This window comes from Homo sapiens, chromosome 2, assembly GCF_000001405.40.
Source record: "Homo sapiens chromosome 2, GRCh38.p14 Primary Assembly".
NCBI lineage: Eukaryota > Metazoa > Chordata > Mammalia > Primates > Hominidae > Homo > Homo sapiens.
The window spans coordinates 20372562-20940763 of NC_000002.12; the positions used below are offsets into that span (position 1 = coordinate 20372562).

General features: G+C 45.2%; 4 protein-coding genes, 7 long non-coding RNA genes and 4 pseudogenes across 43 annotated transcripts, besides 62 other annotated features; 5 read left to right on the forward strand and 10 right to left on the reverse strand.

Moving 5' to 3' along the window:
* Window positions 8724–9555: an enhancer, noted in NCBI's record as "NANOG-H3K4me1 hESC enhancer chr2:20581046-20581877 (GRCh37/hg19 assembly coordinates)". NCBI's record gives its function as "activates a minimal SCP1, AML or CMV promoter by ChIP-STARR-seq in naive H9 embryonic stem cells {active_cell/tissue: H9 hESC(naive)}" and the evidence as "EXISTENCE:reporter gene assay evidence [ECO:0000049][PMID:30033119]".
* Window positions 13825–24024, forward strand: SLC7A15P (solute carrier family 7 member 15, pseudogene; annotated as a pseudogene).
* On the reverse strand, window positions 29066–29163 carry RNA5SP86 (RNA, 5S ribosomal pseudogene 86; annotated as a pseudogene).
* LOC105373465 (uncharacterized) lies at window positions 30630–52384 on the reverse strand. The gene is made up of 5 exons (XR_001739317.2): window positions 52191–52384; window positions 50267–51978; window positions 46050–46326; window positions 43407–43503; window positions 30630–32987 (listed from the first exon to the last, which is right to left on the reverse strand). It is a non-coding gene; the product is annotated as an uncharacterized LOC105373465 (long non-coding RNA).
* Window positions 38927–39221: an enhancer, noted in NCBI's record as "tiled region #5478; K562 Activating DNase matched - State 12:CtcfO". NCBI's record gives its function as "activates a minimal TATA promoter and a strong SV40 promoter by Sharpr-MPRA in K562 cells {active_cell/tissue: K562}" and the evidence as "EXISTENCE:reporter gene assay evidence [ECO:0000049][PMID:27701403]".
* Window positions 49632–50145: an enhancer, noted in NCBI's record as "H3K4me1 hESC enhancer chr2:20621954-20622467 (GRCh37/hg19 assembly coordinates)". NCBI's record gives its function as "activates a minimal SCP1, AML or CMV promoter by ChIP-STARR-seq in primed H9 embryonic stem cells {active_cell/tissue: H9 hESC(primed)}" and the evidence as "EXISTENCE:reporter gene assay evidence [ECO:0000049][PMID:30033119]".
* Window positions 52279–52438: an enhancer, noted in NCBI's record as "active region_15388". NCBI's record gives its function as "activates an Ori minimal core promoter by ATAC-STARR-seq in GM12878 lymphoblastoid cells {active_cell/tissue: GM12878}" and the evidence as "EXISTENCE:reporter gene assay evidence [ECO:0000049][PMID:35858748]".
* Window positions 52499–52548: an enhancer, noted in NCBI's record as "active region_15389". NCBI's record gives its function as "activates an Ori minimal core promoter by ATAC-STARR-seq in GM12878 lymphoblastoid cells {active_cell/tissue: GM12878}" and the evidence as "EXISTENCE:reporter gene assay evidence [ECO:0000049][PMID:35858748]".
* Window positions 57038–57237: an enhancer, noted in NCBI's record as "active region_15390". NCBI's record gives its function as "activates an Ori minimal core promoter by ATAC-STARR-seq in GM12878 lymphoblastoid cells {active_cell/tissue: GM12878}" and the evidence as "EXISTENCE:reporter gene assay evidence [ECO:0000049][PMID:35858748]".
* Window positions 58283–58472: an enhancer, noted in NCBI's record as "active region_15391". NCBI's record gives its function as "activates an Ori minimal core promoter by ATAC-STARR-seq in GM12878 lymphoblastoid cells {active_cell/tissue: GM12878}" and the evidence as "EXISTENCE:reporter gene assay evidence [ECO:0000049][PMID:35858748]".
* Window positions 74222–74471: a silencer, noted in NCBI's record as "silent region_11206". NCBI's record gives its function as "represses an Ori minimal core promoter by ATAC-STARR-seq in GM12878 lymphoblastoid cells {active_cell/tissue: GM12878}" and the evidence as "EXISTENCE:reporter gene assay evidence [ECO:0000049][PMID:35858748]".
* Window positions 74513–76879, forward strand: RHOB (ras homolog family member B). Its single transcript, NM_004040.4, has one exon. The coding sequence runs from the start codon at window positions 74905–74907 to the stop codon at window positions 75493–75495; it is 591 nt and encodes a 196-aa protein (NP_004031.1). The 5' UTR covers window positions 74513–74904; the 3' UTR covers window positions 75496–76879.
* Window positions 74722–74931: a silencer, noted in NCBI's record as "silent region_11207". NCBI's record gives its function as "represses an Ori minimal core promoter by ATAC-STARR-seq in GM12878 lymphoblastoid cells {active_cell/tissue: GM12878}" and the evidence as "EXISTENCE:reporter gene assay evidence [ECO:0000049][PMID:35858748]".
* Window positions 77640–78201: an enhancer, noted in NCBI's record as "NANOG-H3K27ac hESC enhancer chr2:20649962-20650523 (GRCh37/hg19 assembly coordinates)". NCBI's record gives its function as "activates a minimal SCP1, AML or CMV promoter by ChIP-STARR-seq in naive H9 embryonic stem cells {active_cell/tissue: H9 hESC(naive)}" and the evidence as "EXISTENCE:reporter gene assay evidence [ECO:0000049][PMID:30033119]".
* Window positions 106064–128963, reverse strand: LOC107985856 (uncharacterized). Its single transcript, NR_157978.1, has 4 exons — window positions 128605–128963; window positions 116177–116347; window positions 107453–107693; window positions 106064–106394 (listed from the first exon to the last, which is right to left on the reverse strand). It is a non-coding gene; the product is annotated as an uncharacterized LOC107985856 (long non-coding RNA).
* Window positions 114827–115624: an enhancer, noted in NCBI's record as "NANOG-H3K27ac-H3K4me1 hESC enhancer chr2:20687149-20687946 (GRCh37/hg19 assembly coordinates)". NCBI's record gives its function as "activates a minimal SCP1, AML or CMV promoter by ChIP-STARR-seq in primed H9 embryonic stem cells {active_cell/tissue: H9 hESC(primed)}" and the evidence as "EXISTENCE:reporter gene assay evidence [ECO:0000049][PMID:30033119]".
* Window positions 144682–144731: a silencer, noted in NCBI's record as "silent region_11208". NCBI's record gives its function as "represses an Ori minimal core promoter by ATAC-STARR-seq in GM12878 lymphoblastoid cells {active_cell/tissue: GM12878}" and the evidence as "EXISTENCE:reporter gene assay evidence [ECO:0000049][PMID:35858748]".
* Window positions 144762–144811: a silencer, noted in NCBI's record as "silent region_11209". NCBI's record gives its function as "represses an Ori minimal core promoter by ATAC-STARR-seq in GM12878 lymphoblastoid cells {active_cell/tissue: GM12878}" and the evidence as "EXISTENCE:reporter gene assay evidence [ECO:0000049][PMID:35858748]".
* Window positions 144822–144921: a silencer, noted in NCBI's record as "silent region_11210". NCBI's record gives its function as "represses an Ori minimal core promoter by ATAC-STARR-seq in GM12878 lymphoblastoid cells {active_cell/tissue: GM12878}" and the evidence as "EXISTENCE:reporter gene assay evidence [ECO:0000049][PMID:35858748]".
* Window positions 152423–152722: an enhancer, noted in NCBI's record as "active region_15392". NCBI's record gives its function as "activates an Ori minimal core promoter by ATAC-STARR-seq in GM12878 lymphoblastoid cells {active_cell/tissue: GM12878}" and the evidence as "EXISTENCE:reporter gene assay evidence [ECO:0000049][PMID:35858748]".
* LOC102724948 (uncharacterized) lies at window positions 153605–167606 on the reverse strand. 3 transcript variants are annotated; one of them, XR_001739319.2, is made up of 4 exons: window positions 167309–167606; window positions 166610–166944; window positions 161410–161693; window positions 153605–153910 (listed from the first exon to the last, which is right to left on the reverse strand). It is a non-coding gene; the product is annotated as an uncharacterized LOC102724948 (long non-coding RNA). The 3 variants fall into 3 exon arrangements; XR_939794.3 differs by lacking the exon at window positions 161410–161693; XR_007086242.1 differs by having other exon boundaries at window positions 161410–166944.
* On the reverse strand, window positions 156835–157466 carry NDUFAF2P1 (NDUFAF2 pseudogene 1; annotated as a pseudogene).
* Window positions 159815–160812: an enhancer, noted in NCBI's record as "H3K27ac-H3K4me1 hESC enhancer chr2:20732136-20733133 (GRCh37/hg19 assembly coordinates)". NCBI's record gives its function as "activates a minimal SCP1, AML or CMV promoter by ChIP-STARR-seq in naive H9 embryonic stem cells {active_cell/tissue: H9 hESC(naive)}" and the evidence as "EXISTENCE:reporter gene assay evidence [ECO:0000049][PMID:30033119]".
* Window positions 161810–162807: an enhancer, noted in NCBI's record as "H3K27ac-H3K4me1 hESC enhancer chr2:20734131-20735128 (GRCh37/hg19 assembly coordinates)". NCBI's record gives its function as "activates a minimal SCP1, AML or CMV promoter by ChIP-STARR-seq in naive H9 embryonic stem cells {active_cell/tissue: H9 hESC(naive)}" and the evidence as "EXISTENCE:reporter gene assay evidence [ECO:0000049][PMID:30033119]".
* Window positions 169188–170173: an enhancer, noted in NCBI's record as "H3K4me1 hESC enhancer chr2:20741509-20742494 (GRCh37/hg19 assembly coordinates)". NCBI's record gives its function as "activates a minimal SCP1, AML or CMV promoter by ChIP-STARR-seq in naive H9 embryonic stem cells {active_cell/tissue: H9 hESC(naive)}" and the evidence as "EXISTENCE:reporter gene assay evidence [ECO:0000049][PMID:30033119]".
* Window positions 170174–171158: an enhancer, noted in NCBI's record as "H3K4me1 hESC enhancer chr2:20742495-20743479 (GRCh37/hg19 assembly coordinates)". NCBI's record gives its function as "activates a minimal SCP1, AML or CMV promoter by ChIP-STARR-seq in naive H9 embryonic stem cells {active_cell/tissue: H9 hESC(naive)}" and the evidence as "EXISTENCE:reporter gene assay evidence [ECO:0000049][PMID:30033119]".
* Window positions 179566–179635: a silencer, noted in NCBI's record as "silent region_11211". NCBI's record gives its function as "represses an Ori minimal core promoter by ATAC-STARR-seq in GM12878 lymphoblastoid cells {active_cell/tissue: GM12878}" and the evidence as "EXISTENCE:reporter gene assay evidence [ECO:0000049][PMID:35858748]".
* Window positions 181300–278537, reverse strand: HS1BP3 (HCLS1 binding protein 3). 5 transcript variants are annotated; one of them, XM_017004698.2, is made up of 8 exons: window positions 278471–278537; window positions 272779–272944; window positions 268412–268619; window positions 265875–266091; window positions 252171–252331; window positions 251335–251470; window positions 187778–187954; window positions 181300–181384 (listed from the first exon to the last, which is right to left on the reverse strand). In XM_017004698.2, the coding sequence occupies exons 1-8, from the start codon at window positions 278500–278502 to the stop codon at window positions 181315–181317; spliced, it is 1167 nt and encodes a 388-aa protein (XP_016860187.1). In that variant the 5' UTR covers window positions 278503–278537; the 3' UTR covers window positions 181300–181314. The 5 variants fall into 5 exon arrangements, with proteins under 5 accessions (XP_016860187.1, XP_016860185.1, XP_016860186.1 ...); XM_017004696.3 differs by lacking the exon at window positions 181300–181384 and adding an exon at window positions 183905–185094; XM_017004697.3 differs by lacking the exon at window positions 181300–181384 and adding an exon at window positions 183905–185633.
* Window positions 188532–189054: an enhancer, noted in NCBI's record as "H3K27ac-H3K4me1 hESC enhancer chr2:20760853-20761375 (GRCh37/hg19 assembly coordinates)". NCBI's record gives its function as "activates a minimal SCP1, AML or CMV promoter by ChIP-STARR-seq in naive H9 embryonic stem cells {active_cell/tissue: H9 hESC(naive)}" and the evidence as "EXISTENCE:reporter gene assay evidence [ECO:0000049][PMID:30033119]".
* Window positions 191256–192212: an enhancer, noted in NCBI's record as "H3K4me1 hESC enhancer chr2:20763577-20764533 (GRCh37/hg19 assembly coordinates)". NCBI's record gives its function as "activates a minimal SCP1, AML or CMV promoter by ChIP-STARR-seq in primed H9 embryonic stem cells {active_cell/tissue: H9 hESC(primed)}" and the evidence as "EXISTENCE:reporter gene assay evidence [ECO:0000049][PMID:30033119]".
* Window positions 199016–199516: an enhancer, noted in NCBI's record as "H3K4me1 hESC enhancer chr2:20771337-20771837 (GRCh37/hg19 assembly coordinates)". NCBI's record gives its function as "activates a minimal SCP1, AML or CMV promoter by ChIP-STARR-seq in primed H9 embryonic stem cells {active_cell/tissue: H9 hESC(primed)}" and the evidence as "EXISTENCE:reporter gene assay evidence [ECO:0000049][PMID:30033119]".
* Window positions 202603–203103: an enhancer, noted in NCBI's record as "H3K4me1 hESC enhancer chr2:20774924-20775424 (GRCh37/hg19 assembly coordinates)". NCBI's record gives its function as "activates a minimal SCP1, AML or CMV promoter by ChIP-STARR-seq in primed H9 embryonic stem cells {active_cell/tissue: H9 hESC(primed)}" and the evidence as "EXISTENCE:reporter gene assay evidence [ECO:0000049][PMID:30033119]".
* Window positions 204211–204350: an enhancer, noted in NCBI's record as "active region_15393". NCBI's record gives its function as "activates an Ori minimal core promoter by ATAC-STARR-seq in GM12878 lymphoblastoid cells {active_cell/tissue: GM12878}" and the evidence as "EXISTENCE:reporter gene assay evidence [ECO:0000049][PMID:35858748]".
* Window positions 205973–207485: an enhancer, noted in NCBI's record as "VISTA enhancer hs2384". NCBI's record gives its function as "enhancer in: heart[10/10] | other[5/10] | ear[7/10]" and the evidence as "EXISTENCE:transgenic organism evidence [ECO:0001131][PMID:17130149]".
* Window positions 206272–207471: an enhancer, noted in NCBI's record as "CDK7 strongly-dependent group 2 enhancer chr2:20778593-20779792 (GRCh37/hg19 assembly coordinates)". NCBI's record gives its function as "activates an origin of replication core promoter dependent on BRD2, BRD4, P300/CBP, MED14 and CDK7 cofactors, with strong dependence on CDK7, by STARR-seq in HCT116 cells {active_cell/tissue: HCT116}" and the evidence as "EXISTENCE:reporter gene assay evidence [ECO:0000049][PMID:35650434]".
* Window positions 206450–206779: an enhancer, noted in NCBI's record as "active region_15394". NCBI's record gives its function as "activates an Ori minimal core promoter by ATAC-STARR-seq in GM12878 lymphoblastoid cells {active_cell/tissue: GM12878}" and the evidence as "EXISTENCE:reporter gene assay evidence [ECO:0000049][PMID:35858748]".
* Window positions 206970–207029: an enhancer, noted in NCBI's record as "active region_15395". NCBI's record gives its function as "activates an Ori minimal core promoter by ATAC-STARR-seq in GM12878 lymphoblastoid cells {active_cell/tissue: GM12878}" and the evidence as "EXISTENCE:reporter gene assay evidence [ECO:0000049][PMID:35858748]".
* Window positions 207856–208417: an enhancer, noted in NCBI's record as "H3K27ac-H3K4me1 hESC enhancer chr2:20780177-20780738 (GRCh37/hg19 assembly coordinates)". NCBI's record gives its function as "activates a minimal SCP1, AML or CMV promoter by ChIP-STARR-seq in naive H9 embryonic stem cells {active_cell/tissue: H9 hESC(naive)}" and the evidence as "EXISTENCE:reporter gene assay evidence [ECO:0000049][PMID:30033119]".
* Window positions 208418–208978: an enhancer, noted in NCBI's record as "H3K27ac-H3K4me1 hESC enhancer chr2:20780739-20781299 (GRCh37/hg19 assembly coordinates)". NCBI's record gives its function as "activates a minimal SCP1, AML or CMV promoter by ChIP-STARR-seq in naive H9 embryonic stem cells {active_cell/tissue: H9 hESC(naive)}" and the evidence as "EXISTENCE:reporter gene assay evidence [ECO:0000049][PMID:30033119]".
* Window positions 211713–212278: an enhancer, noted in NCBI's record as "H3K27ac-H3K4me1 hESC enhancer chr2:20784034-20784599 (GRCh37/hg19 assembly coordinates)". NCBI's record gives its function as "activates a minimal SCP1, AML or CMV promoter by ChIP-STARR-seq in naive H9 embryonic stem cells {active_cell/tissue: H9 hESC(naive)}" and the evidence as "EXISTENCE:reporter gene assay evidence [ECO:0000049][PMID:30033119]".
* Window positions 212279–212843: an enhancer, noted in NCBI's record as "H3K27ac-H3K4me1 hESC enhancer chr2:20784600-20785164 (GRCh37/hg19 assembly coordinates)". NCBI's record gives its function as "activates a minimal SCP1, AML or CMV promoter by ChIP-STARR-seq in naive H9 embryonic stem cells {active_cell/tissue: H9 hESC(naive)}" and the evidence as "EXISTENCE:reporter gene assay evidence [ECO:0000049][PMID:30033119]".
* Window positions 213410–213973: an enhancer, noted in NCBI's record as "H3K27ac-H3K4me1 hESC enhancer chr2:20785731-20786294 (GRCh37/hg19 assembly coordinates)". NCBI's record gives its function as "activates a minimal SCP1, AML or CMV promoter by ChIP-STARR-seq in naive H9 embryonic stem cells {active_cell/tissue: H9 hESC(naive)}" and the evidence as "EXISTENCE:reporter gene assay evidence [ECO:0000049][PMID:30033119]".
* Window positions 218214–219987, reverse strand: HS1BP3-IT1 (HS1BP3 intronic transcript 1). The gene is made up of 2 exons (NR_046836.1): window positions 219861–219987; window positions 218214–218686 (listed from the first exon to the last, which is right to left on the reverse strand). It is a non-coding gene; the product is annotated as an HS1BP3 intronic transcript 1 (long non-coding RNA).
* Window positions 226304–227248: an enhancer, noted in NCBI's record as "H3K27ac-H3K4me1 hESC enhancer chr2:20798625-20799569 (GRCh37/hg19 assembly coordinates)". NCBI's record gives its function as "activates a minimal SCP1, AML or CMV promoter by ChIP-STARR-seq in naive H9 embryonic stem cells {active_cell/tissue: H9 hESC(naive)}" and the evidence as "EXISTENCE:reporter gene assay evidence [ECO:0000049][PMID:30033119]".
* RPS25P3 (ribosomal protein S25 pseudogene 3) lies at window positions 233719–234093 on the reverse strand (annotated as a pseudogene).
* Window positions 236604–237103: an enhancer, noted in NCBI's record as "H3K4me1 hESC enhancer chr2:20808925-20809424 (GRCh37/hg19 assembly coordinates)". NCBI's record gives its function as "activates a minimal SCP1, AML or CMV promoter by ChIP-STARR-seq in primed H9 embryonic stem cells {active_cell/tissue: H9 hESC(primed)}" and the evidence as "EXISTENCE:reporter gene assay evidence [ECO:0000049][PMID:30033119]".
* Window positions 242395–243347: an enhancer, noted in NCBI's record as "OCT4-NANOG-H3K27ac-H3K4me1 hESC enhancer chr2:20814716-20815668 (GRCh37/hg19 assembly coordinates)". NCBI's record gives its function as "activates a minimal SCP1, AML or CMV promoter by ChIP-STARR-seq in primed H9 embryonic stem cells {active_cell/tissue: H9 hESC(primed)}" and the evidence as "EXISTENCE:reporter gene assay evidence [ECO:0000049][PMID:30033119]".
* Window positions 244262–245153: an enhancer, noted in NCBI's record as "H3K4me1 hESC enhancer chr2:20816583-20817474 (GRCh37/hg19 assembly coordinates)". NCBI's record gives its function as "activates a minimal SCP1, AML or CMV promoter by ChIP-STARR-seq in naive H9 embryonic stem cells {active_cell/tissue: H9 hESC(naive)}" and the evidence as "EXISTENCE:reporter gene assay evidence [ECO:0000049][PMID:30033119]".
* Window positions 245538–245647: an enhancer, noted in NCBI's record as "active region_15396". NCBI's record gives its function as "activates an Ori minimal core promoter by ATAC-STARR-seq in GM12878 lymphoblastoid cells {active_cell/tissue: GM12878}" and the evidence as "EXISTENCE:reporter gene assay evidence [ECO:0000049][PMID:35858748]".
* On the reverse strand, window positions 262155–265868 carry LOC124907740 (uncharacterized). Its single transcript, XR_007086243.1, has 2 exons — window positions 263672–265868; window positions 262155–262441 (listed from the first exon to the last, which is right to left on the reverse strand). It is a non-coding gene; the product is annotated as an uncharacterized LOC124907740 (long non-coding RNA).
* Window positions 263183–263232: an enhancer, noted in NCBI's record as "active region_15397". NCBI's record gives its function as "activates an Ori minimal core promoter by ATAC-STARR-seq in GM12878 lymphoblastoid cells {active_cell/tissue: GM12878}" and the evidence as "EXISTENCE:reporter gene assay evidence [ECO:0000049][PMID:35858748]".
* Window positions 267782–268283: an enhancer, noted in NCBI's record as "H3K4me1 hESC enhancer chr2:20840103-20840604 (GRCh37/hg19 assembly coordinates)". NCBI's record gives its function as "activates a minimal SCP1, AML or CMV promoter by ChIP-STARR-seq in primed H9 embryonic stem cells {active_cell/tissue: H9 hESC(primed)}" and the evidence as "EXISTENCE:reporter gene assay evidence [ECO:0000049][PMID:30033119]".
* Window positions 270120–270249: an enhancer, noted in NCBI's record as "active region_15398". NCBI's record gives its function as "activates an Ori minimal core promoter by ATAC-STARR-seq in GM12878 lymphoblastoid cells {active_cell/tissue: GM12878}" and the evidence as "EXISTENCE:reporter gene assay evidence [ECO:0000049][PMID:35858748]".
* Window positions 277884–277963: an enhancer, noted in NCBI's record as "active region_15399". NCBI's record gives its function as "activates an Ori minimal core promoter by ATAC-STARR-seq in GM12878 lymphoblastoid cells {active_cell/tissue: GM12878}" and the evidence as "EXISTENCE:reporter gene assay evidence [ECO:0000049][PMID:35858748]".
* Window positions 277984–278133: an enhancer, noted in NCBI's record as "active region_15400". NCBI's record gives its function as "activates an Ori minimal core promoter by ATAC-STARR-seq in GM12878 lymphoblastoid cells {active_cell/tissue: GM12878}" and the evidence as "EXISTENCE:reporter gene assay evidence [ECO:0000049][PMID:35858748]".
* Window positions 278214–278803: a silencer, noted in NCBI's record as "silent region_11212". NCBI's record gives its function as "represses an Ori minimal core promoter by ATAC-STARR-seq in GM12878 lymphoblastoid cells {active_cell/tissue: GM12878}" and the evidence as "EXISTENCE:reporter gene assay evidence [ECO:0000049][PMID:35858748]".
* Window positions 278214–278955: a biological region, named in NCBI's record as "H3K27ac-H3K4me1 hESC enhancer GRCh37_chr2:20850539-20851276".
* Window positions 278218–278955: an enhancer, noted in NCBI's record as "H3K27ac-H3K4me1 hESC enhancer chr2:20850539-20851276 (GRCh37/hg19 assembly coordinates)". NCBI's record gives its function as "activates a minimal SCP1, AML or CMV promoter by ChIP-STARR-seq in primed H9 embryonic stem cells {active_cell/tissue: H9 hESC(primed)}" and the evidence as "EXISTENCE:reporter gene assay evidence [ECO:0000049][PMID:30033119]".
* LOC105373466 (uncharacterized) lies at window positions 278721–279639 on the forward strand. The gene is made up of 2 exons (XR_001739320.2): window positions 278721–278791; window positions 279414–279639. It is a non-coding gene; the product is annotated as an uncharacterized LOC105373466 (long non-coding RNA).
* Window positions 293326–294156: an enhancer, noted in NCBI's record as "H3K4me1 hESC enhancer chr2:20865647-20866477 (GRCh37/hg19 assembly coordinates)". NCBI's record gives its function as "activates a minimal SCP1, AML or CMV promoter by ChIP-STARR-seq in naive H9 embryonic stem cells {active_cell/tissue: H9 hESC(naive)}" and the evidence as "EXISTENCE:reporter gene assay evidence [ECO:0000049][PMID:30033119]".
* Window positions 294243–294352: a silencer, noted in NCBI's record as "silent region_11213". NCBI's record gives its function as "represses an Ori minimal core promoter by ATAC-STARR-seq in GM12878 lymphoblastoid cells {active_cell/tissue: GM12878}" and the evidence as "EXISTENCE:reporter gene assay evidence [ECO:0000049][PMID:35858748]".
* Window positions 294423–294472: a silencer, noted in NCBI's record as "silent region_11214". NCBI's record gives its function as "represses an Ori minimal core promoter by ATAC-STARR-seq in GM12878 lymphoblastoid cells {active_cell/tissue: GM12878}" and the evidence as "EXISTENCE:reporter gene assay evidence [ECO:0000049][PMID:35858748]".
* Window positions 294513–294662: a silencer, noted in NCBI's record as "silent region_11215". NCBI's record gives its function as "represses an Ori minimal core promoter by ATAC-STARR-seq in GM12878 lymphoblastoid cells {active_cell/tissue: GM12878}" and the evidence as "EXISTENCE:reporter gene assay evidence [ECO:0000049][PMID:35858748]".
* On the forward strand, window positions 294583–306682 carry GDF7 (growth differentiation factor 7). 2 transcript variants are annotated; one of them, NM_182828.4, is made up of 2 exons: window positions 294583–295069; window positions 297903–306682. In NM_182828.4, exons 1-2 carry the CDS (start codon window positions 294679–294681, stop codon window positions 298862–298864), a joined length of 1353 nt encoding a protein of 450 aa, NP_878248.2. In that variant the 5' UTR covers window positions 294583–294678; the 3' UTR covers window positions 298865–306682. The 2 variants fall into 2 exon arrangements, with proteins under 2 accessions (NP_878248.2, XP_047299478.1); XM_047443522.1 differs by lacking the exon at window positions 294583–295069 and adding an exon at window positions 295086–295617.
* Window positions 295143–295262: an enhancer, noted in NCBI's record as "active region_15401". NCBI's record gives its function as "activates an Ori minimal core promoter by ATAC-STARR-seq in GM12878 lymphoblastoid cells {active_cell/tissue: GM12878}" and the evidence as "EXISTENCE:reporter gene assay evidence [ECO:0000049][PMID:35858748]".
* Window positions 297634–298579: an enhancer, noted in NCBI's record as "H3K27ac-H3K4me1 hESC enhancer chr2:20869955-20870900 (GRCh37/hg19 assembly coordinates)". NCBI's record gives its function as "activates a minimal SCP1, AML or CMV promoter by ChIP-STARR-seq in naive H9 embryonic stem cells {active_cell/tissue: H9 hESC(naive)}" and the evidence as "EXISTENCE:reporter gene assay evidence [ECO:0000049][PMID:30033119]".
* Window positions 303164–303283: an enhancer, noted in NCBI's record as "active region_15402". NCBI's record gives its function as "activates an Ori minimal core promoter by ATAC-STARR-seq in GM12878 lymphoblastoid cells {active_cell/tissue: GM12878}" and the evidence as "EXISTENCE:reporter gene assay evidence [ECO:0000049][PMID:35858748]".
* Window positions 303674–303733: an enhancer, noted in NCBI's record as "active region_15403". NCBI's record gives its function as "activates an Ori minimal core promoter by ATAC-STARR-seq in GM12878 lymphoblastoid cells {active_cell/tissue: GM12878}" and the evidence as "EXISTENCE:reporter gene assay evidence [ECO:0000049][PMID:35858748]".
* Window positions 303744–303843: an enhancer, noted in NCBI's record as "active region_15404". NCBI's record gives its function as "activates an Ori minimal core promoter by ATAC-STARR-seq in GM12878 lymphoblastoid cells {active_cell/tissue: GM12878}" and the evidence as "EXISTENCE:reporter gene assay evidence [ECO:0000049][PMID:35858748]".
* Window positions 304114–304383: an enhancer, noted in NCBI's record as "active region_15405". NCBI's record gives its function as "activates an Ori minimal core promoter by ATAC-STARR-seq in GM12878 lymphoblastoid cells {active_cell/tissue: GM12878}" and the evidence as "EXISTENCE:reporter gene assay evidence [ECO:0000049][PMID:35858748]".
* Window positions 306683–309927: 3245 nt separating the features above from the next.
* Window positions 309928–450540, reverse strand: LDAH (lipid droplet associated hydrolase). 26 transcript variants are annotated; one of them, XR_007079565.1, is made up of 9 exons: window positions 450476–450540; window positions 428749–428904; window positions 417694–417837; window positions 402249–402418; window positions 367410–367644; window positions 329009–329091; window positions 314277–314533; window positions 312986–313096; window positions 309928–310907 (listed from the first exon to the last, which is right to left on the reverse strand). XR_007079565.1 is itself a non-coding variant. In NM_021925.4 (7 exons), exons 2-7 carry the CDS (start codon window positions 428900–428902, stop codon window positions 314342–314344), a joined length of 978 nt encoding a protein of 325 aa, NP_068744.1. In that variant the 5' UTR covers window positions 428903–428904; window positions 450476–450540; the 3' UTR covers window positions 311470–314341. The 26 variants fall into 26 exon arrangements, 9 of the variants coding, with proteins under 9 accessions (NP_068744.1, XP_011531316.1, NP_001269650.1 ...); XR_001738877.3 differs by lacking the exon at window positions 309928–310907 and adding an exon at window positions 311470–312362; XR_001738875.3 differs by lacking the exon at window positions 309928–310907 and adding an exon at window positions 311470–312362 and having other exon boundaries at window positions 428731–428904.
* Window positions 321255–321439: a silencer, noted in NCBI's record as "fragment chr2:20893576-20893760 (GRCh37/hg19 assembly coordinates)". NCBI's record gives its function as "represses an EF-1alpha promoter that drives an FKBP-Casp9 reporter gene in an ReSE screen in K562 erythroleukemia cells {active_cell/tissue: K562}" and the evidence as "EXISTENCE:reporter gene assay evidence [ECO:0000049][PMID:32094911]".
* Window positions 449416–450241: an enhancer, noted in NCBI's record as "NANOG-H3K27ac-H3K4me1 hESC enhancer chr2:21021737-21022562 (GRCh37/hg19 assembly coordinates)". NCBI's record gives its function as "activates a minimal SCP1, AML or CMV promoter by ChIP-STARR-seq in naive H9 embryonic stem cells {active_cell/tissue: H9 hESC(naive)}" and the evidence as "EXISTENCE:reporter gene assay evidence [ECO:0000049][PMID:30033119]".
* Window positions 450044–450113: an enhancer, noted in NCBI's record as "active region_15406". NCBI's record gives its function as "activates an Ori minimal core promoter by ATAC-STARR-seq in GM12878 lymphoblastoid cells {active_cell/tissue: GM12878}" and the evidence as "EXISTENCE:reporter gene assay evidence [ECO:0000049][PMID:35858748]".
* Window positions 450334–450723: an enhancer, noted in NCBI's record as "active region_15407". NCBI's record gives its function as "activates an Ori minimal core promoter by ATAC-STARR-seq in GM12878 lymphoblastoid cells {active_cell/tissue: GM12878}" and the evidence as "EXISTENCE:reporter gene assay evidence [ECO:0000049][PMID:35858748]".
* LINC02850 (long intergenic non-protein coding RNA 2850) lies at window positions 487222–489100 on the forward strand. Its single transcript, NR_187137.1, has 2 exons — window positions 487222–487396; window positions 487790–489100. It is a non-coding gene; the product is annotated as a long intergenic non-protein coding RNA 2850 (long non-coding RNA).
* Window positions 495909–495998: an enhancer, noted in NCBI's record as "active region_15408". NCBI's record gives its function as "activates an Ori minimal core promoter by ATAC-STARR-seq in GM12878 lymphoblastoid cells {active_cell/tissue: GM12878}" and the evidence as "EXISTENCE:reporter gene assay evidence [ECO:0000049][PMID:35858748]".

The window sequence follows — 568202 nt, forward strand, 5'->3', positions numbered from 1 at the left end:
GTTCGAGACCAGCCTGGCCAACATAGTGAAACCCTGTCTCTACTAAAAATACAAAAATTAGCTGGGTATGGTGGTGCATGCCTGTAGTCCCAGCTACTCGGAAGGCTGAGGGAGGAGAATCACCTGAACCCAGGAGGCAGAGGTTGCAGTGAGCCAAGACTGTGCCACTGCACTTCAGCCTGGGCGACAGAGTGAAACTTCGTCTCAAAAAAAAAAAAAAAAATTAAGTAGAAATAGACTTCATACAGAAAGTTAGGTGATTACAAAATTGTTGCAAGGGCTAGGTGAACAGACTTAAGGCTGAGCTTCCAGGAATGGCTCCCCTGTAACAACTCCACAGAACTGGCCTGCCAAGAAAGTCATTATCCCAGCTGCTGGCTTGAGGATATACCACCTCAACTGCAATTCCTACGAAAAAATGTCATACCCAATACTCTATCTCTTTGCATTCACAAAACTAGGGGCAGTCACTGAAATTTCTGTTCTGTAGCCACAGAAAAGGCACATGCCTCCTTTACTATGCTTGCTAGGAGAAATGCCAGCAGCCACAGAAAGATGCACTTACTTCTCAATCTCATTTTTTTCAAAGGAACAACCGTTAACACTTTCTTCTGTATCCTTCCAGAAAATTTCCAAGTGTGCATGTGCATAAAACAAATGAGATGGGCCAGGCAGTGGCGTATACCTATAATCCCAGCAACTGGGGAGGCTGAAGTGGGAGGATCACTTGAGCCCAGAAGTTAGAAACCAGCTTGGGTTGCATAGGGAGACTCCATCTCTACAAAAACAAAACAAAACAAAACAAAACAAAACAAAAATTATCCAGGAGTGGTGGCACACACCTCCCAGCTACTTGAGAAGCTGAGTGGGAGAATCACTGACCTGTGATCCTGCCACTGCACTTCAGCCTGAGTGACTGAGCAAGACCCTGTCTCACAAACAAACAAATGGAATCACACCAAATATTAGTCTGACTGATTTAAAGGACTTATACTTGGATGCCTTTTTTAAAGTGAAGAATCAAATAATATAACTGTGTTTCTTAGGCAGATCACCCAAATCTCTAATTTTTTTTGTTTTGTTTTGTTTTGTTTTTTGTTTTTGTTTTTTCTGTTTTGTTTTTGAGATGGAGTCTCACTCTGTCGCCCAGGCTGGAGTGCAGTGGCACGATCTCGGCTTACTGCAAACTCCGACTCCCTGGTTCAAGTGATTCTCCTGCCTCAGCCTCTCAAGTAGCTGGGATTACAGGCACACACCACCACACCCAGCTAATTTTTGTATTTTTAGTAGAGACGGGGTTTCACCGTGTTGGTCAGGATGGTCTCCATCTTCTGACTTTGTCATCCGCCTGCCTCCAAATCCCCAATTTTAATGTGCAACCCCGATACTCAGAAATAAATGTAAAATATATAGGAATAATATTAAGAATTAAATAATGGGGCTGTGTGTGGTGGCTCGCCCCTATAATACCAGTTACTTTGGGAGGCCAAGGCAGGAGGATCACTTGAGCCCAGGAGTTAGAGATCAGCCTGGGGAACATAGTGGGACCCCATCTCTATTTAAATTATGAAAAATTAAATTAAAAGATTAAATATTGGAAGAATCACACAACTCTGAAAATCACTTCAAAATGAAGTGTTTTCTAGAAAGTAAAGTTTGGATTTGTGTATACACATTGTTTTCATTCAAAAACAAAATGTTCCTATTATATATAGGTGAAATGTATATTTATTAATTTTTAAAAAAGCAAAATTTTACAGTTTTGTCTAAATGTCATTACAAAACTTCTAGAGCAGTCCACTGCAGTGGCTTACACCTGTAATCCCAGCACTTTGGGAGGCTGAGATGGGCAGAACACTTGAGGCCAGGAGTTCAAGACCAGCCTGGGCAACACGGTGAAACCCCGTCTCTACTAAAATTACAAAAAAAAAAAAAAAGAAAAAATTAGGCAGGTGTGGTGGTCTACTCTTGTAATCCCAGCTACTAGGGAGGCTAAGGCACGAGAATCTCTTGAACCTGGGAAGCAGAGCTTGCAGTGAGCCGAGATCATGCCACTACATTCCAGCCTGGGTGACAAATTGAGGCTCTGTCTCGAAAAAACAAAAACAAAACAAATACCTCCTAGAGCAGAGCAAATGCTCTTTTAGAAACACCATGTAAAGAGCAAAAGTAAAAACAACAACAACAAAAAAGCCTCAGAAACTAGAAACTAAAAAAACCTAAAAAAAAATAAAGAAAAAAAAATTTTGAATTGATGAGTAAATGGCATCCATAGGCCTGATTTCACATAAGGGATAATCAGATCAATATATCACCCAGTCAATGCCACAGAATCAGACCGTATAGTTCAGAGATCTAAGATGAATAAAAGTCTAGATGGTGAGACAAGAACCGGATGAAAAGACAGTCATTTGGCAGCGAGGAGCAAGCGACGGGCCTCATCCTCACTCTCGCCCGGCTTGTCCTGGGCCCTCCTGCGGCCCTAGGAATTGCCTGAGGGACAAACAAAGTGGACAAAGTCGCTGACAGACCTGAGTTACTGCCTTGGTCCTGGTGACCCTGCTCCAGGCAGTCCATCTCTGTCTGCGATCCATTGATCCTGGCGCCACTCCTGGTGCTTCATTATCGCCCAGAGGGGCCTCTGGAGTGCAAGCCACAAACAGGGAGACAAACCCAGGGAAGACTCCATACGGTTCCACAGCAACCAGCCAGTTCTAAAGTCAGCGTCCCTGGCTTCCAGCTCCAACACTGGACATTCCCCCGTGGCTCCCCTGCCTGGGAATCTGGTGGAGGCTGATTGGGCAGCCCAGGGGATGCCGGTGGGGTGCGGGGAGGAAAGGCTGCAAGGGCAGCTTGGCTGGATCATGGAGGCCCGGGTGAGGCATTCGGACTTACTCTAAGGGCAAGAGAGCGAGAGACTGCAGCTTGGAGAGGACAGCGGTGCTTTGGAAGATGAATCTGGCTCATTGTGCTAAGAAAAGGAGGGAGGAGAGTAGCTTTCTAGGTGACCTGGGGCAGTGGCAATAGGTATGAGGGACGTGAGGGGTCTGAGACAAGCAGGGAGGGTGCATTGCCCAGCCTTCCTGGTTGTGGGTGAGGAGCTGTCGGTGAGGACTTTAAGCGTTTAAGCCCCACGATCAGGTGTTGTGGATAGGAGTTTGGATAATAATTCTGAAAAACAGAGCCCCACACACCTTAATCCCAAATGTTGAAATCCCAAGAGATCACAATCCCAAAAATATAATTCTGGAAAAAATAATTTTGGAAATTATTTTAAAGACATTTACTTACATTTTAAAAGGGGATTTATTTGAGAAACATATAAAAACACAATAACACTTCATAGGCGACTTGACACAATATGAGAGGCAATAGCATACATCATTTTGCAACCATAAAGACTCAGGTAGAATAAAGACAGTCATAGGAGTATAACAGTCAAGAGCAGAGGAAACATATTCATAAACAAATAGGTCCAAAAGGGAAATATATAAACACATGTCACTATGGTTGGTAATTGTGTGTACCCAGCTTTATTTAATTTTTCAAAATACTTAAATACAAAACACTCTCCTGTCCAATGCACCCAGCTCTATAACTGTGGTCATCTGAAATACTGTGATGGACAACCTAAGTCTTTTGATGAGATCAACCAAAGATAAAAAACCGCAGTGAGTTACCCCTGTGTGCTCAAAAAATTTTATCTTTCACAAATGCCAGTGAACAAAAACGGACATCTCTTCATTTACTGAGGAAGTTTCAACGTTTTTACATACATGCGCATTGCTTACACACAAAGGCAACATTGAGGTAATGTAATTTTGTGGAAGCAAATTTGGGTAAAATATAAAAGTCTTTATAAAATTTATACCTCCCCTATTGGAAATGATGCGACGATGACATCCATTGCATAGCTGAGCATGGTGGCACACACCCATAGTCCCAGCAACTCGGTAGGCTGAGGCAGAATTGCTTAAGCCCAAGAGTTTGAGGTTGTACTGTGCTATGATCATGCCTGTGCGTAGTCAATGCACTTCAGCCTGGGCAACATAGAGAGACCCATCTCTTAAAAAAAAAAAGAAATCCATAGCATAGTGAGTTGTTGAAAGTAATGCTGACAATTTAAAATAGTGGGAAAAACTAAAAAAATAAAAACAGAAAAATTGACATATGAAAAAGTGTATTACAGGGATAGATTGTGGGTAATTGCACATAGGTAGACCGTAAGAGCTAACCAACTTTGATGATCATTATTACATTTTGAAGTCCTGCATTGAGATGAATAGTTGCTTTTTTTCTTTTAGGGCATGGCTCTTCTTAGCAAATATGTTCACATTCATTTTCAATGTGGTGTTGCTCTTTTTGAAATTCTTGGCCAGGCACAGTGGCTCACACCTGTAATCCCAGCACTTTGGGAGGCTGAGACGTCCCAAATATGGTGAAACCCCATCTCTACCACCACCATCACCAACAAAAAGTTAGGTGGGCATAGTGGTGCGTGCTTGTAGTCCCAGCTACGTGGGAGGCTTAGGTGGGAGGCTGGCTTGAGCCTGGGAGGCAGAGGTAGCGGTGAGCCAAGATATCAGGCCACTCCACTCCAGCCTGAGTGATAAAGCCAGACTTCGTCTCAGAAAAAAAAAAGAAAGAAAGAAAAGAAATTCTTCCATGATTCAGTATTCCCTGTTACATTTTCCCATCTTTTTTTTTTTTTTTTTTTTTTGAGACGGAGTTTTCTCTGTCGCCCAAGCTGGAGTGCAGTGGCGTGATCTCAGCTCACTGCAAGTTCCCCCTCTGAGGTTCAAGTGATTCTCATGCCTCAGCCTCCCGAGTAGCTGGGATTACAGGCATGTGCCACCACACCTGACTAATTTTTGTATTTTTAGTAAAGAAGGCGTTTCACCATGTTGGCCAGGCTGGTCTCAAACACCTGACCTCAGGTGATCCACCCATCTTGGCCTCCCAAAGTACCCAAAAGTGTGAGCCACCGCAACCGGCCTACATTTTCCCATCTGCTGTGCCATGTTTCTATGTTGTTTTGGGGACTCAGAAATCCATTTCACATGCCCTCATATACAGATCATGAATTTGGTGGAAGCAATACTGGCGATAGGACAGCAACACCATGTCTTCTTATTCTACCATGAACATAATTATTTTCAAACCAGTCAATAACTTTGCTGGCTTCTTCAGGCAAATGAAGCTTTATATTTATTAAAAGCTCCTGGAATTTCATCAGCCAGATGGAATATTCACCAATGCAGAAAATGACGCATTTTTAAACTGTAATTTTTGTTGTCGTTCAGATAAGTGGCCAATCCACTCATCTGAATTTTCCACCAAATGCAAATAAAAACAATAATGAAGTAATAGTTCTGCTTAATGTGGTGCAACTGACATGATACAACTGTCCTGCCTACAACTGAAAATGTTCGAATTCCTTTCTCAGAATTCAGCTTTCAGGATTTTAGTCTTTTGGGGTTGTGATATTTAGGATTTTAGATGGTAGGGATTTTAGATCTTTCAGGATTTCACCATTTGCGATTATGGTGTTTGGGATTTTTTCTTTTGGGATTCTGATTGGCGCCATGCAGAATGCACTCCTGGGAAAAAAGTCTCAGACAGACATCCAAAGGTTGATTCGGCTGTTCTTTTGGGCTCAATGCCTACGGAAGGGAAGGGGAGGAAGCAGGATTGGGCAGATGGAGAAAGTGAGCTGCAGTACAGCTTCAACAGAGAGCCCTCTGACCCTCCCGGGAGCTGCAAAACTGGGACCACCCTGCAGAGTTGTGCCAGCCGGGGCAACGGGTCTGGGTCTTTGTGTTCTCACATTGATGGGTCACAGGATGTGGACCTTTCTGGGAAAGGAATGAGCTTGGGTGAGGGGCTCTCTGCAGTTGAGGAAACCCCTGGTTTTCTGCCGGCAGTGCTTCTAGCAGTTGGGAGAATAAACCCCTCATTCCTGAGGGGAGCCTTGGTGGCCCCTCGCAGTGTTTACCATGTTAAGTAAACATGGTAGGGTTGCTGAAGATTAGAGACGCCACAAAGAGGAGTGGGTTTGGGGAAGGCGATGAGCTCCATTTTGCACATAGTGAGTGTGAGGTGTTTCAGGGGCGTGCACGAGGGGTGTTCAGTGGATAACTTGGTGTACAGGTCTGAAGCTCTGGAGGGAGGTCAAGAATAGAACTACAGATTTAGCAAAAATATAAGGATTGGGTGGAAATCAGAGGAATGGATGGGACAGTTGGAGTCAGAAGGAGATGACACCTAAGTTGACCCATCTGGCAGCGGGTCCTCGGTGCAATCTCACAGGAGGAGGCAGCCGGATAAGATCAGCAAAGAACAGTGGCTCAGGAATTCCCAACTCCGTCAGAGCTATTGGTGATGAATGAGAGCCCTGGCCACACTCGCCCTCACAGAGCTCTCAGGGACCAATGTACAAATCAGGTGAAATATGCACTGCCCAGTGGGAAGCTGAATTGCCCGGGAATGAGACTGCTTCTCCCTACTTCTCGCCTGTCCATGTCCTTCTGTTTCCCCTTTGCCTTGACGCCCTCTCTCTCTCTCTCTCTCTGTCTTTCTCCTCTTTCTCCTCTTTCTCTCTGTCCAGTTCTTCTCTCTCCCTCTGTCCCTCTGGGCCCACTAGAGGGCGGCAGCCCCCAGTCCAGGCCTGGGCGTCCACCCTCCCAGCCTTTGCCTGGGCCTGGTGCTCCCGTAGGGAGCGGTGCCAAGATTGCTCTTGGGCCGTGAGGCAGCTCCTCTCCCAGGACTCTGTCCTGTCCTTATAGGGCTCTCGTGGGTGGGAAATACTGGGTTCAGTAGATAGGGCAGGAACGGCTGCTTCTTTGCCTGGCTTTGCTGAAGCTTGGAGGCTGTGGCCAGCTGTTCCTGCCTTGACAGATGGGAGAGGCCTGGCACCTACTCGAGGTCTCTGAGTTGACAATCACTTTCTCCTTCTTGCTCCTGGGGCTGTAGGGCCACGGAGCTTTCAGAAATCAGGACTTGGTCTTGTTCCCATCATTTGTGTCCCAGAGTGTTCTTAAAAGGATTTCTTTTTTCTTTTTTTAAAATTTTAAGTTCCAGGTACATGTGCAGGATGTGCAGTTTTGTTACATAGGTAAACGTGTGCCATGGTGGTTTGCTGCACCTATCAACCCATCACCGAGGTATTAAGCCACGCACGCATTAGCTATTTATCCGGATGCTCTCCCTCCCCCTGCCCACCCCACAATAGGCCCTAGTGTGTTTTGCTCCCCTCCCTGTGTCCATGTGTTCTCATTGTTCAGCTCCCACTTATAAGTTAGAACATGCAGTGTTTGGTTTTCTGTTCCTGTGCTGGTTTGCTGAAGATAATGGCTTCCAGTTCCATCCATGTCTCTCTCAGGGACATAATCTCATTTCTTTATATGGCTGCATAGTATTCCATGGTGTATATGTGCCACATTTTCTTTATCCAGTCTACCATTGATGGGCATTTGGGTTGATTCCGTGTCTTTGCTATTGTGAATAGTGCTGCAATAAACATACGTGTGCATGCATTTTATAATAGAATGATTTATATTCCTTTGAGTATATATCCAGTAATGGGATTGCTGGGTCAAATGGTATTTCTGGTTCTAGATTCTTGAGGAATCGCCACACTGTCTTCCACAATGGTTCAACAAATTTGCATTCCCACCAACAGTGTAAAAGCATTCCTATTTCTCCACATCCTCGCCAGCATCTGTTGTTTCTTGACTTTTTTTTTTTTTTATTTTTAGACAGAATCTTACTGTGTTGCCAAGGCTGGAGTGCAGTGGCGCGATCTCAGCTCACTGCAACCTCCACCTCCCGGGTTCAAGCGATCCTTCCACCTCAGCCTCCCAAGTAGCTGGGAGTACAGGCGTGTGCCACCTCGTCCAGCTAATTTTTGTAAGTTTTAGTAGAGACGGGGTTTCACCATGTTGGCCAGGCTGGTCTCAAACTTCTGACCTTAGTGATCTGTCCCCCTCGGCCTCCCAAAGGGCTGGGATTACAGGCATGAGCCATCGTGCGCAGCCTGTTTCTTGACTTTAATAATTGCCATTCTGACTGGTGTGAGATAGTATCTCATTGTGGTTTTGATTTGCATTTCTTTAATGATCAGTGATGTTGAGCTTTTTTTTCATGTTTATTGGCTGCATAAATGTCTTTTTCTGAGAAGCGTCTGTTCATACAGAAAGAATTTCTTGACACCAATATTGTCCAGGGTATCAAAGGCCCTGGGCTGCTCCACTCCACCTCATGCAGGACCCTCTCCCTGGGCTTCTTGCCAGGGTGTGTGAGGCCCCAGTGCTTCCTAAAAGGCCCATTGTGACCAGAGATCCAAGGAGCTACATCTGAGAAGCATGCATGGCTCTGTGTTGCTGAAGGCATGGTTAAGCTAGGAGAAACTACATTTTCCCAAATGACGGGGACAAAAATGGAATGATCTTGTTGGGGAAAGAGTGTGCTTGGAAGGAACCCCTGGAACAGCAGGTTGGGGACCAGAGTGCTTGTCTAGAGGGGGCCCCAGCAGCCACGCCTCCCTTCTACCCTCTCCCTCCCCCAGCAGCCCAGGGACTAAGCTGTTAGAGTCCAAATTCATTTATTTTCACGTAGCTATCCAGTCTCCCAACATCATTTGTTGTAAAGACAATTCTCCATTGAATTATCTTGATACCCTTCTTGAAAATCAGTAGATCATAAATATATGAGTTTATTTCTCGATACTCTCAATTATATTCCATTATCCATGACTTATAGTAGTCAGCTAATGATTAGAAAGAGCTTTCCTTGAACACCTGATACCAAAATATCTCCCAGTCTTTGCAGATGGGCTTTTTGTAGGTGTTGGGACAGATCTTCAACATTCAGCCAGGTGGTTTGCAATTGTGCCTTAGCCCTCACCTGCTTGAACAGAGCCTGAGGGGAAGGTCACCCTGACATGGAATTTTAGAGCCTTATCAGGTCTTTTCTGAGCATGCGTACCACTTTAGGTGTGTGGCCTTCTAGATTTCCAGGAATCTATGAGAAGTTTTCAAAGTCCTTATTGCCCGAAGGAACTCATTCCCCTAGGCTTTCCATCCAAGTGCATTAGTTAGTCTATTGTATGCCTTGACTGTTAGCAATTGCTGCCTGCTGTGTTAGCTTGGCTGAGTTCCAAGTTAGATGAGCTAAGGGCAGGCCTTTTGAGCTGGTCTTCCAGGGACAGAACCAATAATTACAATTCTTTGTGTTCCCATTCTGCTCCCTCTGGGACAGTTTGTAATACTGGGAATACAGGCTGTTATTTTCAAGGCTACTGCTGAGCTGGGGAGAGGAGGATGAGACCAGAGTCAGTTAAAATGTCACAGAGACCCCCTGCTCTTACCAGGATGCAACTGTTTTACTAGCTTAGACACTCTCCTGATTACTATAAGCTTTTGATTAGTTTCCAGAATTCTGAAAAAGTTGGCTGAGTGTGGTGGCCCACATCTGTAATCCCAGCACTTTGGAAAGCTGAGGTGGAAGAGTCACTTGCCGCCAGGAGTTTGAGACTAGCTTGGGCAACATAGTGACAGCCTGTCTCTATAAAGAAAAAAAAAAAAAAAGAATCCTGAGAAAGTTAATTCTTACAGTATTTTTCATTGATTTTAGGGAGGCACAGGCTTTTGGAGTTTCTTATTCCACCATTTTCACTGATGCCACCATCACACCCATCTTGTATTAAAAGAGGGCCTCCAAATTTTTTTTTTTTTTGAGATGTGGGCTTGCTCTGTCGCCCAGACTGGAGTGCAGTGGCACGATCTCAGCTCACTGCAACCTCCGCCCCCCGGATTCAAGTGATTCTTCTGCCTCATCCTCCTGAGTAGCTGGGACTACAGGTACGCGCCACCATGCCCGGCTAATTTTTGTATTTGTAGTGGAGACCAGGTTTCGCCATATTGGCCAGGCTGGTTTTGAATTCCTGACCTCGTGATCCGCCCACCTCTGCCTCCCAAAGTGCTGGGATTACAAGCGTGAGCCACCATGCCCAGCCTAAAAAAGGACCTCCAAATTTTACATGCTTCAAGCGCCACAAAACCTGGATCCACCCCTGGGTGAGGTTATAAGAGGAGGACTCAGTCAGCTTTGGGTATGACCTCATTATATGGTTGCACTTTGATTATCTCTGGGCATATGGGCAACTGAAGCTTCTAGGTTGAGGTGACAAAGTATTTTGCAAAGCTGGGAAAAGGAAACTTCCTTCATTTCTGCATGGATCCCAGCACCTCCCAGCACTTTGAGGACTGGAAGCTTTGGAAACACTGCAGGCAGCATCCTTGGATACATTGGCGTTTTCATAGGAGTGAGGGGCCTCCGCTGCAGTGTCATGGGTATAGGGCAGTGGTTGGCAAACTGCAGCCAGTGGGAAAACCTGGCCTGCTCCCTGTCTTTGTTTTATGGCCTGTGAGCTAAGAACGTTTTTTACATTTCAAAAAGATTGGGGGAAAAAAAGCAAAAAAAGAATAATATTTTATGACATACAAAAATTATATGAAATTAAAATGGAAATCTCATTGTTCATAAATAAAGTTTTATTGAGAAACTTGCCACACTCATTTGTTGACATATCGTCGATGGCTGCTTTCTCACAGAGTTGAGTCACTGTGACAGGGACTGTGTGCACAGCAAAGAGTAAAATATTGACTACCTGGTATTTTCAGAAAAAGCTACTGACTCTTGGCATTGGGCACAGATGGGGAGAATTGGGGCAGGAGAAAGAGCAGAGGAGATGCCATACATAGAATGAGGCTGGCAGGCTGGCTTTCAGCACAGGTAAGACATTTCCTGAGAAGTCCCTGAAACACTTCAGAAGACTTTGCAGGGGACTGGAGGTCACGTATGATCAAGGTGAGTAAGAGCAGGAAGCGTGAGTTTTCGACGTCAACATAACTTCATCCATCTCCGTAGGAGAATGGGACATAAGCATTTTCATATTATTCTCATGAATACTTTTGTGGGAGAATCATCAGCCACATTTTACAGCTGTCCTGGTTTATAGATGGCTCATACAGGATGATACTGGTAAACAATAAGCAGGTTATGTTATTACCACTTCCTTGGAGACTGGAAGCAGCCTCTTTGCTTTAGCTACTTCAGTCCAGCAGACAGAGCTATTTGCCCTCATTTGAGCCTGCTTCCTTGCCAAGAGAAAAACCGCTAACATTTATACAGATAGTAGATATGCATTCAAACTTGCTCATGATTTTGAAAGATTGTGGAAGCAGAGATGTTTTCTTGTTTTAATTTTATTTTCTCATTTTCTTTAAACATTTTTAAAAAATTTAATTAAAAAGCTTTTTTTTTTTAACTTTAAAGATCAGATTTATTTGGAGAAAACAAAAAACCCACAACCCAAACGATGGGATTTTACATCTAAGGACATCTCCCAGATATTAAGTCTACAGATTACAAATCTTTTCATAGAAGATATTTTTGCACAAAGTTTACATGTATTAAGGAGTGGGACATAAATCAATTCCCATTTGTATTTTTGTTTTGTTTTGTTTTGTTTGAAACAGGGTCTCGCTCTGTCATCCAGGCTGGAGTACAATGGTGTGACCTCGGCTCACTGCAACCTCCGCCTCCTGGGTTCAAGCGATTCTCGTGCCTCACCCACCCAAGTTGCTGGGATTACAGGCGTGCACCACTAGGCACAGCTAATTTTTGTATTTTTGGTAGAGATGTTGGCCAGGCTGGTCTCAGACTCCTGGCCTCATGTAATCTGCTCGCCTCGGCCTCCCAAAGTGCTGGGATTACAAGCATGAGCCACCATGCCTGGCCCCTGTTTCTATTTTAACAGAGGGCCAACATACGGGAGTGAGAATAATTTTTAAATTTTTGAATCAGAAAAGCCTCCTGAGCCAGTGTAGGCTCAGGGCCTCCTTTCTTCTAATAGAGACAAAATAAATAATGAACCTCGTGTAAAAGACTTATTAGATGCAAAGCAGCTACCTGCTGCTCTGGCCATTATTAAGATTCCAGGACATTTGAAACTAGACTTCATGGAGGTTAGAGGAATACCACTTTGCTGATAATGCTACAAAGAGTGTTCCTCTTAGAGATCCTTCTGATCAAATCTCATGGCCTAGTTAGAAAAGTTTCCAAAAGATGATCTTAGAACAATTACTAAAGATGCACAGAATTGGGCACCAGAGGTCAAAAAACAAAATTGGAAAAATAATGGCTACTGGTTTGATGACTGGAAATAATTTTGGTCCAGGCATGGTGGCTCACGCCTGTAATCCTAGCACTTTGGGAGGCTTAGGTGGGAGGACTGCTTGAGCTCAGGAGTTTGAGACCAGCCTGGGCAACATAGCGAGACCCCCATCTCTCTCTCTCTTTTTTTTAACATTAAAATGTTTAAATTTAACAAGTAAAAGAAAGAAAAAATTCTGGTTTGGGCCAACTACTGTGCATGACTTCTGCCACTGAGCTACAGAAAAGATGGTCGTTTTTATGAAACAGTACTGGTAAGGAAATGTTAATGGAGCTGCTAAAAAGTGCTTATGTGGCCTGCCCCACCTGTCTTCTTTAGGGTAGGGTTCATGCAACTTTAATTACAGGTTGAGTGCACTGTAACCTTTGTTTCCTGATAGCTGGGGTGATAAAACCGTTGCAAAGATTTCCTGGGTTCCTGATGTGCAGTTGCTTATGATGTACAAAGCATCCATCCAACTGTTATTCCTCCCATATTGCTGTGGAATTGGGCAACAGAGATGTCTTTTTTTTCTCTTTTTTAAACAGGGTCTCACCCCATCACCTAAGCTGGAGGGCAATGGTGTGATTGTGGCTCATTGCAGCCTCGACCTCCTGGGCTCAAGCTATCCTCGATTCTCCCACCTTAGCCTGCTGAGTAACTAGGACTACAGGCATGCGTCATCACACTGGTATAATTTTTTAAATTTTTTTTTTGGTAGAGACCAATACAAGTCTGTAAGTATGAGCCATCTATAAACCAGGACAGCTGTAAAATGGGGCTGATGATTCTCCTATAAAGATGTTTATGAGAATAATATGAAAATCCTTATGTCCCATTCTCCCATGGAGATGAATGAAGTTATGTTGACATCAAAAACTCACGCTTCCTGCTCTTACCACCTTGATCATACGTGATCTCCAGGCCCCTGCAAAGTCATCTGAAATATTTCTTCTCAGGAAATGCCTTACCTGTGCTCAAAGCCAGCCTGCCAGCCTCAGTCGATGTATGGCATCTTCTCTGTTCTTTCTCCTGCCCCAATTCTTCCTGTCTGTGCCCAATGCCAAGGGTCAGTAGCTTTTTCTGAAAATACCAGCTAGTCAATATTTTAGGCTTTGCAGTGCACACAGTCCCTGTCACAGTGACTCAACTGTGCAAGAATGCAGCCATCGACAGTATGTCTAGCTATGTTGCCCAGGTCTAGCTATATTGCCCAGGCTGGTGTTGAACTTCTGGCCTCAAGTGATCCTCCTGCCTTGGCCTCCCAAAATTCTGGGATTACAGTTGTGAGTTCCCATGCCCAGTGCAACACGGTTTTCTATTAAAACCTCTCTTTCCTTGATCTTTCCTGGGCTGTGTTGGCAAACAGCTCCTGCAAACTCCCTGTTCCAGGGTCTGAGTTGATGGGTGCTGGCTAGATCAGTGAGGCCTCAGGTTTTTTTTCTTTTTGTTTTTGTTTTTAATACACTATGCCCTGGATTTTTGGCTGCTGGCTCATACTCCCTCTGGTGCCGTAATCATTAACTCCTGCAAGAAGCCCACAAGACAGACAGACATCAAAGCCCCTGTTTTGCTCAACAAGAGGCAGTGTCTGTTGAAGTCCTGAGATGGAGAGAGGTAAGGAAAGAGATGGCTGTGAGGGGTGGTAGGGCAAGGGACCAACGATGGGGTGCCTGGGCTGAGGCTGCGAAGGGAGATTAGTCTGTGGAGAACAGAGTCCCTGATTGCTGGCTGTATGATTGGCTCTGGCATCTTCATGTCACCACAGGGGGTCTTGGTCCACATGGGCAATCCTGGGGCCAGTCTTATGGGTGGGCTGTGGCCTCCTGGCCATGCTGGGCACCCTGTGCTATGCTGAGCTGGGTGCCTTGTTCCTGAATCTGGGGCAAGTATACCTACATCTTATGAAACTTTGGCTCCTTGCCAGCCTTCCTGGTCATCTTCACATATTTGCTGGTGGCCAGACTAGCTACCATTGCTTCTGTTTCTCTGAGCTTTGCTGAGCATGCAATGGTTCCCTTTTACCCTGGCTGTGCCTCACTGCCCCCTGCTGTGCTCAAGAATGTGGCTGTCACCAGCATCCTCCTGCTGATGGTGGCTAACTGCTGGAGCTTGAAGCTGGCCACCATGCTGACAAATGTGTGCATGGCTACCAAAGTATTCTCATTGCTGGTCATCCTTGGAGCGGGGGTGGTGTTGGGCCAGGGCCACATATGCACGGAAGCCCTTCTGTCTGCCTTCCACCACATGATGCTGCAGGCGGGGCACATTGGCATGGCCTTCTAGCCTTCTACCAGGGCCTGTGGTCTTTTTTTTCTTTTTTTTTTTCCTTTTGAGATGGAGTCTCGCTCTGTTGCCCAGGCTGGAGTGCAGTGGCACAATCTAGCCTCACTGCAACCTCCGCCTCTCGGGTTCAATCGATTCTCCTGCCTCAGCCTCCCGAGTAGCTGGGATTACAGGCTCAGACCACCATACCCAGGTAATTTTTGTGTTTTTAGTACAGACAGGGTTTCATCATGTTGGCCAGGCTGGTCTCAAACTCCTGACCTCAAATGATCTGCCCACCTCAACCTCCCCAAATGCTGGGATTACAGGCATGAGCCACCACACTCGGCCTGCCTGTGGTCCTTCGGTGGCTGGAATAGCATCAACTATGTGATGGAGGAGATCCAGAATCCACATATGAGCCCATAAAGTCACTTCTGGGGGTAAAATCTCTGAACTTCAGCAACTCCAATAATTGGAGCTGCAATCATCCAGATTTGGGGTGATTAAGACTATGAGCAATCCAGCTGGAAATAAGGGCTCCCCTCCTGCATGCTGGCACTTGCATGCTAGTCCACTGACCATCCCAATTAGTTTATGTAATTATAGAAATAATCACTTTGCAAATAAGCAGAGAACTTTCTAGTAATATACCCACGGTCTCCATTTTCTGCTCTGCGAGGTGGGCATTATGAGCTCATTTTTCACAGGGGAAACAGGTTTGGAAAGGGAAAATGATTTTGCGGTCACACTGCCTGTAAGAGACCATGCTCAATGCCTCAGCTCTATGTCTATCTCCTGGATCATCCTCTCCAGAACACTGCAGCAGGTAGTTAATTCACAGTTGTCAGAGCCTGGGGGCTACTATGGGACATAGCACACTTTGGACAGGGGAAGACCCAATCCTACCTGGCTCACCCCACTTGTGGGACCTGGGCTGACTAGTCCCTGCCCTGGTGGGGACGGTCTTCAGGACAGCTTGGGATTCAGGTGAAGCATTTGGATCTTTGGTTACTGCAGATATTAACTCTTTCCTATTTTAAATATATTTGCCTGGGATATTATTTGTTTTATTTTTTTCCCTGTGGAAGTTTTAAATTCTCACAAAGTGAAAACTTCGTGTCTTTTCCTCTCTGTCCTCTGGGCTGGCTTAAGGGCCATTACAGCTCTCGCAGTCTTGGCAAAGGCTACTTGGAGTGGGGTTTGGGAGATGTTGAGAGAAGATGAGCAGCTTGGAGATAAGTCCATGTGCAGAGAGAGAGCCAGGGAGAGAGCCAGGAGTTCTGGGACCTGGTTTTAATTTTTGCATGTAATTCCTTGAGCGTCAGTTCTTTGCCTATAAAATGGGATTGTAATAGCTGCCCTGCCTACCTCACAAGGCTTTGGGATTTCAATGACAATCACCTTTGGACGGCTAGGCCTCTGAGTGCCTTAAACAGGTCTACAGGTGCACCTCTTAGGTGAATGGTTCCCTGTGGTCAGGTTGGTTCTGGGGGTAACTGGGAACTACAGGCAGGGGCACTGGCTCCTTCAGTTCACAGGGCGAGAGCCCTCTCTCTCTGAACCCACACGCTGGGCTCAGAGCTGGACTTGGGAAAGAATAGGGGGTCCAAAAATGAGGCAGACAAGACCCCATGCTTAGAGCAGGGACTGGCAAACCTTTGCGATAAAGGATCCAGAGAGTTAATGTTTTTGGCTTTGTGAGTGTTCTGTCAAAGGGCTGTATATCCAAAGTGGCCCCCAAACGCCAAAAGAGCTGAGAAACCAAAGAATGAGACAGACAAATTCAGTTTGTCAATAGAAGGTCAGGGAACTTACAGACAGAAGCAGGGTCTTGGGTGGCTGCAAGACAGGTAGATCTCTGTACTGCACCCCCAACCCAGACCCGGGGCTTATATGTTGGGGAAAAAGTATATGTGCTTTGGAAGGCACGTGTACATTGCTATGGGTGTCACAGCCTATGCTATATGGACCAACAGCAAAGGTTGTTTTCAGGGAAGGTGACACTTACAGTGAATAGGTGTTCCCACACAAAGAATAAAACATCAACTAGATGATGGAGGCATTCCCAGACGTGGGGCTAGTCAGAAGTCACCTGGGGGATTAGCATTTATTTTTATTTTATTATTTGTTTTGTTTTGTTTTTTTGAGACACAGTCTTGCTCTGTCACCCAGGCTGGAGTGCAGTGGTGCGATCTCAGCTCACTGCAGCCTCTGCCTCCTGGGTTCAAGCAATCCTCCAACCTCAACCTCTTGAGTAGCTGGGACTACAGTCACCTGCCACCACGTCCGGATCCTTTTTGTATTTTTAGTAGATGCTTGCCACCACCCCTGGCTAAATTTTGTATTTTTAGTAAAGATGGGGTTTCACCATGTTGGCCAGACTGGTCTCAAACTCCTGACCTCAAATGATCCACTCACCTCAGCCTCCCAAAGTGCTGGGATTACAGGCGTGAGCCACCATGCCCAGCTGGGGATTAGCATTTAAAATAAACTCACTCTTGTCCCCACAGTGGGCCAAATGGTCTCTGTCCCAACTACTCGACTCTGTTGTAGCATGAAAATGGCCAAGATAAATACATGAGTGGGGCTGTGTTCCAATAAAACTTTATTTACAAAACTAGGTGGTGGGCTGAAGTTGGTCTAGGGCTGTACTTTGTTGATCCCTGCTGCGTATAGAGCATTTTTGACAAATGTGAGTTTCAAAGCAAATATAAAGCCGTTCCTCTGAATGCTGGGCATTTGGGATTCTGGCTCCAACTTTGCCCTCTAAAGTACATGTTAGGTGTGTCTTTGTTTATTTCATACTTTTTTTCAAGAAACTGCAAAACCTTTGCCAAACTGGGGCCAGCCTTATGCCCAGACTCCCTGGGATTTGAGTGAAGAATGAAGGTACCTGAGCATGAAATCAGAAAATCTGTTCTTGTTGTCTTGGCCAGAAACCTGTCTGTGGCGCAACTCAGGGCTCTGCAATCATCACAGCTCTTTAGCTGGTGGGAGAGCTCCCTAAGATGAGGTCAAGTTCAGAGGCAAACCCAGCCTCTGCCCTCTGACTGTGGGGCTGGGCCATGCGTGGTGGGTGGTCATCTTGCTGAAGCCATCCCACCCCGAGACCTGTGGGAGGGAACACTCCACTCTACTGGCCCACTTTGGCTACTGGCAGCCTCATCTGAGTACCTCATTTGGGAGAGCCATAATTCCAGCACTGGAGTGATGAGGAATTTGCTGCTATGCCTATGTGGTGGTTGGGGCAATTTCCTTTGCCCTCAGAATCCCCGATTTTAGACAGAGTCTTGCTCTGTCACCCAGGCTGGAGTGCAGTGGAGTGCAGGCTCCTTGCAACCTCTGCCTCTCCAGTTCAAGCGATTCTCCTGCCTCAGCCTCCCAAGTAGCTGGGAGTACAGGCATGCCCCACCACGCCAGGCTAATTTTTGTAAGAATCCCCGATTTTAGGGCTGGGAGGGACCTGAGAGGACCCACCTCATACGAGAATCCACTGGTGTGCAATTGGCTTCACTTTCACAAATTTTCCACGTAGCCCACCAGGCAGTGTGACTGGCAAGGCAGAGCAGCCCAACGAGGCTTCCTGGGAGAGGAGTCTGGAGCCAAGCCTCCAAGGGCAGATGCAGCCTGTGGCAACACAGCTATGTGGAGCAGCATGAACAATCCAGACACCAAAAAGGGCAAGGCATGTCTGCGCCACAAGGAAATATGTCAGTGAGTGAGAGCAGCCTCATCGCTGGGGCTGATCACAGGGACCTGAAGTGAGTCCTGAGATTACTATTCAATGCCACCATGACTTCCCTTCCATACCCAGCTCTGAAGTTTTCTGTGGGCAGATCTCAGCCCTGGCAGAAAGATCTGAACATTGCTTTTTATATCATGCTGAAGAGGGGAAGGCATGCTAATCAGAAGCAGATGCTTAAATGTGGGGAGGGCCTTATCTGGTGGGTGAGAGGAGGCCTGTTTGGGACCTTGGTGCAGCCCCCATGGGGGTTGCTCTGTGCCAAGCTCTGCAAGATATCTACCTGCATCTTGGTAAAGAATCGCCTCTTCTCTGTTTCGCTGAAGGTTATGTTTTAAATTTCAATAACAGCAACGCTGTGTTCGAATGCACAGTTTGGTACCGTGCCCAAACAGCAGCGAAGGAAAAAGCCTTGCAAATGCGTGCCTGGCTTTCCCAAGGTAAGCCAAGGGACACCCAGATCATGCCCTCCAGGAGACCAGTGGTGCCTCAGACATGGCTTCTTCTGAAGTGTCTTCCTACTTGGGGGTCTAAAGATGCCAATCTGCGACTGGTTTGAGCCTGGAAAATCTTGGAGTTCTGTGGGTCCAGAAGGAGTCCTCTTCTGTCCATTTGCTCTGGGCTTCAGAATGGTGTTCAGGGCTGGGGGTGCAGAGTGGGAGGAACTGTCTACACTCAGGTTTAATGCACTTTTCATTCATTCCTCAGAATGAACTGAATGTCTGTTCAATACATTTATTGGGGGACTCTAGGTCAGCTGGGGGCTGAGGCTGCAACAGTGTGAACCGATCCAAGTGCCCAAAACCTCTGTGTCTAGACCCTTCCCTGCCTATCTTCTCCATTGGGCCTCACCCATGCAGAGGCCGAGCAGTGAGGAGTCCCATTTTACAGACCCCCAGTGATTCCCCATTTCCAGTTGCAGAAGCCAAGGGTTGCAGTAGAAGCCCCAGTGTAGTGGCCCTCAGTCTGGGCCAGAGTCCTGAGAACCCAGGAACTAGGCAGGGTTGGGGCAGTGGGTCCTGAAATACTCCAGCTGGATTGATCAGGGAGTAGCAGACTAATGAGATCTTTAACTTCTCTGCCTCCTGTCTGTGGTTGCTCCTGCTGAGAATTCTTCTCCTTCCTAGCTACCTGAATCTCTTCCATTCTTCAAGGAGAGCCCAGCTTCTGGTCCTCCTCATTCCAGAAGCTTTGGTGATCACTCCACTCTTCTCCCAGCCCTGCCAGCCCCCTTGTACCTCTGCTGCTCTGATTCTAATTAATGACCCTCACAGCCTCCCAGCCCATCTGCCTGAATGAGTGTCTAGGCTGTGGGGGGGGGGGGGGGGCGTGAGCTCAGGAGGAGGGGCACCTGGCCTGACTCATCCCCCAGGGCGTGGCACAACTCCTTGCTGCTGGGATGAGCTCACCACTGTGCTGTGGAGCTTGTCCTGGTCACCTGAGCAATGCCTCCCTGGCTAACATGTGCCCCCTTCTCCCTGACCCTGCAGCAGAACCTGGTGTGGGCACTAGTGAGGGCCATCCCCCCTGGTCACCAGCCTGTATATCCTGGTCAACCTCAGTTACCTGCTAGTGCTATCACCCAGTGAGACCCTCTCTGCTGACGCTATGGCTGTGAACTGGGGGTGACTGCATCACACGGTGTGTCCTTTGGACACCGAGCAGACTTTCCAGGCTGGGGAAGGAAAGTGCTCCCTGTGTATTTAAACTTGTCTTTGAATGTGTCGCTTGCTCCATTTCTGAGTGGGGCCTTGTGGCTTCTTCCAGGGTGCTGTTGGAATTCCTTCCCCTGATCCCTTGATTTCCTTGGAACCAGGTTCTGGGCCTGGCTGGTGCCCTTGGCTGTTGCAGTCTCAACATTTGGTTCCATCAGTGAGATGTTCTTCAACGGAAATCGTTTGTGCTATGTGGCTGCAAGAGAGGGCCACGTGGTGAGAGATGGGGCCTGGGCCTGGGCAAGAAGGTGGGGCTGCAGGAGGGGTGCCACAGGGCCAGCCAGCTACGCTTTCTCCTGCCTGAAGCTTAGCATTTGGCCCAAAACAGGACTTTCCCTGTAAGATATAGCCCTCTTTTCTTCTGAGGATGGGACTTAGGCACTCCATACTTCTCAGCTTTAACTCTAATCCCTTTACTTCTGGGTTTTTGGGAGATCACAGTACGGAGTCACACTAGGTCGGGGACTGGCAATAAAGATATTTGTGCTCATTGGTAGTGCGGGGGCCATGGGGAGGAGAGACAATATTAGTGCGGTTGTGTACCCTCTGGGTCTTCTCCCCCTGGGGACTCTGCGCTGGTGTTACCTTTGACTGCAATACTGCTGAATAATAGACCCCAACTCTCAGTGGCTTGCAACAACATTTGACTGTTGTTCCCAAGTCAAGGGGTTGGCTGTGGCTTGGCTTCAGGCTGTGGCTTGCTTGGGGTCTCACCTTGGTCTGAGTCTATCCTTATCTCAGGTACTAAGGTCAAGGCAGTAGCCACTACTGGGGGCATGATATTGCCTATAGCAGGTAACAGAGGTTCAAGAGACCAAGCCAAACTACATAAGCATATTTAGAGAATCTACTTGTCACTCCAGCTCACATTTTATTGGTCCAAGCAAGTAACACAGCCAGACTCCACGTCAATGAATGGGGGACTGATATTCCTCCCACAAAGGTGGGGAGAGGAAGGCTGAATATTTGATGAATAATAATACAGTCTTGGCTGGGCGCGGTGGCTCACGCCTGTAATCTCAACACTTTGGGAGGCTGAGGCGGGCAGATCACCTGAGGTCAGGAGTTCAAGACCAGCCTGGCCAATATGGTGAAACTCCATCTCTACTAAAAATACAAAAATTAGCTGGGCGTAGTGGCGGGCACCTGTAATCCCAGCTACTCAGGAGGCTGAGGCAGGAGAATCACTTGAACCCAGGAGGTGGAGGTTGCGGCGAGCCGAGATCGAGCCACTGCACTCCAGAGTAGGCGACAGAGCAAGAATCCATCTCAAAAAACAAACAAACAAAAAAAACCAAAAAAACAGTCTCCACAGTAATCCCATATTCCTCTCCATGGTCCATCCATACCTGCTGTGTCCTCTCCTCCCTGGACCTGGTTACCCCAGGTGAACCACAGAGACCTACCTCTGGAAGCTGTGGTGACTAGTTACTGTTAGGTTGGTCATTCTGGTGTCCAGAGTGTGTTCGACCGGGGAAGAGATGCTCCCTGTGGCTCCCCTGGGGCCTGCTTGACACTCAGCTCTGCTTTCCAGCCCTGAATTCTGTCAATGGCTCTTATTTATCGTCCCATACCAACTCCAGCCCTGATGTTCACCATGGCTGTGGCTTTGGTCCTGGGCATTCCAGGAAGTTTCAGTACCACCGTGAACTTCATAAGGCAAGTGAGACGGTCCTCCCACATCAGGTATCTGAAGCCCCCGTGTGTACACATTCACACACATGCATGTGTACATAAACATGCATGCACACCCCTGGACCCCTCCCACTATATACACACATATGTGTAGTACATGTAGTCATAAATGTGCACACACCTCTGGAGACCCCTGTGTGTACACACTCACACTCACATGTGCATATAGATGTAGACACACCCATGCACACTTCTGCAAGCCCAGGCTCAGGTCCCCTGAACACGCATCTACATTTCAGCCATGCTTTCCCAGTCGTGTTTCCAAAATTAAACATGGCTCTCTCCTCTCTTGCCCTGTTTCTAAAAATTCAGTAAGACATATGTTTACCAAGAGACAGACACATTAAAGGCTTCTGCTGTCTTTGTCAGTTTTCCTTTTTTCTTTTTCCTTTATTCTGTTGCTAAGATGATGTTAAGGAATATTCAGGCATTATTCTCGCTACCTGTGTAGCCCCCGGCTGTGGTACGATTTTTCCTTTATGGTCGAGGTCTGCATTCTGAACTCTGGCCTAACATGATCTCTACTGAACGCAGGTCAGAGCCACAACCAATCTGCACAGGCACAATAATCATGTTCTGACCCCATTTATTACTTTCTCAAGGGCAGAAATTGATGGGCTGTTATGATATGCAGTTTATGATCTCATTTGAAGCAGGGTCAATGGGCAGCAGGCAAGCGTAATGTCTGGGTGCAGAGGGAGTTCTCAGAAGTTTTTAAAATTATTATTTATATACTTATTTTAAATAAATAGAGATGAGGTCTTGCTATGTTGCCCCGGCTGGTCTTGAACTCCTGGACTCAAGTGATCCTCCCACCTCTGCCTTCCAAAGTGCTGGATTACAGATGTGAGCTGCCGCACCCGGCCCAGAAGAAGTTTTTAAGCATTGCCCGTTTTCTTTCTCTGTTGTCATAGGCTAATTAATTTGGAACAGCTTGTACTGTGCTTGATGCGACTCTCTTAAGAACAGTAAGTAACATACAAGGGTTTTTTCTTTTATTTTTTTCCTATAAGAAAGAATAAAATCAGTATACGGTAAGAACAAAATCAAATCCATAGTGAGCTTAGGGGGACTTTAGGCTGAGACTGGGGAATGTGGTTGAGGATGTCTCTGCAGAATGAGGATTCCTGAATGGTCCATCCCAAGTAGGACCCAACATCTCCCAGCACTGACCATCTCCAAAGATAACCTGGTCTGGACCCTGCTTCCAGGGTTAGGAGTTTTTATCAGACCTACATCAGCCACCCAACTACAAGCACTGGGGAGGGCACAGCAAAGGGTTTGTCTGGGTGCTCAGTGGCCCAGCTCACCATGCCACCAGCCCAGAGGGAAATGATAGGTGGTTGTTGGTGGGGGTGGGGGTTCTGCTGTGGGTGTGCTGTCCCTGAAGACAGCACAGGCTTCCTTGAGATTCTACCAAGATTTTCTTTTTTCTTTCTTTAAGAGAGGATCGCTAGGTGCGGTGGCTCACACCTGTAATCCCAGCACTTTGGGAGGCCGAGGTGGGTAGATCAGTTGAGGTCAGGAGTTTGTGACCAACCTGGCCAACATGGTGAAACCCCGTCTTTACTAAAAATACAAAATTTAGCCAGGAGTGGTGGCACATGCCTGTGCCCCCACCTTACAAGGTAAGGTCTTACGAAGTCTGCAAGGTAGACTTTGAGACAGACTTTGGGCTTTTCCAACCCTAGGCTCCTGCGTGAGGCAGGTCTTTGGGCCACAGCCTCATTCAGAGCCAAGAAGAAGACTGTACGGGGCTGCCACGATCATTATATTTGGTAGAGAATTTCCATATTTTTCTGGGGCTGGAGGGACAGTTGAATCACAAGGCATTAACTTTGCTTGCCAGGGACTCATTTCTCCTCTTGAGGACTCGGAGGGAAAACAGATGCAGAGAGAATCCGTGCACACACTTGGGTTCACACAGCACAGAGAGCAGAATGCTGGCTCCCAAGGCTCTGCTCCCTGGAGAGCCTCCAGTAGCCCAGCAGGTGGCTCTCCTGGTCCAGGCGAAGTTTAATGGCAGGGAGTGGAAGAGAGGAGCTGCCTGCAGGTGTAAACAACAGGAAGGCAGGCAGGAGGGACAGAGCCTGTGGACCACACACTACCTCCTGTTCCCCCTTCATCATCTGGGTCTCAGGGGCCAAATCCCCACCGTGCCCACTGCAGGTTCCCACCTTCATTCCCGCCATCACACTCCTGGCTTATCTCTACTGGTGCTGGCGCCCGTCATCAACCATCCCCAGACAGAGTTCCTAAACATCTTCCTCTTCCTGCTCAGTGGCTTCCTGGTGTACTTCCCACTTGTCCACTTCCAGTGCCAGCCCAGGTGTTTGCAGCTGGCCGCTCTACATCTCTAGATGCTCCTGGAAGTTGCTCCAGACACTAAAATATTGGCTGAAGGACTGGACAGGTTCTGCACTGCCCTCTTTGCTGCAAACACCTCTATCCCCACACAAGTGGCCTTGCCCAGTTCTCTGTAGGTTGACTTAGTGCTGTAACTCTATGATAGCTCAGCTGTCATAGAGTTCTGGGTTACCCTCTCCTGAGAGTGCTCCCCTTCTCTAAGAACTGTTCCTTCAACGTTCGACGCAGCCAAGCTGGTGTTACATGATGGCCTCTCTGGGTCATAGTTCTTTCATAGTTTTTTTGTAGCCTATGTGGGCAGCATGGAATAAGTTTCCTTCTTTGGGATTTTGGTATGAGAATTCGGTGGTCCAATTCAGGCTCAGATGGTTGCTCAAGCTAAAGCATTGCCAATCTTGGGCTCTACGTGGGGCCATCTTTTATCATGTGGGCAGAGAAGTAGAGAAAGCCATTGTGGTGGGGAGAAAGAAGATCCTTAATGACATATGCTGAGAAATTCTGTGACCCCAAGGATCTGGGAAGGAAATCTGAGAAAGTAGTGGCTTTGATTTCTGATTGTTTTCCAGTTCTGGTCCCTGTCTTTCTGTGGTCTAACTGCCATCTAATGATCTTTCTTGGTTTTTGATTGTCTGAGACAATGTGATACCTTGAAATAAATTTCCCATCATAACTCAGGTGAATTAGAACAGGCTCCTATTTCTTGCAACTAGAAAAATTTCGGCTCTGATAAGCCTTCTTGTTCAGGAAGAAACAATAGTAGAAGTCCTCTGCTTATCCTTCTGGAATACATTCCAAGACCTCCAGTGGATGCCTGAAACCATGGGTAGTACCAAACCCTATACATACTATGTTTTTTAGACCTGATAATCAAGACGGCTGCTAAGTGACTCCCACATGGGGAGCATATACAAGATGGATATGCTGGACAAAGGGATGGTTCATGTCCTTGGCGGTATGAGGTGGGATGGTGAGAGATTTTGTCATGCTATCAGATCAGTGTGCAATTTAGAACTTATACATTGTTTATTCCTGGAATGTTCCATTTAATATTTTCAGACCTCTGTTGATCACAGCTAACTGAAACACTGGATAAGAGGAGACTATGGTACTTTAGTTTCTGTTTGAAGCTACCTATTGGTTTGAATAGGGAAAGAAGCAAGAGACATATTCCTGGGAAGGAGAGGTTATCAGATTTGAGTAGAAGAGAGGACAGTCACATTTCTAGAAGAAAGGATGAAAAGTTGGAGCTAACCCCAGAAGGCTAACCTGGTTATGGGACTAAATAGAGACAAAGGAGCAGAGAAATCTGGCTGCCCGGGGGAGAAAATGGCAGAGGATGGAAAGACACAGGGCCTAGAAAGAGGCTGGGAGTGCAGCTCCTGGGTGCACCCCTGGATGTGACTCAGAGAGGGGCTGATGACGCTGTTCAGTGTCTGCACTCCTGAAAACTGGGCCTGGGCAGCCTGCACGTGGCTTTGCTCATTGACGTGGAAAAGGTGGCAACACCTGCTGTATGAACCTTTGTCTTGGCAGGTTTTTTGCTTACATCAATGAATCCTCCATTTCTTTGACACAAACTGAATGTCCAACAGTTCAATTCAATTCTAGACTTCACAGGTTTAGGGACTGAGTCCCACAAGACTGCCCTCACTTCAGACACTAGTTGCAAGTATTGGGTGCCCGGGTCACCCACATTTCTGTCTGACTTGGCTACAAAGTTGGGGAATTCCACAGGCTCCCTCTTCAGGCTTGAAAATTTGCAAGAATGTCTCAGATGTCTCAGGAATCCATTTAACTCACTATTACCAGTTAATTTCAAAAGACACCACTCATGTACAGCCAGATGGAAGAGCTGAACCAGGCAGAGCATGAGGGAAGGGCACAGAGCTTCCACGCCCTCTTCCCAGTAGCCACGCTTTCGGCACCTCAAGGCGTTCACCAATCTGGAAGTTCCCCAAATCCTGTCATATAGGGACTTTATGGAGGTTTCTTTACATAGACATGATTGACTAAATCATTGGCCATTGGCTGGACTCACTCTCCAGCGCCTATCTCCTCCCCAGAGGTTTAGGGATGAGGCTGAAAGTCCCAACCCTCTAATCATGCCTTGGGCTTTCTGGCAAGGAGACCCCATCCTGAAACTATCCAGGGGCCCTCAGCCACCTGTCATCTCATTAGCATACAAAAGTCACTCTTATCATTATGGAGATTCCAAGGGTTTTAGGAACAGTGTATGAAGAACTAGGGACATGAGCCAAATACTTATTTTTTGTTATATCACGCTCCTTAATTATAAACACTTTATTAGCCCTGTTCCCCAGAACACAGCTGCCAGTGAAATTCTAGGAAAATCTTCACATTCCTTCTCCTCCCAGCAGGACAGCCTGCCTTAGAGAAAAAGATTCCAAGAGAGACTGGTCCTATCCAGCTCCTCTCAAAAGAGGCCATGAATTTGGCTGAACATTCGCCAGGAAAGGCTCTGGGGTCTCCAGCAGGAATTAGTCCTTTCCTCCTTTGGCCTCCCACCAAACTGCTCCTGTGCCATTTGTGAGCTTTTCTGGGTCCTGGATGCTGGGTTTGGCTGTGTGTCATATTGCCCTCTGGGCTGAAGGTTTGGTGAGCGTGGGGGCTCGTTCTCAGATTCGTCTGTACATCCCTCAGTTCCCATCATGGTTCTGGGCTCCTTGCTGATCAATGATACTTGGTGAATCAAAATAATGAAATATTTGTTGAATGATGAGAGAATGACTCACGTTTCTATTTTTAAGACTTGCACTCGTGCTCATCTTCCCCATGGCCCTGGCTCCAAGGCCCTGTCCTGAGAAGGTTCTCTAAGGAGGAAGGACATCTTCCATGTCTTGAGCAGTCCCCTCTAGCTGTCATGGACACATGCCTGGAGGTGGGAGGCAGAGTGGGTGGCTGAACCAGGTACAGGCTAGGTTCTGGGTCATGCACCTGTTAGACCGAGTCTCACTTCATTATTCAATCTTCCCATCCTTCCCCAGACCAACTGCCTTTCGGCTCCCACTCCTCTTGTGTGGAAGAAAGCACCAAGGTGGAAGAAAGTACCCAAAGCAGGACTCTGTGATGGCAGCTTCTTACCCCCTCAAATTACCTGGCACACCTTCCCCGAGCTCCTCTCCTGCCCCCAGCCCTTTCATGGGCCCCGGGATGGTAGTGGGGGGTGATCCCAGATGGGCATCTGAGACTTCTCAGGGAATTAGTATGTTGGACTTTCTTGCCCCAAGTGAAGATCATGGTCTCCATAGTTATTTCTCTGCTATAAGGTCAGGGATGACATAGTAAATGTCACGGTTCTGGCCTTTGGCCTGGAAAAAAATGTTCTGAATCTTGGGGACAAGATTGGTGGATCACCTGAAGTCAGGAGTTTGAGACCAGTCTGGCCAGCATGGCGAAAACCCCATCTCTACTAAAAATACAAAAGTTAGCCAGGCATGGTGACACACACACCTATAATCCCAGCTACTTGAGAGGCTCAGGCAGGAGAATCATTTGAACCCGGGAGGTGGAGGTTTTAGTGAATCAAGATCACGCCACTGCACTCCAGCCTGGGCGACAGAGTGAGACTCTGTCTTCAAAAAAACGAATGACATGGAGTAGAGCCAGCCCGCAGCTAACCCTTTATGGGCATATAGTGTGAGCAAAATTAACCTTTTGTGATATCGTGATGTAATAAGAAATATGTATTTGGTGTTAGTCCCTAGTTCCCTTGTAACTTCCTGAGTGGTACTGGTAGGAGGAGCATCTTTTTCTATTCATAATAAGCCCTTTCAACCATGAGCTTATGCTACTGGGGTGACTCTAAGAGGAGAGGGGCTGGTTGCCAGAGGTAGCAACCATGTGATTAGAGGGGTGGAACTTTCCGCTCCAGGCACCCCACCTCCAGGGATAGGAGAGGGGATGGGAATTGAGCCTGATCACCAGTGGCCAGTGATTGACTCAATCATGTTTACATAATGGAAACTCCATAAAAACCCTAAATGAGGGGGTTTGGAGAGCTTCCAGGCATGGAGGTGCTGGGAGGGTGGTGTATCTGGAAAGGGCAGGGAAGCTCCATGCCTCTTTCCCACCTTTCCCTGTGTACCTCTTCATCTGGACTGTTCATTTGTATCTTTTATAATACACTAGTAATCATAAGTTAGGAGCTGGGAGTGGTAGTGCACACCTGTAGTCTCAGCTACTCACGAGGCTGAGGTGGAAGGATCCCTTGAATTCAGGAGTTTGAGACTAGCCTGGGTGACAGAGTGAGACCCTGTCTCTACAAAATTTAAGTAAATAAATAAAAGCACACATAAATAAGGTGTTTTCTTGAGTTCTGTGAGTCATTAAAGCAGATTATCAAACACGAGGAGGTGGCTGTGGAAACCCCTGATTTTTTGCCAAGTTGGTCAGAAGTAGCAGAGGCCCGGGACTTGTGTAACTGAGCATGTAATGTGTGGCGTCTGTGCCCACTGTGTGTGGATAATATCACAATTGAATTGTAGGACATCCAGTTGCTGTCAGGAGAGTTGGAGAATTGCTTGGTGTGGAAAATCCACACATTTGATGTTGTGAGTAGAGATATACAGGGTTTTCTTTTATTTTATTGTTTTAAACCACTGAGAGTTGGAGGGTGTTACTGCAGCATAATCTAGTTAGTTCATCCCAACTGTTCATTTCTCCTCTGTTCAGGAGTCTTAGAAGTGCCTAGAGCTGTTGACCAGCTGGTGGATGTCAGCTGAGGAGTTAGTGATGGAGCCACACTTGATGGAAACTCATCCTCTCCCTGGTCTCCTCCCTCACACTTCATTGATTCCTCATCCATCTTCTCTGCCCTTCATCTGGCACCACTCTGCCTTTTTCTTCCTTTCCACAGGCACAGTCTTACATTACTTCTGGGAGAGGAAGAACTGATTCTACAAATATGCATACAGGAAATTTTCTCTAGTGAGGGATTTTAAATCATTGTTCCTGCTTAGGCATGGGCTGAAGGAGAAAACACTGCCACCCAGCCCTTGGGGCACCATTGAGAGAGGAGGCAAACACACAGAAAAAACAAGCAGATTACTATTTCCATCCAAGTGCTAACCAGGCCCGACTCTGCTTAGTTTCCAAGATCAGACGAGATCGGGCACGTTCAGGGTGGTATGGCCGTAGGCCAGATTATTACTTCGACCTACAACCCTGGTGCCCACAGATAAACACACACAACAGCCCTTTTTAAATAGAAAATGGATGATATTCTGGATTTTTCTTTTTCTTTTCTTTTTTTTTTTTTTTTTTTTGAGATGGAGTCTCGCTCTGTTGCCAGGTTCTGGCGTGCCATGGCACGATCTCGGCTCACTGCAACCTCTGCCTCCCAGGTTCAAGCGATGCCTCTTGCCTCAGCCTCCCGAGTAGCTGGGACTACAGGTGCACACCACCACGCCTGGCTAATTTTTTGTATTTCTGTAGAGACGGGGTTTCACAACGTTGGCCAGGATGGTCTCCGTCTCCTGACCTTGTGATCTGCCTGCCTCGGCCTCCCAAAGTGCTGGGATTACAGGCGTATTCTGGATTTTTCTAAAAATTCCCCAACAATTTATCTGGGGCTGGGTGTGGCGGCTCACACCTATGATCCTAGCACTTTGGGAGGCCAAAGCAGGAGCTTGAGCCCAGGAGTTCAAGACTAGCCTGGGCAACATAGTGGGACCTCTCTACAAAAAAAATTAAAAAATCTATAAAAACAACACAAAACCCACAATTTATCTGGAAGGGCTTTTTATATGATACTTTTTATATTAGCACATACCTTCTTTTTAATGACTATTTAGTATTATTGGCCTATTCTTCAAAAGTATTTGGTTGTTTTCTCTTTATTATAAGCAAAGCTGAAGGGGCCATCTTGGTATAGAGGAAAGGGATGAACAGACCACAGACATCCTCTTTCTTCCCTGAATCATCACTGTTCACCTTGTTTTAAGTTATGGTCTTCCTCCTGAATTCATTTTTCATGATTTTTTTTCCTATAAATTAAATACATGTTTTAGATATAGTGAGGTGTATCTAAGCTATAGTTATTGTGACACATACTGAGGGCTCTATTAACTGTTGATTTGCCTATAGAATAGAGATGCTCTTCAATTATTTTTTTAAATTACGTAAACTCTAAGTTAAAATTTTTGTGAAATGAATCTTCCAGATCGGGTGCGGTGGTTTACGCCTGTAATCCTAGCACTTTGGGAGGCTGAGGTGGGTGAATCACTTGAGGCCAGGAGTTCTAGACTAGCCTGGCTAACATGGTGAAACTGCATCTCTACAAAAAAATACAAAAACTAGCCGGGCGTGGTGGCACCTGTAGTCCCAGCTGCTTGGGAGGCTGAGGCAGGAGAATCACTTGAACCCAGGAGGCGGAGGTTGTAGGGAGCTGTGATCATGCTACTGCACTCCAGCCCGGGTAACAGAGCCAGACTCTATCTCAAAACAAAACAAACAACAACAAAAACACACACACACAAAACAAAGAAAATAAGAGCTTCTAACTTAATTTTTTTTTTCACTGACCCCACAATCTATCATGTAATGAGCAATCGAGTATAAATCATTTGGGAATCACTAAAATAGCTAAATACATTGAAGAAAAAAATAGCATTTAAAACAACATTTTTATTTTAGGTTTAGGGGTACATTTGAGGGTTTGTTACATAGACAGACACCTGTCACGGGGCTTTGGTGTACATATTATTACATCATCCAGGTATCAAGCTCAGTACCTGATAGTTACCTGTTCTGCTCCTCTCCCTCCTGCCACCCTCCCGCCTTGAGTAAGCCCCAGTATCTGTTGTTTCCTTCTCTGTGTCCATAAGTTCTTATCATTTAGCTCCCTAAAAATAGCATTTTGTAACCTGAATATATTCCCTTAGAAAACATCTTTTTTGGGAATAAAGCTTAGGTTTGTGTACCTATGCTTTTTATTTTAGAATAAAAAATGTTATACAATTTTTAAAGGTAGAAAATTATGTGATATAATCTTTTTTGAAGGTCAGAATTTTATTGCTTTGGTCCAAAGGCTTCTTCAGGCCCTTCAGAAAGAAGGCCATACGATGTTATCTTTAAAACATAACACAAAAGCAAAACAGTAAACGATGTGAATTTCTGACTGTAATAGTAAACAGCATCTTTACAGCTAGTTTCCCATTAGAGGTGATCAGAACAGAATATTACCAATGCCAGGTGACTCTGTTTCAGAGATGAAAAGGCAGAGAAACACTTACATCATGAGACAAGAACCAGATGGAAAGAGCTACTTGGCAGGGTTAAAAGAAAAACTTTAGACAAATTAGATTTAACAGAGTTTAACTGAGCAAGAAAAAGAAAAAAAAATGATTCATGAATCTGGCAGTCCTGAGAATCGGAACAGATTCAGAGAGACTTCAGGGCTGCTGTATGGGCAGATAAATTTATGGCAGAAGAAGAAAAGCAAAGGACAGAAAATAGAAGTGAGGTAGAGAAACAGCTGCATTGGTTACAGCACAGTATTCGCCTTATTTGAACATGGTCTGAACAGCTGGCCGCCTGTGATTGACTAATGCATGGCTGTTGTGATTGGTTGAGACTTAGCTATTGTTACAGAAGCTCACCCCTAAATTAGGTTTTCAGTTTGTTTAATACTAAGTTAGTTTGCAGTTCATACATAAGAACTTGAGTGGCTGGGTGCAGTGGCTCACGCCTATAATCCCAGCACTTTGGGAGGCTGAGGCGGGTGGATTATTTGAAGTCAGAAGTTCAAGACCAGCCTGGGCAACATGGTGAAACCCCGTCTCTACTAAAAATACAAAAATTAGCCAGGTGTGGTGGTACACGCCTGTAATCCCAGCTACTCGAGAGGCTGAGGCAGGAGAATTGCTTGAACCTGGAAGGTGGAGGTTGCAGTGAGCCAAGATCGCGCCATTGCACTCTAGCCTGGGTGACTGAGTGAGACTCCATCTCAAAAAAAAAAAAAAAAAAAAGAAAACATTTAAGACTTGAGATGATGCCGTGCCCCAGGGGATATATTAGTCTGTTCTCACACTGCTAAAAGGACATACCCAAGACTGGGTAATTTATAAAGGAAAGAAGTTTAAGGGACTCACAGCTCCACATGGCTGGGGAGGCCTCACAAACATGTAGGAAGATGAAGGAAGAGCAAAGGGACATCTTACATGGTGGTAGGCAAGAAAGCTTGTGAGGGAGAACATGAGACTTGTTCACTATCAATGGAATAGCATGGGAAAAACCTGCCCCTATGATTCAATTACCTTCCGCCAGGTTCCTCTCACAACATGTGGGGATTATAACAACTCAAGGTGAGATTTGGGTGGGAACACAGAGCCAAACCATATCAAGGGACTATTATGACGATCAAGAAAATAATAGGAAAAGACCAGCTGGTTGCCGTGGTATGAGCCTGTAGTCCCAGTTACTTGAGAGGCTGAGGCAGGAGGATCTTTTAAGCCCAGGAGTTTGAATCCAGCCTGGGCAGCATACACAGACACTACCTCTTAAAACAAACAAGCAAACAAACAAACAAGTCCAAAGTGTACTCCTCAACAAGTTCTAAGAAATGAACTCAACGAACCTAACCAAATCAAACAGGTCAAAGTTCAGACAATATAGGCAGTTTAACAATATTTGACTCTAGTTGGGCATAGTCCTTGGTGCAGGATTTGGTGATGATTAAGAACTATAGTTTGCTGTAAAATGGCCTGATTTTAAAAGGCCATTTTTGTTGTTACCTGGTAACACAAGTCATAATAACCTGGAGACCTAAGGGAAGAAATTTATACTTTAGAAAACCTTGGAAAAAGCCAAGCTTGCCATTCACCATTCGGGATGCTTACAAACCAACTGTCAGTTGCTCCCATAGACATGTCATCTGTTCCTTTCTCTTGAGAGATTTCCTTAACGTATCTGGTGGCAGTATCTTAGAAAACAGCAGTATCAGCCCCCTTTTAAATATAGCTTTCTGTAATAAAAAAATCAAGGGAGAAATAGGTAAAACATTCAGTTTTGCTCAATAGCAAACAAAAGCCCCCAACTTAAATAAAAAGGGAACTTAAGCTACGTGATGTTCCATTGAGTGGTTTTGTTGAACGCATATGTTATTTATTTTCAGAGTGACTTCTACTTGTTTGAAACCCTAGGAAGTCTGATTCGCTGCAAAATCCAAGATTTTTCTTAATTTATGGATTAGCTTTAAATTCCATTCTTCTGGTACCTCACTACTGCTGAAAGTGGCCCCCCAGGAATCCCACTGGACTCTTTCCTCAGTGGAAACTAGCTTATCTTCATCAGTTTCAAAGTTGCTAATTTTGATTATCGACCATTTTGGCCTTTGATCATAGAAGCTACTACAGGAACATTCAGAGGAAGCTATTTGAAAGGCAGAAGGGAGCCAGCCAAAAAGCAAGATCCAAACCAGTGAGGAGGCAGAACAGAATGACCATACCGCACAGACCCAGTATACGCCCCCAGCGATTGGAAAAGAGGGCCACTTAGTTGTGCGGGAGCAAGGGTCGGTTGAGTTTGTTCACCCATGAATCCGCATACCTCCTACACAAGTTCCTGTGAACATTTTACTTTTTGTAGTCCTTTAATAACATGCTATAAGGGTGTATAACCACCTTTAGTAAAAAAGGATCCTACTGACTTTAATCTGGTTACATGATACAAACAATACCTGTGCCCACATAGGTAATTCCCAGGTCTTCTGTGCATGATGCCTGGAAGCACAGTATTCTTTTTCAGGCATTACTTAGACAGGTTTTCTATATTTGGTAGTGATCATTTTATTAATGGGAAAAGTTAGAGTGTTGTTTCGTTTCTTTCTTTCTTTCTTTCTTTCTTTTTTTTTTTTTTTTTTTTTTTTTGAGACAGAGTCTTGCTCTGTCTCCCAGGCTGGAGTGCAGTGGCATGATCTCAGCTCGCTGCAACCCCCGCCTCCCGGGATCAAGTGATCCTCTGCCTCAGCCTCCCTAGTAGCTGGGATTACAGGCACATGCCACCACACCTGGCTAATTTTTGTATTTTTAGTAGAGACGGGGTTTCGCCATGTTGGCCAGGCTGGTCTCGAACTCATGGCCTCAAGTGATCCGCCCCCCCCGTCGGCCTCCCAAAGTGTTGGGATTACAGGCATGAGCCACCGTGCTTGACCTAGAGTGTTGCTTCTAGCAAGTGCAGTGAAGTAAGTAGCAGTCATCTTTAAAATATCAAGGATAGCTTTCCATTCTTCCTTTGAAATTTCAGAGTGACTCTCATTGGGAACATGGAGAGGCACTGACATCAGTGAAACTGTTTTCTGACCTTGGCATTAGCCCACAAACCCAACAATTGCTCGGCTTTTCTTTTTTCTCTTCTTTTCTTTTCCCTTCTTTCCTTCCTTCCTTCCCTCCTTCCTTCCTTTTTCTTTTTCTTTTTTTGGAGACAAGGTCTTGCCATATTGCCCAGGCTGTACTTAAACTCCTAAATTCAAGCGTCCACCTGTCTCAGCCTCCTGAGGAGCTGGGACTACAGGCATGCACCATTGTACCCAGCCATGATCTGGCTTTGTGCTAGAGCATAAGCTAGAGTTGAATCCATCCACTTCTTATGGTCCCATGGATTTTACCACAGGCAAAAGGAAAGGATTAGGACAGAAGGAAATGAGGAAAAAAGAAAAAGCACAAAGCTTTAATGACGGCATAAAAGTCTTGATCTGTTATCTTAGGAAAGCTGTTCAAGTCTAGGATGTCATCTGCTTCTGGAAGAAATTTTTCTATTAATAGCTTTATCTTAAAGTCTTCAACAGGTATACAGTTCTAAAAGTCTGAAGCGGTTCTTTTGAGTTGTGAGATGTGAACCCAAGTTTCAAAGCCCTGAAGTTTCACTAAAGTATGGGTGGTGGAAGAACTTGGTACAGTTCCTTTCAAGGGGGTTCAAGAGCGGTGTTCCTCTGATGTTGTTTTCAGAAGGCCCAATCACCAGGTCCTAGATCATGAATGGTTTGATTGTCCTCAGTCAGTGGATCACAAAAAACTTCCTTTACCTAGGGAAGATACGCTTTGGCATAACGCATTAAAGCCTTGCAGTATTTAGTCAAACTAAATGGAGAGTGGGAGATGCATGAAGTTCTATTATTAGGGGCATAGGCCTTCCAGTGACTATTTCATAGGAGGTCAACTTATGGTTTCCAGTGGGAGTGGATCAGGTTGCCATTAAAGCTAATAGTAGTACATTTTGGCCAAGTGACTCAGTTCACTTTTCCAATTTCGGTTTTGAGATGCCATTTGTTTTTTTTTTTTTTTTTTAGACGGAGTCTTGCTCTATCACCAGGCTGGAGTGCAGTAGTGCAAACTCTGCTCACTGCAACCTCTGCCTCCGGAGTTCAAGCGATTCTCCTGCCTCAGCCTCCCAAGTAGCTGGGATTACAGGTGTCTGCCACCACACCTGGCTAATTTTTGTATTTTTAGTAGAGACAGGGTTTCACCATGTTGGCCAGGATGGTCTTGATCTCCTGACCTTGTGATCTGCCTGCTTTGGCCTCCCAAAGTGCTGGGATTACAGGTGTGAGCCACTGCACCTGGCCTGCCATTTGTTCTTTCAATCTTTCCAGAAGACTGAGTGTGATAGACACAATGGTAGTGCCAATGTGTCTATAAAACCTTTTTAAACTGCATTATAACTTGCCCCATAAAGTGAGTTTACCTATCACTGGAGATTTCTCTAAGAATGCCTCATAAAGGAAACACATTTTCTAATAATTTATTAGCTATTGCTACAGTATTGGCCTTCCTACATAGAAAAGCCCCTAACCAACCAGGATCCACCCACTTCAGTGGCATAGCTTAAAGTGTACTATGATCGTGCCTTTGAATGGCAACTGCACTCCAGCTTGGGAAACATAGCAAGACCCCATCTCTTAAAACAAAAAAAGAGTATCGTTTCACTTCTTTTAAATTTGTTGAGACTTGTTTTGTGAACTAACATGTGGTCTATCCTAGAAAATGTTTTGTATTCTCTTACCAAATTGGTTATGTTATTATTATATAGTGACCTAGTCTCTTTCTACAGTTTTTTTATTTAAAGTTTGTTTTTTTCTGATATAATTACTACTGGTTGCTTTTGACTTTTGTTTGCATGGAATATCTTTTTCCATTCCTTCACTTTCAATCTATATGTGTCTATGCAGGTAAAGTGAGTTTTTTTGTAGGCAGCATATAGTTGGATCATGTAAAAAATCTATTCAGCCAGTCTATATCTTTTAAGTGGGGAATTTAATCCATTTACATTCAAGGTTGTTATTGATAGGTGAGGATTTATTCTTATCATTTTCTATATTGTTTTCTGATTGTTTTGTACATCCTTTGTTCCTTTCTTCCTCTTATTTTTATTGCAGTTTGGTGATTTTCTATAGTGGTAACAGTTGATTCTAACAGTTGACTCCTTTCTCTTTCTCATTTGTGCATCTCCTCTACCAGTGAGTTTTACACACTTTTGTGTGTTTTCATGATGGTAGATATCATTTTTTCATTTCCAGATGTAGGACTCCTTTAAACATTTATTGTAGGGCCAGCATAGTGGTGATTAATTCCCTTAGTTTTTGCTTTTTTGGGAGAAACTTTATTTCTTCCTCATTTCTGCAGGATAGCTTTGCTGGGTATAGTATTCTTGGTTGGCAATTTTTTTTTTCTACCAGAAAAGAAACTGTATCATCCCATTCTCTCCTGGACTACAAGGTTGTCTGCAGAGAAATCTGCTTCAGTCTTGTATATGATGACACTTTTCTCTTACTGTTTTTAGAATTCTTTTGTCTTTGACTTAAGATAGTTTGACTACAATGTACCTTAGAGGGGATCTTTTTGAGTTGAATCTATTTGGGGACCTTTGAGCTTCTTGGGTCTGGATGTTCATATTTGTTCCCAGACTTGGGAAGTTTTCAGCTATTATTTAATTAAACAAATTTTCTACACCTTTTATCTTCTCCTTCTGGTATTCTCATAAAATGCATATTTGTTTACTTAATGCTATCATATAAATCTTGTAGGTTTTCTACATTCTTTTTCATTTTAACTTCTTTTTCTGGATAATTTCAAATGACCTATCTTCAAGTTAAGGGATTCTTTCTTCTGCTTGATCAAGTCTGCTGTTGAAACACTCTATTGTATTTTTTTATTTCACTCATTGAATTCTTTAGCTGCAAGATTTCTGTTTGGTTCTTTTTTATGATTTTCATCTCTTTTTTGAGTTTCTCATGTGTATTGCGAATTGTTTTCCTAATTTCATCGAATCATCTATATTTTCTTGTATCTCATTGAGTTTCCTAAAGATCATTATTTTGGATTCTTTTATCCCAATAGTTTGTTGATTTCCTTTTCATTGGGGTCTGTTGGTAGATTGTTACGTTACTTTAGTGGTGTCATATTTCTGTATCCTTTCATGATTCTTTTGTCCTTACATTGACGTCTGTGCATCTGGTGGAAAAATCAGCTCTTCCAAACTTCCTAGTGTGGCTTTTGTAGAGAAGGACTTTCACTTGCAGTTTTGGGTTTTAGTGTGCCAGTTGGGAAAGGTGTGATGACTCTAGTTCTAGATAGGTGCAGTGGTTTAGCTTCTGTGGAGTTTCTTCAGCTGCGTTCTATGACAGCAATAGCTGTGGGTACCTTAGTAGCCTGTGCTGTAGAAGTCTGTGGCAGCAGCAGTGTAGGTTGTGAATGTCCTTGGTGTCAAGGGCTTTTAGGGTCCTCCTAGTCTCATTTTCTCCACAATGGAGAGACTTAGCTGAGGAGATCACTCTTAGTATCAGGTCTGACATAGTCTACAGGCAGGTGCAGAGGCACTGGGTTCTAGGTGCATGTGCTCTGAGTGGCTGTAGGGTCAGGTACTAGGCTCAGGGTCTCACAAACCTATTGTGGCACCCAGGTCTTGGGGTGCAGGTTTGTTTTCTGAGGCAGAGTTGGATGTAGATTGCCTATAGTGTCAGGATATCTGACTTACAGTAACTTCCTGGAAGCTCAGGTCCAGGCGGGCAAGTTATGCCTGTGATTCTACCCCTGGGGGGAAGGGCATAGCACCGGCCTGACTCCAGGGAAGAAGAGTTGCTCTGGCGGTATGGGCCTGGGGAGTAGAGTAAAGCTGCAATTCAGGAACCAGAGTCAATGAGCTCAGTGACAACTCAGGTTCCAGAGGACGAAGCACCATGTAGTAGTGACTCTAGACCCTAGGATGGTGGGGCTTGGCAGTATCCCAGACTCTGTGAGGCCAGGGGCAACGGCAGCAAGGGCTCCAGAATGGTAAAGCACATCTGTCATTTGGGCTCTGGAGGGGCAGGGAACAACACAGAGATGACTCCACTCCTCAGGGAAAGGACTGTCTCAGCAGCTCAGGCTCTAAGGAGCTAGTCTCACTGCAGGAAAACAGGCTACTAAAGTTGTTTGGCCTGTAGAATAGGGTGTCTCTGCTCAGCCACTGATCTGTTTCCCTGGGATGTAGGGTACCACATCAGCTCAACCCTGGGATATGCAGCTGTTCAGCTTGACCAAGGCACATATTCTCCAGGGGACTATGTGTCATTTCAGCTCAAGCCTGGGGTGATGGGAGCATAACTGTTCTGGGAAGCCTAGGCACTGTCTCCCTGAGATGCAGGGCATCACTTCAGCTTAGGTACTGGGGTGTGTGACCCCTCCAGGGGGCTGGGGCACCATTTCCTGGGATGTGGGACACTGCTTTAACTTAGGCACTGGGGAGATGTGACTTCTTTATGTGGCCCAGCTACTGTTTTCCCAGGAGGAAGGTTACTGCTTCAATTCTGGCCCAAGGGGCTGGAGGGAGGGGTAGGTGGAACAGCTGCATTTCTGCTTAGCTTCCTTGGGAAGAGTATAACAGCTGCTTGCAGCTCAGCATGGGGCTGTTGGGTCAGTGGCCAGGGATAGTTCATTGTCAGCTTAGCCTCAGGGATAAAGGGAAGCCATGGCTACTACTTACGCCTGCAGCATAATACTCCAGCTTTAGTCCCAGTTCCAAGATGACATAGTGCAGTAGCTGCATGGGCCACACGGGGGCGAGCACAGTATCAACTACCTTCTCTGGGAGGAAGCACAGCTATGTGAACTCCAGGCAGCTCCTTGAGCTGGGCTTAGTGCCTGTGATGAATGCAAGGAACTCCAGTGGTGAGGTTTGTAGGTGTCAAAGGTGGTGATGAGGGTTGCTGGGATCCTCATGCTTAACTCCTCACCATAGAAAGAAGTTCCTCCTGGTTTTCAGCTGACCCCAGCTGGGAGATGCAGTGGTGGAGGCTTGGCATTTCCTTCCATTCTTTTTTTTTTTTTTTTTTTTGAGACAGAGTCTCGCTCTGTCGCCCAGGCTGGAGTGCAGTGGCGTGATCTCCGCTCACTGCAGGCTCCGCCTCCTGGGTTCACGCCATTCTCCTGCCTCAGCCTCCCGAGTAGCTGGGACCACAGGTGCCCGCCACCACGCCCGGCTAATTTTTTGTATTTTTAGTAGGGACGGGGTTTCACCATGTTAGCCAGGATGGTCTCGATCTCCTGAGCTCGTGATCAGCCTCCCAAAGTGCTGGGATTACAGGCATGAGCCACCGCACCTGGCCTCCTTCCATCCTTTATGTGTCCATCTCAAGTTTCTGAGCTCACTGGGGTTTCTGTTACTCCTCTGATGCACTCCAGCATGCTCTCTCAGTTGTTTTCACTAACATGTAGTTGTTTATTCGTTGTTCTGGCCGTCTTCACGAAGGGGACCAGTGCTAGGGTATATTAGTCGGCCATCTTGCTCTGGACTCTGGTTTTTCAGCTGGTAGGATCGTAGAATTACCAGCACTGGTACATACAATTGTCTAAGTCCTTGTTTAATTAAATCTTCCACAATTGGTGAGAGCCCTTGAAATGCTTTGGGTTTTAGTGACTATTGGAGTAATTTAGGCAAAGGTTTAGAATAATCTTTTGGATTTTTGTAGGTTCCACATTTTCAATCCTTCCTGTATCAGTTGAGGAAGAGGCCCATAAACATACAGGTATTTTAGAAACATCAGGGGCATTACAGTCCTGATTTTTAATCTTATCAATTTCTGCCCATAGAGAGCATAACAATTCTGGTGCAGAAGAGTCAGGAAACTCTAAGATTATTTCTCTTTCTGAGAAGAATATATACATGCTTTTAGCTTTGGAGAATGTTCCATGTGCTGATGAATAGAATGTATATTCTGCAGTTGTTGGGTAGAATGTTCTGCAAATGTCTGTTAAGTCCATTTGTTGTAGGGTATAGTATAAGTCCATTGTTTCTTTGTTGACTTTCTGTCTTGATGACCTGTCTAGTGCTGTCAGTGGAGTATTAAAGTCCCTCACTATTGTGTTGCTGTATATCTCATTTCTTAGGTCTAGTAGTAATTGTTTTATAAATTTGGGAGCTTTCGTGTTTGGTGCATGTATATTTAGAATTGTGATATTTTTCTATTGGACTAGTCCTGTTATCATTATATAATGTTCCTCTTTGTCTTTTTTAACCGCTGTTGCTTTAAAGTTTCTTTTGTCTGATATAAGAATAGCTACTCCTGCTCGCTTTTGGGGTCCATTTGCATGGAGTATCTTTTTCCACTCCTTTACCTTAAGTTTATGTGAGTCTTTACGTGCTAGGTGAGTCTCCCAAAGACAGCAGAAACTTGGTTGGTAAATTCTTATCCATTCTACCATTCTGTATCTTTTAAGTGGAGCATTTAGGCTGTTTACATTCAATGTTAGCATTGGGATGTGAGGTACTATTCTATTCATTGTGCTATTCGTTGCCTGAATACTTTGGTTTTTTTTCATTGTTATTGTTTCACTGTTATTGTTATATAGGTCTGTGAGATTTATGCTTTAAGGAGGTTCTATTTATGCTTTAAGGAGGTTCTATTTATGCTTTAAGGAGGTTCTATCTTAAAGATTTATGCTTTAAGGAGGTGTTTTGAGGATTTGTTTCAAGATTTAGAGCTCCTTTTAGCAGTTCTTGCAGTGCTGGCTTGATAGTGGCTAATTTTCTCAGCATTTGTTTGTCTGGAAAAGACTGTATCTTTCCTTCATTTATGTAGCTTATTTTCACTGTATATAAAATTCTTGGCTGATAATTGTTTTGTTTAAGGAAGCTAAAAATAGGACCCCAATCCCTTCTAGCTTGTAGGGTTTCTGCTGAGAAATCTGCTATTTATCTGATAGGTTTTCCTTTATAGGTTACCTGATGCTTTTGCCTCATAGCTCTTAAGATTCTTTCCTTCATATTGACTTTAGATAATCTGATGACTATGTGCCTAAGCAATGATATATATTTTTTTCTTTTTTTGTAGACAGAGTTTTGCTCTTTCACTTAGGTTGGAATGCAGTGGTGCGATCTTGGCTCACTGCAACCTCTGCTCCCTGGGTTCAAGCAATTCTCTTGCCTCAGCCTCCCAAGTAGCTGGGATTATAGGTGCCAGCCATCATGCCCAGCTAATTTTTATATTTTTAGTAGAGATGGAGTTTCATCATATTGGCCAAGCTGGTCTTGAACTCCTCACCTCAGGTGATCCACCCGCCTCAGCCTCCCAAAGTGCTAGGATTACAGGCATGAGCCACTGCGCCTGGCCTAGTGATGATCTTTTTGTGATGAATTTCCCAGGTGTTCTTTGAGCTTCTTGTATTTGGGTGTCTAGATCTCTAGCAAGGCTGGGGGAGTTTTCCTTGATTATTCCTTCAAATATGTTTTCCAAACTTTTAGATTTTTCTTCTTCCTTGGGAACACCAAGGAATTATTCTTAGGTTTGGGCATTTAACATAGTCCCAAACTTCTTGGAGGCTTTGTTCATTTTTTAAAATTCTTTTTTTTTTTTTTTTGTATTTGATGGATTCGGTTAATTTGAAAGCCTTGTCTTTGAGCTCTGAAGTTCTTTCTTCTGCTTGCTCAATTCTATTGCTGAGACTTTCTAGTGTATTTTGCATTTTTCTAAGTGTGTCATTGATTTTCAGAAGTTGTGATTGTTTTTTATTTATGCTATCTATTTCATTGAAGAATTTTTATTTTATATCCTGCATCATATTTTTGATTTCTTTAAGTTGGACTTCACCTTTCTTTGGTGCCTTCTTGATTAGCTTAATAATCAACATTCTGAATTCTTTTTCTGGCAATTCAGATATTTCATCTTGGTTTGGATCCATTGCTGGTGAGCTGGTTTGATCTTTTGTGGGTGCTAAAGAACCTTGTTTTTTCATATTACCAGAATTGTTTTTCTGGTTCCTTTTCATTTGGGTTGACTATGTCAGAGGGAAGATCTGGGACTCAAGGCCTGCTGTTCAGATTCTTTTGTCCCATGGGATGCCCCCTTGATGCAGTGTTCTCCCCCTTCCCCTAGGAATGAGGCTTCCTGAGGGCTGAACTGCAGTGATTGCTTTTGCTCTTCTGGTTCTAACCACCCAGTGGAGCTACCGGGCTCTGGGCTGGCACTGGGGAGTGTCTGCAGAGTCCTGTGATGTGATCCTGTCTCAGCCATAGATACCAGCACCTGCTCCAGTGGAGGCAGCAGGGCAGTGACGTGGACTCTGTGTAGGTCGTTTGTTGTGTTTTTCTTTAGTGCACTGGTTTTGTGTTGGTTGGCCAGGAGGTGGGCTTTCTTTTTTTTTTTTTTTTTTTTGTGAGAGGGAGTCTCGCTCTGTCGCCCAGGCTGGAGTGCAGTGGCGGGATCTCGGCTCACTACGAGCTCCGCCTCCCGGGTTCACGCCATTCTGTTGCCTCAGCCTCCTGAGTAGCTGGGACTACAGGCGCCCGCCACTACGCCTGGCTAATTTTTTGTATTTTTAGTAGAGACGGGGTTTCACCGTGTTAGCCAGGATGGTCTCGATCTCCTGACCTCGTGATCCGCCCGCCTCGGCCTCCCGAGGTGGGGCTTTCAAGAGCACATCAGCTGCAATCGTATAGGGAGGATGTAAACTTGCCCTAGAGACACCTGGTTAAGTATGCAGGTTTCTCAGGCAGTGGGCAGGGCCATAGAGCTCCCAAAGAGATTATGATCTTTGTCTTCTGCTACCAGCTGGGTGGAGAAAGACCACGAGGTGGGGGCAGGGATAGGCATGTCTGAGCTCAGACTCTCCTTGGGTGGGGCATGCTGTGGCTGTTGTGGGAGATGGGGGTGTGGTTCCCAGTCCAATGGATTTGTATTCCCATGGGGAGCATGTCTGCCTCTCCTGAGTCATACTGGTCGCCAGGGAAGTGGGGGAAAGCCAGCAATCACAGACCTCACCCCACTCCCATGCAGCCTGCAGTCCTAAAGGCTGGTCTCACTCCCACTGTGGCCCCCCAACAGCATGGAGTCTATTAACAGACAGGTGGTGACCAGGGCTGAGAACTTGCCCTAGACCACCAGCTTCCCCATTGAGAAAGCAAGCAGACTCACAGTTTTCCGGCATCTCAGGGGCCCCGCAGCAGTGATCTAGTTCCTTCTAAGGGTCTGTGGATTCTCTGAGCTTTTCTGGTATGGTCCTGCAGTAGTTCTTGGAGAAAAAGTTCACGAGGTGAGTCTCCTCTGAGCCGGAGCTGCAAGCTAGTCCTGCCTTCTATCCGCCATCTTGCCCGCATTCTTTTAGCTTTGAAAGTAAGTCTTGCCCTAGGAAGTTTACTGGAGTAGTATCCCACAGTACAAAAGTATGTTTTTTCTGAAAATGGCCCCAAAGTCCATTGAACGAGTTCAAACATAGGAACCTCTTGAACTTCATTCAAAACCCCCAGCAAAAAACATAACGTTTTTACTCTCAGCGATTTGTTGATCTATTAAAGTGGCTTTATGGTAGATAGGAGGCTTTGGTATCCACCAGGATTGTACAAGATTTCCTTTATTCTAACTCTTGTTTCTCTATGTTTATTTAGAGGTGTTATGGGCAGCACTTTATCAGGGGACTCTCTTAGAGTCTGGTCAATTATCACGAGAGCTAAAATCTCTTGGGCTCTCTCTAGCCTAAAGGAAAGAGGCTTATTGGTGGACTGTCAGAAAAATGGAGAATTTCTTTTCCAGTGTCTCTTTTCTAGTCATTTGCAATAAAGGGAGATACTTTGGGACCTCTTGTTTCAGGACCTCTTGGTTGAAAAAACTTCACAGGTTGCAGCTTTTTGAAGGTTGAAGGGACATAGGCTTGTTAATCTTTGGGTTTTTTCTTCCTGTAGAGCCCTTTCAAAATGTTCAGCTACAGCCACCAATTCAGTCATATCTGTCACTTCCCATCTAGGTTTATGTTTTTTAATTAAACTGCTAAGTTCAGGACAAAATCTGCTTATAAATAGAACAGTTTATGCCGTTTCAGTCTCTGCAGGAAATGCTCCTTGCCATATGTTGAGCCCAGAATGTTTCTGAAATAGTGTTTCTAAGTGAGTTCTATAATGTGAAACTGGTTCATCTTTTTTTTTTCTTGTCTGCAGGATTGCATCATGGACCAATCAATTTTTGGTGAATGTGATTGGTCCATCATGCAAACCAGAAGACAAAAATGTGTGAAAAATCTTAGAAATTGAATCTAGAAGGGGTTCAGCATTTTTTCATGCTCCTTTTGGCCCTTCCCATGAGGAGGTCTTGGAGGGGTCTTTAATATCCTCCTCATGTGTGTTCCATTCTGTTGCTGGCATCCATTTGCCAGGTCCCAATATCATGTGAATAAATTGGTAAAGGTCAAGGAGTCCTGGATCCTCCATTCCTAGGAAGATTCTAAATTCCTCAGTAAATTTTTGAGGGTTTCTCCTTGCATCAGGGAAGTCTTTTACAATGGCTCTAAGCTCAATTTTAGATCATGGAGTTAAAGTGGTTACAGCAGGAAGGCCTGGCTGATCAGAGGTCTTACTTTGTAAAGACATCTGTTTGCCTTCTCTTTTGTCAATATTCTTCAGGGTGAAAGGGTAATTTAGCAAGGTTAGTGGACTCAGAATATTTAGTTGGGGATGGATAAAGAGAATAAACAGTTGTGGTTAGTTCAGTAAGAACATAGTCCTTGTTTCTTTTCAAAGTATCTTACCAGTGGAAAGTTTAAAAATTAATTTATTATAGGCCGGGCGTGGTGGCTCACGCCTGTAATCCCAACAATTTGGGAGGCTGAGGCAGGTGGATCACCTGAGGTCGGGAGTTTGAGACCAGTCTGACCAACATGGTGAAACCCCATCTCTACTAAAAATATAAAATTAGCCAGGCATGGTGGCATGCACCTGTAATCCCAGCCCACTAGGGAGGCTGAGGCAGGAGAATTGCTTGAACCCGGAAGGCAGAGGTTGTGGTGAACTGAGATCGTGCCACTGCACTCCATCCAGCCTGGGCAACAAAAGCAAAACTCCATCTCAAAAAAACAACAACAAAAATAATTTATTGTAATTTATTGTTATTACTATTAATGATTATTTTGAGACAGGATCTCACTCTGTTGCTCAGACTGGAGTGTAGTGGTGCAATCTTGGCTCACTGAAGCCTCAACCTCCTGGGCTCAAGCAATCTTCCCACCTCAGCCTCCCAAGTAGCTAGGACTACAGGTGTAAACCACTATACCTGGCTAATTTTGTTTATGTTTTTGTAGAGATGAGGTCTCACTATGTTGCCCATGCTGGTCTCGAACTCCTGGACTCAAGCAATTTTCCCACCTTGACCTTCCAAAGTGCTGGGATTACAGACATGAGCCACTGTGCTCGGCCTTAGTCCTCTTTTATGATGTCCTTAGTCTGTTGTTTAAGATTTTCACTTGCTTTTTGCAAAGAATCTTTTACGGATGCAATTTTTGATTTGTTCAGTCTTTTAGATCTTCCTATACTAATTAAAGGATACATACTATTGTTTTTATGTGGGATTCTGATTCCTTTTTTCTCATATGACTTGCAAATAAATAATTTTAACCAAATTAAAACTTCCCCATTATCTTTTCTAAGTTGTCTCAGTGAGGTTAACCCATTTTTTCTGAAAATGCACATGTTCTGGGCCCATAATTTTATACATAAAAGTAGCTGGAGTCCCAGAATGTGGAGTCCCAGGCTCTTTGAATTGAGATGAACTCATTACCAAAAAGGTACCCACCTGAGGCCCTCAGCCTCTAACTGAATCTAATCCGGTTGATTATTGAATCCAATCCAATCCCAAACCCAGCCCAGTCCAAAGATTGCTCAAACAAACTTGGAGAGCTGAGAACACAAATTCTTGGATCTTGGAATCTGAGAGAAAATTCAGCCACGACCTCCAGTTACAAACAAGAAATCAGTGGGCACAGCTGGCTTCGCAGGTATCTGGTCTGGTTCCCTGGTGTTCCTGGGGGTTGCTGAAGTTTTACTCTGTATTCTCACTTCTGACACCAAATCTGTTAAAAGAAAAACTTTAGACATATTAAATTTAACAGAGTTTAATTGAAAAAAAAAAGAAAAGAAAAGAAAAAAAACAACCAAAATGATTTCTGAATTTGATAGCCCCCAGAATCAGAATAGATTCAGAGACTCCAGGGCTGCTACATGGTCAGATAAGATTTATGGACAGAAAAAGGAAGGTGACATACAGGAATTGTGAGCTACAGAAACAGCTGGGTTAGTTACAGCTCAGCGTTTTCCTCATTGGTACAAGGTCTGAACAGCTGGCCGCCTGCGACTGGCTGAGACTCAGCCATTGTTACAGAAGCATACTGCTGAGTTGAGTTTTCAGTTTGTTTAGGTACTAAGTTAGCTTGTTGTTCCTAAGTAAGAACTCAAGTATGTGAGTACAGAGGCTTTCTCAGGCCAAATTTAGTTTGATTTAACAGAAGTGAGGAGCAACCAGCCTCATTCTCACTGTGGCTGGGTGTGGGCATGTCCTGGGCCCTCCCACAGCTCTAGGAATTGCCTGAGAGACAGACGAAGTGGACAAAGTCGCTGACAGACCTGAGTTACTGCCTTGGTCCTGGTGACCCTGCTCCAGGCAGTCCATCTCTGTCTGCGATCCCGGCACCACTCCCGGTGGTTCATTATTGCCCAGAGGGGCCTCTGGAGTGCAAGCCTCAAACAGGGAGACAGACCTGGGAAGACTCCATGAGGCTCCACAGCAACCAGACAGTTCTAAAGTCAGCGTCCCTGGCTTCCAGCTCCAACACTGGACATTCCCCCGTGGCTCCCCTGCCTGGGAATCTGGTGGAGGCTGATTGGGCAGCCCAGGGGATGCCGGTGGGGTGCGGGGAGGAAAGGCTGCAAGGGCAGCTTGGCTGGATCATGGAGGCCCGGGTGAGGCATTCGGACTTACTCTAAGGGCAAGAGAGTGAGAGACTGCAGCTTGGAGAGGACAGCGGTGCTTTGGAAGATGAATCTGGCTCGTTGTGCTGTAAGAAAAGGAGGGAGGAGAGCAGCTTTCTAGGTGACCTGGGGCTGTGACAGTAGGTATGAGGGACGTGAGGGGTCTGAGACAAGCAGTGAGGGTGCACTGCCCAGCCTTCCTGCTTGTGGGTTAGGAGCTGTCGGTGAGGATTCTAAGGGTGTGACCCTTGATGATGAGGTGAATGTGTTATGGCTCACAGGAACAGGGAAGATGGGAGGAGGAGTGGGCTTACAGCAAAGAGAAGCGTTTTATTTTATTCAGCTTGGCCGTGAGACTTCTCTGTGGCGATAGGTGAGTTTGCCAAATCTGGAGCTCGAGAACCAAGTCAAGGCTGTAGCTGCATATTTAGGAGTAAAGGTAGAAATTGAAGTAATGGGAGGGAGTAAGAGTGTTGAAGATGGAAGTTTTTCATGCCAGAAATAAGCTGTTTAAGGAAATGACCAATCTCCTAGAAATCTCCAAGGCCTATGTTAAAACCATCCCTTACCCCTGCAAAGATACCATATGCACGTACCTCTAACATTGCCTGGTTTATGTCATGTGCACCTAACCATTGCCCTAGCAGGTGGGCCTCTGTACAAAGGGAAGTAAATACTTGTTCCTGTAGAACCTCTGGTTTTGGATAATATAAATATTAACTTTGGCCAGGCGCAGTGGCTCACACCTGTAATCCCAGCACTTTGGGAGGCCGAGGCGGGGGGGATCACCTGAGGTCGGAAGTTCGAGACCAGCCTGGCCAATATGGTGAAACCCCCGTCTCTACTAAAAATACAAAAAATTAGCAGGGCGTGGTGGCAGGTGCCTGTAATCCCAGCTGCCTGGGAGACTGAGGCAGGAGAATCACTTGAACCCAGGAGGGGGAGGTTGCAGTGAGCCAAGATGGTGCTACTGTACTCCAGCCTGGGCGCGGCAGAGCAAGACTCCATCTCAAAAATAAATGAGTAAATAGATATTAACTTTCTAGTACTTCGGGCACATCTGCTTGTAATGCCCCTGAGGTGACTATGGTAGCAGTCCGTCCCAAGCTTCTTGGCAATGCCAGTGGCTGGCAATGTGTCACATGCCTGGAATGACCAGAGAATAAGTGTCTGATGGTCTGCTCGGTAGTCACTGGAAGCCACCCCCATGAGGTGGTGACAAAAGAGGACTTTGGAAGGCTCTGACAGTGCATTGGAGCTGGGGCTTCTTGGGTATTTTTTTTTTTTTTGAGACGGAGTTTTGCTTTTGTTGTCCAGGCTGGAATGCAATGGCATGATCTCAGTTCACTGCAACCTCTGCCTCCCAGATTCAAGCGATTCTCCTGTCTCAGCCTCCTAAGTTGCTGGGATTACAGGTATGTGCCACCATGCCTGGCTAATTTTATATTTTTAGTGGAGATGGGGTTTCTCCATGTTGGTCAGGCTGATCTTGAACTCCCGACCTCAGGTGATCTGCCTGCCTTGGCCTCCCAAAGTGCTGGGATTACAGGTGTGAACCACCGTGCCTGGCCTGCTTCTTGAGTGTTTTTGTTGTGAGTTTTAATCCCTACAGTGAAAAAGAACAGCTCCCTCTTGTTGGAGTGGCAGGGGTTGGCAATGCTCCCTTGCCTTTAGAGCGGAAGTCCATCCCCATGAGCTGGAGGCAGTGAAAGGTCAACCCCCAAGTCCATGGGTAGTCCCTTGGCAGCTGGGCGGAAACCAGCGAAGAGGCTGATATTTTGGAATGGCCGACGGCTCTATGGGTCCCAGGAAGATGAGCTAATTTGCTCACAGCGGGGCCACCAGGTCTGCTGCTTGCCTCGGTGGCTTCAGATGCTCTTTGAGCAGGCTGTGGCTCCCAGAGCTGAATAGGAGTGTAGGACTCACTCCCTTGGATGGACTCACAGAGACTGAAGTGCAAGCCAGGTGCCATATGACGAATTCCCAGAGAAGTGGAGCTGCCCAAGGGAGGGCACATGCGCTCGGCCTCAGCGGCATTAGTATGCCTTGATGGGCTCCTCAGCTGTCCGTTTCTGTCCATAACCTGGACGTCAGTGTGACTCCTCTCCCCCACCTCCCTGTCTCCCTCCCTTCCTCCTTCCCTCACTTATCCCCCTCTCCCATCTCTCCATCCATCCTCCCCCTCCACCATCCCCAGGCCCAGTGGAGGGTGACAGCTCACAGCCTGGGTCCTCCGTATCCATGCTGTGTTCTTTGTGCCCCGCCCTCCATCCGGGAGCAGCACTAGAAGGAAGGTCCTCAGCTCTTTAGGGACATTCCTGTCCTGGAGCCAAGGCCAGCACTGGCAGGGGTCCACGAACCTTGGCTGACTAGTCCTGTGGTCAGCCTTACCCTGTGGAGGCACAGAGCCAGAGGCCCTTGCTTCTGACTGGCTGCATTCCCATTGCACATGTGGGAATTGGGAAAGGCCGGGGACCTGCTCAGGCTCGCCTGGATGGCACTTCCCCAGCTCTCTGATGGGTTGTGGGGACACGGCACTTCTGGTCCAGGGAAGTGGCCCAGGACTTCCCATATCTGGGGCACAATGCTCCCATCCCACACTGGAGAATCAAGATTGCACTGCACGGAGGAATTTTTAAAGAATTTTCCTAATATGGGAGTGAGACCTTGATCCATGATGGCTCCCAGATACTCAGAGGATAGAGCCAGCCCCTTGCTGTCAGCACCAACTTCCATCCTTAGAGCTGCCGCCTCTCCTAACCCCCCACTCAGAGTCCTGGCCCTGAGTCTGGCTTCCCCGGGCTGGGAGCCACGATGATCTCTGAAAACACCATCAGTGCTGGGAACTCAGAGGAGGTTTTGGGTGCTTTAGTTCCATGCATCTGCACCAGAGCTCCCTGGGCCCAGGCCCCACCTGATGGGCCCCATTCTCCCACAACATGGGGTCTTGGTTCTGAACCTGCCCTGGGGCTGGCCCCTGCCCCTAGCTGCCTCTTTCTGGTCCCCAGCCCTGCACAGGAAGGCCATCTGCATACCCGACCTTACCTATCATCCATCGGGAAGCTTTCCGATGCTACATGCTCACTGGTTTAAACTGTTGCTCCCCCCACAGCAGGCATCTCAGCCTCCAGCTGTTTGTCAGCTGCTTCACATGGCTTCCAGCTGCTGAGGCTGAAGAAAGCTGGAGGCTTCAGTGGATGCTTCTGCGGCAAAAAGCTTGCTGGGGAGAAGCAAGCAAGCACAAAAGAGCAAGTGCCTTCTCTCCTCCTGACCTCAGTCTCCTAGTGCCCCCTATTGGAAGAACCTGCCAGAACCAGCTGACCTGGGGACATGTAATTTGCACAGATCAAGCCCCAGTAGCGCCAACCTGACAAGTGGAGATCTGGAGCCGAGACTGAATAGCCAATGGACAGCACAACGCCCTGCCCTCCTTTCCTTGCTTGGCAAGCTCTTGCCCCTGCTCCAGGCCTTAGCTCAGGTGTCATTTCTTCCAGGCAGCTCTCTCTGGACCAGTTGTCCCACTGTGGCTTCCCACAGAGACATACACACGCTTCTATCCAGCACAGGATAGAAATGATCTCTTCATGCTTCTATCTCCCTTACTTGGCAATGAGCTTCTGGAGAAAAAGCGACTTTGTCTGTCAAGTTTTGTAATTCTCAGGGCTTACTGCATAGCTCTGTACATCTTTGTTGAGCCATAGCTCCTGCAGTTGTCAGCTCTCCCCGGAAGAAGGTTGAGGAGTAGGTGGAGCAGGATGGTTTTTCTTCAGGCTGTCTCTCATCCTGGGATTCCCAGGCACTGCCCCTTCATTCTCCGACAATAATAATGATTAACATTTGTTGAACCCCTGGCCGGCACCAGGCACAATTGTTCATACTTCCCATGTATCAACTCATTTAGTTTTCACAGATTTATGAACTGAGGTGCAGAGAAGTTAAGCGACTTGCCCAACGTTACACAGTGAGAAAATGGCAGAACCAGAACTTGAATCCAGGTAATCTGGGTTCCAGAGCCTGTGCCCTTAGCCCCTATGTTATTTTGTCCAAGGAGGATAGGAATCAGGAAAATGTGGCAAACTTATAATGCTGATGCCAACAATCAAAATAAGAAGCTTCCAGAAGAAGCTGCATAAGATAGTGTCTCACAGCCATGGGTGGACATGTGACACAATTCAGGGCCCTCCCTGTGGTTGTTCAAGTTGGTAGTGACAGAGCAGAGAAGCTCCTCTTAGGAGGTGAAGTTGGCTCCAGGCTTGCGGAAGAAGAGACTGACTTGCAGAGAGATGCAGGGGTGAGAGGGAATGACAGCGCCTCCTCTCCCTGCCCTGGGTCTTGGGCCTCTGAGCTGGTGAATCCCCCTTTTGCATTGCCTCATTTAATGTCAGTTTCTCACATTTGTGACTAAAGAGGCCTAACTAATACCAACTTATAATTTACAAAGTCCTGTCACAGGTCATTGATTCTTATGCCAGCATGAGGGGGCAGGCAGGGGGTCATATCCCCATTTCCAGAAGTGAAAACTGAGGCTTGGAACAGTTAAGTGACTTGCCAAGCAGCAAGTCAGTGGCAGAGCTGGCTGAGAAGCTGGTGCTTGGCCCCTCAGGCCAGGAGTCTGTCCTCTCCTCCGCCTTGTGCTCTCATGGGAGCTATGGAGAGGGGGTCTGGGTACCACCACCTGCCTCAGTACTCGTGGCTCGGAGCTTTGACCCGGCTGTGCTTCCTCTCATTCCTCTTGCTTTGTCTTGGGGCCTATGGGGCTGGGGGAAACAGGCACAGAGCTGGAGATGGCAGATTCTAGTACTACACACTCCACACCCCGACTTCCCATCCATGGAGCTCACAGGGAGAGGTTCCTGCAGCAGCTACAAGAACACCTCCCCCCCATACCAGCAACCAGGAAATCTCCCAGACAAACTGTGTACCCGGACTGTGGAGGCCACCCACCCCGCACCTCACCCACTCCTGGTACCTCCAGGGCCTGTAGGGAAGCTCCCCGCCCCCAAACCAGCTTTGGGGCTCTCTCTCTGGCCTGGGCCCCAGCTTCGTGGGGGAAGTGGGTGTAGCAGCCTCCTCTGGCCTGGGGGCTGGGAAACCTCAGGCACCTCTGCCTCCGCAGCTGGTAATCCAGCTTGGGCTTGCCAGAGGCCAGTCAGCTCCTCTTCTGAATCTGGATTAGAATCTTCTCGACCCTGGCAGGAAGAGCAGGAGGCCTGCGGTTGGAGGGCATTTCCTGTTTACTGCTGGTGTCAGTGTTGGTCTGAGAGGTCCACCCTTCTGTGGTTAAGTGAGCCCGGACATCTCCCACCCTCCCTTCAGGCCGACTCACATCCCTCGCCTGGTCCTTGTGAGAAGGTCTCTGCTTCCTCTGGTTCAGGGGAGCAGGTTACCATCTCTGGGTTTGCTCTCCTCCCCTTGCCTGGGCTGAAATGAGTCTTTCTAATGACAGCAGCAGTGGCCTGCCCTGTTGCCAAATTTAGCAAAAAAAAAGAAGAAGAAAGAAAAAAGAGAAAAAGGATGCAGGTTAAATTTGAATTTCAGATAAATAGCAAATAATGTTTTAGTGTTAGTAGTTCCTGTGTATTATCTGCGGATCCTAAATGAAGCTGGAGCCCAGGGAGATGAAGTGTCTTTTGGGATCTGATGATGAGCAACACAGGATTCCAGCCACTCAGCCGAAGACTCTATGCCCCCAACAGTCTGCCAGCCAGTCAAGCTTGGCCACTGTGGCTGGCTGTGTCTATCCTGCTGTGACTCCTGTCCTGTGATCATAGGTGTTCCCCCTGTAGGTTGTGAGATGGGGAGATAATGATTTAACCCCACCTCAAAGAGAGGCAGACACTCCCAAGCAGTGATTTTCAAAGTTTGGTCACACAGCAGCAGCAGCAGCAGCAGCAGCAGCATCCGTGATAATTAATTTTATGAGTCAACCTGACTGGGCGATGGGGTGCCTGGATATCTGGCCAAATGTTATTCTAGGTGTCTCTGTGAAGATGTTTCTGGATGATGTTAACATGATGTTAACTTTTTTTTTTTTTTAAAGACAGCTCACTGCAACCTCCACTTCCCAGGTTCAAGCGATTCTCGCGCTTCAGCCTGCTGAGTAGCTGGGACTACAGACACACACTACCATGCTCAGCTAATTTTTTGTATTTTTAGTAGAGAAGGGTTTCACCATGTTACCCAGGCTGGTCTTGAACTCCTGGCCTCAGGCAGCCTGCCTCCTCAGCCTTCCAAAGTGCTAGGATCATAGGCGTGAGCCACCACATCTGGCTGATGTTAACATTTGAAATGTCAGGCTGAATAAAAATTGTCCTCCCCAGTGTGGGTGGGCGCCATCCAATCAGTTGAAGGCCTGAATAGAACAAAGGGCTGACCCTGCCACAAGTAAGGGAGAATGCCTCCTGCTTGACTGCTTTTGAGCTGGGACATCATTTTTTTTTTAAGTTCTCAGACTCAAACTGAAACATTAGCTCCTCCTAGGTCTTCAGCCTGCAGACTTCTAGACTGGAACTACACCAGTAACTCTCCTGGGTCTCCATCTTCCTGACTACAGATTTAGGATTTGTCAGCCTCCATAATTGTGAGCCAATTTTTTTCTGGAAAGCCTGGCTTTCCAAAGAAATATATATATGCTTATCTTTGAGACAAGGTCTCACGCTGTTGCCCAGGATAGAGTGCAGTGGTGCCATCATGGCTCACCACAACCTTGACTTTCTGGGCTTAGGTGATTCTCTCACCTCAGCCTCCTGAGTGGCTGGGCCTATGCCCAGCTATGCCCAGATAATTTTTGTATATTTTTTTGTAGAGATGGGGTTTTGCCATGTTGTCCAGGCTGGTCTTAAACTCCTGGGCTCAAGTGATCCTCCCACCTCGGCCTCCCAAAGTGCTGGGATTACAGGCATGAAGCACTGCACTGAGCCCAATTTCTTATAAATAATCTTTTTACACACACACACACACACACACACATACACACACACACACACACATGCATCTATTGGTTCTGCTTCTCTGGTGATGCTGACCACAGCATCACCTTGGACCTTGTGAGAAAAGTGCATTTTCTTGGGCCCTGATCAGACCTACTGGATCAGAAACCCTGGGAGCGAGGCTCAGAATCTGAGTTTGGGAAAACCCTGCAGGTGATTCTGCTAAGAGTTAAGTTTGCTGCTTTTAAAATGAACATTAGAGAAAAGGGAGCTCAAAGTCCTTGACTTAGTTCTCTTATCTTTTATTGGAATATTCTTGGGTTTCATTGAGCACCTAATTTGGTTTCATCTACTATAAGTGGGTGTCAAACACTTGGTCTTCTAAATAGCCTGGATTTTGGGGTGAGGGGGGAGTGTAGAGGGAGATGAGGGTTGAGGCAGAGTCTTGAGGATTGCCCGAGCCACACCATCCACTTCCATGTGCTAAGGGATGACTGATATGGTTTGGCTCTGTGTCCCCACCCAAATCTCACCTTGAGCTGTAATAATCCCCATGTGTCAAGGGTGGAACCAGGTGGAAATAATTCAGTCATGGGGGTGGTTTTCCCCATGCTGTTCTCGTGATAGTGAGTTCTCACGAGATCTGATGGTTTTATAAGGGGCATCCCCCCTTAGCTTGGCACTCATTCTCCCTCCTGCTGCCCTGTGAAGAGGTGCCTTCCACCGTGACTGTATAAGTTTTCTGAGGCCTCCGCAGCCAGCCGTGTAGAACTGTGAGTCAATGAAAACTCTCTTCTTTATAAATTACCCAGTCTCAGGTATTTCTTCCTAGTAGCATGATAACTGACTAATACAATGACCTTGGTTTAATCAGGCAACTTTTAGAGTCATATCTTCCTCTAGTCAGCCAGGCTGGAGCTGGCTGTTAATCTACTTGGGCACCCTCTACCATGCTCTCCTCCACTCTACCCGACTTTCCCTGTTTCTAAAACATTTTACTGCTCAGTCCAAGGCTCCTGGTTTTCTTGCTGGTTCTGTCTCCCACTGTATAGCATTCATAAACAAGTCTCTACCACTCTAGGCCTCAGTTTCCTCATCTGAAAGACAAAAAGCTTAAGCCTGGGCTTCCAGGGAAATTGCAAGGATGGAATACGAATTGGGCGGGGGGTGGGTAGTTGTTAAAATTATATATTTACTCCCTTTTGTGGCCACGGACATCTGGAAATCATGTGTCACTAGAAGGGTGGGAAAGGCTGAGCGGACTGTGCCAGGCCCATCCACTGGACGACACGAAAGGGCTCTGGGGCAGGGCCCGGCTGCAGCTGCCAGCACCTCTGCCTCTTGGGGCATGTGATCCTCTAGACCTATGGACGGGGAGGTGTCAGTGATGGGAGAAGCTGCCGTGTGAGGTTTCCTGCCAGTCCCAATGGAGAATCACAGTGCAGGCCCTTGGGTACTGGAGTGAAGCCGTGGCCTCTGCAGTGGAGAACTAAATGCCTCTTGAACAACTGGCATGCTTCTGGGCCCTACGATAGACTGATCACCTGAGCATGGGACACCAAGTGACCATGAAGCTGAAACTGCCCATTGTGAACTGAGTCATATCAGAACCACCAAATCAGAGTGCAGCAGGCCCAGCTGCAGGCCATAGTGAGACAGAAGAGGCACGCCTGGAACTGGGCATGAACAGGACTGGAGGGTACAAGCAAGCAGGATCCCTGGGCAGTAGCTCCCTTAGCTCATGCCCATGGCCATGTGGGGCATCGGAAACATACAGCTGAAGGAGGAGGAAAGAGCCCAAGCTGCTTTATGAATAGGTTCACTGGGTAGGTGATGTACCCTCAAAATGGATGGCGGCTGCATTGCAGCCTCTAACTAACAATATAGTTTAGTGCATACAGAAAGGTGCTTTTCATTCATTCATTCATTCTCTTGTTTATACATTACTTTCTTTCCTTCATTCCCTCTCTCATAAAGCACATGCAGTTTGGATGTGATGCCTCCTATCTCCCCGGGTGGAACCTGACACTTTTATTCAAGTCTTCTTTCTAGCCAGCCTTCCAGCGGCATTTAAAATGCTTATATGGGGCTGGGCATGGTGGCTCATGCCTGTAATCCCAGCACTTTGGGAAGTCGGAGCAAGATGACTGCTTGAGGCTGGGAGTCCAACACCAGCCTGGGCAACATGGCGAGACCCTGCCTCTACAAAAATTTTAAAAATTAGCTGGGTGTGGTGACGTGCAACTGTGGTCCCAGCTACTCGGGATGCTGGGACCACAGCCTCCTGGCAGGAGGGTCACTTGAGCCCGGGAGTTTGAGGCTGCAGTGAGCTATAATCACACCACTGCACTCCAGTCTGGGTGGCAGAGTGAGACCCTGTTTCAAAAGCAAATTCTTATGTGTCATTCATTTTATAAGAAAACAAAACTCTATTCCACTTCATCCTCTATCTATTGCCCATCTCTCTTCTCTTTGTAGCCAAACTGAAGAGCACTGACATTCCTCCCCAGAACTCCTCAATGGATCTCCTCCAATCAGGCCTCCACCCCGTCCTCCCTCTAAATGGTCCCTGCCTCCCCTCTCGGTCATGCCTCCATTCTCTCTATCCTCACTGCAGCCAGCCTACTGCAGGCCAGCCCTACTCCTGCATAGATATTTGCTACGGCCTCCTAGATTATCTTCCTGAGACAATTTTTGTTTCTTGGGTCCATCCCCACGAGACAACCAGGGTGATTTCTTGGGAGCATAAATCTCAGTATTTCACAGGCTGTATTAGTCTCCTAGGGCTGCCATAACAAAGTATCTGAGACTGGGTGGCTTAAACAACAGAAATTTATTTTCTTACAACCTGGAGGCTAGAAGTCCATGATCAAGGTGCCAGCAGGTTGGTTTATACTATGGCTTTTCTTTTTGGCTTGCAGAAGGCCATTTTCTCCCTGTGTCCTCACACAGCCTTGCCTCTGTGCCGCAGCTGTCTTGGTTTCTATTCCTCTTGTTATGAGAACACCAGTCCTATTGAGTTAGGGCCCCACCCTATGACCTCATTTAACTTTAATTATCTCCTTAAAGGCTCTGTCTCCAAATACAGTCACACTAGGAGACAGAGCTTCAACATATAAACTTGGGGGCACACAGTTCAGTCCATAACACATACCTACACATTTCTGTTACTCTCAGGATAGAACAAAACCCTTTATTTACATGGTCTATAAAGCCCTGCACGACCTGGAGCCTTGCCTGTTTTCCAATCTCATCCGGTCAATTCTCGCCTTTCTTCTGTTTAATTCTCAGTTCCTCAGACATGCAGGCTTCTTGCCTCTCTAGGACCCTACTACATAATGTTTCTCTTGCCTGAAGTATTCCCGTTTACCACCCTCCCCACTCCCTCAGCTTGCATAATGCCTATTTGTTTTTGAAAATCTAGCTCACATATCTTCCTTGGGAAGTTTCCCATGGCACAAGGTCAGAGCGCCCACTTACATTTCCTCTGCACACCTGTTTTGTTCACTGTTGTGTGCCAGGCACCGAGCACAATGCACTGTATACACGAAGTGCTTAAAAAATAAGTATCAAAGAATTCACAAAGGTTGAAGGTAGTTGCCTTGTTGGACTTCTGATAAAGAGGAGGACCAGCAGTCCTGTGAACCACCTTCTAGCCAGGAAAGCCAGGCTGATGAGTTATATCATCCTGATTTATTTAGGAAATTGCATAGAAGACTCTAGCTAAAATCTCAAGGGTGAATGTTAAAGTTCCATCTCTGCCCAAATTGCTCAACCATGGGAGACTGTTTTCAAAGACGGCAGAAGCAATTCATCCCATGCTTCTTTGCAATGTGTCTTTCCTGCTCCTTCCGACAAGAGGGGACATCCACTTGTCTTCTCCTTAAATCTGGACTGGTCTTGTGACTTGCTTGGGCCAACAGAATTCGGTGGAAGTGATGCTATTTAATATGTGAGTTTTAGGTCCCACCTTCATCTGCTTCCGCTTGATTGGAATACTGCCCTGAGACCACCATGTAAGGCAGCTGGGTTTACTTCTTGGAGGGTGAGAGGCCACGGGCAGTGGCATCACAGTGACCTAGCCAACAGCCAGCACCAACTTCTAGACATGGGAGTGAGACCTTATGGGGCCTTCCTGCTCAGCCAACCTCCAGCTGAAACTAACCACACAAGAGTGCCCAGGACAGACCAACAGAGGAACCCACAGAATTAAGAGAATAAGAAATCTTTCCTGGGTGGTTGATTACCCCAAAAAGGCTAATGGCCATTAGTCCTCCTGATTTCCCCATGATAAACCCATTTCCCCTCCTCTAAACAGTCACACCCTCTCCCCCGCTCTCTCACTATCACTCAGTGTGACTCATCAGAACCCTCCAAATTGTCACTGTTTCCAACTGTAGATCCAAAAGGAACACAGATGAGATAGATGATTCACAGCAGAGTCTACAGGTGTGACTCTGCAGGGTCTGGATATAAGAGCACTGTCACGGACCACATTCTTGCTGAAACATGACCACATTCACTCACTTAGGACATGGGGCTCCTGAAGTGGAAGCTGGAGGCAGTCACTGTGCTCATCTCATACCCCCTTGGCTACAATTTCTAAATTTGAAATGCAATCCAGAATTCTTGTCATATGAAAAGTTCCTTCCTATGACACATGTACATATCCTAGAATCTCTTCCACATGCTAACACACCTATCCAATTGCAATATTGGTCATTCTGCACTGTGCGTATCAGAAAAAACTTGCAAATAGCCCAAATGTCCAACCACGGGAGGATGGATAAGTGTTACAAAATGGAATACTATCCAGGCAAAATAAATAAGCAAGAGCTACATGTATTTGCATTGCTAATTTCATTGTAACATACCATTGAGTAGAAACAGCAAGTTGTAGAAGTTATATATAGTACTATTCACATAAAAGTTAAAAACATGCGAAACCCAACCAGATATTCTTTCTGATATAGTCATATGTGGTAAAGGTATAAATATATGCACGGGGATATTAAATAACATGTTTAATAGGATTGGGGAGAGGTACACAGGAGTTTCACATGTACCTAAGTGATTTGAAATAAATGTGAGAAATTCAAAGATTGGCAAAGCTGGGTGGCTGATATTGTTATCTACATTTTTCTTATACTTGAGTCATTATAGGATAAAAAGTATAGAAGTTTCCGTTTCCCTCTTTTTACTAGCCAGGCACATTTTCCACAGGCCAATCTCTTCAACATTGCCTAGCGGAAGCCCTTCTGACCCTTGGTGGCAAAAGAGGTCCATGGTGAGCTTAGTTTTATTTACTGACAAGAGAGCTTTTAAGTCAGGGAGGGTTTCAGAGGGCAGCAGAGAGCGTTGCCTCCAGGAAGGGCTATTTTCCCCGTATGGGCTCAGTAAATGATCTCTAACGGAGTGCATGGTTTTGGCAAGACCTCCTATACCAACTCTCCTCTAAATGCCTACCATCTTCTGATCAGCCATCCCAGCTGCTGGCTTTAAGGTACAAGGGCAAACCTTGATGAAGACCTCAGGAAATGTCCACTCATACAGACAGCACCTGTGAGAGGCCCATACAGAGGCTGTTTCAGGAAGGGAGTGGGTGGTTCATTGAGAAGGAAAAGGAAGATGAGGGGACAATTTGGGAAACATACTTCAAGGAAGGGAGTGCACAAAATGGCATTCACTGTCCAAGAGCTCTACAGTCACTTGTGTGTGTGAACTGGCAATTTGAAGACCCTCCACCCAGGCTGGGTGCGGTCGCTCACACCTGTAATCCCAGCACTTTGGGAGGCCAAAGAGGGAGGATCACTTGAGCCCAGGAGTTTGAGACCAGCCTGGGCAACAAGCAAGATCACATCTGTTCAAAAAATCCAAAAAGTATCTAGGTGTGTTGGCGCATACCTGTAGTCCCAGCTACTTCAGAGGCTGAGGTGGGAGGATTGCTTGAGCCCAGAAGTCGAGGCTGCAGTGAACTGTGATGGCACCACTGCACTGCAGCCTGGGCAACACGGTGAGATCCTGTCTCACAAACAAGAAGAAGAAAAAGAGAACGAGGAGGAGGAAGAAGACCTGCTGCTTGGAGGAGTCTGAAAATAGCCATGGGAATAGTAACAAGAGGTTTAATGCTCATCTGAACCAACCACTTGGCACATGGTTGCTGTCCACTGGCACAGATTGCTTATGGGAAGCTGGTTTCAACATTTACTGGCTGCACAAGCCTAGGCAATTTATTTCAACTCTCTAACCTTTGCTTCCTTATCTGTAAATTGTGGGGCTAAGAGTATAACACAAATAAGGTCGGATCGCTTTGGGTTCAAGCTCAGTTCCACGTTGCATTCAGAAGGCACATCATTCCAGCTCAAAAAATATTTGGAAAAGAAATGTAAATATATACAAAAAAAAAAAAAAACCTCTCCCAAGGAGATGGCAAAGGGGAGCTACAGAGCAGAACACAAAATTCCCTGAACATTCTCCTTGCCCAGCCCATTCCAGAGCTTGGTTGTCAAGGCAGCCTCTCCCCCAAATCTTCCTCCTCTCTTTTCTGCATCTCTGTGCTGGGCTGGCTCCCTCCTCTCCCTCCACTTCTCTCTTGACTCCTTCCTGGCCTTCTGGACCAGGTGCTTGCTTCTGGGACAAGCTCCAGGCCCTTTAAAAAAAATGTGCATCAATTTAGACTTTAGTCCCCTTTCAAGTCTCCTCTCCACTAAGGGCAACAAGAAAGGGCGAGGGTCGGCAGGCCAACTTGGAATCCACCCGGAAGAGGCACAAGGGGGAGGCGGCTGCTGAAAAAGGCGCTCATTATGAACACATTCTGTCACTAGTGACAGAAGTCAGATGAAGTTATGTTATGAAGTTAGATGAGATACTGCGTGCATCGAGACCTTAATAGGAGCTAACACATGAAGTCCCCAAATTGTTACTCATTATTCCTATTAGAATCATCATCATTAGTACTACTAGTAGTATTTAAATATTATTTATTTATTTTATAGTATAATTTATTATAATTCCAAGAGCATCAGCCAAAAGTTAAACAGGAGGCTGCAGTCTGCCTTCATGGTACCCAGTGCTTGATTTAACCACCACAGCCACATCATCACCAGTGCAGCAGGACACGCAGAGGGTGGTGTTTCTTAAACTTTAATGTTCAGATGAATCACCTGGAGATCTTGTTAAAACCCAGATTCTGATCTTGTAGGGCCTGGACTGGGCTGGGGCCTGGATTCTGCTTTTCTACAAAGCTTCCAAGAAATGCCAGTGTTGCTGGTCCAGGACCATCACTTTGAATAATGAAAGCCTAATGTTCCACCAAATCCCTTCAGCTATGAAGCTCTAGGTGTACCCCTGAGGTCCCAGAGAGGACAAACCCTATGTGGACTGTGATGGGAGGGAGGAGGGGGACAAGGGCCTGGCCTGTGGGGGCTTCAGGTCTCCAGGTGGTTGACTGACCTCCACCATGGATACAGATGCAGCCCTCCCCGTGCCTCCTGTCTGTCAGCCATGGCAGGTGCCCGTCTCATCTCTCACCTGATAACCCAGGAGAGGAGAGTGAAATTCGAGATAGCCCAACACTCACACTCACACAAATACATGTACCACACACACAACACACCACACACACAAAAGATACACACAACACACACACAGCACAGACAACACACATAACACACATACAACTTTCTCTGAGGCTCCCAGGCTCCCACTGAATGGGAGAGGAGGTGACTGCTCGGGAGGTGGGGACATTTCTACCAAGAGTCCTGCTGTTTTCTCAAATCTATCTTCACCTCTCCACCTTTGCTCTGCCTGATAGCCAGAGAGGCCACTCTTTTTTTTGTTTGTTTTTGAGACAGGGTCTCACTTTGTCACCCAGGCTAGAATGCAGTGGCTCGTTCATGGCTCACTGCAGCCTCGACCTCCCAGGCTCAAGTGATCCTCCCACTTCAGCCGCCTGAGTAGCTGAGACTACAAGCACATGCCTGGCTAATTAAAATTTTTTATTTTTTGGTAGAAGCAGGGTCTCCCTATGTTGCCCAGGCTGGTGTCGAACTCCTGGGTTCAAGTAAACCTCCCATCTTGGTCTCCCAAAGTGCTGGGATTACAGATGTGAGGCATCATGCCTGGCCTAGGCCTCCTAATCTGAAGCCTGCTTCCCTCCTTCGTCCCTCTGTGAGCCATCCCCAACACAGCTGCCACCTCATGGAACAAAACATGTCACCTCCTTCTTAAAACCTTCAGTGGAGGAACATATTTACATAAAAAAACTCACTGACTCCCTTTTCCCTCAATTTAAATTGTTTACCTTCTCTACAGAAAAGAGTAAACATGGTAGGCCTCACTGCCTGTTCTTAGGAAGCCCTGCTTCATAAGAAGCACGTTGGTTCTTGCCTGGAGTTTGGAACAGTTCTCACCAGGAACCGACAAGAGTGGCTCGCTGTGCCTAAATTGTTTGTCTAAACAATATGGTTTATGCTGAACACCTGCCTTCCTTCTGAAAGTCTGGAATTTGGGTACATGCCAGGCAGAAGGTACCTATTTGACCACCCCTGAATTAGTCAGGGTTCTCCACACCAGAGAGAGAGAGAAAGAGAGAGAGAGAGAGGTTTTTAAAAAAAAATTTTTTTTTTGAGACAGAGTTTTGCTCTGTCACCAGGCTGGAGTACAGTGGCACAGTCTTGGCTCACTGCAACCTCCGACTCCCTGGTTCAAGCGATTCTCCTGCCTCAGCCCCCCTAGTAGCTGGGATTACAGGCACGCACCACAATGTCCAGCTAATTTTTGTATTTTTAGTAGAGACAGTGTTTCACCATGTTGGCCAGGATGGTCTCGATCTCCTCACCTTGTGATCCACCCGCCTCGACCTCCCAAGGTGCTGGGATTACAGGCGTGAGCCACCGTGACTGGCCGAGAGAGGTTTATTTTAAGGAATTGGTTCATGATTGTGGGAGCTGGCAAGTTCAGAACCCGTAGGGCAGATTGGCAAGCTGGAAATTCCGAGCTGTTGTTGCAGCCTTGAGCCCAAATTCTGCAGCTGGAAGCTCAGGCAGGGTGTCTATGTAGCAGTTTTGGGAAGAATACCCCCTTCTTATTAGGGAAACCTGAGTCTTTACTCTCAAGACCTTCAACTAATTAGAAGAAGCCCACCCTCATTATAGAGCATAATCTTCTTTACTCAAAGTATTTGAGTAATTTAAATGTTAATCAAATCTAAAAAACACTTTCATAGCAATATCTAGTCTGGTGTTTGATTAAATAACTGGGTACCATAGCCTAACAAAGTTGACATAAAAATTAACCAGCAGTGCCGGGCACAGTGGCTCACACCTGTAGTCCCATCACTTTGGGAGGCTGAGGTGGGTGGATCACCTGAGGTCAGGAGTTCGAGACCAGCCTGGCCAACATGGTGAAACCCCGTCTCTACTGAAAATACAAAAAATTAGCCGGCTGTGATGGCGGGTGCCTGTAATCCCAGCTACTTGGGAGGCAGAGGCAGGAGAATTGCTTGAACCTGGGAGGCAGAGGTTGCAGTGTCCCGAGATCGCGCCATTGCACTTCAGCCTAGGGAACACAGCGAGACACTGTCTCAAAAAAAAAAAAAAAAAAAAAAAATTAATCAGCACAGCCACCCAAGAAAAATCCTAGGCATCGATTCCTGTTGGTTGGCAATGTTCTACATGGGTTGTCACAACTCATTGCTGGGGTAATTAGCATGTCCTGTGTGATGCCACTGGGAAAGAACTCAGGATTCTCGAGAAGAACAATTTCGCTTGCACTTGACTTTCCCCAGACTTCATCTGTGTGCCTTTCCCTTTGCTGCTTTTGCTTTGATCCTTTTGTTGTAATAAATCATAGCTGTGAGTACACCTACATGCTGAGTTCTATGCATCCTTTTAGCAAATCTGCAAAATGAGGGGTGGTCTTGCAGACTCCAGATTTACCTTCAGGTGAGCCTCCCCATTTCCAGTAACTGCCACCTTATACCCCACATTCCCACCGTACTGAGCTGCCTAGTACCTGGATACGCATACCTCCATATCTAGAATGCCCTCTCTTCTCTTGGATGGCTAACTTCCATGCAGCCGTCAGGAACTCAGCTTGCTTTGGTTATCCATTGCTGTGGAACAAGCGATCCCAAAACATAGTGGTTAAGACAGCAACAGTTCATTATTTCTTATGATTCTGTAGGTTGATTCAGGCAGTTCTTCTTCCCATGGGGTTGGCTGCGGTTTTAGGGTGGAGGGTTCAAATGGCCCCAGAGTTGGTGGTAGTTGGTGCTGGCCACCTGCTGATAGCTTAGCTGAGGCTATGAGTCAGGGGCCCAATTCTCCTCAATATGGGTTTCTTCACATGGCTAATTGAGTCTCCTGAAACCATGGTGGGTATTCTCCAGGAAGAAGCATTTCAAAAGAGCAAGCCCCAATGTGCAAGTACTTATCAAGCTTCAGCTTGCATATCCATGCAATGAATGCTGATGTTCCATTGGCTAAGCTAGTTACATGGCCAAGCTGAAGATCATCACGGGAAAGAACTATGCCAGGAGATGAACACTGGGGGGTGCAGCTCATAGAGGGCCACGAATGTGCAATGTACCACATAGTACAAGCCTTCACTGACCTCCTTAAGCCCCTTCCCAGTGCGTACTCATTACAATACTTGCCACACTCAGTTGAAATAGTTTAATTGTTGAGTATTGTGCTTCTATTTATGGACTGGAGCTCCATATTTATGGACTGGAGCTCTTCTGAGAGCAGGGTCTGTACCTAATTTATTCCAGTATCCCATTCCTGACCCAGACTGTGTTTGCAGAATGAGTGCTTGAATCAGAGCAGCAACTATCATCACCCACCTCGTATTTGCCAGGTTCAAGCCCTGTCTCTACCTTATTTAGGCTTAGGACATTCAATAGCTGTGAGATGCCAACTATACACAGTCCCTAAGCTCCTTAAAGCATGGCAGCCTGTCCCATGCTTTACAGAAGCATAGCCTGTCCCTGCTATAGAGAAGGCACCTACCAGGCATTAGTGGAATGAATAAATGAATGAGCGAACTTTCTAGGCATGTCGTTGAGATTTCCAAGCTATAAGACCATTCGATCCAGCAATCTCGCCACTGGGTATCTACCCAAAGGCAAGTTACCTGCACTCTTAAGTTTATCACAGCATTGTTCACAATAGCAAAGATGTGGAATCAACCTAAGTGTCATCAGTGGATGGTGGGATAAAGAAAAGGTGGTGTACATACACAATGGAATACAACTCACCCATTAAAATGAAAAAAAAAATAAAACATGTATTTTGAAGCAACATACATAGAACTAGAGGCCATTATTTTAAGTGAAACAACTCAAAAAGCCAAGTACTGCATGTTGCCACTTATAAATGGGAGGTAAATAATGTGTACATATAGACATAGACTGTGGAATAATAGACATTGGAGACTTGGAAGGGTGGGAGCGGGTGAGGGATAAAAAATTGCTTGATGGGCACAATGTACATTATTCAGGTGATGGTTACACCAAAAGCCCAGACCTCCCCACTACACACACAATATATCCATGTAACAAAACTGCATCTGTACCCCTTAAAGTTATACAAATTTTAAAAATGCATCAACTGCTTTCTTAAACATACACTGTGATGAAGCTGAGCAGAAATCACATGACCCCACAGTCCACAAATAAAGCAGGTCTATCAAAGAGCTGTCAACGAAAGAGATTTTCTGTCCTCTCCTTTCCAGTTGAGGACCCTGAGGAAGGAGAGTTGCCCTTGCTGTGCCACGTTGTGCTGAGCAGCCCGGCTGGAGCAGAAGCACAGGGTCCTCCCACCAATGCGTCCTCTGCTCCCCTATTTCCTGGTCTTGGGCAGTGGCTCCTAATATAGGTTCTGTCTCATGCTATAAACAGCTACAGACACATCTTCAGTAGTAACGCACTGGAGTGTGGAAATCAATTGTGAATTAAACTCCTCCCTATTGCAATATTCTGACATCATAAGAGAACACAAGTGAATCATCCCTGTGTAAATATACTTTGATTAGATCATTTGCTTTCAAGGCTAAAAAAAGGGAGGAGAAAAAACTGGATGTTCTGTTCCCCTCTGGATAGGCATTGGGGGTAAGATTTTCCGCCCCTCTGTGTGGTAACCCCCCTCAGCTGGAATAACAACTTCTTACTTAAGACCACATTCCTCTAGGTTCCATTCTTTGAAATATTTCATTCTTTGGACCTCAGTTTAAGCAACTAAAATAAAAGATGGTCTTGAATAATAAAACTAAACAAAAGAATGTGTTTGCTTTATTAAAGGGATTTTTTTCACTTTATGAAAGGACTGACAGTATTATTTTCAGCAGGTGAGATCCCCCTTGATCTGTTCAAAATGAAAATGAAATTCATCTAGTTCAGGAGCTATGGACTGGTTCTGTTGGCCAAATCTAGCCTGCGCTGCCCATGCATTTTCTCTCTTTTTCTTTCTCTCTCTCTTTCTTCTTATATCTTGTTTAAAGAAATAGAGACAGGGTCTGGCTATGTTGCCCAGAATCGATCCCGAACTCTTGGGCTCAAGTGATCCTCTCACCTCGGTCTCTCAAAGTGCTGGGATTACAGTAATGAGTCACAGTGCCTGGCCGCCTGTGTATTGTTTGAACAACACAGTAGTTGATTTTTAAATTCTGAGCTTCTATAGCTGCATTATGACATGTTCTCCAGTTCTTCACAAATGCTGCCACTACTTGATGTCTCACACACAGTTGTTACCTGCAGGACCCCTGAGTTTTACCTCTCATTTTACAAATGGGGAAACTGAGACCTAGAAAGGACGGTTTGCTCAAGGTCGTGAAGCTAGGACATGCCAGGGCTAAAAAGCAAGTCTCCAGCTCCCTGGCACAAGACTCCCTCCCTTCTGCTCACTGCATCTCCACACCACTTTCTTGTAGCTTTCGTTAAATTAATAAAAGTGCAATTTCAGCATACGCCACTAAACTGGCAAGCATTTGCAGGGGTGGATTTTGTAGCGACAGCACTTACCCAATGGGAAGTTGTTGCAACCTTCCTCTTTCCTTTCTGTCCTCCCAATTCTCAGGGTTGGAGGAACCTCACACTTTGCTGTCATCAGGCAAACCTCATGCATGGGCAAGGAGCATCATTTTTCTACTTCTACCCATCACAGCTTCTCCTTTCTATCAAACCACACAAGCAGAATCTTTCTCCATATAAAATCCACACAGTAAATGTTTCAGATGGTACAAATGGGCTTGTCTTTCATTTTGAATTTTTTTTTTTTTTTTTTGAGACAAGACCTCACTCTGTAGCTCAGGCTGGAGTGTGGTGGCGTGATCATGACTCGTTGCAGCCTCAACCTCCTGGGCTCAAGTGATCCTCCCACCTTAGCCTCTCAAGTAGCTGGGACCACAGGTGCATGCCACCATGCCCAGCTAATTTATTTATTTATTTATTTATTTATTTATTTATACAGATGAAGTCTGCCTATGTTGCCCAGGCTGGTCTCAAACTCCTGGGCTCAAGCAGTCCTCCCACCTTTGCCTCCCAAAGCGCTGGAATTACAGGCATGAGCCACTGCACCCAGCAAAGCTTTTCTTTCTGGAAAAATCCTACTTGTTATTCAAGGCACTGTTCAAATGTTGCGTCCAGTGGGAAGCCAACTCCACTATTCATTTACATATTTTTAACATCATGTAGCATAGCGTGGGGTGTGCGGTGTGTGGGCCTACTTGCCTCCTCACCTTTCCCTCCTTCAGCTCCCCTTGTCTACTCTGTCCCCTCCATCTTTGTTTACTGACTTGAATTGAGAGGATTGAGGCTCATAGAAGACTTCCTGAAAACAATCCACACCCACCACTTTTCTACCAAAATTGAACAAGGACTAGATTTTGATTCTCTTTTTTGGAAAGGAAAATAGGTCACCATGCAAAAAGGCCCAAGCAGCTTCTCCTGTTCAAGAAAATGCTGTCTGGTGTTGGGGATGAGTTGGAGAGCTTTGGGGAGGGAGTTGCTATAGGGGAGGAGCTGAAAAGGACAGAGGTGGCAGGTATAGAAAGCAATCAGTCAATGCAAGAGGGCAGTCTCCAAATTGCTCCAAACCTCAGTGTTCATCTGTATCTGAACCTCTCTGAAACCCAGTGATGAGCTTAGGACAAATGAAAAGAAGTCTTACCAGCAGAAAGATGAACGAATTTTAGGGGACTCATGTCAGCACTGACTCTCCCTTGGGAGGATGGTGGCTGAAGGAGGAGCCAGGGAGCCATCTGAACTTGTAGACATTTTAGCCCAGTGCTGTCCAATAGAAATACAATGTGACTCAAATGCGTAATTTTAAGTTTTCTAGTTGACACATTAAAAAGCTAAAAAGATGGCTGAGTGTGGTGGCTCATACCTGTAATCCCAGTGCTGTGGGAGGCAGAGGTGGGCAGATCACCTAGGGTCAGGAGTTCGAGATCAGCCTGGCCACCACGGCAAAACCTTGTCTCTATTAAAAATACAAAAATTAGCCAGGCGTGGTGACACATGCCTGTAATCCCAGCTACTCGGGAGGCTGAGGCATGAGAATCACTTGAACCTGAGAGGCGGAAGCTGCAGTGAGTTGAGATTACACCATTGCTCTCCAGCCTGGGTGGCAGAATGAGACTCTGTCTCAAGAAAAAAAAATAAAATCTAAAAAGATGAAATTAATTTGAATAATATGTTCAACATATTAAATCTCATACATTTAAAAAAATCCACTATATCCAAAGTATTACCACCTCAACATGTTATTAATATAAACATAAAAATAAACTATTGTACATGTTTTTCAATCTAAGTCTTTAAATTCTAGTGTTTAGCTTATAGTTAGAGCACATCTCAATGTGGACACTAAATTTTTATCAAAAAGAATCTGCATTTAGATTTCATAAAATTTTCAGTTGAAAAAGCAGATTTACATACCCAAGTTGTTTCAAACATACCTAAAAGTTTCCATCAAATTGAATCAAATAACAGTTTTTAAATGTAATTAAAATGAAATGATATTAAAAGCCTAGTTCTTCAGTGGCATTAGTGACATTTCAAGTACTTAATAGCCACATGTGGTTACTGGCTACTGTATTGACTGTAGTTTTAGAGCGATCAGGAGCGGTCCTACTGCCCATTGCCTGTTCCCCTCGGCCTTGCTCTGGGCTGGACAAGTGGGGGGTTTGATCAGAGTTCAATGCCCATGTGCTTAAGTTTAATAGTCTAGCTATGGTGGTTCTCTTTTGAGCACAGCCTTCTCCTTCTTAGCTCTGGGACACACTGAGGGGAAGAGAAGGATATTTTATCTGCTGTTGCTCCTAGCTGGAGACCCCACCCAGAAAACAGCTTGAGTGGCCCGCAGCCACATTAACTCCTGAGTGAATGGACTCCAAATGGGCCAGACAGGACTGCCTCAGTTCTTCCACGTGAAATAATATAGCTAGTGCAACTTTTCCTTTTTTTTTTTTTTTTTTTTTTTTTATTGATACGGAGTCTTGCTGTCTCCCCCAGGCTGGAGTGCAGTGGTACGATCTCGGCTCACTTGCAAGCTCCGCCTCCAGGGTTCATGCCATTCTCCTGCCTCAGCCTCTCGAGTAGCTGGGACTACAGACGTCCGCCACCACGCCCGGCTAATTTTTTGTATTTTCAGTAGAGACGGGGTTTCACCGTGTTAGCCAGGATGGTCTCGATCTCCTGACCTCAAGATCTGCCCGCCTCGGCCTCCCAAAGTGCTGGGATTACAGGCATGAGCCACCGCTCCCGGCCAACTTTTCCATTTTTAAAGCTCATTGCATAGAGATGGAAGATTGACAATTTTCCTAGAGACATTAAACTACTCCTAAATTAGGAAATATTTTTTTTTTTTTTTTTTTTTTTTTGAGACGGAGTCTCGCTCTGTCGCCCAGGCTGGAGTGCAGTGGCGCGATCTCGGCTCACTGCAAGCTCCGCCTCCCGGGTTCACGCCATTCTCCTGCCTCAGCCTCCCGAGTAGCTGGGACTACAGGCGCCCGCTACCACGCCCGGCTAATTTTTTGTATTTTTAGTAGAGACGGGGTTTCACCGTGTTAGCCAGGATGGTCTCGATCTCCTGACCTCGTGATCCGCCCGCCTCGGCCTCCCAAAGTGCTGGGATTACAGGCGTGAGCCACCGCGCCCGGCGGAAATATTTTTAAATTAAATGCCTGTCAGGAATGTCTATTGCATTGCTGGTTCCTAGTACATGAATTATTATTACTTCTAACTATACCAGAGTATCCAGCAATGGCTTTCTTAACTGGGGCAAAAACGGAATGATTTTTGTGGCTAAAGTTGTTTTAAATTTCTGTACATTATAATAAACGAAAAGTGAAGTCCATTAGTCTGTAAGTTAGTGAAGATCCATAGACTTTATCTTTCTCTTCTAATTTCTTTTAGAAGTTACTATTTAGGAAGGAATTTTTTTTTCCACTGAATGGCATTTTCGTTAATATTTTTGTAAAGTGTATATGAAAAAGTTATGTGTGTATAAATACATATGAAGAATTTCTAAGAATCTACTTGTAAAACATTATTCAGAGTTTTATATGCTCTGAAATATTTTAAAATAAAAATATCCATAAAATGCATACTTTTTGACCAAAGGTTTTCTTTTCTTTTCTTTCTTTTTTTTTTTTTAAGAAAAAGACCCCATAAAGATTGCCGCAAGGTGGCACTAAAATCTAATGAAAATTCCAACTCTGCTCTGGTCTTTGAGGAGTGTAGAATGATTTACAGGAGACACCTGGCAAACAAACAAAACCAAATAAATTAGGTTAAAGATTAGAGATAGATTAATATCCTCCTTTTGTCTGAAATACAACTTCCCTGTCTCACAGGTGTGGATATATTATGTCATAAGATGAATATGTTAATAAAGTTAATTGTTAACATGACTTGTTCTTGGCTGGTGGCGGTGGCTCACGCCTGTAATCCCAGCACTTGGGGAGGTCTAAGTGGGTGGATCACTTGAAGTCAGGAATTTGAGACCAGCCTGGCCAACAAGGGAAAACCCTGTGTACTGAAAATACAAAAATTAGCCAGGCATGGTGTCACACGCCTGTAATCCCAGCTACTCGGGGGTCTGAGGCAGGAGAACTGCTTGAACCCAGGAGGCCGAGGTTACAGTGAGCCAAGATCATACCACTGCACTCCAGCCTGGGTGACAGAGTAGGACTCTGTCTCAAAAAATAAAATAAAATAAAATGACTTGTTCTCATAGAAGAATCAAATTTTATCCCTGTCTGAGGAAGTGTATTATGAAGGGCAAGGGACAGGGAGGGGCTTGTCCGGCATATCACCTAGTTGGGAAAAGTTTATCCTGTGTGTGGGGCAGTCTTGGAAGCAGCCAGTCTCTGCAGAGCTTGTCAAAGTATCCTGGACTAAAAAAAAAAAAATACCATGAAAAGAAGTTACTAAAGAAGTTACTGCAGAACACAGATCTATTTGTTTACTTTGGCATTTTTACCAACTGCATAGTTTTAGAAATTATTGCAATATTGAGATTTGAGCTTGGAACACCTCATATAATATTCCTGGAAATCAGAACACGAAGGAGTTCAATCCGTTTTCCGGATTCTTTGTTTTTTAAAGAAAAAAACACATGGTACAAAGCTTTGTTTCATATTTCTTGGTATTTGAAGTTTAAGGACATAGCCAAGTTTCCCAAGCTATATTAAGACCAAGGAAAGCGGCGTTAACAATACAGCTATAAAAGGTTTTGACTAAAAGAAGAAAAATTTGTGTAAATAAGACTTTTCTAATAGGAAAAAAAAAAAGCTTCCAGATTGCATCCTTAAATCAATGAACAGAAAAACTATTTACTTGCTGACAGATCAGTTCCTTAGATCTGAAAAACAAACCCCCGCCCCCCACCGCCCCGGCCAACAACAACAAAAAAAAGCTGGTTGGCCGGTTGTTGTAGTGATGTGAATCCAGTCTGAGGGAAGCACAGCACTTCCAGTCGTCTAAATAAGACGTTCCCTCTAGGAAGGGCTCTAGGCTTAGCAGCACTACTGCCTTATTTGATCTGATTTCATCTGTGGAGCCATATGGGGACCTAGCTCTTAACATATGAATTACATGTGAAAACACCGGGGTTCAGTCACAGTTGGCTGCATGGGTTTGCTTAATGATTTTCTTTTTAATGTTTACTTTTTTTTTTTCTTTTGAGCCAGGGTCTCATTCTGTCACCCAGGCTGGAGTGGGGTGTTGTGATCATAGCTCACTGCAGCCTTGCCCTCCTGGGCTCAAGCAATCCTCCCACCTCAGCCTCCTGAGTAGTTGAGATTATAGGTGCAGGCCACTCTCCTCCCCACGCCATCCCATTTTATTTTTCTCAGGGACAGGGACGGGGTTTTGTCATGTTACCCAGGCTGGTCTTGAACTCCTGAGCTCAAACAATTCTCCAGCCTGGGCCTCCCACGCCCAGGGATCACAGGCATGAGGTACTGTGCCCGGCCTGGTTAGATAATTGTTAAAGCGAAGTGTGGAACTGAGGTAAGAAACCCCCAGAAAATTCCACCTGCGTTTCTGAGCATTCGGGTTAATTCCCCACAGTCATTTACTGATCCTTGTAAATGCCAGGCATTGTGCTGGGTCTTCAAGATGCGGAGATAAGACAGAATCCTGGCCCTCCAACAACTGACAGAGACCGAGACAGAGACGGAGACAGGAGGCAACCACCTCCCGGTCATGTGGTGGGTCCCTCCTTTGCTGAAAAAACAGTTTGCAGACATTTCCCATGCAATGGATAGACAGAGCCCAGCCCATGCTGTTAATACTTTAGCACTCATGAGCCCCAGCATATGCAGCTCCTAGAGTTTGCCCCGCTCCTTCCCACCTTCCTGCTTGTGTTCAGGCTGTTTCTCCTGCCCGGGAGCCCTCCCCGACTCCCCTTTCCCCCTATCCCCTTCTTCCTCTTTTATCCGTAGAAATCGGTTGACTTGGGTCTTTCCGGATCACCGGTACTGTCATTTCATGCAGGATCTACAGGATAAATGAGTTCAGTCCTGGCGTGCATCAGGAGGCTACGCCCCAATAGAGGGGACACCCCCTAACCCGCTGTGCCCCATTTGCTAGCCCCTTACTCCTCCCCTCTTCTCCAGCCTCAAGCCTTTTCGTCTGCTCAGGGGTCTTGGGGTGGTTGGATTCTATTGAACCCGGAATATTGTACGTTCTATTGTACAATAGTGTATATTCTATTGTACATTCTATTGTACAATAGTGTATATTCTATTGTACATTCTATTGTACAATAGTGTATATTCTATTGTACATTCTATTGTACAATAGTGTATATTCTATTGTACATTCTATTGTACAATAGTGTATATTCTATTGTACATTCTATTGTACAAGTGTATATTCTATTGTACATTCTATTGTACAATAGTGTATATTCTATTGTACATTCTATTGTACAATAGTGTATATTCTATTGTACATTCTATTGTACAATAGTGTATATTCTATTGTACAATTTATCTCAGACAGTTCTCTGTTTTAAGAACCGGGATCAGAGTTCATAGTGAAAAGAGGGGCCGAAGGGGCTTCTTCCTGTCCGGTAACTTCCTCCAAGTGTTCGAGCCTCGACCTTCCCTTTCCGTTGTCAAGCTTGGGCCACTCCGCACCTCTTCCCTTAATCTTCACCTAGAGACCTAAGCTGGGGGTTGGGAAGGGTAGGGGCGGCGGGACTTGGAAGAGCCAGTTTGCAGCCAGCCGGTCGCCTCTCGGGTCCAAACCCGAGGCTGGCCCACGGCGAGTACCCGGGTGGGGCCCTAAACCACAGGAGGGGCCACCTCCAAAAGAAAAGAGAAAACACTCTTGTTTGGGAACAAAAGTGTGTGTGTGGGGTGTGTGTGTGTGTGTGTGTGTGTGTGTGTCTGTTTATTTAAAAACAAAACCACGTTAAAAGAGCTGCCCCTCCCCCACAGGCCCGACCACCCGCCGGGAGTTTGCCAGGAAGAGGGGCAATTCTGAATGGGAGTCGCCAACGCCCCACTGAGTGAAGCCTGTCTCGGAACCGCTCGCCCAGACCCTGGAGGCTCCAGACAGCCAGCTCCCGGACCCCGCGCGCAAACGCTGCGGCGAAGGAGGGGACCCGGGTACCGCCAGAGCCCCGCAGCGGCAGCAGCAGCGCGGACTCCCCGGTCGCTGCCTCTCCCAGCCCGGCGGCCTGGGCCGTCAATCAAGCTGGCCCTGCCCCGCCCTCGGGCTGCAGGGGGCGGCCAATCAGAGCTAAGCTCCGCAGCGATGAGCTCAGCCGGCTGGTTTCCCATTGGACGGCTATATTAAGAAAGTGGCCGGACTCTTTAAATAGCGGGCGCTAGGGCCGCAGCCCTCATCTGCCACCGCAGTCTGGTTGGAGCTGTTGTCTTGTATGCTCAGCGAGGCCCGGAGAGACCCGGGAGAGAGCTAGGCCGAGTCCACCGCCCGAGTCTGCTGCCCGAGCCCGCGTTACGCACAAAGCCGCCGATCCCCGGCCTGGGGTGAGCAGAGCGACCACCGCCCGGGAGCAGCGCGGCGAGACGCACGGTGCGCCCTATGCCCCCGCGCCCCCACCGCCCCCGCCGCGGCAGCCGAAGCGCAGCGAGAGAACGCGCCACCGCGGGGCCCGGGTGCAGCTAGCGACCCTCTCGCCACCTGCGCGCAGCCCGAGGTGAGCAGTGAGCGGCGAGCGGGAGGGCAGCGAGGCGTTCGCGGGCCCCCTCCTGCTGCCCGGGCCCGGCCCGCTCATGGCGGCCATCCGCAAGAAGCTGGTGGTGGTGGGCGACGGCGCGTGTGGCAAGACGTGCCTGCTGATCGTGTTCAGTAAGGACGAGTTCCCCGAGGTGTACGTGCCCACCGTCTTCGAGAACTATGTGGCCGACATTGAGGTGGACGGCAAGCAGGTGGAGCTGGCGCTGTGGGACACGGCGGGCCAGGAGGACTACGACCGCCTGCGGCCGCTCTCCTACCCGGACACCGACGTCATTCTCATGTGCTTCTCGGTGGACAGCCCGGACTCGCTGGAGAACATCCCCGAGAAGTGGGTCCCCGAGGTGAAGCACTTCTGTCCCAATGTGCCCATCATCCTGGTGGCCAACAAAAAAGACCTGCGCAGCGACGAGCATGTCCGCACAGAGCTGGCCCGCATGAAGCAGGAACCCGTGCGCACGGATGACGGCCGCGCCATGGCCGTGCGCATCCAAGCCTACGACTACCTCGAGTGCTCTGCCAAGACCAAGGAAGGCGTGCGCGAGGTCTTCGAGACGGCCACGCGCGCCGCGCTGCAGAAGCGCTACGGCTCCCAGAACGGCTGCATCAACTGCTGCAAGGTGCTATGAGGGCCGCGCCCGTCGCGCCTGCCCCTGCCGGCACGGCTCCCCCTCCTGGACCAGTCCCCCGCGAGCCCGGAGAAGGGGAGACCCGTGTCCCACAAGGACCCCACCGGCCTGCCTGGCATCTGTCTGCTGACGCCTCTGGCTTGCGCCAGGACTTGGCGTGGGCACCGGGCGCCCCCATCCCAGTGTCTGTGTGCGTCCAGCTGTGTTGCACAGGCCTGGGCTCCCCACTGAGTGCCAAGGGTCCCCTGAGCATGCTTTTCTGAAGAGCCGGGCCTCAGAGTGTGTGGCTGTGTGTCTGTTCGACTCCCCTCGCCCCATTTTCACCCCACCCCCGCCTCTGATCCCCGGGGGCGAGATTGGCGCGGGAGTGTGGCCGCGCCCCATCAGATGTTCGCCCTTCACCAGCGGGAGCTTGATATCCCTTGTCTGTAACATAGACCCCGGGTACTGCGGGAGGGGAGGGCTGCTGGGGAGGATGGGGGGATGTTATATAAATATAGATATAATTTTATTTTCGGAGCTAAGATGGTGTTATTTAAGGGTGGTGATGGGTGAGCGCTCTGGCCCAGGCTGGGCCAGACTCCCGCCCAAGCATGAACAGGACTTGACCATCTTTCCAACCCCTGGGGAAGACATTTGCAACTGACTTGGGGAGGACACAGCTTCAGCACAGCCTCTCCTGCGGGCCAGCCCGCTGCGAACCCTCCACCAGCTACCGGAGGGAGGAGGGAGGATGCGCTGTGGGGTTGTTTTTGCCATAAGCGAACTTTGTGCCTGTCCTAGAAGTGAAAATTGTTCAGTCCAAGAAACTGATGTTATTTGATTTATTTAAAGGCTAAAATTTGTTTTTTTATTCTTTGCACAATTGTTTCATTGTTTGACACTTAATGCACTCGTCATTTGCATACGACAGTAGCATTCTGACCACACTTGTACGCTGTAACCTCATCTACTTCTGATGTTTTTAAAAAATGACTTTTAACAAGGAGAGGGAAAAGAAACCCACTAAATTTTGCTTTGTTTCCTTGAAGAATGTGGCAACACTGTTTTGTGATTTTATTTGTGCAGGTCATGCACACAGTTTTGATAAAGGGCAGTAACAAGTATTGGGGCCTATTTTTTTTTTTTCCACAAGGCATTCTCTAAAGCTATGTGAAATTTTCTCTGCACCTCTGTACAGAGAATACACCTGCCCCTGTATATCCTTTTTTCCCCTCCCCTCCCTCCCAGTGGTACTTCTACTAAATTGTTGTCTTGTTTTTTATTTTTTAAATAAACTGACAAATGACAAAATGGTGAGCTTATGATGTTTACATAAAAGTTCTATAAGCTGTGTATACAGTTTTTTATGTAAAATATTAAAAGACTATGATGATGACATTTATAAAATGGCTCTTGTGGTTTAATAGTGTGTAAAAATACCCTTGTGAATTTGGAACAAGGGAGATATTCTCCTAGGCGAGATCCTTTCTTGCCAACTCCGTTTCCCTTATAGCAAATGTAGTAAATGAGGATGAAGTCCCTTTGAGAGCATGTGGGGGTTGGGTGACCAAGGGAGACCAGGTTGTTCCTGTCACATTCCTAGAGGAAGATGAGTGGATACCCCGACACCCAGTGCAAAAACTTTTGACCTATTATGTACTCAGTTCAATTGGGTGAGACCGAAGATCTTGATTTCATTCATCTGTGTGTCTTAAAAACACTTGTGTCTTTAAGTCTATTATGGGGCTTTGCTTATTCTTTGAGTCTTGGAAAGTTATCATTTGTGCATTTTAAATTTAGAAAACCTTTATTAATCGTTGGTGTGGGGTCACGCTATCAGGAAGCCTGTTTACTGGGTTCCCTTCAGGCCATCAAGGGGTTTACACAATATCCCAGGAAGTTGTAGGTTGTTATCTTTGGGCCTGGAGCTTCCAGAAGTGGGGGAGTTCAGATAAAGAGGTGATTTTTTAAAATTATCAAGCTTTGATCCCAATATGTCCTTTATTAAGTAACCTAGAATGATTTATTCTAAGTTCAGAGAAGGGCCATATTGTGGAAAGAACATTGGATGTTTTGGTGGTTCTTAAAGTTGGAGCTGCCACTTTTTGAGAGTCATGATAAACTCTAATCGTAGACACTTAGCTTTGCTGTAATGGTTCTTAGAACCAGACGGGCTGATTTATAGGTGGAGACCACATTAAAATTCTGCTGCAGGCATGATGGTTCAAACCTGCCAGCTCTCGCAGCTTCCAGGGAAGGTAGCTGAGAGTGTCAACTGCCTGAGAAGTGTGGTTTTCATTTTTTTTGAATCAGCATTTTCTGGGTTTCTAGCACTTAGTTGCCACCTTCTCCTTCCCCCTCCTCCCCATTCCCAGGACAAAGGTGGAGGTCTCCTTTGAAGTTGTTTGCTTCAAAGCTTGAGGCTTCTGTTTCCTGGTCTTACCCCAGACTCCAAGAGCTTTTGTTGAGTGAATAAAACCTGGTTGGTGGTGACCTTTCACCCACTTAAATGCTGGCAGTAACTGGACCTCCTGCTCAGCTGGGTGGGTGCATTGACTAACAGAAGGGGATTGTCTGGGCTCCTCCAGGAGCAGAGGGGAGAGGGGTCTATCCAGGCTGCCTGCTTTGAGCAACTGCCTAACTCCTTCCTCAGTCCCTCGGCCCCACTCACCTCCAGACTGCAGTCTCCTTTTTCATTTTAAAGACAAAACTTCCCATCGACAAACAGCATGTTTATTTGCAGCTTTTACAGCTAGCAAATCCTTTGGTACCAGGGAGCGCAGGACCCAGTGGGGGAAGAGTTCAGGCTTGGGCTGAATGCCCAGGACTCAGCTTTGCAACCAGCCAAGAGCCTGGAGGCCCAACTCCCTGAAAGGGCCTTTTCTGGGTTGCTCTGATCTGCCTGGTACCCATAACTGTCTGTGTTTTATATTATGGGCAGACAAACACTCAGATGACGCATGGCAGCCCAAGTTATGCTTGTTTGAAAATGCGTGGCATTTCATAATCCTGCCGGAACACACTCTTCTTGCTGCATTAGGATCCAACTGGAAAACATAAAGATGAATTGCTGTAGGCTGGAAAATCAATTAGGAAAAAGAGGTAAAACATCTGGTGTTACTCTTAGAATATGAAAATTCATTTTGCACATTTAAAATAAATGTGTTGAGTTGATTTAATTGCCTGTTGAACTGTTTCGTGGAAAATACTGGGAAGTTGCATTGATCCTGGGCATTTTGCAGTAAGGGGCATTGTCTTGAGTTCTCCTTTAATCTTAATCTTTAATCAATCTGGATTGTATTTCTAAGGTCTTTTTCACGTGAGTTTCAGTAGACTTGGAACTTCAGTTTTCAAAGTCAAGTGTGTATTAGAATTACACGGAGGGCTGGTTAAAACACAGATGGCTGGGCCTAACCCCACAGTTTCTGATCCAGTAGGTCTGGGCTAGGGCTTAAGAATTTGAATTTGTAGCAAGGTTCTAAGTGATGACAAGCTGCTGGTTGGGACCACACTTTGAGAACTACTGGCTTCGAATAAGGGAGAGTCCTTGTCAGTGTACAGAGTAGGGAGGTGGTTTCCTATGAAAATAGATTAAATTCCACAGACTTATGGTGCTATGCCCTGCAGTCTTGACTTCCTTACACAACGGAGTACATAGCTTCCAGAGAGCTTTCCTTCTAAGATAAGCCACACATAACTCCTATCTTCTCTTCCCTACATTCTTCTGCAAAAATGGGTTTAATGCCCTTCTAGAGATTCATTTCTTTCTTTCCTTTTTAAGAGACAGGGTCTTGCTCTGTCGCCCAGGCTGGAGTGCAGTGGTGCCATCATAGCTCACTGAAGCCTCAACCTCCTGGGCTCAAGCAATCCTCCCACCTCAGTCTCCTGAGTAGGTGGGACTACAGGTGTGCCCAGCTAACTTTTAAATTTTTTTTTGTAGAGACAAAGTCTTGCTATTTTGCCCAGGATGGTCTCGAACTCCAGGGCTCAAGCAGTCCTGTTATATCCTCCTCCGAAAGTGTTGGGATTACAGGTATGAGCCACCAGGCCCCAACCTATTTCTGCCATTCCTGAATTCAGAATGCAACAGCACTCTAATTTAATCAGCGTTGGCACCTACTTTGTGAACTCTGATGAGGTGGGAATACAAAAGCAATAAAACACAGTCCTCCCCCTCCAGGAGCTCATTCACAGCCTGGTGGCCCCCTGGCAGTTGCAAGAAGGCATCCACCAAGACCACAATTATAGCATGATGTAATGGAGGCATTAGGCAAGGGCACGACAGGAGCCTAGGGCACAGGTACCTATTTTTGCCCGGGAAGATGGGGAAGGTGTCATGGAGGAGGAATCATTTGAGCTAAATCTTAAGCAGGAGTGGGTGATGTGTAGGTGGAAAAAATCTTGGGGGTGGGGTGGGGAGGGAGATAATTGGGCCATTGGCACATCGAGGATACATACAGCTTCTTTATGTTACTGTAGGGCCTCGCCTCTGGGAATAAAGCTGTCTTGGGTGAGAACTACTTTCTACTTTTAGTCCCTCTAGCGTATATTTCTTCAGTCAAGAAGAGTGGTATTACCTAGCCAAGTAAAACACAGCCTCTCCTCTTCGCTCCCTGTTCACAAAACAAGGAGCATCTATCTGGCAGGCCAGGAGAGGGGGTTGGTGATGAAGATTTCATTGTTTCCTCTGTGCCTTCCAGGGATGTGATTCAGACACAGGACTAGCTTTGTGATCCCTGTGCTCCGGAGAAACCTCCACCCTGGCCTCAAGGAGGCTGTGAAACCAAAAGGGACCTTGGGTGCCAGCTTGCTGGGTCCTTACTTACTTGGTCCATCTTCTGGCTGGAAGGAGCACCTGGGCTCTCAGAGTGCCCCCCGACTCTCAGCAGCTCCTTTTCTGGCCCAAGAGGTAAGAGTCTGGAGGACCCCAGTTCAGTTTCTTCCTGTTTATTCTTTTATCGTTGACTATAAGATTGTGAACCTAGCACAATGCTAAGAGCTTGAGATACAGCAGCTAAACAGACAGCCACTATCCTTACCCTTTTGGAGTTTTTAGCATAGTGGTGTGCCTAAACAAGTCATAATCATGATGATGATGAGAGGGTATTACACAGGGCATGACTACCAGAAGGTGGGCTCATTGGAAGCCATTTTAGAAGCAGCTGACCACAGTCTCTCTGGGGCGGGCACCATTATCCTCACTTTACTGATGAGGAAACTGAGCTACACAGGGGTCGAGCAACTTGCCCACGGTCACAAAACTTACACAGGTTTGAACACAGGTAGTCTGGCTCCAGGAAAACAATCCTACATGTATGGTGGGATTCCAGTTTGAGAAAGCAAACTGCAGTGTGGAGGATGGATTAGAGCAGGGAAGCTGGAGGCAGGAAGATCAGTGAGGAAGACTTTTCCCTGGTTCCAGTAGAGATGAGAAGGCCTGAACCCAGGTGCAGATACGGGAAGGAGATGGCAGGTTGGAAAGATATTTAGGAGAAAGAGGGTGTGGGAACCTGAGTGGGAGGCACCAGGGTGATGCCCAGTACTCTGATTTGGGTGACTTTGAGGATGCTGACGCCATTATTTAAGATAAGAATAAGCAAAAGATGAGTAGATTTGTGGGGAGGGTACCCACGAATTTGGGTACCCACAAAAGATGAGTAGATTTGTGGGGAGGGTACCCACAAAAGATGAGTAGATTTGTGGGGAGGGACATATTTATTTAAATAATGATGCCATTATTTAAGATAAGAATAAGCAAAAGATGAGTAGATTTGTGGGGAGGGTACCCACAAATTTGGGTACCCACAAAAGATGAGTAGATTTGTGGGGAGGGTACCCACAAAAGGTGAGTAGATTTGTGGGGAGGGACATATTGAGTTTGGTTTTATAGATAGTGCAAGGTATCTCTGCAAATAGTCACTGTCCTTCTCAACCTCCTTCCCTCCCCCGACCCCCACATCACAATATGTGTACTTTCTCTACAGAGTTAGACTACAGTGTACTGTTCAGCAGGCAGAAAGGCCACAATCTATGGATGAAAGAAGTCCCCCTGCAGGGAGAGGACCTAGTCAGAACAATCTTCCTAGGAAGAAGAAAATCCTGGGATGGGAACTGTGGTCTTAGAAAGCAGACCTTACACAGTGGCTCACACCTGTAATCCCAGCACTTCAGGAAGCTGAAGTGGGGGCATTGCTTGAGGCCAGGAGTCGAAGACTAGCCTGGGCAACATTGTGAGTTCTCATCTCTACCAAAATAAAAAATAAAAAAAGTATCTGGGCATGGCAGCATGTGCCTGTAGTCTCAGCTACTAGGGAGGCTGAGGCAGGAGGATTGCTTGAGCCTAGGAGTTGGGAGTCTGTGGTGAGATATGAGAGCACCACTGTACTCCAGCCTGGGCAACAGAGTGGAGAATTAAAAAAGAATTAAAAAAAGACCAGAAACAGCAGAGAAAGGGGGCCTCCTTCCCCTCTCTGTCTGTTTTATTGAGGGAGAGTCTCACTCTGTCACTCAGGCTGGAGTACAGTGGTACGATTTTGGCTCACTGCACCCTCAACCTCAACCTGGGCTTAAGCTATCCTCCCACCTTAGCCTCCCGAGTAGCTGGGACTACAGGTACATACCACCATACCCAGCTAGTTTTTTTTTTTAAATGTTCTGTAGAGATGAGGTCTCATTATGTTGGCCAGGCTGGTCTCAAACTCCCGGGCTTAAGTGATCCTCCCACCTCAGTCTCCCAAAGTGCTGGGTTTACAGGCATGAGCCACTGCTCCCGGCCTCCCTCTCTGAGAACATGCTCTAGGTGTGTTGAAAGTATTTCTGGGTGGGGATAAGATGGGGAGGGGAGGTGACTTCTTTTCTACGTAGGTGACCAGGGTAGGCAGAGAGAGCCTATCAGGGCCGTCCAGGCCAGTGTATACTCTAGGAGAAAACATATCCAATATCCAGTTGTAAGTTCCACCTGGTGGATAATTAATTTTCTTCTCTAGGAACCTTCAAGAAAGTTCTGCTAAAAGCTGTAGCCTGGCTTTAGTGCTGCTGTGTATTATCCCTGCCTAGGCAGGTGGGAAGGGGAAATGGTTTCCTGAGGGTTTCCAGCATGGAGATTTCAGCTGGGATCAGAGCAGGTATCCCCAGGATAAAGGCACTCTGGGATGAGTCTTGGCCGAGTTGTTCAACCATCCTCTTTATAAGGAGATTCTTTTCCTCATTGCCAGCCAGAAGCCAGGATGCCTATATGACACTGTCTGGCCCAGTTGGATGGATTTCTGGGTCAGCTGAGAAAAGAGGGAGTTTTCAGGGTACAGGTTGTAACTGAAGGCTGGGAGAAGGGATGGGATGACCTGGGAAGTCAGTGGAGTTGGAAGGGACTGTGAGCTAGCTTAGAAGCTCCACAACAAGCGTGGGGCCATGTCCGCTCATTCACTGCTGTGTCCCTAATGCCCTATACAGTGCTTGACATCTCCTAGGACCTCAAATAGTAGTTGAATGAATGAGTTAATTAAATAAATTACAGAAATTTAGGAAGCATCAACTTCTAAGAGACCTGAGGAAGTGACAAAAGTTTGGAACAGCTGCCATAAGCAATGAGAGGAAGATGAGCTGAAGAATGGCTGTGCTGTGAGTACAGGGAAGTTAAGAAAGTTCTCTTTGGCTGGGTGTGGTGGCTCATACCTGTAATCCCAGCACTTTGGGAGGCTGAGGTGGGCAGATCACTTGAGGTCAAGAGCTGGAGACCAGCCTGGCCAACATGGTTAAACCCCGTCTGTATTAAAAATACAAAAATTAGCTGGGCGTGGTGGCTTATGCCTCTAATCCCAGCTATTCAGGAGGCTGAGGCACGAGAATCGCTTGAACCTGGGAGACAGGAGGCAGAGGTTGCAGTGAGCCAACATTCTGCCACTGCATTCCAGCCTGGGCAACAGAGCAAAACCAGAAAAAAACAAAGAAAGAGAGAGAGAGAGAGGGAGGGAGGGAGGGAAGGAGGGAAGAAAGGAAGGAAGGAAGGAAGGTAGGAAGGAAGGAAGGAAAAAGAAAAGAAAAGAGAAAGAAAGTTCATTCTCCTTGAAGGCCAGGCTTTGGGCACTGGCAGCACCCATGGAGAAAAGGGCTTCTCTGTACCCCCATCTCCACAGTGTGCTTTGGCCCAGCAAGGTCCTGGGGGAAGTACTCCTGGTAATCCTGAGAATCAGATAGCAGGAGTGCATTTCCAGGGCTGCAGGCCACCCTCCACAGGACCACCTGGGTGGCTAGTGTGCTCAGTGCTGGTCACCAGGGGCTGACCTTCAAGTGTCAGAGGAAGCTGGGAAGTTTTGGATCCTGGATTGAGAAACTGGCCTGTGTTTTTAACTCTAGGAGTCATGATCTGAATGTGAAATTCCAAGGGCTACAAACACAGACCATGGGCTTTTATGACTCTGGGTGACCTCTATCCTCTGGCTGTCATTTGGGGATATTTTTCTTCTCCTTTTAATCCTGAAAAGGAAAGAAAAAATGTTACAAGAAGCAAGTTACTCATCACTTTGTTAAGGATTGATTCCATTTAATTCCAGAGCTTGTTTGACCCTTGGATAAACAATTGAAACCTTCTGGAGGTACCTAAAAGGAATGCAAGAATGCATTTGCCATTTAATGGTAGAAAAATTTTAAATGGGATTCTGATAGTATAAAAAATAGTATTTGTATAAGTGCTTAAAAAATCACTTGTAAAATATACGCTCTTCAATAATGGCCAAATATGGGAAACTCTGATGTTTGGTCACATAACCAGGCTGATTTTGCAAATGGGAAGATCCATCTATCCCCATTTACTTAGGTTGAGCAATCTTCTGGCTACAAATTTCCTCCAAAGATGTCTAGAATCATTGGCCAAATGGAGATCCAGACTAAATGCATAAGATAGCACCAACATAAGTTAGCCAGCTTGGGTTCTCTGAGGTGGGTTTAGCCATGCCAAAGGAGAATTGTTCAAAGTTTTAACTTTATGGGTAATGGTAGAAGTTACGGATTATATAGTTTGTCACCTGCCAAATCTGCAAGAACAAATAAAGATGAAATGCAATGAATGTATAAACAACTCAAAGGGAAAAAGTGCTAACCAGGTTTAGAAAGCCAAGAGTTTCCTAGCAGGCTGATATGACCTAATCTCTTTCCATGACATACTGACCAACTGGTGAGTAATTTCACCAGTAAACTAAGAAGTCAGAATGTCAAGCACGACCATGAAGGGGGTAACTGGAGGCAGAAGCAGCTGAGCCCCAGATTCACCCTGGGCCTCTGCAACCTTCTCATCCCCAGCTAGGTAATAGAAGAGATCAAAGTTCATGAAATTTGCTGGGGACCTCAAAAAAGAGGGTTAGGAGTGGAGTAAGAGGGGAATGTCTTCCTTTCTGTCATAACACATATCCCATTGTAATTTTAGTTTATTTCTTTTTTTTAGAGACTTGCTCTGTTGCCCAGACTGGAGTGTAGTGGCGTGGTCATAGCTTACTACAGCCTTGAACTCCTGGGCTCAAGGGATCCTCCTGCCTCAGCCTCCTGAGCAGCTAGGACTATAGGTGGGTGCCACCACGCCTGGCTAATTTTTACATTTTCTGTGGAGATGGGGGTCTTGATATATTACCCAGGCTGGAACCCATCATATCATTTCATCTCCTGCTGCTGCAGGACAGGCAGTGTGGTTTAGCTGGAAAATCAAGGACCACAGACAGAAGCCCAGTCTCTGTCTGTCACTATCTGCACATTCTTGGGCCAATTCCTCCTGCCCTCTACTGCCTCAGGTTCTTTATTTGTAAAATGATTTTGAAGATTAAACAAGATCAAACCAAATACTCGGCAGAGTGCCCAGCTTATTCTAAGTCCTCAATAAATCTCGATTCCTTCCCTTGAGTGGATTCATCAGAGTACCTTAAGCACAAACAGGAATGGAATAAATTTTGTTGACTACATGAGTATGGAACAATAACAACTCTTGTTTATTTAGGATTTTTTCAGTTGTAAGCTCCCCAGGGCATCATATCATACACATTTTTGCAGCCTCAGCATCTAGATCAGGGCCTGTCACATGGTAGGTTCTTAGTAACTATTAAGTTATCGAATTTTGACTTTAAAGGGGCCTTGATAATAGGCTGGGTGTGGCAGTTCACACATGTAATCCTAGGACTTTGAGACGCCAAGGCAGGTGAATCACTTGAGCCCAGGAGTTCAAGACCCGCCTGGGCAACATGGTGAAACCCAGTGTCTACAAAAAATAGAAAAAAAAAAATTAGAGGGGCTGGCAAGATGGCAGAATACGAACAGCTCTCGTCTGCAGCTCCCAATGAGATCAACGCAGAAGGAGGGTTATTTCAGCATTTCCAACTGAGATACCCAGCTCCTCTCATTGGGACTGGTTAGACAATGGGTGCAGCCCACGGAGGGTGAGCAGAAGCAAGATGGGGCATCACCTCACCCTGGAAGCACAAGGGGTCATGGAACTCCCTCCCCTAGCCAAGGGAAGCTATGAGGGACTGTGCCATGAGGAATGGTGCATTCAGGCCCAGATACTACGCTTTTCCTACTGTCTTTACAACCCACAGACCAGGATATTCTCTTGGATGCCTATACCAGCAGGGCCCTGGGTTTCAAGCACAAAACTGGGCGGCCATTTGGGCAGACACTGAGCTAGCTGTAGGAGTTTTTTTTCATACCTCAGTGACATCTGGAATGCCAGTGAGACAGAACCATTCACTGCCCTGGAAAGGGGGCTGACACCAAGGAGCCAAGTGGTCTAGCTCAGTGGATCCCACCCCCACAGATCCCAGAAAGCTAAGATCCACTGGCTTGAAATTCTCACTGCCAGCACAGCAGTCTGAAGTTGACCTGGGATGCTTGAGTTTGGTGGCAGGAGGAGCGTCTGCCACTACTGAGGCTTGAGTAGTCAGTTTTCCCCTCACAGTGTAAACAAAGCCACCAGGAAGTTTGAACTGGGTGAAACCCACAACAGCTCGGCAAAGCCACTGTAGCCAGACTGCCTCTCTAGATTCCTCCTCTCTGGGCAGGGCATCTCTGAAAGAAAGGCAGCAGCCCCAGTCAGGGGCTTATAGATAAAACTCCTATCTCCCTGGGACAGAGCACCTGGGGGAAGGGGTGGCTGTGGGCACAGCTTCAGCTGACTTAAACATTCTTGCCTGCTGGCTCTGAAGAGAGGATCAGATCTCCCAGCACAACGCTTGAGCTCTGCTAAGAGACAGAGTGCCTCCTCAGGTGGGTCCCTGATCCCCTTGCCTCCTGACTGGGAGACACCTCCCAGCAAGGGTTGACAGACACCTCATACAGGAGAGCTCCGGCTGGCATCTGGTGGGTACCCCTCTGGGACGAAACTTCCAGAGGAAGGAACAGGCAGCAATCTTTGCTGTTCTGCAGCCTCTGCTGGTGACACCCAGGCAAACAGGGTCTGGAGTGGACCTCCAGAAAACTCCAGCAGACCTACAGCAGAGGGGCCTGACTGTTAGAAGGAAAACTAACAAACAGAAAGGAATAGCATCAACATCAACAAAAAGGACGTCCACACAGAAACCTCATCCGAAGGTCACCAACATCAATGACCAAAGGTAGATAAATCCAAGAAGATGAGGAAAAGCCAGCACAAAAAGGCTAAAAATTCCAAAAACCAGAACACCTCTTCTCTTCCAAAGGATCACAACTCCTCACCAGCAAGGGAACAAAACTGGATGGAGAATGAGTTTGATGAATTGACAGAAGTAGGCTCCAGAAGGTGGGTAATAACAAACTCCTCTGAGCTAAAGGATCATGTACTAACCCAATGCAAGGAAGCTAAGAACTTTGAAAAAAGGTTAGAGGAATTGCTAACTAGAATAACCAGTTTAGAGAAGAATATAAATGACCTGGTGGAGCTGAAAAGCACAGCAAGAGAACTTCGTGAAGCACACAAAAGTTTCAATAGCTGAATTGATCAAGTGGAAGAAAGGATATCAGAGACTGAAGATGAACTTAATGAAATAAAGTGTGAAGACAAGATTACAGAAAAAAGAATGAAAAGGAATGAACCAAGCCTCCAAGAAATAGAGGGCTATGTGGAAAGACCAAACCTATGCTTGATTGTTGTATCTGAAAGTGACAGGGAGAATGGAGCCAAGTTGGAAAACACTCTTTAGGATATTATCCAGGAGAACTTCCCCAACCTAGCAAGGCAGGCCAACATTCAAATTCAGGAAATGCAGAGAACACCACAAAGGTACTCCTCGAGAAGAGCAACCCCAAGACACATAATTGTCAGATTCACCAAGGTTGAAATGGAGGAAAAAATGTTAAGGGCAGCCAGAAAGAAAGGCCAGGTTACCCACAAAGGGAAGCCCATCAGACTAACAGCGGATCTCTCTGCATAAACCCTACAACCCAGAAGACAGTGGGGGTCAATATTCAACATTCATAAAGAGAAGAATTTTCAACACAGAATTACATATCCAGCAAAACTAAGCTTCATAAGCAAAGGATAAATAAAATCATTTACAGACAAGCAAATGCTAAGAGATTTTCTCACCACCAAGCCTGCCTTACAAGAGCTCCTGAAGGACCCACTAAATATAGAAAGGAAAAACCGGTACCAGCCACTGCAAAGACATACCAAATTGTAAAGACCATTGACACTATGAAGAAACTGCATTAACTAATGGGCAAAATAACCAGTTAGCATCATAATGACAGGATTAAATTCACACATAACAATATTAACTTTAAATGTAAATGGGCTAAATGCCCCAGTTAAAAGACACAAACTGGCAAATTGGATAAAGAGTCAAGACCCATTGGTGTGCTATATGCAGGAGACCCATCTCATGTGCAAAGACACACATAGGCTCAAAATAAAGGGATAGAGGAACGTTTACCAAGAAAATGGAAAGCAAAAAAAAAAAAAAAAAAAAAAAGCAGCGGTTGCAATCCTAGTCTCTGATAAAACAGACTTTAAACCAACAAAGATAAAAAAAGTAACAGAAGGGCATTACATAATGGTAAAGAGATCAATGCAACAAGAGAGCTAACTATCCTAAATATATATGAACCCAACACAGAAGCTCCCAGATTCATAAAGCAAGTTCTTAGAGACCTACAAAGAGACTCAAACTGCCACACAATAATAGTGGGAGACTTTAACACCCCACTGTCAATATTAGACAGATTGACAAGACAGAAAATTAACAAGGATATTCAGGACTTGAACTCAACTCTGGACCAAGTGGACCTAATAGACATCTACAGAATTCTCCACCCCAAATCAACAGAATATACATTCTTCTTAGCACCACATCGCACTTATTCTAAAATTGACCACATAGTTGGAAGTAAAACACTCCTTAGCAAATGCAAAAGAAAAGAAATCATAACAAACAGTCTCTCAGACCATGGTGCAATCAAATTAGAACTCAGGATTAAGAAACTCACTCAAAACCACAGAACTACATGGAAAATGAACAACCTGCTGCTGAATGATTACTGGGTACATAATGAAATGAAGGCAGAAATAAGTAAGTTATTTGAAACCAACGAGAACAAAGACACAATGTACCAGAATCTCTGGGACACAGCTAAAGCAGTGTTTAGAGGGAAACTTATAGCACTAAATGCCCACAGGAGAAAGCGGGAAAGATCTAAAATCGACACCCTAACATCACAATTAAAAGAACTAGAGAAGCAAGAGCAAACAAATTCAAAAGCTATCAGAAGACAAGAAATAACTCAGATCAGAGCAGAACTGAAGGAGATAGAGACACAAAAAACCCTTCAAAAAATCAATGAATCCAGGAGCTGGTTTTTTGAAAAGATTAGAAAATAGATAGAATGCTGGCCAGACTAATAAAGACAAAAAGAGAGAAGAATCAAATAAACACACAAAAAAATGATAAAGGGGATATCACCACTGATCCCACAGAAATACAAACTACCATCAGAGAATACTATAAACACCTAAATGCAAATAAACTAGAAAATCTAGAAGAAATGGATAAATTCCTGGACACATACACCCTCCCAAGACTAAACCAGGAAGAAGTTGAATCCCTGAATAGACCAATAACAAGTTCTGAAATTGAGGTGGTAATTAATAGCCTACCCACCAAAAAAAGCCCAGGACCAGACAGATTCACAGCCAAATTCTACCAAAGGTACAAAGAGGAGCCGGTACCATTCCTTCTGAAACTATTCCAAACAATAGAAAAAGAGGGAATCATCCCTAACTCATTTTATGAGCCCAGCATCATCCTGATGTCAAAACCTGGCAGAGACAGAAACCAAAAAGAAAATTTCAGGCCAATATCCCTGATGAGCATCGATGTGAAAATCCTCAATAAAATACTGGCAAACTGAAACCAGCAGCGCATCAAAAAGCTTATCCACCACGATCAAGTTGGCTTCATCTCTGGGATGCAAGGCTGGTTCAACATATGCAAATCAATAATAGTAATCCATCACATAAACAGAACCAATGACAAAAACCACATGATTATCTCAATAGATGCAGAAAAGGCCTTCAATAAAATTCAACACCCCTTCATGCTATAAACACTCAATAAACTAGGTATTGATGGAACGTATCTCAAAACAATAAGAGCTATTTATTATAAACCCACAGCCAATATCATACTGAATGGGAAAAAGCTGGAAGCATTCCCTTTGAAAACCAGCACAAGACAAGGATGCCCTCTCTCACCACTCCTATTCAACATAGTATTGGAAGTTCTGGTCAGGACAATCAGGCAAGAGAAAAAATAAAGGATATTCAAATAGGAAGAGAGGAAGTCAAATTGTCTCTGTTTGCAGATGATATGATTGTATATTTGGAAAACCCCATCGTCTCAGCCCCAAATCTCCTTAAGCTGATAAGCAACTTCAGCCAAGTCTCAAAATATAAAATCAATGTGCGAAAATCACAAGCATTCCTATACACCAATAATAGACAAACAGAGAGCCAAATCATGAGTGAACTCCCATTCACAATTGCTACAAAGAGAATAAAATACCTAGGAATACAACTTACAAGGGATGTGAGGGACCTCTTCAAGGAGAACTACGAACCACTGCTCAAGGAAGTAAGAGAGGACACAAACAAATGGAAAAACATTCCATGCTCACGGATACGAAGAATCAATATTGTGAAAATGGCCATACTGCTCAAAGTAATTTATAGATTCAGTGCTATCCCCATCAAGCTACCATTGACTTTCTTCACAGAATTAGAAAAAAATTACTTTAAATATCATATGGAACCAAAAAAGAGCCCGTATAGCTAAGACAATCCTAAGCAAAAAGAACAAAGCTGGAGGCATCACGTTACGTGACTTCAAACTATACTACAAGGCTACAGTGACGAAAAGAGCATGGTACTGGTATCAAGACAGATATATAGACCAATGGAACAGAACAGAGGCCTCAGAAATAATGCCAAACATCTACAACCATCTGATCTTTGACAAACCTGACAAAAACAAGCAATGGGGGAAGGATTCCTGATTTAATAAATGGTGTTGAGAAAACTGGCTAGCCTTATGCAGAAAACTGAAACTGGACCCCTTCCTTATACCTTAGACAAAAATTAACTCAAGATGGACTTAAATGTAAGACCTAAAACCATAAAAACCCTAGAAGAAAACCTAGGCAATACCATTCAGGACATAGGCATGGGAAAAGACCTCATGAGTAAAACACCAAAAGCAATGGCAACAAAAGCCAAAATTGACAAATGGGATCTAATTAAACTAAAGAGCTTCTGCGCAGCAAAATAAACTATCATCAGAGTGAACAGGCAACCTACAGAATGGGAGAAAATTTTTGCAATCTATTCATCTGACAAAGGGCTAATATCCAGAATCTGTAAGGAACTTAAACAGTTATTAAGAAAAAAAACAAACAACCCCATCAAAAAGTGGGTGAAGGATATGAAGAGACACTTCTCAAAAGAAGACATTTATGTGGCCAACAAACATATGAAAAAAAGCTCATCATCACTAGTCATCAGAGAAATGCCAATCAAAGCCACAATGAGATACCATCTCATGCCAGTTAGAATGGCGATCATTAAAAAGTCAGGAAGTAACAGATGCTGGAGAGGATGTGGAGGAATAGGAACACTTTTACACTGTTGGTGGGAGTGTAAATTAGTTCAACCTTTCTGGAAGACAGTGTGGCGATTCCTCAAAGATCTAGAACCAGAAATACCATTTGATCCAGCAATCCCATTAGTGGGTATATACCTAAAGTATTATAAATCATTCTACTATAAAGACACATGCACAGGTATGTTTATTGTGGCACTATTCACAATAGCAAAGACTTGGAACCAACCCAAATGCCCATCAATGATAGACTGGATAAAGAAAATGTGGCACATATACACCATGGAATACTAAGCAGCCATAAAAAAGGATGAGTTCATGTCCTTTGCAGGGACATGGATAAAGCTGGAAACCATCATTCTCAACAAACTAACAGAGGAACAGAAAACCAAATACTGCACGTTCTCACTTATAAGTGGGAGTTGAACAATGGGAACACATGGACACAGGGTGGGGAACATCACACACTGGGGCCTGTCGGGGGGTGGGAGGCTAGGGGAGGGTTAGCATTAGGAGAAATACCTAATGTAGATGACAGGTTGATGGGTGCAGCAAACCACCATGGCACATATATACCTGTGTAACAAACCTGCAGATCCTGCACATGTATCCCAGAACTTAAAGTGTAATAATAATAATAAAAATAAGGAAACCTTTAAAAACAAGTCATCATGTTCTGGATTGGCTAAGAAGAAACATAGTCAAAGAAGAAAAAAAAAAAAAAAAGAAAGAAAGATCCCTGAATTGGAAGAATCAACAATTCACAAACATTGGTCCAGACATCGATAGCCAAATCATATCCTCTCAGCTATTTCTGCATATCCAAAATACAAATTCTCAAGCCGCACCTTCCATAGATTCTAACTCATGTTTTTGGAGGCTCTTGGAATTTGTGTGTTTATTTAATCTGCTCAAATAAATCTGATGCACAGTAGAATCTGGAAACCAATCTTCTAGACAATGTCTTCCAACATTACTAATATTGACCAGTTCAAGAATCTCTGGGCTATTTCTTCATAAACAAAATGAATAACATTTTTGAGCCCCTGCATTTGAGTATGGAAGATAACCAATATGGAAACATTCATCAAGCAATAAATATTCATGAGGAACCGACAATATATAATGTGCTACCTTAGGCACTGAAAGGAAGTCCTAACAGTGGATATGTGGCTGAAATTAAATTTTCTGATAAAATTAAAAAAAAAAAAAGAAAAAAAATTAGCTGGGAGTGCAGGAGTGGTGGCATGTGCCTGTAGTTCCAGCTACTCTAGAGGCTGAGGTGGGAGGATTATTTGAGCCTGGGAGGTCGAGGCTGCAGTGAGCTGTGATTGTGTTACTGCATTTCAGCCTGGATAACAGAGTGAGAACTGATCTCAAAATATAAAAATTAAAAAAATGAAAATAAAGGGCCACTGATAAACTGGAGATTCTGAGAATTGCATAGGATGAATTTGGCAGGTGAGTGCATCCAGGGAAACAGGGACCACCATTCAGGTTCCAAAAGAAGTGGTGGCGGAGCCTGACTCCCTTAAGTGCGGAAGGAAAGTTACAGGGGTCTGGGGACCAGCAGACTTTCTTCCTAGAGGTATGGTGCTCACAAGTCCTCAGCAGAGGCTGAACTGGTACCATACCAGTCTGTTGATCCAATGTCTCATATGAGGAGCAGGCTGGCCAGGCCACAAAGCCACAGACAGCCTGCCCAGCCTCATTTTGCTGACATAGCCACAGACGGAAGGAGAGTCAGTAACTTATCCAGGTGAAGCGAATGGCAGGAAAAATGCTGATTACCTATAAATGATCAAGAAATGCATGCTAAAAAGATCCAGCCATTAGTCCTGTGTGTGCAAGACCCACTCTTACTAGGCCCAGGACTCAGCTGCTGCATTTGTGACCTGAGAAAGCAAGTCCCCTGCCTCTTACGTGGCTCAGCAAAACCATGGGACTCCACCATGAAATGGGAAAAGAAAGGAGTGAGGAGACTCGCTCATAGGACCACAGCACCTGGCAGAGTACAAGCCCAGAGCTCTATTTATGCAGTTTACCAAACCTGCTGCAAGGGAGCTGGTAATTGCTTTAAGTCTGGGCAAACTGGTTCTCCTGGCACAGAGCTAGAAGCCAGGCTTAATTAGATTGCAGGATTAGATTGGAGGAGAGGCTTTTGTTCAGAGTTGGCTCCAATTTTGTTTTTTTACTTCTTGTTAAATGAGAGCAGAAAATTATATTGTCAGGGGCAGAAGCCTAGGGCAGGGGTGCAGTGTGGAAATTTTCATTCAAGGCAAATCCCTCTAGGTTCGCCCTCCTCGCATTTCAGTGTTTTCGGGAAGCCAGCCTTGAGCTTGAGTTCCTGGTCATGCTTGACCTTAACGGGATCTGGGCAGTGTCCTAGGGGAGGACCAGCTGCTGAATGGAGACTTGGCTGTTCCTGTCTCACTCTGCAGGTCTTTTTCCCAAGGGACTGAGAAATAGATGCCTGAACTGGCTTGACAGTGCCAAATGCCAAGTTCTGAGGTGTCTGGGCCAGAGGTTGGGTCTGTGGCCTGGTGATCTCCAGGCCTGGGGAGGTTGCACTCTGGCAGTCCATGGTAGAAGGTGAGGTCAAGTCACTCACATGCTCACCTTGTTTGGAAGCATCAAGTCTGATTTCAGAGCTCAGGCTGAAAACAAGCATCTAGAACGGATCCCTGAACCGGCTTCTGACTCATCCTCTTCAAATTACGCTAAGATTTGTCAGGCCCCTCCTTCATCTTTAGGCCAAGTGTTAAAATGCCATGTGGGCCGGGCGCGGTGGCTCACGCCTGTAATCCCAGCACTTTGGGAGGCCGAGGCGGGCGGATCACGAGGTCAGGAGATCGAGACCATCCCGGCTAAAACGGTGAAACCCCGTCTCTACTAAAAATACAAAAAATTAGCCGGGCGTAGTGGCGGGCGCCTGTAGTCCCAGCTACTCGGGAGGCTGAGGCAGGAGAATGGCGTGAACCCGGGAGGCGGAGCTTGCAGTGAGCCGAGATCCCGCCACTGCACTCCAGCCTGGGCGACAGAGCGAGACTCCATCTCAAAAAAAAAAAAAAAAATGCCATGTGAGTCCAAGGAGGTGGGCTCGAGCTGCGTCTGCCTTTGCTTCCTGGAGGGCGGAGGACTAGCCCAGCAGATCCTGGTGGTGCAGAAATTGGAGAGCTTGGGGCCACTGAAAAAGGGTTCAGGCCCCAATGAAAGGACATTTTTGGCTCCTTGTCAAGGACAGACAGGCTGCAGATCTACACACGGGATTTGATCCAGCCCCCATCTAGATCCCTGTGCCCTGGCAATTAGTCTGGTTCCTGCTACCTGTCATCAGTCCTACCACCTGCCTGGGTGTGTGTAGTGGGTGCAGGGTGCTAGGATTTCATGTGTACACTGGGTAGGCAGGTTTGTGGTGGGAGCAGCAGGATGGGCTCAGAGCTCAGCACTGAGGGAATGTGTGTGCTCTTCCCTGAGGAGGGGTCAAGGCTCCCTCTTGGAGAGACTTCCTGCTGCTTCTTACACACAGTCTTTGTGACTTTAAGAAATAAAGCCCATCCTAGTCTAACTCATCCTCTTGGGCCTCTGCAGCTGTGGGCTCAGAGCTGGTGGGAGGAGGAAGGTGAGGAGATACACCCTCCCTTACCTGCTTCCCGAAATGAAGGTGTCAGGCCCACCCTGTCTTTCCCTTGTGTCTCTCTCCTTTCTCGGCTTCACCAGCCCTTTATAGCAAAGCTAGCTGGGGACTTACGCTTGGAAAATCACTCTAGGCTGTCTGGTCAATTCCATGCACTGTGGGCTGTCCACCTCCTGTGTACCAGGCTCGCCTGTGTGAGTAGGTACTGGGGCATGGCATGGCCCCCAGCGAAATTCCTCATCCCTGGGAGCTTTCTGTGGCAATGCTTCCTCCAATGTCTGGGGTTGTTGGTAAACAGGATGGGGGCAGGGCTGCCACAATTAGAATCCTCCAGTATTTTCTTCTCAGGAATAAACATGGTGTTTAAAGGGCAACAGTCTCCCCATTTCTCATGGGTAATGGCTGCTTTTCTGGGCCTTTGGGGCCCCGGCAGGTGTTACTACTTTAGGTCTTGGGGAAGCTGTTGCTTCCTAGGGAAGCCTTCACTTGACATCTCAGGACTGGGGTGGATAATCCAGCATCCTGTGTGCTCTCCAGCACCTTGATCTACATGTCCATCGTATTCCGAAAGCCACACACTGGACTCTGAGCTCCTGAAGGCAAGGCCTGTACCCAGCATGCTGGCTCTGCCTTGGAAGGACGGGCAGTGAACATTTCGTGAAAGAATGACTTGATCAGTCAAGTCTGTGTGGGCCTCAAAGGCAGAACTGAGAAGGAAGTTCAAGAGGCAGATTTTGGCTCTAAAGAAGGAAGAGCATTATCGCTATCAGGATATTCCGAAAGCTCACGAGTCAGAGGCCCTTAGCTACCTGTCGTTGATCATGTTCATACCACAGCTGGATGACCTGGACTCAGATGTTCTGGAGGGAATTCAAGTATCAGATGGGCAGGGTGCTCAAGGCAAGACCTGCTGAAGGGCCTTCCAGGTGCTGGGGAGAACAGGCCCTTCTACAGGGGGAGGAAGGGAGCCTGGAGCTAGCTACTGGGCACTCCTTGCAGAGGCCCCTGTGAAGAGATAGGCCTGTGCTTTGTCCCCACCAAGACTTCAAAGCGGAACTCAAGTGTCATCTACCTTTCCTGACCTCCTCTATCTCCCTCTTCTGCTCAAAACACACTGTTCTTTCCTTTGTTCCCATTCTAGTCCTCTTTAATGCAGTCATTAATTAATTACACATCTCCCATCTGAAACGGGAGCCCCTGGAGTACGGGGACTGTGTCTTATAATTATTTGCAACCCCAGCATCTAGACCTGGGCCTGGCACAAGTGCTAAATAAACATTTGTTGAACAGATTAAATAGGGAACTTTCCTATAAGACAAATAGCTTAGGGCCCTGCTATGGAGGTGAAGCTAACGTATGTGAACAAAACTCCAAGAACAATTTAGTATTAAAGTGTCCAACTCTCTGGGGATACAGATTGATTCATGAAGGAGCTAACTCAGGTCTGCTGGCCTGCAAGCTGTCTCAGAAAGGTTTTGAGGGGACGCTGAAGCCAGATGCTTCTTCCCCTGCTGGCAGGTAAGCGCCAGGTGGCCCCGACCTTTGTTCACTGTGGTATCCCAAGCAGTTTGAATAGTACCTGGCATGAGATGGGCACTCGATAAATATATGTGGAATGGAAATACTTTAGTTGCTGTAGTTTTGTTTCTTTCTTTTTTTTTCAAAGCAGATTCAAAATGGTGTGCATTATTAACTTGTCCTCAAACATTAAAGCAAACTCCAGTGGGAAGGACTTACACAGACTCAGGAAACCCCACAGACAGGGCTGGCATCATAGGCATGAGCTCAGGAGGGCCCCACACTTAGTGTAACTCAATGCTGTTGCCATCCTGAAATGCTTAATAATTCTTGAACAAGGAGCACCGCGTTTTCATTTTGTACGGGGTCGGCACGTTATGCAGCTGGCTCTGCCCACCCACACTGTGGGCAACAATAAAGGCTCTTGGCTCTGGTCACTCACCTGGCAAATTGAGTTGCTGTGCGGGGCTATGGATGGCTCACCGGGGCTTCTGGGGCTCCTGGGCAGCCACTCAGGATTTGCGGTGCTGTTGCCCCTTCCTTACCTGGCCCTAATCTGGATCTGCTTCAGTTGCTGGGCTCTGGATCTGAAGTGAACTCAGGGAGTGGCCAGTGGCCACTGCCAGCTACCTGCCACTTCTTGTCTCTGTGTGCTGCTGTCTTTAGCATGGGAAGGTATATTTATGGCATCCTTTGTAAATAGTGGCCTCAAAAGAATGGTTCTCATGGGAACCCTCCACCTGCCTTTTCCAGGAACTTGGGGCATCTGTCTCCCTGGCTTGGTTGGTGGGCACCAAGTGCCCACTTCTCCTACCCCCCATAGTACCCTTTGCTGATGCCAGTTATTTTCCAACTCTTTAGTGCTAAACTCAAGAATTCTTCTACCTCAGAATGAGTTACAACTAGAGCATTGTATTAGCCTGTTTTCATACTGCTATAAAGAACTGCCCAAGGCTGGGTAATTTATAAAGGAAAGAGGCTTGATTGACTCAATGTTTAGCATGGCTGGGGAGGCCTCGGGAAACTTACGATCATGGGAAAGGGAAAGCAAGGCACTGTCTTCACAAGGCAGCAGGAAAGAGAAGTGCCGAGGGAAGCGAGAAAGAGCCCCTTATAAAACCATCAGACATCAGATCTCCCGAGAACTCACTCACTATCACGAGAACAGCAGCTGGGGGAAACTGCCCCATGATTCAATTGCCTCCACCTGGTCTCTCCCTTGACAAGTGGGGATTATGGGGATTATTATCACAATTCAAGATGACACTTGGGTAGGGACACAAAGCCTAACCATATCAAGCATCTTCTCAGGACCAAGGGTATTTTTCTCTCTCTTTGGTTCAAGAACTTTGTTCTTGGTGGGCTGGGGCCCTCCTTCAGTATCCAAGGCCCTGTTCATTTCTCTTAAGGAGGCCACTGAGTTTTCATGCCTGCAGGATCCTGGTGCCAGAGACTCACAGGGGTACATCTTTGCATTTCAGGGGTCTGTACTCACCCTGTGTCTGGCAGGATGGGCTGGTCATTGGTAGAGTCACCCTCAATTCTGGGTAAAGCCACTTCCCTCTGCCTCTGAAACACAACAGAGTGGCCAGGCTTTGGGAAGGTGTGTTAGTCCATTTCTATGTCACTATAAAGGAATACCTGAGGCTGGGTAATTTATAAAGAAAAGATACTTAACTGGCTCATGATTCTGCAGGCTGTACAGGAAGCATGGTGCCAGTGTCTGCTACTTGTGAGGGCCCAAGGAAACTTCCAGTCATGGTGGTGTCACATACTGAGAGCCTGAACAAGAGAGCGAGAAGGTGGAGGTCCCGACTCTTAAACAACCATATCCTAAGTGAACTGAGTGAGAACTCACTTATTACTAAGGGGATGGTGTCAAACCATTCACGAGGGATCTGCCCCCATAATCCAATCACCTCCCACCAGGCTCCACCTCCAACGCTGGCAATCACATTTCAACATGAAATTTGGAGGGAACACACAGGCAAACTATATCAAAAGGGGCCTTGAAAGCTATGCCCAGGCTGCTCAGCTCTCATAGTTTATTGCTGCTCTTAGATGGAGCCCAGAGTGGAGCTCAGGATGGAGTCAGTGGGGTCCAAAATCTTTTTGAAATTCTGCATCTGTGAGTTTCCGGGTGTAATTCAGGGTGTCCGATTAAGCAGTCATGCATGTGCCCCTGGACCCTTCTGGCAGAGGTTAGCTCTCACTAATAGGACAAGCACTCATTAGATTTTTAAAGGTGGCCCAGAGTCATTCTTAACCTTTGCCACTGCTTTTTTAAAAACTAAAAACGTGTGTTCAGTTGAACAAATAGAAAACACAGATTGGAAAGGTAGATGTTTTACAATTTCAAAGTCAATGTCACTATTAGAATTGATTTTTTTTCTGTAAGATATTATTGATTTTAATTTTCATTAACTGCCAGAAGGAAGCAGGACATCCAAGGTTATTTGGTCCAAATCTCTCATTTTAAAGATGGAAAATGAGGCCCATCGAAGCTGGGTGGTTGTTTAAGGTCACACAGCTCATCAGGAGCAGGAGTGAGAATCCAGGTCATCCTCCTGGACCCCTGCTATCTCTCTCCCATAAAGTTCTTAAGAGATTTTAGTAATTAAGTAAACATTCATTCAGATTAAAGATGTGAGGACTAACTGGAATGGGACATGGCACGTTTTCAGGACACTGGCAGGATAACCTTAGTAGGTTTTATGGGTTTTTGTTCTTTCATTTTTTGTTCATCCATCACCACCTCTTTATGGAGCAACTGCCTTATGCCACACCCTGTGCTTAAAACTAGGAATTCCAAGTTGAATCAGAGGTGGTTTGTGTTCTGAAAGGAGTGTGTGTGTATGTGTGTGTGTCCCAAACAAGAAGTCCTCTCTATAGTGTCCTTTACTAGAGATGGCTTAGCCTTGGCTTCAACTCTTCCAGTTGGCAATCTGCATTGAGAGCTCTGGTCCACTGACTTGGAAAGCCCAGAGGAGTCAGAGGTCCCAGTGTCCCCTTGGGGAGGGATGTCTTTCTCTGCTTTATTTCAAGCAGGGCTGAGGGCTGATTCCCTGGAGCTCAGCACACAGACACCACACAGAAACAGTCCCAGGAGCACAGAATGCCAGTGCTGGATTATGTGATCTTTATTTGTCAGATGAGAAGATTGAGATCCAGAGCAGTTTAACCAGTTGCTTAACTAACTGATCCAGATGATAAGTGGATTCTCTAAACCATCCAAACTTCTGATTTATTCAGGAACTGAAAAATGGGAAGGGGTTCCCCTTAGAAATGACTTCACCCAAAATGCCTCTGCACCTAAGATAAGACATCTTGGAAAGGCATCAAGGTGGCTGTGGTCTCATCATGTCTTCATAGAATCTCCTGAAGTCATGGCTATTATGGAGGGTTCCAAGTGACTGGAAGCCAAATCCAACTGTCCCAAATGCCAGTTCCGCCCTTTGCCAAAGGGCTTTGTTGCCCAGCGGAGGCTGAGCCAGGTGTTAGACCTCTGCTGTCCCCATTTCCAGCCCGAGGAGCCTCTGGGAGCCTGCAGGGTGGTAGGGAGGGTGAAGTGTATGTTCAAAGCCTGTGGCTACTACAAGATTTTTAAATTTATGCACGGGATTATTGTTCTTCCTTCAAAGCCCAAGATAAAAGGATAAAAGCTACTCAGGAATGCCCTGCAGGGACATGAGGCTTTGATGCTGCTGGGAAGGCCGGGACCCTCCACTCAATAAGTAATTCAGCCCATCCACAGACTCAGAACCAAGGCCTCTTGAGTGGGAGAGATCTCAAAGTTGACTGAGCCCAGCTTCCCATGAAGGGTACTTCCCAGAGCAGTTCTGCCAAGGTGCCACCCTGGCCCAAGTTCCACCCCTCCAGAAACAGGGCCTGTGTGCCCTCAGGAGAGCACCATCTCCAGCCTTGGATAAGGCTGCCTTCCTGTAGGGAGAGGCCGCCCCCCTGTTCCGTCTACTGAGGGGCCCCAGCTCTGCCATCTGGAGCCTCACCCTGCTCTCCTCTGACTGTGGACGTTTAAGTCTAATATCTGCTGGGCTCCAGGCCAGCCACCCTTGGGTCAGCACTTGGCTGTCCCTGCTAGAAGTGACTGTGAAGGCTTCACCCTCCTCTGTCCAAGGCGGCTCCTGAAGGAGCAAGTTCCAGAGCTGGAACACCAGGACCCCCAAACTCCAGCTGTAGACTGACCAATGCCAAGCCAAGTAGGGCTGCCATCTCCCTGGCCTTTTGGGATTTCCTATCTTCTGCCTTGGAAACTCCACCATAGGCACGTCTTCTTAGCCCAGGCTTGAGGAGCCACCCCAGCTCTATTCCTCTTCGAGTCCTCCCATCTCAACATGAATTCTAGCTGGGAGCAAACATTTTCTAGGTGTTTGTTTGTTTTGAGACGAAGTCTCGCTCTGCTGCCCAGGCTGGAGTGCAGTGGCACGATCTTGGCTCATTGCAACCTCTGCCTCCTGGGTTTAAGTGATTCTCCTGCCTCAGCCTCCCGAGTAACTGGGATTACATGCGCCACCATGCCTGGCTAATTTTTTGTATTTTTAGTAGAGACGGGATTTCACCATCTTGGCCAGGGTGGTCTCAAACTCCTGACTTCAAGTGATCCACCCACCTTGGCCTCCCAAAGTGCTGGGATTACAGGTGTGAGCCACCATGCTGGGCCCTCTAGGTGTTTTGAAAATAGCTGCAGGACACAAACCACCAGGCTGCTTGCTGCCCTGGATTTGGGGGGCTTGAGCTTGGGGATCCAGGGTCACGGGCCCTGCAGGCTCAGCCCACCCTCTCAGGGCTGTGGGTCTCAGAAGCCTGTGTTCAGGTAAGCAGTAGCAGGAAGTGGAGATCTGGAAGCTGGAGCAGGAGCCCCAGCTCCACTGTCTTGTGGGGTTTGACCATTAACTGCTAATCCTCAGGCCTGTGTCTGGGCAATAGACTGAGGCCAGAGCAAGGCCGGTCACAGCACAGCTGGGGGAGCACTCAGGGCAGAGTGTGACCCTGAAGTCCCAGAGGTGACCTTGGGAGGACTGGGCAGTGTTTGCCTGGACTGTTCCTTAATGAGCTCACCCAAGCACATGGTCTTTCCCTTCCACACACTCACCCACATTTATATTCTGCAGAGTGATCCTGGCGAAAATGATTCTTTCATTGCCTGCCTAACCGGACGAGCAAAGCCCACAGGGGTTATTTGGACAAGAGTATAAAAGATCTCAAGAATGTGACCTGACCCAAAGAGCCCAAAGGGAATAATGGAAGCTTCTGCCAGGCCTTTGGGGATTAAGTGATGGGTATGGGGGCGGGTGGATGACTCTGTAATGGTCCTATTTCTGATGCACCAATAGGGACACAGTCTTAAAACAGGAAGAAGAACAAAGGGGAATGAACGTGCTCTGCAGTGGGCTGGGGAGCAGGGCAGGCTGATCACGCTTCAAAAAGCACTGTTTCCTCTTCCTTCACTATACATCATGACTCTGGGAATTAAAGTTTGTGCTTTGAGCGACGTGTGTGTGTGCTTATGTGTGTATAAATTGTGTGCCTCCATGTGTGGATTTGTGTCCCTTTATATGTGTGTGTGTTTGAGCGGATCATTATCTGTTTGATGACCTGAGAGAATGAGGACTGTGGGTCTCAGAAGCCCATGTTCAGGTAGGCAGTTGCAGGAAGCAGAGATCTGCAAGCTGGGGCAGGAGTCCCAGCTCCACTGTCTTGTCAGATTTGACCATTAACCACCAGTTCTCAGGGTTGTATCTGGGCAAGAGGCTGAGGCTGGGGCAAGGCCGGTCACAGTGCAGCTGGGGGAGTACTCAGGGCAGAGTGTGACCCTGAAGTCCCAGAGGTGACCTCATGAGGACTGTATACTGGTAGGAGACCTAGAAAAAGAACGAAATGTCCTGTCCCTAAGCCCAAGCCCAACTTGACTAGTGTCCCTAAGCCGAAGTCCAATTTGACTTATTCTGCTGATCACCCCTGCCTTCCCCCAAGGCCAACAATGGCATTGGACTAGAGCAAACAAAATGATTCAGACTTTGGGAAATAGACTGTTCTGGATTCTGGTGTCTTCCAGATTGCCTGACTGGGGAAGAAAATGGAAAGGGTGGAGCACACTAGGGTTAGACCATTTGCTCAGGGAGGTGGCTTGGAGTTTCACACTGAAGAGATGAGAATGTGGAGCTGCTCTAAGGGAATGTCATACAATGAGGACGAGCTCTGTTCAGCCCTGGGGCTGCATGAAGAAGAAAAGCTGACCAGAAATCAGCCTCTCCCTCAGATGGGGTGAGGATGCTACCCCAACTTGGGACCCTCCTTAGTATCATCTATCCTGTCTTGCTCTCAGTCACTTTCAGCCCAAGGCTATAGTCCAGGTTGTAATCTTCGTGGCAACTTCATAAGGACCTTCATCCATAAGGACATGTATGGATGAAACCCTTTGGGCCCTGCTGGAGATCTGGATATCTGCAGCCTCAGATGGGCCGTGGATGGTCAGGGCCAGAGAAAGAGCAATTTCAGTCACTCTGAAGCCTGAAGAGTTGGTTTTCAGGGCTTCTTGATGAATTTATTTCCCAATTTCTATCCCATCTCCTAGAACTGAAGCTGGCGCTGAGTAGATACTCCACAAATCTTTGTTGAATGGTTTATTAGACTGTTCTTGCACTACTATAAAGAAATACCTGAGACTGGGAAATTTATAAAGAAAAGAGGTTTAATTGGCTTATGTTTCTGCAGGCTGTACAGGAAGCATAGTGGCATCTGCTTCTGGGGAGGCCTCAGGAAGCTTCCAATCATGGCGGAAGGCGAAGGCCAAGCAGGCACATCACATGGTGAGAATGGGAGCAAGGTCGGGGAGAAGGCGCCACACACTTTTAAATGACCAGATCTCATGAGAACTAACCATCTGAAGACAACACAAAGTCATGAGAGGTCTGCCCCCATAAGCCAGACACTTTCCACCAGGCCCCACCTCCAGCATTAGGGATTACAGTTCAACATGAGATTTGGTGGGGAACAATATACAAACTATAGCCAATGGATGGATCAAATAATATGTAAGAGTCAACTTCTCTGCCTTACTAAGCAGAGCCCGGACATCCCAGATGGTTTTTTGGTGATTTCTTAAAGAGCAGATTCCTAGATTTAACCATCATTAGGTAACATTAAAGAAGAGCATTAGTTATATCACCAAGGAGACTTTAGTTATAATATATGACCTTTTCATTTTGTGTCAAATCTGTTTTATTTGCTGGTAAACAAAATCACTGTATAGGAAATACTTTTTTATTATTGTGCAGTTCTTTTTACATGTGAATCCATAAAGATCATTTTTGCAACAGTCTTCGGGAATATGAAGGGTAGTGCAGTTTTTTTATTCCCATTTTACAGCTGAGCATGTTGAGGCTGAATGTATTCCTAAATCCATATAGCTGAGAAGGAACTGACTTGGGATTCCATACCTGGTGCCTTTCTATAGCCCCACAGGTTACTTTCTACTGGAGAAGCTGAGCCTTCAAAGTGTGCAACTTTCCTTTTGTTCTATCAAGTGAGAGGTGGTACTCAATCTGGTTTTCCTGGAAATGCTCTTACAAGCCAGATGCAGGCCCTGAACAACTCTGCAATTACCAGGGAGAGGATATAATTAGGGGAAAAAGCTGGGTGGGCTTTATTCTGGAAATCTCACTGGTGATGAACTCTATTATTAGCAGACAAGATGATGTGTGGGAAAGAAAAGAAGTTGGTTCTGGTCCCTGCTCAGTCCCTGACCCAGAGTCAGGGTGCACTCTATTCCCAGGGGTGCTCTCTGGATTCTGCGCCTAAGGCCATCTCTCTGTGAGCTCAGTGCGAAAGCTGCCAAGTGAAACACAGGCATCACGGTTCCAGTGATGACCACTCCCCACCCCCCAGGTCCCGATGGTGCCCCCAGTTTCCCCAAAACCAGGTCCTGGACAGTACTCCAACCCCACTGTGACCCTGTGCCGAGCTGGCCACCCCCGTGTCAATTGCTGGTGGTTATTTGCTGCTGGCGCTCAAAATGGGAAGCTTAGTTGCAGTCTTAGCATGGATGGCTATTTCACTTCTGATTTCCATCAAAATGCACTGACCTTTTCCATCTAGTTTCCCAACCTATAAAATTGGTGTTCGAGCAGCTGCTGTGTGGTGTTCTCATGGGGTTCGTGGGGGAAGAATAACACGAAATGAGCTGTTGCCCTCTGTGTCACATCGTCTTATGCATTCTTCAAAACTGCCCTACAAGGTAGAGCTCTTACCCCCATTTTATTTATTTATTTATTTATTTATTTATTTATTTATTTATTTATGAGATGGAGTTTTGCTCCTGTTGCCCAGGCTAGAGTACAATGGCGCAACCTCAGCTTACTGTAACCTCCACCTCCTGGGTTCAAGCAATTCTCCTGCCTCAGCCTCCCAAGTAGCTGGGATTAGAGGCACCCGCCACCGTGCCTGGCTAATTTTTTGTATTTAGTAGAGACAGGATTTCACCATGTTAGTCAGGCTGGTCTCAAACTCCTCACCTCAGGTGATCCACCCGCCTCGGCCTTCCAAAGTTCTGGGATTACAGGCATGAGCCACCGCGCCCGGCCTTCTTACCCCCATTTTATGGTGGAGAGATTTATACATGGAGGGATTTAGTAACCTGTGAGGAAGGAAAAAAGCCCCTGAGATTTGGAAGCTGGCCTTCCATTCACGGCTAGCCTGTGTTCTTGTCCTCCAGGACATAAACACCCTCACAGGGTGCTGACCTCAGACAAGGCTACGCTGAGACTATGATAAAATGAGACAAAGCAAGACCGTGTCATAATTTTTTCTAAGCACCGACAAAAACAATGTCAGTGTACCACAGCGAAATACCAAACACCCCCTCTTGGCCAAAATGAGTGACTGTTACTTCTTTTCCTGCTACAGCTGTATCCTTGTTGCCATCTCCCTTCCTTATAGATGTGATTTATTGAGACACTGCGTCACAGAATTGCCCCCAGTTTCTTACAGCTGCCAATTGAAAGTAAACTGCCACTTCCTTACTGATATGGTTTGGCCGTGTCCCCACCCAAATCTCAACTTGAATTGTACCTCTCAGAATTCCCATGGGTTGTGGGAGGGACCCAGGGGGAGGTAATTGAATTATGGGGGGCTGATCTTGCCTGTGCTATTCTTGTGGTAATGAATAAGTCTCATAAAATCTGATGGTTTTATCAGGGGTTTCCATTTTTGCTTCTTGCTCATTTTCTCTTGCCACCACCATGTAAGAAGTGCCTTTCACCTCCCACCATGATTCTGAGGCCTCCCCAGCCATGTGGAACTGCAAGTCCAATTGAACCTCTTTTTCTTCCCAGTCTCAGGTATGTCTTCATCAGCAGCGTGAAAATGGACTAATACACTTACCCTCCCCCCAAATCTCTCATACCAACCCCAATTCTATCATAGGTTTTGTCTAACTCCCTCTTACTAAGACACCCTGGTGTGTATTCTCTCTCACTGCAGTAATTAATAAACCTGGCTTATTCAACCACAAGTGTGTTCTTGGTGGTCTCTGCTGGAAGATGTTGGTTCTTGTCCAGGGTCCCACAGTTGAAGGATGAAGACTGGATTCAAACTCAGGAAGCAGGCTTTTCTGATTCCAGAATCCACATGGGACCTCCTGTCTAGGAGAGTGGAAAGAATGAGCAATCTCAGCACCACCAAATGCTCCAGCCCCCAAGGGAAGTTCCCAATCCATCCCCCAAAGGGAAGGTCAGAATTCCAGCATCCAGTCTCGGCCTTGGTTATGGTGTTACGTTTTGCACTTCCCGTGTGCTTGGAAGGGGTCCCAGCTAGGTAGCTTTCCACTTGTCAACTGAAAGAGGAGACAGAGAAATCTAAGCCCCCCTCATCTGTCATGTGGTCACAGCCCGTGGACAGGCCAGCAGCATGAAGATGCCCGCAGCCTGCACAGGGACTGTCCCACCCGCCCACGGCTCCACCCTCTCTGTGCCTGGCACATGGAGGATGCCATGTGTTCTGTCAGCAAGAGCAGCTGAAACCCCTTTCCCCAGTATTGTCCTTTTTCCTGATGACTTCTCTACAGCAGTATCCTTGATCCCAGCAGGACACTGGCCTGGGATTTAAGAAGATGAGTAGCTACTCTCTCAGACCCCCTGGGGCCCAACAGTCCATATACCTACTAGCTTTTGACCTAGACTTTGGCATAGCTCCCTTCTGGGAGTTCTGGCACAGGTACCAGGGGATCATCTTGCCTCTGTGGCTGTTGAGATAGCAACAATTACTATGGTCACCCATTACCAGCACTATTTACAAAAGATTGGACTGTGCCAGAGCGTGTTTTATACTTCTTTGATTTTTTAAAAACCCTATGAGGTGGATATTATTGCCATTTTACAAATGAAGAAACTGAGACTCAGAAAGTTTGGTATTAACCTAAACAGACACAGCAGGTAAGTGGCAGAGCCAAGATTTGAAGGCAGAGCTTTCTCCAAGTCACTCTACTTAGTCCTTCTCTCCAGGCCCAGGTGTCCTCCATGCACCTGGGAAGCTGCACAGGTCATTCAAGGTTGCAGTGGATGCTGGGCTGAGCTGAGACCCACACTCGGGATGGAAGGTCTTAATCTCCAGTTATGGAGACTGCTGCTGCTGCTGCTGCTGCTGGCCTCCCTGGGGACAGCTGCCTTACCCAAGGTTATGTCCCGCCTTAGGGGCAGCCTACCTGATCGAAGGGGAAGATGTAAAGGCCTGGTCCATGCTCCAGCTGGGGATAACTCTGAAGGGCCATCCCAGTTTCAGGGTTCCTCGTGGGCTCAGTGGAGGCCTGGTTGTGACTGCATCGCAGCCAGCCTCTCCATCTGCCTGATCCCACTGCCACCTTCTCCGTAGGCGTTCATCCCGAGGCTCTCTTTGGGAATCTTCCTGCACTCCGTTCTCTGCAGTCTGCTTCTGGGGAGCTCCACCTGCAACAAGAGTGTTTTTCAGAATTAGCTGGGGGCTTGCAGTTTTACCTACTGCAATGCCTGGCTTACAATGCCTAGAGGAAGGTGGTATCCCCAGCAGGCAGGACGGGCATTCCTGTGTCCTCAGCTTCAGTCATCATGGGCTGGAAGCAGACGAACTATTCAATGGGCTTTGGGCTCTGACCTGTTTAAAAGAATTTCTCTGCTGCAGATGTCCAGTTGAATACTTTTTAAGCCCAGAATTAGCCTTTTCTTAAAAAAAAAAAAATTTCAGGCCAGGCGCAGTGGCTCACGCCTGTAATCCCAGCACTTTGGGAGGCTGAGGGGGGCGGATCATGAGGTCAAAAGATCGAGACCATCCTGGCCAACATGATGAAACCCCGTCTCTACTAATAATACAAAAATTAGCTGGGCGTGGTGGTGCATGCCTGTAGTCCCAGCTACTTGGGAAGCTGAGGCAGGATAATCACTTGAACCTGGGAAGTGGAGGCTGGAGTGAGCCGAGATTGCGCCACTGCACTCCAGCCTGGCGACAGAGCAAGACTGAAAAAAAACAAAAAAAAACAAAAAAACAAAAAAAACAAAAAACAGCTGGTCTGAAGGTAGTGAGTTATCGCATTGATTGTTCACAGTCAGTTACAGACTGAACCCCTTGTTCTACACTTTTCCCCCTTCTCGCTACTGCACTTGACTAGTCTTACAAAACATTTAAAAATAAAAAATTTCGGGATTAGAGGGCCTGATAGTTCAAGTTTATTATTAAGGTAAATAAAGGATATCAACTTCTCTAGTTTAACCTCTAAAGCAAAATAAATCATTGACAAGACTTCCACTAGAGCAAATAGCATGGTAATTAAGATGCTATTACCTGATTTGACCAATTTATCATCTGTTTAGTTCTGCTACAGGCCAGTCTCTGTGCTAGGGGTTAGGGAGGCAGAGATGAAGGAGAGCATTTCTGCCTGTTGAGAAGTTCACCCTCTTGTAGGAGAGGTTGGCATAAACCAGTCATAATAAAAGTCTTAATGATAATAGTTTCGAGGGTCCAGACTCGGATTGAAAATGCTGAATGAAAAAAGAAAATAGTTGCCAAGTGTTGTGACTCATGCCAGAATCCCAGCTACTTGGGAGGCCAAGGTGGGAGGATTGCTTGAGGCCAAGAGTTTGAGGCTGCAGTGAGCTATGAGCCAGCCTAGATGACAGAGCAAGACCCTGTCTCTAAAAAAATTAAAAAGTGGCTGGGCGTGGTGGTTCACACCTGTAATCACGCCCAGCACTTTGGGAGGCCGAGGCAGGCAGATCACCTGAAGTTAGGAGTTCAAGACCAGCCTGGCCAACATGGTGAAACCCTGTCTCTACTAAAAATACAAAAAATTAGCCAGGCATGGTGGCAAGTTCCTATAATCCTAACTACTCGGGAGGCTGAGGCAGGAGAATCGCTTGAACTGGGGAGGCAGATGTTGCAGTGAGTGGAGATTGTGCCATTGCACTCCAGCCTGGGCAACAAGAGGGAAACTCCGTCTCAAAAAATAAAAGTAAATAAATAAATAAATAAAAGAAAAAAATAGTGAATATTGTATTTCCATACTTAGTTGAATGAAAATTATGAGCAGGCAAATAAGAAACGTGTCATCCCAAGCTCTTACAAAGAGCAGCAGGATGTGAGACTGTGTTAACCTTTCTGGCTGGCATCAGGCAGCCTCAGCTGTAACCTTGTGGTGTTGACGCTACCCAGGCCCTTTAGAAAAGGCTTCTTGAGCATGATTTTGTGTGAAAGTGGTCAAAGGGTTTGTCCCTTTCCGGTCACCCTGCCAACATCTTAAGAGTTACTGCTCTTAAAATATTAGTTGCCTGTAGCTCTTTTCTACTTAAATATCTGCAATGCTTCCCCTCTCATCCCATTGCCCTTTGGATGAAGTTCAACCTCTCTTCTTGCATCACTCCCCAGAAAGCTCTTTTTTGTGGTCCCATTGGGCCACTCCTCAGACCCTGAACTCAGGAGACCTTTCAAAGAAGTCCAGGTCTCCTTGCCTTCACTCCTGCTGGTCCCCTTTCCTGGAATTCCTTCTTCTCTTCTTTTGACCAGTCACTAGGCACAGCTTTCAGGCCAGCTAAAATTTCGTCTCCTCTACAAACTCTTCCCCGAACACTTCAACCTGAAGGGACCTCTCCTTTACCTTTCATGGGAAAATGAACCCCTGTGGCTCTGGTGGCCCTTCCTTCTGGTCTTGACCTGTCATTTTAATGTGTTCTGCCACCCGGTCTTCTAGGAGTCTACAATTCTCCCTAGCAGGACCTGTAATGAATGTGGCAGGGTCAAGTTTGGTGTCCAGAGGGTCATCCTAGAGGGTTGTTTGGGGACCAGCATTGCTTGCCCTCCTTGCTGACTTACAGGGAGGGACACAGCTAAAAACCAAGAGCTGCTCCCTTCATCTCTTTATCAAGACCTGGTAAATTGGCCTCCTCCAAATATTGAACAAAATCAATTCAACTACTTTGGGAAAGAGGTAGCATTTTTCACTGTTGAGAATAAATTAATCCTACTTCCTTTTCTTTTTAAGGAAAGCAATAAATCAAAAGAGAGGGAGAGAGAAGAAAAAAACAAAAACAAAAACAAAAAAAACCTGCCTCTCTGTAACCCTGTCTTACTCCCTGGGAACAGTGTAACCTGGCCTCAATCCCAAAAAGCAGAAGGAAAGTATTTTTCAAAATGTTAATGGCCCTGAAAATTTGAGTTCAGTTCCTTTCTTTCTCTTTTTTTTTTTTTTTTAAGATATAGTCGCACTCTGTGTTGCCCAGGCTGAAGGCACGATCTCAGCTCACTGCAACCTGTGTCTCCTGGTTTCAAGCGATTCTCCTGCTTCAGCCTCCCGAGTAGCTGGGATTACAGACATGTGCCACCACGCCTGGCTAATTTTTTAATTTTTAGTAGAGGGGATTTTGCCATGTTGGCCATGCTGGTCTGGAAATCCTGACCTCAAGTGATGCACCTGCCTCAGCCTCCCAAAGTGCCGGCATTACAGGTGTGAGACGCTGCACCCAGCCGAGTTCCATTTTTCTGAAAACTGAATTGGGATCCCTGCCTGTGTTTGTATGTTTATGTTTGTGTGTGAAGGTGCTGGCCTGTGCGTGGTATATGTCCCGATGTGTGTGTGTGTCCAGATGTCTGCTCACGTACTCTTACTCTTAATAAGTCTAAAACTGACCTGGAATGGTGCAACTAGAACTATAAGGGAACACCCAGGCCAGTCCTTCCCTGTATGGGGGAGGAAGCTGATCCACAGTGGAACAGGATTTATGAAGGGACACAGGAGGTCGGCTGCACCCCAACTCAAAATTTTCAAAACAGAGATGCAGCAACTCACAAGAGTACACTCTGTTCTCTGGCTCCCAAACTGCCAAGGGTGTGCCCTGGCAAGGGGTTCTCAGACACCCTCAGCCAGCCTCAGCCACAGGCAAGTCTCTGAACTAAATTGCTCCTTGGCCTTTGCTGCCTTAGCAAAAGCAGAAACCACAAGCCTTCCCCACCCAGCAGGGCCTAGAAGCCTGGCTCTGGCAACTTCTGGAAAGGCCTTCTGCTTGTCTGTCTGGGTACCAAGCTGAGACCCTGAATGAGGTTCATTCTTTTCTGGGGCTGCTCTTTTTCTCTCCTGTTAGTTCCTTGCTTTTCCAAGACAGCCAAGAGGAAACCAAAGTTCCCATTGCTGTGCAGAGTCTCTTGGCATTTTCTAAAGAGAACAGCCACCAGTCTTGGGGTGAGGGGATTTTAAATCAGCAGTTTACTGATGAAGAGTCAGGGGCTCAGGGGTGGAAAGTGACTTGCCTGGGCCTTGCTCTGTTGGCACCTCCAACCCCAGCTGGCCATGGAAACTTGGACTTCATGCAGGCAGGGTTCCAGAGGGCTGAGGAACCCACCATTTCTGCCTCTACCGGTCTCAGGGCCCGGGAAGATGATCCATGTAGGGGCAGTCAGTCAGAGATGGGGTGCACAGTTATTCTGGGATTTCCCCAGACTGCCCCTTGGGTTCCACAGATAGTAGCTGAGCACCCTCCCAGGGCTCAGTTGCTGTGTTAGGTGTCTGCACATGCACCATCTTATTCAACTGCCATGAAAGCCGAGCCCAGTGAGAGCATGCAATCTCTTCTATAGCAGAGGGAGCCAGGCTCCCGAGGGAGGCCAGGGATGGCACTGCTCACTTGTGGCCATGTCTGAGGGGCATGCTATGAGGACTATGCTACCCATCATGGCAGCAAAATAGAAAGATAATAACAAGCTGTTCGGATCTGATGAGAGTTGGAACTGGCGGGAAGTGAACCAGGTAAGGCCTGTGGCAAAGTCATCAGTGTGGCAAGGGTCAGAAGAGGTGTGGCCAGGCTCTGCAGATCACTTTGTATCCATCCTTGCCCCATCTGATTCCCGCATCCATTGGGAAGGACAAGTAGAGGGCCTGGCACTTAGGAGACGGGGCCAGGATAGAGCTGTGTGTGTTTAGGAAGAAAGCCGCAAGCTGGTATGGTCTATTATGGACTGAATGCTTGTGTCTTCCCAAAATTCATGTGTTGAAACCCTAACCCAAAATGTGATGGTATTAGGAGGTAAGGGCTTGGGGAGCTGATTTCACTTAGATGGAGTCATGAGGGCGAGTCCACCGTGATGGGATTAGTGTCCTTATAAGAAAAGGAAGAGACCAGAACACGCTCTCTCTACCACGTGAGGACACAGTGAGAAGGCAGCTCTCTCCCAGTCAGGATGACAGCCCTCACCAGAGCCCGGACATTCTGGCACCTGGATCTGAAACTTCCAGCCTCTGGAGAGGTGAGAAATAAATTTGTGTTGCTAAGCCACTCAGTCTATGCTATTTTGTTATGGAAGCCCCAGCTGTTTCTTTAATCTGAGCTCTAGGGGAACTGAGACAGTGGTGGGGGAATGTGTGCCCAGCAGTGGGGAGATGGAGCATGGGGAGGAGGGGGTGTGAAACAGACAGGGCTGGAGTGGGAGTCAGAATGCATCCAGACCCTTGCCTGGCTGCACCAACTTGCCATCTTCCTTCTACCTGGGCTGGGCGAGACAGGTAATGCCTTCAGAGAGCCTGCTTTGGAGGAAGCAGTGATTTCTGGGCCAGACATGCAGTTTAGTGTCCCAGTATGTAATTAGAGTGTGCAGAGTCATGGCAGCTGGGCCCGTGGTGGGCCTGGCACTGGGCTCTCTGTCTGTGGTCACAGCTAGCCTGTGTCTGGCCAGGCATAGGCTCAGCTGACCTCAGAGCTCCTTCCCTCCCCTCCTGAGAAGATGTGCGCTCTCACAGCTTTATTCCCAGGGAAGCTGAATTGCCAGAGTCTCCTGGGTGCATAGAGGGGTCAGACCTTCCCTCAGGCCCTTTACCTGAGAGCCTTCTCTTCAGCCCATGGCCCAGCACTCCCCTTTCTAATGAGCTGAATTTCTGCTGTGAGTCCTCGTAGCTGAAGGACCCGGGACCAGGGCCTCCTGATCACGATGGGTTTGGCCCCACATGGCATTGGAGTATTGACTTGGTCTCCAATGTGGAGACACGGAGGGAAGCACTTCCTGATAGGGTCATACAATAAGGATCCTGGGGTTGGGGGGTCATACAGCCTCTTGGGGAGGCCACTGTGAGATTTCTGACCAGAGTGAAACGAGGATCCTTCCAGCTAGAAAGCCTTGCATCCTGCGAGCTTCCTCTTTTAAGGGGCTCAGCAGAACTGATTTCCAAATTCTCATATCTGCAGCCCCAAGATGCTTTCTGCAGCCTCTAGAAGTCTGATCAGGCTGTTTAAATTTGCTTTTGGACAGCCAAATGGGAAGTGAGGAGGAGGAGGAGAAGAAGAAGAGAGAGGGGAATAGGAAAGGGGGATTATATGGAGCTAATATGGTGATATTTGAAAGATCTGGCCCAAATTTAGGGCCTGTGGACTCCTGGGCAGCCCCAGTTCTGTGTTTTCAAGGTGGTGGTTTAGATGCCCTATTTTATTTTTTTCCCTCCCCTCCCTTCCCCTTCCCTCCCCTCCCTCCATCCCTCCCTCTTTCTTTTCTTTTCTTTTCTTTTTTTCTTTCTTTCCTTTCTTGAAGGAGTCTCACTCTGTTGCCTAGGCTATAGTGCACTGGCACAATCTCGGCTCACTGCAATGTCCACCGCCTGGGTTCAAGCGATTCTCCTGCCTCAACCTCCCGAGTAGCTGGGATTACAGGTGCACTCCACCATGCCTGGCTAAGTTTTTGTATTTTTAGTAGAGACAGGGTTTCACCATGTTGGCCAGGCTGGTCTCGAACTCCTGACCTCAGGTGAGCCACACACCTCGGCCTCCCAAAGTGCTGGGATTATAGGCTTGAGCCACTGTGTCCTGCCTAGATGCCCCATTTTCTTGTATCTTTTATGAAATGAAAGACTTAAGAATTCAGGCATCTGGGCAAGGAACTGTGGCCCCTGAAGGCAGCCTCCCTCCTGCTCCTCTGCTCAGCCCTACAGCCAACCTAGCCTTCTCCATAAGCCCCACTTCTTTCCCCTGGAAGGGGAAGCTTGGCTCTGTTCCAGGGGCATACCCAGAGGGATGTCTCCAGCCCAGTAGAAGTGAGTCCACTGCGAGGATGAGCTTAATCAGATCTGAGAGCTTCTCCTTCAAGCCGCACAAGAAGTGTTGACAGATTTGGCAGCATTTAAAAATGCTTGTTGCAGCTTTTGATAAGGCAGGTAAGGGTGTCCCAACAGGCCTATCCAAACTATCCCCACCAGTGTTTTGTACAGCTAAGGAGACTGAGGCCTGGAGACATGAAGAGCTCTTCCCAGGTCACACATCAGAGTGAGAGCACCTTGGTCTGGAGATCCCTAGGTAGGATGTAGGGTTGTGGCTACTGAGGCCAGGATGAACCCTCCTCCATGGCTGCAGACCACCTCTTGGGTGTCTGGTTGGTCTCACTTGGCTTCTGGCCAAGCACATTCACAACAGCATCTCAAAGCCAGACTGTTGGCTCAGGGCCTCAACCTGTCTGGGTCCAGGCGCAAAGTTAACATGGGCTCTGCCTCTCCGTTCATCTGCTTTTGAGTGTGGCTTGTAGGTCACCCCATAACCTGGGGGTTCAGGCAAAATTCTGTTGCTGAAATGCAAAAGAGGCAGCACCGTTGGGGGATGGAGCCACTGGCAGTGCAGGGAAAAGGGCTCCTTGCCTGTTCTGTCATGGTCTTGCAGCCTGTGGTTCATCCTTTCAGTCCTCCGCGCCTTGGGATTTTCCATTTGCTTGGTGGAGAAGTTGAATGGAGCTAGCCCTGTGCTTCAGGGCTGCTCTCCTCCCCCTTCATCACTGTAGGCTTCCCAGGCAACCGTTTGACCAAACCTTGTGAGTCCTAGCCCCTCTTACTACTTTCTCTGATGATAACATTTGCAGGCCAAGGGGAAACCCAATTACTGTACCCTTTTGTCTTTTTTGAATTACTCCCTAATCCATCTATTAAAAAACAACCTCAAGCAGGATCCTAAATAAATGGGCTTTAATCAAGAGAATTATCAATGTGATTCATTCTCCCTCAGGGCAGAGATGCAAATTATCTTTCAGCAAAGGGCACAGCAACTTAACATACCCAGACTAAGAACAATGGCCATCCGTCCCCAGGAGAAGGCTAAAGCATTTAGTGTTAGTGCTCAGGGCTCTGACCCCATTAGAGACTTCTCCGCTGGAGTTCCCATAATGGTGACATCTTAACTGAAATGGAGAAGGGAAGGCACCCAGCGTGGCCAGGGGCCCAGCAGAGCTGGGTCAGGTGGTGACCCCTCCTCTTCATGGGGACAGCAGGGGCCGCCAGCCTCCGGAGCCCCTGAATATTTGCTCAACTGCTTCTTGCTCCCTGCTAAGTCAGTCGCATTCCAGATGCAGCAAGGAGGATGCCCCCAAGAACAGGGGCAGAGCACTTTCCTAGACTGCTGTGTCCTCCCTACAGTTGTGGGGGGTGGCCCATGGGTGTGAGGAGACAGGGGTCGGAGTGGGGGCGACACTCCTGCGATCAGCCCCAGTTTAAAGCCTCTGCAGGTGCTGACATACTCTACAACTGACTCATGGGCCAGGAATACAGACTCAAATCTGTTTTTCTTTCCTTCCTTAGGAAAAGGCTGTAATTGCTCCTCCTCAGCCCAACTTGGGAGAAGTCTGATTTCTTCCCCAGACTTGTCTGAATGCTCGCAGCCGCTGCCCTTCACCAGGGCCAGGACCGCTCAGGTCTCCGTTCCCTTCCAGCCCAAGGCAGCACCCACTGCACCCTCGTCTGCCCTGGGCCCTGCTTGCCAGAGGCCTGGAGTCCAAGGGACCTGAAGGGGCTGCAGTGGCCACGTTGTGAGCTGAGTTATGACTAAACCCTCCCAGAAACTTAGAACTTCCAAGGAGTGTAGAACCACTTGGCAATTTAAACCATTTCAGAACCAGAGAATTATAGAAAAGTAGAATCTTAGGTTTAGAAACGATCTTTAAGGTAATCTACCTTCTTTCCAGCACAGCAGCCTTGCCTGCCTTCTTTCCTTATCCACAGTCTCCTTGAGAAGAAGCTGGGCCTTGTGGGAAACTTCCCAGGGCTTCTTTCCTTCCTGGACCTCTGGGAGACCACACCTTTCAGTCCCTTTGCAGTTACGAGGGGCCGAGTGGCATTTCTGACCTGTGAGATAGGAGCAAAAGTAATGTTTGTCACAATTCTGAGCTGAGGCAGTGAAAGTCCCTGAGCCATTCCCCAGGGAAGAGGGAAGTCCCTCTTCCCTTTCGGGACTGATCACAGACAAGTGCCTGTGTTGAGACAGCAAAGCCCCAGATCAAAGCAGCCAGGCCCACCGAGGCACTGCAAGAAGACAGTGCCCTGGAGGGCTGCCCGAGTTGCAGCAGACTTTGCATGAGCAAGGGTTAAGCTTGTTGAGATTTGGGGGCTGTTTGTATAGTAGGACATTATAACCTAGCCTGTCCTGGAGAATATTCCCAGCCTACATTCCAGACGTCCAGGCATGGGAATTCACTATGGGTGAATGAGGCTGTTGGGTTCATTGCTTAGCAGCTGTCAGTTGGAAAGTTTGTTTTTTCCCTTTAACTGAAATCTGCTTCCTCACAACTCCCTTTTCTTTTTTCTTTTCTTTTTCTTTTTTTTTTTTTTTTGTTGGAGATGGAGTCTCGCTCTGTTGCCCAGGCTGGAGTGCAGTGGCACGATCTCAGCTCACTGCAGCCTCTGCTTCCCAGGTTCAAGCGATTCTCCTGCCTCAGCCTCCCGAGTAGCTGCTGGCACATGCTGCTATGCCCGGCTAATTTTTTGTATTTTAGTAGAGATGGGGTTTCACTATGTTGCCCAGGCTGGTCTCGAACTCCTAAGCTCAGACAATCTGCCTGCCTCAGCCTCCCAAAGTGCTAGGATTACAAGTGTGAGCCACCACACCCGGGCCACACCTCAAGTAGGTGAAGCCTTCTGTTCTCAAACTTGAACATGCACCTGCATCACCTGGAGGGCTTGTTAAACACAGTGTTCTAGGCTCCAGTTCCGGTTTCTGATATAGCAGGTGTTATGGACTGATTATATCTGCCCCCACCAATCCTGCCCAAAATTCATGTTTTGACATTTTAACCCCTAATGTGATGGTATTAGGATATGAGACCTCTGGGAGGTGGTCAGGTCATGAGGGTGGAGACTTCACCAATGGGATTAGTGCCCTTATGAAAGGGACCCCAGAGAGCTCTCTCACCCCCTTTCTGCCATGTGAGGTTACAATGAAAAGGCCATTTTCTGCAACCAAAAGAGGGCCCTCATCAGACACTAACCATGCTGGCACTCTGATCTCAGGCTACCAGCCTCCAGAACTGTAAAAATGAAATTTCTGTTGTTTTATAAGCCACCCACCCAGTCTATGGTACTTTTTTATAGCATCACAAACTAAGGTAGTAGGTTTGGGGCAGGACCTGGAAATTTGCATTTTTAGTTAAGTTCCCAGAGGATGCTGCTGCTGGAGGTGTGGAGGCCACGCTTCGAGAACAGCTACTTTCTATCTTCTGTTACATCTCTCCAGGAGCCTGCTAGCCCGTGCTGGTCATGGCTGCAGAGGTGCTGCCACCCTGCCAGGCCACACAGAGCAGAACCCCATGCTTTGATCCCTCCCAGGTTGGTCTGGGTTGGTCGGAGTCTGGTGCTGTTCCCTCCACAGACTGCGAGCCTCAGTGGGCAGGGCTTGCAATGTACTCATCCCTGTGGCCCTCAGTCTGACAGTGGTTGGCCACAGCAACAAGTATGTGCTCAGCGAATGTTTGTTGAGTGTGTGGATACCCAGAACAGGAGGAACACCTTGCCCACTTCTGAAATCTTTCACTGAACTTCAGACTCCTGGTACAGAGACCCCTGGGGAGCTCACACTGCGCACCCTGCAGGCATCAGGGCTGATGCTAGCTTCCAGGCATGTTGGAGACCGGATGGTGAATGGCGATGGGCTGCATCCTCTCTCCAGGAGGGCTAAGCCTGGGGGCCCGAGGTATGTGTGTGTGGGTGGTGCCCTGGCTATTCCCGTAAAGACCCAGCTTGGCAAGACCACTCTTGCTGTCGGATCTGCAGATGACTTCTCTTGTGCTTGTACGAGCCAACTCTGACTTCTGGGAAGGATCGTGCTGTCTTGATTGCTGCAAACACAGACAGGTTAGCTCATGCTTGGCTGCACTGCCAATGACGTGGGCTCCAGCTTCCTGGGGGGTCTGCTGGGCCAAGTCCTCAGGTTTTCTGCCTGAAATCAATTCATCACATCTCAAGGCACTGCCTCCTGTATCATGTGCCTGGCCAGATCTCAGAGCTCATAGCAATGAGGTAGCCAACACTGGGGACTGTGATCCATTCCTGCTGGGCTTGGGCCCTCAGAGAGCCTGGGCAAGCTATTGCCAGGAAGGGCCGTGCCAGGAGCAGCCAAGGACCTCTGATTGTTAGAATCAAGACTGTTAAAGTCAAGGCCAACTTTGGGGTGTCTTGCCCTATCCTGTGGAGAACACTGACCCTGCTGGAGGTCTATGACTTTCTTCCTCCTCCCACTTCTCCGCCGGCCCTCCCCCCTCCCTCCTCCTCCTCCTTCTCTTCCCTTTCCCCTCTCTTCCTTTTCTTCTTCCATCTTACAATTTTTATTATGAAAAGGATTAAACATACAGAAAATTGAGAGGATAACATAATAAACCCACAATACCCATCACCTGGATTTAATAATTGTTAACATTTTGCTGTATCTGCTTCATTGACTTTTTTTTTTGCTTGAGTATTTTAAAGAATATTACTGACACACGTTTTACCCTAAATACTTCAGTATGCGTCTCTAAAATGCAAAAACAGTTGTCTATATAAACATAATATCGTGATCATATCCATCAAAATTAACACTAATTCCTTAATATCATCTAATAGTCCGTATTAGTGTTTCTGCAATTGTTGCAAAAATGTCTTTTGTGATTGGTTTACTCAAACCAGAATCTAAACCAGATCCACATGTTGCATTAGCTCATTAGGTCCGTTCCCCTCCGCCTTCTTTTCACAGGTGTTGAAGGTCCCATTTATACTAGAAAGTCCTTCCCACTCCCTTTTCCCTGTGGTATAGATGGGTTGAGGAAGCCAGGCCAGTGTGCAGGTCTCCAAGTCCACGGAGGGGTGGATTCCCAGGCAGGGGTCTGAGAGAGAGGCCCAGCCTCCTCCTTCCCCAGGCTGAGGGAGTCGCAGGCAGGCATCACCCTGAAGAGACACAGGGCCATCCTGGAGAAACTGTTCCTCCTGGGAAGCCATGTGATGTGCAGAAGGGTAGGGGAAGATGGTACAGAACGAGAATAAAGACTTTGAGACACTTACAGTGACACCAGGTCACTCGGGGAGGGAAGAATCACAGGAGTCTCTAGGGAAGGATCTTTGAAGATGAAGGTCAATGACTCAGAGGCGGTCAGGGCCTTGGGTGCTCTGATCCCTCTGTGGGGGCTGGGCCTGGCCGTGGCCAGGCAGCCTTCTGCCCACACACTGTTCCCTTTGATGGGCGGCTGGACCCGCCCTTCCACTCTCTGAGGGCCCCCTCTCTGGTAGCAACTTCTCTTCTGCCTCCACTTGGGTAATGGGCTGTCATGCGGGCAGCTGCCGGGAGCAGCTGTGACATTATCCAGACCCCACCCCAGGGCCCCCTTGGGCTGCAGCTCTGGCTCAGGCTCCGCCTGGATCCTCTGCTCTGCTTATCCATCTCTTGGGCTGGCTTCCAGGCCTGTGGCTCTGGGCACACTCGCTGCAGACAGAACTTCCCGAGTCAGTCTCACCCCTCATGGTGAGGAGCAAGGTGTGCCTTGGGAAGAACTTGTCAAGCAGTGGTGTTAATGGGGAGATGGCATTTTTTTTCCTATTAAGTGAGAAAAATTAATTTAAAACTTGATAATATCCAGTGTTGGTAAGGGTTCAGGGTAAACAGTCCCTTACTCTCTTGGTAGAGTGTAAATTGGTCAGTCTTTTGGAAAATAAACTGACAACACCTATCAACATTAAAAATGCATGGCTTTTTATTCTTTTTTAATTATTATTATTATTATTATTTTAAGAAACACGGTCTCTCTCTGTTGCCCAGGCTGGAAGTTCATCGGCTGATTTTAGCTCACTGCAGCCTTGAATTCCTGGGCTCAAGTGATCCTCCCACCTCAGCCTCCTGAGTAGGTAGGACTATAAGCACGCACAACCACACTCAGCTAATTTTTTTTTTTTTTTTTTGAGACAGAGTCTTGCTCTGTTGTCGAGGCTGGAGTGCAGTGGTATTGGCTCACTACAACCTCTGTCTCCTGGGTTCAAGCGATCCTCCTGCCTCAGCCTCCCAAATGACTGGGATTACAGATGCCTGCCACCACACTTGGCTACTTTTTGTATTTCCAGTAGAGACGGGGTTTCACCATGTTGGCCAAACTGGTCTCAAACTCCTGACCTGAAGTGATCCACCCACCTCAGCCTCCCAAAGTGCTGCAATTACAAGCATGAGCCACCACACAAGCCCCAGCTAATCTTTGTAGAGGAATCTTGCAATGTTGTCCAGGCTGGTCTCGAATTCCTGGTCTTTGGCCTCAAATGACCCTCCTGTCTTGGCCTCTCAAAATGCTGGGATTACAGGTGTGAGCCACCATGCTGGCTTTTCTATCAATTTTTTCATTCAATAAGTATTGAATCCCTACTATGTGCCAGGAGCTATTCGAGGCATTGGGGATATAGCATTGAATTCAGACAGACAAGGTACCTGCTCTTGTGAAAATTATATTTTAGTGGGAAAAGTAGACAATAAATAAATAGAAAGTGTTATTTATAATAAATGCTATGAATAAAAATAAAATATAGTAAGGAGGTATAATGTAGAGTAAGTTGTACCTCCTTCAATCCTTGGGGCTGGGAATTCCATTTCTAGGAAACTCTTACAGAAATGTTTCCACATTTGCACAAAGGCACACACACATTCATAAGAGCAAGAAGTTGCAAACACCCTAGATGCTTAACAGGAGAGGAGCTGGCAAATGAATTGTCCATCCACACAAATGGATAATATGCAGCCATTAAAAACAATGAGGCAGCTCAACTTGTGCCAACAAGGAAGGCTCTCAAAGACATGTTAAACAGAAGCAACATGTCTTAGAGTAGCATATGGCGCAGGATCCAAATAAGTAAAGTAATACTTACATTTCTCTGTACACACATAGAAAAAGGTCTAGAGGCCCGGTGCGGTGGCTCATGCCTGTAATCCCAGCACTTTGGGAGGCCAAGGCGGGTGGATCACCTGAGGTCAAGAGTTCGAGACCAGCCTGGCCAACATGGTGAAACCCCATCTCCACTAAAAATACAAAATTAGCTGGGCATGGTGGTGGGTGCCTGTAATTCCAGCTACTCAGGAGGCGGAGGCAGGAGAATTGCTTGAACCTGGGAGGCAGAGGTTGCAGTGAGCCGAGATTGCGCCATTGCACTCCAGCCTGGACAAAAAGAGCGAAACTCCATCTCAATAAAAAAAAAAGGAAAAAGAAAAAGGTCTAGAATGACTGAACACTAAATTATTTATGGTGATCTCTTCTGTAAGGAAGAGGAAGCAGGTTTGTTGCAAAATGGTCATTGCAGAATGGTACTTTCACTTTTTACTCAAAATTCTTCTGTATTGTTTGAAGTCTTTTTTTCTAAATACCACTAACATATATTTATGCATTCCATGGATTAAGTAAAAAGAAAAACACAAAAACCACAGCCTCAGAAATAGACACTCCACATCATAGCACAGATGCTTTTCCTTGGGGGTTTGAGATCTTAATCAAAGATGTTAAATGGATTCTTGGGTTTGTCAAATTGACTCTGACCTGCAGCTTTTGGTCCTGAGGGAGTAAGTGAAATGAAACGAGCCTTTCCTCCCTAAATTCAGCCTCGGCTGGCCCCAAATCACAGAGTTGAAAGAGGTCAAGTAAGGGATGAGGAAAGAAAGAATTGCTTTTCCTGAACCAGTGCAGGGCCAGGAGTGTAGCTGCCTCTGCAGGGAAGGTGATCCTACCATCATTTGGAGATGAGGAAATGGAGGTTCAGAAAATCAAGCAGCTTGTCCAAGGTCACAGGGCTGCTGAGAGACAGAGTCAAAGTTTGAAACCATATCTGTTGATCCCCAAAGTTCAGGCTCTTTTCTTGTGGATGGTGATGGCCTGGGTCACACTTCATAATAGTACTGCCCTCCTTGGAGGATCCAGCAGTGCCCTGCTTCTGTTAGAATTGCAAATGAGAACCCTCCGACCAGACTGAGCATTGGCCTGCCCCACTCCAGGGCCAAAGAGATTACCACCTTCTGGGGCTCTAGTCTGACCCTTGTTCCTCAGCTGAGGCCCCTCACAGCCTGGGGAATGAGGGCCCTGAAATTGTGTCTCTCCTATAGCAGAGAAATAATAATACAATACTCATAGGTAAACTATAAAATAATAATAATAATAATAATGCAGAACAGTAATAATAGCTAATGTAGTACTAGGCATTGCTCTAAACTTTCTAAATATCCATCCATCTAATCGTTTAACTATTCTAGTACTAGTAACATTGCCCCCTTTAGATGAGAAAACTGATGCACAAAGCATTTAACTAACTGGCCCAAAGTCACACAGCTAGAAAGGGACAGAACCAAGATCCAAAATCCATTAATCTTCATTTTTTTTTTTTTTTTTGCTCTGCTGCCCAGGCTGGAGTGTAGTGGCACAATGTCAGTGACATGATCACAGCTCACTGCAGCCTCGACCTCCTGGGTTTGAACAATCCTCCCGCCTCAGCCTCCCGAGTAGCTGAGACTTCAGGTACATGCCACCATACCCAGCTAAGTTTTGTATTTTTTGTAGATATGAGGTTTCACCATGTTACCCAGGCTGGTCTCAAACTCCTGAGCGCAAGCAATCCCCCAGCCTCGGCCTCCTGAAGTGCTGGTATTACAGGCACGAGCCACTGCACCTGGCCCAATTTTTTGTTTTGTTTGTTTTCTGGCTACTTATCCCCAAGTTCTAAGAGCCTGTGCACTTGATTTCTGTCTAACTCCCCCAAAGCAAGTTAGCACTTGTGGTACTTACCATGCGCTGGACATTGTTAAAAGTATTAGATTAGTGCAAAAATAATTGCGGTTTTTGACATTACTTTAAAATATATTAATATACTAAATATTAATTGTTCTGAGACAAATTTAAGAAGTAGAGGAGCTCCCTTATTACCTTTAAAAGTCTCATTTTAAAGATAGGGAGTCTAAGCACAGAAAAGCCAAATCACTGTCTGAGGTCACACAGCGTTTACATAAATGGCAGAGGTAGAATTTGAACCCACGCATACTGACTCTAGAGTTTATACTCATAAACATTTACTATATTAACAGAGAGGCTCTGAGATTCCAATGCCCTCATTATACATTCCCTGTTTCTAGAGAAGAGCCCAAGAATCCCCAAGGGGCATTTTGGCATTCACTGGAGCAAGAACAACTGGTCATCCCTGATTCCTACTCTTCTGTTGTTGAGGAGCTAGTCGTTGCCTGGTGACTCACTGTGCTGGGAGGGACAGACTAGCCTTTACTGTCCAGCTAATGTCCCTGGTGGCATGCCACCACCCTCCAGGTGTGGGGGTGGCTGAGCTCCAGGATGAGTGAGTCCACTCTGGGTTTGGGGTGGGGCAGTGGTGTGGGGGCAGAGACGTTCAGGGGACAGACTACACGGAGCCCCTCTCCCACTTTCTACCTCATTAGGATGAAAAGACAAAAGCAATTCCAAGCAAATGTAGCAGAAGTTGTCCCCCTAGTTCTGCTCATGTCCTGGCAAAGAGTGCGGACTGAGCCTGCTGACTCATGGCACTCTAGTTCAGGTCTCCCACTAGAAGACAAAGCAGGGTCAGGGCACACAGTGTTGCCCTCAGGACACCATGAAGCTCAAGGAAGCCTGGAGCGGTGGCTGGCTGAGGAGCAGGCCGCTGCTAGGCAGCTTTGTGCGTTTCGTGACTTTGCTGGAAATGCATCAAACGCTTGGCAAAAACACTTCCTCCTCCAGTGACAGGCACTCACGTTTCAGAAGGCATCAAATTGCTCTGAAAGGTGACAATAGCACCTGTCAACTTCTGCACATAGAACACTGTTTTCTACTGCAAGAATGTTTTTCTTGATCTTCTGGAACTGTATAGACTGCAGACCAAGCATCATCCATGTCCTGAAGCCCAGCTGGGTGGCGGATGGGACATGGGAGGGCAGGACAATGTCTGCAGAGGTGGTGGAGAGCACGGGGGAGCGGTGCCTTCTCAGCACTCCATTTGCCGGGTGGGGTAGGAGGGGAGGGTGAGGGTTCTGGGACATTCTTGAGCCCCAGGCACAGCTGCGAAGGGCAGTAGCTGCAGAGCCCCCGCATGGGGCTGAGCGTGGCCTCTCCTTCCTTGGGCTGAGTGGACAACCTCCTGCTCCCTCAGCTATATTGCTGGCTGGGGTTGGCAGAGGCCAGGCACTCAGTCCTCATCCACAGCGAGGTGTGAGTAAGTGGAGAGGGGGAAGCTGGCTTCCAAGGTGAAGAACAACGGGGACAGAAGTGCAGAGGCGGCGTGGTGCCTGGTGCTTTCGGGGGACTGAAAAGAGGACACGTTTATTATTTTGATGCATTTGTGACTTAAGCTGAACTCCTTCCTATGGGCAATGCTGCTGAAATAGGGGATGTGTGTAGGGCAGCTGTGGCAAAAGTGAATGCTGAGGAAGTCGGGAAGGGCTTTGAGCTAGGTTGGGACAGGAGCAGGAGGTGAGTCCACCTGCAGGGTGGAGGAAAGCTGGATGGGCGTGCACACTGGGGGCTGACCAGTGGCCCGGGGAGGCCGTTATGGGCTGAACAAGGAACAGAGTGGAGAGAGTGGAGGGAATGGAAAGGGGGACGCAGCAGGAGCCCCAGTGAATCTGAGAATCTAGGGTGTGCTGCTCCCCTCAGCCTGAGCTCAACAAAATGCTCCAGGCTTTCCCCTCCCCTGTTAGGAGCTTGGTGGACCCCCACGTCTGGCTTATGCTCTATTGCAGTGACAAGAGGCCTAGTGGAAATGACTGTTGGGTGTAGAAATGGTGACGATACTTCCTACTGGATGCCCTGAAGATTGGGGAAGATGGAGCATCACCCGAGTGAGTCATTGCCGGGCCATGATGCCAAGATGGGTCCTCCCCAACAGCTACTGCTCCTGGCTCTCCCCAGGTGCCCCCCAGAAGTCCTGTTGCAGGCCACCTGCCACAGCAGCTCTTGAGTCTGCCACTGGTTTAGGTGCTGGAACCTCAAGGGCCAGAGCCCTTCTCTGTCCCCTTGTCCCATTTTCCCCAGGGTCCTACTATCTCTACATTTAGGCCTAGACCACTGCCATAGGGTACATGAATGGATGCCAGAGAAGAGAAACCCCACTCATTCTTCCCTGACAGGTGACCCACTGTTCCCAAGGATAAATCCAGGGCATTTTTAATATACTTTCTTGCTAAGGTAGCAAAACACAAGTTAAATATCTTTAACAGCTGATTCTGATGGGCAGCCTTTTAGCAGGAAACCCAAAGATGGTGCCTGAATGCAGTGGCTTACGAATGTTACCCTCCCAACTCCCATTAATGGAGCACTTACTGTGGGCCGGGAATGGTATTGGCACATCTAATTGTGTGTGTGTGTGTGTGTGTGTGTGTGTGTGTGTGATCTTGTTCTTTTTACAAATTGAGATGTAATTCAATACCATAAAACTCACCCTTTTAAAGTGTACAATTCTGGTTTTAAAATATATTCACATGGTTGTGCTATCACCAGCAGTAATTCCAGAACTTTCCCATCACTCCTAAAAAGGAACCCTGTACCCATGAGCAGTCACACCTCGCTCACTCCTCCCTCATTCCTGGAAATCGCTAATCTACTTTCGGTCTCTATGGATTTGCGTATTCTGGATATTTCATATAAATAGTATCATACAGTGTATGGTCTTTTGTTTTCCACATAATTAAAATTTAGTTCGCGTAATGTTTTCAAGGTTCTTCCACATTATAGCATCTATCACTTCTTCATTCCTCTTTGTGGCTGGGTAATAGTCCATTGTATGGATATACACATTTTGTTTATCCATTCATCAATTGATGGAAATTTTGGGCTGTTTCTACTTTGGGGCAATTATCAATAATACTACTATGAATATTCTGTTTTTGTGTGAACATATGTTTTCAGTTCTGTGGTGTATATCCTTAGGAGTAAAATTGCTGCCTCACATGGTAACTTTATGGTTAACTTTTTAAATAACTGCCAAACTGTTCTTGGTAGCCATGCACCATTTTACTTTTCAGCCAGCAATGCACCAAGGTTCTAATTTCTCTACATCCTCACCAACATTTGTTATTTTTCTTTTTTTTAAATTACAGCCATCCTAGTAGGAGTGAAATGACATTTAATCTTTATAACTACCTTATGAATAAAATGCTATTATTATCCTCATATTACAGATAACAAAATAGAAGTGAAAAGAAATTAATTTGTCAGAGATCACACTTTTAACACATTTCAAATGCTAGACTTTAGGGAGGGGGTAGGGCCACATATTACTTCCCTCTGTCACTTAGGTATCACCCAGCCCACCTCCTGGAAGCACTAGCTGGGTCCAGGAATTCCTCCTCTGGTGCAGTTCAGATCTTGGGGACACTCACACATCTCCTTGGGAGGAGTGGCGGGGCATGGGGATCTGGGTTTGTCCATAGAGCACTTGCAAACTGGATGAGGCTGTAGGCCCTGCAGGATTTGCCAACATTCCTACTGGAAGTAGAGAACACACTGAAGAGTGCCTGACAACAGCTCCCAGCTTCCAGAAGCCAGCTAGGCTGCATCATTATTGCAGTTCGAGAAGCTCAGATACAAATAGAACCAGGTGCAGGGAGAGGTGGGTGTGCAAGAAGGCATACCAAGCAAACCAGATTTCCCAGCACTCCTGCCTACTGCCTTGTCCCTCAATAAAGTAGTTGGTGAGGGGTCTCTAGGGCTCTGGGGAACAGCTCAGCCTCCAGGACTGACATTTCCAAAGATCAGTACCCCCAGACTCCAGCAGAGTGCTTGACAAGGGCCTGGTAGACCAAACTGAGGGGAGGCTGAGCAAGGTCCTTCACCCTGGGGCCCACCTCTGTTCAGCAGCAGTCACCCCACATCTAGTCCAGGAATTTTGCTACCCTGGAAATAGCTGTGATAGCCCATTGGAAGCCCATGTCCAGGGAGCCAGGGCAGGCAGGACCTCTCCTTGGATGATGAGGAGGAAGCAGAGCCGGAGATCCAGCACTGCCCTTGCCTTGCCTTTGCAAAGTCATGGCCTCTTGGGTGGACAGACATCCAGGACACAAATGGTTACCTGCAAAGTGGAAGGTGGTTTGTGTCAAGGGGCTGTGGACAGGCAGAGGGGCAGAGGTTTTGATTGAGGGTGGGAAGAAAAAGAGATAAGGAACGCTTTCTGGGGTAGGTATCATTGGAGATAGGCCTTGGAGGATGCGAAGGATTTTAACAGGTGAGAGTCGTGGCCACTCCGTTCCCTTTGCCTAGCATGGGCATCAGACCAAAGGGCACAGGTGAGCAGACCCCCAGGGGCAGGAAGGAATGGGGAGGCTACGAGTCCAAGAAGAACTGATGATGCATAAATGGCACAAAGGAATATAGATCTCGTCCTCTAGGAGACTGGAAACGGGACCCAGGGGAGATTTTAAATGGGGGAGTAACAGATTTGTATTTAAAATCCCACTGATTGCAGCAAAGAGACTGGATTGGATTGGAAGTGGGGAAAGTGAAAACAAAAGGCAATTAAAATGGTGCAGGGAGAAATGATGACTTGAACTAAAGGAGCGGGAATAAAAGAGTAAAGGAGAGAAATGTGAGAACACTGGGGAAGGGGGTAGAATTCATAGAATTTTGTGATTTGTGGGAAGATCGAGACCATCCTGTTAACACGGTGAAACCCTGTCTCTACTGAAAATACAAAAAAATGGCCTGGTGTGGTGGTGCGTGCCTGTAGTCCCAGCCACTTGAGAGGCTGAGGCAGAAGAATTGTTTGAACCCGGGAGGCTGAGGTTGCAGTGAGCCGAGATTGCACCACTGCACTCCAGCCTGGGTGACAGAGTGAGACCCAGGCTCACTCAAAAAAAAAAAAAAAAAAAGAAAAGAAAGAATTTTGTGATTTATCTTTATTAGTAGGCATGTGTGCATGCAACTGGGTGTGTCCAAGAAGGGAGTCAGAGAGGAGGCTGAAATACCCTGAGGGAATTGCCAGTATTCCCTAGGGATGGAAAGCTATGACCACAAATAAGAAAGCTGGAGGTGAGGTGGGGGCTGGATTAAAGGGAGATGGAATTCAGACAGGGATCTGCTGAGTTTTAGGTGCTTCTTTGCTAGCCTTGGGCAGCGAGATACACTTACCTGCTATACACTGCCCAGGAAGAATCCCTGGTACTGCAGTGTGGATGGGGTCTCCAGCTTCTAGGCATGGACACGTTTGGAAAGGTGAGAAAACGTGAGAAAACAACAGTGGGCCCAGGGGACCGGTGCTCAGCATACCAAGGTCCTGCACCGGCACCGGTCTCTGAGTTCCCTCAGTTTTTATTGGTTATTATCTTCATTATTTCAGCAAAAAGGAATGTAGTAGGAGGGCAGGGTGATAATAAGGAGAAGGTCAGCAACAAACATGTGAGCAATAGAATCTACGTCATAATGAAGTTCAAGGGAAGGTACTATGCCTGGATGTGCACGTAAGCCAGATTTATGTTTCTCTCTACCCAAATATCTTAGCAGAGTAAAGAATACCAAGGCAGCATTGCTGCAAACATGTCTTTCCTCCCACCATAGGGCGATTTTTCTCCTATCTCAGAATTGAACAAATGTACAGTCGGGTTTTATACCGAGACATTCAGTTCCCAGGGGCAGGCAGGAGACAGTGGCCTTCCTCTATCTCACCTGCAAGAGGCTTTCCTCTTTGACTAATCCACCTCAGCACAGACCCTTTACGGGTGTCGGGCTGGGGGACGGTCAGGTCTTTCTCATCTCACGAGGCCATATTTCAGACTATCACATGGGGAGAAACCTTGGACAATACCCCGCTTTCAAAGGCAGAGGTCCCTGTGGCTTTCCGCAGTGCATTGTGCCCCTGGTTTATTGAGACTAGAGAATGGCGATGACTTTTACCATGTATACTGCTTGTAAACATTTTGTTAACAAGGCACGTCCTGCACAGCCCTAGATCCCTTAAACCTTGATTTCATACAACATATGTTTTTGTGAGCTCCAGATTGGGTCAAAGTGGTCGGGTCAAACTGGCTGGGGCAAAGCTACAAATTAACAACATCTCAGCAAAACAATTGTTCAAAGTACAGGTCTTTTTCAAAATGGAGTCTTTTATGTCTTTCCTTTCTACATAGACACAGTAACAGTCTGATCTCTCTTTCTTTTCCCTACAATGATCATGAGTCACACATGCACATCTGTTGTTACAACATTCTATCAGATGCCAGATCACCCTCCTTCCATCACGTCACAAGCTGTAAGACCCGACTTGCGTAAGCAATCTCCTGGGCTTTTTGAGGGTTAAGTATTATGTTTATTGCAGCACCTATGCTTTTCTATTTTTTATTTTATTTTATTTTATTTTTGAGTCAGAGTCTTGCTCTGTTGCCCAGGCTGGAGTGCAGTGGTGCCATCTCGGCTCACTGCAAGCCCTGCCTCCCGGGTTCACACCATTCTCCTGCCTCAGTCTCCCAAGTAGCTGGGACTACAGGTGACTGCCACAACGCCCGAATAATTTTTCTTTTTTTCGTATTTTTTAGTAGAGACGGAGTTTCACCATGTTAGCCAGGATGGTGTCGATCTCCTGACCTCGTGATCCTCCCGCCTCAGCCTTCCAAAGTGCTGGGATTATAGGCGTGAGCCACCACGCCCGGCTGCAGCACCTACGCTTTTCTTAACCACTTAACATGTGTAAAACTGCACTGCCTCTTTTATTAGCACTTCTCTCTCTTTTTCAAATGTGTCACTGATGAAGTTTTCAAGCGTTGTTCCCCTAACTCCATTTTCCCATAAGCCTCATGGTTCCTATTGTGGAATTTTGCATAGTGCAAGGAATTTTAGGAACACACATGTTGTGTTATAGCAGAACTGATGGTACTCCCTTTTCCTTGATTTGTCTTATAAAGGTTTTGTTATTGGAATTACAGCTTGTTTGTTAGAATTGAGATTCAAAAGTATACTGTGATTAGTTGCTATATCTCTTAAATATTCCTCTCTCTCTTTCTCTGTCTCTCTCTCTCTGGTATATAAATATTTAAAGACACTAAGTGGTATGTCCTGTAGGGTTTCTTAGAGTCTAGATTTTGATTATTGTCTCCCATGGTGTCCTTTAACCATGCTATTCCCTGCGTTTCTTTTAAACCGGTACGTAGTAAGATTAGAGACTTGATCAGACTCAGGTTCTATGTTTATGACAAGACTGCATTATAGGGGGTGCTCAGATGGTACATAACACCTGCCTGTCCCTCTTTTCATGGAGTTAACATTACTGTTGATTCTTATCTTTATTATTTCATTTATTAGGGGGTGCAAAATGGTGACATGCTAGTTCTACCATTCCTTCTTCATTTATTAGTCAGAATAGTTCTAAAATGAATTTTTTTCTTATTTATGATCTGAATATCTTGAGGTCCAATTCATACAGGAGAGGCAGAATAAATGCTTGTTTCCCATTATTTTTCAGTTTTTCAAGTAATGAGTAGTTTTCTTGAATCTTCCAAAAGTGACCAATAAAGTTTTGTTTCGTTCAATATCATTATAAACTCATGAATTTAAGTATGTTTGATGCACTTTAATCCATTGTGGTTCTTTTTCTTTTTCTTTTCTTTCTTTTCTTTTTTTTCTTTTTTTTTGGTGAGACAGAGTTTCACTCTTGTTGCCCAGGCTGGAGTGCAATGGCGCAACCTTGGCTCACTACAACCTTTGCCTCCTGGGTTCAAGTGATTCTCCTGCCTCAGCCTCCCAAGTAGCTGAGATTATAGGTGCCCGCCACCATGCCCGGCTAATTTTTGTATTTTCGTAGAGACGGGGTTTCACCATCTGGTCTCTACTAAAGAGACCAGGCTTGTGTTTGGAAAGACCATTACAGGCTGGCCTCAAACTCCTGACCTCAGGTGATCTACCCACCTCGGCCTCCCAAAGTGCTGGGGTTATAGGCGTGAGCCACCACGCCCGGCCCATTGTGGTTATTTTTATATTTATCCTCAAATTGCCCCATTTTTAGCTGGTGGAAGCTTATTGAAATTAGTTCTTCAGTCCTTCTGACATTATCCCAGTAGTCTTCAGCTTTAGTATAACAAGAAGTTTTAGGCTCTTGTACATTTCCTTCCTTGGACTTGGACTCAGTCATTTCTCCAAGGAGTCCTGGTTCCTGTCACTGGGAAATGCTATTCAGAGGCCACAATCTAGGTGTCTTAGCTCAGGATGCCATAACAAAATACCACACCAGGTGACTTAAACCACAGAAATTTACTTCTTCTAGTTCTAGAGTCTGGGAAGTTCAAGAGCAAAGTACCAGCCTGGTAGGTTTCATTCTGAGGCTTCTTCTCTTGGCTTGTGGGTGGCTGCCATCTCACTGTGTGTTCATATGACCTCTTCTTTGTGGACAGAGAGAATGAGCCCTTTGGTGTCTCTTCTTATAAGGTCACTAATCCCTTTATGAGGGCTCTGCCTTCATGACCTCATCTAACCCAAAGTAATTACCCCCCAAAGGCCCCATCTCCAAATACAATCACATTAGGGGCCAGGGCTTCAACATATGAATTTTAGGGGGACCCAAACATTTAGACCAGAACATTAGGTATATTTACATCTCTCCTTTCTTAGCTAGACAGTAGCACCTATAAACATTCTGTGCCTGGCTTTTTTCACGTAACCATGAGCCAGCAGATTACTCACTAGCAGTAAATAAAGGTGGTCCTATTCCTAGTTACAGCTGCATAATACTCCAGTTCGTAGATGTGCATTCAACTAGTCCCTTATTGATGAATAACTGAGTTGATGCTTGTCCTTCCCTATTACAAATTATCCTGCAATGGATAGTGTTATACATGTGTCTTTTTGTTTGTTTTATTTTGTTTTGAGGTGGAGTCTCACTCTGTCACCCAGGCTGGAGTGCAATGGTGCAATCTCAGCTCACTGTAACCTCCACCTCCTGGGTTCAAGTGGTTCTCCTGCCTCAGCCTCCTGAGTAGCTGGGATTACAGGCACCTGCCACTGCACCTGGCTAATTTTTGTGTTTTTAGTAGAGATGGGGTTTCACCATGTTGTCCAGGCTGGTCATGAACTCCTGACCTCAGGTGATCTACCCACCTCGGGTTACGGCGTGAGCCACTGCGCCCAGCCCATGTGTCTTTCTGTATCTTTGCCAGTCAGTGTACCTTTGGAATAGATTCCTAAAAATGGAATTGTTGGGACAAAAGATAATGCATATGCGGTTTTCCTGGATATTATCTTTCATGGGGTTGTGACATTTTTCATTATTACCAGCCACATATAAAGATACTGTAGCCTGTTCAAAAGTGTGTGATGTCAAACCTTTAGATTTTGGCTAATGTCTTTATAGGTGAAAAATAGTATTTCAGAGTAGTTTCAGTGAGCATCTCTCCTGTTACGGGTAAGTTGAAGTAGGTTTTTATATGTTTAAGGCCCTTTTTGCCCATTTTTAAGTGGGATTGTTTGTTCTTCTCTAATTTTTAGAAGCTCCTATTCATTAGGGATATTAACCTTTGTCTTTTATATGTTCCATACATCTTTCCTACTTTTTAATTTATTTTTAAATACTATTTATGGTAGTTTTTATTATTTGAAAGTTAAAACAACTTTTTTTTGTAAAGTGTATGGCTTCATAACTTAGACTGCAAAGATGCCTTCAGGGGGCCTGAGTCCCATCATTTTTGCGGGGTTTTGAGTGTCAACCGATACATGCATTTTTCTGGACAGTCCTTTTTTTTTTAATTTGAGTCTTATCACTTAAGAGATTATGTTTAGATTCTCAAAATCTAAGTGCCTTGCTCCTAGGCTTTGGCGGGCACCTGACCCCTGCCATTTCAGACCTCAGTGTCTCCGCTGAAGAGCAAGTCCTGGGCAGAGTGCTCTTTAAGCCCCTCTCAGCCCTGACTTGGGTTTAATCCAGAGTCAGGACCTGCCTAGGTCTTCCCTGCAACAACCACTCTGCCAAATCTAACTCTTCTCCGGTGCTGCTCTCACTGGCTAAATTTAGGATAAATTTTCACCGATTATCGCCCAGAACAGCGGTGGATGAATCTGGAGCTTTTGCGTTGGGAAAAGTCTCCTTGGGTTATCCAAGAACATTGCCAGGCATTCAAAGTCAACCAGGGGCCTAGTAAATGAAGGCATACCCAAATTACTGCCCCAGAATGGAGAGGATTTGGGCTCAGGAATAAAATAGCCAGCAGGGGTTAATGAATAATTAGACATTAATTGTTTGTGAGTAGAAACTAATTAAACTTCACTTGGATGGGAGAAGGGCCAAGCTGCCTGTGTTATGCCTCAGAGCAGCTGGAATGAGCTGTTCTTGCTCCAGGACCAACCTTACCAGCACCAGGGGGAGTAGCAGAGATGACTAATTAAGAGTTTTTTAAAAGTCTCTACAATGTAGCTGAGTCCCCAAATCCAAAGTCCCAGTAGACAGAGCAATCCACAAATGCTTGAATTGCCCTTCCGTTTGCCCTTCACTTAGGGCTGCTTTGGTGGCTGTCTAGGGAGAAGCAGGTCTGGGATTCCAGGATCACAGTGAGGGATCAGGCTGTTTAGACATAAGCCGTTGTTGAGAGTCCCCAGAGTCCAAACCCAACAGGCCTTTGGCATTCCCTGCAGAGCACACGGAGCTGGGAGTCCCCCGGTGATGGAAGGCCTCTTCTGGAACCCGAGCCTCTGGCATAGTTAGCTACTAGTGGGTTTGGGGTCTGGGCTGAGGCTACCTGGGGCCGAGTTGACCACTTAGATGCTCTTCTTAGCGCTCAGTGGGGAGTAGGCATTCGAGAAGAAAATGGGGACTATTGTCCAGCCGGGGATGTAGGGCAGGGCACAGAGTGGCCACCCAGCAGAGGTTCGTGGATGAATGTGAGGTGGGGTTGTGTTGTGCGTGGAGGCGCTCCACTGGTCTAGGGGTGGGCAAAGAGCCCTTAGACTCGACAACAAAAGCGAAACATTGATAAAGTGAACCTCGTCACAATGAAAACTGTGACAGACCTTGTTAAAATGGTGAAAAGACAAACTGCAAACTGGGAGAAAGTGTTTGCAAGCCACTTGTCCAACAAAGGACTACTGTCTAGAATATAGAAAGAACTCTTAAATTTCAACAGGTAAAAAACCCCCAAACAGTCCAATTAGAAAATGGATAAAAAACATTTGAGACAAGAGGATATGGAGATGGAAAATAAGCACATGAAAAGACGTCCGTCATCATTAGCCGTCCAGGAAATGTAAATCAAAACCACAGAGGCATCACCACAGTCCCATCAGAATGGCTCAAATGACACACAGTGATAATATAGTCACAGGACTAGAAAACCACAGCTGTCGTGAAGTCAAGACTGAAAGGATCCAGTCCAGAGAGTAGACTCTTTCCTGTCCATAGGGGCCTGTCTGGATGGCCTTGGCCACCCGTTGTGGCCTCCAGCAACTCCACCACCCACAGTGTGGAGTGGCCAGGATCAGGCTGCCCTCAATCCAGTTACAGAGCCAAGCTCCCTGCTCTGCCTCTCTGGACAACTGAGGATAAGCTGCTACTAAATCAGTTTATTTTGAACTTCCAGTCTGGTGACCTAGTCCAGGGTTTTATGGAAGCTGAGAGATTGCTTGCTTTTGTCTCAGTTTCCATTTATGCTATTTATGAAACAAATCATACAATTTTAAACAGACAGATAAAAGTTTTAAACTAATTTATCTTTTAAACTATTTTCAATTCAGTAAAATAACAGCAACTACTATTTATAGGCTAATCTCTGTGCCAGGCTCCATGCTAAGCACTTTATGTGCATTACCTAACTGAATTTTTACAACACCCTTGTGAGTGTTAGATTTTTCCCTTTTTACAGATGGAGAAATGGGTTCAGAGAGGTTAAGTAACTTGCCTGAGGTCACACAGCTAGTAAGTTGCAAAACAAAGATATGAATCCAGCCACACCTTACTCCAAAGCCTCTACACCCTAGTGCCTCTCAAAAAATGATGGAGTTTCTGAAGTTGGGTGGTTCCCACCTGGAACTCCCAAATGTCATTGTTACTAACTCAGGATGGTCTTATTGCTAGAATAAACAACCTCACATCTCAGTGGTTAACACATTATTCCGTTGGTTGGAACTTAATTGCATGGACCCCATCTAACTGTGGAGGAGGGTGGGAAACGTTGTCCCACTGTGTGCCCAGAAAATAAGGATTGGTTAACAAGGCTGGGCGTGGTGGCTCACGCCTATAATCGCAGCACTCTGGGAGGCCGAGGCTGGTAGATCACCTGAGGTCAGGAGTTTGAGACCAGCCTGGCCAAAACAGTGAAACACTGTTTCTACTAAAAGTACAACAACAACATCAACAAAATTAGCTGGGTGTGGTGGCACACACCTGTAATCCCAGCTACTCAGGAGGCTAACGCAGGAGAATCGCTTGAACCTGGGAGGCAGAGGTTACAGTGAGCTGAGATTGTGCCACTGCACTCTAGCCTGAGTGACAGAACAAGACTCCGTCTCAAAAAAAAAAAAAAAAAAAAAAAAACAGAATTGGTTAACAAATGACAATGTCTCAGCCAAGTTCACCTCCAGTGATTTTTTGTTTGTTTGTTTTGGTTTTGAGATGGAGTCTCACTCTGTCACCAGGCTGGAGTACAGCGGTGCTCACTTGGCTCACTGCAACCTCCGCCTCCTGGGTTCAAGCGATTCTCCCGCCTCAGCTTCGCGAATAGCTGAGACTACACTGGCGCAACCATGCCCAGTTAATTTTTGTATTTTTATTTTTAAAATACAAAATATTTTTATTTTGTATTTTTAGTAGAGATGGGGTTTCACCATGTTGGCCAGGATGGTCTCGATCTATTGACCTCGTGATCCGCCTGCCTCGGCCTCCCAAGGTGTTGGGATTATAGGTGTGAGCCACCACGCCCGGCCCACCTCCAGTGATTTTTTACATAAACTCCTTCCCAAAGTCAAGGTTAGCATGGTCTGACCAAGGCGTAAACCAGCCAATTTTTGTGCAATGCCATGAACAGAAAAAACACTTTCTCTTCTTAGTAGGGCCAAGGGCAAGGCACCATGCTCTCTGATGATATTTAGATAATAAATTTTGAGTCCCCTTTGTCCTCTGAATCCTTTCTTGTCCTTATGCAGAGAAGCTTTTGCTGGCCAGGCTGGACTGGAGGCTGGCCAGGGGCATGAGAGAAGCCTCTTCCCACCTGGGAGCTGCACCATGCAGACCCAAACATCTTCCTGATGGAGCCACTCCCCCTTACCCACTGGCATAGTGCCTTTGAGCTCCTTGCTTGACTTTGCCAGGCCAAGCAGGTGGCATTGCCCTGACCTCACAGACCAGAAAGGATCATGTGAGAGTGGTCTGGAGTAGCTGGGCAGTGTCCTGGGCCTCACCAGGTACCCACCATGCCCTCCGCACCAGGCCCTGCCTGGAGCCTGACCCCAGGCCAAGAACACTCATGAGGACACACTGAGCAAAGGCCTCCCACAGCACAGACAGAGGTTCGGTGAGTCTTTACTGCTGCCTCTCCTGCCTTCGCCTCTCTGACCTGCCAAGTCAGCCCATGACATAGACAACTCAAACGCACAGAGACAGCAGGAATTTGCACTAATTCAGTTAAGCACTTAGCCTATCAAGTGGCAGCAAATGCCTGGACTAAATCCCTCTGTGGAATGGAGCAGGACTGCTGCCCTCAGGTCCCCGTCGTTGGTCTTTGCAAGCTGGGAGGAGCCCTCCCACTATCATACCTGCCCCAGTGCAAGGGTGTATATTAGAAATGATGATCTGTCTTGGAGGATTATATATTTTATTGGGCATGTTGTGGGCAGGGCTGGCCCTGCCATGGACTCTTTGTGACTGTGGGTGCGCCCTTTCTGAGCTTCAGGTCTCAGTTTCCTCACCTGTCAAACGAGAATGAATCATGTATGGTCTTTCTGCCTTGCAAGTTTGTTGTGGGATAATTTGGGGGAGGAGGAATTTTGAAAAGAAACCAACACATCCAGGCAGAAGGCTCCCAGCCATAGTCGTGCTTGTGGCAGACTATAGGACAGATGAGCCAACCTTCATTCCCATCGTTTCCCCTCCCACACCCTGCTCTCAGGGCTGGAGAGGCAGCAGTCTCACTTTCTTAGCCTCTTGTGTAGTGCAGGTGGGGGTGGCCACGTGGCACGGCTCCGGCCAATGAGACGTAACAGGGAGTGAGCTGGCGGCTCCTGGGAGGACTTAGCTCTTCTCATTAAAAAAAAAAAAAAAGGGAAAGCCCGGGCGAGGTGGCTCACATCTATAATCCCAGCAATTTGGGAGGCTAGTCAGGAGGGCTGCTTGAGCCCAGCTCAGCCTGGTTTGAGATCAGCCTGGGCAACATGGTGAAAACCTGTCTCTATTTTAAAAATACGAAAATTAGCCGGGCATGCTAGCACACGCCTGTAGTCTTAGCTACTTGGCTACTCGGAAAGTTGAGGTGGGAGGATCCCTTGAGCCTGGGAGGTTGAGGCTGCAGAGAGCTGTGATGGGGCCACTGCACTCCAGCCTGGGTGACAGAGCGAGACCCTGTCTCAAAAAACAAACAAACAAACAAAAACTGAAAAAGAGCAAAGGGGGCTAACCTGGCTCTTGTCCCTTCCTGCCATTTCCTGCCTGGAATTCTGAAGATGTGCCAGGAGCTGAGGTGGCATCTTGGCCCCACCCTGATCCAGTACGACCTTATCTTAATTACATCTACAAGGACTCTATTTCAAAGAAGGCTCTGTTCTGAGGTTCTGGGTAGATGTGAATTTGGGTCGGGGCGGATGCTATTTAACCCACTACATGCCTCATTCCAAAGAAGGCCATGTTCTGACCTAATTACCTCTGCAAAGACCCTTTTCCAAAGAAGGCCTTGTCCTGAGGTTCTGGGTAGATGTGAATCTGGGTAGGGGGGATGCTATTTAACCCACTATATGCCTCATTCCCCAAATCTAATCCATCAGCAAGTTCTGTTAACCTTACCTCCTAAATACGCTCCAGACCTGGTCACTTCTCACCACATCAATTCAACCATCCCACGCTGAAGTCCTGTCACTGTTCACCCCACTCACCAGCCTCCACCAGCCTCCTAAAGGGCCTCTCTGTTTTGATTCTGCACCCCCATACAACCCCCCTCAACTCCCCTCCATGTTCATGTTCCGTTCAGCCTCCAGAGTTAGCTTATTAAAAAGATTAATTCCCATTGAACAATCCTCCTGAATAAAACCTGCCAGTGGCTTCTCATTGCTTTTAAAACAAAATGCAAAATCTTTTCATGGCTAGTAGGCCTACCCCGCTCCCTTTCTGACCTCTCACCTCTGACCTTATCTCCTCCTGTTCTCCCCGGTTCCCTTCTGCTCCTCAGTCCTGCCAAGCTTCTTAGTGTCTTGGGGTCTTTGCACTTGCTATTCTCTGTGCCCCAGATCTGTATGCAGTGGGGGCCTACGTCTCATTTAGGCTACCTCTCAAAGGTCATCTCTTAAGAGGGGTCTGCTTTGATTACCCAGGTCGGAAGCACCCTCCAAACCTGCCCCCCAGTCCCTCTCTACCGTGTCACCCTGCTTAGTTTTCCTCACACTGCTGCCTGCTGCCTGATCTGTCTGACGGTATTCATTTCTCTGTAGACTTGGCTCTGACAACTCCCACCGAGTGACAGTTGCACAGGGGACACCTGCCTGTCTTGTTCACTGCTGTGTCCCTAGTCCCTGGAACAGGGCCTGGCACATCGTAGGTGCTTTAGGTTAGGTTATTTCATGAATGAGTAAGTGGGTAGAGTTACGGGGCACAGGGGAGAGTCTACAGGGCTGGGGCGCACAATTCTAAATCGGGCAAGAGCCCCTTAGCCCACCGCCTGTGGATGCAGGAGGGAGGGCCGGTGAACCGCCCTCCCCATTGCTGTGTCTTTCTGCCTCTCACTTTCTCTCAGGCCCCATGTCCACAGTCTGTTCTGCCTTTTTAAGAACAATGAGTCAATAGGCCCAACTTGCTGTGCAGGGAATTACGTTCAGCTGGTGTAATTTCCCCCTTACCTAGAGAGAAAGGCCAGCATGAAGGTGCAACCGTGAGGACCGTTCAGTTGCATGGGAGAGGAGAGGAGCACATGGGGAAGAAGAACCAGGGTGGCTGGGAGTGGACAGGATGCCCCCAGTTTCCAGCCCCTGCCTCTGGGGCATGTGTGTGAGGCTCAGCTGGCAGCCACCACAGGCATGGCGGATGCATGGCTATGTCCTGTGTGGCTCACTTACCAGGAGCAAGCTGTCTACCCAGGAATGGCCTCTCCCCTCCACCCCGAGTGGTCAGAGCCGGCCTCTCACTGAGCCCCCAAAGCTGACAGGGTCCCCTGGATCATCAGGCCTTGACTACTCAACCCAGAGACTGCTACCCCAAAGTGGGGCTTCTGGGCCCTACGGCCCCCCTCACCACCCCAACTCCGCCATGGCGGGAGCTGCCATTAGAGATTTGCAGCTCTATCCCCTCAGGGCTCCCGTTCTTCTACCACAGCCACCAGGAGCCACGCTGAAAGCCATCATGTCCCGAGGGTGACCTGGGCTGCATGCTCTGCCTGGACCTTCCCAAAGGCATAAGCCTCAGAGCTGAACAAACATGGAATCAAGATCTGAAATGTGGCTGGGCGCGGTGGCTCACGCCTGTAATCCCAGCACGTTTGGAGGCTGAGGCGGGCGGATCACCTGAGGGCAGGAGTTTGAGACCAGCCTGACCAACATGGTGAGACCCTGTCTCTACTAAAAGTGCAAAAATTAGCTGGGTGTGGTGGTGCGCACCTGTAATCCCAGCTACTCGGGAGGGTGAGGCACAAGAATCCCTTGAACCCAGCACGTGGAGGTTGCAGTGAGCCGAGATTGCACCACTGCACTCCAGCCTGGGTGACAGAGGGCGACTCCACCTCAAAAAAAAAAAAAAAAAAAAAAAAAGAAAGATCTGAAATGTAAATGCCACCGTTTTATCAGATTAAGCATCATCCCATCCTATTGAGGGTCTTTTTTTCTTCACACAATTTCCTCCCCGTTTCCCCAAACAACACTATGTTGGTTTCTGTTTCTCCTGCACTTGGCCTCCTTCCCTCCCCACCACTCCCACCCTGCTATCTGTGCTGCCTCGACAGCTTCCCAGTGGGTCTCCCAGGGTCACGCGGCCCCCTCCACTCTGCATTCCTCATTGCCTGCCTTGGAGTGATCTTTCTTCCACACATCTCACCAACCCTCACTCAAAACCCTTTTGTGGGCTGGGCACAGTGGCTCACGCCTATAATCCCAGCACTTTGGGAGACCGAGGCGGGTGGATCACTTGAGGTCAGGAGTTCAAGACCAGCCTGACCAACATGGTGAAACCCTGTCTCTACTAAAAATACAAAAATTAGCCTGGCATATTGGCGGGTGCCTGTAATCCCAGCTACTGAGGAGGCTAAGGCAGGAGAATTGCTTAAACCCGGGAGGTGGAGGTTGCAGTGAGCTGAGATCGCTCCACTGCACTCCAGTCTGGGTGACAGAGCAAGACTCCATCTCAAAACAAACAAACAACAACAAAAAAAACCTTTTTGTGGCTCCCACTTACCTGCTGAAAAAGTTCAGACCCGTTAGCTGAGAACTCAAGGTTCTCTATAATCTCCCCCATTTATCCGTCCGTCCTCATTGTTGTCTCCCAGTTCCCTGTGCCCCAGCCACAGCAGACTTTTCATGCTCTCCAACGCCTGGGGACATTGCCAGCCTCAGGACCCTTTGCCCATACCATCCCTTCTACCTGCTGTGACTGTGTTGTGGCTTGAACTGTGTTCCCCTCAAAAGACCTGTTGGGATCCTAATCCCTGGTACCTGTGACAGTGACTTTATTTGCAAATAGAGTTTTTGCAGATATAATCAAGTTAAAATGAGGTTGTACCAGTTGGGGTGGGCCCTAAATTTAATGACGAATGACCTATAAGACAGCCATGTAAAGACACAGGGACCCAGAGATGCACAGGGAGAAGGCCATGTGAAAACAGAGGCCGAGGCTGGGGTGATGCCCTCAAGCCAAGGACACCAAGGGCTGCCAGAAAGCTCCAGAAGCAAGGAGAGGGACATGAAGCGGGTGCTCCCCCAGACCCTCCAGAAAGGACTGGCCTGGATGACACATTGCCTTTGGACTTCTGACTGTGAGGCGGCACCTTTCTGTTGCTGCAAGCCACCAAGTTTGTGGTGGTTTGTTGTGGCAGCCACAGGACACAGGCAGCCTGGCACCTGGATGCCACCCACAAACGCGTCGCCTGAACACAGCCTGCCCTTCCTCTGCATCCAGTCCCTTTCCACCTCCTCCCTGACACCTTGCTTCGTGTTTCCTGAGAGCTGTGTGCTCCTGCTGAGGTACTTCTCTCTGACACCTGTTTTCTAGCTCTCCATGTAGCCGTCTGGCCCCACCACTGGAAGCCCCTTCAGGTCTGAGTTCCCTGGGGCTGGTTTGGTTTTCTCTATAGTCAAGCTTGAGGTGGGTAATCAGGACAGCCCCCAGCCAACCCAAGGACGGTGACTGCTCCATCAGGAAGCACCACCTATTCCATTAGCAAATATATATCGAGCACCCAGTGTGCATGAGGCATTCTTCTAGGTCCTGTAAACAGAGCCATGAACACACTGGGGGCCTCACAGAGCACATGCTCCAGGGGGAAAGATGGTCTACACCTATCACATGGCACTGCCACAAAGGACTCAAGAAGAGCAGTTCAAGGGCACAGATAGTCCTGTTGGGGGAGCATTCCTATTAGGAGGAAAAAAAACTCATTACACAGACCTCCGCATAGATGATGGCCCAATTGGGGTCAGTCTGGGGACAGAAGACAGCATGAGTCAGCCACACTTCAGCCATCTGAAAAATTCTCTGTGCTCCCCTGTTGCAGACAGAGAAACTGAGGCAGGGGAGTGCTGCTGTTTTTTTCAGGGTATCTCAGCCAGGCAGGGGCTAGGACTGGGAGTCAAATTGGAAGCCCCTCCCGCTTCTGACTTCATCCCTCTGGTTTCCTGTTGAGCCCTCTGGAATGCATGTTTCCCTGCAGTGACGCATAGTCAGGGAAGGCAGGCGCTGGGGCCGTGCCCTGACTGAGTGTGAGGTAAGGGCTCTGTATTAGTCAGTTTTCACACTACTGATAAAGCCCAAGACTGGGTAATTTATAAACAAAAAGAGGTTTAATGGACTCACAGGTGTACGTGGCTGGGGAGGTCTCACAATCATGGCAGAAGGCGAAAGGCATGTCTTACATGGCGGCAGACAAGAGAAGAGAATGAGAGCCAAGTGAAAGGGGAAACTCCTTATAAAACCATCAGATCTTGAGAGACTTATTCACTACCATGAGAACAGTACGGGGGAAACTGCATGTTTTCAGCTCTCTCTCACCGGGTGCCTTCCACAACACGTAGGGACTATGGAAGCTACAATTCAAGATGAGATTTGGGTGGGGACACAGCCAAACCATAGCAGACTCCTTTCTGCTGTTCCCCTCCCTGGTCATGTGACTCACATGCCCTGCAGTGAATCCTAACAGCAGCATGAGAGCACAGCAGCCAGAATCCCCCCGGGTTGGACACCCTGTGATGGCAAGGTTAAGGGGTCACCCGACAGTCAGAGAGGAAAAGAGCAGGTGAGTGTCTCAGATGCGCACACACCCAGCCACCTGTTGGGAGTGGACATGAGCAGGGTTGGGCGGGAGAGGTAGTGTGTGAAGGTGTCCCCAAGTATCCTCTGCCTGGAGCCAGGCAAGAAAGGTAAGAAGTCACGTGTCTTCCAAGAGTGGCACCAGATGGAGGCCTTTCCTGTTTGAAATTGACTGGGTTTTAGGCGGCTCTGGAGCTTCTTCTTTGCTCAGCTGATGGCAAAGCTCTTGGAAGCTTGATGGTGGGACAAAGCTTAGAAGCAGTTAGAAGTGCTAACCAGGCACGGGGGGTTCAGAGGTGGCGGGCACACTGGGAAGTGCCACGGAGAGGCTTTGAAACTGGGCAGGCTAGTCAGTGCATGGACTGATTCAGCCCAGCAAGTATTGATTAAGCACCTGCCATCTACCTGGCACTGTGGGTTTACAGTGTGGGAGCAGGGCAGAGGGAAGTGCCAGCACATCCCTGCAGAGGGATGAAGAGGTGGCAGTGGTGAGGTTAGATAGCTCGAGCCCAGTGCAGATGAAGATGGTGAGAGCAGAGTCTGTGCACCCTCAGCCCATAGCAGCGAGAATCCTGCTGGTTGTGTACAAAGAGGCCAATACACCCGTAGGCCACAGGAACCTAACTCTAACTTATTAGAGTGGGAGCAGGCCCTTCTCCTACTCAGTTTCAAGGATGGTCCTTCCTGGAGCCAGAGGACTGTCGGAAATGACTGTGTGGGTCCTTCCAACCTGGGGAGTCTGTGATTCTAAAAACAGGCAAACAACCTCAATCTCCCTGGATCTCTGCCTTCCCACCCCCAGCCCCCTCTTCCTTAGACAAAGGGCTCTTGGAGGGATCTGAGGCTCATTTCATAGAAAGCTGAAAATAATATGAAGTAGAGTTTCTATTTTAGAGGGTAACACTTACATAAGGTGGGATCTTTCAAAATGTTCAATCTGATACCTATTTAGGGAAACATCAAACAGCCCCACAAACACAGCTCGGGGGAGGAGGCCACTCTGTTCTCCTCCGCATCCCCAGCTGGCTGAAGTGGTCTGTGGAGCTGCGGGGCATCTTAGATGTGCCTCCTGGCATGAGCAGGTGCCATGGGCTGGCTTCCTCAGCCAGGCAAGCCTGTCATCCTGCTCACTGCCTGTCCCCTGCATGGGTCAGAATCAGGGTGCTTGCTGGAGACCCCAGAAGGGCTGGGCACCCCCAGAGATACTGCAGGTGCCCCATGGAGGAAGAAAGCCTCCAGGTCGTGTGAACCTGGGACCTCAATCCAGGTCTTTTGGCACTCAGACCTCAAGCACTTTTGTTTGTGCCACATGGTTCTTGAGAGTTAATAAATAAAGGGCGGGGGAGCGGGAAGGAATGTCCTAAAGGCTTACTTGGTTAAATCTTTACCTACTTCCATTACCAGGCTCAACTTTGAAATTTCAGAAGGAAAGGAAGAGATGAAAAGAAAAATGTCACATTTCAAATCCTTCCCACAGTGACTCATTTCAGAAGTGGGGTTTCGTCCTTTTTAAAAACAGAATCAATACCGTCTTTCATGAAAACAGCTTTTGTTTCCCCTTCAGCTGCAAGCCTGACCGATCCTTCTTGGCTCAGTGCAGAGCCAGAGAAGGAGGCCAATGAGCAGCTCTCATTGCGGGCCTGGCAGGAACACCAGGGCAGGGCAGGGCGGGAGGGTGGGGAGTGCTGTTTGGAGGGAAAGAAGCTAGAGAGACCCTCTGCCTTCTTCAGGAAAGGCCTTCACTGTTAACACCCCCATTCCCACCAGCTTCTAGGCCCTCACCCCACCCAGTAAAGCCAAACATCAAGCAGGGGACTGTGGACGCCACTCATTTTCCTAGAGCATCCTGGTCAGTGGATTTTAGAATGGTCCCAGCACCCCAGAAACATTTGGGTCTCTCCTCCTCACCCCCATATGGGGGTCAATCAGTGGACAGCCTAGGCACCTGCTTATGGGGTACTTTATTTAAATGCCTTAATAATTGTTACTTTTTGTTCTTTTGTTTTTTGGATGGAGAGACTCAAACATCTGTGCTCTGCATGCCACCCCTTTAACAGTTTAATACACTTATACTTTAAGTATGTGTACATTTGGAGCACTTACCTTGGACTTGGACAATTAAACACACTTAGGTTCATTTATTATGTATTTCTTTATTTTTATTTTTTTGAGACGAAGTCTCACTCTGTCACCCAGGCTGGAGTGCAGTGGTGTAATCTAGGCTCACTGCAACCTCCGCCTCCTAGGTTCAAGCGGTCCTCCTGCCTCAGTCTCTGGAGTAGCTGGGACTACAGGCATGCCCCATGACGCCCAGCTAATTTTTTTTTTTTTGCATTTTTAGTAGAGGCAGGGTTTCACCATGTTGGCTAGGCTGGTCTCGAACTGCTGACCTCAGGCGATCCACCCACCTCGGCCTCCCAAAGTGTTGGGATTACAGGCGTAAGCCACCGTGCCTGGCCTATTTATTTCCCTGATTACCTCTAATAATTTTACAGAAGTCGAGATACAAAGCTCCAAAGGGACACTCCATTCTAGGCCTCCATCCATGAGCATCCTCTACTACATTATTGAAGAGCTAAAGTTTGAGTTGAGTGTTTGAAGATGAAAAAAAGTTTTTTAGACAGACAAGGATGTGAGTGTTGTGGGGATGGGAACAGCTTGTGCAAAGGTGCATTAGAACCAACAAGCATGGCCTACTCAGAATTCAGCAATTGATTCAAGCTTGCAGCGGGGACAGGGAGCACGTGGAGTGGCAGGGTTCTGTTGGAGTGGCAAAGGGTGGATTGTGCTGGGGCTTGTAAGCTACACTGAGAAGACCAGGCTATCCTGGGAAGAATGGGAGTTTTTGAAATGATTTAAGAGTGAAATGAACTTCTGAGATCAACATTTTACAAGGAATCTTAGGTCTTCTGCCTTGGAGCACCATTAACAATGGTCCCCTTTCTCCAAAGACTAAAATGTTTCTCAGATCATAAGGGGGACAATGAGTATCCAATGGCAAACGATGCTGCTATGATTTGAGTAATGGTCTCTCCTCCAAAATTGATATTGGCACTTAATCCCTGATGCAACAGTATTAAGGTTTGTGGCCTCTAGGAGGTAATTAAATCATGAGGGCTGTGCCTTCATGAATGGCATTAACACCCTTGTAAAAGGACTTGAGGTTGAAGGGAGTCTCTTCCACCATCTTCCTTCCATGTGAGGACACAGCAACTAGGCACCATCTTGAAAACAGAGAGCTTCCTCACCTCTCTGTTGGTGCCTTGATCTTGGACTTCCCAGCCTCCACAACTATAAGAAATAAATTTCTGTTCTTTACACATTACTCAGCCTAAGGTGTTTTGTTAAAGCAGTAAAAACAGACTAAGACAGATGCCTTATCCTCACTGATCCCCATGGCAGGAGAACCCCTATCCTGGCCTGTGCCCATGGAAGAGCCTGGTGTGATGGGCCAATTAAGCAACTGCCACAGAGAGGGAGCCCTGCCTGAACCCCCTTTGTTGACTGCTGCAGCCAAGTATACCATCTCAGTAAAGAGGGGCTCAAGAATGGTCTCAGATGTGGGCAGGCCCAGGGAGAAGGAGCTGTCCCCATTCTTGAACCATTGTCAGGTTGGCCATTGAGTTGGGCTGAGTTTGGACTTGGCCAGGATGGAAAGTGAGGAAGAGGAGAATGGACAAAGAAAAGTGGCCCTGGATATTAGATGGTGGGGCCTGGGGGTTGACAATTCCTGTCTCCTGGGGTAGCGCAGTGCTGGCCACAAACAGGGCATCTGGTGAAAGTTTGCTGATTGACAGATAGGGCGGGCTCCTGCTCCCTCCACCTAAGCCTTGTGTCTCTGAGAACCCCCTGGAGGAGAGGACACAGCTCTGCACCTCCTGTGGCTGGAGGGCTTTGTACCTGGAAGTCACCTTGGCAGGAAGCCTTTCTGCCTCCCTCCTCATCCCGCTTCCTGCTATGATGCCCACTCATTCAGCTTTGCTTTTTTCCCATTTCCTGCTGCCAGGACTGTTCCATGTTTCACTAGAAGGGAAACATTATTGTCCTTTCCACTTCTTACCCCTTCCACCAATTTTCTTTTTAGGTAATAAATTTGTTCCTTAATGAGCTTCCTCAGGATCCAGCCAGGCCCCAGTCAAGGCCTGTCTCTGCCTTGGCACCTCAGGCACAGTCCTGGAGAAGCCAGGACCAGACCCCTCCCCAGGGATCAGCAGCAGCCTCCACCGGGACTCGGAATGTATTAGGCCATTATCCCACCAAAGATGGAAGCCCAAGCCCATGTCCTCTCTTCCCCAGGGTTCAGAACAAGCCCAGCAACACTGTAAGTAGCAACTGCACTAGCAACAATGCCCTCTGGTTAAAGCCATGCAGATAGCACAGGAAATCGGAATGGCAGGGGCTTTCAAGATCAAAGTCAGTTGGATCTTTTTTAGGGGAAGGGCGGATCGGGTTTTGAAAGGATTCAGAGATGGAGGAATTAATCCTGCCGTTATTTTGCAGACACCAGTTCTTTCACGGTGGGCCAGTGGCACCGTATAATCCAAGATGAGGCTGCTGCCCTGAATGCAGAGAAAGCCTCGTTTCCTTGCGTTAAACCCCACATGGGATGCTGTCCCTCTCCCACAGGGATGGGGCAGGCTTGGTGGGATAGCACTTGGAAAGAGCGCATCTCATGCCCGCCACGTGGCAAATGGTCAGTGACCCCCTAACAGTGATGCTGTGACCAGTAGCTTCCTACCCAAGGGGAGGCCAGAGCCTGATGTCCCCTCTTGCCCGTGGAACAACTCGAGGCCAAGTTCTGATCCTGATATCACTGTTTGGGGACAAAAGTCAACTATTCACTCCACTGGAAGATGTGGTTCACTCCACAGTCTCTGGGATACGTCAGACCAGCATAAGATGCCGTTGAGGAACAAGCCAACATAGCAAGGCTGCAACTACCACAGAGATAGCAAGGAGACAGGTCATATGGGAAGAGGATGGCCTTGGTGGGAGGTAGATCTGAGTTCCAACTCTGGCTCTGCCACTTAAAGCTGTGCCACCTTGTGCAAATCTCTTCACTTCTCTGAGTCAATTTGTCATCATCATTGTCATTGTCATCATTGTCATCGATACCATTCACTGAGTGTGCACTGTATGCCAAGCAGCCATCTCTCATTTGATTCTCATAGCAACTGTATGAATAGATATCATTACTCCTATTTTAAGCACAAAGAAAGGAGGTTCAGGGAGATTATTAAACTTGCCCAAGACCAACAAGTAAGTAGTTAAGACAGGTTTTCAGCCTGACTCTCGCTGATTCCAAAGCCTATGTATGTGGTGGGTTGCATGGTGGTCCCCAAAAAGATATGTCCCTTTCCTAAGCCCCAGAACCTGTGAATACGATCTTATTTAGAAAAACGATCTTTAGGCCTGACACAGTGGCTCAGACCTATAATCCCAGCACTTTGGGAGGCCGAAGTGAGCAGACTGCTTGAGCTCAGGAGTTCAAGACCAGCCTGGCCAACATGCTGAGACCCCATCTCTAAATAGCCTGGAGTGGTGGCATACACCTGTGGCCCCAGCTTCTCAAGAGGCTGAGGTGAGAGGATCTCTTGAGCCTGGGAGATGGAGGTTGCAGTGGGCCGAGATTGCACCACTGGACTCTAGCCTGGGCAACAGAGCGAGACCCTGTCTCAAATAAAAAAGAAAAAGAGTCTTTGCAGATGTAATTAAGTCATGGATCTTGAGATGACGTCATCTAGGAATATCCAGATGGGCCCTAAATCTAAAGACAAGTGTCCTTAGACAGAAGAAAAAAAAGACACAGAGAAGAGACGGTTATGTGAAGACAGAGGTAAGATTAGAGGTCTGCAGTCATGAGCCAAAGACCTCCTGAAGCCACCAGATGCTGGAAGAGTCAAGGAAGGATTCTTCCCTGGAGCTCTGTGGGAGTAAGGTGCTCCCAGCACCTTGATTTTGGACTTCTGGCCTCCAGAGTTGTGAGAATAAATTTCTGTTGTTTTAAGCCACTCGGTTTGTGGTTATCTGTCACAGCAGCCACAGGCTACTAACACACCGTGCAATGTATTTAAGTGCGTTTTATTGCTATCAAATGGTCCCTGCACCCCCTGCCCTGCATCTCCACCAGCCTCAGTTCCACCTGCTTGCTGGAGCAAACGGCAGTGGAAAAGTTCATCAGTTCTCTTAGCTCCTTCCAGGCTCGTCTCTACCCATTTGACACCGGCCCTGGTTAGTATGTCCAAGTGGCCTTGAGCCACCTCCCTGAGAAAGTCACTCTCTGCTAGGATGGAGCAAGTCCTGCAGACTGCGGGTCGGGGAGGGCTTGCCGCAGCCTGGGCCACAGGCTCTCTCCTCCTGGAAGCTAGTCTGCCATGGCTTGTGCTGTGCAGGACTCAAGGTCACTTCTGGTTTAAGCCCCCATCTCATTGACAAAGGAACGAGCAGGGGACAGCCATCTGAGGGGAGGGCATGGGGAACAGCATAGGTGGGAGCCCCAGTTCTCCCAAGCTATTCAGGAATCGGATCGAGTCACTCCTTTCCTCAGAAACAGAGCAAGGCTCCTCACAGCCTCCCAAATCGAGCCCAAACTCAGCCTGGAACTCAGCACTCTTTATTATCTGGCCCTGGGCTGTTGCTGGATTCCTAGACACTGGGATTCCTGGATGCTGATCCAGCTCTCAAGAGCCCTGGCTCTGTGGCTATGATGATTGCCCCTGAATATCTGTACCACTACACCCAAACCACTCAGGGGCCCCAGTGTGTGTGCCCCTGTTCTGTGAAACGTGAACAGTGTTGGCTGAGCCAACACACCCTACCCTACACCCCGCCCCTGTTCCCATCCTGCCCTGCACCTCCTCCTGCCTTAGTTCCACTCTGCCTGGGGAGAGGAAGGGACAGACCCTGCGCACTCCCCTCCTGTCCTATGAGCTTCTCAATGCCTGATCACCCCACCGCCTGCCTGATCACCCCTGCCTGATCAGGATGCCTGATCACCCCACCGCCACCCCCACCATAATGGCCTTGCCCAGCAGAGCGCACAGTAATTGCATGATCAATATTTGTTCATATGAGTTGAGTTGAACTGATTTAAAGGAGTTCCTCCCCAGACAGAATGATTCCTCTCCTTAAAGATGTAGGCTTTCGGCTGGGCATGGTGGCTCATGCCTGTAATCCCAGCACTTTGGGAGGCTGAGGCAGATGGATCACAAGGTCAGGAGTTTGAGACCAGCCTGGCAAACATGGTGAAACCCTGTCTCTACTAAAAATACAAAAATTAGCTGGGCATGGTGATGAGCGCCTGTAATCCCAGCTACTCAGGAGGCTGAGGCAGGAGAGTTGCTTGAACCTGGTAGATGGAGGTTGCAGTGAGCAGAGATCATACCACTGCACTCCAGCCTGAGCAACAGAGCAAGGCTCTGTCTCAAAACATAATAAATAAATAAATAAATTAACTAATTAATTAATTTAAAAAAGATGTAGTCTTCTATATTTTGTAGCTTTCCTGGTCCTTACTTATTCTTGCTCTCTGACATCATCTAGTCACAGCTCACCAATTCCTGCTTTGCAGTGAGCAGGCTGGGAGCTGTACATTCCCAGGAGGCACCGTTCACACAGACCGTGACATGACTGGCACCCCCTGAAGTGTGTGATGTAGTGTCCCTATCCCCAGGTGCCTTCAGCCTCTGGATGCTGGCCCACCTCAGGGAAATATAGATGCTGTTTTTCTTTCCTGGTGCTTGTTTTGCAAAGCAACTTGAGACACATGGCCAGGGCTTCCTTCTGGGGCTGCAGCATCTCCCTGCAGAAGCAGCCAGCTCCTCCACAGCAGGGTCATCAGGGAAACACCCCATTCTCTGTTCCCCTCCATCGCAGAACTAGATGGGTTCCTAGAGGCTCCCTAACTAGGTCATCCTCCAGCTGTCCACAGACCTTGCCTTCTGTCTTTGTAAGCGGGACACATGATGCATGGTCCTAATGCGCATGTTTGAGGGTGACAAGGAGCCTTGATGTATTAGTATACCGGGACAACACGTATAAATCATGACTGTCCCTGGGAATCTGAGATTCCAACGCAGGACTGCCTGACACCAAAACCTATGCTATTAGGGTTGACAGAAGGGAAAGGAAGCCAGAGAGAGCAGGGAGAGCTCTCCAGGGAGGGGTCCCAGGGAAAGGACCTGGAGGAACAGTTCCATGTGAGGACACTGCTGCTTTTGCCTTCTATGTCCCCCCACCCAGCCTCCTCCCTTCCAGGCCTAACTTCTGGTGAGCCAGACCCACTGGGGCCAGGAGAGTTGGTGCAAAGATCCTTCAGCGGAAGGTCAGGGGTTCTGGAGTGAGTCTTGGGTCCATGTAAGCAGAGCCAGCCACTTCCCCTACCTGGCCTTTGTCAACCCTTCTGCACACTGGGCATAATCCCCGCCCTCCGTGGGATGATGTGGGTGATGGGCTGTGGGCCCTGTGAGACACGGTAGCTCTTCTCGCTTGGGGTCTGGATGGGGGCTCTCCTTGAATATCTCCTGGAGGGACAAATAAGCTCTCAATCAAATACTTCCTGTTGGGCACCTATTCCTGAGCACATCTCTCTGGGAAGAGGGGGTTAAAAAAGGGGGTCTATGACATTCCTTCCTCAAAGCATTCTGGATGCAATGGAATAATACAGGAGCTGGGATATAGCTAACACCAAGAATGACAGATGTTGAGAAGCTTGAATGGGGAAGAGGAAGCAGGCATGGAGATGGTTGTGGGACCAGTCGCCATGCTGGTCCGCGAGGAGTCTCAGGGGGTTATGGCTGAGGCAATGGCACTGGTGGTCCTAAGGAAGAATTTAGGTGGTCTGGGCTTCCATGCCATGGTTGCCCGGGCCCCAAGCTCTATGTGTACGTGATGTGAAGCCAGGAAATGCAGGCAGTGCAGCTCAGCCTCCTGGGCTGCCGGAGGAGCTCTGAGAAACCTGGGGCCAGGGAACCAAGCAGACTGGCTCTATCTTGGGATTTGGCTGCAGACACTGCAGGAACTGAATGCCTTGCGAGGCTGGGACTGCCTTCTTCAGCCCCGTTTCTGTGTGGGGTCCCACGTAGGCAGCTGTCACAGGCTCCCAGAGGGATATTCAAGTGGACCAAGGCAGGAGAAAGGCTGGGGAAGGCTGAGGTCAGCAACGCCCTCTTCGGTTTTTGATAATTTTAGCCACATAGGGAGGAGGCCAGTTGTTCTTTATCTGAGGCAATTGTCTTCAGTTTAAATGAGTCCCCGGAGAGGCTCACAGCTGGGACAGGAAAGCGGGCAGAGGCGGAAGTGGGGAGGGCTCAGGGCTTGACAACGGCCTGGCTCGGTAGGCTGACTCCTCCGCTAGGAAGCAGCAGCTCCAGATCTGAGTGCAGGGAGGACAACTGCATCCCCAGGAGGCCCGGGAGGTCACTGTCTGATCTGGAAGGGGCAAGAGATGGATCACAGGAACGGAAGTATAGGAAACATGGCCAGAGTTAGCAGCGTGGGTGCAACTGGAATCGATTGTTAGCCCATCCACTTGGGGACTTTCCACAAGACAAAGCAAATGCTCCCCTCCAGCCTATGAGGTCAGGGACCTCAGGACGTGTAGAGCGTTCAGTGTCCCCGCTGCCCTTCTGGCCTCCCTGTGTGACTTGGATGGATCTGAGGTGCCTGCTCCTGGACACCGCTCTCCTGCAGGGTCAGATGTGGAGTGTCCCCTGCAGGCCTGAGGACTCAGCACTAGTGAAGGGCTCTCAGCAGCTTGCTCAACAGGCACTGTCCCCTGGGATGTTGGTTTGTTTAAACGAAGGTGTTCTGGCCTAGTGGGCGGTGGCTGCTATGAGTAATCCTGCTCCACAATTGACATCTCAGTTCAAATTCTTCAGCTCTGTCTGTTTTTCACCCGATCCATGCAACCAAAGGGCTCACATAAGCTGACACCCATCGCCTGCTCTCCTCAGGGGAAGCATGGGAGCCAGGGACAGGAAAGCCTCTGCAGGGCACAGCCAGGCACTGTGTCGCCCAGCAGATCTGGACACAAGGGCTGCGGGGCCAACCAGACACTCCACTGAGCATGCGGGCCAAGGAGGCCTCTGAGAGCTCAGTGAGAGGACACAGCTAGGAAGTGGCAGAACTGGAATCTGGATCCAGATCTGCCTGGCTCCAGAGTCTTTCTCTGGGAGAAATATTATGAAGCACTATTAGAGGGTGACCTTTGCCCCCAAACTCACTGTTCCTTAAGCCCACAGCCCAGACAGTCATGTTATTTGCTAAAAACAAAGCTTAGCAGTTTGATATGGATTCCATTTCATAAGAAGGCAGGAGGACGCTGTTGATAACACATGGTCTTTAGAGCCAGCGCAACTTAGCTCTGTCACTGCTTGCTGTGTGACCTTGGGCCAGTCACTTAACCTGAGGTTTGCTTTCATTTGTTAAAAAGTAATAATAGTTACCTTCTATAGTTATCTTGAAAACCACAAGAGACATGTTTATAAAATAATTAGAACAGTCTCTGGCACATGGTAAGTTTTCCAAAATATGCGGCTCTTATTCTAATAATATATTTTTCCTCTCTGTTATTGGGGATAAGTATAGCTTGATTGATATATACATGTGTATGTGTGTATGTATATATATAGCTCCACACATTTAAACCATAACAGCATCTTGTGGTGACTCAACCCGTCTGTCTGCTAAAAGAGAACAAGCCCCTGGCCCATTTCATGTGGTTGCTTTGAAGGATGATCATAAATGTGTTCATAAAGACCTCTGCCAGATGTCAAATCCTCATTCATGAAGCGTAGGATTCCTTCAAGACTGCACATCCAGCTGGGGACAGAGAAAATAAGAGATCACAAAGGGGTGTTTTGAAAATTTGCAGAAAAAAAAAAGAACCAACAAATAGGGGACTCTAACTACATCCCTTTAACCTGACTTTTGGTCCTTATTAAAGTCCATACTTTGAAGGTTTGAATTCACTGGACTGGGGGCTCATCTGATCCTCCCCAGGAACTCTGAGACATTGAGGCAGAAGTTTCTAGCCCACAGCATCCCTGGGGAAAATGGTGAAGGTGCTTTGGAATCAACACTCAGACCCCTGGGGTTTACAGCCGGGAGCCTGCCCCCAGGCCTGGCCAGGTGGTGGCTTAGCGGATGGGTGGGGAGCCACCCTCGGTAAGCAGAGTGCCAGGATGTGTGGCTTTCCCCAGGACTGAAGCTAAAGGCCTGCGAGGGTGGCTCTGCACACCCTGCCCCCTGCCTCTCCTTGGCTCAACTCCAGAGGCTTCTGGAATCAGCTCTTGTGGCCTGGGAAACAGAGCCTGGGCTATTTTGTCTTCTGATTTTTTTTTTTCACTTCATATTATTTTGTATCCTCATTTCCCTGTGTCACTGATAAAATTATAATAGTTAACATGCTCAGTGCTTATCATGTCGTGGGCAGGGGTCCAAGCACTTCACAAGAATTAACTCATTGAAGCCTAACAATGGCTCTACAGGCACCTAATCATCCCATTTTCTAGCTAAGGAAAGTGAGATATGGGGAAGATCATGCAGCTTCTGCAAGGCCGCTCAGCTAGATGGTGGCAGGACTGGGGTCCTAGCCCACGCTGAGGCTCCAGGGCCTGGGCCTGTACATGAAGTGGCCATGCAAGACGCTTACCACATGTCAGACATAGTTCAGAGGAGTGAATGGATTTAATCTGCCAAACGACCATGAGCATAGGAACCATTATTATCATCTGCTTGTCTCCATGGGGAAACTGAGGCAGTAGGGGGTTTAATATTTGCCCTTAGTTCCACTGCCAAGTGTTAGCCAGAACCTGCATGTTTAACCATCACGCTGTGCTTCCTGGTGGGGGGCTGCCTTTTCCCTGTTGCACCCTGTCTCTGGTTACCTAGGATTCTATTGCATCAATGTCATGATTGGCTCAACCGCCTTCTGCTGTGGGGCCTCTGAGCTGCCCTCGCTGCCCACGGGAGATCTTCACATCCTGCCCTCAATAGGCTTTCTAGAATGGGTCCTAGAGAGTTTTCTGGGTGGCTGTAAGCTCTTCCCTCTCCCTTCTTCCAGGTCCTGGGCACAGAAGGTAACATAAGGGGCCACCAGATATTATGGCCGAGAGGTGTCACAACACAGCCAAATGCCAACCTATTATTGAAGAGCAGTTTATCCCTGTCCAGCCTCTCAAGTGCCCTGGAGAGAAAGAGAACTTCAGGAAGGCCAAGACACACAACACCCCTCCCCCCAACCACATACACCCCTCTTCAGCTATACTGGGATGGTCAAGGCAATGGTCTGAGAATTGTCTTGTTTCCTGCCACCATCCTGTGAACCAAGAGCAGTAAACTTCTGAAGTCTCCATGCCAACCCCTGCAGCCTTCCAAATGGGCACCCAACTGGGTCTAGGACTCAGATTGCGACCCTGGTCTTGCCTAGGGACACCATGGGCTGTGCAGGTGGAGCTGAGACTCTTCGAAGATCACATTGCTATCTTAATCCTTTTGGCCTGAAGCCTCTGAAGGACTCTGTCACCCTGGGCAATCTTTTGAGGTCAAGGTGAGATGGGGGTATCTTGGGTTCTGCTCTGATTCTGCTAGCACGTCTTTGGCTCCTATCTCCCCCACTGCAAAATAAGGAGACTGTTAAAATACACCTAGATTTGACAGTATACTCCACTATTTCCCAAAGTGTATTCCATGGAACAATGAATTGCTTGAACCAGGGGTTCAACTAAGTCAACTAAGTTTGAGAAACATTGCATAGCCTGGTCCACTCATAGAGATCCACAATGCATACACTCTGAGTTGTTCCACTCTAAAGGTACCTAGTTAGCCTGACTTAACCCAGTATCTCCCATGTTTACTTAACCATGGAACACCTCTTTAAAAAGTAACATCTAATAAGCCTTAGGCAGGAAGTATGTGCAGAAATGCTGGCCTCTTCTGTCCCATGTCCTCTTCACTGAAGCCAGGCCCAGAACCAAGCCACCATGTCCCCCCACGGGGCACCTCTGCTTCCTGCCAGCGCCCTACCTCTCATACTGTGTGGTTCATTCAAACTGACGGCAATTTCTTCAGTAAATCCCATTCCCTTTGGTATCTCTGCCAGGCCGTGTGCTGTTCCTCTGTGGGCAGAGAGGTGAAGGAGACAGCCTTACCCTCTAGTAATGCAAGGCCTGAGGCATCCACAGACTGGCATAAGAGCCAGAAGGGAGAGCAAGGAGGGAGACTTAGACATTTCCATCCAGACATCAGGGAAGGCTTCCTGGAGGAGGTGGCCTGGGATTTGGGCCTTGATGACCTGGTAGAATTGGCTGGGAGCAATGGCTAGACATGGGGTGTCTTGGTCTGGCAGTTTCAGAGTGGTGTGGGGGAAGGGTGGAGAGGGTCCCGTGTCTTCTCTGTGATCTTGAGCACCCTGACTCCAAGCCTGAACCTACAAACTCCACTTAGCAAAGCAAAAGCCTTCCAATTAAATGGGCTCAGTCTCCTTAGAAGGGAACAGCCATCTTTTGCATCTTGATCCACCCCAAGTAGTTTACTGAAGTATTCCTTGCAAAATATGCAGTTTCGTCCTTAAGAAGAGGCCTGTTGAATATACTTTTTTTCTCTCTCTCTTTACATTCTGGTGATATTTTAGTGCTTCTTAGGAAATGGAGCCCACCCTACTCCTGAATTTAGCTGTAACATGAGAAAAAGAAATTGATGTCTCAGGTGTATGGACTTTTGTTCATACATTCTTTTTTTTTTTTTAACTTTTCACTTCTTTTATTTGCTAAAATAGTCGCATCCATATACGTGAAAAGATTTGACCATAATGCATTCATTCATTGTGGCTCTTGCCATCTCGTGGCATCCAGGATCCTGGCTGAAAGGTTTTACCAGTGCTGCTGGGAGCCACTGAGGGTTTTTCCTTTCCGAAGTATGGAGCAGAGGCACGGCCTTTAATTTGAGTTTGAACTGGTGGAGGCAGGAGTTCCTCACTGGTCTCTTTACTAAGGAGTTTTTCTTTTTCATAAAAATCTTGGCTTTTTATTTTGATTTCTTCTCTGTGTTTTTCATTCTTTAGTATTTCCTCCATAGTAGGTGGAGTCTTTCTTGTTCTTCTAATCCAAGCTTCCCATTCTGTTGGAATATCCCCTGTTTCATAGTCTACTTCTTTTTTATTTGCTGCTTCTACAATTCTTTTCTCTTGAATAGTTTGTCCTCTCCAGTTCTTGTTCTGCAGGATGTAGTAGTATTTGTTCCCGAATTGGTCCGTGCCCACGTGCTCCTTCACTTCCCTTGACAGCGATCTCCACAAGGCGCGGAACAAATCCTGAGACCAACCCATGCCGTCCACTCAGTTTCCAGCGCTGCCAGCAGTGGGACCCGCAGTAGGGGTAATGCTCCAGCCGCCGACCCAGCCCACCGAGGCGAGAAGTCAGGCCGGCCTCCAACCTCCATACATTCTTTTATTTTTTCAATCAACACTCTGTCACCCAGGCTGGAGTGCAGTAGCACGATCTTGGTTCACTGCAGCCTCTGCCTTCCAGGCCCAAGCAATCCTCCTGCCTCAGCCTTCCAAGTAACTGGGACCATAGGTGCATGCCAGCACGTCTGGCTAATTTTTGTATTTTTGTAAAAACGGGGTTTCCCCATGTTGCCCAGGCTGGTCTCAAACTCCTGAGCTCAAGTGATCTGCCCATCTTGGCCTCCCAAAGTGCTGGGTTTACAGGCGTGAGCCACCACACCCGGCCTCAATCAACATTTACTGAGCACCTACTTTGTTCCTGGTGCTGTGCTAGGGACCTACAGTGGCATCAAATATGTCCTTTTCCTTAGAGAAGCCCAAACTTGTGGGCCTCAGTAAGTCATGGCTCTTGCAGTAGTACATCAGTGAAGCTTCCAGGTGTCATGAATGGACTACTTGTGAGAAGCTGCTGTATCACTGTGTGAAACAGTACATTTATGAGGTCCTGTGGCTGCAAAGTGACAGAGTACACTCGGAGCTCCTGGGAGAGGTCTCTAGAGCAGTCCAGGCGCAGGGACAGCTCTTGGGAAGGAGATGGGTTAGGAGATAGGGGGTGAAAGGGCAGCCTAGCAGGGGAGCAGACTGCACAAAGACAATGGCATTTGCAACTGAGCTGGGATTGAGGCTGGAAGCTGCACAGGGCCCGGCTCATGAAGTGCCTCTCCAGCCAGACCTTTCCATCTGAACATGATCTTTTTCCTTTGCTGGAAACACAGTCTCACTCTGTCGCCCAGGCTGGAGTTCAGCGGTGTGATGTCGGCTCACTGCAACCTCCACCTCCTGGGTTCAAACGATTCTCATGCCTCTGCCTCCCGAGTAGCTGGGAACTACAGGCATGTGTCACCACACCTGGCTAATTTTTGTATTTTTAGTAGAGACGGGGTTTCACTGTGTTGGCCAGGCTGGTCTTGATCTCCTGACCTCAAGTAATCTGCCTGTCTCAGCCTCCCAAAGTGCTGGGATTATAGGTGTGAGCCACCACGCCCAGTCCTGAATGGGATCCTGAGGGCGTTTCACAGAGAGAGGGCTTGATGAAGTGTATGTTTTTAGGACGCTCCCTCTGGTTGTGGGCAGAGCGTAGGCGCCAGCAAGGCAGTTATTGCCAGGATGACCAGACTTTCTTGCCTGGAGCTGTCTGGAGATTGTTAGGACCCTGGGTTCTGGGGAGACCTTTGGGATGGGCCAGGGGCCTCCCCACTCCCTGCAGGCACTGTGCTCTACCCAGCAAGAACCTGCCAGGCAACGAGGACAGGGAGGACACAATTCCTGGGACATGGCGCCAACAATAGGTGCGGGCGCTGTCAGGGCATCTGCAGGAGGCTCCGGGACACTCCCTTCACGGTATCTGGGCAATTAATTATTTCTTATCTTGCTGGGTAAGGGGCTCACGTGGAAATCACTCCCATCCTTCTGTTCAAATGTTATGTTGCTATTTATTCTGAACAGGAAAGGAGCACAAAATAGCACTGCTTTTAGAATGGATGCCAAGTGGAGGGTTTTTTTGCTATCATTTCTGAGTTGTGAGAACAGGGAGGGTGGGGTGGTGTGGCCCTTTCTCTGGGGCTGTTGAGGTGGGGCAGGCACCCCCAGGGGTGTGCTCTGCGGAGGTACAACCTGATGAGTGGCTTCCTGCACCAACCTGGGGGATCTGGGAACCCAAAAGAGCCAGAGCCCCAGAACCTGCCTGCCCTTGGCATCGACCCTGGACAGTTCTTTCTTTGCAGGGAACAAGGCCTCCCTCTCCCGTCTCCAGAACAGGAGGGGAACCCTGGGAAGGCAGCATCGCTAACCCTTGTGGAGAGAGGTGAGAGCGAGCCTTTGGGGAGAGAATCTGAAGTAGGTCAGGCCTTCAGAGTCTTGGAGGGGCTGGAACAGGAGAAGGGCAGAGGGGCACAGGCACGCTTGGCTGGTTGCCTGGTGTCCAGCAGAGAATCCTGGGCCGGGAGCAGAGGACCCAGGCTTTGGCCCAAGCTCTGCCTGCTTGTGTGAGGCTGAGCTAACTAATCTGTCTTCCTGGCTTCACTTTCTTCATCTGTAAAATGGATCTTCCTCCTTCAACAAACATCCCAGGAAAAAGTATAATACGGTTCCTCTAACTTCCACACATAATAAAACATTCTCAAAGAGCAACCGTGCTGGGCATCTAGGGGAGATACCAGGAGGGTGGCATACGTGTTGGGAGGTCCCTGTGTCGCAGGCTTGCTGCAATTCACATCTTCCCAGAAACTGCAAGGAAACAGCCACCTTCTGGCCTTGACAGTTTCAGAATTTCAGAGGAGGGTCCCTGGATCCTTGGCAGCTGGGAGGAATTGACAGGCCCTGCGGTATGGGAGGTGGAGGCACGCCCAGGACGTCTGGCAGGAGGGTGGAAATCTGTCTGCCACACTGCTGAGGGTTCCCACCACCTCTATCTCTCTGAGCTTCAATTCCTTGATTTTTTAAGGTAAGGATAATAATGCTGGCCTCATGTGCCAGGGCAGGGGAGAAAAACTGAGAAGACAGAGGGGCCACGTTTACGCTGTTCATTGTTCTGTCCCTGGCGCCCAGTAGGCCTCCGTAAATGTTTGCTGAATGAATGCAAGTGAAGTGCATAGTTCAGGGACTGCTGTAGAATCAACGGCTGCTGCCATCAGTCCCCACACCCCTGCCCCCAGCTCCACGTCCACTGCCCTCTGTGGCAGCTACTGGCTCCGACATTTTGCACTCTCAGGGGGTCCTCACCTCACCCCAGCCCTGTATCCCGTCCAATTCAGCTTCACGGGTGGTGGGGAGCTGTCCATGCCTCTCACCATGCCTTGCTCTCTGCGGCTGCCAGAAGCCTCCATTGTTTGCCCCACCAGATGCCAAGGCGTGCTGTGAAAGCCGTCTCCCAAAAGGAAGCAGGGGTCTCTGGACTTCAGCCAGGGTCACCCACCGCTGCCTTGCCCTGCCCTGCCTGGTATTGTCTTCCTGCCCTAGGGTGGGGCCACATCAACGCCACTGGCTCTCTGCAGCACCAGCCCGACCCAGCCTTGTCCACTCCTCCCTGTCCTGCTGGGATGTGGGCTGCAACTGCCCCTTCTGGCTTGGGACAGGAGTTTCCCTCATGCATCTGTTTCTCCCACCCTCCCTCCACACCACGCCTTCTCCCCTAAAGCGAAATTGCTTACTTAGGAATGTGTAGGTCCCATCCCTGGCCTCTGGCTGGCCACTCTGCTCTGATTCCTACTATCTGCCCCCAGTTGGCTGCTTGAGGAGTGGTTCTTTTTTTTTCTTTTTTTTTTTTTTGAGAAAGAGTCTCTTTCTGTCGCCCAGGCTGGAGTGCAGTGGCGCCATCTCGGCTCACTGCAACCTCCGCCTCCTGAGTTCAAGCAATTCTCCTGCCTTAGCCTCTCGAGTAGCAGGGACTACAGGCACAAGCCGCCGTGCCCGGCCAATTTTTTTTGTATTTTAGTAGAGACTGGGTTTCACCGTGTTGCCCAAGCTGTTCGCGAATTCCTGAACTCAGGCAGTCTGCCTGCGTCAGCCTCCCAAAGTGCTAGGATTACAGGTGTGAGCCACCGCGCCCAGCCGAGGAGTGGTTCTTAACCCTTGCTACTAGCAGCCCTCTGGGGCTGAGAGAGCTCCCTCCTGGGAGCCTGTGGGCCTCCCCACTTGAGCAGGGCCCCAAAGACTCACCCAGGGACTTCTCCTCCTGCTACCATTTCTACCAATTGTTTGCAGCCTGCTCTTGTGTCCAGGGTGCTAGAGGGCACCTTTCTTGCCCACAACTGCCTAGCCCAACCTCCCACTGCATACATCCACTCTCCCACGCCCCTAGGAAGCCATTACTCACCTTCAGGACACAGCCCATGTGTTCATGTGTAGCATTTGTTCAACAAGAGCTTGTCAAATGGCTCCTACGGATAAGGTAAGGCGAGGTTGGACGGTGGGTCATTGGAAGCAGGTCGGCCCCAGTCCAGGGCTCTTACCCTTGGCTGTAGTGCCTGGATAGGTTGGGAGTCCACCTGGGAGCTTGAGTGCCCTTGCCAATGGTGAGGCCTGTCCTGGCCGTGGCTCCACCTGAGCCCCTGGGGTGCCAGAGCAACAACATGAGGCCCGAGGGGCCGACAAACACAGCTGGAGGAGGTTGGGAATACAGTATTAATGAGCACCTGATGTGTAACAGGGGGTAAAACCAGCCGTCTCTGCCCTCGTGTTGCTCACTACTGGGTGAGGAGAGGGAGGCAGCTGGAGCTGTGCCAGTTACTGATTCTGACGCTTTGCACACTCAGGGGGATCCATGCCTTGCCCCAGCCCTGAGGCCCTTCCCTTTGGAGCTTCAAAGTGAGCCCCAGGGGGATGGAGGAGGGAGCTCTGACTCCAGGGTGGGGACCAGGAAGCCCTCACAGAGGAGCTGGACTTGAACATTGCATTGGCTTTTGATAGTCAAAGATGAGGAAGGGCATTCAGGTGGAGGGAACAGCATTTGTGAAGGCTGGAGGTCAGGAGAGATGGCTACGTGGAGGTGTGAATAATCTGGGCTTTCCCGGTGGGGATTGGTAGGTGCAGAGGCTGGGAAATAGGGTGAGCAACCATCCTGGTTTCCTGGGACTGAGGGGCTGCCCAGGACACAGGACTTTCCGTGTGAAAACCAGGGAAGTCCTGAGTAAACTGAGATGAGTTGGTCACTGTACTGGGAAAGCTAAACTGGATTCGGAGACAAACAGGCTCTGCATATACTGGTAAAAGGTTTGGTGCCATGAAGAGTTATAGAAGGATATTTTGTAAGGGAAAGGGGAGGAAGCAGCAAGTACGTTCCATCGGGGTGCACGAGTGTCTGGACAGGTGGCTGGAGACCGATGACAGGAGTCTGGCAACGGGCGCCCGGGTCCTGAGTGCCCGGATCTGTGGCAGGGCTGAGTCTGCTGATTGTGGCCAGAAGGCTGTGGCCCTGGGGGCAGGAAGCCAGGCACATTGCTGTCCCATGCCTGTTACAAGGTGGCAGAGGCCCGCATGGTGCGGGCTCTGGTCTCACACCCCTGGCTTTGAGGCCATCCTGTGTCCAGTGTGCCCTTGGAGACAGCCTGTTGAGGATGGCATCCCCAATTTGGGACTGCAGTTATGCAGAGTGATACTCTCGTCTGCATGACTACCACGATGGTGATAACAGCTGGGGCCGGTGGGCAGTGGGCACCTCTATCTAGGGTGCTCTGCCTGGGTAGACTCCTCTGAGAACCCCACATTGACCCCACAAAGAGAAATGCTAGTGCTGGGTGTTCGGACTTCAGCCAGGGAGCTGTCAGTAGCTATGTCTAAGGTGTCTCAGCCTTTGTTAAAAAGCCAGTACAGGACCACCCTGGGCAACACAGGGACACCAAGTCTCTACAAAAAAAAAATTAAAAATTAGCTGAGTGTGGTGGTGCGTAAGCTACTCAGGAGGCTGAGGCCCAAGGATCACTTGAGCCCGGGTGGGGGGTTGGTCAAGGCTACAGTGAGCCGTGATTGCACCACTGCATTCCAGCCCTGACAGAGCAAGCGCCTATCTCAGAAAACAAACAAACAAACACAAACAAACAAAAGCCAACACAGGAGAAGGGGGCAGGATGGGGACTTTCTACTTCTCTCTACCCTTAGTGAGTATGCATTTTGCTAAGGATCAAGGATTCGTGCCCACCATGGACACCATAAGGAAGGGAGCGACTCCTGCAGGCTTCTTTGTGTAGCTTTAGGGTCTGGAAGGACCAATTCTGGCCAGAAACAACAAGACCTCTTTCTTGGGCATGAGGCTGTGGTAGGGGCTCCTCTAAGCCTCTTAAGAGGTACCTGGGGCCAGGTGCGGTGGCTCACGCCTATAATCCCAGCACTTTGGGAGGCCGAGGTGGGTGGCTCACCTGAGGTCAGGAGTTCGAGACCAGCCTGGCCAACATGGCAAAACCCCGTCTCTACTAAAAATACAAACAACTGGCTGGGCATGTTGGCAGGCACCTGTAATCCCAGCTACTCGGGAGGCTGAGGCAGGAGAATTGCTTGAACCTGGGAAGTGGAGGTTGCAGTGAGCCAAGATCATTGCAGCCTGGGCAACAGAGCAAGACTCTGTCGCAAAAGAAAAAAAAAAAAGGTACCTGGGAGGAGGGGAGTGGAGAGTTACTGGTTAAGGGGCAGAGTTTCTGTTTTGGAAATAGTGATGATGGTTTCACAACATTGTGAATGCAATTACTGCCACTTAATTATACACTTAAAGATGGTTAAAATAGCAATATGTTACGTATCTATTTTACCATAATTTAAAAAAAATTGTCAAGGTCATAAGAAGCAAGGAAACCCTGAGAAGTGGTCCCAGGTGAAAGGAGACCAAAGGACGTGACAACTAAATGCAACGTGGCAACCGGGATTGGGCCTAGGCAAGAAAAATGACACTGTAATGTCCCTTAAGGAAAAACTCTAAAATCCAAATAAAGTCTGTAGTTCAATTAATAGTATTGTTCCAATGTTAATTTCTTTGCTTTGACAAGTGTACCACGGTTATGTAAGACGTTAACACTAGCGGAAGCTGGGTGAGGGTACATGGGAACGAACTCTCTGTACTATCGTTGCAACTTGTCTGTAATGATTCCAAAATAAAAAGTTGAAAAACCCAAAGACAAACAAGGGCCAGGCCTGCCAAGAAGAGCTGGGACACGGGTTTGGCACCTGGGCCTTGGGCTCTGCCTGGAAAAAGCCAAGGAGTCCTGGAGCTGGCTCTCAGCTGGCAGGAGGACCTGCTGCCAACTCTGCAGAGATGGGCCAGTTCTGGAAAGATGAGACAGGTGGGCGTGGGAGCTCCAGGGTGGGCCGCAGGCAGTGCCTGAGCCCTGGCCATGGCTGCTCTGTGAGCTCTCTGCTGGTGTTTCAGTACTTTCCTAGGTTCAGCAGGATCTCAACTCTCCAAAGGGAGGGCTCTGCATCCCCTCTGGGTTGGCTTAGAAACCTGTGTCTGTCACTGAGGGCTCAGGCGGGCCCTGCAGGCAGATAAGGCCATGGGTCTGGCTGCAGCCCTCGCCTAGCCACACATGGACAACAGAGGGTTAACGGCCCTCTCCAGGTGCTGCTCCGTCCATCCAGACCCTGCACCCCAGGCTGTAATCACTGGAGGAGTTCTTCCTGCCCACTGCATGAAGAAAGGTCGTGGAATTGCAGTAAAGAAAGAATTGAACAGACCCAAGGCCCGCCGTGCCATGTGGGAGACAGAGTTAGTACTGAAATTATCTTCAAAGCTTGTAGGTTAGGGGTTTTTCAAAGGCAGTTTGGGGGAAGAGTTGGGGGTGGCCAGGTAACAGGTGCTTGCTGTTGGCAGAGATGAAATCTTAGGGGGTCGAAGCTGTCCTCCTGGGTGCTGAGTCACTTCTGGGTGGGGCCACAGGGGCAAGGTTGGCGGGTCCAGGTGGAGCCATGGGTGTCAGACATGCAAAAGGCCTGAAAAGGTATCTCGGAAGGCCGACCTTAGGTTCACAACATTGGCATTATTTGCAGGAGTAATTAGGGAAGTTGCCTGTCTTCTGACCTCTGGCATCGTGGCTGACAGTCTTTTATGTCTGCGCCTTAGCAGGAGTCAGGGCCCTCTACTCCCCCAGGCCTGATGGCCTCTCATTAGCTTTACAAAAGCAGCTGCGTTTTGGGACAAGGCCTGTTACCATTTAAACTACAGCCTAAATGTCTTCAAAGTTAGCTCGGCCCAATACCCAGGAATAAGGAAGGGAAAGGAAAGATTGGGGGTAGGTTAGCTGAGATCTCTTTCACTGTCATAATTTTCTCACTGATACCATTTTTGCAAAGGTGGTTTCAAGGCCTCCTCCAGAAGGCATTTCTGCTCACTCCACTCCCTGATCAGAGATGGCTCCCTAGTGCTGAAAATCAATTCAAACGTCGCCTGACACCTGTGTCTTTTCCGTCTTTTCCGGCCGCCTCCAGCCTTCTTTCTCTGCCTGGCTTCTCCCCGTGGGGTGGGCCCTCCATGCCTACCAGCTGACCAGATACACCAGCCCCAAAGGGCCAGCTTCACTCAGGACCTTTGCTCCTGTGGTGTTTTGTTTTGTTAATCTCCACAATATTCAAATTCTGTTTCTCAAGGTCCAGGTGAAACTCCAGGGTCCGTGGATCTTTCCTGGCATTTGCGACTGGCCTATCTGGGGTCATTGCTTTGTCTTCACGCTCGTCTCCCACAAGTCTGTTAGGTCCCCTTTCTCTCACTCCCTGGAGCTCAGCTCAAGCCCTGGCACAAGGGAGATCTTGTTAAGGAGTGACGTGTTTGGTGTGTTAGCAGGCATCTATCTGAAAATGCTCTCGACCCTGGGCTCAGCCAAGCCCTGAAGGCAACAAGATACCATCCCTCCTGCCCAAGTGTTTGGCTGAGTCCACGCTTGGCTGAGGACAGAGCCCTGAAATATCTCCCAGGCCCCTCATGGGAGCAGAAGGGAGCCACTGTACCAGCTGGTGGCACCAGCCCATGCACCTGCTCACCCTTGAGCAGGAGCACGTCTTTGACCCCAGGAAGAACAGGAGGCAGGAGAGACTGTCCCCAGGGTGGGAGCTTTCCTGATGGTGGCTGCAGGGACCCCCTGGGCACAGAAGCCAACAGTGATGGTGGCCTGATCAGCTTGTGTTGCTCGGCCTCTGCCCCTGAGCTGGGCCCGCTGGGGGAGTCAGGGGAAATGTGGCAGCTCCCTGTGGGCTGGGGATTAGGGGAAAACAAACAGGTGGAATAACAGACAGCAAGGACCTTTGGTTCTCCCTCCTCCTGGGGCCCCTCCCCTTCCCGGTCATCTGGGTTTCCATTTTCACAAAGGTCTCACCCACAGTTTCTCTGCCCACACCATGAGCCTGGGCACAGGCAGGTCAGTGTCCTGAGATGCACCTTCCCAGCACAAAGGGGTCATGCAGCCCTCACTGGCCACGGAGTTCTGAGGGCAGGCAGAGGTTCTTAGAGTGGACTCCTGTCCCCAGTCACTTACTGGAGAAAAAAAGGTTAAGACAGGGAGGGGAAAAAAACTGTAAACGAGTATTTAGTGAGTACTTACTACATGCGAGGCACAGTGCCAGACACTTCTCACGTGGGTTTCCTTGACTCTCACCGCAAACTGCAAAGTTAGTGTGGTTCTCCCCATTTTGCAGATCAGGAGATTAAGGCTGAGTGTGGCTAAGGCAATGACTGCCTAGATATATCAGAACCAGGGATTAGACTCCTATGTCTGCTGACTCCAGATTTGATCTTCTTTCCTCTGCACTAGGGCAGGAGGGGAGGTGGGGAGCATCTACCTCCCCAGGCCAGGGGCAGTGTCCAGGCTGAGGGACATTCTGTGCTTCCAGGAGCTCCAAGTGACAGGACAGAGGGCACACTTGGTGATGTCATTCTCTGGAAGGGCACAGAATATGTTTGTGAGATCAAAGATCTTACAGATGGAGGGGCAGGGCTGGGTGGAGGAGGAGAAGCCCCGGTGAGTCACGCTGGGAAGACAGCAGCCCTGGGTACTGGCTGAGCCTCCTTGGAGCCCCCCACCCCTTCTCCCACACTCCATCATAAGGTTCCTCACTCATGGCTTTGTCCCTGGAGAAACCACACCCATCCCAGTAGAGGCCTGGATGTGGACTCTCCCCTCTGTCCCTCTCCATACCTGGCACCCTTTAGGGCTTGCCTTGGTCTCCCCACACCTCCACTCCCTTGGAAGACACTCCTGTGGGTGGCTGGGGCTCGCTCCCGCCTCAGGAAACCGCCTCACCGTGAGTCAGCAGCACACCATGGTCTCCAGGGCGGGTCTCCCTGGTGGTCTTCTCATTCTCTGGTCCCCACGGCAGGAGGCATGGGTAAGCTTGGGGCTCAGCACATGACAGAGAGCAGGCTGGGGCCGGGGTTCTTTGAGAATCCTGGGCATAGATGAATGAGCCTCATGTGGGAGGTCCCGGCTGGAGTCCAGGCAGGCCGGGACACTCCGGCTCCTCACTGAGCCCTGGCCTGGGTGCAGACCGTCATGTGCCTGTGGGTACAGCCTCTACGCTGAGCCTCACTTCCCCAGGCCAGAGAAGAGGGTGAGCCCAGAACATTCTGTGACTACAGGCTGTGCCGGCTGTGACCGTGCAAAGCGACCAGTGTGTTTCCAGTCACACACTGAGTAATCTAGAAAGCAGTAGCCACCCCACCAGCTTTCTTCTTAGAAATCTCCCAGCAAGCTGTCGGCTGCCTCTCCCTTAGAAACGGGGCTCTAGCAAGACACGAAGTGTGTCCACTGGAGGCAACCCTGAGGTCCCTGGGCCACGAGCAGTTTGCGGGCGGCCTGAGGAGGCAGGCAGAGCTTCCCCCAGGCTGGAGGGGCCGTCTGCGGGCACTGGGGCTGGCAGGGAGCATTTCAGTGGCCCACAGCCCTCGTCCCTGCCACGGGCTTCTGCTCCTGCCCCAGAGCCCCTTTCTTGAGAAGCACTCCTGTGCCCCGTGCTCTCTTCGTGTTTTACGTAATTTCATCCAGTGTACACCCTGCTGCGGTCTCCCTGCAGGCTAAAGGGATCACTTTGAAGACTCTAACCCTTTATTCCTTGTCTTGGGTGTCGAGGAAGGTGTCAGCCAGACCACAACCGTGCTCGCCTATTCACTCAGCAAGTGCCTGAGGGGAAGGGGGTGTCGCCAGGGAATGAAAGACTCAGCATTGGTGCCCTGGGGAGCTCCAGGGGGCAAAGTCAGGTGTACAAATAACTCCACAGCAACAAGGGTGACAAGGGCCTGGCCAGGATGCAAGCACAGGCATACGTGACAGGGAGGGAGAAGTTTGGCAGGCTTCCTGGAGGAAGGGGCATTTGGCTGACACTCGAAGGACCGACAAGATTGCCACACCTGGCATTTCTGTCTTGAATATTGAAAGAGGAGCAGGCTGAGTCAAGTCCCTGGCAGATGGAGCAGCTGCAGAGGGGGAGCGGGGAGCCCCAGACTGTGTTGAGCAGGACCTGGTTCATTGGGAGATAATGAGGATTGTGGGATATCATGAAACACTGTGTGAAAATGCCTGGCCTGCCGTGGAACCCACAGGCAGTGCTGAAGTAATGCTTACTTAAGCCTGAAACTAGTGATCACCTTGCGGGCAGATGCTGGTAGCCCAACCGCACTGGTCTGAGGGGATGGTGAGACATCAAACACCCGCCGCACAGCATGATCTCTGAAACGCTCTCCTAGGAAGGGATGACCATTGCGCCTCTTCCCCATGGTGACTAGAACTGTTAGTGTCTGTCGGGGGATGCAGCCATTGGCCCAGACCCCAGAGAGCAGCACGTGCAAACCTTCCCGGGTGTGGAAAGGTGGAGGCCATGCCCAGGCTCATGGAGCTCACCAGAGCAGGCTCAACCCTCCTAATCCCCGCTCCAGTCCCCTTCCTGGCAGATTCCTTTCTGTGTCCTGACTGAAGGCAAACTGGAGCCTATATGTACCTCAAGAGGAACAATTCGTGTTCATTCAATGATGTCTGTTTAGACTTTTCTCCTCAGAGCCACTTGTCAATCAGGCCTTCTGCCCCATCCAAAGGGGACACTGAAGAGTCCTAGGGTTCCAGCTCCTATATGTGCAGCATCGAAGGACACAGATGCTCTTCACTGTCCCTGACAACAGAGCCAAAGCTTTTACTTCAACCCACAAGTAGCTTCTGAAGCAGAGGCACAAACAGATGGGTTCTTGCAGTAATTCCTTTCTGATCTCTGCACAGCCGCTAGCCCGGGCAGGCCTTCGTCCTGACAGGCCCAGGTATAGGACTGCCCAGCAGGTGGACAACGAGCTGGGAGTGGTGGGAAGAACTGAGGGAGGGAATTCTGGCAGGATAAAGCCACCTTTCCTCAGGCTGATAGCACACTGAGGCCTGGGGTCTCCACTGCCTGTGGTTAGGGGTTTGGGCACAGTGCAGGGAATTTCACAACAGCCATTTTGTGGGAGCTGATGGGGGGCTGCTGAGAACCTCTACTCCAGCTCCTGGTGTGAGTGAGGAATCTGAGTCCCAGGGAGAGGCCGTGCGTGTGGAGTTCCCCAGGGCGTTAGTGATGGCACTGTCCCTAGGCCATGGCTCCTCCGCACAGCATACATCAAGCTGTCTCTGAATTTGAGGTGGGGGGGATTGAAAGTCGGTGATTTGCAAACACGTATTTATGAGTGCCCTGGTCAGAGCCCGATCACTGAGCCCCTTCTGCGTGGCCAACCCAGCTTTTCTTGTCTCCGAGTTTGCCTGCGAAGCCCACCCACCATGTCTCCAGGCCTCAGTCCCGGTTCTCCTCACCCCTGACTAGGTCTAACACTCGCCACACGTGGGGCATCTCCCCGTGCAGATATGATGCTGGCCCTGGGCACGTGGGCATGAGCCAGACACAGTCCACCCTCAAGGGCTCTGATCTGGTCGGAGGGTCAGGTGGGAGGGTCAGCCTCCCTATGGCATCTGTACCTCTGGGTCTATCAGGGACACGTCAGGGACACAGATGTGTCCAAACCTGGACAGGGGAGGCGGGCAGGGAGGACCCTTCTCTGAGGGTGCCGCTGGTGCCTGCCTCTGACTCCTTGGCCTGTGCTCGTTCTGCAGGAGGCATTCTTCCGTCCACTGGGGCAGGGAGATGGATGGGGGAATTGTTCTTTGACTCAGAGACCACCCAACACTCTGAAGCCAGGTCTACAAAATTACCATCAGCCTTGCTGCAGCCTGCCTCAGGTTGGATGCCCAAGAAGATATAGGGGATCTGGGGGCACAGATGGGAGGTGGAAGTGGAGAGACCACACCCTGCTCCTCGTGGCTCCTGGCCAAGTTGGTGATATGTGACCTCATCTCACAACACTAGAGATGAGGAGATCCCACCCATCCAGGCTATAGGCTGGTGGGAAGTCCACATAGGGAAGATCTTTCAAAAGGAGGAGGAGTTTGGACCCAGGCTTCCCAGACTCTGGGGGCATAGATGAAGCGGGGAAGCTACTGCAGAGGAAGGAAGGCATGGGCAGGTGGGCAGAGGTAGGCTCTCGCTGGGATATATGAGCCAGGAGAATCCCATTGTACTACGCGGCCCGAGCAGCTCCTGGGCTGTCTTGCCACGAAGGCGGCGTCATTACCTCCAATTCACAGATGATGGAAGCAAGCACAGAGAGGATAGATGATCCACCCTGGGGCTCAGAGCCAGCAGCCAGAAGAAATCAGCATCTCAGCCGAGAAAGGAGAGAGCTCCCTGGAGAAGACACTAAAGGCGGCTGCGATGCCCTCTGGGCCTGACTGTGAGAAGCCTCTGAAGTCAGACCAGGGGATTCTCATAGTCGACTGCATACCCCACCCCTCTCCTGTAACTGAAATGGCCAGCTCCTCCAGGGACACTCCCTTTTGCTACTAGATTTGTCTTTGCTTCTGGAGGGACTTGAGGGAGCAGCTGGTACAGGGGCATGAGCACAGCCCTGGGCTTTCACTCTGGGCTCCAGCACTCCTTAGCTGGGTGGTCCTGACAAGATCATTTCAGCTCTCTGATCTTCAGTTTCTTCACTGTAGCAAGATCTAATAATACATTGCAGTTGCTGCAAGGATTAGAGGTACTTACTATATGCAAAGTACTGGACATATGAGCATGCACAGTGGTGAGGAGCTATTAATGTTATGTCAGCTGCTGGCTGCAGCCGCCTCCTCCCCAGCAGTCCTGGCTCCAACCACCCAATCGCCTCTGAGGGGATTGCTCCAAACTTTGCTAACGCTGCAGAATAAAGGCGAATTTCCCAGGGATTTGTGGCAGGCCTCTATGGTCTGGAAGGTGCCCTGGACATAAGGCAATCAAGTGGCTTCCCTGGTCCAGCATCTTACACATTTTACCCAGCCTCCGAAAGAAGCTGGTGGAGACAGCTGGTCCCGCAGCGTTCCCTCTCACAGGAGCTATTAGCTGTGTCATGCACCCATTTGTAATGAAATGGAAGCATTTTGATTTATCGGGGAAGCCGGATTTTCTCCCAAATCCTTGCTGCTTTCATCCTTGGCCATGAAATAGTCCATTCTAATCTCATATGAAGGGGCAACAGTTACAAGGAGCCCATGAAATCTGATCATCGACTGGGCTCCCAGCGGCAGCTTTGATCGCTGGGAGGGAGCAAGTCATCCTCAGCTTGGCGCTAATAGCCCCATGCATTATTGAAGAGCCAGTTTTCAGTGGCAGACACATACAGAGAGACATCCAGAGTGCAAGCTGGAGTGTCAGCTGCTTCCCTCACTCCTCAGTGATGGAGTCTTGTAATCCTGCAGAGCCACCAAAAACAGGCCCCTGACAGGGCTGTCTGTGCAGCTCAACACACCCTCATTGGAGGGCAGCTGACGTGGAACAAGCAAATAAGGTGAAGCCACTGCTTTCCAGTTCCCTCAGTTGGTGTTCCTCTGATCCAAATGTCTGAGGCATGAACGGCTGCCCGGGGAGCATCCTCAAGAAATGCACACTCAGTGACAAGGGTGCATGCGGAGGCCAGAGCTGACTGCAGCCAGGGCTGTGGCCTGATGGTGTTCCCTTAACCTTCTGAGTAGGGCTCTGATACTCAGTCTTTGGGGCCATGAGAGGCAAGGCAAAAAATGGGACTTAGTTATTGCTGAGACTTTGCTGGAAATGGTAAAAGGGGTGGGGAGGCTCACTGTTATCGGGGAACCTGCCCCTGATAGTCACGTAGGTTCTTTTCTATTTTCCCTAAGCATTGGCTGGGTTGAGAAATAAAGGGACAGAGTACAAAAGAGAGAAATTTTAAAGCTGGGTGTCCGGGGGAGACATCACATGTCGGTAGGTTCCGTGATGCCCCCTGAGCCATAAAACCAGCAAGTTTTTATTAGGGATTTTCAAAAGGGGAGGGAGTGTATGAATAGGGTGTGGGTCACAGGGATCACATGCTTCACAAGGTAATAAGATATCACAAGGTAAATGGAGGCAGGGCGAGATCACAGGACCACAGGACCGGGGTAAAATTAAAATTGCTAATGAAGTTTCTGCATGCATTGTCATTGATAACATCTTATCAGGAGACAGGGTTTGAGAGCAACCGGTCTGACCAAAATTTATTAGGCAGGAATTTCCTCATCCTAATAAGCCTGGGAGTGCTATGGGAGACTGGGGCTTATTTCATCCCTAGAGTTTCGACCATAGAAGACAGCCACACCCAAGGGGGCCATTTTAGAGGCCTATCCTCAGGGGCACATTCTCTTTCTCAGGTATGTTCCTTGCTGAGAAAAAGAATTCAGCGATATTTCTCCCATTTGCTTTTGAAAGAAGAGAAATATGGCTCTGTTCTGCCCAGCTCACCGGCGGTCAGAGTTTAAGGTTATCTCCCTTGTTCCCTGAACATTGCTGTTATCCTGTTCTTTTTTCAAGGTGCCCAGATTTCATATTGTTCAAACACACACGCTCTACAATTTGGGCAGTTAACACAATCATCACAGGGTCCTGAGGCGACATACATCCTCCTCAGCTTACGAGATGACAGGATTAAGAGATTAAAGTAAAGACAGCCATAGGAAATCACAAGGGTATTGATTGGGGAAGTGATAAGTGTCCATGAAATCTTCGCAATTTATGTTTAGACATTGCAGTAAAGACAGGCATAAGAAATTATAAAAGTATTAATTTGGGGAACTAATAAATGTCCATGAAATCTTCACAATCCATGTTCTTCTGCCATGGCTTCAGCCAGTCCCTCCGTTCGGGGTCCCTGACTTCCTGCAACACACTGTGCCCATCCTCACTGTTTGAATTGAATAATCTAATCAAACCCTTTTCATTTATCAAAATTGTTATTTGAATGTCTACAGTGTGCTGGGCCCTGAGTGAAGCACTGAAGATACAGCAGTGAACAAGGACAGATGGGATTTTCAGCCTTCAAGATGGCCATGGATGATCCCTTTCTCATTGTATTCATGCACTTATATAGCCCCTTTCCACATCGAATTAGGTTGACCTTTGTAATCAAGAGAACATTCTGGAATGATGAAGTAGTATGCCTGAAGTGAGGTCATTAGAAACATTGTGAGTTCTTGTTTTCTGGGGGAAGCCAGTGGCCATGTTGTGAGGGTACTCAAGCAGCCCTATGGAGAAGCCCATGTGACCATTTTGGAAGTGGATCTTCCAGCCCCAGTCAAGCTTTCAGATGACTTTAGCCCTGGCCAACATCTTGACTGCAACCTCATGAGTGATCCTAACCCAGAATCACTCAGCAAAGCTGCCCTCAAACTCCTGTCCAATAGAAGCTGTGAGATAATAATTTGTTGTTTTAAGCTGCCATGTTTTGGGTGTAATTTGTTACACAACAATACATAGCTAATGCACAGGTCTTCAGTGAGTATCAGTCTGTTGGAAAATTAGTTATTGATTTTAAAACTCACACCAATAGCTATAAAATTGCAACTATGAAAATGGCTATAAATGGCTCTATTGGGAGGAGCTGACCTAGTCAGAGAGGTTACAAAAGGATTCCTCGAGAGAGTAATGGCTGATCTGAGGTGGAAGTAGAAGAAGGTGGGAAAGAGTATTCAGGTTGGGGAGCAGCTTGAGCCAAGGCCCTGGGTTGGGAGGAGCCAACCCAGGCACAGGAGGTAAGCAAGGAGGAGCTGAAGTGCAGGGAGGGAATGGCATGCAGGCGGGGCTGGAAATGCAGAAGGAATCTATTGCTATTCAGCCTAAGTGCAATGGGAGCCACCAAAGCATCTTAACGATGGACGGCATACTTGGATCTGGGCTTTCAAAGCTTCCTTAGTTTCTGTGGAGCATGGTTTGGAGATGTGAGGGTAAATGGGGGCATCACAGGAGCCCAGTAGAGGGGTGGGGTGTTCAGAACCAGGTGTTATTCATGGACATGGAGAAGGTGGAGAGACTGAGAACTATTTATAAAGTTAGACTGATGGTGCTTGTTGCCTAAATGGCCATGGGAAGTAAAGGAGAGAGAGGTTCACAGGATAAGTTTTAGATCACACAACTGTGGATGGGCTGGGGGTTGGACCAGTCTGAGAGACTCTAGAGAAATGCACTTCATGGGGTCATGGGCTGGGGCGAGCCTGATACTCTGTCCAGGTGGTACCAGCAGTCCTGAGGCCATGGGCATGTCCACCTCCTGCCTTTGGGCATGGCTCTGTCCTGTCAGAACTCACAGGCTGCACCAGACTGAATTGTGTCTCCCCAAATTCATATGGTGAAGCCCCAGCCCCTAATGTGAAGGTATTTGGAGATGGGGCCTTTGAGGGGTGTTAGGTTTTGATGAGGCTATGAGGATAGGACCTTCGTGATGGGATTAGTGCCCTTAGAAGAAACCAAAGAGCTTGCTCTCCCTCTCGCTCCATGTGAGGACACAGTGAGAAGGTGGTTGCCTGCAAGCCAGGAAGAGGGCTGTCACTAAGAACTGAATCGGGGGCACTCAGATCATGGGACTTCCAGCCTTCAGAGCTCTGAAAAATCAATGTGTTGTCTAGGCCACCCAGTCTGGGGTAGTTTGTTATGGCGGCCCTGAGCAAGACATGGTCTGAGGGAGTGGGTGAGATGCTCCCACAGAAACAATGAGGGAATAGCAGGTTGGTTTGGCTCCCTTCAAAGGGCAGATATGTCAGAATAAGCCTCTAAAGCAACAGCCCCCATGGAGCCCTAAAACCTTAGGGAGGTTTTGGGAGGTGTTAGGGAGTCCATGAGGTAAAAACTATTTTCATTGTGATACTAATGATTTAGTATTTTTACTCTCCTTCTTTCCTATGACAAAGTACATTGTTCTGGAATCCACGTGGTATGCAATATTGCAGCAGATTCGAGGCAGAAGCAGAAATGAGAATCTAGCTGTCTTCTATTAAGTCGGAGTTTAAAGAGATTTGCAAAACTGAAGACAGTGCTATACTTCTCATTGATTCTTTTTGTTTTGGAAAATACAGGTTTTTTTAAAAAATATAAATACATTATTCTGCCAGGCATGGTGGCTCATGCCTATAATCCCAGTACTTTGGGAGGCTGAGGCGGGCAGATCACCTGAGGTCAGGAGTTTGAAACTAGTTTGGTTTTAGGTTTAGTAGAGAAACAGGTTTAGTAGAGAAATGGGTTTAGTAGAGAAACCCTGAAACCCTGTCTCTACTAAAAATACAAAAATTAGCCAGGTGTGGTGGCAGGCGCCTGTAATCCCAGCTACTTGGGAGGCTGAGGCACAAGAATCACTCAAACCCGGGAGGCAGAGGTTGCAGTGAGCCGAGATTGCGCCACTGCACTCCAGTCTAGGTGACAGAGACAGTCCCAAAAAAATGAAAATAAAAATAAAAATAAAAATATGTTACTCATGTTAACATATAATTGGTTTACTATTGTTGTTTTAAATGAATTAATGAATAATTAAACTTTTTTCAGCTTTAATTTCTAATATGGCAAATATTAATAGATATAATCCACTTAAACTAAAGTTCCTGGGGGCCCTTAATAATTTTTAAGAGAATAAAATAGGGGTGCAGAGACCACAGAGTTTGAGAACTGCTGATCTAGAAGAAAGAGGCCCCTTAACTCCACGGGGTCTTCTTCAGACCTCTCTTTCACCTGCAGCTGTCATTAACAAGATTTCATGGGGTAGTACAGCTATGTTAGAAACAGGTATCTTAGACACGGATGGCTCAGATAGTCAGGCTTAACGCCCCTGTCCATAGCATTCATGAAACCATTAGCTTGGACTGTAACACATACAGAAGCATTGCTTCTTGTTTGCAGGCTGAACAGTGTCCTGTGTAAAGGAAATGTTAGGAGGATCCATATTCCTGTCCACACAAAGCAGACCCCAGGGCAACACTTTTCTAAGCACTGGCTTGTGTTCTCTGACTGGGGGAGCTGCTGGTTATCATGTCTCTGACCCCTTACACTCGCCTGTTAATTAGAACACAGACACTGATGTTTCCAAAAACACTGGAAAGACAGTTTGATATAATCATTTCCTGATTAGAAATCCTCCAGCCTCTCCAAATCATCTTGAGGTATTACGTCTCAAATCGTCATCAAGTCATGCCAGGTCCTTCGTAGGTTGGTCCCTCCCAGCCTCATCACCTCCTTCCAGCCTCGCCCAGCTACTGGAAGGCTCCCGAAGTCCCAGCAGGCTCTCTTGCTTATGGGACTTTGTATGTGTGATGTCCACCCCGAATCCCAGGGGTGCCTGCTTCCTTTCTTCTCCCTCTGCTCCTGCAGGATTCGTCGTAGAAGCATCCCTTCTGGGAAGCCCCGACTGACCTTTCCCACAAGGCCACCAGAACGTGAGCTGTCGTTCATGCTCACTTCTGCGCCATCAGCCCCAGGGTTGAGATCACACCTGTGCAAATCAGAGTATGTTGGTTGTTTATAGGTAGTGTCTGTTCTGATCAGTCAGCTTCTTATTCTAATTGCTTCTTGCCCAGGCCATTCTAGTTGTTAAATATTTCAGAAATCCACCCCTTCCAAAGGCCTTGAAAGAAAGCACTCCATAAATATTGTTGAATGAATAAATGAACAAGTGCTGTGAATGAATCAATGAACAAAGTCACAAAGTGAGTTGCTTTATGAACCCCTGATTTCAGAGCTGGTGAGTAAGGCCCTTCTTTATCACCAGCCGTGCATTGAAAACAGCCTGCACTGCCTAGAGGTCTAAGCACTTCAGCTAATTAATAGTTTTCTCTGAATTACACAATAGTAAATAATCAAGGCTTGAACTCTTTCAACTGACAATCTCTTTCCAACTGGCTGCCTCTTCACATACCCGCACCATGAGAAGCAGAGAACACCCTTCCACCAATGGTATTTGGTTATGTCCATGACATACTTGGTCCAGTGGGAGCATTACTGAAGCCTCAGCCTTTGCAATTGTGATTTAACAACTCACATGACAGGTTAAGCTTCTAAATGAATGAATTGCAAAGTGCTCTGATTACTTGAAACAATTATGCATTTGAGTCAATATCCTTCCATAAATTACTGGGAAGAATTGTATTTCAAATCCAATCCAATCAGTGCCTGCATGTTGGAACACCCAAGAAAATCCCAGTGGCTCTGGATCAAGATACTCTTTCTCATTGTCCATTAAGCCTACTCTCTAGGGTCATCTTCACTCAGGGGAGGGTATAAAATAGTCATTTGGGTGAGGGTAGGCCATCTGTAGTATGAACAGGAGTGGCTCACACAGAGCAAGTCTAGACTCCTTTCACTGTCAATTTAAATATTTTAAGCTCTCCACTGTAGTCTTGCCCAGCCAAATTCACTCACCTTTATAGGCTGAGGTCAAGCCCACTTCTTCCAGGAAGCCTGACATCCTGGGCATGACACTGTGCTGGGGCTGGGTGCATCTATATGAATGAACACTTTTGGCCAAACATGGTGGCTCAGGTCTGCAATCCCAGCATTTGGGGAGGCTGAGGCAGAAGGATTGCCTTAGGCCAGAAGTTCAAGACCAGCCTGGTAAGCATAGGGAGACCCTTATCTCTAATTTTTTTTTAAAAGAAGAATGAACACTTTCTCAGTGTGTCAAGAGGACAATCAAAGATGTGGCCACCAGTTAAATAAATAAACTGTTAAATGGATAACCTCAGGTTGCAACTGAAAGTACCTAAACTGGGAGGCCGAGGTGGGCAGATCACAAGATCAGGAGATCGAGACCATCCTGGCTAACATGGTGAAACCCTGTCTCTACTAAAAATTAAAAAAATTAGCCAGGCACGGTGGCAGACGCCTGTAGTCCCAGCTACTTGGGAGGCTGAGGTAGGAGAATGGCATGAACCCGGGAGGCAGAGCTTGCAGTGAGCTGAGATCGCACCACTGCACTCCAGCCTGGGCGACAGAGGGAGACTCCGCCTCAAAAAAAAAAAAAAGAAAAAAGAAAATACCTAAACCGGCATCAAATGCTGTCTGCTTGATTGGTTACAGCTGTTGGATGGCAGATGCATGTTGATCTTGTTTTTCTCATTCATTTGACGAATGTTTACTTAGTGCTAGGCCCTGTGTGGGTGCAGGTCCCAGTGCATAAAACATACACACACACCCCATTCTTCCTTGGAAAAAATCGGGAAACACAGTTGCACAGGAATCATCACAGCAGTAAAAACTCTCCAAAGAGGAATAAGAGAAGTCTAATTCGGGTCAGATCTTCAGAGACAGGTAAGATAAGCCTGCAATACAAGGTTTCCTGGAGGCCTAAATTCTGGGCCCAGAAGAGAAAGGGGAGGTGGCATCAGGCCTCATGAGATGGCTCAAGGGATAGGCTTCTGGACTTCTCCTTGGTTGCTCTCTGCTCATCCCAGCTGAGGTCAGACTGCCAGGCAGTCAGGCTGGCAACGGGATAGCAGGCACATCCTGTTGGCAGCTGAGGCCCAGTCTGGGAGCCGCTGGCCACAGCCCCATGGCAAGAAGACCTTTCTGCTCAGCCGGCTCGTCCTGCAGCTGTTTAGTGGAGAAGAAAAGCCCAAGGAAAGCAGAGCCTGGAATGATTGATGGGGCTGTGTGTGTCTTTCTCTTGCTCCTGTGGATTTTTCCATTGGAAAGAAGAGGCTTGTCTCTCATTTTTAATTGATTTTAATGCAGCTCAGCCAGGCTAGATCAGATCTCAGCTCCTCCGTGGCCTTCGACGAATGGTGTGAAGAGCTGCCTGAATGTTAATAACAGAGGCTGAGAGAAGCCAGGGAGGAGGCAACAAGGCCATTGTCTGCCCGGGAGGCTTCCACGGCTGACCTGCCACAGTGGACCCATCTATGGATTTCAGCAGTGGTGTGGATATGGGAATGGGGGCAGTGTGATGTCTAGCCTATGGGCCTGATGCAGAGGGATGTTACTGTGTAGCTGTAATTGCAGCCTTAAGGGGCTTCCAACTCAATCCATTGCAAGGTTTGGAACTCCAGCTGCTGACCTCTCAAAACACTCACTCCCTCTCCTTCTGCCGACTCCCCCTTACCTGTGCCTCGACCTCCTCTGAAAAGCCTTCTGGTGCCCTTGCAATTTCTCTGTGGCTTTGTCAGCACCTTCTGACAGCAAGAATTCTCTTCTCACTTCCTGTCTTGGCTGTCCTTGCCACCCTCTTCCCCCACCCTTGCTGGGCTCTGCCTCTGTATGCACTTGGACCAATGGCCAAACTCTAGTCCTCAGCTTTCTCCTCTCGAATGGGGACTGTAGCATCGACCACAGAGCGTGATTTTGAAGGGTCAGAAAAGAGAATGCAGGTAAAGCACACAGTGCTGTGCTCAGGGCAGTCAGTACTTGGGTGTTGTTTCTTTTCTACCAAATCCCTCCTTCCACCAAGTCGACTGGATCAAGAGACGTGAGCAAAATACGTAATTGGAAATTGGAGGAGGCTGAAACGCTATCCCTGGGGCATGGGCTCAGGCTCCTGTTCTAATCTCTCGATAAGATAGTTAATTTATGAGTGTCCTATGCCATTTTCTTGGCTGGAAAGGTATAATAGGTACTTTAGAAGGGTGATTTTCAAGCTTAGCTCCTAGAGAAAAGATATCAAGAATAATTTAAAAAACAAAAACCAGAGCTGGGACTTAAATCCCAGAGTCTGATACCAATGGGCCAGGTGTTGACAGAGATTTCAGATGGGTGGAAAAGAAGATCTTATTCCACAAAGCAAGGCCCCTTTACAAGAGTCCAGCCTCGTATTATACCTCTGATGGTCCCCATAGGTCTCTTCCTGTGCTCGCTACCATCAACCTAGTTCAATCCAGTGCTCCTGAACTTGGCAGAGCACCCATTGTACCCTATGAGCCTAAGTGGCAGGTGCATGTGTGGTGGGGGAAATCTGTCTCTCCATGTTTTTTAGTCCTTGTCTTAGTATATTTTATGTTGCCATAACAGAGTGCCACAGACTAGATAATTTATAAAGGAAAGGAATTTATTTGACTTATGGTCTGGAGGGTGGGAAGTCCAAGGGCACAGGCCCAGCACCTGCTCAGCATCCGGTGAAGGCTGTCTTGTTGCATCGTCCCATGGCAGAAAGCAGAAGGGCAAGTAAGTGGGTGTGTGAGACAGACAGGAAGAGAGCCAAACTTATCCTTTATTTTTTTTTTTAGACAGGCTCTTGCCCTGTCACCCAGGCTGCAGTTTGTGGTACCATCATGGCTCACTGCAGCTTCAACCTCCTGGGCTCCAGTGATCCTCCCACCCCTCAGTCTCCCGAGTAGCTGGGACTACAGGCATGCGCCACCATGCCCAGCTAATTTTTGCGTTTTTTGTAGAGATGAGATTTCACCATGTTGCCCAGGCTGCTCTCAAATTCCTAGGCTAAAGCGATCCTCCCACCTCAGCCTCCCAAATGCTGGGATTACAGGTATAAGCCACCATGCCAGGCCCCAAATTTACCCTTTTATCAGGAGCCCACTGCCACCATCACTAACTATACCCTTGATAACTAACCTGCTGCGCAATAACAGCATTAATCCATCTACGACGGCAGAGCCCTCATAACATGATCACCTCTTAAAGGTCCCATCTCCCAACACTGTTGCACTGGGAATTTTTCCAACACATGAACTTTGGGAAGCACATTTAAACCACAGCAGACCCCATCTCTTTCCTATCTTTCAAAGAGTGTAGCTGGTATAGTCCCATATCAATACACGGTCATTGTTTTCTCATATAGAGTCAAACATCCTGGAGCTGGTTTCCCAATATGTACAAACTCTGAAACAACCTGGCCCACAGCAACCACAGCCCTATAATCCTTCCATGTACGTACAAATGTGGTCAAAGCCAGATTCACTGAAACACACGTATTTACAAACATAGTGTCAAGAACGTGGAATGGTCTGAGATCTTACCTTTTGTGCAAGCTAGCAAACTGATGTGCTGTGGTTTTGAGGATTCTGGTGGAAGCCATGAGATTCCTGGGCCAGGGATGAAGGACGGTTTAGTATTCACAGCAATACCAGGAACCAGAGTATCAGCATTTTAGTGCCTGGCCCCGATCCCTAATTCCCACCGAGTGATGTCAAGAGAATTAGATGACATCTATGTTACATTACAGGGGAGGAAGAACTCTGAGCTTAGGACTCCCAAGTCTTATAATAAGCAGGAACTATGCCTGCCTTCTCTCAGAAGTAGGACACTAATTCTATCTACCAAGGCTGTTCGTCATACAACACCCTTGAAAAGACAGTCCAGAACAAAAAGCAGTCAGTGCCTCACTTGTAAGATGTGCAGAAACACAAGAGATCCATGGAGAATGATCTGCTAACATTGAGGTCACTGGTCATGCGTCTCAATAGCCTGACACACGCTCCTAACACACATTCATGCAGCATATGAACACTCCTCAGTGAGCACAGACATACATGCATCACTGTCTAACAAACACGCACAAAGCTTAAGAAGCACTCAGGGGCCAGGCGCGGTGGCTGATGCCTGTAATCCCAACACTTTGGGAGGCCGAGGCCGGCGGATCACCTGAGGTCAGGAGTTCGAGACCAGCCTGGCCAACATGGTGAAAACCCGTTTCTACTAAAACTATAAAAATTGGCCGGGCGTGGTGGTGGGTACCTGTAATCCAGCTACTTGGGAGGCTGAGGCAGGGGAATCGCTTGAACCCAGGAGGCGGAGGTTGCAATTGCACTCAAGCCTGAACAACAAGAGTGAAACTCCACCTCACAAAAAAAAAAAAAAAAGCACTCAGACAGGGTTTGGAACAGTGCCTTGTCTTCCCTATATGAAGTGATGAACTGAGAAGGCTTAGCTTGAGTCTCCACCTCTATCCTTTGGCTACATTTACCTTAGAGTGCTTCTTTGCATACAAAAATATGATCCTTGCATCCACCCCCTACTTAAAACCCACTGCCTTCAGGACAGAGCTCTAACGTTCTAGCTTGGTCCTAGCCCCACCGTGGCCACCTTTCCAGCTCCTCCTGGCCCAGCATCCTGCCCTTCTGCCATGCGGGAACTTGACTTTCCTGTGCATTCACACACCCTTTCCCTGCCTCGGCCTGAAACGGAACAGGCATTAGTCTTGGGCCTGCAGCGCTAACTGTTCTCTGTGCTTCCCTCGCAATCCATGTTTACACCATTGTCTCACTAAGCTCACTGTGGTATCATCCCCACTTAATGTTTCTTGACTTTCTCCCCATGCGACGCTAGGAACTGTTCCAAAACAAGGCCTTTATCTGACTTGTTTTTTCATCTCTGTTGAGTGAGCCCAAGGTGGGCAGGGTCCACGGCTTAAGAGGCCAGGTGGCTGTTATCAGACCAACTATAGGACTGTAGGCAGTTCCGGCTGCCTAGTTTTTGGGGCCCAGGGCAGAAGGAAACTGTGGGGTCCTTGTTCAGAAATGATTAAGAATGACAAGTTGGTGACAGCAGAGCATTAATCCAATATGTGGCCCTTCTCAGAGTAAGGCCCTGGGTAATGGCACAGGTCACACATGCATGAAGCCAGCCCTCACTATAGGGGTACCCACATGGGGAGGTGGTAGCATCAGGTACCTTCACATACCCTGAGGACCCCATGAAGACGAAAGCCCCAGAGGGAGGAGCAAGTAGCCCAACAGAGCCTTTGGGTTTACATATGGTGAGTTTCCTTCCTTCCTTCCTTGCTCCCCACCCCCCTGCCTCTTCCTTCCTCCCTTTCTTCTTTTTTCTTTCCTCCTTCCCTCTTCCTTTCTTCCTTCTGTGTGTGGGAGGAGCTTAGCTCTTTTCCTTGTATCCAGTTATGAAACTTCTTTGGGCACCTACTGTGAACACTGACCTTGGTATAATGCAATGGGCTTCTTGATCTTAGAAACTCCCAGACACACCCACAGGAGAAAATGGAATCCCAATTCTCACTCCCCTTCCCCACTTCACCTCTGCATACATACCTGACCACCCATCCAGACCCTTCCCCTTCCCTCAGTTCTTCCTCTGTAAGACTTCACAATATATTGAGTCTATGTGTGAAGGTAAAAGTGCTGTAGACAGGTGCAAAATAAAGATGCAAAGAGAAGAGAATGGTAATAAATCAAAAGTAAGTCTGGATTATGCCCATCTCACTACCCAGAAGAAACCATTTGACTGTTTCTATTTCTATTCTAGTACCATAGTTCTGAATATGCTTAGATCTTTATTTCACAGTTTGTTAACTTTGGGCAGTTTCTATTGACTTCCTGCTATGAGAACTGATACATTTAGTGTACTTCTTCCTCACTTTGCTTTCACTCATCTCCTGGTTTTGTTATATTATTTTTAGCTCTTTTAGTTATCCTTATAACATTAGGTAATTTGCTTAAACCTTGGTATGGTTTTGTTCCATCAGCTTTGCAAAATGTGTCCTGACTGCCCATTCTGTAAGAAGAAAATGGTTTCTGCCTCCACTTCTCATCAATCCGAGTTTATGTTCTGACTTATTTTACATCATCAGACCCTTCAACTTTATCAAATATATTATCAAATTCTTTTACTTTATTAACTTCTTTTATATGATCAAGGTTACCGCATTTCTAAGCTATGACTTCTGGGCTTTGTCTATAGGTCGATTTCAACATAGCTCTTATAGTACTATGATTACAAAAACAGTACCAGGTTGGCCCCTCAGAGAAGCAACTGTATTCTCAAGTCACTAAACCTAGGCTGCTTGAAGAAGACACAAGACTTGGGGTCAGAGGGATTCTCTTACTGCACACGCCATCAGCTTCTCAAACCCATCAGTTGCTGCATTTTAGTTTAAATTGTACATATTTGGGCCATGACTGCCGTGTTCAGTTTGTTCTTTTTCCTGGCTCCTTCTTGTTCTGCCTTTCATTTCTCATCCAAAGAAGAAACACACTCTTCTTTTCCATGTCCTTAAAATCACCCAGATTTGTAATCAGTGGGGAAGGTTCTGAACTGGCTTTCTGGTTCCTGTGCAGCCCGCAGCTGGGATTTCCTTTCAGGGCACCACACTGCGCTAATTCCACTGTTCGTTCTACCCCATGCCTTCCTGTCTTTCAGATTCCTTTCTAATTTTGCATGTAATATGTCCTCAAACAATCTTTGTCTGAAAGGGTATTTAATTGATAGTTTGCCTAGTTGTAGAATTGAAGGTTCAAAATCATTTTCTCTCTGATCCCATTGACCTCTAGCATCTATGCTGTTGTAAATTCTGATGCAAATGCAAATTCTGATGCTAATGCGATTCCCTTTTCTTGCAAGTGACCTCTTTTTTTATTTTCTGGAAGCTAAGATCTTATCATTGGCCTTCCGAAATTTCATAAGGGTATTTTAGGATGTCCTGCCTTCCAGACAAAGACCTGTATTTTCCAACAGCGGTTATTTTCTCCATTTTCTAGGACTCTGAATGATGACGGCTGGGCCTCCTGGCTTGACCCTCTATGGAGACTCTGCTGCTGATCTCTGTTGGGCCACTTTTAGGTTGTGACTTCTTTGATCTGGTTTAGTCATTAGTTCAGTATAATCCTCTTCCCATTTTCCAACACAAATCTCTGACCCTGATGAACTCTTTGTCATGTTGATAGGGATTTCCACACGTGTACATTTCTATAGCATTTGGATGGGATAGAGAAGCCATCCTTTATCTACTATCAGGAGTGGAAAGCTCCCCTCTGGAAGTCTTTGGGTCCCTCTGAGAAAGCTGGAAAGACACAGAGAAAGGCAAGGAGGGTGCTCTGCAGGTTTCTAGAGGCCTTCGGAGAGCATCAGCTATTTGTGATGGATGCAGAGCTGCTGAGAAGTCAGCCTGCATTCCTGAACATGGCTCTCTCCTGGTTCAGGAATGCAGAACCCTGCAGGGGCCAGGTGCCAAGATGGTGTGGGTTTAGGGCAACAAGAGGAGAGGCAGTTCCCCAAGGGGTCCTCAAAGCCTTGAGGAGGGCAAGTGAGCCCCAGGCCTCTTGAGGAGCCCTGGTCTGACCCGGCAGGGTTTCTGCCTTATCCCAAGTTCTGCAAAGCAGAGGGCACCAGGCTGCTGGCTGCCCCTCGAAAGAGCACCTCCCTCTCCCTCCAGACTTAGCATCCCCAGATAGAGGCTACTTTTCAAGGACCCACTTGGACATTGTTCACTGCGTCTGTATCCATGTGATTTAGTTGAGCGGGTTGCTTTCCTCTTGACACCAGCAGCCAGGGATGGGGGTGCAGAGGGGAGATGAGATAATTTGGAAGTGTAGGACAGTTCTGAAGGAGAAGAGGTGGGAGAGGGAATAGCATTGAAGGGCTCTGGGCAGCAACGTTGACGGTGGGTGGGGAAGGTAATGGAAGGGGTCGCCAGATGGGAGGGGAAGAGCTTGGACCACCTACTTGGCTTCCAGGGAGGCTGAACCGCTTGCGGCCCCTCTCTGCCTCCTGTTTGGACACCTGGTACTTTTGTGCCTCCATTTCCTCATTTCTCATTCATCTGCACCCTCCCTTATTGAGCATCTTTGAGGTCAGTGGGGTATCATGCCTCCGTCTCAGTTCTGGGCTGCAAGGTAGCTGACAGCCTTGGGCAAGGAGCCCAGGGACACCTCTGCTGCCCAGTTTCCCTCTTCAGAAACGGACGGAGGGGATGTGTCAGGCACTGCGCTGGCACGAAGAGGGTGGGATGGAGAACTGTGAATTCTACCTTCAAGGGGGAGGCAAACCCACATGGACAGAGAAGACACAGGAACAGGGCCCAGCGGCACAGGGGAGACTTGGCTGATTTCCAGCATGGGAAGCAGATGCCCCTGCAGTGGTAGAGACACTGGAGCAAGATGGTTACAGGGCCCCAGAGACAGACTCAGCCCTCCAAGCCTGTGGGAGGGGAGGGCCACTCTACTGGGGGGCCCATGACCACAGAGGGGGTAGGGCCTGGCTGGGTGGGCGCTGCTGGGCTCACATCTCAGGGGCAGGTCTGAGGCAGTCTGGGAGCGTGAGGCTAGGTTGAGATACACAGGGTCTGCAGAAGTGCCTGAGGCTGCTGTGTGACCTGGATGTGCTGCATCGCAAGCTGGGCTGGCCGCAGAGCAGGGCTTGCTGGCACCCAGGACTCACATCGTGAGGAGCGTGAATGCAGGAAGGAAAGTCTGCTGTATCTGCATGGATCTCAGTGGGCCCTGGAGTGCCTCTAGTCCAACTTCTTTGTCAATGTAGGAACTGGGGCCAGAGAGGGAGAGGGCTACCATCCTTCTTGCACAGCTCACCCCACAAAGCCCCAGTTCCCCTCAGGGCCAGCTCAAAAACCTTCTCCTTTGGGACCAAAACTAATCCTCCAGGCAGGTTGGAATTGCAATGCCTTGGCAATGCTCCCTTTACCAGCTCCCATGAGGCCCGATCTGACTCCCGCTGTCACTGCATCTGTCTGTTCCCAAGCACCTCAAGGGTAGGATTGGGTCCTTTCTACAGGGTCTCCCAGTGCTTGTAGAAGAACGCAGTGAGTATTTGTTGGATGTGTGGATGGACAGGTGGATAGATGGGTGGGTGGATGGATGAATGGATGGATGGATGGATGATTGGATGAATGGATGGATGGGTAGATGGATGGGTGGATGGATGGATGCATGGATGGATAGGTGGATGAATGGAGGTGGATGGGTGGATGCATGGATGGATAGGTGGATGAATGGATGGGTGGATGAATGGATGGGTGGATGGATAGGTAGATGGATGGATGGATGGGTGCATGGATGGATGGGTGGATGAATGGATGGGTAGATGGACGGGTGGGTGGGTGGATGGATGGATGGATGGATGGATGGATGGATGGATGGATGATGGATAGATGGGTGGCAGACATTGTCTCCAGCCCCTCTGCATCCAGGCACTGCACTGGCACTCATCAGCCTTTCTCACCCTGCCTAGGGAGGCCTGCTCTGGGCTTCCCTCACACCTGAGCTGTGCACCACTTGCGATTTTTATGCTGTGAATAAGCTCCTGAAAGGTCACAAGGCAGTTCAGAGGTTGTTCTAGGGAAAGAGAAATGAAGCACCCTGAGTCTCTAAATCCTTAGCAGCGGGAATACCAGGTGACCTGTTTCTAAGTCAGCTTGCACACTGGGGAAGCCACCATACCTGCTCTCATCTGGCAGCCCAGCACATACAAGCAGGGCTGGGGAGGCACAGACCCCATGGACATTTGGCTGCTTTTGTACATTGACACAGCCAGGCTGGCTCTCATGGCTAGCTTTGCAAACTCTAAGCACAGGCTAGCAAAAGGCAATGGGGAAGGTGGTTCCAGGGCTGGTAGAAGGTACATGTCCCAGGGCTGAGGACCAGGACATGGCCAGGCCCACTATCTCATTTGTGGGTGGGTAGGTGGCAGAACCTGGGGCAGCACCCAGGCCTGGGGAACAGCTTTCTCACCTCTCACCATACTGGATCTGCAGTGGCGCCTCCTCCTCCACCCCAGCCCAGGATCCTGGGGGAAGGGGAAGGCTAGACGAAGCTGCTGTGGTCCTCCTAGATGGTTGTAGTGGAATCCGTGGGGAGGTGAGGAGGCAGTTGCTCTGTGCACATTGAAATCCCTTATGAGCCAGTGTCCTGCAGGAATAACAAGAACAGATGTGTGTTTTGGTGTTTATCAAATGACTTGACCTCTACTATGTTAGCATTGAGGCAGGCAGGAAAGAAATGGTTGTCTACACACACCTGTGTAGACAGTTTTCTCATTTGACAGAGTCAGAAACTGAGGCCCAGAGAGAAGGGACTCACCCAAGGTCACATGGCAGAAAATACTGGAGTCAGAAGCAGAGCCAGGCCTTCCAACTCTCAGGCCTGGCTCTTGCCTTCATCCCTATGGCCTCCGACTGCAGGCAGGTCCCAAAGCGGTGGTGCCCCTAGAGTAGCTGAGGACACTGTTCTGTCCCTGGAACTGACGCCTCCCTGGGGACTGTGGGTGGGAGCAGCAATGAAGGGAGTGGGTGTGATGGTGATGAGAAAGAAGAGGAAGGGAAAGCAGGGTCTGAGAATGACCCTGGGGCAACAGGAGCCTCTTCAGTCCCCACAAGGGGCAGAGGGCAGCAGTGAATCCAGAGAGAGCAGCCAGTACACCCTACCCCCAGCTGGCATCCCAGGTCTCTCCAGGTCTAGACTTGCACTGACTCCTCTGTGCCATCTTTCCAAACATGCCTGCCTCGTCATGCCTCTGTGCCTTTGCCTGGTGGTTTGCTTATTCTCTGTCACACCTGCAGGTCCTGCCCAGTGCCCACTCCTTGGGGATGCTCCCCAGTCTTCTCCTGTGGTGCCCTCGCTGTCCTGCAGCTCAGAGCTGGCACATGGGATCCCTTTCTCCCACTGCATGCAGAGCCCTGAGGGTAGGCACTGTGTCTGGTTCGTCTCTGTCCCCAACAGCTGACTCAGGGCCTGCAGAGAACAGCTGCCCAATACACATTTGCAGAACAAATGGGTTAATAGACAAAAGAGCAGTAAATAAATGGGCCTCACAATGCCTGACCACAGTAGGGCCTCAACAGATATTTATTGAGCTAGAGCACAAGAGTCCCAGAGGCTGGTCCACGATGCCACAATGTCTCTGTTGGCTTCCCTCCATCACACACATACAACCCCTCCCCACCTGCACACACATACACACACACCCACATGCCTCCACACATATGCATATGCGTACACAAGCATTCTTCCAGAACACTTGGAACATTTTATTGTGGCCAAATGGTTCTGCCCCTCCGTCTCAAAATGCACACTCCCAGGACCCCTGCTGTGATACTGTGATGTAATAAGAAATATATATTTTGTCTTCTTGGTTTCTGGCACACTGCTCCTTAAAACCCTTGGAATTGCCAGAGTGATGAGTATCTTTTTTATGCTAATGAGATGACTGGTGACTCATGACTTGGGGGCCCCTGCATAGCTTCAGGATGAGGGCTGATTACCAGAAAGAACAAGACGTGATTAGAAGGTTGGGACTTCTAACCCTAGCGCCCAACCTCCTGGGGTGGAAGAGAGGCTGAAGGTTGAGCTGATCAACAATGGCCAATGATTTAATCAATCATACAGAAGTAATAAAGCCTCCATAAAAACCCCAAAGGACTAGGTTTGGGGAACTTCCGGATTGCTAACCACGTGGAGGTGCTGGGAGGGAATGCACCCGGACAAGGCATGGAGGCTCCATGCCCCTTTCCCCATGCCTCGCCCTAGGCATCTCTTTCAACTCCGACTGTTCATTGGACTCCTCTGTAACATCCTTTATAATCAATGGGTAGGTCAGGCACTGTGGCTCACACCTGTAACCCCAGTACTTTGGGAGGCTGAGGTGGGAAGAATGCTTGAAGCTAGGAGTTTGACACCAGCCTGGGCAACATAGCAAGACCCCATCTCTACTAAAATAAACAAAATTAGCCAGCTGTGGTAGCATGTGCCTATAGTCCCAGCTGCTTGGGAGGCTGAGGCAGGATGATCACTTGAGCCCAGGAGTTTGAGGCTGTAGTGAGCTATGATCACTCCACTGCACTTTAGCCTGGGCGACAGAGTGAGACCTTGTGTCTAAAAAATAAAAATAAAATAAAAGTAAAATATAATTAATGGGTAAATGTAAGTAAAGTGTTTCTGAGTCCTTTGAGCTGCTCTAGCAAATTAATGGAACCTGCAGAGGGGGTCACAGGAACCCATGATTTACAGCCAGTCAATCAGAAGCGAAAGCCACAATGCAGGCTTGCACGATTGGCCTCTGAAGCAGGGGGCAGTGTTGTGGGACTGAGCCCTTAGCCTGTGGGACTAGAAGCTGTCTCCAGGGGGATAGTGTCAGAATTGAATTCAAAGCGAGGACAGACAGGCAGCTGGTGTCTGCTGGAGAGTTCCTTGGTGGCGGGAAAACAACTCGCACACGTCTGGTGTTGGAAGCATTGTGTTGAGCTGTGTATGAGAGAAAGAAAAACACTTTGGTTTTCTCTATCCCTAATACCTATCCACTCCCATACATGTATCCTCACTTTCCCTCTCCACCAACCTCCCCGCTCCCCAGTACGCGACACCAGTACCTGGGAACCTTCTCAACTTCCCACTGCGATTTCCAAAGATGCTGATCTTCGTCAGCTGCATTAATGAATCACAGCCCAGGAGGCTCCGACCTTCCTAAAAATATCTGAGAACCCTCAGTGCAGAGAGAGACTGTGAAGGCGTGTGCATCCTCTTGGAGCCAGCCTGCCCTGCTCAGGCCATTGGGGGCTACTCGTCATGCTCACCTCTCCCCCATGTCCTTGCATCCTCACCTGCTCTGAACCCCAGAAGGCTGAACCAGTGGTTGCAGAGCCAGATCTCTCTAAGACAGCCTCCAGTGCACCCACACATTACAGATGGGGAAACTGAGGCCCAGAGAGGGAAGGGCCACAGGCCCTTGGTTCCCAGTGCAGGCCACTGCACAGTGTTGCCTCTGTGGTCAGCAGCCAAACAGGGGTGGGGAGGAGGGACTCCTCAGGTTAGACCCCCAGCAATGAGGGCCCAGCCTGGCCCCTGCAATGAGCTGTGGTCTGATGGGGCCACTACTGGTCCGCAGACTCAATAAGGAGCTTCTACAGGCAAAAGCAGTTTCCTGGGGCCAGGTGTGGAGGGGCAGGGGGTGGTCCACCATGGTGGAGCTGCCCTCCTATCACAGGCTTATGCTTCTCAAGCAGGGAAGACGAGGAATGGTCCCCGAGATGGAGAGTGGCAGATTTGGACTTCGTTCTGCTTCACAAAGCTCACCAGTACTAAGTCCATTCTTTTGCCATTCCTGCACAGGGGGCTTCTTCACACTCGCCCACCCCTCCACCCTGGCAGTAGAATCCAGAGGGCTCTCATTGGTAGCTACAGCTTTGTTTTTCAAAGTGTGGTTCATGGACCAGCGGTATCGACATCCCCTGAGAGCTGGTTGGAAATGCAGAGTCTCAGGCCCCACCCCAGACCTGCTGAATCAGACCCCAAGGGGTTTTCTGCTGTTAGAGTTTGAGAAGCTCGGGGCAATGGAACCACTTAGTGTAGTCTCACTCAGCAGTGACACATGTGATGAGTTGTGCATGCATAATATTATTAATCAGCTGGGAGGAGAGCCAGGAGGACGGGAATAGGAAAAGGAGGGCTCCTAGGATCCTAGCACGGCAAGTCCAGAGTGAACGTGGGAACTGTTGCTCAGCCCCTCTGGAGGCTCCTCGAAGGAGTGAATCTGGGGCCAACAGAGCATGTGAGAATTTGTCCACTGCTGTCCTCTTCCTCAGGCTGGAAACCCCTCTAGTCTCTCTAACAGGTGCTTTTCAGTCCCAGCTTGGGCTCCCATCATGACGGGGAGCTCACCACCTCTCAGGTGGTCTACTGCAGGGTGGACGGCTGTGACTCCGACAGAGACTCCATCACGTGGAGCAGAAGCTGCCTCCGTGGCCCCAGCTGGCCCACCCTCCAGCTCTGGGCTCCCTCAGGGCTGCTGGTGACCAGCCAGTTCCTTCTGTGATCTCTTCTTTACTCCTTGTCACTTTATTCTTTTTCTAGTTCCAGAAATAGTCTTTCTGGTTTTTTGTTTTGTTTTGTTTTTGTTTTTTTGAGATGGAGTTTCACTTGTCCCCCAGGCTGGAGTGCAGTGGTATGATCTTGGCTGACTGCAATCTCCACCTCCCTGATTCAAGTGATTCTCATGCCTTAGCCACCCGAATAACTGGGACTACCAGCATGTACCACCATGCCTGGGTAAGTTTCGTATTTTTAGTAGAGATGGAGTTTCACCATGTTGGCCAGGCTGGTCTCGAACTCCTGATCTCAGGTAATCTGCCCGCCTCAGCCTCCCAAAGTGCTGAGATTACAGGTGTGAGCCACCATGCCCGGCCCAGAAATAGCCTTTCTATTTGTGTTTGGAGAGTCATTTTATGGGTCTCTCCTCACTGAGAATGGAGGTACTGCCACACTGTATGGAAAAGGCACCTACAGAGGCAGAACTTCCACCACCAGGACTCAGAGGGTGGCATCAGCCTCCCTTGGTCACTTCCTCCTGCATGGCAGACAAGTAGGCATCGTGCTGCAGGCTCTGCCCTGTTCTTTGGGGGCTCAGGAAGTGGAGAGGGACATTAGCAACAGCCCAGACTGGGATCATGGCCTTAACCTGCCAAATGCTGGAGCTTGAGAGCAGGTTACCCACTTCTTCCCAGCAGCAGGTCCAACAGTCTCTGTGGGAAGACACAAAATTGTGGCTCAGTTAGCCAGCAAAGACCTAAGACTAGGAGGCCCAGAGCAGAGCTAGCCCCCAGCTCAGTGCCCGGCTGTGTATAGGGGATAAAATGGGGTGAGGCCATACCCAGGGTGCAATTGCTGCACACTCACCCAGGGCAGCAGCCCCCGTGTCGCCCACAGCCTGCTCTCACCCAAGACTGTGGCTCCTCCACCAGATGGACCAGGCACTTCCATGGCCCCTGCTTCCTGACCCTCCTGTCCACTTCCCACACAGCCTAGGGACCACTCTGAATGCCATCCCCTGTCCCCCGCCAGACCCTCTCCACAATTAATGATCTCGACAGAGTGGGTCTCCCTGCCACCTGCTATACCCTGACCCAGGGATACCCAGGAGATCTCCTCTGAAGCTTGACCCTGGCAGCCATCTGTAGCCTCCCACAAACTAGGAAAGGGTGGTGGTGGGGACAGCCCCTCCCGGGCAGGCCAACCCCACCCCGTGGGACAGTCAGCACACCCTGCAACTAGGGTACGTCTAATAACAGCTGCACTCATCCCACTGGAAGATGAATGTGGAACCTCTGATCCTGCTCCACCAACAGGGAGCAGGGCTCTCCAGGGCCAAGCCAAAGCCACCAGGCAGGTCAGAGCAGGGTTTTGTCACTCCTCTCAGGATATAGCGGGACAGCAGCAGCCCAGAGAGCCGGAGCCCTGCTGGAGCCTGCGCAGTGAGATGGATGTAGAGTCAGGGCTGGAACTGGAATGTGCTGCCTCACAGGCCAAGGCTTCCATGGAAAAAGAACAGCCATCATTCATGGCTGAGCGCTCCAAGCTAGCTACCACATACGCATTGCTTCCTGGTATGGTAGTTATGACAACCCTATTTCACTAATGAGGAAAGGGCTTAACAAACTCCACCAAGGTCGCAGTTAGCAAACAGCCCACCCTGCCCCTCTAGGAACTCCCAGCTCATTTCCCAGGACAGGAGGCTCTGCAGCTCCTGCTACACTCACCAGCTTTGCCCCATCCCGGCACTGACAGGGAGTTCACTCCTTGGGGAGCCCTTCCTTTGGCAGCCAGACTTATTCCCCTGCAGTAGAGTTCAAGATGTTTCCCCTATAACTGCCCATCTCCCCCGCCTGTGCCGGGGTACAGCTCTAAGGGAGACACAGACACTGCTTGGGCTGACTCCTTCCCAGCTGAGTCTCTGAACTGCCCAGGGATCTGTAGTATGTGGGTCCGGGTGGGGTGACTCCCAGCTCTCAGCATTTCTGCCCCAGTGGCCTGAGCACCTGTGGGTCCAAAGCCCTCAGAGTCACACTGGGTCTCCTGTTCCCTGGCTCTCTGGTCAAGGAAGACAAGGAGGAGCAGGCATCACTTGCTCACTCTGGCCACCTGCACTCTGGCTCTAGCTCTAGGCACTTCTCTCTTGGCTGCAGTGACAGGCAGCTGTGAGGCCAGGGATGGAGTTTGTCACAGGTTTTTTTTTTTGTTTTTTTTTTTGAGATGGAGTTTTGCTCTTGTCACCCAGGCTGGAGTGCAATGGCGCGATCTCAGCTCACTGCAAACCCTGCCTCCTGGGCTCAAGCGATTCTCCTGCCTCAGCCTCCCGACTAGCTGGGATTACAGGCACACACCACCATGCCCAGCTAATTTTTGTATTTTTAGTAGAGACGGGGTTTCACCAAGTTGGCCAGGCTGGTCTCAAACTCCTGACCTCAGGTGATCTGCCTGCCTCAGCCTCCCAAAGTGCTGGGATCACAGGCATGAGCCACCAAGGCTGGCCCCCCACAGGTTCTCTTTTCCCATTCCTAGAGGTCCCTTCACTACCCTTCTAGCCCCTGAACCCCTGAGAACAAGGATTGAGTTTCTCCTACTCTGTCCCCCTCTCAGAATCTCCTGACACCATGGAAGTCACGGGTATTGGGTGCCTGCATGTGCTAGAAGCCACCCTGCTCACCATCACACAGATTCATCTAATCTGTCAATAACACGATCTGATGAATATTACTAGTTCGTTTTACAGACGACAACACCGAGACTTGGGAGTTGACTTGATGTTACTGAGAAAAGGTCACATCCTTAGTAAGTGGCAGCAGCACGGGACTCACATCAATATGGGTGACCCCCGGACTCAAGTTCCTTCCACTGGTCAAGCCACATTCCCTGTAAGGTGCTGCTTCTAGAACAAGGGGGCAGAAGCTGGGGGCATCTCAGCCTTGCCCTCACACTGATTCCTACTGGGCTGCCTGAGGCCAGGCCAGTCAGACGCTGGGGAATCAAGGGGCTCTGTGCTTGCAGGGCCACAGGAGGGCCCGGCCCCAAGTATCCCAGTCCCCATACCCACCCTCGCCCCTGCTGGTAAGTTCGTTAAGACAGAGAGGCCTGAGGAAGGCATGTGGTGCTGGCAGCCAAACAAAGGGGGTCTGCGATCAGCCAGACACTTCCTCACTGGCATAAAGACCTACTTCCCCCCCAGACACAGCCCCCGGCCACTAGGACCCCAAAGAATGCCTGGAATGCCGTGGGGCCAGACAGTCTCCAGGCTCCTGCAGACAGAGGAGAGGCTGCCTTTGTGCCCAGAGGACTGACCGCAGGCTAGAAAGGTCACTCTCTGACCTGTGACCTTGCCCTTTCACCCCAGTCCCTGGGAGTAGCTGAGCTTCCCTCCTTAGGACCCACAGTGTCCCTTCCGTGCCAGTGGAACCTGACCCCAAGTTTGCAGCAGCTTCAAGAAAGAGGAGATGAGTTCCAATGATGCAGATGTGGCTCCCACAGCTGGCCCCCAGCACCGAGGGGGAACTCAACGTCCCCAGGGGCTCTCTGGAGGTCATTTGAACAGTCAGTCCCCTAGGAGGGCAGCTCCAGCCCCCTCCTCACCTGCTCCTCTAGGGCTGGTCTCGCTCAGTGCCTCAGGACCACCCCCACCACCCCTGACCTGCTGACTGCCCAGACTGTCCTAGAAGCTAAGGGCCTAGAACAAAAGAGAAATGAATCCCTATACTCAGGGCCATTCTAGCTGGAGACAGACACAAACCCAAGTCAGTTCTAGCAGGAGAAAGAGCCTCACAGGAGGAGAAAGGTGGTGCTGGGGGGTGCGGGGTAGGGGGCTGCAGTCTCACACGTGGTCAGGAATGACTTAGAGGAGGGCGGGAAGGAGTCCCGTGGCTACCTGGGGAAGAACATTCTAGGAAAAAGGAGCAGCAAGTGCAGAAACCCCAGTCTGTTCAGGGAACAGCAAGAAGAGCAGGGTCAGCACGTGGTGGGGGTTCCTAGGAGCTGGAGCCGGGCGGGTAATGGAGGAAGGGGCCAAGCCTGGGCCGCCGTCAGGCTTCAGTGTTCACTCGGGGTGAGATGGAAGCCCTGTCAGGTTTTAAGCAGAGCAGCAACAGGATCAGACTTGTGGCTTGTAACTGGGCCCTTTGTCTGGGGACTAGACAGGAGGTGAGGGAGGAGGTGACAGGAACCAAATCAGGAGGCTCCCAGGCCTGCCATGGCCCAGCCATGCTGACACATCTGCCTGTCTGTGGCAGCAGCTCCTGGAAGGAGCTCAGGGCCCAGGGCTGGGCAGCTGCCCAGGCCACATCCCATTCCACACTCACCGTGATAGGCCAGGCCCTGTGTTGGGGACAGGATGGAGAACCATAAGACATAGTGCTTATCTCGAAGAGTTCCCACCTGATGAGGGACAGGCAGATCTTGGCAGCCTCTCCCAGCTCTGAGCCCCAGAGCTCAGTTGGGACCTCCCAAGGGACTCATCAGCATCCTCTCTACTGCTGGCAAGGAGATTGCCCTCGAGGCCGTCTTGGTCACTCCAAAGCTTAGCCCACAGCCTGGTCTGTGGCTTGAGGTCCCAGTGGGCTGGAGACTCTCTGGGGTAAGCAGAGTACTGGTCGACTTCGGGCACCAATGAGCCCGGCAGCTAGGAATGACATGATCAGCAGGACTGACAGTGGCCCTACAGCTCAGCCGCAGCCCAGCCCAGCCTGCCTGGGCCTTGTTCCCGGGTAGCCAAAAGAATGGAGGCAGGAGAGAGAGAGAGAAAGGGAGGCCCATGTCCCACCACCCCCAAAAGGCAGAGAAACATGTTTAGCCTGTCTGTGACTCACTCTTCCTTACAAGAAAACTTTTTGTTTTTTCCTTCAAAATCGCAGACTTCCACCTTCAGACAATAACGTGTCCTCAGGAAGTTACGTATTTTGTTTTTCTGTGCAAGCTGCTGGGGCTTTTGTTGTTTTAGAAACGTCTGCTGTAATTGGGCCTGTGGACAGACTGTGGCTGCCTCTCAGAACAGGCTGACTCCTACATAGGGTGGCCAAATTTGACAAAGAAATATATCAGACACCCAACTAAATTTGAGTTTTAGATGAACAACAAATTCTTATTTTAGTCTAAGTATTTCCCAGGCAATATTTGAAACATACTCAGGCTAAAAAAATTCATTGATCTGAAATTCAAATGTAACCAGTATTTTACTTGGCAACCCTTCCCCTAAGTCCACCAACAAACCCACAGCCATGCCTCTCTCGGTCACCAGCCCCACTGGTTCCCAGTGTCCTCCTGATCCTCCGACTCCATTGATCCCAGTGAGTCTCCCAACCATTGGCCTGTGCCCTTGGAGTTGGGCACAGGGGACCTCAAGTCACAGGCCAGGCTGTGGGCTAAGTTCTAGAGTATCCAGGAAGCCCAAGCCTCACACATTCCCTGAACCTTGCCCTGCTTCCCATTTGCCCCACCGCCTCTCTCTACTTTCCAGAAAAGGCAGGCAGGTGCTGCTCCCCAGCCCCCAACAGTCTCCCTCCCTGGGATCAGGACCCTCTGCCTGGTCATTCATAGGAGTCCCTCTGGGCTGCCCCCAGCCCTGCCCAGGGCTTTTCTGGCCTCAGCCTGAGAGAAGCAAACCGAACATTGATCCTTTATGCAACGGGCTGCACCTGGCTCCCACCTGAATCAGTCTACTCCCCTAACCCCGGCCACAAGCAATTCCAGGGCTTTTGACACCCCAGAGACTACTCCTCTCATCCTCAGCACCCTCTTCTCATGGAAACGTTTGAAAAGAGAGTTTTTTTTCCCCCTTCTTTTAGGCTGGGACACCAGAATATGGAGTCCCGCTTCTGTTTTAAAGCACTATCTCCTGACTCCTGGGGTAAACATTTTTCCAACTTTATAGAATGCTAGAGCAGGGAAAACACCTTCCTTCCATTCTCTGGCCTTCAAATGATCGCCGTCAGGTTGCTGAACTTGAGCTCTTGGGCTCATGCATCTCATAAATGCTCCCTGGGCACCTGCTTGCTGCGGCTGAGCCCTAGGGCCACTGTCAGTCCTGCTGATCATGTCTTTCCTAGCTGCCGGGCTCATTGGTACTCGATGTCGCCTGGCAGCTGAACTTGGTCATGGGTATAAAGACAAAAGAGAGCCTCCATTGCAGCCCCAAGGGCTCAGGATGGTGGGAGAGAGATGGGTAAATGTCTAATTGCCTTATGATAATTCTAGGATGGCCATGGAGGACATCTTGGGGCTACCCAGGCTGACAGAGCAAGAGGTGGTTCCCAAGAACTGCCCAAGTGAGTTCCCAGGTGTTAGTAAGATTCTGCTAGGGGAGGAGGAGAAGAAATGGTGTCTCAGAAAGGGGAACAAGCCAGCAAGGCCTGGAGGCTTGGAGCAAGTGGCTCTCTGAGCTGGAGGAGTTTGGAGGTGTGACTTCCAGGAGGGCAGCAGGGTCTGTTGCATAAAGGGTCACTGTTTGGCTTGCTTCTCTCGGGCTGAGGCCAGAAAGCCCTGGGCAGGGTCATGGAAGGCCTCAGATGCCGGCTGGGAGCTTGGATTTTATCCTAAAGGCACTAGGGAGCCAGGAGAGGGCTGGGAAGGATTGCAGAACCCAGGGAGAGAGAAGAGGAAGACCTATGACAGGGCAGTGAGGACACTGGGGAGGGTCCGGCTTCTGGGACAGGGTCCCCATCTTCTTCCGCTGCTCTGAGACATAGACCAGGCCTTGAGGCTTAGTGTTTGCTAGACTTTGCGGTTAAAGGAAAAAACAAAACTGAAGGCCCAAGTCTGAAGATGGCTGTTCCTTGACGGTACCCCAGCACCCCCTTCCTTAGGCTGCACTCCATTCTGTCAGGCCTTTCCCCCAGCCTTGCTCCCTCTGCGTTTTTCCACCCTGGCCTAGGCTGGGGAGCAAGCTCTAGGCTGGGGACCCAGCCCTAGCAGAGGCCCCTCCCTCACAGCACAGCCTGAGCCCCGGGGCCACCCCATGCACCTCCAGACTCTTGGAGCCAGAGGCCTGTGAGGCAGCCCGGGCCTGTTCCCTCTCTTCCTGCCGAACACTCCCCACATTGTTCGACTTTGTGTCCTTTTTCCTGTGCCTCGGCATTTCCAACTTTATTGCCCTGGTTCCCTCCAAAGGTCATTGGCCAAACAGACTGGCGCCATCGGTTGGAAAAACAGCGTGCCTCGGATGCCTGGTATTGGTCCTCCTGAGAAGAAGGGACAGCAGCAGAGAGAGATCTTCCCACTGCTCACTCCCTCCAGCCTCCTGGACCTGCTGGGGCCCACATCCTGGCCCATGGGTACTTCTGTGCCCCTGCCTTGGGCCCATGCTCACCAGAGCTTCCCCCAGGAGTCTTTCCCTGGAGCCTGCTGAGTGCCCCAGGTCCACCTGCTCACATCAGGTGCCACTTCACGAGCTCGAAGTAGAGCCTGGTATCTCCCCAGTGCCACTGCCAAAGGGCTGGGCCAGAATGCAGGCCACTCAGGTGACATGGTCCTGCCTGCTCTTCTCCAGCAGGCCGGAGCACCGAGGCCAGGAATGGAGATTCCCCCTTCTCTCAGATCCCCGCAGGCCTGCTCCCCTCTTGCCTCATCTTATTTCCAAGGACTCCAGGCTCAGAGAGGTTGAGTCATATCTAAAGTCACAGAGCTAAGAGCAAGGGCTGGGACTGAGACTGAGGCTTTTGGTTTTACCCCCTGCACTCTTTCCTTTCTGATGGCTCAAGAGCTGGCTCGGTTCTGAAGTCTTTCCTTGAAGGGGCAGGGCGGCCCAGGGGAGAGGCTGGGAAGCAGGGCTCAGGCCTGGCTCTGCTGCCAACCCCTCATGTAGTTCTGCTCAGGCTCTTTCCAGGCTCTGCTGCCTCCTTCCAGCTCAGAACACCAAGATTTCTAGGTTGGGGCCATTTTTCCTCTGTTCCTATCAGAACACTTCCTCCGTCCCTGATGACACAGGCTATGGGGCTACAGAGACTTCTGACTCAGGTCTTCGTGTAGCCCCAGGACTCTGGAGTCCTGTCCCCGTACCCTACTCCACCCTATGCTGGTGATTTAGAACTTTAAGTTTGTTATACAGAGAGACAGCATGATGTCGTGAAAAACCAAGGACTTTGTCCTCCAACCAACCTGAGTTCTTATTTTGTTTTTTTTTCTCACTCAACTGTGAGATCTCGGTCAGGTTATGAAAGCTCTTTGAGCCTCAGTATCCTTATCTGTAAAATGGTTAGAATTATTATAAGGATTAAGTTACACAATGAAGAAAAGTACCTCGAACATGGAAGGTCTTCAATAAATGGCAGTGATTATTGTAATCTTCAGAGGCTCCTTCCTCCTGTCTCTTCAGGGTACTGGAGCCCGGGGATCAGCTCCCAGCCTGTCCTTCCCATCTGTTTGGGGGTCACTGGGCCTGCTCAGGAATCTGTGGACAGGAACACAGGTGGCCCCTGCTCCAGGGCTGCAGCTGTGCTCCTTGCACTTCTAACTGCTCCCTGCCAAGCCCCATGGGAGCAGAGGGGCCTGGGCAGCCTTCCTGTCTGCCAGCATAGCCCATCACTCTGTGGTCCCCAGGGCCACAGCCTACTGGTAGCCACCGCAACATAGAGAATGTGGTAGGCAGAATACTACCAAAAGTACCCCCAAGATAACAGACTCTAATCCCTAGAATCTGTAAATGTCACTGTAGTGGGTTGAATGGTGTCCACCCAAAAGATATGTCCAAGTTCTAACCCCTGGTACCTGGGAACAAGATCTTACCTGGAAACACAGTCTTTGCTGATATAATTAAGCTGAAGGTCTTGGGATGAGACTTTTCTGGATTTAGGGTAGGTCTACATGCCCGGAGCCTCCAGAAGCTAGAGGGGCAAAGCATTCTCCCCGAGAGCCTTCAGAGGGAGCATGGGCCTGCTGACACCTTGGTTTTGAACTTCAGGCCTCTGGAACTGTGAGAGAATAAATTTCTGTGTTTAAACCACCCTCTCCTCTTTAACCATGGGGTCCTCTGTCTCCACCACAACCCGTGGTACTTTGAGTCTCTTTGTTACTTGTTCTTCCCAGGGAGACCCCCCAAGCCCCTAACTGCTTTTAATCCTGAGGATCACATAATTCAGCAGGTTTTGAGTTGTCATTTTGTAGACTGAAAACCTGAGATTCACAGGTTCCCAAAAAAGGCCTGGCTCGGGCTGGGCCAACAGCTCTAAAGGAGTCGCAGCCTCCCGGGCCTTTGCTTCCAGAGGCTCCACAAATCCACAGCTCTCAGCTGATATCTCATTAGGGAGCTATGGGCTTCCCCTTCCTGTTCAGCTACTAGTTTAAGTTGTTTTCCTCCTTCTGGTCTGCAAGGAACAAAAACAAGTAATTTTCTCATAAAAATAACAATTAGCAAAGCCCGGAATCCAGACAGCCTCCGGTCAGGACCATTCATCGGTGCTGACCTCGAGGTAACTTCAGACTCCTTGTGAGACACAACACCGCCATCCCCACCAGGACAAGGAGGGCCAAGCGCTTTGCTGCCCTGCATGGTGGCCTGGTTGGTGACTGCAGCAGTGTTTTCAGGGACATAGAGAATGAACAGGAAGACCAATGTCAGAAACAAAAGCTTCTTGGACACTCAACATGGTTTTGAATGCCATAGAGAATGCAAAACTAGGTCCTTCCTGTGTGGGTTGCCCTCAAAAACCCAGGGAAGTGTCATGTTCACAGCAGGGAAAACAATTGCACTGATTAATTGTGCTTCTGTTGATGCTGCGGTTCTCCTGACTTCTGAGTGCATCACAGTGAGGCCATCTGCCAGATGGAAGCGCTGGAACAGACAGCTTCTTGGAGCAAACTGCAAGGCTCGTGAGACTCAAAACAAGCCTGTTAGATCCCATTTACTAAATGGCCATAATCAAAGAACAAGCTCTTAGTTATCTAGCAAGGCGCTCTGGAAATAGATGAGCATGCAAAATCACAATTTATGAGTTCAGCAATTTTTCTTTTTCTGCTGAAGATATTAGCCCATGAAAATCTTGTAGTGTTTGAGGAGATTCAGTCAATTGCTAACTTTCTGCAAGTGTCTTATCCATGGCTGCCTCCTTTTTCCCACCACTGCGAAGGGCCCTAGGCTTGGCAAGCAGGGTTGAGCTGGACTGGGAGAGGAAGACCTGGGGCATACCTCATTTCAGAGCCCTGGAGGGCCAGGGGATCACTGGGAAGGAATGAGTGCTGCATGGCCAGGAAAAATGAGTGACTGTATAGCAGAAAGCATGGTCAGCCTCGGTGGATGAGATGACAGTGACCTGGCCAGCCCCACTCAGTGGGCACCTGGCTTCCCCCAGCAGCACCCGGGCAGGCAGTGCTGGGCAAGCCTGGCCTCCTGGACACCTCACAGGGGTCTGCTTCCTTATCTGCTGTGTCCACATTGGGAGCCAATCCTGTCCCTGGATCAGGGCAGCAGATCCACTGAACTGAGCTAGGAGAGAAGTCGGGACCCTGGGTTCAAGTACCAGCATGGTTATCTACTAACCGTGGAACTGTGGGGAAATCAGGGGTCCTCTTGGAGCCTCAATCCCCTCCTCTGCATAACTGGGATGATAATGTTGGCCTTACTTGGTTTTTGCCAGGATTAAATGAGAACACAGGAGTGGTTGTTATTACTGGCGTAAAAAGAACCATTTCCTAGCTCATTAATGCAGACAACGTAAACGTCTGGATGCCTAAGGACAAAGCCCGGGACTTTTCTGCACTTGCTACTCACCCCCATATTGTTGTTGGGCATTTGTTTGGATTTCTCTGGAACTTTTGGAACAATGGGCTCTGGAGTTTTGTCCTGTGGTCATTCACACCCTCAAGGGAAGCATTTGCTGAGCTCTAGGCCTCGTTCCAAGGGTGAGGAGCCTGGTGGGACATTTACCTGAATCAGGGCCGCAGCCTGGACAGGCAGGGCTAGGGACAGGAAGGCCAGAGACACATAGTGTCAATCCCTGAGCCTGGAAGCCCTAGTCCAAAGCCTCCTGGGCTTATTTCAACCCATCAGCTGACTCTGACAATCAGAAAATACCAAAAAGGGCCCACCCCTTCCTCTCTAGCTCTGACACTCCAAGACCCTGTTTGGTCTCAACATGCAGCCCAGTTCCCTGGCTGCCCAGCCACACTCTGCCCACATATTTTAGACTCCCAAAGGGTAGTAAGTCCCTCTTGCAGCATCCCTGGAGGCCCCGCCACATGCCAGGTGAGGAGCCAGGCACTGGGGAGAAAGCCACAGTGTGCCTCCTGCCTCCTCCCCTCTCCAGGTTTGTGCCTCAAGGCCCGGCATTCCTTATCCACGGGCCTGGCCCATGTGCCTGGGCTCTTCCACACGGGGGCCTGGCAGCAACGCCTCTGTCTCCTTGGTTCCACCCCCCCCCCCCCCTTCAGGCTACCCCAGCAAGGGAGGACAGGAGCAGCTGGGAAATTAATTTACAATGTGAGTGACTGTTAGGCCCTGATACCCACACATGAGGAGTTGCTTTTTAAAAGGTAGCTATTTATAAAAATGAATGCTTGAGAAGTTCCTGACAGGCAATGGGGGAAGGGGACTGGGGAGGGGGACCTGAAAAACCTGTCCCACCCATTTCCATCTTTGTTTTGTTTTGTTTTGTTTTTTGAGACAGGGTCTTGTTCTCTCCCAGGCTGGAGTGCAGTGGCATGACCGCAGCTCACTGCAACCTCAATCTCCCGATCCTCCTGTTTTAGCCTCCCAAGTAGCTGGGACTACAGGTATATGTCACCATGACTGGCTAATTTTCTTTTAGTTTTTGTAGAGATAGGATCTCACCGTGTTGTCCAGGCTGGTCCTGAACTCCTAGGCTCAAGTGATCCTCCTACCTCGGCCTCCAAAGTGTTCTGGGATTATAGGTGTGAGCCATTGCACCCGGCTATGTGAGGTTTCTTTCTGCTCAATCTTTGCCTAAGTTGTTTCCTTCATATGGACTCTATGTGTTCCTCCTCTTTTCCTGTCCTCAGAGAACCAGCTGGAACCTCACCTCCTCTGAGAAGCCTGCCCAGTACAGCTCCTCCTGCCACTGAGGGCTTAGCTCAGGCGTCCCGTTTTCCATGCTTTGCAGTCTTATCTCCTCTCTGGCCTGAGACCTCCCTGAGGCTCTAGTCTAGAGCCTGAAAATATCAGAGGAGGGCTGGAATCTGCCACATTCTAGCTACACGACCTTCTCTCTAAAGTGGGAACAGGATCGCCTCCCTCATTGTACTGTAAAGTGCCTGGCATATGGCAGGTGCCAACAAATACTGCTACCCCCAGAAGTTCTGAGAGAGACGGAGGCCTTGAATGGTACCCTTAATGGGGCCCACAATCTAGGGACTTTTTATTCCACAACAGAAATGGAAGTTGACCTGTCACACTGAGTCTACACTATTTCTTGGGTCTTGCCTGCCTCCCGGAAGCTGAACTTATCACCAGAGGGACTATGCAGGCTGAAGTTTCTGTTTCTGTTTCGGTTACGTATAGAAGCAGTTGCTTTCTAAGAATTGAAGGACACCTAGTCATATCCTTTTGGTCAGTGGCAAACAAATGATGGGGAACAGAATTCCCACTTACAAATCTTTTCCCATTGGGATGTCTAGGATGGATGGTTCCTGGGAATGCCCTGGGAATTTACCTGGGAAGAGTATTTACAAGGAAATTTATGGGAGAATTTACAAGGGAATTGCCGTTTGAGTTGGGTTTTCAGAGTAAACAAGGGCTTGTCACTGGGCCTAGATGGAGATGTGGGGTGGCCCAGGGCAAGTGAAGGACTTGGGGTTCCAGGGAGATTAAGGACTGGGGGCATGACACACTGATATTCATGTACAATTGAGTTAATATTTCCGTATCGGGGAGGGCCTGGGAGCTGAGTGGGGAGAGGGTGGGAAAGGGGGACCCTCCTGATGGACCCAGGAGGTTCAGTCCCAGCCCAAACCCAGCCCTTCAGAAAGACCCAAGGCTAGTAGGCCTGGACTCCTTAAAAAGCTTCCCAACCATTGGCTGGGGAAGAGCATGATTCTTGGGGTTGTTTTACCCCAAGGGCCTTGTCCAGGGCTTCCTTTGAAACAAGTGCAGCGATCTCCCAGAGAGAAGTTCTAGACCATGCAATCTTCCTGTCTCCCTGCATTTCCTGTGACATGTTAGCGGCTTGGAGGTGTCCCCCCAGCTCCACCAGGGGCATAGGAAGAAAGAGCCTCCAGGCCCAAGGTGAGGGGCACCTCCCAGCACCGCCATCTGGGAGCGTAAGAGTGCCTGTCTGTGGCTGCAGCCTGGGAGGGAGAGAGGGTCCAGAGATGGAGGCAAGCAGAGGCCAGACCAACTCAGGCCGGGTGCATGAGCTGGAATTGCCAGGCCTCTGAACCTCAGGCTAGGTCGCATTCTTGGAGCAGCAGATTAAAGTATGAGGGGGTATTGTCTAAGCTACACTCCCCGGCACTGGGGCTGGATGGGGATTGGGCTTCCAGGGTTCTGTTATACTGATCAGATCAATGATTCATATGCTGATGTATCAGAACCACCTGCAAACACATTTCCAGGCCTGCCTCAGGGCACTCGTTCCTCAAGCCTGTCCAGTGTGACTTCAACCCCCTTCACAGCTGAGTAGGTTGTGGCCAGGGGCCATGGATCTGCAAAGACTGAGTAACGTGCCTGATGTCTCATCATGATCCAGCCGGCTGGGGACCTCTGGCATGGAACACTCCAAGCTGCATCATGTCCCCTCAGGCAACTTGCTGATCCCTGGCAAGGGGTGCAGGAAGCAGGCTCACGTGGCTGTGCCCTTGAATCAGGGCTCGGGAGAGTGGCACAGGGTGGGGGTGGGAACAGCCTCTCTTGACCAGTGCCTAGCGTCCTACCTGTGGCTCCTAAGTGGCTCCAGGGCTGCCCTCAGAGGCGGGATGGGATGCAGTCTTCATAGGAGGGGACTTGGTCTCCATGGTTTTCAGGGCAGAGCCCCACACCTATTACCTGGGCCCTGAGGCTCTACCCTAGCATGTCTCTCTGGGCTGTCCTCTGAAAAGTTGCTCACCATGGTAACCAACCAGAAGTAGAGCCCCAGCTGAGGGCAGTGATGACACCATCTTTGGCCCTTGGACAACCGGGGCAGTTCTTGCCCGGAGGCTCTCGCAGGCAGCCCCACACACCACCTATATCCCGAGGAAAGATGGGCATTCCCAAGGAACATGTTCAGGCCAGACCCTCTGGGAGGTGAATAAGAATAGATGCCCAGCCAAGAACCTCTTCAAAGCTCAAGAGGAATGAAGAGAAGAGAGAGGACCACCATTCACTGAGGGCTGGCCATGGGTGAGGCACTGGGCGTAGGCAATCTCCTACATGCTCATGACAGCCCTGGGAGCAGTACTGCCACCTGCACTGGACAGGGGAGGAAACTGAGGCTCAGAATGGGAAAGTAATTTGCTCAAGGCCAGAGTCCCTGGGTGTGTAGCTGTGACTCTGGAGCCATGCTCTGTATCAACCAGTGGGGTGTACATGAAACATCAACAGTAACAGCAATGTCCAGGTTCAAAACATTAAAAATAGCCTCAGTACTACAAGGCTTTCTGTTTCTGAAACCTCTGTTGAAGGCAGCCAAGTGGAAAGTCAGGCGGTGTCCCCTCCCAAGCCTCACAGGCTGAGCCAGGTTTGGTGGCCACTGAAGCCCTTGACTTCCTTCCGGTCTCAGGTCAGTCCTCCCTGGGGCACTCCTAATATGCTCATCTGGAGGCTTCTGTTAAGTCCAGGAAACTCTACAGGACACAGCTGAGGCTGGGCGGCCACCAGACACGTGCTGTGTCCAGAGAGAACAAAGCGGGGGTTTCCCTGGGTTCCATGAGCACAGGAGCCTTTTCCTCCAGGCTGGCTCCATCCGAGCTGGCTGAGGGTTGGCGGCAGCTGCCCAGCATCTATAGGGTGCCTCCGGGAACTGTCTCAAGGCCAGAGCATCCAGCCTCCTGGCTGTTAGTGGGCCGTGAGCCTACCGGGACTTCGAGAGACAGGGCTTCCCCAGATCCAGCCTGATGAGATCATCTGCCATTTCAGGCTGGGCTGAAAGATCCTCCGGCACAACAAAGCTGGGCCCAGGAGATATCCTGCATGACTCATCAGTTGGCCATGCATTGGAGACTTCCGGCCCTCAGAGAAACCAGACACAGAGAGCCATTGTTTGCCTTGGAAGCCCCCCGGCATACCAGGCTCAATGGGGTCATTTGTGTTTTCTCCCTAGTCCTCCATAACCCATACTCTTTCTGGGAGGTGGGGGCCCACTGAGCTGCCTGGGACCCTGTGACAAGAGGAAAACCAATACCAAGTCACCTACCCACAAGTCCCACGGGAATACCCTCCCTCCAGGACCAGGGCCTGGCTGGGAAGCAGAAAACCTGGGTTCTGAGCCATGGTTTAAGTCTCCAAGACTCACTGATTCTTCTGTCTTCATTTTTCAAATGGAGAAAATCATTCAAAAAAGACAAAGCTATTGTGAGGATGACCTAACGTAAGGCACATAAAGTTCCAGGCTCAGGCCTTGCACCTACAAAGGTTCTGCATGTGATCTTTCCTTCCCACTTCTCTCTTCCTCCTGCCTTTAAAATGTAAGTGAAAATGTTTTGTTTGTGGATCTGTTTCTATCCTAATCTACATACCCTTATCTAGGGCAGAAACTCCCTGAACTCATACCCACAGTCTACCCACAATTTGGCCCACACCCAGGGACACAGCCCCAAGGGGGCAAGGACTGGAGCAGAGGGCACACAGCCTAGTGGCTAAGCTGGGCAGAGATGCAAGAATAAGCAAGGCAAGGCTGAGGGCCTGCCCCTGGGTTTCAAACAAGCTGGAGGCCTTTAGAAACTTCCAAGGGGGAAGCTGAGTGTGGTGGCTCATGCCTGTAATCCTAGCACTTTGGGAGGCCGAGGCGGGTGGATTGCCTCAGCTCAGAAGTTCGAGACCAGCCTGGGCGACACAGTGAAACCTCGTCTCTACTAAAATACAAAAAATTAGCCAGGCGTATCAGTGTGCACCTGTAATCCCAGCTATTCAGGAGGTTGAGGCAGGAGAATTGCTTGAACCTGGGAGGTAGAGGTTGCAGTGAGCCAAGATTGTGCCACTGTACTCCAGCCTGGGTGACAGAGCGAGACTCTGTCTCCAAAAAAAGAAAAAAAAAGAAAAGAAACTTTGGTGGGGTGGGGAAGCAAAAATTAATTTGTTAAAAGGAATCAAAGGTTATAAAAAGAATTCACAGAAAGGGAAATCTAAATGACTAACAAGTTCATGAGGATGTTGTCAACCTCGCTAGTTATCAGAGAAATGCAAATTAAAACAGTGAGATTCTCCTTTACACTTATGAGATTGGCAAAAATTACCAAGTCAGATAATATCAAGTGCTGACAAAGAAAGTGGGGGTAAAAGAAACCCTCAGGAGCTGCTGGTGGAAGTAAACACCCAGGCAGACAAGTGATGAGCAACCTGGAAGTTATTCTTGAAAATCAATATTTAAGTTCAGTGTGCATGGACCATGTGAACAAGAGTCCCATGCCTGCTGAACTCACACCACGGATATTGGCCCAGACCCAAGGATACCACTGCTGAAGGCACAGCCCCAGGTTAGTGTCCCATGCAGATGCCAGCTTGTCAGGCATGCACTCCAGGCAACATCCTTCCCAAAGAGCAGGCTGTCTTCCGCAAAAGTTGGAAAACAGGCCCCAGTGCAGGCTCTCACACCCGGCCCAGCTCCAGTCCTCAGTCTCAGAGCATGCCCACTGTTCAGCTGCTGCCTCTGGCCTGATGGGGGCTTTGGATCAGTGTTCTGATCTTGGAGAAGTCAAGACATCCACTCCCTCTCCAAGCTCCAGCCTGACATTCCGAAGCCTTCCATTTATCTCACTGTCTGTATTAGTGTTCTATTTAGTGTTCTATTGTTACATTAAAAATTACCACAAACTTAGCAGCTTAAAACAACAAATATTTATTTCTTTTTCTTTTTCTTTTCTTTTTTGAGACAAAGTCTTGCTCTGTCACCCAGGCTGGAGTGCAGTGGTGTGATCTTGGTTCACTGCAATCTCTGCCTCCTGGGTTCAAGCAATTCTCCTCCCTCAGCCTCCCAAGTAGCTGGGATTACAGGCGTGCACCACCATGCCTGGCTAATTTTTGTATTTTTAGTTGAGACAGGGTTTCACCATGTTGCCCAGGCTGGTCTCAAACTCCAGACCTCAGGTGATCTGCCTGCCTCAACCTCCCAAAGTGCTGGGATTACAGGCATGAGCCACCGCACCCAGCCAACACACCTTTATTACCTCACAGTTTCTGTGGTTGAGTCGTCTGGGCACAGCCTACCTGGATCCTCTGCTCAGGGTCTCACAAGACTGTAATGAAGGTGTCAACTGGGCTGTGATCTCATCTGGAGGTTCAAGTGGGGAAGAATCTGTTTCCACCTATGCACTACCTTGCAGCTGTATGCTGGGGGCCCTAGCTTTTCTGCTGCTAGTTGTAGGCCAATTTCAGGTTCTAGAGGCTGCCTGTGGCCTTTACCAGGTGGGCTTTCATGAGTTAGCTGCTTACTCCATCAAGCCTGCAAGGAGAGGTACTCGACTCAGGAAGAGCCCAGTCCCTGTTACAAGGGTTTTCACCTGATTGAGCCAGGCCTGCACAAAATAGTCTGTTTTTATTAACTGAAAGTCAACTGATTTGGGGCCTCAATTACATTTGCAAAATCCCTTCACCTTTGCCAGATTCTGTTGGTTAGAAATAAGTCACCGGTGCCCCCACACCAAGGAGAGGATTTATGCAGGGTGTGACCACCACACTGTGGGCTGCCTTCCTGGAGGCGAAGGCTCCCATTCCACTGAAAAGAAAGTGAAGCCCCAGGCAGTGTAGAATAGCCTTGAGAGACACAGCCTCCTGTGCTCAGAGCCTCTGGAAGCTCAGCACAGCCTTCCAGGGCTCACAGCCTCTAGAAGGAGAGCTGACATGGATGGAGCTGGGGACTGGTCTACCGGAGGTGTGCAGGGAGTGGCTGAGAGAGATTGGTAGGGGAGAGCTGTCCTAGGGGGAGGGTGGGCCTCTCAGGCAGCACAGATAAGTGAGGGAGGGGTGGGGGTAGCAGGCTCTAAGAGTGCCCTGCAGATGTCTGGTGTGGGGAGGAAGTCATTGAATTCCTCCATTTCCAGCTGAGAGGTCCCCAGAGACAGGCAGTGCTCCCCCTCATGTCAGCCCATTACATCATGGTCCCTTTCTCTGCACCCCCATCCTTGGCATCAGGGGACCCCACCCACCCTCTTTCCACTCGGGTTTCACAGGCATCTAGGAGATCAGCTAAGGGGCAGCTGGGATGGCACTGTATGTCCCAACTGAGGGACAGTGGGAGGATTGTCATGGGGCAGACGTGACCTCAGCTCGCTGGGCTCAGCTCATCCTGCTCCAGGGAAGGGCAGTGTCACACAGGAACAAACGCCCACTGTGCTGGGTCTCCTCTTCCCTGAGGGGTTCAGACACAGGCAGGGACCCTTTTGGCAGGGTCAGAGCCTCCAGTGCCTACAAGCCTGCCTGCTCCAGCCAGGCCAGGAGGAGTCCCAACCCTCTGCCACTTACCAGGCCCTGGGCCTGCCTGCACACCCTCCTCACACCCTGGGCCTACCTGCTACTCAGCCTAACCTGAGAGCCCAAGCCCACCCTCCACCCAGAACCAAGACCCTCAGCCACCCCCAGCCTCTGCTCAGGTCCTGAGCAAGGAGGGGCGATGGAGCAGGCATGTGCCATGCACTGTGGTCCCTCACTTCTGAACAACCCCTCTGAGCTGTCCTGAGCTGAGTTTCTCAGGCCCCCAGCCTGGGCACAGGTTGTCCCATTGCACTTCACCTTCCGATGCCATCCACAGAAACCAGCTTTGGCTAACTCACATAGAAAAGGATTGTAATGAAAGGATATGGGGCAGCTTACTGGGTTATCAGGAAGGCTGGAGAGCCAGGCAGGAACCAGGGAGGGGCGCAGTTGGTTCTCACTATGGGGGCAGCTTACTGGGTTATCAGGAAGGCTGGAGAGCCAGGCAGGAACCAGGGAGGGGCGCAGTTGGTTCTCACTATGGGGGCAGCACACCTGGACCTGTCACCCCTGGAGGGACGCTGCTGGATTCTTGAGTTCTTGTAGCCCCACCAATTCTCAGCACCTCTCCCTGAAGCCTGGCACCGCTCCTTCCAGCTTCAAAGTCCAGAGAGAAGGGGCCAGCGGGTCAAGCCCATGTCTTATCACTGTGGCAAAGGAGTGGGGAGGAGGCACCAGCCCACATCATCTCTCATGGTGGGAGGACCTGGGCTCTCCTCCGTCCCTGTGAGTCCCCCAGTAGAGGAAGGGTATTCAGATGTTGGGCCTCAGTGTGGCCCCCAAGCCCTCAGAGGAGCCTCTCATCATGACACCTGGGGCTCGGTCCTGCCAGTGCTCAGTGGACCGTGCTGTCAGGGTCATGGTCTCCCTGACTGGTCTGAGATCACCTGGAAGGAAGGTCACTCCTGGGACCTGGCCAGCATAGCACCTGCACAATGTCAAATATATGGAGATGGCATTTCCTATCTGTGTCCCACGGCTCCGGGTTTCTGAATGTCACCATATTTGGTGCCAGGCTCACAGACTCGGGCATAATTAGTGTTTTGACCCTCCAGCAACAGGGCCACCCTCAGAACCATTAGATGTGGGATTTCTTCTGCGATTGTAAGAGATTGCTTATTAAATTGTTCTGTGGCACTGAGCGAGGACACAGGGCTGTGTCCCCAGAGACTCCCTGTAGGCTGGGCCAGGTGGGGTATAGATAACATGGAGTTGCACCCTTCCTGGTGCTGCTTCTAGAAAGCAGCCAGTTTCCCAGAGGCTGTGCTGGGGAGGCCAGTAGGCCATGGCCCAGCCATGCTGGCAGAAGAGAGATGTTCTAATCACCCTATATCTAGAGGCATCTCTTCCTCCCACTGCTCAGGGAATGGGCTGGGGAAGGACTGGGGTGTGCCGGTCCCTGCCACAGTTCTGCTCCAGCCTCCTGCCCTTGCTGACTCAGCCTGCCTGCTCCAGCTCTCTGAGCACTGAACCTGCACATGGAATGGGGGCCATTGTGCACCACTTCTGCCCCTGCACCACCATCCCCCGCCAACTGCATAAGGCTCTTCGGGTCAGCAGGGGAGGAGCAGAACCAAGAGGTGGCAATGGCAAGAGGTGGTTTCTGCTGGAGCCAGTCCAGACCCCTGACTCTCCTTGAAAGATGCAGAAGCTGATCCAGGGCTTCTTGGTTTGGTCCGCTAACTGCTCACCTTAGGAATTTGCCCCCCAAGTGACATGGATCCGATTGCACATTCCTGAAGCCTGAGTCATTCCTGGGTCCTGCTCAGGCTCAGGAATGTGTTTATGCTCATGGGGCTGGAGGGACATGCACACCACATGTCTGTTCACTTTGGGTTTGGAAGGGATGAGGGCTCTTCTCAAGGATAAGAGGGATGAGGTGGTGACCTCTGGAGTCGCTAAGATGCTGCAGTGTGTGGGCCACAGAGGAGCAAATGAAGGGAGGGCCAGACTCAGGCTGGAACCAAAGCCTTTGGCTTGTGTAGAGTTGGTTTTAACTTGCTCCCAAGGGACAGAAAATGGAGAGGGACAATCTAAGCAGGGCCTCCCCTGCAGTGACCTTGGGAAAGGTACTTGCTCCCTCATCACCTCCTCCCACCAAGGACAACCTCCAAAAGGGCACAGCGTGGCGAGGCTGTGGCTGCCACCTCAGAGCCGTGGCTGAGGAGCTCAGCCCCTCCTCCCACTCTGTCCAGAGCTCTCTGTTGACAAGTCGATGGTTCTCCTCTAGGTCCAATGTGGGCCTCTGCAGCTGTGGAGAGAGCTCACAAGCACGGCTCACATCACTGAGGGTTTATTCAGAGCTCAGCGCTAGGCTGAGCCCTTTACATAGTGTGGCCATATGCCCCCATTTGCCTGGGACAATCCTGGGTTACTAATACAATGATCAACAGTGCCTCCTTTTACTCTCGAGTGTCCCGGTCTGGAAGATAACTATATATTTGCCTTAACTCTACAAGCATAACTGAATCCCTACAATGCACTACAAGAAGAGCACTGCTAATAGTGTCATTTTCTGATGAAGAAACAGGCTCAGAGAAGATAAGTAACTTGCCCAAGGTCACACGATTAGCAAGTGGCAGACCCAGAAACATAGGAATTCAGCTCTTGACTTCAAAGCCTCTTTGCTTTGCCACAACATCAGATTTCCTGTTCTAAAATCCATTGCTTCATGCTTTGAAGGACCGAGAAGCTGCTATCTCCAAATACTAGAAAAATAACCATTAACGTCCTGCAGTGATCCCAGCTCTTCTTCCAGCCCCACGCTTGGCCATTTTGCCTTGTTCGTTTCCCAAGTGACAGCGTGCACAATACCGTTCGCTTGCAACAGCAGCCCCGTCATGGGATGAATACATACCATCATGCCTACTGTGTGTCAGGCACGGCACCTACTGTGTGCCAGGCACAGCACATGTTGTCTGATCCTGACACAACCCTGCATGGTGGGTGTTGCTCCTCCTTTCATGGAAAGGAGACCCCTAGAAGTCACACAGCTGGGAGGAGGCAGGGCTGGGGCTAGAACTCGCAGATTCCGGCTTTGAGCCTAGCAAACACTCTGCAGTGCCATACACCGTGGCTGCACTGCCGAGGCCCAGCTACAGGCTCCGAGGTTCCAGTGTCCTCATGGCGAGATGTAAGTGGCTAAACCCATGTGTGTGGACTCACAGGCCCTCAAGGCACCTCCTCCTCCCAGGAGCCGGGACCGTCCTGCCCTTTGAGGGGGTCTGATGCCCGTTCTCAAAACGTCTTCACAATGCACACACATCACATTAAAGAGGCTTTTGGACAATGTTTTTATTTTTTTGGCGGGAAAGATCAGACATCTTTCACAACAGAGCACAGCCACCTTGAAGCTGGGGAAGGGGCTGTTTCTGAAGCTCAGGGCTTCCCCGTCCAGTTTCTCCACCCAGAGATCATCTCAGTGTGACAGCCTCTTCCCACCCCAATACACCGTCCTCTGGGGAGGAAGAAATAAAAGCAAGCGCATTCCAGATGTTCCCGGGAAAATGGTATTTGGGAAAAGGATGTTTGTTTAGAATTTACCAAAAATAGAGAGCCCCAAAGGAGGAAAAGGCAAGCTCTTGACCCATTTAAAAAGCCATTTCCCAGGAAGGACTTTCTAACAAACAATGTCACAAAAAGAAAAGCTAATAGCTTTGACAATATAATAATATAAAGCTTTGGTACATTCAAAGCCTCCAAAAGCAAAAATTAAGCAACACATATATGCAACAGATATCAAAATGACAACATACAGAGAGCTCATCAAATGATTTTTAAATAAATCCATCAAAACCTTGTTAGGAAAACAGGCAAAGAAAACAGATAATCAACCAAGAAAGTTTTAAACGGCTTAATAAGTATGAACATTTGCGTTTCGTTAATAATCGTATCAATTATAATTTTGAAATACCATTATTTCTCTTTCAGATCATGAGACTGGCTTTATTGGTGTTACCATAAGCTGGTGTAGACCGTAACACCAGCCCTCTCAAACCTGGGCTGAGGGTGGCATATCAGTCAGGGGCAACTCTTTTGGAAACATTTTGGCAACACATATCAAGGATATTTAACTACAAAATGTAAATGTCTTGAAATTTTCTCTGAGGAAATATTGAGAAATTCAGACCAAAAAACTGTGTACAAAGATGATTGATAAAGGGGGTATTGAATAGTAAAACATGGAAGCCAAGATGTTCTACAATAGGTGAATAAATACATTATGATATGTCTGTACGATCATAGGACACAGTCATTTAAAGTGGTCTTTTTGAAGAATGTTTATGCAAAGGAAAAGAAACGAAAGTGAAAAAAGGAGGCTGCAAAGCGTACGAGCCCACTCTTAGGAAGCATGTATAGAGGAATGAATGACATAGCTACATAGAAACATGATGGCCATCAACCACGCCCATCTGTGGCAGGGAGAGCAAGACCCTGACCCCATCCCCTGCTCTCCTGAGGATGGTAGGGATGCCACAAGCCCATTTAGTGTTTCAGAGGGTAGAGGTGAGGCTGGGAACCTGGGAAGAGCCTGGCGAAAGGTTGACGGGGAGAGGGCAAGAGAGCAGGATGTTTGTGTTCACCAATGACAGTGGCCATGGTCCCATGGTAGGTCAGTGGCCCAGAAAGTATCAGAGACCATGGATTAAGAATCAGACCACTGTGCACTCGGGAGGCCGAGGCAGGAGAAGGGCGTGAACCTGGGAGGCAGAGCTTGCAGTGAGCTGAGATCGCACTACTGCACTCCAGCCTGGGCGACAGAGCGAGACTCTGTCTCAAAAAAATAAAAAATAAAAAAATAAATAAGTAAAAAGAATCAGACCACTGTGACAGGCACAGTCCAAGTGGCCAGGAGCTGTGGGGAGCCTGACCACTGAGCCCAGTGCCTTGGCAGAGGGGATGTCATGCATGGGCAGCTCTGTTCTGGGAAAGAAATCTTCTCCCTGTCTCAACGTCCGGGCCTCTTCCACCAACCATCTGGCTGTTCCACAATCTCCTCCACCCAGGACATGGACACTTATCCCCACCCCAGGACATGGGACACCTTGGGGTGGGGATAGGAGGCACTCTCATCCAGTCCTCGGAGACCAGCCTGTGAATACTAGGGCACCCCAAGCTGGTCACCAAGGGAAGTGGACTTGTCTCTCCAAGATGTTAAAAAAAAAAAAAAGACCAAAATATAGTTTACAACAGGTGACAGGATTAAAAGTGATGTTAATTGTCTATGCTTTTCTATATTTTCATAATTGTCTATATCAAGCATGTATTACTTCTATAATTGGAACAAACAATAAAGGCTACTTTTGAAATAATATACATGCTTTTATCTCATACCAAGAAACAGTGTCTTCTGAATTATTCCAAGCCGATTGTTTGCTTGCTCTGTTGCTTAGGCTGGATTGCAGTGGCACCATCTCAGCTCACTGCAACCTTCGCCTCCTGGGTTCAAGCGATTCTCCCGCCTCAGCCTCCCGAGTAGCTGGATTACGGGCACCAGCCACCACGCCTGGCTAATTTTTTTTTGCATTTTTAGTAGAGACGGGGTTTCACCATGTTGGCCAGGCTGGTCTCGAATTCCCGACCTGAAGTGATCCGACTGCCTCGGCCTCCCAAAGCCGATTTTTCTGGGGTTACACAGGTGAACCACCACGCCCAGCCTTCCAAGCCGATTTTTCTGCTGGCGGCTCACAAGGCCCCAGGGTTTCAGCTCCCTCCTGGGAGCACACATCAGCCCATGTGGGAGCTTGCAGCCCCTCTGCCCTCCTCTCTGGCCTGTCAGTACCATCTCAAAAAGCAAGCTCCCTAAAAGCCATGTGAGGCGAAGGCACAGGACATCTCTACTCAGAAGGCTTGCCTGAGGTCCCTCTAACCTCACAGAGGCCTGTCCCCAAGGTCCCAGGCTGAGGCAGGCTCAGCCTTCTGAGAGCCTGATTTCCCCGGGGGAGGGCTGCCAGGTGGAGGAAGCCCAGGGCGTTCGTGCTTGTCTCATGATCTCCAGTGGGGACCAGATGCTGACCACTGAGTCGGCAGGGCTGGGCCCAAAGTCACCACTAACCCAGCACTGATCTCTCCATTTCTTCCATCTGGGCATCAAACTGTCTCTCCTTTCTGCTCCCTATTCAGCCTTAGCCTTGCCCTGGGGGCCACAGAATGGACCACTAGCCCTGCTTTGCATGGATGGGTGCATAGATTGGTCAGCAATGAGTGCATCCCCAGTCTGAGCCTTCACTTCTCAGGATAGCCCATCCCAGGTTCAGCCACTCCTTGTGGTCACTGCCAGGGCCTTCACCGTCCAACACATCCTCATCTGAGCACCCTGCAGCGTGCCAATGTCTCTCTGAAACTGTGCTGTTGGGGGGCTCTGACATGGGCGAGACCTCCAACCTCCCTCACTCTTGACACTAAACCCCTGTGGAACATGACCTAAAGGCCGAGCTTTCCTGGGGCTCTTCACATGTTCCCTGTCACTGAGCTCTGCTCCCCTGCATGCTAGGTGGGCACTGCTAGAGGCTGCCGATGAAGAGATCAGACCTGGCATTGGTTGACTCTGAAAAATCGACTGAGGGACAACACCCCCATAAGCGGCAGCTGGTCAGTGAGGCTGGACAGCTTCCAAGGGCCAGGAAGTTAGCTTGTTAGCTCTAAGGTGTTTTGCAGATCTGAAAACACCAAGTTCTAGGGTGATAAGCACCCCCAACCCTGAGATTCAGAGGATAGAGAATTCTAAGTGGCTCAAATCCTAAGGCAGTGAGGCATGGACCAGACCACACCCTTCCTGAACAGGGCTGCTTCCAGAACTGGAGGACTTGCAGCTATAGGACCCAGACTCCTCACAGCTGGTGGAGGGAGACTCCTCACAGCTGGGGGCGGGATTGTGGGGGAATTGGGGTGGGGGCAGTTGAGGGTTTCCTGCCTCACATGAAGAGAGAGATGACTGAGACTCCTGGGGGTCCTGGAGCCTCCAGTAGTTCCCCCTGGACCAATGGGTCCCAGCAGCTCTCAGTTCATTGCTGTGTCCAGGAGTCTGGTGAAGAGTTAATGCTCAATTAATGTCTGGAGAGTGAATGAATAAAGGAAGGAGGCTAGCACATCAGAGACCACCCGGTCTCAGCAGCTCTCAGGCTGCCCGTGCTGGAGTCACCCCGCCCTCCAGGCAAGCAGATGGGGCTGCTGAGGTGGAAGCTGGGGGCATTTGGCCCTGGTTTTCCTGTCTGAGTGGTTTGCACCCCCGGGCTCTGTGTGTGTTTTTTGGTGCAGCCACGGCTCCAGACTTGAGCCGAATTCTCATTCCCCATATCTTCCTCACTTCTGAGTCAGCTGTGAGCTCCACCTCTACCCAGCCTTCCAGGGTCTCAGGAGAGACCAGTGGTGTCTGTGGGGCATCCTCTGTTTGTTCTTTACTGAGGCTGGAGTCACCTTCTATCACAGACTATCACAGCCTCTCAGGGCTGTCCTTCTCTGTAGAAGGATGATGGGACCCGATGCCTCTGGGCCCTGCCTCACCCCCTCATCCCGGAGCAGCCCCACAGCCTCGCTCCCCTTGGCGATCTCTGGTTCCAGCTGTTGCTCTGTCAACCTCATTAGGTCACGTCCCCGTACTCCACCTCTTCCTCATGGCATGGCCCGGCCCATCTGACAGGTCCTCTCATAGGCAGAGCTGGACGTGTGGGCTGGGCCAGGCTGGGCAACTGGGCCTCTATGAATTTCCACAGATCCAGAGTCAACCCAGTGTGGATCCAGTGAGAACTTATCAAACACCTGGGCACCTGAGCTAGGCTAGACATCCAAGGACGCTGACTTTGGCAATCCTTGTTGGGACCCTGGAAAGGGCAATTTATTGTCTCCACTTGGCATTAGAGGAAACTGATGCTCAAAGAGATGGACCTCCTGGACCAAGGACAAAGAGCACAATCTGGACTCTACACAGACTTGTTTAGGTGCAAAGATTCCTATTCAATAAAGGGAAGGGAATCCAGGAAACTGCATCTCCCTACCTCCCTGCCCAATATTTGTCCATCAGGCTGCCCAGGTCCCCATGCTGTGGCAGGAGCGCCGATGATGAGTGCTGCAGAGACCATGGGAGGAATGCCAGCCTCAGGCCAGGATAGCAGGGCAGGCTGGTTACGTTGGGAGGCCTGGAGCCAGCCAGCCAGGCCCTGATAGCTTACAGCTGCTCCAAATGCAGGAGGCGGAATCAGAGCCTGCCCCAGCCACTGGAGAGGGACGCCTCCATCTGTGCTTGTGTTCTTGGGTGCTGCCAGCCCCTTCCTCCACGGGAGCTGCCAAGGAAAGAGCCCTTTTGTCATCTTCCCAGGCAAGAACAGCCATCCCGTGGCACTCACTCCCTGCACACTCCAAGGCCTCGCTTCTGCTTCATGGAAACAGGATTGAGTCTTGCTTGAAGCTGTGCACCACCAGACCACAAAAAGCCTCAAACATAGGTGTGGCCACCAGCCCCAGAGAGCCACAAGCACTCGGATTCTGGGAGCCCCAAGACTTGGAAGTTTCCCGTGGCACCAAGGCCAGGTGTTTATTGTCAAAGTTCTGGCCAGCCATGCACATTGCTGACAGTTTCTGTCCCTTTGGAGTTCTGGTCGACCATTGTGTTTGTTTGTTTTTTTGAGGAAGGGTCTTGCTCTGCCACCCAGGCTGGAGTACAGTGGCGCGATCTTGGCTCATTGCAACCTCTGCCTCCTGTGTTCAAGTGATTCTCATGCCTCAGCCTCCAAAAAATGCAGACATGCGCCACCATGCCCAGCTAATTTTTGTATTTTTAGTAGAGACGTGGTTTCATCATGTTGGCCAGGCTGGACTTGAATTCCTGGCCTCAAGCAATCTGCCCACCTCTGCCTCCCAAAGTGCTGGGATTACAGGCCCGAGCCACCGCACCTGGCCCTGTGTGATCTTTCTGAGAGTTTCTGAGCAGCGAACACCCCAGGTGGTTGCATGGGGGAGGCTGTAAAATCTGACAGCAGCTAGTGGGTCCTAGGGGGACGGTTCAACATCACGTCCCATGGATGGTCCAAGGACAGAACAGCCCCAGCATCCAGGCCAGAAAGCTGGCCCTGGAGGAAGTTGGTTCCTATCCTGTGCTTCTAGGCTGGGGTGAAGGTTTCCAGGAGGACACCTCCCTTGGTCACACTATTCTCCTGAGCCCCTCTCTCACATACGTGCCCTGCTGCTGCAACCCCCAGAGGGCTGCAAAAATTAGCTGGGTATGGTGATGCATGTCTGTAATCCCAGCTTTTTGGGAGGCTGAGGCACTAGAATTGCTTGAACGCGGGAGGCAGAGGTTGCATCACAAAATCCGCCACAACCCCTGGATTTCCTCAAGGGATTCCCTGTCTGGCCATCCACCTCCCCCGCCCCGCCCCGCCCATTCCTACTTCCCCTTTCGGGCCTGTCCCTCTCTTCTGACCTCCCCCATCCATCACAGTTCTAGCCTTCACTCACCTGCATCACCGTAGTGACTCCCCGACAGCTCTGTCCCTGCCCGGCTCAGACTCTCCTATGCAGCTAGGAGTAAGCCCAGGAGAGCATGTCCCTCCTCCGCTCAAGAGCTTCCAAGGGCTTCCCATCAGGATCAGTTTCCCAGGGCAGTCATAGCAAATGACCACAAACTGGATGGCTTGAAAAGTCTCCTCTCACAGCCCTGGAGGCCAGAAGTCTGAAGTTGAGGTGTCAGCAGGACCCTGCGCCCTCAGAGGGTCCTTCTTTGCCTCTTCCAGTTCCTGGCGTTCCCCCGCTGGTGGCAGCACCACGCCCATCCCTGCCTCAGCCTTCACGTGGCCTTCTCTTCTCCACTGTGTGTCTCTTACAGAAACACCTGTGATTGGATTTAAGGCCCACCTGGATAACACAGGATGATCTCATCTTGAGATCCTTAATTTAATTTCATCCACAGATTCCTTTTCCAAATAAAGTCGCATTCACACGTTCCAGGGGTTAGGATGCGAACATGGCTTTTTTGGGGGCAAGAATTCAACCCACGATATCACCTCCTTAAGGAAAATCCCAAGTCATTACTCTGTGCTTCAAGGCCCTTCAGGATCTGGCCTTATCCATGACCTCCAACCTCCCGCTGTCTACCCCACCACCCCTGACCTCCAGCCCTGTCCCCCCACTGTCCCCCCAGCACACCATGTTCCTGCTTCAGGGCCTTGGCAGATGCTGGCCTTTCCCCCAGGGTCCACACGCTTCCTCCATCAGCATCGTCAGGTTTAGTCAATTGTTTGGTATGGCCAGGCCCTCCCTGGCCACATTGTCTAAACTTGCAACCTTCCCGGAACACTCCCTCTTCCTCACCTGCCTTCTCTCTTCCTTACCACTCATCACCATCACACGTGCCGGCCTTCTCCTCATTTATGTTGTTCATTGTCTCCCCTCCCCTAGGCCACAGGCTTGTTTTGTCAGTTTTGTTCACTGCTGTGTCCCAGCGGCTAGAACAACGCTTGACACTAGTTGACCTTGGCTGAATGAATGAGTGAATGAATGAGCAAGAGTTTGCTCAGGCTGAACTCTGAGCTGCCGGAAGCCTTTGTAGACACCCCCAGAACATGCTGGCCCCACCTCTGAGCTCCTGGTGTACCTCGGTTCTCATGAGGCCCCCGCACTTCAGCCTCTGGTGATCCTCTTTTTCGAGCCAGACATGTTGGCTCAGCCAACACTCCCTGAGCCCACATCATGAGTCACCAGAGGCCCTTGACCCTTCCTCCCACAACCTTCCCCCACTGCGCCCGCTCTCACCCTGGTCACAGTTAGCCGAGTGTGTGCAGGGAACTGTGTATGAAGGTCAGGCCTGCCCTGCTGCCCCTGCTGGTCCCTGGAGCCGCCACGGGGATGGAAGAGTGGGTCCTTTTGATGCACTCAAGCCTGGGATATGGTCCTCCAGGGCCGGCATTGAAGGAATGTACAAGGGCTGCCCCAGGGCCTGCAACACTAACTGTGAAGAGTCCCCTAAAACTTCCCTGATGAAAACCACCACAGCCTCCATTTCAGAAGAGGGACGTGGGCTTCTTGCCATGTCTCTGCTGCTGATGGGCTCTGTGACTGGCACAATTTCCTTCCTGTTGCTGGTCCCCAGTTTTGTCATCTTTAAATCTGGGCATCGACCCATCGGGGATGGCTACAATAGCTTGCATCTTACACATTCCAACTCAGATGGCTCTGGCTGTGCCACTGGGTTGAGAAGGATTCTGAGGTTCAATCCAGGCTTAACAGGAAGAAGTGCAGTGATCCATTAGTGACATCTGCCATGGGTGTGGGGAGAGTGGGGGCCCAGGTGTGCTAAGGCTGGGTTAGATGCTTTGTGAGTGGGCTTTGGGCAACACGTCCACGTGAGTCTATGGATGCCTGATGATAGAGAAAAGATCCTGGAGGAGGTGAATGGGTCTGAAATGAGTGGCTGATGGCATCACAAATCCTTTTTGAGCTTACTTTGGTGCATTGAGGCAGCTGGCATGGCCTGCCTGCTGGGAAGGCATCAATGACCCAATGGAGAGATGGCTCCTTCCCTATGCTGGGGTTGAAGTTGCAGGGCAGTTAGGCTAGGGCCCTGCTCTGTGTTTTGTCTCTCAGGTGGCCATAGTGCTTGGTAGAAGAGGCTGTCCTCTGGCTCAGGATTTGCAGCAACAAGGCCAGCCTCTAGCTGGGCCTAGCCAAGTGCCCTCTGAGACTCGCTGGAAGTGAGGTCCCCTATCTCAATCCATTCAGGCTGCTACAACAAAATACCGTGGATGGGGTGGCTTAGAAATGGCAGACATGTATTTCTCACAGTTCTGGAGGCTGAAAGTTCCAGATCAAGGTGTCAGCAGCTTCGGTGTCTGGGAGGGCTGGCTCTCTGATTCCTGGAGGGGGCTGTCTTGCTGCATCTTCATGGATGGAAGGGGCAAGGGGGTTTTCCTCAGGTCTCTTTTATAAGGGCATTAATCCCAAACAGGAGGGCTCTGTCCTATGCCCTAATCTCTTCCAAAGGCCCCACCTCCCATACCCTCACCTTGCTGGAGAGAATTTCAACATACACGTTGTCGGGAGTAAAAAAACACTCAGATCATAGCATCTCGGGATAGACAGAGCCCGGCATGCCACTTCCCTGAATGAGGGAGACATTCTTGTAGCCTGCACAGCTGGAGCAGGGAGTGAGAGCCTCGGCAGCCTTGGGAGAAGGTGCCCTAATGTGACATGGCCTCAGTTTCCCAGCTGTGGGCAGAGATCACAGCAGCTGTCTCCTTTTCAGTCTGGACAGATGGCTGTGACCCACAGAAACGCCATGGCCCGGGAACAGAGCTGTGTCTACCCTGGGACACAGCTGTAACTACCCTGGGACAGAGCTGTGTCTACCCACGGGAAGGGGGATCCTTTTCTAATTTGTACAAAGGTGCCCTGGGGGTCCAGGTCATGCATAGAAAATTCCTCACCAGGCACTCACCAGGAGCAGAACCCTATCATCCTCCTCCTCCTCACAGTGACTCCTGCTCTAACAGAGGCACAGAGGCGCAGAAAGAGGGAGTTCCCCTGAGGCAGCAGGAGGGCTTCCTGGAGGAGGGAGGGTTTCGGCTGGGCCTTGCTGATCCTGTAGCAACCAGTGATTCTGGCCACAGCCCGTGCCTGCCTGCCTGACTCTCTGCGAAGGGACTGCAGCCTGCTCTGTGCTGCGGCCCTTCCTCGACATGGCTGGTTTCTTCCCTAGGTCTATCTTTGGTTCCTGCTGACTCTTCCGTGACATAAATGCAAATGAGACCACAGACAACTAGCCTCAAAGCCAAGGAAGCCGCTGGCTGGAGTTGTCTCCACAGTCCCCTGCTGGGCAGGGAAGTGGGCAGAGGTGATGGTCACGTCCATCCATCACGGCCCATCAGGGGAGCAGGCCTCTTGGGGCCCCTGACACCTCCAAGTGGCCAAAAAAAAGGTCATACCAGGAGACAGAGCCTTAGACTAACCAACAAGAGCTTCCCGCATGGCTGATGACAGTTTCCCACGTTCTTTCTTAATCACTGGGACCTTAGTTCAAAGGTGATCCTGTGTGGAGTCCTGAAATGTAAAGCAGAGTGGTCCAGAGCTTACCTCTTGCCCTGAGGTCTTTTCATCAAACCTAGGGCTCCTTAGGGCACAGTAGCTTGAAAACCGCTGACCCACAGGATGTGACTCAAATTTCTAAAGCTCTCACAACTCTCCCCTCCTTCCCCGTGACACTGCTCTAATCCCACCTCTGGGTGTACCAGATACCTCTCGCTCCTGCCTTGGCCCTTTAGTATTTTGATACTAGCTGCTTTGTCAAAACTCCTTCAAGACCCCAGCTAGGATACTGCCTCCTCCAGGAAGCTTATTCTACTATCTGAATATTTGTGTTCCTCCAAGATTCTATTCATCTGCTCAAACCTAAACCCCCAAGGCGCTGGTATTAGAAGGTGAGGCCTTAGAGCAGGGATTAGGTCATGAGGGTAAAGCTCTCATGAATAGGATTAGTGACCTTATAAAAGAGGCTCCAGGGAGCTGCCTTGCCACTTTCACATGTGAGGACATGGTGAGAAGACAGCAATCTGTGAACCAGACAGCAGGCCCTCACCAGGCACCAAATCAACTGATGCCTTGACCTTGGACTTCTCAGCCTCCAGAACTGTGAGCTATACATTGCTGTTGTTTATAATCACCCAGTCTATGGCAGTTTTTATAGCAGCTTGAAAGGACTAAGAGAATTACTTTTATCTCTTCCCCCCACCCACATACATGTGAGCAGAGTGGTCCCTTCTTCCCCTTTCTGTGCTGTACTCTGTCCTTCTACCCATCACAGCCTTCCTCCTGCTGTGTCTGAAGCACCCATTTCTCCGTTTGTCCTACACACAAATCTCAGCTCCTTCAGGGCCTGGTGTTTTTCCCCCTCTGCATTTCCTGGGCTGGACCCTCATAGGTACCCCATCAGAATCTTTCACTGCAGACCCGTGGCAGCCAGCAGGTGCCATGGCTCCCTGGACTCTGTGGGTAGGATTTGGGCAACTTGAATGTGTTTAGGATCCAGCCATGGTTCCCATTAAGGCCACATAAAAGGCCTGAGCTGGAGTCATCTCTAATCCCTCCTTAAAAGGGAGGCCCAGGGGAGACACAGGCCGCCACTCCAGGGCCCCAGGGTCCCCTCTGTGTTTATGACATGGCCTCAGAACATGCAGTTTACAGGCCAGAAGCAGCATGAGGCCCTTGGCCACAGTCCTGGCCATCCCCTTATTGACCTTCTCTCTGAGCCCAGCAGGAAGCAGGCCTCTGTTCTAGGACTTTGGAGCAAAAGGTCACTTCCTGGGCCAGAGTAACCACGGCAACACCATTCCCCTGGCAGCCTTGGACTAGCAAAGTGTCCTCATAGCTCTGATTTTGTCTAAATTTATCATTTCAGGCTAAGGAAGGCCTTGTACTGGTTTTAGAGCCCTGGACGGAGCTCCAGGTGACATGGGCCTTCCTGGTTCTACCACCGACCTGCTGGGGGTTTCAGCAAGCCTTCACCTTCCACGTTGGCGTTCTCAGCTCTAAGAAAAGGAAGTTGATTTCCATGAGAGGTGATCAAACTGTGCTGTAGAAACCTCAGCGATTCCACAGAACATTAGAGTACCTCTGCCAAGCAGAATTCTCCACATGGAGAAACCTCCCCTCTTACTGATTTTATATGCCATGCATGTCAACGCTCTGGGGAAGATTTTTTGCTTGAGAAAAAAAAAAAATTCTTGCTGATTAAAGAAAAACAACCCTGGAAAGTGCTGAATATGGTATCTATGCATTTATTATGGAAATCTAGATAGTTTGCACTGAGATCATAGATGGTTCTCATAGAATGGGACTAGGAGGATTCAAGGAAAGAAGACCTGCTTCCTGTTTCCCAGCCCGTAAACCCTTGCTGTTGTTTTCAAGATTTTTATGATCCTTTCTGGGCTGTGATGAGAGGGCCTGGCAGGGGAGCCGGCTGCCTCCTTATCGAAGACTCCCTGCCTCAGTGCCTAGAGCCAGGCTCAGCCCTGGTGAGGAGGGACAATCCTGGCTGGGTAGGTCAGGCAGCTAAAAGTTGGGGGTCAGGTCCCCTACTTCAGCGGTCCCTAACCTTTTTGGCATCAGGGAAGACAAAAATCGGAAGACAATTTTTCCACAAACTGGAGATGGAGGGATGGTTTCGGGATGACTCAAGCACATTACATTTTTGGTGCACTTTATTTCTATTATTATTACGTTGTAATATATAATGAAATAATGATCTAACTCACCATAATGTAGAATCAGTGGGAGCCCTGAGCTTGTTTGCCTGCAACTAGATGGTCCCACCTTCAGGGGATGAGAGACAGTGATAGATCGTCAGGCATTAGATTCTCATAAGGAGCACACAACCAAGATCTCTTGAATGAGCAAGGGCTCGCATGCACAATGGGGCTCGCACTCCTGTGAGAATCTAATGCTGCCGCTGATCTGACAGGAGGTGAAGCTCAGGCAGTAGTGCCAGCAATGGGGAGTGGCTGTAAATACAGATGAAGCTTTACTGGCCTGCTGCTCACCTTCTGCTGTGCAGCCCGGTTCCTAACAGGCCAGGGACCGGTACTTCTTTTTTTTTTTTTTTTTTTTTTTTTTTTTTTTTTTTTGAGACGGAGTCTCGCTCTGTCGCCCAGGCTGGAGTGCAGTGGCGGGATCTCGGCTCACTGCAAGCTCCGCCTCCCGGGTTCACGCCATTCTCCTGCCTCAGCCTCCCGAGTAGCTGGGACTACAGGCGCCCGCCACTACGCCCGGCTAATTTTTTGTATTTTTAGTAGAGACGGGGTTTCACTGTTTTAGCCGGGATGGTCTCGATCTCCTGACCTCGTGATCCGCCCGCCTCGGCCTCCCAAAGTGCTGGGATTACAGGCGTGAGCCACCGCGCCCGGCCGGTACTTCTTTGAATATATAATTGGGCTCTTTATATTCTTCTTGTAAACTTCCCCCTTTCTTCTCCAGGGAGTACTGAGATGGTCAGCTGAGCTTCTCCCTGACAAGGGGTCCCGGGAGGGAAGGGACAGATGCTAGGGAGGGCAGTGGGGAGTGGGGGGAATGGGGTGAGGTCGGTGGAAACCAGAGACAAGCGCAGGAGCCCACAACCTCAGCACCGCCCCTGGGGGCCTGTAGCCTGCTGGAGATACTGCTAAATCCTGGTGGAAACGTGTCTATTCTTTTCAGACTCCCGGCAACCAATCCGGGCCAGTAGCTGGGGCTGTTGGGATTCTGGAACAGGAACTGGGACAAGAAGGTGGAGGAGCTGTCCTGGCCCCAGGGGGAGTGAGGACACAGCAGTACCCACAGGTCCCACTCTTCCTCCCTTCCCCTGCCCTGGAGCAGGGAAGTACATCCCATGTTGGCAATCCTGCCAGCCACAGGCAGCCAACGGGTGCACGCTGTCCCAGCGAGCTGCCTGGGCTCGTGCCCAGTTAGGGACGTGGCCTGTGTCACCCCAATTGTCCAGGCCACCCAAGGCAGGCAAATGAGCTTTAGGTATTTTAAAATCAGATTTGGATACACACCAAACCGGGATGCTATCTCTGGAGGCAGGCTGGGATTGTGGACAGAGGTCAAAGGGGCTTTGAGCCTTATCTGCCATGTTCCATTTTATTTTCAAGGAAAATGTATTCATGGACTTCTTGTGTAACACACACACACACACACACACACACACACACACACACACTCTGTTTTTTTTTTTTTAAAGATCTGACTTTAAAAGCTTACAGTAAAAATAACAATTGTTTTACAAGAGACTCCAAACATGTTCTTCTTTGGAGGTGGGAGGTAGGGAGGGACTGCCTGATTAGCACTGTGCCCTTGATATGCCAGCATCAGGTCCAGCTCCTGTGCCTCAGTTTCCCCATCTGTTCCCCAGGGAGACAGGCCTGATAATCTCCAAGGTTCATTCAGCCCTGCCATCAAGTGACAAGAAGTTCCACTCTGTGAAGTCACAGGCAGCCTGTCTGCCTGCGTTCCTTGTGAGCCTTAGTTACAGCAGTGAGAGCTGATTCCAGATGCGAGCCCTCAGGGGCCTGAGAGTGGTCCCAGGGGGACCCCTGGGGGCTCTTTGGCCAAATCAGTTAAGCTTCCTTCCTGGGGAGAGTAATGCCAGGCCTCAGAAAGCTTCAACAGCCCAGCCTCTGTGCAGTCGGACCAAATGCTGGCCTTGTAGCCTGTTAGTCCCTTTTCTTGCCACGCTTGGGAATGAACAACTGTGATCTACGGGTGTCATTAAGACAGAGATGGTCTGGTTAGGGACACTGGCCCAGTGACCCTGCCCCTGGCACCAATCACTATGACAACAGCTCAATAGGGTCCCAAGGGCCTAAGAATCCTGCTTCCACTGAGGGCGAGGTTGGCTGAGGTCAGACAAAGAGGGATTAATAGAGCCCTGTTCTCGTTAAACCACAAAGCGCCATTATTACAAGTCGCAACGGCCCTAGCAGGAGATGTATCATGCTTTCAAGTCACAGAGAACCCAGCAAACCAAAGAGAATGGGTCCAGCATCAGCCACAAAGTCACCCTGGGGCCCAGAATCAGAGCAGGAGCAGAAAAATCTGAAATAACGCAAATGTTCAACAGACATTTGCGTAACACACAGACCAACCATAAAATAGCACGGATTGTGGACATTCAAATGATGATGCTGATTGTATTTTCTACATTAAAATCCTCATGATATGTGGAAACAAGTTCACAAAAACTGTAAATAAGCAACATTTTTGTTTAAAAACTCATATCCATATGTATAGACAGTGAAAATATAGAAGAAAAATCTTTTAAAATGTGAGTGGTTATCTTTGAAAAATGAGATTGTGTGTAATTCTTTTTCTTCCTTTGGTTTATCTGTATTTTTATAAAAAAATATATATTTCTCTTGTATTTCAAAATTTTTTTATTATTTTAAAAATTGGTGCAGAGAATTCTAGGGTGGAGTGGTCATTCTTTCCCTCTGGAGTCAAACTTCAGTTAATGAAACCCACAAGAGGGCACTGTTTCGGAGAGTTAAACTTTCTTTTTAACTAATATTTTATTAATTCAAGTACCAATACTTAAAAATTTGTTTTACATTGACCAGTGTATAAGAAAATTATTCTAAACAGTACTGCATATTCTCATGCCTTCTTGCAATTGAGTACAATGAAAATAGTTTATCATTAGCTTCATCATTGTGAAAGGTGCAGATTCTACCATATCACATAATATGCTGATCTTCAGGGCTATTGGCTAAGCAGAAGAGTTTGTATCTGCACTAAGCAGCTTCAGATTACTTCCCTTACTGAGTATCTAGACTTGCTTTTTATAATTTTCCAGTTTCTTTCACTACTGATAAACCATCAGTATCAGTATTCTGTAGAAACTCTTTGCCACTTTAATTTGGTGCTTCTAATCTGCCGTCATCTTGGAAAAACACACATGCTTGTTAGAAGTGTGAATAAACTAAGAGAACGCAGATCTGAGTGAGGGTTTGATATCGTTTGGCTGTGACCCCACCCATATCTCATCTTGAATTGTAGTTACCATAATTCCCACATGCTGTGGGAGGGACCCGGTGGGAGGTAATTGAATCATGGGGGCGGGTCTTTCCTGTGCTGTTCTCGTGGTTGTAAGTTTCACGAGACCTGATGATTTTATAAACGGAAATTTTCCTGCACAAGTCGCTCTTGCCTGCCGCCATGTAAGAGGTCCCTTTGCTCTTCCTTTGTCTTCCACCATGATTGTGAGGCCTCCCCAGCCATGTGGAACTGGGAGTCCATTAAACCTCTTTCCTTTATAAATCACCCAGTTTTCAAGTGTGTCTTCTTTTTTTTTTTTTTTTTTTTTTTTTTGAGACGGAGTCTTGCTCTGTTGCCCAGGCTGGAGTGCAGTGGCGTGATCTCGGCTCACTGCAAGCTCCGCCTTCCAGGTTCACGCCATTCTCATATCTTGTAAGTTATGTTGAAGAGTTTGGATTTTATCAGGGCAGTTGGGAGTTATTGAAGAATTTCAAGAAAGGAAGCAAGGGGCTCATATTTGTGTTTTTTGAAAGATTACTACAGCAAGGACAATTTTGTGTGTGGCGAAACTGTTGGCAGGAAGACAGAAAGATGTGGGTTTGGAAATACAAAGGAAAGGAAATTGGGCTGTGAGGAGATAGGTTATCAGGGATGTCATCCATGTGTTTGAATTTATCAGCTAGAAGAGAGCAAGACCTGCTCTCTTCTAGCTGATAAATTCAAACACATTCTCCTTTTAGGAGGAGCCATGCGGGGGGAATTTATTTCTGGCCTCTGTGCCAGAAAGAGCAACGTCTCTTCTAAACTACAGATACACTTTTATGTCATATGCCTGCAAATCTTATATTAATAAATAACTGTATTTCCCTCTTTGCTTTGGTCACTGGGAAGCTCTGTGAATGTAATTCTATGCACGGAATTTACTTTTGGTTTCATCGCAAGATGCATACTTTCATTTTGCTCAGAATTGTTTATTTATGGTATCTTTTTGTCTTATTCAAATTTTCAAAAGTGGCATCAAATTATTTTTGGAATAAAGTGGAGTATAAAAAAGAAGTTTTTAAAGTGTGAGCTTGAAAAAAACCGAAACATCAATAGCTCTTTAACAGATTCTCAAATCCTTATGATTGCTCATTTTGTATACAGTTTTTGAAATCTGATGACTGTTTTGGTATGGTCAAATTTGTCTATGTTAAATATTGTTTTTAAAAACTGGAAAGTCGATGACACCAAAAGCACAAGCCCATGAGGAAAAACTAGATAAATTGGAGTTCATCAAAATTTTAAAGTTTTGTGCTTCAAAGGCCACTATCAAGAAAGTGAAAATACAGCCCACAGAATGGGAGAAAATATTTGCAAATTATATATCTGATAAGGTTTATCGGGAATACATAAGAAGCTCTTTTCGAAAACTCAATAATAAAAAGACAACACAATATAAAGATGGGCAAAAGATCTAGATAGACATTTCTCCAAACAAGATATACAAATGGCTAATAACAAGCACCAAAAAAGATGCTCAACATCATTAGTCATCAGATACAAATCAAAACCACCATGAGCTGTCACTTCACATTCATGAGGATGGCTATCATTAAAAAGACAGATATTAACAATTGTTAGGGAGGAGGTGGAGAAATGGGAACCTTCATATCATGCTGGTGGGAATATAAGATGGCACAATTACTTTAGAAAACAGTCTGGAAGTTCCTCAAAAAGTTAAACATAGAATCACCATATAATCCAGCAATTCTACTGTTAGGTATATGTCCAAGAGAAATAGAAACATAGGTCCACACCAAAACTACACATGAATGTTCACAGCAACATTATTCACAATAGCCAAAAGGTGAAAAAAAGCCAAATGCTTATTAACTAATGAATGGATAAACAAAATGCGGTAAAGCTATGCAAAGAATTGTTATCCAGCCCTAGAAAGGAATGGCCCAGGTCTCCTGATACATGCTGCAACATGGATGACCCTTGAAAGCAGTATGCTAGGCGAAAGAAGTCAGAATTACCAAAAATCCACATATTACATTATCCCATATATATAAAATGTCCAGAATGGGCAAATAGAGAGAGATAGAAAGTAGATTAGTTATTGCTTAACGTTGAGGGGATAGAGAGATTGGGGTTTGATGGCTAAGGAGTATAGAGTTTCTTTTAGAAGTGATGAAAATATAAAATTGATTGTGGTAGTATTTGTACAACTCTATGCATGTAATACAACTATTGAATTTACACCTTAAGTGAGTGAATTATATGGTACATGAATTATATCTCAATGAAGCCGTTTTAAAAAACATAATGGAAGCCACCATGCTTGGCCTACTCAGTAGACTGTTAATGGGAACCCAGGTCCTACATGGCCCTCCAGAGATGGGTTCTAACTCCGGCTCAGCCGCTTCCCAGCTATGTAAGCTCCTCACACAAATCGCTTCATCTCCCTAAAATGGAGACAGCTATGCCTGATGCCCAGTGGGCCTGCACTGGGTCTAGAGAGTGCTGGAGCTCGGTAGGAGCCCAGTCCGCTGCTTCCCAGAGGGCCCTCCAAGACCCCTGCCCTCAGAAGGTGCCCAACATCCTAAATGAGTGGGGCCTGCAGATTCCCTTTTTGGAAATTAACAAGTGCTCTTGATGATGTTTAAATATTTAAATAACAATTCATCAGACCTTAAGGGGCTGAGAAACTCAGGGGAGGTTCTGGAAGGCAGGAGCTGCAGTGTAGCTGAGGATGCCTCTTTTGTCCCTGTTCCCCATGGAGCCTAGGGGATGGTCTAAGAGGCTGTCTACACTTCAGTGGTCATTCACCCCTCAGCTGCAGAATCAGTAGCTTTCTAGTCTACACCCCACATTCTGCTTCTCTCAGCCCCTGAATAAGGAGCCTGCTTTTAAAGACTGCCCCGGGACAGCCTTGGGCATGGAGTTCTCTGTCGTGAGATTACAGAAAGTCAGCATCAGGCCTCCTCGTGTTAGAGACAGGTCGACTGAGGTCCAGGGATAGGTGAGCCTGGCTCAGTGGCCTCTCAGCCCAATTCTCTGGAGGATTCCAGGACATGTCCTGAGCCACTCCAGTGAGCCAGGCTCTGCTCATGTTTCACGTGAGCACCTCCCTGAATTGCAACAACAAATCTGTGGAGTAGACATTGATTACCCTTTTTATAGATGAGAGCACAGAGACTGGCTCAAGGTGGCTTAGAGAGTGAGCAAGCTGGGATTCACATCCAGCCTGTCTGACAGCAAAACCTGTGTTCTTTGTTCTGGGCCAGTTCCCCCAGTTTCTTCATGCCAGAAGCCAAGCAGGTCGCAGAGGAGGGAAGATGCTTCCATCCCATCCCCTGAGAGAGACTCTGCCACGGAGTCTGGGTTTTCAGGATATTATTGGGCCTCACCTGGTTGCACTACCTGCCCTCCCATCCCCACTCCGACTCATTTCTCTCCCTAAACACCAGATTCTCTGCAGCCCAGGCTCCTTGAGGTTGGGAGCGTTCATTTAAAGTCCCACGGGAGAAAAGGAAAAAGAATCATGGATGTTCCCAGTTCCAGCCTTGAGTCTCTCTCTCAGGATGCCTTTTGTTGCCAAGAATGATGAAACAGATGTCTTGGCAATAGCTTCAAATGTTTCCTGCCAAACCAGGGGAGAATTTGTCTTCAGTTTAGATGCAGCCAAGACAGACAAGTCCCAGCTCTTATTATTCACAGGAAGTGCACAAACACACACGAGCTTCCCAAACCTGGGAGGCCCATGGCTCCCCAGCTTCTCCTCATCAAGATTTCAGCATCATCTATAGACACAGGTTGCACCCCCCACTTGCTTCATGCCTTCCATCCTCCACACCCTTCAGGCTTTCCATGTCACCCTCACCCCTCATCATCGATGACTCCAAGGCCTCGGCCTGGCAGGCAAGGCCACCTTCCTTTTGTTCCCATCATGTCCTAGGTAAACTTTTTGTTTTTGGTGGTGGCGGTGGTAAAATACACATCACATAAAATTTACCATTTTAACCATTTTAAAGGGTACAATTCAGTGGTGTTTAGTATATTTACAAAGCTGTACAACTCTTGTTGCTATCGACTTCCGGAATATGTCATCACCCCCCAAAGGAAAACCTATACCTCCCCGCACTCCCAGCCCCTGGCAACCAGCTACCTACCTTCTTCTGTCTCTTTAAATCTGTCTTTTCTGGGTATTTCATATAAATGGTATCCTACAATGTGTGACCCTTGGTGACTGGCTTCTTTCACTCAGCTGAATGTTTTCAAGGTTCATCCATGTCCTAGTGTGTGTCAGCACTTCTTGTACTAATACTTTAGGGCTGTTCTTTATGACTCAATAATATTCTGTTGGATGGATAAACCACATTTTGTTGATTTGTTCTTCCACTGATGGATGTTTATGTTGTTTCCACCTTTTAGCTATTGTGAATAGTGCCACTAGGAACATTCTTGCATGAGTTTTGTTCGAACCCCTGTCTTCAATTCTTTGGGGCATATACCTAGGAGTGGAATGCTGGGTCATACAGTAATTCTATTTTACTTCTTGAGGAACCACCACACTATTTTCCATATTGACCATACCATTCTACATTCCTATCAGCAGGGTATGAAGCTTTCAGTTCCTCTACATCCTCACCAACATTTGTTATTTTTCTTTCAAAAAAAAAAAATTCTAGCCATCTGAATAGATTTAAGTGGGTATCTCATTGTGGTTTTGATTTGTATATTTTTGACTAATGATTTCACTGAGCATATTTTCTTTTTCTTTGATTTAATAAAGTTTTATTTTTCTAAATGTACAGTTGGTTGGACCTGTTCATGCGTCTTCACCAGCAGCTGGTGCATCTCCACCCTTGGTATTTCTGGTATAAATTACTTGAACTCTGCTTTGAAACCAGTTTGATGAGTCCTTTGCTAAGGAGCTCCTGAAGGCTGCCCTGGCCAGGGAGACTCAAATCTTCAGTCTCTCAGACACCATAGCTGGGGTTATAAGTTTACAGTTGGGAACTTCCTTACAGGGTTTGTCTTAGGTAGTTTTGTCAAACAAAACTAAGTTATTGGGCTTGTCCCGAACTATGTCTTTGGAGCACTTCTTCTTTTTGGCCTTGTCCCCGGATTTGCTCACTGGGTCTTTGTCTTTCCTGGCCAACTTTCCAGCGTCTTTCTTCTTCTTCTTGTCCTTGGGTGGCATTGCAAAGCTCAGAGAGCAGCGGTGAACGCTACAGCCTCGCTAAGATGTCAGACAAAAAGACACTGAACATATTTTCATGTGTTTGTTGTCCTTTGTATATTTTCTTTGAATAAATGCCTATGTAAATCCTATGCCAATTTTTAAATTGGGTTATTTGTTGTTGAGTTGTAGGAGTTCTTTATATATTCTAGACACTAGATCCTTAAACGATATATGGTTTGCAAACATTTTGTCCTATTCTTTGTGTTGTCTTTCACTCTCTTGATGTTGTCCTTGGAAGCACAAAAGTTTTTAGTTTCGATAAATTCATCAATTTATCTTTTTATTTTTTTTTGGCCGCTTGTGCTCTTGGTGTCATATCTAATAATCCATGGCCAAATCTCAGGTCATGAAGACTTACCCTATATTTTTATTAAGAGTTTTATAGTAATAGCTCTTATATTTAGGTCTTTGATTTATGTTGAGTTAATTTTTGCATATGGTATGAGGTAGGGTGCAACTTCATTCTTTTTTTTTTTTGAGACAGAGTCTTGCTCCATCGCCCAGGCTGGAGTGCAGTGGTGTGGTCTCAGCTCACTGCAACCTCCACCTCCCAGGTTCAAGCAATTCTCCTGCCTTGGCCTCCTGAGTAGCTGGAGTTACAGACACCCATGACTATGCCCAGCTAATTTTTGTATTTTTAGAAGAGACAGGGTTTCACCATGTTGGCCAGGCTGGTCTCAAACTCCTGACCTCAAGTGATCTGCCCACCTCAGCCTCCCAATGTGCTGGGATTACAGGCATGAGCCACCACACCTGGCCTCTGACTTCATTCTTTTACACGTGGATGTCCCCTCCAATACAATTTCTTGGGAGGCTATTCTGCATGGAATGGTCTTGGCACCCTTGTCATAAATCAAGTGCCACACGTGTATGAGTTTATATCTGGACTCTTAATTCCATCCAGTTGATCTATATGTCTATCCTGTGCCAGTGCCACACTGTTTTGATTACTGTAACTTTGTAGTGACTTTTGAAATTGGGAAGTATAAGTCCTCCAACTTTGCTCTTCTTTTTGAAGATTGCTTTAGCTATTCAGGGTCCCTTGTAATTCCATACAAATTTTAGGATTAGCTTTTCCATTTCTGTAAAAACATCACATTGGGATTTTGATAAGCATGGCATTAAATCTGTAGATCTATTTGGAGATTACTGTCATTTTAACAATATCAAGTCTTCTAATCAATGAACATGGAATGTCTTTTTATTTTCTTAAATTTTATTTAATTTCTTTCAGCGGTGTTACATAGTTTTCAATGTTCAAGTCTTCCCCTCCCTTTGTTAAATTCATTTCTAGTTATTTTATTGTGTTTGGTGCTATTGTAAATTGAATCGTTTTCTTGATTTTCCTTTTGTAGTGTGTATAGAAATATAACTAATTTTGTGTTAATATTGTATCCTTCAACTTTGTCAAATTCATATATTAGCTATAATAGTTTTTTTGTAGATTCTTTAGTATCAGCTACATGTAAGATCATGTCATCTGCAAATAAATGTGGTTCTCCTGCTTATTTTACTATCTAGATGTCTTTTTTTTTTCTTGCCTAGTTTCTCTGGCTAGAACTTCCAGTACAATATTGCATAGAAGTAGCAGAAACAGGCCGGGTGTGGTGGCTCATGCCTGTAATCCCAGCACTTTGGGAGGCCGATGCGGGAGGATCACCTGAGGTTGGGAGTTCGAGACCAGCCTGACCAACATGGTGAAACCCCGTCTCTACTAAAAATACAAAATTAGCTGGCTGTGGTGGTGCATGCCTGTAATCCCAGCTACTTGGGAGACTGAAGCAGGAGAATCTCTTGAACCCGGGAGGTGGAGTTTGCAGTGAGCCATGATTGCACCATTGCACCCCAGCCCGGGCAACAAGAGCGAAACTCCGTCTCAAAAAAAAAAAAAAAAAAAAAAGAAGTAGCAGAAACGGGCATCCTGTCTTGTTCCTGATCTTCGGGCAAAGATTTCTGTCTTTCACCAAGTGTTTTCTTGACTCTCATTGGCTCATCCTCTACTTTCTCCAGGGTGTCCGGCTGTCACCCTTGCTCACTCTGCTGCCCCAAGGAAACCAGTTCTCCAGCCTTTGCCACACTCACATCCTCTAGTCCCCACCTCTGCCCTCCACTTTCTGATTCAGTGCTCTATCTTTCAAACCAAGAGTTTTTTGCGGAGTTCCTATGCCTCACTCCTGTGGCTCCAACTAGTCATGCATCTCTCCTCCCTGGCCCTCTCCCACAGCTCTGAGCATGAAGAGGCCTGAGGCACACTTCATAAATGCTGAGGTCCTGAAAAGCCTAAGAGGTCAGGCTTGCTGAGAAGAGCTATGTCTGAGCCCGCCTGGCTACAGGGAAAACAAACCCCAAAACCTTGTTGGCCTGATTGGCAGGAGCCCAGAGAGAACTGATGCCCATCCAAGAAACACAGGTGTTCAAGGGCCCCTGCTCTGTGGCTCTCCACCCATGGGTAGCTGCAGGATGAGCACCGTCCTTGGGGGCAGAGGCCGCCAGGCGCTGCATCAGGATCCTGGCCTGCTGCTCTAATAGTGCCTGTGAGAAGTCAGGTTCTCAGGGCTCTAGTCCTCGCTCTCTGCCACATGAGAACCCACAGCAGCCTTCCTGCATCCCAGCAAAGGACCATGCACTCCCCAAGCCAAAGGGGTCCTGGTGGAGACCTTCAGTAAGATTGCCACTTCAAAGCCGTTCCAGGGGCCCGGGGGGACCTCTGAGCTCTCCTCCAGGAAAAGGCCTGTTCTCGTGAGGCCTGTTGTAGCTCAGCTCTTGGAGCCTTCTCTAGGGAGCACATTGAACAGTTTTCCGAATACTGAGGCTCCTCTTGGCTTCATTCCAGGAGTGGGGGAGAGGAGGGAAGGCTGGGCTGAGCCGCTCTGTGGATTTGCTCAGCTGTGTGTCATCCCATACTGTGCCAGTAGGCCCTGAGCCACCATGCAGTTAATTCTCCCCATTCACCTGTCCAGGACAACACAGGGTAACTAGAGGAAGAAAAAGAAAAGCTGGAAATCGTACAGAGGAGGAGAGAGATGCTGTCAAGGAACAAAGGCCAGTTGGTGCCAGGACTTCCAGGCCAATTGAGGATTCTGACCCCTCATTGCTCCAGAGGACTCTGGAGGTGTCCTTTCCCTCAGAGGGTGCCCCCAGCCCCTTGACTCAGTTTTTCCCATTTACTGGACTGGAAACCCCTCCCACCATCAGTGAAACGTTTGCTAAGCCTCACTTGGAGCCCAGGTACCCTGGGGACTGTGGGGGCTATCACCAAAGGTGGGGCATGGTCTGGGGATACCAGGTATCTTGGGGCAGCAGGCATCTTCTACTTCATGAGCTTCCTCCCTGTGGTTCCTTTTTTATTTTTAAGTAGATTTTTTTTAAAGAGCAGTTTTAGGTTCACAGCACAATTGAACAGAGAGTACAAAGTCCCCACATGCCTCCTGCCCCCACACATGCACAGCCTCGCCCACCAGCAACAGCCTGCACCAGAGTGGGACATTTACCAGTGAACCTACATGGACACATGGACGCCTCCTTATCACCCAGAGCCATAGCATACATTAGGGTTCACTCTTGGTGCGGTGCATTCTGTAGGTTTAAACTAATGAATAATGCCACGGATCCACCATGAGAGTATCATACAGATAAGTTTTTGCCCTAAAAATCCTCTGTGCTCCTCCTATTCATCCCTCTCTTCCCCTTGAACCCCAGAAACCACTGATCTTTTTATGGTCTCTGTGGTTTTGCTTTTTCCAGGTCAGATAGCTGGAATCATACAACATATATATCCTTTTCAGATTGCCTTCTTTCACTTAGTAATAGGCATTTAAGTTTCCTCCATATCTTTTCATGGCTCGATAGCACATTTCTTTTTAGCACTGAATTAAATGCTCAGTGGAATCATCACCTGGATATACTGCAGTCTGTTTACTCATTCACCTACCAAAGGACATCTTGGTTGCTCCCAAGTCTTGGTAATTGTGAATCAAGCTGCTATAAGCATCCATGTACAGATTTTTGTGAGGACATAAGTTTTAACTCCTTTGGGTAAATACCAAGGAGCACAAATGCTGGAGAGTATGGTAAGAGTATGTTCAGTTTTGTACTGTGGTTTCCACAGGTATATTGAGATATAATTCGCGTATAATCAAATGTTCCCATTTTAAGTGCACAGTTTGATGAGTTTTGGTGAACGTTTATAGTCATGCTCACAGCGTAGCACACTTCCATCACTCCCAAAAGCTGCCTCATGGCCCCTTGCAGCCAACCACTCCTGTCCTGCCCATCCCCAGCCCCTGGCAACCATGGGTCTGCTTTCTGTCACTACAATTTTGCCTTTTCTAGGGTTTCATATATGTGGGATCATACAAGATATAGTTTTGGGGTCTGGCTTCTTTCACTTAGCATGTTTGTGATATCCATTGTGGTATGTCTGTTAGAGGGTTTTTCCTTTTTGACGCTGCACAGCATTCCGCTGCATCCATGTGCCACTGTTTGCTTGTTCATTGACCGTTTGTTTGATGGATATTTGGGTTGTTTCCTTTGGGGGAGGAACCCTTATGAATAATGTTGCTGTGAACATTCGTGTCTAAGTCTTTGTGTGTGTGGCTTCTTTTCGAAGGAAGGGGGAACGCTGGCTCACTCCCTCCCAAAGTGATTGAGGGTTGATAAGGAAGCTGGGAAATCCCAAGGGGTAAAGAGAAAGGGATACAGGCCAGCCTGACCATGGGCCGCTGGGACTGCCAGAAACCTCTCTCCACTTGACCACATCGTGCGCAAAGTTCAGGGACCAGGAGAGGGAAACCGATGTGTTTACTTCCTGTCTCCATGGTGCTGGGAGAGCTGTTGTTGCTCTGAGTGTGGGGTGAGCTGGAATGTACTCCCCGCTGCCGCAGTCCTGTTGACATTATTCCTTGTCAGAATGGCTCATTTCCAGTTCGTTCCATCTACCCTCCCTTTGGTAGACCTCCATGACCCACCTGGATCCAGTCCCCAGTCACATACCAGGGCCCCCTGGACACAGGGTCCCTCAATCCCAGGGCCCCTTTCTGGGTCTCCAGTGGTTTTGTATGTGCCCATTCCCATGCCCCCCACCCCACGGTGAGGCAGCAGAAGCAGGCCATCACCCTGCTCAGCAGCGTGGGGTTCAGAGAAGCTGAGAGATGGCAGAGGGTGGCACAGCCTCCTCCCGCACCTACAACCACCCTCCATGGAGAGCAAGCCATCAGCACCCCTTTCCACGAAGATGTCTGGTGTTCACTCTCAGATGAAGAGAGGGAGTACTCAAACTCTAGGATTCCTCATAGCCCAATAGACAGCAGCTTAACAGAATTTCAACAGAATGTTAATTACACACATATAATGAATACTATGCATCAGGTATTGTTCAAATAACTTTACAAATATTAACTCATTTAGCCTTATACTACCCTAATGAGGCAGGTAAAATTATTACCCCCATTTTATAGAGGAGGAAATTGGGGCACAGAGAGGTTAAGTAACTGGCCCAGGGTCACACAGCCAGGAAGCCCAAAAGCCAGGAGTTGGCTCACATTTTTAATCTCTGCACTCTGCTGCCTATGGATTTGTTGGTTTCCTTCTTTTTCCAATCATTAAATTATCCTAACAGTTTTATTGAGATATAATTTATATACCGTAAACATCACCCATTTTAAGTGTACAATTGAACAATTTTAGTAAACTTATCAAATTGTGCAACCATCACAACAAGCCAACTTTAGAGCATTTCTATCACCCTGGGAAAGATTCTTTGTGCCCTTTTGCAGTCACTGTTAGTTCCAACCTCTGCTTGAAGCAACCATTAATCTTTCTGTCTCTGTAGATTTGTCCTGGAAATTTCCTATACATAGAATCATACAATACGTGGTCTTTTGAGTCTAGCTTCTGTCACTTAACATGATGTATTTGAGGTAGATCCATATTGCAGCATGTATCACTCCATTCGTTTTTGTGATCTAATAATATTCCATTATATGGATTTACTGCATTTAGTTTATCCATTCACCAGCCGAGAGGCTTTTCCATTGTTTCCACTTTTTGGCTGTGATAAATAAAGCTGCTATGAACATCTGTGTACAAGCCTTTGACTGGACATATATTTCTCTTTCTCTTTAGGTATATGCCTAGGAGTGGAATTGCTGATTTGTGTGGTACATTTATGTTTACTTGTTGTAAAAACTGCTAAATCTATTTCCCAAAGTGCTGCACCATTTTCCATTCCACAGCCATGGATTTTATAGACTGTGAGGTCCCGATGCAAATCCTAGGGCCACCCATACAAGCAGACAGAGCCCAATTTAGGGTCCTGGAACCAACCTAGGTGTAAAATGAAGCCATCTGGGGATGGGGGGGACTGAGTCAAGCTCAGCCTCTCTGCAGCTTCTGATGTCTGAGAAACAGGTGGGCAAGAAATCAGCTGTTCTACTTTCTAATCCAGAAAAACATTGCCCTCTGGGACCTAGAGCACTTGTTAGGGGAAAATCAGCAAAGTGGCGATAACACCAAAAGGAAAAACAGAAACACACTGTGGAGACGTCAAGGGCGATCTCAGCAAAGGAAGAAAACCAGCTTGAGAAGGCAGCAGTAAAGGCAGTTGGCCTGCAGCTCCCATGCTCCGGAAGCCTTTAGTTCCCACTGCCAGCATCCTCAGAGCCCTTTCCGACTACCTCGGAGGCCAGCGAGAGGATAATGGGGTGATGGCAAGGGGGAGCCCCAGGACTCAGCTGCCTATGGCTCTGAACAGACAGTGCTGGTCCAGCCAGGGAAGGCCTTCTCCAGAGGGGCACTGCTGGAGGAAGGAAGGAAGGAACGCCGCTGCCCGCCTGCCAGCCAGGATAGCTCTGAGTGTCACCAGCTCTCCAGTTTGTGCCACATGTTATCTAAGGAGTCATTTCACTATTTAATAAAGAGATCCAGCTTTTGATAGAGAGAATTTGACATGTCTGGCAGCAGCTGCAAAGGACAGAACTTTATAATGATGGCCCGTGGTGGGTGTCTACACACACAACTGCCTGCCCAGCTTCCTCCTGACACGTCCCCTCACATGGGAGTGAAACCGACATGGCACTGCTGAAACACACAGAGTACACAGGGATGGCACAGGGGGCATGCCTTGCAGAATGGAATGGGCCTCTGCTTGCTGCTGAATGCCACGTGCTCAGGACAGGTGGTAACTGTACTGGGTCGAATTGCGTCCCTTCAAATTCATGTCCACAAGGACGCTGTGAAGGTGCTCCTATTTGGAAATAGGGCCTTTGCAGGTATAATTAAAGGGAAATGAGGTCATATCAGATTACAGTGGGCCGTAATCCAATGACTGGTATTCTTTCCTATAAGAGGGAAATTTGGGCACAGACACAGAGAAGACACCGTGTGAAGACACAGACACAGAGGAGAGAAACTCATATGAAGACAAAGGCAGAGGCTGGGGTGATACAGCTATAAACCAAGGGACCCCAAGTGTTGCCAGGAAACCCCCAGAAGCCAGGACAAAACAAAGTAGGATCCTTCCCTAGAGATTTCAGAGGGACCATGGCCCTACTAACACCTTGATTTTAGACTCGTGACCCCCAGAACTGTGAGATAATACATTCCTGTGGTTTAAAGCCACCCAGTTTATGGTGCTTTGCCAAGGCAGCTCCAGGAAATGGAACAAAAGCTGAGCCCAGGCTGCAGGTAACAAACTGTCCATGCTGGCAGGTGGCAGAGGGGGAAGGACAGGCAGAGAGGGCCGCATGGAGGAGGCACCTCCTTTAGTTGTGCCTGAGGTTCAGGCAGAAGGCCCAGAGAACAGAAGTGAAACTAGAGGCTCAGCATGGCTCCTGGTAGAATTGGCTTTAATGGCTCAAGTTTTTTCATCTTTGCTTCCTCCAACTTGCCTGGAACAGGTACTGCACACGGTAGGTGCCCATTACGTGCTTAGTGTTTATGGATGAGCTCTGCATGTGGGAAAACAAACGACATGATTGGCCAGTTGGCCTGGAGAGAGCTAGCCCAGCTTTATTTAAAAAGCCATTCAGAGGCGGCTGCTATGTGCTGAGTTGGCAGAGAAGCATCAGGCCTCTGAAAGTCAGCAATAAAGAGTCGGCTTACCGAGGCCACATGCTGAGCCCATAATCCCACTTCAGAAGCTGTAGCTTTAGCCTGAGCATGACCCGACACATGAAATTGCTTGGCTCTTCCCAGTAGCCAGAGCCACGGAGCACAGGAGTGAGAGGCCAGCCACAGAGGAGGGTGGATATCTGTGTACCGCGTGGGATTCTGTGTGTCGCAGCGCCAGGCCTGGCATAGAAGTCAGTGGTCAGCACTGGGGCTGGGGACTTGACTGAGCTGTTGACAGGCCTGTTGATCACTTGCCCAGTGGCCTGCCACCTCCTGTTAGGAGCTAGCTGGTACCGGGCAGGGAAGTCCCTCTGTGAGGATCTAGCATGACCAGTCCACTGAAATTCCTTCAGGCACGTAGAGGACTTTATAGTCTACCTGGCTTCCTCCCAGGACCCAGGGTGGGTAAGTCTCTTCACTTGGCACTGTGGGGTGAGGGGATATCACACAGCCAAGCTGGACTGGAACCCTGGCCGTTTGTGCCCACAGAACCTGGCTGCTGCTTCACAGGATGCTGTGGGCTGCATGAGAACTCAAGGGCCAGTCCCTACTGCTCCTCCACCGGCCCCTGGATCTGCTTCCCCACCGGCCCCTCAGTCAGCTTCCCCAACTGCAAGGCCTTAGGGTGCTGAGCAGGGAATGGTTTGGAGCGATCAGAGTTTGTAGTGAGTGGGACCATTCATAGCTTGATGCTGAGACTTCAGCTCCTTGAGGAGGCTCTGAGCATTGACTATGTTTGCTCTGGGCAGCTGTGAACCCACATGAAGCCAATAGCAGCAGGCAGGACCACTATGTGGGGACATGCTGGTAGCTCTGTTACCCTCTCTGTTTCCCAGGATTGGCTCAGCTAGGCAGCTGGTGAGCTAGAGAAATGGGAATGACCCTCCACATCAGCCTGACACCGGGTATTAAATCACTGCACCAAGTATGTCAACACAACGCCCAGGTGGCCGCTGGACAATAAGGCCACAGGGCCCCAGAGAGTGGCTGGACTTTGCTGTCTCGTCTGTACCTTGTGTGAGAGCTTGAGACTCAGAGGAGCCCGTGGGGCACATGGAGGTGAACTTAGTCCCAGATACATTGTATGGACGTGGTCATGGGACACCAGTACTCAACAGGTAGGTGCTCTCCAGGGGGGCCCATGACACAGGCCTGGCCAGGGAAGGCCCTAGGGACTTTCCAGAACTGGCCTGAGTTCCCGGCTTCCTAAGAGGAACAATGCCGGGAGGAAGGGAGCAGTGGGACCCCAGCCATAGACAGTACATCCTGTCCATGGGCTCACAACAGGCTTCGAAATAAACAAGTGTTGTTGTCCCCAGTTAAACTTCTGTTTCCCTTCCACAGGGAACTCTCAGCTGCAGGCTCCTGGCCTGAGCAGACCTTCTCAGAATGGCCAAAGTGCCTGTCCTCAGGAGCCAGGACTCCAGCTCAATCTTAGCTACAAGACTCCAACCAAAATCTTGGGGGGGATAGAGGCCACATTCTGTCCCTGCAGGAGGCCTCTCAGGCTCCCTGAGAACCTGTTTCTAGTTCTCTAGTGGATTTCAGTTGACAGAACTCTCTACTTCAGCATCCCTGGGTCCCAGGGCTGAAGCTGCATCTAAGAACCTGAGCCCTGAAGGCCAGGGCGGGTTTGCTGACAGAGGCGCAGGGCCATCTGATGTCAGACCTGAAAGGGCCCCAGGGCCAGTCCAAGCCTAGACCATCTCCACTGTGGGAGAATAGGGGGTAGGTCTGGAGACAGAAAGGGGTCCTCTTTCTTTCTACATGGGTCTTGGCTGTGCAGTTACTGGCCCGATGACCACACTGGGCCTGGGACTCTATGCCTCCTCTGCCTTGGTTGGCATAGTGAGGAGTGACCAGAATCCTCCCCTTCCCCTACCCTAAGCAGCAGCCTGGGTGACTGGGGCAGGGCAGCTTCCCTGGCTGAGTCCATTGTTTTAAAGGACAATCCTCTCCCCCTCTCCCCTCCCTGGTGGTCTGCCATCAGCCTAGGCACAGAAAAGAACATCACTAACACAGGCTGGAATGGGTCACAGGCACAGGCTTTATCAGGCGACAAGGATCATTGATTGGCCATGAGTCGCAGTCCTGTGGGTGAAGAACAAGCCACAGATACTGGAGCATCAATATCTGGGGGTCTTTGTGATGGTGTCCAGAGAGTCCAGACCACTGAGGAGGTGGCGTCCACAGTGGATGAATACACAACGGGCAGGCCAGGTTCTGCCAGTGACCCCAAGCAGAGCACCAGCCCCTGTGGCCACCTACCCCGCTGTGCCCTCTGCTCCTATGTCACTTGACCCAAAGCAGGTGGGGAGCAGGAGGCAGGGAGCCAGCATCAGGGTGCAGAAAGGGCAGGGAGGGGACAAAGCCCAGAGGAGAGCTGGAGCCACCTCTCGGAGGAAGACCTGGCCCCATCCCCTCCCCACTCCTACTGAGACCTTCCGCTGCAGTCAGCAAGGGATGCAGGGCCCGGGGCTGAGTGCTGGGAAGGAGGGGCGGGTGTGAAGGGGGAAGGCAAATGGGTGGAGCCGGTGCTGGAGCTGTCCCAGAGCTGGCTCAGAGCCCTGGGGAGGGAGCTGACCCTCTGAGCCTGGGTTAAGACGGAGGAGGAGGGAGTCAGCTCTCGACCCCAAAACCACCTGTTTCCTCTCACTCTAGCACTGGTGGAGGGGAAGCTGCTCAGGACAGGGCGCCACAGCTGGAGAGGGACGTGATCAGATGCAGGACAGAGCAGACAGGTCCTGGCACGGGCCAGGAGCTGAGACACTCAACACTGATGGCTGCAAACCACCCGCACCATCAGCCGGGGGCTCCCTCAGGGCTGGCTTTGGTGTCTATCAGAAAAGGGTCTGAGGTCCTAGTCCCACCCGCTCAATGCTTCTGCCAGGCAGGACAGGGCCAAGGAGCAATAGTGGTTGCATTTCCTTTAAAACTACTGTTTCATTAAAAAACAAAACAAAACAAAACAAAAAACTAGCTCTGAACATGAAGAATTATATCCAAGAAAGACACCTTGACATTTTTTGCTTTATTAAACATCATTCACTGAGAATTTCCAAAGCACTGTGTGGTGCCTAGACCTGTGTACCAGCGCTCTGGGGGTCGGGAGAAGTCTAAGGCACGGGCCCTGCCCTGGCGCACGGCTCCTTCTCCCTGGGAAGGCAGCTCCACTGGTGAAAGGCCACTGACCAAGTCCAGACCCTGAGGACGACGAAGGCCTCGGGGCAGAAGCCTGAGAGAATCATGCCCCACTGGCAGTGGGAGGCGGTGCAGGCTGGGAGCCCTGCCCAGGCCCCAGGCTGAGCTGTGGGGAAAGCTATGACCCAGTTTGCTGAGAGCTGCAATGACGAACATTGGCTCTGTGCCCAGAGGCCCAAGAAGGCCATGGACTGGGCTGGCCTTTCCTGGGAAAGGGGGAAGGAGGAAGAACTGGGGCCTAGCAGGGCCGTCTATACCCTGGAGAGGCAGGGCCTGACTTCTCCCTTTAGAGCTTGCATCAAGAGGAGGCTCAGGAGAGAGAGACTTGCATCAGAACACTCCAGACAGCCGATCTCCCACTCAGTATTCCTCTCCTGGGAGACCCACCCAGACCCTGCAGGCCCCTGGCAGCCACGAGGAGCAGAGGCCCTGGAGTAATTTGGCTTGGGGACGTCCCCACCCCAGGCCCAGGCCAGTCAGTCACCCAGGCTACAGCTTAGGGTAGGGGAAGGGGAGGATACCGGTCACTCCTTCTTACTATGCGAACAGAGGCAGAGGAGGGATAGAGGCCCAGCCCCAGTTTGGGTCTGTGCTGGGGCTGGCAGAACCCGTGGGCATGAAGCTTCCCTGCCCCATGTGACACCTCGCTACGGCCCCACATGTCTTGCTTCATCCTTGGGGCTGGGCTTCTGGTTGGCAAGGCATCCCCACACCCTCCCTCCCCTTCATGTCCACGGGGAATAAGACACATTGGGCTCTGGCTCCTAGGGTGAGAGCCGCTCCCGCAGCCCGCAGGCTTCTACTTTGGCCCCACAGCCCCGGAGAAAATGGAACCATGCAGTTCTGGGTGCTGTGACCCAGGCTTCTGCCTGGCCTCCCCTGGGGGTGGGGAGGTTCTGACCCTGCAGGGCCCAGTCCCTTCCCTTCACACCGATGTCCCCACAGACAGGCCTGCTGGGCCAGGGGCCAGCATGGAAGGGTCAGAAGAGGCTGGGGGCGGCCTGGGCTGGTGTATCGTGGTCCTGGATGTACTGCAAGATGTCCATCTCGTCCATGGCTTGGATCTGCTCCTGCGGCTTCTGCTGCCCAGCCACAGCTTCAGCCGGGCCCGCTTTGGGGGGAACAGCTGGTTTTCTGGGTATCACCGGCTTAGCTGCCACTGGTGGCTTGGGCTTAAGCTGGGGCTTGGGTTTGGGCTCAGCTCCCAGGTTCAGAATCTGGTCCAAGTCCTCTTCAACTCTAGGGAACCACAGGGAGGAACCCTGAGCATAACACTGCCACCCCGTGACAGGAACAAGACCCCAGGCAATGCCAGTGCCCACACGGGGCTGGGCAGCGGCAGGGAGCCCAGCCTCGGCCAGGTCAAGGCCCCGCCCTGCTCTGCCCCATTCCACTCTGGCCCCTCCACCCATCCTGCCCAGAGGAGACACGAAGGCCAGGGCTCTCCTTCCCTCCCACCCACAGCAAAGCAGGCACAGGGCAGGCCCCACGCAGCCTCCTGAGAGTTGCTCTTCAGGTGACCCCACTTGACACACGCTGCCTTCTGTAGGGGGCTTTCCCTCCAATCCCTTCAGAAATAACCACCAGCTACTATGTACAGAGTTCCCGCTCTGTACAGCACTTCAGACACGTTATCATATCTTATCCTCAAAACGCCACTCTGGGGAGGCATGACTGTGCTTCCATCACGCAGATGAGGACGCTGGAGTCCCAGGAGGCCGAGTGACCTCGAGGGGATGGTATGTGACAGTGCCTTTGTTGGAAGGAACAGGACATCGGCCCTTAGAAGCTGAGCCCTCATCCAAAGCAAGTTCAGCCAGAGAAAGAATAACCAGGGGCGCTGAGCCATGGTGGTACAGGCTTGGCCCGCCCACAGTGCCCCGCTGTGGGCCACACGGGTGCCAGACGGAACCCAGTGAGAGCTGAGGATGGCCTCGGCCAGGGCCCACCAAGACTCTGTCATGACCCCAGACCTCTAATCTCCCACTGGTGGGTGGGCAAAAAGCCCTGGCAGTGTTACGGTCACTCAGGACCATCCCTGGGTACTGAGGGCAAGAAACAGGCCAGGCCACTGATTCTCCAGAACTTGATTTCTGGAGACCAGATGCACAGTGGAAGACTCATTCAATCCATTCCACCCACTCAGCTCTGTGCTGAACACCCGTGATGGCCAGACATTTCCACATTCATTAACCCATTCAATAATCTCCAAACACTGTGTGGTCGCAGAGATTAGCCCCGTTTTACAGCTGAGAATACTGAGGTGCAGAGAGGCAAAGGGCCTTGCCCTGAGACCCACAGCTAGTGTGAGGATGAACAGGACTTGGCCTGCATGTGGCTGGTTCTCTGGGGTGTGTTCCCCTGGCTGGGGCACCTAGACTCCAGTGTCACGGCGAGGTTTTCCCTTGTGCTAACGGGCATCTCTACGTCTATCGCTCAGCCATGCTGGAATCAGGTGAGTGAAGGCAGAAGACCTGTAGCACCCACTTGGTCTCTACAAGCTTCGGCTTCCTCATCTACAAGCAGGAGTAACAGTGTCACTGGCACTGCTGCACGGAACTGTACACAGAAGCACAGCACTGCAGGAGGAGAACTGGCTTCCGTTCCTCACCCTGCAACTCCTCCATCAGGCAGCCTCAGGCCACTCCTCCTCCCTGGTCCTCAGTCTCTTCTATAAAGTGGGATTGTACTTGCTCTACCATCCTCACAGGGATTCTTACAAGGATCAAATAAGACAACACAAGGAAAGTAGTTTCCAAATGTACAGGAAGGCTGTATGTACTGATGTCTACTGACAGCCACAGGGGCTGAGCAAGTGGGCATAAGACACAGAAAAGCAGTGCCTCCACCTACAATGAGGGACACCCCCCAGCCCAGTCAGACAGGGGCCACATAATTGCAAAGGCCTGGAAAGAAGGTGTTGAAGTCCAGAGAAGGGAGTGAGCCCTTGGGCCAGAGCAGGCTGGGAAGGCCTCCTGGGAAGGTGGGTCTTTTCAGAAGGGTGAGCCTGGCATGAATAGGGGAGAGAATTCTGAAGAAGGGAGCAGACAGCAGAGGTCTGGAGGTGGGAATGAGAATGAACAGGAAGAACCAGGCAGGCTCATGAGCAGCGGCTTCTTGCCCTGGGGCAGGGCCGGGCAGGGGTGGGGATAGAGAGGCGATACCTCTGATCAGGACAACTCCTGGCACTACCAGAGAGCCTGTGTGAGTATGGAGGTGTCCAGCACAGCACCCCCAGGGGTGGATGCCTGCCTGGAGCCAGCTGTGGAAGGAGCTCCGGACACCCTGCCTGCTTCCTGGCTCAACCTCCTGTGATGGGGCACAAACCCCAGAGAGAGAATTCAGAGTCTGTTTGGATGGCAGAGAAATGAATAAAAGGTGTCCTTCTTGAACAAACCCAGAGGGACTGGCCCAAGCCGGGCCTTCATAGACAGACCAGCTGTCTTGGGGTAGAGGTGATTTCAGGAGGTGTCACTCATGGCCAGTCTGCTCCTGGCCACCTCAGGTCAGATGTTCCGGAGCTCCCTCCAAGTGGCAGCCCTTCCTTGACTCCCCCAGGGCAGGTGCCAGCTCCACTGGCATGATGCAGCCTCCATTGAAGGCTGAGGGTACCTGGGAAAAGCTCAAAGGGACTGAATTATCCTCAAATAGGGGCCCTTTGGAAAATAAAGCAGCCGCTAGAGGCTTATGTCAGATTTCAGGATTAGCCTGCTTGGCAAAGCAGTGACTCTTTGGAACTAATCAGCAGCTGGATTTGCTCCCAGGTGGGTGGTGTACACGGGTGGTCAGCCACGGTGGGAGGCAGCATAGCTGCTCTTGGGACACAGGAGGCTGCAAGGCACCCCTTTTCCAAGCACCCTATTTCTGAGTCATGACTAGGACTAGCTCTCACTAGCGCAAGGTCCAGCTCTTTTCTCCTCCAGGCCCAGCTGGTGTGAGGTCAACCAGTGGGGGGTAAGGGAGCTCTAAGACCCTGGCCCCATTCCTTCTCCCTGGGTTCCTGCGGAAGACAAGACTCACCTAAACATCTAGACTAGAGGCCCTGCCCTGGTGTGGCTGCACAGCCAGAAGGAACAAAGCCTTCTTAGCCTCGACCCGCTCAGTGTACACCCCACGCGGCCTCAGGGTGGCTGAGGCTAGTGACAGAATGAACGAAGGGGTGAAAGCATGAATGAATGAATGGCTATCAGAACATTCTTTATTATGAGGAAGTCCAACTACTCCCTGGATAGTCACAGGGCAGACACAAAGAATGAATGTGGTTCCTGCTCTCAAGAAGCTAATCCCAGTGTTACGGCTCTTTTTGAATTTGTCTGAATTTAAAAAAAAGAAAAGCAGTTAATCCTTTCATTAGCAGATGTCTGCTAAAGTGAAGGTGGGGGTGCGGGACCCACACTTTTTGAGCAGGGACTCCCCAAGCGCTCTGCGGGATGCTAAGGGGCACCACAGAGTGGGGGGCCCAGGGATGAATGAGAACGTGAAGTGCCATGTGGTGCTGGCCCGCGCACTACGAGCCCTGCTTTTTGTGGCATTTCCCCAATTCATCAGCCACAGAGCCCCTTTGAAGATAGCCTTTGACCACCCCACTGTACCACGTTCTGCAGAACACAGGTTGGGAAGTAACGGATTTAGAATAAACTAGGCCAGAAAGGTCCCACGAGAGCCACCCCACTGGGACACATGGACTCCTAGACATGCTCGGCCTGGCCCTGCTGCTCCGCAGGCAGACTCTAGTATTTCATTTCCCTGTGCCTCGGTTTCCCTCTAATAAAATAACAATCCTGGTTTCTTCCAGCCCGCTGGGATGTCAGGAGCGAGGACACAGGATGAGAGTGAACAGATGCCAGGGGCCTTGGGGACATGTAAATACCAGAAGCCGTCACGGTGACTCAGGCTTGGCGGGCACTTGCAGGGCTGTCTAATAGCCCGAGGCTGCTAATGAGGGGTACAGATGACAGCCTCCAGGGCCTGCATGCCTTGGTGTCACATAAGCCGTTCCTGGAAAGAGGCGGCCTGGCTTCCTCTGAATCCCAGGCACAGTCCTGTGTCCTGGAGCATGGAGTGGGAGCTGGAGACACGCACAACACTGAGTCTGCTGAGAATGTGGCCAGTGGAGGTAAAGGCCTGGGGAGAACTGGGGGGCTGGGTGGGGAGGCAGATCACCCAGCCAAGTGCTCAGACAGTCCCTGATGAAGTGGAGAGGCCAGGCCAGGGGCAGAGCAGGGGTCTTAGCCAGGTGGCGTCCCACACTTGATTTCTTATAATATGGAGAAAATAGCATCCACCTTAGGGGGCTGTCGTGAAGATTACATAAGAGAGCGTGTAAGGAGTCTGGCTTACTGCGTACACAGCAAGGACTCAGGAAATAGGAGCTGTCACCGGCACAGGTTCTGCCAATTGACCTCCATGTGACAGCTGAGGCCTCATTCTCCCTTCCTTCTGTGAAAGCTGCCGACCGGGCCCTCCGGCAGAGAGGCCATCACCAAGACATCTGCACTTTGCCCCCTCGCTGGGTGGGCTGCATGCTGCCATGAGTCCGTTTAATTTGTTCCCAAACTTGCTTATGCCAGTTATACCTGCTCTTGCAATTATATAATTTAATTATTCTTTACATAAACTGTTAAAATATGATTGTGAAAAGAAAGACTGGTTGTGCACACAAAGTTCTCTCTTTCTGGAACTAGCTGAGCAGCCCTGGGCTGCGGATCCTCCCCCTCAGCCCCCTTCACCGCCTCTCACCCAATGTGCACCCACAGGCTTCTACTTTTCACAGGCCTGGGGTCCTCCCCTCAGAGGAGGCTGGGGCTGAGACTGGGCAATGAGCCGGGCCCTTGGCTCTGTCCAGAACACTCTCAGAGCTGGCCAAGCGCCGCTGGGGACAGGTGGTACCTGAACAGTTCCTTGGAGGCGTCCCTGTGGCTGAGGCTGGGTGTGGGCCCTCCACTCTCACAGGCGGCTGGCAGCAGGAGGGAGTCACCCAGGGGGATGGCCCCGCCGAGGTCAGGATCATCAAATAGCTTCAGGGCTGTGGGAAGGCAGCAGCAGGGGGGTCAGAGGAAGCCTCTAGGCTGGGATGCCATGGCTGCTCTCTCTCTGCCCCACCCCAGGAAGTCTTCTGGGCAGTCCTACAGGAATTGATGCCTCTGCTCAACCTGTCATAACTGGTGCTGCTTTGTAACTGTCAGGCAATGACCTGTCTCCCCAGGGGCCCCCGGGGCCCTCGGGATAGGGACTAGGGACAGGGACTAGGTCTCACTCCTCAGCATGTTCTTGGGCCTGGCCCTCAGTGAGGGCTCACCAAGTATGGGCTGAATTAGTGGGTGGCATCAATTCCCCTCACCGGAGGACGACCTGGGCATGTGAGGAAAGGGACCAAGGGATGAGTGGAGATGTCCCAAGGCCGCTCGGTTTTCCCTCTGCCAACTCTGCACAGAGCCCTCCAGCAGAGTCCATGCAGGCGACACAGAGTCCCATTAAATCCAAACCTACAGTCACACATGTGCCCTAGGCAGGCCCTATCGCTTACCACACAAACAGTGCCTGGAAGCCCAGGGCCCACATCTGCCCACAGATGTCATGGAAGCACAAAGCTGAGTCTATATCACATCTAAACAGGACAGGGGAGATATATGGGTCCTATTCACGCCGGGTGAGTCCAGACCCTGCCTGGTGATGGGGCTGGGCACCGAGAGGACACCAGGAGCAGACCATGGGGCTCTACTTACGGTCCACGGATGACACGTCCTCCGAGGGGTCCTGTGGAGACAGCTTCCTGCCCGGGCCAAAGAGCCCCTCATCAGGGTCCACCTCCTCGTCAAAGATGGTGAGCCGGGGCGAGGGCTTGGCTTTCACGGCCACTTTGGGATGTTTCTTGGGCTTCTTGGAGCTGGAGAATCACAGACAAAGCACAAGGTGAGGATTTCCCACAAGTGTCCAGGTGGTCCGGTCAGACCGACACAGGCGCTGGGCCCTGCAGTGGAGGGGCTGGATGCCATGGGCCAGAAAAGACCAGGCCAGAGGGACCAGGGAAGTCCTGGAGGGGGCCACCCAGAGCAGTCCAGGCAGGTGGAGCTGAAGTCTTTCTGAAATCTCTAACAGATGGTCACACGGCCAAGGGAAGGACAGGTCCTCCATCCCAGGGGAGAAAAGCAGGCCAGCGAAGGTGGTTGAGAAGCAGGTTTCCCCAATGACAGAGTGGTAAGGCCCCCGCTACTGTGGGCAGCTGTGCCCTGTGTTCAAGAAATGACCACTGTCAGGAGGAGCAGGCGGCTGCCAGGACCGGGCACCAGCTGCCAGACAACCCCAGCTCTTAGACGCCTTCAGGCCTTGAGTCTGCCATGCGGTCACAGGCCAGAGATCACACTCCCATTCGGAAGGTAGAGACAGCTGCCTGGTCTCAGGGTCTCAGCACTTGGGGGCCAGGCTCAGAGAACCACACTCCACAGCCACTCAGAAATGGGGATGGACCTGGTCTTGAGCCACAAACCTCAGGGCTAGGACTCAGGAGGGCAGAAAGCAGCTTTGGTAAGTGCCTTATTGTTTCCTTTGCATGGTAAAACCACCATTGTTCTAGTTAACACTTGGGTTCTGTGGAGCAGCCCCCCTCTTTCAGGAAGCCTCTCTGGGACTTGCCCACCTCCCCGGCTCCGACTCTGCCACCCCAGGTCCCATTACAGTGCACTTGCCGACTGGCTGAGGAGGTCCTGCTCTGGGCCAGACCCTGCTGTAAGAAACCAGGACGGGGCAGGATGGAAGCTTCTGGGGTGTAGGAGTACTTTAGTTTTGATCCAGGCGGTAGTTACGGGCTGGATAAGTAAACACGCATGGAGCTGAATGCTCAGGATCTGTGTACGTCACTGTAAGTGATACCGCCAGTAAGTAAACACACTTGATTTTACTTTAATAATTACTTTAACAGGCATTCAATCCCTGCTGATGATGTCTATTAGCCATTTTAAGGTTCCTGAAAATAATGAGAATATGCTCTTTACTGGAAACTGAAATTCCGTGTGCCTGTCCGCCTGGCGGGCAGTTCCACTGGACTGAGGTCACTATGTGAGGTCACCATCTGAGCTCATGTTGGTAACACGCTGCGGCAAAACTGCACCGAGAGGCTGGCCTACACAATGATACAGATTAACCAATGGCAGATAAAAATAGCAGAATGGCCCTGGGTGCTGGAGGGGCAGGTCCCCGCAAGGTGACCATTCCCACAGTCTGGAGTCTGAGGTCTGGCAGAATCCCAGGCACCCAGCCGAGGCGAGGAGAAACTATGAAAGCCAGGAAGGCTCCCTGCTGGAAGGTTCCCTGCTGGAAGGCTGCAGGACAGAGCATCCTCTGAGCTCAGAGCCCAGTCCCAGGGGAAGGATCTCTGCAGGGCTCGTTTGTTGGATGAGGAAACAGTGGTCCAGAGAAGCTGAGTGTCTGCCCAAGGCCACACAGCAGGGAAGGGACAGGCAGGCTGGGTCTAGATTGAGGATGGTCATACTCATGGTCCTATCCTCTTGTCCCCTCCAAATGTCCCATGAGGAAGGTGATATAGGATGGCGCAGGGATAACAGGATTGATCCTGCTGTTCTCTGGGGAGAAAGTGGCATGTTTCAAGGGTAGTGATGGGGAGCAGAGACGCAGTGGCAGGGACTGCTCCAAGAAGGCCCATCTGCCTGGTCCTGTGCTTTCTCCACCCAGCTCAGGCCATGAGGGACCTCCTCTGCTGTGCACCACCCTCAGGCCCTGCTTGTGGTGCTGGAGGTGAGGTGGAGGGAGCCTCGATTCTCCACCCTAAGGGCAAGTGCTTTCCAGAAATCTTCAGCTTCTGCTCCTCTGAGACCTGGAGGAGCCAGGGCTCGCCTGCTCTTACTCAGACATTCTCCCCTTTATTCTTACCAATCAGGCAGAGCCAGCTCGGCTCTCATGACTCCTAGGAAGTGGGTACCAAACAAGGGCCATGGCCTCCTGGGGCAGACAGCAAAGCTGACCCCAGCCAAGACCCACTGAGTCGGAAACCCCAAGCAGGCCCAGGAGGCTGTGTTCAGTCTCCTGTGGAATTCCACGGTCAGCCAGGCTCGCAGCCACTGTTCTGCCCGATGCTTCTCTCCCCTTCATTCCCCATCTCTGCCGCCCTTTGCGTGGCCCTTGCTCCTGGCCCCAGCAGGCACTGCGGTGGGGAAGGGTGGAGAGCCACCCCGGCCCCTACCCAGGTGGCAGCTCTCAGGGAGGGCAGGTCTGAGGCTGCTCTGCAGCCTCCCCCAGCAGCAGCTCCATGCCACACCCCACACTGTCTGCTCAGAAACAAGCAGGCCCTCCCTGGCTCCTGGGGATTGAACTTGCATGTAACCAGCCACGGGCCCCTCGGGGCAGGGGAGCAAGAGGCTTTGCATTGACCAGAAATCAGAGGGCGCAGAGAGGGAAGCGAGCCATCTGAGGAACAAGGGAAGCGAGAGAGAACAGGCGCGAGGAGGTCTCTCTGGAGAAGCCGTGGTGCCCCTTCCTACGCCTGCACCTGGTCTGGACAGCACACAAGAGGCCTAACTTTCCTTCCATGTGAGTTTTCTCCTCCAACTGGATCATGTCCTTGTTTTTCTCCCTAGAGACATGTTTGCCCTTTTGTTGTCCTGAACTGAAATAAAGTGGATCTACAGCACACGCGGGCGGCTCCAGCAGGCATGGTCTGTACCCTACCCCCACCCACCCATGCTGCCTGGGCTGCCTTCTCTACCTCCCCAACTCTCTAGACCCATCTTCAGGGGAATCAAGGAAGAAGCAGGAAATATGGAGTTTTGGTGCCTAAAAGCCCCAGGGTCCTATCCTGAGCGGCCCAAAACTTTCAGCCTCTGGGGGCTTAGTAATGTGCCTGGTCCATAACAGATGCCTTGATAAACTCTGGATGAGAGGATGCGCGATGGATGGAGGGGAGGAGGGATGGACAGGTGGAGGACAGGTAGGCAGGGAGCAGGGTGCCAGCACATCTCCATCTCAGGATTCTGTTAATCCCCAAGGCGGGAGGGGCAGGGAGGGAAGAGGGATAGGCTCCCAACCCCAGTCTCAGACAGCGCCCTATGTGCGAAAGCCCCTCCTCCGAAGATCTCCTGGCCGACTCCACTGGGCTTGCCACCAGGCCCTCAGCCACTCTATGAGCAACTCATTCCTTCCCTCGTGGGCACCTTTGATGGCGAGCACTCACTGAGAACCTCCCACCTGCAAGAACCTGTGCTGGGGACGAGGGAACAAAGATGAGGACGAGCCGCCGCTGTCCCCAGAAGCTCATGGCAGAGCAGGGTCACATAGAAACTGATCATTATGGCCGAGTGAGGTGGCTTATGCCTGTAATCCCAGCACTTTCGGAGGCTGAGGTGGGTGAATTTAAGAATAAAATATGAAAAGTGCTTTAGTTTAAAGCAAAAAGTTTACGGGAGGCCAGGAGTTTGAGACCAGCCTGGCAAAGATGATGAAATCCCATCTCTACTAAAAATACAAAAATTAGCGTAGCATGGTGGTGCATGCCTGTAATCCCAGCTACTCGGGAGGCTGAGGCATAAGAATCGCTTGAACCCCAGGGATGTAGGTTGCAGTGAGCTCACATCACACCACTGCACTCCAGCCTGGGTGACAAAGTGAGACTTTGTCTCAAAAAAAAAAAAAGGAAACTGTTCATTAGCACACAGGGTGTTCCGCTCTGTCACGGCAGAGCACAGAGGACAGAGCCAACCAAGCCTGAGGGCTCAGGGAGGACTTCTTGGAGGAGGTGATGTGGAGACAGGAAGTGAACTTGGTGGAATGGAGTTAAATAGCATCTTGGGTACAGGACCTGAGAGTCACACTGTGAGGGTCTGCAGCGGGCGTGACTAGGACATAACTGGGAACCCAGATTCCTCTTGGTGAAAGGGGACCCCTTAGGTTTGCAGCAGACGTAGTGCCATGAGGGAACAGGCTGAGAGTCAGTTCTTTCCAGGGAAGCTTTGCTCATGGTCCATAGAAGAAATGACCAGAGCCTGGACTAGGAGAGCAGCGGTGGTGCGAGGGGAAGACAGGCTAGGGGGAACTTCAGAAGGCAAACGTGCTTATACATCTGGACAGTTAAGGTGATCGGCTGACAGAAGGGAATTGTCTAAGGTGATGACAGGTTTCTGATCTCAGTGAGGGGGTCAGTAATTCCATGACAGGTGCGTCACTCAGTCTCTGAGCCATTTCTTCACCCTTCTCCTAGCACAAACACCTCAGGGTTGTCATGAACATGGAGTCGGGTCAGGTCGCACACATGGGCTATCACTCGGGGGCCCCCTCAATCCTCTCCTCCCTGGTCCTCCTCCTCCTCCATTCCTATATCAGCATCCACCCAGCTGTCTGCAGGCGCAGGGCCTGGCTCTGCAGTGCCCGCCCTCCAGCCCGCCCTCTGCACTGACAGGAGACAAAGCCCCTCACTGACATGGAGGAAGGGTGCCCTCTTCTCCCTTCATTGGAAGGACAGCTGGTCATGATTAGAATCTTGTCACCAGGGATGGGGCAAAAGGGGCTTCAAAGAGAGGTCTGCAGGGAATAGGACTGGAACTGCAGCTCCTGGCTTCCTGGTGAGCACAGGGTTCATTGGAACTAGTGCAGGCCATGAGGGCCACCAAAACATGAGTTGGGCCCACAGAGGTTGCATGAGGTAGGTGGGGTGCTCCTGGATGGATTGCAGGCATGTGCTGGCATGTTCTTGTTGCATGCACATGTGTGCATGGACAGACACCCGCTTTCCTGCTGTGTATTCCTGACGGCAGACAGACGCGCAGACCAGGCCATGTTCTGCAGGCGGGCGTGCAGCATACGGGGTGAGAGGCGGCAGCTGCCGCGGCTGACAGCTCCAATGCTCAGACAGGCTGAGCAGCAGCCTGGCTCCCTGTGGCTCAGGCAGTTCTGGTGACAGTGATTGACACATAAGAGCATCCACCACTCTGGCCACCCAGGGGGCCTGTGGCACCATTCCCAGATGTGCCCACCCACACAGCAGACCACCAATGGGCACCAGCTGCTCAGCACCGGGTGTACATGCATGGCAGAGGCATCTCCTAGACACAGCCAGCTTAACTGGGTCTGAACAGAAGACTGCTGATCTTTCCACAACTGAGACACATGGACAGCATGAGTCTTCAAAGCCAGGGTGCAGCTTAACCAAATACGGAAATCCACCTCCTTGCCAATGATGCAAACTGCGTGCTTTAAACTAATGCACTTTTCATACTTTATTCTTAAATTCAGCTGTTTGGTGTCTTTTTGTTTTTTGGGTTTTTGTTTGTTTTTTTGAGACAGGGTCTCTGTCACCTAGGCTGGGGTGCAGTGGCATGATCACAGCTCACTGCAGCCTCGACCTCCTGGGCTCAAGTGATCCTCTCACCTCAGCCACCCTAGTAATTGGGACACAGGCACACACCATAACACGTGGCTAATTAAAAAATAATTTTTTTGTCGAGATGGAGTCTCGCTATGTTGCCCAGGCTGATCTCAAGCTCCTGGGCTCAAGTGGTCTTCCCGCCTTGACCTCTCAAAGTCCTGGGATTATAGGCAAGAGCCACTGTGCCTGGCTGGTTTTATTTTTTCAATGAGAAAATTCTCAGAGTACCAATAAATGGACTTCTGAAATTCACACCAGGACAATGTTATTTGCAACAGCAATGGGCTTCCTTGGAGAAGCAATCACAAGAGTGAGAATCACCTGAGGACAGGCACTAACCCTGGGAGTCCAAGCCAGCCTCACTGGACAGGGGCTTCAGAGAAGGCCAGGATGGAAAAACGAGCAGAGTCACAAAAGCTGTGCTCCGGGCAGAGAGAAGAGCCCATGAAAATGCCAAGGTGTGCAGAGCCTGGCATAGTGAAAGTGCCCAATAGCTGGGCAGCAGGTGCATGGAGGGAGGGTCTGTGGGAATTGTTGGCCACCTCCAGTGGGGCCTGGGGAGATTCTGGCCTTTGCTGAGAGAGGAGCAGCAGAGGGGGATGTAGGAGAACTTGTATAGGATCTGGACCAGTCACTCAACTTCCCCAACCATGTTTCCTTACTGGAGGTCAAAGGGAAGAAGGAGGCAAATGACACAGAAATGCTTCGCAAGCTGCCAAGTGGGTCCTGGATGCAAGTCAGCGCAGGGCCGTGGCAGAGGTCTGGGGTCCTGGGAGCTGCCTGGTGATGTCTAGGCTCACTTATGCTTTCTACTCAGCAGACTTCACTCTGGGCCTTAAAAAGCAAATGGGGCCAGGCCAGGCACAGTGGCTCATGCCTGTAATCCCAGCACTTTGGGAAGCCGAGGCAGGAGGATCACTTGAGTCCAGGAGTTCAAGACCACCCTGGGCAACATAGTGAAACCTCATCTCTACAAAAAGTAGACAAAAGTAGCCAGGCATGGTAGTGCATGCCTGTAGTTCCAGCTATTTGAGAGGCTGAGGTGGGAGGATCAGTTAAGTCTGGGAGGTTGAAGCTGTAGTTAGCTGAGATCACACACCACTATACTCCAGCCTAGGTAAAAGAGTAAGAACCTGTCTCAAAAAAAAAAAAAAAAAAAAAAAAAAAAAAAAAAAAAGGGGCCAGCCAGGGAGGTCACCATGAACGTTTATCATTTGCTATGGTCCCCAGAGTCACATTCCAAGGACCTGTTTCTCAACAGCCAGAGCCCACTCTCCTGGCCACTGAGCCCTATCTTGAGGGGCCAGGACTCAGTGACAATCCCACCTGAGCTTGTGGGTGATGCCATTTTTCCTTCTCCACAATGGGGCCAGAGACTGCCCCTCACCCATCCTGGCTCCTGCACCACCAGGGAACCACGTGGGTCCCAGCTGCAGGTCTCTGCAGCCTACATTCTACAGCAAGCGCCCAGTACCCCCAAGAGCCTGAATACACAAAGGGACAATGGCCAGGCCACATGTAAAGGTGGAACTCTGACCCACAGTCTGCAGTAACCTGCCCAGGAAGCCAGACCACAGCCTCTGCAGCAGTCAGCCCCAAATGGCCAAGATTTGATCAATAACTGCCAGCTTTCCTAAATTTTTCCCCATTTCCAGTTTAGTAGGACCATCCAGAGAAAGCCAAACATGCCCCACTTCCTGCTCACAGAGGACAAAGGATGCCCCACTTCTCATTGGCTGCTTCTGGATTCCCCATGCCAATAACCTCCAATCAGCGTGTATCTGAGCCTTCCCTTTCATCTGCTTCAAAGTGTCCCACTCCCCTGCCTCTCTTTGCATCTTTGCCAAATGCAGGTGATGGTGGCCGACACCTCCCTGGTCGCAGTAAGCTCTGAGTAAACAACCATTGCTGGTTCTCACATGGGCGCTCCTATGCCCCTGATCCACTCCAAATGGTGACACGACCAGCAGACAGCTAGCTGTCCTTGCAGTGGGGAATGCCCATCACCCATGTCATCAAAAACCGAGAGTGAACAGGTGAGGGCTGAGAAGTCAGTCCCCTGGCACAAGTGTTGGACATGGCCTGGGGAAAAAGGGAAAAGTCCTGGGCCAGCAGTCAGGAGACCCCCAGCTCTTGCTCTCATGCCCTCCTGTGTGATCCTGGGAAGGTTCCTCAGTCGTAACAACAGAGCCTGGATCTGATCTGCAGTCCTCAGAGCGTAAAGGCTCTGTCATCCTAAGAGTGTTGTTACTTGCCAGAACTTGCCACAACGGGTCCTGGGGGAGCCTGAGGCGGGAAAATGGCAAGTGTGACCTCCCAGATTTCTATCTCTCAAGGAACCAAGCAACCACTGAATCCCACTAAGGATTCAGGTAAGCAGGCTCCTTCCTCCAGGGCCAGGGGCTGCCCCACCTCCAGAATCGCCTGCTCTAGGAAGCTGTAACAGGTGACAGGTGTACCGGCGCTCCTGGAGGGAGGTAAAGTCATAGTGTGCACATCACAGTGACTGATATTTGCATAACAACTATAGGAAGTGGAAAAGCTGCCTTTTATATTCATATTTCAACTGTTGGTTAAATACACAAAGACCTCTTTAGAGCAAAGTGAATCTGAAATAGTGATAACATTTTACAAAGGAACTTTCCTGTAGTGCTCCATCTCATTTTATCCTTTCAGCCACTGGGCCTCTACTTTACCCCTACTCTACAAAGAAAGAAACAGGCTTGGAGAAGTACAGCAACGCACTCAGCGTCCGCCAGCTGAGTGGCAGAAAGGGGATTTGAACCTGGGACTGCCCATCTTTAACCCTGCTCTGGGGGTAGCCACACATCCTGGGGGTTTCCAGCTGCCCCACTCACTGTCAAACCATACTCTAAGGGGCCCTCGCCTTCTGCAAAGCTGCCCAGGGCTACCCCAGGAAGTGGGGCTGAGGCTGGAGGGACAAAGATCCAGTCCTCACTTGTCCCAACCAGGGGAAATCCTACTTCAGCCTGTTTTATGTACTGGGATTCTGGATGATATTTCTCTTGAGCCAAAGGTTTTGCTACTGAATTTAAAAAGCAGAAACCACTGGTACATCTGTTGTTCCTAACAGCCCATTCATTCAGGCAGGACTTTGTGCAGTAATCTGTTTTTTTGTTTGTTTGGTTTCTGTTTTGTTTTGTTTTTGAGATAGAGTCTCAGTTGCCCAGGCTGGAGTGCAGTGGCACAATCTCAGCTCACTGCAACCTCCGCCTCCCAGGTTCAAGCGATTCTCCTGCCTCAGCCTCCTGAGTAGCTGGGATTACAGGCGTGCCCCATCATACCCAGCTAATTTTTGTATTTTTAGTAGAGACAGGGTTTCACCATGTTGACCAGGCTGGTCTTGAACTCCTGATCTCAAGTAACCTGCCCACCTCAGCTGCCCAGAGTGCTGGGATTACAGGCGTGAGCTGCTGCGTCCGGCCACGGCAGTAATCTGGATGGGGAAATGCAGTTGGCATGCACACTGTGCTGCTGTGATCACTGTGACAGCCTGGGTGGAGTGCCGCCTGCGTGACGCTGCAGGGCAGCTGTGGCACCTGCCTCCTCCTTTCCTTATGGCTTTGGGTCCCCAGCCAGGCCAGGGCTAAGTGCTGCACAGGTGCAGGGTGAGGTCGGGCCCAGCCATCCTGGCTCGTGGCCCCCACATGAACCCCAGGATGGCACAGCAGAGAACTCGTCCAGCAGGTGGGTCAGCAGACGAGGGAAAGCCCAGCCCGAGCAGGAGTTGCTGGGGAGCAGACAGTACCGGAAGTGCCTTCTGGACACGCCCTGTCCTCAGCCCCCTGTGGGCGGCAGACTGTGGTGACGGCTGACCTGCCACTCTCCACACCTGTTTCCTTTCTGGCATTTCCAACACTTTAACAGAATTTGGTTTCTGGGAATTCTCAAACAGGAGCTTGCGGAAGAACCAACTCAAGAGCTTGTTAAAACACAGATTCTGGGGGCCCTACCCAGATCTGAGGGGGGCCTGGAATCTCTATCTCTGCCAAGCTTTCAGTGGCCCAGAATCCCTAGGTGGTCTCTGTTGCACTGGTGGCATCAGGGGAGCCCTGGGTGCCCAGGCTCAGGCTGGAATGAACAAAGAGGTGCCAGGCCCATGCGCAGTGGTCGGGATATTTAGCAAGAGGCACCCTCGGGGAAGCAGCTCCAGGGCACCTCAGGAGGTGGGACTGAGGCCCTGCTGTCCCCACAGAGCTCCCCTCCACGGCTCACCTTAAGGGACTGTCTTGCTGCTAAATCTTGGGTTAGCAAATCTGGGAGCACCTGGCAATGTGCCAGGAGCATTCAAAACCACAGAATCATTCCAGAGAAGTGATTTCATCCAAATATAGAGTAAGATATTATTTTTATACTAAAATACATGTGGTTGTTTTATGAAAGATGAAGCAAAATCCATATTAAAAAACAACCATAAAACGTGGCATTCCAGAGAAACATCCAGCTTCACCACGGAGGCCACAGCACGGGGACCCGGGTGTGGGCTCCCCCTTCCAGGGAGTCTGGGAAGACCAGCTTTGCAGGCAGGTGCATTTGTTCATACAGGAGCCAGCCTGTCCCAAGGACGCTGTGAGTCCTCAGGGACCCAGGGCCTGGAGGGGGTCCCTGTGTGCAAAAGAAGAGGTGGGAGGAGTGGGCCCTGAGGGCGGGGGTGGGCAGGGCTTAGAAAAGCAGAGGGGCCTCCCAACAGAGGGGCTTCAGCCCTTAGAGAACCTTTTACTGGAATGGTACCCCAAAGCCCCCAGAAGCAGCTTCAGGGACCTTGCTCTGGGGCACGTATATAGGGGAAGGCTCCATAGAATAAAAGCTTTGTATATGTAGAAGTTCCTCAGGTTATTGCCTGTAATAGCAAAAACCTACAGAAAACCCCGCCACGCCCACAAGCAAGGGCCTGGTAATGCCACTTACAGCCCATCGAGCTGAGAAACCAGCAGAGGAAGGAGGGAGAGTGCAGCTATTGATCTGGAAGGACCTAGAACATGTAAGCTGGAAAAAAGCAAATTCCAGAACGGCACACAAGACAATCTCATTTTGGCAGTAAGATGTGAATATTCAAAGGTGCATTCAGAAATTCACAGGGAAAGGACTTTTATCTGTGTTTGCAATTTTTCTATACTAATTGTGTGTTATTTGAGTCACAATGAAAAAGGTTTCCCGCAGAGGATTTCCAGCATAAGGCAGAACTATTAGGGTAGAATGTCAATTTTCTCAGCACCGTGACATTCTAAAATAGAAACTTAAATACAAAACAGGGGCGACATGGAGCAGCAATCGGGACAGACCATAGGGTGGAAAAGCAGAGTACGAAAAGGCACGTGCATTGTGCCTGCGGTTGCATGGATGCTGCTGGGACGGGGTCAGAAGAGAGCCCCAGCAGATGGAGAGAGCGGTGGTGTTGGGATGGGCCGAGGTGAGGGCTTTTTCTATCTTTAATTGCTCTCTAATGGTGTAATAACGCTCTCTTGTCCCTAATCAAAACCAGGTTTAAAAGACAAAGAAAAGCCAGGCCGGCCTGGGCTCCGGCTTTGTGCTGGCGACTCCCACCCTCCCAGCAGCCCTGCCGTGGAGCAGCCCTTCAGCAGAGCAGCAGCGCCTCGCCGCGGCCACGGCGGGGAAGGACCGAGGCTGGTTGCATGGAAATGGTGGCCGCTCCAGGAGAGCCCAGAGCTAAGCCCAGACATGGGGCAGGGCAAGCTGGGAAACGGGTGCCGCTGCATCTGCACAGGAACCAAGCGCACGGGAGGGAGAGGGGTGCACAAACAGCCTCCCGAGAAGAACAGAAAGTCCCCCACCAAAGGGCAGGTGGGTGGCACCAAGAGAGATCAACAAGCCCACCTGGGTGTCTGTGAAAGGCCGAGGTGGAAACCCAACTTCAAGGTACGGCTCTGCCACACACACAGCTCTGGAACACACACGGCTCTGGCCAAGATCCTGCTCAACTCCTTCCTCGATTTTACCATCTGTGAAAGGGGGATAATCCTGGGGCCCTGCCCACCTCCCAGGCTGATAAAGACTGGACTGGAGATGGCGTGGGGTCCTGGCTCTGCCATCTGCAGGCTGCAGGAACGTGGACGAACCACCTGACCCTGAACTTGAGTTTCCCACCACACAGAAGAGGCTGATGCCAGTGCAGGCCTCCAGGGCTCCGTTTCTTGACCTGTGCCCACAGTGGATCCTGAAAGCAGTTTGGCGAGTCATGACCTTTCCAAACGTTGAAATAGAATAGAAAATATCCCAGTACAATACACTTAGTAAGGTTTTGTATGAGTTCTGGGAACTTTTGCTTCAGTTTTATGGGATGTTTATACATGTGTGTCCTGGGTCATGGCGTACCATATAGTTTTTACTATGGGTTGTAGCAAGTAGTTTCAGAAATGCTGTCTTACAGATATAATGAGATCATGCAAGCAAATGCTAACTTAGTTCCCAGCATTTCATAAACTCTCAAAAAATTTACTTATTATTCCTGACAGAGGTGATAACGTTGATTCATCAGCACCTTGTCACACGGGTCCTTAAAAAGAAACCCCAGCAGGGGAGGGTCTTAAGCCGGCAGGATTACTCTTAGGTGCTAAGCTTTCCCAGGATTCAGGGGTGAGGGCCCCAGAGTACAGAGCTGGGGAGGGGGCTGCCCCCGCCCCCCCCGCCCCGCCAAGGGGTCCCAGGATAGCTGACACATCTCCCCTGACAATCTGCTAATGAAGTAAGTAGGAAGTTCAAGGCAGCACTTGCCAGCCACAAAGAACATTTTCCTACCCAAAAAAGGAGCCGCTCGGCTAAGTGTGTTCTTCAGCCAAAGGTTGGCACAGACCACCAAAGTCCATCTCGGTTTGGCACTACGTGTGGTTACTCAGAACAACAGAGAATGTGAGTTCAAACAAAGCCTCACCCTTACCAAAATAAAGCCCAAGAAAGGCCTGCCGCGTTGGGCCAGGCTGATAAGGAGTGACTATTACAGGCTTGTCCCCATATCACCCACTACTCTGGCTGCCTCTCCCTCAGGGCCGCTGACCCCACTCAGGGACAAGGCCAGCCACGGAGGGCCAGGAGGAGCGACTGCAGGGCACTTGCTGTGCCCAGGTGCCGCAGGACCCCAGATCTCAGGCCTGTTTCTGCTGCAGCTCCCTGAGCGCCGCGTACCCTTTCCCAGTGCAAATCCTCACCCCTGGACGCTGGTCTCATGGCCACCCTGCAGCCCACCCTCCCATAACCCTCCCCACGAAGAAGGCCTTTCCAGAGTGGGCTGTGATTTTAGGAGAGAATTCTACATGCTGATGAAGTTGAACTTGCTTCTGCCTAATTTCTACTGGGCTCTAATTCCTTTCTGCGGCAGGACCTACACTCATCTGGCGCCCGAGGGCTTTGGTAAACGGCTAAGAGACATTCGTTGTGGTAGAGAGCGGGGAGGACAGCACCCCTGGCCTGGTCTGATTCCACTGAAAGATGGGGCCATGATGGTAGCTGATTGCTAAATTTACATAACTCAGTTCATCGTCACAGGAGCCCTAAGAGGTTGATACGACCATGAGTCCATTTTCACTGAGGAAAACCGAAGAAAAGAGATTGTAAATGGCCAGAGATGTATGGCTGGTGAATGGCCCTGTGTGGAGGCAGGGCCAAGGTGAATGCTCCTGCTATGCAGATGATGCAGCCCAGAGAGCCGCAGCCACCTCTGCGAGTCCCACAGCTGGAAGGAGCACCCAGTCCTCCCACACTAGCCGGACAGGCCCGCAGCCTGCACTACTGAGCTGTCACGGAGGACTCTACCAAGCCCCAGTGCGGAGCCACAAGTGGAGGACATCCTGTGACCCGAGAAGGGAGGCGACACCTAAGCCCAGTCCCAGAGACATGCACACCACCAAGGGCACGCAGAGAGCTACTTCCCCCAACACACCAGGCCAAGGCCTCGTGGCCCAGATCCCTGCGAGGGGGCGACCTGGGATGCTCAGGGCTTTTCTCAGATTCCAGGGAAGGGGGACGTCATCTCCAGAAAGCCTGGAATACACCAAAGGGGCCCTCTCAACAACAGGAGACCAACCGCATAATGCCCAGAGGGTCCAGCGCCTCCTCCTCCTCCAAGGATTCCTCAGCATCCTCGCCCTTCAGGCTCTGGACGGGCGGACCCTCTTCTGCCACTTGGTCTTGCTCCTCAAAAAAGTCGAAAGCCTCTTCATCATTCCCTGTCTGACTGTCTGTGCCATCCAGGACAGAGGAATCTCTGCTGGTGAGCCCTGCAGCCCCTGGGGATCTGGTACCTGTGGAGGAAGACAGAAAAGAATGGACTTGGTAACCACCCCAGAGCCAGGGGAGGCATCTTGCCACACTGCACCCTCCCATGCCAGGATCTGAGGCCGAGGGCTTCCTGCAGCCTCCTGGGACCAAACTCGTCCCTCCTGGGACCTAAGCAGGATGGCGAGTCTGGGTGGATGGAAGGTGACCTCCGTTTCGGGGGCAGCCAAGTGCCTGCTGCAGCCCCCCAAGGGCTGACGGGCACCAAGGAAGCCTGGAGTGGAGTGGTCACAAGTGGGAGCTTCAGAGCAAGACAGGGGCAGCGGTTCCTGAACCCAAGGCCCAGAGCCTGTGTGCGCCGCAGGGATGGCTGCACCCTCCTCCCGGGTGAGCGGTGGGATACAACAGCCAGGGCACAGGGTGATTCAAAAAGAACCAGTACAGCCAGAACCATTTACAGTTGGAGGCACGGCAAGGAACTCTGCAGACAGAGACCTGCCCCGAGAGTCTGGGCACCTGGACTGTGGACTGGATGGGTGCCCAGGGTAAGCATGTGGAAGATTCCAGAACAAACGGTAATCACTCCATTACAAACTGGCTTAGATGAGCGCTTCTTGAAGTGTGGTCTTCAGACAGAGAATGCCCCCTGTGTGACCACAATGAGGTAAGTAGAGAAAGGGAGAGCAAGCATCCAGAAACTTCATAGCATGCTGCCATCATCACAATACCCAAGTGTGCTTTTGTATTTGTGAAAGTATCCATCTGTGACAGGCTGGGAATAAAAGAGCTAGCCCTTGCCACAGATAGTTTGAGAAGCGTGGGCTCAGACTATTTGTTCATTTCTATCCAAGTGCTTACTGGGTAGTTTAAAACAACTGACTTTTAATAAAATCACCTTGTAGGTAAAGAACTTAGAGAGTGTCTGGCATACAGGATGCACTGAGTGATAATGACGATATCGTATTATGTGATGCTCTGTTATTTTACTTGGACAAATGTGAAAAGCCATTCAAAATCTCCCAAACCTTCAATTTCATGTCATAAGCATCTTACATTTAAACATCACAAAAGCCCTATGAGAGAGATCCCTACTGTACATCCATCTTGCAGATGAGCAAAGTGAGGCATAGAGCAGCTTGTGTTTCTATCCTGCCTCTCCACCAGAGAGGGGCTGGGACATCCTGAGCATCTCTTCCAGCGATGGCTGAGCTGGAACCTCTTGGCACAGTCTACCCAGCCCCAGAGACAGGCAAGGAAGGAAGGGTTGTGACCTTGGAACAACAAGGGCAGAAGAGAACCCAGACCCATGTGAGGGGCCCAACATGGCCACAGGACACCGGGGCTGTGCAGCTTGTCCAGTCCTAGGCCTGCGCATTCACCAGTTTTGCTTCTCTTCCCCACCTTTCACTTTAAATAATTTGTTTTATTTACGGTCAACTTTCTTTTGAAAACTTCCCTTCTGTCTTGTGGAACTAGGAGATCCACAGTAGCTGGGAAGGAGTTAAGCAGACGGATGTAAAGAGGGGAGAAGGGGTGGGAGTCCGGCACCAGCAGTGGTGAGAACCTGCCTTGTCCTGGGGGCATCTGTGAGACCAGGGCCTGCCCCACGGGGGTTCTGGGTTGACAGGACTAACCGAGGAGTGGGGTAAAATTGTAGCCACTATTTACTGTGGTTGTTTCTGTTCTAAGGACTTTGCATGTGTTAGCTCTGTAAATTCTCATAACGGCCTATCAGCCAGGCTACTCCCACCTTACAGATGAGAAAACTGAGGAGAGAAGACAGGGCCAGGACACCCATGGGAAGGGCTTGACGTCTCCACCACTGGGGGCAGGGGTGCTGGATCAATTCCTCAGCCCGGAGCTGTCCCCATGACCCTCTCTGTGGGGGCACAGGTGAGAAGCACATGTCCCCAGGGGCAGGTCACCAGCCAGGCTGTGAGAACACAGCTTTCCCGGGATACTGCAGGTCCCTAGGGCTGGTTGGAGGAGGCAGAGGGGAGTGTGGGGTGTGTGTCAGGGGGTTGTATGTGGTGCATGGTCAGTCGGGGGGTGTCGGGCAAGCTCTAGGAATGGGGCTGGCCAGGAAGGCCATGGATGGGGTCACACTATGGAGAATGCCTGCTGTGTGAGCCCCCACCTGACAGCCAGACGTTCAGTCCCTCAAGGGTAGGCCTCCTTCTGCCCACCATCCAGCCAAGGATGTCAGCGAGGCCACCTGCCTCACCAGCCTGGCTGAAGCCTCCAGGCTGCAGAGGCAGCTGTGGACATGCTCCCACTGGGGCACGGCAGCGGGGCCTAGTTCTGGGCCGGGGAGACCTGAGGGACATGGGGCAGAGCCTTGGGTACCTAAGAACTCTAGCAGCTCTGGGCTGCCTGCCAACTCGGCATCCTTGGAGACACAGCGCAGGATCTCATTGAACACGGCTCTCCTCTCCCGGATGTCAGACTCCCCAACAAACAGGACCTTCCTGGGTAGTGGGGGGAGGCTGGCTGCTGCATAACGACTGCTCAGTTTCTGGTAAAACTCCTCAATCTCGCTGTACTTTTTGGAGACCTGGAATGAGAGGAGCATGTGGTTTCCTGAGTGAAGAGTGGCAGGCAGTGCTCCTTTCTCACCCCGACCAGGGGTTCCCAAGGCCCAGCAGCCAAAGGAAGTGTGCCAGGTACGCCCGCCTGCTGCCCCTCTGCCTGTCTCCCAGCCTCAGGCTCCAGTCCTTAACACGCCTGGCCGATAGCAGATTCAATAAAAACATCTTAGTGGCCCAGAGGAAAGATGCAATAACGGTGCCATTCTGGACACTGTCACAGGTCCAGTTAACAAGATTTGATACAGGGACCCCTGCCCAGCCTGCACGTGATCAGGGCCACTGTGTTCATTCCCAGCTTTCTGCATATCAGGAGGGTGATCTCACCGGCTGGCAGGTCATCTTCCTGCAACACCGTGAATCATCTGTTCTCAGCACCAACCTCATTCTCCCGTGAACCAGTGTGGCCTTCGGCGGGCCAGCCAATGCAAGCAGTGGAGACAGATATTTCCAAGGCTTGTTCTCTGCCCTGCGTCAGGCAGGACCTCTCTGCACGCAGGCACCCGAGTCAAGCAGGCCAGGACTCTTGCTGTCATCAGAAGGCAGCCTTGAGCACCATCTGACTCAGAGAGGGCAGCACTCAGCTTCCCGTGGGGCCAGCGGCTGACTCCCGCTGCCTCCTTGGCCTCTCCCCACAGCTCCTGGGCAGCTAAGCCTTCACCCCTTCACTCACGGAGCTCTTGCTGCATGTTCACTCTGTACAGAGACACCCCAGCAGGCTCTCAGTCTCACAGTGGTTTCAGTGCCATCGCCGTGTCTGTAACCATGTGGGTGCTCAGCGAAGTCACCTGCTGTATACACACACCATCGGCCTGGCACCTACCCTCACTCCTAGCTCCTCTATCACCTGCTGTATGCACACACCATCATCCTGGCACCTACCCTCACTCCTCGCTCCTCTGTGCTTTCCCCATAGACTGGGCCTGTCTCCCCCGACTGAAGTGTGGGTCACTCACTCTTATGCTCCCAGGCCCGGACTGTGCCCACAGTGTGCCACTGGAGTGCTGGCGTGCAGGGGCTGCGGGCATCTGACGCCCTCGGGCTCGGGGAGATCCCTTGGTGCAGGGTGTGTCTGGAACACACATCCTTGGCTCCAGCAACACCACCCAGAATGCCCAGCCTGTGAAGGGTCAAGATACCAGGAGGCAGCTGGGGGGATTTCAGAACCTCCAGTGGGGAGTCACCTGGGACAGGTGCTGCTTGCAGTTGTCAGCACAAGAGCCTGGCTCCAGACTTTCCTGAAAACAGCCCTCAGGGAAAGGCACACGGACCCCTTCCCAGAGCGATTGCTAACACAGGCTCCGACAGCAGCTGTGACTCCAGCCCGGCCCGCAGAGCAGGCCACGGTGGGGGCCGGGCGCCCCCTGCTGGCCCGACTGCTCCCCTCAGGCTCAGACCACAGACCCAGCATATCCAGGCTCGGGGAACCTCCATCTCCAGGGCACTGGCATCGTGAGTACTCCGGAGCTGTAGGCCTGGGCTCCCACCCCACCCAGGGCCCACGTCCATCAGGGGTTCAGGCAGGGCTTCTTGGGTGGGCATCTGCACCAGCAACAAGAGGAGGCCAAGTAAGAGACCCTGAGCAGAGGAAGCTCAAGGTTGAGAACTCACATTTATCTGGTGCCCCCGTGTGCCAGGCACTGCTGAGCACGGGGCAGACAGCCCTGTAACGTTAGTAAGCTTGTGGGTGTCTGCACTGCTAGCACATCCAAGAGCCTGCACAACCTCCACTGCGGTGCCCCCTCCTGCGGCTGTTTTACTCCATGGTCAGCAAATCAGTACACGTTTATATTAAAACACATATGCCCTTTTAAGTAGATACAAAATGCTCATTAATTCTTTGAGTTAATTCATGAAACATCAAAGAGACTTCAGGCTTGGGGGTATGTAACTTTAGGCTCCATCCTGAGATCCCATGGGGAGTAAAGGAGTTCTTTGCCCTCGCAAGTACTTTCAAATGTCTGACAAGCCCCTGCACGCACACACTCCACGAGGAGTGGGCGTCACTGCCTAGGAAAAAGTGGCACTAGTGTGATTCATGGAGGTGTTAAAACACCCTCATGTACACCTTGCATGTAAGGCCGGCCCTCTGCACAGAACCAAGTGGGCTGGGCGGCTGAAGCCCAAGCTTCCCAGAATGCTCCCTCCTTCATGCCCCGCAACATCAAGCTCAAATACTCTCCTCTTCTGCTCCTGTCTCTGAAAATGTGGGTGCATTGAGCTCCAACCTGGATCAAGTCAAATTACCAGGAGCTGCAAAGCACCCTGTAAAGCAGATTCACTCTCAGAGCAATGCAGGCCCAGAATCACCCCTGACATCACACGTTGCTTCTCACCAAGAGTCGGCCACAGGAGCAATCAAATGAAAAACAGCATTGCTATTCTAGACGCTTCTCATGACGTTGTTGAATGTCCCTTAAAATTGTGTGGCTGGGCGTGGGGGTTCACACCTGTAATCCCAGCACTTTGGGAGGCTGAGGCAGGAGGATTGCTTAAGCCCAGCTTGAGGAGTTTGAGACCAGCCTGGACAACATAACAAGACACTATGTCTACCAAAAAAATTAAAAAAGAAAAAGCTGGGCATGGTGGTGTGTGCCTGTAGTCCTAGATACTTAGGAGGCTGAGGCAGGAGGATTGCTTGAGCCCAGGAGTTCCAGGCTGCACTGAGCTATGATCACACTACTGCACTCCAGTCTGGGGAACAGAGGGAGATCCTATCTCTTAAAAAAAGGAAACATTTGTGCTGTAAATTTCTCTTAAAATTTAGTGTCTCTTTCAACAGGTCACCAGAAAGATGCAACTCATCGTTTCCCTTTTTATCTTGGTTGCCAGGAGACTCCAAGCTAGCCCCGTGTCACTCCCTGCTGTACTTCGGGGTCTAGTTCATTTCACCTTTGTCCTAATAATCCTGGACCTGTGTCTCTTGGTCTCCAGCTGCAGGTCCTTTTCACAAGAGGCCAAATGGTAAATAATAAGCCAATGAGTGTGTGATCTCAACCCTCTTGAAATTCTCTCCTCCCTTAGCTCCTCTGACTCCGTAGATACCCACCCAGTTCTCTCCTCTCTGCCTCAACTGCAGACTCCTCCTTCTCCCCAAGAGTCCCTGAACCCCTGGCATCCTCAGGATTTCCTCCTCAGCCCTTCTCTCTGCCTTCCACTTCTGTTCTCTGGGCAACTTGATCCACTCCCAGATTTTTAATATCACCTCCAAGTTGATGACTCCCAAGCCTACATCTCAGGCCTGAGCTCGTCCCGAGCTCCAGCCTCATGTATCCATCCACAGGGCAGACACTTCACACTCCACATGCCCCCTAGGTCTGCTCCTCCATCATATTCTTTATTTCAGTTGGTGGAAACAGTCAGCAAATGTGGTGCATGTTACCCAGTAAACATTTTCAACTCTCCCTTTCCCTTCCATACCAAGTGCAACTGGCCTGCTCCAAGCCCTTGATTTGGGAATGACCATATTGGCCATGTATCTGGGCTCCCTGACACCTGTTTTGTTCCTTCCAATCCAACTCCATGCTCTCAGCAGATTGGCTGGTTAAAGGCAAAAGGGTCCACGTCACTCCCCTGCTTAAAACTCTCCTTGGCTGCAGGTTAAGTCCAGGCTCCCGCAGACTCTCCACAATCTGGATCCTGCCTGTCACTCACCTTCATCTTCCCCGCTTCCTCCCAGGACCACACTCAACTGTGCAGAGTTCCCACTCAATGTCCTATTTCCAACCTCCGTGCCTTTGCTTAGGATGTGTTGTCTGCCCGGGACACCCTTCTCACCTCTCCTGCTGAGCCCCATCTGTTCCTCAAAACACAGCTCAGCCACCGCCTCTTCCAAGAAGTTTCCCCAGGGTCAGTTAGGTGCCCCTTCTCTATACCCCCAGAGCCCCCCAGGTGCTCCTGTCCCCATCTGTATCTGTCTCTTTAGAGGTCTGCCTCTCCACGGACTGAGAGCGTCTGATTCACCCTGTGTCCCTTCTGTCTAGCATGGTCTGGTACTCCAGGCCCTGAGCAAGCAACAGACAGAGAAGCACTTGCTCTGGATGCTACTTGAACCCTGGTGGGCAGATGTGTCTGCCCGCCCGGACCCCGGGCACCCTCGAAACATCCTGGCCAGAGCCTCCGGCTCACCAAGAACTGGACGACATCCTCGGGCCTGTGCTTGGCCGACTTGAACGCAGCCAGACGGGTCACCACCAGGATCTGGTACTCCACGTGTCCAGACATCATCTTGCCCCGTACCTCCTGGTGCTGGGGCACAGTCAGGTCGAGGCCAGTGTGGGCATTCTGAAGTCGCCTGCCAGGGGAAAAGAAGGCAGGTGGGGTTCAGGGTCAAGGCAGTAGGCTTCCCGAGCAAAGTGCAGGCAGGGCCTCTGGGTGCCTGGCAGGCCTGGGTGCCAGGTGACTCTGCTGGCTGTCCTCAGTGGTCACTGCTCCAGGCCACCCATCCCGCCACACCAGCCCTCATAAGCCTGGCTTCCCAGGCCTCGAGGCCTCGGACCTGGTCCTGCCTTTGGGTTGCTCAGGGACAAAGGTCTGCTCCCTGCAGGAAAACAGGAAAGGATGGGGCTTGTTGAAAGGGATCGACACAAACTCTGTGCAGAATGGGTGGGAGCAGCATCCTAGGGCCTCTACTCAGACCAAGGAACATGCCTGGGGCTGCAGGGACAGCAAGGGATTGAAATCCCAGCTGGAGACAGGCACCTCTCTTTGGCTAATGGGCAGGAGGGCTGCTACAGGCCCCCTGGGGGGGACACGGGACGAGCACTGGAGGCAGGACCCTTGTGACCCACCGTGGCCCAGAGAGGCACTGATAGGCCCGTCCCTCATCTGGGCAGTCGATGCTGCCCCTCGAGGTGTAGAGAGGATGCATCGGCAAAACATCACCGCTCTTGGAGATTTGTAAAATGCAATTCGAATATAATGAATTGTATGATGAGCAAAGAAGTGATGAGATGTTTTTCTTGAAGTGGAAAAAGTTATTAAATACATCCCTCATCCTACATAAGGTGAGACACAGACCTGTGCAGACTAACATCCCTCACGCAAACACCTCTGGCAGGACACGTGGGGCACCCTCTGAGCAGCTCTGACCATCGAGGTGAGACCTCCTGTGTGCTGGGCAGGACCCTGAAAACACGGGAGGAGCTTCTGGAGCTTAACCTGTGTCTGGGGCAAGGCCCTTCCCTCTCTGGAATTATACCCCAATCCATCAAATCCCCCTGCCCCAGCACTCCTCCCACACGGACCCCTCACATCCCACGCTAGGCCACGCTGTCACCAGCACAACGCTGCTGTCACCAACTGGTGAGGCCTACAGTGATGCGTCTCCTATGCCATGTATGACACCCAATGACTGAGTGCTGTACACACAAGGAATATCCTCCCGCGGCGTAGGGCACCCCAGGCAACCTGCCTTCAGGTGGTGAAAAGTGCAGCAAGGGCCGAATGGGCACTGGGAGGTGCACACGCACAGCCAGCCCTCTGCCAACGGCACCGAGTTCACGCAGTGTGCACGCGCGGCCTGGTGTCACCCACGGTGTCACTGCCACCAGTGTGGAGGAGGAAGGTGAGGCTGGATGCTGAGGGGAGACGCGCTGGGCTCTAGGGATGCACCTGTGTGAAGTCACTTCCGCCTCCTGCAACCCTGCGAAGGAGCTCTGCTACCCAGACCCACTTAAAATACAGGGAAACAGACCCCTAAAGGGAAAGTGCCTGCCCAGGTCTCACCCGGCATGAGGTGGAGCTGCGTTCAATCCCAGGCAGCTGCTCCAGAGCCCAGGTGGCCTCTTATGGGGCAGGCATGAGAAAGAAGCCAGGCATCATTTCTTTAGGATCATGATGAAAACGAGGCACAGGGGGGTGAAAGTGACAAGAAGGGCAGTGCCTGAGCTGCGGGGAGGTCCTCTCAGGGGTGGGAAAGGGATGGAGCAGACCCAGATGGGCACCTCCCACGATCCAGCTCCCTCACAGCACCCCACATCCAATGGTTCTCTGACCACGCCAGAACCCACAATCCATAACCCCACCCCTTTTCCAGGGTCCCATTCCATTGCTGGAATCCCTCTGCCTTAGGCCCAGCTCCCCTGACTTCTTACCCAGAGCTGAGCTGGCCTGGTCAAAGCCCACTTCTCCAGTTCTCTGCTTCCTTCACCCTGTGCCCAAGTGGCTCAACGTGACTGGGGACAGACATGGTGTAAACATGCAGCCTGGTCCCATTGAAATTCATGGCTGCAGACTTGAAGGCACAGCACCACACCAGGCTTGGCAACCCTACCTTGCCCTAGATGTGGGGTTCTCAAAGTGTGGTCCCTGGATCAGGATCAGCATCGCCTGGGAACTTGTAAGAAAGGCATGTTCGGGCCTAGGGTGGCCAGCCATCTTGTTTTCTTAGTAAGCCCTCCGACGAGTCTGATGCACCTGGGCCTACTCCATCACCCTCCCACTTCCCTGAACCCATAGGAAAACTTTCTCTACAGGGTCAGATAGCAAATATTTCAGGCTGTGTAGGGTATCTGGTCTCTGCTGCAGCTGCTACGGAGAGTACATAAACAAATGGGGGTGTGGTGGGCAGGATGTGCCCTAGACCAAGCTTCTCCAACTGTAATGTGCGTGCAACCCCCTGGGGATCCTGTTAATATGCAGATTCTGGTTCTGCAGGCCCCGGGGTGTGCCCTCACCATCTCTAGCAAATTCCCAAGTGATGTGGACACTGCTGTGTACTGCTCCAGAGACCATCGGAGAACATCCTAGGCTTCGCTGTCACATCTGCCCATCAGCCTGCAGCTGCTCCCTGATAGCTGCCCTCTCCTGGGACTGTAGACAAACTGGCTGGCTGCTCCTAAGGCCAACCTTCTACCAGGGCAGCGGCTCCGAGGCCCTCCCACCTACTGAAGGACATAGCTGCTGCAGCTCACCCCTCTTTTTCGCACCATCGATTTTCCTTCCTTACTGGCCCACGCTTATTAGCATGCAACCATGCTCTGACCACTCATGTAACAAAAGCTGTGCTTTGACCCGACATTCCCCTTGCTCCGTTTCCCTCCTGCCCTTTCCAGCAGAACTCCTCAACAGAGGGCCCCATATTCATGGGTTCCTCTCCTCCTGTTTGATCTTGAACCCTTTCCAGCCAGACTTTGGTCCTCATCATGCAACAAACTGCCCACGCCCAGGTCATCTGCGACCTCCATGTGGTTAAATCCAAAGGTGAATCCTCATTTCTCCTCTGGTCTGACTTGTCAGCAGCAGTGGGCACAGTCAGCCACTCCCCTCCTTCAAGCTCTGCCTTCACTGGTGGCTGGAGCACCCCCTCACTCTTGGTTCTTCTCTGCCCACCCTGGCCACTCTTGCTCAAACAGGAGGAGAGGAACTGCTTTGGATGGTTCCCCTTGATAGCATCCAGAGCACCCTCCTTCTTCCTCTCACTGTACCCCTCCCCAGGTGATCTCATCCAGGCTCCAGGCTTTAAATACCATTTCCGAGCCAATGGCTCCCCAACTCCCATCTTTAGCTCACTCTCCCCTCACAGCCAGCCTCCTTCCAGCTGCAGCTGCCTGACATCCCCACTGGGCTGTCAACGAGCTTCTCAAAACTCACCTGTCTACACAAATGCTGCTTCTACCTCTCCCCAAGCCTGCTAAAGGGCAGCCTCATTCTTCCAGCAGCTTAGGCTGAGAGACTTGCCGTTAGTCTTAACTTCTCTTCTTGTTCTCACACCCCATATCCAAGCATCAGCAAACCTGAAAGCTCAATCTTCAAAATATATCGAGAACCCAAACATTTCTCACCCTCACGGCCGCCATCACCCCGGGCCAAGCCACCACCGGCTCTACATGGAAACCTACAAGCCTGTCCTGAATGCTCAGCTCGGCCACTGCCCATGCTCAGCATAGCAGCCAAAGGATCTCTATAAACCAGAAGTTGGGCCCTATTGCACTTGAAATTAAATCTGATGGCCCCTCCACAGCCTTCTCGGCCTTTCCTGATCATCCTTCACTCCCAAGCTTGCCTCTTCACCGCATCACCTAACACTCTCCCTGGGCTCACTCCACTCCAGCATACCAGCCTCGGGACCCTGGCTCCTGCTGTCCTGTCCTCCCAGTACACACTTTTCCAAGATTTCTTTTTCATGGCTCTCTCCCTCATGGAGCTTGTCCGGGATCTGTCCAGGCGCCACTCCATCAGAAAGATGCCTCTTTACCACACCATAGAAAACAGCATGCATGCCTCCTACCACTCTGTTGCCCCCACTGTTTTGTTTTCCTTCATAGCATGTATCATCCCTGACATGTCGTAGATTTGCCCACTGGGCCTGTGCCCTCATTAAAGCTCTACGAGAGGGACTTGTTTGTCTCCTAGAACTAGGGCCAGTACCCGGTACAGAGAAGGCTCTCGATAAACACCTTCTGGCTGAATTCAAGCTTGAGTGCATGTGGCAATGACATGTGGGAGGAGATCGGGCTGGAAAGAGGAGCTGGGGTGCGACTGGGAAGGGCCGGCCTTGCTGCTGGGCTAAGGCGTTTGGACTCACCCTGCAGGCAAGATCCTTGGGTGTGCTGGTGCCCTCAGCAAGAAATGAGCCTGACTCATGTGGCCTTACCACCGCCAGCGCCCCCACATCTGTTAACAAGCCACGTCCAGGCTGTGCAGCGGGGCAGGGAGGGAAGCCACCCACCCCATCCCAAGCACCCAGCACCAAAGTCACACCCCATCCATCTGCACATGGCTGAGGGGCATATACTACTGACGTTGCTCATGCCTGCCAATCTGAAACCTCCAATTCACAGAAAAGGAAACTGAGGCTTGGTGAGAGGAGGTGACGTAAGTGGCAGTAGGGAAACCTCTTCTGCCCATGAAGATACAACTGTAACCACACTTGATCATGAAAGACCAAGCAGCCTCCGACATCAGGGTTTACAAAAGGAATCATACCTTTCTAGACCTGAAGTCACGGGGAATTCCTGATTACAACTGGAAGATCAACAGTTGGCTGGGTAACACGTTCATTTATGTCATAAATTGGCATCTTAGCCTAAGACTTTGTGTAGGGAGAGCAAGGGTGAAGTGTATGAAAATATTTGAAGTAAATCACTTTACAGCGTTTTAAAGGCGGAAAGAAGTAAAAGCACGTGCCTCCCAGCCTTGCCAGGATCCACCTTGGGCTGGGTCCTCCAGGTCTCGATCAGGGCCGACCCATTCTGCATCCTCCGCCTGGACCCCTCCAAGGCTTTTGCTGTAACTTGCGCTCTCCTGAGCTGCCTCGCAAGCAGCAACGACCTCTCCCTGGTCTCTCATCAAACTCATCCTCCCAGAAACCGGGTTCCTGCCCTGTACTGTGTTCCCATGGCAACCTGAGCTTACTACCCGCTGCTGGCATCACCCCCTCTCCGCTGCAGCCCCCTGCAGGGCGAGCTTGTCTGATTCGCCTCTGTCCCCAGTGCCCAGCACCGGGCCTGGGACTCAGGGAGCTCTGAAAGGATGGGGAACTAGATTTTCGGGCTCAAAAGAGAAGAACCCAAGGCGGTAGGAAAGGAGAGCAGAGTCCCCACTGCGCCCGCCTGCACTGAACCAGTCAGTCCCAGGGCTCCCGCTGTCCTTGGCTAGTTCTCTACCCTCCAGAGGGCCTCGGTTTCCTCATCTGTAAATCGGGGTCGCCACCTCTCCTGCAGGGCGGTGCAGGGGCCCAGCCCGGATAAGCCACCGAGGGCGCTGGGGAGACCTGCACCAGGTCCCTGGCCTAGGAGGCGGCGGCCTCCCCCCGCCTCTCCGCCCGGGCGCCCCGGACTGCGAGCTGTGCGGTGTGGGGCGCGGGGGTCTGGCTCACCTGGAGGTGACGAGCACCGCCGGGGACTGCATGACGGCGGCGGGGACTCCGGGCGGGGCGCGCAGTCACGGGACCCGGCAGTGCCCGCGTCACCGCGTCCCCGCCCTGCCTCCCGCTGCCCTGGCCTGCCCCCTGGTGGCAGCGGCCGCGCAGTTCGCGCCTGTGGCCAGAGGCGGGGCGGAAGCGCGGCTGGGCGGGTCCCGCACGGTCGCCGTCGGCCTGCGCTGCTCGGAGCTTCCGGAGCACCCAGGCTGAGCCGCGCCCGCCGCAACCACCTAGAAGAAGCCCAGCCTGGCCCTGGCACACGGTGAACCTTAATCGGTGTGTCTGTTTTGCGCTAAAGTTTAGCCGTTAGAGAGACGGGACTCTGCTGTTTCCGCCGCCAGTCCCCATTACAAAACCACTCCCCCTCTGCCCCAAGACCATTTCATTCAACCGATCGGTCAACAAATATTTACCAAGCTGGGGCTCTGTCCAGGCTTCGTGGGGTCTTCTTCAAGCTGCACAGTGAACGCCACGCAGCAGCCCAGTCCCCTTGAGCTTGCTGCCTCCAGCTAGCTCGCCTATCTGGTTCCTACTGCCTGCCCGCTCCATAAATGGCAGGCACTCTCCCGACAGGGGATCTTTAGAGAGGCAGCCTCTGCTGCTTGGCAGAGCCCTGGTGGAGGCCTCCCGGGGCCGGGCCTGCCTGGGATGGCTGCACTTGGGTCCCCAGCTGGAGCAGGGCAACGGGGTCCAGGAGCCAGTTCCCCTCAGAAGGGGAACGTACAGACATGCAGACCCTAACAGACCCACTCATTTTAGATTCACCTCTCCATGGGGTGAGGAACAGAGAGATCGTATCACCTGCCAACGTAGCCCAGGGAAAGAAAAGCTGAGTCTGCAAACAGGGCCAGCAGAAGGTGCAAACTGCTGCCCCTGTTCTGTTACTCCCTCCACCCAGAGCCCCAGTGACAAAAAGAAAGAGAAGCTGGGCTTAACTATACCAGAATTCACGGCAGGGCGATGTCAGCCATGTTTCCTGAGCCTATCAACCACCGCCACCAGCATCACCAACAATATCTACCAGTTTTTACAGATTTTAGTGAAGAAATCCTACAGTAAAAGATTTTGAAAAATGACTTTCCCCAATGTATCTCTTGAATAAATACGGACATTGATATGCCTTATTATTTGTCTCAGATTTGTTTATAGGCAAGATGAGCAATCATGAATGAAGTATGACAATGAATGAAAGTTCTGAGGGAGACCCTTGAAGGCTGCAGTGAAGAGCTGGGATGATGGCGGGAACCCCTGTCTGCTCTGCTGCTCATCGGCCTGTCCGTCTGCAGGGCCGTGTTCATGGCTGCAAATGGTCCTCCGTGTTTTGTTTAAATTGGCATGCCCTACTTTAGAGAAAGGGAGTTCAGGGTCTGGACAGAAAGCAGTATAGGCTTCAGCATTCCAGGAGTCTGAGTGTAGTGCCAGGCAGTCGAGCAGTCACCATTGCACTCACATTTATCCAACAGACAGAAACACAGTGAATAAGACACTTTAGATGCCTTCAGTGGACTTCTTTGCCCTCCTACATGGGGAGTGGGTGGGGGTCTGGAAAGGCTTTCTAAAGGAGCTGAAGTCCAAGGGAAAACCTGAAGAAATATGGATAGAATAGATTAGAAGGAATGTCACGTGCAAAGCCCTAGCGACAGGATAGGAACACCAGGGAACAGGGGGAAGAGGCCAGCAGGAGCCAGGGTGTGGACAGCCTAGTGCACCAAGGCCAGGGCTTTGCCTGATCCTGAGGCCAACACAGCGCCATCAGAGGGTCAGGGACATAGGAGTGGCTGGGCCAGCTAGGGCGTGGGCAGGGTTTTGGAGCATGTTGAAGGTATGAAGATGAGCTGGACTGCAGAACAATCCAGACAAGAGACAATGGTCCCATGAACTAGGGTGATGGCCACCCAGGTGGAGAAGAGGGGACGGGTAAGAGGGCCTTAGGAGAAGGAGTTGGTCAAGACTTGGGAATCCAATGGGTGTGGGCGGGAAGAGATAAGATACCACTATGGTTTGGCTCTTGTGAGTGGCTGGACATTGGTATCATTCTCTGTGGCAGGGCACCTGGAGAAGGAGCATATTTTTGGTAGGATGATGGGTTCTGTTTCAGACAGGCAGTGTTTGAAGGGCTGGACCTATTGATGCGATTGGGTTTATGGCCCTGGGCCTCAGGAAGCCGACCTGGGCTGGAGACTGACATAGGAGTCATGGGTAAAAAGGAGGCTGTTGAGCCTGAGAGTTGGGGTGAGCCCACCAAGGATGGTCTACAATCCAGAGATATGCAGCGGTGTTGGGGGGCTGCAGAGAAGGGGACTCTCCATCATTGTGGGAGCTGGTAGCATGTCTGTCACCAATGCCTTGTAAGCAAATGAGAGGGCCTCACCTGTGCCCCTGGGGTTGTGAAGTGTGCACCTCAGGAAGACTCGGCCCACCTGTCAAGAATGCAACTGGTTTCCCATGAAAGAACGACCCCATTCCCAACAGCAATCCCATTTTCTGCCTCTGTGGGTCCCACGTGCCCCTCTATGGCTCCAGCGCGTAATTGTATACAATGCATGGAATGTGGGATCTAAATCTGATATTTTCTGCTTCCTGTTTAATTCAAGGAGCCCCTTCCATGGCTGAAGCTGCGGTAACACAAACCACATTGCAAAGGATTTTCTATTTCTCTCTTTCTCACTGCCCTGGGAGGAACACTCCAGGCCTCAGTTTCCACCCAGGAAGTCACTGGGCCTCAGGACACTGTGGTCACTGAGAGACACCCGCAGCCTGCAGGGGGTGCTCTGAACTCTGGCTGAGCCATGCACCAACGTTTCCCATGGTGGCTCGGGTCTTCTGGGACCTTATAATTTGTCTCTGTTCCCTAATGTGATACTTTAGAGCTCCAGGGTCTGGGCACATCCACATGGAGCAGGGCCACCACCTTGCTTGTCACTCAGCAAACACTCATAGGTACAGCTCCAGGCCTGTTATCTCCCCAGGCCTGGGGGCTACAGAGCCTTATCCTGTGGGGCTCACAGCCCACTGCAGGGGCTCACAGGCCACTCTAGGACAGCTGGAGATTTCAACAAGGATGCACGCCTAGGGTGCTATGGTGCACAGAGGAGGGCACATAACTAACTCAGCCTAGGGTTGGGCATACAAAGAATTCTGCCAGGAGGAGGTGATGGCAGACCTGGGTTGTAAAAAGTAGGTATTATTTTTTTGAGACTTGATTTTCTCACTGGTGAAATGCACGTAACAGAAACCTTTAAATCATAACATTGCTTGAATTACATGAGGTAAAATGAGACTGAAACAAGATGAAATGTATGGCAGGCATTGGTGATGAGCTAACCGGAAGCCATTCACAACCCCCTTCTTCCTGGTTTTTATTACCATAGAGGCTGGAGAAGTAAAACACATGTCCCATTTCAGTTACAAGGGGCCATGTGACATAACTGACCACATATACTTAAGTCCCTGTGGAGGATTTATCTTGCTAGGAGAAAACTCTTCGCTCCTTCCTTGTCTTCTACCTGGGAAGGGGATACAGTGTTGGAGACACAGCAGCCATCATGGGAGCAGGAGGCACAGACATGAGTTTGGAGTCTACCATGTTAGGGATGAACAAGCCTGGGGAGCTGATGGCATATGAGCTTGCATACACGCCCTGGACTTTTTCTACAAAGTTCTCCTTGCATAAATGCCTAAATCACTCTAAGTGGGGGTTTTCTGCAGTGGATTTCCTGTTGGTGTAGTTGTAAAGTACTTACATAATGCCTGACATAAAAACTGCTCCATAGGGGATGCAGGGATGACTGAGGAGGAGGAAGAAAAGAGGTAAAATGTGTACTAGGAAGGCAGCTTGTCTTTTTTTTTTTTTTTTTTTTTTTTTGAGACAGGGTCTCATTCTGTCGCAGTGGCATGATCACAGCTCACTGTAGCCTCAACCTCCTTGGGCTTAGGTGATCCTCCCACCTCAGCCTCCCAAGTAGCTGGGATCACAGGTGTGTGCCACCATGCCCAGCTAATTTTTGTGTTTTTTGTAGAGACAGGGTTTCCCTATGTTGCCCAGACTGGCCTTGAACTCCTGGGCTCGAGCAATCTGCCCTGCTGAGCCTCCCAAAGTGCTAGGATTACAGGTGTGAGCCACCATGCTCAGCCTAGTACGTCTTGATAGAACCAGAGCGTATCTGAGGAGCTGGTGAGAAGAATATGTGGAAGGATTGCTGGGAGAGGAGGCAGCAGAGGGCAAGAGGAGCCTGTGTTCCCGCAGCATAGAGGGCCTTGTGCGCTATGCAAAGGAGCTCACATCTTATCCTGAAGAAGGAGGGAGTGGGCTCACAGAACAAAGGGAAAAGAGTGTTTCAGGAAGAGACTGGGGTGTGATCAGCAATGCCAAACACTGCTGAACATCCAGGAAGATAAGGAGGTGTTCAAGAAAAACAAACAAAAAAACCCCACAGAACTGAACAGTAGTTAAAGTGGTGAAAGCAGATTTTATTTGGGACTACTGCAATAGGGGTAAGAGACCCCAGTATAGAACTAGGCTAAATTCCGAATGCAGCATGAGAAAGTAGGAATTTATAGCCAAGGAACAGGGTGGGAGTGGTGGCTGGAACATTACTAAGACGAGTATGGGGGGACTCTGGCTATGCCGACCTAACAGGATTCTTGCTGAAGATGGGCCAGGATGGTCAGACATCACCTGGGGATGGTGGAGGAGGGGGAACCCAGTTGGATATCGAGGGTGATCAGATAGGCAGGGTGGGAGGATGTTGGTAACCTGACTTAGCCACGTTCTTCCTAAAACTGGATTTTACAAGGAAGTGCATGCATAGGTCTAAGAGAAGGTTCAGGAGCTCAAAGCTCAGTTTGGTCAAGAAGAGAATCTTTGAAGAGAGAAAAGTGTTCTCTGGCCTCGAGGAGGGCAGTGTCCCAGTGGGTGGAGGAGGGGACAGGAGGTGGGAAGGGGAGAAGGGAGTAGGGCCCCCTCTTCCAGAGGGGGACAAGCAGACAATTTTTGGAACCATTCTGTAGAAATAATTCATGCTCATGGTAGAAAAGCTGGAAAATAGGGATAGTAAAATTAAAAAATAAAAATCGCCTCTCATTCTATACCAGATATAACAATTGTACTAATTTTTTGTTCCTTCTCTCCTGACATTTTTTTCTATGCCTATACATAAGTCTTTTTTTTTAAATAATACAGAATCTTAATAGCTATACTATTTTGTAACTTGCTTTTTCATTTACCATCCTGTAAACATCTTTCCATGTAAAATGACCTCCAAAACCATAATTTTAAATGGCTCCTTAGAATACCATATGCAGATGGAGAATAACTGACTTCTCTGGTCCTTAAGCTGTGTACATGTGATGGAAAGCTGGTGCACTGGAGGAGTACTGAGCGGGGTGGATGATCTTTGAAGTGCTGGCTGGTGTTTAGGCCAGATCCCTAGGAAGAAGGCTTGGGAGAAAAGTGCCAACTTGTTTGGGAAACTTGTTTCTTGAGTCTTTCAGTGTGCATTGCTATTGTTGAACAGCAGAGGAGATTGGAAGATTGGGAGAAATGAGACAGTGCTTCATCGCTTTGCATTGTAAAGGAATTTGGGAGGCATTGTCTGCCTGCGGCTCCTGAGCTCTGGGTGGTGGTCTGGCTTGTGGAGGGGGCGTGGGGCCCAGCCGCCTGGAGGAGGCCCAGGGCAGGCCAGCTAAGGCTGCAGACCTTGGTGGGTGGCATTTAGTGGCTCCACTGAGTCCTGCTCTGCTCTGTCCAAGACGCCCCACCTCAAACCTTCAGGGCCTACTATGCACCCTCGTCTCAGGGAAATGGCGTCTAGTACTCAGTGCACCACAGTCCTGGAAGTGGCTAGTCAACAGGAGTCAGGAAGCTTGGACTGACTGTGGAAGCGAGGCTCTAGGGATCCTCAGGAATCTTTGCCTGAGGCACAGCAAATCCAGCTATTTTGTTTGGATATTGTAGAAAGTCCCAGAACTTGGAAGCACAGAGACATGATGCATTAGATGGGTTTACATCTGCACTCTACTAAACTGTGCTCAGGAAAGCTGAATGAGGCACGTCTTCCCCAAACCTCGCCAGCCCCGATTCATTTTCTTACATCCTCTCAAGTGTGAGAAGTGAAAATGCTCTTTCTTGCTTAAGTACATTTATATGATTACAGGTGCGGCTGAGCATCTTTCTCCTATTTGTTGGTCTTCTGTTTCTTTGCGACTATCCTGTTTATTTCCTTTGCACATGAGAAAAAGCTTGCTCCATTTGTCTTTTTCTTGTTGATCTGTAAGAATGCTTTACACATTAAAGATACTAACCCTTTGTGATAAATGGTGTCCTGTTTGTCTTTTAACTACTTTTCCCCTAAGTTTTTATTTTGAGAATGTTTCAAAGGCACAGAAATGTTGAAGGGTTAATAACCACATCTGTGACCCCTTCCCCTAGTCTCACAGGTGGGATTCTGGCTCAGATGGAGACTGGTGATGGGCAGGAAGTTTTTTAGGAATTACCTGGGCAGAGAGTGCTAACTTGGGATGCAATCTGCAATCATGGCAGAGGCCGCAGCCCTTTGCAGGGGGAGCTCCGGAGCTGGCATGGCCCTGCCAGGTCATCCTGAATTGGGAGGAGGTGGGGATGGGGCTTTTACACTCCACATTGACAAGTCACTGGATGTAGGCTACCTGACCTTGGGTGCTACACCTCCCTGTCTTCAGAGAGGGTAAGCAGGGCTGCAGGCTGCCAGCTTTCTCAGCAGCTGCAGAGTAAGTAAGCACTTAGTCCCTGAGCACCCCACCCTCAACCCCAGAGGGCAGCTGGGCTGTACACCACAGATGCCCTGCACAACTGTGAACATTCTGCCACCTTTGTTTTACCCTCTCTTTCTCTGTTTCTGTGTTTTTTTCCTTGAAACATTTAAGAGTTAGTTGTAGATATAATGATCTTTCATTCTGAATACTTCAGCATATACCTCCTTCGAATGAGAGCATTCTCCTACTGTATTAGTCCATTTTCACACTGCTATAAAGACATACCCAAGACTGAGTAATTTATAAAGGAAAGAGGTTTAATTGACTCACAGTTCAGCATGGCTGGGGAGGCCTCAGGAAACTGACAATCATGGCAGAAGTTGAAAGGGAAGCAAGGTACCTTTTTCACAAGGCAGCAGAAAGACGTGCCAAGAGAAGGGGGAAGAGCCCCTTACAAAACCATCAGATCTCATGAGAACTCACCCACTATCATGAGAACAGCATGGGAAAAACTGTCTCATGATTCAGTTACCTCCACCTGGTCTCTCCCTTGACACGTGGGAATTATGAGGATTATAATTCAAGATGAGATTTGGGTGGGGACGCAAAGCCTAACCATATCACCTATATAACCACAGTGCAATGATCATGCTCAGGAAAATTGACATAGATACAACAGTCTAACATACCATCTGTGTTCCAATTTCTCCATTTGTTCAAACAATATCTTTTTTTTTTTTTTTTTTTTTTTTTTTGAGACGGAGTCTCGCTCTGTCGCCCAGGCTGGAGTGCAGTGGCGGGATCTCGGCTCACTGCGAGCTCTGCCTCCCAGGTTCACGCCATTCTCCTGCCTCAGCCTCCCAAGCAGCTGGGACCACAGGCGCCCGCCACTACGCCCGGCTAATTTTTTTTTTGTATTTTTAGTAGAGACGGGGTTTCACCGTTTTAGCCGGGATGGTCTCGATCTCCTGACCTCGTGATCCGCCCGCCTCGGCCTCCCAAAGTGCTGGGATTACAGGCGTGAGCCACCGCGCCCGGCCCAAACAATGTCTTTACTAACAAATGCTCCCCATACCTTCCCATCCTGACATCCCACCCCCAGTGAAGACTCTAACTGAAAATCCTGCATTGCATTTAATTATCACGTTCTTTTAGTCTCCTTTATTCTAAAATGGGCTTTTTCATCTTTCATGACATAGATATCTTTGAAGAGTTTAGGTCAGTGGTTCAGAATATGCCTCTGTTTGGATTTGTCTAATTGTTTCATCTGTTAGGTGCAGATGAATCTTTGGCAGAAGTGCCACACTGAGGAATCCCTTTCAAGAGCACGTGATGCCAATTTCCCCCATGATTAGTGACATTAAGTTTGATTATTTGGTTAAGGTCAATTCTGTTTTCAGAATTTTCTTACAAGCATGTTTTAAGATTTTTATGAAGCTCCAACCATGGACATAATTCTTGCTGGTTCCTGCAATGAACTCAGAAAAGTATCCCTTACCCAGACTGTATAAATATTTACATATTTTCTCCAAATACGCTTATAATAGTTTCAGTCTCTAATAAATTCTTTGATTCACTAGGAATTAATTTTGGTTTATGTCACAAGAGTCTATTTCCCCCTCTAAATACTTAATCAAGCATCTAGTGTCATTCACTGGTAACTTTTATTAAACAAGTCATCCTTTTCCCTCACTGGAATTGTCACTATTTTTCTACATATTTTCAAAGATTGTTATTTGTTTCTGGATTCTATTCTGTTCCCGTGATCTGTCAATCCTCCTTCCAGTGCTATATGGGAATTGGTTTATTTTGATATCTGATAATGAAGATCTCCAAGGAGGATTTATTGTTTGACGATGTAAAATGTGAGTAAAAGCAGAAAGATGAAAGAGAGAGTCCCAAGGAGGTTTGAGGGCTGGGGTGGCAGGGCAGTGACAGGCAGACAGAAACATGTCTATCCGTGTGGCTTTGGCTTGGGTGTGAACAACTGAGAATCAGCCCTTTGCCCCACCTCTCTATTCTGCCCACCCTGTATCTCAGTATAATATATCATGGCGTATTTCCAAGCCATGCATGTGGATCTAACTCAGTCTCACACTGGGGGAATCATAATTCACTCTGAGGGTATATTATCATTTTGTCCTTACTAGATTAAGTATCATCTATTCCACTTTTTATTATCACCTCAATTTTAAACCTTGTATATTTATCTTCACGTGTGCAAGTATAGCTATAAATGAAACAACATTTTTACAAGGGAAAAGTAAAAGTGCTGAATCAAAGCCTTTCCTTCTTTAAAATGTTGATGCTCTTCTTGAAAAATCTTTTTTTTTTAAATTTAGATAGCCTGTATTTCATGATCCATGTTCTTGAAAAATCTCTACGAACTTATATTCCTGCCAAAGGTATATGTAGATGTGCCCGTTTGCCCATCCTTTTGCCAATAACGGGTTTCATATTTTTCAGTTTTGCTAGATTTAGAGAGGAAAAAAGTGCTATCTCATTATTCTTTCAATTTTGCAGTGATTTGCTAATGACTTTTTAGATGTTGATTCTGTAACCCAGTGTTTTTACTAACTTCCAGATTTGTGTCCCCAGCAATGAGGACAAGCATTTTGATTAGAGTCCTCTAGCTCCTCATTCAAACCAGGAATGAAGACTCGGAGGACAGAACCTAGCTGGGCTCTGTTTTAGTTGCCCTAAATTAACACCTTATTTAGGATGGATCTGCTACCTAGGAAATGAGGGTGAGAGGGCACATGGGGGAGTCATAGCCTAGGGCCAGGTTCCCAGTTTTGTAAGTGCCTCGTTCTTTGCGGGGCAGCCTCGGAGACTGCCTCCTGCAGACAAATCTCACAGACACCTTTACTATGTGGACCAGAAGAGCTGAGACAGCCAATCCCCAGACACCAGGATCCGGTCAGCCCTGTGATCCTCCGGGTCAACACTCTGTTTCAGGAACTGGTGGATCATTTGTTCCCAATATTGTCATCCTCAGGGGTGGCTGCAAGTCTCATATCCTAGACTGTGGACACATCTTCTAGTTCCTCCAACTCTGTTCCTGTCAGCCCCTATCTTCCCAGGCGGCAGATAATTTGGTTCCTCTAATCATTGTGGGTCTAGAACAGAAACCCTGAGCTCTATCTAAGTAAGACTGGAGGGCTGGGCATTCCAAATTATTGCACAAAGAGTCCGCAGCTTTTTTTCCAAAAGTAGTTTTTTGTTTGTTTGTTTATTTGTTTGTTTTAAATCTCATGTGTCCACAAAGGTCTCCAAGAAAATCTACTGAAGACACAGCTGCAGAACATTCAGAATACTGAAATCCATGGTGAGCAAGTCCACAGAGGGGAAATGCCTCCAAGACAGTGGCCACACCCAGGAGACTGAATGAACAAGCTAGATGAGCTGGCCTTCCAACTGGTTAAACCAGGACTTACCCAGATGGCATGAAACGCCACCATTTTTTTTTTTTTTAACTGAGCCAGCACTGGGGCAAGGACTTTTCCTACTTGATTTAATCTACTCTTTGACACACCCCTTATAAGTAGGCAACCCTGTCCCTGTTTAAAGACAAAGAGACAGAAGATGACAGAGGTTAATTTAATCAGGGTCACAAAGCTCGAACACAGCAAAAGTGGATTGGAAGCCAGATCTTTATCATGACCCTATACTGTAGTCTTTTTCCTGGGTCAATGGAAGCATATGGTCCTTGTCACTCATCTCCCAGGACACCTTACAGCCCCATGCGAGCTTGTTCACCTGCAGAGGCCCAGAGCACTGGTTCCTGAGTCTTCTCCCAGTAAGTAGGAAGTTCCTCAACACTGCACTGCTGTTACAACAAGTAACCAGCAGATGGCAGTGTCCACCAGCCCTCCCTGATTCGTCCCAAACCCAAGGGCTCTGAGATGTCCCTTTTGGAAGGCTTCTGGTAAAGAAGCTACCTTTCTCCCTTCTTCTCTGTTGCCTCTCCTCCCCCTCCCGGTAGCCTGGGGCACAGGGGCAGGCCACGCCCAGCGGCCTGGGGCCAGAGCTGTGGCTGACCCCAGTGTGGATGCCAGAGCTGTTGCTCTGAGTAACCTGGGGCCGGGTATCACCAGTTGAGCCTGGGAAATTCCTCTAGCTTCAGGAAGCCCAGCCCTGGGCATCCTATGGGGCTAAGCCAGAGCCCGCTGCAATCTTCCCACCTTGCTGTCCCAGGTCTTTCTGTGGGAGACATTTGCAGCAGATTTCTGGACTGAGAGGAGTCCATCATCACCAGACCCAGAGAGGGTGGATGGCTCTGCAGGCTGTTGTCATCAACTTCTGTCCCTTGCCTTCCCTGGGAGACCTAACCCAGAGCCCTATCTCCTCACCTCCAAACCTTTCTCCAGCTCTGAGTCAAAAGGCCCAGAGGCTACGGTGGGTCCAGACAGAGGACAGGCTCCTGGCTGGGTCCCAGGCAGTGGACCCATCTCACACTCTTCCCGTCTTTCACTGCAAACCCTGTGGACGTTTGATTGTCAGCCTCACTGCACATCTGGGGTCTAAAGCCAGGAAGGGTGAGGAACTTGCAGCCCAAGTTTAGAGGCACGATTTGAATTGAGGTCTCTTGACTCTCAGGATTATCAGTTTTATGTTCCAAGTTAGTGCATGGCTGCAGGGACCCAGCATCCCCAACAGAGGAGAGGGGAGGGCAAAGGCTGACCCTCATTATGTTGCACCCACAGGGTGCCCTAAGCAGAGGTGAGGCAAGACCCTCTGGGCTGCAATGGAGAACAAAGGCCCCTGATCACAGGGGGACCCAGGATAGAAGATGGCTATGATGCCAAATGACAGGCTACTGATCACATCCCCTTGTTGGGGACTTGGCTTCTGCATGTGGACAATGTAGAGTAGGTTGCCTCTAAGGGATCTTTTAGTTGTCTTGTCATCAGACATGGGGCCAGGTGTCTGGGTATGGCAGGAGACCCTGGGCAAGGCTGAGTAGGCTACAGCTGGGGCTTGCCCAAGTTCCCGTACCTGACAGTCGCTTCAAAATGGCTGTAGCTGGCGGGATCCAAGACTAACTCCCTAAGTAGTATCAATCTAGTGTTGTAGGTTCCCAGATGACATGCAAACTCCCCACAGCAAAGGTACCTTCGAGAGATGTGGCTCTCCTAGTAGTAGTAGAGAGGACTTCCTCACAACCGGGTACAGGAAAGCACAACCGTAATCCCAGAACTTTGGGAGACTGAGCCTGGGCTCAAGAGGATGCTTTGAGGCCACCCTTGGCAACACAGCAAGACCCTGTGTCTACAAAATATTTTTAAAAATTAGCTGGGTGTGGTGGCTTGTGCTTGTAGACCCAGCTACTAGGGAGGCTGAGGTAGGAGGATCACTTGAGCCCAGGAATTTGAGTTACCGTGAGCCATGATTCTGCCACTGCACTGCAGCCTGGGCCACAGAGGGAGACCCTGTCTCCTAAAAAAAAAAAAAAAAAAAAAAAGAACAAAAAAGAACTTCCTCCCATTCAGAGGTATCAGAGGCTGCCTTGGATAGGGAGTTCCCCACCTCTGCAGGTATGCAAGTGCAGCCCAGGAAGCAATTTGTTATGATTCAGGCATGCATGGCAAGTTGGCTTAAATAATAACCCCAAAAGTTGTTTTCAGATCCTTGGATTCTATGACTGAATCAGGGACTTGGTGTTCAGAGAAAACAAACAGCTTCTGCAAGGGGTGGAAGAGCAGCAAAGTGCTCTGCAAGGAAGGGTCTGGGGCGGGAATGTGGGAACTGCCCCTCTTCATCCCAGTTGTCAAACATCGCCCCAAGCAGGCTGCTTTCCCCTCCTCCCTCCGTTGGAGGCAATCTCACCTTCTCTCTCTGAGGAGGACTCAGCTGGAGTCTGGAGGTCTGGGGTTTGGGGGTGATCAGATGGATGAAGAACTAAAGTTAGGGCTTTCAGGCCCCAGTTTTCTCCCAACCTTCTCTGATCTCTGCTCCTGACATCTGCCTCTGGGCCTCATCTGCTCCCCAGTGATGGCTGGGGCAACACAGAGGAAGGTTTTCATTCTCAAGGCTCTTAGTGCAGTTAGCATGTGGTGCACAGCTTCAAGGGCTCCGGGCTGTGCAAACTAGCTCTCTCCTGCCCAGCCAATCGACCTAAGGATCCCCACATCACCTAAGAGGAAGTCCCAACTGGGCAGGGCACCTGGAGACCTGGGTCATGGGCAGGTCCTGCTGCTGGTATGACAGGCTATTTTCCATGGCAAGTGTTTTCCGCTTCCAGTTGCGAGCAGTGGCAGGCAAGAGTCCCCTGGGTAACACTTTCATAGTCTTCACCTGGACTAGAGAGGTCCTTTCTTTGCCAAGAATTTTCTAGAAAGCCAGAGAGGAAAGGCAGGCATACTCTGCCTCTCCACTGGGGTCTGGGGAGCAGGGCGGCAGAACAAAGCCCCTCACATTCCCATCCCCCAGCCCCAAGCCAAGGGTTGAGCAAGGATAGTTGATGACTCCATGCTCTGCCACTCTCCAGGTGACTCTGCGCAAGGTGTTGAATTCTTTAGCTCAACTTTCCTTTTCTATAGAATGGGAAGAATACCCATCTCACAGGATAGAGTAGTTGTGAGAATGAAATGGCATGAGGTGTGTGGAGCAGCAGGCAAGGTGCCTGACATTCAAGGGACAACGAATGGGCACTATCATTATTTACAGGGAGCGAGGGAGACAGGCATGACCCATGCATCCTCTCTGCCTCCTCCTGGGCTCGGCTCCAATGTGTCCTCTGCTGATCACAGAGCCCCCCAGCCCATCACTTTACTCGGAACCACTGGATAGCACACTGTGCATTTATGCGCTTCCTGTTGGCTGTCTCCTGTGTCCATCCTAAAGCTCCATGTGCTCGCCCTGTGCGTTGCTCAATCCACAATGCACCGAAGGCTACCTGGCAATGAGTATTTACATAAAGAAGGAATGAATAGAGGGACGGATAAATAAATAAATGACTGTGCCCTCACCATACAGACCAAGAAGCACAGGTGGGAGAAGTGAAGTCTCAGTTGGAGCACATACAGCGAGTGGACAGTGGCTCCAGCAGCATTAGCCCACCCCATGTGTGTCCTCCAAAGCCTTCCAGGTGCGTAGAAGCTGCTTCTCTCTCTGCCATGATCACCCCTGGCACTGGGAACACACTGGTGGTTGGGGGCAAGACTACATCACCTCCTCTGTGCCAGCCTGTTATGCCAGCCACACACAGGATGAGGTGAGAATCCGCTCATTTTATAGATTAGGAAATTCGGTCTCCAAGAGGCTAAGTGGCCTGCTCCCACAATGACAGCAAGGGTGCATCCCTCATTCCTAAGCCCCAACGTGGCAGGGGTGTCATGTAATCAACAAACGTTTGTCACTGGCTGTGCCAAGAATGTGCTAGGACCCTTCCGCTCTCTGCTCTACACAGCCGGGTAAACTGAAGCCAAGACAAGGCAAGCGACTTGCTGTCACCCAGGACTCCCCGCGTGTTTGCACAAATCTTAGCCGAGTTGATTTGTAAAACACCCAAACACTGCGGGCGCATGGCTGCAGGGGGAAAGGAAGCCAAGTAACACAGTAGGACCCAGCATCCGCGTCAGGGAGAGACCGGGGGGCTGGCGGAGTGGGGGCGGCGGTGTTTGTCACCGACTCTCCAATCCCAGTCCTAGAAGCAGGGTGGACTATCCCAGCTCGATCATCCCAGATTCCCCAGGCTCCTGCTAGGAGAAGTCCCTCAGCGCCGGCAGCGCTGACCCTGGTCCAGGGGTCCGCCCTTCCCGGTAATGTCAGGCCTTTCTCCTTGGCATAGATCGGCCTTGGGGTCTGCGAGGACTGAACCTCACTAGGCCTCTCTCTCCCACCCGCAAACATTCTCGAGTGTTATGCGGCTCAATGCCCCAAGGTGAGCAGGCGCCGCGTCTCCGCGGTGGCCGAGAGGGCAATGGCTGAGGAGTTCGTTTGGGACGAAGCAGTGGAGCAGGGGAACTGGGGAGCCTGGGCCGGGCCTCTCTGTGGGTCCCAGCGCAGCGCAGCCAGGCAGGCGTCGGGACCTAGGCGGCTTTGGATTCGGCGGGCGACCTCGCTTTGAAGCTGATCACCCGCTCAAGGTGATCACGACGTGCCGACCCAGTCTAGATTTTGAGTTCTGCAGAAAATGCAATTTTAAAGGAAAAGGACCCGCCTGCCCTTCTTCGGCAGTTCGTTTGGCCCAGGCCTTCGATCAGCTGAAAGTTTCCGATCTAGGGGGATGTCCAGGCTGCCGGCGGAGCAGAGCCGATAACCCCCCTCTCCTGCGCGTTCCCCTGAGACTTGGCCTCCGCAACCTGTCCCAGCCGCGGAGCAAACTGCTCTGCGGCCCGCGCGAGTGCGCCCCAGGGCTTCGCCGCTGCCGGGCGTCCCCTCCATCCACCTCGGGACCCGCGCCATCACCGCGGCGGGGTAAGAAGCTCGGAGGCGCCATCCCGGGGCTCTGCGCCGTCCGCTCTCCCGGCTCCTGGCCGCTCACGCACACAGCCGGTAGCTGGTTTTCGTTAGCCGCTGCCCTCGCCCAGAAGGCGGGTGGAAGGTCGCCAGTTGGACGCACAGCCAAACTCTTAGCGCACTCCCGCGCGAGATCCCCCATCACCCGGGGCTGCCGTCCTCATTTCGAGCTCTTTCTAGAGCTTGGCTCCCGCTGAAGCGCAACTTCCGCGCCCAAACCTTGCTTTTACGACGGGCGGTCCGCGTCCAAAGGTCTCTTACAGGCCTGCCCTTTCAGCTCCTCGCCCTCCCTTCCTCCCCTACCGGCCCCCTCCCCTGCTCTGGCCGCCCGCTGCAATCCTTTGGGGTCTGTGGCTGAGTGGGGAACCGCCGACCCGCGATCCGGAACGCGACTTTGAGGCCGCCGGGAGCATCCTGTGGCCTCTCTCTGCGCGGCCACCCGGCCGCGGCGCGAAGCGGTCTGGAGGGCGAGCCCTTCCGCGGCCCCAACTCTGCCGCCCCGTTCCCGGCATTGGGAACCAGGGCAGGGAGGGGGCGGGTGTTTCTCTGCGGGGGAGTGGGGAGGAAGCTGGGCGGGTGCGCGCGGTGCCCCGAGCCTGGAACCACGGAGGGCGCGTTGGTCTTGGGCGGATGGAGGGGGTGTCGCACTGCCGCGGGGAGGCGTGTCGGGAGGCTGGGGCCAGTGGCAGTCGCTTGGCGAGGGTGGGGGCGTAGCGCTGCGGTGGGAGGAGGCGGCTCCGGCCCTGGTCTCCACTCTAGGCCGGGGTGGGGGGCGCATAGCGGCCGCCGGAGCTTTCAGCAGGGGGCGCTGCTCCGGGCGTTGGGCGGGGGTGGGGTGGGCCAGGAGGGGGGGCCGCGGGCTGGCCGCGCACACTTCCCCCATTATTAAACACTATGTTCAAAAGGCGCCGGGGGACTTCCCGGAGCCACGGAGCCCGCGCCGCCCGCCCGCCCGGCCCACGGAGCCCATGGACCTGAGCGCCGCCGCCGCGCTGTGCCTTTGGCTGCTGAGCGCCTGCCGCCCCCGCGACGGGCTGGAAGCGGCCGCCGTGCTGCGAGCGGCGGGGGCTGGGCCGGTCCGGAGCCCAGGGGGCGGCGGCGGCGGCGGCGGCGGCGGGCGGACTCTTGCCCAGGCTGCGGGCGCCGCGGCTGTCCCGGCCGCCGCGGTTCCCCGGGCCCGCGCCGCGCGCCGCGCCGCGGGCTCCGGCTTCAGGAACGGCTCGGTGGTGCCGCACCACTTCATGATGTCGCTTTACCGGAGCCTGGCCGGGAGGGCTCCGGCCGGGGCAGCCGCTGTCTCCGCCTCGGGCCATGGTCGCGCGGACACGATCACCGGCTTCACAGACCAGGCGACCCAAGGTACTTACGCCTCTTCTGTGCCCGCCCATCCCGTCAGGTCCTGGGCTGAGACCAGCCCCGGAGCCGTGCCGCAGCTCCGTTACATTTGGAGCCGCGGCCCCATGCGGCCCACCCTCAGGTGATAGAAAGAAACTTCGCCGAGGCCAACACTCTCCAGCCCGCTGCACCTGGACTGTGGCGAGAGTCGCGGCAGCTCCCGGGGCCCAGTCCCAGAGGGCTGACTGGTCCCTCTCCCAGGTCTCCCTGGCCTTGCAGGCCGGCTGGTCCCCTCGAGGAGGCAGGCGGAGGCCAAGATTCGCTTCTTGGGGAATGGTCTGGAGTGGCCTCGGAGCCCTCAGAGAAGAAAGGAGGGCAAGAGCTGTGTTCCCGGGAGTCACGGCGAGAGGGACTGCACGGTGGTGAGGGTGATGGCTCCTTCCTTGCAGCAATTTCTGCAGCTCCCAGTCTCCTGCGGGCCACACAAATTGGGGGAAGCCCAGGGAAAACTAGGGCAGAGGCAGGTATCAGACTAAAGTAAATGGCCCTGGAGAGGCTGGTGGCATAACCAGGTATGAGGAGTGCCCTGCTCAGCAGGTTGGTCTGGGTGGTGGTGGTTTGTGTGTGTGTGACATGTGCAGCTATGGGTGCCTGTGTCTGGTGCTGGGCCCCTGGGAGAGCCAGAGGTCAAGGATCCTGGTGGTGTGGGGAGGAGAGGCCTGCTGGGGACCCTGCAGGAATGCAGGCCTCTCTTAGACTAAGCACCCCACCTTGTTCTGCCCTGGGCCTTCCAAAGGTAAGATGTAGGTGAGGCTGTGGTGTGGCTGCTGTATGTCATCTGGATTTTATTAATCTCCATTGAAATCATTAAAGCAGACAGATAGAGAAAATTTACCTAATTTCAGGCGGAAATGCAAGTAATTTCGGCCTTAATTCTATCCAGCCAGAGACCCAGCATGGAGGGCAGGAGGGAAAGAAAGGCGAATAGGGCTGGGAAGTGAGCGGGTGGGGCTGAGGCAGCCCTGCTTGGGAGCCACTGACAGTCAGCATACCTCAGGTCCTAGCCTGGGAAGGCAGGCAGAGGCCTTGCAAGTGACCAGGTCATCCATCCCTGCCAGCACATGCCCAGTGCCTAGCACAGACTGCCTTATTTTTGGTACCTGGAAATCTTGGTACCCAATCCCCAAATGGCCCTGTGGTTCGGTTAGAACTATCAAGCCTTCTCTGACGGCCTGACATGGCCCCTGGGCTGGATGCTGGGATACTTATAGGACGCCCTAGTTCTGGTGCACAGGGACAGGGACTGAAGGGTCCCAGGCTGCAGGAGAAGGGGGGTGTGCTGGGCTCTAAGTGGGCACAGGCACCAGAGTCTTCTTAAGGTTGAGCTAGTTCTACCATGGTCTCAGACAGGAGATAAATCCTTTCTGGGGAGCTCAGCTTGGCTGGCTGAGCCTGAGAGGCCTCCTCTCCCTCCTCCCTCTTGGGGGAAACAGAGTGGCAGGGCTGGTGAGCAGGGAGAGGCAGAGGATCTGCAGGGAATCTCAGAGAAAGTGCTCCTCGTGCAGCCCCAGTGTGCCTCTCCGGCCTCCCTCTCCACCCTGAGTCTCAACTTGGAACAGGGCTGCTTGAGGTCCCCAGAAGCCATTGATAGGGATAGAACCGGGACCTCAGGCATGAGGGCCTGACCTTCGTGGCTGGTGAGCAAATCCCCAGTGGTGGGGGGATTCTGCATAGTCTCTCCGAGTTTAGGGGCAAAACGAAACCATATGACCCCCTTCAAAGGGAGCTCCTTATCTGCTGCGTGGTGGAATTTTAAACTTTTTTTTTTTCTGAGCCCAAAAAGGAAAAAGAAAAAAGAGTGTCCACACTGGAAATAAAACCCCTAAGCCCGAGATAAGTCACTACAGAGGGAAGAATGAGCCCGCGAAGGGACAGACAGGCGGCTCCTGGAAGCGAGACCTCGTTTGGGACGCTGCCCTCACTGCAGCAAGGTCATTCCGGGATGCCCCGCACCCCTCCGGGAGGTTCCTTGTGTTCCTTTACTGCCTTTCCCCCTCCTTCGGAGGCCGCGAGAGCACCGGGAGGAGGTGCATTTGGGGTTGCGATCGCGAGCAGCAGCGCCCATTGTTGCAAGACCTGAGACCTTGGGCGAGCCTGGCCCCTACCTGGGCCTCAGTTCCCCTTCGGCAGAGCGAAGTTGGACTAGAAGGTCTCTGCGGCCGTGCAGACGAATTCTCCCGGACGAATCGCCGAGCCCCAGCCTGCATGGGAGACCGTGGCCAGCAGGGATGTCCAGGCTGGGTTGGGGGAACAGAGGTAGCAGAAGAGTTTTCAGGAGACCAGAATTTTCCGTTTTCGCACAGCCAGGACTTTCGGCTCTCTTGGGGGATCAGCAGGGCAATAACGATAAGTCTCCTTAAGGCCCAGGACCTCAGGAGGGGGTGCACGACTTCTTTTCAACCCAGCCCCGGACTCTGATCTCGGATTCTGGCCCGCGGCTCTGGGTCAGGCCGCGGAACTATAGCAGCCTGCAGTCCTGGTCTTGGGTGTAGGGGTGCGCTCCTGGTCCCGCGGCTCAGGGATATGCAGTGACCATGGGTTGTTGGCCTGATGGGACTTTTGGCTTGCTAAACCAAAGCTCGGTTCGGATATCCCGGGCGAAGACGTCCGCTGCTCTGGGCCAGGCTGGCAGCGTTCAGGCTGGGGCAGAGACGCGGAGTCGGGCGCTGGCTCCAACAGGCCTGGCTCCCACATCGAAGACAGCTGGGCCATTTGCTGTTAGGAGGCCCCGCGCTGACAGTGTGCAGGATTTGCTCTTACACAGCTCTTTCTCTCTGTCCCTGCCGGTCCCCCGCAGACGAATCGGCAGCCGAAACAGGCCAGAGCTTCCTGTTCGACGTGTCCAGCCTTAACGACGCAGACGAGGTGGTGGGTGCCGAGCTGCGCGTGCTGCGCCGGGGATCTCCAGAGTCGGGCCCAGGCAGCTGGACTTCTCCGCCGTTGCTGCTGCTGTCCACGTGCCCGGGCGCCGCCCGAGCGCCACGCCTGCTGTACTCGCGGGCAGCTGAGCCCCTAGTCGGTCAGCGCTGGGAGGCGTTCGACGTGGCGGACGCCATGAGGCGCCACCGTCGTGAACCGCGCCCCCCCCGCGCGTTCTGCCTCTTGCTGCGCGCAGTGGCAGGCCCGGTGCCGAGCCCGTTGGCACTGCGGCGGCTGGGCTTCGGCTGGCCGGGCGGAGGGGGCTCTGCGGCAGAGGAGCGCGCGGTGCTAGTCGTCTCCTCCCGCACGCAGAGGAAAGAGAGCTTATTCCGGGAGATCCGCGCCCAGGCCCGCGCGCTCGGGGCCGCTCTGGCCTCAGAGCCGCTGCCCGACCCAGGAACCGGCACCGCGTCGCCAAGGGCAGTCATTGGCGGCCGCAGACGGAGGAGGACGGCGTTGGCCGGGACGCGGACAGCGCAGGGCAGCGGCGGGGGCGCGGGCCGGGGCCACGGGCGCAGGGGCCGGAGCCGCTGCAGCCGCAAGCCGTTGCACGTGGACTTCAAGGAGCTCGGCTGGGACGACTGGATCATCGCGCCGCTGGACTACGAGGCGTACCACTGCGAGGGCCTTTGCGACTTCCCTTTGCGTTCGCACCTCGAGCCCACCAACCATGCCATCATTCAGACGCTGCTCAACTCCATGGCACCAGACGCGGCGCCGGCCTCCTGCTGTGTGCCAGCGCGCCTCAGCCCCATCAGCATCCTCTACATCGACGCCGCCAACAACGTTGTCTACAAGCAATACGAGGACATGGTGGTGGAGGCCTGCGGCTGCAGGTAGCGCGAGGGCCGGGGAGGGGGCAGCCACGCGGCCGAGGATCCCCAGCTGATGAGCAGCAGCGGGCCACCCTGTCACCGAGCGTGGGTGCATGTCCGATGTGACCCAGCACCCTCTCAGAGGAGGGAGAGCACACGTTCACACTCACACACACTCGTGCAGTCACGCACACATTTACCGGGGACAGCATGTGAAAGCCTTGGGAAGAGATGACCTGCCGGTACCGAATGTCAAAGCCCTGTGTATTTTGCAAACAGATAACCATGGCGCCCACTGCCCCCATTTAGGGAGAGGAAGGTGTTTGTGCTGATGTTGCAGTTAGAGGCACGAAAATCAGGTAGCAACAACGGGTTAGGAAATTCGAAGTTCCAGAATGGGAGAACCAAAGGGGTACTCGAGCATGCTTTATCTCACCCCCTTTTGTTTCTGGCCCGATGTGGGGCATCGCTTCCCTGGGGGGCTGAGCGCCGCGTGGTGCACTCCGTGACCCACTGCAAGGCTGTAATGCCCTTCCCGAGGGTTTGTGTTGCATGGGGCCGTTTACCCTGGAACTGCTGCAAAAAGCATCTTTCTTTTTTTAACTTTTAAAATTTAACGTGCCCCTGCTTCATTTTTGAAAGGGAAGTTTTGTCTGAAAGTAGCTGTTGTGGAGCTTCCCAGATTTCTGCAAAGGTCGGTACCGCCACCCCCCCCCCCCCCCCCGCCTTTTTTTTTTTTTTTTTTAATCAATTCCAATAGGAAATGTTATGGAAAGTGGAAAGGATATTTTTCTTTTAAACGGCTGAGTCTGATCTAACAGGATATTGGGGTGGGATAGGATCTGCCAGGTTCGGAAGCTCCCCAGTTGGTCAGGGGGAGGTGGGAGCCATGCCTCGGGTGGCTCAGGAGGAAGTTAGTGCAATGGCCCGGAATGGGGAAGGTGGGGCTGGGGGAGGGGAGCTACTGCTTTTCCTAGAGACCTGCCAGGAGGTTTTCCTAAGAAGCCAGGGAAGAGGCTCTCAGGGCTTGAAAGGCAAGGAGGTGTCCTGGGGCCCACTCCAGCCGAGGACTCCGGCTTGCCGGCCAGGTAGGCGGAAGCTCCCGGGGCCGACTCGGGCTTGTGCTAGTTATCAAGTAAGTCGGCCTCCGCTTTTTACCTGCTTTCGCTGTGTTGTTGCTGTAGTTGTTGGCAGTGTGATAGTAACGGGAAGTGAAGCCACTCAAAAATGCTTTTGTCAGACTTCAACTCACAACCCAGACCTTTAGAGCAGGGGGAAGGTCTGCCCCTTCCCCTCATCGGCTCCCTGGCTTGGCTGCTGTGCCCTTGGAAGGGCAGGGCCTTGGTGTGGGGGAGCAGAGGTGGAATATCCCCCAGTTCCCTTATTTGGCCCCAAAGGGTCTTATTGATGGGAGGATTTTCTAGGCATGTAAAAGTGAGTTCGAACATTCAGACTTCACTGTTTGATTTGATTTGTTTATGCCTGGGAATCCTTTGTGGCTTTTTGTCAATAGGCTGGGAGAGGGAACCTAGTTGGACTCCAGCTGTCCGGGGTGGGGGCTTCTTAGAACAGCCCCGCAGCCCTCTCGGTGCATCTGTGTGATGTTGTGTAGGACTTTCCCCTTCAGAGTCCTGGGGAGCATTATTTCCACCCTGTGTTGGATGCAGGACAATTCATACACATTTTGATTCTCAGTGATTACACTCTTGAGAGAGAGAAGACAGACTTACGATTTAGATACAGCTAATTTACTTAGGGGCCCTACCTGAATCGGTTTTCATCCTGTAAAATTCTCCCAAAAGAAAAAAAAATACACGTGTAAATTACTCTTAAAATTAAGATTCCCCCCTTCCTCCTATTATGTGAATTTATATTCTGTGGCTGTATGAGTAGCTATAAATAACCAGAACATGAACAGTCTCTTCAGGTTAAAAATTTTAAAAATATCCAAAAGTGGCTGCTCTGGTACAATTCCATCTTATTTTAGTGACTGGGCAAAGATGGTCCCTAAATTTGTGGATTTTGCCAGAGATGCCTCACTCTCGTTTTTAAAATGAAGCTTGTCATAATGAAGAATTATATATTAAAAAAAGCACTGAAGTGTTGAAAGTTGTAGTATTAGAAGGTTTAGAAAGGAAGTTAATGACAAAGTGCAGTTAAATGTTATTTTGAGGAAGGTCTGGGGTATTTAATATCTTTGGATAAAAGCAAACATTTTGATACTTTTTTAGTGACTAGTAAAAACAATTTTTTGGGCAGAAATGTCTTGATTTAGCCTGGCCTTTTTATAGTAGGGAAAAAAACTGTCAATTTCCCCTCTTTCCTTCTGATGACCTCCTTCTAACGAGATGTGTTGTGAGTGGTGTGGGAAGTAGGTACCTTCCTGCATCTTGAGTTCAGGTGGCACCCGGTGGGAGGGGTGTTGTCCTTGGACAGTGACTGTTCCTTCCATGGCCCCATACCCTCAGTGTGCTCTTTGTTTACTGGATAAAAGGAATGCTTCCCAGATTTCCTCTGGAGCAGGTGAAGCCCCCAGGGGCCACTCTGCCCAGCCCTCTGGCATCTCAGTCCATTCACTAGGTGAATGCAGAGGATCCATTTCACTTGTAAAAATGACAACAAAGGGCCAACACATGTGGGGCAGACGGCTTTTTGCTGCTAAGATGTGGTTTAACTAGCATTGCCAAGGTGTGGAGAAAAGCGTTCTGCCAGCACAGTTGGTAGTAGCACCCTGAGCTCTCTGTCTTCTAGGTAGCGGGGGACAGGCCTGGGTGACTGGCATGAACCCAGCTTCTCTGTTGCAACCCCCAGCTGGAATCTCCAGTCACCATGGATGGGAGAACTGACAGGCAGGGAGAAAGCATGTCAAGACTGTGAGGAAAGGCTGTCCCCTCAACCCCAACCTGAGGTCACCAAAGTCTCCCTCCTAAAGTAAACAGAATTTTCCATTTTGTAGGGAGAATTGTGCACTACTAGTTGACATCACTTGAACCAGGATTTCCTGCTAGTGAGTAGGATTTGGCATCCCTACTTAGGGAGCTCGGGACAGGCCAGCTGGGGCCCAACGGGGGCTGGTGCTGGGTCTGTCAAACACAATGATAGCCTGGTCACTGCTGCTTGAAACCAGGGCTTTCGTATTAAGGAGGATCACCCACACTGGCAGGCGGGCATTTCCACTGATTCCCAAACACACTTGCCTTGTTGAATTCTGACTTTCCAAACAGCCGCACTGGGTCTTCCAGAGAAGGTGGCAGGCTTTGCTGTGTTAGCTTGGGGAAGCCAGGCTTGAGCTGTGCTCAGTCATTGTATCCATGCTCCCCTTCACCATACCCTCCTGGCAACGATATGAGGTGTGGATTGTGTGATAGAAGAATCCAGACTCCACGAAGCCAAGGACAGTCACTTCTCCCTGGCAGCTCTCATGGTGTCGGCAGGAGTGGGCGCCTCACCTTGGGTACTGAAGAGAGTACCGATAATCCCGTGGATGGAACAGGAGGGAGTGTAATTCAATCCCTACACATTGTATATGCTGTTGGCAATTTCATTTAAACTCACAGCAGAAAACAACCAGGATTTGTAGACTGATTTTCTTCTTAGAGCAGGGAGAAAAATTACGTTCTTTCCAAGAGCAGCTCGTGCACAGATAAGGTCAGACTTTTCCTGTGCTTGAATCTGGTCTCCAGGAAATCCAGTGGCAGGAAGAGAGTGTCCTGAGGCTGCCTCTGGGGGCACAGAATCACTGGGCCTCGCTGATTCTCATGAGAACCTGTCATCTCAGTGAGACAGGCCTCCCACTGGCCCTCAGTGGGCCATAGGCCAAGAGGTCTGAGTCAGATCGCGCAGTGAGCTGGAGGGAGCGAGGCTCTGAAAGCAGCAGTCTAGCAGAGGGAGTTTGGGCCTGCGCTTACCCCTCAGAAAGTGTCTGGATTGGGAAGGGAAGAGAGGAAGCTGCCGAGCGAACCCAGCAGCCAAACTTTGGGTGAGTGGAAAGTAACTAGATCCCTCTGGTGGATGGTATATTTGAGCTGCACCAGAGTCAGAGCCCACTGTGGGCTTCCGAGTGCCCAGAGGCAGCTGCTCCCACAGCACGGACTGCGCCCGCCAGGGGAGGCCGCTCAGGGGCCAGGGCACCACAAGGCGTCTCCTGAGAGACGTCTGAGGCAAGTTATGGGCAGTCACCTCCCTGCTGGAGCTTCATCTTCTGCCCTGTAAAATGATGCCCTTTCCAGTTCCAAGGTTCTAGGATTTTACCTTGCCTCAAAACCCACTCAGATAGCTTGAAGGCAGAGCAAATGTGATGGCTCCTGGAGAAGGTCCTCTCCCAATCCCAGTCCCAGAGCCTCATCTTACCGGTTTCGCAGCTCTTGCCTGTGCATGTGCATGTGTGTGCGTGTGTCCATTTTACTCCTATCCTTAATAGGTGCCTCATGGATGTGCTTTGAATTCCCCTGGGCTGAGGTAGGTGTGGGGAGGGCCCGCACCTTGAGGGTGGGGTTCAGCTCCCCAGAGCCAGGAGCTGGCTGAGGGCACTGCCCATCCAGCTGCAGTTCCTCCTGTGCTCAGTGGGGTGGGCGGAGCCACACTCAAGCTGAGACTGTCTGAGAGACCTAGTGCTGGGAAGGGCTCTACCTGCTGCTGGGGCCTCTGCAGGCAGAAGGGTAAAGGCAAGGCTGTGCCTGGTTGGTCACCCAAACGGGGGCCTGGGACTGTCCCAGAAGCCCTGGATGAGGCAGGCAGGACTGTCCCAGAATGGACTCCTTGGGTCCTCACCCCCTCCTCACCACCATGCCCATGTCTGGCTCTGAGGTCCCCTTGCAGCTTCCCAGGGGAGTGACCCTGGGGTAGCATCAGAAGAGCTTGTCTCTCTCTTCCTTTTTGTGGTCTGGAGAAGTTAACATAAAGAAGCACCAGAAGGGAGGACCCAAAAAGATGTTTATTTCTAAGTTTTCAGACAGCTTGGCATCTTGTACCTGGAACCTCCTGACCATGTAGGCTGCAGCACAGCTGTCTTCCTCCCTCTGTGCTGTTCTGGACTTTAATCTGTGTGCACAGCTTAGTGCGTCACAAATAGTAACTGAGTGAGGCTGTTGTGAAAGAAGCCTGTTTTTTTCAGGAGGGCCACCGTCCTAGCCTGAGGAGACACCTGGTGGACACAGACTGCAGGGAGAGGGCTGAAAGTTGGCCTAGTGAATCAGAGGGGTGACTGAGGGCCTAGAAGTTGCCGCGTGAGCTCTGATCATCATTAGGGGTGCTGTCTGCCCATGACCTGCAGGTACCCACCTTAACCAGAGCTTGGCTTGTGGCCTGCAACTTGGCGACAGGCCTTTGGCTGGGCAAAGTTTGGGCTGGTGCTTCATGGCGGCAGGACCAATTACAGCAGAGCAACCCAGGATGGGTGGTCATTGAAAAATGGGTGTGAAGTCACTGAAAAATCAGACTGAGTTTCAAGTTATGCTCACAGTTGCTGAAAAAGCAAAAATATGCCCTTAGAGCAGCAGAGCAGCGTGCGATGGTCCACTTCCTCCTGCCTCTGCAGAGCTTGCAGGCCTCTTCTAGCATCTGTGCATGGTGCGCATGTGTCTGTGACAACAGAAAGGGTGGGTTTCTCTCACACGTTTCCCTGACAGTGGCAAGGGGGCTGCAGCGGTCACAGAAACTTCCGGAGAGAGGTGTTTCTGTGCAGTCAGGTGAATTTGTTGGCAGGACAGCTTGGTGTGATGATACAAGAAGTACAGTTTCACTCTTTTTTTGTCAGATGAACTTCCTTCTGCTAGTTTAGAAATGCTTCACTCCAGAGAGGGCCACCTGATAGAAGCTGTATTACAGAAACTTTTAATCTCTTTTCTATGTCAGTAAGGGGATGCTGAAATAAACTGTCTAGAAAAACAAGAAGCTTCTGTCACACCCAGGCCACTTTCGGCAGAGTGGTCCAGAGCGGCCAGGGCACGGCCAGCTGCTTTGCATCTGCATTCCCGTTTCATTACCTTTTGTGTTGTGGGCCAACAGGAGTGCTACGTAGTGGGGGCTGGAGATTTGTCCAGGCAGGAGGTGGGCAAGTGGCTGTCTTCTCTGCAGAATACCTGCACTGCTCCATCTGACCAGCAGTGGCAACAGCCACAACCAGTTCTGCATCTAGCTCCTGCCCAGACCTTTGGCTGCCAGAATCTAGAACCATGGCTGACCAAAGCGAGACTTCCGAGTAAGGTTCGTTAACAGGCATCCTGCTGAATTAGAAGGAAACAGGAACGAATCCAAAGCAAACGGGGCTAAACTTCCCTCGAGGACATTTCCTGAGCTGCAACATGGGAAGCGACAGCACCGAAGCTGGTGAGCTGGTGCAACTGCACACACCTTTTCTCTGGTTTTTAGTACTCACAGGTCATCCTGGGGAGACCGCTCATGGGCTATGGGCAGCCCATGCCTGGATTTTTTGGTGAATGAGTCTGAAAAGCAGTGACCAGGTGTGTTGAGGGCCTCCCCTTGCCTGCACCTTTTTATCTCTGAGTGACTGAGGGCTGCCAAGGCCAGACAACGCACATGTGTCCTGGATCCTCCCCTGGCCTGGGGCAGCAGCAGCAGCAGCAGCTGGGCTTGGGGTGAGTAGGCTGGCTTGAGGAAGGGGCTGCCCACAAGCAGGGCTCATTTCCTGGGTCAGGGCCTGTCAGACTCAAAGTCAGCTCTTCAGCATTCTGTTTAGAAAATGATGATGCAGTTCAGTGAGAAAGAAAGCTCAGGATAAAATATGTTTTCTGGAGGGGAAATACTCAAGTGTTCTAAGCCAGGAACAGAGACTCTCAAGAGAGGAATTCTCTGGCATTCTCTGCCTTGGATAAATCATGGATTAAACATGAGCATCCTTAGAATAATTTTATTTTTGTATTTCACTTTACACTGTAATGCAAACAGCTTTTATGTTTTCTTTGACGAAGAATCATAATTGAGTCACTTTAGGTCTTTTAGCTGGAAGCATTTCACCCTAAATGAAAAGTTAATGCATTTTTTACAAGGATTAACATGCTAACTACAACTTGCCCTTTCAGCAGATGACAATAAGGGATTCTGAAAAGTTTGGACTGTCTTTTTCTTTTTGTATACAAATAAAGCAGCAGATCCTTTCTCTGTGAAGGTTGTTGCAGAGCTCCCGTACCAGCTTATAAAATGCGGCTGTTTAAGCAGGACTTGGGTGGGCAGCAGAATTCTGCACATGACGAGTGGCTGCAGCTTAGAAAGCAAATTTCATCTGATTCCAGTACTGTGATTTTAAGGAAACGGTAAAACTCAAAGTGCCAGTAATGCCATCAAGGCTCAGTAACATGCCATTTCCTCAGCAGCTAAAGACAAAAAGAATTATTTTGGTGAGGGGATAGAAATCCTTTCGCTTTGCAGTGACACCCACTTTTTCTTAGCTTGGCTTGGGAGTAAGGAGATTGGAGTGTGGGGGGACATTAGAAACTCATTTAAGGCAAACTGAAATCTCCTTCATCAGCAGTCTTCCTGCTGGTGTAGCCACAGCAGAACTCCGAGGCTTGCAGGCTGGGCTGTCTCCTTGCTGCCTGGCTTGGGTGTTTATTTGGGCAATGCAAGCTGACATTGTGAGGTGTTGCCGATGCCCAGGCCAGCTAGCAGGGAGCCCTCCCAGGGCTGGTAGAAACCTATGTGTATATATATTCTCAAATTTAAATAGATTGTACATAGTGAAATGTAAATGACATGTAAAACAGCAATCTCTATTTTTCTTAACTATTATATAGCAGTATATATTTGTTGAACATGCTTGTATACTCTTCATTAACCATTTTAATATTTTGTACAGATAAGTTGATTAAATATTTTATTCATAAAACCGCTCATGACTGGTCTCTAAAGGAAAACATTTTCAGCTTTTGTTACTCAGCCTTTCTGTGTTACTGTAGTCCTCATTAATAGAATAGCGACCAGCTATTGAGGCCTTAGGACTGACTGCATTTTAATAGTGAGAGTGACATAACAGGCCTGACTCCACTTGCCTTTGTGCCGATCATTCCCCTGTATTGTCAGATCAGGTGTGAGGCTGTGGGCCTCTGGTATGGGGGGCTGCACCCTGGGTCTTGGTGACTGGTATGAAACTGTATATGATGCTGCTGCACACAGCCTCACACGGCATGAAGTCACTGCAGAGCAAGGTAAAAAACATCAAGCTTGGGTTCAGGAAAGGAGGCCAAAATGCAGTGGAAAACATTTTCTCTTTGGGAAATGAGCATGATAATGTGTAGAGTGAGCACTGTCATTCCAAATGCAGTTTGGGTGGACAGGTTTTCTGTGTTTATACATCTCAGACTGCTGCAGGACCTGTCTCACTCCAGAAAGCATGAGCCCTCCCCACCTGGAGGATGCACAGGTAAGTCTCTGAAATCCCAAGGCATAAAGTCCCATGGAAGCCGCTTCCTCTGCAAGGCCAATTACATACGTCACAGAACCCAATAAGGTCCTACAGCAAATTCGACAGGCCTTTTTTTTTGCCCAGTACTCTTCGAGACAAGTACAAAAGCCTGTGCTTGGTGACACCACGAAGGATGCAGCAGGACAGGATCAACCACACAGCGTTCTGTTGCTATCCCAGCTCTCACAGCTGACTTTTGCCCAGATGGAGAAATCTATTTCATGTGTTCCTTAAATATTTCTGGGAGAGGACTAATGACAGAGCAGGAATTGTAGGAAGTTGACAGGGACTTGGCCTTATTAGTGACTGTTACCAGGATTACCTCTTTTGCGATATGAAGCCTGCTGGAGTGACCCACATTTTCGTCAGTGATGGCAGCCCATGTTCATGGTGAATTCAATATCCCAGTTTGTTAATGCAGGTCCCTGTGGTTATGTAACTTTCTCTCTCTGGTGAAAGATCAAGAAAGCCTGCCTTCTTTTCACCACTCGATTTCCTATTATAAATAAAGGAGTCTCTTCTTTGGAAGAGAAATTGTGTTCCCTTTCCAACTAACTCATTTGGCAGGTACAATCAATGTGTAAGTTCTATGACCCTGCCATCGAAAACTGGAATGTCTTGTCATGCTTTGTTTATAAGCATCTTTGGTCCATTTTTCATTTTCTTATTTTTCAGTCTCCATTTGACCTACCACAGCATTCTGTGGTTAGAGTACACATTCAGTAGAGGAGTAGTTACAGGGAGAAAGGAAAGTCGGGAGTGGCATTAAAAATTTTATCCAATTTCCCAGACACTGATAAGAGCAAATCTAAAAGGCCCGTCCATGACTAATGGTAAAGGCGGCTAAGATTGACTTCTCCACTCCTTCCCTGGTCCTGTCAGGTCCTGGATCTGCCTCTGATGCCTGCTCATTTCCAAGCAGGCCAAGGCAAAGATGCCTCCAACTGCTGTTCCATTGAGGGTGGTGCCCAACGTGGTCATGGATGCATGTGCTCTTGTGTCCTAGGAACCCTGTGACTCATCTGCTCAGAAAGGACAATGATCTGGGGAGAAACTTGTCCACTGTGAGGTGCCACCAGCATGCAGCCCTATAGGCTGTGGGTGTCTGCCGAGTCCTAATCACATGCAGGTGCGTGGCCCTTCACAGTGGCCAGTAGGAGGAAGCCCAGATGTTCTGCAGAGCCTGAGCTGGATGGATTTGCAGAGGCGGGATTCTAGTCCCTCTGTGAGGGAGGGAGACCCTGCAGGTGCACCGCACCCCCTGGCTGTAATGGACGCCCAGTCACAGGGTCACATTCTCATCCCAGGGAAGAGGAATTTTCCCATAGACTTACCCAGCAAGGAAATCTGTCCCAATGTGGGGAGGTCAGCACAGGCCCCTTTGCCAGAATGTTTGAGGAATGCAACACAAAATGAAAATGCTCGATTATCCCAGAGCACAGTCATGTGTATTGTTGCTGTAATTCCCACTCGGGGTGCTGCGCGGGGTTAGTGCTCAGCAAATAATAAACTACATATTTGGTAGTTGCTAATACCCAAACTCCAGAGGTTTTCTAATTGTAGAAGAATGGAAGTAACAGTTGCAGCCATATCAGACAAGATGAATGGGACACAAGGGATAGTGGCCTTGCTTCCTTGCAGTCCCCCAGTGCCAGACACAAACAGTCTGCAAAGATTCAGACATCCTTGAATCTATCTGACCCAGTTGTGCACAGCTCTGCTGGGGAAACACTTAAGGGATAAAAGAGCAAGTGTCCATGTCTGCACTCCCACTGATGTGTCAGTTTTAAGATGAAGAAGCCCAGAGATGTGATTTCCTGGTAGTCCGACCCAATGTGAGAATTGCACTTTTTCACAGCTTGCCTATTAGGTATGGTAGAAACTTTTTATTAATTTAGATAACAAAATTTATAGACTACCCTGTGTAGCAGGCCATATTTGATATGCCCTGACAGCACAGAGATGACTAAGACAGAAGGTCATCTTCTAGGACTCTCCTGAGAGAAGGGGTGTTGGTGGAGGCAGGGAGGAGCAGACTGCAGAGACACAATCCCGCAGCAATGATAAGTCATTCAGTAGACACAGGCCAGGCCAGGGGTCATGAAGACTGGCAGGGCATGGAAGGGTGGGAAGGACCGCTCTGGGAGGCAGGAGCAGTTGGTATTTTAGGCCACGTCTCATGGGGTGGGGTAGAGGATGGGCGTAATCAAAGCTGGAGCAGTGATTCCTGTACAGAGGAGTCCACAGGAAGCTCCCGTGCGTGGCATAAGACCAGGTGGCTATGGAAGAGTTGCAGAGGTGCCGGCCATGTGGCTGCAGCCACAGCACTGACTCCCAGCATGTGGGCTTGCTTTCTCTCAATCCACTGCCTGATGCATATTTTTGCCGTCTGAAAACTGGTCTCTGTTATAGCTTTCATTCTTTTAAAACTACTCATTTGTTACCAACGATCTACTCGTCACTTCTTCTGTCAATCGGGTCCTCATTTGCCCTTTGCGTGACTCTCTTTCCCGGCTCTCCACTTTTGCTAGGCTTGCCCACTGTGGCCTCCAGGAGGCAGCATGATGCAGTGGAAAAAGGGGATGAAGTGGTGGCTCTGGAGTAGAGGCCTGAATTGGAATCTGGCTTAGTTCATTTTCTGTTGCTATAATGGAATATCAGAGACTGGGTAATTTATAAAGAAGAGATTTATTTCTTACAGTTCTGGAGGCTGGAAAGTCCAAGATTGAGGGGCTGGCATCTGGTGAGGACCTTTGTGCTACATCCTCCCTGGCAAAAGGTGGAAGGGCAAGAGAGCATGAGAGAACAAGAGATCAAACTTGCAGCCTAATATTGTGGCTTTTTATCACTGGCATTAATCCATTCAGGAAGGAAGGGCCCTCATGACTCAGACACTTCCTGTTAGGACCCACCTCCCAATAGTTGCATTGGGGATTAAGTCTCTAACACACGAACTTTGGAGGACATGTGCAACTACAGGAGAACCCCAGCTCTGTCATCTATTAACTGTGAGGTCCTTAGCAAGGCACCTCAGTGGTAATCTGTATAATGGGCATAGTCAGAACATCACAGGATTGGGAGGCCTAAGTGAGACACTGTGAAGGTGCTGGGGTGAGCAGCATACTCCTTATCTGGATTAGCTCTCATCTATTCCAAACCACCTATCCAAGTTCTACCTGCCCTTCTAGGACTAGGGGCAACCTCATCCTCTTCTCTCTTCCAAGAGCTTTGTCTTTATAGAACCCTTTATAGAACCATAGAACCACCCAGAGCTTTCTTTGACCCTCGTTCGTGCTCTGAGGATGCTCACCCAGCATCACACTCAGTGACGCCGGTCTTGCTCTAGAGATGCCTTCAGCCTGGTGGGAGAGGCCAGACCCATGTCCCACAGACACTCCTCACCTGGGCCAATGTGATCACTTACCCATGTCTGTATGGGGCACAGGCAGGAATCTCAATCCTCTTAAAAAGTGATTAGAAGAACACTCATATGAGCTTTGCTGTCCTCAGCACTCCTGCAGAAGAGCTTCATTCAAGGTCCCACAGATGTATTTGTTCACAGAGCACACTCAGTCCCAGCCTCCAACCTCTCCTTAAGGCCCACCCCTAAGGGAAGGAGCAGCCCAAATATATCCTTGCCTCTTCTCTTCTGCAAGAGAAGGCCAGGGATGAAGATGTCTCAAGCCATCTAAGAAATGCTTTGCTTCCCGCATCTTTTCTAAATCGACTGTTAGAACATCCTGGGCTGTGTGCAGGGAGGCCTGAATGGGCTGAGGCCAGAAAGCTGAGCCAGGTGAGCAAGTGTTATCCCTGCGTAAGAGCCAAAATGCTGACTGCTAGAATCAAGTTACAAGCCTGGTGAAACAGTGCAGGGACTGAGATACCACAGGGTCCTCTGCTACACTAAAGAGAAGAGAAATGAAAGGAAAAAAGGAAAAACAAGTTTGCTATCCTCCTTTAGGTACCATTTTATAGAGAATCCACCATATGCCAGGCAACATACTAAATGCTATATGCATGACCTCATTTTATCTCCATTAAAAAAAAAATGAGGAGCTGGGGGACTCAGGGAGGTGAAGTGAAGTCTTATGTCACAAACCTAACAAATGACAGATCTGGGATTTGAACCCAGGTCTTCATTTACTGCGTACAAGAGGAAATAGCCTTTTTGGAAAAGAAGCAATGAGACACGGATGCAGGAGATAGCATGGTGGGGTTTTAAAAATAATTATTTTTACAAATTCTAAAACATCTCAAACTTCCAAAAAATCTGCAAGTACAAAGAACATTATTTTCCCCTCAACCATCTGACAGTAAACAGACATGATGCCCCTCACCCCCAGATACCTCAGTGTCTCCAGTACAAACAAGGACACTCTCTTACTTCTTCCCAGTACAACCACTGAAATCAGAAAATTAACAGTGGCATCTTACTCCCAGCTAATCTTCAGACCTCATTCAAGTTGTGCAAATTGTCTCAACAATGTCTTTTATAACAAAAACATCCAATTCAGAATCAGATGTTGTGTCCAATTGTCATGTCTCTTCAGTCTCCTTTAATCTGAAATTGCTTTTTTTTTTTGCTCTTTTTTAAAAATTATTTTAGACACGAGGTCTCGTTTTTTGCACGGGCTGGTCTCAAACTCCTAGCCTCAAACGATCTTCCCAGCTCATCCTCCCAAGGTGCTGGGATCACAGGTGTGAGCTACGGCACCCAGCCTGTTTGTTTTGAATATAATGTAGGATGAAGAAAAATCAAGCCTTTGGTGGTCCGTGTCTCTCCAAAGGTTGAGTGGAGAAGCGTATGGTGAGAGGCCCTTGGTGGCCATGGACATCAGGCCACACAAGCCACAGAGGGCTTGTGGAGATGCTTATGGCTGGGAACAGACTAGGAACAAACACGGGTGTGGTCAAAGCTCAATCGCTGAGCACTCGGTAACTCTGCAGGAAGTTAAAACTTTCACAAAGACCATCCATGTGGTTGACTGGGACATACAGGCAGAGCTGCTTCTGGAAAATGGATTTCTTCCACTGTTTGTCCATTTTAGTCTAATCCCTAATGAAACAGAATGAACTTCAGTCTCTTGAAATCTGATTCTTCCACCTATGAAAAAAGCAATGAGAAAGGTGGCTTTTCACTTTAAAAGAGAGACTTTGAGCCGAGTCTAACTCAGGAGAACTGCTCAAATTGTACCCTCTCTTGCCCAACACAGAGATCAGGCCAGACCAGGTCAGAAATGCTGGTAAAACATTTATTTCAAAAATTCATTTGGTTTTCAGATGATAAATAGGAATTAAGAATGAGTATCTTTCTTAGGCTCTAAAAACCAGAAATAAGACACAATTTCATACGTGCAGACTTTTGAAATATGGAGTAACATTTAAAATAACAGATAAAAGAAAAGCTCTGAATGTTACTCTTTATTCTGGTAGGTATGATTTACCCAGTATTGTTTACATGCCTTGATTTAGTATCAGTGAGTATCTCCTGTATGCAAGGCGCTCAGAGCCATGATTCCTAGCTTCTAACATCCGATTTCTAGGCCTCTCATGCAGATGCCAATAAAGGATCTGTGTACAGCCCTGTGCTTACGGCCTATGTATCTATTAGCTCTTCCCCTTGGGCTAACAGCACTCCTTGTCTGGAGCTTGGCTTTTCCCCTCTGAGAAGTCACTTGCTGTGATGTAGAAGCTATGCCAAAGCACAGTAACTCATTCAGCACTTACCAATAAGTTGGCAGCAAATCAGAGCCAAATCTTTCATCAGGGGGCTTTAGGATTTGAGCGGAGGGACATCTCATTGTCCTTAGGGAATGATAATGCCATGAGGGATTTCCTCTAGGAGAAAAAGGAATATTTCTGATCCATGATCAACTGTCACTGCAGTATGTGGTTCTCAAGATTGAGTCAATTTAGGGGAGGCAGCAATATTGTCAGCCCACTCTAGGCCAGGGAATATGTGTCTTCTCTGCCATACCTCAATGTGTCTAGAGAAGGTGAATTCACATAACTTAATGGCTGGGTTTGGTTCATTAACAAAATAATTTCTTTCCAGCAAATGAAGTTAATGCAGAAATGGAGAGTTAATGTATGGCAATGTTTTACTGAGCAGTTTAAAAGAAGCTTTTAAAAATTATTCACTAGAAGATTTCCAGAAGAAAAGAATCATTAAGTAGCTAAGAACTCCATCCTCAATGGCTAGCACACTATTTGGCTCATTGATGGTCTTTAATGGAGTTTTAGTGCAAGAATTACAGAAGGAGCAACTGTACGTTGGCACATCCAAGCCTGCTTTGGGACAGCCCAGTGCCTCTCCATCCTGGCTCTGGAGAGGAGGAGCCTGCAGGGAGCTTATAACCTGGGAGGCTAAGGCTCAGCATAGAACTTGCTGGTTGTCCTGTGGCAGGAGGCACAGTTGGGGTCCTTCAACAATTCTTTATCTGGTTAGCTGACCAGAGTAATGTCTGGTGAACTTTATTCTCTGTCTAGTGCAGGTACATTAGACGTCACATTGATGATCTCAGCCAAGATCTGTGCTAAGTTAGCCTGGGCTCATCTTCATCTTCTGTCTTACAGGAGACCCAGGTTCACTTCCTGCTCCTGGAACATGAGTGTATCCTTGTCATAATCTCATACACTTCACATATCTAACTATACTCTTAACATTCACTGATTTATTTTACATTTTCTAGTAGGTATTTCATAATTTCCTCCAGAGGAGCCTATTCTACAATGTAACTCAATTAAAATCAAGTACATGTAGATTTTTTTTTCATCTGCAAAGATCCTGCCTACCAAAATAAACCATATGGTGCCACTGGGCATCTTGTGCAAACACAAGACTCTGTGTAGATCACTGTGTTCCCTGAGTCTTGGAAAATGTATGGTTAAACCTATGGAATGATTCATCAACTGTGTTTACTTCAGCCTATAACATGGCGAGCGGAGAGTTGGTTTGTAAGACAAAGGTTCTCACTTTCTTCATTTCTAATATCAGTCTTCAAAATTAAACATTTACCTACTAAGTCTAGTACACTGACTGCCTCCATGTACTGGCAGTGGGGGCTTGTTCCTCAGGCCAATTTACATTTTGGACAAGTCATCCTTTAGGGAGTCAGCAATCATGTCTGCCATTTCCTGGTTAAAATGGGTGATGAAAGCATGAGGTATGTTTTTCTCACAGAGTCGAATGTCTCCTTCTGGAAAATCCTTCTTAATGTCTTCATAGTACTCTTTTGGACACCAAGGATCTATAGTACCATAATAAAATGTAAGCTGAAAGACAAGACAAAAACCTTTTATTAGAAAACACGTTCCCTTCCTGACACAGATATGACACCAGCAGCCGGCAGTGCTCTGAGGACAGCACCTACGCCTGACCCTGGGAGCTAGTCCCTAAGCTCTCTCCAGAGTGTGGCTCTCTCAAGGCAGCAAGGCTTCACGATGTACAGGAGTGCACTTAGAAGAATTTGGTGGGAAGATCCCCATGCTGGGAGACTCTTGTGTGATAGATCACTCATAATTCACTGAAACGACTTACCAGGAAAGTTTTGTGTACTAAGGTTGGGATGGACACTGGAATGAAGGCCGGTGAGGATGACGAAGACAGTTATTGAGACATAGTCACTGAATGACTAGTGACCAGTTAATAAACTTAGTTGTTTCCAAATAGCCACATGGTAGTCATATGGGATGTATTTGTTGAATGAATACAAACACAGATCAGATAGACTCAGGCTTTCCAATGTAGCTGATGAAATGTGATCAGAATCCTGAGAGAGTTTATGACCTTTCTAAGAAAAGGCTCTATGCAGCCTGTATGTTGATTCAGTGGGGAAGTGCAATAATCATACTTCAATTGACAGCAAGCAGCTGAATGGAGACAGAGCCTCCTCTGTGGCATTACTAAGACCCTGAATGGATATCTACCTAAACCTGCATGTGATATATATGTATATTGCTCTAGGCTGCTGTGTTTCACTGAAAAACTGCTATGTTCTAGTTCTGTTAGTTCTAAAAATAAAGGCAACAAAGCAACATCTTATATTCAGAAGAACAGATAGTGGCAATTTCTACAAAAACCAAGAACTAAATCTTAAGGATCCTTTGACCTCTGTTATCACTGAAAGACAGAGCTATGCCTAGCTCCAGCCCCTAGTTGGCCAGCTGTAGTCACTTGCAGCTTCCCTAATATACCAAATGTGCTCCTTCATTCAGACACTGAATTGCTTACTCATTCCTTTGTTCATCAAATACAAATGGAGCACCTACTTTGTATTAGGAACCTGGAAAATAGAGATAAGACAGTCTTGGGGGGAGGGGAGAAGGGGACCCCATGTATACAAGACAATTTGAGAGCTCAGGTGAGGTGCAGCTGGTCAGAAGTAGTAGGCAGGAAAGATTCCCCAGAGTTGATGCCTCAGTTGAGTCTTCAAGCTGGGGCAGCACACTGTGGGGAGAAGACCAAGCAAACCAAAGCTTGAAAGAGCATGGCATGTGTGGGGAACTGGAATTCCACATGGCTGGAATATAGGGTGGTGGGAGATAAGACTGGAGAGGCAGAGAGGGATGAGGTCATGGACAGCATCTTCTATGCATGCCAAGGAGGTTGCGCTTTATCCCGAAGTCCACAAGGCAAAAAAGACTGCACAGTGAAGTGACATGCTGAGGTCCCTATGTCAGGAAAACCACTCTGGCCACAACGAGAAGAAGGATTGGAGGTGATCAAGTGCTGGGGGAGGAGAGTGCAGGGAAGCAGGCGTTATTGCTCACTGGATAGTTTGAGTGTATCAATTATTAAATCCATGACCTGAATATGGGACAGATGAGACTGATCTTACGAAAACAATGGCCTTCATTACAATAACATGATGCCTTAACCAATATTTAGATGGTTAGTTAAAAACACTTTATAGAGGAAAAAATTTAACATAGTACTCCAGAGAGTAAATTATGAACAAGTAAACCTCAAGTGGCAGACTTACTCTGAATTGCTTCATGGAGGTTTCCTTTTTTTTTTTTTTTTTTTTTTTTTAATTATACTTCAAATTCTGGGACATGTGCAGAGTGTGCAGGTTTGTTACATAGGTATACACGTGCCACGGTGGTTTGCTGTACCCATCAACCCGTCATCTACATTAGGTATTTCTCCTAATGCTATCCCTCCCCTACCCCCCATCCCCTAACAGGCCCCGGTGTGTGATGTTCCCCTCCCTGTGTCCATGTGTTCTCATTGTTCAACTCCCACTTATGAGTGAGAACATGCCATGTCTGGTTTTCTGTTCCTGTGTCAGTTTGCTGAGAATGATGGTTTCCAGCTTCATCCATGTCCCTGCAAAGGACATGAACTCATCCTTTTTTATGACTGCATAGTATTCCAGCTTCATGGAGGTTTTCTTGGTTGTTACCTGGGGTTCCAGTTTTGCACGCTGCAGAGGACCTGCAACTTACAGATTTATCACTTAATTCATTCTTTGCATTCTCCTACTTTTCCTCACTCCAACCATTTCTGGGCATTCCAAAGCCCCTAAAGCCAGAATTCATTTTGCCATGGTTCTTAGCAGAGTAAGAACTTCTTTTGCTTCCTAGAGAATATGAGAGCCTAGCAGTTGCCTAGTTCTTCCTCCTGGTCTCAGCTCTTTCTGTAGCTCTAAAATGCTGCAACCTCACAACCAGTGGGAGACTATTCTTTCCACTAGTAGAAAAACACGTTTCCCCGGATCTCTCAGCAACTACCCTGCTATAGCTTTGCCTTGAAATACTGTCAAGAGTACAAACTATTTGCAGGTATTAATTATCTACCAATAGTGCTGATAACATTAGGCTCTCTCTAAGCTACTCCCTATATTTACCACCAGCAATCTTTTCGATTGTATTCAGGGAATAGGATAGGGAACAGTCGCTATGCAGTTACTCAGCACTTCCTCAGAGCAGGGAACACTGCTGAGAAATCTGGAAAGTCAGACTTGGGTTCATACCTGTCAGGTCTGTTCCTCTGCTGCAGGGCATGCTCTCGCCTCAAGATCACTGGACCCTGAGAAAGCTACTCTAGGACCCTCACTCCAGTACAAGCTACAGTGTGAAGTCCTATGATAATGGCAGTCAGCTCAAAGGAAAGCCAGACAGAAAAGACCTCATCTAATACAGTTTCCTCAACAAGAAAAGCGTCACTGTACGCACCGCTGTTGCTTTCTGTCTGACATTTCAAAGACTGTTTCCATGAAGAACGTACCATTTACTTTTCTGTGATGCAATTACAACTTGAAATGTTTCCAATGAGAAGTCCAGCTTGATAAGCCCTCAGCACTGAGCAAACACCATCCCCGTACATGCAGTTAAGGCAGTGATTTGAGCAGGGGTGATCAACATGGATTAAGGGACCCGACACCCACCTCAGGGTATCAAGAGACAAATATGTCCAAGTAATTATGGGGCACACACTGTCCAAGGCATGTGCTAGGAACCTCAACAAAGAGTGGTGTCAGTGTTCAAGACAGCAGAACAGTGAGGAGTCTAGACCTCCCGTATGCTTATCTGATTTTATTTCTCGATTCTCTACAATCCTTAAACGTTTGAAGTGGGCCCCATTTGGTTAAACGCCTAACTGATGATGGGGGTGGGCTCACGTTTTGTAAAATTTTGTTTTCTTTTACAAGTTCTTTTTCAGGCTATATATTCTCTAAAGGGCTTCCTATGAAAGTCTTGGCTTACAAGTAAAACACATGGTTATCTAATGCCTTTACATACACTGGCTTGAGATACTTCCTTTTCCCTATAAATTATAAATCACAGGCAATAGATCTGACCGGAGAACTCCGCACCTGCAGCCCTGAACAGGAAAATGAGAAAGTATGGAGTGTGTGGTGGCACTGGCGGGGGATGGGGGAGGAGGGGTGAAGTAGAAAGAAAGAGAAACAACTGGACACCAAAAACATAGTGGTTAACAGTGCATACTCTTTATTTATCGGTATGCAAAAATGAATCGCAATGCACCATGATGAACCAATGGGCCGAGAGCAATGGCCAGGCTCTGTGCTAAGTAAGCACTTTCTATGTATTATCTCGTTGTATCCTCACAACAATACTCTAAGGAAAGTATTGTATCTATATTTTACAGAAAAGGAAATTGAGGCTTAGCAAGATTAACCTGCTTATTTCAAGCAATTTTGCATTGAAGAGCTGGGCTACAAATCCACAGACAACATTCCTAACTTGTACCTTTTGCTACTACTTACAATTCCAGTAAATAGACCCGTTATAAAAACATAAAACCTGACAACTGGCAGGTCTTAAACTGGATATGAAAACTAATAGAGTGTGAGAGTTGTCAACAGGAGCTAACACAGCCACCTTTATTTTTATTTACTTTTTTATTCTGAGACAGTCTTACTCTGGGCCCAGTCTAGAGTGCAGTGGTGTGATCTCAGCTTACTGGAGCCTTGACCTCCCGAGCTCAAGTGACCTTCGCACATCAGCTTCCAGGGTAGCTGGAATCACAAGCGCATGCCACCATGCTCAGCTAATTTTTAATTTTTTTTTGTAGAGACGAAGTCTCCCTATGTTTCCCAGGCTGGTCTCCAACTCCTGGGCTCAAGTGATCCACCCACCTCACCCTCACAAAGTACTGAAATTACAGGCGTGAGCCACAGCACCCAGCCTTCCCAACTACCTTTACTGAAAGCCTTCTCACAGTCTATGTAGCTCTTCTGAGGCACTGTGTGTCATGGGGGTGATAACTGCCATGAAAGTACTGGAATTGTTAACAAAGAATCGCAGGCAATCAGCAGGATGTTTACATTCAAAGGTTTAGAAGAAAATAAATTATTTCCTGTAGTTTATTTATCCTTAGCACTTGTTTTGGAACTCATGAGAGTTGATAAAAAGTATACATTATTGAGATAGAAATTTTTCTGTTTCCAAATTGTCATGTTAAGTAACCCATTGTTTTCTATTAAGCACAAAATTTAACTTTTTTTCAGTCTAGATTTTGATTCTCCAGAACCATGCTTTGGCTTTTCCTCCTGTGTTTTCTGCAGGAAAGTGGATTTATGGTTACTATGGTCTCTGGGCTTATAGATGAACTTCCCTTTAACTGTTTAATGTGCACCTAAGGGGACAGGGCCCTCCTAAAATATCCCTGCAGGTTGCTGCAGCTTGTCCCCACATCTGTCTTTTCTTCTGTGTGTTTTTTTTTCCCCACTTTTTGGGGGGTCTACAAACAGCACTGTTGGACAGTGAATTGCTGAAGCTGATAGATTAAAATGAGTTCCACCAAAAATGACTCTGATTCCATCCCATATCTGGTACTAGGCTAAGTGGCTGACATTCAGAAGTGTGTAAGATGGTCTCTGCCCTGGAACAGCTCACAGACTAGGCGAGAGAACAGACCTATATAAACTGGCTCTTAAATACAACAGGCAGACAGAGGTATGGACAAAGCCCTACGGGACCCCAAAGCAGGAAAACCCAAATTCTGCCCTGAGGGAGTGAACATGAACAAAGCTTTGTTTTAGTATACATTTGGAGTTGCATGCTTTTATGCATTACTAATAGAGGATTTATAGTAAGAACAAAGAAATATTAGAAGCATCTTATGATTTAGCTAATAACAAAACTCACTTTCAATGACATAGCAACATCTTAAAATAATAACAATTTTAAAAGCCACACATAAAAATCTCTATCTGAATTATCTGTCTATTCAATAGGACAGTAGGACTACAGGCATTACAGGAATAAAAGGGCTAATAAAATGAAAGTTTTGCATCTCTATATATTTTTGCATATATATATTTGTTGTTGGTGTTAACCTTATGGATAAACTGAATTTTAGAAGCTCTTTAAATCATAATTCACCACGAAGTCAAGTTTGGTACAAACGATATCTCATCAATACAACTTGAAATGTTTCCAACGAGAAATCCAGCTTGATGAGCCTTTGGCACAGACTACTTTGGGTAGTCAATTTGTGGGGTGCCTGTTTTGTGATATAGTGCAGGCCTGAGCAGGGTGGTAAACGGCATTTCTGGGGGTGTCATGCTGAGAGTGAAAGGGCTTCTCATAATGTCTTTATATCACAGTGTGGTAAAATAATTGTATTTATATTATTCTAAAGTAATTTGTGAAACTACTCAAGCTCCTTATGCAGCCAAGAAGAGCGTAGTGCAGTGAGTACAGTGTTAAGACTGTACAGGTCCCTGAGCCATATCCACCTGGACTGGAATCTTGGTTCTGCCATTTATTGGTGCTGTGAGCCTGGACCAGTTACTTAGCTTCCCTGTGCCTGTTTACTCATCTGTAAAGTAAGACAGAACTAGTTACCTGTGGGCTAGTGCTGAGGACTGGAAAACAAAGTGTATCAAGTGCTTTCCACATGGTGGGCACTCTTAAAGGCTGCTGCTTTACAGGTGAGGACAAAGGGAGCTCCTCGACACAGACTGGGCAATGGTGGGCTGGGTGGGTGGGAGCTGTGCCCTGCTCAAGGAAAAAGAATCCACATGACCTTACATTAGCCTTTGAGAAAATATATTCTATTCTGATAAGTTGTTTTTGACATAGGCTCAGAAAATGTATAAGTATTAAACATTTTTTAAAATATAAAACAAAGTTGTTTTACCATATACTTACTCATTATCTAAAAAATGTACATGTCATATTCCCCAGACATGACTGTAGAGAAAGACAGGTGGGGTAGAAGATAAGTCGCCAACCAAATAAACAGTGAAGCACATCCCTATCCTCAAGCCGCCACTAACAGTCAGCTCTTGGTGTGGATTCTATACTTCCACTTTTATAATAAAACCTACTTTTCCTCATAAAGGAGACCTGGAGCCTAAGCTATAGTGCCCTTTGGCTATCCTTGGTTGAGCATCTTCCAAATGAAGAAAGGCACCGACATTCTGGGAGTTACTTTTCTTCCTGGTGAGCTCACAGGGTGAGCCTGTGGGTTCTTGCAGCAGTGAAGGTAATGCCCACCGCTTTTCTGAGCAATGCAAGGCTTTCTGTTAGCACTTCATCAACAGCTGTAGCTCCCTGGCAGCTTACGCTGCATGGCAGGGCAACCAGGAAGCCAGCACTAGAGACAGTGACCAAAGAGGAGTGACACAGATTCTGAGAGAGATCTATCTTCTTGGCCTTTCTTCCAGAGGTCTAAGAAAAATATGTCATTCCTGCTTTCTCCAGGTTTTCTTTCCTTCTTTGAAATAATTTGCACTAGAGCAGGTTTTTTGCTTGTTTCATTGTTTGTGAAAAAAGCAAAAGGTCAGATATAAAGCAGTCGGTTGAATACCAAGGGATCAAATTAGTACCTACACATACAGGCCCCCTACTTCCCAGCTAGGGCCCCTACCCTGCCTTTATCTCCTGTTTTCATCCCCTTGAAGCTTTCCCGGGCTCGGGATATAAACTGTTAGGTCCTCCAATGCATGCCCATTTCTGGGGAGAGTCCAGACAGTCTGGATGACAGCAGCAGGCTTCCACTTCTCCCCTCCCCTCAGAGTCAAAGACATGTAAGCCCCAATCTTGCAATGTTAAAGGAAACCGATTCTGTGATATAAGCATCTCCTTTCAGTTACTTAAAAAATCTTATCCCTGTTGGGGACACAGGCAGCTGCAAAGTGTCAACATTTCACTGCAGTCTTTCTGAGCCTCTGTTTTTAGGGACTTGCAGAATTGCTAAAGAAAGGGAGATGGTTTAGGGACTTCAGTTTTTCCAGTTACCTTGTTTCCTCTCTTCCGTTTATTCCTAACTGGCTCAATTACCATTCTTGAGAAAATGAGAACTGAAATCTCCAAAGATTTTTAAAAAGTGGCTGAGGATGGAGGTGAAAACACAAATGCTTCCCGCCCGTGAACCCTGCTTCTCTCTGCAGGCACAGAGGGGAGCGGTGGGAATGGGAGCGCCAAAGGAGGAGTAGGTCCTATGGGGCACTGTGTGGCTCACTCTCCAGTAGCTGGAACAACCATCTGTGTATACAGCGGTGTGCAGAGCAGCACTCTCCTTTCCGTGTGGCTAACATGTAAAGGGCCAGGATCCTCTCCCTCCCACATACAAGCCACGAGGCCATCAAGTGACTGGCTTGTCTCTTTCTCACGTGAGACTGCACTGAGATGCTAACCCAGGGCCTCTGCTTTCCTCTGGCGAGGCCCTCTGGCAAAGTAAGAGGCCCTGAGCGCCAGTCTCCTTCTGTGTTTCTGTCCTTCCCTGGATCTGTGCCCCAAGAAGGGGGCAAATGTACTGGAATGGTTTTACTCAACTAACTGAGAGAAGGGCTAAGTCCAGTTCATCAGACTTCTCTGGACTAGAATAATGGGCCCAAGCCTTGGTAAAAATCAAGTACTATTGTGTTTTCCCCTCATTATGGTTCCTATACAACAGCTCCTTGAGGCATCTTATGGGGAGTGGTGGCTGTTGTTTAGAATGGCATTGGGCATTCCGGGGTCTCTTGGCCACATACTCAGCATCACTAATACCTTTCATTAACACAATGAAAGTATCTGAAAAGGGGATGTGAGAAGAGGAACAGTTAGGCAAATAGTCTTTTTAAAGTGCTTAGAAGCATAACTAGGCTATAACTAACTTTGTAATAGTAATAAAAACATTTATTGAATGCTTAGTGCATTCCAGACACTCTTTCTTTTTTTTTTTTTTTTGAGACGGAGTCTCGCTCTGTTGCCCAGGCTGGAGTGCAGTAGCATGATCTTGGCTCACTGCAACCTCCCCCTCCTGGGTTCAAGCAATTCTGCCTCAGCCTCCCGAGTAGCTGGGACTATAGGCATGCACCACCATGCCCGGCTAATATTTGTATTTTTAGTGGAGACGGGGTTTCACCATGTTGGCCAGGCTGGTCTCGAACTCCTGACCTCATGATCCACCCGCCTCGGCCTCCCAAAGTGCTGGGATTACAGGCATGAGCCACCGTGCCCGGCGGAGATACTCTTATAAGGTCTGAATTACAAGGTATGAATTATAGCATATTTTTGGAATAGCTGTATGAGGCTACATACTATTATTAACCATTTTATTGATGAATAAAGGAGGCACAGTGAGGTCCGGTAACTTAAGCAGGGTCATGAACAAGGGTGGATTTGGTGTTTGAAGCTTGGCTGAGACTCTGGGAGCCCAGCTCTCCAGCACGTTTGCCTCCCCTCAGTCACCAGGCTCCACTGCAGAACCCCAGAGTGTGCTCACACAATTGCCCAAATAAAGCTTTCAAGGTCACAATATTGAGATAAAAACAAACCTATCTATTTTCAGGATGATTATGACATTCTGGACAGGCTTTAAATTAAACAGGCAGAACTAACACAATCCGTTTCAGAATACCGAGGCTTGGCGGAAAGGCAGGCCTGGTGAGCTGGTCCAGGGAGCATTTCCTATGCTGCAGCAGGCAGGACATGTGCATGTCAGAAGGATTTGCATGCCCCAATCTGCAAACAACTGCACAAGGTTTGCTCCCAAAGGCAACACACACCTTTGGGCTAAGGCAGGCTAAGAGGGATGGGGAGAGAGCAATAGCAGAGGAGTTCCTGTTCTTGAGGACACTTGCCCCTTTCCCAAGCCACACTGTAGCCCTGGCCTGGCCCTCTGGGGGCAGGGGCAGCACCACCTTACAGGCAGCCCCCCTACCACTGCCTAACTTCATCTGAAAGCTGCACTTCATGTGTTCTCTTTGGAGCAATTTCAGATTCCTACTTACTGATAGTGATGCTCAGATTCAGTCTGGCAGTAGCACACACCAGCTGTTTCCGTAAGCCTGGGCCAAACGTGGTCATGGCAGTTTAGAATTCCCCCCCTAAGTGGGTTTGAAATGAAAACTTCAAGTTTATAAACCAAACATGAGTTCACTTTTCAATGAATGAGACATGCATCCCTTATGGCTTAGAACAGTGACAGAACAAGGGAGTGCTGACCTCTTATTTGCCTCTGACACACCAGGTGCCTCATGAAACAGAGAATACTCCAGAGGTTTCCAGACAAACTGGGATTGGGGTGGCGAAAACGCACAGTTGATTCTCTTCCCTTGGTTTATTTCATCCTGGTTCTCCTTCCCACCCTTCTTACCTCCCCTCCCATCTTATTCATTCAGTGGCTCCTCGTCTTCCTCCCAACCCTTAAGCTGGGTTCCCTAATGATCAATCATTAGAAGTCTTCTCTCCTTATTCTGTATACTTCTTTAGGCTGCTATTACCCATGCTCTTGGCTTTAACTACAGCCTCATCACTCCCCAACCAAAAGTCAGCCTCAAATATCTTTCTAAGCTTTACACCCATACATCCAGGGCCTGCCAGACACGGATCCACTTGCATGTCCCACTGGCATCTCAAATACAAGTACCAAAATGAACCACTTGTTCAGCCATCTCCCATAACTTGCTGCTGCTTCTCTTCCCATATTCCCTGTCTTATTACCAAGTCCAGATACAAAGAAATAATCTTAGATTCCTCCATCTCCATTCCCCAATATCCTGTTAGTACTCAGTACCTTTGATTCTATCTCCTAAATCTTTCCATCTTCAATCCCAATGCCTTAGTTCTTATAAAAGCTTTGTAAACAGGCTCCCCAACTCATATTTCATCCTTTTCTAGTATTATACCACACATTTGCCCTCAAGATAATCCCTCTCATTTGTTAATCTCACCAAATTCCTAGGGCTAACTGATATGAACTGGTGCCCCTGAACTGGCTGTTCATAGCTGGCATACATTCTGATTGGTCAATCCCTATATCACATGGTTGTCAAATGTTTTGACTGTCACCCTGTTACTCCCATGCTTAGACCCTTCAATAGCTCCCCAAAACAGTCTCTTCAGTGTGGCATATCATGACTTTTTGTTCTCAGGCCAGTGCCTAAGCCACAACATCATGCTACCTAACCTTTTCTAGTTTCTCTAACGCAGGGCTTCTTTGCTTGCGGTGTACAGGTCCAGAGGTTTGGAGAAGGGGTTATGTAAACTTTGGAAAAATTTACATGTTTACTTTTGTTAATCTCTAACCAAAATTTAGTATTTCTTTCAATTAGGAATACAGGCAACAAGCTACAATATTAGTAATGCCTATATTTTGTCATCTATAAAAATGATAAGTATTTTTAAATCACACTAACTTGCTCAAGGTAACTAAAACATTATACTTATCATTACAAATTAAAAAAAAATTCTGACTGCTATTATATCTCATTATCCAACAACTTCTTTCTTTTGTAATCTTGTGTATTTTATGCACTTAACATCATTGTGAGTAGAATCCAAAAGCTTTATGAGAGAGCGAAAGAGATGCATGGCACAAAAAAGGTTTAGAATCCACACTCTAGTTAATGGCGTCCCCATCTATCCATCTGTCTAGCACATATTTACTGACTGTTTACCAGGTATGAATTATGCTAGGCCCTAGGGGACATCAAGACGAAGAAGACACAGCTCCTTACCTCAACGTGGGGAAAGGTGAAGGTTGATTGTTTAAATACTGTGTGATAAATGCAATATAACTTTACATAGGGAGTAACATCTAACCAAAACCAAGGACTGGGAAGGCCTCTTGGGGATGACACTAGACAAGCAGGATTTAGTCAAATGACAAAATAACCTATAGGCCGGGCGCAGTGGCTCATGCCTGTAATCCCAGCACCTTGGGAGGCCGAGGCCGGTAAATCACAAGGTCAGGAGTTTGAGACCAGCCTGACCAACATGGTGAAACCCTGTCTCTAGTAAAAATTAGCTGGGTATGGTGGCGGGTACCTGTAATCCCAGCTACTCGGGAGGCTGAGGCAAGAAAATCGCTTGAACCCGGGAAGTGGAGGTTGCAGTGAGCCGAGATCGTGCCACTGCACTCTAGCCTGGGCGACAGTGCAAGACTCTGTCTCAAAAAAACAAAAAAAGGAAAAAGAAATAACCTATGATGCCATAAACCATGGTATACTCCTTTGGAAACAACCATGAGTCTGTTATATTTGCTCCAGGAAAGAAAAATTATTTTAATAAAATAAATTACTTTATGTCCAATACTGTGTATAAAGTCACTGGACCTCAGAAGGAGGATAATCAGCTCAACAGATCTTTTAGAGCTAAAAATGCCCATTTTCCTCAAGCATATAAAAAGCTCTCTTCTTGTGTCAAATGGAAATCCAGTGGTAGAAAATTTGGATTTAGAACCAAAGCCTGTAGATTATGGTATGATAGTTCTCTTGGGGAGGAGAAAGAAGTAGAATGCTGTCTGCATGATACAGTAGAAAGCTTATTTTTAGACTAACTTTCCTGTGGCATTCTGGCTGGATGGCACAAAGATATATTTTTCAGAACTATTTTTAGTTGAATAGCTGAGATACAGGAAATGATTTTTCAACAAAATGTGTGGCTTGATGACTATTCACACTGGACAGTCCTGGATAGTTCTGAAGTTTCTGAACGCCTTTGTTTGGGTGGAAATGGGAAAGAGTATCCTCGATTAAGATACCTAAATAGGAATATTTCTAATCCCGGGCATTGGTTTTAGTTTGACCAGTTATCGGGGGTGTTTGGAAGGCAGGAAGCAATGCCCACTATCTTCCTAGAACTATGTGCACTTTTAAGTTTCCTTATTTTCTCAAGCAGACTGGGACATATGTTGATTCAACTTCTACCAATATTAAATTACAGCATGTTTCCTCTTTTTATTACAGAAACAAAAAGTTGCAATAAACTTCCTGTCTCTCTGTACCTAGTTTCACTTAGGAGCTGTAATTGTATTATTCTAGTGGAGAGCTTGAATTTTGCTGGTAGAAAGGATAATGAATTAACTGCAAGGTAGTTTTGCATGATTAAATGAAACAATGCTTTGTTTCCCCATATTCTAGAAGTATATTTAATGCTATCTCAAAAACAAAACTATTGCCTGGAGTTGAAAAAGTTTATTCCTGTGACTGTGTGTTAATACTAACCTTGAAATGTCTACCATTTACCATTACACCCCCGTATTTCCCCATAAAATTTCAGTAAACTTACAGTCCTGACATAATTACCATGAACAGCCCTCTATCTGGGAATGATTACACTTGCATATGGATTTCACTTGGGACAGGAATAAGTTAGCACCTTTCTTTGACCTTTTTCTGAGCACAACACACAAGCTGAATCCAGAAATGATGAGTATTTTACAGCAGCTGGCTTCCACAGGTGGTAAAGCAGACTCTGACACATGATGGGTCTAGTTGTTCAGCAAGTGTGAATTTTGGAAGTGAGCATCTGCCAGTCTTATTATTAACTGAGAGTTGAGCTGTTTTTATGAACTCCCAACCTGGAAGAACTTAAATGCATTTTTGAAACAGATTCACTTACAGTTTAAATGGAAAATAAAATACTGTTTTTCTTGTATTTTCACATCGCTCAGTGACTGGAAGTAGCTGAAAGCCCTGGAGAGGGGGCCCTCCTGAGGCCCCAGCACTCTCCCTTCGGCTAGTGAGGGCTTCCTTCTGGTTTCCAAATTTCAATCTCTAGCCAACTGCTATTTCAGAAATATGATGACCACTATGGCCATGAGACAAAACAACACTGGCATTTTCAAAAGTCCTCTCTGGGTGAATATTTTCAATATTCTAAAAAAAAAATTTTAAGAACATATACACTTCTCGTTTTAAGATAATTGTACTGGGAGGTTATGGAATTAAGAATTAACAATGTAGAAAAGTTTAAGTCAAATGTATCAAGGTTTATAAAGACATTCTAAGTCCAGTGGGTTATCTCGTATTTCACTTGTGGATTGCTCCTGAGTCCTATGAGAGTTTGCCACTCAGCAGGGATCATTTCAGCAGGTATCATAGTTCAGCACCAATTGTAAAGTTTAAGACTAATGCTGTCCAACAGAAGCATAAAGCAAGGTACATATGCAATTTTAGAATTTCCTAGTTACAATGTTTAAAAAATTATAAAGGAATGGGTGAAATTACTTTTAATAATATGTTTTACTTAATCCACTATATCTAAGGTAGTATTTCAACAGGTAATCAATATAAAAATTAATGAAATACTTTGCTTCTGGGGGAACTAAACTTTTGAAATCCAATGTGTGTTTTACACTTATGGCACAACTCAATTAAGGCTAGCCACAAATAACCACATGTGGCTAGTGGCTATAATATTAGTACAGTTCTGTCCTACTCAGAACGGACAGCCAGACAAATGATGCCACAGGAGTACCACAGTCATCCAAATTCTAGGGTGACCTTAGACATATACTAAACCCTACTCTTATAGTTTCAGAGATTGGTGCTTCCAGATGTGTGTGTGCAAGATTCTAGTATTTGCAGCATAACTCCCAAATGTTGAATATTTCACAAAACTGGTCTTAGGGTCAGAGCAGGACATTCCTACTCTAACACATTAGAGAATAAGAAAGGCTCACTAGTCATGAGATCATATAACATATAATGTATTTTCCACTGTTTCATTTATATTCCAACATTATTTATTCTATAAATATTATGGAGTTTTCTCAGTAGAAGGCCTAGAGAGGCTAAAATGCATTGACAAAATAGAAAAGTATTGATTCTAAAATTAATTCAACAAAAACAGGTGATAAAAAAATAAGTTATTATGCAATTAGCTTTACTACTCTCTACACAACTTTCAGGGATAATTTCAATTTTAACTGGAAGTAGAACTCTATGTCATTCTACCAACCCTTAAAGTCTTACAGATTCTAACTAGTTCTAGTCCTTTGCCCTCGTATCTCTGCCCATCTACTTATTATCTATCCCCTTGCAGCACTAAAGTGATTACCTTACATAAATGCTCCTTTATGGTTTCGTCATCTCTCTTCACCACCTCCATCATTTCTTGGCCCCCAAGGTAGGCAGCATTAGCTACATTTAAAAAATAAAAAGTCAAACATTTAGAATATATAGAACAAACACAAATTTCAAATTAATTTTAGTAAATTCATGTTCCTCCTTTCTTTTGGCACGTGCTATCTGATGAGAGATACTGGTGAGGCCAACAGAGGAATGTGAGTCAGGCAACATGCACACAGTCTCTGGAAACAAGAGCATTTCATTTAAAAGAACCTTCTTCCAACCTCATCTGGCTTCTCCATAGCAAAAGTTTAACAGTGCCACAGCCCAATGTCAGATACCACAGCAGATGATGTGTGCAATTTTACCAGACCAATATGTGCTATTTCGATTTAAGGCTTAGAAGTACAAATTGTTACCAATAAATCATGTATACCAAGAAAATGCAAACAGTTACTAACATGAAAATATACTGGCTTTTTTTTTTTTAAAGGAAACAACTAAAAGGATTATTTATCTTTAAAAATACGTTTAAAGTTCTCCAGGAGTTTTCAATAGGGTTAGTCCCATTACACTGGCTGCAAAATAAGCAAAGTGATGCTCACTTTCAAGATGTCAAATACCTAGGAAAGAGGAAGAACGCCAGAGATAACATGAGTTTATGTGGCTTTCTTGTACTGGTAAGAAAATTTTCATTCAATGCTTTGTACCCTGAATTCCATTTTGGCTGGTATTATTATTCTTATCTTGCTTTCTTTTTTGCCAGCATCTGTCCTTCCCTTCATTTTCAATCTTTTGTCATTTTGTTTCAAGTATGTCTCTTGAAATCATGTAAGTGGACTTCTTTAAAAATGCAGTTTGAAAGTCTCTGTTTCTTAAATAGAAGGACTAAACATATTCACATATATTGAGATCAAAGCTATTTGGTCTGACGCCAGTCATCTTGCTTTATATACCCTACGCTTTCTTGTTATTTCTGCCTCTTATCTTTAGTGTGAATGATGAATTTTCCTCCCCACCCAGGATTTAACAAATTTCTTTTCATTAACAATCTGAAAGTATAAATTCCATTTTTATTTATCTAGTGGTTAGCCTTACCTAAAAACTGCAAACTTACTTTTTATTTTCTCTTGCTGTCTGGAATTACTCATCTAAACAAGGCATGACCTTAGCATACTTGCACTTTCCCCATGCCTTCCTCCCATCCTGCCTCCATCCCTGTTGCTTCAACCATCTGGAATTTTAGTTCCAGATTATTATTATTTTTTGAGATGGAGTTTCGCTCTTTGTTGCCCGGGCTGGAGGGCAATGGCACGATCGTGGCTCACGGCCACCTCCCAGGTTCAAGCAATTCTCCTGCCTCAGCCTCCAGAGTAGCTGGGATTACAGGCATGCGCCACCACACTCCGCTAATTTTGTATTTTTAGTAGAGACAGGGTTTCACCATGTTGGTCAGGCTGGTCTTGAACTCCTGACCTCAGAAGATCCGCCTGCCTTGGCCTCTCAAAGTGCTGGGATTACAGGCATGAGCCACCGCACCCAGCTCCCAGATTATTAATTTTTACATTTTGCCTCTGCTTTCCTTGTTTAAAGTTTTATCAAGGTAACACACATACACATATATAGTTTCATATCAAATATCACAGAAATGGTTGTAGTGCCAAACCATAGTTTTCTTTTCCATCATTTCCCATTTCTAGACCCGTTTCCTAGAGGAAGCCTCTCTGAACTCTTTTAGCTGTCCTTCCACCAGTTATCTTCAAACCTCTAAACACTTACGATCATCTTGTCATTTCTTGATAACTTATTGATTACCCTTGCTGAGTTGCTATGAAAGATGAGGATTTAGCTCCCTTTTACAGCCCTACCATTCCTTCCTGCCATCTTCTCAACATGTTTATATCTTATTTTGAATTATTCTATTCTTACTTAAATAATATACTTACACCTTTACTTCTGAATATTGTTCACTGCTGAGCCAAGTGGTATCTAGAACCACACTTCCACTCTTACACTTCCATTCTCTGTCCTCCAACATTTGTTTTCGTTACAGTTACCTTTTTTTCCCTCTTAACTCTACTCAATATTTTTCTGAGTCAATTCTTCCTGGAGACCTCCTTTCCAGGACCCTGAGACCTTCTGCTCTAACCTGGACCACTGTCGACTTAGAATTTCCCTTCACTGCCTTCTTGGGTTGTTCCTATTGTTTTCTAAGTCCCAGTTAATTAACTCATTCATTTGTTTATTCATTCAAAGATGACTGAGCACCTACTTACTTTATGCCAGGCCTTATTTTAGGCGCTGGAGATGGAGCAACAAACAAGACAGAAACACTATTCTTGAGCTTATATTTTAGTGTTGGGATGATAGATGGTGAGAAAGTGCTATGGAGAAAAATAAAATCAGCTTAGGAGATAAGTCTGTGCAGTGACAGAGGTGGCCTATTTTATGTAAAATTCACTGAAAAGACCTCCCTGATAAGGGGATGTGTGAACAGAGAAGAACTTGAATGAAATGAGAAAATGGACCATGCAGATACTTGGGTTAGCAGCACTCTAGACAGAGAATAGGGTAGGAGATGCTCCCTTAAATATAGCCATGATATAATCCTAAAAAGTAGCACTTTAATCATTCTTGTCTGTCTGTGATATTAGCATGAGTACATATAGGAGTAAATATTCTGCATTTTCTTGGCCTAATCTCCTAAATCAGAACAGGATATTTAGTCGCAGTTATATACTAAGAAGCTGGACTATAAGACTCTAAGTCCCGGTTCCAAAATCAGAACTGTCTTTGTTTTACTATATTTCAGGGAATTTATAAGGACCAACTAAATTAAAGCAACAGAGATTTGATTAATACATTATGGTCTATTCACTAAATTAATTATTCTATAACCTATTAAAAATTATCCTGCAGAATATATAATGTCAAATACATATTTAAAAATAATAGTAACTGACAAAAAACAAACCATGAAATAGTACAGTATGATCCCACTATTGTAAAGATACATTATGTGTATGGTACAGATTTATTTGAAAAGATAAACAATAAAATAATAACACGTTATCTCTGGTTGATGGAATCCCAGGTGATCTGCCTGTCCTTTCTTCTCCTCTCACTTCCCTGCCTCCCTTTCAAATAGGTTATAGTTTCTTTCTTTGTACATCATTTTGTCTTTCCTAGAATTATTTGTTGCCTTTACTTGATTTTCTTTTCTCATGAGTAGACAATGAAAATTCTTTCTTCAAAAATGCATCAGATTTTATTCCCAAATGTACAAACACATCCAATAATTCATTTATTCTGTCCCTCCCCCCACAGAGCCTTCCATTCTTTTGATCCAATCTTGGACGGGTTGCTCTCCAGGCCTGCTGCATAGCTGTCATCCTTGGACTTCCCTTTGCCACTTCTCTGGACTGGATTCCCTGTTTTATGGATTCTGTTCATGACTTTCTCATTCTTGGTTTATTCCCTTACTTTACTGAAGCACATTTTCCAGTAACTAATAAAAAGATACACAGGAATTTTTATAGATGTTTACATGTCTAATTTTTGTTTCTTTTCCCACATGAATCACATAGTTTGGCTGTATATAGAATTTTAAGCTGAAAGGGGCTTACCCTCAAGTTTATTATCTTCCAGCATCCAAGGTTTATGATTTCAATTTTAGTTTCTTGGAATGTGACTACTTCCCTTTGTCCTGCCCCTATCCCATCTCCTTATCCTCAAACTCAGCTGTCTTAGCTCTAGAATCCTGAAGTTTCATAGGAATATGCCCTAATACAAGTCTTCTATTCCTTAATTAGACTGGAAATCCAGTGGGCCCATTCACTGTTTGGACTTACCAACTTTCTTTCTGGAAAATTTTCTTTTATTATTTCTTTGGTAATTTCTTCCCCTGTTTTCTCCATCCCCTCTTTCTGGAACTCCTACTAGTAGGGTATTGGCTCTCTTAGACTAATCCTCTGTCATTTTTCTTCTATAGCCTTTCTCTTTTTCAATTTGTATTATTTTCTAAGAGACTAGTTAGAATACTATTATATTGTCTAGTGGGGGAGAGAATGAGACTTAAAGTGCTTATAGTATGAAAAAGAATAAATGATCAAAGACATAATTTTTCCTACTATAAACATGTGCTCTGTATATAAAATGCAGAAATTATATGAGTAGAAGAAATGATTAGCAAGAACTTAGTGAAAAATAATCAATATTACTATTTTGATGACTTCATTTAAATCTTTAAAATTTTATTGTTAAGTCTTAGTTTTCACATAGTTATACCGCATATGAAATTTAAAATTTTGCCTCTGAGCACATTCTAGAGTAGTGCTATGCAATATAACTTTCTGTGATGGTGGAAATGTTCCCTGTGCTATCCAACCAATACAAAGGCCCTTGGCTAGATGTGCCTCTTGAACACCTGAAATGTGGCCAGGGCAATAAGGAACTGAAATTTCAATTTTATTTAATTCATTTACATTTAAATAGCCACATATGGCTAATGTCTACCTTACTGAGCAGTGAAGTTCTTTCTAGAGCTACAAATAAGGCCGACCTTACAGAGCTAAGAAATGGATTAGATATTAGGAGAAGGTGAAGGAATGAAAAATGAATATTAGTGGGGGCTTAGGAGAAAAAAAAGTTTGGGGAACACCATGAGGAAAAGACAGATTTTATTGAAAGAGAAATTCTCATTTTCTTTATAACTCCCATTAGCCTTCTCTACAAAATCTGATCCCAACCTATGTTGAAGCTTGGCTTCATTTAAAGACTCATGCTTTCCAGTGAATGTGAGCTACTTATCCTCTAAACACATAAAATTTGCATCCTCAGCCATTTTGTTCATGGCATTCTGTCTACTTGAAGTCTTCCCACCCATCCTTTGTCTTGGCTTAGATGCTCTGTCTTTTCGCTACCTTGCTCTAACACTCCAATCTGTTAATAAAGACTGCTGAATTATCGATATAGAAGCCAAACCTGTTTAAACTGTTATTGGTTCCCAAAAATCTCAACTGAATTTTAATTTCAAATGGAAATGATTTTCCATAGTTCTACTTCTGAACAAGATGGAGTAAGAGGGACTGGATTTACCCTCCTACCTAAAATCCTGAAACAACTAAAAAAAAAAAAAAAGATAAAATACATGAAGAAAAAAGTTTTCAAGACACTGGATATTGGGCAACAAAAAGACAGCAATCCCTGAGAAAAGAGAAACGAATGAGAGGAGTCTTATGATTGTCTCAGCTTATCATTTGAAAAGTTTTCAGGCTACAGTGCAAGAAGGAGAAGTACAAGCAGAGCTTGGTAATCTCCCTCAGTTGATAAGTGCATTAATTGTTTTTTATTGTCTTCATTTTATGATGCTTTGACATCTTGGAGGCCTTGCTTGTCGGGGAGAGGCTGCCCCTCCCATGACTAGCTAAATTCTTAGAGATAGCAAATGATTCCACGGTGAACATTTCTTTCATATTGAGCAAACAACCAATCCAAAGGCCATACCCACCAACCACCTCCCTTAGAAAACTCTCACACAACAAGCCAAATACTCTAAATCACTCTAAATCCTGCTGGGAATTATTTCAGGGCTGGACACAAGACATCTAGGAACTACTCCTATAGCTCAAAGCCCACCAAAATTTTTCATACCAGCCAATCCTAACTAAACCTGCTCAGCTGCCTAAACTGCCTCATCCCTTCCTTCCCATGGGGACCACAATGAAGGCTCTGGGCCATGCTCTCCTGTGCTCCTTCTGCCTCCTTCCCCAACTGGGTGCTTCCCCATGAGGCCCTGCCTAGTGTGCAATGCCCCCTCCTTTCAAGAATTCTAAGTAGCTCTTCTTTCAAAGGCAGTTGTCTCCATGCTTGCCATGTTAACACACCTGATTAAAACAATGCATTTGTAATCAAGGAGATAGAGGTGATAGTTTGGGGAGGCTACCGCAGTGGTTTTTGGTAGGGCAGAGTTGTAGAAGGAGAAAGCTGTAGTGAGTGAGAGAACGCTCCAGAGATCTGCAGAGGGGACCCCCTGAATTTCAGCTAGGTGCAGATCAGCACAATTGTATGAGAAATTTTGAGAAGCTGGGTGAAGGAATCATCTGAAAGAATTAGAGGGAATAATCCCTGAATTGAGAATAGTCACTGTTTCTACCAGTCCACCAGAGAACGTCACAACCAACAATGCATCCACTAGAGCAGCACCAGTACTGTGTCACACGGCAGGAGGTGAGCAGCAGGCAAGCAAGTGAAGCTTTATCTGTATTTACAGGCATTCCCCATTGCTTGCATTACTGCCTAAGCTCCACCGCCTGTCAGATCACTGGCAGCATTAGATTCTCAGAGGAGTGCAAACCATATTGTGAACTGAGCATGCAAGGGATCTAGGTTGCGTGCTCCTTATGATAATCTAATGCCTGATCATCTGTCACTGTCCCCCATCACCCTCAGATGGGATTGTCTAGCTGCAGGAAAAGAAGCTCAGGGCTCCCTCCCACTTTTCTACATTATGGTGAGTTGTATAATTATTTCATTATATATTAACATTTAATAATAATGGAAATAAAGTACACAATAAATGTAATGTGCTTGAATCATCCCCAAACCATTCCCCCAGCCTGGTCCAGGGAAAAAGTGTCTTCCACAAAACCGGTCCCTGGTTCCAAAAAGGTTGGGGACTGGTAACTAGAGAACTCAGAGAGGTTTTTGCCTTGGTGGTGGAGTAAAATTAGCCCTAAACCAAATGCCATTCTGGTACCAACTAACAGCCTAGAAGCAAGACCAGAAAGTATCAAACCGTCTCCAAATAACAAAACTGTGTCCCATAACACAGCTCAATAATATTTATAGAAGTACAAAAATATCCAGCATCTGACAAGGTAAAATTCAGAATGTAAGCTATCCAATAAAAAATTATCATGCATGCAATGCAAGAAAATACAACCCAAATGAGGAGAAAAACTGATCAGTCAAAACTGATGCAGAAATGACAAAGATAATAAAATTAATAAACATTCAACAACTGGAACTTGGACAAGTGGATATACATGTGCAAAAGAAGGAAGCTGGATCACTACCTCACATGACATAGGAAATAAATTCAGAATGGATCATAGCCCTAAATGTAACAACTAAAACTATAAAACTCTCAGTAGGAAAGAGAAATACATCTTTGTGACCTTAGATTACAGAATGGTTTGTAACTATGACATCAAAAGCACAAGTGACAAAAATAAATAAATAAATTGGACTTCATCAAAACTAACACTTTTATGCTTTAAAGGACACCATCAAGAAAGTAAAAAGACAATCTAAAGAATGGGAAAAGATCATATGTCTGATAAAGATCTCTAGCCATAATATATAAAGAACTCTTACAAATCAATAATAAAGACAATCTGATTGAAAATGGGCAAAGGATTGCAACAGACATTTCTAAATATCTTCTTAAGAAGATGTACAGGTTGAGTATCCCTAATGTAAAAACATAAAATCTGAAATCTTCCAAAATTCAGCTTTTTGAGTGCCAACATGATGCTACAAGTGGAAAATTTCACACATGACTATATGTAATGGGTTGCAGTCAAAACTTTCTTCATGCACAAAATTAAAAATATTGTGCAGTTACCTTCAGGCTATGTGTATGAGGTGTATATAAAATATAAGTAAATTTTGTGTTTAGACTTGGGTCCCATTCCCAAAATATCTCATTATGTATATGCAAATATTTCCAAATCCAAAAAAAATCCCATATCCTAAACACTTCTCATCTCAAGCATTTCAGATAAGGGATATTCAATCTGTACAAATGGCCAATAAGCATGTGAAAAGATGTTCAACATCATTAGTCATCAAGGAAATATAATCAAAACCACAATGAGATACTACTTCACTAGGATGGCTATAATAAAAAAAGACAAACAATAACCAGTGTTGACAAGATGTGGAGAAACTGTAACCCTCATGTCTTGTTGTTAGAATTATAAACTGGTACAGGAACTTTGGAAAACTGTTTGGCAGTTCCCTAAAATATTAAATACAGAGTTACCATATTACCCAGCAATTCCACCTATAGACAAGAGAATTAGAAACATAAGTCCACAAAAAACTTGTACATGAGTGTTTACAGCAATATTATTCATAATAGTCAAAGAGTGCAAACAATCTGAATGTCCACCAATTGATGAATGGAAAGACAAAACATGGTAAAGTCATGCAACGAAATATTATTCATCAATAAAAAGTAATGAAGCACTGGCACATGCTAAACCATGAAAAAACCCTGAAAACATTATGCTAAGTGAAAGAAGCAAGTCACACTCCAAGATATCAGACTTTGTGGGACAGGGCCAAAGCAGTAGTTAGAGAGAAATTTATAACGCTAAAAACTTACATTACAAAATCAATTATTTCAGTTTCCATTGCAAGAAACTAGAAAGAGAAGAGCAGTTAACTCTGAAGTAGGCAGGAAATAAAGTTCACACCAGAAATTAATGCAATTAATTAATGAAATTGAAGCCAATAAAATAATCAAGAAAATAAATGGAACTAAAAGCTGGTTCTTCAATAAAACAATCAAATTGATAAGTGTTTAGCCAGATTGATCAGGGAAAAAAATGTGAGAAGACAAAAGATATTAAGATATTACAAATATCAGGAAAGAGAGAGGTGACATCTCTGCAGATTCCAGATATCAAAAGGATAATCACATAATTTTGTGAAAAACTTTATGTCATGAATGTAGACACCTTGGACAAAATGGACAAAGTCTGCACAAAGACAAAAATGTTAAGCTTACTCAAAAAGAAACAGATACCCTGAATAGTCTTACATATATTAAAGAAATGGAATTTGTAATTTAAAATCTCTTCACAAAGAAAACCCCAGGCCAAGATGATTTCATTAGTCAATTCAATGAACAATTAAGGAAGAAATATTGATTCTACATAAACTCTTCCCAGAAATGACTATATATATGACTCACCCCGGACTATATATATATAGGGGTGTGTGTGTGTGTGTGTGTGTATATATATATATAGATATATATATATAGATATATAGTATACATATATATACACATATATATTATACATATATATACACATATATATTATACATATATACACATATATTATACATATATATACATATATATTATACACATATACATATATATACACATATATATGACTATTTTGTTTTTGGCATAGGTAGCACTTCAAAACAGTGGGAAAAAGACAGTTTGTGGTAAGCAGAATTCTAAGACGTCTTTCAAATATTTGACCCTGTGAATATGACATATTACTCCTATGATAGGTCATGTTATCTGGCAGAGTTGACTTTAAGAAGGGAGGATTATGCTAGTGGGCCCAGCCTAACCTATTCACATGTGCCCTTTAAAATCTGAGTTTTCTCTGGTTGGTTGCAGAAAGGAAGTCAGAGATTTGGAGCACTAGAAGGATTAAATGCACCATAGTAGGTATGAAGATGGAACTCACATGGAAAGGACCTGAGAGTGGCCTTTAAAGAGTAGAGAAGTGTCACGCCTGTAATCCCAGCACTTTGGGAGGCTGAGACGGGCGGATCACAAGGTCAGGAGATCGAGACCATCCTGGCTAACATGGTGAAACCCTGTCTCTACTAAAAATACAAAAAATTAGCCAGGCGTGGTGGTGGGCGCCTGTAGTCCCAGCTACTCGGGAGGCTGAGGCAGAATGGTGTGAACCCGGGAGGTGGAGCTTGAAGTGGGCCGAGATTGCGCCACTGCACTCTAGCCTCGGCGACAGAGCGAGAGTCCGTATCAAAAAAAAAAAAAAAGAGTAGAGAAGTGGTCCGTTCCAAGATGGCCGAATAGGAACAGCTCCGGTCTGCAGCTTCCAGCATGATTGACAGAGAAGACGGGTGATTTCTGCATTTCCAACTGAGGTACCTGGTTCATCTCATTGGGACTGGTTGGACAGTGGGTGCAGCCCAGGGAGGGTGAGCCAAAGCAGGGCGGGGCATCGCCTCACCCCAGAAACACAAGGGTCAGGGGATTTCCCTTTCCTAGCCAAGAGAAGCCATGACAGACTGTACCTGGAAAAATGGGACACTCTTGCTCAAATACTGCACTTTTCCAATGGTCTTAGCTAATGGCCCACCAGAAGATTACATCCTGCGCCTGGCTCAGCGGGTCCCACGCCCACAGAGCCTTGCTCACTGCTAGCGCAGCAGTCTGAGATTGACCTGCAAGGCAGCAGCCCGGCAGGGGGAGGGGCGTCCACCATTGCTGAGTCTTGAGTAGGCAAACAAAGCGGCCAGAAAGCTCAAACAGGGCAGAGCCCACTGCAGCACCAAGGCTTGCTGCCTCTATAGACTCCACCTCTGAGGGCAGGGCATAGCTGAACAAAAGGCAGCAGAAACTTCTGCAGACTTAAATGTTCCTGTCTGACAGCTCTGAAGACAGCAGTGGTTCTCCCAGCACAGCATTTGAGCTCTGAGAACGGACAGACTGCCTCCTCAAGTGGGTCCCTGACCCCCATGTACTGGGAGACACCTCCCAGTAGAGGCCAGCAGACACCTCATACAGGTGGGTGCCCCTCTGGGACAAAGCTTCCAGAGGAAGGATCAGGCAGCAATATTTGCTGTTCTGCAGCCTCCGCTGGTGATACCCAGGCAAGCAGGGTCTGGAGTGGACCTCCAGCAAACTCCAACAGACCTGCGGCTGAGAGACCTGACTGTTAGAAGGAAAACTAACAAACAGAAAGGAATAGCATCAACATCAACCAAAAGGACATCCACACCAAAACCCCATCTGTAGGTCACCAACATCAAAGATGAAAGGTAGACAAAATCACAAAGATGGGGAGAAACCAGAGCAGAAAAGCTGAAAATTCTAAAAACCAGAGTGGCTCTTCTACTCCAAAGGATTGCAGCTCCTCGCCAGCAATGGAACAAAGCTGGACAGAGAATGACATTATGAGTTGACAGAAGTAGGCTTCTGAAGGTCGGTAATAACAAACTTCTCCAAGCTAAAGGAGGATGTTCAAACCCATCACAAGGAAGCTAAAAACCTTGAAAAAAGATTAGGTGAATGGCTAACTAGAATAAACAGTGTAGAGAAGACCTTAAATGACCTGATGGAGCTGAAAACCATGGCACAAGAACTACGTGATGCCTGCACAAGCTTCAATAGCCGATTTGGTCAAGTGGAAGAAAGGGTATCAGTGATTGAAGATCAAATTAATGAAATAAAGTGAGAAGAGAAGTTTAGAGAAAAAAAGAGTAAAAAGAAATGAACAAAGCCTCCAAGAAATATGGGACTATGTGAAAAGACCAAATCTATGTTTGATTAGTGTACCTGAAAGTGATGGGGAGAATGAAACCAAGTTGGAAAACAGTCTTCAGGATATTATCCAGGAGAACTTTCCCAACCTAGCAAGGCAGGCCAACATTCAAATTCCGGAAATACAGAGAACACCACAAAGATACTCCTCGAGAAGAGCAACCCCAAGACACATAATTGTCAGATTCACCAAGGTTGAAATGAAGGAAAAAATGTTAAGGGCAGCCAGAGAGAAAGGTCAGCTTACCCACAAAGGGAAGCCCATCAGACTAACAGCGGATCTCTCAGCAGAAACTCTACAAGCCAGAAGAGAGTGGGGGCCAATATTCAACATTCTTAAAGAAAAGAATTTTCAACCCAGAATTTCATATACAGCCAAACTAAGCTTCGTAAATGAAGGAGAAATAAAATCCTTTACAGACAAGCAAATGCTGAGAGATTTTGTCACCAGGCCTGCCTTACAAGAGCTCCTGAAGGAAGCACTAAACATGGAAAGAAACAACCGGTACCAGCCACTGCAAAAATATGCCAAATTGTAAAGACCATCAATCCTATGAAGAAACTGCATCAAGTAATGGGCAAAATAACCAGCTAACATCATAATGACAGGATCAAATTCACACCTAACAATATTAACCTTAAATGTAAATGGACTAAATGCCCCAATTAAAAGACACAGACTGGCAAATTGGATAGAGTCAAGACCCATCAGTGTGCTGTATTCAGGAGACCCATCTCACGTGCAGAGACACACATAGGCTCAAAATAAAGGGATGGAGGAAGATCTACCAAGCAAATGGAAAGCAAAAAAAAGCAGGGATTGCAATCCTCATCTCAGATGAAACAGACTTTAAACCAACAAAGATCAAAAGAGACAAGGCCATTACGTAACGGTAAATGGATCAATTCAACAAGAAGAGCTAACTATCCTAAATATATATGCAACCAATACAGGAGCACCTAGATTCATAAAGGAAGTCCTTAGAGACCTACAAAGAGACTTAGACTCCCACACAATAATAATGGGAGACTTTAACACCCCACTGTCAATATTAGACAAATCAATGAGCCAGAAGGTTAACAAGCATATCCAGGACTTGAACTCAGCTCTGCACCAAGCAGACCTAATAGACATCTACAGAACACTCCACCCCAAATCAACAGAATATACCTTCTTCTCAGCACCACATGGCACTTATTCCAAAATTGACCCCATAGTTGGAAGTAAAGCACTCCTCAGCAAATGTAAAAGAATGGAAATCACAACAAACTGTCTCTCAGACCACAGTGCAATCAAATTAGAACTCAGGATTAAGAAACTTGGTCAAAATCACACAACTACATGGAAACTGAACAACCTGCTCCTGAATGACTACTGGGTAAATAATGAAATGAAGGCAGAAATAAAGATGTTCTTTGAAACCAATGAGAACAAAGACACAACGTACCAGGATCTCTGGGACACATTTAAAGCAGTGTGTAGAGGGAAATTTGTAGCACTAAATACCCACACAGGAAAGCAGGAAAGATCTAAAATCAACACCCTAATGTCACAATTAAAAGAACTAGAGAAGCAAGAGCAAGCAAATTCGACAGCTAGCAGAAGGCAAGAAATAACTAAGATCAGAGCAGAACTGAAAGAGGTAGAGACACAAAAAACCCTTCAAAAAATCAATGAATCCAGGAGCTGGTTTTTTGAAAAGATCAGCAAAATTGATAGACTGCTAGCAAGACTAATAAAGAAGAAAAGAGAGAAGAATCAAATAGATGCAATACAAAATGATAAAGGGGATATCACCACCAATCTCACAGAAATACAAACTACCATCAGAGAATACTATAAACACTTCTACGCAAATAAACTAGAAAATCTAGAAGAAATGGATAAATTCCTGGACACATACACCCTCCCAAGACTAAGCCAGGAAGAAGTGGAATCTCTGAATAGACCAATAACAGGATCTGAAATTGAGGCAATAATCAATGGCCTACCAACCAAAAAAAGTCCAGGACCAGACAGATTCATAGCCGAATTCTACCAGAGGTACAAAGAGGAGCTGGTACCATTCCTTCTGAAACTATTCCAATCAATAGAAAAAGAGGGAATCCTCCCTAACTCATTTTATGAGGTCAACATCATCCTGATACCAAAGCCTGGCAGAGACACAACAAAAAAAGAATTTTAGACCAATATCGCTGATGAACATCAGTGCAAAAATCCTCAATAAAATACTGGCAAACCGAATCCAGCAGCACATCAAAAAGCTTATCCTCCACGATCAAGTTGGCTTCATCCCTGGGACGCAAGGCTGTTTCAACATATGCAAATCAATAAATGTAATCCATCGCATAAACAGAACCAACGACAAAAACCACATGATTATCTCAATAGATGCGGAAAAGGCCTTTGACAAAATTCAACAGCCCTTCATGCTAAAAACTCTCAATAAACTAGGTATTGATGGAACGTATCTGAAAATAATAAGAACTACTTATGACAAACCCACAGCCAGTATCACACTGAATGGGCAAAAATTGGAAGCAATGCCTTTGCAAACCGGCACAAGACAGGGATGCCCTATCTCACCACACCTATTTAACATAGTGTTGGAAGTTCTGGCCAGGGCAATCAGGCAGGAGAAAGAAATAAAGGGTATTCAATTAGGAAAAGAGGAAGTCAAATTGTCCCTGTTTGCAGATGACATGATTGTATATTTAGAAAACCCCATTGTCTCAGCCCAAAATTTCCTTAAGCTGACAAGCAGCTTCAGCAAGGTCTCAGGATACAAAATCAATGTGCAAAAATCCCAAGCATTCCTATCCTCAATAACAGGCAAACAGAGAGCCAAATCATGAGTGAACTCCCATTCACAATTGCTACAAAGAGAATAAAATACCTAGGAATACAACTTACAAGGGATGTGAGGGACCTCTTAAAGGAGAACTACGAACCACTGCTCAAGGAAGTGAGAGAGGACAAACAAACAACCCCATCAACAAGTGGGTGAAGGATATGAACAGACACTTCTCAAAAGAAGACATTTATGCAGCCAACAGACACATGAAAAAATGCTCATCATCACTGGTCATCAGAGAAATGCAAATCAAAACCACAATGAGATACCATCTCACACTAGTTAGAATGGCGATCATTAAAAAATCAGGAAACAACAGATGCTGGAGAGGATATGGAGAAATTGGAATGCTTTTACACTGTTTGTTGGAGTGTAAATTAGTTCAACCATTGCGGAAGACAGTGTGGCAATTCCTCAAGGATCTAGAACTAGAAATACCATTTGATCCAGCGATCCCATTACTGGGTAGATACCCAAAGGATTATAAATCATGCTACTATAAAGACACATGCACACGTATATTTATTGCAGCACTGTTCACAATAGCAAAGACTTGGAACCAACCCAAATGTCCATCAATGATAGACTAGATTAAGAAAATGTGGCACATCTACACCATGGAATACTATGCAGCCATAAAGAAGGATGAGTTAATGTCCTTTGCAGGGACATGGATGAAGCTGGAAACCATCATTCCGAGCAAACTATCACAAGGACAGAAAACCAAACACCACATGTTCTCACTCATAGGTGGGAATTGAACAATGAGAACACTTGGACACAGGGAGGGGAACATCACACAGTGGGGCCTGTCGTGGGGTGGGGGGTTGGGGGAGGGATAGCATTTGGAGAAATTCCCAATGTAAATGATGAGTTAATCAGTGCAGTAAACCAACATGGCACATGTATACCTATGTAACAAACCTGCACGTTGTGTAGATGTACCCTAGAACTTTAAGTATATATACATATATATATATATATGAGTAGAGAAGCACCCTGGCTGACAGCCAGCAAGAAAACATGGACCTCAGTCTAAAGCCACACAAAATGGATGTCTTGCCAACAATCTGAGCAATTTCGGAATTGGATTTTTTTTTCCCAGAGCCTCCAGACAAGAAGAGCCTGGCTGACAACTTGATTTGAGCATGAACTCCTTACCTACATACTGTGAGTTAATAAAAGGGTGTTGTTTTAAGATACTAAGCTTGTGTTCATTTGTTACACAGCAAGAAAAAATTAATAAATGGTCTTTTCACTAAATGATGATGGGTCAACTGGATAGTCCTATGGAGAAGAAAAGACAAACTTGATTTCTACCTTCAACTTTACATAAAAATCAATTGTAGGTGGGCTGTAGATCAAAAGGTAAAAGGCAAAAGAATTAAATTTCTAGAAGATAACATAGGAGAATATTTCATAACTTTGGGGTAGGAAAAGATTCCTTTAGTAGGACACTACAACACTAACCACAAAAGATTGTTAAATTACATTAAAATTAGAATTTTTTTCCAGCAAAAAGACCATATTAAGAGACTAATGAGACAATCCACAGAGTGGAAGAAGATATGTGCCATATGTCAAAGGTACTGGTATCTGGAATTTATCTTAAAACTTCTACAAACCAGTAAGAAAAAGGCTGGAAACCAAACATCAAGATGGGCAATAGACAAGAGCAGAAATTTCAGAAGTTACTCAAATTATGAAAAAGTACTCACCCTCATTAGCTATCATGGAAATGTAAATTCAAAAATCTGAAACTCTTCCAATATGATATATGCTGGAGTGCCAAATGGACTCACAGACAAACTGACTACCACAAGAACAGGTCAATCTTTGATTTACATGCTTTTCTGCCTCTATGAAAGAAAACATTATCAAATTTAAAAGTAAATTCTTTTATTATTTTTTGTAACATCAGAAATTCAAAATGTAGGGGGAGAATGGAGTTAATGTGTACATGTTTTGTATTTGTTTCTTTTCTCTTGTTTTTGTGATCAAAGTTAGGTTGCTATCAGTGTGTGTGTGTGTCTGTGTGTGTTTGAGACAAGGTCTCACTCTGTCACCTAAGCTGGAGTGCAGTGGTGCAATCACAGATCACTGCAGCCTTGACCTGCTGGGCTCTAGAGATCTTCCCACGTTAGCCTTCAATTAGCTGGGACTACAGGAGTGCTTACAAAAACATTAGCTTAGTTATAGGTAACTTCTTATAACTATAAAATGTTTTTGTAAGCACTATAGTAACCCAAAGCAAAAACCTAAAATATAATAAAAATCAAAAGCAATGAGTTAAAACACACTACCAGAGAAAATCACAACCACAAATAAAGAGAGTAAGAAAGGAAGACAGGGTTACAAAACAACAAGCAAACAAGTAAAACGACAGTATTAAGTCCTTACCTATCAATAATAACATTGAATGTAAATCAACTAAATTCTCCAATTAAGACATAGAATGGCTGAATGGATTAAAAAACAAGACCCAAATATATGCTGCCTACAAGAAACTTATCTCACCTATAAAGATACCCATAGAGTAAAAGTGAAGAGATGGAAAAAGATACTCCATGCAAATGGAACTTTAAAAAGAGCAGGAATAGCTATATTTATAGCACATAAAATAGACTTTAAGTCAAAAACTATAAAAAGAGACAAAAAAGGCCATTATATAATTATAAAGATATCAATTCAGCAAGACGATATTACATTAATAAATATATATGTACCTAACACCAGAACACCCAAATATACAAAACAAATGTTAACAGAAATAAAGGGAGAGGTAGACTGCAATACAGTAATAGTAAGGGACTTCAGCACCTTGCTTTTGGCAATAGATAGATTATCCAGGCAGAAAATTAACAAAGAAACATTGCAGTTAAACTATACTCTAGACCAAATGGACCTAACAGACATTTATGAGCATTTCATCCAACTACTGCAGAACACACATTTTTCTCATCAGTGCATGGAACATTCTCCAGCATAGGGCATATGTTAGGTCACCAAAAAGTCTCAACAAATTTAAAAGAATAGAAATCATATTAAGTATATTTTCTGACCACAATGGAATAAAACTAGAATCTTTGCAAAGAGGAACTTTGAAAACTGTACAAATACATGGAAATTAAACAACATGCTCCCAAATGACCAATGGGTCAATGAAGAAATTATGAGAGAAATTTTTTAAAAACTCTTAAAACAAATGAAAATGGAAACACAATATACCAGAACCTATGGGATACAGCAAAAGTAGGACTAAGAGGGAAGTTTATAGCAATAAATGCCTATGTCAAAAAAATACAGGCTTCAAATAAATAACCTAATGATACACTTCAAGGAACCAGAAAAGCAAGAACAAATCAAACCTAAAATTTGTAGAATAAAAAAAATAATAAAGATCAGAACAGAAATAAATAAAATGGAGACTAAAAAACCACAAAAGATCAATAAAATGAAAAAGTTTTTTTTTTTTTTTTAAAGATAGACAATACCAACATGCTGGAAAACCCAAATAGGTAAAATCAGAGACAAAAAAGGAAACATTACAACTGGTACCAGAAAAATAGAAAGGATCACTAGAGACTACTATCAACAGCTACATGCCAATGAACTGGAAAACCTACAAGTAATGGATAAATTCCTGGAAAAATACAATCTACTAAAATTGAAACAAAGAAATAGAAAAACAGACAAATAATGAGTAAGATCTAAATAATAATAATAAGTCTCCCATGAAAGGAAAGTCCAGGACCTGATAGAAACACTGCTGAATTCTACCAAACATCTGAAGAAGAACTAATACCAATTCTACTCAAACTACTTTAAAAAATTGAAGAGGAGGGAATATTTCCAAACTCATTCTATGAGGCCAGCATTACCATGATACCAAGACCAGACAAGAATATAACAGAAAACCACAGGCCAATATAACTGATGAGCATAAATGCAAAAATCCTCAACAAAATACTAGCAAACTGAATTCAGTAACACATTGAAAAGATCACCATGATCATGTGGAATTCAGCCCAGGGAGGCAAGGATGGTTCAGCATACACAAATCAATAAACATGATACATCACATCAATAGAATCAAGAACAGAAACCATATGATTGTTTCAATACATGCTGGAAAAGTGTTTGATAAAATTCAACATCCCTCCATAATAAAAACTCTCAACAAACGGGGTATAGAAAAAACATACCTCAATACCATAAGGGCAATATATGACAGACTCACAGCTAATATCACACTGAACAGTGAACAAAGTATTTCCACTAACATCTAACAAGACAAGATGCCCATTTTCACCACTTCAACTCAACATAGTATTAGAAGTCCTAGATAGAGCAATTAGGCAAGAGAAAGAAACAAAGAGTATCCAAATTGGAAAGGAAGAAGTCAAATTAACCTTGTTTGCAGATGACATGATCTTTTATTTAGTAAAACCTAAAGACTCCATCAAAAAACTCTCAGAACTGATAAATAAAGATAGTAAAGTTGCAGGATACAAAATCAACATACAAAAATCAGCAGTGTTTATATACGTTTACAGTGATCAATCTGAAAAAGTAATCAAGAAAGCAATCCTATTTACAATAGCTACTAAAAAATACCTAGGAATAAATTTAACAAAAGAAGTGAATTTAACAAAACAAGTTTTTCTTTATAAGGAAAACTATAAAACACTGATGAAAGAAATGGAAAGGACACACACACAAAGGAAAAGATATCCCATGCTCATGGATTGGAAGGGTTAATATCATTGAAATGTTATATGACCCAAAGCAATCTACAGATTCAATGCAATCTCTCTCAAAATACTAATGACATGCTTCACAGAAATGGAGAAAACAATCCTAAAATTTGTATGGAATCCCAAAAGACGCCGAATTGCTAAGGAATCCTAAGGAAAGGAAAAAACAAAAACAAAAAAACAAAGCTGGAAGCATCATACTACCTGACTTTAAATCATGCTACAAAGCTATAGTAATTAAATCAACATGATACTGGCATAAAAGCAGACACAGACCAATGGAATGTAATAGAGAACTCAGAAATAAATCAGTATACTTACAGCCAACTTGTTTTCAACAAAGGCACTAAGAACACACATTGGGGAAAGGATAGTCTCTCTAATAAACATTATTGAAACTAGATATCCATATGCAGAAGAATGAAGCTAGATCGATCCTATCTTTTACCATATACAAAAATCAACTCAAATGGATTAAAGACTTTAATAGGACATGAAACTACTAAAAGAAAACATTAGGGGGAATGCTACAGGACATTGGTCTGGGGAAAGATTTTTTTCGGGTAAGACCTCAAAAACACAGGCAACAAAAGCGAAAAATAGACAAATGGGATTACACCAAGCTAAAAAGCTACACATAGAAAAGTAAACAATCAACAAAGTGAAGAAACAGTCTACAGCATGGGAGAAAATATTTGCAAACTATCCATCTAACAAGGGATTAATAACCAGGATATTTAGGGAACTCAAACAACTCAATAGCATGATGACAAATAATCTGAATAAAACATGGACCAAAGACCTGAATAGAAATTTCTCAAAGGAAGACATACAAATGGCCAACAAGTACATAAAAAATGCTCAGCATCACTATCAGGAAAATGCAAATCAAAACCAAGACTACAAATTAAGTTCACTATATACTGCTTGGGTGATGGGTGGACCAAAATCTCACAAATCACCACTAAAGAACTTACTCGTGTAACCAAATACCACCTGTTCCCCAAAATCTATGGAAATAAAACATTAAAAACAAACCAACAAACAAAAAAAAAACCCCACAATTAGGTGTCATCTCACTCCAGTTAGAGTGGCTATCAAGAAAAAGACAAAAAATAACAAATGCTGGTGAGGATGCAGAGAAAGGGGAATACCTGTAAACTGTTGGGAATGTAAAGTAGTATAGCCATTATGGAAAACAGTTTAGAGTTTTCCCAAAAAACTAAAACTAGAACTACCACATAGTTCAGTTCAGCAATCCCACTGATAGGTCTATATCCAAAAGAAAGGAAATCAGTGTATCAAAGAGGTATCTGCATTCCCATGTTTATTGCAGCACTGTTCACAGTACCCAAGATACTAATGAATCTAAGTGTCCATCAGTTGGTGAATGGATAAAGAAAATGTGGTATATACACATAATGGAATATTATTCAGCCATAAAAAGAATGAAATCCTGTCATTTGCAGAAAAATGGATGGGATTGGAGGTTATTATGTTAAGTGAAAACCAGGCACAGAAAGACAAATATTGCATGTTCTCATTCCTATGTGGGAGCTAAAAAGTGAATCTTACGGCTGGGCACAGTGGCTCACGCCTGTAATCCCAGCACTTTGGGAGGCCTAGGCGGGCGGATCACCTGAGGTCAGGAGTTCGAGACCAGCCTGGCCAACATGGTGAAACCGTCTCTACTAAAAATGCAAAAATTAGCCGAGCGTGGTGGTGTGCGCCTGCAATCCTGGCTACTGGCGGGGGAAGGTGGGAGAGAGGAGAATTGCTTAAACCCGGGAGGCAGAGTTTGCAGTGAGCCGAGATTGCGCCACTGTACTCCAGCCTGGGCGACAGAATGAAACTGTCTCAAAAAAAAAAAAAAAAAAAAAAAGTGAATCTCACAGGGGTAGACAGTAGAATGGTCACTACCAGAGGCTTAGAAAGGAAGCGGGGTGGAACAGATGAGAGAAATTGGTTAAGGGGTACAAAAACAGAATCAGATATAAGAAATAAGTTCCTGTATTTGATAATGCAGTGGGAAAATTATAGTAATTGTATATTTCAAAATAGCTAGAAGAGAAGAATTGTAATGTTCTTAAAACAAAGATAAATATTTGAAGAGATGGATACCCCATTTACCCTAATCTGATCATAACACAGTGTATACAGGTATTCGAATGTCACATGTACCCTAAAATATGTACAACTATTATGTAATCAAAGAAAAAGAACAATCTCAAAATATTTTTTAGAAAACCTTAACACCATCAGATGGCACTATATACCTACTAGATTGACCCAAATTACAAAACATAGCAAAAACAAAAAATACAGACAATACCAAGTGTTGGTGAGCAAATGAAGCAACATAAACTCATATATTGCTGGTGGGAGTACACATTGGTACAACCACTTTGGAAACCATTTAGTATTGTCTTCTGAAGCTAAACATATGCATACCATATGACCTCTGCATTTCCTCTCTGGATGGACCCAAGAGAAATATGTGCATAAGTTCACTGAAAGGCAAGCATAAAAATGCTCTTGACAGTATTATTTTTAGTAGTACCACATTGGAAACAACCCAAGTATTCATCAATCATAGAATAAATAAATACACTGTAGTGCATTCATCCAGTGGAAAAGTATTTAGTAATAAAAATGAAATAATTAAAGTTGCAACATACAATGTTGACTGAGAGAAGTCAGACACAAACAAGTATACATTATACAATTCCAGTTATTTAAAGTCCAAAACCAGGTACATCTAGATGTTAGTAGTAGTTACATTTGGGAAAATGGAGTAAGTGAGATGGGCAGAAGCATAAGGGGGTCTTCTGAGACTCGGGCAATGGTGATTCTTGAGTGGGTGGCAGTTAATAGAAGTTTGTTTTGTGATAATTCATGAAGGGACACATTTATGTTTTAAGTACTTTTTTGTCATTCTTAAATTAAAAAAAAACTTAAAAATTCAAATAATTTGTAAGGAGTCCTATTTTCTGAAAGTAAATTTTTTCATCAGGGAATGTACTCCATCCCACCTTTATTCCTACCCTTATTTATTTCTTGGTAATTTCCTATCTAAGCATATATTTTTTTTAATAGAACACCAGCTTCTTTTCCAGTAATTGCTCCAAGGAAGCCATCTTTGTCATTCCTCAGAAATGCTCATAATACAACATAGTGGTCAGAAATAATAATACCAAATAGAAGTGTAATTTCCTAAGTGGAAAACACATTTCTCTTGGCAATGACTGTCAACAGCATTCCTGGAAATCCAGCAGAACTCAGAATTTCAAGCACTACAGTGAAGGAAATGTCTAGTAGCAGTAGTAATGGAAACAAAAACATGAAGGAAAGAGAATGATTTGGAAGAATGTTAATTCTTTACTTTTGCTCCATTAAACACAGGTATAAAAAAGACTAATTGAAGAGTCTAATGTTATTTACTAACATTATTTTCTAAGATTTGCTTAATGTCCAAAAATTACTATACAACTTTAACTTATGCTGGCTAAAAGGTTTGAAATAGCCGAGTGAGGGCTAAAGCTGGAAGACCAATAGGGCATTCATCTCACAGGTCAAATGTTATCACCCAATTCTCCAAGTACACATAATCCATAACAGAAGGCTGCCTTCTAATTGCCTATCCTGGTGCCATTTTGTCTGTCTGGAAAAATCCCAACTCACCTTCAAGTCCAAATTCATTCATCTTCTCCTCTGTTACTTACCTAGGTATTAATAGAACTGATCTCTCCTTTCTCATTACCATTCATACCTTGTATCTGATTTATGATAGCCCTATGATATATTAAAATTCTTCATATTTTTTCTCTTCTATCCCACTGTAAGTAACTTAAGGGCAGGAACTATATTTCATTCATTATTCTCTCCAGTGCTTATCTGAACAGTTAGCTCACAGCAGGTATCAGTAAGGAAGGGTTGTTAAGTGAAATAAATGGGAAGAGACTGACAGAGAAGGTTACTCAGCTAGTGCTTTGGAAAGCGGGGTGGGGAGGAAGTGGTCCAAGAGCTGACATCATGATGGAGGCCAGAACTAGAGGCTGAAGCACACTGACACTGGTAAGCCAAGCTGGCAGGTACTGGTATAAAAGTGAGATGAATAACTGAAGGCCAGAGTACAAGTCTAACAGCCCCTGTTGGGACTAGTCAGAAACTAGGCCACATACACACTAGTTATAAGAGCCAGAGACAATGTAGAGGCAATTTAAACCACAACTAATCATAAAATGGAAGGTGATGCATAAATAGTTTTCTAAAGTAGAACTGCAAGGTGGCAAGCCAAGTTGTGCTGCTGTTTTGGTGGTACGTAGCCTAGTACCACTAGTATGATTCATATTAGAATGCCCCAGTTTGTTTGGCTTTGCCATTATTGAGGAGAGGGACTTGTTGGTACTGAAGCAAGGGGAATTACAGGAGATGGGCATGGTTTCATTATGACAGGTGAATTTGGGAGGTAGGAAATCAACCATTGTGGGTGTATATACCGCAATATATATGTGAGTTTTACTCTTGGTCTATGGTGACTGAGATACTACTTCTAGTCACTTTGATCTTATTTAAAAGGTCTGACAGATTCTACATGTCCAAAATATACCACCACGTTTACAAGGAAAAATCACTTTCTTAAAGTACTCATGAAAAGGTTTGACAGGTTAGGAAAAGGCTTTGGTAGATTCAGCACCATGATGGGGGGTGGCTGAGGAGAATAATCATTAGTAAGCCCATTAATACCGATGAAATGCCAAACATTTTAAAACTCCCTTTAAAATAAAAAATACAATAATCTTGGGAGCTGAGATGAGCTCTACTGTGGATGGGTACTTATTTAGACAAGATTTGAAGAAGACCTGTCACAATTAAGAAATAAACGGTAGACCTCACTGTGAGCTTATCTTGCCAAGGGTTACAACGCCTGAAGGCATTCTGCAGGAACATGGCAACGATGGATTTTAGTTCTGGTGGACTGACTGTCTTACCTCAGTGTTTGGTAGGTGGGCTATTCTGAGATTAAGTCCATGGATGTTGAATCTCAAGACCATCTTGCAGTGTGGATGTAGTAGACGCAATGTAACTACCTAAAAGCCAACAAAAATTTTCATTTCCCTTGATTGACTCTACTGAGTCATGGGGAAATCAAAACATATGGCTTTTCTCTATTCCTCAGAGTAAGGGATATTTTGGCTACTAATCTAAAAGTTCCTAGGGAGGACATTCTCTTTTTAAATAAGCCAAAGCCTAATCAGGAGTAGGCCTTTTGCCTTTCTCCCCTTTCCCTTTCTTTCTGGCTGAATGTTAGACATGAGGTCTAGAGTTGCAGGAGCCATGACGTGACCATGAGATGATGACCACAAGGATAAAGGTTTATGTGATGTGCAAAGGACAACAGAGTAGAAACATACGACCCATGTCCCAGATGGCACTGTTGAGATGTTATTTACCTCTGGACTGCCTATGCCTGGATTTCTTGGCACATGAGAAAAATAGATCCCTATCTGTTTAGGCCACTGTAATTTGGTTTTCTGTTATCTATAGTCAAACTCAATCCCAGATGATAAAAGTGAATAGAAATAGGGCCTTTGAATATTCTGGGTGTTTTTGGTCACAGCACAAGGGCTGATGTGCTTAACTGCCTATCAGGCTCTGGTACTTGAGTGGGGGAGAAAGTGGCATCTGCACATATCCAGGGCTTGCCTGAGAGGAGGCAGGGTAGGAGCTGACTGAAAAAGAGCCTTTCACAGGAAAGCTCCTCCTAGCACATATTCTGACTATTCCTGAGGCTGGCAAGATGTGCTGAGTGTAGGGAAGTTAGGAAGGTTCAAGTCAAGCAGGGCTGTGTGGGAACAAAATTTAGGGTTGAGGACGAGCTGCAAGACTAGAAGATTCTGGAGACATGAGCAGCCCCACATGCCAACACAGCTGTAGGCAGAGTAAGGCTGGGTACTCAGAAAGGCTATACCAGCAGGGTTTGTCAAAAGGTTAAGTAGGACCAGATAGTCTTAGAAACCCAGATGAAACCTTCTTCCAAGGGAAAATTCTTCAGCGGTTATTTATTTATTTCCAGGTTGTTTTCCACCTTTCCAATGGTGCCAAGTTGCAACAAAGTGAAAACTAGACCTAAAAAAATAATTCTCCCATTCTAAACTTTCTGCATAATTTGGAGAAATGTTTCGTAGTCAACATAGTTTATTATGTATTTCTCTATAAGCCAGGACTGTGGTCATTACGATAATCAATTTAGTCTGCAAACAGATAATCTTACCTAAGCGACACTGAGTTCACCAAAGTGAAAAACAACTGGAGGTGTTGTATGATTTTAAAAAATAATGCAACTTTTTAGACTGGCGTTAATTTTGAAATATAAAAATTTCTTTAGAAAAAATAAGATATTCATTGCGCTATTAACTTCTAAACCAGAGATTATATCCTAGTACCACACTAATCACCTCTTGTCCTAAATCCTAACACTGACCGAAAAACAAAAACAAAAACAAACAAAAAAACCTTTTCCTTCATTCCTGAATTTTAGGTTATACTTGCATGAATCATTAAAAGCTGCAGCTGGGGCCGGGCATGACGGCTCACACCTGTAATCTCAGCACTGTGGGAGGCCAAGGTCGAGGACTGCTTGAGGCCTGGAGTTTGAGACTAGCTTGGCCAACATAGCAAGACCCTGTCTCTAATATAAATAAATAAATAAAAGCCACAGTTGGGTTTTATAAACATATTTTCATAAGCTGCTCAGATAAATGAGAGAATAGGTAAGGTAACATGAGAGTCTGGTTTCGTCTTACTCAAAAATTATTCTGGGATTGAGTTAAAAATATTCTAGAAGAAATTTATGATTCTTTAGTGATGCAAATGCTTATGTTGTCATCTCATTTAATAGTTCATTTTATATCTTAAAAAGCTAATTCCATATTAAGGGAAGAAAAAATTATGAAAATTTATTTTACAAGAATATATTCAACAAAGTAATGTAATCTACCAGAAATTCCCTATGTCTCTGTGCTATGTTTTTCTAGTTAGGTAACTGAAAGGAAATAAAATATCAATTTGGCCTAACTAACGAAAAGACCCTAGAATATTTTTTAAAGTTAATTATTTTGACTTGCTATACTGCTGAACTAAGACGTATTTTCTTTTAGCTTTGATCAGAAAATCAACTTAGCTGTCTCAGTGAAAAGCCTATTTTTCATGAAGTGGAAGAACATCTAAAGAAAATACAGAGTAGCAAACATTCCAGAATTAAAACTGAAGAAAAAATCCATATATGTTCTTTAAAAATAACATTTAAAATAACCTAGTTAACAAAATGACATTGATGAACACTGTGGTAAAGTTTATAATGTACACTAACTGATGTAGGGCTACTCTTCTCTGAATGCTGGATAGGAAATGACATTTCACTCACTCATACTAGAGAAGAACGCTAATGCCCCAGAACTCAAGCCTACAGGAAAGGATGTGCCATCTTTGCCAAAAGGGCAGCAGGATTTGAAATATTTGAATATTTTGGTTCCTAGAATTTTTCAGAGCTTACAACAACAACAACAAAAATGTGTGTATAAACTAAAGGATACAGAAAACCAGTTTCTATCTAGATAGGGCAGGATTTATTATCCACTGCTTGGACTAGCAAACTTCCTCCATTTGTTTCCGTAAGATTTCTACTGAAGCACAGACATTACATAATCTGCAAACACTGCAAAGCCTCCTAAAAGGCATGCTGGCAGGTTAAAAGGTCGTTGTCTGGATGATAGTCAAGCCACAGAGAAACAGGTCTGTGGGGGCCAGGGGGAAATATCCAGCTGGACCAGATTCCCAGCTGGGAATGATCTCTGACCTGATCTTCTTTTCCCTTGATAACCCCTCTCTTTGTGTAACCATGAAAATTATGCCGATGCAAGTAGCTGGTATGAACATTAGTTATGTCCACTATTCATGGAGTATAAACTCTAGCAGAGCCCACTGATCATCTCCCAAAGTCTTCTGTTGAGTGTTGCTCTCTCAGTTGGGACTTTCTCTTTGTGGGAAGCAAGGTACTAGGAATCACCATAGTGATGGTAAGGGCAAGCCTGGGCGAAGGCAGCTTCTGTGAGGGTTATTGCAAGAGGAGGCAGGGGTGGCACTGGGGATCTAGAGGGAAGAGGCTGGCTACTAGGAAGTGAACTATGAACCCAAGCAGGGAATGAACCAATAACCCAAAGAAGAAAGAAGACAGGTAACTAACTACTGCCTCATTTTCCTTTACCCAAGGTTACACACACTGGGTAGGTTATGGGGAAAAAAAAAAATCAGAGACCACTGAAGTAGTAGTTATTTGGCTATCAGAAGGCCAGATTAGAGCCAAGGGATTAAAAGATCAGAAAAGGAAAGGATGTAAGAAATAGGAGGACTGTGCTCCAAAAATTTGTTTGCTAGTTTGTTATTTAGAACAGAGATGAAGACATGTAGCTGAATGTTCAGTCTGATTTACAAAATGTATTTCATATATCAGGGTTGTGTGAGAAAGGAAGCCCAGGGTTCTTCAAGCAACAATGTAGTATAAAACTCTGGTTGCCTTGGATTGGGGAGGGAAATATGTCTTATGCCTAAACTGTCTTGCTCCCTGCTGCCTAAACTTCAGTCTCCTGGAAGATGCAGTAGGAGGTCAATTATTGCAATTAAAAGGAAGAGTCCTTTCTTTCAAGTGCAGCTTTTGGAGCCTACTTCTCCTGAAGTGTATATAACTCTGATGCAGAAAAAGTGGAAAATACCTTTACATAATTTCCTGTTTTAATTAAAAACATTAAGCACTTGATTATATGTTATATGTGACATATTATGTATTTAGTAAATATACCGTTAAGAATAATTTGTCATAGCTAGACTTTTCATATATAAATTTAAAAAATGTATAAAATTTATATCCCATGTCCTGATTTGAGTTTAGAAAATATTTCTAAAGAGGCATAAGTACAGCTGCATATCTAATGGTGTCCTCAGCCCTGGGACTCTGGGTCCTCAACCTTCTCAATGTCTCAAGGACAAGGAGCTCCTAATTCAGGCCGTCAGGATGAGGGGAACACCTATCCCAGGGAGGAAAGTGGTATCCCTAGCTGGAGAATGCTTTTTGTTTTTAATTCAACTTTTATTTTAAGATAGTTGTAGATTTACATGCAGGTGTAACAAATAATATAGAGAAATCCATGTACCTTTTACCCAGTTTCTCCCATGGTAATATCTTGCAAAACCACAGTATAATGTTACAGCCAGGATATGTATGTATGTATTTTTTAAAGAGACAGGGTCTTCCTCTGTTGCCCAGGCCGAAGTGCAGTGGTGCAATCACAGCTCGCTGTAACCTTGAACTCCTAGGCTCAAGCGATCCTCCTGCCTCAACCTCCCAAGTAGCCAGGACTACAGGTGTGTGCCACCATGCCTAGCTAAATTTTCATCTTTAATTTTTAACCCCTGGCAACCACTAATCTGTTCTTCATTTCTATAATGTTATCACTTCAAGAATGCTATATAAATGGAATCACGCAGTATGTAAACCTTAAGGGTTGCTTTTTTTCACTGAGCATAATTCTCTGGAGATGGACACAGGTTGCTGTGTGTATTAAAAGTCTGTTCCTTTTTATTATCAAGTAGAATTCCATGGTATGGCTTTACCACAGTTTGTTTAATAATTTACCCATTGAAAATACCTCTGGGTTGTTTCCAGTTTTTGGCTATTATGAATAAAACTACAATAAACATTCATATACAGGTTTTTCTCTGAACACCAGTTTTCACATATCAGGGATGAATGCCTAGGAGTGTTAACTGCTGGGTCATAGGGTAGCTGCGTGTTTAGGTTTTTAACTGTCAAACTGCTTTCCAGAGTGGGTGCACCATTTTACATTATCAGCAGCAATGTATGAGTGATCCAGTTTCTCTGCATCCTTACCAGCATTTATGGTTGCTGATTTTTTTTATTTTAGCCATTCTGATAGGTGTGTAATGATATCTCACTGTGATCACACCCAGCTAGTCTTTGCCTAGTCCTAGATCCTGATCCTGAATATTTTATTCTTTTTTTCTAAAAGGATTGTAGTTTTAAGATTTATATTAAAATTCATGGCTCATTTAGAGTTAACCTTTTTATAAGGTGTAAGGTTTACAGTTTAGGTTGAGGTTCATTTCCTTCCTTCCTTTCTTCTTCTCTCCTTCTCCTTCTCCTTCTTCTTTTTTTCTTTTGGCCTAAGAAGAGCCAAGTGCTCCAGCAACATTGTTGAAATGGCAATTCCTCTTTTATCAAATTGCTTTTGCCCTCTTGTCAAAAATCAGTTGGGCACACTTGTGTGGGTCTATTTCTAGGTTCTCTTCTCTGTTCCATTGATTTATGTATTAATCCCTTTATCAATATCACAAAGTTTTGATTACTGTAGCTACATAATAAATCTTGCAACCAGACAGACTCACTCCTTCCACTTTATTCTTCTTTTACAAAACTGTCTTAGTAATTCTTATTCCTTTGCCTTTCCAAATACATTTTAGAATAATCATGTCGATAGCTACAAAAAAATCTTGCTCGGATTTTGATAGCAACTATGTTTAATATGCATATCAATTTAGGAAGAATTGACATCTGATATGGTTTGGATTTGTGTCCTCACCCAAATCTCATGTCCTCAATGTAATCCCCAATGTTGGAGGTGGGACCTGGTGAGAGGTAACTGAATCATGGGGATGGTTTCTCATGACTTAACACCATCCCCCTTGGTGCTGTTATAGAAATAATGATGGAGTTATCTCAAGATCTGGTTGTTTAAAGTGTGTGGCACCTCTCCCACTTGTCTTTCTCAGTCCCGCTCCTCCCATGTTAGACGCCTGCTCCCACTTTGCCTTCTGCCATAAGTAAAAGCTACTTGAGGCGTCCGCAGAAGTGGATGCCTCTTCCTGTACAGCCTATGGAACTGTGAGCCAATTAAACCTCTTTTCTTTATAAATTACCCAGTGTGAGAGTGCATTAATACATGTTTACTATGTTGAGTCTTCCAATCCATGAACACAGTATGTCTCTCCATTTACTTAGGTCTTCTTTCATTTCTTTATTAATAGTCATCATTTTCAGCATATAATTATGTATATGTTTTTCTAAATTTATGCCTAACAATTTAATTTTTCCGACTGGCTAAAAATGTACATTATATTTTAAATTTTGGTTTCTATTGCTAGTGTATGCAAATAATATTGACTTTTGTGCTTATCCTGTATCCTGTGACATTGTTGAACTTGTATTAATTCTCAAAGTTTGTTTTTGGTAGATTCCTTGGGATTGTCATTTTTTTCTTTTAGTTTTTTTTTTTTTAATCATTTGATATATTTTTATTCCCTGGCAGAGCCGCAGAACCATCCTTGGGATTTTCTCTACAGACAATCATGCCATCTACAAACGAGATTAATTTCTTCTCTTCTGATCTGTATATCTTTTATTTCCTTGCCTTACCTTACTGGACTGACTAGAACGTCCAGCACTATGTTGAATAAGAGTGCTGAGAGCAGACATCTTTGTCTTGTTTCTAGTCTTAGAAGAAAAGCATTCAAAATATTTTTTTTTCCCTGCATCGGTTGATAGAATCATGTGGTTTATCTTCTTTAGCCTGTTAATATGTTAGATTATATTAATGGATTTTTGAATATCATACTAGCCTTGCATCCCTGGAATAAATCACATTTGGTAATAGAATAGTATATAATTCTTTTTATATATTGCTGAATTCTGTTTGCTAATATTTTATTAGAGATGTTTGTCTCTATACTCATAGGGGATACTGGCCTGTAGTTTCTTCTTTTTTTGTATTATTTTTCTCTGGTTTTGATATTAGATAATACTAGCTTCAAAAAGTGAATTGGGATGTGTTCCCTCCTATTTTCTATTTAAAAAATAGGTAGAATTGTGTTAGTATTTCTTTAAACATTAGGTATAGTTCTTCAGTGAAATCATCTGAGCCTCTAAATGTCTTTTTTTGGAAGTTTTAAAATTACAAATTGAGTTTCCTTCAAAGTTATAAGGCTCTTCAAATGGTCTATTTCATCTTGGATGAATTGTGGTAGTGTGTCCACATTTGAAGAATTGGTTTATTTCATTCCAGTTGTCAAATTTATATGTGTAGAGTTGTTCACAGTAGCCTTTATTATCCTTTTGATGGGTGCAGGCTCTATGGTGATATTTTCTATTTCATTTCTGATATTGGTAATTTGTGTCTTCAGCTGTTTTTTCTTTGTCAGTCTTGCTAGGGGTTTGTCAATTTTATTACTCTTTCAAAGTAGCCACTTTCTTCTTCCATTGATTTTCTCTATTGTTTTTGTTTTCAATTTTTTTTGTAGAGACAGGGTCTCACTATGTCGCCTAGGCTGGTCTCAAACTCCTGGCCTTAAGCAAACCTTCTGCCTCAGCCTTCCAAAGTGCTGGCATTCAAGATGTGAGCCACTGCTCCTAACCCTAATTTCTATTCTTGTTATTTCTTTCCTTTTCCTCCTTTTGGGTTTATTTTGCTCTTCTTTTTCTAGGTTCTTCAGGTTGAAGCTTAGGTTACTAGGACTTTTCTTCTTTTCTAATGTAATCATTTCTGACACCAGCATACATTTTTGTCTCATCACTGTTTTAGCTGTGTCCCACAAATTTTAATATGCTGTATTTTCATTTTGATTCAGTTTTATTATTAATTATTAATAATTTTATTTTTTTTTGAGATGCTTTCACTCTGTCACCCAGGCTGGAGTTCAGTGGCATGATCATGGCTTACCGCAGCCTTGGCCTCCTGGGCTCAAGTGATCCTTCCATCTTAGCCTGCCCAAAGAAGCTGAGACTACAGGCTATACCTCCATGCCTGGCTATTTTTTTTTTTTTTTTTTTTGAGACAGGATCTTACTTCGTCTCCCAGGCTGGAGTGCAGTGTCACGATCTCGGCTCACTGCAGCCTTGACTTCCCAGGCTCAAGGGATCCTCCTGCCTCAGTCCCCCAACTAGCTAGGACCTGTTACAGGTGTGCGACACCATGCCCAGCTAATTTTTGTATTTTTAGTAGAGATGGGGTTTCATCATGTTGCCCAGGCTGGTCTTGAACTCCTGGACTCAAGTGATCTGCCTACCTTAGCCTCTCAAAGTGCTGGGATTACATGCATGAGCCACAGTGCCTGGCCAATTTTTAAATTTTTTATAGAGACAGGGCCTCACTGTGTTGCCCTGGCTGGTCTAGAACTCCTGGGCTCAAGCGATCCTTCCATCTCAGACTCCCAAAGTGCTAGGATTACAGTTGTGAGCTATAGTTTTATTAATTACATGTAGTATTATTTGAATTTCTTTGTAATTTCCATTTTTGACTCATGAGTTGTTTAGAAGTGTGCGGTTTACTTTCCAAGTATTTAAAGATCTAACTTTTGTTATTCTGTTGCTGATTTCTAGTTTGATTCCACTGTGGTCACTGAACATACTCTGTATGGTTTCAATGATATCAACATGTTGATATCAATTCTGTTTTGGGTGAAGTGTTCTACAAATGTCTATTAGGTAATTTTCTTTGCACTGAAATCTACTTTATCTGATATTAATAAAGCTATTCCTGGTTTCCTTTGCTTATAAATGTTTGCATAATGTATCTTTTCTCATCCTTTTGCTTTCAACCTACTTATATTGTTATATTTAAACTAAGACTTGAGGACAGCATACAATTGAGTCATGTTTTCTAATCTACCCTGCCAATTTCTTTTAATTGTATATTTAGATTTACATTCAATATAATCATGGATGATCATTTTATTATTTGTTTTCTGTTTGTTCTCTGTCATGTCTCTGAGTTCTTTTTCTGGTCTTCCAATCAATGTGTTTCTAAATATAGAATTCCATCTTCATCTATCCATGGTGATTTTGAGTATCTCTTTTGAATAGCATTTGAAATGGCTGTTCTAGGTACTACATTACATATATACATGACTTATTACTATGTACATATGGTTACATCTTACAGTTCAAGTAAAGTGTAGAAACCTTACTTGCCATTATGTCCCTGTACCCTCCCCCATTTATAAAATCGTTCCCTAAATATTTCCTCTGTGTATGTTTAGAACCATAAGAGACAGTGCTATAATTTTTGCTTTAACTGTTAAACATAATTTAGAAATCTCAAGAGAAGAAGAAAGTTGCATTTGTCCACATTTTAACTTGTTCACTGTTCTTTCTTTTTGACATTCCCAGATTCCTTCTTTTATCATTTCCTCTCTGTTGAGAGAACTTCCTGCAGTTATTCTTTTAGGATAGATCTAATGTTGACAAGTTCTTTTAGTTTTTCAACATTTGAGAATGTTAAATTTCCCCTTCTTTCCTGAAAGACACTTTTGCTAGATACAGAATTTTGGATTAATAGTTATTTTCATTTTGCATTTTGTCATTTTCCTTTGGGTCTCCATGGATTCTGATGAAAAACTAGCTGTCCTTCAAACAGACTTTCTTCCATGAATAATGTACCGCTTTGCTCTTCTGGCTGCTTTCAAGACATTTTCTTTGTTTTAGTTTTCAAAAGCTTGGTTATGGTGTTTTAGTATAGATTTCTTTGGGTTTATTCTGTTTTAAATTCACTCAGCTTCTTGAATCTGTAAATTCATATCTTTTGCAAAATTTGGGAGTTTTTGACCATTATTTCTTTGAACACTTTTCCAGACCTACTCTCTATTTCTAGGACTAGTGTTATCACAAATGTTAGATCTTTCGTTGTAGTCCAACAGGTCCCTGAGGTTCTGTTCCTTTTTTTCCCCTTTTTAGTCTATTTTCTCTCTATTGGATAATTTCTATTAATCTAATCTCATATTCACTGATTCTTTCCTCTTTGTCTCCTCATTTTATTGTTGGTTCCATCCATTGAGATTTTAAATTTGTTCTAAAATTTCCACTCAGTTTTTTTTTAATCTTCTCTTTCCTAAGATTTTCTATCTTCTCATTAGTTTCAAACATGTTTATTAATTGATCATTAAATAATTTTTATAGTGGCTGCTTTAAAGTTATTGTCAGATAATTCTAATATCTCTGTCATTTTGGTGTTGGCATTGATTTTTTTTTTCCAGTCAAGTTGAGATTTTGTTAGACAAGTGATTTGCAACTAAAACATGGACAGTTTGAGTATTATGTTATGAGATTCTGGATCTTACTTAAACTTTATGTTTTAGATGTTTTTTTCACTATGGCCACGTAGGGTAGAGTCTAAGTTACCCATTTGACTTCTGTTGACACCCAAGGGATGAAGGGGCTCCTCATAGCTGCTGGGTAGGGGAAGGAATTCTGACTCTGTACTAGGCTTCCACTGTTACCATCTTGGCTGGGACAAGTGGTGAGTCCCTTGCTACTTCTCCCCACATGACCTTTACTGATAATATGGGGGTAGTGGTGATGGTGGCCCCATTACTGCAGGGCAGTGATGAAAGTCTTCGCTCTCTACTCAGCCTCTTCTGGGACAGTACCGTAGAGCAGGGAAAGAGAGGGGGTGCTTCATTACTGCTGGGGAGAGGGTAAAGTCCACTCAATCTTTGCAGGCATGACTGGAAATGGCTGGAGTAGAGTAGAGCAGTTACTGTCTAAATGTTTCTTTTAGAAAGTATTAAAGACCAGAGGCCAGGTGCGGTGGCTCACGCCTGTAATCCCAGCATTTTGGGAGGCCAAGGCAGGTGGATCACCTGAGGTTAGGAGGTTGAGACCAGCCTGGCCAATATGGTGAAACCCCATCTCTACTAAAAATACAAAAATTAGCTGGGAGTCGTGGCAGGCACCTGTAGTTCCAACTACTTGGGAGACTGAGGCAGGAGAATTGCTTGAACCCAGGAGGCGGAGGTTGCAGTGAGCTGAGATTGAGCCACTGCACCCTAGCCTGGGTGGCAGAGTGAGACTCTGTCTCAAAAAATATATAATAATAATAATAAAGAAAGAAAGTATTGAAAACCAGAATACACTGCTGCAAAATGACTGTAGGGGACCAAAATATACCATCCCTAAAGATGTGTCTTGGGCAAAAGGATTATTTTAAACTGAGTATTTTGAGAAACTGAAGACACAGGAGAAGCTCTAAAAATGGAGAAGTTCCCTTTTTAAAGGGAAATTGACATCTATAAAGGACATTTCCATTTGTATGGGTGTTTTCCTCTCTGTACCATGAAGGATGATTCTAAATCACCATGGACTCTATTATCAACGCAAAGGGCACTAACTTAAATCTGCACAACAAACTTGTCTTGTGTGCAGTGCTTTTCTTGGTCACCTCCCATTACTGACCTCTTTTCTTTGTTTTAGTTCAAGATGGTATTTAAGTCTGAACTCAGAAGCCACCTCTTTGAGATTTACTCATTTCTCTGGGTATCTCCCATGTACATATGAAATATAAATGTTAATAAATTTATACATTTTTCTTGTTAATCTGTCTTTTGTAACAAAGATCTGCCCCAAGTAAGAACTATACAAAGTAGGGAGAAGACTATTTTTTCCTACTCTATAAAACATTGCTCCTTTCCTGGTCTTTGGGCTAGAGAGAGTAGGCTTTTGTTAGGACCTTTAAAAGTCTCTACTCTTTGGTGTTTCTGGGTTGCTGGCTCCAAATCTAGGATATATGTGGTAAAAAGAAAACCCAGAGAACTCACCACTGTGTTTGTTCCTTGGGTCCCAAAGTCCCTACATAGCCTGCTTTCTATTCTCTACCTTGTATAGTCTTCTTGATGTTGTTTTATAGATAATATCCATGGTTTTTAGTACTTAGCAGGAGAAATAGTGGAAAGTCCATTTACTCTATCTTCCTGGAAGCAGAAGTCCCAGGAGGAAAATGGAATCCATAACTGAAGAATGCTTTATAAAATACATTCTACAAGGCAAAAAGAAAATGACAAAAAGCAACAAGGGGCTGGGAGAGACAAACAAACCTGTAAAGAGACGTAAAATGATCTTATCAAAGTATATGTGGAGAGTTTTACATATATTTGCCAGAATTTCAAATGTTGATTCCATTGGGTCTCAAGTAATTTCCAAAGGTAGACTGGCCCTAACTCTTGATTTAGTCAACAACTGAAAACCAACGAGGGGAAGTAACTAAACAAAAGCCACAGAGTGACTCTAGGGCAGAACCAAAATGAGAGTTGAGGGTTTGTGACTTCCTGTCAGTACTATTTTCACCAGTAGGCATCTGTTCCATAATATTTTCAGAGGCGTGTGAACCAGAGAGACTTCATTTTGAGTGTGGGCTAGGAAAATGAGGCTGAAACTTGCTGGACTGTATTCTCAGAAAGTAAGGCATTCCGAGCCTCTAGATGTTTAAAGTTAAGGGAACAAATTAATAATGTTTACTAAAACAGACTCAGACTTGGGAGTGTCCAGATATCCTGATATCTGGAGAACAAAGGCATTCCTAATTTTGCTTTTAAGATAAAAATATCGATTCTTGGGCCGGACATGGTGGCGCATGCCTGTAATCCCAGAACTTTGGGAGGCTGAGGCGGGCGGATCACGAGGTCAGGAGTTTGAGACCAGCCTGGCCTACATGGTGAAACTCTGTCTCTAAAAAAAATAAAAAAATTAGCTGGTCACAGTGGTGCTTGCCTGTAGTCCTAGCTACTCAGGAGGCTGAGGCAGGAGAATCACTTGAACCTGGGAAGCGGAGGTTGCAGTGAGCCGAGATCGCGCCACTGCACTCCAGCCTGGGCAACAGAGTGAGATTCCATCTCAAAATAATAATAATAATAATAATAATAATAATAATAATATATAGATTCTTGCAAAATACAGTAATTAAGAAAATTAATCCTTTATCACAAACCCTTGTAGCAGAACACATCTCCCTATATATATAAGCATTGTACCTAGGGTGGGTGCATCCCTCCTCTTATTTTCAGGAATATCCTACTTTGTCTATGGAGGAGCTGTTCTTTCACCACTTTACTTACTTAATAAACTTGCTTTTGCTTTGCACTGCAGACTCACCCTGAATTCTTTCTTGCGCGAGATCCAAGAACCCTCTCTTAGGGTCTGGATCGGGACCCCTTTCCTTAATAATATGGTGGAGAGATGAGGAGTTGGACCAAATGGTCTTTAAGGGATATTTCCAACATCAACCTCTGGCAATTTCTATGACTGTCCTTAGCCCTTGCTTTCCCTCTTCCTATCTCATCTTTTTAAACCACTATGCTAAGGGTATATTAAAGAATGGAAATTGGAGGGAAAATGGAAGGGGGAAAAAATCTATCAATAGGACAAATATACTGAACCTTGTATTTTTGAGGACTGCTTCTTGTTACATATTTAGAAAAACACCTCCCATATGAACTGCAGCTGCACAATTGAACAGGCAGGGCTGTTAACTTGTTTCTAGTTCATTAGGCATGTGACCTTATGGCATTCTTAATACAGCTGAGCATGGAAAACTTTATTCAGGAGTCCTGCTGTTATCATTAACAAGGGCAACAGCACCAGCTATGGTGAAAGGAAATGCAATACAGTGGCAGAATGCCTGGGTTTCAACACTACATACTAGTTGTATAACTTTGGGCAATCATGTAACCTCTTTGTACCTCAGTTGCTTCATCTAAAATGGGGACAATAGCAATACTAAACCTTATTAGTTCTTTTGAGGAACACAGGTAAAAGCTTAGAAAGTGCCATCAGCTACTGCTGCAACTAATTGTTACATCGTTCATTGGAGGTCGGTTATAAATAAAATACTAGATAGAAGCTTTGGATATTTTATCACATTTAACACTAGAATAACCTTTTGAAGTACGGAGTATTGTTATCCCCACATTATAGATTAAGAAACTAGGATTACTTTATTATGAAAGTCATTTATAAATGTAGTATAAAATAGTATGATCTAAAAAGATAGACTACATTTTAAAACAACTTTTGAAGCCAAAAAGTAAAGTCACAAAAACATTTCCTAGCATATTCATAAAAATCAGCAAAGCACCCAGTATTAAAATACATTACCATGACAAATATTTATTACTTCTATGATTTAAATTCTCCCAAAACATTTAAAGGAGGAAAATAAAAACAACCTGTTAACTCTACAAGAATATTAGGCTTTGTGTCCTTGTGCTGTTTTTCGTAAAGTACTCCCACTAAGCTAACAGGCACACCAAGGATTCCTGTAGGGACTCCATATATACTATGTACTATATGCGGAAGAAGTGTTTCTCACTGTGCTGCAGCTAGAGTGAAGAATCAGAAACATAAGGTAAAATTAAAGCTTGATGAGGCTTTTCTAATTTCTTATGAAAAAATTCATTCTATTTCTAATTTTATTTATTTCTAGTTTTAAACTTTTGGAAGAGGAAAAAAAAACTAGTAAATAATTGCTTGCTTGATATTTGTCCACTGTCAGAGAGTATTGTGTAAACATTTTGTGATACAAGAATAAACATACACATTTTAAAATCTGTGCTTACCAAGGCAGAATGGTTCTAATATATTCAATGGTGAAAATTCATTCTCTAGGTTCATTACTTGAAGGCCCCTTCTGATTAGCAAGGACTTGATTGTCTCAGGACACGGTTTCAATAATAAGTAGCCAGTAACATAGAGAACATATCGAAACCAGCACAAAAGTGGAGTGGCAATTCTGCCATTGGGTGACTCAGACATTCGTTCAATTGTTGGAAAGAGCAGAAAGGCACGAATTACCTGCAATAAAGAAGCATACTTTGATGAGAGGTTTTCTTAAAGGATAGGTCCATTACTTATTGTCTCTTCTATATAGTAATGACAAATGAATGGGTTTTAGAATGACTAGAGATCTCTTCAGAGTGAGAAGAACCACCACTCACCACCCTCTCAGCCTATAACTAGGCAAAATCACAGCTCACTGCAGCCTCATCCTGAGTGCAAGTGATCCTCCCACCTCGGCCTCCCAAGTAACTGGGACTACAGGTGTGCACCACCATGCCTGGCTCATTTTTTATATTTTTGTAGAGAGAGGGTCTCCCTGTGTTGCCCAGGCTGGTCTTGATCTCCTGGGATCAAATGATTCTCCTGCCTTGGCCTCCCAAAGTGCTGGGATTACACACGTGACCCACCATGTCCAGGCCCCCTCATTTCTTTTTAATGCTAAAAAATATCCTATCATCTGAATGTACCGTAGTGTATTTATTCATTCACCTACTGAAGGAAATACTGGTTGCTTGTAAGTTTTGGCAATTATGAATAAAGCTGCTATAAATGCCCATGTGCACTAAGTTTTCAACTTCTTTGGGTAGATACCTACGAGCACAATTGCTGGATCACATGGTAAGAATATGTTTAGCTTTGTATGAAATCACCAAACTGTCTTCCAAGGTGGTTGTACTATTTTGATTCCCACCAGTAATGAATGAGAGGTGCTCCATATCCTGCTGTTTCTATATCCTTTTCAGCATTTATTGTCAGTGTTCTGAATTTTGGCCATTCTAACAGGTGTGGCGTTATCTCACTGTCATTTTAATTTACATTTCTTTGATGCCATATGATGTGGAGCATCTTCTCATATGTTTATTTGTCATCTGTATATCTTCTTTGGTGAGGTATCTGTTAAGGTTTTTGGCCCATTTTAAAATAGGTTTTATATTTTTCTTATTTTGAGTTTTCTGAGTTCCTTGTATATTTTGGATTAGTCTTTTATCAGATGTGTCTTTTCAAAGATTTTCTCTCAGTCTATGACTTATCTTTTTATTCTCTTGACCCTGCTTTCTGTAGAAGTTTTTAATTTTAATGAAGTTCAGCTTATCTGTTATTTCTTTCAGGGACTGTACCTTTGGTTTGTATCTAAAAAGTCATCATCATATCCAAGGTCATCTAGGTTTTCTCCTATGTTATCTTCTAGTCATTTTATAGTTGTGTTTCATATTTAGAGCTATAATCCATTTTGAGTTGGTTTTTGTGGTAAGTATAAGGTCTGTGTCTAGATTCATTTTCTTGCACATGGACGTTCAGTTGTTCCAGCATCATTTGTTATAAAGGCTGTTTTTGCTATACTCACTGCACTGTGCAATATATCCCAAAGGAAAAAACGTTATTACTTCTGTCTATTTGAGGCTTTGTACCCTCTAACATTCCTCTCCTCATTCTCCCACTGCCCACCACCCCAGACTCTAGTAACCACCATTCTACTCCCCACTTTATAAGTTCTGTTGTTTCAGATTCCACATATAAGTGAGGACATGCAGTATTTGTCTTCCTGTGTCTGGTTTATTTCACTTACCATAATATTCTCCAGGCCCATCTACATTGTTGCAAATGACAAAACTTCTTTTTTAAGACTGAGCAGTATTCCATTGAGTGCATACACATTTTCTTTATCCATTCATCTGCTGATGGACACTTAGGTTGATTCTGTTAACTTTGCTATTGTGAAGGGTGTTTCAATGGACATGGAGTACATACATCTCTGATATATTAATTTTATTTTATGGCACGATCCTGGCTCATTGCAGCATCCTATAAATTTTGATAAGTTGTGTTTTCATTTTCATTTAGTTCAAAATTATTTCTCAATTTATCTTGGAATTTCTTTTCTAATCCATGTTTAATCTCCATGTATTTTGGGACTTTCCAGTTATCTTTCCTTTATTGGTTTCTAGTAAAATTCCACTGTGGTCTGAGAGCAGGCATTATATAATTTCTATTCTAAATTTGTTAAGGTGTGCTTTATGGACCATAATGTGGTCTATCTTGGTGAATGTTCCACGTGATCTTGAGAAGAATGTGTATTCTGCTCTTGTTGGATGAAGTAGTCTATAGACGTCAATTATATCAAGTTGATTGATGGTGTTGTTGAATTCAACTAGGTCTTTACCCATTTACTGCCTGCTGGATCTGTCCATTTCTGATAAAGGGGTGTTGAAATCTCCAACTATGATAGTGGATGCATATATTTATGCTTGTAGTTCTATCAGTTTTTGCCTCACATAGTTTGATGCTTTGCTGCTAGGCACATGCATGTAAAGGACTGTTATGTCTTCTTGGAGGACTGACCTCTTTATCATTACGTAATTACCTTTTTTATTCTGGATAACTTTCTTTGCTTTGAAAAGTCGGCCTTGTCTGAAATATAGCTACTCCTGTTTTCTTTTGATTAGTGTTAGCTTGGTATATTTTTCTCCATCCATTTACTTTTCATTTACATGTGTCTTTATATTTAAAGTGGGGTTCTTGTAAACAACATACAGTTGAGTCTTGTTTTTTGATCCACTCTAACAATCTTTTAATTAGTGCTTTTCTTTTTCTTTTCTTTTTCCTTTTTTTTTTTTTTTTTTGAGACAGGGTCTCACTCTGTCACAGCAGCCTTGACCTCCCAGGCTCAAGGAGATCCTCCCACTTCAGCCTTCTGAGTAGCTGGGGCTACAGGCACACACCACCACGCCTGGCTAATTTTTCAAATTTTTTGTAGAGATGGTCTGTCTCCCTATGTTGTGCAGGCTGGTCTCAAACTCCTGGGCCCAAGTGATCTTCCTGCCTCAGCCTGCCAAAGTGCTGGGATTACAGGTGTGAGCCACCACACCAGGCCTATTTGGTGCACTTAGACCACTGATGTTCAAAGTGATTACTGGTAGTTAAATTAATATAGACCACATTTGTCATTATTTTCTATTTTCATCTTCCACATATTTTCTGCCTTTTGTGGTTTTAATTGAGCATTTTATGTGATTCCATTTTCTCTCCTTTCTTAGCATGTCAGTTATACTTAAAAAAAAAAAATTCTTCTAGTGGTTGCCCTAGATTTTGCAATATCCATTTACAACTAGTCCAAGTCCACTTTTTTTTTTTTTTTTATTATACTTTAAGTTTTAGGGTACATGTGCACATTGTGCAGGTTAGTTACATATGTATACATGTGCCATGCTGGTGCGCTGCACCCCCAAGTCCACTTTTAAATAACACTATACCACTTTATAAGTAGTGTATCATACAAAAACAAAATAATCCTAAGTCTTCCCTCCTGCTCCTTGTGTTGTTGTCATTCATTTCACTTATATGTAAGCATACATATAACATATAAACATACAAAATCGAAAGCACTGTTGCTATTATTATTTTGAACAAACTTATCAGTTAGATCAATTAAGAATAAGAAAAATGAACATTTTAGTCTTTGTTTATTCCCTCTCTGATGCTCTTCTTTTCTTTATGGAGATCTGAGTTTCAAACCCCTATTATTTTCTTTCTGAGTTTCCTGGATCTGAAGTTTGATGTCTGACATTAATTTAAGAAATGTCTCTGTCATTATTGTTTGAAATATTTCTTGTTTCTTTCTCTCGTTCTTTTCCATCTAGTATTCCCCTTATGCATATGTTTCACCTTTTGTAGTTGTCCTGCAGTCCTTATTCTTTTTTTTTCTTTTCCCAGTCTTTTTCTTTGCTTTCCAATTTTGGAGGTTTATGTTGAGACATTCTCAGGCTCAGAGACTCTTTCTTCAGCCATGTTCAATCTACTGATAAGCCCATCAAAGCCATTTTTATTTTACGGTGTTTTTACTCTCTAGCATTTCTCTTTGCTTTTTCCTTAGGATTTCCATCTCTCTTCTTACATTGTCTACCTATTCTTGAATGATGCCTTCTTTATCTGTTATAGCCATTAGTATATTAATCATAGTGGATTTAAATTCCTCATCTGATAATTCCAGAATCCCTATCTGTCTGGGTCTGAAGCTTGCTCTATTCTCCTCAGATTTTTTTTTTTTTTTTTTTGCCTTTTGGTATGCCTGGTAATTTTTTCTTGGTAGCTGGACATGATGTACCAGGTAAAAGGAACTTTTATAAATCAGCTTTTAGCAATGTAGCAGTTAGGTGGGGGAAAGGGGAGGGGAGACATTCTATCATCCTATGATTAAGTCTCAGTCTTTTAGTAAGCATATGCCTCTGGTGTACAAACTTCTAAGTGTTTCCTCAGTATTCTTCTCCCCTCTTTGGTAGGACAGGATGGCTAGAGTTGTCTGGAGTTTAGTATTTCCCTTCTCTGATGCAGAAGGTTAGAGCTGACAAGAGTTAGGTATTTCCCTTCCCTTGGGTCAGGCTCTAATAATACCCCAGCAGGTTAGGATTTAGCTAACTAATTTCTCCTGGGGGCAGACCTTGTTAAGAAGAGCACAGTGCTCTGGCATATTTCAAAATGGTTCATTTCACCTTCCCCCTGCCAGAAGCACATAGGGATTTTTCTGCAATATTTACTTGGAGAATCTAATTGAGCTCATGTAGGTAAGTCTAACAAAATTGTGGTGTTTCCCCATGAGTGGGTCCTCCTGGAGTTTAAAACTTTCAGAGTTGTTCATACTGAACCTCCTATAATTCATCAATTACAGCTCAGGTTTTTCTACCATGGCACTGCTTCCTGTGGGGGTTTCTGTTTGTGACTGCATGCTCTAGTAACTTGTGGCTCTCGGTATTTGCCAGTCTGTCTCTCTAGTCTTTTGGGGACAGTGGTTTTCCCTGTGTCCTCCCCTATCCTGGGTCCGATAAGAATTGATTTCTCAGTTTGCTTAGCTTTTTACTTGTTAGGGTTGGAGTGGCAACTTCTAAGCTCCCTACATGTGGAACTGGAAACCAGAAGTCCTAATAATATTTCTGTATATGTCTTTTGGTGCATGTATGCATGTACTTCTGTTGGCTGTATCACTTCAAAGTAGAAACACTGGGTCATATAGTAGGCATATATTCATCTTTAGTAGATAATTACAAAGAGTTTTCCAAAGTAGTTCTACTAATGCTCTTGCAACAGTGTACAAGGCACACAAAGATTTCTATTTCTCCATATCCTTATCAACACTTGTTACATTTTGTTTTTCTAATAGACATCTTAACAGGTGTTAGGTGATATATCATTGTGGTTTTGATTTGCATTTCTCTGATAATTAGTGATGTTGAGCACCTTTTCATATACCTGTTGGTCATTTGCATTTTTTTTGAAGAAATGTCTATTCAAGTCCTTTGCCCATTTTTAAATTTCTAAGACAGTAGAATAGATTTCAAGTGTTCTTATCACAACAAAAGATAAGCATGTAAGGTACTGCATAAGTTACTTAGCTTGATTTAGTCATTCCACAATATATGCTTATTTCCAAACATCATATTGTACCAATCTATATACTTTCTATTTGTCAAATAAAAATATATATTAAAAAATAAGATATAATTGAGGCTAATAACTAATCAAGTAAATGACTGAGCATATGTATGTTAATTAGCTGTAATACATGATTTATAATAAATGATCATAACAATTTAAGCAATAAATAATAATTGAATCAAATATGTATGATGGTAGTAAGTCACAAGTCCTATGACGGGGCAGATAAAATAATAAAAGAGGACTAGAAATTGCTAGGGGTGGTGGGATAGTTTTAAATAGGGTGTTCAGGAAAGGCTTTGATGAAAGGTGACATTTGTGCAAAGGCAGTTAGGGGGTGAGCTAAGAGATGCTTGGAAAAATAAATTTTGTGGGGAGAGGGAAGAGCATGTGCAGAGGCCATAGAAAGCTAAAGTGGTGTGTTTGAGTAAGAGCCAGGTGAACAGTATTGCTGGAGCAGAGTACTTGAAGAAGAGAGCAGTTCAAGTGTTTACTAAAATGTCCTCAATGATTTAAAGAATATAAATGATTAATTCAGTTAATACCAAACTAGAAGAATGTACCACACAGATTCCAGACTGGTTATGTAACCCATAGTACATAAGGAACTTCAGATTGATCAAATCAGCTGGCAGAAACAGGAAACAATCCATTACTTTTATAAACGATCCTTTACTGTGACCCATGTTAAGCAAAACTGCATGTAAGGGAAACTCTAAAAATATATAAGCAACCACAGGGTTATATTTGATTGATCTATATCAATAACAAATTGAGAATTAAAATGCAGTCTGAAATAATGGGAATGGACCAAAACAATAAGGAAGTTCTAATATGTACATTGAATGCGTCACTGCCTTGTAAAAATATAAGAAGACCAAAGACCTTATCACAACTAATACTTAGTTGATGAGACTGGTTTTCCTCTCTTGCCTTTGGAGAACAACAATTATTACCTGCTGGGTGACACTTTTCCTAGATATTGTAATGATAATTTCAATGAAATTTGCAGTCCAAATTTGATAAATCACAGTAATAAAAATTTTTCATTCTTCATATTGGTAAAAAAAAAAATCACCTAAGTCAAGGAAGTATGCCTAATTTGATAACACAGCTGTGTGGTGAAGGTTTCCAAATCTGTGTACACGACCAAACATTTTCTTATGTTACTATCTCATTAAAAAAAGAACTCCCATGTTAGCCAATTCATTCTATCCTAAGAAAACATTTTCGCATATTTCACATTCTCTTCTGTTATCTACCAGAATGAACTTTTGATAATGAAGCACAACCGTGTTTTCTTGAACAGTACAGGAAGGTAAATATGCACACTGGGAATTTTTATACTGGATACATTTGCAGGGGTTAGAGGAAAGTATTTTGATGCTTATTTTTCTTGAATTTATTATTATTGTTGTAATCATTTTTTAGAAAAGGAGCTAAGAAACAATTTGAGGTATGGCCACAAGGTAAGAAGTATGGTGCTTAGGTGTGGATTGTGCACAACCTGTTTCATTAAATAGGCTTTAAAAAAACAGTAAATCTTCAAAATCCTTGAAAGACTTCACCTGTTTATATAGCTTATTACAGATGCATCCATTTTTCTGGGAGAGCAGCAATGGTGCCTATGTGTTATGACTAAGTGAAGCTGCGACAAATAGTACTTCAACATCTTCAAAAAAACATTATCACTGCCACCCTGCCTATTTGTTTATTAGTTTAACCCACCCAATGTATTTATGGCAGGGTGCTTCTCCACCGTACAAGCAGAAAACAAACAAAAAAATAGCACACAGTTTCTCTTTTTATGTGACTGCAATATTTGTAAGGCATGTCTTAGCCAACATGCAATGTCAACCAGACAGCCTTCAAAGATAAACTTGCTAGCTGTCAAAACATAGGTCTAGAAGTAATCCTAGTTTAGTTTATCTCCTCTTCCCATAAGGCCATGTGTTCTTCTCCTTAGGATCACACTGGAAACACAAGCTTAGTAAGCTTATTTACTAAGTATGCAGTTTATAAACTGCAAATGCCATTATATTTTAATCAAGAGTTTGCTTTTTGAGATTTTCTACTCTGTCTTAAAAACTTCATATGTCAGAAAGATAAGAATATGCCTCGCAGGGAAGTACTTGGATTAACAGTAGTAGTGATAGCTTACTATTTTCTAGGTACTACACTTATGCACTTTATATATATTGTTTCATTTAATACACATAAAAACCTTATGAAGTTCCCTCATTCCACTGAAGAGAAAACTGAGGTTCAGCCACAAAGTGACAGAGATATGAATTAAAGCAGGATGATTTCTGAATCCATGCCATTAACCTTTATATATACTATATATTTACGTACAAAATAAGTTATTTGTAATTGTTATTGTTTGGAGGCAATTTTCTTATGGTTGAACCAATTACTACTATTATTGTTAGATATGGGCTAATCTTTACAAGTGTCTCAAATCATTTAGCTCCAGAAATAATTAAATCCATATCCTAAGAAGTAAAGCATGAGATCTTTCAACTACTGATTACTGAAACAAAATTATGCCATTTTAGTATGTTTCAGTTAAGATGGTACTCAAGAAACTAACCACTTTTGCCATTTTCCATTCATGTGAATTATATTCAGACCTCTGGGGCAGAGATTTTTCTACACTTTAATTACCTGAATGTGAAAAAAAAAGCCATTTAATACTTTTAATCTTCATGTCACGGTTGTTAATAATAAGGAATGTTTGCATATTTGCAGAGGTCTTTACATAACTTATAACTGCACAAACACCTGAAACTTAGCTTCAATATCTTCCTATAGCCCATTCTTCTCAAGCTTTTATCATTTTATATTCTCTGCACTTATTTTATTTTGGATGCAAAATGCTGTTCTCCTCAGCTTGAAATCTTGTGGAAACCACTTCGTTTTGGGCTCTTCTGATTTAGAATCACTGACAGCTCATTCAGAAAACAATGATGCTCACAGGCTCACTGCAAATTATTCTTTACCTGCTGCTCTGCAGTACAACTATCTCTTAGGAAGCACCTGTTATTTTGAATTAAACAGTGTTCTCCAGGTAGCCTCAGAATTCAGTGAATAGTGAATAGCAAACCTTAAGGTCTATAGCTACAAAATTCTCACATGACTACTATGGCCTTTGGCAATAACAGGCCTTTCTCATGGTTCCTAGAGGTAAAGCTACACAGAATGTGATAGGATGGCTCTGCTGATCAAGAAACTGCTACTTGGCATAAAGTTGGAGCTGGAGTGCTATGTATGGGTCAGGAAGCACACACACACCCCACCACTATCTTTGGCAATGGCACTGGGACTGTTCTAAGTTAAAAACCCCAATATTTAAAAGCGCAGGCCTAGCATGACTGGGAGGGGGAGCCATTCCTTAGATCTACTGGTTGTTCATTCATTTGTTCATTTGTTCATTCATGAAGATATACTGAGTACCTACAGTATGCCAGGTGCTGTGCTGAGTGCTGGAGACACAGGGGTGACAAGACAAAGTCCCTGCCTTCAGAGATCATAAAGTCTAGTGGGAGAGATATTTAGAGAGGTATCAGGACATGGGAAATGAAGAGTAAAATAGAAACATACTAAATAGGCACTCAAAATTTCTTCTCTATAAGGGTCAAGGAACCTTTGAAAAGCAGCTCAGAAAGAAATTTTCTTGACAAACACTGAGTACACAAGCAAAGTGCTGATGATAGAATACAGGGTTATTCAGTGAAACCAGTAAAAAAATTATTCCCTATTTAACTTTACTAAAAGATATTGTGAAACATGTATACTTCAGTTCCATATACTAAAATGCCATTTTATACCAGTACTAAGATGAGGCAAAGGTATCCGTGACAGGGTTTCAGGCCAAGGATGAATAATATAATGCAAAGGCCCATAGCCAGAGGCATGTATAGGGCACACAGCACAGCCCCAGCCACAAGGGATTTCTGCCACAGAAGCTGCCCCAGGACACTCTCAGCGTCTAGGAAGTCAACTGGAAGGCAAAGAGTACAGCTTTCTTGTTCAATTTTATGTGGTAAGAAGCAAATCCATCAGTTAGGGCAGCTAAGACCCCATGAGATAGAGACTAAACCTTGGGAATATAAGCAGTTAACTCACAGAGAAAAGGTTAGGCCCAAATGGCTGAAGTGTATAAGTCCCCATATCAGCTTTGATAACAGAACAGGTTAGGATCTGTCCTGCTTAGTTCAGGAAAGAAGACATATCTGATGTTTATTTCTTCCTCACAGGTCTCTGAAGGGGGTTTCCTCCTCCCATTTACTCCCAGACAGAACAGGTTCATAAGGGTAGCATCCCTCCTGGTGGTACCATGGTATCTCCCAGACTCAGCAATAACCGAAATTTAGTTCCTGATTTTTACGTCTGCCTTACTAAACTTTTTTTTTTTTTTTTTTTTGAAACAAAGTCTCATTCTGTCGCCCAGACTGGAGTGCCATGGTGCAATCTCAGCTCACTGCAACCACCACCTCCTGGGTTCAGGCAATTCTTCCACCTCATCCTCCGTAGTAGCTGGGATTGCAGGCACATGCCATCACACCCAGCTGATTTTTGTACTTTTAGTAGAGACGGGGTTTCACCACATAGGCTAGGCTGGTTTCGAACTCCTGACCTCAGGTGATCCACCTGCCTCAGCCTCCCAAAGTGTTGGGATTACAGGCGTGAGCCACTGTGCCCGGGCTGCCTTACTAAACTTCTGAGGTCTCAGCTTCTGCAGAGCTCAGAGAAAGGACAACAGACTCTGGGGAGACTCTTAACTTCCCTAATGGGACTGGATAGCATTGCTGATAGCCTTTGTCCATCAAAAGTGCCTCCACGGTATCTGAATATGCTCTATGATGAAACTGAGGATCATATACTCTGTGTTAGTCAGTAACCAAGAAATTCACCTAACTCAATGGCTCTAGACAGTTGTTCAGTAAGTACAGCTAATATTTCCAATTGATAGAACTAACTGACGCTTTTCAAATGCATACAGCAAAGTTTGCATTAAGTAATTAAGCACATTTGTCACCATTAAATCAAAGACTAACTTTGTCATTCTACCAAAAAGACACATGCACTTATGTTCATTGTTGTGCTATTCACAATAACAAAGGCATGGAAACAACCCACATGCCCATCAGTGGTAGACTGGATAAAGAAAATATGGTACATATACTCCATGGACTACTATGCAGCCATAAAAAAGAATGAAATCATGTCCTTTGCAGCAACATGGATGGAGCTGGAGGCCATTATCCTAACCAAATTAATGCAGGAACAGAAAACCAAATGCTGCATGTTCTCACCTGCAAAAGGAAGTTAAACATTGAGCACATATGGACATAAATATGGGAACAATAAACACTATGGACCACTTGAGGATGGGGGGATTGAAAAACTACCTATTGGGTACTATGCTCACTACCTGGGTCACAGGATCTGTATCGCAAACCTCAACATCATGCAATATTCCCGTTTGACAAACCTGCACATGTACCCCCGGTATCTAAAATAAAAGTTGAAGTTTTTTTAAAAGCAGTCTGATTTTGAAATAATTCTATAATATTCTCAATTAAGTTCCACCTTTCTTTTTAAAGGTAAAAAGCATATCTTTTATTTTCAACATTGTAAAACCTTTATGTAAAGGTTTCCTGGAATGTAGTTTCCACTAGTAAAATATAATTACTGCATGAAAGATGCACATTCTGTTAGGGACAGTACCCTGTGACTGGTTCCAGTTAGTCCTCCTATAGATCACCATAAAATATGTGGTTTCAGACTTTTATTGTAAGGTAAAAATGTTTCCTTCCTTCTTTTGAAAAATTGCTACAAGCCAATGAGGAGACTATGAAACAAACGTAACTTCTATCTTCAATGAATCTAGGAGATAGTTGTAACAATAAGCCACAATACACACATATGCTCTCCCTCAGTCTTATGAGAGTAAATGCCCTGCAAATGCATTTATTCTATTTACACATTTTTAACTTATTCTAATAACTTAAAAATATAATTCCCATTCATCCATTGATTTCAGGGGGAAAAACTTCCTTACTATAAAGAAACAACAGATTGACAGATATTAGGTAAAGCCTCTAACATGAAAGACAGCACAACAAATATAAAACTCAGAGGAAAAGACAATGAAGAATCAGACGAAATTGTAATTTGCTTAGAGCTAAGAGAAAATACTGTATCAATGATGAGTGGGATATAAAAGAAACACGCAGTAAACAAAGTGGTATTCTTTTTTTATTTTTAAATTTATTTAGTTTTATAGAGACAAGTTCTTGCTCTGTTGCCCAAGCTAGAGTGCAGTGGCAATGATAACAGCTCACAGCAGCTTCAACCTCCTGGGCTCAAGTGATCCTCCTGTCTCAGCCTCCTAAGTAGCTGGAACTACAGGTGTGCGCCACCACACCAGGCTAATTTTTGTATTTTTTGTAGAGACAGGGTCTCACTATGTTGCCCAGGCTGGTCTTGAACTCCTGACTTCAAGAAATTCTTCCACTTTGGCTTCCCAAAGTGCTAGGATTACGGGGATGAGCCACTGTGCCTGGTCAAGACAGTAGTATTTAAAAAAAAAAATTTATACTTCAATTTAAAAATATCAGTGAAAAAGACTGAGTGGAAAAAAATTCCACTGAAAGCATAGAGATAAACAGGTGGAAAGAAAATCAGACACCCAACCCAGGAAAACTAATGTCCTATCAAGTGAGTTCTAGAAAGAAAAGACAGGGAGGGAGGGAAGGGAACATGACAGAAATAATGCATGAAAGTTTCCCCCAAACTGAACAAGACGGATACACAGGTCTTCCTACTGAAATAGCCATCAAGTGTCAATGGCAATGTATTAGTTTCCAGCAGCTGCTGTAACAAATTGCTACAAATGGGTGGTTTCAAATAACAAAAATTTACACTCTGGCAGTTTTGGAGGCCAAATCAGTATCACTGAACAAGACAGATACACAGGTCTTCGTACTGAAATAGCGATCAAGTGTCAATGGCAATGTAGTAGTTTCCAGCAGCTGCTGTAACAAATTGCTACAAATGGGTGGCTTCAAATAACAAAAATTTACTCTCTGGCAGTTTTGGAGGCCAAATCAGTATCACTGGGCTGAAATAAAGATGCCCTGGCTGCACTGTGTCAAGAAGCTCTAGGGGAGAATCCATTCCTTGCTTCTTCCAGCTTCTGATGGTTGCTGATATTCCCTGACTTATGGCCTCATCATGCCCAGAGTCTCACTTTCTGATAACTCAGAAATTCACCAAGTTGACAGTTACAGCTACATGATTTGAGCTTGCCTCACTCATTCTAAGCTGTATTCTTTGGAGAGAAAACAACGACAACAACAACAACAACAACAACAGCAACAACAAAAACCAGGCACCTTCAATGTGAAACTCATAAACACATGCATCAGGTCAATCTGGTTCTCCACCTTAAACTCTAGTTTCACTGTACAGTAACAGCCCATGTTTCCAGTGTAATATAATAATGTGAGAAGCTAATAAGTGCATGCCACTGTCTGCTACTTCTCTGTGACTATTATTTCTCTGAGACATGTATAAATTAATAAAAGCTCCAATTTTATATTTTCTTATCTTTTTTAACAAAAGAAACATTTTCATCTTCACTTTGTTTTTATTTAACCAATGATTTAAAATGTGAAATCCAAACTTGTACTAGGTTGACTTGGGCCCATCTCCTTTTTCTAATTACAGTCAGATCCTGTATAATTGTTCAAATACAGGCGACTGGAATAATCTCCATGGAAATACAACTATCACTGGCTGATGGGATACATTTTCAAAAAGTACACATCTATATGTAGCTATCTGGATTTTACAACATACAAAATAAATTCAAGAAGTTGGCTTAATGGCAGTTTTTACTTCTTCGTTTGTTGGTGGGTATAAGGGTGTATTTAATGTTTCTTCTGGACCACAGGATATAGAAGAGTGTGGGGAGGGCAAATGCAATGAAAGTTTCCCTGTCTTATTACTTCACACCTTAGTCACTTTGCTCCAGTCACACTGGCCTTGCTGTTTCTCAAACAGGCATACTCACGGCCTTAAAGCCTTTGTAATAACTATTCTGCTGTTTAGAACCCTTGTACCCTAGATAGCCATGTGGCTAACTCTACCTCCAGCAGGTCACTTCTATGATGCCTAATAAACATCTTGCTTAAAATTGCAGTTACAACAGGAGCCCGACTTAAGTGGCTCCCAGTGGCCAAATATGGAATAATTTTATCACCAAAATCAATATGGTAATGAATCATATACCTTTAATAAATCCGAAATTCATAAGTCCATGCTGATAAATACATATATACAAATTAAACATACATAAGAAGGAAGGTTCTTGCTTATAAAAGAATATTGAGTTCTAATGGGTTTATGTGAAGAAAGTACTACAGTTAGAAAATCTTGGTAAAGATTGGATCAGGCAAGGATAAATAATGGATGTTGAATCTAGGAGAAAATTTCGTTGAAGAGGAGGATATTGACATGAAAAAAAAGTGCCTCCCCATAGACTCTTTATTCATTGCTAAGAAAAAGTAAAGTACGCAGGCTGGGCGCGGTGGCTCATGCCTATAATCCTAGCACTCTGAGAAGCTGAGGCAGGCAGATTGTCTGAGCTCAGGAGTTTGAAACCAGCCTGGGCAACACGGTGAAACCCGTCTCTACTAAAAAAATAAAAAAAAATTAGCCAGGCCTGGCAGCAAGTGCCTGTAATCCCAGCTACTCGGGAGGCTGAGGGAGGAGAACTGCTTGAACCCAGGAGGTGGAGTTTGCAGTGAGCTGAGATCATGCTACTGCACTCCAGTCTGGGTGACAGAGCAAGACTCCAACTACCCTCGCCACAAAAAAAAAAAAAAAAAAAAAGGAAAAGAAAAGAAAAAGTAAAGCATGCAGTGGAGAAATTCTGCATAACATCTCGATTAGGTGATTGAAATTAATATCACCAATGATGAGCAGCTGGATGTCATGTGCCTGCAGGTGACCTACTCTGAGAAGGACATAGCATCACCTATGAGGTATTATTTTACAGCTAAGAATGCAAAACCTTAATCTAGTCAAAAGGAAACATGAGACAAATACAAAATCAGGATAATCTCTTTTTAAAAAGGAATTATATTCTTCAAAATGTCAGTTTTATGAAAAAACAAAGGAATATGCTTGAGATGTTTCATACTAAAGGAGAATAAAGGAACATGAAAATTCAAGGCAATACCTGATTCTCCAGACCATAGTGGAAGAGGGAAAATGCTATCAAGGACATTAGTGGGCCAAATGACAAAATGGGAATATGCAAGGTAGATTAAAGTATTACATCAATATTACATTTACTGACATTGATAACTGTACTGTGGTTGATTAAGAGAATATTCTTATTCTTAAGAACATCTTAAGGAGGTCTTTAGGGATAAGGGGCAATAATATATTCAATTTATCCTCAAACGGTTCAAGAAGAAATATTGTGTGTCTGTGTTTGTGTGTGTGTGTGTGTGTGTGTGTGTGTGTGTGTGTAGGGGAGCAAATAAAGCAAATGAGGTAAAATATTAACAACAGGTAAATCTGGTAAAAGTGTATCTCATGTTGTTGCACTATTCTTAGTCTTACAACTCTTCTCTAAGTTTGAAATTATTTCCAAATAAAAAGTTTTAAAAATCACTTGCAGTCCACCACTGCCCTCTATCCCCCAGCCATGGTGCTTCCAATCCCCTTTATCTTGCTCCACTCTTTATATCAAGGCAGTATCACCTTTGAACATATTAATTTACTCATTTTTATGCTTATTACCATCTCTCCTTAGTAAACTGTAAATTCTGCATAAGCAGTTTGTTTTTTGTTTCTTTTCCTATTTTGTTCACAGATGGATCCAAGACCATAACAGGTGCCAGTAACAGTGCAGGGCACAGAGCAGACTTGATGAATGAAAGGCTGGCTGAGAGGCAGCCAGTCCCCTGGGACACTTGCCTCATCCAATACCCTCAAGCAACTTCTCCATAACCCCATCATGGCCTGGAGGTTTATTCTGTGTAGAAATAGAAGAAAGAGGCTCCTGATCTGGAGACACAGGGCACAGAAAAAGGCAGGGGAAAAGGAACATCATAAAAACAATATAAGTGAAAGCCAAAATACTAAATGCTAAGACATTCTCCCATGCAAACTCCAGCTCCTTGAGCTGTTTGCTTCAGGATGCTGTGTGTTAGATAAGTGGTTTGAAAATGTTTTTCTGAAGAGACTTAATGGCTCCAGAAAAAATATGTACACTGGAGAATACCACACCAAAAAAAGTTGGATACCTGTCCAAATTACCCTGTAGTACAGCTGACCAGCTGACCAAACCCACTCCCATACAAAACCTCCTGATAGTTTTGGTGCCTCATTCTTTTTTTCTTTTTTTTTTGAGACGGAGTCTCACTCTGTCACCCAGGCTAGAGTGTAGTGGCGCGGTCTTGGCTCCGGGCAACCTCCTCTGCCTCCCAGGTTCAAGCAATTCTCCTGTCTCAGCCTCCCAAGTAGCCAGGATTACAAGTGTGCGCCACCATGCCCAGCTAATTTTTGTATTTTTAGTAGAGACGGGGTTTCACCATATTGGTCAGGCTGGTCTCGAACTCCTGACCTCAGGTGATCCACCCACCTCGGCCTTCCAAAGTGCTGGGATTACAGGTGAGAGCCACCGTGCCCAGCCTGGTGCCTCATTCTTAAATATGAGTGGATAATGAATAAGCACTAGACATTTGAGGAAAGCTTCACTTACAAGAGACAGATCAGTACTTTTTTTAAAAGCATGAAGAAAGGAATTCAGAATGAATACAGACAATGCAGGAGCCCAAAAACTCTAAAAAATGTTTTCCTGAGAGAGAGAGAAAGAGAGACCCATGAAGTAAAAATAAAAAGGATATTACAAAAAGGAAGAAAAGAACAAGAAATTCCTTAGAAACTATTTGCATAGATGCCAAAATCAAAAGTTTAATTAGATGAATTGGAAGATAAAGTAGGGAAAATATCCCCTATTTCTCATTGCAAAAAACTAAAAATTGAAAGAAATGGATAATGGAAAAGAAAATAAATCAAGAAAATCTTTTCTGAAAGTATAACACACAAATAATGAGAAAACAAGTAGAGAAAAAAATACAAGAGTTTTCAGTGTGTAAGTATGCCAGTTTCTGGATTAAAAAGGATAAATAGTCCAAGGAATATCATCAGAAAATATAATACTGACAATAAAGTGAATATTCTAAAACTTTCCAGAGGAAGAAAACAGTTCACAAAAATAATTAAAAACTTGAAATGACATACTTCTCAATAGCAGAGCTGGAAGAACTTAAAGCTCAGCACCAGCTGCTAATGGTGTTGATAGGAGGTGAAGATGGCAGGCTATCTTGTTGGAGAGCAATCTCCTTGCCAAGAACAATTAGAAAAGTTGGGAAAGTTTTTTAAAGTCCCCTTGAAGGCATCAGAGGCAGAGGAGATTTGAAGGCTAAAATGCTAGGGAAAAAGGAACTTCAGAGAGGAGTGCTGAAGTAGCTTTTCTTTGTTATTTGCTGATTTGCAAGCAGTAGCTAAGAAGCCAAGAAGCTGAAGAGAGTTTCTGAAAAATCTTGTGAGCTTGAAGGAAAAACCTGGGAATTGTGTGCCCATAAAAGAGAAGGCACTCTAGGCTTTCAGTGGAAACTATTAAAGGACTATACCCTAGAAGTAACGATGAACTGGAAATAGGCCAGCCCCTCCAAAGATAGCTTTGATTCAACCCAATTCCCAATGGCATCAAAGTGACCTACCCTAAGAATAATTGCAAAAACAAAGGTAAATCCTCCCTGGAGGAAGATAAGATTCTAATATTGTTTTACTAATTTTTCACATATAATGTCAGGTATTCAGTTAAAAAAAATACTTGCCAAGCTGTGATGGTCAATTTTACATGTCAGCTTGACTGGGCCACAGGGTGCCCAGATATTTGGTCAAACAATTTGGATGTGTGAGGGTGTTTCTGGCTGAGATTAACATTTGAATGGTACACTGAGTAAAGCATATTGCCCTCCCTAATGTGAGTGAGCCTCATCCAATCAGTTGAAGGTCTGACTAGAACCAAAAGGTTTAATAAAAGAGAATTCCTTCTGCCTGACCACCTTCAAGCTAGGACTTTTTTTTTTTTCTGTCTTCAGACTCAAAATGAAACATCAGCTCTTCCTGGGTCCTGAGGCTGCCAGCCTTTGGACTGGAATTAAACCATCAGAAATTCTGGCTCTCAGACCTTTGGACTGAAACTACAATTACATCATTGGCTTTCCTAGGTCTGCAGTTTGCTGACTACAGATCTTGGGATTTGTCAACCCCCATAAACATGTGAGCCAATTCCTTATAATAAACCTCTTTCCATGTGCATACATCCCATTGGTTGTTTCTCTGGCAAACCTGGACTAATACACAAGCATACGGATAGACAAGATAATATAACCAAAGCAAAGGAAAAAGCTGAAGTAGGAATGCAACCACATGAGACTTAGATGTTGGAATTATCAGACACAATCTTTATTTATTTTCATGTCAAATATATGATCTCTGAACTTTTATAAAAGTAATGATAATTTTAAAAATTGTTGATGGTACAAAGGAGAATAAAGTCAGATAGGGAGTTTAAAATAACTATAATATGATCAAGATATTAAATGACAAGATGGAGATTTGCAGGAATTAGTAATTATAACAATAAAATGGAAATTTTATAGGCAAAAAATAGAATAACTAAAATTGAGGATGTAACAGATGAGTTTAAAGGTGTTTATACATAGCTCAAGTGAGGATTAGTGAAGTAGAATGTTAAGTCAGAAGAAATATCTAGAACGAGGCAGGGAGACAAACAAAAGAGTTACTGTATGCAGATTATGCTCTAGTTAAAAGGAAAGCTGAAACATCTAACAGGAAAAATCAAAGAAATATGCAATGCCTATAATATAGGGTAGAATATAGAAGAATTATGAGAAAAAGTGTTACCAAAGGAAGGACAGAGTAAAAATGACTGGGAAGAATCAGGAAAGAGTTCACACAGGAGCTCATGTTTGAGATGATTTTCCAGAAGAACAGGAGGCATCAGTTAGATGGTGTGGGACAAAGCAGAAAGGAAGTAGCTCAACAAAGGCACATAGATAGGAAAATATATATCTAGACAATGAGAAATTATAAAGTCAGGATGGAGCCCTAAGTGCAGGGACTGTAAGGCAAACACAGCAACTATGAACGGAAGGAAACAAGGGCCTTAAGGAGAACCCTCCTGGTACCCAGATAACCAGAATATGTCCTTAAGTTTTTATGAAATCTCTTCTGAAAAAATGTCTATTGACATTAATATAATATTACTGAAGCTCTCAGAGACTTTCTCCTTTGTAAGAGGTTATAAGAAGCTCCTCAGCATCTTCCTAAGGGTAGTAGATTATGAAAGGGGAAAAGGCTGAATCTCTAACACTCAATTTGGCTTTTTGCAGAAGCTCCCATAACAGTACTGGTGAGGGGAGAAACTATTTGTTGAAATGGAGTTTCTAGACTGTGTCTTCATTCATGCATGCTCCCTCTGGTCTCTATATGACTGACCCTGGAAAATGATTTACTGTCTGGCTTCCTAGGGAGAGGTTTGCAGTATGACGCTGGCTTCCATCTTTTATGTATCAATACACCTTCCTGATACCTGACAATCTTGCTTCTTCCCAAACAAATACAATTAGTCTGAAATGGCCTGGAATGTGAGATCTCAAAGCAACCACATTTTATTCTTGTGAAGCATCTTTCATTTAGTGCCTAGCTTTCATTTAGTGCCTGCTAGGCTTTTTCCATTTCAGGAAATTTTTTGTGGCCTACATTGCATATTGTTCACAGATTTTCCATACAAGCTGGAAGTGAGCGTAAAACAACCTCATACATGCTGGTTAACCATATTAGAGAGCTTTTTCCTTTCTTAAAGATCACAATCATACTTCTCATCTCCACAAACAGACCTAGAAAGAAGCTTCTATCTGAACTAAACAAAAGCCAAAAAGAGGCAATTTCACAGAATGTTGTTCATCTGTTTCCACTCCCCTCCCTGTTATGTCTTCTCTGATAGTTATAGTCTGTCCACTGAGGCTCTATGAATGTGCTCTTCTATGAACAAGGCTTCAGTGTGGCCAGGTACAAGCGACATTTTTCAGACCTATATCCACACAAATGCAAGGGAATTCACAAATGTATCACCTCTGCCTTAGCATGGGCCACTCTCTCATACCACAGGGCCTCTCAATATCCTACCACTATTAACCTCTTGGTCAGATGAGATTTGAATATGGCAATACTTTCAAATAAGATCTGCTTCAACCTAGAGTAGGATGAATGATGCTAATGAATCCCAACCTGTGATTTTGTTATTACATCAAATAATCACCAGGCAAGCTATCAAAAGACATGCTTATCAACAACCCAAATTATCTTTTTTTTGAGGTGGGGAGAGAAGTAATGTTAATAAAAAAATTGCAAGGAAGACCAAAAGTCTAGGTAATTGAGTGGAGTAGGAAGAGTGGGTAAGATAGTGTAAAAGCAGGGAAAAGTGACAGGGGAAAAGGCTAGGCTAGCTGCTACTGCTACAATGCTGATACTAACTTAGGGCCACTACTGGTCTTAGAGGTGGGTTTTCCTGCAAAGAAAACAAGGAGTTGCTATTACCCTTTTACTTTCTTCTTGATTTGTTATCTATTGCTATGTAATAAATTACTAAAACTTTGCAGCTTAGAACAATACGAACTTGATATTGCACAGTTTCTGCACATCAGGAGTCCAGGCCTAGCTTAGCTGGGTTCTCTGCTTAGCATCTTACCAGACTGCAATCAAGGTGTCAGCTAGGGCTGCAGTCTCATCTGAGGCTTGACTGGGGAAGGATACAAATCACTAAGGTTGTGGAGAGGATTCAGTTCTTTGTAGTGTAGCATCAAGGATTTCAGTTTTTTTGTTGGATGTTGACGGAAGGCAGCTTTCAGCTTCTAGTGGCCCCTTGCAACTCCTTGCCATATAGGCCGCCCAACATAGACAACCCACAACATGGCAGTTTGCTTTTAAAGCCAGCATGGGAGAGAGACTTCTGCAAGACAGGCCTTACAATCTTAGGTATGTAAATCACATACACATAATCATGTGCTTCCTGTCTGTCACCTTTATCATATTTTGTTGGTTAGATGCAAGTCATCAGTCATATCCACTTATGGAGGGGATTACGTGTAGGAATGAACATTAGGAGGTGAGGATCATGGGGTGCCACCCACCCTAAAGTCTGTCCGCCACACCCCTAAGCTCTTTCCTTTCACTTACAGCAGTATTTTGTACAAACATTTGTGCTATCCAATTTAAGAAATCTTCAACTATTCCGAGACCATAATAATATTCTTCAATTCTATCTTATAGAAGCTGAATTAGTATTGCTCCTTTGGATGTATATAGCTGCTAACTCTTGCTGCTGATCTGTATTCTCTTTCACTGTCGAACAAGACAACTGTTTCCTTAAGGTCAATGCAGTGGTTAATCTGTATGAACAGAAGAAGTCAGTGGCACTTATGAACCAAGTGAGAATTTTACCAGCAGAAGCTGCTGATGTAACTTTCATATAGTTTAATTTAATTAAATGAAAAAAAAAATGGATGTCTTCCTTTTGGGATGTGTAAGACCCTATGCTAGAACTTGCAAGGGTACAAAGAAAACAAGCCAGCTCTTGTTCTTGTGGCTATAAAAAAAAATTACACTTAAGCTACAAGCCACAACAGAAAAGCTACAGGAGACAATATCATTGGCCCAAAAGTAGCAGAAGTTATATTCTATCGGAGCAATCAGCAAAGTTTTCATGCAGGAAGTGACATTTGGCTAATGACTTATTTGTTCTTTTGTCTATTTATAAACTATCTTGTACCCAGAAGGACTTAAGAAGGTTGGTATTTAATATGGGCCCTGTAGGATAACTTGAGCCCTAAGAAGGACTGCACTGAACTTGACAATATACAAAGCAAACATAATTTATACCTACTGGGTACAATGTTCACTATTTGGGTAACTGGTACACTGGAAGCCCAATCCCCCCCATTACATAATATACTCATGTAATAAACATGTACATGTACCCTATGAATCCAAAATTAAATTTTTAAAAAAGATCTATCCTGGAACAACTTTCTGCTCTAAAGTAACATGAACAAATCACCTTAAAAGAAAAAAAAAGAGAGAGAAAAATGCATGACCATTAAATGTCTATAATAGTGAATAAATATATGTCATTACAGAAAATTCAAAAATAAAAAATAGAAAAAAAAAACCCAAACTCACCACTTAAATACAACCACTAAATTCATTTTATAATTATCAAGCTTTTCCATGTGTGATTTTTATACAGTTGTATTCACACATTCTCTATGTATTCTGACATCCTTAATATTCTATAATTAACTTTTATGTATTATAATGTCTTTTGCAAATATAATTTTAATGGCTGTACTTTCCATACTCTACCTAACCTTGCCTTTAAGGTTGGACATTAGGATGTTTCCAATTTTTTGTTATAATAGATAATAGTTTTGCACATGATTTTTTCTATCTTTGTCTGTTTTCTTAATATAAATTCCAAAAAAAAGAATTAGTAGGTTCAAAGGGTATGAATACTTTTTTAATGGAAATTATTTTTTTCTGATAATACATGGTCATTATAAAGAAAAGCAGAAACAATGTAGAGTTTTCACTCCAATACATCCTTTACCCCTAACCACCAGAGAAAACTACTATAAGCCACCTGGTATTTACCTGTTCAAACTTATTTAAAATGGATATCGAAGTACACACATACACAACACAACTTTTCTTTTAGACTATGTAATAGTAATAGTTAATTTTGATAACTGTTGAGGTTCATTCATCAAATGAACATTAGCAAATACTACCATACTCAATATAAACAGACATCATTAAGTATACTACTATATACTAATTCATTAAACACTATCACACATTGTGGTAGGCACACACTTTTTGATATATTAGTTCTTCAGTGAATTATCTGTTCACATCCTTTGCATCTTTGAGAACTTGCTGTCCTTTTTATGAATTTCTACAAATTATTTATTGTAAGAAATTAACCTAAGCTAAAAGGATTAGCTAAAGGCCCACATACTACAGACTAGTGACTTCCATCACCAGGGTAATATTTTCAAAACTTGTTACAATGCCACGTAAACAACTATTTCCGTGCCTGAAGACACAAAAATACAGACCATGGAGTTTGCTGAAATGCAGAGGTCTACTGCAAAGCGTCAGATTGAGAACTTACACACCAAAGAGCTTCAATCAACTTCCACTGACACATCTGATACCATCTTAGAACTTAAAAGATTCCAAAGAAATAAGAAAGAAATTTATAGTCCCATTTCAGTTTTGACCCTAATAATTCAAGGAAATGAGAAAATACATCTTGGTAGTGCTGTTACCCTGAACAAGCTGATATCAGCACATTTACTCAAGGGAGTCTCTGTGTTTATGGACAACGTCATAGGTGGAAAGAACTAGAGCACATTAACACAGAAGACCTTTCCTTCAGAGAATTTGATTCATATTCCTCCTGCTTCCAAGGGATATGAGAAGACAGAGCTGACATCACAGAAAGACCAAGGACAGATTTAACTGTCCACAGCATTTCAATGCATTCTGTTCCAAGCTTTTGGAAAGCTTAGGTAGGTGGTTCTCAAACTTAAGCATGTACCAGAATCACCTGCAGTGCTAGTTAAATGCTGGTTGGTGAGCCCCACCCCTTGGGGTGAAGAGGGGGAAGAATTTGCATTTCTAACAAGATCACAGGTGCTGTTGATACTACTTTGAGACATGTTGGCTTATTCAAATTAGTGCCCAGTGTCATCTATTATATTTTACTTACAACTACAGTACTCCTGGGCCAAGAAGAGGTAGTGATAAAATGTGTTGGGCAGTAAATATACAGCTTTCTCTGGCTAGCAGCCACTTAACTTCATTTGCCCCACCTGTCATTTTAAACACATCTCACTAATTCCCAAGCTATTAGACATCTGAGAGGATGGGGGAACTTTTCGATATCTGACAATATATCATTGGTACACAAATATTAAAATGGCTCAATATTTAAATCTGAAAAGTGTTCAGAAATTCTCAGATGAAATGCATTAGATAAAGTACTAAGTATTAACATGCATGAAGAATGTTCTATTATAAACCCGTTTTCACTTTCTTGCAGCTTTCCAAAAAATTAGCCCTTTGTGGTGAAATTTTCCATGCTTGGTTTCAGCCCAAAGGTGATTTTTTTTTTTTTGCAAAGTTTGAGAAAAACATATTAAGTCGTTTTTGAGTTATGAAAAGATGAAAAAAGCCCACACAATTTTTCCACTTTGAAAGCAATTTCAGGATTTAAAAAAATACACAGATAACTAAAAATGGCTGAAGTTGAAAAGTTGAAACTGTCCATGTGTCTAGTTTTTAGCAAGGTATTCTGGGTAACTCAGAAAAGATAATGTGTGTGTGTGCGCACAAATATGCAGATACATATATACTTAAATAAATGCATAAGTGATTGGAAAAATAGCATTTCATCATCTACAATACAAACTTAGAGTAAGAGACTTACGGTTTTCTGAAATGGAAAATCTTTCAGAAATCAGAGTAGTTAGGTGCTGATTGTCTAAGCCTGTGTTTTTCACGCAGCAGGATTTATTAATGGGTCACATAGAGGTAACTGTCAAACTACTATGCACTATGTTTGCAGAATCCTCCAATTTCCTTCATAGTCCTTCTGTTCCCAGCTCAATTCTAGGACTCTGATTTACTATCTTTTCAGTTTAATTTCTGCCCTTGGCCCAGGCCTCAACAGTCTCTTTATCTCCTATGCTCCAGAACACTCACACATGCTGTCATTTCTCTCAGTTCTCTCTGAACTCCTCCCAATGCATTCACCTGCTTCCTACTAAAACACTCACTGTGTGTTTGAAGAACTCAAATATTAAAAAAGCAAAAATAGAAATCTTAAGTTTAGGCCAAATAGTTTGGTGATTTGTGAAAGCAACTTAGTCTAACCATCTGTAATCATCACCTCTCTAACTCACCTAGAAAACAGGTAGTGGGAAAGTTAGAAAACAGAATACAGAGTCCCAGCTCTGCTACTTTCTACTAGTTGACATATGGGTTGGACACATGGCTCCTTGGCACTTCGGTCTCATCTTTAAGATGGGAAAAATCAGATTGTTAAAATACCTTGTTACATGTGAACACGTTTTATAAATTTCAAATGAATGTTAGGTATAATCACTGTTAGTAATGACAATAACATCAATTTTAAAAATTGAGCTAGACTTTTTCTAGATGGAAAAGGAGAACCAAATATGTAATATATGTTCCCCCTACACCCCAGGGAAGGGGTAAACCACTTTTGCAAAGACATAAATATTAAGAAAAATTCCATTTTCCAAGTTTTCAAGTATGTAGACTAAAAGACAAATGGAAGGAAACCTGTTCCAACAAAAGTTCCTATTTGTCTTTCATTTTCGACATCTCTCTACGCTTGGGCTGTTCCTCTCAGCATATGTTAAATTCTCCCCTACTTACAGGAAAAAAAGTTCCCTTGACCAGCTTCTTCCTTAAATTATTATGTGTTCTTCTCCTTCACTGGCCAGTGGAATCACTATCCATTTATCACCTAACTTCCTGCAACCCCCTTGTCCCATTATTTCACTAAAAGTCTGTCTTCGAGGACACCAAGAACCTTTTACTCTAGAAGCCTGAAGCCTTCAACATTTGTTACATTCAACCCTGTTACCTTGTTTAAATTATCTACTGCTATATAACATAGCATCTCTAGACTTATGGTTTAAAATCACAATGATTTTGCTTTCTCACAATTCTGTGGGTCAGGAATTCAAATAGGGCTCAGTTGGATGGTTCTTTTGCTCCATGTGGTGTGGGCTGGGGTCACTCATTGGGCTGCATTCAGTGGCGGATGGGCTGGGCTGAGATGGGCTGGAAGACCCGAGAAGGTTTCACTCAGGCCTGGTGCCTCATGATCCTCCTACGTAGCTAGCTTGGGCTTCTCTCAGCCTCGTGGTCTCAGGGCAGTCGGCTTTCTTACACAGCAGCTGGCTTCTGAGAGGGAGGAAATAGAAGCTCCTAGTCCTCTTAAGGCCTGGACTTGAAGCTACCAGAAGTACATTACTTCCACTGTATCTTATTGGTGAAAGTAAGTCACATGCTTGGCCTAAATTTAAAGGGGAAGGGAAACAGGTTTCATTTCTTGAGAGGAATGACAAAAAAATCTGTGGCCATCTGTAATCCTCCATATATCTACCCCTTTCTTGACATTCTTGCTCTGTTCTTAGCTGCTGTGGTGTACTCTAGTCCAGATGAATGGTTTTCAAACTTTTTTTTTTTTTTACCTTAACTCACAGTAAGATATACATTCGACATTATAATCTACTATGTTATCAACACACACACAAAGTGAAACAAAAGTTTCATAATACATGCCTTTACTGCAATATATTTTTATTCTATTCTATTTTACTTGATTTTATTATACATTGTTTAAAAACACTGTTTCATTGGTCACAAACAGACGCTTCCATTCTCTGGGGAGGACTGTACTTCACAGCCTCATTGATGGCTGACTTGGTCATATGATTTGCTCTGTCCAATAAAATTTGAGGAGTGAAAATTTTCACTTCCAGGCAGAGGTTTTAAAATGTAGGTGTGGTTCACTATTCACTTTATATCCTCTGCCATGGGACTTGAATATTCCAGGCAGAGGCTACTCCATCAATCTGGATTCTGGAGAAAGCTTGCATAGAGAGATCTTCATAGGGGCAGCCTACCCTCAAAGGATTTGTATCATGAGTAAGAAACAAACCTTTGTTGTTAAAAGCCACTGACATTGTGTTATTATAGCACAGTCTACTGTCTTGACTGATCCACTGGTTGCAACCCACTGAAGTGATTTTGGGATCCATTAATGGATTGCAGCCAATAGTTTGGAAAATTATTATATCTTCTGCCTCTTTCTGTGACTTCCACCTCTTTCCCCTCCTGATGGCAGCAGGGGGCTATCCACAGTGGGGAGGCATAGACGGTGGCAGCAGAAGTGGCTACAGGAGCTGCAATGGCGGTGGTGGGTCCCCTGTGCCCCACGTCCTTGAGGCAGCTGACTGTGACGCCTGCTTCGGGGACCGGCCAGCAGTGGAGGGTTTCTGTGCCTCAGGAGGGGGCTCTGCGCAGGGCCGCCCAGGGCTCTGTCCCCAGGGTCTGCCCTGCATCAGGGTGACCACCAGGCCTGACACTCCTGACGGCCAGACCAGGGCCTGCAATCCATTCCTGGAGGTGCGCACTGGGCAGGGCCACAATCTGGGCGAGGGGGAGCTCCCAGCTGCCCCTGAATGCCAGGGCCACTGGGGGAGCTCATGGAGATGTTGCCCCTACCCTGACACTGGCCTGGGCCCAGCAAGTACCTAGAGCCCCTGCCCCAGGCTGTGAGGGGGTGCAGCTGGGCTTCATGCTCCATGGAGCCACTAGAGCCAGAAACAGGCAGCAGCCCAAGACAAGGCTGTGGACCCAGGCCTCTCTGTGCCCTTGGGGGCCTGGGAAGTCCCCCCTCCCTTGCCCTTGAAGGCTTGGAGAGGCCTGCTCCACTCCATGACCTCTCCCTGCTCCTGGTGCCCGCTCTGATCTTGGAGTAGGGTTGGGGCCAAGCCTGGTCACTGTCACAGCCCGGCTGGGTGTGCACACACTTGAGGAGCACTGACATGCCAGCTCCCTGCCACCTCAGTCCCCTCTGGACTTCGGGTGCTGACAAGCATGAGGGGAAATTGAGGGGGTGTGTTGAGGGCGGCTCAGCACTGGCCTGCAGGTGCCCCTTGGCACAAGCAACCTGGGTGCCTTAGATGCTGGCAGGAGGCAGATGGGCCACTGGGCAGAAGAGGGAGGATCTCCGGTGAGGCCCCACCTGCAGGCCAGGGAGGGTTTGAAGGCTAGGGGCCAGGCTGCCAGTCCCAGGGACCAGAGTAGGGGACTTGTGGTGCCCTTTCTGGGCCTACCCCTGGCTGCCCATGGACCAATCAGTGGGCACTTCCTTCTCTCTGAGGCCCATAAAAGCCCTGGGCTCAGCCAGAGCAGAGCAGAGGACAGAGAGACAATGGGATGACCTGCTGCAGAAAGGAGCTACTATCTCTGCCAAGAGATCCAGACAAAGGGATGACTTGCCTGCACAGAGAAGCCACCTACAGGGCCTCCTCTCTGCTGAGAGCTGCAGGATGGGATGACCAGCTGCAGAGAGGAGCTACCCTCTCTGCTAGGAGCTGAACACTCACTGGGACACCCTGGCTACACAGAGGAGCTGTCCACTGCGGGTCTTCTCTGAGCTGTTTTATTGCTCAATAAAGCTCCTCTCTGTCTTGCTCACCCTCTGCATGTCTGCAAACCTCATTCTTCCTGGTCGCAGAACAAGAACTCAGGACCTGATGAGTGGCGAGGCTAAAAGAGCTGCTGTAACACAAACAAAGCTGAAACATGCCCCCTGCTCGCCATGTTGCGAGTGAAGAGAAGGAGAGAAAATCTGCAGCACTTCAGGGAGCCCAGACCTGGGAGCTCCCTGAGCCAGAGCTGTGACTCCCTCTTTGGGGCCTTGTGGTTCCTGGAGTCTCTAAGCTTCTGGGTGCCACCGCATTCCCTGGTGCCAGCTGGGGAAGCTGCTTACAGTGTGCCTGGTCCAGCTGCAGCCTCACAGAGAGCTGACACCCATGCTGGCACCTGGAGCTGCCTGCCCCATGGCAGCAGCCAGCATGTCTGACTGTGCAGTGGCTGGACCCCATACTCGCTCACACACACCCCTCATCACTCCACGCCTGACTCTAGTCTCCCTTGGAGGCATAGGATCCAGGCCGGCAGCATGAGCTGAGCATAGCCTGTCAGGCAGAGTCGGTGGAACGAGCCCAGTGGGCCCGAGCAAAACTCAGGCAAAGATTCCGCCAACCACAGGTTTCTGGCCAGAACAGCAACACCCCAAAGATCCTGTAACACTCCTTTATGGCAAATGAAATCATTCCGCTGATACACATCTATGGCCTCTCTCTTTTCTCAACAATTTCCCTGGGCAATTTTATCCCTTACACTGTCTTCATTATTTCTTATTTGGACTAGTAAACTTTCCTGTCACCTGGATCTTCACTTTTTATGCTGCACTTTTTCTATCTCCATCTCATTTTCCTTTTCTCTGAGAGATTAATTTACCTGATGCATGACTGCTATCATCAGAGATCCTTCAATGGCTTTCTGCTGTCCAGAAAATGAGCCCATGCTCCCTAGCCCAGCTTTTTGTCCATCTCTATCAACCTTGAATCTCATGCCCGATCGACCCCTCCACGCACACTCTGCCGCAACCCAGTCACACCACCCACTGCCCTCTCCCCGTGCCCAGTGATGAAAACCATTTCTCTTCATGCTGTCTCCCTTGCCTAGAATGCACAGTACCCCCTAGCCACCATATAAAATCCTCTACTTCCAGATACAACTCATCCTTCAGTGGCCCTGAAGCTCTTCCAGGAAGCTTTTTCTGAGCTTCCCAGGTAGAAGACAACCCTCTCCACAAAACTTTCTGAGCCTTACAGTACTGCCTCATTTTGCCTTCCGTGTCTTGTCACTTGTCACTTGAATCTAGGGATAGGATTCTGACAAAATTTACTACGACAAATGAGTTATTTCCTATTCTTCTCCCTCCCTCCAGATTATCTCAACTGTTAAACATAGCTGAGTGACATAATATGAATGCTTCTTACAAGCATGTCTTACTTTGACAGCAGACATGAAGGCTCAGCAGAATAGTGTAAGTAAACCACAGTCTCAATAATCTCATTGTTGGAGAACACTGAAGCTATTTTTTCCTTAGTATGGATGAGGTATATTCCTGAATCAAAACATATATGATCTAACATGTTATTCTAATTCTTTTAGTAAAGTTTTGCAAACTTCTCAGCTATAGTTGTATGTTGAGTCTCTAAAATTTTGAGTACTTAAAATGCCCCAAAACATCCTTTTTGAGGATCTCAAAAGAAGAGAAAAAAAGGCTGAGTGATAACAATGTCCACACATTTAATGCTGTCAATTTTACTCCTTTATCTATTTAGGACCTGTTCATTCCTACTGAAAAAAATTATAATGTAGTTACTGGTTTTCTCTGCCCACAGCAAATTAGTAGCAATAAATTAGAAGTAGGGAAGAGAAGAAGTACTTAACACTGAGAGAGGAGATAGAAAAACTAAAATAGACATACATGAAACATTTTTTTTAAAAAATGAAAAAGCATTATCACCTAAGAAATTTCAGGACACAGGCACATTCCTTTTGATTACATTTTATTCTAGCATAACACTATCAAAATAATAGTGTTATTACCACTGCCCTTAAATCACTAAGAAAAAATTCCTCTATAGTCAATATGCATTGCTGAAGGCAGATAAGTAAGTAATATATTTTAGACAAATTTTTATCCAGTTGGGTAAAATAGTCTGGTACTTAAGAGAGTGAGTTTAAGTAATCCAGAAATTTCATTCAGAGAGAAGACATTTTTGCTAACCAGAAGACAAAGGAAACTCTGTGTTATTATGCACAGAAGGCCAAATAATATAAAAAATTAAGTTTGTGAAGGATCTGATATCCTTCGAAGAGGAGAACATGTTATCATTAAAGGTTATATAAATTCTTAGAGGAAAATTAAAGTTATATTAATTAAAGTTCACCCCAAGACTCAGTGAAGAATCAAGGGCTTTCAACTCAACTCCCAAACTTGAACTTTATGAAAAAGATTTACTGGCAAAATCAGGTGACACATTTTTAACATATAGAGGGTTGATAAGAGAAAGAAGATTCTAGATAGTGGAGATAAGATTACTACTTTTTTGCTTCTGTATTATTCTCCCCCCACCCCAACACACAATCCTGAAATTGCTAGAGCATTCACGGGGTTTCCTACTCTTGGAGCACCAACACAATGAGTCACACGAACTTAGCAGTTGTGTACACTGCAGGGCACACTGTAATAGCTATAGGCTCTGCTATCATCCACAGGTTGAAGGAGCCATCAATACCTTCTTGGATTCTTTTTATACTCACAGCTAATACCAGTATGCCCCACCCCAGATTCAGGCAGAGCCAAGGCTGAATACTGGCAAGGGACCTTTCTCTCACTTCCCACTGATAAAATGAAAGATGGGGCCAGATTGTCTCTAAAGCCTATCTCAGTTCTAAGATTCTATGAATCTAAAAACAATTATGTTTATTATTGTAAGTCATGATAGCTACTATTTAACAGTCTTTCAATTACCTATTTGCTCAAGTTTCTCTTTAAATTCCCTATACTGAGCACTAATTTCAAAATATATGAAGAATATCTCTAATTCTATGTATGGAATTTGTTTAGATAAACAACTTTAAATGCCAGATTTTTTTAAAGGGGCAACTTTTTTTTAGTATATTAAAATACAGGTCAGACAGTATATCTGACATATACAATAAGTCTCTTAAAATGATTTAAGACCAAGTTGCCTATAATTAGTTATGAAAATATTACAAAGAGCTGAACCAAAATAAAACTAAATAAACCAGCTAGCTACTAAACTACACATATGTCCTCAAAATCTTACAAGAGTCAAATATTCCAGTAAAAAATAACAGAAGAGATGGAAACACAAGTTTCTTATTATCACACTTCATATGTTATAAAACATAATAGCTAACTTATTTTTGGCAAAATGATTAAGGATTGTAACATTCTGGCTTACACAAACATATTTGTCAAATGCATCTTAAATGGAGCATGTCATGCTAACTTCAGGCATGCAGGCACTGCGGTGTCTTAGAGTAGCCCAGAGACACTGAAATTTCAACACTTTGGCAGGGATCACACCACCAATATTCACTGACCCAGGTGTTTAATGGGGGCTGGGGATGGGGTAGGGAATTTCAACAATGTAGTTAATTGAAACCAGATAAAGCTTCTGAATAATAATTTAAAAATCATACAGATGTTCACTGCCCCTCCTACCCCCCAAAAGAGGTGACCTTTTGGACAATTTATTGCACACATTATTTTCTAGCTTACACCCTTTGGACAATTTATTGCACACATTATTTTCTAGCTTACACCCTTTTTAAGAAGATAAAACACAGCTTCACATATCTTTCTGAAAACTCTATAATCAGTTTGAGTTGTGTCTCCACAAATAGAGTAGGTTAAGTTCACGTTTCATCTTTGTTTCCCCTTTTCACCACTATTCCTGCAAAAGCAAGGACACCTGAAGGCAGGACAATAATTAGAAAGTTATGATGCTGAAAAAGCTATAAGAAAGCACATTAACCTTGAGATGCATTCTACTTCTTTCCCAACAGACATTGTGAATATGGGCCCAAAAAGAGAGAAAGGTTCAAGACAATGTATTGAACAATCATTTTCAAACACACAAAAGAGAAACCACACATCACATGCAGAACAGATCTGAAGCAAACACAAAAACCAAAACAGATCTGTGATTAAGTTAATAATAGTCTGTGATGGGCTCCAAAATGAATATTTTCTTTCCTATGTTTATAGAACAGTAATGCTATTATTTCAAATATGCAAGTATCCTTTTTAATGTTTTTAAAGTGTTTAAGACACCTGGAACAACTAACAACAAATAACTACATTTCATGTCAGTTTGCTACATTTTATTTGACAGGTCCAAGTCATTGCCTACACCAGTAAATAAATGCAACAATTTATGTACATCCTATGTCCATGTTCTTGACTGCACAACACACAAGTGAAATCCTAATTTTAGAATGATGGGGTATGCAGCTCTGAGGCAGCTCCCAGTGACTTTCACCTCCTAGTATTCATGCCCTTGTGTAATTATCTCTCCTTGAGTGTGGGCTAGACCTAGTGACTTGATTCTAACAAGAATACAGGAAACGTGATGGGATGTCACTTTGTAACTGGGTTACAGCCTGTGATTTTCATCTGCTAGCAGGCTGTCTGCCTCCTTGACTCTTCTTCCAGGTGTGCTCTAATGAAGTCAGCTAGACAGGCCGACACGTTAAAGAAGGTGGCCTCCCCCCAAATGCCACTGCTGAATGAAGGCTCTCTGTCCAACAACTCTCAAGGAATGGGATCCTGTCAAAAACCACAAGAGTGAGCCTGGATGCAGATCCATCTCAACTAAAGCCTTCAGATAAAACTGTAGCCCTGGAAGACATGTTGGTTAAAATCTTGGGAGAGACCCTGAAGCAGAGAATCCAGCTAAGCTGTGGCCAGACTTCTGACCAGAAACTACGAGTGAAGAAATGTGTATTGTTTTACACTGCTAAGTTTTGGGGCAATTTGATACACAGCAATAGATACCTAATACAATAGTTAACCTAATGACTGAGACAATGACTCTAGAGTTATTTCCCTAATAATAATAATAGCTAATACTTATTTGGAACTTTAAAGTTACAGATACCATTCTTGATGCTTTATATAATTCCTCACAAAAATACTTTGAAGAACATATTATCCCCATTTTACAAATGAGGAAACTGAGGTTGAGACTCAAAACTAAAGTAGAGACTCAATAACTTGTCTAAGATCAGACAGACTAAAAAAAAAAAAGGACAATAAATATTGGAACCTAGGTGTCCTGATTCTACTGCCAGAACTCACAGCAACTGTGCAAGTAGAACCACTAAGAGGCAGAGCTGGACACCATAAAGATGGCAACCACATGACACAGTACTAGAGGAGACTTCGAAGGCACAAAAGAGATTAGAAGCTGTGCAAAATGCTAAAAGGAAAAATAAAGCCTGCATTCTGATTAAGACACCTTATTTAGGGAAAAAACACCCAACACAGTAGACAATAATACAGAGAACAGAGTACAATCTTGAATTTATTGAATTCACACTTAGAAATGAAAAACATATTTTCTTATACCCAATAATAATTTAAAACCTCCATTTAGTATCAAAAACCACAGCGAGGGAGGCTATAGTTGTACATTTCCCAAGGGCAATTACGAATAAGAAGCAAGCAGGTGAAGCTGGCAAGAAAAGGAGCGAGTGCTTAGTGAGCTCTGAGACCCCACTGAAGATATTTTATCCCACGGAGTGAGAAACAGTCAAAATCCTAGCACAAAGCAGCCATGAAGCGATCACGTCCTATCTTGGCTTCAGATTACTAGGTTTACCAGCACTCCATGCTCCCACACCCCCTGAACTGAAACAAGACAGTAGGTATCACATCTATTGGTTAGACTGTCTCCTCAAGCAGACTCCAGGCTCTCCTACTTCAAAGACTGTCTTACTCTCTGGGATGTCCTCAAAACATAGCACAGGATCTGACACATGGAAAGGGCTTAATATATGTTTGTTGAATAAAGAAATGAATTATCTTGTGAATTGCATCCATTCAGTGAGTTATTTCAATGGTATATGCTAGTGAAAGTACAATTTTTTTGTTTTGTTTTATATCTCTTATAGTTCACTTGCTTTCCTGGGCACTTTAAATAGGTCTTTGCGTCTCTAGCGCCTCACTTAATATCTGGCACACAGTGGTATCCAACAAATATTTGCAAGCATTTGTGAATATGTGTCTCAAAAAGGCTGCCAAGATACAGAATAGGTAAGAATCTGAACTTATGAATTAATAAAGATGTAGTGTTCCATAAAGACAGCTGTTTGCCTATCAGTGATGATGATGATACATTTCTTCCTTCTGAAAAAGGCAAGAATATTTACAAAATACCTTCCCACAAAAGACAGATTCTTGTCTAGGTCTTACCTAGTGACCGCTCTTAAATATTTCTTTATAAAAAACAGCAAGTAATGTGTAACATAAGAACTCCGATAACCCTAGATTCAAAGGCATTCTTTCAGAAACTTCTTATCTCCCTCAGCATTATTCTTTGAAACATTATGAACATACATTCACATAAGCCCATCGTAATATGGAGATAAGGATAAAGGCAGAAAGCAAATATCCCTCTCTCTGTTCTATTTATCAACTGAACAAGAGACAAAAGAACATAGGAAAGGTGAGGAGGATTTGTGCAGGCACACAGTCCAGCACCCACAGTTACCTCTGGAGACCTACTTACCGGGAGCTCAGGGACTCGCTTCAGCATCTGAAGTGTGAAATAGCTGCCTATTGAATGGCCAATGAGCACAAGTTTCATGTCCTTTGGCACATGAGTTCTCAGGAAAGCTAGTTTGTGCTCTATTTGTCCATTTAGTCCATAAATGTCCTTAATTTCTTGAGCGTTTGAATCTAAAAGCAAAAATATGAGCACGTTTTCATTAAGTAAAAGTAATCACTGAAAAAAGATCAAGAAAAAGATAACAATCATGATAAAAAGCAGTTACCATTTATCGAAAGCCTACAGTGTGCCAGTGATAATATTAGGCATTCATTATATTAACTAATTTTCACAACAATTTTGGGAAGGAAACATTATAACCTTCACTTGATAGGTGAAAATCCCAATGCTCATAGATATTAGGTGACAGATTAATAGTCACAAACTTATTAAGTGGGAGAGGTGAGATTCAAATTCAGGTCTCCAAATCCTCAAAGTCCATGAACTTTCAATAATTCTGTGTATTACTGTTAGCTTAGGCCAGTGGTTCTCAAACTTGAGCATACATCAGAATCCCCTTAAAGGCTTGTTAAAACATATTGCTGGGCTCCACACCCCAGGGTTTCTGTTTCAGTAGGTCTAGGCTGGGGCCTGAGAAGTTGCATTTCCAAGTTTCCAGGAGATGTTGATGCACTGGGTCCCAGTACCACACATTGAGAACCAGCTGCTTAGGCTAATTTATATTACTAATAGACAACTAAGAAAGTCCATGACATGACTTAATTATTTTAGATAATCTTTATTTATTTAAAGAATCCAGATCGAAAAACTTAGGTAGAAATGTTAAAAACTGTCCCTTTTAAATAATCAGCAGTCCTGACCTGAAATATCCTCCCTCCCTGTCACAAATGAACTGCTCTTCTAGGTTCTTCAAGACCTAATTAAAACTTTACCTAGCTAATCCTCAAGAAAAATTAATGAGCTCTCTTCTGTGCTTAATCAGTACCTCTTTTATTATAGCACTTTATCAAACTTGCACATTGTCTGTTTGTATGTTTATTTCCTCTCTTAGGCTGTGAGTTCCTTGAAGGCAAGGTCCATCTTTTCATGTGTCCTGTGACTAGTACACAGCAAATGTTATGGCTGAATGAAAACTGGAACTGACTAGATGATCTCTGAGGATGCTGGCCACTCTAATATTCTACGAGTGTAGAAAACTTGAATAGGTTTTCCCTATGAACATATATATAACCCAATGACAGGGTGTAATATTTCAAAATATCACAAGACAGTCAACTGTTTCCTAAAATTTGAGTGACTGAACACTGAATTTCTTGCTCTCATGACTTGCAAGGCATTGATGGGAATTACAGTCGGTATGGCTCATTCAAGAGGCACCCCAAACTCAGAAAAACTACTCTTCTGTTTTGTTTGTATATGGTTTTTTTTGTGTGTGTGTGTGCTCATCTCCCCTTTTAGTCTAAGTCCTGTTTATCCTACAAACTTGAAACAAGCGTTATCTCCTCTGAGAGACCTTTTTATGATTCATGATGTGAGGAGTAAAGTGGCTCTCTTTTCAGTTTCCACAACATCCCTGTTTATTTATCTCACTATACTACTCCTAATTCACTCCTACTTTACAATTCAGGTCTTGCTTATCACTGCTCCCCAAAGTCCAGCATACAGTTATTGAAAAGCTTTTTCTTGACTCAATGAGGCTTACTTCCCTATTTCCATAGTACTATTAATCTCCCAGGTTAAACATGTTATGCTCTCACTCTTTTTCCCAGGTCAGCTTACAATCCATTCTCCACTTAACAAGGAAGTTCAGCATGAAACAGAATTGGGAAGAGAGAGAATCTGGAACCTGACTTTGGTAGGACTTCTAATGGCTCCAAATCCACCTTTTTATGCATGAAATATTATATTTAGGTTTGAAGAGTTTATACCTTGCTTCTCTAATCACTCTACCCAGAAGTGATCATATCATTCTTTGATATAAAAAACCACAATAATGTTAATATTTGCATCCCAAGTTCTTTTTCAAAATATGCAGCATTTGGAAATATCCAAGTTTTCCTTCTGTTGGGACAGTAGGTGCAGTACAAAGATAAACGGGCTCTGGAGATGAGATACATCTGGGTTTAAATCTCAGCTCAGCATCTCCCTAACTGTGTGACTTGAGCAAATCCTTTAACCTAGGCTTCAGTTTCCTCATACACAAAATAGAGATAATAATGCTAGCCTCCAATGGCTGTTGTTTAAGTGTCTGGCATAAGCAGATAAATAAAAGCTATGATTGTCATCATTTCAATTCCTGTTATTTAAGTCCTCCTCCAAATATATACCAAGAACATTTACATGGTTAGAGCAAAGAAAATGGGCTAAATATTCTAAAATTTCACTGACATCATAAATAAGGTCCTAAAACATTGTATTTCAGATAAACTTTAAAGGACATTATAAATCAGAATATTTCAGAGGTAGATCTAGCTTTACCTCTGGGAACTATTCAGTAGATTTTCAAGAACACAGTACTTGCTAGTGTTTGCCAAAGTGGTAAGATTAATGGGGAAAGTACTTTCTAAAAATGTACAATGACTGAAAATTTAAATGTGCTATCTTTTAAAATTTATTTTTATTTATTTATTTTTGAGATGGAGTCTCACTCTGTCGCCCAGGCTGGAATGCAGTAGCACAATCTCAGCTCACTGCAACCTCCGCCTCCCGGGTTCAAGCAATTCTCATGACTCCCAAGTAGCTGGGATTACAGGCGTGCACCACCAGGCCTGGTGAATTTTTGTAGAGATGAGGTTTCACCATGTTGGCCAGGCTGGTCTCAAACTTCTGACCTCAGGTGATCCACCCACCTCGGCCTCCTGAAGTGCTGGGATTACAGGCGTAAACCACCATTCCCAGCCTATCTTTTTTCATTTTACTAGTAAATAAAATTCTAGATATTATTTTACTAGCAGAAAATGAAATGTTAAAAGACTATATACTTGATTATATATTTTCATTCCTATTATTTTAATAGTAATATATTCTGAGAAAATGCTAGAAATTATTAACTTACTCTCCAAAAAATGTAGAAAAAATTACATTCAATTGTATCAAAACCAGAAGAATGCTAATATGGAAATCATTTATACCATTCTTTCTATAAGGAAAATGTACTCCAAGTTATAATCAATGAAGCACATTTGGAACATAATCTAAATTGAGATTTCTAAATTGAGAACTGCCCGAATTGGTGGATGACAATCCAATCCACCATATTGTTACCAATAAATTGTGGGGGAAAGAAAGAGAGATCAGACTGTTATTGTATCTATGCAGAAAGAGGAAGACATAAGAAACTCCATTTTGTTCTGTACTAAGAAAAATTCTTCTGCCTTGAGATGCTGTTAATCTGTAACCCCAGCCCCAATATCATATTGACAATTTTCTCTTAGAACCTGAGCCTATTTCTTAGACCCATCTCTATTAGATATCACTTCACAGCTCACCTAACGGTTCTAGAGTTTATTTCAAAAGGTACACACAACTTGTTCTGAAATAGTTAGTAGAGAAATTAAATAATATCAGTACTTCGCATTAACTTTTTGTCTAATCGTTCAAATTTGCTGCTCCAGTTATTAAAGTTATTAAGCAGTCATTAAAATTGCTTTCAATTTTAAATTCCCTTATAGCCTCAGAACACAGATAAATCTGATGATTATTATTTTCTTCATTTTACATGAACTGAATTGACTACTCTGACAGAAAACAGTGACTAATTGGCCCTTGGTATTATTGAAAGTACAGACATAAATAAAATATACTACCTTTGCCTTTCAGGAGATCATAATCTACTAACAGGAAACAGACATAGATAAAAACACAATCATTAAATGCCAAAGTTAAGTATCTCAAGCATTTGTGTGAGAAAAGAACACAGTTTATTGGATCACAATAGAAGGGTAACGGCCCTTTGATTCATAAAAAGTACTGTACCTTTTCCCACTCTACCCAAGATAAATAACTAGAAGATATTCTTTATTACATGTATATTACTATAAATGTATACATTTAACTATGTATCTGAATCCAAGCAAAACAGTTTAAATTTAACTACATATTTAACTGCCATTCATATATATATATATATATATGGCTATATACTGAATATAAATGTATAAGTTCAACTATTTATTTTCATACAAACAGTATTTATTGGTCATCTCTGACCATGGAACAGACAAGACTGGAGATTAGCACTACACATGCCTTTGGTAGGACTGAGTCTGCAGACAGTAACTACATCTCACACCAGAATTTGCTCAGCTACTAAACCCTTCCATCCTGCCCCCAGTCATTACTCCAAAGCTGTATCTTAATAACTAAACAACTTGCATGTAAAAATTGAAAGGCTAAGAATAATATTTCATATTTTAAAGAATTCTTTGATCAAGATGAAAATACAGTTTCCTTGTGAAGCATGTTCTCACCCATAAGTGGGAGGTGAACATTGAGAACACATGGACACAGAGAGGGGAACAACACATACTAGGGCTGTTGAGGGGTGGGGCGGTGAGGGGAGGGAACTTACAGGACAGGTCAATAGGTGCAGCAAACCACCATAGCACACGTATACCTATGTAACAAACGTGTACATTCTGCTCATGTATACCTTTTTTTTTAAGAAAAAATAAAATAAAAAGTTTCCTCCTTAATTTCTTTCAAATACACAAAAAAATAATATGTTGTTCACCATGCTATACATATATATAAATATATATAACTACAAACATAAAAAGAGACATGAAATATTTACTCTAAATTCATGATAGAACTAGAGATGGGATACAAAAAACAAACCTTTTTCTGTATTGTTTTATTTCACTTATTTTGTTAACAAAAAATATTTATGTAAATATGGCAATGTTAACTGTCAATTGTGAGTAATAGAAACTTTGATTGTTATATAACTCTATTTTGCTACGTTTTTAAAAATTTCTCAAAATAAATTTAAAAAAAAGAATGCATTGACATGCGGTTGTTCCTAGATATCTTACACCTATTTTGTAGGGAAAATCACCATTGATTTCTTTCTCACATGGAATACAGAAGCCCCCAAAGATGTTGTGGGTTGATACTGAATATCAGTGAATTGGCTCAATGAGAACTGTGGTCCCTAATTCTGTAGGCTTACCTACTTCATCGATCCATAAGGCCTTCCTTTCACAACTGTCCTGAGGTTACTAGGCTGAAGTGGGAGTACACTCTCATCAAACCCCAGCTCCCTCCCTAAGTATTCTGTAAGCTCCCTGTATCTAAACACTGGTACAACTCTGTTAGCTCTTAAAGTATGCATTACAGTGAAGGAGATGGGAGATAATTATTCTATTTAACACTGCTATCTTATTTAGAAAACAAATTTCAAAATTTGTAAACCCCAAGCATATGTTTTATAAAATAATTTTTAATTATTATTCTCCAAACGGTGAAAACCACAGTCATCAAATTATGCTTTCCACTTGACTAAAACCAATTATCTGCTAAGGACTTCAACAGTCCTTAGCAGGAAACAGCAGAGAGATTCAGCAAGGAGAACATAATGTTATAGACTTAGCAAACAATAAAAGAAAAAGGCATAAAAAGTGTGTTACTTTTTATTGTAAAGTGATATTTTGGAAACAGCCATGTTTCCATGGCTGTTACTTGGAAAAAGCCATGAGTTCTGTGGCTATGTGTGGTTATATGGAAAGGTGAAGCATAAGGTTAAAAAGGAAAGTTGGGTATAAATGAAGTAGGAAACTGAACTTCACACCAAGGAGTCTGGACTCGGTTCTGTGATCAATGAGAAGATACCTATAGATTGCCAAGAGAGGAGCGCACAATCTGGTCTGTGTTATGGACGTTAACTGCAATGCTCACTCTCCCTACTTCTGTCTGCCCTGGGACTCTTAACAATTTGCTTGATTCCTAACTTCTTCTCTTGCTCTGCACTTTGGTTTTTTGCTCTTCTGACCCACAGATTTACGTGCTTTCATTTCTAGGGACTGTGAGCCCTGAGAGTTGATTGATTGGTTGTTCCTGCCTTGGGCTCATCTAGTCATTCCATCTTACCTCCTTGTTGCCCTGCCACTCCCAGTCCTGGCAAGAGAAAGCTCCACTGGGTTTTCTCTCTTTCTTCCTATTTGGGGGACTGCAGTGAGAGTAGTTTATTGTTTCTTTGGATAAGCATGACTCAAATTCATCATTAGTTGCAAGATTGTATAACTTTTTTAGGTAATGTTTTTATCTGCTAATACAAAACCAGCATGATTTCTAGCTTTCATTTCATACTTTCTAAACAATGACTTGAAATAGTTGATAATGAATTTCCCATCATGTGTGCTGACTCTATAGCAAATCAAATCCAGAAAACAGTTTATACTCCTAACTCCTCAAATTTTCTTTTCACACTTTTTTTCCCCTCGAATCATCCCCTTCTGACATTGGTGAACATCTGTTCTTCCAATTATATTCAACTTATGATTGTGATAATGTGGTCTACTAGAATATTATTTCCAACTGTTCATAATTTTAACATGTGCTAATATGAAGGAAAACATACTTTCAACATTTGATGTGTGGTAATAGCTTATGCCCTTTTTCTCAATGATTACATATTTTTCACGCCATTATTTTGCATGCCAGAAAATCAGTACCTTAGGACAATCTTGGACAGCAAATAATATATCTGTGTTGCCTATCCAAAGCCACTATAGCATACATTTGCAAACATAACCTCCAATGTGTACAACAGATGAGAGCAGAACTGTTCTAGCTGAATGGGGGGCTGGTCCAAGGCCCAGAGCCCTACTTAGCCTTCACAGAACTTTTGAGCTACTCAGATACAGAAAGTCACAAACCTAAAAGGTGGAGACTGGCAAGCAATTCTAACTCTTTGTATACCCTTGTAGCATGACAGTTAATAACCTAGTAGGTTGTCAATAAGTCCTTGATGATAATGAGTTGCCCTCTCACCCTCTCCAGAAACCACAGCTTCCTTTGGCGCTATGGTGGCCCTTTGGGCTAATGCCTCTAGATGGCACTATTCTCATTAGGTAGCAAAGAACCCAGACTAATTACTAAGTTATTAACTCAATAGTACACAAGCAGGCCAACTAGAGATAAACATATTCAAAGTAAAGTTATAAATAATAAGATGTCAATTTACAATAAGAATTAAAGCTGTTTCCTAAAAATTCAGACACATGACAGATATTTTCTACTGGTTTTCCGTATCAGTGTTTATTGTGAACATCTAGGGCAGTGGTTCTGAAAATGTGGTCCCGAAAATGTGGTCCCAGGACCAGCAGCACCAATATTACCTGGGAACTTGTTAGAAATGCAAATTCTCAGGTCCCACCCCAGATCTACTAAATCAACAACTCAGAGGTAGCCACCTGTGTTTTAATAAACCCTCCAGGTGATTTTGATGCATGCCAAAGTTTGAGAACACCTGATCAAGGGTGATCCTCTGAGTCTGTTTTCAACTTTCAAAGTTGCCATTCATGTTCTCTTCAAATGTTCGCTTCTGTCTATAGTATGACTTAAGATAGCTCACTTGATCATGACCATATCCTTTTAATGTGATGTTGAATTCAGTTTGCTGGTATTCTATTGAGAATTTTTGCATGTATGTCCCTCAAGGATATTGACCTATACTTTTCTTGTTTTGTCCTTATTCAGCTTTGGTGGTTTAATTTCTTTAACAGATACAGTCTATTCTGATCATCTATTTTTCCTTGTGTGAGTTTTGGGAGCTTGTATCTTTCAATAAATTGGTCCCTTTTATCTAAGTTAAGTTTATTGTCCTTTTATTATCTAAGAGATCAGCAGCAATGAATCTTCTTTTCTTTCTGAATACTTGTAATTTGCGTCTTCTCTTTCTCCCCCCTTGGTTAGCCTGGCTACAGGCTTATTAATTTTATTAGTCTTTTAAATAACTAGCTTTTGGTTTGTTGATTTTTTTTCTAATAATTTCTTGTTTTCAACTTCATTGATTTGTGTTCCCATTTTTATCATCTTTTCTTCTCTTTGCTTTAGGCTTAAATTGTTCTTTCTCTGGTGTCCTAAGGCAGAAACTTAGGTAATTAACTTTATATCTTCCTTCTTCTCTAATACATGCAGTCAATGCTATAAATTTCCTTCTAAGCACTAGTTTTGCTATATCCTACCAATTTTTATAAGTTGTATTTCCACTTTTATTTTGCTCAAAGTATTTTTATGTTACTCTTCAGACTTCACTGACCCATGTGTTATTTAAAAGTGTGTTGTTTAACTTCTAAATATATTGGGATTTCCTAGCTATGTTTCTGTTGTTGATTTCTAGTTTAATTCCACTGTGGTCTAAGAGCATACCTTGTATAATTTATACTCAATTTTAAGTTTCTTAAGGTATGTTTTATGGCCCGGAATGTAGTCTATCTTGGTGAATGCTCCATGTGTGCTTGAGAAGACTATGTTGTTAGATGAAGTAGTCTATAAATGTCAATTAAATAAAGTTGACTGAAGGTGCAATTCAGTTCAACTATATCTTTACTGCCTTTCTGTTTGCTGGATCTATTCATTACAGAAAAAGGATTGCTGATGTTTCCACTTATAATAGTGCAGTCTATCAGTTTTGCCTCCTGCATTCTGACCTTTGTTGTTAGGTACATATTTGTTAAGGATTGTTATGTTTCCTTGAAGAACTGGTTCTATTATCATTATGTAATGCTCCTCTTTATCCCTGACATTTTCTTTTTCTGAAGCCTGCTTTGTCTAAAATTAAAATAGCTACTCCAGCTTTCTTTTGACTAGTGCTACCATGGTATATCTCTGTATATCCCTTTACTTGCAACATATCTGTGTCTTTATACTTAAAGTTTTTGTTTGTTTGTTTTAAAATGTTTATTTGTTTGTTTTAAAGACAAGATCTCACTCTGTCGCCCAGACTAGAGTGCAGTGGCATGATCTCGGCTCACTGCAGCCTCAACCTCCCGAGTTCAAGTGATCTGCCCACCTCAGCCTCCTGAGTAGGCTGAACCACAGGTGCGTGCCAGCACGCCTGACTAATTTTTGTATTTTTCTGTAGAGTTGGAGTTTCACCATGTTGCCCAGGCTGGTCTCAAACTCCTAGGCTCAAGCAATCTGTTGACCTCGTCCTCCCAAAGTGCTGGAATTACGGGCGTGTATAACTGTGCCTGGTCCTAAAGTGGTTTCTTGTAGACAACATATAGTTGGATCTCCCCCTACCACTCCAACAATCTGTGTATTTTAATTGGTATATTTAGACCATTCACATTTAAAGTGATTACTGAGGCTGGGCATGGTGGCTCATGCCTGTAATCCCAGCACTTTAGGAGGCCAGGGCAGGTAGATCACTTGAGCCCAGGAGTTCAAGACTAGCCCAGGCAACATGGCAAAATCCTGTCCCTATAAAAAATATAAAAATTAGCCAGGCATGCTGGCACACACTTGTGGTCTCAGCTACTCAGGAGGCTGAGGTGGGAATGATCACTTAAGCCTGGGAGTTTCAGGCTACAGTTAGTCTCGTTGGCACCACTGCACTCCAGCCTGGGTGACAGAGTGAGACTGTATCTCTAAATAAATAAATAAAGTGATTACTGATATAGTTGAATTAATAGCTATCATATTTATAAATGTTTCTTCTTTGTTATACTTGTTCTTTCTTTTTAAAATCCTACTCTCTATTCCTAGCTTTAATTGAGCATTTTAAATGATCTAACATTCTCTCTTCTTCTCATAATAATTATACTTATTAAAAAAATTTTTTTTTGGCTGGGCACAGTGGCTCATGCCTGTAATCCCAGCACTTTGGGAAGCTGAGGCGGGCAGATCGCTTGAGCCCAAGGAGTTCCAAGACCAGCCTGGGCAATATGGTGAAACCCTGCATCTACTAAAAATCCAAAAATTAGCCAGGTGTAGTGGCACACGTCTGTAGTCCCAGCTACTTGGGAGGCTGAGGTGGGAGGATCACCTGATCCTGGCAGGTTGAGGCTGCAGTGGGCCAAGATTGTACCAATGTACTCCAGCCTGGGCGAGAGAGTGAGACCCTGTCTCAAAAAAAACAAAAAAAACAAAAAAACACAAGTTCATCTGAAGTAACACTATACCATTTCACCGTTAGTCCAGGTATGTTACAACTGAGTATTCCCAATTCCTCTCTTCCATCCTTTATAACATGATTGACATTCATTTCATTTATCCATGTTGTAATTACCCAACATACTGTTACTTTTATTACTTTGAATAAACAGCTATCTACCAGATCAATTTGGAACAAGAAAAATAAACTTTTTAAACCTTTATTCCTTCTCCGATGCTCTTCTTTATACAGATTTGAGTTTCTAATCTCTATCGCTTTCCCTTCCCCTAAAGAACTTCTTTTAATATTTCTTGCATAGGATGTTTCCAGCAACTAATTTCCTCAGCTGCTGTTGGTCTGAAAAAGTCTTTCTTTCTCCTTTACTTTTGAAGGATGATTTCACTAGATAGAGAAATCCAGGTAAGTGTTATTTTTCATTCGACACTAAATATTTCACTCCATTCTCCTCTTTGTTGAATGATTTCTGACAAGAAGTTCCCTGTAATTCTCATCTTCGTTCTTCTACAGGTAAGGCACTTTTTCCTCTGCCTATTTTCAAGATTTTGTCTTTGGCTTTCTGCAACTTAAGAATGACATATGTAGGTGTAGAGCCTTAGTATTGATCCTGCTTAGTGTGCTCTGAGATTCCTAGACCTGTGTTTTGTCATCTGGCATTAAGTACTTCAACTCTTATCTTCTCCATTTTCTCTTTCTTCTTGATCTGGTATTCCAATTATGCATATGTTACACCTTTTGAAATTGTCCCACAACTCTTGGATGTGCTGTACTTTTATAAATTATTTTTTTCTCTTTGCATTTCAGTTAGGAAAATTTCTATTAACCTATTTTTCCAGCCCACTGATTTTTTCCTCAGCTTCATCCAGCCTGCTGGTGAGTCCATCAAAGGCATTTTTCATTTTTGTTACGGTGTTTTCTAATATTTCCTTTTGATTCTTTCTTAAGAGTTCCCTACTGTCTGCTTGCATTACCCATCTGTTCTTGCATGCTGCTTCTTCCATTAGAGTTCTCAACGTAGTAATCATGGTTACTTTAAATTCCCGATCTGATATTTCTAAAATTGGTAATAAGTATATATCTGACTCTGGTTCTGATGCTTGCTTTGTCTCTTCAGACTGTTTTTTCTTACCTTTTACAATGCCTTCTAATTTTACTTTTTGCTTAAAGCTGGACATGATGTATTAAGTAATAGGAATGAGGTAAATAGACCTTTTATGTGAGGCTATATGTTAATGCCACTAGAAGCTGGGCTATGCTTTTTTTGTTTGTTTGTATTTTAAGATAGGGTCTCACTCTGTCGCCCAGGCTGGAGTGCAGTGGCACTATCTCGGCTCACTGCAACCTCTGCCTCCCGGGTTCAAGCAATTCTCCTGCCTCAACCTCCCGAGTAGCTGGGAGTACAGGCTTGCACCACCATGCCCGGCTAATTTTTGTATTTTTAGTAGAGATGGGGTTTCATCACGTTGGCCAGGCTGGTCAAGCACTCCTAACCTCAAGCAATCTGCTCGCCTCAGCCTCCCAAAGTGCTGGGATTACAGGCATGAGCCACCACGCCTGGCCAGGGCTATGCTTAATGTTTTCTGTAGCTATAGGTATCAGAAACTTCAGTTTCCTCTAATGTTCTTGTTTTTTTTTCCTCCATTGCCTTTGGTTTTCCCTAAGAACTCCTTCTTAAATAGAGTTTGTGTCTTGTAGCTCCTATAGTTATAATGAACTATTATTAAGGTAGAGGCCTGTAGACATGGTGGTAAAATGAGGAGGGAAACATCCTATAATGTAATGATTAAACCTCAGTCTTTCAGTGGGCCTGAATGCCTGTGCTGTGATCTTCAAAAGTTTTTGTCATCTTTTTTTCTCCTCCAGCATGTGAGACATGAAGGCTAGGGGAAGACGGAGTTGGCTAACTGCCCTTCCCCCCAGGTTGGATAAAGCTCTGGAACTCTTTTTCCCTTGGAAAGTAAGCCATGTTATTGAGAATATTCTGGACATACTGCAAAATGCTTACTTCTCTTCCACTCCTAACAAAAAACCATAGAGGACATTTCTCAAATTTTCACAAAAGTACCTGATAAGGTTCCTAGAAGTAATACCTATGAAAGTGAAGAAGTCCCCCAAGAATAGGCTTGCAGAAGTTTGTTACTTTTAAAATAGTCTGTACTTTACCCCCAGCAATTCATCAAAATCACCATTTATGTATTCTACACTTATGTAGTGTATTCTACATAAACGGCACTAGTGTCTTCTACAATCTTCATTGTATTTCCTTGTCTCTCTAGATTTTAGGTGACAATTTGTCCTGTGACCTCAATTCTCTGAAAGGTCTAAGAAAAATGATTTTTAGTTTTGTTCAGCTTTTTTCTTTTCTTTTTTTCTTTCTTTTTTGAGACACAGTCTCATTCTGTCACCTAGGCTGGAGTGCAGTGGCACAATCTTGGCTCACTGCAACCTCTGCCTCCAAGGTTCAAGCAATTCTCATGTCTTAGTCTCCCGAGTAGCTGGGATTACAGGCAAGCACCACCACGCCTGGCTAATTTTTGTACTTTTAGTAGAGATGCAGTTTTGCCATGTTGGCCAAGCTGGTCTCAACTTCCTGGCCTCACATGATCTGCCTGCCTTGGCCTCCCAAAGTGCTGGGATTACAGGCATGAGATACCACACTTAGCCTCAGCTTTTTTCTTATTGCGAGGAGAGAAGTGACAAACTCCAAGTTCTACATGTCAGAGCTGAAACTGGAAGTCCACTATTTATTTTTAAAAAAATTCTATGCTAAATATTTTCTTAATGTATAACATATGCCAAATACAAGTTTTGAACAGGTAATAAGCAAATAAATGTTGAAAAAAAATACCCTGAAAATCTAAATGTAACTATTTCACTAACATTTAAGATACACACTTCATCACGATATTGACATAGGGGAAAAAGCACTAAAAATATGGTCCCTTGTGCTGCTATTCCTAGATGCTTACTTCAGCCTAGAAAATATCTGAGCTATTACACAAAGTATTATTCATTGAAAAATCTCATCTCTTAGTGCCAAGGTGCTAACGTTTGTTAGGCTTTAGGCTGAAAATGTTTAAGCATAATTAAACCATTATGAAGTTTTAGTATTTCTTTTCAACCTTTAACTTACAGGACACCGATTTTTTATTTTCTTATTCAGTTTTCCATACTAAATTGTTTAATAAGCACATATAACTTTTTAATCTAAAAATACAATAAAGGAAGGTAATCCATTTTGAAAATAAATAGAAAATTATACAACATACTCCCTGCAGCTAAAGGGTCAGTTGCAAAATACAAGGTTAACAATTAGATAAAACTAGATAAATTGATACTGTTTATCTGACGTGCAACATTTACACAAATTAATAACAGATTAGTAAACTAATGTTTTTCAGAAAGTATTCAGAGGAGTTCACATATGCAGCCATATTTATTGCCACCACATTCAAATTTTAAAATAGAAACAAAAAATTGTATCTGATATGAGGATCAGAGGCTGAGGTCAGAGATTACAATTAAAAATAAATATAATCAAAACTAGCCTTCAAAGAGTACAGGCTTTTGTATGTTCAACCTTGTACATCAATGTCTAAAAGAATCATGCATATATAATAACGAAGACTATAGATGTAAAATGTAACTTTATTGTAAAATATCTTTAAAACTGAGAAGCTCAATAAGCACAAAAAGATGCTCATACCACTAGAGAGACGTACAAGAACCAGAAGCAAACTGGGCAATGAAGTCACAGCCACCTCGATCTCACCTCAAATTAACTAAAGGAAACCCCCTAGGACAAAACGCCCTTGAATGGAATGCCTATAGAGCATTCCAATTGTTACACCTTTTGAAAGTGTCCTTCAACTCTTGGATATGCTGTACTTTTATAAAGTTATGTTTATGTTTTATAAACTTATATTTAAGTTATTTTTTCTCTCATTTTTTATTTTTTGGAACAGTGAACATGCTAGAATTCTCACAGATTTAAAGGAGGTAGTTTGCATCTCCATGGTATTACTTCTTCCATTTAGAAACCTTCCAGCATGGAGTCCTGGCTCTCTCTCCAGCTCTCAAAGTCCCTCTCAAACTGGCCCTGCTTAGCAGTAACATCGCTATTAAATCTTGCTCCCTTCTGTGCTACTCTTTCTGTCTGTTGTACCTCTGCACCCACCTCCATGCCCTAAATCCAAATTTTATTCAATTGTGAAAACCAGCTGTAATGGTCTGAATGCTTATATGGCCCCCAAATCCATAGGTGAAACCCTATGCCCAAATGCTATTAAGAGGTGGAGAGGGGTCTTTGGGAAGTAATTAGGATCAGATGGGGTCATGAGGGTAGAGCCCGCGAGAGTCCCAAGAGGGCTTGCCTCCTGTGTCCACCACGAGAGGACAGCAAGAATGCCACCTGTGAATCGGGAAGTAGGTTTTCATCAGACATCGAATCTGCCAGTGCAGACTGGACTGGACGTCCAGTCTCAAGAAACTATGAGAAATCAATTTCCATTTTTAAAAGCTACTTAGTCTATGGTATTTTGCTATAGCAGCCCAAACTGACTAAGACACATGCCTACTCCACAAAGTCTCTCCTAACCCACACTGTGTTTTCTCCTTTGTTTACCCCTTAGGTGTCTATATGATTAGCAGGCCACGGTTTATCACTTAATTATTCTCTAAATATGAGAGAAAAAGCTTCTTTAAAGTAAAGAACATGGTTTATAAAAGGGGTTCCCAACCCCTGTCTGTGGCCTGTCAGGAACCCGGCCACACAGATGAAGGTGTGCGACGGGCGAGTGAGCATTACCGCCTGAGCTCTGCCTCCTGTCAGATCAGCGGCAGCAATGGATTCTCATAGGAGTACCCTACTGTGAACTGTGCATGCCAGATCTAGGTTGCACACCTGTTAATCTGAGGTGGAACAGTTTCATCCCGAAACCATCCACCCCTCCCCAGTCTGTGGAAAAATTGTCTTCCACAAAACTGGTTCCCAGAGGCCAAAATGGTTGGGGACTGCTTTTTCCCCACCATTCCTCCTAGAACAACCCTGGAAAAATAATACATGATCAAAAAACACACAGTTGATTACTAATTGGTAAATAAAGAAGGCAAGTCATAGATTGTTTTATCTACCCATATTCTTACAGAAAATTACATGAAGAGTTAAAATGTCTCTAAAAATCCTAAGTTTACCAAAATATGGCACCATGGGCCTAATGCCACAAGCAGAGGTTTCCACTGGTGTAACTCTTAACCTTAGCAAGCTTGCTAGAAACATGACCCTGCACTCACTCTAAAGGAAAGTAGATATTAACAAGGACATACCCTCTGATGTTGTAAGAATCTTCTTGTCTTTGGGAGCCAACGCATGCCCAGCATGACTGATAGTCCAAACTGGAAAGCGTCTGTTTGTCAAAGAGTATAAAGCCTTTGCAAATGGCACATAAAAGGCAGAAAAACCTGGGTTACCTAAGAAAAGAAACACAGACCTTAGATTAATCAAAGTAATAAACAGGCATAAGATGACACGCAGGCTAGAAAAGATGGGTCTGTTTCTTTTCACACTTTCCTCTGAATTCTTCAGAGTACCCAAGAGAGATTATCTTCAAACTTCCATTAAAATCACAGCAGTACCCTATTTAAACACCCTTCAGTGTCTTCCAGATAAAGTCATCTGGAAGAAGTCTAAAATCAGTAATACTGCATATAAGGCACTTCAAGATTTGGTCATGCTCAGTTAACAAGATGCATGAAAACCAGAAAAACAAGCCAGCCAAAATAGTGTAAGAAGCATGCACAGGGAGAGCTTTAAGGAGTCTACTGTTTCCTTGTCACTTATCACTAGCACTTATAATTGTAAACAGGTGTACAGCTTGATCTTTTGGGGAAACAAACGTCTACAAGTACATGTAGATTTTTCTTATGTGTGTACAGAAGGTATTTTTGACATGAGTTTGCTATAAAGAAACAATAAATAAACGATCTTTTTAAAAACATTCAATCTGATAGATCTGTAGGGGGGAAATTACAACGAAATGGGATTTTCATCTTGTAATCATCATCTATATAAAGTCTTCACAGCTACTAGTCCATTTCCATCAATATCTATTTCTCTGATCAGTTTATCTATTTCTTCATGTTGTTAGGCTTTCTGGTCTCTGCAATTACATGACATGGCTCTGGAGCACTGATGTAAATAACCACTGTCATCCTTGTCGAATTTCACTGATTTCTACTCCATTTTTATATCTTTCAGTTTGCTAGATAAGCAGTGTAGTAAAGTGGTTAAGAGCATAGACTCTGAAGCCAGACTACCTGGGTTGGAATCTTGGCTTTGCCACTTACCAACTGTGTGAGCTTTGGCCAAGCTATTTAACCTCCCTCTGCCTTGGTTTCCTCATCCACAAAATGTGTAATAATGGTACTACCTCATTTGAAGACTAAGTGAATCAATGTACAAAGCATTGTAACACTGCCTGAAACACAGCAAGTATTATATAAATGTTAGGTATTCAAACTTGTACAACAACGTCTAGCTATAACGGTAATATACAACGGCCGTAGCATCCATATTATTTTGCTTCTGTTGCATTCTGACCTAGTGACCCAAGTTCCAAATTCCTTTTTGTGATGGTGCTTTTGGCTTCTTTGTCAAATAGGATGAAAACTTCCTCAAATGCAGAAATATATTCTTTGGTCAGTTTATTGGCCACTGTATAGCTAAGGAAGAAAGAAGGGAGGAAGGGCATACCAGCACAGGGGCTATAACATCTATGGAAGCTGTGGGTGGCACTGTTTCATGTTTTATGCATTTAAGTCTTCAGTAAGTTTAGAATACTTTTTAGTATAAAATACTAAGTAGCAATCCAACTTTTTTCCAAGTGACTGGCCAATTGTTCCAAGACCATTTATTATATAATCCATTCTTTCTGCATTGATTTGAAATATCTTCAGACCCAATACTACATTTTTACATTCACTTGCTAATTCTGATACCAAATAATTCAGTTTATTTTTCCTTTTCTCCTCTGCCAGGACCATACTGTCTTAATTACTACATTTTTTTTTAAGTGTTAACAGGTAGGGCAAATCCCTTCCCTTTTTCTTTTTCTAAATTTTCTAGGCTGTTCTCATAAACTTTAGGGTTATTTTCACTAGTTTCAATTCTTAAAAATCTCTTTGGGATTGTGACTAAAATTTCATCTCATTAATATATTACTTTACAAAAATTTTATATTTTTATATTACTGAGTATAACCTTCTAGGAATATGTTATACCTCATATTCACATGTCTTACGTTGCTCATAGATTTCTTCATATGGCTAGAAAATAATAATAGCTAATATTTTTAGGTACTATAACTTACTACATGCCAGGCAGTGTTTAGGTGCTTTACATATATTATTTAATTATCATATGAGGTAGCACTATCATTACTTCCATTTTATGGATGAGGAAACTGAGTACAGAGAGGTTAAATAACTTAGCCAACATCACATATATGGTAAGTGCTAAATAAATATTTGATGACTGAAAGTATATACAAAAGAAAATCATAATACTGAATTTTTAAAAAACATCAGTAATCCGGTGTAGGATCTTCTGCCTTCCTTGTTTTAGTTAGTCTTACAATATCTCTATAAAGTAGTTGGCATTTTCATTAGAAATAACGAATGGATAGCCACTTGCACAAAACTTGGCACATGGTAGGGGCTGAATAAATGGCAGCTATTAATACCACAGCTATTATAACAATTAAAAACTGGTGTAACATTAAGGAGACACTAAAGATAACCCCATGATTTAGATGTAAGTTACAATGACACGATATATGAAAAACAGTGAGTACTAGATAATGGATACTTAATGCATGCAGGCATTAAAACCTAGATGATGGGTTGACAGGTGCAGCAAACCACCATGGCACATGTATACCTATGTAACAAACGTGCACATTCTGCACATGTATCCCAGAACTTAACATATTTTTTTAAATGAGGAAGAATAAATAAATAAATAAAACAAAGTTTTCTCCCTATCTCTGGGATTAAGTCTGAGTTCTTAAGCTTTCTGATCCACAATTTTATCATCATCAAGTAAATGATGATGCCAATTACTTATGTTCATTAATTCTATTCAGAATTACAGCTTCTTTTAGCCCTCAATTATTTATTGAGCACTTACTGTATGAAAGTCACTATGTCAGGCAAAAGACAGATGAGGGCCTTTTTGGAATTTATGTACTAGTGGGAGAATATACAACACATAACTAAATAGGTGAGATAAAGAGTGTGAGAACTCCTATAAAAGGAATAAACAGGGTCACATGATAGAGAAGGGAAGAGAATAGAGTGAAAAAAAGGTCTGAGGAGGTGACATTTAGCTAAGACCCCAAAATGACAAGAAATAAGCCTTGTGAAAATTTGAGGGAAGAGAATAAATACTAAGGAGGGAGAAGGCCCTCAAGAAATAAAGATCTTAGCTCTTGAAGAGCTAATTCAAAGGCCCTCAAGAAATAAAGATCTTAGCTCTTGAAGAAATGGAAGACAGTCCATAATCCTTGGTTCTTCCCTTTGCATCTAATCTATCAGTGTGGCTAAAGCATAACAAGAGATATCAAATCTTGTATGAGATCAGGTTGAAGAGGAAGAGAAATACAATCATGTGATACCTTTTGGGCCATGATAAGTAATTTGGCTTTTAATCTAAGTAACATTAAAAGAGATTGAGCAGGGTTAAGGCATAATCAGATTTAAATTTAAAAAAAGTCTTCTATCTTAAAAGAGTAATTAGGAAAAATATGAAAATTTTCATAGCAATACATTTAGCAACTTAGATAAAATAAACTTTTAGAAAGACAGAAACTATCAAAGTTCACTCAAGAAGAAACAGATAACCTAAATAGCCCTAAATTGATTGGATTAATTAGAATTTAAGTTAAAAATCTTCCCACAAAGAAAATCCAGGCCCACACAGCTTCACTGGTGAATTCTATCAAACATTTAAGGAAGAAAAATGCCCAGTGTATAAAAACTCTTTCAGAAAATAGAAGAGAAATGTATTAGTCTGTTTTCATGCTGCTGATAAAGACATACCCGAAACTGGGCAACTCACACACAAAGAAGAGGTTTCATGGACTCACAGTTCCACATGGCTGAGGACACTTCACAATCATGGTGGAAGGCAAGGAGTAGCAAGTCACATCTTACATGGATGGCAGCAGGCAAAAAGAAAGGGAGTGTGTGCAGGGGAACTCCTCTTTATAAAACCATCAGATTTCATAAGACTTATTCACTATCACAAGAACAGCATGAGAAAGACCTGCTCCCGTGATTCAATTACCTCCCACTGAGCCCCTCCCACAACACGTGGAAATTGTGGGAGTTACAATTCAAGAAGAGATTTGGGTGGGGACACAGCCAAACCATATCAAGAAAGAAATATATTCTAACTCATTCTATGAGGCCAGCATCACCCTCATACCAAAACCACATAAAGACATTGCAAAAAGAAAAAGAAAAAACTACAGACCACTATACCTCGTGAACAAAGATGGAAAAATTCTAAACAAAATTTTAGCAAACTGAGTCCATCAAAATGTTAAAAGCATAATACATCATGACCAAGTGGGATTTATCACAGGAATGCTGGATTGGTTTAACATTCAAAAATTAACATCATCCACCACATTAACCAACCGTAAAAGAAAAACCATACGATCCTCAACAGATGCAGAAAAAAATGGAAGTTTTATCCTGTCAGAAATATACTTAACATTGTAGCATGTATAACGTACCAAACTTGAAAGTTTAACTTCTTTAAAAGTAGCCATCACTTGCTATAGTTCTCTGTATCCAGTGGCACCAAGCAGCACTAGATTGGGTACATGGCACTCACATACAATAAATCCTTTCAAACTGAACGCATAGCAAGTATCACAAAGGTCTAACTTATAACAGAGACAGAAGTGGAAAATGCAATGCAAAATGCTTAAATACCATTGCATACAGTACTTCATACTTCACCATTTAAACCTCCTTGTTAAGAAACCACAAAGAAAATTAAAAGGCCTACACTTATGCAACTAAAAAAGACACACACACGGAGGGGTATGGGAGAGGTCCAGGTGTAAGGATGTTGGAAAACATTCCAATGCAGACATGCAAGTAAAATATTTAATCAAAAGTTTACATAAAAATGTGTTATAAACACACACTTGAACATGCTCATAACAGTCAAATCAGTCAAATACCCATGCAATGTATAACAGAAGTTGTAGTGATCATCTCTAGGCCCTGACTGCTAATAATCTCCAACTATACAATGCTGCAAGTATAGACTTATACCTTCCAGTTAATTTTGTAGGGAGAGGAACGAAAACTGCCACATATCAAGTTAATATGGCACAGTATCTATATAATAGGTTGCCATGTAGACAGACCTATTGGACTCATTCATGGAGCCTTATCTGCTATATCTCCAACCACTGTGCTCACAGCACTTGATACTTCACATGGTTCTGTTATCTCCATATGACCTCCTAAGAATTATGATTCAGTGTACTCTATGGTGAGTTCTCAATCTGATTCCCTTTGTTCATCTCACTAGTTAAAGAAAGTCCAAGGACAATGTTACTTTACAGAAATCCAAGATCTAAGGTTCATCAGAAAAAATGAAACTAAATTAAAAGTTCTTCAATCTGTGGATTCTGATCAAAAAAGGAACACAGTAAAAATTCTTACAAATGCAAAAAAAAGAAAAGAAAAGAAAATGATATTGCATCCATTAAACATCAGACTACAAAAAAGAAAAGAAAACTCACAATTATCATTACTAACTTAGAAGTGAAGAATTAATTTTGCTAGCTGCAAAAGCAATGTGATTTAAAATGAAATGTTATGTCAGTCTATCAGAGACGGACATAACATGGTGTCCATAGTGGCTTCACAATCCTTGAAATACTGTTATCCTGATTATTACCACAGTGTAAATAGATTAGCTCCCCCGAAACCTGCCACACACACACACACACACACACACACACACACACACACAAAATACAATTCTAAATCCCACAAACTAATGAGCAGGGCAAACATAAAAGAACACTAGGAAATGAAATATGATCTGAAAATGTCAAAGCACTATAAACAATGAGACTATCAAACTACAAATGTTTTATGCTTCCCTCCATTCTCAGTGTCTTCACTGAATACTCCCTTTATCTCCTCACCATATCTGAAATCTGGCTCTCCCCTGTAATGGGCTCTCTTCCTTTCAATCCTCTTCAGCAGAGGCCTCAGTCACTCTTCTCTAACACCACATATAACTCAATGAGAGCAAAGACTTAATGCAACACAGTATTCCTAGCACCTGGGATAAAAGAGTGAGGGAATAAATACTATCTCCAGGTGGGGAAGTGGGTGGGTTGTCTGTCCCACTTACTATTTCACCTCACTATTACAACAACCTCTTCTTCTTTAAGACTCAAGCCATCTATTTCCATCTATCAACTTTTTAGTCACTCACACTTTCTCTGAAAGCCTTGACCCTTAAATGACAGTTTCACTTGTCATGTCATGTCAGGACATTTCAAAATCCAGTTGGACTGACTGAGCCAAAAACTTTGTCCCATAATTCATTATTATGATGAAATCCAAAGAACTTCACCTACATTAAACTTAAGCAATTCATTCCCATGACTACACCCTGGATCAGATATGCGTATCACAGTTCCCTGCAGGGCTTGTTAAAACACTGATTGCCCAACCCCCAGACTTTCTGGTTCAGAAGGTCAGGGATAGAGCCCAGGAACTGCATTTTTAAAGTTCTCAAGCAATACTTCTGATCCTGACACCAACTTTAAGAACCACAGGCCTAGTATCTTTTCATGAGCTGGAAATGATTAGCATTCAAAACATGGTCTCAACTCTCAACAGAAAAAACAGTAGTCAGGAAGCAGGAGACTTCACTTCCCTCTGATACGCCTTTATACTTTTCCATTTTAGTAACCAATTTCACCTCCTTCTTTCTAGCCTTAGAAGGATATCCCTTCTCGAGTTTAAGATAATGTTTCTACTTATTTTCTCTATCCTATGCTATAAGCTATTCCAAATCTCTGCTCCATCAAACAGCACTTGCCATGACTATAATTTCAAACTCTCCTTCACTACTGGAAAAGTACATGTATTTTTATGTTAATAGATGCTGAACGGACTGACTTCCACAAAGACTGTTACATCCTGGCAGAAGAATAGTTTATTCCCATTAGTGGTTAAAACAAAGAGAAATTCTCGATCAGGAATCTTAGTCCAGCTGAGAATGAAAGTACCATACTGAGAAGAGGCTGGACTAGGCATAACCAAACACTGAAACTACCACCTCCTTTCCCCTGTTCCTCTTTGAACATTAACAGACAGGTTTCCACTCTTCAAACAGGAGCCTGGAAGATTCCTCCCCAGGAAAACTGAACAATAAAAGAAAGAGCTTCAGACACTGAAAGCTGGAAATCCGTCAATGAAATGCTGGGTCCCTACTCAATCACCTTAGGATGAGGCCCACCTAGGGCGACCAACTCCTCTGTTTTGCCCGAGACTGTCATGGTTTTAGTACTGAAAGTCTTATGTCCTAGAAAACCTCTCAGTCCTAGGCAAGCTAGGATGGCTAATCACCCTAGACACACCTCTGGATAAGCCCCAGCTCTGAGTGCAAAGCTTCCAATTTGTTTTTTGTCTTCCTCTTAAACATGAATGGATAGTCAAGGATTGCCAGACATTTGAGGAAAACTAAAGACTAATGCAAATGAAAAAAGGAACACAGTGAAAATTCTTGCAAATGCAAAAACAAAAAAGAAAAGAAAAGAAAATGATATTGCATCCATTAAACATGAGACTACAAAAAAGAAAAGAAAAACAAAGCGCTATTAGAATGAAATGAGTTTCTGGCTTAAAAGGGCCCACCAAAACCCAAGTACCTTGTATGAAAAAACAGTCACACCAAGGTGCTTCACTGTAAAATTTCAGAATCTCAGAACAAAGAAAAGGTCTCGAAAATGTGGGTAGAGAATCTTCACATACAAAAGGCGAAAATCAGAAATGATACCAATACTTCTTATAAGCAGCTCTGAGTGTTGGAAAACAATGATTAATGCCCTCCATTAACGCCCTCCATTTTCCTCCTAAAGAAAAATTATTTCCAACCTAGAGTCTAAGACATTTTGCAGCATGCTGTGTTACTTCTCATGTACCTCTTCTAAGGAAGCTACTAGAAGATATGCTCTACCAAAAACAAGAGAATAAACTAAGATAAAAATGTGGGATCTGAGAAACGAGGGATCCAAGCCAGAAGAAAGTGACAGAAGTCCCCAGGATGGCAACTGTGCAGCAGGCCTGGGGAGCAATGAGTCCAGACTGGAGCCAAAGGACAGAGCATTCTGAAAACTGACTGATGACTCAAATGCATTGAAAGGATTCTTTTCACTTCTAGAGAATAGTTCTAGGATAAATGAGTGATTAAAGCACAAAAAACTAAGCAAAAAGATAACAGAACATCATTAACCCAGGGAAAACAAACAAAAATATATAAGAAAGGAAATGCATGCGCAATTCCCTATAGGCTTAGCTATGTATAATATAATTAATATAATATAATATAATATACATAATATAATATAATACATAGTCATAATAATAAAAGCACTGAATATTGACCTAACAAAAAACTGAAATATTCCCATACTAGGAAAATAGATGGAGAAGGAGGGGTATATGATTGTGCATGGAGAAGGGAAAGTATAAGAAAGCTAATCTTTTTCTTTCATGGAGGAAGACAATAGATAACATCTAATATTAAAAACTCAGGAGAATTGCTTGAACCCGGGAGGCGGAGGTTGCAGTGAGCCGAGATCACACCACTGCACTCCAACCTAAGCAACAGAGAGAGACTCCATCTCAAAACAAAACAAAAGACAACTGAAGAAGAAGAAATATAAGTATTTCATTTAGAAACGAGTAAAGGCCAGGCATGGTGGCTCATGCCTATAATCCCAGCACTTTGGGAGGCTGGGGTGGGCAGATCACTTGAGGCCAGGAGTTCGACACACGCCTGGCCAACATGGTGAAGCCCTGTCTCTACTAAGACTACAAAAATTAGCCAGGCATGGTGGCAGACACCTGTAATCCCAGCTACTGATGAGGCTGATACAGGAGAATCTCTTGAACCCAGGAGGTGGAGGGTTGCAGTGAGCTGAGATCATACCACTGCACTCCAGTCTGGGCAAGAGAGTGAGACTCTGTCTAAACAAACAAACAAACAAAAAAGAATGTGGAATAAATATCACAGGAATATACCAGTGTTAAAAGTGGTTGCCTCTGAGAACATCTGTTGGAACTAGAAAAGCTGATTTTTTGGTTATTATTTATTTTTTTTAAAGATATTGATATTTATGTTATATATTCATGGGGTACATGTGATATTTCGTTACCTGTATAGAACGTGTAATGATCATGTCAGGGTGTTTTAGTACATTCACTTTGAGTATTCATCATTTCTATGTGTTGAGAAAAATCCAAGGCCTCTCTTCTAGCTACTTTATACCAATACAATACACTACTGTTAACTATAGTCAGTCTACTCTGCCGACTATGCCAATTCTGTTGGTATAAATAAGTTCCAACAATAGAACTTACACCTTTCATCTAACTTGCATGTTTGTACCTGTTTACCTCTCTCTTCATCCCTCCTCCCAGCCCTGCACCCTTCCCAGCCTTTAGTATCTATCATTATACTCTGCCTTTACGAGATCAATTTTAGGAAAGTTGACTTTAAAGATCATTTAAGCTTTTTTTTTCCTCCTAATGAAGCCAAAAAATATATTCTGCAGCCAAAAGAAAAGAAGCTAAAGAATATTCTGGAAAAGAATAAAAATGAACAAGTTCCAAAAAATATGTAAAAGTATCATAAAACTGCATTTATTAAAAAACATGAAGAACACATGAAGAGGCGAAAAACATGGAAAGAAACTCCTGGCCACAGGATAATCTACTTTACAATACAGTTAGCATTGCAAGGCAGTAGGAGAAAGGCAGATGATACAATAAATGGTTGTGGACCATGTAATAAGCCATCCAAAGGAGAGGGAGAAGAAAAGTAGATCCCTTCCTCAGTGCCTGCCCTTAAAATCTAGATGCATCAACTTAAAGATCACAAATGAAATTGTAAAAATACTAGAAGACATGGCAGAATTGTTTTATAATCTTGGAGTAGGAAAGCCCTCTCTAAGAAACTCATAAAACCCTGAAGTCTTAAAGGAAGAGACTTAGCATTTTGGCCACATAACAAAGATACTTTCTATACAACCAAATAAACATTGTAAATGATGTCAAAAGACAAACCAGGAAAGATTCTTGTCACGTATGACAGATATAACACAATTTTACAGTTGTGTAAGAATCAACTGAAAATCAATAAGGAAAACATTGAAAACACAATTGAAAAATGGGCAAGGGTTTCGAACTGGCAATTCACAGAATAAGAATAAACATGTATGTTCAAACTCACAATTTAAAATGCATTTTGAATACCTGCAATCGCTCAAGCATCTGTCCCTAATTCTATTGACAATGATCTAGCAAAAGTTACAAGTGACTCAGCTGCCAAATATCAGAATATTCTAATTTTTAATTTTTATTTTTTTATTTTTTATTTTTTTAAATATTTTTTTGAGACGGAGTCTCGCTCTGCCCCCCAGGCTGGAGTACGGTGGTGTGATCTGGGGGCAATGCAACCTCTGCCTCCCAGGTTCAATCAATTCTCCTGCCTCAGCCTCCCGAGTAGCTGGGACTATAGGCATGTGCCACCACGCCCAGCTAATTTTTTGTTTTTTAGTAGAGATGGGGTTTCACCATGTTAGCCAGGATGGTCTTGATCTCCTGACCTTGTGATCCACCCACCTCAGCCTCCCAAAGTGCTGGGATTATAGGCGTGAGCCATTGCACCTGGCCAAATATTCTATAATAAACATATAATCATGTTGAAATGAGGCAGAAAAAGTTTAGAAAACTGGCAAAAATATTGATGAAGTTTTAAATATTAAGAAATGCTTTAAAAACCACATTACAAAACTGCATATATAGTACATACTTCCAACTGTGACACAAACACACACACACACACACACAACAGACAACATAATGTAAATACATAGAAGAAAAACACAAAATCCAGACGTCAAAATATTAAGGGTGGTTGTTAACAATGGGTCAAGCGATTTTAATTCCTTCTCCAAGGTTTTCCATATTTACCAAATTCTCTATACTTTAAAATCAGACATAGTTATGAGTATCTACAAAAAGTCTCCTCACCCAGACTTTTACGCTCACCAGGAATAATGAAAATAAGCAGCTTAGGCCTTTTGACACTTTGATCATGAAAGAGGTCTGTCCAGGGCCCACATTTTAGAACCTGGGTTTCGGCTCCACCACACAAAATGAATTCCTCATGCACAGGAATTTCTTCCTTGAGTTCTGAGTCCATTTCTAAATAAGGGGAGAAAAGTAGTATGAAGAGTCAGTAAAATGTAAAACCTTGAGCCAAAGACAAAATTCAAGAATAAAAAAGGGCAAGTTTCAATATACCTAGAAGGAAATGCCACAAGGACATCTGGGAAACTATAAGACTATTCAGTGATGCTGGATTATACGATTGCAAGACACGTAAAACAAGCCACGAAAGTACTTAGAAAGGAGGAGACATATCCTTGGAAAAATGAAAGACTATAGAGGGGTTTGAGTCAAAACCGTAACTTCCACAAATTCCCTCTGCTAGAATTCTCTTTTAGCTCTGTGCATTACCATGAGACAGGTTCCCCTACCTTCACCTGGTGAGAAAGTGCAGAGGTTCTGGCTTGCCCTTGCATTCACTCCATAGAAGAGTAAGAGGGACAATGAACTCCCTATGGTCTCTTATTTCCTCATATTACTCTTCTCTTCTCCCAAATTCTATGTGTGTGTGTGTGTGTGTGTGTGTGTATGTGTGTGTGTGTGTGTGTATGTATGAATATGTGTGTATATATATGTATATATACATATACATACATATCCACACATACTATATCTATCTATCTATATACACACACAATATACATGTATATATATATACATATATACGTTGCCCAGGCTGGAGTTCAGTGGCATGATCTTGGCTCACTGCAAACTCTGCCTCCCAGGTTCAAGCAATTCTCCTGCCTCAGCCTCCTGAGTAGCTGGGACTACAGGCACGTACCACCACGCCTGGCTAATTTTTGTATTTTTAGTAGAGATGGGGTTTTGCCATGTTGGCCAGGCCGGTCTTGAACCCCTGATCTCAGATAATCCACCCACCTCGGCCTCCCAAAGTGCTGGGATTACAGGCATGAGCCATCACATCCAGCCCCAATAAGCATATTTTATGTATTAAAGCACTACATTAAATTATGAAATGGATAGGTGGGAAAAAACCCAGGATATACTATCATGAACCATTTCCTGAGTAATTAGTTATGTGCAAAAATGTAGGTCCCAATTATTTCTATCACTCCTCCACCTCTGCCTCTGCCTTCCTCATCTACTGACAGCACCAAATCTCAAACCTTCATTGGTCTTTCTGTCTTTCTCTTCCCCTCTCTTCCACTCACTCAAAGCACTCCAGAGTTAAGATTCAAAGGGCCCTTCTAGCTTATTCTCCTCTTACCACTTTACATCAGCCTTGCACTTTAGTCTTCTTGTCCTTGAATTTCCCTAGTGCCCCTACGCTTTTCTGCTTCTATAACTTTGCTCATATTTAATTCTCCAACCATATTTAATCCCATAACTGTACTTTGTACAGCTATCAGTTTATTACCTCTCTACTCCAAATTCATTCTTCATTGTCTTATCTGGAAAAGTGGATCTGGGCCTTTAAAATATTTTTCATTTGCCAGTATGACATGATGCTAAGCTCTGTCAATACAGTGCACTGGAAAGGGAGGGAAGGAGTTTTCTCAGCAGGTTTCTGGAGAGCTTATATTTTACCCCTCCACTGTTCCACTGCTGTGAGATTTCTCTATTGCAGTGGTTCACAACTAGAGACAATTTGCCCTCAGAGGACATATGGCAATATTTGGAGATTATTTTCCATTGTCATAACTTGGGGAACTACTGAGATACAGTGAATAGAGGCCAAGGATACTGCCAAATATCCTACAATACACAGGACAGCTCCCCACAACAAATAATTATCCAGCCCTGAAGGTCAATAATGCCAAGGCTGAAAAACAACACTGCTGTAGTACTAGGTGCCTGCAGGGGAAAGCTTTCTCCAGCATCTGGCTAGCGGCTGTGTGCTTTCTTTCTCCAGCTCTCTACTCAGGCAGCAGCAGCACTATAGCCAGGAGCCCCAGACCAGGTGGCTACTCCCCAGCCCCTCTCCTCAAACCATATGCACCGGCTTGGCCAGCCAGCCACCTGACCTTTGTTCCACACAGCAGCTTGGTATACTGTCCTGCCCCAAGCTGTAAACAGCAGTGCTCTAGATTGCTACACAGGGAGGCCTCTCCAACTTGCAATTCCAGTGGTATCTAAAGTGGTGCTCCAACTCCTTCTACTAACTAGCCAACCTCAACTCACTTGCACCCCAAGGGTTGTTACTGTGGCCCTGCCGCACTGCCCTGATTCCCTCTGCATGCTCTCCTACCAGTCTTAACTCACCTGCTCACACTGTGATTGTGCACCAGCGTTGGCTCAGACAACGCAGCAAATTTCTCTACCATCCAATGGGCTATAGCCACACTTTCAATGAGGTCTGAACCTCATTTCAATTCCGTCCTTCATTGGGTACTTTTCCTCAGCCCTAGGGTAACTTTTGGAGTTCTCCTTATAGAGTGACTTCATAGTTTTTCTCTTATCATACCCTAATAATTCTTTAAGTTAAACTAACAATTTTAGTTACTATGTGGCTTCTGTCTTCTGATTTGATCCAGACTGATATATCTCTCATGTGTCTGTGCAAATTTTTCTTTATAAATCTTTCCCTCATTATACACAGCTCAAATTCTATTTGTTACATGAAGCCTTCCTTGAGCACCCCAGGTAAACAAAGGAAATCACCTCTTCCTCTAAACTCACAGCATCTGTCTTTATTATAAGGTGGCAGTGGTAAAGGCACACAGCTAAGCTTCACCTGGTAAAATTTGTCATGTCATGCCACACTTTCCCACAGCACCACAGACAAGCAACTGATGCAAGGGCTATGTGTCCCTGCCCAGATTGAACATCCTAAGGCAAATGCAATGTTGGCTAGGTTGTAGTGAAATGGGAAATTCCACACATTGATGGTAATCATAAAAATGGCTTTGCAAAGCAATCTGGCAGCATGGATCAATACTCATAAAAGGTATAAACTTTGATTCAGTCATTCAATTCTGAAAAAAACCTAAAATATTTTAAGACTGATGCATGGAATGCTAATTATAACAGTGAAAAGCTGAAAAAACTAAATGGTCATGGATAGATGAATGCTTAATTATGATAACCCATTATCAGACACTAAAAAAATTATATATATGACTCGATATTAAGGAATAATTAAATAAATTGTAACTCAATATAATGATCAAATATTATGTTCCATCAAAACTGCTCTAAGTTGGTTATAATTTATGCATTTCTTTTCTAACATTTCTAAAATTTCACTTCTCTAGCCTGATGTTATATTGCCTCTTTCATTCTCTTTGTTTATTCCTTTATTGTTTATTCTGTTAATTTAGTGAATTTAGGAAGAAATAAACATATTTATTCTAACCTCTATGTTTAACCAAAAGTCCAAAACTGATTCTCTTAAGAATACTTAGAAAAATGAAAAATCCCCACTTAGAAAGTGGAGACCACTGTCCATTAAAAATATATGGACTAAATAAAGTATCACTTCATATTTTCTTATGGACTGAATTTTTACTTCACTAATAAATGCCACTGTAGCCCATTCTCCAAAACTATCACAAACTACAGTATATTTATGTAAGTTCTGACCTTTATAATGTGTTAGAAACAATATTAGATTTAGCACTAAACACTATATTAAATTAGAGCACTGACTGAGAAGACACTGGCCAAACTGAATACCTTCACCAGAAGAGAATTTAAAGTTATTAACTATAAAGTTGTTAAATATATTCAAATCATAAATATCAATACTTAACTTCAAGTAAATGACATTGTGGGAGCTTGATTAGCCACAAAATTAGTGAGAATTCAACTAGATATGAAAATCAAGCTCAGTCTATAAACATTGGAAAACAAAAAAGTACAACTCTAACACCTCAAATAAAATAAGCTGAGAAACATGGAATTAAAATGCTGGCTAGCTGCTGTATAGCTTCCCCTGTAGGCACCTAATTCCATGTATTTATAAAGCATCGTTTATTTTACTTCACTCTCGTATTTCTGAATCTCACACACCCACGTAAAAGCAGCAATGGAAAATCTGAGGCACGAGAATTAAAACTCTTCCCTACCTAAGAATCCAAGGTAGTTCAGTTCTGCAAATAACTGTCAGATTAACAAAGGAGAGTACGTTGTAATTATATACTGGTAAAGGATAATGGCACGCCTTCAGCCTCAGCCCATAAGCAATCTTTAATAAAATCAATTTTCATAAGCAGTAAGACTTGTGCTGGATAAAAACCAAGCGTGCATACAATCTGTGTAACTTAGGCAAGCCTATTTTCTTAAATATAGGTTTTAATTTGCTTAATGGGCTTCTAATTTTATTTAGTAAGAGGGTTTTTTCCAATTAAATCTCATACAAACCTAGATAATTTGACTAGTATAAATTTTAGAGGTTCAAATTTATAATATTTGTTATACTATTTATAATACAAACATATAAAGTCATGGGCTGATTTATTTATATGTTTAAATATATACTTAGTATACATTAAGTGATTCTATGTAAATATAATATTTATTTATTATAAAGTTAGCCATTGAGAACAGTAAGACTGTACTAATAAATAAAATATTTGAAAGTGGAGTTATAAATAATACATCTTAATCAGCTTCAGCAAACAGTAAAATGTCTGCATTTTACTTTGGCTACTTGGTAATACTGCTTTATTCATGTAAGAACTGTAGATGATAACAACTTTTTTAAGGTTTGTGTTGCAATGTCCAAATAGTTTTCAATTAAATGTCCAGACAGTCTTTCAAAAAAACTTGAAAAAGAGGTAATAAGATGGTTTTCTTTCCAAGTTAAAGTACCAACAATATCCAGTCATAACTTACATTATTTATTACATATGTAAGATGAACAGGAAGCTTCTAAAACTTCCTCAAATGCCAAAAACTTTAAACATAATAATATTAAATGTGGACCATTCTGTGGACTCTGTTATTGTGCCACGATGACACAGAGCAGAGCATATACTTTGCATGTGTCTGAACCTTCATTAGTGCTATTCCTAGGCACTAGTATTAAACCTACTTGGAAAATATATGGTGACTGGTCAAGTGCAGGTTTGACTTTTAAAGGCCCAGGGCAGAAAAACAAAATTTTTAATTGGTAACAGAAGTTTTACTTTAGTCATTTTTTAAAATTGGCCTAGAAGCCAACATAAACATGCTGGTGATCTGTACATCCCAAATAATCTTCCATTGAGAACAATTAGAAAAGCCAGAAAACCTTTTTAAAAATGTTAAAAAAAATCCATAACCACTGAAAGAATTTATAAGACTGTATAACAAATTAATAAAATATAGAAAATAATTAATATAGAAATAAGCAGAAAGCAGAGAAGCAATAGAGAATAGAAAATAGGACACAAAATGTATGAAATGCAGATAAAGATACGAATGCAGGAAAATTCAAAGTTTTGAAATGCATATATTAGAAAACAAGGCTGCAAATAAAGGACTTAGCCATTTGGCCTAAGGAATTAGAAAAAAAATAAATGAATCCAAATAAAGAAAATAGAAAAAAGATAATAATGAAGAGTAGATATTAATGAAATAGGAAAAAAAGTTTACATTAGAGAGGATTAGCAAACCCAAAAGTTTTTACTTTGAAAACACCTATAAATAAGTAAACCCTTGACTTCTCAAGAAAAGAGATGGTACAATCAATCAATATCAGAAGTGAAAAAAGGATATCACTCCAGATTCTACAGACATCAAAAAATAATAAACAAATATGAAGAAATGTATGCCAATAAACTTGACATGGGCAAATTCCAAAACAAACAAACAAACAAAAAAACCAAACCCAACAGATACAAAAAGAAAACAGACTAGAAGACTCTTAATAAACTTATATTTTAAGACAAAATTCTTGGTCCAGATGAAATTAACACCTAAGGAAGGAATAATACCAATTTTACATACAGTTGTCCAGAGAATAGAAAAAGAGGGACACTTCCCAACTCATTTTATGCAATCAGCAATTCTTTGTAATTTTTACTTTAAAATGTACATTATAATTAAGGTTGAGATAGATGCAAAAACTATTCAAAATATTAGCAGACCAAATCTAGTGCTATACAAAAGGGTAATAGATGACAACTAAATTGTGTATATATCAGAAATGAGAAGTTGTTTAAATATTCAAAATTTAATCAGTTTAAGTTACCACATTAACAGAATAAAGAAAACTTATATAATCATCTCAATTGATACAGAAAATATTTCATAAAATCCAATAGTCATGAAAAAATTCTTAACAAGTGAGAAATAAAGAAATCTTTTATAAAATATAAATATGAAATTCATTTTTTTCATATAATACAAGTATTAAAAATCTTCAGTAAATGTTTACTAAGGGTAAAATATTGAAACCCTCTCTGAGTTTGGGATCAAGATATGGAGGTCTGCTATCAACACTTCTATACTTGAGGTCTCAGCCAATGCAATAAGAAAACAAAAAAAGATATAAATATATTTAGATTGGATAGGAAGAAAGTGTGATTATTCACAAACATGATGACATACATAGAAAATGCAAAAAAAAAAAAACCCTTACATATATTATTTGAATTAATAAGTGAATGCAACATGGTCATTAGCTAAAAGGTCAATATATGAAAATCAAATATATTTCTACATACCAGCAACAAACAATTTGAAAATAAAACATAAAAGAGACCACTTATAACAGCATCAAAAAAATCAAATACTTAGGAATAAATCTAACAAATGATGTGCAAGACCTCTACACAGAAAGCTACGTGGTTTGCTGGATATTACTGAGAGAAATTAAATAACGAGGGGACAAACTGTATTCGTGAACTGGAAGTCTCACTAGTATAAACTCCAAATTAATTCTTAGATTTGTAAAATTCCAATCCAAATCAGGTCTTTTCCCTTTCCTTTTTTTAAAAATGGAAATTGTTAAGCTAATTCTAATATGTATGTGGAAGTGTAAAAAGTCAAGAATAACAAGACAAGGCCGGGCGCGGTGGCTCACACGCCTGTAATCCCAGCACTTTGGGAGGCCGAGGCGGGCGGATCACGAGGTCAGAAGATAGAGACCATCCTGGCTAACACGGTGAAACCCCATCTCCACTAAGAATACAAAAAAATTAGCCGGGCGTGGTGGCGGGCGTCTATAATCCCAGCTACTCAGGAGGCTGAGGCAGGAGAATCGCTTGGGAGGCGGAGCTTGCAGTGAGCAGAGATCATGCCACTGCACTCCAGCCTGCGCGATAGAGAGAGACTCCGTCTCAAAAAAAAAAAAAAAAAGAATAGCCAAGACAAGTTTGAAGAACAACCACAAAGTTGGAGGACTTTACCCTATATCCAGGTTTAATAAAAATATACCATTATTGAAGACAACATAGACAAAACAGTGGACAAGAACAGGGAATCCAGAAACAAATCCAAAGATATATCTTCATGATTCATGACAATGGCGTTCATGCAGAGGAGTAAGGAAAACAAGGTCTTTCAAATAAATGATGCTGGTTCAACTGGATATCCATGTGGAAAATAAATGAATCTTGACTCCTTTCTCACACCACAGACAAAATATAGTACTAGGTATATTATAGATCTAAATGTGAAACGTGAACAATAAAGCTTCCAAAAGATAACATTGGAACATACCTTTATGAGCTTAGGGTGGCCAAAGGTTTCGTAAACAAGGTAATAGTAAACATGAGCCATAAAGGAAAAGACTGCCAGGCGTGGTGGCTCACACCTGTAATCCCAGCACTTTAGGAGGCCGAGGCAGGTGGATCACAAGGTCAGGAGATCAAGACCATCCTGGCCAACATCGTGAAACCCCATCTCTACTAGAAATACAAAAAAAAAAAAAATTAGCTGCGCTTGGTGGCGCGTGCCTGTAATCCCAGCTACTCAGGAGGCTGAGGCAGAAGAATTACTTGAACCAGGGAGTCGGAGGTTGCAGTGAGCCGAGATCGCACCACTGCACTCCAGCCTGGCAGCAGAGTGAGAGTTCATCTCAAAAAAAAAGGAAAAGACTTTCAAATTCCATCCTCCATTAGAATTAAGAACTTGGATTTAGCAAAAGACACTATTAAGAGAGTCAGAAGGCAAGTCACAGAGTGGGAGAACACTATACATATACACACACACATATATACACATATGTATAGTATTCTGAAAACGAGCCTGTTGTTAGGAAATATATATATACACACAGGATATAAAAATAGATTTTTGTCCCAACATGCACATATCCAGAATTTACAAAGAACTTTTACAAATCAGTAAGAGACAACTCAATAGAAAAATGATATTTGAACAGGCACTTCACAAAAGAGACTATCAGCGAATAAACATAAGGGCTTTCTAGAAGAGTAAAAGAATACTGATACAGAAACTATAAATAAAATACCATTCAGGGAGGAGACTGATTTGCTGGATATGTATAGGCCAATACCGAAGCTGTCCTACTGTTCACTATGAAGGCCTTGAATGGCAAGCTAAAAAATTAGAAAACCAGAAATTCCACAAACAGGTTTTCCAAGGAACATGTATCACAAGCTACCAGTTACCATACTTAAGAAAATAAAGTGTTCTCAGGAAACATTGGGTGTTCCAGTTACTCTCGCTATCTAAAATATTACTTTAAAACTTAGTGGCTTAAGACAACCATTTACTATGCTTATGGATTCTGTGGGTCAGGAATTCAGAAAGGGCACAACAAAGATAGCCTATCTCTGATCCAAAGTCTGGGGCCTTAGCTGAGAAAACTCAAGAACTGGGTGTGATCTGATCACTGGAGGCAGGAGTCATCTGGAAGTATCTTTGTTCATATGCTTGGTGACTGATGCTGTTGTCACATAGGCTGTTGGCCTGGAACACCTGCATGTGCCTTCTCCATTTGGCCTGCCAATATGGGCTACTTAAGCTTCTTCAGAAAATGGTGGCTTGGTTCCAAGAGCAAATGTCTCAAGAGTACCAGATTAAAGTTGTATCACCTTTTATGACCTACCCTCAAAAGTCACATAGCATCACTTCCATGTTAGACAGAAGCCCATCAATATTCAAAGACAGCATGTTCTTTGTACAATATGACTGTGACATTTCTACTGAGAGGGGTCAGTAGAAGAAGTGTCAAAGTCATATTGTAAAAAGAACATGTGGTATGGGAGTTACTATTGTGGCCATCTTTGGAAAACACAATCTGCAAAGTTAAGTTAAACACAAAGGCACATAAGCTTTACTTCTGAGGAACTTTTTCAAAGCACACCGATAAGAACTGAGAATGCTTTAGAGGGGGACATAGTATACAACAGGGGTCCACAATCCCTGGGCCATGGTCTGGAACTGGTTAGGAACCAGGCCACATAGCAGGAGATAAGCGGCAAGCAAGCATTACTGCCTGAGCTCCGCCTCATGTTAGATCAGTGGAGGCATTAAATTCTCACAGGAACGCAAACCCTATTGTGAACTGTGCATGCGAAGGATCTAGGTTGTATGCTCCCTATGAGAAACTAACGCCCAGTGATCTGAGATGGAACAGTTTCATCCCAAAACCATCACTCCCCACTCCCCACCATTTGTGGAAAAATTGACTTCCACAAAATGGGTCCCTGGTGCCAAAAAGGTATTCGACCTTCTTTTTTTTTTTTTTTTGAGACGGAGTCCCGCTCTCTCGCCCAGGCTGGACTGCAGTGGCGCGATCTCGGCTCACTGCAAGCTCCACCTCCCGGGTTCACGCCATTCTCCTGCCTCAGCCTCCCGAGTAGCTGGGACTACAGGCGCCCGCCACCACGGCCGGCTAATTTTTTTGTATTTTTAGTAGAGACGGGGTTTCACCGTGTTAGCCAGGATGGTGTCGATCTCCTGACCTCGTGATCCGCCCATCTCGGCCTCCCAAAGTGCTGGGATTACAGGCGTGAGCGGCCGCGCCCGGACTCAACCTTCTAAAAACTGATTTGACTATATTTCATTAATGGTGATCCTACTAATCTCTCTCATTAATACCTCATCTCCTTCCTCAGAACAGTTTGGGAAGATGTTGGAGGAAAGATAATCTGGTGGATTTAAAAGGCAGAGGGACTGGATTAACTGGATTAAACTAGTTTTTTTTTTTTGTTTTTTGAGATGAGTCTTGCTCTGTCGCCCAGGCTGGAGTGCAGTGGCGCGATCTCGGCTCAAAGCAAGCTCTGCCCCCGGGGTTCACGCCATTCTCCTGCCTCAGCCTCCCGAGTAGCTGGGACGACAGGCGCCTGCCACCATGCCTGGCTAATTTTTTGTATTTTTAGTAGAGATGGGGTTTCACTGTGTTAGCCAGGACGGTCTCGATCTCCTGACCTCGTGATCCACCCCTCTCGGCCTCCCAAAGTGCTGGGATTACAGGTATGAGCCACCTCACCTGGCCTAAACTAGTTCTTTTAAGAGGACTATGAAAGACAGAAAAAACACAAGATTACACTAGAGTTTGGCAGCTATCAAAATAATCTTGTTTAGATTATTTCAAAATATCCTGTTTAGATTATTTTGATAATAATCAATCAAATGTAGGCAAGAGTGGGAATGAAAAAGGAGTGAATGAGAGTCTTGGTAATGATATGGAGAACCAGGGAAGGGAAAGGGGCAGAGATGACAGATTTTGATGCCAAAGATGAGGGGAATGAAAGCACTCCTCACATACATATAGGGGGAAATGTAAAAGAAGGGAATTTAGTGGGAGGAAAGGAAGCTGGGATTAGTTACAAATGTAGTTTAAGTTTCAAGAAAATAAGGAACAAGGCCAGAAGACAATGTGAGCCACAGAACTAAAGCTCAAGAGAGAACAAAGTAGACATACAGTTTCTCCAGCAGCTTCTTAAAGAAATTCTCTATTTTGGCTTCTATGCCACCTCCCAGTCCTCAATGGGAACCTTTTCCTCTCCTATTCCCTGTCCCCAAAGTTTCTGCCCTGGATTCCCTTCTCTATATGCTCTCCCCTGGAGATTACATCCACTTCGAGAATTAGCCAAGTGAGAGAATCCTTTATATCTACTTCTCAAGTTCCTGTCAAGTTTTTCCAGCTATTGAGCATTTTCATCTGGGTGCCTCATTGATGCATAAAACTTCTGCAGAGCAAGTATCAAAATCATCTTGTTTTAAAAATCAACCCTATAAACCCTACATCATGACTTCTCTGCTGCCATATATGGACTAATATTCTCCCAGTCACCCTAATTCAAAAGCTTCTTTGGCAACCCCTGCTATATTTTGGGAGCAATATCCATAGGTAAGGAAAAAAGATATCAGCAAAATAAAAAGGAACAATTAGAAACAGGCATTAACTAAGACATGTAAAGTAATGTAAGCCAGTGAGGAGTGTTTCAAGAAAGTGGCAGGATGGTGATAAAGTTTTAAAAATAGATATTAACAAATGTCCAAGAGCGTAAGAACCAAGGCAACAGTAAGAACTAATAACTGAGAGTGCTTTCTGTAAGCCAGGTACTGTGCTAAGCACTTAACAGATGCTATCTAAATTTAATCCTGATGACAACCCTATAGATGGGTACTATTATTTCATCCTCCCACCCCAAGAAAATATGTGAGAAAATTGATTCAAAGACATTACGCAATTTGCCTAAGTCACACAGCTAGTAAGTTGTAAAGTGGCAGAGTCAGAATTTGAATCCAGAAATGTCTGAAAGATTCCAGAGCTCATGTTCTTTATTTTTAAAATTCTACTTATATGCATATATATAATTTCACTTATATGGATAAATGAGATATAATGCATGCTGTGATTTTTCTAAACAATTTTTTAACCTTTTGCATCATGCCTCCACTCTACCTCTCCTCCTTACCATCCATATCTCTCCCAAACCCATGTTATTAACTTAGTATAGTCTTCCATATTCTTCTATAATTATACACAAATATATGTTAAGCATTTATGTATTTTTTCATGAATGAGTTGCCAGTGTTTGACAAATAGTAGCATATTATATATACTTCTATGCATTTTGCTTTCATACTTAATAACATATGGATATCCTGCCAAGTCAAAGAGTTTATATAAGTAATTCATTTTTAATGGTTCCATAATGTGGATATACCATAAGTTATATGACCATCTCCCTGGTGCCAAGCACTCAATTAGTTCCCAGTTTTTTCAGAACAATGCTGCAATAAGTACCCTTAAATACCTATGTTCTCACATACATTCATATCTACCAGTGCTTTTGTTTTTATAGGCCAGATTGCCAAGTGTGAAATTACTGGTTGAATTTTAATAGATGTTGCCAGATTATTCTCAAAAAAAGAATGTAATTCTTTTAGCGATGTAGAATGGTATCTTTCCCTCTGCAACCCTATCATCACTAAGTGATACCACACTTTGTAAGTCTTACAGTCTTTGGATATAAAATACCTTACTCTTTAATTTGCATTTCACTGACTACAAGTGTGTTTAAGCATTTTTTCATGTTTGTTAGCTTTTTAGACTATCTTTTCTGTAAATTGTCTCTTCATATCATTTGTCTAGGTTCCAAGTGAGTTATCTTTTTCTTATCAGTCTGTAAGAAAACTTTGTATAATGCAGATACTAACTCTTTTCTGGGTTTCCATATTTTACATATTGTTTCCCAGATGTCTATTTTAATTTTTATTAGTCTCTACTTCTAAACCTTTAATCCATTATATAAGGATCCAACTTTATTTTCTTTCAGATGGAAAGCTACTTGTGTTAATACCACTGTAATACAGAAACCATCTTTTCCCCCACTAAATTAACATATATTATTTTTCATGCATTAACTTTTCATACTTACTGAGAAAGAGCTTTTTAATCACAATGTTATACTGTCAGTGAGTCTGACAATGGGGGGGGGGGGTCCATGGTTTATTTTTAATTATATTGTAGGGATAGGAATCAAACTGATAAACCTCAGCAGTCAATATAACCTAAATCTCAAGTATGGCCACTGAAAGTTACCTGTTCTACTTAATTTTTGTTTTTTCTTAGATTTACCTAATTTGTCATCTATGTAAAATCTTCAGTATTCTTCAAGGGAAATGAAGGAAAGGAGAAAGAACTTTTTGATTTTTTATTTATTTTTATTATTATTTTTGAGATAGGATCTCACTTTGTCACCCAGGCTGGAATACAGGGGCACAATCTTCGCTCACTGCAGCCTCAACCTTCTGGGCTCAAGTGATCCTCCAGCCTCCGCCCCACAAGTAGCTGAGACTATAGGCACACACCACCATGCCTGGCTAACTTTTTGTATTTTTGGTAGAGAAGGGGTTTCACCATGTTGCCTAGGCTGGAAGAAATAGCTTTTTAAATCTGAAACTATATGACAACTTTAAAAGTTTTAGTGAAGTAAATATAAATTTTTCATTTCATCTTCATTCCTGGTTCCTTTTCTCTAATTTCAAAATTCCTACTTTACCTGTCAGTGAGATACTACAGACAATTTTCAATTTGCCAAGGCCTAAATTCTCTTCTCCATTTCCTTCCCCATTTCCCTTTTATTAGGGCCTGTAACAAGGAATTACCTGAGACAAAAAGAGAAAAAAATTATGTATGTTCATGCTTCATCTGCTAATTACAGAGATAACTCTGCAGAGGTTTAAAATCTTGAGTAACATTAGTTCATATATACAAATAACCTAAAACTGTTACTAGTTTTTCCAAGAAATTCCATGTATATTGAAAGTAGCTCTCCTTGAAGGATGAAATGTTTTAAAAAGTAAGAACCAAAAATAATTACAAAATAGAAAAAATACTAATTAAAATTAAAAACTTGCTGGATGGGCTCAATAGTGGAGTGGAATTGACAGAGAACAGGATCAGTGAACTTGAAAACAGATCAACAGAATTTACTTAGTCTGAACACAGAAAAACAGACAAAGAAACAAGAAAGGCATCAGGGACTTGTAGGACAATAACAAATGACCTAACATTCATCCAATCAGAGTTTTAGAGGAAGAGAAGAAAGTATGGCGCTGAAAAAAATAAAGATATAATAGCTGAAAACTTCACAATTTGACAAAAGACATAAATCTACAGAGTCAAGAAGCTGAGAAAAACCCTAAGTGGGAAAAAATAAAAATAAAAGATACATCATAAGTCAAGTTTAGAAAATTAAAAACAAAGAAAAAAATCTCAAAAGCAGCCAAAGAGAAATGGCACATTACCTTTAAGGGGAACAATAATTTGAATGCCATCAGATTTCTCATCAGAAATCATGGAAGCCAGAAAGAAATGGCACATTTTTCAAATGTTAAAGAAAAAGAACTGTCAAGGCCAAATTCCATATAGGACAAAACCACCCTTCAGGAACAAAGGGGAACAACATTCTCAGATGACGGAAACTAATTTGTCACTAACAGACATATCTTTAGGAGGTTCTCCTAAAAAAAAGTTCCTCAAACAAAAAGGAAATGATGTATCAATAAGGTTTAATTTGAGTAAAGGAAGAACACTGGAACGGGTAATAGTCATGGTAAATATAAAATGAACTATTCTTCATCTTATGAGTTTCTTAAATCATATTTGATAGTTGAAGTAAACGTTATAACAACATTTGATGTGGTGTTCAAGGTGTATAGAGAAAATACAAATATTAAATTTTAAAAAGGGAAAAGGAGAAAGGACCTACATGGAAGAAAGGTCTCTAAACTTCAATTGGCAAAAGGCAATAAAAGTATCCCTTGTGATAAGTTGTTACATCTATTGTTATACCCAAAGCACACTAAAAAAGGTTAACTAAGCCAGATACTCAAAAACACTATAAACATGTCAAATAGAATTCTGAAAATATTCAAGCAACCTACAGAAAGACCAGAAAAGAGGAACAGATATGAAAAACAGGAAATAAACAGAAAACAAATAATAAAATGGCTGGCTTAAGCCCTAACACAGCAATTACTTTTAAGTGTAAATGATATAACTATACTAGTTAAAAGACAGAGATTGGCAGAGAAGTTTCTTTTTTAAAAGACCCAAGCATATAGCGTCTATAAGAAATTCACTAAAACATAATGACATTGGTAGGTTGAAAACAGAAGTATGGAAAAGATATGCCATACTAACTACTTTTTTTAAGTAGTGATGGCTACACTGCCATCAGTTAAGTAGACTTCAGAGCAAAGAAAATTATTGTACAAAGATACAAGGATTAATTCATCAAGAAAACATCTTAAATGTATATGCACCAAACAACAGATATTTAACATGAAGCCAAAACCAACAGAGCTCAAAGGAAAAACAGAGACATCCATAATTATAGTTGGGATCTTCAGCAACGAAAATAACTATTAGACGATCAAGAAGACACAGAAGAACAGAACACCACCATCAATGAACAGGACATAACTGACATGTATAGAACACTGCAACCAATAATAACAGAATACACATTCTTTTCAAGCATACATGGAACATCCACCAAGATACACCATACCCTCAGTCATAAAAGAAACTTAAAAATTAAAAATTATACAGCTTATGTTTTCTGATCATTGTGGAAAAAAACTAGAAATCAACAACAGAAAAACAACAGGTAAATCACCAAACACTTGGAAACTAAATGACACACTCCCAAATATTTTCATGGGTCAAGCAAATTTCTAAGGAAAAATTTAAACTATATAGAACTGGATAGAAATGAAAATACAAGACAGCAAAATTTGTGAGATGCAACAAAAGCAATGCCAAGAGGGAAATTATAGCAATAAATGCTTACGTTAGAAACAAAGAAAGACCTTAAACTAATAATCACAGCACTAGACAAGAAGCAAAATAAACCTAAAGTGAGAAGGAAGAAAATAATAAATATAAGAGCAGAAATCAATGACATTAAAAATATAAAAATAGACAAAGATGAAATAAAGAGCGAGTTCTTTGAAAAAGGTCACTATAACCAGCAAATCATCACTGAAAAAGATAAAATGACACAAATTACTAATACAGTAGCAATAATGAAACAAGGGTTATCACTAAAAACCATGTAGAATACTATTACCCTACCAAAGCCTGACAAAGGCAGTACAAAACAAACAAGCAAAAAACTACAACACATCTCTCATACCTATACCTTAACCTCTCACACCTCTCTACCTATACCTTAACAAAATATTAGCAAATAGAATATGGAAATATATAATTATATACTTTAACCAAGTGAGATTTATACCAGTTGTGTTCAACATTTTAAAATCAATGTAACTCACCATATCAACAAGCTAAAGAAGTATTAATTCACTAAACATACACTTACCATATGACTTAGCAATTGTACTCTTGGGCATTTATCCCAGAGGGGGAAAAATGTATGTTCACTCAAAAATCTTCAGACAAAAGTTCATAGAAGCTCTATTTATAATAGTGTAACCCAAATGTTCTTCAATGAATGAATGGTTAAACAAACTGTAGCATAGCCATCCCATGGAATACTACTCAGCAATAAATAAAGAAATGCATGACAGATACACACAATTTGGATGGATCTCAAAAAGTTACATACGGTATGAGTCCATCTACACAATATCCTTGAAATGACAAAATTATAGAGATAGAGCAGTGGTTGCCACGGGTTAGGGATAGGGCTGGGACAAGATAGACTGACTATAAGGAGGCAGCATAAGGGAGCCTTGTGGTGATGGAATAATTCTTTATCTTGATTACGGTAGTTATAAGAAGCTACACATAGACCTGTGTACACACACAAATGAGTCCTTATAAAGTTGGTGAAATGGAAATATACTCTGTGAATTGTATCAATGTCAATTTCCCAGTTTTAATATCGTACCACAGTTATCCAAGTTGTTACCATTGAGGCAGGCAGTCTGAAGGGTACACAAGGACTTCCCTGTAAAGTTTTTTGCAACTTCCTCTGAATATGCAATTCTCTCAAAACAAAAAGGTTTTTAAAAAAGTTATTAATAATTATATATGTATTTAATTGCAACTGGTATAATAAGTGGTATGAAAGGGGAAAATTGGGAATCTTAGCACATAGCCCTATATAAACTTGAAAACATACAGGTGAAAGTCAACACATAAACAGATGATGCATAAACAGAATTCTTTTTACGCTTCTGCTGTAACTATGGGTATCCATCTCATCTTTCTCCAGAATAACATGTAAGAACAAGTAATTGTTTTCTATATCCTAACTTGATCACCATCTAGCCCCTTGCAATAAAACTACTGCTTTTTTTTTTTGCTTCTTTTTATTTGCAAATTATATTCTCTTCCTTTCTCATCAGACCTAAAAAGCAGGCAATTAATAGAACAAGAAATTGAAGGTCAAAGATGTTTACATTTTTTGTTCAAGGACATAAGCATTTAAATGGCAAAATAAATTCTACAGTCTTCTGATACCTATTCCAATATTTCCCAGTCACATATTACTTTGAAATATTATATAACACTAAAGAATCCAAAAAACAAACTGCAAAATACTGTAGGAGAAAGTCCAAGTGGTAATGAGTGTATGTTACACCAAGATTCTGTGTAGTTGTCTTTGCTCCTGCTTGATGTGGTTGCGAGATGAGCAATTTCACAATTCTTCTTTTAATGACTTTTACATTTTCACCTACTTTTGCTGTATTTGCTGTCTGAATGACTGCACACTAACCCCAGTGAGATTTTTCTTAAATCTGTGCAAGTGGGCCAGAAAATAAAGCTTAAATGATGAAGATAAAATCTATGACTACTGCTGAGGACATATTAAAAACGAAACCACACACTACACTCAAGATGAACTTGCTGAATTATCTTTACTGGAAAAAGGCAATTTGTTTTGCACAACTCCTTTGCAACTGTGACATCAAACTTTCTTGTAATTACACACACAATTTTTTTTTAATGTACCAGAGAGTAGCTTTCAGCTTCTGGACATCAATTAATGCCAAGAATTTCACAAGTGTACAAACTACTTACCTATATTAAATACACTCATTAGAAATAATATATTAATTTCCCTTTGGTTGAGGTATACTTAAAGTGACTTCAGAATTAAGTGCTCAATCTTAAATACATTATGGTAATACTACAAGGGAGAAAATGCTGAAAGCAGAGCAACATTTTAACAAAGAAAAAAGTCCTCGCAAATCAATAAACGTAATCCAGCATATAAACAGAACCAAAGACAAAAACCACATGATTATCTCAATAGATGCAGAAAAGGCCTTTGACAAGATTCAACAGCTCTTCATGCTAAAAACTCTCAATAGATATTGATGGGACGTATCCCAAAATAATAAGAGCTATTTATGACAAACCCACAGCCAATATCATACTGAATGGGCAAAAACTGGAAGCATTCCCTTTGAAAACTGGCACAAGACAGGGATGCCCTCTCTCACCACTCCTATTCAACATAGTGTTGGAAGTTCTGGCCAGGGCAATTAGGCAGCAGAAAGAAATAAAGGGTATTCAATTAGGAAAAGAGGAAGTCAAATTGTCCCTGTTTGCAGATGACATGATTGTATATTCAGAAAACCCCATCGTCTCAGCCCAAAATCTCCTTAAGCTGATAAGCAACTTCAGCAAAGTCTCAAGATACAAAATCAATGTGCAAAAATCACAAGCATTCTTATACACCAATAACAGACAAACAGAGAGCCAAATCATGAGTGAACTCCCATTCACAATTGCTTCAAAGAGAACAAAATACCTAGGAATCCAACTTACAAGGGATGTGAAGGACCTCTTCAAGGAGAACTACAAACCACTGCTCAATGAAATAAAAGAGGACACAAACAAATGGAAGAACATTCCATGCTCATGGATAGGAAGAATCAATATTGTGAAAATGGCCATACTGCCCAAGGTAATTTATAGATTCAATGCCATCCCCATCAAGCTACCAATGACTTTCTTCATGGAATTGGAAAAAACTACTTTAAAGTTCATATGGAACCAAAAAAGAGCCTGCATTGCCAAGTCAGTCCTAAGCAAAAAGAACAAAGCTGGAGGCATCACGCTACCTGACTTCAAACTATACTACAAGGCTACAGTAACCAAAACAGCATGGTACTGGTACCAAAACAGAGATATAGATCAATGGAACAGAACAGAGCCCTCAGAAATAATACCACACATCTACAACTATCTGATCTTTGACAAACCTGACAAAAACAAGAAATGGGGAAAGGATTCCCTACTTAACAAATGGTGCTGGGAAAACTGGCTAGCCATATGTAGAAAGCTGAAACTGGATCCCTTCCTTACACCTTATACAAAAATTAATTCAAGATGGATTAAAGACTTAAATGTTAGACCTAAAACCATAAAAACCCTAGAAGAAAACCTAGGCAATACCATTCAGGACATAGGCATGGGCAAGGACTTCATGTCTAAAACACCAAAAGCAATGGCAACAAAAGCCAAAATTGACAAATGGGATCTAATTTAACTAAAGAGCTTCTGCACAGCAAAAGAAACTACCATCAGAGTGAACAGGCAACCTACAGAATGGGAGAAAATTTTTGCAACCTACTCATCTGACAAAGGGCTAATATCCAGAATCTACAAAGAACTCAAACAAATTTACAAGAAAAAAACAAACAACCCCATCAAAAAGTGGGTGAAGGATATGAACAGACACTTCTCAAAAGAAGACATTTATGCAGACAAAAAACACATGAAAAAATGCTCATCATCACTGGCCATCAGAGAAATGCAAATCAAAACTACAATGAGACATCTTCTCACAGCAGTTAGAATGGTGATCATTAAAAAGTCAGGAAACAACAGGTGCTGGAGAAGATGTGGAGAAACAGGAACACTTTTACACTGTTGGTGGGACTGTAAACTAGCTCAACCATTGTGGAAGTCAGTGTGGCGATTCCTCAGGGATCTAGAACTAGAAATACCATTTGACCCAGCCATCCCATTACTGGGTATATACCCAAAGGAATATAAATCATGCTGCTATAAAGACACATGCACATGTATGTTTATTGCAGCACTACTTACAATAGCAAAGACTTGGAACCAACCCAAACGTCCAACAATGATAGACTGGATTAAGAAAATGTGGCACATATACACCATGGGATACTATGCAGCCATAAAAAAGAATGAGTTCATGTCCTTTGTAGGGACATGGATGAAGCTGGAAACCATCATTCTCAGCAAACTATCGCAAGGACAAAAAACCAAACACCACATGTTCTCACTCATAGGTGGGAATTGAACAATGAGAACACTTGGACACAGGAAGGGGGAGATCACACACCGGGGCCTGTTGTGGGGTGGGGTGAGTGGGGAGGGATAGCATTAGGAGATATACCTAATGTAAATGACAAGTTAATGGGTGCAGCACACCAACATGGCACATGTATACATATGTAACAAACCTGCACGTTGTGCATATGTACCCTAGAACTTAAAGTATAATTTTAAAAAAATTAAAAAAAAGAAAGAAAAAATCCTCCAGTCTGAAGGCATTAAGTTATCAAAAAGCAAAATATTAAAATATAAAATTTTAGATGGGCACCCACTGTGTTGCCCTGATTATCCCCCTAGAATGCTACATGCTGGAAAGAGGGGCCTTAGCAGGTTTCTAAGTCTTTAACCTTCAGGTGGAAAAATGGGGAAACACACAAGAGACACTCCTACGTATAGTTTCAGAAAGAAGTTTAATTAAAAAACAGCTTTTGAGAATAAACATTCTGGAGATGCTTCTAAATCTTCTGGGTTTCTTTTGGTTGTATCTCTTTCTCCATACAGATTTGTTCTTTCAACTCAAGGACTATCAACTCTTTTTTTTTTTTTGAGACTGAGTCTCACTTTGTCGCCCAGGCTAGAGTGCAGTGGCGCCATCTCGGCTCACTGCAAGCTCCACCTCCCGGGTTCACGCCATTCTCCTGCTTCAGTCTCCCGAGTAGCTGGGACTACAGGCGCCCGCCACCACGCCCGGCTAATTTATTTATTTATGTATTTATTTTTGTATTTTTAGTAAAGATGGGGTTTCACCGTGTTAGCCAGGATGGTCTCGATCTCCTGACCTCCTGATCCGCCCGCCTCGGGGTCCCAAAGTGCTGGGATTACAGGCGTGAGCCACGGCGCCCGGCCAGGACTATCAACTCTTGTGTTTGGTACACAGGACACAAAGCAGGTGTCCGGTAACTACTTGCGAGGGAAGATACGAATTAACCAAGGAATAAAGTGTTCCAATCTGCATTCTGTCTTGCGTGGGGAACAAAACCAAACTAAGACCCAAGGATGAGGGTTTACGGTTAAGGTCTTCAGCGTGAATAAAAGGCGGCGTGAGCACTAAACGCCGGGGGCAAAGAACACTCCCGGCCCAGAGTTTGACCCCTCCTAGCGAGTTCTTCCCGGCCAGCTGCCCAACTTTTTGGCCTCTACTCCTCCGCGGGGGCACCATAAGACTCCCTACAGGTGGGCTACACTTAGGGGTTCAAATGCTGCATTACCGCGCTCGGGTGAGCGACTGCCCGGCCTGCAACTCAAGGGACTCCCAGGCCAAGTGGCTCCGAACTCGCGAGCTGTCGGAACAGTATTATTTTTGCTGCTACGGGCCATCTGGCCCAGGGCAACAGGGGCTCTGCGAGGAACCATAGAGAAGAAGGGGCGCCAGATCCCGCGTGCCTGCCCACCCGTCCTTCCTTTGGGCAGTCACCCTGAGCTCGGCAAGCTGTACCTCACCTGTCCACCTGGAAGGCTGCCCGCTCTCCCTGAGGGTCCTGGGAAGGCGGCACGAGACCGGAAGTGCCCCCCTCAGGTGACGTCACAGTACCGCGCCGGAGCTGATCCGGGAAGCCGATGTCAGCCTGGCGCGCGGCGCACAGCTGGCTGGGAGATTTCTTACTGGCTTGGAGCCGGTGGTCCAGATCAGAGAGACCTCTTGGAGGGTGTCGGGGTTTTCCTTTCTTTTTCATTTGAATTTTATCCGCCTTTTATTTTCTGTCATCCTTGATGTGCTTCTGGCTTCTGGCTTCCCTTTCCTTCTCTCTCATTTGTTCCATGTCTGCCCCTCTTTTCTCCCTCTTCCCATTTCCCTCTTTCTGCGTTACTAGTTGCATATCTTCCCCACATACACAGGAAAGTTGATTCTCATTTGATCATGTTCATAAGCATGATCAATAAAGTATTTTTTTAATTAAGGTGTTGCCAACTTTAAGAAAATTCAGAGAATAATATTAAGTATAGAGTTTATTTGGGCTCAGTGCTTGAGAATGGCCACTCAGGAGCTTAGATTCAAGTTGCCTTGAATATACACTCCAATTAGCAGCAGTCGGAGTAGGTTTTTTTTTTTTTTTTTTTTTTTTTTTGAGACGGAGTCTTGCTCTGTCGCCCAGGCCGGACTGCGGACCGCAGTGGCGCAATCTCGGCTCACTGAAAGCTCCGCTTCCCGGGTTCACGCCATTCTCCTGCCTCAGCCTCCCGAGTAGCTGGGACTACAGGCGCCCGCCACCGCGCCCGGCTAATTTTTTGTATTTTTAGTAGAGACGGGGTTTCACCTTGTTAGCCAGGATGGTCTCGATCTCCTGACCTCATGATCCACCCGCCTCGGCCTCCCAAAGTGCTGGGATTACAGGCGTGAGCCGGTTTTTAAGGAAAGGAGAGGAGGCAGAGCTTAACTTGTTTACCAAGAATTTATATTTAAAAAACTTAAGCTATTGACTGGCTATGCTTTCTTCCTTGTATCACAAATTCCAGGAACATAAAGATAATGGGTGAGGCAGCTAATAAAGAACAAAATGCCTTTAACAATTGCCCTAAGGCATGGGAAGGCGTGGCGGAAGCCAGTATTCACTTCTGTCCGGGTCTAATAAATTTTGCATACCTCACATAGCTCAGACAGCTCTGGGCTATTTTTCTTTTCTTAGTATGTACTTTTTTTAGACATAATACTGTTGTACACAATAATCTACAGTACAGTGTAAATATAAATTTTATATGCACTGGGAAACCAAAAAAATTCTGTGAACTGCCTTATTGTGATGTTTGCTTTATTGTGGTAGTATGGAACTGAACCCCCAATATCTTCAAAGTATGCTTGGATTTAAAAAAGAGGTTTACTTAGCTCATGGTTCTGCACATTGGAAAGCTCAAGGGGCATAGTGTGAGCATCTGCTCAGTTCTGGTTAGAGTTTTTTGTGCAGTGTCACAACATGGTAGAAGGTCAAAGGGGAAGCTGATACATGTGAAAACAGACCAAACAGGAGGTGGAAAACAACCCACTCTCTCAGGGACTCTCTCTTTTCCAATCTCTCAAGAGCTGTTATCAAACCAAACTGGAGTCCAATTGCCTGTGCAGCAAGACCAAACACTGACATCAGGATTATAGTGAAAGAAAGTGAGGCATTTATTGTAGGGTCCCAAGCAAGGAGAACTGGTCAGTTAGTGCTTAAGTCTTGAACTCCCTAATTGTTTATAGGTAAGGGTTTTTAAATGCAGGGGTGTCAGAGGTTATAGGCAAAGTCATAAATCAATATATGGAGGTTATATATTGGCTTAACCTAAAAATGCAGTGAGGTAGGATGCAGGAATTGGACACCAGACCAAATTGAGGACTAGCTAAAACAGGGGCAGGGAGGAAGCAGCTTTCCATATTAATGCCCCTTTCCATGGCAACAACCTGACAACCCAGAGGTTACCACCCTTTTCCTAGAAATTTCTGCATAATTCACCCCTTAATTTGCCTGTAATTAAAAATGATTATAAATATGACAGAAGAACTGCCTTTCAGATGCTACTCTGGACACACTGCCTATGGGGTAGCCCTGCTCTGCAAGGAGCAGTATCTCTGCTGCTTCTGGACACTACTACTTCAGTAAAAGTTGCTATTTAACACCACCGGCTCACCCTTGAATTCTTTCTTGGCGAAGCTAAGAACTCTACTGGGCAAATCCCCAATTTGGGGCTTGCCTGCCGTGCATTGGCGGGGCATCTCAAAGAGGGGGGCCCACAGGTCATAGGTGGAATTTAAGGATTTTCTGATTTGTGATTTGTTAAGAAGGTGAAACTCTCTAAAAATTTGATATCAGCAGAAAAGGATATTAGCTTGGGCTCATGGGCATGGCCTCCTTTAAGCACCTCAAGAAGAAATTTAGAACAAAGAATAGTAGTCAGAGTTTAGCCTTCAATTCTCCCTTATTTGAGGCCTGTGTGCCAGTGGATCCATTTAGTGGGGATCTGGGTTTCTGAAAAACAACTTGGGACATATGTTAAGATGTTACCTTTAGTTTTTATAGGAAATACAATATCCCGTGACATTAATTTTTTGGCTATTGTTTTAAGCTCTTATTATCTTCTTGCTTTTAAGTTTGTTTTGTTTTTGTTTTTGTTTTTAGGACTAGCTAGATGTCTGGAATTTTCTTTAAGGAAGTCAAGATTTTTTTTTATTTTCATCTTTTGGTGGAGAGTGCCCTGCAAGCCCTTAAGAGGGGTCTCTGCTGTGTCTCAGAACAAGAACTGACTTTGGCGAGAACAGCAACAATCTCTTCATGAGGGATCCACCCCATGACCCCAACACCTCCCCATAGGCCCCACTTCTGAACATCACCACACTGGGGACCAAATTTCAGCATGAGTCTTTTTGGGGACAAACTATATCCAAACCATAGCAACACATATTGTGATAAGAAATAAACCTTTGTTGCTTAAGGCTTTGGAGGTTGTTGCTGTTGTTTCTTACCACAGTGCCACACAGCCTGTCCAGATTGATGCAGAGGGACAGCCACACAGAGATTCTTTTTTCTCCCTCTTTCGATTTTAATTCCTAATACCCGGGGAAGAATTTCTGATTGGCTCAGCTCAGGTCTTGTCCTAGTCCATTTTCTGTTGCTTATAGTAGAATACCAGAAACTGGCTAATTTGTAAAGAAAAAATTATTTCTTACAGTTATGGAGGCTGAGAAGTCCCAGGTCGAGGGGCTATACCTGGTGAAAGACTCTCTGAAGAGTCTTAAGGCAGCACAGGGCCTCACTTGTCCAGGAGGCTGAGTGTGCTAGCTCAGGTTTCTCTTTCTTTTCTTGGAAAGCCACCAGTTCCCCTCACATGATACCCCTTAATCTAATTCATTAACCTATTGATCCATTAATCTATGAAGGAATTAATCTATCCATGAGGGCCGAGCCCTCCTGATTCAATCACCCCATAAAGGTCCCATCTTTTAATACTCCCCTTTGGGGATTAAATTTTAACATGAGCTCATAAATATATACACTTACTATGTACCCACAAAAATAAAAAACAAAACACATTATTTAAAATGAAATAAATTTCAACATGAATGCTATGGTTTGGATATGGTTTGTTTTGGCCCCCACCAAGTCTCAGATTGAAATGTGGTCCCCAGTATTGGAGATGGGGCCTGGTGGGTAGTGTCTGGGTTGTGGGTTGTGGGTATGGATCCCTCATAATGGCTTGGTGCCATGCTCGCAAGAGTGAATGAGTTCTTGCTCTGTTGCTTCCAATGAGAGCTGGTTGCTAAAAGAGCTGGCACCCCCTCCCTTCTCTCTCTTGCTTTCTATTGCTGTGCAGTTTCTACATACCAGTTCTCCTTCATTTTCCACCATAAATAGAAGCAGCCTGAGGTCTTCACCAGAGGCAGATGCCAGCACCGTGCTTCTGGTACAGCCTACAGAGGTATGAGCCAAACAAACCTCTTTTCTTTATAAATTACATAACCTCAGGTATTCCTATAAAGCAACACAAACAGACTACAACAATGAGTTTTGGAGGGGACAAATATTCAAACCCAGTACCAATTTTCTGTCTTAGCCCATTTACTGTTGCTTATAACAGAATACCTAAAACTGGGTAATTTATACATTTTATTTTATTTAATTTCATTTTCATTTTTCACTGTAACCTTGAACTTCTGGGCTCAAGCTATCTTCCTGCCTCAGCCTCCTGAAGAGCTGGGACTACAGGCATGTGCCATTATGCCCGGCTAATTTATATATATATATTTTTAATATCAGTCTACCACTGTAGACTGATATAAATTTTATACACACACACACACACACACACACACACACACACACACATATTTAGAGATAAGGTCTTGCCATGTTGCCTAGGTGTGAGCCACTCTGTCCAGCCTGAAACTGGGTAATTTATTTTAAAAACAAATTTATTAGGCCAGGCATGGTGGCTCACGCCTGTAATCCCAGCACTTTGGGAAGCCAAGACGGGCGGGTCACTAGGTCAGGAGATTGAGAACATCCTGGCTAACACGTTGAAACCCTGTCTCTACTAAAAATACAGAAACAAAATAAACCAGGCGTGGTGGCGGGCGCCTGTAGTCCCAGCTACTCAGGAGGCAGGAGAATGGCGTGAACCCTGGAGGCGGAGCTTGCAGTTAGCCGAGATGGCGCCACTGCACTCCAGCCTGGGTGACAGAGTGAGACTCCATCTCAAAAATAAATAAATAAATAAATAAATAAATAATAAAACTAATTTATTTATTACAGTTCCAGAGGCTGAGAAGGCCAAGGTCAAGAGGCTGAAGCTGGTGAGAGCCTTCTCGCCAGTTCCACTCCTGTGATAACCCGTTAATCTATTAGCCCATTAATCTCTTAGTCCATGAATGGATTAATCCATTCATAACAGCAGATCCCTCATGATCCAGTCACCAACATAGCAGGTCTGGTGTCCAGCAATCATTCAATTGTCAATGACAAGTGCTTGTGGTCATATTGACTTTTTGCCATAAGTAAGAGGATCATAGTGAATGGGGCAGACATTCCACGAAGATGTCTACTATAATCACAAATGGCCATAAAGTCAGACCACTGTAGACTGACTTAAAAACAGTAAATGAAAAGCTATCGTCTTTTGCATAAAAATTTTAGACTCCCGTTACTCATCCATTTTTTATTGACTATCTGTCACATTCCAAACACTCTTCCAGGCTAGGAATACAAAGGCAACTCAAAGAGAAATGTGATTGTTCTCACAGACACAATAAACAAACTAAAGAAATTAATATATAATGACAGTGCAAGGGGAATTAAAAGGCAAGGTTAGAAACAGAGAGCAAGGAGTGCATTGGTTACTATTTATCCAGTTGCACCAAAATATATCAGCTTAAAACATAAAACATTTATTATCTTACACAGTTTCAAAGGGTCAGGACACCAGTAGCAGCCTAGCTGAGAGGTTCTAGCCAAGTCTTTCATGAGGTTCCTGTTAAGCCAGTTGCTCAGGGTTACAGCATCTCAAGCCTTGACTGGGGCTGAAGAAGCAAGACTAGATTATTTGGTTGTTGGCAGGTCAGACTTCCTCAATGGCTGTAGGCCACAGTTCTTCACCATGAGGACCTCTCCACAGTGCTGTTTGAAATATGGCAGCTTTCTTCCATCAGAGGAAGAGACAGAGAATACAGAGACAGTACCTAAGACAAAAGCCACAGTCTTTTATAACCTAATCTCAGAATTGGCTTGCTGCATCATTCCCTCAGTGAAATGAATCACTTATCACTTCTACATGCTATTTAATGTGGGAAGATATGTGAATTCTGAAAGGCTGGGGCTACTGGGGACCATTGTGGAGATGCACTGCCACAATGGTGCATTACTTTATATCATGCAGGCAGGAAAAATCCTGTCTTAGGTAATTTTGAGAAGAGAGCTGCATGAAACTAGGAAATAAATGTTGGATAAGGAGAGTGGGAGAATCCTTATATACTCTACTCTCACACGCCTCTTGTTTTCATTCTGAACTCATGGCTCATATTTTCTAAATTATCATAAGATAATCATACGGTCCCTTGATACTCTCTCTGTAGTACTATTTTGAATTATTATTTAATACCTACATGGAATTTTAAAGCATTTTATTCATTTATTTATTTTTATTTTTTATTTTTTGAGGCAGGGTCTCACTCCTGTTTCCCAGGCTGGAGTGCAGTAGCATGATCACAGCTGACTGCAGCTTTGACTTCCTGGGCTCAAGTGATCCTCCCACCTCAACCACTGGAGTAGCTGGGACTACAGGCACATGCCACTACACCCAGATAATTTGTTCTATTCTTAGTATAGATAGGGTTTTTCCCTGTGGCCCAGGTTGGTCTCGAAATCCTGGGCTCAACTGATCCTCCCACCTCAACCACTGGAGTAGCTGGGACTACAGGCACATGCTACTACACCCAGATAATTTGTTCTATTCTTAGTATAGATAGGGTTTTTCCCTGTGGCCCAGGTTGGTCTCGAACTCCTGGGCTCAACTTGTCCGCCCCCTCAGCCTCCCAAAGTGTTGGGATTACAGGCGTGAGCCACCACACCTGGCTGGAATTTTTAAGCATTTTAAATTTTTCTCTAAAACTGTAAATTTTAGGGAATTCTGCTACTTTTAGGGGTAAAAACCATGCAGTTAAATTAGTTGCTCTAATTCATTATTGATTTGTATTCAACTCAAAATACTGGTTTATTATTATTATTGTTATTCCTAATACTAAATAAATCTGTTGAAATCTAACATAGATCTTAGTGTAAGGCACTGATAGGGTTTGGCTCTGACTTCCCACTCAAATCTCATTTTGAATTCTAATCTCCACCTGTCGAGGGAGGGATGTGGTGGGAGGTGATTTGATCATGGGGGTGGCTTCCCCCATGCTCTTCTCCTGATAGTGAGTGAGTTCTTACAAGATCTGATGCTTTTAAAGTGTTTGGCAGTTTACCCTGTCCTCTCTCTCTCTCTCTCTCTCTCTCTCACCTGCCATGTAAGATGTGCCTTGCTTCCTCTTCACCCTCCACCATGATTGTAAGTTTCCTGAGGCCTCCCCAGCCATGTGAAACTGTGAGTCAATTAAACCTCTTTCCTTCATAAATTATTCAGTCTCTGGTAGTATTTTTATAGCAGTGTGAAAATGGACTAATACAGGCACATAGAGAAATGTGAAATCCTGTATGGTGTATTTGGTTGGATAGCAAAGCTGAGCGTAGTTCCAGCTAAGAAATGGAATAGAAAGTGACATTTTAGCTGATAGTATGGCATTGGAATAAACAAAACTGAAGCAATGGGTGACATGGGGACCTTTTTTTTTCTCTTGTCTAGTTATCTATTCCCACCCCACCTCTCCTTTTTTTTGAGACAATGTCTCTTTCTGTCATCCAGGCTGGAGTGCTGTGGCATAATCATGGCTCACTGCAGCCTCCAATTCTTGGGCTCAAGGAATCCTCCCACCTCAGCCTTCTGCATAGCTAGGACTACAGGTGCAAGCAACCAAGCCTGGATAATTTTTTTTTTCTCTTAGAGATAAGGTCTCACTATATTTCCCAGGCTGATCTCAAACTCTTGGGCTCAAGCAATCCTCCTGTCTTGACCTTACAGGTGTGAGCCACTGCACCTGGCCCTCTTATTCTTTTCTAATAATACTTATTCTTTCTCCTAGGAAGCTCATGTGTTTAGGGCGAAGCTCTAGGACGACCCTTGATTGGCTTAATCTGTCATCATATTCCCCTTCCCTGGCCTTAGTCACTAGTTCCTGGCTTGATCTGTAACCTAAGCCCATTCTGTCAGGGTGAAGCGTGGGATGCCAGGCAAGTTGTGTTCTTTGTCTTTCCAGATAATGTGCTATATGAATATGATGCCTAAAATTGCTGCAGACGTTTGGTCTCCATGATGCAAAGTTGAAATAGGGAGAAGTAAGACATGGAGAGAATCACAGAGAAATGGAGGCGGGGTTCTGATCATCATGCATGAAGTCTGCTACTCTTTGGACATTCCAGTTGTGTGAGCCAAGAAAGCCCTATTTTTAAGTCAGTTTCAGGTGTGTTGTGTTATTTCCAGCAGAGAGCCTCCTGATACATCCTTACCTACTCCAGGGGTATCTGAGGACTCATCATAAAAGCCATGAAGGGCTGACTGCCTGCTTCATTTGGTTTAGCAGTGGCCACAAAAAGATGCAATGAAGGGTTTCCTGATTATTTAACTTCATAATTGGGTGATAGGAAATAAGTTATGGAAAGGAAGCTCCAGAATGTAAATTGAGACTTGTAAAATAGGCTAATTATGAAATGTTAAGGAATCTGTAAATGATCAGAAGGAGATACTTTTGTCAAATAACAATATCTGCTTCATGTCAAGTTCTGTGACTTGACAGAGAAATGTCAAAATGGTTTACATGGGTCTAGAAGGGGCAAAGAAGTTTGAGGGCAAGTTGAGGATGATGGTCTCAGGCATAAATGGCCCCTCTTTGCCCAATCCATATAGACTCATGTCTGAGTCCTATGGAGAGAAAACTCTAGCAGCAAGAAGAAATAAATAATTTTTCCACAAAGTCCAGGAGAGATTTTGGGATCCCAAGGCAATCCTCTGTGACAAGAACCACTGTGACAGGTTTTGGTACCAAGGAATACAGCAGAAGGGAGAAAGCTGCCTCTTATAGAACAGAGAAATCCAGTAAAGTGTCCCACAAACATGACATGATTTCAGAGGTATATCAACCACCAACTACGTGCAGCACTTACAGGGAGTTACAGTGGAGATAGTACAGAACCTTTTGGCATTTCATGGCCAACTTCACTGAGAAGAAAGAGAGGAAAAATGCTGCATTCCTCATATTTCTGAGATCAACTATGCAGAGACCCTTGAAGGAAACTCCTAGGAAATGCCACAATTGCTGGAGAACATTTAGTGGGGGTGAGGGATTAGTTGGGGACACTTCATAGCAAGGCTGTTGATGTCACAATGACAGCAAGCCAGAGAAATGGGTAATACTCAGATCTTCATGGTAGAAGAGAATAATCTGGTGGATATTAGAATGCTAGAAGGACCTGTGCTCATTAATCAAAAATGTTCCCCTCTACCTTATTATTCCATTCCACAAAAAGTGGAAACTCCTGGTTTAGACATCTGTTGAATTAATATGTGTGGTTGATGATTATATAAAAGGCAACAAGAGGAAGAAAAAGGAAAGAGAACAAAGGGATGAGAGAAAAAAAAGATATTTTTTCAAAGTTTAGAAGACAAAGATTTCTCTTCAATGTGTACTCTAGAGATCAGACCACGAGTCATAAATGTTAGTGAATTTTGAATTATGTTTTCCCACTGGCTCTAATACTGAATTTTCTTGTTTATATATTTATAAATAGGGATAATTATAAATGCTTTAAAACATATGATTATTTAATGCGGCCCTCCACAAAATGGCACTGGCATATCCTGAGATCCACATTAATTCTTTTTTCAAACACTTTGGGTCAGAAAAACAGATCACATAATGATTCATCTTAAGCATAAATTAAAAATCAAGATCCATTCTTTTTTAAATTTATAAATGTATTATTTTAGTCCTTAAAAATCTTCACAGAATAGAGATAATAGCTAAAAATTGACAAAGCCATATTTAACTCCCATATTATAGCTAAGCTGTTCCTCCTGGCATTTAATTATGCTAAGACTCAAAGAAATAGATGGTCTTGAAAGCCAGCACACTTGAGCTGTGAGACTTGGAGATTCTTGTTGGCAGACTATTCATTGATAGTACTGCCTTCATACATGCACTTGGCTTGTAAAATGAATAAAAAAACCTGGCAAACACCAACATTTAGATGCTTGTGCCATCAAAAATTATACAAAATATATGTATATACTCACATACATTTGTATATATATGTGTTTATGTATATTATAGAGAGAAACTAAAATCATATTTTGAAGACTTTCAAGGTAATTCACCGTTTAGTATAACTGCAATGCCAAATGTTTTGTATTAATCCATGATATGACCCATCAGCCCTCCTCAATGAAACCACATCATAAAGAACCTTTTAGTGGCAGGACAGGGTAGGGTGAGGATAAGAAAAATATGGGAGAAGTAGTTCAACTATCTCTATAAATTAAAAACAAAGTAGAGATTTGTAGGACTAGCTGCAGATGAATATCCCTTTAGAGTACAGTATGTTCCCATTTTATTGGATTCCTCAGAAACTTATTGTCCGTTCAACAAAGCTTTTGTGGGTTAATAATACTGTTACAGGACTTTTCACAAATCATTCCTTTTTATTTTTTAATGGAGACTTTATATTCCCCAGTAAAATAAGAATGGAATCTTTCATAGACAAAACTCCTTCCCATACCATCCACCTATCCAACTGTGGTAGACTGAGCAATGGCACCCCAAAGATGTCCATGTCCTAATCCCTGGAACCTGTGATGCTACCTTATGTGACAAAAAAGATTCTGCAGATGTGATTAAGAAGTGTTAAGGGTCTTGAAAAGGAGAGGTTATCGAAGATTTTCTAGGTGGGCCTAATATAACTACAAGGGTTTGTGTAAGACGGACACAGGAGGGTCAGAATCAGAGATGATACTGTGACTTTGGAAGCACGGGGAGAGAAGGAGATGTGATGGTGGAGGCAGCTGTCAGTCAAAGAGAGGGATTGGAAGATGCTACGCTGCTGGCTGGAAGGTGGAGGAAGGGGTCACAGACCAAGGAATGTAGGCAGCCAATTGCTGGAAAAAGCAAGGAAGTGAATGTTCCTCTAGAACTTCCAGAAGGAACACAGGCCCATCAACATCTTGATTTTAGCCCATTAAAACCGATTTGGAGGCGGCGGGCGCCTGTGGTCCCAGCCACTCCGGAGGCTGAGGCGGGGGAACGGCGTGAACCCGGGGGGCGGAGCTTGCAGTGAGCCGAGATTGCGCCACTGCACTCCAGCCTGGGAGACACAGCAAGACTCCGCCTCAAAAAACAAAAAACAAAAAAAAACCCCATTTTGAAGTTCTGACCTCCAGAGCTGTCTGTAAGATAATACATTAGTATTGTTTTAAGGGCCAAATTTGTGATAATTTGTTGCAGCAACCATAGGAAACTAATAAATCAACTAAATGAAGGCTCAGACCATTTCTGTTTTGAAAACAAATGAATGATATTAGCTAGAGAATCCCAAGCTTCAGAGCACTAGTTGTTGCCAAAGTACTATTATGGTTTCTGTTACACTTTTGCTTTCTTGAATTTAGATACCTTTAAAGCGGTCTCATGTTTGCCTGCCTTCTCACAGTCAGTTTGTGATCACCAAAATATAGGCACACTGTAGCACAGGGTTCAAATCCATTCTTAGATTCCGTTTTCATTTATGGTTTGCTTTAGAATTCTTAGCTGAAATTCACAGAGTTAAACTAAAATATTTTTAAAATGTGAATTTCTAATATTATTAAAATTTTGGAGTCATCTCTTTTGTGTAACATTTCACGGAAATGGGGGAACCACATTCATTCCCTTCCCTCCCTCTTCCCCTCCCCTCCCCTTCCCCCTTCCCTTCCCCCTCCCCTTCCCCCTCCCCTTCCCCCTCCCCTTCCCCCTCCCCTTCCCCCTCCCCCTCCCCTTCCCCCTCCCCCTCCCCCTCCCCTTTCCCTCCTTATCTCCCTCCCTCCCTCCCTCCTTCCTTCCCTCCCTCCCTCCTTCTTTCCTTCCTTCCTTCCTTCCTTTTGTTTCTTTCTTTTCCCAAGATGGTGAGGTTGATATATCAGCTCCAAAGAGTGCCCGTGGCGACTAAGTAGGTACTTTAACTTTTTGGCGGCCCATGTGAGGATGTGGCTCTCTTCCTGTTTGGAGAATGCCCCCATGTGATGAGTCCTATAACATCCTAAGCATTGTGCTAGCCTTGGTTTGAGAAACCTCCTTCTAGTCCAGAGGATATTAGCCCATGTAAAACTGTGCTCATTCTATCGACCAGCTCATCCTCAAGAACTATATTGAAGAGCACACTTGTAAGAGTCAGAAGAAGGGGAGTCCAGCGAACTATAAATGGGTAAGAAGGGCTTTTGACTGAAGAATATTCTTGAACTCTGCCTTGAAAGATAGTATTTGCGTAAAGGAGAGAAAATTGCATTCTAGATGAGGAGATTAATTTAACAAATACGTAAAATAGTCTGAAAAAGCATGATCAGTGAAGAAAATTGGACTTGTCTCAACTCTGTACAATCACAACTAATAACACTTTTACCTCAAATGTTTTTACTAGGGTTGCGCACAGTTTCTGCCACAGAATTGCCCTGAGCTCTGTTTTGTCTGTTTCAACATTCTTTTCCAAACCTCTGTACCCTCACATAGCCTATGCTGTCTGCCTAGAATACTATTCTCTTCCATGATTACTCTACCCCTTTTGGCCCAGAAAGTTTCTACACATATTTTAATCCTCAAATATCACTGTCCTAAGTTTCCTAGGCAGACTTAGGCTCTTGGAATCTCAAGATAATTTACTTATTACATCTGCAGTATGTTCACATCACTATTTTTTGTTTGTTTGTTTGTTTTCTGGAATATTTAAAAGCAAATTTCAGATATCACATTATTTTAACTTTAGATACATCAGTATGAATGTTAAACAGATAAGGACTTTAAAAAGTAGAACAACAATACCATTATCACACAAAATTAACAATAACTCTGATATCTTCTAATATCCAGTAGATATTCAATCTCTTAAAAATGGATTTGGCTGACTGCATCCTCATGGTTCCATTCTGAAGCTTCCAGGGCACAATAAGTGTTTACATTTTACTAAGGGAGTACCTTGATGTTGTCATTTAATCTCATTGCAGAAGCTCTGAAAGGTTATTTGAGACAACACAGCAAGGACAGAATTTAAAATGGAAAACAAAATGGAGAATAAAATTTCAATCTTGAGCACGGGATGACCTTGGATTGATCAAATATGTGTTCTGAGCCAGTTCATAGCTTTCACGGGGCAATACCCATCTTGCCCATCAGCAGTTCCTGAAGGACACCCACAGAACAGTTCTTGGTGTACAGTCTGCGGAGGGTAGGAGCAGGACTCTCCTAAGGAGTCTGTCTCCTGAGGGATGTAGACCATAGGGGTAATGGTTAAACCAAGTGAGTTTTTTAAAAAGAAAAAAAAAAAACTAAAACAAAACTAACAAGCTGGAATATATTTTCCATTCTCAGTGTTTCTTTTTTTTTGTTTTCTGGAAACTGATTATCACTCTGTCGCCCAGGCTGGAGTGCAGTGGCATGATCATATCTCACTGTATAGTCTCTAACTCATGGACTCAAGAGATCCTCCCACCTCAGCCCCTTAAGTTGCTAAGACTACAGGTATGCACCACTGCACCCAGATAATTTTTAACTTTTTTGTAGAGACAGGTTCTCGCTGTTTTCTGGGCTGGTCTCAAACTCCTGCCTCAGCCTCCCAAGATGCTGGGATTACAGGTGTGAAACCCTGCACCTGATCTCCAATGTTTCTTTCTATGGTGAGTGACTTCAATTAGTGGAACAATCTAGGCTTCAATCCCTTCCTTACCCTGCCCCAGGGAAAATGGAGTGACTTGCCTGATATCTAAAGTTTGGAAAAATAACTGTGAATGCTTAAATCATCTGTTGTGTTCTTGGAGCTAGCTTCCCACAGGGAGTGGGAGGTCTTTGTTTCCCCAGGATCTAAGAATAACCTGGGAAAATCTCCAACCCAGGAGAACATTGTCTGTGACTGCCTGGGTAAGTCTGTCTAATTCTGGGGTTTTCTTTGCAGGCCCTTTTGACTCTCGTACTATGGACCCTAATATAGCCTTTATCAGAAATAAAGATGACATTTTGGTCTCCAGATGCTTTATTCCTAGTCTGATCATTCAGTTTTTTTTTTTTTTTCAGAACTCAGGGATGAAGGCTACTTATTTTGGGGGTCCCCTAAAAAATATAAAAATCATAAAATGTTATTTTAATGTGACACTATATTCTATTTGCTAATATTTTATATAGGATTTTATACTGATATTTTAAGTAAGATATATTTGTGGCTTTCTTTTAGGATTTTTGTTACCAATATAATACTAGCTTCATATAAATAATTTAGAAGTTTCCCTTCTTTTATAATCTATGCTTTGGAAAAGTTTAAATAATATTCTGATTATTGGCAATTTATATTTTCTTAAAAATCACCCTTTTAATTCAGGTTCTCAAATTTATTTGCTTAGAGTTGAACAAAATAGTTGTTTTTGAATCTTTCAATTTTTAAATATATTTGTGGTTATTCCATTAGCATTTCCAACTTTTGTGCTTTTGTGATGTCGCCTATTTCCCTACTTGATAAGATTAAGTAATAGTTTATGTTTGTGTATATTTTTATTTAAAAAATTTTTTTAAAATTTTTTTGAGACAAAGTCTCACTCTGTCACCAGGCTGGAGTACAGTGACGTGATCTCAACTCACTGCAACCTGCGCCTCCCGGGTTCAAGCGATTCTCCTGCCTCAGCCTCCCGAATAGCTGGAATTACAGGCACGTACCACCACACCCAGCTAAGTTTTGTATTTTTAGTAGGGACAGGGTTTCACCACGTTGGCCAGGTTGGTCTTGATCTCTTGACCTCATGATCCGCCCACTTCAGTCTCCCAAAGTGCTGGGATTACAGGCATGTGCCCGGCCATGTTTGTATATTTTTAAGATTTTCAGTAGAAACAGTTTTTGAATTTACATATTTGTTCTATAAGCTTCTCTTATTAAATTTAATACTGATTTTTAAAAAAATGTATGTTTCTTCTCTTCACCTTTCCTTGGGATTCTTTTTTTCTAACCTGAGTCCTATTTGTAAATATAAATCTTCCAGCGGTGAATGTTCCTTTGAGCTTTGCTTTGAGTAGATCCCATTTCCTGATGTACTGACAAGTAAACAGTCATTTGATAAGCAAGCACATTTGTTCAGTTGAGTGATCATTGTCCTGTGGAGATAATTGGGTGATCTGCCCTTTGGATAAATATGTTTTCAGGAAGTCTCTTAAACAATAAAATTACTCTTAATAATTTTCTGCCCTTCCCAGTGAGACATTGTATTTTGTGCACCATTGACATCAAACTTGGCGTTGTAGCTTGTTATAGACAATGGAATGTTAACAGATGGTCCATTGTGGGATTCTGCCATTGTGGAATTCTGCCATTCCTCTTTTCTCTCTGCCTCAAGATCAGCATGTCCCAGATTGGGGTGTTCCTTTGTCTTGGGTCCCAGAATGAAGAAGATGTGGAATAGAGGTGCAGCCAATCTGGGAAGGACATGCAATGGGAGCAAGAAATAAATCTTCATTGTTGTAAATTGTTGAGATTTCGGGATTATTTTTTATTGTAGCAAAAAGTAGCACAAGTGCCTAATACAGGACATGTCAAATATATAGATATGTATCCTTTGTATGTACCTTTAAATATTGTATTATATATAACATACAACATATAATATATAATGTACATCTAAATATGATATAGTAACATCTTTTGAACCAATAATGTATAAGTACATTTTATGCAACTTGAAACACAATTTTTGTTATTTAAATTATTATTATAAAGATTTATAGCTGTGCCTTTGCTATATGCAAAATTTGCTATTTGTTATACGACAAATTTTGCAGACAGTCATGATTCATTTGATGCCAAGTCTTTGGGCAAAAAAATTTCCCTATTACAGCTCCGTTTCTTTGAGGAAATCCCATTGCTGTATACCCATCAGCTTTGGGACATAGTTCTAGAAATTCATTAATATAAAAAAAAGACTTTTTTTCTTGTCATTTTCAAATTCTGATTTTATCAGTCCTTAAAACAGGTAAAAATAACTGATAAGGAGAATGACATCATATATCTTTATAAATGTCTCTCAGAAAATAAATATTTTGAGCACGTGGAGAAAAGGAAAGGCTTATATACTGTTCTTGGGAATGAAAATTAGTACAGCCTGTATGGAAAGTAGTATGGAGAGTTCTCAAAGAACTAAAAATAGAACTACCATTCAACCCAGCAATCTCACTACTGGGCATCTACCCAAAAGAAAACAAGTCAATATATCAAAAAGATAGCTGCCCTCATATATTTATTGAAACACTATGCAAAATAGCAAAGATACGGAATGAACCTGTGTCCATCAACAGATGAATGGATAAAGAGAATGTGGTATATATACACAATGGAATACTATGCAGCCATAAAAATGAAATCATGTCATTTGCAGCAACATTGATGAAATTGGATTTCATTAGCATAAGTGAAACAAGACAGACATAGAAAGACAAATACTGCATATTCTCACTCATAATTGGGTGCTAAAAATTTGTTCACATTGTTGTAAAGAGTGGAATGATAGATAATGGAGACTTGGAAGAGTCTGGAGGTGAGAAGGGGGAGGATGATGAAGAGTTGGTTAATGGATATAATGTATGTTATTTCGGTGATGGATACCCTAAAAGTGCTGACTTGACCACTACACAATCTATGCACATAACAAACTTGCACATATACCCCATATATTTGTACAAATAAAAAGGAAAAGAAAAATGAGTGTTGTTTCAGCGTCACTGATCATTAGAGAAATGCAAATCAAAACTACCACGATTTAGTTCTACCTGAGCTATTGCTGTTTTATTTTAAAAACTACAATGAGATAGCATCTCAACCCAGTTAAAATGAATCTTATCCAAAAGATAGGCAATAACAAATGCTGGTGAGGATGTGGAGAAAAGGAAACCCTCATACAATCTTGGTGGGAATGTAAATAAAATAGTGCAAACACTACAGAGAATAGTTTGGACGTTCCTCAAAAAACTAAAAGTAGAACTACCTTATAATCCAGCAATCCCAATGCTAGGTATATACCCAAAAGGAAGGAAATCAGTATATTGAAGAGATCTCTGACTCCCATGTTTATTTCTGCACTATTCACAATAGCCAATATTTGGAAGCAACCTAAGTGTCCATCTGCAGACAACTGAACAAAGGAAATGTGGTACCATACACACAATGGGATACTATTCAGCCATACAAAGAATGAGATCCTGTCATTTGCAACATTATGGATGGAACTGGAGGTCATTATGTTAAGTGAAATAAGCCAGGCACAGGAAAACAAACTTTGCGTGTTCTCACTTATTTGTGGGAGCTAAAAATTAAAACAGTTGAACTTATGGAGATAGAGAGTAAAAGGATGGTTACCAGAGTCTGAGAAAGGTAGTAGGTGGTGGATGAGGGAGGGAGGAAGAAGGTTGGTAAATGAGCACAAAATATAAATAGATAGAATAAATAAGATCTAGGATTTGATAGCACAACAGGGTGTCTACAGTCAACAATAATGTATTGTACACTTAAAAATAACCAGAAGAGTATAATTGGATTGCTTATAACAAAGAAATAATGAATGCTTATGATGATGGACCCCACTTACCATGACATGATTACTACACATTATATGCCTGTATCAAAATATCTCATGTACCCCATAAATATATACACCTACTATATGCCCATGAAAGTCAAAGATAAATGATTTTTTTAAATAAAATAACTTTTAAAAATAAAAATTTCTACCAAGCTTTTTTAAAGTGTTTCTTACAGAGGAGAAAGATCGTTTCCAAGAACTAATAGATATACAAACAGTATGAGATATGAAGATAATTTTTATAATTCTTCTAAGTAGGGGAAAAAATCTAACTTTTTCTTGAAAACGTAGTTAAGAAGTTAAAGATTCCAAAGTGAGCCTTATATTTTTTACATCGAAGATTGAGTTGTGCCTTTGATTTAACAAGTACTCATGTGATGTTATACTTGTTTTCACATCTCATAGATAGATCTAAGCAAAAATATATCAAATGCCAAAACTATCTGAAAAGAGTGTTTTTTTTTAATGCCCCCCTGCGTTACATTGCCATTATTTCACGTGGGGAAACTGGCATAAGTGAAAATTTGGTGAATGCTCTAATTTTATTCTTTTAAACCCCAATTCTCTATCTGTTAGTACAAATCTGAGATTTGTTTCTAATCTCTGAGGAATCAAATATGCCTAGAAAAAAATATAGGGGAACTGCAACTATGGATCATATGATTTGCATTATTAGTACTTTCTGTGTAATAATTCTACACATTGTTACCATTAGCAACACGATTTCAATCATGAATATCACCAAGTTCAGAAGAAATAATTTCTGAATTGTCTCTATTAGACCATGATCAAGAGGAAAAAATGCAAGACTGAGTTTTCCTTTAGTGTTGTATCTGACATTTTTAAATAGACTCATTTTCTGTGGTTTCATGTGACCTATTACATTTGTCACTGGATGGCAAGAAGGCCTGTCTCTCATTAGCACTTCCGGTAGTACTTGAGAAAAATATCCCGCAAGAAAAAAGATTCCATTTCCTTCCCCCCTGGATTTGGAGGCACTTGATTTTTTGAGAATTTCAGTGAATATCATCTCTAATTTTAGTTGAATACTCCTCACCATATGATGTTACAAGATATAACTAACATACTACCCGCCTAGAAATATGTTTCTCTTTGATCCTAAAAATGGCTTTTGATTTAAAAATTGGCTCTCCATTATGTTAACGGTGAGATAGGATTTAAGTGTGTGTGGGCGGGCAGGGGTAGAAGACTGATCTATAAAAGACAGAACAAAAGAATAGATCAGAGTTAAATTGTTACTTTTTAAAATCCATCTCTTAATCTTTTCCCTTTTTTCTGTTTATTCAAGCCCCAATGTTTACTGTTAGACCTCTGCAGATTTGGAGTGTGTCTAAACTGGGTTTGTTTGGTGTGCGTGTGTGTGTGTATGTGTGTGTGTGTGTGTTCTCTTTGCAAGGGAGTCCCAGTTATTTGCCTTGCTCCTCTTTCCTTTTTCTGTCACCACCAGAGATGTTCTTAGCATCTATTAGTGACTCTCTATTGGGGTGACCCATTTGGGATGAGGCAGAATTCTCCTTGCATCTCTCACTGATAGACGCATCCTAGAGTAGGTGGTGAAAGATCTTTTAGTTGTAAAAATCAGACGGTGTCAGTCTCATGCTGAAAATTGCTAGTCAGCTCCCTCTTATCCGCAAGATGAAACCCATGCTTCTCTCTCCAGCTTATGAGGTCTTCATGATCTTGTCTTAATTCCCCTTCTGATCTTATCTCCCTCCTCCAAGAGTCTAAACTACCTAGAGTTTCCTTACAAGCTACATTCTGACCTCTCTGTCTTTACCACACTCTATTTGTGTGGCCAGGGATGTTCTTTGCTAACTGAGGAGGCTAATTAGTTCTTTTTGTTTTAACTCAAATGCTCCATTTTCAGTGAGTCCTTTTCTGCCTGTCCCAGGCACCCTGCCCTGTTCTCGCTGTACTTTGTATAGACTTGCTGAGGGAGAGATGGCAAATTGACAGACAATCCAACATCCATTCTCCCCTCTTTCTCCACTAAAAGATTCCTGATACTATCTGGAGTGCCAGTGTGCCCAATTTCCAACCTTCTTCTGTCTAAGCATCCAAGTTCTGGCCAAGAAAATGCAAATAGATGCTGAACGGGACTTCCCAGAAATCTCAAAAGGAGGACAGATATCTGGCTCTGGCTCTTTTTGTCTTTATGCCTCCCCCTTTTTCACACTGCCTGGAATGTGGATGTGTTGGCTGGAGCTCCACCATCCATACTGGACCATGGGGCTTCCTTAAGAATGAACACTATGCATTACAGATGGTGGGGCAGAAAGAATAATCCCAAGACTGACACTATGAGGCTGCCATACCAGCCTTGGACTATGTACCTCTGAGCTTCTTTTACTTGAGTGATAGAGGTTTATTAATTTTGTTTATCCTACCCTTATTTTGGTTTTCTCTTACATGTACCCACTCTAATCTTGGCTAATACATCTGAATTACAGCAATTACCCAAGTGTATAATGTTTGTCCATTTTTGTTTTTTGAGAGAGGGTCTGGCTCTGCTGCCCAAGCTGGAGTGCAGTGGCAGGATCTTGGCTCACTGCAACTTCTACCCCCTGGGCTAAAGCCATTCTCCCACCTTAGCCTCCCAAGTAGCTGGGACTATAGGCACATACCACCATGCCCAATTAATTTTTGTATTTTTTTGTGGGGGAATAGAGACAGAGTTTTGCTAGGTTGCCCGGGCTGTTCTCAAGCTCCTGAGTTCAACTGATCTGCCTGCCTCAGCCTCTCAAAGTGCTGGGATTACGGGTGTGAGCCACGGTGCCCATAGGTCCATTTTCTTATATATATTTCTCACTGTATTATTTCATTACAAGAGTGCTGGGGCTACTGTGTTTTGTTCTAATATAATATGGCTATCATGCTGAGTCCTCCTAGGGCATGACTCTTGAACTGGTGGTACAGGAGTGGGGAAGTGAGGATAGGGTCTTCCAAATGGCCATTCCTGGTATCTTTCATCTCAAGAAGAGGCAAAGTCTTCAGATAAGACCAGAACACTGTAAGGTGGGCCTCAGTTGATTGGGCCTTTCTTACTCTCTCTGAGCCTGAGTTTTGAGGATTCTGTGTTTCCCTAAAGACACTTTTAGGTGAGACATGCTCAAGACTGCCTTTTTATCCCTAGAGGCAGATAGAGGCCTAATCTAAGTGGGATCAGTGTGGTGAATCAGAAAAGTAAGAATAAGTCATAGCTTATAAGCCAATTTATTCTACATGTGTGCAAACTACTCTGTGTATTTCCATTTTAAATATTTCCGCTTTATCGAAGTGTTGTTTGGGAGAGCCAAGGCAAGGGCTTGTGTCCACCTTGGGTGTGAGAGTATTCAGAATCCGTCTGAAGTCAGCATGATGGTAGCAGTGGGAATCAACCAGGGACCACAAGAATAAGGGAAACTCAAGAGGAAAGAACAAGTCAAAGGCCAGTAATCCCTTGTACCAAGAATGCCTTTGTCCAGCACAAGATCCTCCATTAATGAATGCTGACTTTCCCTTCAATCATGAACATGTGTGATCATTCTGAAAGAACATGTAGAAATCATTTGGTCCAACCCTCTCATTTTACAGATGAGGAGCCAAGATCTGTTGAGTTTACATGAACTTTTCTGCATCAGTAGCAGAACAAAATCAATTTTCAATGAAATAAAATAAATTTTAAAATTATGCATTTGTGCATTTTTATGTAGAATAAATTGTTTGTTGTTTTAAAATCAAATTTACAAGGGCATCCATTATTCATAGCTACAAATAGTAACTATGGCTGGGACTGGCGGTTTTCATCACAACTTCATCTGTTTTTCCAAGCCCTTGAGGATGAAATTCATGAATTCATGGATCATGGGGAAAGAAAAGAGATGGCATTGGAGAGCATTTGGTGTCCCACTTGAGTAAGCAGCCAAGAATATTCACTACCCATGAGTCATAAAGGAGTTAAGTCAGTGCGCCCAGGTGTCTGGTCTCCCTTGGAGTATTCCCTGGGTTAAGGAGCTATGCTGCTTTTCTTGGGTTTAGCTGCCTAATGAAGAGTTTCCTGGGCAGTGGTCAGCATGCCATCTATGTCCCTCAGCAGGAGTACTGCTGACATTCCTCAGAGCTTTTGATTGGCTTCTACTGAACCTACTCTGTGTGGGACAACCTCTCACTTGGTGTCTTAAGACAGCCATAATCCCTCCAAAGTGGAAGCAGTGTCCTGATCTGGAAGTCTGGTGGTGAGTGTGAGCCAAAGTCTTATGACATTAGGTTTAGGTTGAATGGAACACAGTCAGCTCAAAAATCTCCACCACATCTTGGGTTGTGGTAAAGCATGTCTTGGTGGTCTGATTGTGTTGGGAAGTTGTTATGGAGTTGCAAATAGGAATCAGGGTTATTGTTTGCAGTGACAGAAAGGTCCTAGAATCAGGGGGTTGAATATGAAGCTGCCATAAGTTGGTGGGGGTTCACCTGTCCCCATCCATGGCACTTTAGTTGGGCATCAGTTTTTTCAGCTTTAACTCTGCGCCTATTTCCCCATTCCATAGCCATGGCCCATCCAACTAGAGACCATTCCTGCTTACTTTTCCCCCATAAGTAATGTTCCCCATTGGGATCATCAGTAAAAATCATCCAAGACATGGAAATGGGCAAGAGAGATTGATGCATGTCCTATCGGGGAGGCCTGGGTTTTGTCACAAGTACACTAGGGGAATTGTCTGATTGTAAACAGGTGTGCTCCTTTGGTTGCCTTTTCATCAACTTTCTGTGGAAGTACAAGTTAACCTGTAATGCATATGAGCACTGTCCATAGCAATGCAAATTAATTTTGTTTGGTAGAGATAAAATTGATTTCTGTATTGTAGAAAAGAGGAGAATACCTTATTGAACTTTAGAAGATTAATCAGTTTTATATCTATTAGCAAATTGATATAAGCATTCTAAAGGTATTTCAGCTATATGAATTCCATGTATACTTACATATATGGAAAATTTTGTAAAAATTTTTTATCGCTCTGAATAGTCATAACATTAGATGTAAATGGAGAGGAATTTGTGCCGCATGTACCAATTTTTTTTAAATCATAGGACATTTATGTTCAAATGGCTTTTATCCTTTTTGGCTTAGTATTATGGAACAAGGTGTACTTGTAAATCTAACTAAGTAATTTGCCCAGATTCATGTGTACAGAGAGGCTGGACATTAGCAAATGCTGATGAAACTTGCATTATTATGAGAGCAGACTAAATATCTCTTCCTTTCTCTAATGATTATGCCTGAGCTGAGCCCTATAAATCACATTAAACTTTTTTATTAGTATAGAATAAGAGAAGGGCCATCTAGGATAAAAAAAAAGGTAGTATAAGAAAAGTATTGGAAAAGTGAAGAAAGACTTTACTGCTCGGTCAGAAAATTCTAAGGGGGAGAGGTGGAAGATAAGGCTGGATGAGCTGAATGATGGCCTTTGAAATATGTCCTACAGGAAATCGAGGAGATATTGGTAATTCTGGAGTAGGAATTTAAACATACATGGCTTAGGATGAGCACTATGACAGTAAGGTATCAGAAAGATTGGATTTGGAGGTGGTTGGCCAGGGGAGGGGGGCAAATTAAAGACATTCTTGGAAAGTGAAAAAAGGATAAAGGAAGTTTTTGAAAGGTTTAGTGACCATTCATGGAGCAGATTTGAGACATCACTAACACAGTCAAAGGTTTAGTGAAAAAGAATGTGATATTAAAGATGACTTCAAAAGTTAAACCTTAGGTAGTCAGGTGCGGTGGCTCATGCCTGTAATCCGAGCAATTTGGGAGGCCGAGGCAGGAGGATCACTTGAGGTTGGGAGTTCAAGACCAGTCTAGCCAACATGGTGAAACCCCGTTTCTCCCAAAAATACAAAAATTAGACAGGTATGGTGGTGAGCACTTGTAATCCTGGCTGCTTGGGAGGCTGAGGCAGGAGAATCGCTTGAACCCAGGAGGTGGAGGTTGCAGTGAGCCAAGGTCGTACTCCTGCACTAAGTAAGTTTGACCTTAGGAGTTTGGAACAATGAATGGGTGATGTTATTGAAAGGCAGGACAGATTACATTTCTGTTTTCTGAGCAGCTCTAACAGTATCTTTTATATCGTATGTTTGTCTTTCTTTGTTTTTTAATTTTTGAGGCATTTCCCCAGTTTGTCTCATTTGATGGTCACAGCAATCTGTGAGGCAGGCATGGCAATTGTCATGTTACAACTGTCACTCTTACAGAAGAAGAAACTTCTGTAAGAAGGGATGGTAAGTAATGAAATAATTTATTCAAACTTCAGGAAGGTGACCCAACTTAGACTGATTTTGTCTTTGATCAAAGAAGTGGATAAAATAATGAAATAATGTACAAGCATCATGGGAATTTAGGGTAATAAGTGACTGCTCGATTAGAGAAAAAAGTAAGAGGGTTTCACATGCAAAGTGTTTAAGAAGAGGTAGGGCCTTGTGGATATGGTCAATACTCTTCTGCATGTAAGATATGTCTACAGTGGACATGAAACAACTAGACATTCAGGGTCCAGGTATCTGGAATGTGACTTTGTAGTGTTAATCCAAATTGAAAGTCGAGTTCTACCTAGTAAAAACAGACACATTGTGTGTCTCTGGACATTTTGGTCATTACAATCAAATCATTTAAATCCATGTGCCTTTTATCAAGGTTATAAGATACCCTCCTCCCATAAGTTTTTCACTCTATCAATCATTAATGCCTGTGTGCCTCTTATTAAGGTTATAACTTGTCCTACTTCCATAGTTCATGAGGTTCTGATGAAGATACCTTTTGCTTGGATTTCTGAAAGTGATGAATGCAATGGTCACTCTCAACCCAGATTATTTTGGGGTAGTTTCTGGCATATAATGTAAAGTGCCCTTCTCCTTTTCCTTGAATAAAGGGAAATTGGTTTGTCTAAGCAAGATGAGGGATGGGGGCTAGCATAAGGCATAAAGGAAGAGAGGTAAGAGAGCAGAGGAAAGGCTCCCTGGAAGCAGGACACTCCTCCGCCCTCCATACGGTTCAGAGATGTTCTTGTCATGTCCATCCCTTGTTTGGTATGTTCCAGAAATACTGCTGGAGCAGGGCTGCACATTCTCATCTCCCATTTTCTGTAGGTCAGGGAATTACTGAGAGAGAGAGAAGTGTTAACTAACCCTCCCATCGATTTTCATCTCTGGACACTCTGGTCATCACAGTCAAATCATTTATGCCTGTGTGCTTCTTATTCAGGTTATAACTTGCCCTACTTTCACAGTTCGTGGAGTTCTGATGAAGATATGTTTTGCTTGGATTCATTTCTCTGTGGCATTAAAAAGTGAATTTTCATCTTTGTTTTATCACCTGTGTGAATGTTACATCCCCAGAGTTGCAATTTGGGTAATGAGCATCAGTGGTAAATTTTGGTAGCAAAGAGCAGGTACTACTGCCAGTTCCAGTGACCTTCTACATTATAAAGTGTTGAGGCCTCTCCGGGCCCTAGAGGAAAAGTGCTGGTTTAGATAAATTCTGACCTAGGAGGCTTTAATGTGTGTGATGGGTCGTTTCATTTGTCAACTTGGCTTGGCCACAGTGCTCAGATATTTGGTCAAACATTACTCTGGATGTTCTGTGAAGACATATTTGATGAGATTAACATTTGAACAATGGACTTTGAGTAAAGCAGATAGTCCTCCATGTTGTTGGTGGGCCTCATCCAACTAGTTGAATGTCTTAATGGAACAAAGACTGACTTCGCCCAAGCAAGAAGAATTTCCACTTGGGTGCAACTGACCTTGGGACTCAGACTGCAATTCTTCCCTGGATCTCCAACCTGGCTGCCTATCTTGCAGATTCTGGCCTTGCCAAGTCTACACAGTTACATGAGCCAATTCCTTAAAATAAATCTCTCTTTATATAGACAATCCTCAACTTATAATGATTTGACCTAATACTTTTCAGATTTATGACCATGGAAAAGTGATATGCATTCAGTAGAAACCATACTTTGATTATTCATACAACCTTCCTGTTTTTCACTTTGTCTATACTATTTAATAAATTACACAATATATTCAACACTTTGCTGTAAAATGAGCTTTGTGTTAGATGATTTTGCCCAACTGTAGGCTAGTATAACTGTTCAGAGAATGTTCGAGGCAGGCTAGGGTAAGCTACAATGTTCAGTAGGTTAAGTATATTTAATGCATTTTGGCTTATGATATTTTCAACTTGGAATGGGTTTATCAGATTGTAACCCCATAATAAGTCTAGGAGAATCATTATCTGTACCTATATAAGTATATATACATATATATGTATGTATGTGTGTATATCTGCTGTTGGTTCTGTTTCTTTGGAGAACCCTAATACAATGTGTGACCTATTTTTCTAGTTATCTCATTATTACATAACAAACAACCATAAAACTTAGTGGTTACGATAACAGCAACCATTTGTTTTGCTTACAAATCAGGAAGTTGGGCTGAACTCAGTGGGGCTGGTTCATTTCTGCTTCACATGGCACAGGTGGAATGGCTCAACTGTGGGCTGAAGTAAAGATGTGCTTAGAAGATGGCTTTCTCACACACTCATATGGTGAGCAGTTTGAAACTGACTGTTGTTTGGGATCCTAGCCAGAGCTGCTGTCCAGGAACCCCTGTTCTTCTTTATGCAGGCCCCTCTACAGGCTGCTTGGGCTTGCTCACAGCATGGTGACTATTCCAAAGCAAATGACCTGAGATAGAACCAGGCAACAGTATCATCTTTTGGGACCCAGCCTTGGAAGTCATACAGCATCATTTCTGCCCTAACCACAAACCTGCCTGGATTTTTTATTTTTTTTTGAGATGGAGTCTTATCTGTCACCTAGGCCAGAGTGCAGTTGTGCGATCTCGGCTGACCGCAACCTCTGCCTCCTGGGTTCAAGCAATTCTCCTGCCTCAGTCTCCCAAGTAGCTGGGAATACAGGTGTGTGCCACCACGCCCGGCTAATTTTTGTATTTTTAGTAGAGACGGGGTTTCACCACGTTGGCCAGGCTGGTCTCAAACTCCTGACTTCAGGTGATCCACCCGCCTCGGCCTCCCAAAGTGCTGGGATCACAGGTGTGAGCCACCGTCCCTGGCCACCTGCCTGGATTTAAGGGGAAGAAATTCTAGAGTTGTCAAATAAAATAAAAGATGCTTAGCTGAATTTGAATTTCAGGTAAATAACAAATATGTATTTTGGTATTGAATATGTCACAAGCAATATCTAGGTCATGCTTATACTAAAAATGTGTGTGTCTTCCCATATTTTTATTTGCTGACTCTGGTAACCTATTACAGGCCTCCTGTATTGATGGGAGGAGGGTCAAAGTCACTGCATAATATGAGCACATGGAATGACAGTATTGTTGTGCTCGTATTTGTATAATACCCTCTGCTCCAGCCTACCCTCAGGCAACAACAATTTCCAACCCTCTCATGTGTGAAATACGCTCATGCCCAGGGCCACCAAGTCTCATCCCTTTAAGAATCAATGTGAAGTCCAGGACCTCATTCTCTAGAGCAGGTGCAGCTGAGGTTGAGGCTCCTTGGTACAGTACCATTTCTTGGGTACAACTCCTCGAGTATTATTTCTTTCAACCTGAAGACCTGTGAAGAGAGGAGAGGAGTTATCTGTCCTTTACATATTTGACATACAATAGTGAGTCCAATATAAGGCAGCTGTTATAGACATTCCCATTCAAAAATAAGAAGTACATAGCAGTTACTTGTCCAGAGCAATTCTGAAATCCAGCAAGGCGGAGGTTACGGGTACCTTGATTAAGGTGCTTTCCTGTTGACAAGGAGGGTTGATCTCTAGGGCTATCAGCTCTTTCTGGGCTCTCGGTTCTGCTGTCCGAGCCACTTTTCCTTTTCCATAAGAAATGGCTTGTACTTAGAACTGAGTAGTTTTCTTTTCTTTTTTCTCCCTTCTCCCCACAAGTTGATTAGTTTTCTAAGACTGTTAGATGCCCATTGTAGTTTGGGAATTCAAAGGCCTCTTTTCATTTTGTGCCATCCCTTGTTTTCAGTGTAAATTGATAAAATTCCTTTGAAAATGTTGTGAGCTTTTTGTGTATCAATGTATAATCCTCTCCATTAGGCAAACGTCGCACTCAAAAATCTCTGGATAAGCCTGGGTGACAGAGCAAAACTCTGTCTTGGGGGGTAGAAAAAAAAAGAATGGTTTTTAGGCCAGGCGCAGTGGCTCACCCCTGTAATCCTAAGACTTTGGAGGATCACTTGAGCCCAGGAGTTTGAGACCCTCCTGGGTAGCAACTCGGTCTCTACAAAAAGTACAAAAAATTAGCTGGGCATGGTGGTGCCCACCTGTAATCCCAGCTATTCAGGAGGATTCATGTGAGCCTGGGAGGTCAAGGCTGCCATGAGGAGAAATTGTGCCATTGCACTCCAGCCTGGGTGACAGAGTGAGACCCTGTCTCAAAAAGAAAAAAAAAATGGTTTTCACATTTTTTGAGGTTTGCGGAAAAAATCAAAAGGAGAATAATATTTTGTGACATAGAAAAATTACATGAAATTCAAAACTCAGTGTCCTTAAACAAAGTTTTATAAAAACGCAGCCATACTAATTTGTTTATATGTTGTCTACAGCTGCTTTTATACTGCAATGGCAGAGTTGAGTAGTTGCAGTAAAAAAACAAAAATTTTTACTATGTGGCCCTTGAGAGGAAAAGTTTGTTGACCCTTGCTGTGGAATATAAAAATTTTGGATGGCATGATGTGGACTCCCAGTTTTAAATGCTAGATAAAGTTAAGATGTTGCTATCTTCTTGTCTTGGAAATCACCTCAAAGCAACAAAGAGAACAAAGATCAGACTGACTTATAAGCTCTATCTTCAACAAAAGAGGAAGTATCTGTAACCTTGAGCCAGTCTATGAGAAATGCAGTGGAGATCAAACAGGGTCATGGGAGAAAACAGGAGATGGTGCTTGTGTCTGGACATCTCAGAGAAAGGTGGCAGAGAACAGTTCTTCAAAGAGGAGCCCATCCTTGGAGGCAAAATCAAGTCCTTACTGGGAGCAACAGGAATTTCATGAGCAGAGTGATGGCAGAGGTGCCGTTGAACATAATTTGACACCAAGGACAGTCAAGGATGACAGGGCTGCATCCAGCCATATTATTGTAAGAAGGGTGGAGGAGAGAGATGTACTGTGCACCACCTGCACCCCCCAATCTCTGTTGGCTGGAAAAATAAAAGCAGAAAACTCACCCACTCCCTCAACCCTGTAATCCTTTGATTACATTTCTTTGGTCTTCTATACAAATTACCACATGCTTGGTAACTTAAAACAACAGAAATTTATTCTCTTACAGTTCTGGAGGCCAAAAATCCAAAATCCAGATATCAGCAAGAGCACGTTCCCTCCAAAGGCTCTAGGGAAGAAGACTTCCTTGCTCCTTCCAGCTTCAGTGGTTCAGGCATTCCTTAGCTTGTGGACGTATCACTCTAGTCTCTGCCTCCATCTTCACATGCTTTTCCTAGGTCTTTACATTTGTGTGTCTCAAATGCCCCTCTTCTTTCTTTCTTCAATTAAAAACACCAGTTATCTTGGCTGGGAGCGGTGGCTCATGCCTGTAATCCCAGCATTTTAGGAGGGCAACGCGGTAGATCACCTGAAATCAGGAGTTTGAGACCAGCCTGGGCAACATGACCAAACCCCATCTCTACTAAAAAAAAAAAAAAAAAAAAAAAAAAAAATTAGCCAGGTGTGATGATGCATGCCTGTAGTCCTAGCTAATCAGGAGCTGAGGCACGAGAATCTCTTGAACCTGGGAGGTTGGCAATGAGCCAAGATAGCGCCACTGCACTCCAGCCTGGGCCATAGAGACTTTGCCCCTCTCTCCCCCGCAAAAAACCCACCAGTTATCAGATTTAGGACCTACCCTAAATCCAGGATGATCTCATATTGACATCTTTAACTTAATTAGATCTGCAAAGACCCTATTTCCGAATAAGTTCACATTGATAGTACTAGAAGTTAAGACTTGGACATATTTTACAGGATACAAATCAACCCGCTAAAGAGAAGTGCTGGTTTTAAAATATTGCCCCAAATTATTTGATAGTTCTTTCCATCAAAAGGGGGTCTATGGCCTCTCCCTATGAATCTGGGTGACTTTGCATCTGCTTGAAACACCAGGGTACAGAAGAAACGACACAACATGACTTTTGAGGATTGTGAAAAGTATGAAGCTTCTGCCTTGTTTGTTGGAACACAGAGCCATTGGGTAAGCAGGCTGTCCACCCAGAGCAGCCGTGCTAGAGAGACTCCAAAATCCTCAAGGAGATATTACACAAAGGACCCGTGAGGAAGCTCCTCCATCTGATTGGCCAGCACCAAGTGTTTCTCTGACATCTCACTTGTCATGAAAGCCATCATCAGCCACATGGGGCTGTCAAGCACTGGAAATGTGGCTGGAGCAATGGAGAAACAGAATTTTATGTTTTGGCTTATTTTAATTAATCTAATGTTAGAATTACTGTAAAATATATCATTACTCATTTTGATACTGATTGGATAGTGAAATGATAATATTTTAGATATATTGTGTCAAACAAAATATGTTATCAAAATTAACTTGGCCTTTTTTAATGTGGCTGTTAGAATACTTTTAATTATTTATGGCTCACATCGTATTTCTACTGGAAAGTGCTACTTTAGCATCATCTCTAAAAGGTTCTGGAGTTTCAAGCTGGTGGCCTTGCACAGGTGTCTCCCACCTGGGCCAGGTCAGTCACTTGAACCAAGTGGCCTTCCAAGGGCCTTCCAGTGCTCTGATCTGCACCTGAGCATGGAACAGACCAGAAGATCACAAGATAAACTGGTGGAATTTTAAGGATATTTTAGAATGGAAAGAAAGGCCTTTCTTTGCCTGATGCTCATTGCTCTTTTGGGGCACTATGGCATTTTGGAAAGACTTTAGTTAACCCAACTTTAAATGCTAGCTAAGCTAATTACTACCTGTGTGATCTTAGGTTTGTTTCTAAACCTCTCTGAACAAACAAACAAATATTTACTGTGAATACATTTAACCTGCTCGCCTAAACCTGTGAGTTTCTTGAAGATGTGACATGATCCCCGCTTTGCAAATCTATTGTGAAGATCGGGGATCTGGGCATAAGAGGCCCAGCAGCTAGTGGCTAAATAAACAAATATTGATTATAACTTAATAGTTTTTAAATTAAGAAACACTTATAATTTGTATTAATAATTTAATAATAATTTTAATGCCTAAGTATCCTGACAAATAAGGAAAAGCCCTGCAGAAGACAAGAGTAATTAAAGACTTTACATTCCTGCACATGTGTGTGCATGTATGTGTGCACAAGTGTGCGTGTGTGCATGTGTGTGTGTGTGTGTGTCTGCAGGGGGTTGAGGTGGTACAGGAGATTGATAATAAGCAAATAGACAAATAAATATGTAACTCAGGACATGACAAATACTGTGAGAAACAAGGCAGGATGAGGAGCTGGTGAGAGACAGGTGGAGAGATTGGTTGGGAAGGTGGGAAAGTATGTCAGCTAAGGGGACCTCCACTGGGGGTAAGCCTCGGCCATGTCTCCATTTCATCAAGTGCCAGAACTACAGGATGTATCCTCTCTGCAGAAATCTGTGCTTTCAGTCTGCCTTATTTCACTTTTCCTGTATCTGCCTATACTTTTTTTTTCTTTTTACTCTAAAAACTGATCTTCTAACCTCAGAATCAACAGAGCAGTGCAGTTTTCTAAGAAAACAGCTTAACTAAAGCCAATGGGCCTAAAATTAATGCCTTTAAAATCAATTTTCATAAAACCAACTTGCTCATGGTCTATTTGCCATAAGCTGCTTTCACTTACCTTTGTCTTAAGGTTTCACCTTCAGAGCATCTCCTATGAAGCAGATCAGTTTCAGCCTCTCATGAAGTTTTGTATTTTTTCTAAGTGTTTTTTTCTGATTCAGTCCCTTGTTTATAAAGTATTTCTGTTTATTTTCCTATTTTTATTAAGAATTTATGCAGTTATTCATATATTGATTCAATGATTATGGATTCACTGATCAATTTAATTCATCAAGTTGATTCCTTTGGCGATTTCTTACCTCTCATTTACTATTTTCTTTGTTTTTTCCATACCTACATGTCTCTATGGATTCATCAATACAAATTAGTCCCACTCGTTGTTTGATGCAATTCATAAGATCACTATTTCGGCAAAGGCAAACAACTATAGAAAACTTCCTAGTGACAGCTTTTTGCTTTTATGTTCAAGAAAGTAGAAAAATAAAATGATATTACCGTAGTAATGTACCACATGACCACGTTAAACCCATTAGGATCTTAAGGCTCTAGGCTTGGGTTGCCATAGCCTACACATGTGGGCAGACACTTGACAACAGGGTTTCTGACTCCAAGTTCAGTGTTTCAATTAAGAGCTCTACACTGCTTCCATCAATAATTTTGCAAATGTGCTAATTATACTTTCTAAGTAGTTAAATAAGACACGGTTTATCCACCATTTGCTCAAACACTGTCTCATTTGAACCTCCAAAATATCATTTCTTATTACCATTACCACCTTAATGAGGAGGAAACTTGGTTAAATGAACGAGCAAATTAATTAATTATGTAAAGCAGGATTTAACAACTTATTCCAGTGACGAAAAAAGGAAAAAAATGAGATAAGAAAATAGTTGAATAAACTAACAAAGAAACATCCTCCTTTAGAACATTTAAGCCAGTAGATCGCGGCTGGGGACAATGTTACACTCCCATTGAACACAGACACAGTTTTGGGTGTCACAGGTCGGGGGAGGGTGCTACTGGCATCTCACGGGTAGAGGCCAGGGTTGCTGCTAAACATTCTATGATGCACAGGACAACCCCACAGGAAAGAGCTTTCTGGCCCAAAAATGTCGATAATGCTGAGATTGAGAAATCCTGTTTTAAGGGCTGCTTGTTTTTCTTTTTTTTGTTTTGAGATGGAGTCTTCCCGTGTTGCCTGGGCTGATCTCACACTCTCCTGAGTTCAAGAGATCCTCCCCGCTCAGCCTCACAAGTAGCTGTGGGATTGCAAGCGCTTGCCACTGCACCTGGCAGGGCAGCTTGTTTGAGGAGGTAAAAATGGAGTGTGCTTCCAAGACAAACACTGACCTTGAAAAGACTGGTCTTCTTCATACACTGTCTTTCTCCAATAGGGCTTTCACATGTTTTGCCATGTATACCCACACTCCCGTTTCAGAAAGAAGTCTATGTTCCTATGTTCCTTTTCTCTGCCTGAAGTCTCTCAGGTGAGGCTTTGTTTTGTGCATCTGTTTTCTCTGGCACAGTCCCTCATCCACCAATTCTCTTTATGAACTTGACTCCAGCCCTCAGTGAAGAGAAAGGCCATGATTGCCTCAGGTTGCGTCCTTGCTCCCAGACCCAGTGCCTGGGCAAGGACCCCAAGTCAGGCTGAGCAGTCTGGGTCTCTGGCTCAATCTCCTGGTTCTCCAGGCCAAGGCTAGCTCAGGAGCCAACTGAGGGAGGATGTTCCATCCCTTTCCATCTGTCTTTCTCACACTGTGCTTCGCGGTGTCTTCCTCTTCTCTCCTCCCTCACTCTTCCTTCAGACCACTGGACCTCAAGACTCACTTCTTTTCATCTTCCCTTTAAACCCCTTTCCCAGAGACAGTAACTCAGGAACAACTCAAAAAGTTCGTGACTGATAATAAGTTTAGACCCCTTCCAGGCAAAGCTGCCCATAACAAGCTCCTGTGGAGTGTAAGACATGATAATACAAAGCACTTTTCCATCCTTTACTTCACTGGCTTTCAGAGCTTCCCTCTAAGACTGAGGCACAGGAAATTTCCATGCCACCTTAGAATGATGATGAAACAGACTCAGAGCTCCAGGTTACCCGGTTGGTTGCTGGTGGTACCTGCATGTAAAACTGGGCTTCAGACGCTAAGCCCTGTCTCTTCAGTAAAGAGGTCCTGCCTGCTGGGGGAATGCAGACTCTTGCAGTGCACCTCAGTCTCTTCCCCACATGTACAGCCCCCCTTCTGTTTTCACAAAAAGTCAGCCATCCCAGTGACCCGGAAGAGGAACTCTGTTCCCCATTTGGGGGAAGGCATTGTTCTATTTCCCGTCTGGTCTCCTGGACTTTGGAGCTGTATGATTTGATACAGTTCTGAGTACTGAACAGCTCTTCCTCATTAAACCCTCACTTATAATGACACAGTCAGCTTCTTCCTTCCTAAGAAAGATCCTCAGCAGATGCTCATCCCTTTATAATGGACCATCAAGCTGTATTTGTTTGATGTTTATATTTCATCTCATTCCTTTCTGGCATGGGAGGACTCCAGTTGAAACAGCTCACATTTTTCCTCCAAGTTCTCGTTCTGCCCTCTTTCCTCATTAAGTAAAGGTAATTATAAAAAGGCAAAACAAAACTTGGAATTTCACTGTTGGAGGAAACGCAAAAACATTTGAGAAATGGCCTAAAGATCCCTGAGGAATACTCAGTCTAGAGAAGAAACAAAAAACACAATTAAAGACAGTCTGGAAAATGTTGTAATTGATATATGCCCATGAGACTATGGGAGGCGAGAGAAGAAAGAGACTACCTGGGGAGGGTGGCAGGGGACACAGGACGGAAGCAGCTGTACAGAGCAGATATTACCTGACCTCATAACTCAATAGCATCTTCAGGTGAGACATGTTTGCTTGTCTCAATGGCACCACAGGTTTTCAGTGGATGGTTTTATTTTCCACTGTCTGAATGACTTCAAGTGTCAGTTACTTTAGAGTGCATGGCTTTACTAGAAAACCAGTTTTGAAGTGATTTTCTACGTATTCCAAGAGGTAAACTATAAATGAGAAAACACAGTTTTTTGTTATTGTTTTGCCCTATTTTCTATATATAGAAAATAATAGATTCTATAGAGAGAATCAAATTATCCTCTATTTCCTGTATTTTTTCAGTCTGTTGATTTTTACCCTGGGTCAAACCTCCTGTAACTCCAGATGAAGTTCTAACAATACCTACAACCTCTATTGCCTTCATGTTTTTGTGCAGTAATCATTGCCAAGTTATTTTGCTTCACACCAGCTGGGACAAAGTAGGACAATTACCTAATGTACCCCAACAAACGGCATGAAAATTGCTTAAGAACCTGCCTTGATGTTATCACTGCTCTAGTCATTTCATTTTATTATTCTCTCCAGCTAAACCTCCCTAACCTAGTTAGCCACTCCCTGCCCTTTTCCTTTAAACTCCCACGATGATTCTACCATACTTCATACAAGGTTTGGCTTTGTTTTGTTTTCACAGGACATTTATGTGTTCCAAATAACTTTTTCCTTTTTAACTAAATCAAGCAGCAAAGCACCTGGAGGGTCATTGGTTTGGGATGTTCTCTCTTCACAAATTCAGAACATAATAACCTAAGATCATAAGGATTATGATCAGTTACATAATGTCCCATTTGAAATTAGAAGTGGAACCAGACGGATGAACTGTAGATAGAGCCTGTCTTCTCTAGCACTTACACTGAGCTCTCCTGGGTGGCTTGACTACCATGATACAAAGAAAGCCCTCTGGAAGTATAAGGGAAGGAAACATTACTATAGTCTAAGGAGATATTGAAAAACAGGAAAGATAGGAGATGAAGCTGGACCTTTCAGGCTACGTAAGATTTCAAAGGGAGAAAGGCCCTCCAAGGAGATCAACACCTCAAGCAAGATGCTATAGTCAAAAATATTGGGGCCTATTTTTTAAAAAGAAATAAGTTAATCAGTGTTGCTGGAGATCAAGGTTCTGGAGTGAGGAAAGGCACAGAAGGATAAGGCTAGGTAAGTGGGCCATCACCAGATCATTTAAGACTCTGGATGGCAAACTGAGGGTAGACTTCATTCTGCAAGAAAGAGGAGCCAACAGAGACTTCACAAAATTCTCTAGAAGCATTGAGGAGAGGAAGATATTCCAATGGTAAAAGTGAGAGGTTTTGAAAACTTTAATCAGGACACTGGCTATGGAGAAGAAGAGGAGGAGGGAAAGAAACTTTGTAGGAATCAAACAAATCAAATTTAAGTAGGCTGGATATGGGGAAGTGGGAGTGAAGGACTGGTATAAAGAAGAAGAAAAAACAAAGATCAGACAATGTTTATCAAAATATTCTCCTAGTGCAAGGTCCAAGGGAGACACTCAACAAATATTCTTTGAAGTTGGTGATTCCAGGGTTTGGAGTATAAGTGACTGGTGATGATATTTCCTGGAATAAGGGAAAAATATCAGGCATTGAGAGGAAGACAACAGGGTCAGCCATGGGCATGTTGCATTTGTGGGTAGAGATGGCTAATTGGCATTGGATATACAAATCAGGTGAGAGATCTGGGAGAGAGATAAAATGGTCAGTGTTTAACATATAGATGAAACCCCCACAATAAATGAGCTCTTCCAAGAAGAATGTATAGAAGACAACAGAGGCTGGACAGCAAACATCTCCCAAGGATTTACTCTTGTCTTTGTTCTCTTCCATACATTCTTCTTGGAAAAGCACAGGCCTGGCAGAGAGCAGATACTCAGTAAACATTTGTTGAGTAATGGAATGAATAAGTTTAAGGAGAATGTAGATTGCATTTCATCAGACAAGTACACAGAGATGGGACCTTACTTTTGTTGAGCATCAGTTATCTGCCAGGTACTCACTTTACTTGTGGTTTCTCCTTTAAGAGAATGAAATAATATCACTCAAAGCTTTACAAAGCTTTAAAGTCCAGGTTTATAGTGACCTCAGCTTTTGCAATGTCTGCAACTCTCATGCCTTCCCTTGGACTCTTCCCTACCCTCAACATTTTTGTATTTAATCTCCACATAAGAAGTCAGAGCAAAATGAAACTCCTTTGAACTTGGGACACTCTTCACATTCTCTTCTGTAAAGAGAAATCCCAGATGACCAGAAACCTTGTGGTTCTTCTGGGACTGTTGCATTTGTTTCTTGAGTTTACTAATTCATCACTTTCTAAGAGCTGGCACTGTGCAACATGTGGAAAGAAGACAAGGCTCAGCCAGCGAGAAGCTCAAAATACAGTTCAAATGTGTATGTGCACACATTTTGGGAACCCAAAATCAACTGATAGAAAACTAAGGTTTCCTTGGATAGAGCCTGCAGAAAATCTCTGCACTTATGTATAGACCTGCATCACAATTGCAATGGAATCTGTAAGTAAGCACTGTGGTCTGTGGGCACACTCAGAAGAGTAGGCCTAATTCTGTCTTAGAAGCACAGGTAACGGTGGAAGATCATGGAAGTCTTCACAGAAGACAAGATATCAAAACAGAGCCTTGAAGGCTAAGTAGGTTTGTTTATTTGCTTCTTTGTTTTTCCAGATAGAAGGGGCCACATAAGCAAAGATGAAGAAACATAAAAGAGCCTCAGTGTGGATTTTTTGAAAGGTGGGACATGAAGCTGGGGCAGAATACCAGAAGGGTTTTAAATGAGTGTGGCATGATTGGATTTGTGTTTTGGGAAGACTGTTCTGGCAGCTAGTGCAGACATTGGAATCGAAAATGGAAATATGCCTGAACAGGGAGCTTGAGGCCCAGGTGCCTTCTTTTTATTCTCTTCTGCCTCCAAAGACCTGAGAAGGGCTGGATTTGAAGACTGACATGTGTAAATGCATTGAACCATTAGAAACTTTTCCCAGGAAATCTATTACGAAGTTCACCATATTTATTACATTTTAAAATACTTTTTAATATAAGCCTATCATTTGTAACAACCTATGAAATTAAACTTTTTTCTTTTTCTTTCTTCTTATGCTTTGTTTTCTTTTCTCCTGATGTTAGAATGAGAAAGAGCACTTGATGAAGAGTCTAGAAGTCTGTGTTTCAGTCCAAAACCTGCCAATAATGCTGGAAAACCTTAGAAGGTCAACAAACCCTCCTGAGGTTAAAATTCTTCACCCCTCAAAAAGACAGGGACTTTCTGAGCCTCCTGCCCCATAAGATTGTCGTCAGTTTCAGACAAGAACCAAGTTGGTAAATGCAGTTTAAAACCTACCATGAGCCAGAGCAAAGGAAGGAAGTTTCCAATTTTCTATAGATATTTCACATCAGACATCATGCAGTTTCAGTATACTTAGTTTCCTTTGATATTATCCATAGCCTTGGCCCTCAAATATTTCACATTCTTAGATTAATTTAATAATAGCCTGGTGTTGCTGCTTATGTATCCTACCATATCCACAGCCAACTATGAAGACAATAACTTTCTCACCTGAGAACTAAAGACTTACCTGGCTATAGCTCCATATTATAATCTACTTAAATTATAAATTATATGGTATCAGACCATCATCTGAACCATTTTAGATCTAAGAGATTTGCCATGTCCTCATATACTGTCTATTATAATCTGATTCTTCTTTCAGTCCACAAATATTTATTAAGCAAACACTCTGCAAAGTTCCAGCAACAGAGACACTTGGAAGTAGCTAGAAACTAGGAAATTAAGAAAGAATACACTTTATACAATGTGAATTCTAGGAGGATTTTGTGGGAAAAAAAATTTTAAGGGAAGATATGTTTTCAGAGTTTTACACTTAATTATTAAAAATTACAATGATTTTCAAAATGTATCTTTGACAGTGGAGATTATGTTTTGTCTGGTAATCGATCAGCTTTTTCTTTTAACCAACAGTTCATCTAAAACATTTTACCAAATCCAAAGATAAGAGAATTTACAGTGAAGTTTGGAGGGTAGGGAACCCAAAATCAACTGATAGGAAACTAAAGTTTCCTTGGATAGAGCCTGCATGAAATCTCTGCACTTATGTATAGACCTGCTCAGAGCAATGTCTGTGGAAATGACTTCAAAAGCTCCAAGTGCCAGAAATAACAACTGCTCTGGATCAAGTCCAGGAACAGATATTGGGACTAGAAAGAGGGATTTTCCAAAAATCTGAGTTTCATTTTTATCTATAATATTGTTGAAAAATGGAAATGCTACTATGTGAAACTCTGGCACTTTTTTGGCTATAAAAAAGCCATGTGTACAGTATGAGCTATCATGCTTTATCAAGTCTGAAGAACAGAGAAAGCCATAGGGGAACCTTATAATGGTTAATAACCTCCTAATAAAGTACATTTGTGCATTGATAAGGACTATTGAAAATTTCTAATTAATTATTAAAATCATTTGAATTTCATTTGTCTGTTAAACTAATATCACTGATCCTGAATAGCATGCTTCTGTTGGGTTCTTATCTTGAGAAAAATTTGAATTGTCTTAATATTTTGCTAGTCACATAAAGAATTCAAGTACCATATTTTCAAATTAAACTTGCTTTTGCTTAAAGTTTTTCCTCTAAAAAATACATATTCAGCTAAGTAATCTGTATTTAGGTATTTAATCTAAATCTGTATTTTATTTTAAGCAAATACAGAAAGCATCTTTTAGAAAAGTTATCATGCACTATTCCACAACATAAAATTAAATCTTTTTTCTTTGATAAATCTGATTTTACACATAATGGTTCACTCAAAAAATCAACAAGAAAAAAAAAAGATGGGAGAGAAAAGCAACCTGCTGGTGTTATAAGTAAATTTGTAAGGCAGCTAATCCATACCTCTTCAAGAATAATCCTTACCGCTTTATGGACCTGGTTTTAACAATGCTAGTGAGTTGAGTGTAGTTTACCTATTATAGTGTAATGGTAATTTTTATTTTCAATAGCTTTAAAATAAAATAGTATGATGATCCAAAAGCACATTTCTAAAAAGGATTAGCATGTTGTTGTAAGAATATGTGTTTAGGAATTGGATGGCTAAACTATATGATCTTCTTGTAGGGCTTCAGAGAAAAGATTAGTTTATTTATATTTCCAGCAGCAAGACAGACTCAATACCCTGAATGATTCTACCTATAAATACCACTGAAACAGCTAGACAAAATACTTTATTTATTTCCAAGCTCATTTTATTTTATTTCACATAATTTTTATTTAAAAATATTTAATTGACAAAGATGGAATCTTTCCAAGGTGCAAAACATAATGATTTGATATATGTATACATTGTGTAATAATTACAATCAAATTAATTAACACATTCATCAACACCCATGACTTTTTCAAAATGAATAGCTGAACTAACAAAAAAGTCAGAGTTCTTCGGAGGAAAACAAAAACAAAAACACCTTGGGAATTAAGTGAATACCAAAGTTGGCTAAAGAAAATCACAAAAGTACTAGAAGAAAACATGGGTGACTTTCACTTTAACTTCAGTTAGGGAAAGGTTTTCTAACTATGACCTGAAATTCAGAGGCAATAAAAGTAGGAGAAAATATTTGTAACAAGTATCGCAGATAAAGGACTAATATCTCTAGCTTAAAAAAAAATTCAAAAGTCGAGAGAAAAAAAAAAGACCAAAAAGTCTTAGAAAAATGAGCAAAACACCGACAATTCACAGAGCTACGAAAATGACCTCAAACCATAAGAAAGGATGTTTACCCTCACTCATAGTAAGAGAAATGCAAATGAAAACTATACCGAGATACCATTTCTTACTCAATAGATTTGCAAACATTCAAAAGTGTGACAATGAACTCTGTTGGTAAGACTGTGGGAAACAGGACGTTTTGTACTTTGCTGTTGGATCTGCAAAATGGGATAGATCCCATATGTAGGGGAATTTGGCAAGTTCTAACAAAACTGCATATGCACTTATTCTTCAACTCAGAAATACCTTTGCTAGAAATTTACCTAGGGGACATATCTCCAATGACACAGAAATTTATATGCACAATGCTACCCATGGTAACATCATTTATCATTGAAAACTGTTGGAAACTACCTACATGTCAAAGCAAAGGAGATTGATTGCATACACACAGCAGAGTACTGTGCAGCTATGAAAAAGGAATAAGGATGATCTCTATGAACTGTTATGGAGTGACTTTTAGGAAACAATAATTTAAAAAAGCAAAGTGCTAAGGAGTACATACAGTATGCCTAGATTATACTAGTGTATACTTACATCTGGAACAGATATATATAAGACTATATATAGTATGCTATATAGTTTTGTGAAAGGATGAAAGGAAAATAAGAAAAGGTACATATAACTACTTATCATTACAAAAAAGAAATACAAGATGGATTAACCAGAAAATAGTAACCAGTTAGAGGTAGGGAAAATGGAGTGTAAATGGGAAGAAAGGGAGTGAAACTTCCTTGATTTTTGAAAGTGTGTCATTATTCTTCAAATATAAGAATAAGGTTAAGTTAATAAGAATAGGAATGGAGCAGCCAACATCATACTGAATGGCCAAAAGCTGGAAGTCTTCCTCTTGAAAACTGGAACAAGACAAGGATGCCCTCTTTCACCACTCCTATTCAACACAGTACTCAGAATCCTAGACAGAGGAATCAGGCAAGTGAAAGAAATAAAAGGCATCCAAATAGGAAAAGAGGAAGTCAAAGTATCTCTGTTTGCAGATGATATAATTCTACAGCTAGAAAACTTAATAATCTCTGCCCATAAGCTCCTTGATCTGATACACAAATTCAGCAAAGTTTCAGGATGCAAAATTAACATAAAAAATCGGTAGCATTCCTGTAAACCAACAACATCTAAGCTGAGAAACAAATCAAGAAAGCAATCCCATTCATAATAACCACAAAAAGAATAAAATACCTGGGAATACAGTTAACCAAGAAGGTGAAAGACCGCTACAACAAGAATTACAAAACACTGCCTCAGAGATGACACAAACAAATGGAAAAACATTCCATGCTCATGGATAGGAAAAATCAATAGTGTCACAGTGACCATACTGCCCAAAGCAATTTACAGATTCAATGCTATTCCTATCAATCTACCAATTGAATTGTTCACAGAATTAGAAAAAAAACTATTTTAAAATTCATATGGAACCAGAAAAAACTTGAATAGCCAAGGCAATCGTAGGCAAAAAGAACAAAGTTGGAGGCATCACATTACATGACTTCAAACTATACTGCAAAGCTACAATAACCAAAACAGCATGATACTTGTACAAAAACAGACACACAGACCAATGGAACAAAATAGAGAAATAATGCTGCACACCTACAACTACCTGATCTTTGACAATATTCACCAGAAAAAGCAATGGGGAAAGGACTCTTTATTCAATACATGGTGCTGGGATAACTGGCTAGTCACATGCAGAAGATTGAAGCTGGACCCCTTCCCTACACCATATACAAAAATTGACTCAAGATGGATTAAAGACCTAAATCTAAAATTGAAAACTATTAAAACCCTAGAAGATAATTTGGGAAATTCCTGGCAAATACTTCATGATAAAAACACCAAAGCAATTGTGACAAAAACAAACATCGACAAACAGGACCTAACTAAACCTAAGAGCTTCTGCACAGCAAAAGAAACTATCAACAGAATAAACAGACAACCTAACAGAATGGGAGAAAATATTTGCAAACTATGCATCTGACAAAAGGTCTAATATCCGGAATCTATAAGGAACTTAAATTTGCAAGCCAAAACCAAACAACCGTATTAAAAAGTGGGCAAAGAACATGAGCAGACAGTTTTTAAAGAACCACATTCAAGTGGCCAACAAGTATATGGAAAAAATGCTCAACATTACTAATCATTGGAGAAATGCAAATCAAAACCACAGTAAGATACCATCTCAAACCACTCAGAAGGGCTATTACTAAAAAGTCAAAAAATAACAGATGCTGTCGAGGTTGTGGAGAAAAGGGAATGCTTCTGCACTGCTGGTGAAAATGTAAATTAGTTCAGTCATCACGGAAAGCAGTTTGGCGATTTCTCAAAGAACTTAAAACAGAATTACCATTGGACACAGCAATCCCACTTTGGTTTATATACCCAAAGGAATATAAATCATTGTACCACAAAGACACATGCATGCATATATTCATCACAGCACTAGTCACAATAGCAAAGACATAGAAACAACCTAAATGCCCATCAATTATAAACTGGATAAAGAAAATGTGGTACATATAGACCATGAAATACTGTGCAGCCATAAAGAAGAATGAGATTATGTCCTTTGCAACAACATGGAAGGAGCTGGAGGCCATTATCCTAGGCAGACTAATGCAGGAACAGAAAACCAAATACTGCATGTTCTCACTTATAAGTGGAAGCTAAACATTGAGCTGAGTGTGGAAGAGATGGGGAGAAGTGCAAATAAATTCTTAACTCTTCACAGTAGATTTCTTCATTGTAGTGCTATAGGCAAAGCAAATTTGGAACTATCTCAAATGTGTTATCCTAAACGTATTATGGATCAAATGAGTAAATATGCTAATGTTGTTGGCAAACAGAGTTCTCACTATAGAGGGAGAGAATAACAAATATGAGATGGGGGAAGGCAAGAAAACATCTTGTGGGTGTGGGTTGGAATTGGAGGTTTCAGTTTGAACTTAAGATTTCTAAAATACTTGTATGTAATTGTATATGCATGTTTACATTTGTATGTATGTGTATGTGTGTGTACATACACCCATATATTTCCTAGCTCTGTCCACTGAAAGGACCAGTAGGGATGAGCATACCTTTCCACCCATTCCTTGGTTTCTGATACCATTTCCCACTGAAAGGAACCAGGGCTCTTTGGAGAAATGATTGATTCTAAGACAGGTACAAGATAAGCCTGAAACAACTTGTTAAACCAGAAAGTCAGAAGCTGAAAAGTCTTATGGGAATATGTGCCAACAACACAAGAGCCAGCTTAAAGGGGCATCCCACTAGCCAAATGTGGGACAAATTGATCTTCCAAATAATTAGCTGCAGTAATTCTAAACCATTAAAAAATAGGATTTCATGCATTTATTACAATAATATATAAACAAATAGGCAAGAGAAAGGGAGGTCTTTTGCTTACAGTAGAATACCAGGGAGCTACTGGTAAATGTCAGTGCAGTCCTGGATAAGAAATTATTATTTTATAACCATCATGGTAAAGAATCATCAATGGATAGCAAACTCAGAGAGAAATTTTAATGAGGAACAGGATATTTGCATTGTTCTTCAAGATGCTTATCATTGGAAGAGAGGGAAAAAAACAATCACGCCATTGAAATATTGGGGAAGACCTTAACCAGCTGATCAAAATTAATGACACCAATGAAGAACAGATGGACATTGTGTATATCCAGATATGATCCCATGAGAAGGACACAACATCACTTATCCAGTGTTCCAGATAAAATTCACAATCTCAAATTAATAATGGGAGAAAATAGACAAATACAAAATGAAGAATGCACTGTTAAAAAAAACTGGGGGCAGTCTGTAATCTTCAAAAATGTCAATGTTATGAAATATAAAGAAAGGCTATAGAAATGTTCCAGATTAAGAAGCTTAGAAAGATATAACAACAAAATGCAATACTTTCCCCTAGACTAGATATTGTTTTGGAGGGGCAAAATGCTTTAAAGGAAATTACTCAATTAACTAACAAAATTGGAATACTAATGGAAGCATAAATAAAAGTGTGGATGTAAATTTACAAAGTTGACCATTGTCAACTGTGGTTATGCAAGGGAATACCCCTATTAGTGGGAAGTACATACTAACTATGTAATAGTAAAAAGACTATGGTGCATGTAATGTGATGTAATGATTCAGGAAAAGAATAATGTATATAAGCAGAGAAGGAAAAGAGAGAGAAATCCAGTGGGATAAAACGTTAATAATAGGTGTATTAGGTTGAATAATGTCCTCTAAGAATTCATATCCTCCTCAGAATGTGACTTTATTGGGAAACACAGTTGTTGCAAATGTAATTAAGTTAAGATGAGGTCATACTGGAGTAGAGTAGGCTTTTTTTTCCTTTTCCTTTTTCTTTTTTTTTTAAATTTTTTTATACAGGTTCTTGTTCGTTGCCCAGGCTGGAGTGCAGTGGCACGATCACAGCTCAGCCTCCATCTCCCAGGTTCAAGCAATCCTCTCATCTCAGCCTCCTGAGTAGCTGGGACCACAGGTACACTCCACCATGCCCAGCTAATTTTTAAAAAAATATTTTTTGTAGAGACAGGATCTCCCAATGTTGCCCAGGCTGGTCCTGAACTCCTGGCTCAAGTGGTCCTCCCACCTTGGCCTCCAAAAAGTGCTAGGATTACAAGTGTGAGTGACCACACCCGGCTAGAGTGGACTCTTAATGCAATATGACTGATATCCTTATAAGGAAAGAAGAGGAGATACGGAGACAGACATACACAGAGGGAAGACAATGTGAAGAGACATACAAGAACATGTGATGATGGAGGTAGAGATCAGAGAGATGTGTCCACAAGCCAAGGAATCCCAAGAATTGCTGGCAACATCAGAAGCTAGGAGAGCACACAGCAGATTCTCCTTTGGAGTCTTCAGAAACAGCATGGCCCCATACACCTTGATTTTGGACATCTAGCCTAGACAATTGTGAGAGAATAAATTTATGTTGTTTTAAGCTCCCCAGTTTGTGGTAATTTGTTATAGCAACCCTAGGAAATTAATATAAAAGGCAAGTCTGAGTGAGTGAAGTTTATACAGGCTATACCTTGTACTATTTTTATTTTTTGCAACTTTTTGTAAGTTTGAAAGTATTTCCAAATAAAATGTTTTTAAAAGAGTGTAAAAACAAACAACACAAATGAAACACAGGGCTTCTAAGAATCTTACAAGCATTGTCCCAGTGTAGTCTCCCACCATCACACCCAGCTAATTTTTGCATTTTTAGTAGAGGCGGGGTTTCACCATGTTGGCCAGGCCAGTCTTGAACCCCTGACCTCATGATCCTGCCTCGGTGTCCCAAAGTGCTGAGATTACAGGTCTGAGCCACCACGCCTGGCCCTGAAAACCATTCTTAACTCATAAGCCATATAACAATAGCAGTGAGCTGGATTTGGCCCATGGCTGCAGTTTGGCAGCCTCTGGCCTGCAGTATTTTCCCTCCACCCTTTGAGAGAAGCTCCCCTAGAGGCAGCAGTCAATGTCCCAGGTACATTGTAGGGAGAGCAAGTGGAGGTGGCAGGGCCAGGGCGAGACAGCTGTGGTTGTGGTTTCCTCCCACGTGGCCCCTCCTTCTGAAGGTTCTGAGAGGCCTTTGAGTGCATTTGGGGTGATTTGACTCACACTGAGGAGGATGAGTTGAGAAAGGGAGAGGCCAGAGGCATAAAGATGGTTTATGTGGCTGCTAATATGGAGGTAGCCAGGTAAGAGACAAAGTCTAAACTAGGATGAGGCCACAAGGATGGGAACAGATTTGAGAGATACTCTTCATCGCTGCAAATGCATAAATTAGTTACAGTGCTCTCTTCTGGAGTCTTATTATCTTGTTTCACAAATGCCTGATGTCTTTTTTCATATCACCTGTAAAAGTAACCAGAATACTGGGCACTTAGGTGTCAGTAATGCTATGAAGATATCTGGTCTGCTAAGTGTTGGTGTTAAAAAAAATTACAGATGTGTATATATACATGATATATATGTACATATATGTATATATATGTGTATATATTATAGATGGATCTATATGCATATATAGATTATGTGTATATATATACACATATCTGCATATATACACACACTATCTATATCTATACACACACATAAAATTTGCCATTTTAATCATTTCAGATGTACAACTCGGTGACATTAATGACATTCACAATGCTATGCAACCATCACCACTATTTTTTTCTTAAACTTTTTCATCGCCCCAAACAAAAACTGTACCCATTGAGCAATAACTGATTTCTCCTGCCCCCAGCCCTGAATAACCTTAAATCTACTTCCCATCTCTATGAATTTGCCTACTCTAGATATTTCATATAAGCATAATCATACAATATTTGTCATTTTGCTTCTGGCTGATTTCACTTAGCATAGTGTTGTCAAGGCTCATTCATGCAGCAGCATGTATCAGAGCTGCAGTATTTTTATGGCAGAATAATATTCCATTGTATGCATATTCTACATTTTGTTTATGCGTTCATCTATTGATAGACACTAGGGTTGTTCTCACCTTTTGCTTATCGTGCATAATGCTATTCTGGACATTGACGTACAACTATCCGTTTTAGTCCCCACTTTTAATTATTTTGCGATATATACCTGTGAGTGGAATTGCTGGATCAGTGGTGGTAATTCTCTGTTTAATTTTCTTCAGGAACCACCAAATGGTTTTCCAGAGTTCTAGCATGATTTTACATTCCCACCAGCAATGCACAAGAGTTCTAGTTTCTCTCCATTCTCACAGATGCTTGTTATGTTATTTTTCTTAATGTTATAGACATCCTAGTAGGGGTGAGGTGGTACCTCACTGTGATTTGTATTTGTATTTTCCTGATGACTAATGTTGCTGAGCATATTTTCATGTGCTGATTGGCCATTTGTGTATCTTCTTTGGAGAAATGTCAACTCAGGTCCTATGCTCATTTTTCCATTGGTGTGTTTGTCTTCTTATTGTTGAGTTGTAGGAGTTCTTTGTATATTCCAAAAATTAACCCCTTATTAGATTTATAATTTGTAAATATTTTCTCTCATTCTGTGGATCGCCTTTTCATTCTGTTGAGAGTATCCTAAGTTTTAACTTTTAATGAGGTCCAATATATCTACTTTTCTTTTGTTGTCTATGTGAGTGTTGGTTTTGATCTTTAGTATGACTATTTGTTGATGTTGGATAAGCAGTGTGGGTTTGTGTTGCTGAACATTTAAATCTCTGAGTAACTCTGTTCCCATGGCTAGAGTAGAAAAACCTGTTTAATGGAGGTGGGTCCAGGGTACAGATATCCGCTCTGGGTGGCAGAGGAAGTCTTCAGAGAGAGCTCAGATGTCTCCTTGGTCTCATCAAGAAATGCTCTTTGGAACCATTATTTGTTTAATCAGAGTCTGAGATAGTCTCAGTTTATCTAGGTGGCTGACCAAATTATAAGTGAAAATTATATTAAGCTTGTTTTAAATCTCTTTTGATATTCCCTCTTACTCTCTGCTTTTTACCTTCTCAGAGATACATGTGCCCAAAGAGAATGAACAATGGCTGGTTTCTCTTTTACTCTTCATCAGTTAAATTTAATCTTCTAACCACCTTAACTTCAACTAAAACTACTGTTTTCTGTATCATCAAGAGGGCATCATGTGGATTGTATAACCAGCGATGTCTTGTCAGCCGAATTGTTCTTAGTATTCTAATGCCTATGACATGCATAACATCACCAGTTATACATACCATTATGGTTAGTTTTTCTTTCCAGAGATAAACTTTGTGTTTCTGTTATTTTTCATCTTTTACTCTTCAGGGATAATAAGTGTGGACCATAAAGCACAGAAATTTTGTGCCTGTATGTAGGGGTGTGTGTGTGTGTGTGTGTGTGTGTGTGTGTGTGTGCGCGCGCGCATTCAGGTGAAAGCATTTTAACTTTGTGGATACAGGTGGATTCTCCAAGTAATCCAGATACCAAAAGACATCTTTACCCTTTCTGGACTTAAAAAATAATTTCTTGCCATGTCTAGGAAGCAAAAGCATACACCTAGAGTACATCCAAACACCTATGAAAAGATCTGAGGGCCAATTCCAAATACTCTTCCTTTCAGAGTAGATTTGAAGCTGGTGGAATCTGCCAGTCTAGTGACTTAATCAATATAAAAGCTAAAAGGCAAACTTGATAATGATCCTCATGATTTCACTACATTCGTATTCCTACACAAGTGACATCAACTTGGAAGAAATGGTCTGAAAGAGCAGAGTTGGGAAAATATTTAAACAAGTCATCAGTCCTGCCACCTCAACACTGTGGCACCTTGACTGAACATTTGGAAGTACAAGAAACAAGTCGTAAACTTCTGTACCCTGGGCATGACAGCTGACACGAGAAGATGCAGGGCAGCCTCACCAAGCCACCACAGCTGCTTCTAAGGGTGTGTTTCCAGCCTCTCTGGGAGGAGGATACATGGAGCCTGAGGAGCCTGTGCAGACATTTATCAACAGGAAGGGAACAGAAAATGGGAAAAGATGGGTACAGGAGTAAAATGCTGCCAACCACAGGTTTGTTCAAGGTGGGGTCTGATGAAGAAGGAGAAAGAAGGAAGAATAGTGCTTCTCTTTCTAGAGTCACCCAGATACAAATGAATGTGGATGTAAATAAGTGGAGTAGGAGAATACACAAATTCTGCTCTACACATCGTACCTCTTCAGTTTTATGTGTGTTTAGGAATATCCTGGGGGTTTTGTTAAAATGCAGATTCTGACAAAGTTAATCTGGGATGGGTTGGAGATGCTGCATTACTAACAAACTCCCAGGTGATACAATGCTGCCGAACTCCACTTTCGGTATTAAGGCTATAAATGGAAGTTCAGGTAGCAAAAGAATGAAGAAGGAAATGAGGGTGAGTGGAGGGTCATAAACCCCAGTACTCTCCCTGCCTGTCATGCCCTGGGACCACTTCCATGGAGGGATCCTTTGGATTCTTCCACAACTAAATCTCTTTAAGTGGGGTCCATGACAGAATTCCCTCTTATAAGAATGTTAGTGGGGAGGTTCCAAGATGGCCGAATAGGAACAGCTCTAGTTTACAGCTCCCAGTGTGAGCGACGCAGAAGATGGGCGATTTCTGAATTTCCAGCTGAGCTTTGAAGAGAGTAGTGGTTCTCCCAGCCTGGAGTTTGAGATCTGAGAACAGACAGACTGCCTCCTCAAGTGGGTCCCTGACCCCCGAGTAGCCTAACTGGGAGGCATCTCCCAGTAGGGGAGGACTGACACCTCACACGGTCTAAAATTCTCTTTTTTTGTTGCGTCTCGGCCTGGCTTTGGTATCAGGATGATGCTGGCCTCATAAAATGAGTTAGGGAGTATTCCCTCTTTTTCTATTGATTGGAATAGTTTCAGAAGGAATGGTACCAGCTCCTCCTTGTACCTCTGGTAGAATTAGGCTGTGAATCCATCTGGTCCTGGACTTTTTTTGATTGGTAAGCTATTAATTATTGCCTCAATTTCAGAGCCTGTTATTGGTCTATTCAGAGATTCAACTTCTTCCTGGTTTAGTCTTGGAAGTCTTATGTGTCGAGGAATTTATCCATTTCTTCTAGATTTTCTAGTTTATTTGCGTAGAGGTGTTTATAGTATTCTTTGATGGTAGTTTGTATTTTTCTGGGATTGGTGGTGATATCCCCTTTGTCATTTTTTATTGCGTCTATTTGATTCTTCTCTCTTTTCTTCTTTATTAATCTTGCTAGCGGTCTATCAATTTTGTTGATCTTTTCAAAAAACCAGCTCCTGGATTCATTCATTGATTTTTTGAAGGGTTTTTTGTGTCTCTATTTCCTTCAGTTCTGCCCTGATTTTAGTTATTTCTTGCCTTCTGCTAGCTTTTGAATGTGTTTGCTCTTGCTTCTCTAGATCTTTTAATTGTGATGTTAGGGTGTCAATTTTAGATCTTTCCTGCTTTCTCTTGTGGGCATTTAGTGCTTTAAATTTCCCTCTACACACTGCTTTGAATGTGTCCCAGAGATTCTGGTATGTTGTGTCTTTGTTCTCGTTGGTTTCAAAGAACATCTTTATTTCTTCCTTCATTTCATTATGTACCCAGTAGTCATTCAGGAGCAGGTTATTCAGTTTCCATGTAGTTGAGCGGTTTTGAGTGAGTTTCTTAATCCTGAGTTCTAGTTTGATTGCACTGTGGTCTGAGAGACAGTTTATTAAAATTTCTGTTCTTTTACATTTGCTGAGGAATGCTTTACTTCCAACTATGTGGTCAGTTTTGGAATAGGTGTGGTGTGGTGCTGAGAAGAATGTATATTCTGTTGATTTGGGGTGGAGAGTTCTGTAGGTGTCTATTAGGTCTGCTTGGTGCAGAGTTGAGTTCAATTCCTGGATATCCTTGCTAATTTTCTGTCTCATTGATCTGTCTAACGTTGACAGTGGGGTGTTAAAGTCTCCCATTATTATTGTGTGGGAGTCTAAGTCTCTTTGTAGGTCATTCAGGACTTGCTTTATGAATCTGGGTGCTCCTGTATTGGGTGCATATATATTTAGGATAGTTAGCACTTCTTGTTGAATTGATCCCTTTACCATTATGTAATGGCCTTCTTTGTCTCTTTTGATCTTTGTTGGTTTAAGGTCTGTTTTATCAGAGACTAGGATTGCAACCCCTGCCTTTTTTTGTTTTCCATTTGCTTGGTAGATCTTCCGCCATCCCTTTATTTTGAGCCTATGTGTGTCTCTGCATGTGAGATGGGGCTCCTGAATACAGCACACAGATGGGTCTTGACTCTATCCAATTTGCCAGTCTGTGCCTTTTAATTGGAGCATTTAGCCCATTTACATTTAAGGTTAATATTGTTATGTTTGAATTTGATCCTGTCATTATGATATTAGCTGGTTATTTGGCTCGTTAGTTGATGCAGTTTCTTCCTAGCCTTGATGGTCTTTACAATTTGGCATGTTTTTGCAGTGGCTAGTACTGGTTGTTCCTTTCCATGTTTAGTGCTTCCTTCAGGAGCTCTTTTAGGGCAGGCCTGGTGGTGACAAAATCTCTCAGCATTTGCTTGTCTGTATTTTATTTCTCCTTCACTTATGAAGCTTAGTTTGGCTGTATATGAAATTCTGGGTTGAAAATTCTTTTCTTTAAGAATGTTGAATATTGGCCCCCACTCTCTTCTGGCCTGTAGAGTTTCTGCCGAGAGATCAGCTGTTAGTCCAATGGGCTTCCCTTTGTGGGTAACCCGACCTTTCTCTCTGGCTGCCCTTAACATTTGTTCCTTCATTTCAACTTTGGTGAATCTGACAATTATGTGTCTTGGTGTTGCTCTTCTCGAGGAGTATCTTTGTGGTGTTCTCTGTATTTCCTGAATTTGAATGTTGGCCTGCCTTGCTAAATTGCGGAAGTTCTCCTGGATAGTATCCTGCAGAGTGTTTTCCAACTTGATTCCATTCTCCCCATCACTTTCAGGTACACCAATCAGATGTAGATTTTGTCTTTTCACATAGTCCCATATTTCTTGGAGGCTTTGTTCATTTCTTTTTATTCTTTTTTCTCTAAACTTCTCTTCTCACTTCATTTCACTCATTTCGTCTTCCATCACTGATACCATTTCTTCCAGTTGATCACATCAGCTACTGAGGCTTATGCATTCATCACGTAGTTCTCATGTCATGGTTTTCAGCTCCATCAGGTCCTTTAAGGACTTCTCTGCATTGATTATTCTAGTTATCCATTCATCTAATTTTTTTTCAAGGTTTTTAACTTCTTTGCCATTGGTTCAAACTTCCTCCTTTAGCTCAGAGTAGTTTGATCTTCTGAAGCCTTCTTCTCTCAGCTTGTCAAAGTCATTCTCCATCCAGCTTTGTTCCATTGCTGGTGAGGAGCTGCATTCCTTTGGAGGAGGAGAGGTGCTCTGATTTTTAGAGTTTCCAGTTTTTCTGCTCTGTTTTTTCCCCATCTTTGTGGTTTTATCTACCTTTGGTCTTTGACGAAGGTGACGTACAGATGGGTTTTTGGTGTAGATGTCTTTTCTGTTTGTTAGTTTTCCTTCTAACAGTCAGGACCCTCAGCTGCAGGTCTGTTGGAGTTTGCTGGAGGTCCACTCCAGAACCTGTTTGCCTGGGTATCAGCAGCAGTAGCTGCAGAGCAGTGGATATTGGTGAACCGCAAATGTTGCTGCCTGATCGTTCCTCTGGAAGTTTTGTCTCAGAGGAGTACCCGGCCGTGTGAGGTGTGAGTCCACCCCTACTCGGGGGTGCCTCTCAGTTAGGCTACTTGGGGGTCAGGGACCCTCTTGAGGAGGCCGTCTGTCCGTTCTCAGATCTCAAGCTGCATACTGGGAGAACCACTACTCTCTTCAAAGCTGTCAGACAGGGACATTTAAGTCTGCAGAGGTTACTGCTGTCTTTTGTTTGTCTGTGCCTTGCCCCCAGAGGTGGAGCCTACAGAGGCAGGCAGGCCTCCTTGAGCTGTGGTGGGCTCCACCCAGTTTGAGCTTCCTGGCCGCTTTGTTTACCTCCTCAAGCCTTGGCAATGGAGGGCGCCCCTCCCCCAGCCTTGCTGCCACCTTGCAGTTTGATCTCAGACTGCTGTGCTAGCAATGAACAAGGCTCCATGGGTGTAGGACCCTCCGAGCCAGGTGCGGGATATAATCTCCTGGTATGCCGTTTGTTGAGCCTGTTGGAAAAGCGCAGTATTAGGGTGGGAGTGATCCAATTTTCCAGGTGCCATCTGTCACCCCTTTCTTTGACTAAGAAAGGGAATTCCCTGACCCCTTGCACTTCCCAGGTGAGGCAATGCCTTGCCCTGCTTCGGCTCATGCACAGTGAGCTGCACCCACTGTCCTGCACCCACTGTCCAGCACTCCTCAGTGAGATGAACCCGGTACCTCAGTTGGAAATGCAGAAATCACCCGTCTTCTGCATCACTCACGCTGGGAGCTGTAGACTGGAGCTGTTCCTATTTGGCCATCTTGGCTCCACCACTTGTTTCATATTTTCTTATTGATTTATAAGAGCTCTTTATATATGTATATTAATAGAATTATAATATATGCTATATACTATAATATATAAACTAGAGACATATGGCCTTCAAAGATGCAGATACTACTTCTTCTCTTTGGGCAGTGGTTCTGCAGAGTATTAGTGTCCTGTTGGTTACAGTGTCCCCCAAATACTATCGCTGCATAACAAAGCACTCCAAACTAAGTGGTGGGTTGAGAAAAAATGGAGTTTAAATGGGTACTATCACCAGGTGGATATTCAAATATCTCATGAATATTTAGAGCCTCATGAAAATTCGATGCATTACATGCCCCATGAATAGTGAGTTCCTCCTTGGTCCTTCCATCTATTCCAGTCCATGTTTTGCACACATATACTCTACTTCTTTCTTGTCTAATATGTCCCCCATGATACCTACATCTATGCTTAGTTTCATCTGTCCTTATTTATTTGTTTCTCTAATATTTTATTGTAGAATTGAATAATCTTTTTAAAAAAATCTCAAACATTAATTACTTTTTCCAAGGCAGTTTGCAAAACTTTTGAGATGCAACCTAGGAGGCACACTAGGTGCAACCAAAAGGCTGTTTTCTTACTGAGGTTTCTTTCCCAATCTTGACTACATCATGGTTTTGGGCCTCAGAGAGCATGGCAGGAAAAGCCAGCAACATACTTTCCTGTCAAGACTGGGTAAAGTCCACATGTTGGACTGTCAGGAGAGTTTGCACACTCTGGCAGCAAGATGGGGTCATTCTGGTGTGAGCCTCACTGGAAAGCATAATTGCTCAGATATTGTAGCACAGCTGTGAAGGATGCCAGATTCTTACTGAACACACCTGTACTCTGGAGGATGACGGAGAGGTGGATGGTGCACCTCTTAGTTATGTGCTAATTCTGTACAAAGCTGTAACTGCAATTGAGATCAAAATTGGAAACAAATCCTATCTTCCAACATTTGCAACATTCCCATATAATTAATGGACAAAAGTGAAAACTTTAAGTTGCCCTCATAAAATGAAAATAGTTGCTGGAGTAAACTTTATTCCCTCCGTTTAACGAGAATCATTAGGCTTTTATTTTACATGGAAAATGGGATCAAAGGCATTAAAGACCAATTATTTAAAATCAAAACAATGTTTTATTGGGTTTTCATGAATTAAAATAGGTCAAGAACTTTTCAAAGTTCAGAAACGAAGTAAATAAATTTAAGAAGAGAATGTAGCATGGAAGGGAAAAAAGTTAAAATACCAGAAGTTCTATACCTAAATAATAATCTTTATCCTCCTCCAACTCTTACGTTTGATAGAAAAATAGAGATGAATCATTTTCATTAGCTAAGCATATTCTAACGTTCTATTAGCTAAATGAAAATCTTACTATAGTCCCTGGTGGAATTATTTAAGCTAGTATTCTTTATGTGGCTCTGCATATAAGTATCTAACTTCAGAGATTTAATCAAGGTCCAAATCAAACAAAATTTGTTAATTTCATCTTTCAGTAAGACATTGTTCAACTAACATGCAGGTGTACTCTTTGGAAAGAAGCCAACCAGAAAATACTTGAAACTGAGTACAGATAAATTATCAGAATTTACAAAAGACCATAGGTTATAGTTTTAATTACTTAAAGAGCAATGTATTCGAATATCCAGGAGGGGTTTTAATCTTAGGCAAAATGTTTGAGTAGGTTCCAGTTTACTTTCTCCTTATTCTATAATTTAAATCATTTTGGGTTTTATTTCCTCCCCAAAGTACCATACTGCTTTTTGAGCCATGCCAATAAATACAAAATTCTTATTAGTTGAAATACGGGCAAAAAAGAAATATTCACTCAATGTCTAGGTATCCTTGATTCATATGTCTAAAGTACTGAGGATAAATGATACCCATGCCTCTTTGTTCTGCAAATAGAGTAGAAAATCTCCAAAGATTAGATTTTCTTGCAGAGTTTCCAATAATAATACTTGATTACACAAGGAATTGATGTAGTAATAGTTTCAGATACTAATAATGCTTAGTACTTAAGCATTTGTCATCTTCAAAGTGCTTTAACTGTTTAATCTTCATAAAACCTCTGTGGAGTTGAGAAAGTCAGCAAGCAGCACATTATTCTCACTGCATAATCTTGAACTCTAACCACAGACGTGTGTTTGTCTCCTTCTTGGAACCAGCTGGGTTGGATGAATTGTGAAACATTCTTCCTTCACCACGTTGTCTCACATAAATCATGAAGCTGGCAGAGAGATATTCTGTTTTTTAAATTGTTATCAGTATATTATATAATAAACATTAGCTCAATTATCTTAACTTTACAAAAATATCTGGTGAATTCCTTCTGTAACACAAATGAAACACAACTCTGAATGTTCTGCCTTCTAATTCTGGAACACTATATTTGGGATGTCCTTATTAGTTATTACAGAAAGTCCCTTTGCTTGAAAGATAGTCTAAAAATAAAAGGAACTTTGAAGACTTAAAATCATTTCAAGAGAGTAGAAGGATGGTTGTGAGAGGCTGGGAAAGGTAATGGCAGGGTGAGGAGGAGGTGGGGATGGTTAATGGGTACAAAAAAAAATAGTTGAAATGAATGAATAAGGCCTGGTATTTGATAGCACAACAGGGTGGCTTTGGTTGATAATAATTTTATTTTACGTTTTAAAATAACTGGGGGAGTATAACTGGATTGTTTGTGGCCCAGAGGATAAATGCTTGAGGAGATGGTATCCCATCTTCCATGATGTGATTACTATACATTGCATGACTTTATCAAAACATCTCATGTACCCCATAAATATATATACATGCTATGTACCCACAAAAATTAAAAAAAAAAACTAAACAAGAAATGAAAAAAAAAAAAGAAAAGAAAAGCATGTCACCCTCATACAGATTCAAGAGTTTGGAATTATATGAAAAGTACTTTTTTTTTTAGATTTAAGAGAGTAATTGAAAGTTATTAGTTGATTTTAAAAATCAATTTGTGAAAAGAATAATACAATGCAATCACTGCTCCTAAAGCCTGCTACTCTTGACTCTGATCTTAAAGCTCTAGTTGAGGTTTGGTTTAGATAGTTACAAGGAATAGTTACTATATCAGTCAGGATAGGATAAGTTTTGCTGTGATAACAAATTAATTATGATATCCAGGGGCTTAGCACAGCAAAGGTGTAGCCCTTATGCTACTGCCACATGATCCTTAGGTTGTCACTTTTCCAGCCAGAAACCTCTGTAACTGGTGCAGCCTTTGCCTGAGTTTTGCTCAGGCCCACTGGGTTCGTTCTGCCCACTTGGCCTGGCAGGCTGAGCTTGGCTAGCACTACCAGCCTGGATCCCATGCCTGCCATGGGCGAGCCAGGCACAGAGCGGCAAGAGGTGTGTGAGCAAGTGAGCATGGGGTTTGGCCACTGTGCACAGCCAAGCATGCCAGCTGTGTCAGGGTGGGCAGCTCCAGACACTGGTACAAGCGCCAGCTGCATGCAAAGCTGTGGCTGAACCAGGCCTACCACAAGTAGCTTCCACTGTGGGCACTGGGGAACATGGTGGCGCCCAGAAGCTTGGAGACACCAGGAATTGCAGAGCCCCAAAGAGGGTGTCACAGCCCTGGCTTTGGGAGCCCCTAAGTCTGGGGTTCCCAAAGGGCTGCAGCTCTTCTCTCCTCCTCATCATCCACAATGTGGTGAGCAGGGGGCATGTTTCAGCTCTGTTTGTGTTACAGCTCTTTCAGTCCCACCATTCAACAGTCCCCAAGTTCTTGTCCCACATCCAGGAAGAATGAAGTACGTAGACAACTGGAGGGTGAGCAAGGTGGAGAGCTTCATTGAGCAACAGACCAGCTCTCAGGAGACCCAAAGAGGATTGCTCCTTTCCGCAGCTGGTAGTCCTGATGTCTGTGAGTCTGGCTGAGTTCTGGATTTTAATAGGCGCAGAAGGGAGAAAGTGTGTGCTGATTGGTCCATGGGTGGCCATGGGTGGGCGTGGAAAAAGCACCATCTTATTGGCTGAACAGTCAGCCATGAAGTCCTTTCTTCATGCTCCAGACTTCGCCTGGAACTGGCAGCCCAACCCCCAGGCTTCAGGCCCTTCCTGGCTTGAAGGTGGGGTTTCAGTGGGGACCCAATCCTTTCCACCCGGGAACCTGTCTGCCTCCTGCCATCAATACGCCCTCCATGGTGCCCAGGCTGTTCCTGCGGAGGGGTGCCTACAGGCCCATGTGGAGCTGCCCTCAGCTCCTCCAACTCCCGCCTTTCTCCTGTGCTTGTCAGCGCCCAAAGTCTGGAGGGGGCTGAGGTGGCAGGGGTCTGGCATGTCAATGCAGCCCCGAGCATGTGCACACCTGGCCAGGTCTGGACAGCATCTGGGCACTGGAGTGGGCACTGGGAGCAGGGAGAGGTTTGGAGTGGGAGCAGGCACTGCTCCCTCTGAGCGTGCAGGGGCAGAGGGCACTTCCTGGGCCCCCAGAGCTCAGGGATGCCCAGAGCCCTGGCTGGGCGGCTGCAGCTGCGCCCAGGAGCTCAGGGCTCCTGCCCTGCCAACTCGATAGGGGGCGGGGCTCCTGCCTGTTCCCGTCCCACCGGTTTGCAAAGCATACAGCCCCAGCTCCACCTCCCTGGCTGTGGCCAGCGTCTTGGATGCAACGATTGCAATGCCTGGCCGTAATTATTTCTTTAATCTTGAAGAAAATGCAAATTAAAGGCTAGATATTCTCCAAAGACATACCTCATTGTTCTTAGCATCTTCATGTAATTTCTCTTCATTTTTAATATCTTGCTTGTATTTTTTATTCTTTTGCCACTTCTTCCTTCTGTTCTTATGTTTCTATGCCGTTCACATAGAAGTCTATTCTTCTTATTCCTAAGTCCGTTTTTCTCTTAAGAAATCAATTTCTATTCCTTTTTGGGATATCACAATGACATTCATCTATTTCCAGGATGGGACTAGGGTCTCTTCTCCAGCTTCCCCAGCCTTGTCCACTTCTCCTCTCACAACATCAGTAAGAGCTCCCAGGAGACCAAGAGCTTCTCTTAAAACACGGTGTCCTCTGGCCCTTGGGTTCTGCCTGGATCCTTCCTCTAGGAAAGATGAGCACAAACTGGGTTAGAAGGGCAAAGATCTGTGCACCAACAGGCTTGATTTCCTCTCTTCATTTCTGCAGACTTGGTGATTTCAATCCATCTTCTAAGTACAGACAATGGGAACACCCATCTCCTAAGATAACCAGGGAATGCAGCTGTCCCAGGAGCCATCCTGGAGGAGCATGTGAAAGAGAATTGCAGAATGAAGTAAAGCTGGAAGAACATATACTTTCAAACCAGGGCTCTCTGGGTTGGAATCCAGATTCTAAGAGACACTCATCACAGCCTCTGGAAATTTAGAGTTGAAAGTGGTCTTTAAATGCCTTCTGGAGATCCTTATGAAGTCCAGGGAATTTTGCCTATGGGCAGTGTCAAGGCCTTTATCCTGTCTGAGCTCCCAGTCCACCACTCCACTACCACATACCCCCAGCTCTCTGCCTGCTGTTATCTGAATGTTTATGTCCTCTCAGTATTCCTATGTTGAAACCTAGCTTCCAAGGCGATTGCTTTAGGAGGTGGGGACTTTGGGAGGTGATTAGGTCATATGCACAAAGCTCTCATGAATGGGATTGGTGCCCTTAGGAAAGAGACCTCAGAGAGCTTAGCTCACCCCCGCCATTTTCTGAGAACACAGCAAGAAGGCACCATCTATGAACCAAAAAATGAGTCCTCAACAGACGCTGAATCTGCCAGCACCTTGATCTTGGACTTCAGCTTCCAGAACTGTAAGAAATAAATTTTTGTTGTTTATAAGCTGCCCAGTTTACGGTATTTTATTATAGCATCTCGATGGGATGAAGACACTGCCTATCAGAGAACCGAAACTCATTCACAGTGTGAACACCATTTCTAATGGTCACTCAGAGTAAAATCCTTCAGAGGCCTTGTGTTTTAAGCAGGTGTAGGTGAGAATTTGATAAATGTATTTTCTTGAAGAAATGAATGTTTCCAACAGGGAATTATTCCGCAAAGAGACTTTCAACACAGCAGGCCTTGCTGGGGGAGTGAGGTGGGTTTGGAGTAGAGTGTCTTTGTTGTCTTGTACTTTCAGCTTCAGAACTCCAGCCACAAAGTGCATCAGTTCTGCCAGAAGCCCCAGGTATACCGCCATAATTCCAAAGAGAAATGCGGGGAGCAGGGTGGGGGCATTTAGTGTTCATTTTCCCAGGGGCTTATTCTTGCTGGTCAAACCCCGACCATGATGATGGGTTTTGCTCTTTGATTTCTTCCCCCTTTGCACCTCTCTTAGGCTAGTACAAATGCCTGTAGCCTGCAAATGATGGTGAGGTTCACCTTAAGCCAGGCCTGGCCCACTTCCCAAAACTAGCCCCTATTCCCTCTGTTGGTGCAGGGCCCTTATCCTTCCCTTTTCTCTTGTCCCTTGGGTTTTCTTGTCCCTCAGAGTCTTGCCTGAGGTCTGGGATTTGAGCAATATTAACACTGAGCAGCAGAGGTTAGGATCCCATGGCTGCAGGCCTGAGAAGCTATGAGAGGCTTCTCCAACCACCTGCCTGCCAGCCTTTCCAATCCTCTGCCGTCTGCATCCCAGAAGCATCTTCTCCACTGTGGGTGGCAAACCACACAGGGTGCCTGAAGGTAGTCAAGTGGGCCTGAGGAAGCCCTCAGACCTCAGCTGGTTTTAATCTTATAAAGCTGAAACTTAATATACGAGGCAGGCTAGATAAAAATGCTTTTATGCTGCATTTATCTATGTTCTGTGTTGGATTCCAAATCCCATGGGGTTAAATTCAACGACAATGATAATGGTGATGATAACAGTAATAATAGCAATCACAACAACCATGTGATAATAAAAGAGGAAAAGCAGAAATCAAAGGGAGAATCCTGACACTGGTCTTGCCCAGCCTGGTGTGTGTGTGTATTGTCTTTGTTGATTAAGCAGGAAGCCCAAGTTATGGGGCCCAGTGACTGAAAGCCTACTGGTCTCAGCAGCTCTGCTGGATGTGCTGCCAAGGCTGCTCCTGGGATTGTCCTCACACCTGTGTCTGGTTGCCCAGAGCTTAGCCTGGGAGTCCAGTCTGAATTTTGTGGACGACTCTAGCTAAGTCAACCTGGAGGCTCCTGGAGACACCGGCCTAATGGGTGGAGGAACATTTGTCTAAGTTTTCTCCGGAGGAGACTCTGGCAGCTGGAGTCAAGACAACTAATTCACAGCTGAGAGTGAGTGACCAAGAAAAGACAGAAAGATGGCTCACCAGAAAAAGCATTTCCTCATTGCCCTTTGCTACTTGATAAAATCAGTACAAAAAAATCAGGGCCTTTTTTATACTGATGGGTGATCCCCTTATCCAGCCCCACAGTGGTGGTTTCAGCCTTGTCCGCCCCACCAGCCCCCTTACCGCCACAGCCCACTAAGCTCAGAAGCCCAGCCTTCTTTCTCCCCTCTCCTCCACGCCTCAGTGCCTGCGTCTCTCCTGCTCCACATCCTCCCTGCTTCCACTCTGATTTTGGAAGATAATGCAAATACAGTTCCTTTCCAAGATCAGTCACTCTACTTTGCCCTTGACTTCATTTTCCCCATTTCCCTCTTTTGCACCACCAAGTCCTCTGTCATGTATGTTTAGCAACTCCCCCCACTTGGCCTATTAACTTGCTCAAGTTGCTCCCTCCCTAAAGCAAAATAGAAATGTATGACCAAATTGCTTCTATCTTCTTTCTTTCTAGCTCTCTTCTTTCCTTATGTCCCAGAGTCTCTCTCTGTCTCTCTTTTGACCACTTTCTAGTCTTTTTGTGTGTGTGTGTGTGGTTAAATGTATATAGCGTGAAATTTACCATTTTAACCATTTTTAGGTGTACATTTCAGCAGCATTAAGAAAATTCCATTGTTGTGCAGCCATCACCCTTGCCATTCACTCTCTGTGTTATTCACTGCAACCTGGCTGCCACCTCCACCACTTCACTAGAACTGCTCTTGCAGAGCTCATCAGCAGCCTCCCAATTTCTCAAGGATTCAGGTCTTGCTTAACTGACCTCTTTGTGGCATCTGACACTTGGTGCCACTGCTCCCTTGTGGAGAGACTGCCTTGTCACCCTTCACTCCTTTCATTCCCCCGCAACCACCTGGCTACATCCACTCTCCACTGTGGGATCCTTTTCCTTTGTCTTAGATATCACAGCTCCTTGGGAATCCATCTGCAGCTCCCTGTTCTTCAGTCCACCTGCCAATTATCCCCTGGTGATTTGGCCAGGCCTCTGTAGGAAAGGGTATAACAAGACACCCATGTCCTGAGAGTGAATGTCCGAGCTAGAGGCCTATTGCAGTTGAGAGGAGCTCCAGAAAACATTATGCAACCAACTTCCCCTCTAAGGAGCTTCTCAAGTATTTGTATCCAACAGCTACAGGTAACTGAAGTGTCTGTTGGTAGAGGACCTGAGCAAGTTGGAAGATTTGGTGACTGACGGCACAGATTAGAGATAAATTAATTTTGAAGTTCTTATGAAGCAAAGAAGGGATCCTCAACTAACTACGGGCAAAATAGATGGCCTCTCCCGTACGTGGGAAAATATATTGTTCTTCCATCTTTGCACCATCCTCAAAATCTTCACTCCTATAAGCTGGAAGAGCCTTGGTCTTCCAGCTGCCAGCCTTGTAATCTACTATGTTAGAAAACAAGGTGTGGGGTGCAGAGGAGACACCGTGTTCAGGAAAATTCAGTGTGAGAGTGAAGGCTTTCACCACCTGATATGATTTGGCTGTGTCCCCTCCCAAATTTCATCTTGAATTGTAATCCCCATGATATGGGTTGGCTGTGTCCCCATCCAAGTCTCATCTTGAATTCCCACATGTTGTGGGAGGGACCCAGTGGGAGGTTGAGTCATGGGGGCAGGTCTTTCCTATGCTGTTCTTGTGACAATGAATAAGTCTCATGAGATCTTACGGCTTTATAAGGCAGAGTTACCCTGCATAAACTCTCTCTCTGCCTGCTGCCATCCATGTAAGACGTGACTTGCTCCTTCTTGCCTTCAACGTGATTGTGAGGCCTCCCCAGCCACTTGGAACTGTAAGCCCATTAAACCTCTTTCTTTTGTAAATTGCCCAGTCTCGGGTATGTCTTTACCTCAGCATGTGAAAACAGACTAATATACCCCATAATCCCCACGTGTCATGGGAAGGACCTGGTGGGAGATAATTAAATGATGGGGGCAGTTTTCCCAAGCTGGTCTCGTGATAATGAGTTCTCATGAGATCTAATGGTTTTATAGGCATCTGGCATTTCCTTTGCTTGTGCTCATTCTCCCTCCTGTTGCCCTGTGAAGAGGTGCCTTCTGCCATGATTGTAATTTTCCTGAGGCCTCCCTAGCCTTGCAGAACTATGAGTCCATTAAACCTCTTTTCTTTATAACTTACCCATTCTCAGTATTTCTTCACAGCAGCATGAGAATGGACTAATATACCACCCTAGAGGGGAAAGAAAAGAGGCCTAAGGACAGGCATGGGCAAGTATAGGTGCTGGTGAAAGGCCCCTAGGGACCCACTTGCTTCTTTTCTAAATTGAACAATAAGTGAGATTAACACAGCCATATGGTAACTGAGAATACACAGGCTGTGTATCACACTGGGTGCTCAGCGATCTTTCTTGAATGAGATGGGGCTGGGGAATGAGATGGACTCCCCTGGGGTCGACTGACTCAGGGTCTGGTACTTACAGAACAAGCAACAGCCACCCAATGCCAGAGCATTGTAGCTACAAGCAGCCAACCCTGGTGGTAACTGTCAGCCTCTTAGGGAAACTTGAGGGTTTAATATAGTGAATTATAAACTGGTGTATGGTCAGGTTCCACAAAGAATAGGAAAATCAAAACACTGAAAATGGTTAATGATCCTCACAAGAGAACACCCTTTAAATTTTCTCTCTCAACAATTCCTACCCATTTTTGAAGACACGACTTAAATGCTTTGACCTCTGTGGGGTCCTCCCATCCCTGGCAGACTGAATTTCACAGCCCCTCCTCTGCGCTCCCTGTGTCTGCCCTTTGGTCAAATAATATTTCTGTTTCATCAACTGGACTGCATGCTCCCTGAGGGCAGCACACCTATTTCTGATGTTTATCATCATGCCTGGCATACAGAAAGCCCTTAGGAAATTTTGGATAAATTAATCCACGAGTGATGGATGAATGAATGAATATATGTATGAGTAAATTAAATTTGAAGTAACTGGTTCTCAGAGCCAGATTGGGAAGTCACTTTCTAATAATGGAAACACATTGCTGTGTGTGCGTGTATGTGTGTGTGTGTGTGTGTGTGTGTGTGTGTGTGTGTGTGTGTGTGAAGCCTTAGAGGCTTAGGAGCATCAGACGGGTGCCAACCAAGAGACATATAGGGGATTGTGTAGTTGAGGCCTTCCAGAATGAGCACATGTTATTTCATCAGATGTTCTCTGTGAAATACTAAGATAAAATATTGGGCAATCCACGGTGAGAGTCTTTCCAATGTATGGCTCAGAAACACCTAACAATTGAGCTGGACGGGATGACTTGTGCTTATTTCTTCCCCAAATAGACTGATGGCCTTAAGGAGAGCATCTCTGGTAAAAGATCCTTATAACCGGCTGAACACTACAAAACATTGAGAAGTGAAGTATAAGTCTTTGTCAATGACTGTTGCCAATATAAGTTCATTTGTCCTGGTGAAGACCATTACCCTGTCTGAGGCTGGGCCCAGGATTGCCCCTGTAATATACCTTTGCATAGTACCAGAGGGTCAGAGTGTTGGCTTATGGATTGAACAAACGCTAGGCCTTTCCATTATTAAACCAGTTGTTTTTACACTTAAAAAAATAAAACCCTTTCTCATAACCCTTTCAGTGACAGGGAAGCTGGACCCTTTTCTATATAAAAGAAGGAGGCCCCAGCAGAGAAGAGAAGGCATTCATGTTCTGCGTGTGTTGCGGAAGAATGAGAAACAGATTGGTGGAGAAAAAGGCAAAGTCTCCACTGAAGTGAATTCCTATCATCCTGACTCTGAGGGTTGAAGGTTTGTCCCAGAGCAGTAGAAAGAAATAGATTCTGGATCCCTCAAGCCTGGTGGGCTGCTTAGCACCCTGAGTTGGCAGATCTAGGGCTGGGACATCATCAACACTTTTGTATTATTTTATTAGGTTGCTGACAAACACATGGAAACAATTCACAGTTGGGCACTGATTACATTTTCCTTCAAAGGCATGCCAGGCCCTGTGTCTCCTATGAAAAATTATCTTAATTCTTCATTGACGTTTAACCCACCCTCATAGTTTCCAAAATTTCTTAGTCACGCTTTTCAGGTGTTTTTTTTTTTCTCCAACTTTTATTTCAAATTTATGGCAGTACATGTGCAGATTTGTTACATGGGCATATTGTGTGACATTGAGGTTTGGAGTATGGATCCTGTCACCCAGGTAATAAGCATAGCACCCAATAAGTAGTTTTTTAACTCAGCCCCTCTCCGCTATCCTCAAGTAGTCCACGATGTGTATTGTTCTCCTATTTATGTACATGTGTGCTCAATGCTTAGCTCCCACTTATAAGTGAGAACATGTAATTTTGGTTTTCTGTTCTTGCATTAGTTTGCTTAGGATTATGGCCTCCAGCTTCAACCATGTTGCTGCAAAGGACATTTCATTCTTTTTTTATGGCTGTGTAGTATTCCATGGTGTATATGTATCACATTTTCTTTATCTACCCTGCCATTGATGGGCACCTGGGTTGACTCACATGGAACAACAAAAAAAGCTCAAATAGCCAAAGTAATTCTAAGCAAGAAAAACAAAGCCAGAGACATCACGTTAGTCAACTTCAAACTATAGTGTGTAGCCACATAACCAAAACAGCATGATACTCTTACAAAAACAGATACACAGACCAATGGAACAGATAGAAAACTCAGAAATAAAGCTGCACACCTACAACTATTTCATCTTTGACAAGATGGACAAAAGCAATGGAAAAAGGACTCCCTATTCAGTAAATGGTGCTGAGATAATTGGCTAGCCATATGCAGAAAATTGAAGCTGGATCCCTATCTTTCACAATATACAAAAATTAGCTCAAAATGCTTTAACGATTTAAATGTAAGAACACAAACTAAAAATCCTAGAAGAAAAACTAGGAAGTACTCTTCTTTACATCAGCCTTGGCAAATAATTTATTGCTAAGTCCTCAAAAGCAACCGCCACAAAAACAAAAATTGACAAGTTGGACCTAATTAAAGAGCTTCTGCACAGCAAAAGAAACCATCAACAGAGTAAACAGACAACATACAGGATGGGAGAAAATATTTGAAAACTTGTCCTAGGACAAGTTAAAACCAGTTGTTTCTGTTTTAAAAACTGTTGGAACATGTAGTCCAAGCTATCAACATCTTGCAACAGAGCTATGGCAATAACCTTAAGTGGTCTTCCTGTTTTTACTCTCTGTCTCTCTCTCCTGGTGTCTATTTGCCACACATAGCCAGAGTGATTCTGTTAAAACCTAAGATAGGTCTTGTTAACTCTGCACAAAATCCTCTAATGTATTCATTCAACCAACATTTGTTGACTATTTTGTGCTAGGCATTATTCCAAGTGCTGTTTTAATGGGGGAAGGCAGACAATAAAGAAAAGAAGTACTAAACTATATAGGATATATAAATACATACAGTATATTATATATGGCAAGGGGAGGACACATTTAAAAGTGAAATTAGAGCAGGTAGAAAGGAAGCCAGATAGGTATCTAAGGATGATGATTCTAGAAGAGGAAACAGCAAGTGAAAAGGCCATAAAGTAGAGTATGACTTTTTTTTTGAGATAGAATTCACATGTCATAAAGTCTACAAATTAGTGGTTTCTAGAATATTCACGAAGTCACCACTACCTAATTTCAGGACGTTTTCTTCATTCCAAAAAAACCCTGTATCCACATCATTCATACTAGTCAAAAAGCAGAAACAATCCACGTGTCCATCAACTAATGAATAGATAAATAAAACGTGGTATGTCCATACAGTGGAATATTATTTGGCAATAAGAAGAAAGGAAGTGGCCGGGCGCGGTGGCTCACGCCTGTAATCCCAGCACTTTGGGAGGCCGAGGCGGGCGGATCACGAGGTCAGGAGATCGAGACCACGGTGAAACCCCGTCTCTACTAAAAATACAAAAAATTAGCCGGGCGCAGTGGCGGGTGCCTGTAGTCCCAGCTACTCGGGAGGCTGAGGCAGGAGAATGGTGTGAACCCGGAAGGCGGAGCTTGCAGTGAGCGGAGATCGCGCCACTGCACTCCCGCCTGGGCGACAGAACGAGACTCCGTCTCAAAAAAAAAAAAAAAAAGAAGAAAGGAAGTACTGATACCCGCTACAACACGGAAAAACATTGAAGATATTACACTGAGTTAAAGAAGCCAGTCAGAAAGGACCACATACTGTATGATTTTATTTATATAAAATGTCCAGAAGAGGCAAATCCATAAAAACAGAACATAGATTAGTGGTTACCTATGACTATAACGGAAGGGGAATTGGGCGGTGATGACTAAGGGGTGTAGTGTTTCTTTTGGGAATATTAAAATGTTCTACAATTGATTGTAGTGATGGGTGCACAACTCTGAAATATATACTAAAAACCATTGAATTTTACATTTTAGGTGAATTGTATAAAATGTGAATGATTATATCTTTTTGTTTTGTTTTGTTTTGTTTTAAGACAGAGCGTCATTCAGTCACTCAGGCTGGCATGCAGTGGCTAGATCTTGGCTCACTGCAACCTCTGCCTCCCGAGTTCAAGAGATTCTCATGCCTCAGCCTCCCGAGTAGCTGGAATTACAGGCATGCGCTACCACACCAAGCTAATTTTTGTAATTTTAGTAGAGACGTGGTTTCACCATGTTGGCCAGGCTGGTGTGGACCTCCTGACCTCAAAGGATCTACCCGCCACAGCCTCCCGAAGTGCTGGGGTTACAGGTGTCAGCCACTGTGCCAGGCCTTATTATTGATTATTATCTCAATAAAGATATAATCGTTATTGATTATCTCAATAAAGATATTTTTTAAATATTTTAAAGAAGTTTTTAATAAAAGAAACTCCATGCCATTATCAGTCACTCTCCATTCTCTCACCTTCTCCCAGTGCCTGGCAACCACTAATGTACTTTCAAAAGCAAATATTTTAATTTTGATAAAGTCCAATTTATTTATATTTTCTTTGTGCATTAGGTATCATATCTAAGAAACCATTGACTAATCCAAGGTCATGAAGATTTATACCTATATTTCCTTTGAAGAGTTTTAGAGTTTTTACTCTTAAATTTAGGTCTTTAGTACATTTGGGGCTAATTTTTGTATATTGTGTGAAGCAGGGATATGAATTCATTCTTTTACATGTGGATATCCACTTGACCAAATACCATTTGTTGAAAAGATTTTTCTTTCCCGACTTAATTGTCATAGCATTCTTGTCTTAAATTAATTACTGGTAGAATATATGAGTTTATTTCTGGATTCTTCATTCTATTTGATTTTTCTGTATATATATCCTAATGCCAATTCTACACAGCCTCGATTACTATAGCTTGGTAGTAGGTTTTGATACTGTGAGTTGTGAGTCCTCTAACTTTGTTCTTATATTCCCAAGATTGTGCTGTTTATTTTGAGTCCCTTGCATTTCCATATGAATTTTGGAATCTGCTTGTCAATTTCTGCAAAAAATTCAGCTGGAGTTTTAATAGAGATTGCTTTGCATCTGTAGATCAATTTGGGGAGCACAGCTGCCTTAACAATATCAAATCTTCCTTCTAGGAACACAGGATATCTTCTCAATTATTTAGGTCTTTAATTTCTTTTAATGATGTTTTCAGTGTACAAATCCTGCACATCTTTGTTATTTTATTTATTCTTTTTGATGCATTTAAAATGGAATTGTTTTCTTAATTTATTTTTTGAATTGTTCATTGCTACTGTAGAAATACACTTGATTTTTGGTATGCTATATTTTATATTTTGTGTATTGATTTTATATCTTTCAACCTTTTGAACCTGCTTATTAGTTCTAATAGTTCATGTGTGTGCATATATATGTGTGTGTATATTATTATATTCAGTACCATCTACAAATATAAATGGTTTTTCTCCTTTTTTTTCAAATATGGATGCTTTTTATTTCATTTTCTTTCCTAATTGTCCTGGTGTGAGGTACAATGCTGAATATAAGTGATAAGCAAGGGCATCCTTTTCTCGTTCCCGATCTTCAGTGGAAAGTTTTCATTCCTTCAACATTAAGTATAAAGTTAGCTCTAGTTTTTTTTCTCTTTTTTTTGTGGATGCACTTTAACAGGTTGAAAAATTTACTTGTATTCTTAGTTTGCTGAGTGTTTTTTTTATTGTGAAAGGGCTTTATATTTTGTCAAATGAGATGATTATGCATTTTTGTCCTTTACTATATTAATATGGTGTATTATATGGTTGAATTTTCATATGTTGAACCAATGTTTCATTCCTGGGATAAAACTCACTTGGTCTTTTTTATATATTACAGATTTGGTCTTCTAGTATTTTGTTGAGGATATTTGGATCTATATTCATGAGAGATTTTTGTCTGTAGTTTTCTTTTCTTGTGATGTCTTTGGTTGGTATCAGAGAAATGCTGACCTCATAGAATGGGTTGGGAAGCTCTTCTTCCTCTTCTGTGTTTTGAAAAAATTTGTGAAGTATTGGTGTTAATTATTCTTTAAATGTTTGGTAGAATTCAACAGTGAAGACATCTGATTCTGGGCTTTTCTTTGAGGGAAGTGCTTTGATTACTTATTCAAACTCTATTTTTCATAGGACTGTCAGATTTTCTATTTTTTTCTTGAGATTTCAGTAGTTTGTGTCTTTCTATGAATTTTTCTATTTTATCTAGGTTATCTAATTTGTTGTCACACAATTGTTTATAATATTCCCTTATATTTCCTTTTATTTCCGTAAAGCTTTTCATTCCTGAGTTTAGTAATTTGAGCCTTCTGCCTTTGTTTTTTTTGGTCAGCCTTTTTTGTTGCGTTGTGTTTATATTTTCACACATCTCAAAGTATTTTATAATTTCCTTTGTAATTTCTAATTTGGTTCATTGGTTATTTAGAAGTGTGTTTAATTTTTACATATTTGTGAACTCACTACATTTTCTTCTTTTGTTGATTATAATTTCATTCCATATCGTAAAAGAAAATACCTTTTATTAATCATTTAAAAATGATTGAGACTTGTTTTATGGTTTAATATATGGTCTATCTTGAAGTATATTCCATGAGCACTTGAGAAGAACATGTATTATGCTATTGAGTGGAGTCCTCTAATAGATACCTGTTAAGTCTAGTTGGTTAATAGTGCTGTTCAGGTCTTGTATCAGTCATCTATATTTTTGATTTTTTGATATGCTATCTAGTTGCTCTTTTCATTATTAAAAGTGGGATATGGAAGTCTCAAAATGTTATTGTTAAATGGTCTATTTACCTCTTTAATTCTGTCAGTTTTTGCTTCTTGTCTTATGGGGCTTTATTGTTAGATATTTATTAATGTTATCTGTTTATCATTGTAAATGTTCTTACTTGTCTTTATTAACTTTTTTTTGTCTTGAACTCTCTTGTCTAATATTCTAGTTACCTTTGGCATTTTAAAAATTCTTTAAGTTTCAACCTGTTTTCATTTTTGAATCTAAAGCATAACTCTTGATAGGAATAGCATTGAATCTGTAAATTACTTTGGGTAGTGTGGTCATCTTAAAGATATTGATTCTTCCAATCCATAAACATGGGATTTTTTCCATTTATTTGCATCATCTCTGATTTCTTTCAGCAGTATTTTGCAGTTCTTCTTGTAGAGATCATTCACTTCCTTGATTAGGTGTATCACCAGATATTTTATTTTCTTTGTGGCTTTTGTAAATGGAATTGTGTTCTTGTTTGACTCTCAGCTTGGACTTTATTGGTGCATAGAAATGTTACTGATTTTTGAAAATTGATTTTACATCCTGAAAGCATTCTAAAATTTTTTATCACTTCTAGTCACACTACTCAACTTCAAACTATACTATAAGGCTACAGTAACCAAAACAGCATGGTAAACAGACACACAGACCAACAGAATAGAATACAGAACCTAGAAACGAAGCTGCTCATCTACAATCATCCAATCTTCGACAAGGCTGACAAAAAAAAGCAATGGGGAAAGGACTCTCTATTCAATAAATGGTGCTGGGATAAATGGGTAGCCATATGCAGAAGAATGAAACTACATGTTCACCTTTCATCATATTAAAAAACTAACTCAAAATCCATTAAAGATTTAAACAAAAGACCTCAAACTATAAATATTCTAGAAGAAAACCTAGGAAATAGCCTTCTTGACATTGGCCTTGGCAAATAATTTTTGGCTAAGTCCTCAAAAGCAGCTGCAACATAAAAATAGAATCTAAATAGATTCCATAAAAATGGAATCTAATTAAACTGAAGAGCTTCTGCACAGCAAAAGAAAGCATCGACAGAGCAAACAGACAGCTTACAGAATGGGAGAAAATATTCACTAATTATGCGTCCAAGAAAGATCTAATACATAGAATCTATAAGGAACTTAAACAAATGAACAAGTAAGAAACAGACACTTCACAAAAGACATACAAACACCTAACAAACATGAACAAATACTCATCATCACTAATCATCAGAGAAATGCAAATGAAAACCACAGAGAGATACCATCTCAAACTAGTCAGAATGGCTATTATTAAAAAGGCAAAAAACAACAGATGCTGGTGAGGCTGCAGAGAAAAGGGAATACTTATATACTGTTGATGGGAATGTAAATTAGTTTAGCCACTGTGGAAAGCAGTTTGGAGATTTCTCAAAGAACTTACAATAGAATTACCATTCAACCCAGCAATCCCATTACTGAATATATACCTAAAGGAAAATAGATCATTATACCAAAAACACACATGCACTTGTATGTTCATTGCTGTGCAATTCACAACAGCAAAGACATGGAATCAACTTAGGTGCCCATCAGTGGTGGATTGGAGAAGAAAAATGTGGTACATATACACTATGAAATACTATGCAGCCATAAAAAAGAATGAAATCATGTCCTTTGCAGCAGCATGGATGCGGCAGGAGGCCATAATCCTAAGTGAATTAATGCAGGAACAGAAAACTATCGCATGTTCTTACTTCTAAGTGGAAGCTAAATATTGAGCACACATGGACATAAATATAGGAACAATAGATACTGAAGAATATTAGAGGGATGAGTGGATTGAAAAACTATTTGGTACTATGCTCACTACCTGGGTGCAATATACCCATGTGACAAACCTGTACATGTACTCTCTGTATCTAAAACAAAAGCTGAACATTTTTTTAAAAAGGTGTAACTCTTGTAGATAGCATATATTTGGGTCCTTTTAAAAAATCTGACAACCTTTGCCTTTGGAATGTTTAATATATTTACACCTAATGTAATTTACTCCCATGTTGGGAATTACCTCTGTCATTTTATTATTTGTTTTCTCTATGTCTTATGTCTTTTATGTTCCTGTATTCTTCTATCACTGCCTTCTTTGATGTTAAATATTTTCTACTGTTTCATTTTAATTCCCTGCTGTTTCTTTACAAATAGTCCCTTTTATTTCTGTAAAGCATTTTATGCTTGTATATACTGATGTGTATTACTTCTTCTTCTTCTTTTCTTTTCTTTTTTTTTTTGAGATGGAGTCTCACTCTATCACCCAGGCTGGAGTGCAATAGTGCAATGTTGGCTCACTGCAACATCCACTTCCTGGGTTCAAGTGATTCTTCTGCCTCAGCCTCCCAAGTAGCTGGGATTACAGGTGCCTGCCACCACGCCCAGCTAATGTTTTGTATTTTTAGTAGAGACAGGGTTTCACCATGTTGGTCAGAACTCCTGTCCTCAAGTGACCTGCCCGCCTTGGCCTCCCAAAGTGCTGGGATTATTACTTATTTTCTTAGTAGTTGTCCTGGTGATTACAATTAATATCTTAAACTTATAACAAACTAGTTTGAATAATATGAACTTAGTTTCAAAAGTATATACTGTATTCCTATACAATGCCTCCATTTTATATAGTTATTATCGCAGGTTACATCTTTATACATTGTATACCATTAACAGATTTATAATTACGATTTTGCCACTTAAATCATATAGAAAATTAGAGGTATTACAAAGCAAATGATACTGGCTTTTATATTGACCTGTGCAACTACTGTGTAACTTTTACTAGTGTTCTTTATCTCTTCATATGGCTCTGAGTTTCTATGTCCTTTCATTTTGACCTGAAGGAAGGACTCCTTTTAGCATTTCTTATAGATCAAGCCTACTAGAAACAAAATCTCTTAGCTTTTGTTTATCTAGGAATATCTTAATTTTTCTTCATTCTTGACGTTTAATTTAGTTAGCTATAGAATTCTTGGTTGACTTTTGCTTTCAGCATTTTAAATAGTTCATTCAGGATTGGGCATGGTGGCTCATGCCTGTAATCTAAGCACTTCAAGAGGCTGAGGTGGGTGGATTGCTTGAGCCTGAGAGTTCAAGACCGCCTGAGTAACATGACAAGACCCCAACTCTACAAAAAATAAGAAAATTTGGTTGGTGTGGTGGTGTGCACCTGTAGTCCCAGCTACTTGAGAGACTAACGTGAGAGGATCACTTGAGCCCAGGATGTCGAGGCTGCAGTGAGCTATGATCACACCACTGCACTCCAGCCTTGGCAACAGAGCAAGACCTTGTCTAAAAACAAAAAATTTCATCCCACTGCTTTCTGGCTTCCATGATTTCTGATGAGAAATCAGCCTTGGATATTATTGAGGGTCCCTTGTACATGGCAAGTCACTTTTTTCTTGCTGCTTATAAAATTCTCTATCTTTGGTTTTTGACAATTTGGGTACAATGTAACTGAGTGTCAATTTGTTTGAGTTTATCATGCTTGGAGTTCTTGAAACTTCTTGAATGTGCAGATTCACGTATTTCATCAAATTTGGAAAGCGTTTAGCCAATATTTTTTTTCTGCCCATATCAAGCATATGTTAGTATGCTTGGCAGTGTTTCACATGTACTTGAAGATCTGTTCATTTTTCTTCATTCATTTGTTTTTCTGTTTCTCAGACTGAGTAATCTCAATTGTCCTATCTTCAAGTTTGCTGATTCTTTCTTATGCCTGCTCAGATCTGTTATTGAGCCCCTTTAGTGAATTTTAAATTAATTATTACACTTTTTACTTCCAGATTCTCCAGTTGGCTCCTTTTTAATAATTTCTATCTCTATCGATATTATTTATTTTAGGCAATATCTTTCTTATACTTTCTTTTAGTTCTTAAGACATGGTTTCCCTTAGTTCTTTTAACTCATTTGTAATAATGAAAGTGGTAGTCTAGTAAGTACAATGCTTGGATTTTCTCTGTTGGCTGCTTCCCCATTCCTTTCCCCCTGTATGGGATATACTTGTTCTTGTTGCTTTGTATCTCTCATAATATTTTATTAAAAACCAGACAAATTAGGCTGGGCATGGTGGCTCACGCCTGTAATCCCAGCATGTTGGGAGGCCGAGGCAGACAGATCACGAGGTCAGGAGATCGAGACCATTCTGGCTAACATGGTAAAACGCTGTCTCTACTAAAAATACAAAAAATTAGCCGGGTGTGGTGGCTACTCCCAAGTAGCGCCTGCAGTCCCAGCTACTTGGGAGGCTGAGGCAGGAGAATGGCGTGAACCCGGGAAGCGGAGCTTGCAGTGAGCAGAGATCGCGCCACTGCACTCCAGCCTGGGCGACAGAGCGAGATTCCATCTCAAAACAAAACAAAACAAAACAAAAAACAGACAAATTAAATAATACAATGTAGCAACTCTAGAAATCATGTTATCTCCCCTTCCTCTGGCTTGTTGTTGCTGTTTCTTTTTGTGATTGTTTGTTTCTTCAGAGACTTTTCTGAACTAATTCTGTAAAGTCTGTATTCTTTGTTGTGTGAACACTGATGTCTCTGCTTGGTTAGCTTAAATGTCAGCTAATTATTGGATGGAGATTTTCTTACATGTGTGGAACCAATAATTCTTCCAGTCTTTGCCTAGGGGCTCTGTGTGTGTGTTGGTGTGTGTCTCCAAAACTCAGTCAGTTCGTTGATGACCCTGTCTTTGCCTTCACTACATGCTTGTCCAGAGCCCAAGGTCAGCCCACAGAGAGAGTTTAGGGCTTTCTCAGGTCTTTACTGGAATGTGCACAGCCCTACACATGCATATGACCTTCTACAATCCGAGGTATATGTCATAACTTTTCAAATCCCCTATGGATAGTTCCTTCCCTAGCTCATGTATACATATGTAACTAACCTGCACGTTGTGCACATGTACACTAAAACTTAAAGTATAATTAAAAAAGAAAATAATTAAATTAAAACAATTGTGGAAGACAAAAGTTTTAAAGTAAAAAAAAAAAAAACTTTTTTGATTAGCATATTTTTTCCCCCAACTGTTTCCACTGCCTCAAAGCAGCAAAGTTAATCAATTGCCTCTAATTTGTTTTGGCAAACATTCCTAGGGAAAAGGATTTTTGTAGCTGGTAAATTATGAATTAGGTTAAATAAAGACAGCTTTGTAGATGGGGATCTTCCAGGGAAGCACCACACATCCAGGTGAGGTAATGATAGTTGTCTGGGAATTAGGCTTCGAGGGAACTCCATCGCCAATCTACCCCTCCAGAGGCTGCCAGGCTGATGGTTTTTAGTGTGATTTAAGGCTGTTGGTTTTCAAGGTTTCCATGGAGCTAGAGCAAGAGTGATGGAAAAAGGGCAGGTTAAAATGCCTAAAATCACTCTGTTCTTTTCAAAATTCAACTTTTTTCACATAAATACTATCCTGATTGGTGCCAGTGTTTATTTCCAAAGTTATGAAAAAACTGATTTTGACAAATTTTGCCATTTCCCCAATTGCTTCTAAAGCAGAGATAATTTTCAGAGGTCTTTGCCATTTTTGCTGATGTCACTTTTTTTCTTTTATATTAATTTGAGGAACAGCCAGGAGGCACCATGGCCAAGGCAGAGTGGGGGAATGTTGAGGTCAGGGAGGCAACAGGGGCCAGAGCGCATAGGAAGGGCTGACCTTGAGGCTACTGTGAGGACTGTGGATTTTACTCTGATGTGAAGATGCAGCAGGGACTCTGAGCAGATAGGTGATGCAATATGACTTGGGTTGAAAGAGAGTCATTCTGGCTGCTGGGTACAAACTGAAACACAGAATTTGAAGTGGGAAAGAACAGAACCAATTTTCTCTCAGAGAAATCCCAAATCCTTTCCCTGGCCTGCAAGGCCCTGCAGGATATGCGTCTGGCCAGCCCTCTGACCCCATATCTTAGCACTTGGCCCCTTTTTAACTCTGCTGCGGCTACACTGGATGCCTTAATTTTCCTCAAATTCTGCCCTTGCCCCAGAGCCTTTGCACCTGTTGTTCCTTCTGCCTGGAACACCTTTCCCACAGGTATTCACATGGCTTATGCTCTTCCTTATGATCTTTGTCCAAATGCCACTTTATCAGAGGGACTACCTTGACTGTTTTATATAAAATGGTAATTCCCTTCCCTCTGCTCTTTATCCCATTACCCTCTTTTATGTTTCTTCAGAGCCTCTATCAACACCTCACATGTTACTTATACATTTGTTATCGGTCTGGCAATATAAACCGATTTATTCCAAGTTGCCTTTTTAGCCTCTAGGAGGAGGAAGAAGTGAAAAAAGAATTTCCCAGACAGAAGAACACATATTTTTCTCATTTTCTGAAAGCCTCCTTCTCGGGAAGGCCCTCTTAATGGAAACCTACTCTTCACGCCTGTAGTCTATCAAGTCCTGGGGCATTCTTGGGGTTGAATGAAAGAGTGTTGAAAGAAGGGCCAGGTGTAAAGGAGGGCTGATTAACTTTCGGTTCTAATGATCTCAGAAAGCCATTGGATTAGTCAACATCACCTTCTCTAACTTTATAACAAGGGATCCTGCAGACTCAAATGCTTCACACAGGACAGGTTTATTTCTTTTCTTTTTGTCTCCCTTCCTTCCTTTCTTCCTTCCTTCCTTCCTTCCTTCCTTCTCTCTCTCTCTCTTTCTTTCTTTTCTTTGAGATGGAGTTTTGTTCCTATCACCCAGGCTGGAGTGCAGTGGTGCAATCTTGGCTCACTGCAGCCTCTGCCTCCCAGATTCAAGCGATTCTCCTGCCTCAGCCTCCTGAGTAGCTGGGATTATAGGCACCTGACACCATGCCGGGCTAAGTTTTGTATTTTTAGTAGAGATAGGGTTTCACCATGTTGGCCAGGCTGGTCTCAAGTGCCTGACCTCAGTTGATCTGCCCACCTCGGCCTCCCAAAGTGCTGGGATTACAGGCGTGAGTCACTGTGCCCGACCAGGAAAGTTTTATTTCTTACTCCCAAAGTCGGATGTGGATTAAATGGGGTCCTTCTTGGCCATACTCGTCCATGCAGTAACTCAGGAATCCTGGCTCCTTTAACTTATGATGTTGCAATCTTAAATGTGTGGGCTCTGAAAGGAAAGAAACCCTGCTGAAGGCACACTGGCCTTTAACTGTCTTAACACAGATGTGCCGCCTGTCACTTCTGCTCATATTCCACTAGACAAACTCAACCAGATGCCTCTCCCTCACTGCAGGGGAGGCTGGAAAGTGCTGCAGCTTGTATGTGGCAAACACAGTGGTTTTCCTCTGCCACAATCACCTTGAGAATGCAGATGGACGGCTCTCCCCAGTGTCTGCTCAGGAGCCAGCTGGAGGTGAGGGAAGAAGTTGTTGGCTGCAAAGGACAGGTCCTTGAGAGAGAGACCGACTAACCAGGGAGCCTTTGTGGATTTGGGATGAGATTGGGAGCTCTGGCCCAGATAGCCTCTCACCTGTAAGCCAACCATCTTCTGGACATATGAATTCGAGAGAGCTTCAAACTTGAGCCCTCAGTGATGTGCCCCACTGGGCATTTCCTTGACAGTGTCTAGCATCCTGAGGCCATGTCACCAGTGCCTCTCCAAGGAAAGCTCCTCAGGTACAGTAGTTTGTTTTCACAGTGTGAACAGTAGCCTGAAATAAGGTTAGCATGGCAGCTTGCACAACAACTTTGCACTGGATTGTGATGAGCAGGGGTAGGAGGCGTTTCTTGGAGGTTGATTAATCCATACGTGTTTATGCAGACTTTCCTTAGAGAACACCTCCTCACCCTGACAGTCAGTGTGTGCACAGGCCTCCTAATGCACTGTGTGCTAGTTAAAATGTCCAATGTGGAAAGTATTATAACAGCTATGCAACCAACTCTGATTGGAAGCAGCTTTTGCTTCAGATATGATCTGTGTTACCAGAAAATTGGGCATGTGCAGGGCTGGCTTAATTTCTTTATTCTTTTCCTTTCTCTTGTTTATCATTGTTTAACCTTGGGAGGTGAATTGTAAAGCTCTGTGGTCCCTGTAGGGTGTCCCATGACATTTACACTGAGGAGCAGAGATACATAGGCACATGAAAACCATTTAGACTAGCAAGGAAGCTTTTGAGTGTGGGATTTTTCTTGAATAGTTCATTCTCAGGCTTTGGCATATTACTTGAGAGGTGGAGATTCCTTTAACCAAAACAACAAACCAAAACTAGGTACTCAGGTGCAGAGCCAATGCCTGATTGCCTTGTTGTTTTGGGTTTTGAGTTCCCTAACTACCCATGATTATTGAATATGGAATCAAGGCCCTCCTGCAGGTTCCCTTGTAATCTTATCTAAAATACAACCTGGTTTTGTAATGAAAGGGAGCTGTGTTCCCACTTAGGGTCATTCAGTTTGTGTGAGGCATAACAGTGCTTGGCCGAGGGGGCTTGTCGGGCTGGAATGCAGCCCTTCTCCTGCTTGCTAGGCCCTGCTTTTTGGTCCTGAGCTGTGTCAGGCCAGAGGACAGGACATCTTTTTGTAATTTGAAATCTCAAAGGGGAGGCCTGGCATGGTGGCTCATGCCTGTAATCCCAGCACTTTGGGAGGCCAAGGCAGGCAGATCACAAGGCCAGGAGATTGAGACCATCCTGGCTAACACGGTGAAACCCAGTCTCTACTAAAAATACAAAAAACTAGCCGGGCGTGGTGGCAGGCGCCTGTAGTCCCCAGCTACTGGGGAGGCTGAGGCAGAGAATGGCATGAACCCGGGAGGCGGAGCTTGCAGTGAGCCCAGATCGCGCCACTGCAGTCCAGCCTGGGCAACAGAGCGAGACTCTGTCTCAAAAAAAAAAAAAGAAAAAAAAAATCTCAAAGGGGCACCCTCTTGCCCAGAGGTGCTGCACAACATGTGCTAGCAGCCCCTGCAGGGCCACCATGCCCCTCACCATGTCCAGTGTCTTCAGTGCCCTCAGCCTCCAAGTGATTCTCAGAATTCTCCACTGCCACCCAAGAAGAAAAGACTAGAGGTGGAGGAATTTCTCCTCGAGGGCCACTTCTGCCGAGTCTCTGACCTCCTCTATTTATTCTCAGCCTCTTTGGTGACATTCCTGCTTGCAGATATTCAGCACACATGCGGAATTTTATCGCATACCCAAACCCTATAAGAATGTGAAATATAGCATGACAACATTTTGCTACATTAACTTATGTAGGATTCCTCCCCCCAACCATAGTTATATATTTTCCCCTTCTCCCTCCACTCAGCCAATATAAGTGACAAGGCCGTTTGATGCTCAGTCCCCCAGGACAGATAATAGGAGAAGTAGGAAGCAGAGAAAACAAAGAGTTGTCTTCACAGGCATTTCCAGAAGCTGATACTCTTGAGGGAGTGGAAAGGACTCCATGTGTATCCAACACGGGAGGGACATCCTGAGTGACAGCGGAGATTTCACTCCTGCCCATTTTGGGAAGGGTGTCCCTGGGTGAAGAAGGAGTTGACAGGCAGCTCTATGCTCTACCTGTTGGCAATTCTCTCTGGGAAGATTTCTGTGCCCCAGCGTGGCAGAAAGTGAGTCCTGTGCCCTCAAGGGTGGTACAGATTAGCTGAGAGAATAGTCGGATCTAAAGGGTCTCATGCCTGGAATGAGGGCTGCCCTTCTGGGGACTGGTATAGACTAAAAGCTGAGGAGCAGATGGGACAATGGGCACCTCAGCAGTGCCTGTGTGGGCATGATGCTACCTCCCTTCCCAGGCCCTCAGTACTAGGAGCTTCCCAGAAGACAGACACAGTCTTGGGGAAACCAGAGGTGCCATAAGGAATGCTTGAGTTTAAACCTCTACCATCCCCCAAATACACACAAAGTTATAGAAAGACAGATGAATTGCACACATCCATGCTGGACAATGGGTTTGGGAAGTATGGCGAGGGATGTATAAAACAGGTCCGTTTCTCACCTTTCCCTTCTACTCCACCCACCCCCTCCCTTTAGCCTCCTTTCTGAGAGTCTACCTGTGAAAGCCAGCGAGTTCTGTGGGGCTGCTGGGTGGGGTGAGGGCTACAGATCTGAGGTCAGGTGTCATTGAACATAAAACTAGTTGGAGGGTCAGCTTAGCTTAGGGCTTCACATACTCCTTCATCTGGTGGTCAGGACAAGATGTAGGTAGGCCATTTTAACACGGAGCAAGGATTTCTCCAGCTCATGTCACCTCTGGCATCTGCTCCGTGGAGGCTCAAGCCCTGTCTCCAGAGTTTGGATGAGGCTTCTTTGCTCCCTGGAATCCAGGGCCACTGCTCTGGCTTCTGAATGAAAGTGACTCCACACAGCCAGGCTTCATGGCCATTGGGGCTGGTACACACCAGCTGTCACTGAGGCTGTAAGGAAGTGAGCCCAGGGCTGAGGCAAAGATTCTGGTCCTGGCTCTGGCACCAGCTTGCAGTGTGCCACAACACATTCCCAAACCTCAAGTCCTTGATGCTTCCTTGGGAAATGAGGGGATTGGCCTCGAATAATTTATTGGGTTTCATTCAGCCCTTCAATGTCTATAACTCTGTGACAATGTTTGACATTTATTCTTTGGGTTGTTTCTTTTATACACTTATAGCTTTTGGTGGGTTTCATCCCCTTCCCCTAATAACGACAACAGAAACGTCTCCCATGTGAACAGGGCTTTCCAGCTTAAAACGACATCTCCCTGTCAATGAGTCTGTGTAAGTCCCAGGATTCAGGACCTGCTGTCGTGGAGCCCCTTTTCTCCTTTCTTTAGTGATTGCCTTTCTAATTCCTTCTTTCTTCCTTGGAGGCTTCTGAGTTTGCACAGGGCCAGCCCTTGGCCCCACTGCACACAGTCACCCTGTCCCCTCTCAGCTGTCCTCTAAGAGCTCCCTCATGCACATTTCCAGGCACATTTGTAGGGACCAAAGTGAATGACTTTGACCACACTTTAAGCATCACTCCATGCCTTCACATACATGAAAAATTTTTGCTATTCTTCTAATTACAAATGTCATAGATCATAAATTTATGCAAAATGCAGGTTTATTAGAATGCTTCTCATAGATAGTGCTACCACTAAGAAAGAGGGTTTGGTACACACACTGCCAACTTTTTCTCCATCTGAATGTGGGCTCTTCCTTCCCACCCCCTTTTCTTTAAGCCTGATGCCTTCTAAGATGGATAGAGTAAAATGTTTTTTGTGCAATATGACTCAAGGGTGGCAAGAGACGGACTGCTTCCATAATAAGGAATAGGAGACAAGCTAGCAGGAAATTAACCTTTTCTATGCACTTTTCAGTATTTTTAGTTCCTCTCCTCCTCTCACCATTGATACTTCTCTGCGGCCCCATCAAATTGCAGACACAGATGAAGAGGAGTTTGACACTTTCCGGGTCCTACGTCCAGACAGTAGGACATCAGGATCTGAGTGGCAATGGGATGGGCACATCTATAAGTAGTTATTCTTCTAAGAGACATGTCAGTTCATGAGGAAAGTCCAGCATCATGTAGATATATAGTTGGAAAAGGGAGGAGTGTTTTACTAATCTTTTCAGATAATTGTGGATATTCTTCTGTGATACTATACCAAACTCAGCCAGTACCTAGGAGTTAGTTACACTGTGAAATCTGAAATCACATTAATGAACTTTTTTTAGTCTGCTACACTAAGATCTATTGGTTTATCTTGCTTTAAATAGAAATATCATGCATATATACTTTGTACCATACTTAGGCTATTTTGAAAATATTGGTTCACTGAGTTATGTAGATCTTCTAAATGTTGACTAAGATATTTTCTTAATATAAAATAATCACATTCATTAATACTGCTACCCATCTGTGATGGTTAATACTGAGTGTCAACTTGATTGGATTAAAGCTTACAAAGTATTGATCCTGGGTGTGTCTGTGAGGGTGTTGTCAAAGGGGATTAACATTTGAGTCAGTGGGCTGGGAAAGGCAGATCCATCCTTAAACTGGGTGGGCACAATCTAATCAGCTGCCAGTTTGCTAGAATACAAGCAGGCAGGAAAATGTAAAAAGAGAAACTGGCCTAGCCTCCCAGCCTACATCTTTCTCCCATGCTGCATGCTTCCTGCCCTTAAACATTGGACTCCAAATTCTTCAGTTTTGGAACTCGGACTGGCTCCACTTGCACCTCAGCCTGCAGTTGGCCTATTGTGGGACCTTGTGATCGTGTAAATAAATCGTGTAAATAAATACTTAATAAACTCCCCTTTGTATGTATATGAGATGGTGTATTAGGGTTCTCTAGAGGGACAGAACTAATGGAATATATTTATATAAATATATATAAATATATAATTTTATATATTTATATATATTATAATTTTATAATTATATATATATATAATTTTTTTTCTAGCGCAGGATACTCCTTGCCATATCTGAAAGAAGAGGGTGCTGTCAGAGAGCTACTAATCTCTGACTAGTGGACCCCCTTGATAGAAAAGCAGGCTTTGATTTGGGGGTACTATATATATATGTTCCACTAGTTCTGTCCCTCTAGAGAACCCTGACTAATACACCACCTCATCAGAAAAGTAAGTATTGGAAAGCTGTCAAGCCCATAGTAACTGATACAAGTTTTCCAAATTCTTAATTTTCACTTAAAAGTTTGAATTTTATCAGTAGCAACAAAACCTTTAGTTTTTCTTGAAATGATGGGCTTACTTTATTCACTTTCAAAGAAATATCTGCCAAAAACCTAAGTTTGAATAACCATCGTCAGTTTTTCGGCCGAGTAAAGGTAGTTCTCCATTAAACTACCATCTTTTCTTGTCTCCATTAAAGACAAGAAAAGAAAAAGGCTTGTTCAGTTTGCAACTCAAACAATGGTACAAGTGCTTTCCCTTGAGCCAACCGTAGTCTGGGGGACATAGTAGAAGTGCAAGGTAAGTATCTCCCATTTTATTACATAGAATATTTTTTTTTTACAGATGAATTCTTTTTGTTTATTATTATACTTTAAGTGTTAGGGTACACGTGCACAACGTGCAGGTTTGTTACACATGTATACATGTGCCATGTTGGTGTGCCGCACCCATCAACTCGTTATTTAGCATTAGGTGTATCTCTCCTAATGCTATCCCTGCCCCCTCTCCCCACCCCACAACAGTCCCTGGTGTGTGATGTTCCTCTTCCTGTGTCCATGTGTTCTCATTGTTCAATTCCCACCTATGAGTGAGAACATGTGGTGTTTGGTTTTTTGTCCTTGCAATAGTTTGCTGAGAATGATGGTTTCCAGCCTCATCCATGTCCCTACAAAGGACATGAACTCATCCTTTTTTATGGATGCATAGTATTCCATGGTGTATATGTGTCACATTTTCTTAATCCAATCTATCATTGTTGGACATTTGGGTTGGTTTCAAGTCTTTGCTATTGTGAATAGTGCCACAGTAAACATACGTGTGCATGTGTCTTTATAGCAGCATGATTTACAACCCTTTGGACATATACCCAGTTATGGGATGGCTGGGTCAAATGGTATTTCTAGTTCTAGATCCCTGAGGAATCACCACACTGACTTCCACAATGGTTGAACTAGTTTACAGTCCCACCAACAGTGTAAAAGTGTTCCTATTTCTCCACATCTTCTCCAGCACCTGTTGTTTCCTGACTTTTTAATGATCACCATTCTAACTGCTGTGAGATGATGTCTCATTGTAGTTTTGATTTGCATTTCTCTGATGGCCAGTGATGATGAGCATTTTTTCATGTGTTTTTTGTCTGCATAAATGTCTTCTTTTGAGAAGTGTCTGTTCATATCCTTCACCCACTTTTTGATGGGGTTGTTTGTTTTTTTCTTGTAAATTTGTTTGAGTTCTTTGTAGATTCTGGATATTAGCCCTTTGTCAGATGAGTAGGTTGCAAAAATTTTCTCCCATTCTGTAGGTTGCCTGTTCACTCTGATGGTAGTTTCTTTTGCTGTGCAGAAGCTCTTTAGTTAAATTAGATCCCATTTGTCAATTTTGGCTTTTGTTGCCATTGCTTTTGGTGTTTTAGACATGAAGTCCTTGCCCATGCCTATGTCCTGAATGGTATTGCCTAGGTTTTCTTCTAGGGTTTTTATGGTTTTAGGTCTAACATTTAAGTCTTTAATCCATCTTGAATTAATTTTTGTATAAGGTGTAAGGAAGGGATCCAGTTTCAGCTTTCTACATATGGCTAGCCAGTTTTCCCAGCATCATTTATTAAATAGGGAATCCTTTCCCCATTTCTTGTTTTTGTCAGGTTTGTCAAAGATCAGATAGTTGTAGATATGCGGCATTATTTCTGAGGGCTCTGTTCTGTTCCATTGATCTATATCTCTGTTTTGGTACCAGTACCATCCTGTTTTGGTTACTGTAGCCTTTTAGGTTACTGTAGCCTTGTAGTATAGTTTGAAGTCAGGTAGTGTGATGCCTCCAGCTTTGTTCTTTTGGCTTAGGATTGACTTGGCAATGCGGGCTCTTTTTTGGTTCCATATGAACTTTAAAGTAGTTTTTTCCAATTCTGTGAAGAAAGTCATTGGTAGCTTGATGGGAATGGCATTGAATCTGTAAATTACCTTGGGCAGTATGGCCATTTTCACAATATTGATTCTTCCTACCCATGAGCATGGAATGTTCTTCCATCTGTTGTTATCCTCTTTTATTTCATTGAGCAGTGGTTTGTAGTTCTCCTTGAAGAGGTGCTTCACATCCCTTGTAAGTTGGATTCCTAGGTACTTTATTCCCTTTGAAGCAATTGTGAATGGGAGTTCACTCATGATTTGGCTCTCTGTTTGTCTGTTATTGGTGTATAAGAATGCTTGTGATTTTTGCACATTGATTTTGTATCTTGAGACTTTGCTGAAGTTGCTTATCAGCTTAAGGAGATTTTGGGCTGAGACAATGGGGTTTTCTAGATATACAATCATGTCATCTGCAAACAGGGACAATTTGACTTCCTCTTTTCCTAATTGAATGCCCTTTATTTCCTTCCCCTGCCTGATTGCCCTGGCCAGAACTTCCACCACTATGTTGAATAGGAGTGGTGAGAGAGGGCATCCCTGTCTTGTGCCAGTTTTCAAAGGGAATGCTTCCAGTTTTTGCCCACTCAGTATGATATTGGCTGTGGGTTTGTCATAAATAGCTCTTATTATTTTGAGATATGTCCCATCAATACCTAATTTATTGAGAGTTTTTAGCATGAAGCGTTGTTGAATTTTGTCAAAGGCCTTTTCTGCATGTATTGAGATAATCATGTGGTTTTTGTCTTTGGTTCTGTTTATATGCTGGATTACGTTTATTGATTTGCGTATGTTGAACCAGCCTTGCATCCCAGGGATGAAGCCCACTTGATCATGGTGGATAAGCTTTCTGATGTGTTGCTGGATTTGGTTTGCCAGAATTTTATTGAGGATTTTTGCATCAATGTTCATCAAGGATATTGGTCTAAAATTCTCTTTTTTTGTTGTGTCTCTGCCTGGCTTTGGTATCAGGATGATGCTGGCTTCATAAAATGAGTTAGGGAGGATTCCCTCTTTTTCTATTGATGGGAATAGTTTTAGAAGGAATGGCACCAGCTCCTCCTTGTACCTCTGGTAGAATTAGGCTGTGAATCCATCTGGTCCTGGGCAGTTTTTGGTTGGTAAGCTATTAATTATTGCCTCAATTTCAGAGCCTGTTATTGATCTATTCAGAGATTCAACTTCTTCCTGGTTTAGTCTTGGGAGGGTGTATGTGTCGAGGAATTTATCCATGTCTTCTAGATTTTCTAGTTTATTTGCATAGAGGTGTTTATAGTATTCTCTGATGGCAGTTTGTATTTCTGTGGGATCGGTGGTGATATCCCCTTTGTCATTTTTTATTGTGTCTATTTGATTCTTCTCTCTTTTCTTCTTTATTAGTCTTGCTAGTGGTCTATCAATTTTGTTGATCTTTTCAAAAAACCAGCTCCTGGATTCGTTGATTTTTTGAAGAGTTTTTCGTGTTTCTATTTCCTTCAGTTCTGCTCTGATTTTAGTTATTTCTTGCCTTCTGCTAGCTTTTGAATGTGTTTGCTCTTGCTTCTCTAGTTCTTTTAATTGTGATATTAGGGCGTCAATTTTAGATCTTTCCTGCTTTCTCTTGTGGGCATTTAGTGCTATAAATTTCCGTCTACACACTGCTTTGAATGTGTCCCAGAGATTCTGGTATGTAGTGTCTTTGTGAAAGAACATCTTTATTTCTTCCTTCATTTCATTATGTACCCAGTAGTCATTCTGGAGCAGGTTGTTCAGTTTCCATGTAGTTGAGCAGTTTTGAGTAAGTTTCTTAATCCTGAGTTCTACTTTGATTGCACTGTGGTCTGAGAGACACTTTGTTATAATTTCTATTCTTTTACATTTGCTGAGGAGAGCTTTACTTCCAACTATGTGGTCAATTTTGCAATAGGTATGGTGTGGTGCTGAGAAGAATGTATATTCTGTTGGTTTGGGGTGGAGAGTTCTGTCAATGTCTGTTAGGTCCACCTGGTGCAGAGCTGAGTTCAATTCCTGGATATCCTTGTTAACTTTCTGTCTCGTTGATCTGTCTAATGTTGACAGTGGGGTGTTAAAGTCTCCCATTATTATTGTGTGGGAGTCTAAGTCTCTGTAGGTCACTAAGGACTTGCTTTATGAATCTGGGTGCTCCTGTATTGGGTGCATATATATTTAGTATAGTTAGCACTTCTTGTTGAATTGATCCCTTTACCATTATGTAATGGCCTTCTTTTTCTCTTTTGATCTTTGTTGGCTTAAAGTCTGTTTTATCAGAGACTAGGATTGCAACCCCTGCCTTTTTTTGTTTTCCATTTGCTTGTTAGATCTTTCTCCATCCCTTTATTTTGAGCCTATGTGTGTCTCTGCATGTGAGATGGGGCTCCTGAATACAGCACACTGATGGGTCTTGACTCTTTATCCAATCTGCCAGTCTGTGCCTTTTAACTGGAGCATTTAGCCCATTTACATTTAAGGTTAGTATTGTTATGTGTGAATTTGATCCTGTCATTATGATGTTAGCTGGTTATCAACTCGTTAGTTGATGCAGTTTCTTCCTAGCCTTGATGGTCTTTACAATTTGGCATGTTTTTGCAGTGGCTGGTACCGGTTGTTCCTTTCCATGTTTAGTGCTTCCTTCAGGAGCTCCTTTAGGGCAGGCCTGGTGGTGACAAAATCTCTTAGCATTTGCTTGTCTGTGAAGGATTTTATTTCTCCTTCACTTATGAAGCTTAGTTTGGCTGGATATGAAATTCTGGGTTAAAAATTCTTTTCTTTAAGAATGTTGAATATTGGCCCCCACTCTCTTCTGGCTTGTGGAGTTTCTGCCGAGAGATCAGCTGTTAGTCCAATGGGCTTCCCTTTGTGGGTAACCTGACATTTCTCTCTGGCTGCCCTTAACATTTTTTCCTTCATTTCAACTTTGGTGAATCTGACAATTATGTGTCTTGGAGTTGCTATTCTCGAGGAGTATCTTTGTGGCATTCTCTGTATTTCCTGAATTTGAATGTTGGCCTGCCTTGCTAGATTGGGGAAGTTCTCCTGGATAATATCCTGCAGAGTGTTTTCCAACTTGGTTCCATTCTCCCCATCACTTTCAGGTACACCAATCAGACGTAGATTTTGTCTTTTCACATAGTCCCACTTTGTTCATTTCTTTTTATTTTTGTTCATTTCTTTTTATTTTTTTTCTCTAAACTTCTCTTCTGACTTCATTGCATTCATTTCATCTTCCATCGCTGATACCCTTTCTTCCAGTTGATTGCATCGGTTACTGAGGCTTGTGCATTCATCACGTAGTTCTCATGTGGTGGTTTTCAGTTCCATCAGGTCCTTTAAGGACTTCTCTGCGTTGGTTATTCTAGTTATCCATTTGTCTAATTTTTTTTCAAAGTTTTTAACTTCTTTGCCATTGGTTCGAACTTCCTCCTTTAGCTCAGAGTAGTTTGATCTTCTGAAGCCTTCTTCTCTCAACTCATCAAAGCCGTTCTCCATCCAGCTTTGTTCCATTGCTGGTGAGGAGCTGCGTTCCTTTGGAAGAGGAGAGGTGCTCTGATTTTTAGAGTTTCCAGTTTTTCTGCTCTGTTTTTTCTGCATCTTTGTGGTTTTATCTACATTTGGTCTTTGATGATGGTGACGTGCAGATGGGTTTTTGGTGTGGATGTCCTTTCTGTTTGTTAGTTTTCCTTCTAACAGTCAGGACCCTCAGCTGCAGGTCTGTTGGAGTTTACTGGAGGTCCACTCCAGAACCTGTTTGCCTGGGTATCAGCAGCCATGGCTACGGAACAGCAGATATTGGTGAACCACAAATGCTGCTGCCTGATCATTCCTCTGGAAGTTTTGTCTCAGAGGAGTACCTGGCTGTGTGAGGTGTCAGTCCTCCCCTATGGGGGGGTGCCTCCCAGTTAGGCTACTCGGGGGTCAGGGACCCACTTGAGGAGGCAGTCTGTTCATTCTGAGATCTCAAGCTGTGTGCTGGGAGAACCACTACTCTCTTCAAAGCTGTCAGACAGAGACATTTAAGTCTGCAGAGGTTATTGCTGTCTTTTGTTTGTCTGTACCCTGCCCCCAGAGGTGGAGCCTATAGAGGCAGGCAGGCCTCCTTGAGCTGTGGTGGGCTCCACTCAGTTCGAGCTTCCCAGCTCTGTTTACCTACTCAAGCCTGGGCAATGGTGGGTGCACTTCCCCCAGCCTCACTGCCGCCTTGCAGTTTGATCTCAGACTGCTATGCTAGCAATGAATGAGGCTCCGTGGGCATAGGACCCTCCGAGTCCTGTGCGGGACATAATCTCCTGGTGTGCCGTTTGTTAGGCCCATTGGAAAAGCGCAGTATTAGGGTGGGAGTTACCCAATTTTCCAAGTGCCGTCTGTCACCCCTTTCTTTGACTAGGAAAGGGAATTCCCTGACCCCTTGCGCTTCCCTGGTGAGGTGATGCCGCACCCTGCTTTGGCTCATGCATGGTGAGCTGTACCCACTGTCCCGCACCCACTGCCTGGCACTCCCCGGTGAGATGAACCCAGTACCTCAGTTGGAAATGCAGAAATCACCCGTCTTCTGCGTCGCTCACGCTGGGAGCTGTAGACTGGAGCTGTTCCTATTTGGCCATCTTGGCTCCACCCCCTATCACATAGACTATTAAAAAGATTGGCTTCAATAAAATTGATAACTTTTATGGTTTCATCAAGAACATTGTTTTTTAAAATAATATATTCTATTTAACCCAGTATTTTCAAAATATTTCAACATATAATCAATAGTCATTGTTTATGAGATATTTGACATTCTTTTCTTGTATTGTCTTTGAAATCTGTTATTCATTTCGCTCTCATAGCACTCCTAAATTCAGACTAGAAAAAGTGTACAACAGCCACATAGGACTACTGTATTAGATAGCCCAGAAAATAGGGCTTTTCAAGAACATTCTTAATTCAAGCTACCTTTTTTTAAAAAAAATTCCTGCGAATGTGTGGAGGTGAAGAATTCAACTGTCCTGTACATCACTGATACAAATGTCAGGACAGAGCAAGGTAAATACTGTCTTGGTATTAGTATGAATATCAGTCTTGACCTCCTGGATCTCCTGAAAGGGTCTTGGGGACCCTAGAGCCCCATAGACCACACTTTAGGAATTGCTGGGCTAGAATTAAGTAGGATTAGACTTTAGCATCTTGGCTTTGGTGTTTTGCTTCCTATGTGAATGAAACACAATCTGGAACTGCATATTTCAAGAATAATGTACACATGAATTCATTTTGGACACATCTAAATCTGAGTTATGTCCGTGACCCTGTAGAAAAAAAAAAAAATGAACCAGGCCACTTCCAGAGAGCAGCCTCTGAGGGTTAATTTCAAAGACAAGTTTGTTTTATGGCATCTCTGCCCATGCCGTCGAGGGGAAACACCATGGAGCTGGCCGAGTGGTTCAGGAAACAATTAGGAACATTGCTGAGGCTTCCACATCAAAGCAGATAGTAGGACAAATGTCTGTCAGCACTATTGCCAGTGAGATCAGCCGATAGCTGGAGGGTCAGTGGGAGGTGTCCTCTGAGGGAAATGTGGCCAGGTGGTTGGGGCAGGGTGGTTGCAGTTGGCTAAGAGCTGGGTGACGGGGGAACCTGGGTCCCTTCTGATCAACAGCAGAACCAGCCTCTCTTCCCTCTGGCCACTTGGAGTCCTAGCCTCAGTTTTCATGAGAATCTCACACAGGGCAGATTGTGGTGGCTGCCTGGACTGCATTTGTCCAGGGCTTCGTATTTCTAGGTTACTTCCCATTTGTTATCCAGTTGAATTTTTCACCCAATTGTGACAGCTAAGCAAGACAGACTTTATTCTCGTTTGCCAGGAAATAGAGGCTTGGAAGGGAAGAACATTTCCCCAAGGCCACATAGCGTGGGTCTTGTAGTAACTTGTCCAAGGACACAGACAGCAGTGGGTATGAATCTGCAGTGTAGACTCTTCCAGATTTCAGGTCTCCAAAGTCTCTCTCCACTGTACCAGGTGTGTGTGCTCTGAGGGTTCCTTAGGCCAGGATTGCATGCGTGTGTGTGTGTGTGTGTGTGTGTGTGTGTGAGAGAGAGAGAGAGAGAGAGAGAGGAGACAGAAGAGTGCTACCCTTTTAGTTCTGCACAGAAAGACTTTCTCTGGGGCTCTGGAGGGCTTTCTAGCTCAGGATACTCCTTGCCATACCTGAAAGGAGAGGGTGCAGTCAGAGAGCTACTAATCTCTGACCAGTGGGCTCCTTAGACAGAAAAGCAGGCTTTGATTTGGGGGTGCTATCTATAGGTGCAGCGGTCTAACCTGGGTTTCCTGCTGGATTTCAGAAGAGTGATATGACAGCTCAGAGGACACACGGCCTCCTGCTATCCCCCCACCCCACCTCCCACCCTAGTGACACAGGCTAGTGTGAAGTATCTGTAGTTGCTGATCTCAGCCTTGTCCCTGTCAAAGTTTCAGAAAAGTCCCAATGTCTAGAAGCTTCGTAATTATAACTTGCCTCATTATATTTTATTAGGTGTCCAGGTCTTACACTGCTCCCTCTGGACACCAGAAGGTAATTCTACCATTTTTCCCAGGGGAAGGTGTCTGAGTGACAGAGAAAACAAGCTCTTATCCCCACTGTGTCCCCTAGCAGCCTCTGCCTCCGGCTCTTGTCCCGCTCTGCTCTCACTCAGAGCAGCCTGTCTCACCACCCAATTGGCTTAGCTCATCCATTAAACTCTGTTTGAAGTTTTATTTCCCTCTATTCTTGCTATCTCAATGGGCAATCGCTCCCAGGACATTTTGTAACAAAGAGCATTTTCTGTTCCATGAGAACACAGACCCCTGGCCTGCAGCCTGGTTGTATTTGAGAGCCTAGTCCATCCCTTCCCCCAACCTGAACCCCATTCTTTCTCCCTTCCTGTAATTTAAAAAAATAGTATTCTTACTTCTGAGGGCCTCAAGTGTATAGAATGAGGCCCCGTAACACTAACATCAAGACTTGTCTTTTGTTTTGCTTTATTTTGTCCCCATCTCTGTCCCATTCTCTCTCTCCATAGGAACCCATTTCTAAGGTCCTACATCAACACCTTTGAGCCTCACAGGCCCCTGAGGCTTAGTTGTGAGTTCCCCTGCTCTTGCCAAATATGCTCCCACCCAGCAAGAAAGGCTCCCCACCTAGCTAAATCCCCTATCAATTGTGCCAGCTGCGCCCCACCCAATCCCCAGCCCAAGGGGTTTCACCTCCCTGCCAACCCAGGAAATTATTCAAACAAGCCAACCACATCCTTCCAGGTAACTAGGGTGCACCCCTGCCTCCTGTTACTACAGAGCTGCCCCTTCTAGGTCACTCAGCTCCCAAGTGCAACCCCCATGTGGCCCTGCATGGTGTGCCATGTCCTCCTTCCCCGGCTGTGAATGTACGTGACTAAGCTGCTGTCAGTATCACCTATCCGATGTTGGGAATCCCTCCTTCACCAAGGGCCTGAATAGTAGGTGATCAGAGCACTACTCTAGGGTGCTAATGCATGCAATTCCAGACCATCTTCCATACTTTCTTTAGACATCTGTGTAGCCATTTAAAATACATCGTGTGCCTGCACCTTGCACGAAGTTCTGTGCTCTACATCTCACTGTCGCTTATCTGAGCGCTGCTCTCAGGGCTGCATCCACATTCCTTTGTCACCCACTGTTCCTGGATGTGCCAGTGGCTTTTACTGTGTGCTCCTAGAAGTCTTTGAGGGCTCTCTCTGGTGGTAAGAGAAAGGCAGGCTGGAAGTGGAGGGCAATGAATGCCCTGGGAGCAGCCCTCAATCAACATGGTGAGAATACCCAGCTCTCCAACAGCGCTTCCAGAGATCACTGCCTGAGCAAATGAGTTGCACTCAAATCCTTGCCTTGCGTTCTGATCTTGAGTTCTCTTGTGCTTGAGAACTCCACGTGTTGCTCTATGCAGACACATTTTCAGCATGTCTTACTGTCACATGGAATCCCAACATGTGCTCATCACTACATGCAACACACCCATATCCCTGGCAACGGATGCCGAGATTGCCCATGGCCTGTCTGCTATCAGACACAATGCTGGGCCAGCCATGCTTGGCCACCTCTCCTTGTGGGTGGGTGAGGGAGGTGAGCTAGGCTCTCTGGGGCATACCCCCAGCTGTGGGATTGCTGGGGTTTAGAGAGTATGCACACTTCATCTCACTAGGTGTTGTCAGACTTCTCTCTAAAGGGCCTGCACCAGCCTATTCTCCCACCAGCAATGTGTGAGTATTGACTCCCTCTGGTTCGCAGGCTGGGTTCTCCAGAGACACTGAGAGGGTGGTTGGTGAACAAAAAGCTGATTATAAGGGGTCAGCACCTATGAGGAAAAGCGGGAGGAAGTGAGACTGAGTAGTGGAAGAAGTTGAACTAGGAAGTGGGCACGGCAAAGCCTTGCTGACCCTGTGGAGCCCTGGAGTGAGTACTGCTGAGACGGCCAGGCTGTCATAGTCCATCTTTCCTCTGCTGCTGGGGCTGACCCACAGCGAGACTGTTTGCTGACTGCATGCCTTGTGCTCCCTTCTTTGAATGGGCATCTGGGGGATATCTCCCTGCCAATCTGACCTGTGAAGTGGGAACTCATTGTTATTTTCATTTGCATTTCCCCAATCATGGGTGAGCTTCAACATCTCTTTATGTGCTCATTAGTAAAGCTGATATTCAGCCAGCAGGAGCCAGTTGTTGAAATAGCCTCTGTCTGAGCCCCCAAATGCTCCTCCGCACTGGCTTCCCCAACGCAGCCCCTCCACTGGGACCCCTGCCCTGGGCCTCCCCATAATCCAGTATTCACAGGGGTGCCTGACCCTGAGGGGCACTCCCATGACCCTGCAACAGTGCTGCAGCCTGAGCCTGTTTGGATTAGTCAGCGTCTGTGCCATATCTGCTGTGAACTACTCAGAAAATCACAGGGAGTATTAGCTACTGATGCTTCCTCTCTGTGAATTGCCTATTTATGACTTGTTCCCGTCTTTGTATGGGGTGTCAAAGGCTCACTCTCAAATCACCCAGAAGGATGCTGTTTCAGGTTTCTGGATCTTGTTAAAGGTGGGTGTGGAGTGGGGAGGGAGGGGAAGTGAGGGCTGGGGAGGAAGGTCCCTAGGCTTGCATCCTACGAGAATCAGCAGGTCTTCTGGCTACAGACCAAGCAGATTCAAGGCCTAGAAGGTTGGACTGAGGATACTGGGTTCCTCAGGCGCAGGAGAGCTGGAGCCTGCTCCTGGGGAGGCTGGGAGCCTGGGCAATCAGTGCAATTCCTCAGAATTGCTCCTGCACACCTCCTGTGCAATGTTCCTGGCATGTGGGGAGGTGCCCTGCACTGCCTCCACCCAGGCCCAAGACACCTGCCTCCATTACTCTAGCAGGGTCCCACTAGCCTCTCTGCCAGCTCCAGGATCTCTCACAAATGCCCTTATTTACACTGAATCACCAGTAGCCGTCATTTCTAAAATCCAAATCTGAACACATCCCTTGAATTTTTAAAGCCTTTCAAAACTTCTCCTTTATCTATAGCATAAGATCCCTTGGCCCAGCACACAAGATCCTCCCTAATCTGGCTCCAAAACTCTCATCCCTGCCCCATCTCCTGTGCCCCACCCATCTCTCTCTGCCTCTCCATCTGCAAATAGCTCTAGTGCTCTGCACCCTGTGCCTTTGCTAATAGGCTTCCTTCTGCCTTGAATGCCTCCCCATCCTTCCCTCCTGGACAGTTCTGGCTCTTGGGTCCACGTCACCTTCTCTGTGAGGTTTCCCTGACTCCTAGTGGTCAAAATGAGTGGCCTTCTCCACAGGGCTTTCCCATGGTGTGAGTCCTGCGATCAAAGTTAAATAATTAACCAGGTGAAGAAAAAGAAGAACAAAGAAGTGTATTCTGGGAAGAGGGAACAGCAAGAGCAAAACCTGGGGTAGGAGAGAACATGGAAGATTTGTGCCCCAGCAGGTGGTAGCTCAGCAGGGCTGAATGGTAAAGTGTGTGAGTCGTGGATGTGTTAGGGGACCAGGTAGGAGCAGCCAGAAATGAAATCCAAGAGAGGCAGAAGCCGTGTGGTGGAAGTGTGACTTCCCTGCTGGTGATGGGGCGCCACAGAGTGAGTTATACAGGAAGAAGCCTGGCCAGCTTGTGACTGGGTTCATGTGCCTCCTATAGGGCTGGCCCTGCTCAGCAGATTACATAGCTGGAGCTTTTCCCAGAATCCTCCGACACGATGAGCTCCCACTGACACTGGGCACAGGCACTGGCCTTCCTCAGCTCCTGGAAACTTGCTGCTTTGTGAGTAGTTTTATTCCAAGAGTCCCGAGACTTCTGGTCCAAGGATAGCTGAACGCAGGTAAACTCTGGACTCACTCCTGAGGCTTCGGCTCCTATTAAAGTTGCCCCCTCGTCTTAGTGGGATATTTCTGAGAGGCAGCCAGTGGACCTGGAGACGCTCCAGCTTCACTGTTGGCTTCACTGTGGCTGGAGGGCTCCATGCCATTTGTGTTTTTGACCAGATGGACTGTTTGCTTCAAACAGCTTCCAGAACTCAGGCTCCAACCAAGAGGACGTGGCTGCCATTAGGATGGAAGTAAAGGACAGTGCCCCAGCCTGAGCCCAAAGACCCCCCCGCCCCGGGGAAGAGCTTGTGCTGTGGGGGCCCCACAGAAGCCTGTGTTTTCATTACGAAGCAACTTTAGGAGGAGTGGGTTTGGGGGGAAAAAGACGGTGGGGTAATAAGTCTGCAATAATGGATGCCATGTGGAGGGAAGGCAGAGTTACCCAGTGAAGGAATAGAAAACATGGTTTATATTTTCAACAGTTGGAGAAAGAAATGAAAACTGAATATTTGCTGCACCTGTGAAAACATATTTGATCATGACGGCAAGCCCAGCATTCTTAGTGTGGGATTCATATTTCATAACTCGTGTTCAAACAAGAAAAATGATTATAATGTTAAGTATTTCCTGAGTTTATTTTGATGGATGACAGAATAAGTACTGTATCTTTCACTCATTAAAATACAGATTGGTGTAATTTAATAAATGAACTTAATACACAGATGTTCCAGGCTGTTTTAGCAGGGTGTATATTAATCAACTTCTTTATATATGATCCTCTTTTATATTTTTGAAGAAACTTGCAGGAGCCAAGAATTTATTAGATTTGCATGCTGTAGGACGAGTATCAGATATCAGGTACATGCAGGAGTGTATTAAGATGAAACAGAGCCAGATCCACTGAGCAGCCCGGCCCCCACAAGGGTTGTCCCTGGGCTCCTGGCTGGCTCTCTGCGTTGTCTCAAAGAGGTCTCGGTTCCCTGCTGAACTCGCCTGCTGCCACTGCCTCGGGGCCACTCAGAGGTGCCTCTGAAGACCTGGGTGGGAATGGTGGCCTTGTATACTTTGGTGGCCCAGGTTGGGCAGTGGCCCTGTCATGGGTAGAAGCCTGCAGCCCAGCAGGGGCCTCAACGGCCCTTCTCAGGTTTTCTGGCCTCTCCCGAAAGCCTCTCATCCCAATGTTGCTGTCCCTTTTCTCATTCCCTCTCGGCAGCACATTCAGGGCTGATGCTTTGTTCAGTCTGAGCTTGTTTGGCAGGAGGGAAGCTTGTCTTGCTAACGAGAATACAAACTCCTGAAGGTAGGGGCTGTGCCTTCCTCATCTCCCACAGTCCCTGCTCCATGAATGTGGCTGATTTGTCCCCTGTCCTGAATCCATCAGAGAGCCAAGCCCAGTCTCCTGCTGGACCTGGCTTTGGAAGGGGAAACAGAGAGCTCGGCTTGGGCATCCTGGAGGGTTCTGGCTAGGAGTGGTCGGCAGGGTGAGGACGTTGTGCTAACTTAGCTCTCTGGCTGCGGACTGGCCCTGTGGAGAAGAAAGAAAGCACCAGAATGAGAACTTGACTTCAGCCACCCTCTCCTCTCCTTTGCAGATCCCGTTGAAAAGCGATATGGGGTCCTAGGAAAGTCTGTCTCTGGCTGGCAGTGGTTGTGTGGAGGGCTGGGGGAATGTCTTAGGCCAGATAACACATTTCTTGCAGCTGCTGTGTCCATGCAGAGCACACAGTTTTCTCTCAGAGCACCTTGCACACTCCTCGTAGTTCCAAAACTGCAGTTATCCTACCCGATGCACGCACTGGATAGGGACCCCTCCCAGGCCATCTCACCCATTTCTGCACCTCACTCCTTATTAGTGTTTGACCCAGGCCCCCACGCCCTCCTATCGTCGCCTGGGTAGATAATGCAGGTTGGCTGGTACGGCTTTTGTGAGATGAGCTGCAGCCCAGAACACAGACGCTGGCATCTCTCTGCCCCCTCCAAGGATGGGTGACCCCCAGCAGCTGCTGCTTGAGCTGCCCCTTTTTCCCTGCAGCCCCCTGCACACCTCGGTGGCTCATCAATCACATGGGCAGGTCCTGCGGGTGGGTAGTGGCTCTGCTGTCACATGCCTGTTTGCAATAAGCTCCGGTCATAATCATTAATCATTCATTGAGGCTGTGGTTAGCGGCTCTTAGTCAAGGGGATGCTTTCAGGTTTTCCAGGCTAAGTGCCCCTCCAGCAAGCATCCTCCTCAGCCCTTTCATGTCCAGTCATGTGATGTTCTGGGCACACTGAGCTGGCCACCAAGGCCGGGCTTTGTTCTGTAGGGTTGCTCTGAATGTTTCCCTCAGTGCGGGTGGAAGAGTTCTGCGCCCCAGCTCCAGTTCAATTGGGTTCAACAAACATTCAAATATTTCCTGAGCACCTCCTAGATGCTAGGACCTCTGCCATTGGGAAAGGAAATGTCCTGAAATTGCAGAAAGGAGAGTTAGAGCACGCTATACGCAGGGCTATGCCCAGCTCAGCGAGGGTCTTGCCTGGCTTCAAGGATAGGGATTCCAGTGTCTGAAGCTATAAGAGTTAGGGCAGGGGCTGAGAGTCTGAGTGCAGAGCTTGTTGGCCTGTTAACTGGATTGTGAAGATGGCCTGAAGATGTTACTGAGGCTGAGGCCGCAGACTCTATTTCAGTATCTTTCCTCAAGAATTTTTCTTGCCAAGACAACACATTCACTCTGTGATCATCCAATCATCCAGTCATCCACTGAGGCTTTACTTTGATCTACTATTAGAACTCTGGGTCTTCAAAGGCAAGAGATCTCATCTGGTTGAGGGAATCAGGTGTGGAAGGCTATGGATAAGAGGTGGGATTTGGCTGGGCTGGGACCTCAGCAAAGACTTCCCTAGGCAGAAGTGGGCAAGGGAAGGCTCTCCAGGTGGACAGGGCAGTGGGAACAAAGGCATAGAGGACAGTCTGAGTCACTGGTGGCCAGGGTCTTTGTGCCAGGGCAGTGGAAAGTGAGGGTGGGAGACCAGGGCAGTGTGGAGGCCCAGAATATTGGGTTGAGTCTCTAGCACTGAGGACCCCGGCTGTCACCACCCTGCCTGGCTGGTCCCTGTGTTCTCATCCACACCTCTCATCCCTGCCACATAAGATGGTTTGTGTGTGTGTGTGTGTGTGTGTGTGTGTGTGTGTGTGTGTGTGTGCCAGCTGAACAGCCATTCTCCTAAAACCTTTCTGTTTTTCTCACATTGTTTCCACCACCTGGAAAAATTTTTCTCTTTCCCTCTTGGAGAATTTCTACTCATCCTTCAAGATCGAGCTCAGATGCCACCATCCTTGCAGTCTTCCCTGACTGCCAGGGTCTGACAAATGGCCCTCCCTCTGGACTTCACACTGGGGAGTGTGCGATGCTTTTTACCACCCACCTGGAGCTTACTTTTGGTGGGGAGTATGGGTAGTGATGAACTAAGATCTGCCTCTGCCACCCAATGCCTGTGTAACCTCCTCCATCACTTCTCCTGTAAGAGGCAAACAATATTGCAAAGAATTTTGAGTAGCGATAATAGAATTTTTAAAATGGCATGTGTAATATGCCCACTATGAAGCCTGGCATGGAAGAGATGCTCAGACAAGGTTAGGCTGCCTCCCTTCCTGAGCACATTTTTCCATGTATCACTGTGCACATTGACAGGTAAGTCTCTGCCACTAGGCTGGGTGAGCCATCGAGGGAGCCTTCTGGCACCTTCTGCATCTAGCACAGTAACCGACTGGCTCGGGGCACAGGCTCACACCAGGGCCACCTTGAACCCCTTCACAAGGAGAAGGGGCAGTGCTGAGAAGGGCAAGCTGTAGCTGTGGGGACCAAGTTTGTTTGTTTGTTTTTCTTACGAATGTTCTGATTAAGCTAGAAACTTCCTGAAGTCATACAATTCTTCTATCCCCAGAGAAAGATTTGAATAAAGTATCCTCTTGTGGGAAGGAAAATAGGAGGTAATTAGTTCAGTGGTTTTCAGACTTCGTAAAGGACTGGAACCACTTTTTCAAATGAAATTTAATATGGAATCTTTAAGCTACAAAAACAGACAGAGCATTATTTTATGAAGATATGCATATTTATTTATTATTTTTTATATTAATTGACTAATAATAAATTGATTTATCATGTCGACAAATATATTTATTTTATTATCTCAAACTTATGACAAATAGAAAAGCACAATGAAGCTGTTTTAATCAGCACCAAAATTAGAAATTGGGCATTTATGGGGATCCGTGTCTTAGTTCAGTTTCAGAATCCAATTTACCTCCATATTTTATTTTGTTTTCACAGCTTGGAGAAAATCCTACTTTTCAGTGCTGAGTAGATGCAAATGATTATTGTTCTGTGACAATCTGTCTTGTGACCTCAGAGCCCTACAATTAATCAGACAAGTGGCAGGAGGAGCTCTGTGATGAGATTTCAAAAAAAAAATGAGTTCATGTGGTCACACAGTGTTTTAGTTGTTCATCTGCACGGTGTTAGGACTGGCTATCTTATCGATTGTATTAAATCACAGTGTTATCAATGACAAAAAAATTTTTTTGTATATTAAGTTTTGAAATGAAACATTTCTGAAATCCATAAAGTAACTTCATGGGTCTTTGGGATCCAAAGCACATGATATGAAAACACTGAATGAGTCTACCCCTGTACACTACAGATGAGTAAACTGAGGCCTGGAATGTGACAAGGACATATCCAGGCCCCACAGAGAATTGTTGGTGGGCTGGGATGAGAATTTAGGCCTTCTGCATCCCACCCAGGCCTCCTTCAACTGTATTCTCTATCTCTTTTTCCTAATTTATGCTAGTAAAAAAGTGTTTCATTATTTTTAAAAATAAGTTAGACATTCCATCTCTGTAGTTTGGTTTATAGCTGAGGCCTTCTTACATTCCAGCATGGAGTGTGAAACAGGCTGCTTACTGGAGTCCATTGTACAACCCGGAAACCTCCATCAGTGTCTTTCCATCTCACCAGGAGAATTCTGCCCTGGTGATACATAATTGAAATGGATTTGGCCAGCAGGGCCTATATAAAATGATGATTTTATGTTTGTTCATCTGTCAGAAAAGTAGAAAGCAAAGCTGGTAATTTGTGTTAACTAAGCACCTTCATTATAAGAACTCAAGGGAAAGGGTGGGGAACAGAACATTTTTTCATCCAGCTGTCCCGGATCCTGAGGATGATTTGTGTCGTTAAGAAGAAATTCTAATGATGTTGAGCGTATGGAAAAGTTTAAGCCGAACACGACGGGTCATTTTCTAAGTGTTTAACTTGAATATCAAGAGCTGTGCAGCTTCCTTTCTCAAACTCCTGCTTTTCCTGGCTGGGCCATCTCATATTGTGCCTACTGCAGGCTGCAGAAGTGGCCTCCATGAATTCTCAGCCCACAGATGGCATCTACCCAGTGAGCCACGACCTGCGATGGAATGTCACAGAGGGGCCCACCCTGCCCACTTTTCACCTAAGGAGGCAAGAAGAGGCCTTGCTCTTGGGTGTGTTGGATGCTCACTCATGGCTGCTGCAGTCTTCTCTTCACCCTCTCCCTCCTGACTGCAGATTCTATCTGGCGAGTGCTCAGCACCCAATTCCAGACAACACTTTAAGGGTGACCCCTCTTGCATTAAGGCAGCCCTTTCTGGGATTGTTCTTACATGTAGGGAGAATAGACTAATGGTCCCCAGCAGACTCCTCCATCCCCAGACATTCTTCCTCCACTTGATCTTCCTATGAACCTGGAAATCCCTTCTCAGAAGACAACCTTTCCTAACCTGGATAGAATTCAGGGTAAGAATGAATACCCCAGAAGATGGAGACTGACTGTCTTGTTGGGGTAAGTGGCTAGCATTGCTTTGTCTTTCAGAGCAGACATTTCTGCAGGGTACAGAAAGCATGAGGGCCCTGGAAGGCTGCAATTGTAGGATAGGACCCCTGAGAAGAGAGGAGAGGAAATGGGGGGAGTTCGAGGTGCTTGGATGGGCTGGGCTGTCTGACCTATTTTACCCTAGGAGAAAGAAAGTAAAGATAGAGTCCATCAGGTGGGACATTTTGAGGTGGGGCTGTCTCGTACCCCTTGGGAAAAGGAAAGCTCTTTGTCTGACCAGCCCTAACTGTTAAAGGTGATGAGTGATTCTTCAACTTGCAACAGAGATTCTCTCTTTGTAAAAGGGTTGAGGGCTGAGTTTTCTTATAGAATAAATTTCAAATAGGATTTGATTCACCTACACAGAAAGTGATTTACCCTCATACCTTCAAGAACACATCTGTTATGCAAAGCGAAATTGTAATTGGGCTTCAAAAGTAATCAAACAAAAATAAGGAGTTTTTTTTTCCTGTTAGAGAATAAGGTGTCCCTGCCATACAAATAATGTTTGCTAATTCTGAAGGGTGTTGCTGTAGAGAAAGGGGAGAGAGAGAGAGACATGTATGTTTGTTGGTCTTCAACTTGAGGCACTCTATGTGGCCTTGAGTTTCAGGTGGTCTACTATGGCTAAAACTACAATGTGGAGTGACATACTGTAACTAAACTTGGAGGAAAACCGTATCCTTTGAGACCAGCACGTGCATCAGCACAGCTGCTCCTGACTGCAGCTGCAGAAGATAGACCCTCCCCCACATCCCCACAATTTCCTTGGCTAATTAGGAACATCTTCCCTGGATGGCCACCTCTCTCAGGAATTTGGACACAAGGGCACAGCTGAATGCCTCTGCCTTTACTGAATTCAGAATCTTATTTCTGAGGAAGTTGTACACTGAAGCGTTAAAGGCAGACCTGACAAAATAAGGATCAAAATGTTGCCCATGAGTTTTTTTTTAATTGCTCTTTCCTTTGGAGCCTTGGTTGACCTTTATGTGTGAGGGGGTAGAAGTGTCCCCAGGAAATCTTAAAAACCTCAGAGGAAGCTGTTGACAGACTTCCAGAGAACTGGGTTTTTGTTTGTGTTCTGCAGGCAGAGAATAGCAGATGGACTTTGACGTACTCCAGACATATAAGCATAATCCTAAAAACGTAGGTTTCCTACTTTTAGGCAATGTTTCCTCTTTGGCAGCATTACAACCCTGGGATAAAGAGTTTCATGGCACTATGGTGGGGTCCTGGTTCGATGGCAGTTTTTGAAACATTATAAAGAGCAGTCACCTGGAGGCAGAAGCTCTGTTTGTCAGGCAAGTCACCCAAGTGTCATCCATGGTTTTCTCATTTGTAAGTTGGGATAATGAAAAAGCTCTACATACACCCCTGAGCTGTTGTGAAGATTGGATGGGCTGCTGGAGAAACGTGAAACGCTTCGTAATCAAATAGAAGGCTGCAATTGCAGGAGCAGGGTAGGGTGGAGGGGATGCAGCCATGCAGGGTGAGATCTGAGGGAAGAGAGAAGAGGAGTAGAGGAACACATGAATTAATTCGAGAGAGAGACATTTTCTCAGTCTCCACAGAGATACACGATCTTCACTTGGAGACCTGAGCCCTGCTTCTATTCCATCTCAGAGGATTCTAGTCCAATAGGAATAAAAGGTCACTGCTGAGATGACCTAGTGTATTAATCTCCTTAGAATTCTCTGAGCACATGACCAGAGGAAACATCCAAAAATGGGTAAGGCCCTGCTGCATTGACCCAGAGGTCAGCTGAAGCCTCCACATCCCTGAAATTCCTGCTGTCCAGTTTATTCTGTGGTGCTGGAGCAGCGGTTGCTGGTGCATCCACAGTGAGAGCAGCAGAAGTGGGACCTACTATATGGAGCACAGAAAGGGAAAGATGGGTAACATTGAAGGTGGCTAGTCTTTCCATAGGCACTTACCCTGAAATGAAATCATAAAAGCTGATGACTCCTGGGCAGCCTGGGCCCAGAATCCTAGTCTTTAGTGTTAAACTGGCTTAGCCAGGACTGAGGATCATAACCACCAGCCACTCGTGGACCACTTAAACAGAGGCTGTGGAGCCTCCAAAACCCAAGGTGGGACCATTAGTATTTTGGAGATCCCTAAAATCACTGAGCTGAGTATCTGGTTAATGGAGGTGCTCAGCCTCAGTCCTTTTCTTTTTCCCATCCCCCACCACTCCAGGAAGAATCCAGGATTCTGGTCCAGTCAGCTCCCCGACAGAGGTCAGAGCTGGAGCTCTCCAAGGTGCTGATGGCCAGGCCAACTCCCCCAGAGGGCACATTACAAGGCAATTATGCCTTGAAGCCCACCCAGGCTACCTGGGGACCTTTCTTTGTCTCCCTTCTTGTGACAAAGAGGACACTCTGATAGGCTTGAGTGAAAGAAGAGGCTGTTTAGGCATTACGGGTTGGTATAAGAAGACTGACCAAAGCTTCTGAGCAGACCTGAGAATGTAAGGATCATGCCCCGAAATGATGCCTGGAGGAGCCTGGCTTGGGAAAAGCCTTGGAAGTAGCTACCCTATGGCCAGCTATGTCCACAGAGGAACATTCTCATCACCTGCGAGAAGTAGAAAAATGATGCTTCTGGCAAGACTCTAAACCCAGGCAGAGGGTGGTGGGTACTTAGGGCATCCTCTCGATAGACTATAGACATGACCAGTGAAACCAGCTGGAGGTTGTTTGAGCAGTTCAAGCCAGAGACGAGCACTGAATTAGGGACAGTGACCTTATCACTTGGAGAATCCTAAGAACCCATTCTAGCAGGTCTTAATGATCATGGGATGTGGCAGTGGGAGGGAGAGAGAGAAGTGATCTTTTACCCTCAAGTTAATGGCTTAGGAAACTGGACAGATGATAATACCGTTCAGCAGGAGAAGTAGCATGTTTGGGAGCGGAATGATAAATGCAATTTACAACTGTTGAGTGTGAGGTGCCAGTGGTACTTCCAGATGGATTGTCCAATAGGAGTTGAGTATTCAGTTATGGAGCTCAGCAGAGAGGCCTGGGCTAGTGTTATATACTTGGGAATCATCAGCAAAGAGGATATGGTTTAAGTGATAGGAGAGAGATCAAGCAGGTAAAATGTGTTGAGTGAAAGGAGATGAGGGTGGAGAACAGGATTGTGATGGGATGTCTCTATTTGCTGGGTGTCGTGAGGTTCTCAGACTGTCACAGGGCTGTCATCATCTGCTCACTGACCACTTTGCCAACCTCACACCATTCCAATCATTTCCTTTTCACTCTCCTCTGGCCACAGAGACCTTTCTTTCCGAACACATCAAGCTCGTTCCTACCTCAGGGCCTTTGCATTTGTTATTTCCTCTGCCAGGAAAGCTTTTACTGCACTGCTTCCCGTAGCTGGGTCTTTCTCATTATTCATGTATCAGCTCAAATAAAACCTCCCTGAAAAACTTATTTATGTAGTATTCATGCTTCTAAGTCCCTCTCTACCTCAGCAAACCTGCTTTATTTACTCTGTAGCACCTATTATTATTGAAAGATTATATTCTATAATTGTGTACTTCTTACCATCAGTTTTCCCCAACAAAGGTATAAGCCTCCAGAGGGTAAGGATCTCATTTATCTTATTTACTATTACATCCTCACTTTCTTGAACAGTGCCTGCTACATCATAGCTACTTAATAAATAGTTGTTGAATGAATGAAAGAATTGTATTATAGGGGAAATTAAAACCAGAGAACTGTGAGATTCAGTTCAATAAATACTTATAGAGCACCTATTCTGTGTCATGAATTGGAGTACATGACAGAGGCACAAATAAATAAACATGATCTCTATAACTTTGGAATTTATAATCCCAAGGGGGAGATAGAAATATGAATACATACTTTGGAAAAGAGACATTCTACTAGAGAAATAAATGCCAGAAGCTATCAGAATTTAGAAAAGAGGTACTTTGTAGAACCTGGAGGTCATGGAAGGCTTCCTGTAGGAAGCTGAGCCTTGGGTGAAGAGCCAGAGTTAGCCAGGTGGACAGGTATGAAGGGGTAATAAAGAAAAATCAAGTGAGGGAAGTTACAGAGAAGATGAAAAGATGATGAGTCAAGAGTACTGTGATATCTTTGAAAAGGAGGAGGGGGCCATTTTCCTTGGAGATTAAAGAGAGGAAGATTAAAAGGAAGGTAAATATTGATACATTTGTAGGTATGTATGAAGAGGAAAATGTTGGTGTGGTTCTCTCCTGGTAGTCAGGATTCTGTGGGCATGAAAGTCACCTCAACACCCATTTGTCCATGAATTCCAGGGCCAGTCAGAGGAACTCAGATTTGGGCTCAACAGAACAAAGAACATCCATAGTATATTAGTCCATTCTCGTGCTGATATGAAGGAATACCCAGGACTGGGTAATTCATAAAGAAAAGAGGTTTAATTGACTCACAGTTTTGCATGGCTTGGGAGGCTTCAGGAAACTTACAATCATGGTTGAAGGCACCTCTTCATAGGGTGGCAGGAGAGAGAGAGCGCCAGCAGAGGAAATGCCAGACACTTATAAAACCACCAGACCTCATGCGAATGCACTCATTATCATAAGAACAGCGTGGGGGAACCACCCCTATGATTTAATTACCACCCACCAGGTCTCTCTCTCTCAACACATGGGTATTATGGGAATTACAATTCAAGATGAGATTTGGGTGGGGACACAGCCAAACCATATCATTCCACCTCTGGCCCCTCCCAAATCTCATGTCCTCACATTTCAAAACACAGTCATGCCTTCTCAACATTCTCCCAAAGTCTTAACTCATTCCAGCATTAACCCAAAAGTCAAAGTCCAAAGTTTCATCTGAGACAAAGCAAGTCCCTTCTGCCTATGAGCCTGTAAAATCAAAGCAAGTTAGTTATTTCCTAGATACCATGGGGGTACAGAAATTGGGTAAATACATCCATTCCAAATGGAAGAAATTGGCTAAAATGAAGGGGCTGCAGACCCCATGTAAGTCTGAAATCCAATAGGGCAGTCATTAAACCTTAAAGTTCCAAAATGATCTCCTTTGATTCCATGTCTCACATAATACAAGTCTCACATGATGCAAGAGGATGGTTCCCATGGCTTTGGGTGGCTCCACTCCTGTGGCTTTGCAGGATACAGCCCCCCTCCTGGCTGCTCTCAAGGCTGGCATTTGGTGTCTGCGGCTTTTCTAGGCATACAGTGCAAGCTGTCAGTGGATCTACCATTCTGGGGTCTGGAGGTTGGTGGTCCTCTTCTCACAGCTCCACTAGGCAGTACCCCTGAGGGGACTCTGTCTGGGGGCTCCAACCCCACATTTTCCTTTTGCTCTGCCGTAGCAGAGGTTCTCCATGAGGGCTACACCCCTGCAGCAGATTTCTGCCTGGACATCCAGACATTTACATACAGCCTCTGAAATCTAGGCAGAGATTCCCCAACCTCAATTTTTGTCTTCTGTGCATCTGCAGGACCAACACCAAGTGGAAGCTGCCGAGGCTTGGGGCTTGCAGCCTCTAAAGCAATGGCCTGAGCTGTACCTTGGCCCCTTTTAGCCATGGCTGTAGCATCTGGGACACAGGGCACCAAGTCTCGAGGTTGCACACAGTTGGGCCCCTGGACCTGGCCCAGGAAACCATTTTTCCCTCCTAGGCCTCTGGGCCTGTGATGGGAGGTGCTGCCGTGAAGATCTCTGACATGCCCTGGAGATGTTTTCCCAATTTTCTTGGTGATTAGCATTTGGCTCCTCATTACTTATGCAAATTTCTGTGGCAGGCTTGAATTTCTCCCCAGAAAATGGATTTTTCTTTTCTACTGCATTCTCAGACTCCAAATTTTCTAAACTTTTATGCTCTGTCACCTCTTGAATCCTTGCTGCTTAGAAATTTCTCCCACCAGATACCCTAAATGATCTGTCTCAAGTTCAAATTTCTACAGATCTCTAGGGAAGGGGCAAAATGCCACCAGTCTCTTTGCTAAAGCATAGCAAGAATAATCTTTACTCCAGTTTCCAACAAGTTTCTCATCTCCATCTGAGACCACCTCAGCCTGAACTTCATTGTCCATATCACTATCAACATTTTGGTAAAAGCCATTCAACAAGTATCTAGGAAGTTCCTAACTTTCCTACATTTTCCTATCTTCTGAGCCCTCCAAACTGTTCCAACCTCTGCCTGTTACCCAGTTCCAAAGTTGCTTTCACATTTTTGGGTACCCTTATATCAGTGCCCCACTCCTGGTATCAATTTACTGTTTTAGTTTGTTCTCATGCTGCTATGAAGAAATATCTGAGCCTGGGTAATTTGTAAAGAAAAGAGGTTTAATTGACTCACAGTTCTGCATGGCTGGTGAGGCCTCAGGAAACTGACAATCATGGTGGAGGGCACCTTTTCACAGGGTGGCAGGAAAGAGAAAGTGCCAGCAGGGGAAATGCCGGATGCTTATAAAACCATCAGATCTCATGAGAACTCACTTGCTATCGCAAGAACAGCATGTGGGAAACCACCTCCACGATTCAATTACTTCCCAGAGGGTCCCTCCCACAACATTTGGGGATTATGGGGATTACAAATCAAGACTAAATTTGGGTGGGGGCACAGGCAAAGCATATCACATGATAAGAGCTGCCCCAAAATGGAAAGTGCTGCCTCTGGAGTCAGTGAGCTCCTCATCCCTTGCTGTGTCTGAGCAGGACCATTGCAGGACTTGGACTTTGGATTGGGCATTGTAGTCTACTGCCTTTTGGTCCTTCCTCCACATTATGGAGGGTAATTTGCTTTACTCAAAGTCTATTGATTTAAATGTTTGCTTTCTTTCAAAACAGGGTGTTGCTCTCTCACCCAGGTGGAGTGCAGTGGCATGATCTTGGCTTACTGTAACCTCTGCCTCCCAGGCTCAAGCAATCCTCCCACTTGAGCCTCCTGAATAGCTGGGACCACAGGTGTGTGCCACAATGTCTGGCTAGGTTTTGTATTTTTTGTAGAGACGGGGATCTTGCTATATTTCCCAGGGTGGTCTCCAACTCCTGAACTCAAGCAATCTACCCACCTCTGCCTTCCAAAGCGCTAGGATTATAGATGTGGGCCACTGTGCCTGGTCTACTGATTTACAAGTTAATCACATCTAAAAAAACCTTCATAATCACATCTAGACTAGAGTTTGACCAAATATCTGTATACTGTGGCCCAGCCAAGTTGACACATAAAATTAACCATCCACAGGTGGGACACCTGCTGTGAGCCTGTTCACACCCATGTCAGCTGGGGATAAATAACTTCCCAGGTTCTTTAAGGGCCAAGATGTCCCTCCTTCTCACTCTGCTCACCACAGACATGCACTCGGGGATGGAAGAACAGGGAATGTTGGTGCCCTTCTCAGGAATTTGCCCACATTCCTATCCAATCATATTTGCTCCTTCCAACCTGTTCCTTCCAGATTCTCCCATCCAAATCTCACTTCAAACTCCTTTCCCCTGACATTGCATTTTGGACACTCTTCATTCTCTCCCTGGGAATTCTCCTTCACATTTGATGCCAGTATGGAACACATTGCCCCTTTCAGCAGATAATGGATTCTTCAGCTCCCACACTGTCCTTCATAGGTATAGGAAAGTTATGATACAGAAAAATTCTCGTTTCCATTTTGAAGTTGGAAAATTTCCAATGGAAAGGAATTACGTTACTTGCCCCCAAAATCTTTCAAAGCAAGTCTCGTGCTGCCAACAGTGGGGTTTTCTGCATAGCCACACTGTTCCCCATCTGTGTCAGAATCCTCAGTGCATTTTTCAAGCTTAGTGCCCCAGACATCTCCAGCCTAATAAGAATAAGGTGCCCTGGGCTGGTTCCCAGCCAGGGAGGGAGTGAGCAGACACACATTCCTTTGAAGCCTGTTTCACATTCTGGAATGCTTTACTGGAAACCACACAATCTCAGGAGGGATTCATCACCTCGCGGTGCTGCCTTTGGACTAGGTCAGGACAGGGGCCCTGAACGGCTGAATGAGACAGTGTCTGCCCTGATTAGTGGCTTCCTGTGTGGTGGCTGCAGGAGTTATTCAAACCTAGCCTGGGCAGATCTGGCTGAAATTCAGAGTAAATTCCCCACCTTATCTCCTCTCTCCCCATCCCTCCTCTTTCCTCATCTCATAGTTAGATCCTACATATGCATGGCTAAGAGTTGCTCACAGAGGGTGAGGATTCGGTTTTTAGAAATCTGGACAGAAGCCTCAGGGCCAGAAGCACAAGCAGAGAAAATCATCTCTGGGCTTGGACTTGGAGACATTCTCCTGCCCAGCAACTGGAGACAGAGTTTGCACATTGAGGTGGAGGTGTCCCAGGCAGGCAGCTGTGGGGATAGTCATTGTGAGCTCTGGTTGTGAAGTCAAGTGCCTTGAGACCATGTGCTGATTCTGCAGTTCCCTTCCTGATGACCTCAGGCAAGTCACACAGTCAGAGAATAGTGATTGCCAGATGTCCCCATGGGAATCTTTCTACTTCTCCTACTTTAGAATTAGGGAACCTCCAGGACGCCACAGGACTGACTTAAGGTCTCAGAGTGAGGTGGCGTCAGAGGCAAAACTAAAAGTAAACTATCCCAACCTATATATTTCCCAATCATTGCCTCCATTCCTCCTTAATTTCTCTAGACTTCAGATTTTTTCCACTGCCAAATGAGGCCAGTAATATCTCCCTCTAAGGACCCCTGTAAAAATCAAATGCAATCATAAAAGTTCTAAAAAGGGGACAATGTTGGGTTCTCAGCAGCCTCTTGGAGCCTTAGTGGCACCTACTTACATGTCCTCACCTGGGAGCAGCTGTAGGTTGCTGTCCCATATTTGATCTGTGGGTGTGAATTGCAGGTTTGGGGATGCCAGGGTTGATGCCCAGCTGGTGCTCAGGATTATGTCTGTAACAGTTGTTAAAAACTGCAACACTTGCCACTCCAAACTCTCTGAGTGCCCTTCTGCCACTTTGGCCCCTCCCCCAGAAATTGTTGGACCTTCTCACAATCCAGAGATTAAAGGAGAAATATCTGAGATAGCAGGAGGTCTCTAAGGACCGTGCTCCAAGCCCATTGCCCCTCAGGATGGTCAGTGCCCCATCATATAATATATTTTGAATATCCCTGTTTTGGTTCTCTTTTTATGCAATAAACTGCCCTGAAACTTATTATTTATTATTTGTGATTATCTTTCAAAGGTCTGTGGGTTGGCCAGTCTCACCTGGCTGGCTCCCCATAGGGATCCCTTATGTGATTGCAGTCAGATGGTGATTGGAACTGCAGTTATCTGAAGGCTCAACTGAGCTGGACATCTGAGAGCTTGTTTATGCAGCTGGCTGTTTGTGGTGGCTGTCAGTGGGAGCTCAGTGGGGCTGTCAACTGGAACATCTATGCTTGGTCTCTCCAAGTAGCTTTGGCTTCTCACAGCAGGGTGCCTGATTTTCCAGAGAGAGAGAGCATCCCAAGAACCAGCATGCCAAAGGCAGGAAGCAGAACTGGTCCTCTGTTATTTCCACTGTGCTCTGCTTGTCAAAGTGGTCAAGAGCCCTCCTAGATTCAAGGGCGTGGGAGAGTGCCAAGGTCACATTGTAGAAGAGCATATCAAGAGGGAGATACTCATTTTTGGATAATCTGTCACTGCTGGAAAACCTCAGCAGACTGGAAATCAGGCTGTCGGAAGTCCCCTCCCTTTCCTTCCCAGGCAGGCCTTCATCAGTTAGGGTATGAGAGTCTCCTTCCTTCCCTGAAGCTCCCTACCCTTCCTTTTTACCTCTCTATTCAAGAAAAGAGCTGCCAGCAGTTTTTCACACTCTTAGACCAAAGGCCTCCACAGACACTTTGGCCAGATTTGCATCAACTACCACATGGCATACCATTTCCTGGCCAGAACAGAGGGTGACATGAAGCTCAGAGGTGTGAAGGAGACCAGCGTGGAATTTCTTTTCCTGTATGTATGTTGGGGAGAGGGGGAGTGTGGCAGGAGGCATTGCTGTCAGAGGTTTTTGGGCAAACTTTGGTCCCTGCCAGAGAAGTGGGTCTGAGATGATGATGAAATACAGTGTGTCATGAAATAGTTACCTGAAAGGACTTCACATTCCCTAAGCAAGTCAAAGCTCCATATCTTTGTAATTAAATACTCACTCCTACCTGCAGGTTCCTGCCCACCTAAGTTGCATTCTGAGAGGTGCCTAGCCAGCTCCTATTGCTGCTCAGAAAGGCTGTACCCTCACGTTCCATGAGCCAGCGCAGGGATTGGGGTCATCGTCAACCATCATTAATATCTATAGCTATTACACTGGCCTCATTCTCCCCTTCCAGTGTAAAGTATGGATGCATCTACAATCCATGTCCCTGCCATGCACTCCCTAGCACCTCTCCTTGTCGAACTCTTGCCAAGCTATCTTAGGGAAAATAATTTGCATGCCCTTCTGTTCAACGCAGGAAAAACGAAGTGACTTTTTCACTCTCTCCATTCAACCAACCCCCAGTGTGCTTTGTAACTGAGGGAAAATCTGTTATTCATAAAGAGAAACAAAGGATGATAAATTATATGACCTTGTAAAATATATTAACATGAATCCACACTTTCTTCTGGATAATTGAATTTAGGGTGACACCAGGCAGAATCTGCTGCTTCTGCAGGAATGCCAGTCTCCCTCTCTTGTTTTTCATTCTTTTAGTGTGATCTCACAAAGGTCTGGCTAAGTCCAAGGGCCTCCATTGTCTCCAGGCCAGTACATGTTATAATCTTGTCCACAATTTCATTGCTCAGTCTGAGTTAGGAGCTTCATTAAAATGATATGTCTTCCTCAGAGTTGTAAATGACAAGTGACCTTCTAACAAAATGTGGCCTCATTAGATGACAGGAAGAATTAAATGTCACGATGCAGGATGGCAAGGTTTTGGTATTTATGAAGGTCAAATCAAGGATGAGTAATATAACAGAGTATTCCGTTTAAAGTCAGACTAGTGTTCCTGGGAAACATTGCTGCTGCTGCTGCTCTTTGGTACTGTAAGAAATGGGTTTTCTGTAGGCTTTGCTTGTAGTGTAAGTTTGTGGGCTGTTTATGCTTTGCATGAAACAACCACCATATTTTAATTATAACTGGACGACTGGTTGGGGAAAACAAGCTGGAAAATGTCCAGAAATAACTCATTTCTGCCAATGGTTTTAATCTTCTACTCTAACCAATTATTCATTGGTGAATCGGCATTTTGCCAAAGAAGAGGCTTCAGGAGACAGGCTGCTTTGCTCCTCTGAGAATCCCAGTGATTTGGCTCTGTTGAACATCCTGTCTTTGCAGATCTTGTCTTTATCTTTTCAAGTAATAGAATGAGTCTGGTTTTTAAAGCTAAGCTCAGTGCAATTCACTGCATTGGGGCTACTCAGTGGAATGATGAAAGGATTTGGGGTTTACAGGAATTGGCATTCTGATTGACCTGATCCTAAGATCTGGAGGCTGTTGAAGCAAGAAGCAAGGTAGAATTGCAGAGATGAAGAATGCTGAGACTCACAGGGGTGGTCCATTTCAGGTGGAAGGAGTTTATCTTCTTAAGCCTCCATCTTCTTGGGGACCCAGGAACAGGACCGCCATATAGGATTGTGTAGGTTATACACAAGTGCACCCAGTCAAAGGGATGAGCTGTGGACAAGTTTTCGCCTGTGTTCCATTTGCTAAGCCCTGGGCCTAGGCTGCACCTACCCAGAGCTGGGCTTGGCAAACTGTGACCCATGAGTCAAATCAGGACCACCACCTGGTTTTGTAAATAAATAATATTTTGGAACTCAGGCCCATTTATTGATGTGTTGTCTATGGCAGCTTTTGTGCTACAGTGGCACAGCTGACTAGTTGTGAAAGAGACCTTATAGTCCCCAAGGTCTAAAGTATTTACTATCTGACCCTTAACAGAAAAAGTTTGCAGATAACTGATCTACAGGTAGGAGTATCTTTTTCTAATTTGCAAAAGGCATTCTCTTCCTGCCAATTCCTGCCAATTCAGAGTTGGATCTTAAAGATAGGGCTGCCTTTTTCTAATTTGTGCAAAGGTGCCTTATGGGTTAACAAGGCCTTAAGGAGGAGATCCCAGGCATGTCCCTGACAGGGTGGAAGCCTCGGGGGAGCCAGGGCAGCTTGCATGGCCTCACCTCAGCCCACCGCAGGCTATTGCTGGACTCTGGAGCTGGTTCCAGGCAGTAGAAGAGCCACAGGCCTATTGCTCAGAGAGGCTGTTCGGGGAGCCAGGGGCTGGTTTCGGCCACTCCCAGAGGTAAAACAAATGCTTTCCTTGTTCCTTTTCCAAATAACCTTAAAAGAGAAGGTTTGTTTTTGGATCTTTGTCGCTGGCCACTTCATAAAGAAATGCGAACTGTCTCGTGACTTATCATCAACCACTTGTTTACACAGCAGGGCTGATTGACACGGTTTATTTTTCTGCGGTTTTTCGTCTAATCTAAAGTGAAATGTGAACTAGTGAATTCATGGAGTTCCCTTCACCTTTTGCAACCCAGAACCTGCAAGGGAGGTGCTATTGGTCCTTACTGCTGCCCGGTGACTGTTTTCACATGTGTAAACATCATATGTCCTACTCAGATCTAGTTGCACCCACCTGAAAGGTCCGGCCAACTATACCCGAAAACTCCAGGATCCCTTGTCCTCCCCAGGGAATCAATGGACGAAACAGGACCATTGCCTGTAGAACATGCACCTGGAAAGGAACTCAGAGTTGTCCTGTGTTTTGGAAGCTCTGGGATCCCTCCTTGGGTTCAGATAGCAGTCAGCCCTAGTGAGGTATAGCAGCTTTCCCAGGGCCTCACAGAACTTGGTGGTACCTCCTCTGGTCAAACATCTGTGGGCAGGACTTGGAGTCCAGGCAGAGCTTTTTGGCAGGAAAGAGATTCCATGGTGGTCCAGATCACAGGGAGTAGGGGCCTGGTGGGAATAATGGTGTCTACACTTCAAGCATGCCCAACACATGTAACCTCACTGGGTACCCCCAACATCCTCTGAGGCTGACACCGCTTCCTCATATTCCATTAGTTGTTGTATATAGTTTACAGATAATTTCAAATATGTCTGTCTGGATGGAAGAGGATGATAAATCTAATGGTCTGTACATGTTAAAGGGACAATATAATGGGAAAAAAACAAGCAAAAAAAAAGAAACCTCCAGTCTCATTAATGCCATAACCTATTTTTAAAAAGTTGACTATGAGAAATCAGAACAGAAATGTGCTGGGTACAGACAAGGTCATGAGGACAGATCTAGGAGTCTGAGGTTTGGGGGAGCTTGAATCAGGGATGAGAAGGCTCTTCTTAGAAAATAGTGCCACAAGGGGCTGCATCACATGAGACAAAAGCCCAAAGCTGTTAGTTGCCCCTCCTTGGAGGAGACAGACATCAAGATGGGCAGCATCTGGACCCCACAAGGTATTTCCAGGCCACTTCCAAGGGCTGCAGCCACTCTCACCAGACCCCAAGAAGACAGGTTTGTCCTTTCCCTTCCTCCTGGTCTTGTGGCACCAGCCTGTTGTCCACAAGGTTGTGGGAGCCCTAGTACTTGGCCTGGGTGTGTTATGCAGAACATACACAGTACCAAGGTCTGTCTGGAGCCTGCTTTCTGCAGGACTTCATGCCATGTTGCCACCTTGCCTCCCATATCTTCACCCCTCCCCACTCCATACAAATCCACATTACTCATGGAGGCTCTTTATTGGCTACAGGAATCTTTTGTGGGAGGATGGTTGGCTTTTTTTCATTGGACATCTTCCTCATAACTGAGACACATCACCTAGCCTTGCTCAGCAAATGAACAAATTCCCCCAAAGTAAGTTGGGGGAGTGTCATTGATCTTAGGACACACTGAGCTGAGTGTGAGTGTGTGAGTGTGTGTGTGTGTGCATGCGACTTCCTCATGGGAAACTTGTTAGCCCTGTCTGCCTTCGCTGGGCAGACTTGCATGCAGAAAGCAGGATGAAATATTTCAGTTGAAGCGAGGCAGGGTTGAGGCCTGGGAGAGAGTGAGAACCCTCGCACCTCTCCCTGAAGCCATTTCTCATTCTCTGAGTCCCAGCTTTGGAAAAGGCTCTGATTTATTTGGGAATGTTTGTTGGGCTCCTGCCTTGCCTAGTGGCAGGGGAAGGATTTGATGGTCTGTAAAAACCTGTTCCTGCTCACCAGTTTGTGGTTCAGGGACAGGTAGAAGATAATAAAAGTTCCTTACATTCAAGTTATGAAATCTTTATCAGAAGAAACCAAATTCTGTCCTAAGTTGTCTGTCTCACGTCTATACCACCAATCAGAAGCAATTCTGGAAGGAAGACTTGTCCATGCAGGGCCAGCAGTTGATAAGGATCTTAATTTCTCCTCCTTACTTATGCATCTCTCTTCCTGTGAGTTGGATGAATCATCTGGCTTTGGTGGAGACCACTTAGACCAGGGCTCCATAGCACCAGAGCTGTAGTCTCTAGAGTCCAAGAGACAGGATTGAAGTTCTGTTCCTTTTTTTAAGGGATGGACCCAGTCCTTGGGTTGTATCAGCTAGAAGAAGGAGACTCTCAGGATTCATTTCACCTTAAAATCAAAGCCAAGAATTCCAAGGGTGCCATCCTGTACAGGGAGGGCCAGGTATGAACCTTGGTGCAGGGTGGGAAGGATCAAAACAGACTTCGGTCTTTTAGAGGGGATGGCACAGACTGGAGTCCTGTGTCATGGAGATTAACCTAGCCATGAAAAGCATGGATGTTTGCATGTTCCAAATCTTTTTCTGAGTCAGACGGTTTTACATAATGGATCCATGCTTTTCTCCCTCTGCAAATATGCTATGAACTGATGAGTAGAGTTTTCCCACTTTTCCACTTCCCAAGCACTGCCTCTTCATCTTCCCTCCTTTCTCAGGCTTTTTTCTTCTTCTGGAAGTCTTCCCTGTCCATCCCAAGCCCTCACTGGTGTGAGCTCTCACCTGTCTGAGTGCCCATCTTGGTGATGGGCATAGGAAATAGCCCAACTTTGCTCTCAGACTTTTCTTACTGAAGGCCTCCTCTCTCCTAAGCAACTGTCATCTGTAAGCTTGGTCAGTTTGGTGGAAACAAAGGACTTGGATCCAGGAGGTTACTCAGATAGGTGTGGGCCAACAGAAGTAAGGCTGTGTATAAATCAGAACACCTCTTCTGGAATGCAGCACTGACTTGACCTGCTTAATTCAAAAGTGTGGCACAAGCTAGGTCTCAGCTGCTTGACGGATGGGTTATTCCCAGTCTCCCAGGGTTATTCCCAGTCTCCCAGGGCCTTCTGTCTTGCCATGGGTATGACAGAAAGTTTTAGGTCCCAGGGCTACATCTTTGTTAACATCTTTAGTATTTTCAAGAGGTTATTTGTACCAACTGTTCAGCTTTTCCCCTAAATGACTGGACACCATGATCACACTTGCTTTTACCCCTGCTTTCCTGTGGCCTCTGGGATTTTAGGGGCTGACCAGAGTTTCCAGACACTCAGAGGGCTGTTGAGCACTGATGACTAGCTAGGAGCAAAGGGCTCACAGAGAATATGAGGCAATGGGGGCTGGAGCATTCGTCCTTCCAAAGACCACATACATTTAATATTTAATCCCCAAATTGTATTTTCTTATGCTATTGGACATCACCAAACATCTTTGAAAGCAAGAGCAAGATAAATATTAATCTCTTGCCATTTGTTATGAAGATTCTCCCCTTCTTTCTTTGGGTTCAAAATCTTCTGCTTTGGATAATGTCTGTGTAATTGAAGGACATCTGACTAATAAAAAAATATGTCCCCCTGGATCCCAGGATCATGAGTTTGAAATAGTCTTTGCCAAGAGTACATAACTGCTTAATGGCTGGCATGGGTGACAAGTGCTTAGTGGTCTTACTGACAGAGGAACCCATTAGTCCTAGGAAGATGAAAAAGATTTAATTTGGCAAATACTCATTTGGGTTCTCACTCAGAGGATAGGAAGGTACTGGGACATATTGCCTGGGGAAAGGATGATTTTGGGAGGACTAGCCATGGTCCTTGGATTTCTCATGGGGAAGAAGGAGAGGAAGCAGAATATGTGGCCCCAGAGGGCAGGGGTAGGACTGATAGGAGACTTGAAGAGAGGCTGATCTATTGCCAATAGAAAGTAGAACTTCCCAATAATCAAAGGGCAGTGATACACCCAGTCCTGGGGAAAGACAACAGAGGCTGGGGGAATATTCATCACTGATGTTTCAAAAGAGTTTTCCTATAAGGCAAGAGACCTAAAAAGCCAAATGTACAATAAAAACCTGCAATCTGTTGACTCTGAGTAAAATCACACACACACACACACACACACACACACACACACACCTTGTTTTAAACATTTTAATGGTATTGTTCATTTTTAGTGCAAAAATAATGAAGCAGGAGGATAGAGGAAAGAATGATACAAATTTAGAAATTTACAAGACATTTGATGATCATGTATCTTGTTAAAGAAGCAATGATTTTTCATCCAAGATTAGAGTAGTACTGGCAATCTTGGTCAGAACTTGATCCTCTTTCTCAGCTTAAAGGAGAAGAGCTTCTCTTGGAACAGAGTCAAGCCAGTCCTGATGGCTCCTGAAAGGAAGGGTTTACAAGCCAGGCCCCTCTGGGAGACCAGGAAAACTGGCTGAGGTCCCCTGTGTACCTGCCACCCACACATGCCTGCTCCAGACACGTATGATGGCAACCAGCAGAAGGGAGCCACCAAGTGCCTCATTGCATGGTAGACCTCAATGGCCATCTCATGTCCTCCATTGTCCCCACCCCACCCCCATCGTGTGTTTCTGCATCTCTTTGAGATAATGCTGGCTCCTGGGTTGCAGTCCCACCCTTTTGCTCCCGCTCAAAGGGCACGCTCAGGCAACCCAATAATAAAAACAACTCGAAGGGAGACCAGCTGTACTTATAAATAAACATCCCAAGCACATTAATCTGCTGAAGGTTTTTATGAGGGGAAGCATAAAATTTCAAATAAAGGTCTAATGGGAAATATGTCCAAAATGTTGGAATTAGTGATGCTCTACAGTAGGGAACTGCCCAGATAGATCCATAAAATAGAATGTAACTAACAACTGATTCAGTTTTAAGACCCCGGCCCTCTCACTCCCACACCTGAGTTGTATATTTTATCTGAAGGGCTGTTTCATGTTCCAGAATCGGCTCTGTTTGCAAGCGAGCTGTCAGAATTTTATGGCCTTGACTTTAAAGAGCAGGACATTTCTTTCCTGGAGAAGAAGGCTAATAGGAGGGAAAATGCAGGGATTACGGGCTCTCCCACAAATCCAGGCTAGCAGATGCTCCTCTTTCTATAATCAAAATGAATGTTTTCTTTGGACCTAGCTAGGAAGGCCCCTTTCAGATGTCCCTGGGACCAGGAGACATGTGCCAGGCCAGATTGTTTCCAACAGTTTGGAAACAGACTGTGAGGGAAGCAGGTGTCTAGCTCCGAGTACCTGTTCCTTCAGCCATTCAGGACAGATAATTTTTTTTTAAATGATAGGCGATTTTCTTTTTTTAAGTGCAAAATAGGAGACGGCATACGGTTA

What these genes read in the sequence shown, in the direction of transcription:
- RHOB (NM_004040.4), top strand. Translation starts at nt 74,905, where the DNA reads ATGGCGGCCATCCGCAAGAAGCTGGTGGTGGTGGGCGACGGCGCGTGT.
- HS1BP3 (XM_017004696.3), bottom strand. Translation starts at nt 278,502, where the DNA reads ATGCAGTCCCCGGCGGTGCTCGTCACCTCCAG. An exon ending in GACCCTCTGGGCATTATGCG is followed by an intron (nt 252,332 to 265,874) that starts GTTGGTCTCCTG and finishes GTGATTCTCCAG; the next exon opens with CTCCAAGAAGCCCAAGAAAC. An exon ending in GGACGTGTCATCCGTGGACC is followed by an intron (nt 251,471 to 252,170) that starts GTAAGTAGAGCC and finishes GCCTTCCCACAG; the next exon opens with CCCTGAAGCTATTTGATGAT.
- GDF7 (NM_182828.4), top strand. Translation starts at nt 294,679, where the DNA reads ATGGACCTGAGCGCCGCCGCCGCGCTGTGCCTTTGGCTGCTGAGCGCC. An exon ending in CACAGACCAGGCGACCCAAG is followed by an intron (nt 295,070 to 297,902) that starts GTACTTACGCCT and finishes GGTCCCCCGCAG; the next exon opens with ACGAATCGGCAGCCGAAACA.
- LDAH (XM_011533014.3), bottom strand. Translation starts at nt 428,902, where the DNA reads ATGGACTCAGAACTCAAGGAAGAAATTCCTGTGCATGAGGAATTCATT. An exon ending in GATTCTTACAACATCAGAGG is followed by an intron (nt 402,419 to 417,693) that starts GTATGTCCTTGT and finishes TTTTGCTTTTAG; the next exon opens with ATTCAAACGCTCAAGAAATT. An exon ending in ATTAGAACCATTCTGCCTTG is followed by an intron (nt 329,092 to 367,409) that starts GTAAGCACAGAT and finishes TTTTAAATGTAG; the next exon opens with CTAATGCTGCCTACCTTGGG.